General features: G+C 39.2%; 3 protein-coding genes across 3 annotated transcripts; 1 reads left to right on the top strand and 2 right to left on the bottom strand.

The window, feature by feature from the left end:
- Positions 1 to 36,130: 36,130 nt before the first annotated feature.
- On the bottom strand, positions 36,131 to 377,680 carry MAML2 (mastermind like transcriptional coactivator 2). The gene is made up of 5 exons (XM_069469038.1): positions 375,873 to 377,680; positions 140,564 to 142,144; positions 47,624 to 47,827; positions 42,042 to 42,153; positions 36,131 to 39,516 (listed from the first exon to the last, which is right to left on the bottom strand). Exons 1-5 carry the CDS (start codon positions 376,383 to 376,385, stop codon positions 38,501 to 38,503), a joined length of 3,426 nt encoding a protein of 1,141 aa, XP_069325139.1. The 5' UTR covers positions 376,386 to 377,680; the 3' UTR covers positions 36,131 to 38,500.
- Positions 377,681 to 382,148: 4,468 nt separating this feature from the next.
- On the bottom strand, positions 382,149 to 411,260 carry CCDC82 (coiled-coil domain containing 82). Its single transcript, XM_069469037.1, has 7 exons — positions 410,526 to 411,260; positions 409,821 to 410,040; positions 400,363 to 400,455; positions 398,390 to 398,514; positions 393,106 to 393,276; positions 387,299 to 387,484; positions 382,149 to 382,214 (listed from the first exon to the last, which is right to left on the bottom strand). Exons 1-7 carry the CDS (start codon positions 411,258 to 411,260, stop codon positions 382,149 to 382,151), a joined length of 1,596 nt encoding a protein of 531 aa, XP_069325138.1.
- Positions 411,261 to 416,376: 5,116 nt separating this feature from the next.
- JRKL (JRK like) lies at positions 416,377 to 419,914 on the top strand. Its single transcript, XM_069469035.1, has 2 exons — positions 416,377 to 416,440; positions 416,844 to 419,914. The coding sequence occupies exon 2, from the start codon at positions 417,012 to 417,014 to the stop codon at positions 418,581 to 418,583; it is 1,572 nt and encodes a 523-aa protein (XP_069325136.1). The 5' UTR covers positions 416,377 to 416,440; positions 416,844 to 417,011; the 3' UTR covers positions 418,584 to 419,914.
- The last annotated feature ends 25,267 nt before the right edge of the window (positions 419,915 to 445,181 follow it).

Below are 445,181 nucleotides of genomic sequence, written 5' to 3'. Positions count from 1 at the left end.
ATACTGATGGGTTCCACATCCATATTCAACCTACCACAGATTGAAAATACTTGAAAAAAATTGAAAAAATATAATAAAAATAACAATACAATAATAATACAAACAAAAAATACAGTATAACAACTATTCACATAATCTTTACATTGTATTAAGTAAGTATTGTAAGTAATCTAGAGATGTTTAAAGTATACAAGAGGATATACATGGTTATATGCAGATACTAAACCATTAGTTTGGGGAGTTCCGCTTCTAGGATAGAGGAATAAGCACCTAAGACTGGCCTTTTTGCATTTAACAACTATAAGCTCTAGACAAAATACAAAAAAAATAATAATGAATGGGGGGGTAAGGAGAATGAACAGAAGCAGGCAGAGTCAAAACTTGGAAGAAATGACCAACATAGAGTGAATTTCCCATTTTTTAACTTTAATCAGTGGAGAGGCAAAACTTGTAGTATAGTGCAGGGTGGCAAGAACTCTGATGGAAAGCCTGCTCTTTCTGGCCTGAGGAACCAAGGGAAGGGAACCCAAGGGAGCTAGGGAATAAGGCAGACATTCTTAAAAAGAGAGAGCCAGAGAGGGGAATTCTAAACTCTGTATATAAGCTTAGACAATCTTTGGCTAAGTCCTAATTTGATTTGAATAATATGCAAGCAACCCAGATAAAAGAACCAAAAGTAGAATATCCCTCCACTTGTCCAGATAAATGAACCAAAGTAAGATTTAAGTTGTTACCTATAGTAAGCAAGACAGAGTTTTCAGTTTGTTTCTAACCAAGTTAATTTTCTACTAAACAAAAGCATCAATTCTTCCCAGAGGCATATAACAAAATCCAGAGACTCCAAAAAATAATTTCCTTAATGTGTAGGACACAATCCAAAATTACTTGACATACAAAGTAACAAGAAAACAGGACCTCTTCTCAAAGGAAAAGATAATTGGGAGAGGCTAAACTCGAGGTGATCCATGTGTTAGAATTATCAGACAATGGCTTTAAAGCAACTAATCTAACTATGTGCAGTTAGATAAAGGAAAATGCACTCATATAAATGAAAAGATGTAAATCTCAGCAGAGAAATCAAATATATAAAAGATCTAAATGGAAGTTTTAAGAAAAAATGTAATACCTGAAATTAAAATATTTACTGACTGGGCCTAATGGCAGAATGGATTTGACAGAGAATAATGTTAGGAACTTGAAAACAGATCAGTATATATTATCCAATCTAAAAAAAAAAAAGGTTGAAAAATATTAACAGAGCCTGAGGAACATGTGGGACAATACCAAGAGGTCTAATATGCAGGTAATTAGAGTCTCAGAAGAAGACAAAGAATTAGGCAGAATAAACTATTTAAAGAAAGGAATAGCCAAAAATTTACCAAATTTAGCCAGCAACATAAATTTACAGATTCACAATGCTCAACAAACACAAGATAAATACAAAGAAAATCTTGCCTAGGCACATCATGATCCAACTGAAAACCAAAGATAGAGAGAAACTCCTCAAAGAAGCCAGAGAACAGTAACACATTACATATAGGGGAACCACAATTCTGAAGATCACAGATTTCCCAGCAGATATTATGGATGAAAAAAAAACTAGTAGTACAACATCTTTAAAATCCTGAAAGAAGAGAAAAGGTCAAAATGGAATTGCATATCCCACAAAAACATATTTTGAGGAGGTGAAATAAAGATATTTTTAGATAAAGGAAAGTTAAGAGAATTTATTCACAGCAGACATACACTACAAGAAATGCTAAAGGAAAGTATTTAGATTAAAGAGAAATGATACCAAAGGAAAACTGGACATTTAGAATGAAGCTCAGAATTAGGGAATCCCTGGGTAGATATAAAGACTTTTTTTTTTTTTTTTTTTTTTGGAGAGAGGGTCTCACTCTGTTGCCTGGGCTAAAGTGCAATGGCATGATCATAGCTCACTGCACCTCCAACTCCTGAGCTCAAATGATCCTCCTGCCTCAGTGTTTTGGGAAAATCCTGGGACAGTGTAGAAAAACCACCCTTCAAACTGAGATAGTGCCAAGAGACCAAAGAAATAACCCAGACCAGTCCACCTAGGCGACTTAGATGAATTTATTTGAGGTTACTACACAGGGCTCTCATTCCTAGTCAAGATAGGAATGCTCCAGGCAATCACTCTGGGCAGTGGCAGGAGTTCTACAGAGAATAAGATTGCACCTCCTGCCTATCTGTGGAGCCTTAAATTTCTTTCTGGCAAGTGACACAGAGCTTGTCTCTCTCTCTCTCTCTCTCTCTGCATCATTGTATATTTATACACAATACAGGTTAAGCAGGCACAGTACTTCCCATTAGGCAGAGACTTTAATACTACAATTAACTAAAGGGTACTAAATCAACTAAGGCAGTTTAAAACAGTTCAAACTGGTCTTAAGACTTATGATTATCTAGGCAAAAGGAGCCACTTAAGAATATCCCTTGTGTTTTGTATTTCTTTCAGCTGTTTTGTTTTGATCTATATATTTAAGCTCAAAAGAAAGCTACATGAGTTCTTTAAACATTAAAAGCCACTGTGGGGAACTTGTATTCTTCCCTCACTCAGCCTCCCGAGTAGTTCTGACTACAGGCACGCATCACCACACCGGCTAATTTTTTTTTCTCTTAGAGACAGGTTCTTGATATTGCCCAGGCTGCTCTTGAATTCCTAGGCTCAAATGATCCTCCTGCCTCAGCCTCCTGAACTGCCATGATTACAGGCATGAGCCACCATACCCTGCCTCTTAATTTCTTTGAAATACATATGCCTGTTTAAAGCAAAAATCACATTTTCTTACTAAGTTTGTAATGCATGTATAGGTAATCCATTTGAAAATTAGAGCATAAAGGTTGTCAAGTAGTGTTTGTAAATGGGCCTATATAATTGCAAGGTATCAATATTCTCTGTAAAGTAGTACAATATGATCTCTAAGCAATCTTATGGTCAAGGTATTATTATCCATATTTTAGAAATTAAAAAAATATGAGACTTTGGTAGCTTAAATATCCCAAAGTCACATGAAGCAGAATGAGGACTAGAGTTTAGGTCTGCTTACCTCTGATACCCTTCTTCTTAATTGTTATGCTATACTTCTTTAAAAATACTGTATGCAATTCTCACAACAAACCTTTAAGTTAAATGCTCATTGAAAATGGGCAATAGATCATACCCTTTTTGCCCTATCATATTTCTTTATGACTATCCACTTTTCATCTAACCTAGCAGAAAAATGCACAAGTTTGACCATTTCTTTGGGTGTTCATTTTCTTATGAAGGCTCCCATATCACATAAAACTTATCAAATAAATTTGTTTCCTTTTGTTTTGGTAACCTGTCTTTTGTTCTAGAGGCCTCAGCCATGAACCTATACTGGGTAGAGGAAAAGATATTTTCCTCCCCATTAAAGACAAATAGAAAAACATTTTCAAAGTATAAGATGAAAAGAAGGTCCACACTACAATTTTATATTAAACTCTCACTGAAGCATGAGAGAAAAATAAATATATTCTCAGGCACCCAAGATTTCAAAAGGTTTACCACTCAAAGCCTTCTTTAAAAACATTCCCAAATACTCTGGCAAAAGAATTAAGTCTAGAAGTTCCCTAACAGATATATGGGATGGGAATGAGGAGACCAGAGAGCCGTTAGAGTATGCTGAAGAACTTGTCTTGTTCAGGAGTAATAGAGATACAAATAAGTTCAGGAAAATGAGAGAAGAATTAACGTATCAACCAGCTTTTACTAGGTCATGCTGCAATAACAATCCCCAAATCTCAGTGGCTATGACAAAGTTTTATTTCTCCTTACAATTGCTTCCCAGCTGCAGATTGGCTGGTATTCTTTTACATGTATCTTCTTCCTTCTAGGACTCAAAATGAAGGAGTAGCCCCTGTACGGGACGTGCAGATTTCACTTTTCTCACGGCAAAGTGAAAAGATCAATGGCCCTTAAAGCTGCTTTGATGAGGCATCTATCATGTCCACTCACATTCTACTGGCCAAAGAAAGTTAGTGAAGTGAAAAATATGCTTCTTCCACAGGAAGGGACATTATAAGAATGGGATCAGTAAATTGGAGCAAGAAATATTGTGAATAAATAATCCAATCTAATACAATATTTTCTATAAGGTAGAGTCTTAACCATCAGAAAAATAGAAATAAAATGTAAATGCTCAAAACAGCAGAAGAAAATATAATCTAGCCAATGGAAGAAAGCAAAGAGGGAAAATATGCAAACAACATAAGTAGAGAAAAAAATGATGGCAGTAATAAATTCTAATTAAAAAGTCATAACAAAAATGTAAGTTAGGTAACTGATGAAAATACAGACTGTGATTGGGTTGAAAAGTAAGTTCAAGCAATGTTTACTATAGGAGACAAGCTTTTTAAAAGTTTAAAAGGTTTGAACATAAGAGAATAGAAAAAAAGTAACAGGCCTTAAGATGATTTAAAACTATTACTGAATTGCAATAGTTTGAAAAACTGCTTACTAGGCCATAATTAAATCCTTAATAAATTTTTAAAAATTATCATTTTACAATGTTTTGTGGTCACAATACATTTCCAGTTAAAAGTAATAGTAAAAATATAATCATTTTAAATCTCTATGTCTGGAAACTTAAGCACAAATTACTTTTTGATAAAAGAGAAAATTATAAGTCAAATTATATAATGCTTTTAAATGAATGACAATGAAAACACTATAGGTCAACATTTGTGAAACAACACTTAGAAAAAATTATAGAAATGCATTATCAAAAATAAAGACTGAAAACTTGGCTGGGCTGAAGGATGGCTTGATAGCTGGTAAAATATTGTGTCTTAGTGTGTCTGTGAGGGTATTTCTGGAAGAAATTAGCATTTGAATAAGTAGACTGAATAAAGAAGATCTACCCTCATCAGTGCACATGAGCATCATTCAGTCCATTGAGGGCCTAAACAGAACAAAAGAGAAAAGGATTAATTTTCCTCTTTCTTCTTAAGCAGGAATGAACATCCATCATTTCCTGCTCTCTGACATCGGAGCTTCTGGTTCTTGGACCTTCAGACTCCACTGGCCACCCCAGTTCTCAGGCCTTCAGCCTCAGACTGGACATTACACCATCTGCTCCCTGGTTCTGGGCCTTTGGACTTAGACTGAATTACACCACTGTCTTTCCTGGTGCTGCATCTTGAAAATAGCTTATTGTGGGACTTCTTGCTCTCCATAATCATGTAAGCCAATTCTTATAATAAATCACCTTTTATATGACCAAATATGTCCTATTGGTCTTTATTCTCTGGAGAACCCTATTGTACAAATGTAATAAGTATTCAACTCCAGAAATTGGTAAAAGAGCTATAGAATAAACCCATAGAAATAAGGAAAAAACAAATAATAAAGATAAATGTAGACATCAATAACATAGGGAATAACCACAGCTGTGGAATTGAAGATAAGCCCAAACTAAAAGATCTTACAAAATAAATAAATAAATAAATAAAAGATTTTACAAAACATTGATAAAAATAACCTTCCAGTAAAACTGATCTAGAAAAGTAGAGAGAAGATAGAAATGATCAATATATAGAATGACCAAGAAGAAATAATAAAAATAGATTAAACATCATTGAAGAATTTTACGGACATCTTTACACCAAACATTTTAATCATAAATAATGTCTTGAATTTAAAAAGTGCTAAAATTGGCTAAATAAGAAATAGAAAAGATATTAATTAAAATAATAACCAAAAACCTCTTCCACAAACATTTTTGTGGGTCAGTGCTAACAAATTTTCAGGAAATTAACAAATAGAAAAAGAAAGTTGCTCAATTTATTTTATGAGGCCTATTTCACATAGGACTTTAGTTTGTGAATATTTACGAAAGTTCACAAGTGAACTTATGAAAGTTCACTTTCATAAGTGAAATCCTAAATAAAATATTAGTGAAAATGAGGTTATGTCAGCAAGATGGCAGGCTAAGAAACTATACGCCCTTCTTACCCCACAGAAACACTAAATTAACAACAATTCACAGGCCAGAATACCTGTGTGAGAACTCTAGAGATTAGTTGAGAAGTTATAGTACCTAGGCTATTGTAAAACCAAGAAGGTATTCCAGTGAAGGTACTTCCACTGGAATAATATTTGGCATGCCTATTCATGATCCTCTCCCTAAATGGCATAGCATGGAATAATAGGGAGAAAATCTTTGTTATCAGGACTCCTCCCTTAGGACAGAAGTGAAGGAGAGAACTGTACATTCAATGTTTTGATTTGTCTGGGGGCCAGTTTTGGTCTTGTCTGACTCTGGGTTCTAACAGTAGTGACACAAAGTTTGGAGCCAAAAACAGAGGCAAGAAGCACATTGGAGCAAGAGTTCTCCAGGCAGATGTCAAGGAGAAAAGGAGATCGGAAAATATTTGAGAGGCCTTAGAACTCCCAAATCAGCTGGAAAAGGTCTTTTCCTGAAGAACACCATTATGCAAAGACTGGAAAAGGTGGTTGTTTTTTTCAAATTCTACCAAAGAAATTACAATTCATACAAATAAACAGGAAAATATGGCCCAATCAAAGAAATAAAAATCCAGATACAAACCTTTAAAAAGGCAGATTTATGAGCTGCCTGACACAGAATTTTAAAGATACTCAATGAGCTAAAAGAAAATAATAAGAGTGTGGTGGCTCACGCTTGTAATCCTAGCTTTCTTGGAGGCCAAGACGGGAGGATAGCAGCAGCTCAGGGGTTCGACACAAGCCTGAGCACAGTGAAACCCCATCTCTTATCCCTAGAAACAAGAAACAAAAAAAAAAAGAAAGAAAGAAAGAAAGCAAAGAAAGAAAAGAAAATACTAAGAGATGAATCAGAAAAACAATGCATGAACAAAGAGATAGAAGCTATTAAAAAAGAACCAAACAAATTCTGGAGCGGAAAAATACAATAACTGAACTGAACAATTCATTAGAAGGATTTAATAGCAAGCTTGATCAGGCAGAAGAAAGAATCACCGAACTTGATGAAAACAGGTCATTTGAAATCATTGACTCAGGAGAAAAAGAAGAAAGGAGGGAAGGAGAGAGAGAAAGAAAGAAAAGAAAAAGAAAGAAAGGAAGGAAGGAAAGAGAGAGAGAGAGAGAGAGAGAGAGAGAAAAGGAAAGAAGAAAAGAAAAGAAAAGAAAGTAAAGTAAAAAGAGCCAAAGGAACTTATAGGACACTATCAAATGGACCAATATATGCATTCTGGAAATTACAGAAGGAGGAAAGAGAGAGAAAGAGTTTGAGTAAATATTGGCTGAAAACTTCCCAAATCCAAAGAAAACAATGGACATACAGATTCAAGAAGCTCAAAAAACTTCAACTAGGATAATTTCAAAGAGAACCACCCCAAGACATACTCTAATGAAACTCTCTAAAGTCAAAGACAGAGAATCTTAGAAGCAGAAAAGAAATGCAATTTCTTACACACAGTGGAGCTTCAATAAGATTATCAGAAGATTTTTCAGCAGAAATTTTACAGGCCAGACAATTGTGGGATGATATATTTAAACTGCTGAAGAAAAATATTGTCAAAAAAGAATACCATATCTGGAAAAACTGTTCTTTAAAAATAAATGAGAAATTATGACTTTCTCAAATGAACAAATGCTGAAGGAGTTCGTTACCACTAAACCTACAAAAAATGCTAAATTGAAATAAAAAAATGGTAGACAGCAACACAAAGCCATGTGAAAACTTAAGATTCCCCAGAAAGGTAAGCACATGGACAAATATAGTAACTTATACTATTGTAATTTTGGTTCATAGAATTTAAATGACAAACACGTTTTTAAAACTATAAATCTACAGGCTGAGCAAGAACAAGACCTTGTATCTATATAAAAAAAAAAAGTAGAAACATTAGCCAGGCATGGTGGCACATGCCTGTAGTTCCAGCTACTTGGGAGGCTGAGGCAGGAGGATTGCTTGAGCTTAGGAGTTTGAGGTTGCAGAGAGCTATGATGATGCCACTACACTCTAGCCCAGAAGACAGACCAAGATCCCGTATCAAAAAAAAAAAAAAAAAAAACTGTAAATCTATGTTAACAGGTATACAACATATAAAGAATAACTTGTTACATCAGTAACATAAAGTGGGATCTGTAAAGTAGAGGGCTGGGCACAATGGCTCATGCCTATAATTCCAGCACTTTGGAAGGCCAAGGCAGGAGGATCACTTGAGACTAGGCATTCAAGATCAGCTTGGGCAACGTAGCAAGACCCTGTCTCTACAAACTATGATAATAAAAAATCAGCCAGGTATGGTGGCATGCACCTGTAATCCCAGCTACTTGGGAGGCTGAGGCAGGAGGATTTCTTGAGCCCAGGTGTTTCAGGTTACAGTGAGCTATGATTGTGCCACTGCACTCCATCCTTGGTGATAGAGCAAGACTTTGTTGAAAGAGAGAGAGAGAGAAAGAGAGAGAGAGAGAGAAAAGGAAGAAAGGAAAGAAAGAAGTATAGTTTTTATATGAAATTGCATGTAAGTTATTATCATTTTAATATGTTTTAAAACCTTCAGCTTTAGTCTCTGAGCCAGCAGGTGGTGTTTGGGGGTGAGATTCGACCATACCCTGGATGATGAGTCAATAGATGCAGTAAAAGTTTGTGCAAATTGACCTCCCTATCAGTAGGTGGCACTTGCTGGGAGGATCAAGCTGCAGTGCTGTTTTGGGGTCCTGTAAGCAGTTCTTGTTCCTCTGGAGAGGCTCTCTAGTGCTTCAGGTGGTGGGTGGGGCTCTGGGACTTCCTGGTGTGTCCTTATTTTCCACCTTAGTGGGGGCAGGTTGTGAAGTGAGGCTGGGTGGGACTGGGTTGGGTGAGCCTACCCCCAAGCTCCACAAATGCTGTTAGCAGGGGTGAAAGTTCTATTCTCTACTTCTGGGCAGAGCTGCCAGGGAGGGACTGAAATGGCCCCACTCAGCCGAAAAGTCTGCGTGTTGGGGTGGGGCTGTCTGAGACCCACAGTCTGAAGAAGGCCTCATTCCTTTCCACCCTCCCCAATTCCATGGTTTCTCCCGGGCCTCTGCTAGCAGGCAGGACCTCAAGCCAGCGGATCCCCGATCTCCACTGGCTGTGATGAGGGCCCAGAGGTTCCATGCCCAGGATCACAGCCTGAGCTGAGAGTATAGCCCTCCCGTGGGAGGAGCATTGCCCCTCAAGCATGCTGATCTGCCCCTGAAGGCACAAACAGCTCACAAATATCCCTTCTGTGCCCCTGGGCAATGCAATGGAGACCTGGGTATACAGAATATGGTCTGCAGGCCGGTCCCCTGGGCCATGGAGAGCAATCCCTGACCCTCCCAGGGAGAAGAGCTCTGGTCTCAAGTCACCCACAGGGTGCTCAAGCTAGATCAGTATCTCCCTGCCCCAGTATTTGCCCCACTCTCCTGGAGTCACCAGGCAAGCAGCACCTGGGAGGGCTGGCAGGTAGGGAGCTCACAGTCTGAGTACCCCTCAGTCTGCTGTAGGGCCCCAAAAGGAAAGATCCGGTCTGCTGCAGATGCCTCCGGGTGGTGGCTAAATTGTCTGGCAGCTGCAGGTAGGGGAGGGGAAGGGGAGAATGAAGCAAATAGCGCCTGCCAATCGGCTCTGGTCTGCAGGCCCGGAGGTGCCCCTGAGGGAGCTGGGAGCCTGGTGCCCTGTCCACAAGAGGCTCACTGCTCACAGCTCAGGAGCCCGCCAGCAGTCCGAGATGCAAGGGAGGGGAAATGTAACCACTCCACCTACCCTTGTTGCTGGTCTTCAAGCCTCTCAGGGGCCTTTCTCCTTCCCAGTTCTCCTCCGCAACTTCTTCCCATGGAGTCTCCTGTGGTTTCAGGCACCCTTTCTTCCAACCCTCATCCCATCCATGTTTGTCTGCCTGTTTGGTTTTTTTTCACTTCTAAAATCTATCTTTCTTGCAGAGTCACTCTGGCTGGCGGTTTTTCTCATCCACCATCTTGCCCCTCCCTCCTGTTTCTTGGCTTTTTTTTTTCCTAACACAAGTGACTCCATTTTGTGTCTGACAATTTTTACAGGTGCTTATAGTTAACACTATTGTATACTTAAAAGTGGTTAAGATGGTAAATTTTATTTTATGTTATTTTTACTACAAAAAATAAAAATAGAACTAGCATATGATCTAACAATTCCGCTTATGTGTATATATCCAAAATAATCAAAAGTATGGCCACCACTTCTTTTTATGATAGTGACCCAGACTTTGCACATCTGTATTCATCTCCTCTTTGATTGGCCAGAACTTAGTCACAGGCCACACCTACTACAAGAGAAGCTTGGAAGTACAGTGTTCGGGTATATTCCTTTATTTGTTTTCTATAGTTTACAACAAATTATCACAACCACACCAGCCTAACATAACACATTTTTTTTATTTCAGCATATTATGGGGGTATAAAAGTTTAGGTTACGTATATTGCCCCCCCGGAATCAGAGCTTCCAGAGTGTCCATCCTCTAGACAGTGCACATCGCACTCATTATATATGTATACACCCATCCCCTCCCCCCATCTGCCCGACACTTGATTAATATTATTCCTAAATGTGCTCTTAGGTGATGATCAGTGAAACCAATTTGATGGTGAGTACATGTGGTGCTTATTTTTCCATTCTTGCTATACTTCACTTAGTAGAATGGGTTCCAACTCTACCCAGGAAAATACAAGAGGTGCTATGTCACCATTATTTCTTATAGCTGAGTAGTACTCCAAGGTATACATATATCACATTTTATTAATCCACTCATGTATTGATGGGCACTTAGATTGTTTCCACATCTTTGCGATTGTGAATTGTGCTGCTATAAACATTCAGGTGCAGATGTCTTTTTTATAAAATGTCTTTTGTTCTTTTGGGTAGATGCCCAATAATGGGATTGCTGGATCAAATGGTAGGTCTACTTGTATCTGTTTAAGGTATCTCCACATTGCTTTCCACAGAGGTTGCACTAGTTTGCAGTTCCACCAGCAGTGTATGAGAGTTCCTATCTCTCCGCATCCACACCAACATTTATTGTTTTGAGACTTTTTGATAAAGGCCATTCTCACTGGAGATAAGTGATATCTCATTGTGGTTTTGATTTGCATTTCCCTGATGATTAGAGATGTTGAGCATTTTTTCATATGTTTGTTGGCCATACTTCTGTCTTCTTTTGAAAAATTTCTATTCATGTCCTTTGCCCACTTTTTGATAGGGTTGTTTGATTTTTTTCTTGCTGATTTTCCTGAGTTCTAAATAGATTCTAGTTATCAGCCCTTTATCGGATGTGTAGCATGTGAAAATTTTTTCCCATTCTGTAGGTTGTCTGTTCGCTCTCGATAACACACATTTATTATCTCACAGTTCCTGTGGATCGTGAAACTTGGAAAGATTTTGCTGGGTCCTCTGCTCAGGATCTCACCACACTAAAATCAAGTCATTGGACAGACTGTGTTTTCATCTGGAGGCTTGACTGGAAGAATTCATTTCCAGGCTGATTAAGATTGTTGCAAAATCTCTGCACCTTTGCCACATAACATCATCTAATCACAGTAGTAAAATTTTACCATGTTCACAAGTCCTGCCACACTCAAGGAGAGGGGATTATATAGGGTATGTACACCAGGCTTGAGAGTCTTCGTGTGATCTTAGAATTCAGCCTACCTCAGTGTCCATTTGCTCAAATAAATATTTTGTCAGTATGTAAGAAGCAGAAAATAGATACTGTGGGACAACTAACAGTTGTCCACCGTTTTGGCAACCCCAGAACCTGTGTGCCCTCTTTTAATAATATACAGAACATGTTTATTCCTTCTCAAGGTGAAAACTATAAATCTCCTTAGTAATTCCATATAGCTCAAGATCTAGTATTTCTGGATGATATGCAGTCTTCATTTCTAGATAACTGCTTCCTGTACTCTGCCATCCTGTACAGTTACAAACAAATTATATATACCTCCTTGCTCCCATATACCTATTATATAATGGTGGATCAGGAACAGGATAACTAAAATAAAAATTCATTTTCAAAAAATGAAAGAATGAGAAGTAGTTGCTGACCTATAGAAATCATAATCCTGCTGGGTAGAAATTATAAAGACTCCCTGTTTTAGCAATAAATTTCTTATTTAGCTCATTTGGCAACCTATGTTTTTCTTTTCTGGGAAGAATAACTTTGTTCATTATCCTCTGAGGCCCCTTGCTGGGAAGTTTTTCCTTGCCCATTTTGCCCCATGATACATTTGAGGTACATGTTGGAGAGAATTCATTTTGTGTAGAGTTGGGGAATTCTTCTCATCTCTTGCCATCTTCCTGATGCAGGTTTGTAGGCCTTCAGGTTGCTGTAGCAGTCAGAGAATAATAGACTTTTGTAGAACAGAATTGAGTCTTCGTTGCCAATATGATTTTCTCAAAAACTTAGGCATTTGGTCTATGTTTGTGGTCAATTGTATATATACACACCACAGCCAAAGATCTCTGTTAGGATAGGTTAATGCATGAAAAGTTTGGTGTTCTCTTTACTGGCTTCTGTACTCCGCTAGTTATTTTAAACAGAAAAGTATTTAACATGGAGCTAGATATAAAATCATGAAAGAGATGAAGGAGTAGGCTCTAGGTTGGGCCTTCAGGAATGATTCTGAGAATGACATAGTTAAGCAGGTTTTCCAAGGGATCAGTCTTTACAGTGTGTGCTCAAATGAGGAGTGTGGATTTGGAATATTGCCATCGGAACTGATGCAATTGCTACATATAAGCTACAATGCAGGGATCAAGAAACAGAGACCTGCAAGTCTCAATCAGCCAAAACAGCAAATAGATGCCCTCTGCCTCACTACCATTTTCCAAGTATTTTGTGAATGTATCTAATTGACAGAAATGAAGTTACATCCAGATTCTTTATATGCAAGGAAGTCTGAAAAACGAATTTTACTGCTTTCAATCCTCTGTGGTTTCAGAAAGCACACTAGAAAATATATGTAAAATTCTGGGTGCCATCCACTATATCCATTATAATTCATCCCTTTGGCCATTCCACTTTCATAAACCCCATTCTTTGGACACTTGAACTTCCAAATAACAATTGCAACAGAACAGGCTTCCACTCATAACGAAACTAGCCATTATACAGATAAAAACATACTTACTCCCTAAAGGAGAAACCCAAAGTCTCAATCAGTCTCTGTATCTGAGTGATGTTTACTGCTTTTCTACTTAATCCACAAGCCCAACATAATATCCTGTAACTCAAAGATATTATGGGATTGAATAGTAATATTAATATTGTTGAATAATAAAATTAGCCAGTCATACATATCACATAAAACAGTAGGGGAAAGAGAGATAAATGAGTAAAGAAAACACAGACATAGCAGAGCAAAGAAAAAAATATGGGTAGCTTTTATAGTCCTTATTTCTGCAGTTTATCATCAAGACTTTAATTCTTTCTTCCAGAACTCCTTCTGTGTTCCCTTTGTCCTCCTTTAGTACCTCAGCTAGTTGGGGTCCTTTGCCTTTTCAGGTAACCCAAATTTTGGTTTCTGAGAGATATGAACACATGGAGTTCCTGTCTGTGTTATGTTGCTGTGGTGTTTCATTATCTTTTATCATTGAATATAACAGTTAAAGGAGACACTTCCAGAAGGTCTCATAGGTTTTAGATATGTTTTTTCTTGCCTTCATTATGTAGCCACACTCTATTTCTTTTTGACAATAAGGATCAATCACGTATGATTCAGGAACTCCTTTTTTACATAGTAATTCAGTAAGTCTTAACTTCTACTTTGGTGAGATCACTGTTATTTTCCCTAGTGAAATTTTCCATCCCTTGGGTATTAATAACTCTAATCCAGCAGAGAACAAATGGGATATGGGAATAAACATTTTGCAAATAGGTCATGGAGTATAATAGTGGGTGAACCCATTCTTGCTTCCACACCTTGAGTTACAGATCTATGTGTCTGTGAGGGAAAGAGCACCATATACTCTAAGCTGTCTCAGAGAATGTGTTGTAATCTATAGGGAAGAACATTAATCCTACAAGATATAGTCACCTGGCCAGTGTCATAACTCAGTCTTCATTATACATTCACTGTTCTAAAATACCAGTTTCTTCTGGGCAATAGGGCATAAGTAAAAACAGTGAATTCAGTGGACATTTCACATTGTCTCACTTTAACTGTAAAACGAGTTGTTCAAATGCAGTGCTGTGTGGGATGCCATGGCAGTGAATAGACATGTAGCAATTCCAACGAAGTTAATGCCGGGCAAAAGCATGGCAGGTAGAGAAGACAAGTCTACATCCAGAACAAGTATCTATTACTCTAAGGACAAATCATTGTTCACTCCATAATGACAGAGATTAATGTAATCAATCTAGTACTAGGTGATGACTAGCTTCCCTCTCAGGTATGTTAGCCTATTGAAAACTCAGCATTGGTTTTTGTCATTGGCAGGTTAGGCATTTAATGATGGAGGTAGCCAGATCAGTTTTGTTGAATGAAAGTCCATATTTTTCAGTCTATCTTTAGCTCAATTCTTGCCATCATGGCCACTTTGTTTACAAGATCATTGAGCAAATAAATACAGGGTGGTTGGGAAAAGAGTCTCAGCAGACATCAACAAAATTGGACATCTTGTCACCAGATTATTGAAAGCTCTACCTCTTGTGGGTAACTTTTGGTGTGCATTCACGTGGAATGTAAATTTCTCATACTCCAAGATGTCCATCTACAACTTCCTCCTCACATTTCTTTGTCACTGATCCTCCAGTATGAGTCCTTCCAGTTACTCGAACATTTGGCCAAACAATCTGGCACTGACCGTAAATGGGTATAGCACAGAAATTCTGATCATGTCTCCTTACAAGCAACGTGAACACTAGAGATCTCACTAGCACAGAGCAGAAACTAGAGTACTATCTGATTATTGTTTCATTCGGATTGAATTCAGAGTAAAAAACAAAAAAATAGCTCAGACTAATACCATAAATGGTAAACAGAGCTGCAGTAAAAATGTAGAATGTGAATTTGTATTTCAGTGACAAGTGAATCTGCAAATGTAAATATTTTGCAAAATCAGCCAAAAATTGTAAAAATTTGGAGTACAGTAATTAATATGGCTGATTATATTTTCCAAAGGTCACCACACAAATATATCTCATCCCACTTCTTTTTCTAAAAATGTGATATTGATAAATCTCCATCAAAAGATAGGATCTATGTTCTCTCTCCTTGAATCTGGGTGAGCCCATGACTACCAAAGATGTGACATTTTGTGACTTCTGAGGCTAGGTCATAAAAGATATGGTTTTCACTTCTCTCTCTCTCTCTTTCTCTTTCTCCCTTCCCCTCCTCAATACTTACTCTTGGAACCCAGTCACCATGTCATGAGGAATACCAGGTCACTTGGAAATGTCACGTGTAGGTGTTCCAGCCAATAATCAATATCAACCAGCTAAGGTCCTAACCAACATCCAGCATCAACTGCCAGACATGTGCGTGAACAAGCATTCACATGATTCCAGCCCCCAGCCATTGAGTCACCCTTAACATTTGAGTTACTGAACTGAGGCCTTGGATATACTGGAGTACAGAAAAATTATGAGCTCCATGTCTTCTTCAGAATATGTGAGCATAATAAATGGTTATTTTACATCACTAAATTTTGGGGGCAATTTTGTCACATAGCAACAGATAACCAGAAAAGTAACATATATGTGTTAAAGTGTGTTCACTATAGACATACCTATACACACAAAAGAAATAGCTTAACTGTCCATTATAAAATATTACACTACTATACAGCTATTCAAGCTCTCCAGGACATGTTGTTGGCAAAAACAGAAAGTTATCAAATAAAATGTATGATGGTTATACATTTATAAAAAACCTCATACATTTAAACCCATGTATATAAATACATATTAAAATATCTGCAAGAATAAATATCAAACTGGTAATCATGCTCACCTCTTAGAAAGGAAAATTAGTTGGATTGAAGAAGGTGAGTATGAAATGGAATTTTAACTTTCTATTCAGTATATTTTGGTACTTTATAAACTTTTGCTATCAAGCACATATATAAATGTGTAAATGTTCATTTATGTAAGTTGAAAAGCAAAGAAAATAAAAATGAAAGTCAAAAAGCAAATGTATTATAAAGGTACCCATAAGTGATCTTTATTAGTAATCATTAGATAATATAAAGCATTATTATAATATAAATAATTTTTAAGGCTTTTATAGATAATCCTGTGAGAAAGAGAAGTACATATGTGTTATTATCCTCATTTTATAGTTGAGGACACACTCTTAGAGAAGTTTTACATGCTTTGTATTATTGTATTTACTAAAAATGCAACCATTTTCATCATGATTTAGAGGCAAATGTAATGAGTTTGTCTTATAAGTGTAGTATATGAACGTTCATACACAAAAGATAGGCATGTGGCTGTAGTCCTTTCTGAAGAGCTTGCAGAGTTATAGCAACACCATAGACTGAGAATTATGACGAAAACCAAGATAACTAGAACTATTTTAGGATTATGACATAATCAAATAAAATATGAATATACTTTATAAACAGTAAAATGCTATGCAAACAGTTGTTATTATAATGATCTGTGTCGAGCAGTAAATGGCTGAATAGAGCTAAAAACCCTGAGTAGAATTCTGGCTTGAATACTTTCTATGTATGTAAATTTAGACCATTTAACTTCTCTGAGCTTCTGTAAAATGTGGCTGATATTCCTTCTTCCCTTATCCCCATCTTCCTACATCATGTACATATAACTACATACACATTCACATAGGAATGTGAGATTGCAGTGAGATGATACATATAAAGGCATCTGGTATATTGCCTGGAAAGTTATGTCATGTTCTATGAATAGTTGTTCTCCATTAAATTCATTAAAAGATAAAAGAGACATACAGTATAGGTCAGACCAAAGAATAACAGAGGACCAGCAATGATGAAATTTTGGTGGTAACTGAAAACCCCAGTGCCTAGTTTTTTCCAGTGACCTCAGTAACATGTTAATATCAACAGACTGAACTACTTAAAGTACATTTTGGGGAAAAAACTCTCTGTGTTTGAATCTATTAATCTCATCTTTTCAGGTAATAGGATCCCTATAATTGTGATTTAATCTAGTAACTGCCACTTTTGCATTGAGTAAATTAATTTGTCTCTGTTGGATCACAGTTCCTAAACTACACAGCTGTGGACATGTTGCTTTCCTTCTTTGATTCATTAAAATTGCTTTCACATTCATGGCATTTTCATGACTGCTTGATGTATTGCTTCAAGCATTGGGAAGTAGATAAAAGATTTCTGGCATCTCGGAAAGAATGAATTTGTCCTGGAAGAGATTACATATTGATGTATTGCTATTGAATCTCCTGGAAAGTGTTGTATGAACTGTCAAGCTTTGGAACCTGTTTTCAGTGTCTAATGTTGGCTATCTAATGTTTATCACATTTATGTAACGTGAGTTACTTCTACTTTCAAGGTTATCTACTACATTTCTGCTTCAATTCATGACAACTAAAGAGAGTATGAGAGACAACCACCTCTTCTTGACCTTAAGTTAAGTTTGTGTTTTAGGCTGAAAACTGTAATCAAAACCCACATCTGCACTTAGGGTTGCAATCACTTTGAAACATTCAGACTCGAAGATAAAATTGAGTAAAAATGACTTGAAGCTTCTTTCTTCCCTGCCACAGCCAGATGATTTTGACATATCTTTGCTAACAACTTTTTCATCATAATATTAATGCTCATACTTCCTTTAAATCTTTGCTGAAATGTCTCCTTTAGGCCTAACTTGAAGGCCTATTTAAAATTTTACACACACACCTGTACTCATTTCTTTTATCCTTCTCTAATTGTTTTTTTTTTTTCATACCACTTACTACCTTTTGCTTGTCACATAATGCATTTATTTATTATGTCTATTGTGTGTTATCTGTGGCCCTTAGCTAGTACCTAAACTCCATAAAGGAATCTTTATGGTTTTACCCACTGATATGTCCCAAGTATCTGGAAGAGGTCATAGAACAAAGTAGACATTCAATAAATATATAATTGAATGAATGAATATGTCTCACAGGTGCCTTTAAGAAAATTTTTGATATGATTTGATAATTCTCATAAGAATGGAAAATGGTATTCATGAAGACTATATTTTGGCTGAGTGATGACGTCTGAAGAATATGTTTTCTTGGTAGAATACGTTCATACATTCTTTCCTCTTCCAGGCAATCTGTCCAAGATGATGTTTAGTTCTAAAATGCATGTTCATTTCTCTGGAATTATTTCACATTATTTATGATTTATAATACCCTAATAGTTCAAAATATAACATCTGTGTGGTAGGACAAAGACAAAAAACTAGCAACATTCTTTGCATTACCTGAATAGAGAACTTTGGATCTCTGTATTTAAATTTCAGAGCTTGAACTCTAGAATAACGATGCTATGTTGTTAAATGATTTTAATATACTCTGAAGGTCTTAAGGCTAATTAAATACTGATTTCTTAAATTAGAGGTGAAGAGGAAATATTAAAAAAAAAAAAAAAGTGACATGCTTAGCAGTAATTTAATACCAGAGAAGAAACAGCCAAAAATGCTTCTTTTTTCTCCTACACATTTTAGGGCTACACTTTCAAAATATGTAGAATTCATATGTGTGCTCTTGGGCCAACAAGGCTTACATAAAGGAAACTTACATGGGAAAATTGAGGGGGAAAAAGAGATGGGAGGAGGTTGATTGTGAAGTGTTGGTCTCAGGAGGTGTACAAGGCCAAATTTGTTTAATTAAGCCCTTGGAATATAACTTAAGGTTTAATAAATCAATTCTTTCCTGAATGCAGATTCATTAGTAGTATCAAAACAGGTCTAAACTGTTTGCAATTGACTTCAAAAGCAAAGCACCCAAACTAAACAAGAGAAACCAATCAAGGATTTTGACTTAAAAATCCATGTTTGCTCTAGAATAAAGGAATTTACTGGATAGTTTTCTACTTCTACATTGTATTTTTGTAAATATTTATTGAAACTATCTTTTCCACAAAAGTTTTGAGGTGCCTTATAAGAAAAGATATGTGGAACTCCAAAAAAAAAAAAAAAAAAAGGAAGAAGAAGAAAGATTATACCAATATGCCAACCTTAAAAGAATCTTAGATACGGCACTAGCTTCCTGGCAGCCATATCTAAAATTAAACACATAGTCAGTTACATCGTTCTCATTATTAGGTAGGAGGAATCACCTGAGTTTTTCAGAAGAAACAAAAGCTTCAATAGCATTGAATTACACAAGAAATTTCTTGCTGAAATTTTATATAAAAGATACAGATTTTTGTATAAAATAAGATTCTCAACAGCATTTTATAGCAAGTTCAGTAGCTTATTTTACATGACTGTTTCTTGTAATAATTTTAAAAGTAAAAACAGAGGACACAATCAGAGTCCTTTAGGAGCATTGGATAAGGATAGTTAGCTCAACTTAAGGGTTTAGGGCAGGCTTGGTACATGAATAAGATGTGGAGGAAGAGATGATACATGAATAAGATGTACAAGTTGGCCAGGTGAAAAAAGACAGGGACGGCCATTGCAATCAGAGTAAACATCACGTCAATGCTTAGCTCTCACAGTACGCCAATGTTCAAACTGGCCAGTTATGACCTAGCTAATGAGAATTTGGTTTCTTGTTTATATGAGCAATTCAGTAAAAGATGCAGCCACTACCATTCTAAAAACCTCAATTGAGTAATTCCATCTCAACCTACATTTGGCTTGGTTACCACAAGACAAATTGGAAACTGGGGAAAACTACTTGTAGGTCACACAATTTAACCCATATATATAATGCGCTCACAGCTACCTCTCAAACCCTCGCAACATTCCTAAAATACAAAAAGGCTAAAGATGGGTTTAGGAAAGCATGGAGTCCTCAAAAGAACACAAATCGTGTCCTTCATTAAGGGGTAGAGTGTCAGATGAGAGGAATATGAGGCTTGTAAATGGGATAGATCGAAGCCACCATACTCTTTTAACCTTCTATCCATGACTCTACAGGAATAACTGGATTTAGGGAAATCTTCAAGGTCAATTATCCTTATTTTTGGTAGTGCACTGTTACCAGGATGATCTCCAGAATAAAGAAAGCAAGAATGGGATGTTCAGGCTGGCTCCATTTCGAACCTATGAAGAAGAGCAAAAGATATAGATAAAGCTGACATATTTTCAAGTCTGATTCAACAGGGTAGATGATGATATGGGGATTTGAGACTAATATTCCAGTTATAAATAAAGAATATCTAATTTCCTAGGTTGTCATCTGTGTTCCAGATGCTTTGATAAACTAGTACAGTGCCTGTGGAGGGTAGGATAGAACTTAGAAATTTGGGATCATGAACACATATGGACTAATAATTATGTACTTAGATAATTCTCTTTTAACACTGCCTTGAACCAAAGGGAAGCAGATTGATAAAAGGCTTTTAAAAGTCTAATTTTGGACATATTATGCCTTCTTCATTTAAACGGGAAGGTTTAAAACCGTCTAGCTACTTGCTGAAATTAACCCTGAGTTGTTAACTAGCTATATGATCCTGAGAAAATTGTTTAATCTCTCTTTGCTCCAATTTCTACTTCTGTACAAAAGTGATAATAATATCTATCTCATAGTTCTTTTGAAAGATTGAATTAGTTGGGACATGTTCAATGCTTCTAATAGTGTCCACCATATAAAAAGAAGTCAGTTAAGTGTTAATTGTTGTTGAAGTTGTGGTTGTTATTATGTGGAGAAACCCTCTGAACATAGATCTTCTCATTTCACTCCTTTATAAGACTAAATATCTATTGAATGGATGAATTAATGTTTAGTTATATAGCACCTTATCATAAAAAACAGTACCTTTTCACTGCTCAAATACATATTCTACAGGTAAATATTATTATCCAGTTTGTAGATTCAAGAAATTCATCACTATAAGGAAGAGGGTGGAGATTGGAGTCTTCTAAGAGAAGATGGAAGGGCGAAACAGAGCTCACTAGAGACAAAATCCATCCAGCTTTCATTACTGAGGATAAGTGTGGACTATCCTCACAGCTTCCCTTCTTATTATCAGTTACTTGGCATTTAATAAGTTTCTAGAACACAAAGAAGTAAAAAATAATATAATACATTCATCAATAAAAATATGATGTAAGCTAAAATAATTTTTTAAAACATTGATTAAACAATATAAAGGAAAAGTATGAGACTAAGAAAAATAAAACAAGATGCTAAAAATGAGATACAGAAAATAAAACGGAAAGAACAGAGAGCAATTAAGAATTATTTATACATATATATATGTGTGTGTGTGTGTGTGTGTGTGTCCCCTTACCCATAGTTTCACTTTCCAGTTTCAATTACCCATTGTCAACTGTGATCCAAAAATGGTAAATGAAAAATTCCAGAAATAAACAACTCATAAGTTTTAAATTGTGTGCTGTTCTGAGTGCACCCAGCACATGAATCATTCTTTTTCCCATCGTTTTCGTGCTGTCTATGCCACCAGCCCATCAGTCACTTAGTGGCAGTTTTGGTTATCAGATGGACTGTCATGGTATCATAGTGCTTGTGTTCAGTAACCCCTGTTTTACTTAATAGTGGCCCCAAAGAGCAAGAGTAGTGATGCTGGCAATTCAGACATGCCAAAGAAAAGCCATAAAGTGCTTCCTTTAAGTGAAAAGGTGAAAGTTTTCAACTTGATAGGGAAGGAAAAAAATCATATTCTGAGGTTGCTAAGATCTATGGTAACAACAAATCTGTTCATGAAATTGTGAAAAATGAAAAAGAAATTTGTGCAACATATAGAAGGGAGTTTGTTACTGTCCACGGTTTCAGGCATCCACTGGGGGGTCTTGGAACATGTCCCCTGTGGATAAGGGGGGACTACTGTATAACAAAATAGTTACAACTAGAGGACTAAAAAATTAAATAGCTAAAATAATAAAATAACAAAATGTTATGAATGTACTATCAATGCATGATGTTAGGAAGAGCTGGTAAAGAAAAAACCCATCTAAGACAAAAAGGGGGAAATAAACAGTACTAACAGTTAAAAAGACAATCAGAAGTTTCAAAGTAGATACTATGTCCACAAAAATCTCTCCTACTTTTGTCCTCTTAAGTTTTTCTCAAAGATTACTTAGTTCATATTCTTAGAACACAGACCAGTATGCCCTTATCCTGTTTTATGCCTTAACCCTCAAATGCAGTCTTTTAAATACAGCTGGCAATGCACGCTGCTCCAAATTCTTTCCTCTAACACAACAAAATGTGAGGTGGTTTTCCCTACTCTGGCCCTCTCATTTTAAAACTTTAGTTTCTTGATATCATTATTACCTAAAAAGTATCCTATGTTGTGCGAAGCCGTGCTCCTGAAAGTTCTTCAGTTTCTGTGCTATTGTAGTCAGGCAAAGCAAACAAACAAAAGTAATCTCCAGAAAGATCGGTGTTGATCTTGAAGACAAATCAGTAAAATGTTAGGTTTTTTTTTTAAAACTATTATGTATACAGTATCTTTTCATTGAATATCCAAATATATCAATATTTGCATTTTATAGAAATTAATATTATTTGAAGGTCAGCCAGAATACACTCTTAGGTTAAATTACACAGAACAGCATTTGCCTAACTCTACCATACGATATCAATTAGGATTATGTGAAAAAGGTCAAATAAATTTAGAAAATTCCAGTTTTAAAATAAGTTAAGCAGTTTTGTTTGCTGGAGTAAATTTCCAAAACACCAAGTCTTTTATACATCTCTAAATGGGCTCTAGTATTTTCTATAATAACACTGGAATCCCTTTGAGTGTATGTTGCAAAACCCTGAATTAGTATTTCATGAAATATACTTTGGGAGGCACAGTTTCAAGAGAAAGAACTATACAGAGAGGTAAAAAGTCTAACTCTCTAATCAAGTCTCCACAATGTCTGAATCCACTTGTGTTATTAAAGACTAATAAGAAAAATTCACAAAGTGGTCTCTGACTTTATATTGCAAAGGGAAGAGAAGCATCATATCTTCGGAAAAATGGTATAGTTAAAGGAACTTTCTTTTAAAAATCTGGACTGTCTGAATGAAGCACCACATGTTTTAACTTCAAAACTTAAAATAGATTGAACATACTTCTTTGAGGTGAAATATGCCTTAACATGTTTTGAATTTTTGAAATAAAAGGAAATAAACACACATGTTTATTGCACACATGTGCAATGTCTTATTTGCTTAATAACTCACTTCCAGGGTCAGTTAGATTTGGAGATCCAAATCTTTATCCATCTTTTTTTGAGATTATCAGTTTTTCTCTATGTCACATAAGGAACTCATGTCACTGTAGAAGTGTAAATAACTTCTTCAGGAAAGAAAAACTATGAAACATGCCAATATTTTATGCCCCAACTGAGACATCTGTGCACACAATTGACATTCAGAACTCTCTGGTATACATCATTTTATAAGCCTTTGCATATTTAGCTCTCAAACCCTATTATTATCGTATTTAATAGAAGTGAAACTTTTTTTTTCAAATATTATCCACTACCTTTGAAATGCTAAAGTGAGAATCTTTGAAATGAGTTTTGCAAAAAATCTTGAATAATCCACATCATCATAGACATGTAACACTCAAATGAATTTACTCAGTCACTGCCCTTTAACAGCTGTGTTTCTTCTTATAACCTTTATTTTTAATATTTCCAACTGTATTATAGCGTAGCTATAGTGCCTTCTCTATGAATATACTTTCTGGATTAGATAAAGGACGCAGAATATTTTTCCATAATGAAGTGGTCATCTGGATCGAATTGTCAAAATCTAATCCTCACAACACCACTCTCATTTGATTTTGTGAAATGAACAAAGACATCTACTTTGACACTCAGAGTAGGATTAAGACATCCTTCAAACCTTCTGATCACTCCAAAGATTGACAAAAAAAATGCCCCACTAACTGTAACCAAAAGACCAGATGTAGAATAATCTTCTATTTTTCCAGTAAGTGTTGAAAGGCAGAATTATACAAATGAAGACACACATTATATATAAATGGGGGTGATCTCTTCCCCTCTGTGTGTCTCTCTGTCTCTCTCACCATTCATATATACTTAACTTTTTCTTCAGCGCTTTAGAAAGCAACTTGTTGCTTTCAGGTTAGTATATGAATGAGTAATGAGTAAAAACTACTTTGAAGATTATTTAATGTTATATTCATTCATATTGGAGATAATCTTTCTTAATATTTAAGTTTCATATTTTTCAGGAATAAATGTTAAAACTCAAGCTTATTTTTTAAACATACATAACCTCTGTGCCATTTATCCTCACCTCTCATTAGTTCTCAAACAAAGCCCTATGCAATCTTTAGTTCATTTCCTTAATGTTTAAGAGAATAGATGTCCTCTTTATATGATGTGACTAGAACTGGTAGTTGATCAATTTAAGAAAGAAAAATAAAATTGGATTAATCAGAATTATATATATGTATATACTTATATTACATATACATATACATGTTTTAACTTAAAACATAAAATTTAAAATTTTCTTTTGAATTTAAAGCTTATAAAAGTACCATCATTCACAGATCTTTTGATGTTAGGGCCAAGCCTCTTTGAAGTCTTTCTTGCGTGAATCACATACATAATGCATTTTCTATGATTTCAATTTCTGGTTTCATTAAAGTGGAATGGAAAACTTGCAAAGCAATCTGAGTGCAAAATCCTTGTACTTAATGATCAATTGGTTGGTTGATTACAATCTCCCTTCCGTTTTTTCACATACCTAATTTGACAGCATTTAAAAATTGTTTATTGTGGAATATGTTAAATACAGAAAACATAAATAAAAATATATATATAATTTAAGAAATAATAATATGACAAAAAAATTGGTGTACACAACAACCAGGTTAAGAAACAGAACATTACCAGTAACTTAAAAGCCCTCTTTGTTCCCCAGAGGCAACCATTGGGCTTTTATAATAATCATTCTCATGCTTTTCTTTGCAGTTTTGCCATCCTGTACATATCCTTAAATAATATTTTATTTAGTTTTGCCTTTTTAAAGATTTTAAATAAATAGAATCACACGGTAGGTATTTTTTTTTAACTTGCTTCTTCCACTCAACATTGTGTTGATGTATTTAGCTCTTGCCCTGTTACTGTAGCACAGTATTCCATTTTACAACAATACCTTAGTTTACCCATTCTACTATTGAACGTTTGGATTTTGTTTTAGTTTAATCCCCACCAGCCCCCAAAGTAGCTCCTAAGACAAAGATTTGAGTATAAGGAGATTATTAGGGAGGTGGTACCAGGAAGCACTGCGAAGGAGTGAGGAAGTGAGAGCTGGAAGGAAGCAAAGCTGATCAAGTGTGTGTTTGTAAGCAGGATGCCACTATGAGCAACTGGGGCTTATTCCTGCTGGGAACTCTGAAAGACAGTGTAAAAGTACACATCAGACTTACCCACCCCGGAGGAAACTGGGCTATTTATCTACCAACTTCTGTCCTAAATCAGCTGAAAGCCATCCCTAGGGCAGCAATTCCCTCCTACTTAAGCCTTGTCCCAAGTTTGCCACTGAGACATGCCCCCAGGCAGAAACATGTAGGAACCGATCATTTTGCACAGAAGCTGTCCAGGACAGGTTACAGGGATTTGGGTGGAGCCCTGTTAGTGTCTGCAACAGTGTACCCCTTACACCACTCTGACCCACTCTAGCCTCACACTATGTTCACTCTACCCTATCACTGATTCTTCAAGGTTTAAGCTGCAATTACCTGAAAAAGAGAAAAGAATTAAAGGCTTAACAGTAAGTGGATTTAGTGTAGTCCTTGCTGCTATAGTTGGTCCTGAGGCCATTAATTCAGCAGTCCCCAACTTTTTGGGCACCAGGGACCGTTTTCATGGAAGACAATTTTTCCATGGACTAGGGACTCAGGAGATGGTTTTGGGATGATTCAAGCGCATTGCATTTATTGTGCACTTTATTACTATTATTATTACATTGTAATATATAATGAAATAATTATACAACTCGCCATAGGTTGGGGACCCCTGCATTAATTGATATTCATCATCTCTCTCCTTAACCACCTAGTGTAGATTTCGCTGGGTCAGAACTTCCCTCCAGTGCTTCCCTCAGGGGGGTGACCCAGTCCTCCATCTCTGAGGGAACTAAATTCCTGGTTGCCTTTCAAGACTGGGTTATTGCAATTGCCCATGTGCTATTATCACTGGGCATGGAACTATCCAGAGGCACCCCAGGGAATTCTGAGTTGGAGAAAGTTGATGACTTTATATGATCTTCCTGTTGAAGAATACGGTTCAATTTTCTATTTATTAGGTTTTTTAAAATATTTTTATTAGAATTTAATAATTTTATGCATGTAGGGTTTGATACACACACATATACATCTATATATACACATACACACATATATGTCTTAGATTTTGATGTTTTGATGTTATTGTGAATATGTTTTTCAAGTTACTCTTTTTAACAGTTGGTGGTATATAAAAATCGCTTCTGTGTGTCAATTTAGTTTCCAGAAAACTGGTTAGAGTCTTTGGGGTTTTCTACTAAATGGATAATCCTATCCATTTAAGATTACACAAATAATGATTGTTTTGTTTCTTCCTGTGCAATTTTTAATGTATTTTATTTCTCTTTCTTGTTTTACTGTACTAAGTAGGAATTCCAATAGAAGATTGAGTAGGAATGATGATAGTGGGCATCCTTGTCTTGGTCCTATCAATTTTTTAAACCAACTTTGTATTCCTGGGAGAAACCCAACTTAGCTATAATGTATTATATCTTTGATATATTACTGGATTGTGTTGGCTAAAATTTGGTTTAGGATTTTTGAAACTATGTTCATGAGAGCAGCTAGTCTTTAATTTTCCTATCATGTGCCAGCCATGTCTTATTTTGGGGTCAATATTATGCCAGCTTGAAAAAGTGAGTTGGAGAGTATTCATTCTTTTTCAATTCTCTGGAAAAATTCATTTAACATTGGCTCTATTTCTTGGCTATTTAGTAAAATCCTTCTGCTAAACCACTTCGTCCTGTTTTCCTTGTGGTAAGATTTTAAACAACTATTCCAATTCCTTTAATAGTTATTATATCAGGCTATCCAGGTTCTCTACTTTTTCTTAAATCAATTTTGGTGAGTTATATTTTGTGATAATTCATCCATTATCTCTAAATATTAAAGTTTATTGCCATAAATTTGTAGACAATGCCCTATTATTATCTGTTTAATCCCTGTAGTTTTAATAGTTATGCTCCTTTTTAATTCCTAACAATGTTTTCTTCTCTTTCTTCAGTCTTCTCAGTTTCTCCAGTAGTTTGTCAATTTTATTAAGGTCTTAAAGAATCAACTTTTGGAATTGTTAATTCTCCCTATTGTATGGAGGATTAACTCTTGTTTTGTCCTTATTTTTTGTTTTTGCCCTTATTTTTATTAATTAACTTTTTTCTCTGTGATTACCCCTACCTTCTTTAGATTTGTCCTACATTCTTGTTCTTAATCCTCAAGTTGGATGTTTTTAAAATTCATCAAAAATTTTTTTTTCTAATGAAAGCAATTAAAGAAATAGATTTCTCTCCAGCAGCTCCATAAGCAGTCTATATAGTCTATTATTATTTAATTACAAGTATTTTCTATATTTTTAGTTTTGCCATTGACTCATGTATTGTTTAGATGAGTTTTTTAAAATTTTCAAATGAATGAGGTTTCCAAGTTATCTTTCTAAAAGTCATTTCTAACAAGTGAATTGTGTCTGAAGACTGTGGTCAGTATCATAACAATCATTTGAAATTTAATGAGGCTCCTTTATGGTCTATAATGTTATCAATTTTCATGAATATTCCATGCTTAAAAAGAATGTTTATTCTCTATTCACTAGAGGCAATTCCTGCTGGTATCTCCAAGCCTCTTCTGTATTTCTTTAAATATATTAAACAGATTTTGTGTCTGTTATTTCTAATAGCAGAAACGTTTGTAGGTGTTCTGCTGCTGTCTGTTGTTTCTGCTGGTGCTTACTCATGATGCTTTGTTTACAGATATGTTTTGTGATTTTTGATAATGGATCTGATGCTGGTTTTCTTTGAAACTTCCTAGGAATTTTTTGCAGCCTCCTGAGAGGATTTGCATTTGTTTCTATTTCCTGAGGGTGCATCCAACTGGGGACACTTCAAATAAAATTCTGCACTCAGGTTTTTTTTGGACACAAATATCATGAATGCAAACCCAGACTTTTATGAATGCTGTCTTGTGGTTATGTGCTTTCAGGGAAGAGTCTTCCCCTTTGTGACACAGCAGGGTTTATTTCATTTTCACTCTTACTCTGTGGTTGTAATCTTATGGAATATCAGCCTTTTGTAGGGGATCTTTTTTATCCTAATCCTCATCTTGAGCATGTTCTAGCCTGTATATCCTGTCCCTCCATACTCTGTGCAGTTGCCAAAATGCAGGTTCAGAGTCTCAAGAGTTCAACAACACAAAGCAAAGCAAAACAAACAAATAAACAAAAAACTGTTAAGGCAAAAGCTGTCATTGACACTTGTTTATGTCCAGGGATTCCTGATTTTACTTCATTTCTAGGCATGGCATATTTGTTGCTTTGGTGGTAAGCCACAGATCTATTTTTTAAACGTCCCCTTATCTGTTTTTCTTTTTAAAATAGCTTTTTTTATATATATAAATCACAGACTATAATATTTACCCCTTTAAAGTATACGGTTCAGTGGTTTTTAGTATTTTCAGAGTTGTGCAACCATTGTCACTACCTGGTTTTAGGACATTTTCTTCACCCCAGAAAGAGGCCATACCCATTAGCAGTCATGCTAATTCTGCACCCCAGGCCCCAGCTCTAGGCAATCACTAATTTACTTTCTATCTCTGTGGATTTGCCTATTCCGGACATTTCCTATAAATGCAATCATAAAATATACAGTGTTTTGTAATCGTCTGCTTTCACTGAGTATAATGTTTTCAAGGTTCTTCCATGTTACAGCATGTGTCAGTGCTTCATTCCTTTTTATTGCCAGATAACACTCCTCTGTAAGAATAAACCAAACTTTATTTATCTATTCATCAGTTGATGGACATTGGATTGTCTGCACTTTTGGCTGTTATGAATAATGCTGCTATGAACATTTATGTACAACTTTTTAAGTGGGCATATGTTTTCATTTCTCTTGGTTATATACTTCAGAACAGAGTTGCTGGGTTATATGATAACTCTATGTTTAACCTTTTGAGGAACTTCTAGACCCTTTTCCAAGTGGCTGGCTCATTTCAAATTCCCACCAGCAATGTATGAGAGTCCCAATTTCAGCGCATCTTTGCAAACACTTGCTGTTATTGTCTGTCTTTTTGATTATAGCCATCCAAGTGGGTATGAAGTGGTACCTCATTGTGGTTTTGATTTGCATTTCCCTAATGACTAATGCTGGTGAGCATCTTTTCATATGCTTATTGACTATTTGTATATCTCCTTTGGTGAAAAGTCTATTCAATACTTAGCCTATTTTTAAATTGAATTGTCATTTTTTTAAATTGTGAGAGTTTTGTACATATTTTATATATCAGTCCCTTATCAGCTATATGATTTGTAAATAGTTTCTTCCATTCTATGGGCTATTTTTTCATTTTCTTGATAGTGGCTCTGAAGCACTAAAGTTTTAAATTTTGATGAAGTCCAATATATCTATTTTTTCTTTTGTTGCTTGTGTTTTGGTATCATAAGAAACCATTGCTTAATCCAAGATCATGAAAATTTACATCTGTTTTCTTCCAAGAACTTTATAGTTTTAGTTCTTAATTTAGTTCTGTGAACCATTTTGATTTAACTTTTCATACATGGTGTGAGGTAGAGGTCCAACTTCATTCTTTTGCATGTGGATATTCAGTTGTCCCAGAGCTATTTTTGAAAAGATTGTTCCCCTCCCTTCCCTTGAATTGTCATAGCACTGTGTCAAAAAGTGATTGACCATAAATTTGAGGGTTTGTTTTTGGACTCTTAATTCTACTCTACGGTTCTATATGTCTATACTTATGCCAGTACCACAAGGTCTTTATTCCTTCAGCTTTTTAGTAAGTTTTGAAATCTCCCTTTTATTTTAAAATCTATCACTTTAATTATTTTCTTTGGGAGGGCCTTTCAATGTATCTCATCTGCATACTGCCATAAATCTAAATCAATAACTATTTATTCATTTATTTATAGAATGATATTAGTGAGAATTCTAAATAATTTAACTTAGCTTTCTTTTCATTTTTAACAATATTTCAGATATAAGAAAGAGAAAAAATAATATAACAACCATGTAGTCTCCATTTGGCTTAGAAAATAACATGTTATAATTATAATTAAGCCCTCTATGTATACTTTTCCAATCACATTTCTCTGTATTCTCTCAAAGATAATCAAATCTTAAATTTATGTTTATCATTTCCATGCATGTCTTTATACTTTTACTTGTCATTTCTAACCACCTGCCTCCTTGCTATCCTCTACTATAGAGGCTATAACTCTAAATACTTCACACCCAGCCTCTCTTAAAGATCTGAAAGGCCATAAAACAGTCATGGCTAATAAGGTATAGTTATAAGTCCCTGTGGCGGGTGACCTTTCCAAAATGAAAAAGTAAAGACTTGCTATAGACAATATTTTTTGCCCTTCATATTTTCTTCCTTTCTGTTTTTCCAACTTGAAACATAGACATGAGGCTGAAGTAATCATATTGTTACCATAAGATGGGAAGAATGAGGAAGAAGTCTTCTTCTACACATTCTCGTGGCAGACATGAAAGGTAAAAATAGCCTGGGTTCCTAATGGTATTGTTAGACCACTGTTCCAGATCAGGACTGCCCACCCAGACCCCTTGTTTCATGAGACAAATACTGTATTTCATTAAATCGAAGATGTCATTGATTGTAAGACACACCATTATTCTATATACCACTAAGAAAGAAAAAAATTACTGACCACTGTACAATAATACAATACTTTTTCTTCACATCAATTATAAATAACCTAATTTACAGATGAAAAAATATGAAAAACATGTGTTTCTTAGAGTTGATGAAATATTTTAAAAACCCTTCTCTGCTTAAATTACCCTTAGTTGGGGTTTCAAATACTTGTAGCTGAATAGTTTCCTAATTGATACCATTTTATAATAAACAGACAAAGTTAGATTAAGTTAATGTATCTGAAAGCAAAGAGGGAGGAAAATCAGGCTTTGCTAAGATAGCTGCTTTTTTCTCGAGGTCGGTAATCCAAGATGGTTGAGAGTCCAGTAATCTGCAGGCTTGTTAAGTCAGACCTGGGTCTATTTATTGGCAGGTTTATGCCTTGCCCTTTTCCTGCTCTAATCTGTAATGTACTTCTCCATACTATGTTCCAGCTGAGTTCAGCAAGTGAGATACATTTCCTGGAGAGCAGAGGAAGATGTGTGTGTGTGTGTGTGTGTTTTGGGAGGGGGGGATCGTATTCCTTCTCCTCCCTCCCTGTCATTAATGGTGGCTCCATTAGCAGCTGAAACTCATCACTGGATCCAGCTCTTACCAGACAGGCCAGCCAACGTTGCAGCATCTACTTAGTGATTCTGGCTCCTTGTCTTTTGTCCTTTCATCCTAGAAAGGGTAGTGGCTTCCTGCTTTTGCTCTTCTCTAGGTGGCCCTCACCGTTCCCTATTTGGCTTCTCAATTTGTCCATCACCTGTGTAACCAATTCTTTGCATTAAAGTCTCTCTGACACTTGGAATATATGAAGTGGTTTTTGTTTCCCTAATTAGAAATCAGTTGAGACTTTTTGAAGCATTGAACTCTCAGTCCTATGCTAAAGGTATTGCACACTAAGTCAGAGAGATGGGACTTGTAGCCTGAGGTATGATGGGACCTGAGAGAAGTCTGATTCCCTGGGCCCCTCCCAAGTACCTAATATAATATGCCCTCTGTGGAAGGGAAAACTTATTGCCATTGTAAAATGCAGCTGGCATACATCCTGAAGTGAGAGGAGAGTTTTGTTTTGTTTTTTTACCTTTTTTTCCAGCATATTCTGGGAGTACAAATGTTTAGGTTATGTACATTGCCTTTGCCCCACCATAGTCAGAGCTTCAAGCGTGCCAATCCCCCAGACGGTGCGCACCCCACCCATTATGTGTGTGTATATACCCACCCCCTCCTCCCCCTCCCATCTGCCCGACACCTGATGAATGTTATTACTCTACGTGCATTTAAGTGTTGATCAGTTAAAACCAATTTGATGGTGAGTACATGTGGTGCTTGTTTTTTCATTCTTGTGATACTTCATTTAGTAGAATGGGTTTCAGCTCTATCCAGGATAATACAAGAGGTGCTAGATCACCATTGTTTTTTGTGGCTGAGTAGAACTCCATGGTATACGTATACCACATTTTATTAATCCACTTATGTATTGATGGGCACTTGGGTTGTTTCCATATCTTTGCCATTGTGAATTGTGTCCCGAGGGAGCTGGGAGCCTGGTGCCCTGTCTGCAAGTGACTCACCGTTCACTGGCCGTGGCCCTCTCTGGGCTGGTGTTGGCAGTCTCTCCAACAGCTCAGGAGCCCGCCAGCAGTCCGAGATGCAAGGGAGGGGAAATGTAACCACTCCACCTACCCTTGTCGCTGGTCTACAAGCCTCTCAGGGCCTTTCTCCTTCCAGTTCTCGTCTGCAACTTCTTCCCATGGAGTCTCCTGTAGTTTCAGGCACCCTTTCTTCCAACCCTCATCCCATCTATGTTTGTCTGCCTGTTTTTTTTTGTTTTTTTTTTTCCGCTTTCTTCTAAAATCTGTCTTTCTTGCAGAGATACTCTGGCTGGCGGTTTTTCTCGTCGGCCATCTTGCCCCTCCCTCTCAGGAGAGTTTTTAATGCCTCTCCTTCCCAAGCCATTGATTGGAATGCTCAGAGTTAGAACGGTCTTTACTTTTCTTGTTCAGTAGGATATGATCTCACATTTTAGTTTCTCTTCCAAATAGAACTCATTATTACCATATCCTGTTCTCTCTCCACAACTGTATGTTTATTGGACACATTGAGGGTGGATAAACATCTTTTGGGCTTAGGTTGCTCGTCCATCATCACCTGGCAGAAGGGTTTACCTCACCTAGGTGTGGTAAGGCTGGACTAGGAGGCGGATGCAGTAAATAAATGAGATTTGGATTACCTCCCTATGAGAAGGAGTTGAGTGTGTTTGGATTATTAGTGAGATTTTGAAATTGAAGATATGGGAAAAAACAGTCTGTATGGGCAGTCAGAAAAAGGTAGTAGATATTTGTAGTTTGATTTTACATCTGTTTCTTTTATTTTTTTCTGACAATAACTAATTATCCCTTGGGAAATCACGTCTTTTTCAACCTCAGTCCATTTGGTTTGGGTGGTATTAACACTATCTCTACCTACAAGGATGGGCATTTGACTGGGCCCTGGCCAATCAGAACACTGTACCTCCCTGGCCAAAGTGGTCATTTAGGGATGGGCAGATGCCCTAATCAAAGTCTGTGAGATACAAAGTCAGATCCTTCAAAAGGGAAGCATCCTCTCTTATTTATACTGGACTTGGAGTTGTGAGGAGGTAAGTCTGGAGCATGTAGCAACGAATGTGCCAGCATAAGACAGGGACATGCTGAGGATGGAGCCAAGACAAAGGGAAGCAAAGGTCAGAGAAATCATAAAAGAACCTATTCTTGATGACACTGTTGAGCTGCTGGATTCAGCTGTGCCTAAACCCAGACGAGTTCCTAGAAGTTTTAGTTATGTTAACCAGTAAATTCCTTTCTCTAAACCTATTTGAGATATGTTTTCTTTCTTTTCTTCTTTCTTCCTTCCTTACTCCCTTCTTTTGCTGAAAGAAGCCTATAAGAAGCTTCCATATATTTATGCAGCATTTTATATATTATTGTCTCTTTCTCTCCCTCCTCCTTCCCTTTTGCTGAAAGAATGCTAAATAGTATAAAAAACATCTGTATTCATGCTCATCTTGGAGCTAAAGACGACTTAAATTTAGTAAAAGGGAACTTAAGATGCTATGCATGTAAACAAACAAAAGCTCTGTTAATATTACTGCATGCAGGTCAGGTACAACAGCATTTGGTTCTAAAAATCTAAGGTCAATATGTTTTCTTAATTCTAATGGTACAGGGTCTTAGTTATGTTATTGCTGCCAATGAAGTTGATCGAAGGGCACTACCTGTACTTTGTCTGTTATAGGAACTTAGGAAAGATATTAAAAGATATTGCACTGCCATTTACACATCACAAAAGTTCATTAATCTGTACTCAATTGAATATATATATATATATATATACCCAAAGTATTGGTTTTCTCCTCCCTAGTAGGCAAATATTTTCTTTATGAAATTCTATGATCTCACAGGAAAATGAGCATTTAATATCGCATTTCCATCTGTCGACTGATCTTCAGGGCTTGATGTGTAGTCAGTGGGCATCTACACTGTCCTACTACTTGTCTAGTCTAGTTCCAGCTTACTGATGATGAAACCTAACTTTCAAATGATTCAATTTTAAAGGAAATGATGGCTTTGTAAAATAAAGTTGACTGACGGTCTGGAAATTTTCAAACCGTTGAGTGACCAGTGATTTTTTTATTTTAAAAAGGAGGCTAGTGAGCCATTTGGATTAATTTTCTATTTAGTTTTAGAAAAAAAAATCACAGAGTTTGAGTTAAAAAGGAGTATAGAGGTATTTCAGCCCCAAATCCTCTTTTTTGGGTGAGGAGACATAGTTACAGAAATATTAAACGGAAGTGGTAGATAGAATGATTAACAATTTGAACTGCTTTTGGCAACCACAGAGTAGGAAGAAGCTGAGCTATTCTCTCAGCTCACTTTTACCCTCTCTTTTCCTTTCTCGGTCTTCTTCCATGGCTATTTACTGGGATGGATAGATAATTTCGGAATTACACATTTCTCTTTCTTACTTTGTGTGTATATTACTTATTTTTATTAATGTTGGTTTTGTTTGTATGCTATCCAATCTTCCAGGCTCACTGGGACAGGGACTATAAAAAATGTCAATTTTATTATTGCTCCATTAATGCTAATAAAAAAGATAATGTCATGTACTTTTTTTTGACAGAGGGGAAAGGGACAAAGGAACCCTAGCAACATATTTAGTCAGTGGGGCAGGAGAATTTGGAATGGTTCCTCTTGCCTCCTACAAAGGCCCATCTTTCCCTTAACCTCCTTGATTCTCAAGGAGGGCTGTGTAAATATGCTCAGTTGGGCTATGTTTTTCTGGCGCCGTGTTCACTCAGCCTGGTCTGACCAAATGCCAACAGCAGGACAGGCAAATGCCCATAGTGCCTGTGAATCAGGCAGTTTCCTCAGTATTTAGTGGATACTATGCATATAGAATTTTAACACAAACTTTTTACATGAACTAAAGAACATTGAGACAAGCCAACATTTCACTAGTATTAGAAGCTTTCTAGAGACTAAATTTGCCTTTAAGTACCCATTACTATTAATAGTTCTCAGAACTTTCCATGATGTACCAACAATATCACTGGTGACTGAGAGTACGATTTCAGACAAGAGAACCACTTCTCAATTTTATAAAACTATTTTTTTACACATGAAATGATACACAATACAAAATACTTGTTTTACAAGTTGAGATCTTTACAGTTATGGGTACAGTTACAGTAATGCAGGTAATATTAGTGCACTCACTTAGAGCAGTTATTTGTCTTCATTAGGCTTAACATAAAGCCAAGAATGAATTATTTGCTTAAATTGCTTTCTAGTCTTTGAATTAAAAAAAAAAAAAGAAAAATTACTTCTACCTCCTGTCTATGTCAGGATGATCAACAATGCCAACAATTAAGTAGCCTGGTTTTTCAGTACATGGGAGATTGTGTTCCAATAGCTCTTAAGTTGTAAATCCTAAGGTTTTGGCTGAATACGTCTATCAAATTGTCATTATCTCAGGTTTCAGGAAAATGACCTCATCTTTGGTAATAGGCTGCCAACAAACAGAAACTATAGACTACACCATTTTTTTCCCAAAGAATCCTGTATTTTAATGAATAGCTGAATAAATAGACATTAATTATGAAATTCACATTAGATAGAAGAAAATCCAAACATTCTGATTGCTTTATCTCTTAAATTTGATAACTACTACAAAACATACTATTTATGTGAGGGGAAAAATAAGCTGAATCACAGGAGTGTAACTGGGAAGTGCTGGCAGATATATACAGTAACATGGAGGAGGCATAAAATAAAAGTGTTTATATGTACATCATATTTTCTTTTCTTTTTTGCATGGAAAAACGCTGTTTTATCAAATGGGAAAACGCACAGTAGACCACATGCAACAAGGACCAATACAATGTGCACAGCAGAATAATCAAGTAAGACACAAGAACTAAGGGTTTAAAAAAGAATGTGGGAGCAGGAAAAAATAAAAAAAGAAAAGGATTGAAACCTGGAATGCTTTCTTATTGAGGTTTCAGAATATAAATGTGTCTAACAAGCCTCTTGATAGTTTTTAAAAGTCCCCACTCGACCACCTACGGTTTAAGTGTAGAGCTAAAAATAAACCATCATATTATACAAAACTTTGTATATTAGCATACAAAAGGTAGCAATTTACTTTTTGTATAAAATATAACCTTTTGATAGTATATTTATTTCACATATGTATAAATATAACCCAAAGAATATGTTTTAAGTATTTCTACCAAAATATTCTTTACAAAAGTTTACAAAACAAGTAATTTATTTATATTTACAACCTAGCACAGAAAGGATTCTGGGCCAGTGATGTTGGTGTTGTGTAACAGAAGGAGAATGCTTCTAGACATTTTAAAGATTGGGAGAGAGCTTTGTAGAACTTTCAAAGTGTGTATGTTTTTGTTTTTTTTTTTGTGAGCAGATATTTAAAGACTTGATTAAATGACTTCAGTTAAATTGCATTTGATATTTGAATATGTGAGTGTATAACTGAACGGGCTAAAGATAACCTTTGCTCCTCTGTAGTTAGGAAAATGATGGTGGTATTTTTCATCCATTCCAAATCAGCACACATCTTCCCCATTTTACAGCTGGTCTGTATATGGGCACTGAGGTTAAATGACTCAACAAAATAGTGCTCAGCCTTGAGGGAGAAAACCTGGACATGAAGGGTCCATCTAGCATGTGGCAATGATTCATCACGTCAGGGAGAGAAGAATGAATAGACCGCAACTAACAGACCACATTCCATTAATATTTAGCTGTTCACCCAAATCCAAATAATATGTCTGAAGAAGGCCAGATTGTTTTCCCTCTTAATTATGCTTTCCTTCAAACCCTAAGAAATAGATCTGTAACCACTTGAACCCACCACTCCTGGTTCTTATCTCCAACCAAAACATGATACCTTCTAATCTCAGTTTTGGTCTCCAAACTTCCTTTTCTTACAAACCAGTCTCTGGTCATCAAAACAAGTAGGAAGGGACAAGGCTCAATTTTGTTCAGCTTGGGTATAAACCAGTGGGCATCAACCACAATAAGCAATACCTCAGATTATTTGTGGCCAAATAAATCTTCTTTATAGCGATGTCCAATGGATTTTTTAAAAAGTGAAATCTAATATTATAGACAGGTGTGCATCAGTATTTCAGTATGATTAGGACAGGTCTTGGTTGTATCTAAAACTTGGTTGCAAATGGATTCAGAAATTGGCTGTGGAAGCCAAAATCACATTTTGCAGCTCTCCATTCTTGTTTCATCACTATACATGCATCCCAAAGTACAGGATTTGTGGGAAAACTGCAAAAGTAAGGGGTGAATCTAGGGAAGAAATTCTATATTCCACTAGATGTTTTCTAGGTTTTCTGGCTTTCCCTTACTTAGGGTACTGTTTGGTTTCTCCAAACAAACCTACAATATTTCAATCCATCCTGCAAGATTTAGAAAAATTAAATGAAAGGACAGTGTGGAAAAATCAAACCACACATATCTATTAGAGTAAATTAAGGAATTTGTTGCTTGGAACTATTAATAGTACCTCCTTGTGACATGGGGTTTAAATAAGCTACAAGTTCTATTACCTTTTTTCAGGGAGAAAAGAAGCTTGAGAAGCCTATTTTACACAATTAATTACACATCAACATCATAGTTCTGTTTGGATGAATTGGATACTGTGTCCTGGAGTTTAGACAGGGAAAAGTGATCCCAATGTTTTACTTTCAGGTTTGAGATTTAGGGCAAGAATTTGGACCAAAATGTTCACCACTGCAGTTACTTTCTGCTTTTCAATTTTAAACCATGGTATCTTCATGTAGTCCACTTCAAAGTCAAAAGTTTGGCCTTTACAGAGTCCTTGTAAAATACTGCCTTTTAGTGCCTGGAGTTTGTAAATTGTCTCCTCTTTCTTCTTCAGGAGTTATTCCCCAAGATTTCATCAAGATTGATGTCTTTCATCCAGTCATCATTACCAGGCTCTGTCTTCAACAAAGAATCAATGAAATCAGCATCGCTGTTTAGGGCAGGGCCCATGTTATCAGTCTGTTGGCTGAGGAAGTCAAAAGCTAAGTCACTGCCATGGTCAGTTCCTTGAAAAGCCCTGGAACTTTGGTTGGACGAAGGAAAATTGCTGGGTGTCAGGGACGGTGGCTGGTTTATGCTTGTCCTCGACTGATTCAACCCTGTTCCTGACTGATTCAAATTAGGCAAAATCTGTGTGCTTAGCTGATTGGGTCTGAGATTCAGGCCCCTGAGTGGACCCATGGTTTGTCCATTTAGTGTTTGGCTCATTTGGTTCATGGGTCTCATTTGCACTGCTGGTGTTAACTGGTTAGGAGGAGCCACTGCCCTCTGGGAAAATTGCTGGCTACTTACTGCCTGTTGTAATGACTGGTTTGGGGTATAGGCTGCAGGTGTCCCTGTAGGGAAGCGGACTCCTGTGGACTTCAGGGCTTCCTGCTGTTTGGTTGTTGCCTCTTGAGAGGCCCAGTTTGGTGCTGCTGTGTTGGATGTGATCATTACGTTCGATGTTCTCTGTGCTGGCATGCTTGCCATGCTATGGGTTAAACTTGGTCTCAATTGTTGTGAATTGCCAACAGTTCCAGCTCCAAAAGTGGCCACATTGTTATTATTACTTGGGCCTAAGGTAGGTGGCCGTGGCATCAGAGGGTTGTTTTGATTTGCTATCAATTGGTTTGGGTTTCTCTGTTGGGTCAATTGATTCATTCCTGAAGTGACGCTGTATGTGCCAGGTTGATTACAAGGAAGATTTCCATACATTCCTATGTTCTGAACTGCTGTAGATAACGATGGCATTCTTGTCCCATGGGAAGTAGATAGAAGGCTAGAATTGGGAGTCAAAATGGTGTGTGTTGAAACTGGGTTTGCCAAAGCCTGGTTAGAGTTTAGACTCACTGTCGATGAGCCACCTAAGAAAAAAAAGAGAATTATATTAGTTCATCACATTATGTTATCTCCTCTTTTATAGCACTTTGCAATAACTATCAACTCTGAAACTGCTTTCAGATGTGAGATCGATTTAAGAGATTTGTCATGACATATATTATATGAAAGGAACAAGACAGCTTTTGGGAGGAAGTATCACCCTAGGTCATTCCTTAGTTCAAGAGTTTACATGTTACAGAAACAAGACTAAACTGCAATGGTTCTATTTTAGAGGTTTTAATTTATTCCTCTTCTGGAGTCATTAAGGGGAGGTGATAGTCAATCTTCCATTTTGAATTAGCTTTATGATGTTCTAAGTCCAAAGAGTACAATTTTGATTAGCCATCTGTCATGAAATCCATGCTACTATTTTCCTAGGGTCCAAATAAGAAAGTGTGGATGAATTCTACACATGGCTCCTAGATTAATATTCCTAACCTATGGCTTTGGAAATCATGTCCCACTCTGCATCTGTATCATCCCATAAGTGGCTCCCCAGTGTCCAAAGGGTAAATTCCCAACTCTTTATATATCTAGAATTCAATGTGATCCATGCTCTGGTAATTATTTCCATAAGGAAAGTCTTCTGTTCCAGGAGGTATAGTTATACCATGAGCCACCTTTGTTCATGCCATTTCCCTCCCTCCTTATCTTTTCTTCAAGGCTCAGGCCAAGACCCAAGCTCCTCCATTAAGCTTTCCCTTACATTCCAGCTTCCAGTCTCCAGCATCGTTTGCCCTTTGAATCTTTCCTTTAGCACTTAGCTTTTGTATTGGGCAATCCATGGAGCCTCAAAGTGCCTGCCAGTTAAACTGATGCCTGTCAATGACTGACAGGATGTGGAACAAGTGCCCGAGCCACAGGCTGCTGAATAGGGAAGCTCCACACAACAGATCATAATCAATCAAAACAGTGAAATCTTCCTTACTTGGGGAGGTTAAAGTCATCATGGGAAAACATCTGAAGAGACAAAAATGGACTGCCAGAAAGAGGAAAAAATGTGCCTGTTAGATGGTAAGTTCCATGAGGAAAGGAATTTTTGCCCATTTCACCGTCACATTCCCCAAGACTAATGGATGACACAAAGTGTTTAGATACACAAATAAGTAGCATTCTGTTACAGTTGCCTACAGTATTCAGTACAGTAACATACTGGACAGGTTTGTAGAATCGGATCAATAGGCTATACCATACAACCTAGGTGTATATATAGTAGGCTGTATCGTCTAGGTTTCTGAAAGTACACCCCATGATGTTCCCATGATGAAATTACCTAACAATACATTTCTCAGAACAGAACATATCCCCATCGTTAGTCAACATATGACTGTAAACCCCATCTTGTCTTTCAACTTCCTTGAGGACAAATAGAGAATCCTGTTTTTGCCTTGAGGCAAAGTTATAGAGTGGAATAATATATCCCATTCCTAATTTTATTTATTTATATATTTATTTTTTCAGAGACAGGGTCTCCGTATGTTGCCCAGGCTGGCCTTGAACTCCTGGTCTCAAGCAATCCTCTCACCTTAGCCTCCCTAGTAGCTGGGACTACAGGCACATGCTGGCTCCGTTCCTAATTTTAGTCAAAAGAGGTAACCTGGTATATTTGAAGGAGTTTAAATAAATTAGGACCAACATATTTAAAACTACACTTAATAGTACCAGGAAATATTAATAGATAGGAGTGTTCACAGCTTCTCCTTCTTTAGAGAATCTTCTTGATGGCTTCCCGGACAGATGAAGGTAATGTGTAAAGCAGAGAGAACTTTGGAAACCCAAGAGGATAAGCTTAACTTACAGGGTGAAGTGCAGAGTTCTGGGCAGAAGAGACTTGAATAGATGCTGAACAGGAGAAGGCAGGAGCAGGACAGGCTGGGTCTGAAAAAGGTTTTCTTTTGGAGTTCAGAGAGTGGGTGGAGAGAGATTTCGGGGGTAGTGCTTACCACCTATTTTATATTGGGAGAGCTATTAAGAAATTTTACTTTATGATTTAAATGGAGTCCACCTTTGGTGTTTTTGAGATCCTTCCTAAAAACGTAATTTGTTTTTCAATTTATTCCCTGGTGGCAGGACTATTTGTCTTTGAAGGAGAAACCTTGGAGAGGTGAGCTCGAAGGTGGGGATTAAGAGGACAAGGCTGTATGCAAGTTATACAAGTACGCGTCTCAGAGGGAGAAATGTCTGCTTACTCTCCACTACCTGGTGCAAGATATGCCATTGGGAAGAGTATGATTGAATCTAGCAGTTAGAAAATATTGAGCTTTTTTGAATTCTCAGTAGTCTGGAAAGCAGTGAAATATGTGAATATTGGGCAAGAACAATCAAGAACTGACGAAAGGACTGAAAAATATTTAAGTGTGGTCTTGATATGAAAGCCAAATGGGAGTGACTGAAAGATCCTAAGAAAGACATTACAACCAAATATGAGATGGGAAAAGGAGAAAATGTTGAAAATTGAAGAGTTTTCTTTTCCTAGTTATCATTTTTATTAATTTTTAAGAACACTTACCAGAATACTGAGCAGTTGGTTGCAGATTGCCCACATTTCTTCTTTGGTCTTTATAATCTGGGGGTGGCCTTGTCAGATGTCGGTTTATCTGATCTTGTGGAGCCATTTTCTCCTTGAAAATACAAATGAAAACATATTAAATTGTATTGTTACTTTTTCACTTGTAAAAATTTATGTGATATTATTCAAAAAATAAGAATATAAGAACAATTTTGCAGTCATGGGTTACAAATCATAACCTTACTTATTAGTCTTAATTTAGAGACAAATCTTTGCAATTTCAATAAACTTCCTGCATGGAAGTATAATTTCTACTTCTCCATAACACTGGATCCAGTAGCTACTCTCATATCCTTTATTTTGCAAGAACAAAAGTTCTGTTTACAGAACAACTGGGCATTCTGTGTTTCTATTTCCTAAATGGGGCAAGCCTAGATAGGGTGAGATGTTAGGAGATAACCTATCAGGAACTGCCATAGGTACCATATGCATACCATTTCTATTTCCCCCTCCCCACACGCACATAATCCTCAAAGGTAGGTGTGATTATTCCCACTTACAAGATGAGGAAATGGAAGCTTTGTTAGGCTAAGTAGCTTGCTCGAGGTCACACAGTGGTAGAACAGAGACAGAATCCTGAGCCAAAACTCAGGCTCTTTCCTGCCACACAATACAAGGGCCTCTTGCTCCCCTGTTTCTCAGGGCCCCATTCTAAAAGCACAGAAATTCCTTAGGCTCCCTTCATTTCTTCCTTCTGGAATCAGCCACCTTTAGATCTTTAGAATAGGTGAGTGTGGGAGATAACAGAGAATAGAGAGACATTCTTTTAATCTTGTCAATGCCCTCAACCAAAACCACCAGGAACATACCTGTTGGATGTTTTACTCATCACATCAAGGGAAAACTCAATCATTGGTGGTCACGGGGTGTCCCAGTAGGAGCACGTTAGAAAGAACCTATGATAGGATTTGGACTTTGGTTGATTTAGGGAGGGTCTAAGAAATAGAGATTTGTTCTAGATTGGAAGCAGTCAGAAAGTGAGGTTGATTCTATGATTGAGTAAAGTAGCTATCACTCACTTAGCTCAAGAGAGGGAGATATTTGGTATTTTGGGAGTTGCACAGTGTGACCGTTAGACAAAATTATCAAGTGGCCTTATTTTGTCTCATTTTACCACAGTCTCAGAGTAACCTTGTCTGAGGTTGATATCCTATAAGATTGTTTATGTTCAACAGAGAACAAAATGGCTTGGCTACATCTTATCAGTTCTGGAGATCAAGGGCTGCTTTTCTTCTTGCTCAGTATGGATCAGGAAGTTTTTAGAATTGCTTCACTGCAATTTTGTATGCATCCCATAGCAAACTCCATTTTCAAAGATAAAAATAATTGGCATAGGTAGAGAGAGAACACTATAATTATAGAAAAGTCAATAAATAGAAAAGAAAACTTTGTAATAGATACATGCGTAAATTAGCTGGGAGCCAAATGTGTACTAACTTAGAACTCACTTAAACCATGTGTTTCTCAGTTTCCCATCAAATTCCAAACCTCCTTTTTAGCAGAGTAAGTCTACTATAAAGGAGGGAACAAAAAGCCTTAAAACAACAACAAACCAAATTCTTGTTGCTAAGAAAAAAACTTGAAAGACTCACAGTTTTTTGGGACATAAGTAATTCATCTAAAACACAATTTTGATGAGCTAAGTGTAAATGAATCAGAAACATATGGATTATATTTCTTTTAAGCATAGATTTACAAATTAAGGGAAAAAGTGGTTGGTGAAACTCTTTTCGGTTTTGCTCAAACCCTGAATGTTTAAGAAATAGCTTGAGATGTTCCATGAACCCAAATGTGGTGATGTTCAACCAGCCCTGTTGTAAACTATTGTGTAAGATGACAGTTTCGATTTTTATGCCAACATTAAAACTTTCTGAAATCTTCTCTTTTCCAAAAGCATCTGTCATTCTTTCTTATGTAATTAGGTATTTCTGCTGAAAATACTGAAGAAGACAGGATGTGTATGTGTGTGCGTGTGTGTGCGTGTGTGTTTGTGAGACAATCAGGCCTCTGACACTCCATCATAGACTAGATTTCAAATGTGGATTTATTTTTATGTATCTTCAATCTAATTGTTGATTTTTTATTACCCTAAGGGCTAAATTGTTGTTAAAAGGCTTATCATATGTATCTCTGGAAATCTAAGTTTCTAAAACTACCTGTTCCCAAATGAGTTAGAATTAATGACCTTGCTTATGGACATAACATAGAACTGTCATGTTGTCACTTTATGCTGAAGAGGAGCAAAGACCAGACTACAATACTTAATGGAGTTGGCCACATTTTGGGAAGAGAATGACATTCCTATTGTATCTGAGTGTAAACACACAGGCCATCTCTGAGATTACTTTTATGCCACCTAAAATTTAATTTATCAACTAACGTCTACTGATAACCCAATCTCTTGGACCTCAAAACCTATTGTAGAAATCATCTGCTATCATATATCTGTCCTGATTCAGTTTCCCCATCTCCAAAAATGCAAGATGTGGATAATTATGTATGTAAGTAAGTATAAGGACCTCCCTCATACTCCCACTGTAAAGATTAATCCTTTAATTCTGTAAAAACTCAGCGTGGTGCCTGGCACACAGTAGGTGTACAGTACGTGTTGGTAATTATGATGCCCATTGTAATAAGTACTACTCATCTCTCTTCTTTGTGCTTCATTGGTGGGAGAATAATAGAGAATACGGATAACAAACTTTCATGAGAAAATGTCTCAATTTAGGCGCCTATCTGGCCTTGCCAACTGACTGCAACCGACCACAAAGCATATGCTAATGCAAAGTGGTATCAAAGACTGCTTCTTCCTGAATATGCTAAAAAGCACAGGCACCCTCAATGGTGTCCAAACAAAGAGAAATGTGAATGGTTTATAAAAATCACAAAGACGGCAGCCTCATTCTCATTCATCTTGCACAGCTTATGCCACTGCCCTTTGCACCTGGCCCAGTGGTGACTCAGCTGGGGCTGGTGGGAGTCAGGCCAGTGCCAGACCAGGACCCTCAGGGGATGTGTACACTACCACTTCCTTGTCTTTTAACCAGAGCCAAAAATCCAGAAACGCGCCCTCTGCATGTTATAATTCATCAAGTTAGTGGGACTGATGGCAGTGATGAAAGTGCACCCAGTGAATCAATCTTAGATTGTATGCTTTTCTCTTCTGCTGCCCTTGTTTCTAAGCTCTTTAGTTTATAAGAATTAAAAAAAGGTGGTAGTGGGGAATGGGTGGGAAGACTGGAGTTTTAAAACTATGATTTCAAGAAGAAATCAATTATGTTACTTTGTGATCCAGTCAGTGGCTCCCTTACACCTTAAGGCAGTACTCAAGGTCCATGGTCCCAAACCCCTGGGCTCTGGACCGGTATTGGTCTGTGGCCTGTTAGGAACCGGATGGCACAGGAGGAGGTGAGCGGTGGGCCAGCCAGCGAAGCGTCATCTGTATTTACAGCTGCTTTCTATCACTCACATCACTGCATAAGCTCTGTCTTCTGTCAGATCAGCAGTGGCGGCATTAGATCCTCATAGGAGCATGAACCCTACTGTCAACTGTGCATGTAAACGATCTAGGTTGCAGGATCCTTATGAGAATCTAATGCCTGATGATCTGCAGTGGAACTGAGGTGGTGACGCTAGCGCTGGGGAGCAGCTGCAAATACAGATTATCATTAGCAGACATGTTTGACTGCACAATAAATGTAATGTGCTTGAATCATGCCAAGCCCCCTCTCCCCCTGCACCGTCCATGGAAAAATTGTCTTCCATGAAAACAGTCCCTGGTGCCAAAACGGTTGGGGACCACTGCTCAAGGTCATCTATAAACTTATTTCTCACTATTCCTTATTCAAGGTCAAATAAATTTATTTCTCACTATTTCTTTTCACATGCCATGGACTCCAAACTTACTTCATTTGTCATTCCTTGAAAAACATATGTGATTCTTATATCATTATTTATACTTTTCATTATGTATTAAATATTTCATAGTGCAATTTCAAACTAACCAACAAATACACACCCAGACTACACCTTTTGGTCTCTGGCCCACCCTCCATCTAGAATGGTGAACCCTACCTACTCTATCTATCAGAAAGAACCCTACAATCCTTCAAAGTCAAAGTCAAATTGAGACTGTCTTCAATCTTTCCAGGCTGGATTTAATCGTTCTCTCTATTGCATTTTCTCTTACTATGTTGATACATTTACTATACTGCAAATCTGAATCTAGGACTTCCTGGTGTCAGATTTTTTAGATCTTCTCCATTGCTTTCCAGACAATATAAATTCTGGTTTATCACGCCTTGGCCTCTCATCTCTGGCCCCTTTGCCTGTCACTTCCCCATCCTTGTGTACACTCTATACCTTGGCAAACATAATATATAGCATCCTTTATTGTCTCTGGGTCTTTGAATATACTGGTTCTTCTGACTGAAACAAGCCCCCTACTCTTCCTTCCATGTTCTACTTCACTTTCAGATCTTTGGTAGATAGAATCTCCCTGAAACCATTTCTAGCAGTTCCCATGGCATAGCATTTAACCACATGCATTACAACTGCCTATTTATTTGACACATCCTCAGAGGGCTCTAGGCTTCTTTAGGGCAAAGAGAGGGTCTGTCTTATTTATGGCTGTATCTTCGTTGTAAATTAATATTTACTGAATAATTATAGCACTTATCACACCCTACATTTCTGACTCTTACTATAAAGCTTTTTGAGTACAAAATTGCTTGATTTTGTTTTTCTCTTTTCTGTGTACCTTAGCTATATTGACCTGGAAATGGATATTTCTTATTTCATGTGGCCAAATAGTTTGAAAGGAGAGACTGAATCTACAGGCTGTGGTCTTGGGCAGCTCCTGGAAGGCTTTGGATCTGCTGTTGAGCATCTGAACATGTCTGAGAATACAGAAGGGAGCAGATAAATATTGAAGCAGGGTTAATGCGTGGGTTGTGTGTGGGAAACATGACCTTGCCTTTCTTAAAAGGCCAAATAAATACAGTGAAAATGAGAAATATATTTTCAATTTTCTTCAAGAACATCCACTATTGTGAGATGTTTTATTTTTGAAGCCAAATCTTAGTTTTGAAACTCCATGTTGACTTTTACAACTGCTTTTTAAACTCTTTTATCTCTAAAATCAATTTGGATTTGAGTTGATTAAAGTTTTGTTCACGATTTCTGCCCCTCAGGGCTGGGGAATAACACTGGTTTCTTTTGCCTGATTCAAATGCCCATATTGGTGGCTGGAGAGTTCTAGAGACATTCCTGTGCTGGGCAGGGCTAGTTAGCAGAGGTGCCATGCATTCCGAGTGTCCAGCAGCTGGTAAATCAAGTATGTTTTTCTTTTTTTCTGCAGCACTTCAAATGTATGGAATTATCCTTCCTTGCAGCCAGGACACCCTTGTTGCTGTCACATAAGTAGGCACAGAGAAAAGGGCAGTAAATAGACATGGGAAAGAATGAACTCCCCTCTGTTGGGCGAACAGGTAGGTGCAGTAGAGATTAAAAGAAAGTTTTACCGTGTCAACCAGCATCTGCTGCTGCAGAAGAAGTTGCTGTTTCTGCTCCATGATCTGCCTCTGGAGAGCCTGTTTCTTTCCCATCAATTGCTGATTCAACAGTGATTGCTGGGAGTTCATGTAACCACTTCCAGTGTTTGGATTTGAGCAGGGGTTGGGACTTGGATTGGGGCCTGCGTTCTGGCCTACCACAGAGTGTTGATCCTAAAGAAGAGGAAGAGGGAAGGAAAAGCTACTGTGAATTAAGAGAAGAAAAATGCAGCACAAAGATCAGAAGCTTAGATTCCAAACATTTTTCATCTTGTTAAAGATCAAACATGGTTAATGGGTCGGAGATCAGAGAATTGCTTTTTGAATGTACAAGAAATAATTACACATCACAGCAACCAAAGCAGTGGGGTTAATGACATTAGGGCACTGGAAAAGCTCCCATATGACTCTGATGGTAGAACCTCCACATTCCAGAAGGTGTTTATAGAACCTCAAAGAAAACTACCATCAAAACATACAGCAAACCTCTCAATTTCTCAGGAACAAATACATCATAGAATAACAAATCCTTCCTTTCCCCTAAAATGAGCACGTATCATTGCTGATTCTGTAATGAAAATTATGTTTCAATTCATGTGTTTAAAAGTTGAAACCGTTTTGGACAGAAGGCATTTTGCCTTGCCCAGCTTTCTGTGAAGGGAAGGCCGGAAGGCCTGTGAGTTTCTGTTTTACAAACACTTTGAAACTTGGAATGGGCTTTACTTTTAAGGGACTTGTTAATTTTGTTCCCTAGTCAATAATTCAGGAATCACAGTACATTAACCAGTAAGAGAACCTACCCCACACATACACCACTGACAATGAGAAAATACTGATTAAAAAACTCACCTTGCATATCAAATAATATTGGGTATTGGTGAATTGCCATTCTAATTTGAGGTCTCTATTAATCTTTAGGTATTGACAGATCAGGACCCTGCAGGGCAGAAAACTAAACCCTGACAAGTATTCTCATTAATTCCCAATGATGTACTTAGGATGGAGCTGTACACTAGTGAACTAGTGGGGTTACAAGAAGACTAGAAAACATGATCCTATCTTGGAGAATTTATTACCTAAGTAAGGGAGAAAATGTTTACATGTATAAATGCAAGAAAATATAGAATCGAATTTTGGATTATGTGATATAAACACTAAATCAAAGATCCACACACTTGATGACCATCATCTGGGAATCAGGTTATAACATGGGTGCCCTGGCCTTGACCAGGGATTCTGAGGCACTAGATCAGGGTACCTCCTCAGGTGCTTCTGATACTCACTGGTCCACGGAATACACTTTGAGAAACACTGCATACACGGAAGCAGTAAAATCCAACTCTCATTCCCCAACTGGATGGTGGAAGGTTACAAGAGAAAGATAAAGCAACTCGCATGACGCCTGATGAGGAGCAGTAGTCAGTACCCCATTTGTGAAAATTTTCTTCCCCTTTATCTCTTTTTCTCTCTTTAGTTATCTGCTGAGCTGTAAACATAATTAATTAATTAATTAATTAAAAATAAGCCACCACTCCAAGGCCCTGGCCTTGCTTTAGTAATGCCTGGGGCTACAGAGCTCACCAGCTGTCTCAAAAGCAAAGAGGTACCAAATAATCCTAAGGATGACTGTCCACTGAAACTTATTCCAGGCCACTCACTGTGCTCAGTGCTTACATGATTTATCTCATGCTCTCCTCCCGAAAACACAATGAGCAAGAACTTGTATTATTATCCTAGTCTTGCAGATGGGAAACCTTAGCTTAGAGAGATCACACAGCTGTAAGTAGTCAAGGAGGTTTTGAAGCCAGGTCTGTCTGACTCCACAACCCTAGTTCTCAATCACTATGCTCTACTGCCTTTTGGCTGTGGCAGGAAGCATTGAGAAGAAAGATTTTTCTACTTTCAACCTGTGCCAACCCATCTGTTTGTGCAGCACTCTTCTCAGGGTTGAGCGCGTTCAGGTCAGGCAGGTGGAAAGGGAGTGTGTTGGGGAGAAGGGCAGGGGAGTGAGGACAGGGCAGGGAGATCCTCCTCACCAGGTGGTTAAAGATAATTAGAGCCATCCCTGAGGAATCATCCTCTAATGGTCCCCAATCTTTTTGGCACCAGGGACTGGTTTCATGGAAGACAATTTTTCCACAGGTTGGGCGGTGGGAGACATGGTTTCAGGATGATTCAAGTGCATTACATTTATTGTGCACTTTATTTCTATCATTATTACATTGTAACATATAATGAAACAATTATACAACCTGCCACAATGCAGAATCAGTGGGAGCCCTGAGCTTGTTTTCCTGCACCTGGATGGTCCCATCTGGGAGTGATGGGAAAGACACAGTGACACCCAAAGTGCGTTGCTTATGTCCCGTCTACTCCGTAATCTTGTTTTGGTTGCTGTCACTGAAGAAAACCCTGCTTTTCAAAGTAAGAATGTTGGAAATGGAAGCAGGCTTTTCAGTGCTTTTGTGGCAACCTCAGGATATTCCACCTTGACTTTAATCCAGAACCTATGGAGATTTAAGTTGTCTCAAACATACTTTTAAGGCCACAGTTATTTGTGATCTCAAGCAATTGATCCTCTTCTAGCATGGACAAAGTCGATACACTTGGCTTATTCACAAATTGGTCGTGGATCCATTCCTTCTGAGTTTGGGGGTCTTTTGTGGTTGCGAAGTAATGCTCAAACTCTTTTGAAAGCTGAGATAGGTGATCATGCACCAGCTGGGAGAAAGAAGGCCCTGGCTCAGCCTCTTTCAAAATCTCTGCTAATGTTTGAAACATGTCAAAAGTCCCAATGTTCACCCATTGCCCCATAATGCCAGATTGGCTTTGAATGCAGCCACTTTATCTGCCAACTTGACCACAGTTGTTGTTCTCCCCTGAAGTGATAGATTGAGTTCATTTAGCAGGTTGAATATGTCACACAAGTAAGCAAGTTTTGCAACCCATTCTGTGTCACTGAAATGTGCTGCCAGTGGTGACTGTTTTTCTAAAAGAAATCACTAGAGCGGCGCTTGTAACTCAAAAACTCTGGCCAGTGATCTACCTTTGGAAAGCCATCTCACTTCTGTGTATAGGAGAAGATATATGTGCTCTGTGTCTATCTCCTTACAGAGCTTCACGAACGATGTGAGTAAAGGTCATGTACTTTAATGTGGTTGATAATTTGAATCACATGCTGCAAAATGTTGTTTAGTTCAGGTGACATTGTTTGGCTAGCCAGCATTTCTCCATAGATTACACAGTGCATAGACTCACATTCAGAAGCAACCTCCTTGACCCAAGTAGTGAAACCAGAAAGCCGTCCAGTCATGGCAGAGGCTCCATCCATGCATATACCAACACCAAATGACCAATTCATTCTTCCTGATATGTAATCATTCAAGGACTTGAATAGTTCTGCAGCTGTGGTGTTGGCTGGCAACAAAAGCACATATAACATATCCTCATGCACATCCTCCTGAAAAAAATACTGCACAAAAACAAGTATCGTTGCCTTGTCAACATCGGTAGACTCATCAACCTGGCTTGCATACCACAGTGACTCATTAATCTTCTCTAACAATTGTGCCTCAATATCCTCTGCTATTTCATCAATTCGTCTGGTTATGGTGCTAGCCGAAAGAGGAAAATGTGCCACCTTTGCACTGCAGCCTTTCCTGAAAGTTCACAGCAAATATCCTTAGCAGCAGGCAGGGTCAACTCTTCACCAATAGTAAAAGGCTTCTTAGCTTTAGCAATTTGATTAGCCACTAAGAATGGTGCCCTCGGTGCAGACACATTTGATAAAGTGGTGGCCTTCAATAATTGCTTCTGTTCTTCATGTTCACATTTTTTTCTTTTGAAAAACTCCAAAGGCTTGTCTTTTAATGCAGGGTGCTTGGTCTCCATGTGGTGAAGAAGTTTTGAAGGTTTCATGGCTTCATTGGATAGCCAGTTGCCACATATTATACAAAGCGGGCTTGGAGAATGTGAATCACCTGTTGCAATGAACCTGTAATTTAAGTAGGACTCTTGGTATTTTCTTTCAAATGCAGCTTTCATTTTCTTGGCAGTCATGGAATCTTCTGCTGTCTCATCACTGGGTTTTCCCCCCTTTTCAAAGAAGCTCTCCAGCGACATTTATTTTTTACTCATTTTTGCTAGGTTAGCCTAAAAGCTAACCTAGCGAAACAGTGACTGAGACAAGTGTGCAGTGTGGGAAAGAGGCACGAATGGAAGTGGTAAATAAAATAATGAGCGGCCATGCATGGAATAAAATAAGTGTGGGATTCTGACTTAAAGTCTGCCACCAGATGCAACTATAAAACTTAAGTATGTTAAGTCACTTGCCACTATAAAGCCTGCCACCAGATGCAGCTTGATTGTCACTCACTGATAGGGTTTTGATACGAGCCTGCAAGCAATTGATTTATTATGGTCTCTCTGCAGTCCAACGTTTCTGCTAATGATAATCTGTATTTGCAGCCGCTCCCCAGCACTAGCATTACTGCCTCAGCTCCACCTCAGATCATCAGGCATTAGATTCTCATAAGGAGTGCACAACCTAGATCCCTCGCGCATGGGCAGTTTACAGTGGGGTTCTCCTATGAGTATCTAATGCCACTGCTGATCTGACAGGAGGTGGAGCTCAGGCGGTGATGTGCAGCTGTAAATACAGATGAAGCTTTGCTCCCTAACTTCCCTGCTGCTCACCTCCTGCTGTGCGGCCTGGTTCCTAACAGGCCACAGATGGGTACTGGTCTCTGGACCACAGCTCTAGTACATTTATACCCCTATGACTGGTCAGTTCGTTCAACCTTAAATCCATTAGGACTCCTGGAAAAGATTTCACCCCATGTGTTCTATAAGCCACTAGGAATGTGGACTTGGAGATAAACACTTGAGAATCATGAATGGAATGGTAGTAGATGAAGATCAGTGAGTTGAGTGTCTTGGAGGGTGAGTGGAAGAGGAAATGCATGGAGGACTGAGGGTTGAGCCTTTGGGTCCACTTGGACTAAGGACAGGAAAGCAGAGCCTGTGATAGGGAGAAAGAGGCAGGTCAGAGGAGTGTACAGACAGCTGAAAGTGGAATTAAGGTGGGAGGGAATATACTAGGGGCAGTGGTTGGCCCTCCATTCTCCACTTCAACCAGAATAGAAACAGTCTGCTCTTTTCTAGGATATAATTTGGAGTTTTATGCAACACTTTGAAAAGAGGATTTAGTATTTTTTAAAAAAAAGTGGTTGACAAACATAGGTAGAAAAATTCAATGGACTTTCTTTTTCAGTCTTCTTTGTATTCCCATGCAGTGGACAAGAGCATGGGCTGCGGAAACAGGCCCACCTTGGTTCATATCCAAGTTCTGACACTTATTAGTTATATTATCTGGCAGAAGTTAATTCACCTCTATAAGCCTCAATTGCCTTATCTGTAAAATGGGAACAATAATAGTAGTGTGTGTACTCAAAGAATTAGAGGAGATAATGCACTTACTAAATGTCAGCTGCTCATAATTGTTAAAGTGATTTCGACACATGGGTGCAAGAGTCTGTTTATGTTTGGTTGGTTTTTTTCATCATGAAGCAAAAGAGATAGAACTTGCAGATTGCAGAAAGCTTTTCTGTGGCAACTCTTTAAGAAATGTAGAGGTCTCAGTCATGTAGATTATGAGCCACCTAGGGACTCGGGGAATCACCTTCATCCTTCTACTTAGAGATGCCAGAAGATGCATGCGGTGTCATTCTCTGATGGGCTGTCCTGTGGGATATGTTTCTTTCATCTGGGTTAGGGGCTCAGTTCAGGGCTCTGATACTTTGTTCTTTGCTGTGCTGGTTTTTATTTTTTTTAATATATAATTATTTATTCCTAGCACAACCAATATACATTTACTAAGTACTATGCCTTAGTTTCTTTTTTTTTTTGAGACAGAGTCTCACTCTGTTGCCCAGGCTAGAGTGAGTGCCGTGGCGTCAGCCTAGCTCACAGCAACCTCAAACTCCTGAGCTCAAGCGATCCTCCTGTCTCAGCCTCCCGAGTAGCTGGGACTACAGGCATGCGCCACCATGCCCGGCTAATTTTTTCTATATATATTTTTAGCTGTCCATATAATTTCTTTCTATTTTTAGTAGAGACGGGGTCTCGCTCTTGCTCAGGCTGGTCTCGAACTTCTGAGCTCAAACGATCCGCCCACCTCGGCCTCCCAGAGTGCTAGGATTACAGGCGTGAGCCACCGCGCCCGGCCCCTTAGTTTCTTCATTTGTAAAACGAAGATATTAATATTAGTGGCATAAAATTAGACCAGATGAAATTTACAATGGTGCCAGGGACTTAGTAGGTGTTTGATAAGTTTTAACTATTATTTCTTTTCTTATTTTTGTATTTTTTTTAAATATAAGAGAGATGTTTTAGGTACAATTATCCTTGTGAAGGGGCTGGAGCTGTTAAGTATACTTGGATTGCAGATGTAGTATGTTTGGACCCCATAATATTTTAAACACAGATTGGTCCTTGTGCACTCCAGTTGGCCAGAGGCTCCATCACTTATTTTATTATTATACCCACCCATTTTCCTCATTTCTGTGGCTTGTTTGGCCCGTGTAGGCCATTTGAGTTGAAGACCTCTGGCATACAGTTTATCTGGGAAGATGAAGATACACATACCACACACGCCACAAACACACTGACCCAAAGTTATGACAGCAAGAAGCAATGCATAATAATTTCCATTAGGTGGTATGATACCCACCAGTGCCTTAGGATTAAAATCCAGATCACCTAATGCCTAGTCTGGTCACACATGCATCCATCAACCCATTAATGCATTTGACAAATTTTACCAAATGTCCACTATGTGCTAGGCAGTTTTCTATTTTCTAGAGACTATAAAAGGTATTTAGAAATGGGAAAAATAAAAAGAAAGGTGGTAGACAGAGTGCTCAATGTTGGCAGAATTGGTGAACTTCTAATTTCCAGAGAAATCTGGAAAACCACCCTTCTCTAAGATTTATAAAAGATCTGTGTGCCAAGGAAATGTAACTATGTCTCTTTCTGTCTCTAATCAAACAGAAGGACTGTGCTAAATTTAGTTTCATTCCTTCACAATATCAAAAATATTCTAGGACTCTTTTCCCTAGAGTCTTAAGGGCTGTCCAAAGTTGAAACTAGTGCCAGGGTGAAGGGAGGTGCCCTGTATGGAGGAAAGAATAAGAGATAAGTGCTCTTTTGGAATTTTGCAAAAAATTTTAAAACTTTGTAGCTTCTAGCCCATGGGCCTTACCAGGTACTCTATGATACACATTCTTTTAATTCATGATTGAAGTAATATTTGGCTGCTGCTGCCTTTTTCTTTTTGTCCTTATGTTTGCTGTGAAACACAAAACACCTCCTTACACAGGATTTCTGTCGTTGCCAAGATGTTGTGCAAACTTTTTAGTACATAAAATATTTTGAAAGAAAAATATGCTCTGATGCACTGGTTTTGATTTTCATATTCAGCCTCACTCTTTGCCTTAACCTTAGCCTATGCAGAATCTGACTTAATAGAAATCATCTGTTTCTCCCCTAAAACTCATTATATCCTCAAGAGCATGTGAAGGCCAAGGTAAAAGTGGCCATCCTCAGCCAGTATATGACTGTGTGTGTGTGTGATTGAATTAGGCTATTTCCATTGATGCAGTCTTTTATATGATAGAAAATCCAGGTTTGTGGAGAAACTGGAGTTAAAGATTGATTTGACAGCAGGCAATAGTCAATCACTGGTTCAAATTATGAATTTGAATGATCTTTCATTTTATGTGGGTTTTTTCCCCCCATTTTTACCTATAAAATGACAGCATTTGATGCTAACCTACAAAATAGGTTTCTGCTCTTATCCTCCTGGGATTTAATATCAATTTACATTTAATATGTATTCACGGATAGTTGTCCACATGATAGTGAGTATGTGTATTTGCGATTTTAAAGTCTTTTTACAGCATTAAATCACAGAGATAGAGTAGAAAGCCAGTGCTTAAATATGATTAAAGTTTCTTGATCCTTGTTTTAATCCAGCACCGGACTGCTAGATCAATGAAAGCATGTCTGTACTCTTTTAACAAAGTTCTATCAATAATCAACCTGTGTCTTTAGATTTATTATCCTCACTCTACTCTTATTCATTAAGTCAACAAATATTTGTTGAGCATCTACTATGCATCATGCATTCTTCTAGGCCTTGTAAAGCAGTAAAAAGAGACGAGAAGGACTTCTCGTAAACCTAGAACAAACATAATTTTTATGAGTTTTAAAATCAGAATCTCTTAGTGGGATAATTCCTTCTCTCAAAATGCCATCCCAATCAAAAAGGATTTGAGATCTTAGTTTCAACATTTCTCAGGCTGTACACAAGTGGTCCTGCGCTTACCCTAAGGCCCACTTTTGAGCATCCTCTTCGTCGGGGGCTTTGGCCCTCTCATCAGCCTTCCACTGCTCTGTCCCTAACCACGGCTGGTATTTAGTCACCCCACTTCTGCTCTTTCACTCTGAGAATATTTCAAAATTATTTCAAATCGGTAGTGAAGATTTCATAATAAATTCATATGTATGCCATGAAATCAGTGAATTCACCAATACTCTCTTCTTTAAAATTTCTGGGATAAACATTTAAGGAAACAGTATGTTCGAAGAAAATCTTATGAATCTCAATAACAAACAGCAGAGGATAGGCCTAGTCACTGTGTCTTACTCTGACAAAGCGCTTCTGTAAAAGGCAGTCAATATGTGAGAGATCGTTAAAAAAGATATTAACTGATAAAAGTGCTAAGGTTACCTCTTTCTTTCATTTGAATGTAACTGCAAGAGCTCTGTCAGGCAGGACTGATTTCAGCAAAAGGTAGAATGGGGTACGATTAGACATGTCCTAAAGCAGCACACAAAATGTCCCTGGCTTTACTGAAGTATGTTGAAATATTAAGACACATTGAATTCAGTCAGTTTTACTGTTGAAGCAGTTTTGTGGGCTGAACAGTGACACAGAAACTTTCACAAAACAGGCAAAGTTGTTGGGCAGGTATTGTTCTCTCAATATTAAAAAAAGTCTCTAAAGAAAGAATATTTGTCTTGTTCTAGGACTCTAGGTAAAATGGCTCTCTGTTCTTAACTTATTTTGGAAGGGGGATTTTTGTGCTCCCCCCGCCCCCCACAAAAATGAAGTAATGTAAATGACTTGAGAGCCGTGAGAGTATTTTGGCGTGGGATGACTGCCCTTTCTTTTTCTTGGCTTCTAGAGCTAGGCATCTGCAATTCGCAAAACAAATTCAAGATAAAGTGCCCAGCTGGGCAAGTCTGTACAGTAGATCTCACAAACTGGTCTGCTATTCAATCAATGTTTCTTCCCCCGCCCCCTTCTCTCTTTTCCTTCTTTTCCTCTCTCTTTCCCTGTCTCCCAGAACTAACTGCCCCACTGTTTCTCCAGGCTATTCATCTTCTGAACTGTCTGCCACGAAACCATTTGTTTATCTCTCTGCCTGAGAAACAAGTTGCCTTAACTGTTTCGGATTCCCTACAATCTGGCAGGCCCACTTACTTCAAGTTATCTATCTGGGGCATGGATGTTGAGGTGGCTGTGGGTGGCTAAAATAATTGAGCAGTGCTTGTTTGACACAACAATGACAACAGCAATAGTGACAACAAAACAATTATCAGGGTATCATCCAGGAACTAGCTTGCAAACAGAAAGACTGACAGGATGAAACCCTGCTATCTTCAGCTTTCCAGGTCTTCCAGTCTTGTATTTCAAGGGTCAGCAAACTATGACACCATAGGCCAAATACAGCCTGCAACCCTTTTTGGTAAATAAAATTTTGTCTGTGGCTGCTTCCCCACTATAACAATAGAGGTGAATAGTTGTGACAGAGACCTATGGCCCACAAAGCCTGAAATATTTACTATCTGGCCCTTTAACAGAAAAACTTTCCTGACCCTTGCTCTATTTGGCTCTATTGGCCAAGGAATGCTAGGTACCTTGGCCTTTTACATTAAATTTTTAAAATGCCTTAGAGAAAGCATCCAGCAATTCTAGGAAGTAACTGCCAAATTGGGAATAAGAAATATTTATCACGAGATCTGTTTACAATAGCCCTCACTTTAGCAACCATTACAGACAGCAGGAACTAAAAAAAGCAACTTACAGGGCTTTCAGCCAACTTCATTTTACAGATGAAGACTCTGCCCACAAAGGTTAAGTAATTGACTTGCACCAGGTCACACACCTGACTGAAAATGAAGAATCCATATCCAAATCCAGGACAATATATTAAGGAGAAATAAATGGAACAAAATCTACTCTCTTGAAAGAATTGTAGCTTGTCTGACAGAACTGGCTTATTGGGGATAAGAGGTGAGGTGGTGGAGATGGGGAAAGGTGGAGCTTGAAAACACAGAAGAATGTATTTGGTTGAGTATTTTTCTTTGTCCTTTGTCGTTGTGAATAGTAACTGCTTTCTCTTCTACTTAATAAGGCTTTTTTCTTCCCCTGCTCAGTACCTTCTCCTCCACCCTGCAGGGAAACCCCGATCATATGTTTATAATTTGTTTGGTTCAAATGATTAGAATGAGTTTTGTGGTCACTATAGAGTTCATCTTTCAGATGTTACCTAATTTTTAAGTCACCAGGACACTGTGTCTATTCTTAGCCTCTGGGGTGGACACTTATTATGGGTTGGCACAGAGACCAGTTCCATGAGTGAGAAAGCAGCATTTGGGTGGGAGAGTGGCCAGGAACAAAACGTCAGTGGGTCAGGGTGGAGTGGGAAGAGTTTGGTAACTCAGGGGAAGGAATGAGAAGTTTGTCTTAAAAGAGAAATTCTTCGACTTTAGAAGGGCTCTTTGTGGCAGACTTGAAATTTCTGCTCTATAAGTTGGCTTTTAGTTTTCTACCTCTAGAGCAGTGGTTTCAAACTTTTCTTTGGATCACAGATTTTTTTTTTTGAGGATTTTACATAGCTATGGACTCTGCCTCTCCTCCCATTCCCCACATACATACAACTAACAATTTTGTCTACAATGTCAGGGAGTTAACAAATTCTCTAAACATCCACAGACCATCCATAGACCTCAGGTTGAGAACTCCACCCCTCAAAGGTTAGTAATTATGAAAGTAATAAAATGATTTTTCCCCGTGGATATATCCTCTACACTATACTCCCAGCTTAAAACCATCCATGGCTCCTCACTGCCTCTGGTTCCAAGTCCTAACCCCTGAGAACGGTACATAAGGCCCTCCATGATCTGGTCTGCATCCTTCTCCACTGTTATCTCGCAACACATCCTTTCCTTTCCCTATACTATATTGATATTAAACTACCTGCAATTCTCCAAACTTACACAGCTCTATCTCTTCTCCAGATTTTTATACATGGTCACCCATATCATCTCTGTCTGGAACACTCTTTCTCTGCCCCTTCCTATCATGTGAATACCCATTCTTTCTGGGATCAGCTCAGATGTCATTTTTTCAGGAAGTCTTCTCTGACCTCCCAAGGCTGTGTTAGATGCCCCTCTCCTGTGCTTCCATAACACCTGGTACTGGCCCAGTAGGTTGCTTTTATCACAGTGTATCACAATTGTCTGTTTGCTTATGTCCATCTCCCATGAAACGTGCTTGGAAGGCTGGGACATGTTCATTGTGGTATTCCTAGGGTACAGAGAGCTCTCCGTAAATGTTTTTTGCATAAAAAATACATGAATGCTCTATCCAGGATAATATAAGAGGTGCCAGAGCTGAAGCCCATTCTACTAAGTAAAGTATGGCAAGAATGGAAAAACAAGCACCACATGTACTCACCATCAAATTGGTATTAACTGATCAACACTGATGTGCACATATAGTAGTAACATTCATTGGATGTTGGGCAGATGGGAGGAGGGAGGAGGGGATGGATATATTCACACCTAATGGGTGCAGTGCGCACCATTGGGGGGATGGACACGCTTGAAGCTCTGATTCGGGTGGGGCAAGGGCAATATATGTAACCTAAACATTTGTACCCCCGTAAAATGCTGAAGTAAAAAAAAAATTTAAAAACATACAAGAATGACTGAAGAAGCAGTGTGCGGTGGAAAATGAGGACAGAAATTCCTGCTGTGAGGTGCATGGGGTGAAAATGCTGGCTCTTTTCAAAGTCAACTGGAAAGCCAGAGTAGGAGAGAGAGGCAAAGGTTGAGCAATGTTGTTGAATCCAATGTTGTTTTTATGGGTGTGCCACCTTAGAAGGGCTCTCAGCAAAAAGGACGTTTGGGAAGGAGAAGTTAGTGGTAAATGGTGATGGAGATCATGACGGCAGTGATGATGATATGATGATGGTGTATATGTGCTGGAAGGCAGGAAGAAGGCACGCTGATGTAGCACAATTTCTTCTAGTAGATACCATTTTTTAATACATACCAGGCCATGTGTTGAGGGTCTGGTATTTATTATCTTATTTAATCCCCACATTAATTCTATTTTAATTATTATTCACATTTTAAAGATGAGCAGATAAAGTTAAGAAACTTGTCTTTTTTTTCCCTATATGTTATGCCTTTGCCTTTAAAATCAAAAGTACCTTAAAGGCTACTGAGCTTAATAAAACAAGGTGATGGGCAAAATATTTTTAAAATATCCCTCTGTTCTATAAGTAATTTCAGGGAGTAGGCAGCTGTAATGAAAAGTGGGTTTTGGGATCAGACAGACTGGGAATGAAATCCCAACTCTAAGTTGCGTAGGGGTAATATTTAATAAATTTACCTCCAAGGGTGGCTGTTAAGAACAAATGGCATAAAGTAAGTGAAGTGCTTGGTATAGTAGTAGCTGGTATGCAACAGACTCAAAATAAATATTAGTATCCCCACTTAAGTAAATTTGATATTTATTGAATATCACATATATTTTCTGAATATCATGCATATGTGTGTATGTGTATGTATATATCAAGGTACCACTAAATCATATATAATTTCTGATCATCAGATAGGGTAGCATGATGTTTATAATACTACACAAAACCCAACAAGTAATCATTATTCAGAGATGTTCTCAGTGACTCAAACTAAGCAATAACTGAGCATTGTCACCACTGCCTCTACCAACTAAAACAAAATTAGGAAATTGTGGTTAAGGGTAGTTTTATCTTTTGTTGAGTTTATTCTATAAATTGTATTAATATTAATCTCTTTTTATTTTCTCTTTGATATGGTATATATCAGGCTTATAACTCCTCTTTACATAAGTATTTGCTTCAAAGGCATATACATTAGGAACTAGTTTTATACTCTAAACTTATCTGTTCCTCTAGAAATGTTTGGAAGACATTATGGTTTTGGATACAATAAGTTGTCATCATTCTCTGTTCTCATTAAAAGTGAAGGCAAGGCCGGCGCGGTGGCTCATGCATGTGATCCTAGCACTCTGGGAGGCCGAGGCGGGTGGATCGTTTGAGCTCAGGAGTTCGAGACCAGCCTGAGCAAGAGCGAGACCCCATCTCTACTAAAAATAGAAAGAAATTATATGGACAGCTAAAAAATATATATATAGAAAAAATTAGCCAGGCATGGTGGCACATGCCTGTAGTCCCAGCTACTCGGGAGGCTCAGGCAGGAGGATTGCCTGAGCCCAGCTGACGCCACGGCACTCTAGCCCGGGCAACAGAGTGAGACTCTGTCTCAAAAAAAAAAAAAAAAAAAAAGTGAAGGCAACTCAGTAGACAAGTAGTGATGGAGAACAAAGAATGACACAACAGTTCAAAAGGAACACAATCCTTTTTCAAAGGTTAGTTCTTAAATCAAAATGATAGCTCAATTAACCATTACATTAATCTGGAATTTTAAAAAACTGATTTCCAGAGGTAGCTTATTATACCTTAGAAACAATATAAGATCTTTTGGGGGGGGGGAATAAGGAAAACAATATGTAATTTTGACTCTGGGATTTCACCTTAATGAAAATTGTATAGAATACTTTTAGCTTCTTCTTACACTCTTCAAGATAGCAAGAAACAAAATCTAAGAAAATTCTCACATGTCTCACGTGATATCTCATGACAATATATTGTAATAATGAAAAAAGGTAGCCTCTGTAGTTAGAATGTCTGGGCGTAAACATTTCCTCCATAACTTACTAATTGTTTGCTCTTGGGAAAATTATAAAATTCTCCATGCCTCAGTTTCTTAACTATTAAGGGGTAATTAATACTGCCTTCCTCATACAATTGCTGTATGTTTTAACTAAGATCATGTAGGTAAAATATGTGACATGGTCTCTGGCTCATGGGAGGTGTTTGCTATGGTTTCAGTGATGGTATCCCCTCCAAAACTCATGTTGAAACTTAATCCTCATGATGGTGGTATTAAGAGGTGGGGCCTTTGGGGAGGTAATCAAGTCCTGAAGGCAGAGCCCTCATGAATGGGATTAGGTATCCTTATAAAAGAGCTTGAGGGAGTGAGTTTAGCTCCTTTTTGTCCTTCTACCTACCACCATGAGAAGCCACTGATAGAACAGGCCCTTACCAGATACCAATGCTGGTGCCTTGATCTTGGACGTCCCAGCCTCCATAATTGTGAGAAATACATTTCTGTTCTTTATAAATTACCCAGTCTGGGGTATTTTGTTATAGCAGCACAAATGGACTTGACAGTATTCAAGAAAAGTTAGCATTTCATTTTAATTCTTATTTATTCTGACAATTTTTACTTATTCTTATCTTACACACTATGACATTTAATTGATTCTTCTATGAATCTGTTTCATATAACCTGTGAATCTTTTTGATTTTGCAATCTTCTCTTATATCCTCTCTAGGCTTTCCTTTCCCATGATATGGAAGTTAGACTATAATCTCTAAATTCTATTCCAGTGCTAGAATAGTTGAAATTCCATTTTTATTTCATCAAACTAACAATAAATACCACTGTGATGAAATAATCAGATTTCTTTTTTTTTCCTGTTGAGTCTAAAATACAAGCTAACAACATAACATGCAAAGATTTTTGTCTCTATAATGAGGACATAATAGATTGATCCAGTTGTGGGTAGACAGTGTTTGGGGGGGTCAAACTGGTTTTCTTCTTTTGAAGTAATTGAGATAAATGAACTGAGGCTTGGGAATGGAAATGTTGAGGAAATGTATTAGACTGAATTCTGAACTTGTTTGTATATATAAGTGTAGAAGGCATAATGTAATACCATATAGCTTTGGTTCTTCTAACTTTTATCAACTTATTCTGTAAAAAGGTCTATATTTTCCCCTGATTCTGTAAAAATTCTGTAAAATACTGTGCTAGAAATAATGTTTATGCTTTGTATCTCCATTCTGCACTAAAATATACAAAATATATTAACCTACAAAGTAACCTACAAATTGTGGCATATCTCCTCTTAGGAGAAACGAGAGAATGTCTTGGTTATTGCAGGTTGTCTATCAGACATGGAAGTCTAGGAGCACTAATAAACTCTAGCGAGTGTGGTCAATATCTTCAAATGTGTTCGGCTACTCTAACGTGATGTGATTAGCTATTTTTGAACATATTATTACAATGGCCACAAAGGACATCAGAAAAGGAGTCATCTGTTCTCTGTTCAATATAACTCTGAAGTCTCCCTTGGATTAGTGAAGCAAGCCACTAAATACTTCAGTGGGACTTCAAAAAAGCTAAGTTCTCCCTAAGAATCACTAAGGGATAAACTTCAAAAGATGAGAGGTTTCACTTGGATCAATTCCCAGAAAATCAGGTTATTTACCAAATCTTATTTATGCAAACTATATAAACACATTTTGATCTGCAGGGTACAAAAATAATGTTTTAGAAAAATGATAACCTTAAATGAAAAGTCTACTGTGGAGAAGAATGAAGAAGGTCAACCTTTTTTTGGTTTGATTATTTTGTCTGTCCGCATTGATCAAATTAGCTGTACAATTACTGCCAGATCTGCTGCTACTCTATGGCTATGAATCTAGAAGAGTAGCAAACATTTTCATTAATTCTGTTGAGTAACAAGATTACAGATATCTTACATACACACACACACAGTATTTTAGTTTCTTTTTGTTTCTTTTCATTTGGAATTATGAGGTGAACTATGGAGCCTAAATTATTAAACATTTTTAAATATCAACCATTTTTAAGATATTTTTTCATCTGTAAAGATTTCTAGTATATCATTGGTTCACAAGCTGAATCTTTACATTAATTCATCCGAATAGAGAATCAGAATAAGGTAGGTCTACCTTAGCACCTTTCCAACACAGGTGACTGGTATCACTTGGTTCCTAATCACAGCTTGTAGTTATCTCTGTTATAAAATATATCAATTATTTATTTACATGTATGTTTCTCTTACTATACTTTGGTTATTTTAAGAACATGGACTGTTTTATTCATTTATGCATCCCCATTATCACACATAAGCCTGACATAGTAGGTACTCAGTATATATTTGTTGTTAAATAAATCACGAATAAGTAGTTACTTGAAAATCAGAAGATCAGTATAAACTTCATTTATAACATGATTTACAATTATTTAGGTGATACCAAGAACGTAATATGTATATAAAAAATTATCAGTGAAATGACAAATATCAATATTAAATATATAAAATGACTTATCTAGGAATATTGATAAATTCAAGATACTATACAAATCTTTTCACTTATGATTAAAATCTTGAACTTAAGTTCAGGACGTACAGATTTATGTGAACTTTTAGCCTTTTTTTCTCAGCAATTTGGGTAGTTTGGTTGTACTGGATTCTGTTACTTGTAACTGGAAACAGACCCTTGATTTGAACATGACTGTCCAGTAATTTTTCAATTTGGTAAACATTTGTGGCTTTTGTTCCTAACTGCTGATCAGGAGAAAATGCATAAAGAGGGACTGAAATGTCATGCAGTTACCAATGTTTACATTGTTTTGTACTTTCCAGATCCATGTGGTACTCTTTAAAAGGATATACATCTGGGACTGCAACAACTCTTCAGCTGCTGGCTGGATGCAAATAACAGTCCATCTAGTGTATATCTCAGCATTGCTGAATATTTAAATCAAAACTGGGACTAAATTTGAGCCAATCAGATTCCCTTTAGAATTGGAAAATATTGCTATCCAGCTATCATCAGAAGACAAACAAAAACAAAAACCAAAACACCATTTGAAAAATTGCTAGCCTCTCCATAAGCTTAACAGAACTTGGGCCAAACATGTGAAATGCCACACCACTGAATATCATGGAAATTTAAAATCAGTCAACTATTTGCTTTGTGTACATATGCCAAGTCATTGGTTTGAAAAAAAAATTATTTAACTAAATTAACTGAATCAACTAGCTGTTTTGGTGTTAGCAAGAACAGCCTGATTATCTCATCCTAGGACATGATTTACTTGATAGGTTTTTAGTTGAAGTTCATATTTATCTAATCCTTGCCAGGTACTCACTTCCGTTTTCTTCCTGTAGACACAGCTGTATTGACATGACTGAGAGTCTAGCATCATTTTTTTTAAAGTTGCTTTTTTCAAAGTATTAGGCAAACATTAGTATTTCATTTTAGAAAAGTGGTATGTTAAATATTTTGAGAGTTAATTAAACTAAAGCATATTGAGCTCTTTGGAGATAAAATAACATTGATAGATACATACTGATGTGCAATTGGCTAGTCACATAGATAGTACGGAAGGAAGGACAGTTCAGTTTCTTTAATCACTCAGTGCTAGAGATGGCCAATCCCGTGGACAGCAGCCCTTCTGTACAGCAGTGCTGTATCTTCTCCTTTACCTGTCCACTAATCTAAATATTTTCTCACACTTTTTATTTTCTCTCCCTGGATCATTTTTCTGGCAACTGAGTTCATAGTTTTCTTCCAGGTAATATACCAGTCATCCAAACACCCAGCTATAGCTTTCGATAGCAGGGAGATGTTAATCTTTGAATTCACCTGATCCTGCTCATAAGAGAAAGTGGGATGGTCACCGATTTTATGGGGAAAGCACAACACATCTGGATAATTTATTTCAGTAATTTAACTATATTTACTATTTATAAAAAAAATCAAAGAGAGGTTGTATGGTGAATAACTTTTAGTCAAATCCAACATCAGCAGAACCAGTTGGTGTGCTTACTACTACACTGGTCTTGGAGGGTAGAAGAAAACAACATGGGCAATGATATATAACTTCACTTCTTAGGGAAGCCAGGAAAAGTATGGCAATATACTTGTAAGCATTTATTACAGTCAAGGAAGGCTACAGTGTTTCTATTTAAATGCAAATAATAACTCACAATGTTGTGTGGAGAGTGATTTATTTTAATATGTTTTTCCTCCCAGGATTTTAGGCTAGCTACCAGAAATCTTGTCCAAGGACACCTCCTCAAGGACCAACCTTACAAAATGGTCAAGTATTCCTTAATGTAAATATCTATGGTCAAGGATAACAAAACAATCAGACCTACCAAGATTTATAAAGCATGGGTTATCAAAAGATATTCCTTAGAGTGCTACAGTTTCATGAACTGAATCAGGAACAATTTGTAGCTTTGGGGATGATCTACGTACTGCAAACTATAATATGTCTTAAATGACCAAAGCAATTATAGTTATCATTATCATCATAAACCTCTTGATTTCTCTCTTAATTATATTACCCTATTAAAACTTTAACAGATACTGTGGTCAGAGAAAACTTGCATTTTATATCTTTAATTATATGTGGGTGCATATTTAAACACAGAAGTGAGAGTATGAAAATTGAAGTGTTTACAAGTTACATATTGTGAATATTTTTCCAACAAAACTTGATTTCTATTTAGAGATATAAATAAAAAACTGCTTTTCTTGTTTAGGAGGATTTAGAGCAAATCTACTAGGAGATACAGGGGCAGATCATCTGGCCATTCCCAAGTCCCTTCCTCTTTTTATAGGTGGGGGACACTCTGAAAGAGTTACATCCCTGGGTAAGACAGGATCACTTCTGTAGACCACGTAGGGACATAGGATGCTGACAGAGGCCACACTTTAGACTATTTGGGGTCTAAACAGTCCCTAGTCAACTTCCCTGATTACAGTGTAGATGAGTTAAGAGGAATATGGAATAAAAAGGAGAGGAGAATAGGGACACATAATATTTTAAAGTAAATAGTTATATATGGATATAAAACACATGAAAAGTTGCTTCATGCAAACATATCAAAAAACTAGAGCAGACATTATTTGTTACAGAGAGAGAGAAAAAAATTTTTGGCTAGGAATAGTAGGTATCATCTGAGAGTATCACCAAAAGTTTCACTTATTCTGTATTAGTACTTTCACATAGTATATATTTTAAAAGTAATTTCATGATAATGATACAATGATGTTTATAAGAATCTCAGAATTCAATAAGGCCACCTCAATCCAAAATAATTTTTCTAATTTAAAAATACTGTTTTTCTCCTTTAAAGTGTCATATTAATCCTTAATTGTAGTAAAATAAAGATTCAAAAATGGTTATGCAAAAGTCTGGAAGCCGTAATCATCAAGGAGAAAATAAGTGGGGATATTTTTTTTCTTAGCCTTTAGGAAAATGCCAAGACACACTTCCACCTCTCACATGCATTGGTGGTTAATAATTTGGTTTGAAAAATACAACTAAATATTTTATTTATTTATAGAAGGCAAAAGAAATGGTATCATTGCTTTAAATTTTGATTTCTGAATATCTGTGCTTGCTAAAAGAAGAGCTGTGTGTGTGTGTGTGTGTGTGTGTGTTAGGGGAAGATCTTAATTCTTACTACCGTAAAATCTACTTCTATCTACTTTTCAAACTTTAAAAAAAAATTTGTTAAAATCTTATATGCCAAAATTCAGCTGAGCTAAACTCTTGATTATCTGTTCTCTATTTTGGGGCTGCAGTAACATTTGGTAAACAGAATGCCCTGAGCCTCTTCTCAAACACCACTAGCAGGCACTGTGAGAGCATTTTCATTCAAGTTCATTCGACTTGGGCAAAAAGAGAACAGCGGCTCACATCAACTGAGGATCAGTGAACACAATCTCATAGCAACAGACACCAAAACAGTCCCTCATTACAAGCCTTGTCCAACAATCAAGTCTTTAACGAGAACAAAGGTTGACAGTGATTAATCATTAAGCGGTTCCCTGTTCCTGGCTGCACGTGTTCTCAGCAGCCTCCTACAGAGGCAGTCTGGCATATTTCCTGTCTCTGTGCTCCACTGTGCCATGTCTGAAGGGACGCCCAGGCAGCCTTCTCACCATTTTAATTTCAAATGCTACAAACATCTACAGAGTCTCTATGTGCACATGTCTTGACTTTTATTCTGGGCCTGGCAGACTCTGAATGGATATAGGGAGTGAGAACATAATAAGCCGTTAACTCCACATCTGCTTACTAGATTATGTTCAAAAGACAGTATAAGAAATTGATTAAACACTGTTTTCTAGAATAAACCTTTGAAAGCTATTTGTTTTCTCAAGGAACACAATGATACGTTGCTATAATTTAATTGTACAGCGAACATAAGATATCTTCTGTACTGTTTCTACATAAAAATAACCTCTATGTTGACAAAGCACCATGCTTTAAAAAACAATAAAAAACATTTTCAGAAACCTCTTTCCAATAATTCTGTTGTCATCATTGTAGTCAATGCTCCTCTTTCTAGGTAATTGTTTCCAGGTAAATGTGTTTAATTACCTGTCTAGGTCTTATTTATCTATCTTAGTTGATCATGCAATGGAATATGTATTCATCTTAATAGACTGACTTGGAGGGTCTTTTTATTCTCTCTTTCAGGATATAAATATCACTAATGGTCATGTTGCCCATGAAATAGGAGGTCAGGTGAAAATGGAAGTGTTATAAAACACAAATTTCTAAGTGGTGAGGGGCATGGGTTAATGGAAATTTAAAAAAATGACCAGGGGAAGCCGGTTATGTAACAACAAACATATTGTTTTTCCCAAAACAAATATCATATCTAGCAACAACAAAATGAGATAACCCTAAGGATTTTCTTCTGTATCTATTAAATTCGTTTTTCAAATTAATCAGGATTAAATAATGTTAGTGCTTCAGTAGTAGTTCAAGTAGCAGATTTTAACCAGCACGTCCACAATATAAAAACTAAAGCATAAACTCCAATCACAAAGTTTAAAATATGCAATTCTCCCAGTGTACTCAGCATTTTAGTATAGAGTTGTAATTTCTTTAAACTGAGTTATATTCACCGAGGAAAGGGAAACGACAACGCCATCCTACAAACAAAAAGACTACCTTATTATTGGTAACTAATCTCTTCACACAAAGGTATGTGACAAGGATGACATAATGGTCTTTGACTCACTTTAAGATCAAAGCAGCCCGATAGGAAACTCTATTCAGAAAATGAACATCTTTGACCAGAGCCTCCAGGGATCAACATTTAACACTAACATTAGTGAACTCTGAACTGAGAAGGAAAATAATGATGAACTGTAGGAAGAAAAATTTTAGATTTTGAGGTGGCCTCAAACAATATTCTTACAAACCAACCAATCTGATTATTTTGATTCAAATCAACTTGTAGAAATATACTCTAACTTGTCTATGTATTCCTGTAATTAGGGTAAATTGACTTCCCTTCACACAAATATACCTTAAAAGCAATATTTAGCTTGAACTGGTCTGCTTATCCTCTTTTTCCAATCAGAAGCTACATTTGTTAACATTTGTGGTCTCATGTTAAAGTCTTAGAACAAAGACCTAAATCAATTGCAAGTTAAGGGACTCTAAAACTATATGTAGATGGCATGGAACTTCAGAGCAATTTCCAAATCAGGGAGTATGCAAAGCTCAGCAAAATTCCAAAACAGGTTTATTTGAGTCAATCCAAAAATAACAATAATAGCTATCATGTGCTGGGAATTTAGAATGTATAAGCCACTATACTGGGAACTTTATGCACTATTACATTTCATAACTGTAATAAGCATCTATGTACTAACTGCCCTATTAGTGTATCCATTTTACAGATTAGAGAACTGACACTTAGAGAAGCCAAATAATTCATCTAGTTAGTAAGCGATGAAGTCAAAACTCAGGCAGCCTGATGCCAGAGCCCTGCTATAATAATGTCAGAAAAGAAATAATACAAAGCTAACCCAACCAGAGTACTTGTTATAAAGCAGTGGCAAATCTATACTATTGGCACATTATATGGAAATATGAGGCAATATAATCTACTACACAAGAATATGATTTGGTTACATAGGGCCGGCATTTGATACAGCAGTAAAATGACATTGAGTAAGTTTCATTTTCCTGAACACCAGTTTCCTCATTTTAAAAGTGGTAAGATGCTTAATTCACAGGATAATAGTGAATTTTAATTGAGATAATATCTGTAAAAAGCATTTTGTAAACACTGTACTCCAGTTGGATGTTCACTATGGTTTAACGTGAAAAATAAAAGCATGAAGCTGCTGACATGTTTTCTACTGAGCTAATCCAATACATGTGGAAGAGCAAAAAACAATAAAATGAAAGTGCTAAGAAGGCAAAAGGAAAAAAAAAAGGCAATTTATGGAGACATATTAGTGATGACCCATGTATGCCAAAATGTGTAGAAGGGAAGATATGAGCCAAAGTGACCTAAAAAATAAGTGAATTTTCTGTAGGCATTATGGCATAGTTGTTAAGAATGTGAACTTGGTGCTTATTCAAACCTAGGTTTAAATCCTGGGCAAGTTACTCAAGTTTTAAGGTCCCAGTTTTCTCATTAATGAAATGGAGATCATGAATGCTGGGATTAAAGGAGATAATGTATATGAAGTGCTTCATAGTGACAAGGCTCAGTTAATATGGTGAATATAATTATTACTATTGTTATTATTTAGCTTCTCAGTTCATTGCAGTTTAAAGAAAAGAACATAATGTCAGGAGAGGTATGTATCAGAGATCACACATTTGTGGCTTCCAGAGTCTTAACCCTTTGCTGGTCCCTGAGGAATGCACACAAAAAACGTATTTGGGGATGTCTTTAAGTACATCGTAAGGCTGATTCTAAAGTCTTTTTGCTCAAAATGTAATCTTTATTTAAACGGATTGATCTCAATGATTGGCTCGTATCAGCACTTCAGACTGGGTCTCTGTGTCTACGTAGATAGACTTAGACTGATTCAATGAAAGGTAGTCCCATTTATTACATGAATCTGGAACTGCTTTCTGACTGATCATGAGAACAGACACTGCCCACGTGTATGTGGCGGGGAGGGCAGGTGGGTAGTTCATATTGGGAAAGAGCAGACAGCAGAAAAGCGAAGGGGAGGGGAGACAGAGACAGGAAGGTGAAAGCTGGAAATCAAAGAGTCATTCTGACCATTCTGCTCCTAGCAGCTGCAGGAAGCTCTCTGGTGATCAGATTACCAGATTACCACTTGCACCAGATTCAGGACCCTTGCCAAAGACACTGACCCCCAACATGCCTCTTACACCTCACTTCTGTTGATGTTTTGGAGCCACCCGCCCCTTCCAAGTTTGAAGGGATCACACACCATCCTGTTTAGTAGAGATATTCAGATTCTAGGAGGAACGTTTACTGCGGGGAGGGAAATTAACCATAGTAACATTTTACAAGGACTTCTGGAAATAAACAGCTCCTAATGTTCATTTAGATACAAATATCCAGAATGCCCTTCTAGATTGCATTTGCATAGAACTGTGGGCTTTAGGAACATGAAGAAAAGGGTCCATATACTATAGATGTCAGTACCCTAAAGACTAAGCTTTTGGTTTAGAGTGCTTTCATATTAGAACACAGAGACTTTTTTGAATTTAGGAAGAACAGAACCAAAAATTCTACCAAAAAGATATGTTTAAATGGTTAAAAACAAGGAGAGAAAGAACCAGCCAAATGTTTCTAGTAACCTTTTTTCACCATATATGGGAACTTATGAAATTTACAATTTCTGAGAATAATACTACACTGTAGTAATTTTAAAAGTAATTTAGTAAAATTAAAGGTATGAGGCATAACCAGTGATAATAATAACAGTAGTCAATATGTATTAAGGGCTCACTATGTGTGAGGCATATTACGAAACAATTTAATTACCCTGTTTAACCTTCACGACATTCTTTTGGGGTAGATTTTACTATTCCCCCCATATCATAGATGAGGAAAATGAGGCTGAGAGAAGTTAACTAAATTGCACAATGTTCCTCAGTTAGTAAATAGTGAATTCAAATCCAGTTTGAAAGGCCAGGTATGCTTTGGTTATACATACCCTGATTTCTGAAAAAGTGCATGTAATTGAAATATTAAAAATCAAAGCACACTCTAAGATTAGGAGATTAGATTAGTTCCTACCATTCCTCCCCTCTCCCTCTTTTCCTTCACCTCCCTCCCTCCCTTCCTTCCATAAAACAAATATATTTTGAGTTCCTGTACTAGTAGCTGGGGTTACAGCAGTAAACAAACCACTGCTCTGGCCCTCGTGATGCCAATATTTCAGTGTCGGAAGACAGATAATAGACATATTAACCATAACATATCACGTGATGATAAATGCTATTAGAAAAAAACGGTATGTTGGTGGTATGGGTCAGAGGGGGAAGGGTGGTCAGAGACGACCTCTGGGATAAGATGACATTGAACCTGAAGGAAATGAAAGGAGAGCCCTGTGCATAGCTGGAGGGATTTCAAGGCCTGAGGTCTTGAGTGGGAGCCTGTTTGTATACCTGAAGCCTGGCAAGCAGGCCAATGTGCCGCTGTAGAAAAAGGGGGGAGACTGGTGATGGGGATGGAGGGGTGAAGGAGCAGGGGAGACATGACCCTGCAGGGCCTTGAGGTGACTGGCAGAACTGTAGCTTTTACTGGAAGAATAAGGAAAGCCATTAGAGGATGTTGAGCAGAGGAGTGACGTGATCTGATTTATGTTTTAAAGATCACTCTGTCAGCTACAGGGTGAATAGTTTGTACGGGGAAGGAAGACTAGTATGGAAGGTTACAGGAATAATTCAGGGCAGAGATGGCGGTGGTTTAGACCAGAGTGGTAGCAGTGGGAAGTGGCTGGATTCCACATAGACTCAGAAGGCAGAGCCACTAATAAGCGACTATAAGATCTTTGGCCTGAGCATAGGGAAACATAGAGTCATCATTTTCAGAGATGGGGAAGACTATGGGACAAACAGTTGTGATTGTTTTGGGGGGGGGGCAGATGATGAGGGGTTAGAAGTAAGGAATTTAACTTGGGATGTCAAGGTTGAGATTCTTATTAAACATCCAAGTGGAGATGTCAGGGAGGCAACTTGATCTATGAGTCTGGAGTTCAGGAGAGTGATACAGGCTAAAAATATAAATTTGGGCATTGTCATGATAGAGAAAGTATTGAAAGCCATGAATTTGGATGATATCACCTAGGCAGTGAGTGCAGATGATGAAAAGAAGGAGTCCAAGGACTGACCTTTGGGCACCCCGTCGTTTAGAAGTCTGGTAGCTGAAGAAGAAACCAGCAAGGGAAAGTGCCAAGCATGAATGAGTGGTGTCCTAAAAGCTGAGTGAAGAGAGTGTGTCAAGGAGAAGAGAGTGAGTAATGGATTCCCTGCTGCTGGTAGGTCAGGTAAGATGAGAGCTGAGAACTGACCACTGGAATTGACAATGTGGATATCACTGATGCCTTTGACAAAACTTGTTTCATTGCAAATCCAGAGAGAAAAACACGATTGGAAGGGATTTGAGACAGAATGAGAAGCAGGGAGGTGGGGGGCTAGGGTTTCCGGAGAACTTGTTTCAAGAAGTACTGCTGGGAAAAAAGCAGAAAAATGGAGAGGCAGCAGAAGGAATACGGAGGTTCTTTCTTTGTTTCTTAAGGTAGGGGATAGATTTGTAAGCTTCTAAGAATAATTTAAAGGAAAAATGGCAAATGCCTTCATGTGAATCCTTACTCTCATTTTTTCTGCTTTATAATACATACAATTTAGTATATGGATTTTGCTTACATATTTTGCTTTTAAAAATAATATTACTAATAAGTATGACTAGTGAAGTTATAATAGTGCCAGTGATAGTCTGTGGCTATCATTCTGATCATAGCAATGATTTTAAATATACTCTCTGTAGGGTTTGGTCTTTAATACTTTGCAAAAGGAAGCTATTAGCTTCAACTTGGGGTCTTCAGAGTAGAAATGGAGGCTGAACGTGCTCCAAAAATCACAGACAGTTTTTGAATAAATTACAGTTAAAGCCACATAATGGAAAAATGTTATGGAAAGAATTAGCCATTTAGTCACTTCAGATATAACTCCTGGCATATCAGATTTTGTTTGGGCTAAGGTAATGCAACTTTGAGTTCCATAAAAATAAATTTAAATTGCCCATTACAGCTATTTCAGCAGCTGAAAGTTAATAATAATAATAATAAATACATGTAGAACCAGACACCTAGCAGTGAATTGTGGATTGACAAGCTACTAGAAACAGTCTAGTTCGGGAAACAGGTCCGATTTAGAAGACCTTAATATTGGAAGAATATGATTATATATCACAGTTCATTTTAAGTAACACTTTTGTTCACAAAAACAAAATCCAGCTGCTGGTTTAGAAATTTCCCTCCATTTTCATGACTCAAAGTACAGACTTTGTTTGTCCCGCTGAGTCTCCTAGGTCTGGAGTTTATGCTATTCAGTTGTTAAGTGCCATTTAATGCGGCTGGGGAGAGCTTGCTAGTGAATCTATCCACACTGTTGGCATGGCCAGCGTAGGAGGGACAAGTCAGTGAAGGGCAGTGTGCGGAGGTGGAACAACTTTGCACACACAGATTTAGCAGTGGGGAAAGGTTCTCTTAGATCCTCCCCTCACTTCTAAACTCCAACAAAGGCCAACATAGATTCCCAAGACCATCCCCAGGCAAAAGTACATAAAAGGCAAAATACACCTTTAAAACTCCCTCTTCTTGCTATCTCTTTCCCCAGTTTCTCATTTTTCATCAGATTTTCATTTTTCTTCAGCAACTCCACTCTGTATAAGAATCTGCAGTCTGCTTCTTCTGCCTGCTTCTGAAGTCTAACCCACACTTGCCCTCCCCATTAGGACTGCATGACTCAGATTTATAAAGGTCTCCTTCTTGATATCGAAAATTGTCTAACTTACAGCCAATTTCTCTTGTTCTCAGCTAGGTCAGTACTTTTCAAACTTTAATGTGCATATGAATCACTTTGGGATCTTGTTAAAAGGCAGAGCCTTATTCAGCAGGTGTTGGGGGAGGGGGGCTGGGACTCCGAGTTTCTGAATCTATTATATAACAAGAGCCATTGATTCTGATGCTTTGAGGCCACAGACCTTCCTTGGAGTGAGGAAATGCCAGGTGACTCGAGCTAAATGGACGAACTACTGAGAACTAAGGTGGCAGACATACACATTTACTGTATTTCTGCTTTCAGATAATGTTTGCGGTTTCACAGGTGTATTTTACACATTAACCAGGAAAGTGAATAAAACAAGAATTTTCGGTCTCAGTGGCAGAGTTTAAGGGAGAAAATTTTTGTTAGAATGAGAGAGAAGGTGTTTCTCCTTTTCAAATTGAATTACCTTCAAGTTATCAGAAGTCTAGACCTAGAGTCTTATTTTTTTTTTTTCTTTTTTTAGAGACAGGGTCTTGTTCTGTTGCCTGGGCTAGAGAGCGGTGACATCATTATAGCTCACTGCAACCTCAAATTCCTGGGCTCAAGTGATCCTCTTGCCTCAGCCTCCTGAGTAGCTAGGACTACAGGCATGTGCCACAACACCTGGCTAATTTTTCTATTTTTAGTAGAGATGAGGTCTCCCTCTTGCTCAGGCTGGTCTTGAACTCCTGAGCTCAAACGATCCTCCCACTTCAGACACCCAAGGTGCTGGGATTACAGGTGTGAGCCACCTGCCAGGTCCTGCCCGTTCCCGGGCCCAGCATTCCTCTTCCCTTTGAAGCTGGGTTTCAGGTGTGACGTTGAACTAAGTCTGTGTTCCTGAAACCAAGTTCACACCTTGAACCTGGTTTACTTAGGTTGGAGGATCTCTGTCCTGTGTCTGTGACTAAGTTCTAGTCTCTGTAGGCCAGGCCCTCCAGGATGGGAGGAACTGCCTTGCCTGGGGCTGGCACTCTGTCTGCGTGCCTACATCTCTACCACTGCTCCTGTTTCTTCATTCATGTGATCCACATCCACGTGATCCATCCCTAAGTCAGGGCACCCTGAAGCAACTGTGCTGAAAATCATTTTGCTGATCACACAACTGTATTCCCACTGGTTATCTGCAGTTGTATTCTGTCTGGCACAATGATCTCCATTGCTAGCCTCTGTCCTGGATCTGTCCTGAAACGCCAATGCCTGCCCTGTTATAATCAGGGAATTTTGTCCCAGTTTCCTGCCTTTCTCATTCTGCCCTGAATCACTGCAGATAAATGGGCCATGTGTATCTGTGTCCAGAGACACAACAGATGGGATCTTGGGGATTAAGGTAGCAAACAGAGAGCAGAGGGCTTTTAGAAGGATTAGTCTTTCGCCTAGTGGGGAGGGTAGAGAAGGACGCTGGGGAGCTGATTTGAAAAGGGTCACTGGGTCCGGTGAGCATATGTGACAGTTGTTGGATTTAGTCTGCCTTCACTGTCCCTGTCTGTTTTCCCGAATATGTGCAGAGGAAACAGCACTAGACTAAGAGTCAAGTAACATGGATTTGAATGCTGGCTCCACCACTTACTAGCTGTGTGACCTTGGAAAGATCAATTAACCTCTCTGAGCCTATTTGCTCAGGTGTAAAATGAGGCTAATAATATGTGTCTAATGTGGCCCACAATGAGGCCGACTGGGGTCTCACAAGGGTCAGATGAAAGGATGTTTGCGGAAGCGCTCAGCCTCTCTAAAGGGCTTTATTACGGGAAGGCAGTGTTATGGCAACGAGGATGTTTGGAACGGAGGGGCAGATGGACTATGCTGGTAGGCACCAGGCTTACCCTTAAAAATGAGTGATGATGGCATCTTTGTGTTTAAATAGAACCAGGCAATTGTCACATTATAGAAAAGGCTTGCTAAAAATACTGTGTGTGAAGAAGACAAGGAATGCGGGGGCTCCCTGAGACTGGGGAATCGGTAGAGCTGAGCAAGATTCAGCGAGGAAGAGAGTTCAGGAACATGAAGTCCTGGAGAACCAGCCAGAACAGGAGGGAGCACCTCTGCAGAGCATGTGCCACAGTGGACTATCCCCGCAGGACACTCAGCTAATTATGCTACTGACTGCAAACTCTGACCCTTGTCAATCAGGGAGGTTCAACCACACTGCCTCCCCTTCTGATCTGCGGTCGAGATGGGCAGATGCACAAGGGGATAAGCTACAGATGGCACCGTTGCTATAGGATGGAGTCACTGTTTGCATATTTTGTTGCTAGGTAGTCTTGAGGCCTCGGGAGGACCTTCTTTCTCTCACGTTCGTTCCCAGTGCACCCACTTGCCGAGCCCAGCCTTACCTCCTCGCCATTCCAGCACTGTTCCCACGCTGGAAAGTCAAAGCTTTACAGGCTGCCCAGGAGCCAGGCAGGAGCAGTTGGCCAGGCTCTCCAGAATGGAGCCCAGACCACCCAGCGAGTGAGAGGACTGATGTGGATGTGGGATCATGTTATGGAGCGCAGCAGGACCACACTGCCACATGGGATGTCCCGTCTGTGGCCGCAGGATCCATGGGGCCATCAGGGAAGTGCAGACAGACCTTGTGAGTTCTCACAAGAGGCCCTGGAAACATGAGGGGTGGCTGTTCATTGCAAAGCCTTTCCACCTGGTGGTTTCTTTCTTGCACGAGTTGTTCACATCTCCAACATTTTCAGGCTTAGAGCAAACAGAACATGGCTGAGAAACTCTGTGCAAGGCAAAAGGTGGGAAAGCACAGGGAGAAAGTAAGGAAGATGGGGGGAAAGTCAAGTTATTAAGATGAGGTGCCTCTATCAAGAGGTAGTGAACATGAGGGCAGTTTTGCTGAATAAGGCCAGAATCACCTTTAAAATGGATAAGTCTCCTGCAGTGAAGTGACAGATTAATTAAACTGCAAACTCTCTGGGTTGTCTGGGGCCAGAGAAAGTTAAGATATAGGATGATCATAAAAATGGAAAGTCCAGATATCAAAGGCACAAAATAGCTGAGGCAAAGACTTGGAAAACGCTGGTTAAAGGAGATTTCAGCAGTATTTTACAGAAGCAAAATGGTGAGGGGAAGATATATTTTTAATAGACAATTAAGATTTTTCTCTCAGGCAAAAATAGTTTAGGTAGACAATGAAAGAGTTGCAATAGGGGAAAAGATTATTTCTGCAAAGTGCCTGGGCCTTGGAGGAAGAGGGCCTTGAAGGTGGTTTTATAGCCCCAACTCCACTACTTCCTAATTATGCAGTCTTATAAAAAGTTGCTTGACCTTTTAGTGCCTCAGTTTCCCTCTATATGGACTATATAGCCGAGTTATGCCAAATTACAGGGATGTCATAAAGCTTAAAACAGATCTTGCATGTGAAGGCTGTTTGTAATCTGTAAAGTTCCGAACAAATGTCAGCTATTATTGTCACAGCATGTCTCTATTCTCCTCCACTATTTTTCACACCCTTTAGGTGTGCAGACATGCACCCATGTTGCTAAAAACCATGTTTGTCTGCTGAGTAGGTTGGCGATAGGTAGAGCTAAAAGAAGTAATTATTAATACAAGACTCCCTCTGGCTTCCTGTTATCTACAGAGTAAATTTCCAACCATCTCCTCTGGCAGCCATGTCTCCCCAGCCCTGTGTCTCAGGATAATTTTTTGCTGTCTCCCATTTACCTTACAGAACTTCCCTGAATCATTCCAGTATTTTCCTGACCCCGCGCCTGTGGACATGTCCTTCTGGAGGCCCGGGATGGTCTGTCTCTGTTGTTCCTGCCCGCCTCTTCCTCGGCCCTCCACACTCAGCTCTGACGCCTGCGTCCATCGGTCACATCTCTCAGTGTTCCTGCAGAGCTCTGTTCAGGACTTTGTTATAGCCTCTGATGATAAACATCATAAAAGCAAGGAACAAACAAACCCCAGCTAACGCTGACTGGGGGCTCATGATGTTCCAGATATCATAAGACCTTGCTGAATCTTCAGCAAGAGTTTTTCTAAGGTAATGCCGCTGTTACGCCCACTTTATAGATGAGGAAACTGAGGCTCTGAGAGGTCAACTAGCACTAGTGAGACTGCCAACAAATAATTAATGGGTTTTAATCACCATCTGGACTACATTGTTAATGATCTGCTCATTTATCAGTCCCCTCTTCCGTTAGACTAAGAGTGTTCAAAGAAGAGGAATCCCACTGTAGGCAGCAGTGTGTATGCAGCCCCCCCTGGAAATCTCTGCTGAATGGAAAGGTACGTGGGCTCTCATTCTGAGCAGAAGCCTAAAGTGGGCTCATGAAACGACTCTAAAATATCAATATCCTTTGTACACTGAAGTCATAGGAACCACCCAAGAGAGAGAATAGTTAGGTTTGACTTGGATCCTTGGCCATGATTTTAAGTCTCTCATTCTCTTAGCAACACCACTAAGAGCATCAGCGTCCAATGTGGTGAGAGGATGCATGTGTGATAGACGGACCCAACCTCCCTTTCTTCAGGGGTGATTTACACAGTCAGTAGCACACAAGCAAGGCGGGGGGGCTTTAAGTCTTCCCCTATTCTTTATGTAACCTTGTCTACAGAGTTTCATTTTGATGGTGCTCAAAAGTATTCCTTTTGGCATCTGTGTGTTCAGCACACATGACTAAAATTGAACAGGCTATATAAGAACACCTTTATACTTATATCTAGTAGATGGAGGGGGAGAGGAGGGTGATGTAGGAGCATAATAGATGCAACATGAGGTACGGCTGAGATGGTCCCGAGATGGCCAGGGGGAAAAAAGATACAGATAATCCATTTGTTTAACATCCTGGTGAACAAATAAATAAAACCTGTCATCAAATCTCCACTATATCGCTCATACCTATAGCAGTCCCTGGCACATAACAGGTACTTAATAAATGTTTCACGAATGGGTGAATAAATGAACAGATAACATTGTAGGACGTTTACTCTTCTACCTATAGGAAGTACAGGAAGCTAAACTCAGAGAGAGTAAAGTAAGGAGCTAGATTCTTTAGGCTGCAGCCGAGGCTGTTTTTATCAGTACCTGTTTAAAAGGTAATTTGTGCCCCTCGAGTTTCTAGCTAAGGGGTCAATGCCCAGGATTGAGCTGATGGAGACTTTGATCGTTGAATTGGCTGCAGTCTAAAGACAGCTCTGAACAAGCAATCCTGTGAACAAACCTTACATTTTTTCATCCATCCATTCATTTATCCATTCATTCATTTATTCACTCATTCAGCAAATTTTTATAGTGTGATATGAAAGCTAGGCACTGTGACAAGCACTTCACATACATTATTCTCTAACACTCAAAACAACTCTAAGAAGTATAGGCGATTATACGTCCCAGCTTTACGGATGAGAAAGCTGAGTCTCAGAGTAGTAAGCATGTTCTCAAGGCTACCCAGGGTGTGGCTGAGCTATGATTTCCACTTAGGACTTTCGGGCTCCAAACCCCTCTCACTCTCTCCCCTATACTTATCTCTGACCTTCAGGAATTTAGAATTGAGCACAGGAATGATTTGGAAACTAAACACGGGGTACAAAGTGTTTTGACAAAGGTAAGAACTGGGTGCAGTGGGACCCCAGAGGAAGGCGTCTAATTCAGATCTGGGGAGGAAGGACCCAGGAGGGAACACTTCTAAGATGATGTCCTGAGTCTTGGGAGGGCTGGGAGTGAGGGGCAGAGACACAAAGGCGAGCGGAGCATAGTGAATTCTTATTCATTGTTCTTCATTTTGTAAGAATGGACTCATACATAAACAAGGTCTCAATAATGTCTAGTTGTCTGTGTCTCTTTCTATTTATTATTTGACCGAATTTAAGGAAAACTATCCGACAGAGTAAGTACTAAAGTTGAGGTACGTAATAGATACTTTGCTCTGGACCTTGAAAGTTTTGATAATACTATTTTCACTCACATATCTGTTTCTTGAAAACATATATGCTGCCATATGCCACAGCACCTCTGCGTACGCTATTCTCTGCCTGGAAGACTCTTCCTTCTCTACTAGAAACATTTTACCATATTTTCCTCTTTTCTGCACCTGGCTAATTCCTACTCAGCCTTTGAGGTTTAGTTTAAATACCACTTCCTCTAGGAGTCCCTACTGACACCAAAATTAGGTTAAGTCCCCTAATATTTTCCCCTAAATACAGCTGATCATGACACTCATCAGGCTTTTTCTTCCATTTACTTGTCTATCATCCCCTTTAAACATTAAACTGCATGAAAGCCTATGACTATCTTTTAACTCCAACATCCTCAGTGGTCAGCAAAGTGGCACATACTGGGCACTCAGTAAATACCTGTGAAAGAATAAATGAATGAGTATATACTTGTTAAGTTTCTTTTTTCCTGGGCAAGAAAAATTAAATGCTTAGCAAATATTTAGGCAATAAAGTTAAAATGAAGAAGGGAGAAATAAGGAAAGACTTATGTGTTCCAAAAAAAAAAAAAAAAAGGCAGAGTAAAATGTGACACATTGCCACATCCTTTATTATATTCCAGTACTTCCTTAAATATGTAATAATTTGCCAGGTCTTACCAATAGTAGCATCCTATTTTCATATATTCCCAACACATGGCTCATTTTGTTAAACAAACAAAAAAAAAGGTTATGAAAATGTCATTCATCACATTCAGGACAGTGGTGCTGTTTGCCAGATTTATGGCATCTGAATAACATAGAAAGAAAATCCTCAAAGTCAGAGGTATACTCTTTCCAGGCCCCACTTACTATATTCTAAACATTTTTAACTGAATTTTACATTTTTAAGTGGATCAATTTTTCATTTCAGTCCAAAGGTCCCTGTCTGTTTCTGAAATTTGGAACATCTGCTAGGGAAGTGAAAAGTGAAACAATTTTTTAAAGATCAAGTAATGAAAAAAAAAATCTTTGTTGAAGGACTGTGGATTTTCAATTTGTTCCACATGAGACTATTTCAGGAAATTACCTTTTAACTGGTGCTTATCTTGTTTGTGCAGTAATATTCCCCTGATAGGGATGGTCTGTGATCTAAGAGGTTTCTACAATGTAAAAATTCTACTAGTCTGTCTTCCAAGGACAATCTCCAGGTTTCTAGTTGTTTGCCATCTCAGAGATTCTTTCTTTACCTATGTGGGAGACCAGATTTTCTTCAGTTTCTGAATTGAGTCATAATTAAGGCAAAACTATGCTTTCCTGTGAACAAACTGTATAGAGGGTTACTTAGACAGATTTTTAATTTTTGGACATAGGTCAAGGAGGTACTAGGAAGAACTTGCAAAAATGGGCTGGCTTCACATGTATTACCCATATCTGTCCTCCATCTTCCCTGATCCTAGTCTCTCTATGGGCTGAAAACTCCCACCATTAGTCATTCACTGGCTTAATGCTCTAACTTTCTATGTTTGGGGAGCTTTAGAAGTCTAGTGGTGGGACTTTGATTTCAGGGGCTGAAAGATGGGCTTAAAGATCACATCCAGAGACCCCATATCATGTCAAGTAGAGATTATTTTTTTCCTCTTTTTTTTTTTTTTTTCTTTTTGGTATGTTGCCAGATCACAGAATATTTTTGGAAAAAGTGTTCTGCTGCTAATTTTTGAAAAAGACTCACTTTAAAATTCATGTGGAAGGATACAAGTTCAAAAATAGCTAATATATTTCTGAAAAAAAGGTAAGATAAGATAGAGGAAATAACTCTCGCAGGTATGTGATGACTTATTAGCCATTGTAATTTAAACAATGTGAATTGGCATTGGAAGAAAAGATCAACAGAACAGAATAGAATGGGAGGGTCCAGAAATAGACTCACAAATATATACGAAAACTTGCTATATGAGAGTAAAGACATTACAAATCCATGAGGAAAAAATGGAATATTTAATAAACGCATGTGTGACAACATGCATGTGTCCATTTAAATGGGAAAAACAATTCCATCTCTACATCATGGCATACCCACACAGAGTTACAGTTGAATTTCCATCAACACTCCTGGAAAAACAGCACAAAACTCTAGCTCTATAGATGGTGCAGATCATTCAGGTTTTATTTAGTGTTCTGCAGCAGCCCAGTTCCAGAGAAAGGTGAGGATGGCTAACCTGACAGAGAACTGCCAGGACTCCACTTAAAAGTCAGCCAAGCAGGCAGAAAAACTTCCAGGGGCAATGGTACTGCTTCTAGAATGTTAAGACAAGGCTGAGAACCTAAGGCTACATTGAGACCCCAAAGGAGTGCCAATAATGTTATAGATCTCAGTTTCATTGATACTGACTCCCCATCCTTGTCATCATTAGGGTGAACAAAGAAAGATTCATGGCGTCCTCTCCTTTCTTATTCCAAAGGCCTTGAGCACTCCTAGTCTTGGGAGAGGAAGTAAATAGAGATTATGAGTTGGTTTAGGAATCATTCAAATCTGGGTTTGAATTCTGGATCTGACCCTTACTTTTCATATGACGTGGGGACAATAGTAGCACCTAGATTTCCTAGGGTTACGATAAGAATTAAGCAAGGTAAAATACATAAAAAGCATAGCACAGTGTCTCGTATGAATAAATGCTCTACAAATTGGTGAAATGATTATTGACCTTGTCCCCTATATTATACATTTTAATATTTCTCTTCTCTCTCATTCTTCAAATTTAATTATTATTTATTGAGAACATCTACTGCATACCAGACCTTGTCCAGGGTACTTTTACACATTTCATTTCATTGAATCCTTATAAGAACCTATGAGATAAGTGGTATTATTTCCATTTAACCTTTATACACATGTGTGTGTTTTCTCTTCAATGAAACTACAAATTCGTGTTTTCCAAACTACGCTAAAGAGAAAGGCAAACTAAATCAGTTTCTGTACTGTAGCACATTTCAGAGTTGTTGATATGCTAAAGTGTATTGCTAATTTCCAGAAAGGAGTATTACTTAACATATTTGATAACTAAAATAGTTAGTTCTTAGAGTTTTTCTCAGAATATAGCTTGGGAAAATGTTCAATAAAGATGCACTGAATAAAAGTATCCAGTTTTATGCTTTTTGCATGCCTACAGTGCATGGCATGCTTTGGGTACAGGCAAAGTGTTTAATAAATTCCAGTTGCTTGATTTATGCGTTAAATTACTTAGATCTTTGCACACCAGTGGGCTAAGATGGATAGATGCTATCTTTTCACCTGACAGTGAGCCTACAGTCTTAAATGTCCTCAAATTAAAGATGTCTGGGATCAAATCCAGGTGAGAATGTGGATCAACTGAAACACTTGAACACTGGAGGCAGGAAAGCAAAATGGTACAGCCACTTTGGAAAACAGTTTGGCAGATTCTTTTGAAGTTAAATATACACTTACCATATGACCTAACAATCCCACTCCTAGGTATTTACCCAAGTGAAATAAAAATCAAACTGGAAACAACCCAAATGTCCCTCACCTGGTGAATGGATAAACAAACTGTGATACATTCAGACAATGTAATACTTCTCAACACTAGAAAGAATTGAACTGCTGATGCATAAAACTACAGGGAGGATCTCACATGCACTATGCTAAATGAAATAAGCCAGATGCAAAAGGCTACATACTGTCTCATTCCATTTATACAAAATTCTGCTTGACAACACTATTGGGATACACCAGTGGTTGCTGGGACTCAAGGTGAGGGAAGAGGTTGATTACAAAGTGACACAGGAATTTACTAAGGTGATGAAAATGTTCTACTAACACATTAACTGCCATGTGAGTTATATGTAACTCACACTAGTTTTGAGCCCAGGGCCTCATGAAGCATATGTAACTCACATATCTCTTTATCTTGGGAGCCACATGTTGTACAGACAACTCAGGCTGCCATGCCGTAGCGTACATCTTACTTGACGGGTGGCCCCCTGGGCAAAACCCTGCAGTTGGTTGGTGAAAATCTTACTTGTTGATGTCCTTATTGTTACAATTAATATTGACAATTTAATTGCATATAACTCATGTACAGAAAACAATAAAAAATAAAAAATTTTTCATTAAATTAGAAATAATATTTTGTTTTCTAAGTTTTTATTCTATTTTTGCAATAAAACACCATCACCCCAAGGAAAAAATTTTTTTTTCTAGTGGGGCAGTCAATGTGTTAATAGATTGTAGTTGTAGGCCGGGCGCGGTGGCTCACACCTGTAATCCTAGCACTCTGGGAGGCCGAGGTGGGCGGATTGTTTGAGCTCAGGAGTTCGAGACCAGCCTGAGCAAGAGCGAGACCCTGTCTCTACTAAAAATAGAAAGAAATTATATGGACAGCTAAAAATATATATAGAAAAATTAGCCGGGCATGGTGGCGCATGCCTGTAGTCCCAGCTACTCGGGAGGCTGAGGCATGAGGATTGCTTGAGCCCAGGAGTTTGAGGTTGCTGTGAGCTAGGCTGATGCCATGGCACTCACTCTAGCCCAGGCAACAGAGTGAGACTCTGTCTCAACAACAACAACAACAACAACAAAAATAGATTGTAGTTGTAGTTACATGACTGCATTTTTCAAAACTTGGGAGACTTACACACTCAAAAGATGAAATTTATAGTATGTAAATTATAACTTAATTTTTAAAAGGGGGAACTCACCCTCAAAATTGTCTATAAGCTTATTTTACTTCTAAAGACAAAAAAATTAATACATGCCACTTAAACAGTTTCTCTAAAATGGCAAGGAATATACCATTGTAACCTTCGAAGCTGTTGCTCATATTTCTTTCAAATTCCTTTCCCTGGCACTACTCAGCTTTACCTTATATTCAAGTGGTTTCCAAACCATTACTTGCCCTGGAGACAATTACATCTACTACCACTTCTACAAAACTTACCACATACTACCTTATATTGCAGTTCTTTCTTTATATATTATTTTCTCTAGATTATAAAATCCAGACGATAAAGAATCATATCTTACTTGTACATGCTACATTGTCTATTAAAATGCCTGGCAGGAGTGCTATAAATAATGTTGAACAAATAAATTAATCTATGCTTAGGTAATAGCTTCAAATCTATGAGTCCTTCAAAGATGGTGAGCTCCTTGAAGACCGGGATTGTGCCTACAAAATCTTGGACTGCACTTGACAGACACTGTAAATGCTCATGAAATTTTTCAAATAAATATTGAGTAAATGGATTCCAGGAGATTATGGTCATGATTAATTTTGTTTTGGATGGTGCATGGTGCAGAAACTGACTATTGGGGGCAAAGCTGTGGTCTTGTGAGAGAGCTCATTGAAAAGAAGAAGAGTGTACCCTGGGCCACTTCTTGGAAAACCTGGTGACAGAGGGTAAATGTGCAGCCCTCCAGGTTGCATTGGCTAGGTTTCATCTCTTACCATGAGCTGTTTTTTCAGAGAGCTCTTGGAAGAGATATTCTCAATTTGGATCCAGTTGGAATTACTAACGCGGGATGGGCTGCAACACGGCAGGTTTCCAATTGTGTTTCTTAGGCTTGAAACTGTTCCCAGAAGCAAAGAAGATGAAGGCTTCATTTGTTAGGCATGAAAATTAAAAAAAAAAACACAACACTTTACAAAGGGGTTTAAGGCAAATCTTTTCTTCCCTATTATTCTTATCCCCCATCCCCTACTGTTGGTCAATCCTTGAATTTTAAACTCTTTTGGAAAAGAGCAATGCTTTTTTGTAGCTATTTTTCCTAAACCAGACTAAGTGGAAACATTGAATCTATTTTATTGGATGCATTTAATAAGGTTTTAATTGTGATAATTACAGTTAAATAGTTCAACATCCCAAACATCCTAGTACTTTAGCTGGCCTGGGGAAATGGATCTCATAAGGATATATAATAACATAATGATCACTTGAACAGCCCGGGTTTTATACTCTTTGTATCTGATGACTAACACACTGGGTCCAAGAAGCACAGTATCTGCTCTCCACCTCCTTGTCCTTTCATTGGTACTAAAACAGCACAGCCAGCCAGTTAGGGCAGTTGGTCAAATATTTAATACTTTGATGTGTGTGTGTGCATGCTCATATGTGTGTAATTTCTTCTGTTTAAAAGCATTTGTTATTTATTAAAACATTTAATTAAAAATGATTCTATCAGCTTACTATAAACCTCTTTAATACAAAAAATAAATAAACTTCGTGGAAGGAGAAAAGTAATAAGAAAAGTCCTGAAACTTTCCAAGTTCTGCCCAAAATGCCAAGATTATTTTTGATGCTTTTACTTTTTTGATACTTTATTGAGCATTGAAAATAGTTTAGCATGATGAGAAATCTTAAAGGCATATTCTAAGGGGAAAGTAGGTGATATTTCTCAGCACTGAACACAGACTGTGAATTTAAGGTCATATTTTGTCTAGTTGGCATTTCAGGGATCAGAGTTATTGGTTTGACCATATAGGGACAATTAGTTTTGTCCAGGGACCCCAATCATTCTACCACATGGCTTTCAATATATGCTCTGGGCCATAAGGGGGATCATACAGGAGTATCTTAGAAGTTTAGTATAAAAGACTAAAAGAATCCTCTGCATTTTTGAATTATTTGAACCATCCTCATAGGCAAAGGGGCTGGAATTAAGACTCATACCATCACTGGGTAATACAAAAAGCTATGTTGAGGAAGTGGCACTAGAATTTAACTCCCAAAGAATGGAAAGAGTTTGCAGAACTACCATAAAGAGAAAAGATTAGAATTTTGGAATTGTGTGCTGGACTATAAGAAGGCAATCAAGGAAAGCATGAAACAGGTCAAAAAGGGTAGACCTGCCATTATCAGTGGGATGGATGCGGAAAAGAAATAGAACTCGACTGGCAGAAAGCTATTTGAAGCCAATTATGAGTAATTCAGATGTTAAAATAAAAAAGTAGTATGTATTTTAGGCATGTCCATTATTTTCTCACAACACTTTCTTTTGGAATAATCTGCTCTGCCTTGGTCAATCAAATTCTTGTTTTTTGATGGTGTGGATTCCAGGGAAGACAGGAAGGCTGAGTTTGTCGGGTGTTAGCCCCTGGTGCTGTGAAGTCATGTGGTGTAATAATTATAATAATAATTCATGTGGAGTAATAATTATGGTTACCCAAACCCCGTGCAGGCTAAAGTCACTGGGCAAAAGGAAGTAAGATCCCTGTAGAAGAAAATTCAGAGAAGAATAAAGCAAGAGATCATGAGATCTCAGAGAGAGAGAAACACGGAGACGGAGAAGATGACTGCTGCTGTATGCATCTCAGTATCCTCTCAACATCGCGTCCTTCCAGGACATATTCCTTTTTATGAGGGAGACTGGGGAGATTTCTGTTCCTGATCCAACACTGCCTCACACACAGAGATGACAGGGAGACAGAGAAATTTGGAATCTGCAGACCTGGGTTCCAGTCCTAACTCCATGTGACCTTGGGCAAGTTACATAACCTCTCTGGTCTGCGTGTTTGGCATCTGTGAACTAAGGATTATAATATATACTCCTCAGTGTGGCTGTAGGAATTAAATGTGAAAAAGGTCTGGAAGTGTGCCTGGCGTACAATGAAACCCTCAAAAAATAGAAGAGCTGAATAAAATAATGAATGAATATACAACCTTTTTTTTTTTTTTTTTTACTTTACCACAATACTATGTTTAACAAAATGAATTTTGTGGAAAACATAGCTATTCTTTGAGACGCTGCACATACAGTGCTACAATAAGTAGGCAGGTGACAAACAGAAAATCCCTCATCTAATGAGTGGCTTAAGTCCACCAGAATGACATATACAATTAGACAAACACAAAAAGCTGGGGTCAAGATAATCCTGTCTACAGTATAGGGCCATAGGAAAAAAAAAATTGTTCGCCTTAGGCTTTTAACTAGGGTAGAACAGCACTTTAAACTCATTCTGGAGGGCTTTGTTTCCTCTCACAACTAGGAGGGATTAATCATTCATCGTAAACTCTTTTACCACTACTCAGTGCAGGAATATAGTGGTACGGCAGAATAACCTAACCATCCCTGACTCGTGCCCCTGGGACAGGTCTGATCATCACCATAAGTCACAGCTGCAGTGGGTGGTGAGACAGTAGCAGGTGTGGAAGATAAGATTTTAGGTGCCCACAACAGCATGGTAAATAGGCTAAATTGTGATTTTGGGGGGGTTGGCATTATCTCTTTCTTATCTGGCCAATGATTTGGGAAATGAGATCTCAAGACTCAAGAATATGTTGAATCACATAATTATTTAAAATGAGAGATTTAACCAAGAAGTTCCGTTGTTAAAATAACTCTGGGCCCAAGATGCTATGATACAAATTCCTGAAAATCCTTAACCCCAAATAATTTTTATTGCCCTGAATTCTCCAGGAATGACGGTACGTTTCTAACATCCAGGTGTGCTGCTGCCAATTTAAACAAGATAAAACAACTTTTGTGGCATTTACAAACACCAGAGGGTGTTCTCCCTAGAGACTCCATTCCCAGCTCAGAGGACTGCAATCCTAGACTTGGAGCACCATCTTAGATAAGTGAAAGCTGAGCAGATAATTTTGAACTTGATCCATCTGGGAAATTCGATCAGAGTCTGAGAACACCACCTAGGTTGTTCCTGCTCTGTGACTGGGAGCCAATGCACCTGGGCTCTTGCCAGTACTTGCTTTCTGCCCAATCTCCCAATGCATTCTGGGAGGTTTCTGCCCACGAGCAAAACTTTGGCTTGTTTTTCTTCACAGCAACTAATGCCTCAGAAAACACTCTGGCTTTGCATTTTCTCTGCTGCCTTTAAACCTGTAAAGATAAATGACACACCCACAATAAAATAAGAATAAATATTCTTTTCGCCTTTTCAAAATCACCAGTGTCTATAAGATCTTTGGTAAACTGGTCCAAAAGTCCAGGTGTGTTCGTTCTCTCTGTCTCTTTCATATATACACATGCACTTTGAGGCAAACAAGCTTATACACAGTTGTAAGACAGCTTCAACTATATCTGATAGCTGCTTGCAAATTTAGCTTTGTTACTCAGGTATGTATCCCCAGCTGGCTGGTGACCATGGAAAACCAATAAATACTTAAAGAGGTTGCCAATCAGCGAGCAAAGAAGCATAGATTGATACTACGACTTCTGAGTTTTGAGGCTGTCACCAGCAATAGAGTGCAGGCCAATTCACAAAGGACATGCAAAGGGAGAGAGACCGAAAATACACAGAAGGTCAGAACCAGCAATTCTCTGGATCTTTTGTCTCAGACAGAGCTGCATTCAAAGGGAGTTCATCCACAAAGCCTGGACACATGTTACCATCCAGGAGTTCTCACTGGGCATTTTGAGCCTTGTTTCTTGTTTCCTTGACTGCTATTTGTTTATTACAAGGCTTACAAACTTGTCCCTTAATATTTTAACTCCCAGTCCTGACAGTGACAAAATCTCCCAAGAGACAGCTTGGTTAACAGTGTGAAGAAGATCATTAGGTATAGATTAAAATTAGGCAGGGTGGGACTGTGAAATATGTATTATACTAACTCAGTAAAGAGAATGTTGAAAATCCACGTTATTGTATCATAATTAGAATAACACTATAATATTCTGGTATCTGTATTTTATTTATAAAATTATGAAACAGGTAAATATGAAGAATTTAATAAGTATGTACTTAATATAAAACATGAAGCACTCTGAAGAACATATTCCAAATCGAATTATATGGAATGTTACTATCTTGTGCATTGGTAATGTGTGTTCCATGGGAAAAGGGGAGTTTTTGTTAGAAAATAATGAATTAGATTATTTTTGTTTGTTTTTCTTTTTCTGTTTTTACTGCAGGACTTAGCAACACATACATTTTATTGGTATATATATCTTCATTGTTTTTTATACTTAACCACAGAACCATTGTATGTGTGTGGTATAACTAGATTTTGTATAATTCAGTTTGGAATGTATTCTAATGAACACATCTAAGGAAATGCTGATTGAAGGAAAAATGCAAAATAGATAAAAATTACTAAATCTTGAATACATTCAATGTTTCAAATTGGTTCAATTATTCAATCACTTAGAACTTTCACCATCCAAAACAATGTTCCTATCCCAAGGAATTCGCACACAAGACTCATACAAAGTTTGCTCTTCCTGTAGGGCATCTGCACTTACTGTTTACTCCACCAGGAACACTCTTCCTCATCCTTATTTCATCTGGCTCTCCCCTTCAATGTTGCCAATAAAGAGAAGTCTTTCCTCATCACTTGTCTAAAACAGCACTCTCATCACTCTCTAACTCTGTACCTTGCTTAATTTTTTCAAAGCACCCAAAATGATTTTACGTAAATATTTATGTATGTGTATTGTCTGTCTACCCTACTAGGACACAGCCCCTTAAAAGACATGTCTATTTTGTTCCACCTTATATCTTCACACTTAATATAGTACCTGGCATTTAGTAGGTGCTCAATAAATGTTTGTTGAATGAATGAATAAATGAATGAATAAAAAGAATTCCATAAAAGTACCACAGGAGGAGCTAGAGGAATTTAGGTTGAGACTTCTAAGAAAGGCTTTATGGAAGAGATGGTACTTGAACTTGGCATTGAAGATGGGAAGGTTTCTGACATGGGGCAAGTGGGATAAATAGTCTAGGAGAAGAAAAACACTTAAAGGCCCAGAAGCAGCCTTGAGAATCAGCCTTGAAACAGGCAGGGGAAAGAGAGCGTCACAACTTGGGGCTAGCAGCCAATCTACTACACTTGAGAATGAGAGCAACACAAGTTCTCAAACCAGAATTCCACTTGGATCTCTAAGCTTGGCCTGTTCTTTTCATGTTTTTCTGATTCAACAGTTTGTTTATTCATTCTATTATCTATTGTGTGCCAGCTATACTTCAAGGTAACATAGATACTGCAGTGAGCAAAACATAAAAATCCCTGCATTCATGGAATTTATATCTAATGAAGAAAGAATATAATGAACATCATAATTATAGTATATATTAGAAGGTGGTAAGAATGAACTGTGGGAAAATAGAGTAAGGGAAATAAGTAGTGTTGGGGGAAAGATTGCATTTTCTAAACTTTCTATTGAAGTATCACCCACACAGAGAAATGTACACGTATCATTAATGTACCAATCTCTGAATTTTCACACAATGAATGCACCTCATGTAACCAGCTTATAGAACAAAGAACAGAACATTATCAGCAGTCTAAAAGACTCCCTTGTGCTCTTTCAGTAACTAACCACCCTGCCAAGGGTAACCATTATTCTGTTTTCAAATAGCAGAGCTCAATGCTGACTGTTTTTCTATTTTTACAGAAATGGAATTTACATTATGTATTTTTTTAATCAGGCTCCTTTTTCTGCAACATTGTGAGATTCATCCATGTTTTTGCATGTAGTGGTAGATGGATTGTTCATTCTGATTGCTGTGTAGTATATTCCAGTGTGTGACCACTACCAGAATTTATTTACCCTTTCAATTGTTGCTGGGCACTTGGGTATTTAGTCGTTGGCTACTATAAATGCTGCTATGAATATTCTGATTCATGACTTTTGGTGAAGGTGTGGGATTTTAAATAGGTTGGTCAGGGCAGGGCTCATTAAGAGGGAGATGTTTCAGCAAGGACTCGAAGGATCTAAGGAGGTGAGCCATGGTAATCTGGAGGAAGAGCATTCTAGTCAGCGGGAACACTCAGGAGTGTGCTCAACGTGTGGGAAACAGTGAGGAAGCCAAAGTAGCTGGAGTGAGTGGTTTTTCCTGAGATTTCCATGAAATCTATCTTTTCTCCTTCCAGTTTCCATGGCCTGCCTTGATCTGGGCCTTCCTCTTTTCTCTCATGGACTGCTACGTTAGCCTCCTAAACTGACTGTGGATCCCCACTGGTCCTCCACACTGAGGTCAGAATCACTTTCTCAAACCCATATTTAATCATATCGCTCCCTGTTTAAAGACCCCATGTAGTTTCCTACTGTACAAAGTCCAAAACCTTTAGCCTAAAGATCAAAAGTCCTTCACCATCAGCTTCCATCCTACCTTTTTGCCTTTAAGCTAGGCTTGCTTCTCTGTGAAGCCTTTTCTCCATCTTCCTCCTCTCCCCAATGTCACAAAGCCCAATCAAGCCCTGGCTGATACGATGCTCATTACCAGTCAGTTCTTAACATCCTGTAATCTGGGCACAGCTTTTGATTTAGGACTGGATCCTCTGGGGAACACACAAAGAATACGACCTTTTTCTTAGATCGGCTAACTTATTACTTTACTTTCACATCAACCTAGGGAGGGAAGGACCAACAGCTGATACGGGTATCATTTTATAAGCAGGAACCCAAAAGATCAGACACATTAGCAAATGGATTTGAGTTCTAACTAGCAAAACTGACTTCCTCTCACAGAATCAGCACAACGACTAGAGAGCACAGACGGGGAGGTCCGAGCAGAAGGTTCAACCCCTGGTCCAGGGACAGAAAAGTACTTCAAAAGAAGGAGCAACATAAAGAAGTCTTATAAAAGTCCTGAAGTGGAAATGAGAAAAAAAACCTTCGCCATCTGGGCGATGGAAAAAGTGCTGCAAGGGCTGCCAAGTGTACTTTAATGGTCACTGGTGGGAAACCTGGTCTCCCCATATAAAGGGAAAGGATTCCGGAACTTAGGCTGCACACAGATGGGAAAGCAATTTGCATTTAATATAAAAATTTTCCCATCAGAAGAAGACCAGAATCGATGAGACATTCCTGTTCATTTCCTCTGGTTAAAACAACAACAAAAAGTAAATGGACAATAGAATGTCTGGTTGAATACTTCAATTATGAAAAAAAATATTTTAGGGGCAATTATTGTGTACAAAGCACTGTTCTTGGCAATAACACTGCTACAGAGGCGACTAAGGAGGAGTGTTTTCTTTCTAGGAACTCCCAGTTGAAAGGGGTAGAAAGACACATAGTAACCATCCTGATAGAATGAAAACTGAGAGATGACTCCCAACAGAGGCATTCAGAGAAAGGGTTCTCTGAATGCTTTTAGTAACTGTGGAATCCTCCTATTATGGTCTTACAATAAGTAGACAGAGGTAATCATCTATGTCAGTCAGGTAGTGAGGGGCAAAGGCCTGGGAGCCTTGGGGGAAAGGCAGGTGTGGGGTACACGGAGCCACAGGGAAATCATGCCTTGCAGGAGTAGCATGAAGGCCACAAACTGCGGTAGAAACCCATGACTGTGTTGCTAACCAAGGGGCTGGATAAACAACAGACACCAATCTATCTGTGCGACCAGAACAAGGTCCAAAAAATCCTGGGTCTCAGAAATGCTAGGGCAAGAGGGAGGCACGTCTGGAAGAATTTCAGAGGTGGACTATAGGTGCCTGTGGCAGCTTTGCACCTGGTTGCATTGATATACTAAGAATTTTGGAGAATATGGGACAGAACACGCACAGCCTATTTGCCATGACATGTAGGATGGTTATAAAGGTTCCTTGCCTCCCGTTTTCCCCTTCCCTGGCTAAATTCCATGCCTCTTTGGGTATAAAATGCCTCTCATCCTCTCCCTTCCTCCCCTTTCATATGGTTATTGAGTATATATCATCAGGTCTTGTGCTAGGCTTGGGAATTCCTGGTAAAACACAAATACCCTAGGAGAAACCTTACCCTTGGCACACAGTAAGCTCTTAATAAACATACTTTGAATGACTGTATGAGGCCATTATCAGCTAACATCTTAGAAAGGATTGTGCCTGTGAACCAGGAGAGAGCAGCCGCACAGACAGCTGGTAGGATGTACAAGCATCTAGCTGCTGAAAAGAGGTGAATCATGAGGAAAAGAAGTCCCCCGGCAAGTTTTTCTGACTGTACAATTTTGTTCAGAACTGAATTTGGCTCAGCTCTTGGGAAATGAGAGGTGTTGAGGGGAAAAAAAATCATTCAAGTCCTTGAAGATGAGTATTTTTTTTTTTTTTTTTGTCTTTCTCCACCACAGTGAAAGGGCTCTGGTTCCAGACGAAAGCATCAGCATGACTTTCTGTGAATCAGGGGTGTGGCTGCACTTGGTGCGATTGTCTTGATCAATGAACACCCTCCGTGTACACAGTCATGGAGGTTTTACACACACAAGAGCTCCTGGTTAAAGAAGCAAATGGGGGCAGAACTATATCCAGCCTACACGTCCCCAAGCCTTGCACCCAGAGTGGGTGGCTAGGGATTGGGGGGAGGGAGTGGTAGATACGCCCTGAGGAAGAGGAGACACTTTCTAATTTGCTCAGAGGTTTTTCTGTATCTGGAGATTTCTTAGGTCATATGGATTTCGTGGGTCACCAGTACAGAGCAAAGTCATTTTTGTTCATCAGGTTCTTTGTGGGATCTAGAACAACCTGCTTGTGGGAAAGTACAATGTTTGTATGCTGTGAAAAGAGAACAGGATGGGGGCTCAGAAGCCCTCGGTGAATCCTAGTCCTGCCACTTCCTCCCTGTGTGACAGTGGGGCGGTCACCTCTCAGCCCCAGCTTCCTTGTCTGTGAAGTGAAGCTTATGGATGTGGGACTCTCTGAGGTCTCTCTAAACCTCCGATTTCTATGATTCTCCTCTAATGCCATCAAAGATTAAGGTCCCCAACCCTTCAATGTTCCTTTCTTGCCATTAACAACCAGTTTCAAAAGAGTACAATGTACTCCACACTCTTAAGTACTATGGTATAAATAAATTGGTGTCAGAGTTGTCCAATTATACTGTGAAGATACATTGAGAGGTTTACTTTCTTGATTACTCTGGAAAGTAATCCAAGGATTGAAATTGCTAATCAACAGCTACCACACAAATGAGAAAATGAGAAAAAAAAATTGGTGTGTACAGAAAGTATCTTTGGTGCTCAATCAAAATTCTTTGGTTCAATCTAATTCTTAATTTACCTACTTGGTCACAGAGGAAACAGAATTCGCCAAATGGAAGGACTATGTTGTCACTCAGATAATGGAACTAAACAGAAAAGACCCTACAAATGGGTAAAATTTCCTTGTAGAGCCTAGAGGATAAATCAAGACAGAAAGTGGTGACCTAAGGAAACATTTGGCTGCCAAAGTGATGTAATGATGGGAATTTTTCCCTCTTAACCTTTTGCTGCCCTCTTTCTACTTTTCTCCCAGTCAGCAAACTTCTGTTTTTTTTATTTCCATTTCTGTTATTGTTTTTGGTTTTGCCCTTGGCTTTCTGTTTTCCTAGGTCTTATTTCTGAACGAAAAGCTGTTAAACCACAGAATTTACTTTAGAAAGAATTAAACTATTTCCTTCTCCGTCTCCTTCCCTTACCTCCTGCCACGCCAGCAGGCAGCGCTGCTTGGTAAGCGAAGTGGGCAGGAGTGAGGGTCTGGGGTTGGGGGAGGAGCAGGAGGAGAGAGGGGGGCAGGCAGGGGGCAGGAGAGAGGATCTGATCAGCCCAGGTGAGGTAGAGGCAGAGCTAATGAGAAGCATATGCCGCCAACCATTTTAAAGGCTCGCTTGAGCCAAGGGAAGTGATGAATTGCAAGAATGTGTTGTGTTCATAGCCGGGGAACTGGCAGAAATAGCCTAACTAGAGGACTAGGATGGAAGGCTTTTTTTTTTTTAAGAACTCAGGCTTAAAAATACATTTCTCTTTGTCAGCAAAATGTTCTAGTTTCAAAACTATGAATGCCAGACTACCTCTGTCAGACTAATAGTTTCCTTTTCACCTTAAATTCTGTAAGATCCAACTTACCTTCTAATTAAGGGGCTAATGCCTTTACAAAGTGGACTTAGGCGATAGCAGCTCTGAGTGACTTGGAACATGTTTAATGCACAGACAATTTCGGCCCCTGGATTTGCATAGGCAAACTCCATTTACATCGGAAGTCCCTGGGGAGGACAGGGAGAATCTGAGCACAGGTCCAAGAAGACTTGCTCCTTCCTCTCCTTTTCTTCCCTCTGCTCTCCCTCCCTTCCTTTCTTCCAAAATTATTTGTAAAGTATCTTCTAAGTGTTAAAATCTGTTTAGGAGGAGATATGGTGGAGAAGTGTAAACTAAATATACCTCCAACACCTATGCCTTTCAGATCGCCCAGGAAGTTGACAGAGGCTCTCCTTCAGAGGCCTACACTAAAGCTCTCTTTAAATATTTACTCCCCAGAATCATAACCTCTACTTTCCAACAGTAAGTTTGTTAGGTTTTACTCTTGAGAAAGAACTCAGCACAAGACCAGGTCAGGATCTTACCATGGGAAGAGCAACTGTGCAAGTTGAGGCTCTCAATAAACAGACGGAGACCAAATTTTGCCTTTGGTATCTTCTACCTCCTTTTTATCTCTCTCTCTGCAAGTTTGTTTGGGTTGCTCCTGGCTACTCAGCTGCTGATTGACAGGAGTATAGCACACACGTATTTGCTGTTCACTCCTATTTCCCCTGGTGCCTGGCATGGGGCTGGTGCTTGATAGCCACTCGAATAGTGGTTGAATGAAAATCAATGAGTGCTTTCCCTCCAAATGCCCCTCTCCTGAATTTCCTTTCACTTTCTTGCTGCTCAACCAACTCATCTTTCAACTCAAACTCCAAGCAGTTTTATCTCAAATCCTGGTTCCGCCACTTTATAATAAGAAACTTTGGGCAAATCACCTCATTCTCTGAGTCTGTTTCCTCACCTTTTAGGATTAATAAAATTTACTTTACAGATATGCTTTGAGGATTCCCTAGATAATCTACATACAGAATACGTAAATGAAACGCCTAGTCCACCTCTTAGCATATAGCAAGCATTAGATAGATACAGATGCCCTCTTCTTCCTTTCACCCCTTCTGATGATCTCCATGAAATATCAGGGAAACAGTGTGGTTAACAGAAGTCATGTGAAGGTGTGAATGAGGAATGGGTTTAAACCTTAGCCCTTCCAGCCTGCAGTACAAAACATGGAAAGTGGTAGGTGGGATAGTGTGAGAAACTGAGCCTTTTCAGGGCTCCTTCCCCACTCAGTGCCACCTTCATCCTCCACATTCTGTTTGGATGGTCAGTACCCACTCTAGTCACTCCAGCTTTTCAGATCAGGTGTCAAAAAGAGGAACACCACTTCTGAAAGGTTGCTAACTCCCACATACACTGCGATTACTGTTATTTTAACTTACTGTAATGGGTGAGCAAGGTAACAGAACATAATGAAATCTGGATTAAGAAGTAAGAATGTATAAGAATCAAAATGCATTATAAAATTACATGATCAAAGAAAACAAAGGAAATAGATAGATGCTCATTCCTTATTTTCCTTTGTTGTCCCCAAAGTTTAGGAGGATGAAACTATTCTAATGAAATCCATCTTGTATTTATTACAAAAGTAATCTTTTGCACTCTAATTTAGGCAGGAAGAAAACGATTTTAAATTAAAATATATATTTTTACATATTATATTTATGTGGCTATTTTCCTAAGAAAATGGCTTAAGAGGAGTTAAAGAAAACTAAGTGAATCATAAAATTTTATTACATTTACTTCAATTGAAAAATTATAACATGAAATAGATTTTTTTAAGTTTCCTAAAGAAACAGTTATTTTATCTGACAGAATCAAAATCTTTCTTTTTCTTTTTTCCTTCTCTTAGATTGGCATGACCTACGAGAAAATACCCATTTATGGGTTCCAAATGTCAACATGTCTACATTTCTATATTTCTTCCCACCCCTCATGCAAGTTTTAAAATTTGACAATTAAACTGCCTATTTTAGAATTTTGCTTGCCAATTGCAAATTCTTTCATCGCACAGATCTATGAATTAATCAGAACAAAGTAGGAATGTGCTAGCCATAGTGGAAGAATTTAGTTTAATTTTTCTTCTTGGCAGAAATACATGTTCAAGTACATTATAAGTAGACAAAACATGTAGCTGAAATTTTTTGGAAAAGCTATTAAACATTCCACTATAATGAACCAGTGATGCCTCTAATATCTCAGATAGGATTCTATTGATTTGGAACCTGTTCTGTTATTTAGCAGGTCTTCAAGGCAGATAATGAGTTGTAATTACTATTTCCTTTAAAAGGACTCTGACAGGATGAGTGCAGAAGGGTGACTTTAGAACCTGCCTGCGATGCTCAATTTTTCTGTACTCCTCTTTGTACTTTATGCCCTTTTTTGATCATTTGTATCATAAACTCCATTTTAGAATCAGTAATAATATAGAGGAGAAAGAAGAAATTCAAATAAAATGAAGATTTCCCTTTCTCTCACATATATTCTCATCTAAATTTAACTCTTCCCAATTTGAATAAAGTTCCTTTTCTTTTTTTGACAAAAGGAGGTAAAATTAATTTTTAAAAGCAACTTGAAATCCTTTCCCACTGCATTTACAGATTGGCTTAACAGAAATAACGCATAGTTTACAAGCCATCTCCATGAAAATATCACAGAACACAGAACATGGGGTTTGGACCTAACCCCTGGCGTTGCCACATTCAGGCTGAATGCCCTTGGGCAAGTCTTGTAATCTCTCTGAGCTTTGGTTTCCGCTCAAAAGTACAGCGAATAATATTTGATGATTAATCAAGAGATTGTATGTAAAGCACTTTGCACAATCCCTGGCACACAATAAGAATTTAATAAATACAGACTATTATTAATATCCCAGCAGAGAAATAAATGGGGTATTTAATCCTTTAACCAAGGCAAATTGATACTAACCAAAATCTTGACCAACTCATGGTTATTCAGAAGGTGAAATGATCTGAGAATTTAGTGGTTTTCTCTGGTCAAAAATTTCCCTAACTACTTATGGTAAAGATGGTTATTGTCATTAATAATTTATATCGGGGAAGTCAGGACTTTCTCTGAGCTTCTCACTTAAGTAGATCAGACTCCATTCAACCATATTTGGAATTCACTCACATTCTTTCTGAACAGTAAAACTACCTTAGGTTTTTACTATGGTCCTTTCAACTCTTTACCCCTTTGATCTCATTTTATCCTCACAAAAACTCTATAAGGAATGGCAAAACTCAAAAGATCCTTAGTGGTGTGGCCCCTGGGCTGAACTAATGTGTTAAGATCACACAGGTCCAAGGAAACTGAAATCCCTGTGTATTTATAAAAGTGAGTGTTAGAAAACCCCCTTCGTCTTGGTTTTGAAGCATGGGACTGTTGATGGGGGCTGATGTGAAGGGCAGGCATGGCGTCAAGGACCACTGAGTTTGACTCTTGGTTGTTGGGGGAGGGTACAGAGTGGTATGTACGGCCATGCCTGTATTATTCCACTTTGGGACATATTTGTGGCAGGTGTGACATGTGAGGGCTTCACAGGGACACCGGCTGGGTTTTTCAGGCTATGTGGGAAGTAACTATTTAGATGGTGTGGGCAAAGAGTTAACAAAAACTTTTTCTCTTTTTGCATGAGAATCTGACCTTTGGTTAACTTCTTAGCTTGGTTTCCTTGGAAACAGATAAAGATGGTATGTGTCAACGATGTTACTAGGCAACATTGCATATGGTAAAAATGACCCCTCCTTGGTAGAGTGCATCTGAATTGGGGGGAACTGCAAATGAACTGTAAATACCTGCTGGCCATGCTTTGGACTTCCCTGAGTGCAGCCATTCTTGTAACTAGCCTGTCCCCGGAGAGGACCCTGTAAGCTATGTCTTTGGAGTACTTGTAAGAGTTACTGTCTCCTATGGGACATAAGGCTCTTAAGCAAAGGCAGTTCCTTCACTTGTGCAGTGTGGATTTCATCATCTGGCACCTGAGCTTCTATGGCTCTAATTGCAGAAAAATGCCTGGTGCTTCCCTGCTGGCAAGCTATAGTTCCAATCCTATATCCTTCTAGGTAGACTGATGTCAAATGTGATGTGTGGTAATCTTGTCAGTTTAAATGTCTAGTCGGTCCTAAGAAACCCTCCTGCTGGATGTTGCAGGTTGGTTTAGTATCATGGTGATTTCCTTTGGGTAACATGTGCGGCATGTGACTTTCTAGGAAGGGATCTGAAAATAATGAGGTCTTCCGTAGTGCCTTTATCTACATAAACTCAAATTCATTCATCTATCTATCCATCTATCCATCCCTCCATTCATCCATCCAATATTTACTTAGAATCTACAATGTGGCAAGAATTGTGGTAGATAAAACAATATTCAAGGTCCTTTCTTCTCTCAATTAGCCCTCATATTTCATGGAAGTAAAAGAGATATGCATTGATTATTGGTAATAATAGTAATGTTAGTGGCCAATATTTATTAAGTACCAGATACTGTGTTAGGCACACATGCATTATCTCACTTAACCCTTAAGAAGGATTCTCCACCTTTTAGCGACAATCAAGGTGCAGAGAGGTTGCCTCAAAGTTACACTCTAGCGTGGCATCCGAACTCCGGGGGTCTGACTACAGCCCTCACACCCTTAATTAGCATGTTATTTAATGTGATGTGCTCTACCTTATCAGACAGAGGTTCACTCAACAATTTTCTATAAAGGCTCTCCTGTTTCCACTTTCCCACATCCTAAAATGCCTGAAAGCTCATCAGTTAAAATTTGAGTTAACAAGCAACTACCCAGGAGGCATCAGGAGAACCATGGGCAGAAAAGGGGCAAAGCTGACCTGGATCTAACTGTGTTTCAGTTCTGTGTCTCTCCTTTTTCAGAGAGGGTTTGAGCCACTCACTCTGTGAGCCACCTTGATCAGCTTCCTTGTCTAGTTCTGAAGGGCCTGGCTCATCAACGGGCAGAAGTGAGCACTGTGGCATTTTATGTCTCCAGTGATTCTTTTTAGAAACTAGACTATGAGATGAAATAAAACAATGCAGTAAAATGACCTGAATTGCACCTGTCATGCCATAAGCTCTATAAATCATAGTTATTATCATTCTTTCTTCCCATATTTCTTGAAAAATGCTGAAAACTATTGGAAAGGCAGACATCTCAGTGGCTTTAGTACCTAGCATTCTTTCCAATCATATACATTCTTTGGGTGTCTGTCAAGAACATTTGTTAAGTGCTCACTGGGTGGGCTATGGAGGGATCAGAGACAATATATGGAGCCAGATCCATCAATATACTCATGAAATATTTAGGAATGTATACTAGGAAATTTGAAAATGCCTTAAAAACCCTTACAAAGAAGCACCTACTGCATGGAAATCATCAGCTCTTCACTTCTTATTCCTCCAGGAAGAAGCTTGTTTACTATGGAAGAAATTAGCTATTACTAATACTTACCAAGGTAAAGTTCATATAGAAATAAGGGAGGGATTCAGGAGTCAGTCTCTTCTTTGCCACCCTCCAAAGTTTGCCTCAGACTTAACTAACTACTTAACTAACTACTCCACTCTGCTCCTGCCCAGTCTTTACTAAACATGGCCTTGGCCAGGAGCCAACCTTAGTTCCAAACACTTGTCAGAAGAAGAAACCTTAATGCTAAAGTGTGATTCCTTCCTATCCACCAGAAAGTGCTTTATCTGATGTCATATTGATAGCTAGTGTCAAAGCCATTTGGCTCTTCTCTGGGTCTGGGGTCTTAGACCTATTTCCCACTTTGTGAGTTTTCTTTAACCCCTAAAAGAACAGAGAAATGCTCTCAACATTCTACTTCCGGAGTCGCTCCCTGAAGATTCAGTACCTATTCTAGATTTCCTTTGCTGGGGTTTAGAATGTGAAACATTGGGTTCCCTCACTTCTTTGCCTAGGATGAATGAGCTCTGAAGCCAAAAATAATCTAAGGCACAAGAATTCAGAAGAAGGTCCCACCTCAGATGGTAAGGCTTGCCTGGCCTGGAAGTCTGGGGTGAGACTTAAGTGCTAGTCTGTCAGCATAGTTTACACTTAACAGAACAAATCAGAACCCACTTGGCACTACACTCAGTCCATTCGCCAAACATTTACTGAGCAGGTTCTGTGCTAAGTTTTGGGAATAGAAAGTTGGCAAAGACAAGGTGTCTTCCTTTGAGAAATTCAAAGTCATTTATTGTTCACGTAACATAGCACACATTCATAAGTTCATAAAAAAAAAGGAACACTGATGCTTAAACTCTCATAGAAGAAATGTTCACCACTTCCTCTAGCCTGAAGTCCTAAAATGTCTGACTCAATGAAGAAAAATGCCAACTGCCATCAGAACCTCCCCAAATGAAAATTCTGTAGCAGAGTGATCTTGATCATCTCAGAAATCTCTGACAGAAATGGAAACAATATAAATAAACATAAAAGAAAATAGAGGTGCTGTAACACAACTATAAATTGCTCTTCTCTCTGACTATCTTCCAATCATCCAGGGCAAAAGAAGGAAGTTGGTCTTTGTGGCAGAGAATAGACCAGCAGCTGTTCTATATCCTGCCAAGAGGAGAGAGCCTTATTATAAACAATGGCCAACAATATGTCCTTTGGGACTGGAGATTCAGCCAATATGGGGAGGGGGATGTCTGGAGGGGGGGCAGGAGGGTTAATGGGATGGGGGGTGCCCCACATAACAGAGGATGAATTAGGAGAAAACCCTATCAAATTTTCCTGTGTACTTAAGTTTCTATTACCTCATTAGGGTGATTACATAATGCTACTCCATTTATAAACTAAAAGGGAAATAAGGGGCAACGTTCTCATTAGCAGTGGCTTATGCGAGACATTAACATACCAGTAAGTCATGTGGGCGAACAGTTAATGTGTTTGGGAACATCTTTCCTTTCTCTCTTCATCTGTTTGGTATTTTGTCTGCTGCCTCCCTCCTTTGAGCCATGTATGTTTATCAGTGACTCAGAAATGGAAATGGAGCTGACAACTTGGGTGCCCTCATTTAGAGAGCTCTTCATGTGAGAAATTTATGGAGTTTGGTTTACTGTTTTATGTTCTATTGGGAGAAAAAGAAATGAACAATCTTACAGTAATGCATGGGTCTCTCACCCCTTCCTCTTTGCAAAATCCCCAGAGGACTTCCTAGGCAGATGCAGATTGGAGTTCTGAAATTTCTCATTTCTTAGGATACTTTTCTACATGCGGGGAAACATCATCCATTTTGCAGACTCTCACTTGTCAGTATCCTAATTCTAGGTAGTAACTCTAGACGGGGATATTTTGGGGGGCTGCTGTTTATGGATATACTATTAATTTGTGTCTTACACTTTTTAATAGCTCACTAGGGCCGTAAAATTTGTCAAGTAATATCTAACAAATAAGGAAACTGAGTTTCAAAAATGTGAAACAACCTGTTGAGATAGTTACAGGGGATCCGGTGTGAACAGGAGTTCTATGGAACATGCCCGTAATGTATAATTTCTAAGGGAGGTTGGGTAATTTAAGGAGGGGCTACTTTATCCATGGGCTCTTATACTGAGGGAGCAGTGTGGGGAGTGTGGGGGTGTTAAGTTGAGATCAATTTTGTTAAAAGGGTCCCTCAGAGAAAGAATTAGCTATTTAGCCTGTATTTATGTCTTACATGTGGTTTTAATTTGATATACTTACCCTTTATTCCTATATAACCCTATTTCATCTCTTTCTCTTTTCATTTTCTCTTATATTACCTCTGGTTTTAATTTTTGGGGTTCCCAAATGCATTTTTGCAGTTATCCTTTCAAAAGATGAGCACATATTTTATTTTTGTTCTTATGATTGCAAACTAAATGAAGAGTTTGAGGATCAAGCCCTGCACATAAATAGGAAGGGATATCTTTATTCAGATTAGAAAAAAAATAAATTTTAAATATTTATACTATAGACAGTAAGTTAGGGAGGTTGTACTCTACCTGGGGCTTGGGAAGTATTTACTTAAATTAACAATCAGTCCATTCATTAAGGTATACCGTTCCATATGTTTTCTGCTTACATTTTTGGTGACAGTATCTTAACTATCCAGCAGATGGCATCTGCTTCAAAAATTCTCATAAATTCCATTTACATTTCAGGACAAACAGGCTACTGATACATTGAAACCTCCCTTAATTGACTTCTACATTTAACGCCTAGAAATGACTGCTGGAAACATAATTAAGGGTAGACAATTAATCCCCCCTTTTGGGTAAGAATCATTCTTTTCTCTTGCCAAGCCCAGGACACGATCATGGATACCTAGGAAAACTTCAATAATTCGAAAAGAAATATAATCTGAATTAAGCCCAGAAGCTCTCTTCAAAATCTATTATTTTAGTTACTTTCAGCATTAAAGAAGGGCTGAGTATTAATGGCTGATTCAGGGAAACAACGCTAATCTCAAACCTCCTCTAAGGGAGAGAGAGGCAAAAAAAAGGAGCCAGCTCCTCCAGGAAGTAAGGAGTAAATGAATACACAAAGCTTTGTGGATAGTTACCATACAGAGCCTTTTTCCTCTGTACTTTGTATGAAGAGATGGGTGTGATTGAATGACTTCTAACGTTTAATGACACCTTTGCTCCAGTGCTTTGTAAAGCTCACACATGAATACACTGATCCATTTCCAGATGATCCTGGGGCCCCTAGCCTTTTGTGTCAAGCACAAAGGAAAAGGAGAGAGAGAGAGAGAGAGAGGAGAGAGAGACAGAGACAAAGAAACAGCCCATGTAACCAAGCGCCGAACATGATTTAAACAACCAACTTAGTAAACATCAATCTTAGGATGTGTTATGTGAAATGGAGTCATACTCCAAAAGAAATGTTGGCTACATTCAAAAGATCACTTTGTCTAAAGAAAATGCCAAGTTGAATTTTCATGCATAAGTCATCTTTCTACAAGAAGCTGACAAGACAAAAGCAACAAAGTGAAAAGGTAAAAAATGGCTCATTTGAAAAAAATTAATAGCATTATAACCTCTTTTTTTTAAAGGGTCTGGTTCCCTTGTTTTATGTGATTTGTCAGGGATCAATGTGGCTGTGAAAAGAATGATGGGTTAGAAATCAAGAGACTTGTGTGACTTGCTGTGTTACTTTGTGAATCAGTTCACCTCCCTGGATTGCAGTTTCCATCTATGTAATAGAAGGGGATTGAACCAAATGACTTCTAGGTTCACCTTCAGCTTATGTCTGTTCTGACAGGGCATCCCTGCAGCCACAGGGCAGCCTCCTGTCAGTGTGAGTCATGAGGAAGGACGTGGGAGCTTGAATAGTGGTAGAGTCTGGAGCTAGTTTGCCTATACTGAGCCATTGGAAAGGTATGAAATGCAGACGCATTGCACTATCCTTAGACTTAGTTGCATGTTCCTCCTTTTAGTTCCACGGCTATTTTCTGAGAAAAAAGAAATAGAAGCCCAGTCTTAGAAATAAATCTGTTCTAACTTTTAGCTCAAAAATAAAGTGCAATTTGACCGTTCAATTTGTTATGTATAGCATCATGCACATCCGTGAATCTCTTAAAGTTTGGAATTTAAAAATTCCTAACATCTTCTGCCTCAGACACAGTTAATATACACAATGGATTCTTCAGAAATGCAGAGTTAGAATATCTGAAGTAGCTGAATACTGATTTACATGAAAGCTGAAAGTGTACAGTACCAATAAAATGTATCTTTGACATCTTGGCTTCCAGAGAAACACACTTCCTTTGTTCATTCACAAGTCTACTCTATTTCCACCTCAGATTTAATTATCTTCCCAGTTCTCATTTGCGTATGTGTAGGCTACCATTCACAATATGCCAAGCCCTACATGTGGGAGACACAAATCTTTTCATTCAAAAAAAAAAAAAAATGTGGACAAGCCATTTTGACTGCATAGTATGTGCTTTAGACAAAGCCAAAAGGATGCTAACGATATTCCAAGAATATCAATGTCCTTGAAATGAAATTTGGTGTATCGATCTACAGCATCACTTTAGACTCTCAATTTCATGCCAGAAGCATAAAAGACACTGTCTTTTTTTCCTATAAAATCATAGGCTGTTGGATTTGGGAAAAACTTTGTAGAATGATCTAGTCCCACGTTCTCAGTTCACAGATGAGGAAAATAAAGCCCAGAGATGTAAAGGGTTTGCCCCAAGTCACCCAGATGGACAGTAGAAGTAGGACTAGAACTTGTTTTTGTTTTTTTTTAACTTACACAATAGAATCAGGTATACATTCATGATTACTATGGACCCTGGCATCTCCCTATTGCTGTGCACCCTTTCTGTTTCTCTGTCTCTCGAATTTATTCTTTCTCTTTGAAGCCAGCTCTCCAGGAGCTATTTTATTTCTGATTTGGAATTGATATCCCTTGCAGGCTTCTCTCCCATCCTTTAAATTCCTCCTAAATACAATTTAAGCCAAAATAACCTCATATATCCATCCATCCATCCATCCGTCTTGTCAACATCTGGCCATCCATCTATCCATCCATTCATTCATACGTCCAAGAATCTATCCATCTCTCTATCCAAAAACAAATAATCTCCAACTGTCAAGTCTTGGTCGAGACTTTGTAAACAAAATAAAATGTTGTTGTTCCTGAAGAAGCTGACGCTTAAACTGAGTTTGCTCCTGAATAATCTTTTTTGAAAAAAAGTTTTACAGTTGTTCTTAACAATTATTTTTAAAAAGATTCATATTATTATAACAAATGTTCCACTTTCTTATTTTCTAAATACAGCAACACTTCATCTCTTTGGCTTTGGCAGAGAACAAGGTGTTCCCGTAAGTAAACTCTGCAGACCAGTGAAACCAAAACTTTTGAACAGCAATCTTCCTTAAAGTGTATTCCACACTTCTCTGCTTTTGGAAACAAAATATACTGAACATAATTTAATCTGGTTTTTTTTTTTTTTTTTTTTTTTACATGTCTCAGAGTGATCTTTTAGGAGCATCCATTAGTGTCCTGGACAATGATACTGTTCTGTGTCTAACTTTCCAAATCTCCCTTTTAATATTGGGCAATTATCACTTTTCACTGCAAGATGCTTCCTTCCAGCAGTCCTTTCATGATCTTTCTTCTAATTTGCAGGGCCAGTAATCATATCAGGAAATTAATTAAAATCATGTCTTAAATCTGTGTCAGAGTCAGTAAGTAAAAGGGTCTGAAGTAGAGTATCTATGGTTTTAATAGGTGAACCAAAATTCCATACTATTTTCTCCTGATTACTTCCAAACCTAGGATGATGTAGGGAGGGCTGGGCATTCCATGCCTTCTGGCAAGCTGGTCGGTGCTGCAGTCAGCCTGACTGGAGCCTTTTATCTCATCCCCAGAGCAGAAAGCGATGATGAGGCCATCTAAGTCCAAGCAGTTTTCAGTAAGAGTGAGATTGCTTCTTTGAGATACCTTGTTTAAGCAGAACTCCGTTCTCTCTATTCCTATTACAGGAGCTATCAGAACTCTGCCATCTACCTGCCAGAATGCCTCCTGTGTCATGGAGTTACAGTCCAACAAATCCAGCTTCAACTTACAGTGAAACCTACTGCCAAGTCCCATGCCAAGCCCTTCACATAACAGGACTTCATGTATTCCCTACAACAACTCTGAGAAGTAGATACTATTATCACATTTTAAAGGAGGAAGCTGAGACAGAGAGAGTTCAGGCAATTTACCTAGGGTAAGTTAGTAAGTAGGGAACCGGGACTCTTAGCTTCACTCTCTTTGTCACAGACATTCACATGCCCAGGGAGGTAACTCTGCAAAGCTATGACTAAAATAGATGATGGAATTTCTTAATCACTTTAAATTTATATCTGATAATAGCACTAGGTAATAAGATGAGAGCTGCATGGACATAGAGGCATGAATAAAAAGCATCAGTAAGAAAAAAAATCAATCTGGATTAGCTCATTCCTTGTCCATTTTCAGACTTTGATTCACAGTGTTTAATCCCCTACTTCCACGTTCCCTGTGTATGGTTTATGATGATTGTAAGGTCAAGGAAAACAAAAAGAAGCCCATGTTATGTGATAAGCATAGAAGTAGATAAGACTGTCCTAGTTCTTGTACAAGTTGAGTATGCACTATCTGAAATGCTTGCGATCAGAAGGGTTTCAAATTTCAGATTTTTTTCAGATTTCAGAATATTTGCATTATACCTAGTTATTCAACATCCTAATCCAAAAATATTACATCTGAAATGCTGCAATGAGCGTTTCCTTTGCACATGATAATGGTGCTCAAAAACTTTCGTATTTTGGAGCATTTCAGATTTTGGATTTTCAGATTAGGGATATTCAACATGCATTCCAAAAAGGTTTATTGGAAGTTGGTCATGGGGTAGACATTGTCCTACTCACCAAGAAACAAAGATGGATAGAAAGTCATCCTTGACCTTGAGGATCTGACAGTCTCAGGATTACATGCAAACCACTGCATCCCACGTGTTAAGTGCTAAAATAGAAATATGCTAAAAGGTGCTAGGGGAGCCTAACACTTAACTCTGTTGAAGAAGATGATCAATGAGTGGGCTGAGTCATGCCAGGAGGGAAGGGGGAGAGGGCTTCAGGCAGAGGGAACAGTACAAACAAAGGCATGAAGGACTTTACATGCTGAAGTTTCAAATAGCTTTGTAAAATTCTTCCATCATAATAATGACCATCTTTATAAATGCAGTAAATAAAGAAATGTATGACTAAATTTTCTGGTACAATTATAAGTAGACAAAACATGCAGTTGTAGTTTTTGAAAAAAGCTTGTAAACTTCATACTACAATGAACAAGTGATGCCTCCCATATACCAAATAGAATTCAATTGATTTGGAACCTGTTCTTAGGTTCTTTATCATGACAAATTTTTGTCTCTGAAAGTGGATATATACTTTTTAGGCCATATGTCCCAATTTTTTAAAAAAAATTACTATTTACATTATTGCCCAGCACAAAATCATCCACATAACCATTTTATGACATTTCAACTAGAAACATTAATGCACGCACAGAAAATAAGATCTAAATGAAAAGACCTTATGAGAAGAAAATGGGAATTTAAGTGAAAATCACATAGTATTGCACCTTTTCAGTGAGTATATGTGTGCTGTCATTCGTTAAAGCTGAGGCCCTCTTTTTGAAGACCAAAGTGCCATATTCAATGTTGCTACTCCTTGGGAGAAAATTAGGGCTCTTTGGCAATAAAATCATCTCTTTAAAATCACTACTATGTTTTAGCTTACTAGATGGTAGTCATGTTGCTGCAATCCAAGAGTTATTCCTTTCAAAACTATGACAAAGCAGCAGCTCAGTGGATACTATAATTCTGCTTATTGAAGAGTATAACTTTTTTTTTTGTCATGAGACCGGTCTAAAGAAGCATTCTTCAGTGCCATGGAAGGAGAGACTGAGAACTCAGGAGGTTTAGTGATTTCTGGGTCTGATGAGACTATGGACCTAGAATCAGCTCTCTGGATCCCCAACTTATTCTTGCTCTGAAATACATACAGGTACACAGATGAAAGAAACCGAAATGAAGAGGCAACTTTGCCCTCTGTATCTGATGATTTTCAAACGGTAATTATTAGTTCTATAATTTCTCCTTAAGGAACTTCTCTGCAAGTTGTTGAATTCCCAAGAAAATGCTCACATAAGGGATTCATTTAGAAATCCTCTTTGTTCTAAGCAGAGTGATAGCTATTCTTTTGATTATAAGAAGTGGTCCGTATATTGCCCCTGCACGCCCCCCTCCCTAGTCAGAGCTTCAAGCGTGTCCATCCCCTAGATGGTGCGCATCGCACTCATTATGTATGTATATACCCATCCCCCACCTTGCATCTGCCTGATACCCGATTAATGTTATTCTAAATGTGCTCTTAGGTGATGATCAGTGAAACCAATTTGATGGTGAGTACATGTGGTGCTTATTTTTCGATTCTTGGGATACTTCACTTAGTAGAATGGGTTCCAGCTCTATCCAGGAAAATACAAGAGGTGCTATATCACCATTGTTTCTTATAGCTGAGTAGTACTGCATGGTGTACATATACCACATTTTATTAATCCACTCATGTAAACTTTTGTACCCCCATAATATGCTGAAATAAATAAAAAAAAAAGGTGATGTTACTGTAAAATACACATCAGATTTCAAAGGCTTAGGATTCCAAAAGAACGTAAAATGTCATTAATAATTGTTTATACTGATTACATATTGAAATGATAATATTTTTGATATATTGGGGTAAAGAAATTATAATATTAAAGTTGAAAAAAAAAAAAAGAAGTGGTCCGCTTGGATTGTTCTTCCCTCTGGTTTTTCTGGATGAAGAGAGAGTGTGATTTCAACAGTCGGGTGAAGGACACACGTTTACAGGACAGAGTGTGCATCTGAAGGTGACTGAATGCTGTTTTAAATGAGCTGGAGGCAGGAAAGCCATGCCATGCAGGCTCCTATTTCTGAACAATGCCTCAGGAGAGGAAAATATAAAGGCGAAAACAAGTTTGAAAAGATAAATACAGTTCCCTGCTAAGTGCATCAGTTGTTCAAATAGAGGGAAAAAGCTGAAACCGGATTTGTTTTCTTGGGATACAGTTGTCTGCTACGAGCCCAGTTTTGACATCAGAACATCATGGCATGAATACAGAGTGGAGAATCTACAAATCCTACAAGACAAGCCACTTTCTTCTTAGATGAAAGGCATTAAAACCTGTAATTCAGAATTTCAAAAGAAATTTTTTCGGGTAAGAAATTTCCATTTCAAACAAAACTTCTCTTCTTTCCGTCCTTTCTTTCTTTCTGTTTCCCCCTTTTCCCCTCCTCCTCTTCCTTTTTTTTTTTTCTTTCTTAGTTTTTCCTTGTGTCAGAGGGGAGTGTCTCAAATTAATCCTACTTACTGTAAGTATACCTCAGAGGTATAAGTGCAATAAAATGAAGAAAAACCCATTTTTCTGGTAATGCTCAATGAGCAAAAGTCTTTGCTTTTAGTTTATCTGCTGCTGCTGTTGCTTAGAGCAGCAGGCACCTCATACCTGCACACAGGGAACACCTTCTGACTAACTGATTGCCCATAGGCACAACAATGCTAACTGAAAACAACAAACCCAAAGCGTGGCAGGACTGGTTATTTAATCTCAAGGAACAGAGGACTCTTCAAAGCAGTGTGAGACTCATTTACTGAAAACCTACTACGTTCCAAGTACAGTGAATCAGAGGGTTAACGTGAAAGCTCTGTTCAACACAGGCGCTTCACTGAATATGAGCCTCATAACTAAATCAGAAACCACGCTCTGAGAGACAAGTTCCACTTTCAGCATCATTTAAAGGAAAAAGTTTATTTGAAAGAAAAAAAATGACTTATTTAATAATCATATTTAAAAAAATTGTATCGCTCTAATGTTTTTCTTTTCATAAATTTAATCAACTAAGATAAAGTAAGTAAAATGCTAGCGAAGGTTGGAGCAGGGTACTTTTTTGCCTTGGTTTGCGTTCCTTAGCGTGACTCAAAAGAAACAAAGTTAATACAACTGTGATGTGGCATTTCTAATAAATGGCTCGACTTCATATTGCCCAGACACTGGATGATTTAACTGGTAATGCCAGGGGGATGATGTAGTATTTCCTGTACTGTTTTAACTTCTCAATAAGCATGTAGACGCTGCAGTGAAACATAGGTAAAAAGTTCACAGCTGGAGGGGCGGATAGGAAGTGCTCTGCAGAGCTATAAGCTTACAGAGGCGGCCAGCTGCAAATAACCTTGAAGAATGGAGGAGGGTGTAACACATGGTAATAATTTGAAATTTACAGAACATGGATTTTAGGGGCTACAATAAGGGTGGCAGAGTTTTCTTACAAAGGCATTCTGAAATATGGAGTGGTAGAAGGAAGGGAAATGTAGAATCCAGCTGACACAAGCTGGAAGCACTTTAGCAGTGGGCCTGCTCATTTTACGTCTCAGCCAGGGTACCCAGGGGTAAGTGCCCCTCACCACCAGCCAGCTCTCCTCATCCAAAGGATGCCCATTTTTAGGCTCTGTCTCAAATGCCACATCAACTAGATGGGGTTGCTCCCTTTTAGAAAATCTCACCTAAAACTTTGTACCTGAGAGCATTTTTCCACGCTGGGCTTTCTTTAACTGTGTGCTTATCTTAGTGACTCCTTCAACTTCCCCCACCATGAGACTGTAACTGTCTTCATGACAAGGACCATGTCTTCTACCTATTACACTGAAGCCAAATATGATTATGTTTCCAAACCCTCCATCCTAATAAAAGCTTTTCAGTGGCTTCCCATTGACGTTAGGATAAAACCCAAACAAACTCTTTAGCATGGCTTATACTCGTACAAAGTCCTTTACACTTAGGTCCCAGGCTGAACCCACCCCTCTGTCAATCTCCCTGGCATTTCCCTGATCTTTCATTTCCCAGAACATTCCTGCTCTCTCACTTCTTGGCCTTGTGCATGCTGTTCCCTTGCCTAGGACGTGCTGTCCCCCATCTGTCTGTTGCTGACTCTTCCCTCAGCCTTAGGGTTCATAATCTTCTTCAGGGACCCCTTCCCTGAGCCCCAGACAAAGTTATGCGTCCCCATGCTTTCCTGTGCTTCCCCTCTCCTAACTCATTCTTCATTTTTACGACTCCTTTAGTATCTGTTTTTCTTGCTAGATTGCAAGTTCTCAGAATCCAGGAGCTGTACCTGTCTTTTTAGCACTGTACCTACAAGGTCTAGGGCATGAAGCTCATATGTATGGTTCTACTCTATGAGAACTCAATACATTTTACTTTTTTAGTAAGTGAATGAATAACTCCCACGGACTGAGTGCTAACTATGTGCCAATGAGTATGTTAAATACTTTATATACATTATGCCACTAAATCATCACAGTGGTCCCATTATTACCTATAATATGTATTATTATTCCTATTTATAGATGAAAAAACTAAATCTTAGAGAGGTTGTTAATTGCCCAGGTTACCTAGCTTGAAATGCTGGGATTGTAGTCTAAGACTGCTCACTCCAAAGCTTATGGCTATTTATGGAGCTACACTCTTTCTCAAATAGTTACCCAATAAATGCTCATTAAAATCTCTCAAATATCTCTGCAAAAGATGCTCATTAAAAACAAAACAAAACAATGTAAAAACCTGTGAATATATTAGTTCCTTCCAGTTTGAGAATGTCTCTATAATTGTATTTGGTTTGCAAATTCAGTCCCAATTTTCTTTTTTTGCCTGCTAATACAATATCTAGAGTTCAACGAAAGGCCTCAGTTCTGTCCCGATGCTGCCTGTCTGCTACGAAGTAAGATGAGTTCATGTCAGTACGATGAGCCAAGGGTGGCCAGGACATTTTTTGCCCAAAGGTTCCAAGGCTCATGACTGGCTAGCTGTCGGATGCTGTTGTACAGCGCATCTTCTAACTATATTTTCCTAAAGATACATGATTCAGTGTAGTGCCAGGTTAGTACCAAGACTCCTAAGAATGGCAATGTTTACTCCCCAAATTATGAAAAATATAAAATTAGGTCATAGCACAGCAACTCAATATAAGAAAACTCCCTACCAGTAGGGTGACTCAGTAATGAACCATCTGTGTTCCTGGATGGATCATCTGTGTTCCCGACAAACGGATGGAAGCAGAAGCTGGCTGACCACTGGTCAGGTCTACTCTAGAGAGTACTGGTTAGACGAGAACTTCTAATGTCTCCTCAAATTCTATGAGAAGGAACATTTGATGAAATGTTTATGTAAGCTCTTCTGATGGCTCGTCTGAATGTGGAAAAATAGTTGCGCAGTGCTTCTATGAAGAGCCCAAAGTTTGGATTCAGATATTTCCAAGGCCAAGTCCTTCCTCCACCCTTATAGTTAGGTTCCTTGGGCAAATCTCTGGGCCCCTCTCAACCTCAGTTTCCTTTTTTATAAATAATAAAATTCACTGTTACATTTGTAGAAAGCAATACATTCAGGCTGTGGAATATACTTACTAACTGCATGATTTCGTGCAAGGTAATTAACCCCCATGCACCTCTGTGTGTCATAAAATGTGGAGGATAATAGTATCTTCTTCAAAAAATCATTGCAAGGATTAAATGAATTAGCAATGTAAAGTGCTTGGAACAGTGCCCAGCACAGAGTAAATCTTCAATTGGTTTTAATTATTATTGTTATTATAATCTTAGAAACAACTGATTTTTTTCACTTTTCATCAAGAGTTTTATATTTTATAAATTCAATCACTGTCACTTTGTTTGAATTCTAAGGGTAGAATAAAAGTTGAAAGTTTAGAAATGGTTACAATTCATGCCTTAAACCAAGAAGCCAACATCTCAACAATGGGCCGTGTTCTTAAAAAAGTAGAAGGACTATTTTTGTGTCAAGGTAGACAAGAAATAGCTTATTTCCAGAACTAAGGTATCTGAACAAAATTGATCTCTTTAAAAAATGATTTGGAAAATGTTCTGAATACATGTCTGATAGATTTTAAAATGCTTAATCACATTACAAAATCACATTAAAAAAAACCTCAAAGAAAAGTTACTAATATAATTGCCCCAGTTTTATTAAATATTATTGCAAAGCCAAGATAAAGAAATAAAGGGAGGTTCTCGTAATGTACCTAGGATAGCAACTGATATTAGTTTTTATATTTTTATGGCACAGTAGGGCAAAGCATGTGATTTTTTTTTCCTTTAATCTCCTATGTCAGACCTGGTATACAGCTTGTGCTTGTTCTCTCTTTCTCTCTCTCTCTCTCTCTCATGAGCATGTGCACACAGACACACACACACACACACACACACACACAGAAAAGAAGATAAACCAAAGAAGCTTGGTTTAGCTGTTAGCTTCCCAAAGTTTTCTGGATGACTACATAGAGACGTGAGCAAGAAGAATCCTGCTTCATTCCATAAATCTCTCCAATATCCATAAAGGATAATCCAGGTCCTGTCTGATTCTGTGGAGTTGCCATTTATTGTGAACTTTTCATGTGCCAGGAAGTATGGCAACTGCTTAACGTAAATGATATCACTTAATCCTCATAATGATCACATGTGGTAGGTATTATTCTCATTTTACAGATGATGAAACCCAGAGAATTTAGGTACTTTGGTAACAGTCACACAGCTAGGAAATGACAAAGCCAGAATTTGAACGAAAGTCCGTCTGACTACAAAGTGGATGTTAATCACTGCTCTGTGCTGCCCCGTATTGGGAGACACCAAGGGCAGAGCTGGCGCTGTTGGCATAAAGCAGCCTCTTAGCACTGTACCTGCTTTTGTGCTTGGCCCGGGCACAATGGGAAATTGGTTAGGTTGGCCTTTGACCCCCCCACCCCCATTCTCCTATGTCCGCTCTCCTCTTCCTCCTCAACCTCTTCAAAAGGACGATTGAAAACTGCCAATGATTGAAACCTTTCAATGATTGAAAGTGCCAATGACTAGTAATCACCTAATTACTCCTCTCAGGGAGCTGAGGCTCAGCACACAACACCACCAGTGGTTCTTCAGAAATCTTGTCCACAGGGAGCAGGAAGGGGTAACTTGCTCCGTGTTTGCCCCAGACTGGCTCTTCCTAACGCCACCTAGACCTTGCTGATTGGACATCGGTGCTGCAGGACCCTCTCACTAACAGTGATAATGAGTGTGTAATAGTGTCATCGCGCGCTGAATGATTCACTGGGGCTGGCGCACACTGCCATTCTGAGGGCGCAAGGTAGAGCCCCATCTCTGTCCAGGGAAGAACTACAACTCCAGAGGGGGACAGGATCAAGGTCTTCATCCCCAAAGCATCCTCTGCCCACTTCCTTGCAGCTTCTGAGTAACCTCTGCTACACTGTGGCTCAATGTGTGTGGGAGAAGGGAAACAGGAGAGGAATACAATTTTATAGGTGGACTGGACAAGACATATTATACTTAGCCTTCAGTTACCTCTCTTTAGACACTTACTGCATGCTCTGTATTGATGACGGATCTCACGATGTTTCTTTGGATAAGAGTGGACTTAAAGTGAGACCGGAGTCCATTGAATCACTGGGACCAGACCTCCAGTAATGAATTATATTAGATAAGAGTAGGATGAAAAATCTTTTATTTGCTCAACAAATATTGACTTAGCATTGACTATGTGCCAGACACTGAGGTGCTAGGAATATGACAGTGAACAAAACTAAAAAGGCTGCTGCTTTCATGGTGCTTAGATTCTAGTGAGGGCAGACAGACATAAACGAAAACACAAGAAAATGGAACAGTGTGTCCAAAGCTGGTAAGAGCTATAGAGAAAAATAAACCCAGGTAAAGAGACAGTTGCAGAGGGAGTATAAAGAGCAAAGACTCTGGGCTGTGCGACGTGGCTCACGCCTGTAATCCTAGCACACTGGGAGGCCAAAGTGGGAGGATCGCTTGAGGTCAGGAGTTCGAGACCAGCCTGAGCAAGAGCGAGACCCCCCCCTCTCTACTAAAAATAGAAAAAATTAGCCAGGTGTGGTGGCCGCAAGCCTGTAGTCCCAGCTACTTCCAGCTACTCGGGAGGCTGAGGCAGGTGGATCGCTTGAGCCCAGGAGTTGGAGGTTACAGTGAGCTATGACGACACCATGCACTATGGCCCGAGTGACAGGGTGAGACTCTATGTCAAACAAACAAACAACAAAGAAAGCAAAGACTCTCAGAAGGGCTTGTGCTGGTGTATCCTGGGAAGGAGGGCGTGTCTGGGAGAAACCGGGAGGGAGCGGCACGGGGCACCGGAGTGCAGGTGTGCGGCCGGTCGGGCAGGCAGCTCATGCAGAGACCTGCGAGGACTTTGCTATTCACACCCATGAGATGCGAAGCCAGTGGAGGGTTCTGAGCAGGGAAGCGACATGGTAGAGCACAGGGCCAGAGTCCCTTGCCTTAGCACAAACATAACTTGTCTTCCTCGACTGGCACACTAGCCTTGCCCTTTGGAACTCTTTCTTCTGCTGGTAAGCTTCCATTTGCATACATATTTCTCAAGCCATAGCATCTCCAGAATCAATGCTCGTCTGTCCAGTATAGCCTGACACTATTTTAAAATCAACTCTTTAAGACACGGACTGCCTTTTAAAATGCCTTCTTCCACACAACAGAGCATGCATTTAGAGAAGTAACAAGAGGCCATTTCTATCGAAACAAATGTGTTTCTTGCAGTCAACAGCATAGCCTTGTAACAGTAATGTTTCTATTTCAGAAAGTAAGTCTATTATGTCAGCAATAGCCCTTTAAAACGCAAAATTATCACATGATCCCCTTACTCTATGCAGGATAAGTAAGGATCTAACAAATGAAACACTTCTCTTAGAAATTAATCACATTTGGGCTTTTTTTTTTTTTTTTTAAATCATCTTTTAAATCTGTCATTGGTAAACCAGATATAGAATATTAGAATTGCTTCAAAGATTTGTTATGAGAATCCAAGGGAAGAGAGAAAATGGTTATTTATTGGGGTCTACTGAGTTCTTTGAATATGATATTTCACGTTAATATGGATGTTGGAGCAGACATGAAAATGCATATCCACGACTGCCTCTCTTGTTTTAGTTTTCATTTCAAACCCGTATTACTTATACATTCCCAAAGAACAACTTCCAATGCCATATTTTGCAAGCTTGTGGTTTCAAGTTGCTGATTTAAAGGTCTTCTTGACCTCTGTACAGAAGTTTAACATTTTTTCCTGCTTTGTTGGCCTGAGGGTGATGATGGACTCAAACATGCTTATAAATAGGGCCAAATAAATTGAAAATTCTCTTCTAGGAAAGAGCCAATTTTGTGAAGAAAATACCTGCCAAAGTTAGTTTTTTGGTTTTTTTTTTAAACCTCTCACCCACTGACATTTCTGGTTCAACAAGTTTTCTTCTTAATGTAGTTAAATGTCAACAGAAGTGTTACTACTTAATTATCTGAGTATCCTGAGTCATAATAATAATAATGCATATATCACTTCTCTTAGGAAATGTTTTGTTCTCAATTAAATGAGCTGTTTTTACAAGAATCCTTGCTCAGCCACTGGAAAGAAGATAACTTTCCTCTGATGACTTTCTCTACTGCAATAATTGTCTTGGGTTGGTTCTCTTTGGTGATATATAAGGAGGTCTGACTTTTCAAACATGGAGGTAAAGCAAGTCTGTGAACTTCACCTCTCCTGGTACTTCCCCTAGAACAGTAGTTCTTAGTTCTGATGCATAGTACAATTTCCTAGGGGAGCTTTAAAAAAATTATATATATATATATATATTTTATATGAGAGAGAAAGAGAGAGAGAGAGAGAGGGAGGGAGAGGATGCTCAGGCTCAAGCTGAAGAGATTCTGACTTAATCAGTCCTGTGTGTGCCTAGGCATTTTACAAAACATGCATTTTAGCTTGAGAACTATAGATCAAAAAGGAGGGTTAATTCTTTCTCTATCTGTCTTTCTTTTTCCCTCTTTTCTCTTTCTTTCTTTTCTTCTCCTTTTTTAACCTAAAGTGACTATTTGATATGTCTCTATTTTTTAATTAAAAAAGCAAATTCCAGATAAATAATATTGTAACTTTAGAAGATATAAATACACTATAAATTAGAGAAAAATCATACTGCTTAAATCAATAGTCCTTGATTAATTTAGATTTTCAAATTCATTTTGCAACCATAGGACAGACACAACTATATGTTCAGTACAAACAACAGAAAAATCTCATTTTAACCTCAGGGGTACTGACTACAATGGTCTTTGACTCTTCCCTATTGTTTTCTCTGATTAATTTGTTGTTATGAAATACTTCAGCATCTCTTGTGTAGCTGAGACTTGAATACACATGCCAGGTGGAAACAGGTGAGCCCTCCCTCTAGGTATTTACATGAAGGCTAAGGGGCCCCCTGGGTGAAGAAGGTGGGTAGAGGCTTGAAATGTATCCCTAATTTATGTTCAGTTATTCAGACACATATGCAGAATGGGAGAAGAGTCAGATGGAAACCAAGTTGTTGGAGGGACTGGAGCTTCCTGAGGGAAAAAAAACTCTTTATGAAAAATTTTAGAGTCTGGTATCAACAGGGTGTTTCAGCAGCAAGACCAGACCTTCAGAAGGGAGCGGTTTTGCCAGCATGGCACTGGCACCTGGAAGTGTCCTGAAACTGCTCTCCTGGCTGTGTGTGACCTAGGGAAGGACTAAGAGCTCCATGTGGAGAGGGAAAGAGATGTTGCACATAACTTGGAATTACTCTGGAATCCACGGCCCATGGAGATATGTAACTCCAGGTCGTGTTGGCCAGCTGGCCCGCAGTGTAGCCTGGAGTGACAGCAGCTAGTTCGCTGCCCCTGATTCAGGAGAGTATGTCAAACTCTTATTTTAGATTCCCATATACTTGGGATATTGATGAAGGCTAGGACTAACTTTGCACAGGACTGGCATTCTCGAGTGATAAGGTCGGGTAGGAAGGTTGTGTCCTGTGGGATTCTCATTTTGACATTATATGACCTCATTTGTACTGATGGGCTCAAAAGACTTATAAATATTTAGGTGCACTGGATTTTATCCCATCCTTTTAATTCCACAGTCACCAAATCTCTTTTCCTCCATCTATATTACTCCAAAGGCCCTGTTTTCTCTTTCCACCCCAGTCCATCCCGCATATGCCTAATATACAGAGATATATTAAAGGAGGTCAACATGACATATTGCCACTGGCCATTTTGAAGATTGGCTGTCTTCATGGGCAGTCGATCAGACTAGACACAGCCATGGCAAAATCACCCCTCAAGGCAACTTTCTCTAATTGCATCAGCAGACTGCTAGGGAGGAGCCCTTCCTTCATTTATCTTGTCTGTTGAACCAAACATACCATAATCCTCCAAATGTATATTGCATCAAAAAAATAAAGAAAACCAAGTTAGGTGAGGTATAAGATTTTGCAGGACACAGAAATATATTTGATCAGTTCAACCTTGAAATATTTTTTTTAAACCAAAAATTTCAAGAAGCTACAGAATTCCTGACTGCTCACTGGGTTTCATCCTTTCTAACCTGCAGTGTTCTTACATAGCCTTCTTGCCAAAGAAGACTCTTTTTATAGTAAGGTGAGGGCCACATTTCTATGTAGTTAAAACTTCCTTCACATTATGTCTTGACTGCATATAGGTCAATGGAGTGTTACATGTTACTTATATGGTATTAACTGAGTACTTGCTAATACTCAAATTGTAGAGATTCGCTGGGGGATGCAAATAAGTCCAGTATTGATCTGGAAATCAGGAAATCACAGTTCTAATCCCGATGCTGACTAGTGAATGAACCTAGAGAAGCTACTGAATTTCTCTTACATGTGTAAAAAGGGAATAATGATTTTATAGAAACATATCTAAGATTTATACCACCTCTGAAGTTCCGAACCTGATTTTGAGCATTTACATCATTTCAATAAATTAAGCTGTTTTTACCTCAACCGCCAAGGTGGTACACAGCAAGGAAGAAAAGGAAGGGGGATGAGTCTCCTCAACTTCAAAGAGGTCGCCCTCAAGGAGAAGGCCATTTCCTGAAAGACCTACCTCCTTCTAAAAACAGATTGACTACCAAATGAGCCCTGAACGACATCAGAGATCCAACCTCACGCCAAAGTGACTGTGTGTTTAAAGCAATGACGCCAACGCCGGCCTCATCCTGCACTGCCAAGGGAAACAAGAAGGCAAATCCACAAGTCTCCCACCATGATAAACTCCATTTGTCATCCTCTCACATGTGCCTCCCAGACTAAACTTGTCTCTTGGTGGCTCCATTTCAGTGAAGTACTTTTAGACCTCAGTCCAAACCCCTTCTCTTAGGATTTGGCTCAAACTATTGATAATCATAAATTTCCATATTTATATTTCCAATCTGTGAGGACTTAAAAAAAACTATTATGGAAACCAAGTACAATCTTAGGGAACAGACTGCGTATTTAATTTACACAATGAAACTTGGGCTGCAGCATTAATACGGTAACAATACTGAATAATTTTCACTGAATTGTATTGCATGCTTTGTGCTGTAAATCTTTTCTTTTCCTTTTGTGTTTTGGGCGAAATCATCAGTTGAGCCTTGCAAAAAAAAAAAAAAAAAAAGCCTTTGTTTTGCTTTTATAGTCTCCTGTCCCTTTGATATCTCCTCCAGTTTTTAAAAATTTAATTTCCTTGTTGCTATATTCACTTCTAATTAAAGGAGTCACAACAGCTGAAAACAATGACAATTTAATGGCATGAAGTAGATCTTCTATCTTGAGCAGACAGAGTATGATGTGGTTGGCAGGGCCTTCCACATCCTAGTTAGCTGGGTGCTGTAAAATGTTAACACCTGCACTATAACAAACGAGAAGGTGATACATTTCTGATTTCCTATTTATTTACTTATCTGGTAAGTTCAAGTATTGTGCTTAGAGTGGTACAGATAGGAGGAGCCATGAAGATCTTGGAGTCTAATGGTGTCCTGTGGACACATCCATTTCTGATTAAGTTTTTGTTTGCTAATGGGACTGAGAAAATTAAGATTCATCTGGTGATTTTACTAAACAGTTATATTTATTTACTTTCAAGGACCATCATTTACTCTGCGCTTATATTCTTCTCAATTTTTTTATGCTAAAATGTATTTTCTTTCATGAAATGATGGTAAGAGTAGGCCGTAGTTTTGATTGTTAATGTCATTACACAGAAAAATGAAATACAGCAAATCTATCTCAGCTCCCCTATTATAAGATATAAATACAAAAGTCTTGGAACGACTCATCTGGTTCGATGATCTCTTTCATTGTATATTTAGAGAAACTGAAGCAGAGTGGTTAACTGCTTGCACGTGGTCACCCAGTTAATCAATGGCACTGAAGCCACATGGCCTTGGATGAGCTTAGATTCTCAAAATACAGCAGTGTGTGAAGGACAGTATATGTTGTACCTACCACCTTCAAAGAGTTACCCAGAAACTATTGTTATACTCTTTTTTGTTTATAAACCTTTTATTTGCAGTCTTTTTGGTCACATGAGAGTTTCATCAGACATCTGTAAAATGCAATTTCTCTCTCTCTTAAAAAAAAAAAAAAAACCCAAGGAAAATGGTGTCAAGATTCACCTCTTCAATAGACTCTATCCTTGGAGAGGTTAATGTGGAGGAAAGATTCATGGTCAGGCCACTTTTTGTGCTTCCAAACGACCTGAAGTCATTCACCTTTGCAACTGCATTTGGGTTCTGTAATTTTGTCTGAGCCAGGCTTGGAGAGGCCCCCTGGATGCTGTGAGAGGAGGACAGGAGTACTCACAAACATCCTCATACAAAAAAGATTCCAAATCATTTTTGACACTGGAATAAAAGTCAGATTCCTGTGTCTGAGATTTCGAGTTATCTTTCTAAATGGCTCTCTCTAATCGAATCGGCAAACCCTCAGGGACGAGCCTTCACTTCCTCTGTTGTCTGTTATGCCAGGCACACCGAGAGTGCTCGATAAATAATGCTATAGGAGCACAGGAGGCCAAGGAGTGGGCGTAGCATATTTTGCTTTTGCTTCTTCCTCCGATTAAAAAAAAGAAGAAGAATGAAATGACAGAGTGGCAAAAGGAGTAGGCAACAAAGAAAAATAACCGAAACTTGAGCATGACTCTTAATTTCACTCTTTAAAGCTTTACTGCACAGCCAGTGATGTATTTGCTTTCAGTTCTGAAGTTTAGAAATTCAGTAGTAGATACCACAAAGCTAATACATAGATTTCCCAGAGAAGATATTGACAGTATTTCACGTTTTCCTCCTGATATAATATTCTCCCAAGTGAAATCCATTACCTAGTATTGTTGATATTGTGCTATTCTGGTAGCAAACTTGAAATGTAAGGAAATAGGATTCTATTGACTATTTCTTAAAATTAATGAATCCAAGAAGGAGCTGATGTAGTCTGTTTTATCACTGAAGTGCTCAAAAGTTCAACCTTCTTTTTGTTCTCCTTTAGAGAAGCTGCACTTACAGGTACTACAACGTCTGGCAAATTGTACGGTGTCTATTATTATCTGTCTGCCTCCCTCCCAGACAGCGCAGAGATTCTAACTTCTCCATTTTCATATCTTCCAAGACCTAACACAAGTCCTCGATGCCCCATCAATCATGAAGCACGCATTAAGTGCCTGCAAAGTGCTAGAGAGTGTGCTGAGCATTCGGCATTGAGGGGTAAAGACTGCCTGGTGAGCAAGATAGAGAATTCTGGAAAGTATAATGTAAAGAGCGAGAAGAGCTGAGCTGGGGAAGTCGGGTGGGGGTGGATCTGTCTGACCGGCTTCCTAAAGGAAGTGATGTTTAAGGGGAAACCTGACTGATGAATAGGAGTTTCCCCAAGTTCTCTTTTTCTTTGTCTTTTCAGGTTACTGGAAAAGCTGGTGGGGTCTGTGGCTGCGAACATACTGTTTAATGTGTCATCTGCCACCATGGTCAATGTAAAAAGTTTCTACTCTTTCTAATTAGTATTCAGATAGCACCTTTCATGTCGATCGTATGCTAATACATCTGAGCTGGTGGCCTTGCCAGGTAATGCACTCCTGCTTCCCTTAATGTGAATACTGAAGTGAATCTTCATCGGCCCTGCTTTGTGGGTCCCGTGTCTCTACTTTAGAATCAATTCGTTAATAAATTCTCCTCTCTCCTGCAATGCCTGGATGGAAGAAACTCTTAATTAAAAAAAAAAAAATGACAACAGAAAGTTATTCTGACTCTATTGCTAAGAGGTGTGATCCTCACAGTTGTTTGGAATACCATTGGGCTGAGTCTCAGAGACGTTCAGGGGTGAAAGAAATCTGTGTAAAACCTAGAGGTGCGAATGGTGTGTCTTGCAATGTATGCGTGAGTGCAATTGCTAGCCTTGGAGAGAGACACCAGCTCCCCTCTTCTCTGTTTACTTTTTTATCTCTGTGAAATTTTAAATTGATTCCATGTGCACTATAATGTGAGCAATGGTGGAGGGCTGCTCTCTTTTCTCTCTCTCTGTCACACACACACTCACACACACACACTCACAGCCCTTCAGAGCTGCCTGCTTAACTTCTCACAGCAACTTCCTCCACTCGGATGGGCTGTGGTCCCTGAGGGAAGCCTCGGCATCTGAATTTGGCAGGGAATCCCTTTCCCATGGAAGTCAGGGCTGCCCTCACCCTCCCAAGGAACAGCCCGGTGAGGTTCTCACACACTTCCCTTCGGCTTCCCTGGAGAACGTGTGCACTCCAGGTGGACTGAGAGGGGGTCTCATTCCCCAACTTATGCAGACCTACAGGCAGCCGGAAACCTCCTGCCTCTGAATGTGAGGGCAATGAGATCCCCGTGAATCTTCACCGGCCCCGGGCTCACCCCTCTGCAGAAGTGAATGTTGGCACACTTTACATATCAAAACCGTCCAAGTGGGAGCTGACCTTTGGGCCTTGGGATCCATGTTGAATTCATATCCATTTAGATTTCAAGTGTTCAGGAAAATGAGAAAGAATTTTACAATAGCAAAACGGTCCCCCCATCCTCCCCCCCCCACAAAAAAACTGAATGAAATATGAGGAGGTAAAAAAATGGAGAACTCTGTGAGAATGGTTGACTTCATCTGTACTTCCAAACAGAAATGGGCAAGTTATCAGAATTAAAATTGCCTTATAAAGTCTCTTTACACAGCGGAAGAGATGCTCAGAAATGCATTTTTTGGCCCAAATTTTATGTTTCCCTTGGGATCTCTCTTTCCTACCCCATCTTTCTAACCCTCTGTCTTTCTCTCTGGCTTTGACTATGTAGGCAATTTCAATTTTATTATATATGTGGGTCAAAACCTTATTTTAGGAATCATCTTGGCTGTGAGACTACTGCTGCTTTTTCAGAAGCAAATAGTCTCGTGGACTGCATTTCCCATATGCAAAACACAGCCTCCTCTATGGAGTCTGCCCCCAGGGCTGGCGTGGAGTCCACAGTACAGTCTGGTAGGGACACCGGGCCTGGCTGCCTCGCTGGTGGGCCCGTTACTGCCCGGAGCTCTCTTTATAGACTATGGAAATAGAGCTGATGGCTCAAAACTGTTTTATCTTGATAAACGAAATAAACAAAGTTCAGTGCCCAACACTGGTGTGGACAGGAAGTGGTAGGCAGGTAGTATCCAAGCTATAAATGTCCACGCTATAAAGGACCACAAGAAAGGAAGAGCTCTGCGTGCCTTTCCTGGTGTTCTGGCTAATCTTTTCTCTCTTCCCTTGGTCTGAAGGCCTGCTTCCTCTTCCACGAGAGTGCAGCTGAAAATGCTCCGGGTCTGCCCATTGAGAACCTGGGGCCAGACTGAGGTGGATGCCCCATCTCTGTGGTTTCCATAGCAAAGTGCTCTGTGTACATCCGGGACTCACATTTCTCTCTTGTTCTGTAGTTCTCTGTTTCACTAAACAGACTGTATTCCTGATTCTACCACTGTGCCTAGCTTAATACATGTACACTGAACGTTAAAAAAAAACAAATAATGTAATACTCTAGAAATCATGGATAGCACTCTAATGGCTCAATGTCCATAGGAGTCAAATAGACTTTGTATAGCCAGCAGCAGGACTTGATAAACCTTCTTTAAATCATTCCTGGGCTGGGTAGCGTAGCTCCCACTTGTAATCCCAGCACTTTGGGAGGCCAAGGCAAGAGAATTACTTGTAGGCCAGGAGTTCAAGACTAGCCTGGGCAATATAGCGAGAGCTTATCTCTACAAAAATTTTTTTAAATTAGCAGAGTGTGGTGGTGTGCGTCTATAGTCCCTGCTACTCCGGAGGCTGAGCTGGGAGGATTCCTAGAGCCCGAGAGCTCAAGGCTGCAGTGAGCTATGATCACACCACTGCAGCCTGGGCAAGAGAGTGAGACCATCTCTAAAAAAATAAAAATATGAAAAAAAAATTGCTCCTATCTGAAAAAATGCACCAGCAGTGCCAAAAACCCAAATTAAAAATGAACTTCTGAAACCCAACACTTTCAAAAGTGGAGACCTACTTCTAATTTCTAACTGTATGAAAGGATTTTTACTTCAGAGAGCAGTGAGACTGATAGAGCAATCAGATGCTGCTAGAGGACAGTGCTAGGAGTGTACAGAGAGAACTGTCTCCTCGTTCTAGTCCAAGCGGCTTCCCTCGGTGAATGAGAGCCGGTCTGCAGTGTCAAGACCGCTGGGTGTGAACAGCAGTCAGCAGGAGTCAGCTGTGCCGGCATGAATGCAATGCATCCGTGCTAGCTGTTTGCTTGCACGTGAGACCTGCCAGTAACTTATTCGTTAAAACAAAAACAGAAACAAAAACAATGATTCTACCTTTTTTCATTTGTTTTAAAATCTTTTCCTATTTTCTCCCCCTTGTACTTACTATTCTGCTTTGTTTCCAAGAGGGGTATTCATTTAGGCTTCAAGGCACGTGAACTTGGCATAACCTGGTGGTACAGTACACAGCCTGAAGTATGTATCACGCCTTCTACTCAGTTAATTCCCCCCCGATTATCCTGGATGTCCCTTAGGCAGGAGCTAAATGTGATAAATGCCAGCAGAATGAACCGATTGGCATAGAAACCAAAATCCACCAGGGAGAAGGGCAAAACCACGAACATATTTTCAGTTGTAACCAGATCAGACTGTAATTGCCTAATGCCTAATAAATGGGGGCAGGTGGAGGGGGGCATGTAAAGAGTTGAAATCTCCTTTGGAAATCACTGTTTCAGAATTTCATGGAAAAATATAATAATAAAACTTGATGTACTTATTACTATGGGACTATGAAAACAGAAGTTACATTAACCAGAGTTAAGTTATATGCATACACATACACATCACACACACGTGAAAAGGGAGCAAATTGAGCCAGAACACAACAGTTAACTGACATTAGATTAATGACATGATTGCGCAAACTCCTTGAGGGCAAGGGTTGTGCATTTATGCTTTTTGGGTAAGAGACGCAGTGTGTGTGAAATGGCTAGAGTCAGATAAACACGGCTCTGAATTCCAGTTCTGCCACCTGCTAGCTGTGTGACCTTTGGCAAATTACTAAGCCACCTTACTCTCAGCTCCTTCATCTATAAAAAGGAGAAAGAAAATCATCCCTATTTCTTAAGAATGTCGTGGAGAAAGCACTTGGCATACAGTATATGCTCAATAAATGAGGGTTCCTTCTTCCTCATTCCTTCTTTGCATAGTCTGAGGCACCACACATACTACTAGGAGGGCTTTAGCCTTTTCACACACCCTTGATCAGGAAGCTACCAGCAGATACAGTGCACCAAAGTGAGAGAGTAAATAAATAGGAAAACACACAGGATCCAGGAACAGGGAATCTGATAAAGGAAAGGAATGAAGGGATTGAAAGGACAGTGGCAGGAAGCTGTAAGATAACAGCTGTATCAGCAGGCCTAGGATGGTGACTGGGGACAGGGAACTCCTATGCAGATGGGAGGATGTATCCAGGAAAGGAAACGGAGCAACTAGATTGCCCAGCAGGAACTACAGTGTGGAAAATGTACAAAGAGATGTTTTACAGAGCTGTTGGACAGTATGAGGAGACTCAGCTAGAGATTCAGAGAAACTTCACAAATGACAACAAAGTCAGGCACATAACTCCTAGACAGGAATTATAATTACAGTATACTGCTTGTCTCAACAGTAAATATTATTTATCTTTTCACAAATTCTGAAAACACTGATATGGAGTTAATCGATTTTTTTTAATCTATATTGTAGCAAAGGGGATAGGGAGGAAAGGGTTGACAATAGAACTGAAATCTTCATTTGCTATAATAAAATGTAACAGATATTGTCTAAAATTAACAAATCAAGAGGTATCAGGTATGGATGCACTTAGGAACATGATGGTAAATACCAGAAGCAGCTAAAAAGGACAAAAGGGGTTTCCTCTAGAAACTAAGAAGAGTGAGGAAAGAGGGGCCAGGAAACAGATTTCACATTTTAGCATGATTTGTCTTTTTAAATTATGTGTACGTGTTACTTCGATAAAAGTCAAAATAAAATTTAGAAATGAAGGCTGTCACTGCATGTTGGAATTGTAACATTCAGAATTATAGAATAAAATTATAACAAAGGCAGTAAGCAAGGCCTGATTTCTAAAGGTGAAATAAAATACCCAGCAACAAGTTTGGGTCCAGACTTCCTGTGTTGTGTCTCGCACTCCCAGGCTGTTCCCACCACACAGATTACGTCATTTATTACATTTCTTACAGCAGGTAGCATGGTTTGCTGCATACTGGCAGTGCTTCAGTATTTGCAGAATGATAAATAACTATGCCAATTGCTGATTTTTTTTTTTCATGGTGATTTTGAATGAATTTGGTCTGGAGAGCAGAGGTGTCACACCTGAAGTTTATAGTTTTGTTCTATATGGAGGGGTAAGATTATAGCATATTAAAAGGTTTCAGAAAGCTCTCCCTGAAACCTGATTCTCAGGTAGACACACCTCAGGTCTAATCCACTTTATACAATGCATGAGTTCGTGGGAGACTCATTTGAGACAACTGATATTTAAGTGAAGCAATTTAATGGGCATTTAAATTATGCATTCCTATAAGGTTAATAAACCCTATTCATATTTTAAGCTATAACCCTGGTTTGCAAGCTCTGTCCTGAGGAACCTAAAGTTCTGGAAAGTGCCTCTGGGAAATCCTGAAAAGGTAGGGGGCCAGGGAGGAGAAGGGATAAAAAAATGTTTTTGCTAAAACAAACTGTCAAAGCTATTGAAACAGACCTTCAGAAAATATATCTGTAACCACATTATCTTAGCTTTCCAAGGAAAAGTCTTTACTGAATTAAAGCATAATATTTTGGCCTCAGATTTTATAATGCAGCTTAAAAACAGAAACATCAAAGTAAACAGCACCACGGTGTCTTTGCAAAATTTCCAGTGGAAAATGTCCATTATGTTACCTAATTCCCCCAATGATAAATGTACCTTTGAATTTATTTCCAGGGAAAAGTTTGTCTCCATTGGATGAACTTGTATGATTTTTTTTATATTTAAAAGAAACAAAGCAAAACATCTCTATTCCCACATAGTTTCTTTTTGTCTTAGTTGCCTGGAAACTCAGAGTTAAATGAGGGCTCGGTTTTGGAAATCACCCATTGCAGATGTCTAGTAACATTTAATTTGTATTATTTTATTGGAGGGTCTTATTTTGCAAAGAGAAGCAAGTTAACATTTGTGAATTGCCTGCAGCATGCAGGCTCTGTATTTGTTGTAACCCTTATGGGTTATTTCATGAAAAGTTTCCAACAATCCTGCAAAATAGGTGTTGTCATTCTCACTTTACAGATGACATAGCTTAGTTTCAGGGAATCTAAGAAACTCGGCCAAAGTCACACGGTTATTGAGATGCTTACAACATTTTTGGAAGTAATGTGTACATTCTCAATAATGTACATTTTATATTTAGATAGACATAAGAAATTATTCAAGTCCATTGCATTTCCTTTGATTTCAAGACCATACAGTCTACTTCATTTCAAGACCATACAGTCTACTTCATTTCAAGACCATCCAGCTTGTAACACACACACACCTTAACTTCTTTCCCTTCTTTCCTTTGCTCTTCTCTTTTCTCCTTTTTCTTTGCCCACATATTGACATTGTCTCTCAGAGACTCTGTTAGCTCTTGGAGGTGCAAAGCTGAATTACATACAGACCCTGGTCTCAAGGAGCTTGAAGTCCAGTGGAGGGGTTAAGGTATAGACTTAACTACAATTCAACATAGAGAGCAATGAATGCAACGAAGGCTACAAAATGTTTTGTGAGTTCAGAGGGGGGGAAAAAAAGAAGTTCCATGGTCTTATCCCTCTAGAATTTTACAGTTCAGTGGACCAAACAGAGACCTAAACAAAATTCTAATACAGTGTGATAAGAACTGCACCAAAATCACTGCATTGTGCCGTGGGCACTTGAGGAAGAAGAAACTAACTTTGTCTGTTTCAGAGTCTTGAGGAGGGATGATTACAGCAACATGGGCACTCAGGGAAAAGAATGGAGGGGGCGAGGGACTGGGGGTTCCAAGACACCTGCAGGACTGCGTAAGAAGGTGGACAGGATGCTGCAGCTGGTAGGGATCAGGCAGTGGTTGGGGAAAGGCATTCACAGGGAGGAGAGCTGATGCCCTGCAGTGGAAGCCTCGGAAATGACTGGATGAGGGTAAAGCTGCCACTGCAGGAGGGAGGCCGGGCAAAAGCAAAGGGATAAATGGAACCCCAGCTACCGGTCTCAGCTCTGAGGAGCATAGAGCAAGACAGAGCTGCTTAGATACAAACTGTCCAGCTACCACTGGGAGGGACGAGGAGGAGGTAGGAGGGACTATTACAGTAATTAGAGCACGTAGGCAGCAGCAGTGGTGATGGGGAAGAGGCAGAGACGTGGATGGCCATGCAGTGGCATCAGCAGTAGCACCTGGGAAGGGAGAGAGGTAGGATGCTGACTGCAGAGGTTCTGAGATGGTTCAAAATGAGTTCAAAGGGGTATGAGGCTTAATGACAACTTATTTTTGAAGGATGTCGAGAGCTTGAGCATATTTGAAAATAGAAAGGAGAGAATAAAGATGTAAGAGACAATCATGGCTGTCTCTTTGAGAAGTGGTATGTGAGGGGCAAGTGGGAGACCAGGAAAGAGGACGGGTGGAGACTCAGAGATGTTCGGAGGCTGGCAGGAGCTGCCTGGGCCACCGCAGCTGCACACCAGAATCTCTGAAGGTTCTGGGCATATGGGCACTGTGAAGGTCTTCTTGCTCTTGGCCTGCAGCCTGCAGCGTGTTCTCTGCACAGCAACTACAGCGACTTCTCTGAAGAGTAATTTTGATGCGGTGACATTCAACACATTTGAATTAAGCAACTACCTTGTGCTAGGCACAAGTTATTCTTCTGTTTACAAACAACCCATATAATCTTTTCTAGGTCTTTCCATTGCTCTCAGAAGAATCACTCAGAGTATCCTTCATAAAACTCTCTTAGCTGACTCTTACTCATGTGACTCCCCCGGATTTAGGTCAGTCCAGCCTCCCTCAGAGTGACTCTTCACAATAATCCTCCCATAGATTTGACCCACGGGGCAGCTGAGAGGGAATTCTGTGGTTTCCAGCTCTGCCAGAGGACTCTGCGGGTCCCCGGGCAGACAGTGCTCACAGGGCAGACTTGGTCTGGAGGAAGGTGGAGGTGCTAGCTCCTGTCCCTACGTTTTGAGGAGGAAGGGGTCACGTGGTGGTGTCTTTACATCCCCAGAACAGAAGAAAGGATGATGGGTTAATGGTATGATTTCTTTGTCCATTTGTTCAACAGATGTTTCAGGTCCCTACTACATGGTAGATGTGGTAGGGGTTGGCATACAGTGGTGAACAAGACAATCCCCATCTTCAACTAGCTGGCCATTTGGTTAGGGAAGACACACAAGAACAAAGGTGTATGAGGGGTGATACATGCTAAAAGACGGGAAGCACAGGGAGCTGCCAGAGCAAATGGGATGGGAGCTAATCCACACTGGGAGGCCAGGGAAACCTTCTGGAGGAAATGGTGTCTCCGCTGAGACTGGAGAAAGCTTAGGGTTATGTTAATCAGGCAGAGCAGAGCAGAAGAGCATTCCAGGCAGGGCAAACAGCCTATTTGAAGACCTGGTGGGGGGTGGGGTGAGAGAAAGCATGGTACTTTTCAGGAATTGGAGGACATTTATTAGAGAGGGATCTGAGTGCAGGGTATGTATGAGTTAGGGGGAAGGATGGGTGGATGGGTGGATGGGTGGGAGCCAAGGGAAGAGGAAGGCTGGGACTGAAAACCAATAAATCTGGGGAGTTTGGCAGGAGCCAAAGATCATACAGGGCTTTATAAGCTACAAATGGAGTTGTACTTTAACCTGAGAAAATGAAGACCATTTAAGAGTTTTAAGCAGGTGACTGACATGATCAGTTTCCTATTTGAGAATGTTCACTCCAGTTGCATGTTCAAAAGACTGGAAGGAAGCAGGAAGGGACAACAGTAGAAGCTATTCTGGATATGTTCTGCCCACAGGCATGTCCATTCAGAACTCATTCATTTGTGTCAAGGCTGGGGGACATGGGGACAGGCCTGCCAGCTGATCAGCCTCTGGGCTGTCCCCAGCATGGACCCTCTTCCAGGAAAAGTCCCTTCACCCTTGTTGCCAACAACAACTCTGGGGCTATGTGTCCCCACGCCTGCCCGTTTGAAGGCCTGCTATGAACCAGTATTGAGAAGGTCAGGGTAAAGAGGCTATTTCAAAATTGGTCTGTAGGGAAAGGGCAAAAGAAGAGAGGGTACGGCCAAGGGGAGGGAGAACTGGACAAAGATCTAGAGACACAGAGTAGAGATGTGAACCCAAGACCAGAATGTGAGGCACACACACTTCTGTGCTCACTCACACAGACCTGTGCACTACCAAGAAGCAGGGCCCCAAACACTCCCTGTTTATGAAGTTCATGTTTCCTAAAGGTGGCACTGAAATTAAGTTCCTGTGAAAAGCAAACTGTGTAAAATGCTAGTGATTAGGGGTAGAGGGATTCAGCAGTAGAAAGAAGGGGAAACAGGTCATCCACCCCCATTCTTTTATCCTCAGGGACCTTGAAAACTTGATTTTGCAGGATGCACAGGAAAGCAGTCATTGGCTTCCCTCTATTATGCTAGACTTAATTTATTGCTTGGAGAATAAGGCACTACTTTATTGTTCCAATTCATTGCATCAAATGCAAACATTCAGCCAGAGTTCTCTAATTAGCATCCAAAGAGCTGCCTATGCTGTGTGTGTGTGTGTGTGTGTGTGTGTGTGTGTGGTGTGTGTGTGTGTGTGTGTGTGTGTACGGGCATGTGTCTGTAAGTTTGGTCTCCCCTACTTGAAACACAATGTAAGAATTGAGATGATTCACTCACATCACATCTCTCTGATCCTAGCAGTCTAAACATTTGTACAGTCTTTTGTTTCAAACCCAGAACTCCTTACAGTAAACATCTGAATCTCAAGTTTTTGTGCCTGACTTTAATTAACCATTAATGTGCAAATTTACTGATTAGTGCACTGGGTAAATGGATTTTTGCTTCCTTTGGATTTCACAAGAAGAAACCACCACCTCCTTCTACCAAACTGATAACAACTGACATCTGATTAGAAAAGGCAAAACTAATTAGAATGGGTGCAAAGGGGATTGTTTGAGTCACCTACATTAATGCACATTACAGTAAAATATCTGTCAGATTTTCCATTAACCCTCTTGCATTTCCATCTCCAGGTTCAAATCTATTTCTTAACCCTATACCCTTTCTTTCCTTAGTTGGAAACTTGGTATTCAACAGGCTAACTTACCCACTAATGCTTTAAATGCACGGCCCTTATTGATGGATGTGACACACAGACAAAGACCTTGGAGTGAGAATAATAGAAGCCATTCCCCTAACTGCGGAGTTGAACCCCACGTATTATGATCTCAAGGCTAACACGTTCTTCTTGTTATTGTGTTTATTTCTTTATTGAGGGATACAGGAGTTAACTGTTGCTTTACACTAATTCATTCCCTTGTGCTCTGAGCTATTACGTATGAGGATAACAAAATAAAACAGAAAAGAAAGTGGAATATCCAGCATATAGAGTTTTATTCTGTAAAAGGGTAAAGTAACATGTTTAAAATTGAACTTGCTGACTTAGGGGAAATACTCACGTAATTTTTGCTCAGTTACTACATAAGAGTGGATTGCTAAGGATCAGGACAATGTAATACATGAACCGAATGAGAATCCAGGAAGTAGTAGGGACAGATACTTTCTTCAGATCAAAAGCTCACTGAGGGAAGGAACCATGTCTTACTGATCTTTTAGATTAAGTGGGTAGAGAGGGGATCATTTAATCTCTCAATCCCCAGTTCCTGGCACGCTGTAGGTGCTCAATACATTTTCATTGTTTGAATGAATGAATGCAAGAATTATGGTTTTGCCCTCTTATGAAACTCTAACAGTGACCCTAAATGGATTCTTAAATCCTAATGGATGATGTTAAAGAAAAAGAGAATAAATGAATTTTCTTTGTCATGTAAAATATATAACAAAACTCCAGAACTTTTTGCCTTAAAAATTAAATTGCCTACCCACTTCCTTGTTTTTTTTCCCATTTTTATTTGGGATCAGAGGCATCAAGAAGCCCAGCAGCATATCAGCCTAGCAATACAAGCAAGAATAAGCATGCAATATGATGAAAATAGGTCTCAATTTGAAAACATGTCTGTTTATTTTTTAAAAACTTTAAACAAATTTTATGCTTTCCCTGATTGCACCATGACTTCATCTTTGCACTCAGTTGTAGCATCGGTCTCCAGAATTGTGTGTGGCAAATAGCAGGCATTCAACAAATATGTTTTTGAACAAATAATCAATTGGTTCATGGCTTCTGGCAGGGCACACCAGAAAACTTAGAGATCTGTGGATTCAGAGAAGGCAAGTTCAGTGAATTTGACTGAAGATCCCTCCCTGCAAGAAAATTGACTGAGGTGGTGATTTTGCCTGGGAATGTAGAGAATAGTGACATTTCAAACATATATCACAAAAAAAGGCTCTGATAGCACAACTCAAAACACTTCTACCTCTTTTCTTAACTTGGGCAGCATAGTATTTATAAGCCCCAGATTTAAAATAAGGCCAATTACGACAACTCTGAGCAAGTGATTTGACCTTTCTGGGCTTCAGTGTCCTCACCTGTAAAAAAGTTTGATGATATCTACCATTTGGGTTATTTGTATATGACGCAGAGTTGGTGCTAACGTTAAAACAAACTTACAAAACAACAACCACAACAAACCACACAAAGTACCTCCCACTAATTTTCCAATCGAGATTCTTCAGTTTCAATTATATTAACATATGTATCTGGAAATTCACTCTGCATCCTGGTCTAAGCACTAGTTTCATAGAGTATTAAAAACAAAATTTTCTTTCCTTTATAACTTAAAAGATAAATGATGAAATATCAAAGCTAAACTGAAAGTGTAAATACCATGCTCCTGGCCAGCCATTGACAACCCACAATATGTCTGTATCAACCTTTTCCCCTTTTGCCAAGTCCCAGCCAAGGTGTTATAATGAAGTCACCAAATGGTCAAGGGTTATTTGCAGTGATCACCTAGCATCTCCTGGGTCTTTATTCCATCTTCACTCTAGATATCATGTCATTTATATTCATCCTTGACCACAGGTTGTCATCACCTTTTGGTCTCATTCTTGGGTTCTGAATATACTGACTTTGTTTCCAGCTTCTTTAGGACTTTGGTGTGGTTTTGTCTTGGACCTTTCATGCCCCTGACTTCCTCTAACCTGGTTCTGGCCTCTAAACCCAAACCCTGGCACTAGCCTAATTGGATCATCCTTCAGTCAACCTCTAGGCTCTAGCAAAGGGGTGGCTTGGATATTATTGCAAAACATGAAATTCACGATAAGTTTTCCATTAGAAAAGGGATTTCCAGCTGATCCAAGGTTTCTATCTCTTCTCTGGCAAGCTCATTGGACAATTATAAGGATTTAGAAGCATTATCAGTACATGAGAGCCACACTGATTGCTCTACCACCATCCGGGACAATTTAGAGACAATTTTCTGTGTGTTCATCTTTAAGATCAGATATATACAAAATTACCTTAAAGAAGTAGGGAGGAGAATATCAGGAGACTTGCCTGATTTACACTAAAGGTTGATATGGAGTAGTGAAGGATAAGTTTGGCTGGGAAGAGAGAGTGGGGTGAGGTTCTTAATATATGATTGAGGAGCTTGGCTTAAACTAAGAAGGAAATGTACAAATTTATGTTTCAGTCATAACAAACCATCCATTCACTGGCTGCCTTCCCTCCAAGAAGTTTTAGAGATGGAAGAGTTCTAAACCAAATATAGAATCCACTTGAGTTGCATGGATCCAATGTTAGAAAAAAAAATTCACACTTTTAAGTGATTGATTATAGCTCTGAAAAAGATCACTTTTTGGATCAAGAGGTAAGCACTTTTGGATTAAACCCTCATGAGCCCCGGTCAACCAATAACTCTTGCACATCTTAAACAAGTGCTCAGTGACTTGAAAATAAATCAGAAATGCATGCACTGCATCCCTTTCCTGCCCTCTCCCATAACCCTCAGATCAGGAAGGGAAGACAATTATAGCCACGAGGTATCTCCATTTGCCAAGCCCCAGATATTAGCAAGAGAAGAGTCCACTGAAGACATTTTGGGAAACACCAAATACTATATTTTTCCCAGTCTCTGGAGAAGAGATTACTTAAAACCACCCCAGGCATGGAACAATAAGGATATATCCAACAATTTGATTCTGTCACAGCCATCCCTCAGGCATCATGCACATCTAGGAAAATAGAGACGGGTACACAGTAAAGGGAGAGGAACACAGGGTCTTCCAATTTTAGTTTTCAGTCTTTGCCTGAACATGTGGACTTGTGTGGGTTCAGAGTTTTGAAAGGTAAAAAAAAAAAAAAAAAGGTCACCTTTGCACATTTACTGCATAAATTGCAAGCAACTGCTCAACAAATTCAATCTACCAATTTGTAGCAGAGAGCCAACATTTCTACCATTTCCAAGGCTAAAGGGCTCCAATTAGCAAATCCCATAGTAAATCTTCCTATGTTTGACACAAAGTGACTATGACAAGCATAAAAAAAAATACATGACTACTGTTTTCATTTAGGATGCTTCAGTTAATAAATTTAGGAGTTGCTTAATTCTCAATCCTTCCCCCCACCATTGACTTTGGTCATAAGTAACAGAGATTTAGCTGTTCTGGTGTGAGAATACCTATTTGTACTGTCTACTATAGATGGTAGACTTTAAACTCCCCTCACTCAATGTACAATACTTGGCAATATACTGGATGATATAAAAAGAATCACAAGAACCTAAGAAATATGTATATCAAACAGAAGCTGGACAGGTGCGATGGCTAATGCCTGCAATCCTAAGACTTTGGTAGGCCTAGGTGGGAGGATCACTTGAGCCCGGGAGCTCACGGTTGCAGTGAGCTATGATCCCACCACGGCACTCTAGCCCAGGCAACAAAGCAAGACCTCATCTCAAAAAAAAAAAAAAAAAAAAAAAAAAAAAAAAAATTGCTTCTCAAAATTGTCATCTTGGGCAGGAACTCATTTTTTTTATTGCCTTCAGAGAAAGTTCACACACCACACTTGAAATGCAGCCTTGTCACATCACGGTCATTCCTTGGTTTTGACCCAAAGCAGCATTACCCAGCTTGACTGTTTTCAAAGATCATCCTGACAGGATGAATATTATTGTGTTGGTAATAATCTACCCAATGTGCTATAAGCGCTAAAGACAATCCCCAGAGAAAATTCTATAGCTGTATTGAACAATAGTATCAAGATTAGCATTTGTACAAGCCCCTTCACAAAGTGAATACTTTCAAGATGGCAACATTTACTTGACAACAGAGCTCTAGCATATTTGCTTAAAACTCAGACGCTTGACTTTAAAGTCACACATCAGAGAATCGTGGAGCTGGGGGGACAATGTGGTTCAACCTACAAAGTCGGGGTAAAGCTTTAAGTGGGTAGTCACTGCCTGTTTAGTAGAGACCTTAAACTTGAAATGCTGCCACTGTTACCACCGCTTTTTAAGGGCCTGCTTGAAGAGATGAAAATTATCTAGGCATCATATGTGTCCTGTGCAGTGGGAAATGTAAAAAATTATCTAAGACCTTGGAAGATGTTTGTTGATTTGGCCGTCAGCACCCCTTGGTGAGTTTGGGTCCTGGAATCCCGGTGGGGACTAAGAGGTCAGGAGTATGGTGTACAGTTGCTGATATCAGTGGTATGTCCGGAAACAGCACAGAGGATGTTGGAGGTGGTAGGGAGGCTCCCAAAAAAGGGCTGATGGGGCACCAAAGATACATATTTCCTGTTGCAAAGTGTTTATTTTGGTTAACTCCGTAATGTTGACTCAGGAGGGCCAACGATTGCACAGATTTATATTTTTAAAATTTCTTTCTTTAATAGCTCTGAAGGTTAGAGATTTAAGATTTTCTCTATCTCCAAAGGACTTAAACTACTATGTAGATCATGTAAACAGGACTCAATATTAGAAGACATATTCCTTTTGAGAATCCCCCATTGATCTGCAAGTTGTCATTCATTTCCCAATAAATCCTACCTGTGCGCTGTGTATCCTAGTGTCTGAAAGCACGGGCTTCAGAGTAGGCCATCAGAATCCTGGCTCTGCTATTTATTATCTGTCTGACCTTGGGAATGGTACTGAACCTCTCTATGGCTCAATTCTCTTTACCTGTAACATGGGAATAGTGGTATTTCCCTCATATAGGCAAAATGAGATACTGCAAGTGAGGGAGACAGAAGTCATGCCAGTTATAGAGTAAGTACTCAATAAATTCTAACTCATTACTATCTCATTGTTAATAATTTCCATTTTCTGGTGAGACATCTGGGCTCAGGGAGGGTAAATTGTTATGCACTTATCATACTGTTGGATAGTGGAAGAATTAGGGATAATTCTCTTTTATTTCCCCATTACTGTTTATGTTAGAATTTGGGACTTACTCTAATGCCTTTCCTGCATAAGAGTAGTGCTTGTTTAAAAATAACATTTTGGTTATTTATGGCTGTTCCCATGATAATCACAATAATAGTCAACTTATTCTAGACTCTAGGCTGAGAATTATCTCATTTCATTCTTGATGTAACTCCAAGAGATATCATTATTACCCCCACTGATAGGTGAAGATACAGGCTTGGAGAAGTTCAGTGAGTTGCTTGCAGTCACACAGCTAGAACTGCCAGTGTGAGAATTTAACCTACATTCATCCAAATCAAAATGCCTACATATAGAATTAGAAAGTAGTTCTACAACTTGTTTTTAAATGATCCCAAAATTGCCTGTGTTTAAAAAAGGAATTTTGTAAAATATATACATGACTCTACTCTATAATCCACAATTAAAAAAAAATACTTCTTAAATGGATAAGAGCTGAAAGCTTTCCTTGGTGCACAGCTTGTAAGCTGTCGTTGAGTTTAGTTTTCTTCTGGCCCACATTTAGGGCAAAGGTTAGACTGGACATAGCCTGTGGTGTTTGTGGCATTCTTTTCTGGGCAGCAGCCATGAAAACTACTCTAGGAATGTTTTTGGAATCACACTCTGCACCATCATACTGTCCTGACATACTGTTTTGACGTGTAATGTGCTGTCTTTGTGCTTGGACAGATAATGTAGGCCTGTCAAATTACATGCACAGAGCAATACTCAAACTTCCTTCCTTCCAGGAAGAGTTTCTTCTTTCAAGTTCCCTGGGGATCAGGGCTTACTCATCAGTGTGTGCTCTGGAGGCACAGAGCTGTCTCTTCATACTGTTTATATTTGGGGCAGAAGAAACCTGTTTTATGTTAACCAAAGGACATAAGGTAACCACAGATTTTTTTTGTCTGTAGTCATGACAATTTCATCCTTTAACTCTGAACTCAGGCATTACTTTCCTGAGGAAATTACTTCCCTGATTCCCCTTGCTGTGTAAGATACTCAACCCCTGTGCTCTCATCTCATTTCTCTTTCCACCTGGTATTAAAATGATAGTTTTTAAAGCCTGTCTCCCTTTCCAGACTGTGTTTGCAGACATGGATCATGTCTTATTTAAGGTGATACTCAACCCACAGTATGATAGGTTGGGCACTTAGACATTCTTGTTGGTGGTACAGGTGTAGATTGGTCATTTAATACTCTTAATATCACCTCTGGCCTTATTCCAATACTCAGCGTTAACACAACAACTCGCACATGGTAGGTTTTCAGAAAGTGCATACTGACTTCACGATGCACGAACATGGGGCGTATCAGAGTATGACCGGACGACTGGATATATCGCTAAAGGCATGAGCTATAATGCAATATTCTTAATAAGCAAGGACCTTTGATCATTACAGATCCTAAGGACAATAATACTACAAGGAAACACTAGCCCTTGCCTCTAGCTGCCACAAATGAACCAGGCTTTATGAAGTCTTCATAAGACTCTATCAAGATCACTACTGTTTTGGTCTTGCTCCTGTCCCAACACGAACATAATGGTAACCAAAGCATAAGGACCAAGCTAAGTGTTGTCTGGGAACTCTGTTTGGAGTAGCATAGCCTTACCTGTCTGTGTTGTTGGGAGACTTGATACCCCAGTCTTGTGATGGGCTGATTCTGCATTTGCTGAAGCAGGATCTTTTGCTGAAGCGGCAAGGGGGACCTCAGTAAAGACTGGCTTGATAGGGGTTGGGTGGGCTGGGATGGTGGCTGTTGCTGTTGTTGCTGCTGCTGCTGCTGTTGTTGTTGTTGCTGCTGCTGCTGCTGCTGTTGTTGCTGTTGCTGCTGCTGCTGTTGTTGTTGAGCTGAAATTGAGCTCTGCTGCTGTTGTTGCTGCTGTTGTTGTTGTTGTTGTTGTTGCTGCTGCTGCTGCTGCTGCTGCTGTTGCTGCTGCTGTTGGGTGTAGTGCAGGAGAGAAGGCTTATTTTGGGAGGATAAAACTGAAGGCATCTGCTGGCTTGCTTGATCTGAGTTAAAATGGAACAAAGGCTTGGTGTTGCCATGACGGGGCTCCATGGCCGGGTGCGGGTTGTTAATAAAACTTCGACTGAGATCCTGAGGCTTTTGCTGCATGAGCACATCCAGGTGCCCACCCTGGGCCGAGGGGCTGGCCTTGTACATGTAGTTAGACATGACTTTCGTCTGGCTGCCACCGCCAGCTACCCCAGGCATGGGGGAGCTCTGTGGGCTGAATGGCTGCTGACCAAAAGAAGGGCTGGGGATTTTCTCCTGCCCAAACGGACCGGGGGATGGGCCGGCAGAAGAGGGCAAGGCTGACCAGTTGGTGGGCTGGTGCTGCTGCTGGTGCTGCTGCAGCCGGGCGTGCTGCTGCCGATTGGCAGCTATCTGTTTGAGCTGCTGGGCATGGGACACCTCCTGCCAGCTCGGCAGGGCCCGGCTTGCTCCTGAGGCTGTCTGAGGCTGAGCTTGGCTCTGAGGGACTGAAGGGATGGGGGACGAAGTGGAAAGGGCAGAGCTGGCCATGGAGAATGCAGGGCCAGCTGATGGGGGCCTCAACTGAGGAGAGCCTGAGGGGCCCTGAGTCAGGCCTGGAGAGAATTCACTTTTGATCGCTATTTTCTCCATGGGCAAGGAGGGCCTGGGAGTACTCCTCTGGCTTTGCTGACCCAGGTCAATGCTAAATGGGTCATCCTGCTTTATGGTGGCATTGATCATGTTCTCCAGTTCAAGGTCACTCATGGGAGGCACAGATATGTTGGTCAGTTCATTGAACAGTTCCTGCAGCTCCGGATCCATCAGTTGCTCTCCAGAGTCATCTCCGTACCTATTAGAAAACATACTCTCCTGGGTCATTTGGCCATCCATGTGCTTACTGCAAGACACAGTCTCTCCTGGCTCCTTCTTCACCTCCTTTAAGCCCATGTTAAATATACCATTGCCAGGAGAATGTGTGTGGGGTGGCAGAGTGTTAGTCTTTCTCAGGGGTGCTTGGCTCATAGGCAAGGTCCCCGACATAATTTGACTTTGTCCATTATTTACTTGGAGGCCACCTTGTCCTACAGACAGATTCTCCCCGACACGAATTCTTTTGATATCCAGGAACGAATTGTCGACAAAGCCATTGGGCCTCTTGCTGTTGGCAGGAGACAGGTTAACTACCTGTTTTCTTTTTAGGGAACCCTGGAGCTGAAAGACAGAGGGGAATAAAAAAGAAAAATATGATATATTAATTTGGCTGTGCTTCTAATCAAAAGTGATATAATACTTAAATGTTTCCTCCGTTTACACACAAGATGCATTAAAAAAAAAAAAGCACAAATGAAGCACAGTTTGAAATATAACAAAACTCACAATAGGACAAGAAGAACAAAATAAAATGTTTCTGGAGGAGCAGATCGATTAGTTTAGAAATCACAGTAGTTCCCATGACTGGCACATAGGTCAATGGATAAAGAATCCTTCAAATATCATAAGGGGTTATTCACAATACCTAGATTGATCACTAAGGCATTGTTGTTTTCTGAACTAGGCCAAAGTATTCCACACGCATGCACACACAATTCCACGCAGCTACAGGTGATCGGAGCGCACACAATTTTGACCAAAATAGGAAACACTGACAAGTCTAAGGTTGGGTCAAAATTTCCATTTTCTTCTTTCATGGATTTTTTTTTTTTTTTTTTTTTTTTTTTTTTTTTGCAAGTTAAAAACAATAGTTTCATATTTTTTTCCCCCACCCCCCCTTTCCCGAGTCAGCACCTTCAAGTGTTACCACTCCCCAAACGGTGCGCAATGCACTCATTGTGTAGGCATACCCCCATCCCCTCCCCCACCCCCCACCTCAGTCTGATGTCCAATTGGTGTCGTTCCCAGGTTTGTATTTAGGTGATGATCAAGGAAACCAATTTTCTGGTGAGTACATGTGATGCTTGTTTTTCCATTCTTGGGATACTTCACTTAATATAATGGGTTCCAACTCTCTCCAGGAGAACCATAGAGATGTTGTATCTTCATCATTCCTTATAGCTGAGTAGTATTCCATGGTATACATATACCACAGTTTACTAATCCAATCATGTATTGATGGGCATTTGGGTTGTTTCCACATCTTTGCTATTGTGAATTGTGCTGCTATAAACATTTGGGTACACGTGCCTTTGTTACAGAATGACCTTTTTTCCTTTGGGTATATGCCCAGTAATGGGATTGCTGGGTCAAATGGCAGGTCTACTTGAATCTGTTTAAGATACCTCCATAATGCTTTCCACAGAGGTTGCACTAGTTTGCAGTCCCACCAGCAGTGTATTAGTGTTCCTGTCTCTCCACACCCACGCCAACATGTGTTGTTTTGGGTTTTTTTGATAAAGGCCATTCTCACTGGGGTTAAGTGATATCCCATTGTGGTTTTGATTTGCATTTCCCTGATGATTAGAGATGTTGAACACTTTTTCATATGTTTGTTAGCCATTTTTATATCTTCTTTTGAAAAATTTCTATTCATGTCCTTTGCCCACTTTTTGATAGGGTTGCTTGATTTTTTCTTGCTGATTTTCCTGAGTTCTAAATAGATTCTTGTTATCAGTCCTTTATCTGATGTGTAGTATGCAAAAATTTTTTCCCATTCTGTAGGTGGTCTGTTTATTCTCTGGACTGTTTCTTTGGCTGTGCAGAAGCTTTTTAATTTAATCATGTCCCATTGATTTATTTTTGTTGCTGCTGTGATTGCCTTGGGGGTCTTCTTCATAAATTGTTTGCCTAGGCCAATGTCTGTAAGAGTCTTTCCTACATTTTCTTCTAGAATTCTGATTGTATCACGCCTAAGGTTTAAGTCTGTTATCCACCGTGATTTGATTTTTGTGAGAGGTGAAAGCTGTGGGTCCTGTTTCAGTCTTCTACAAGTGGCTAACCAATTCTCCCAGCACCATTTGTTGAATAGGGATTCTTGTCCCCAGAGTATATTCTTTCCCGCTTTGTCGAAAATTAGGTGACTATATGAGGATGGTTCTATATTTGGATTTTCTGTTGTGTTCCACTGGTCTGTGTCCCTGCACTTGTGCCAATACCAGGCTGTTTTAAGAACCACGGCCTTGTAGTATAGTTTGAGGTCTGGCAAATTAATACCTCCCATTTTGTTTTTGTTGCTTAAAATTGCTTTTGCTATACGGGGTCTTCTTTGGTTCCATACAAAGTGTATAATTATTTTCTCTATGTCTGTAAAGAATGATGTTGGTAATTTAATAGGGATTGCATTGAATCTGTAGATCACTTTGGGTAGTATAGACATTTTAACAATGTTGATTCTTCCGATCCACGAGCATGGTATATTTTTCCATCTATTTGCAAGTTCTGCTATTTCTTTTCTCAGTGTTTCATAGTTTTCCTTATAGAGGTCCTTTACCTCTTTAGTTAGATATATACCTAGATATTTTATTTTCTTTGTTGCTATTTTGAAGGGTATTGAGTCTTTAATTTGGTTTTCCGATTGACTGTTATTGGCATATATAAATGCCTCTGATTTGTGTATATTAATTTTGTAGCCTGAGACTTTGCTGTATTCGTTAATCAATTCCAGGAGTCTCTTGGTTGAATCCTGGGGGTTTTCCAGATATAACATCATATCATCAGCAAAAAGTGAGAGTTTGATCTCTTCCTTCCCTATTTGGACTCCCTTGATTCTGCTCTCTTGCCTGATAGCTCTCGCAAGGACTTCCAATACTATGTTGAAAAGTAATGGAGACAATGGGCAGCCCTGTCTGGTTCCAGTTCTAAGTGGGAGTGCTTTCAGTTTTTCCCCATTCAGTATGATGTTGGCTGTGGGTTTGTCATATATGGCTTGTATCATTTTTAGGTAGGTTCCATCAATGCCTATTTTGTTAAGCGTTTTTATCATAAAAGGGTGTTGAATTTTGTCAAATGCTTTTTCTGCATCTAATGAGAGTATCATATGGTTTTTGTTTTTGCTTCTATTTATGTGGTGAATTACATTTATAGATTTACGTATGTTGAACCACCCCTGCATCTCGGGGATGAAGCCCACTTGGTCGTGGTGGATTATTTTTTTGATAAGTACTTGGATTCGATTTGCTAGTATTTTATTGAAAATTTTTGCATCTATATTCATGAGGGAAATTGGTCTGTAGTTCTCTATTTTTGTTGTGTCCTTTCCAGGTTTTGGTATTAATGTTATATTGGCTTGGTAGAACGTGTTAGGGAGAACTCCATCCTTCTCAATATTGGAGAATAGTTTATGTAGGATGGGCACCAGTTCTTCTTTGTATGTATGGTAAAATTCAGGTGTGAACCCATCTGGACCAGGGCTTTTCTTTTTGGGAAGGTTTTTTATTGCTGTTTCGATTTCAGTTCTTGATATTGGTCTGTTCAGGTACTCTATTTCTTCCTGGTTGAGCCTGGGAAGACTATGTGTTTCTAAAAATTTGTCCATTTCCTCCACGTTCTCCAGTTTGTGTGCATAAAGATTTTTGTAGAATTCATAGATGATATCTTGTATCTCTGTAGCATCGGTTGTGATTTCTCCTTTCATGTTCCTAATGGAGGTTATTAGAGATTTTACTTTTGTGCTCTTGGTTAGTCTAGCCAGAGGTGTGTCTATTTTGTTTATCTTTTCAAAGAACCAACTTTTTGTTTTGTTAATTTCCCTTATAGTTTCTTTGTTGTCCTTTTCATTTAGTTCTGATTTGATCTTAGTAATTTCTCGCCTTCTGCTGGGTTTGGGATCGTTCTGTTCTTCTTTCTCCAGCTCTTTGAGTCTATTCGTTAGGTTGTCTATTTGCATGTTTTCTGTCTTTTTGATATAGGCATTTATGGATATGAATTTTCCTCTCAGGACTGCTTTAGCTGCATCCCATAGATTTTGATAAGTTGTATCTCCATTGTCATTTAATTCAAAGAAATTTTTGATTTCCATCTTGATTTCTTCTTTTATAGAATAATTATTCAGGAGAAGGTTATTTAGCTTCCATGACTTTGAGTAAGAGTGAGGGTTTCTGTTTGTGATCATTGTTACTTTTATTCCGCTGTGATCTGAGAAGATGCATGGTATAATTTCTATTTTTTTGAATTTTTGAAGACATGATTTATGTCCTAGGACATGGTCAATCTTAGAGAATGTCCCGTGAGCTGATGAGAAGAATGTATATTCTGTGGACTTTGGGTAGAATGTCCTATAGATGTCAGCCATGCCCATTTGTTCTAGCATTCTATTTAGGTCCATTATGTCTTTGTTTATTTTCTGTTTAGAGGATCTGTCCTGTACTGTCAGTGGGGTGTTAAAGTCTCCAGCTATTACAGTATTGTTATCTATCATTTGGTTGAGATCTAGTAGGGTTTGCTTTATGAATCTAGGTGCACCTAGGTTGGGTGCATATATATTGAGTATAGTCATGGCTTCTTGATGAATTGTGCCTTTAATCAGTATGTAGTAGCCATCTTTGTCTTTTATTATTTTTGTTGGTTTGAAGGCTAAGTTATTGGAAATTAAGATTGCCACACCAGCTTTCTTTTGGTTACCATTTGCTTGAAATATCGATTTCCATCCTTTTATTTTCAGTCTAAATGCATCTTTGCAGGTTAGGTGAGTTTCTTGAAGACAGCAGATACTTGGATTGTATTTTTTTATCCATTGGGCCAGTCTATGTCTCTTGAGCGGGGAGTTCAAGCCATTCACATTTATTGAGAAAACTGATAAGTGAGACAGTTTTTTGTTCAGCTTGTTGGGTAGAACTTCATTGTGATGTTTTCTCTCCTGGGCCAGTGTGGTATCTGGAATTTGATCTTTAGCTCTTGAGTAGTTTTACATTCGTGGATCTTTCTTGTGCTGATCCGTGTATAATTCTCTTTTGAGTACTTCTTGGAGGGCTGGTCTTGTCTTGGTGAATTCCCTCAACCTTTGTTTATCTGAGAATGTCTTGATTTCTCCTTCGTATAGAAAACTTAGCTTAGCTGGGTACAAGATTCTAGGCTGGGCATTATTCTGTTTCAGAAGCGTGAAAATGGGGCCCCAACCTCTTCTTGCTTGTAAGGTTTCAGCTGAGAAATCTGGCGTAATTCTGATGGGTTTTCCTTTGTAAGTTACTTGTTTCTTTCTCCTTACAGCTCGGAGAAGTGACTCTTTAGTGGATATTTTGGTCAGCCTGATGACTACGTGGCGTGGTGTTTTCCTATTTGCTATGAATCTCCCAGGGGTCCTTTGAGCTTCTTGAATCTGTATGTCTAGAGTATTGGCAAGGCCTGGAAAATTTTCCTCGATTATGTCTTCAAATAGCTTGTCCAACCCTTGCTTGTTATCTTCTTCACCCTCAGGAATGCCAATAACTCTCAAGTTAGGTTTCTTCACATAATCCCACATTTGTTGAAGACTCAGATCATTTCTCTTACTTTTTCGATCTATCTCTGTGACTGACTTATTTAGTTGGAAGGAGTTATCTTCAATTTCTGAGATTCTTTCCTCTGTTTGATCTACCCTGCTCTTGAGACTTTCCACAGTGTTTTGTAGCTCTCTGAGTGAATTCTTCACTTCTAGGAGTTCAGTTTGGTTTTTCTTCAATATTTCAATTTCTTTAGTGAATTTTTCCTCCAAATCCTGTATTTTTTTTGTGTTTTCCTTGTGTTGTTTATCCATTGATTCTTGTATATTATTCAGCTTGTTTATAATCCATAATTGGAATTCTTCCTGTGACATGTTGGTGTTTTGAGTCTGGTTTGTGTCAAATGGTTGGGAGCTGGTATTTCTCTTTGGGGATGAGCTTTCCATTTGATTCTTTTTGCTCTCTGTGTTTTTTCGCTGGGCCCTTCCCATCTAGATTTGTCGTTGGATCTTTACTTATAGGTTTAGTCTGGTTAACAGGACTCTTTGTGCTCTATTCTTAGGCTGTGAAACAGTCTAGGTATGTTGCTTCTTTTGGCAAGAGGGGGAGTTGCTGTAGCTCCCACGGGCAAAAGTCTGTCTTGGCCCAATGTCCCCAGGGATCAGGTTCCACACTCTCGCTTCTGGAGAAGTATTCAGTGTTTACACTTGGGCAGGGATCCTATATAAGGTCCGTGGACCAGGGGAGAGGGCCGTCCAGGGAGCCTCTTGGTACCCTATTGCTCCGCAGTGACTTGGCTGTGGGCTCTATAGTGGCAATTGCGTGCCCGCAGATCTCCGGCCCTGGGGGTGACTACTCAGGATCCGGTATGTACCAGAGCCAGGGACCTGGCCCGTTCCGAAGCTCACCGTGAGTCCCCAGTTTGAAGGCGAGAAGAGAGGAGAAAGAGAAGAGAAAAGAAAAAAAAAAAAAAAAAAAAAAAAAAAAAAAGAAAAAAGAGAAGGAAAGAAAGCAAAGAAAGAGGAGAAAACGAAAGAGAAAAGAAAAAAAAGAAGAAAAAGAAAGAAAGAAAAAGAAAAAAAAAAAAAAAAGAAAAAAAAAAAAAAAAAAAGAAAAACGCAAAAAGCCAAACCAAAAAACACCAAAAACGCCAACAAAAATGAACAAAAACAAACTACATAGCACTTCACCACACCGCAAGGCAGAAAGATACACAAATCTGAAGTATATAATTCAGCGACTCAATGTTTTTTTTTGTTTGTTTGTTTGTTTTACGCCTTAGCACAGCTCCGCCCCTTCACTTCCGCTCGGCTGGGTCCGGAGCGGCCATTAGATGTTTTTGTTTTTACGCCTTAGCGCAGCTCCGCCCCTTCACGCCCGCCCGGCTGGGTCCCGGGCGGTTTCGCAGTGGATTTCAAGATGACGTCTGCGCGCCCGCACAGCTCCGAGGGTGGTGGGGATCCAACCTCCGCGCTCAAAAAGGCGCGGCAGCCAGAGGCCCAGAGGGCAAAGGTGCCCGCCGAGGCTGTCCGCCGCCGGAAAAAAAAAGAAAAAGAAAAGAAAAGGAAAGAAAAAAAAAGAAAAAAACCCCAAAAAACAAAAACAAACACAAACACAAACAAACAAAACCCAGAAGAAATTTACCAAGAATAAAATATACAGTTCGGCGAGCCTATTCTTCTTGTTCGTGTTGTTTTTTTTTTTTTTTTGCCTTAGCGCAGCTCTGCCCCTTCACCCCGAGCGCGGCCCCGGCATATCCCGTACTCCTGGCGTTGGTTCAGAGACCAGCGGAGGGCGCCGGGCAGAGAGAGCCGCTGGGCACTTTTTGGCTCCCGAGCGGTTTTGCCTTCGCTTTCAAGATGGCGCCTGCCGAGCTCCGGGGCTGGAGGGGGCCGGCTCCCCGGCAGGCGGAGACCGCCACTGCCCAGGGGCTGGCGAGCAAGGACGCGCACCAGGGGGTCACCGGCTGGAGAACCGCCGGAAAAGGCAGCACGGGTAGAAAGAGCCGCTGGGCACTTTTTGGCTCCCGAGCGGTTTTGCCTTCGCTTTCAAGATGGCGCCTGCCGAGCTCCGGGGCTGGAGGGGACCGGCTCCCCGGCAGGCAGAGACCGCCACTGCCCAGGGGCTGGCCAGCAAGGACACGCACCGGGGGTGACCGGCTGGAGAACCGCCGAAAAAGGCAGCACCGGCAGAAAGAGCCGCTGGGCACTTTTTGGCTCCCAAGCCGTTTCGCTCTCGCTTTCAAGATGGCGCCTGCCAAGCTCCAGGGCTGGAGGGGACCGGCTCCCCGGCAGGCAGAGACCGCCACTGCCCAGGGGCTGGCCAGCAAGGACACGCACCGGGGGTGACCGGCTGGAGAACTGCCGAAAAAGGCAGCACGGGGTACAACGCTATTTGCTGTCCGGGAGTCTTTTGTGTTTTTCTGCCCTGGGGCAGATCCGTCCCTCCTCGCCAAGCGCTGTCTCAGCTGAGATCCCCCAGGTTCTAAGGTAATTTCTCAAAAAAGCCTCCTGTCTGCAATGCGCCACGTATCCCTCAGTGATTCTGCGCTGGCCTGGGTCAGGGCTCTATTCAATTGGGAGCGGCGGTCAATGAGGAGGACAAGCCGCTTTCCCGAGAGGCTGCACCCGCCCCGGCTGGGGGCGGGTGTATCCGACCCGCGCTCCGCTGGCTAGTGTCTGTCCCGCGTTCCCAATTTTCGTTCACCTCAGACCTCACTCGCTCTGTTTGTCCCACGCTGATTCTCCGTGGATTCACACCGCTGTTCCTGTGTGGGAGCGGTCTTCTAGCGTTGTGGCAGGTCCGGATCGATGCCTTCCTTCCCGGGAGCGCAGATTCAGGCCGTCACCACCACTCCGCCATCTTTGATTCTCCTTCTTTCATGGATTCAACCCCTTCATCACTATTATTTTCTACATAAGTAATTAGAATAGTTCTCAGGTCCAAGAATATATTCTATTTATTGTTCACCTATTTGTCTTCCTATAATTCCACTGCTTTGCATTTAGGCCCACGTAGCAACATCGTGTGGATGCACAAAACCATGAGATTATCTTTTACCAAATGAGACACTCTGCGCACAGATTTTCCTGGGGATTCATTTCTTCTGTTGCCTGTCTCCAAATTTTGTAACCAAAACCAAGGTGTTGAGAGGCAGTACTGCGCAGTTGTTAAGAGCTCAGGCTCTGGGAGAAGACTAAGCCAAACTCAAATCCCAATTTTGTGCACTGTGTGACCTTGATAATTCACTTGTCTGAACCTCAATTTCCTAATCCAGAGAATGGGGACAATAGCACTTAACTCCTAGGAAGACACGAGATAGTGCACGTAGAAGTTTAGGAGGTGCTTGCTGTAGTCACAACTCCATCAACAATAGTTGGTAGAAAAAGTATGCCTTGCTACATTCTGAAAGGGGAGCGTGTTTCTAAACAAGCAACATGTTTAAATATTTCATGAGTGTTAAAGTACTTCATTCACTAATTCAGCAATCAGATTGTACTTTACAAACCTTAAAATTTATAGAGTAAGGCTTAAGGGAGATACAGCAACACCAATAAATTAATAAGAAACATAAAACATTTATCGCTGGTCTGCAGGTCCTTGTTGATTTGTCTCTAAAGTGAGAGACTGTATCTCTTAAAATGTGGCTTTCCCCGTGCTTATGACTCACTCAAATTATTTAATGTTTGCTCAGGATAATTGTAAAATACCTGGGGCAGAAAGATACTTCCCAGATAGAAAATTCTCCTTTCTTCTCTTTCCCCTTTTTGCCACTCCCTCACCCTCTTGAACATTTCTAGGGAGCCTAATTAAGAAAAGGAAATTAATGTAATTGAGTATATATTATATGCCAAGTGCTTTAAATATGGTTACTTTATTTCCCTTAATCTGCACAGCAACCCCATTAGACAGGCATTATTATCCTTTTTTTATAGATAAGGAAATCAAGGCTCAGAGAAGCTAAGTAACTCGCCCAGGGTCACATAGCTAGTACGTAGTAGACCTGGGCTTTAATGAAGCGTCTGTTTGGTTCTAAAGCCTCTGTTGTTTCCACTCTATGATGCTGGAATTAGCTTGTTTAGGGTAGGGTCTCCTTAGCACAAAGAAGCCAGGAGCAGTGAGCACAGAGACATTCTAGATCTCAGGTAAAATGACGAGGAATCTGGGAATGGCCATGATGCAGCATAGGACCAAATGTGAATAATATGCGTCTTGTCATCTAGCTCATCAATACCCGTTTCACTCATCCCTTATCTGTGGTTTTGCCCACTCACAGGGAGTATATAGTTATGGCGGATGTGCCATGTTGGTATAACAGGTTTAACATTTCACCATTGCTGACTGGTAATCAGAGAAAGGAACCTGACCCAAATTGGGCCAATCAGTCCTTCCTTTCCATGAGAATTCTGGATTTGGAAAAAGTGAGACCAGGCTCTCTTTGGACGGCTGTATAGTGATTTTACAAAACTTGTGAGCTGTTGTTTCATTATCTCAAGCAGAGCCATAGAGGAAGTATTTAATAAGTCTGAATAAAGAAAGCAGAATGAAGCAGAGAGGAGAGACACATGTTTTGATGGCATTTTGAGACCTGTTTCAAATCCTAGGTCAGCTCTGCCTTTCTCCTTGTTTACTTTAATACACTATGGAATCTTATAATGAATTTCCCTTTTTGCTTAAGCTAATATAAATTGGGCTTCTGTTACTTTCAACCAAGAATTCTAACCAAGTCCCCTGAGACTTCACATTCAGCGAGGAGCAATTTGTAACAAGGGGCGGGGCATACTTTGTACCTGGGAATGACGCTTCCCCCAACTCCCATCTTTACTGTCTCTGCATGATTCGCTGACTCCTAATCTTGTCTACTCACCGGTGTAGACAACGTCATCGTCATAGAACAATGTCAGCCATCACCACATTCAGCAAAAACTCAAAGTTGCCACTATCTATCCTCTTGGGTCAGGAAAATCACATACCAGAGCGATTCAGCCATGTTGCTTCTGATTTATTTCAGCATAGGATTCTTTTACAACCGGTAAACACACAAAGGAGCACATTCTTTTTCCAGGTTTGGGTTATCACCTTTGATTTATTTTCCACTGCTTTGAAAAAACCTGTTCTGCCAGATTCTCCCATTGCTCTGGCCACTCCCTGGGCAGTGCCGCAAGCACTCTGGGAAGCAGCACTAACACTGTCTTTAGGCCACCAGAATTGTAGAGGCAGTAATAGAATTAGCGATAGTTACAGTAGGAGTGATAATAACAATAACAACAACAACAAGAGAGTCATTTATTGAGGGTTTGTGTGCTAGGCATTGTGCTAAGCACTTTGTATGGACAATCTCATTTGATTCTCACTACAGCTTTGAGAATCTTTACAGCTCTATATAAGGTTAATGCTATTTCTCCTCCCTCCCCCATTTTTCAGATGAGAAAACTGGGCTTTAGAGACTTGCCTGACTTTTCAAGGTCACACAAAGAGTAAGCAACGAAGCCAGGCAGCAAAGCAGGCGTTCCTACTGCAGAGCCTGCATTCTGCGGTGGACGGCACCCTAGCCCTGACCGAGGTGAATGGTACCCACGCTCCTGTCTGGAGGAAGCCTGAGATGTAGTCCTGATTATTCTGCCATTAACTTGCTTTGCTACTTTACGGAAGATATTCCAGTTCCCTGGGCCATAGTTCCCCTTTTTATAAATAAGATTATTTCTGAGATTACTTTCTTGCCTGAACCCAGAAAATACCAAGCACTGAGGGAGTGACTGTGTGTGGTGGTGTAAGGTGCCCACCAAGAACAGCTGGAGGGACGTCTTAAGATGGGGAACAGAAGAAGTTATGTGCGATTCCATTAGGATAAAAGAAATCCCGTTAGAACTGCATTGGGCATGATGCTTTGCCAAGAGAATTCTGGGGATAGGCTGTGCCTTGCCTTCTAGAAGCTTCTAATCATAGTCATACCACCAAGACCCACCGAATGTCCACATGCAGTAGGCCCCATGCTACTGGCACAATACAATCTAAATGATTCTCCAAGTTCATTCTCTGCTTTGAAATATTTCCTTTGCTGGACTAAAATTCTTCCATCTGATACATGGTTTTGAATTATAGTATAGAGTTTCTCAAGATGCAAGTACCCTAGAAACAGGCGAGGAGGAACACAGTCATTACTACCTCAGTGAGAAACAGTTTATCAGAAAATTCAACTTACCAGAACAAGAATAAAGCCCTATGGGAACAAGACTCAATCACGTGAATGACGGGGAATGAGGACTGGGGTTTAAATGGGAAAGGGCGGGGCGGGCCTGGATGGCAGCGCCACACTGTGGATCTTTTGGTGGCTGGGGGGAAGGCAGAGGGAGGGCTCCCCAAAACAGATCTCTCACCCATGGCTGACTTACCCAGTAGGCACAGCAGACACAGTGCGCAGGGCCCATGACAGTCATAGGGGCCCATAAAAATGTATTATTTTAAAACAGGAAAAAATGAGCTTTTAGGGTAAGTGTTTTAATATATAACATTAATTTATCTTTATGCCAACACAATCATAAAACATAATTTTTAATATTTTTTTCAAAGAAGAAGGGGCCCTCAAAGGCAAGAGTGCCTCAGGCCCATGCACTCTGTCCTATAGAGTCTCGTTTAATTTTCACTCACAGCTCTCTGAAGCATGTATTCCTATCCCCATTTCGTAAGTGAAGAAACTGAGGCTTCGGACATTAAGATTACACAGTTAGGATGTGGAGGCAGGAGGCCAGCCCAGGTCTGTCTGGTTCCAAAGTCCTGATGCAGAATCACTCACCATACTGCTTGCTTCCCTTTCAGCCTTCACCTTGGCACACGCCGACGCTCAGCTGGACACAGTGGACCCAGACGGCCAAGACAAAAGGCCAATAGAAGGAACATCCATTGTATGTGCAGGGCAGGGGTGAGGGCATTTGGGATGCAGAGGGATGGTGGCAGGGAGAGAATAGTGACATCATTGGTGGGGGTTGATGGTGAAAGCCCAGGACATCATCCCCAAGGCTCCAATATAGGAAAGGGAAGAGACAAAGGGTCATTCGGCCAGTCAAAAAGATTTACTAAGCACTCAGAGGGAGTTCTGAACCATACCCCATCAAATCATCCCTGGCACGAGGGAAAATACGCAGATGATTAAGCGAGTGGCAGGATGTAAAGGCTTCCCATCAGCACTACATCTCAATATCTCCGCTTTGCCCGTTCCCTAGATGGACTCAGAAGCATTTTTTGGTTTGCATGATACATCTGCACCCAAAAATTATGTTTAATAATTTGTGAGATTGTGCATTTAATATCACCCTTTCACTAGCCAACTGAGGAAGGGGCTTCTCTCGGGAATGATTTCCAACACAGCAAGTCCAGTGTGGCTTGCACAGGACACAGGAATCGCTGTACTTTCTTTTGCTGAGGTTCGAGAACTGTTTCTTTCCACTCTTGTCCTGGCTCTCATTCTTCCATTTGAACACCTCCATGCTATTTGAGGCCTGCGGTGTCTGCTGGGGGAAGGCGTAGGCTTGCTCAGAGCGCAGTCCAGACACAATGGTCTGCCTGCCCCAAGGGCTGGGGCTGGAGGCACCCAGAACAGCCAGGGAGAAGAATCCAGCACGCGGCAGAATCGGGCTGGGGTCCCTCAGCGAACTCCTTTTTAAACGGCTATGCTTTACTCTTCCAAAGGACTTGAAACATAAACTTTCTGGAGGGATTTGAAAATGCCATTATTGCACAATCCTCTGGTTTCAGTTTCTTCCCCCGCCCCCTATCCCTTTCCACAAAATAAATGCATTCTTTGTCTCCTGCGCTGCCCTAGAAACAGGGAATGTGCCACACAAAGGTAACAATTCAGTCCATAGGTCACTTTTTCCCCCCCAAGTCGATTTCTGTCTTTCTCAACCAGGCATAAACACAAGAACCAAATTTGCCACTGCCTAGATACTCAGGGGAGTATCTTGGTTCCACCATGTGTAAACTTTCCTCAGGCCATTTCACTCGTGGCTGATGAGAGAGAGGGCTGGGGATAGACAACACTAGAAAGAGATCAACTCAAAAGATAATATATAACTCAGTTTCATTCTTGAAGTAAAAAAAGGTTTGGGATCCTGGAATAGTAAATTCTAGCTCATCACAGCACTTGGGAGGTGAGAGCAATTCCTCCCTAGCTTTCCAGCCCCTAAACAAACTAGCTGGGGTTTTAAGGATTTTGCTGAAGACAGCAAAAAGCCCCTCCTTCTTATCTGGCCCTGTAGAGTTCTGAGCTTCCCGGTTTTGCTAGATATTGTTTCACGTCCACATAGTAATTAGGTTTGCCCAGCCAGATGTTAAGTCCCTTGAGGGTGGGTCCTGTCTTATACTTCTCTGAATTTCTTTCAGTACCTATTGACCATGCTGGGCATAATACAGGTGTTCAAATAATTGTCTGTTGACCTCAGTACTTGGGAAGTACTTACAGTGGTAAGAAGGCAGCTGTGGCTTGTGGGGGACCTTTTCATACCTAATTCATGAGCGATTTAATGGTTCCACTAGAGTTTTGTTTGAGTGATCATTTTCTTCTAAACCCTAAAGTGAAGGGAATTTGTGAAGCCCTGAGAACTGGAACCACGAGGAAAGTTTGTCATCATCTCTGTGAACCCAGACTGCAGGAGTGTATGAAGCTTTGTGATGGACTCAAAGCATTGTTGTCGCTGCTGATGGAAACCAAGGCTGGGACGCAATTCTAAGCCCCATCCCGATTTCATGCCCTACTTGGGTGACAGCACTGGAGCCGAAGTGGAGCCAGGACTTTTCCCGTATGACTTTCAGTAACTTGTACTCAACAATGGAAAACATGAGGTTTTGTTTGTTTGTTTGTTTGTTGTTTTGGGGGATTTTTGGTAAAAGGGGTCAGGGAAGGCGTGTTAGATCTGGAGAATTTGTTCCATAAGGTTTGGACTCTGGGAAATGCAACTGCTGTAGTCAACAACAAAGCAGATTATGAAGTCCAAGATAAAACTTTATATAGAAGTAAGGCCGGACGCGGTGGCTCACGCCTGTAATCCTAGCACTCTGGGAGGCCGAGGCGGGTGGATCGCTCGAGGTTAGGAGTTCGAGACCAGCCTGAGCAAGAGCCAGACCCCGTCTCTACTAAAAATAGAAAGAAATTATCTGGCCAACTAAAAATATATATATAAAAAAAATTAGCTGGGCATGGTAGCGCATGCCTGTAGTCCCAGCTACTCGGGAGGCTGAGGCAGTAGGATCGCTTAAGCCCAGGAGTTTGAGGTTGCTGTGAGCTAGGCTGACGCCACGGCACTCACTCTAGCCTGGGCAACAAAGTGAGACTTTGTCTCAAAAAAAAAAAAAAAAAAAAAAAAGAAGTAAGAGCTCTGTGAATTGAAAATCTGTGTAAAGAAACCAGTCGGTATTGTCTTTCTAAAGATGCTAAATGCCAAGTTCTCCCATATTAAACATTTCTTTGATGTCTTTCCCCTCTCCCCCTTTTTTAGTTTTAATGGCCGGCTTGTAGCAGGGTAACTAGAAGACTTGGAATTTGCCTCAGAAACACACTCATCATTACAGAGCAAAGAAAGGGCATTTCATGACAGCATTTTCTCAGTTTGGACACTTCCATCACTTCCCCTTGAAGAATGTTGCAAGTTTATCATCAACCCACAACACATTCACTGAGGAGAGGGGAGGAGCACCAGGGCGACTCTGCCTTAGACAGGGAGACATCCTATTTCATCTAGGTGAATAGAGCCTGAGGGATCTAGAAAGAGCATGAGATTCAGTGCTAATAAACCTGGATTCCAAATGCTATTCTCTTCCTATTTACCGTACAAACCTAAGCCAGTCACTTACCTTAGCTGTATGATAGGGACAGTAATACCCCTGTCTCGGGGTTGTAGTGGGGATTAGCAACATGCATGTAAAGCACCAACAGTATTCCAAGCTCAGAGCAGAGCTCTATCACTGTTAGCTCCTTTTTAGCATGAGAGGCAGAACTTGAACCTAAGCTTGTCTGACACTTCCCACTGTCATCCTGGCTGTCCTCTGCGCCAGGCGTGTGCTAGAAAAAGGCAACGATAACAAAACCAGCTTCTCTCCTCCCCATGTGTAAAACTGAATTTGTTCACTCATTCATTTACCAGATATTTATTTAGCACCAAATGTATATTCCATAAGGGTGCCTATAACAGCGGGTTGTTGCAAGGACCAAGTGGTTAAAGCTCAAAAAGAGCCTAAAACATTGCTCTAACAAAAACCAACAAAAAGGAATTTATCAGTCTGTCCAGAAACAAAGTTAAGAGCAACAATACAGTGTGATCATTGCCCTGCATAGGTGCCCGTGGCATTACAGTTATGGGGGGGGGGGGGAACTCTACCTGGGAAAGTTAGGAAAGGAACCCCACTTCCTTACAATGAAGTACCCCTCAAATATTCAAATGAATATGATGTTTCATAATATTATGATATTCTGCCAGTTGCAGTGTAAACAAAACTTGTGGTTCAACAACAGGGGAATGTTTAAATTAAATTTAAAAATTCTAAGTAGAGTTATTTTCCCATATAGTCTACTATAGTGGGCAATGTCAGTCCAGATCCATTCAGTGATAATCAGTGTGCTGAAACCGCTGACCATATCTTTAGCCAGCCTGACTAGTTGCTGCAATCGTTATAAAGCAAGGACCTGCAGGAGCCATTCAGATAGGGACCTTCTGTATTTAACAGAGAAATGAACATTATATTCTATAAAAGCCTGAAAACCCCAGCTGCTTTGTGCATGAAATACTTCAACCATTACTCACTTTTTGCCCAAAATATATCAAAGCGAATCCAAAGTAAATGCTATGTCTAAAATGTTGGCAATTCTCATGAAATCTCTAAATGTCCTCCTCAGCAGAATGTACAATGCATTAAGTATCATTAATCAAGTGGCTTCTCTCTCTCCCTTTGATTAGAGGGCCCTGTCTGGAAAGCTTTCTCTACAGGGCCTAGCTCAAGGTCCATCCTACTTTCCATCATAGTCTTTCTGTCTGCTTTAATATTTTAGCACTTTCTGTCTTATATTGTTGTTGGTAATTGATTCAGGTCTGTGTGTTTTTCACTTCAGTATGATTACAGAAGTCAATGGCAGACAGCACCTTGTGCTTCTCTTCTACTCGCACAAGCCCAGCCCAGCACCAGCCCAGGGAGGTACACTCAATGACTGCCTGATGATTTGACTTATAAGGCATTCGGTGGTCTGGGAACATCAGACGAGTCAGTTTATGGTACGTCTGTATCTCTCTGCCACTGGCCATGAACCACGCCCCCTTTATAAGCCCTATGGCTAATTCTTAGCAACTCTTTGTCCAGCTGTAGAGCCGCTGGGCACTGGGGCAGAGATGAGAGGTGTTGGAGAGGTAGAGAAAGCATGGATAGTCCAAGAGGTTGCTACTCTTTTCTTGTGGTGGTGGGAATTGGACTCATTCTAAACTGTTGGCCAACTGGAACACCAGCAAAACTCATATGGTAGGGAGAGTGCCCTAACACCATTCCAGGGATGTCTATTAATTGTTTCAGGGTTTGAACACAGCTATCAAAGAGCTCCCATATTTTTGTAAAATAATATAAAACACAGCCACCCCTAATTTCATGGCAGCATTTCTCCCTTCACCTTCAGTGGCTTACCCAACTTTACACAGGAAAGGGCCCATCTTTCCCCGTCTCTTTCGCTCAGGTCACGTTCTTCATTTCTCTTCAAGCCCCCTCTGCTTTAAGCACAGTGAGCGACCAAGGATCCTCCAACTACGTTCTGAGACCCTGGCCCTACCACTTGCCTCTCTCTGCCCAGGTGGGATCTCCTTCTCAACCCAAGCTCCAGCTGCACTCCTTTTTTTTTTTTTTTTTTAATTCTAAGAACATAAAAGACCATTTCAGTTTTAGGTCTTTTGCATACACTGTTCCCTCTAACTGGAACATCCTCTGCCTCCTCTCAGTCTTCCTGCTCCTTCTTTTCCTTAAGTCTCACCTTAAGTCTCACCCTAGCAGGGATTTTGCATAACCACTCTATTTTCATTTTTGCTTTCCATCTCATTCTCTTGATTGTTTCCTTTACAGCACTTACTACAATTTCCGAGTATTTTTATCAATTCACTTTCAATTTTTAAGTCTTTCCCACATGTTATAAAATAAACTCTAGGGAGGGAAGCTTGAGCCACATCTGTCTTGTTGACCACAGTGTCTCACCCTTAATATAATCCAAGGAAATATAGAATCAAAAAGATTGTTTAAAGCAAATAAAAATGACTAGAAGAAAACACACTGGGATGCTTAAGTACTTTCTGGTGGTGAGATGATGTAGGATTTTGCTTTCCTACTTTGCTGATATGTCTGTGCTTTCTAACTTTTCTGTGTTGAACATATATTAGCTACATAATTAATACTGAAGTGAGCATGTTACTCAATACGTCTGCCCTTGCTAACCCCGCTTCTCTGAGAATCTGACCCCAGATTTCCTAGCAGAGGGCACCTGATCTGGAACATCCCATTTCCCCCAGCCCCAGCAGACTGGATCCAGGTGGATATTTGACTCAACCTGAACATTTTAAATGCTCTTCTAGCATTTCTTCAATCCAGAATTGAAACAAGACCTTTTCAGCAGTATCCACGGGCACCTGAAATACGAGACATGGAGTGTCTTGGAGCCATTCTCAGCAGTGGGCAGTGACAGATGGAGAAAGCAAGTCTACAGAGATCGGGGTATCAAACTGGTGCCCAGGGAGAAGCCAGAGTGAGAAACTAGATTGAAAGATAGAGAAGGGAAGAGGGAGAGGGGGAGTGAAAGGGGAAGGGAGAGAGAGAAATACTCATACAACTTTCCAATCTCTGGGAGACTCGATTATATTTTCTATAACTGAAACACCCTGTAACCTTCTAATAAATCTCCCCCTCTCACAATCTTCTATTTTGCTTGAGATACTTTAAGAGGGCTTCTGTTACTTGCAACAAACAATTTCCAAGTAAAACAAAGATGTAATAAAGCTAATAATTACATTCAAAATAAAGTTCTCCTAAGATAAATGCATATCTTTCTTGATTGATTGAAATTGAAAAGCTGTAGAAAGGCTAAATGAACACATTTTATTTTTGTTTCTCTTTCAACTTTCCATGTGTGGTCATTAACCCAGCTCTTCCACAACCTTCATGAAAGAAGAGCATTATGAATGAAGAATGAGAGCTGCTGTTCCATGACGGCAGAATTCCAACAGGGTTTCTATTGTCTTTACCCATCTCTACACGGCATCCCCAGGGAGGTCTGGAGATTACATCTCCACCAATTCTCCCCTTGATGCACAAGAACATTCTGAAAATAAAACTTCCATCTGAATCGTGTTTAGACAACCCAGGGCTGCAACACCTTAACAGTTTGGATGCAATCACCTGGAGACAGCAGTGGGATGAGCAGACCTTTTAAGAGGTCCCTGCAATTTCAGGCTTCTCTCTAACTCCATTACAAAGGAATGTTAAGCAGCATTTAGAAGGGAGTTTGGCAAAGTACCTGAAAGCACCAAACAGCTCCTTTGATGTTCCTGGCATTGATGTCATCATTCTTTTGAAACTTTTGAAGAAATATTTTTCTTATAGCAACTGTATCTAGGTTCAATATAAAGTGTTGATGTGTGTTTTCTCTGGTCTAATGTTAGTCTGAGTAGCTATGAACCATTTAGGCAGATACTCTCTTAGAGACTACCCCCGCTTTCACTCCAGTCATGTTTATTTTCACATCAAAGACACATCTAAGGGGGAAACTGCCTAACTAGCTCTATGAAACATGAAGAGGTTTACAAAGATATTTGGTTATAATTGAAAAAAAAAACAAAACTAAAACCTACACTCCAGGCAATTTAAGACTTTTCATGCCCAGAAATGAGAATTTTTAACGGCTGATAGAAAGTTCCTTTGCTTTCCACAAAGGACTGAATTCAGGCAGACTTTTTCAATCAGGCATTAAAATCCCACTATTTGCCACTTATGGAAAATGTGTCTTGATTATTTAAATGATGTTAAATGGGGGACAATAAAGCCCTTATATTGTTTGCAGTTCAACTATTCTTTGAAGCAATGTCCTATAGCAATACGATGCCTTCGCTTTGATCTAACTTGCTCAGCCCAGTAATTATACGACTGAGGTGAATTCTCTACCTGACAGATTCTAATTCTTCATGTGTGGCCATATTCTTTGAAGAGGAAAAAAAATCCCCACGTATTTTAGAAAATAAAACTTAACTGGTCAAAAGTGTGCATCAACGATAATTCTCTGTGTCAAAGCAGTAAGCTGGGAAGACAGCCCTTCTCCATATGGTGAGAACCACTGTTTCCCAGAACATGCTCTGCGGTCCCCAACTCCCGGGCTGTGGACTGGCACTGGTCCGTGGCCTGTTAGGAACCAGGCTACACAGCAGGTGGTGAGCGGTGCAAGCAAAGCTCACATCACCACATAGGCTCCTCCTCCCGTCAGATCAGCGAGGCATTAGATTCTCATAGGAGCGCGAACCCTACTGTAAACTGTACATGCCAGGGATCTAGGTTGGGGCTCCTTATGAGACTCTGATGCCTAATGATCTGAGGTGGAGCTGAGGCAGTGATGCGAGCGCTAGGAGCAACCGCAAATACAGATTATCATTAGCAGAGAGGTTTGACGGCACAATAACTGTAATGTGCTTTAATCATCCTGAAACCACTCCACACCCTCGGTTTGTGGAAAAATTGTCTTCCCTGAAACCGGTACCTGGTGCCAAAAGGTTGGGGACCACTGATGCTTATGGTTTTCTTGAAACCTATCTTTAAGCAAGAATATGTTACAGTTCCTTTCTATGAATCAGTGTGATGATGAATCAACATTCATCACCTTTAAAAAAGAGAGAGCAGAGCATACTAACCTGGGCTTTGGGTACCTGCTAACTGACTGCTCCAGGTGGGAAAGAGCTGTCCACCCCATTACGAATGGGCATGAGATCATCACACACCCAAAGGAGCTCATTCTGCACTATTCCTTAAAGAAAATTGTTTATGGCATTGCTCGAGTCTGTTTAAAATATTAAAAGCACTGTCTTAACTCAGGAAGCTCCTAATCCTCACAAATATTGCTGCTGTTTATTTCATTTGCTTTTTAGACACAAGGCAGGACAAGAGTTAAAATGAGAAAGCTCATCAACTGCATCCCTGCAAATTGCTTTTAATCCAGGATGTCAGCAGGATTGATGCCATGGGGACTTTAGCACCCATCCCAAAACATACATTTTTTCACTGTACCTGCTTCACCATTGATACCCTGTATCCACTAGTTAGACTTCTAGAGGAAGAAATGCCTCCTTACCCATGGCCACTTCTCTGCATTTGTCATGTCTCTGTCCCTGCCACTACAACCTCAAGGAGAGTCTTTCTCTTTGACCAGAGTATTTTCTTCATGAGCCTCAAATCCCAGCTCAAAAATCACTCCTCAGAGCCTAATTGTGATCACTGCTCTATTATTTTATGCCCTCATCAGCCACCGTATCCATGGTTTGCTTTCCTTGTGTATTTAATGTTTTGGGCTTATAACTGTTATTATGCCTTTTTTTCAGTCCCACTAGTAAGATTATAAACACGGTCTTGTGTCTTCTAATGTCTTTTGAGGCAGTATATTATAGTGGTTACGAGCCCAAGCTTTGGCATCAGAGACCTGGATTAAAGTTCCTGCCCTGCCCTCTATGAGGTAGGAAGCTCTGGGTAGAGAGGAGAGAGGGCTTAAGGTTTAGTTGATCCCCAAAGACCAGTAATTTCATCTATCATATCTATGGAATGAAGCCGCCATAAAAACCCAAAAGAAAAGCGTATGGAGAGCTTCCAGATTGTTGAACACATGGAGGTACCTAGAGGGTGGCACGTCCGGAGAGGGCATGGAAGCTCCACGCTTCTTCTCACCTGCCTCGCCCCGTGCTTCTCTTCCATCTGGCTGTTCATCTGTATCTTTTGTAATGTCCTTTATAATAGACTGGCAAATGTAAATGTTTCTCTGAGTTCTGTGAGCTACTCTAGGAAATTAATCCAACCTGAGGAGGGGGCAGCAGGAGCCCTAATTTATTGTCAGTCGGTCAGACGCACAGGGCATAAACTACAGCCTGTGACTGGCATCTGAAGTGAGGGACAGACTTGTGGAACTGAGCCCTCAGCCTGTGGGTTCTGATGCTGTCTCCAGGTTGCAAGTGTCAGAACTGAGGTACATTACAGGACACCCCGTTGGTGTCCTCTGGAAAATTACATGGTTGGTGTGTGGGTAAAATCTTTGGTGTCAAAAGTATTCTGTGGTGAGTGAGAGTAAGAAAAACATTTTGGTTTTCCCTATTTTTAATAGTAAGCTATTATTTTTATTTAGTCTTCTGGGTCTTCCGTAGGACTTGGATGAGTTCAGCATGCAGCAGGAAAGACGGGAGTAAACAGCATTTATTGAGTGACTACTCAATAGAAGGCACTTTCCAGATAGCATCTCTCGGAATCCCAGCTTCCCTCCTTAGCAGTGTGACCTTGGGCTAATCACCTAACTTCTGCACCTCAATTTTCTCATCTGTAAAATATAAATACTAATTATAAAGTTGATGCAAAGACTAAGTGAATACATGTGGAGTGCTTCAAACAATCCCTGACACATAGGAACTGCCCGATAACACCAGCTATTACTACTATTAAATCCTTACAACAACCTTGAGAGGTAGATATAGGAACTTCATTTTATAAATGAGAAAAATATGAGGCTACAAAAGTTTAAGCAACTTGACAAAGGTTGTTCAGCCAGTAATTGAACCAAATTTTCCTGATTAAAAGTACATGCTCTTTATGAAATGTATTCACTGGAGGAATCTTCCATTTCATGCTAAGGGGTTACTCTAAGGAAGCACTCTAGTCACACAGAGGCTCTCCGGGAATTGCACATAGTGAGCAAGGCTGAGCGTGAGGCAGGTTGTGAGGAGTGAGAAGAAGCCAGGGAAGTTCAGTGAGATGCAGGAGACGACCTCTCTGGCTTAGACACCATGCCGAGGAACATGGGCTTAATTATGAGACCATGGGGAGGTATCAGTGGACTTCAAGTAGGGAAGTGACATGATCTGTAATGTATTTTAGAAAAATAACTCTAACAAACAAATATTTGAGACTGGATTGGAGATAGACAGCTTAAGCTCAAAGACCAGGTAGGTGTCAGCACACAGTGAACAAGAGCCAGACCTGAGCTAAGGCAGTAGAAATGGAGACAACAGGAAAGAACTTAGGATCCAGAAACTGAACGAAGTTTATAATTAATTCCCTGTGGGAAGTTCTGGATTAGTGACTGGCTAGATGATGGAGTCATTTTCTGAGAAAAGGAATGTCGGGAGAGGAGCATGTTTCGTGGTGGGTGGGGGCTGACAGGAAGACAAAGGATGGGTTAAAGTTTGGGCATGTTGAATATGAGATGTTCCCGGGGCATGTGTGTGGAGATGTCCCCTGGCTTGGTAGATATTCAGATTTACAGATCAGAAGAGAGCTTTGGGCTGTCGATGTAGATTGGGTAGAAATGCACATAAGCGTTAGTGGAGGGAATGAATGTGGTTGTAAGTGTCCAAACAGAGAGCGAGGAGTGAGAAGAGAAAAAGGATGAGAATGGAACTCTGGGAACATCAAGATTGAAGGAGCGAGCAGGGGAGGAATAAAGTGGAGGAGACAAGCAGCTGAAAGATTACGAAGGCAAGAAGAAGGGAGTTTCAAGGAGGAAGTGAGCAACCTCATCAAACGCCACAGAGGTCACCCGTGACAAGGCAGAGCGGTAGCTATCACATCTGACATTTGAGGGTGGTTGGGGGCAGATGCCAAAATGCAATGTGTTGAGCAGAGGATGAGAGACCACAAAAGGGAAACAAGGCGAGTATCTTACTCTTCCTAAAAACCTGACTAGAGAAAGGAGAGAGGTCAGCAGCTAGAGGGAGATACAGGGTGGAAGACCGCCTTATCATTGCCATACCCTTCGCAACAGCTAGAACAATTCTTTGTATTTTGTAGGTACACAGTTAAACTTTTGCCTAATTCTTTCACTTTATCTCATTCATTTTCTTCTATATTTTTTTCCTCTTCTCTATTACAAGAAGGGATGCAGAAAGGCTGTACTTCCTTGTTCAAATACCAGGTGGAAGGTATAGAGTTTGCTTGTTTCTTCGTAGTAGCTAAGTAGGTTGTCTATAATAGGAATTTCTGTACACTTTTGAATCAGAAAAGACAGAAGGGAAGCCAGGCCACAAGAAACACAGATATCATGGAGAAAGCTTTGGTGTGGCATCTAGGTATTCATTTGGTTGGGTTTTATTTCCAAATAAATATGGCTATATGGTAAAATCCTGTTTAGGGAACTAAAAATCTACCCCACGGAGGGAGAGACTTAAAAAAGAGATGGATGGCATTGAGTGGCTTCAATGGAAATTCCAGTAGCATATATTTTCAGGACATCTAAGGATACTAAAAGCCTCTTTAAAATAGTATCCTACTTGATCTTGATAACCAAAGATATTTCAAAGCATCAGGATTGGGTCTAATTGCTTGTTACATTAAGGTCACATATGGGAATTGCTTTTGACCAGACACTTTCACGCTCCTGAATAAGAGGGATCTAATGAAGTTTGATCTTTGGATGACTATCATCATGTATTATCAAGCCTATCATTTTCCCCATCAAAGATAATATAGCTAGAAGTCACAAAATATGGGACGAGGAGGGGGAGCGAGAAGGAGAGAACAATCCAGTAACCCTTGATCCATTATGCATCAATTCAGACCATTCTCCATTATCTGTGTTCACCTAGCAAGCACACATCATTGCATTTCTTGCTTTTGCTTCTGATAGTATTTTTAAACTTTCAATATCATTAAGTAACACTCTTTTTTCTCTATGATATCTCGTGTCACAGGTGCCTTTTTCTTCCTCTTTATTACTTTTGGCTGTAGAAAGAGAGATTTTTTTCCCTCTCCCATTGACCTGTACCTATTCCTAGCAAATTCATTGCTTTATGACAAGCACCAACATGGTCATACGCAGATGCAATTTATCTTTGCACGCAGCTGGTCTGTGTGCATGTGTGTCTGTGTGAGTGTTCTTCTCTCCCATTGTTTGACTTCTTTTAACTCCACTCAGATCTCTCTAATCACAGTTTGGAATTCACCTGAATTTCCCTGCTGTGAGAGCTGAAAAAGCTGACACAAAGTTGCTAAGGCCACAGCTCTGAAAAGGAAATAGCACATCTTTATTGGCAGAACACATTAAAAGACATGAATGTGAGGTTTTTAAGTAAGATGCTGCATACGCATAACCTCTAGGTGCTTGACAGTGACACTGTTCCACATGTTGGCCATCTCCTCCATAATTAAAGAGAGGCTTTGAAAAAGAATAGAAGTGTTTGATTTTCACACTAAAACATTATTCTGGGAATTCAGAGCCCACAGCTTGCTATGCCCAATCCAAAGCATGGAAATTGTTCACACAAATCTTTTTATGAGGCTGAGACTTCAGCATTCCAGCTACATTCTGCTCTAAGGGGAAAAAAAAATTCATTTCTTATGATTTCTTACGTGTCCATTCACAAGGTTAGTTTTCTTTTTTTGTTAAAAAACAGTTGCCGTAGTAACAACCACCTATCACAGGGCTTTTACTTGAGTACTTATAAATGCTGCTTGTTAAACAAGCAGATCCCTGGGCCACATAGAAGACCAGAGAGAAACATCAGTATATCAACATTGTCAAAGATTAATGACATGGTGAAAATAAACAACTTAAAAAAATGGAAACAGAAGCATCAACGGATGCTTCCATTGGATGTGTGATTCTATACATAACACAGCTATTTCTCTACCTCTACCATGAAGCCAACCAAACATCGTGATCAGACTGGACAGGGCCTTGAAGGAGATAACAAAGAGGAAATGGGGCTTGGGCCATTCTCAAAGGGAGCCTGAAGCCCTGGTTTCTATTCAGAACTCTGTAGCCATGTTGGGTGGTGTGCAGCATGACCTGAAGCAGGGTCCATCTCAAGAGAGTGGCCTTGGGCCTGCCACTCAATGGCCCTAAGGGAAGGCACGGTTCAGCCCAAGAACCTGGGTACATCCCCTCCCATCTCCTGGGGGCAGCTGGACTAAAAAGCCCAAGCCATTGAATATGCTCGTTGGCTTATCTCAAATGTCACCATGAGAGTTTGTGTGGAGATCATTACAGGCTATGAAGTGTTAACAGGATATAGGAAGCCATCACAGAACCAAAAGGAGGCTATTCTTACATACTTCCCTCCCCTCTGATTCTACTGCCTAGGCAGGAGGGGAGCTTCTGACCTCCCGCCCTGGCTCCTACTTTATTTTCTGTGATCAGGTGTCAGATATCCATGTGTCAGCTGTCCCTTCCTTCCATAATCCTATTAGTTTGAGAGAATGACTGGCAATACAGTCCCAAGGCTTGACTGACTCATCATTTTTTGTAATACAAGGAACATATATGGCCTAATGGAAAGTGTTCTCTGAAAAAAACAGAAAAGGGGAGGCAAGAGAGAAAGTATGACGGCCACTGGGTCAACTGCTGAGAAGAGAACTGTGATTTCCCTCTGTGGGTTTGTGGGCTAAGCAGAAGTTCTGCCCTCTGCACCATGGGCTCACTCTGTATTTGAGTCATGGAAAATCAGCGAGCAATAGGCAAGAATGAAGAAATATGTTTGGCTTCATCTTTTATGAACAATTTGAATTCAGTTTGCATTTTGCAGTACAAAAACAAGCACAGTTTTTCTAGAAGATAAATGAGAAGGAGGAAGAAGAGGAAGAAAATAGAACACAATAGAAAAATCTTCAAAAGGAAAAAAAAACCACTTTGTAGTTTCTTTTTTTCCTTAATGACAAGCAAGGGATACTCACATTTAATCACGCTGTTCAAAAGGAAGCACATTGTGCCAAAATTTATATGAGAATTTCACTGCCCTGCATTGTGTTATTTCAGACCACTAGTTACTTTGAATCTGTATTTTCAAATTCTTTCTCTGAATATTTATGCCTGTAGGCAGACATATTAACTCATTTTACATTGAGAATCTCATTACATCAAGTAAAAATCCTAAGCCTGATAAAATGATTTACCCCCTCAATTTAACTTTTATTTTAGTCTCCCACCAGCTTCCCTGAAGTGGATTTGCTGCCAAGCTATAATACTATTTTAGACTGAGTCATCCAGGCACACGGAACAGCTTTTACACTGCTCTAATGTTTCCCCATCCCTGTTGTTTGAAGAAAGAAAACGTGTTCTTCTATGGGTTTATGAAATGGTTACTAACGATGGAAAAAAGAAGAAGTGGAGGTTTAAATCCAGTGTGTTTGGTCCCCAGGGAACACAGACTCTTCTTTCTCCTCATCTCTATAGCTCCCTGAAGGGGCATGCAGTGGTATACATTTTTAGCTCTACTGAGGCCTTGAAACCACCGAAAGCATACGAAGGCAGTTGCGTATGTACACAATGCTTCACTTATTCACAGGAGAGAGTATCTGGAGTCACTTATAGAGGGTATGGTTGGAAATACCTACTGGAGAAATTAAAAATAAAACATTAGATGAAGTTTTGCTCTAGGAAATTGACATACCATCTCCAGAGTTGGAGGATTTGAAAAAATAATAAAGGAATCACGCCTTCTGAGGAGAATCCAGGCGATTCCTTGATGGCTCAGACTTTGCCATGGGGCGAAAGATATCCGAGACTGAGGTATGTACCAAGATTCTTGGTGAGGAATTAGCGTAGGGGGACCAGGTCTTAACTTCTCTCACTCAGAGTCATCGTTTGATCCTAATTTGCTCAGTTTCCTTTTCCTTCTCCCTCCCGCTTCCTTCCCCAGTGGGAACCCCAGTTTCAAATGAATTCATGCAAATCAACCCCAAGTATCTCTGCTTTTGTAAGTCTCACTCTCACTGTTCTGGCTTCTATAGCTTGTGATCTCATATACTCACACCCTCCCTAGACTGTTACTGACTTTTATTGTTGGCTCTGTTGATGGGAAAGCCCGAAATATTTTTAGAAATAAAGAAGTAGCATCTAAAGTTTCACCAAACAGAGAGGCTCCCACCGTGAAAGGGAATAGTGAATACTGAAACGTTTTGACTTTCTCTTTCCTTACTGAACTCCCCCGAGAGCTGGTTACATGGCAGCTTTGAGGGCCCTACGCAGGTGTCCTCGTCAGCAGACAGGGCTCAGGCAAGGATTAACTATACCCAGAATGTGAATTGGGGCCAATAACTCTGATCTCAACAGGCTAAGAAGTGAGGAGGGCGGAGGCGAAGAGGTCAGCTGGTTGGAATTAAACACATTGGTACAAGAATCTCTGGTGGGGCAGACACAGCGAATGTGGAACATCATTAGAAACTCAGGTTGTGAGAGGCATGTTTCTGCTGAAGTTCTGAATCAGGGAAACCAGAGGCAGGAGAGGACCTGCAGGTTCACAGGTTGGCATAGGTCACAAGTGGAAATTTCAAACAAAGAGAAGAGGTGGCAAGGTTGGGGGGGGCGCATATTAAATGTTTGATGATGTAAGGTGGATTTTTTTTAATATCACTCATCCTCCAAGTAATCTTGGCTGGGAAATTAAAATAATTCAACTGGCCAATATATGCTTCACCTGTTACTTCCTGCAAGGTCTGGTCAGCATAAGCAGCTGACAAACATTGAGTACCCATGTGTCAGGCTCTGTCCCACACCTGTGAGATTTTGTGAAAATGCACACAACATAGTCTCTACCTTCAAGGAGTCCCTGGGCTCTGATAGGAAAGACTGACAATGGATGAACAAATATAAAATGTCAGGAAGTGATAAATCCTCTAAGAAATATACAGCAGAGTAAAGGAAAAGAGGGTGTTATGTTTAATATAGGATGCTCGGGAAAGATTTGCCCTTGACTGTGACGTTGGAGCAGGTGCCTAAATGAGAAGGCGGTGCCTACAAGCATTCTAAATCTCAGGATCTCAACCTGGGGCACGGAGAGGTGGAATGGACCAAGTGTTCTGATCCTGAGACTTAGTGTCTATTCGGGCAATGTTTTCATAGGTCCCTGTAGAAACTAGCTTTGATGAACCCAAAAAGCTATCTCAGCACAACCATGAAAATCAGACCCTGGGGCTAAGAGGGTTGTCTAAAGGCTGGTAAACTTTCTTTCTCACCCTGACAAGTCTGAGGGCAGAAAGCTACGTACCCACTGGGGTTCTAATGTAGCAACACAGACAGCGGAGAGGCACCCAGCTCCTGTAAATACCATCTATGTTCTTAGCTGGAGGCAGGGCAATGCTTTTTTGTCACCCTTTATACTGCAGTGTGAATAATGCACTTCTGCCTGAAACTCTACATCCTTTTGGTTCCTTGTCGGACTCAAACTGTACACTAATATTCACACATGTCCCTTCTCACTGGGTGGGTTTGTAAAGGTGGACTCAAAGTACTGTATGTTTCACCCTCTAGGGAGGACAGGCCAGAGATGGAAAAGACACTGTTCAGATATTCTAACCCAAACTGCAGAAGGGCCATATTGTAACACTGAGGATTCTGGTGCACTTGGCCTCCCCTGTATTGCAGTGGGACTCAGCCTGTAGCACAATGTACCTTTTTTGTGTTCTACTCTGGTCTGAAAACATGGCAAGTAGGAGGTCCTGGCTTGTGTGTGTAATTTAGAGACAGGTTTTGTGCTCAACTGCTAAGTTTTCTGGTGTTCAGCCACTGGGACATATGGAGCTGAACTCTCAGAATCTCTGCAGGATTGGGAGGAAGAAGGTGGAAAAACAAAACAGGTTTCCAAAGTGCTTTTTACTAAACAAATGATTTCTCTAGCTTGAATGTGCTCCCCTGCTCCCCCCAGTAGAATATGGTGCTGATTCATATGTATGGAAAGGAGAATGAGGATTTCAATTTTCAGTTCATCAAGGGAATCAATAGTAGACAGATTGGGGACCTACTAAGTACAAGGTGTTATGGTAGCCAGTAAGAGAAATACAGAGCAATACAATACAGAATACACAAAAATGACAACAAAACAAGAGCTAAGTAGCATTAAAAATAAAAAAAAAGAACAAAGGCAAAGACGTCAGTAAGCAGTTAATGAGTACTATAATAAATGACGAGTTGAACTGACAGCTGTTAATTCAGGTATTTGAATGAACTGTATTGACCCCCGAAGGTTAAAGCCCAACCTCTTTTTATGAGACTAAACAGGGACTATTTAATATAGATAAAATTTGGATAAGCAGAGATGTGAGAAGAGGGCATTCCAAGGGAAGTGATTCTAGAGCAAATGTAGGCAGAAGGGAAATTAAAAAATATGAAACTGGATCAGGCATGGGCATAAGACTAGCCTTGCAAATTTCCATAACTGGATTACTTCTCAAAGCCACATGGCCTTGGACAGTACCTGTCATGCTGCAGATGCATGCTCAACAAGCTTTTGTGCTGAGAAAGGGTTGTGAAGTACTGCAGCAAGAAGGAAATGTGCAAATAAGCAATCATAAATATGCACCCCATTGCTACCTTGACAATACGTCATCCTCCACTTAGACTAGAAGAGTCTTACAACAAAGATGGTCTGTAATTTGCTGAAAGCCCACCACACCCCAATTCTTAAAAATTGTATTTAACCAACAATGAATACACTCTGCAATCAAGGAATGATAGGAGTTACAATAAGAAGTCTGGAAAGGACCCAGCTTTTTGCCAGGTGGCTCCACACCATCCCAGAAAGACTTATATTCTCTTCCTAATTATTAAGATATACAGATCAAAGACTTCCACAACCATCCTCATTTTGGCAAGAAATAATTTTGATGGACAAGAACCTGTCATTCTGTTTAATTCAACCAACATCTGTTAAACATACAATTGTAAGACACTGGGCTTGTGTCATGCAGATGCAAAGTTGAGTTACACTATTGCTGTGTTCAGGAAGTTCATCATCTAGTAGAGGAGAGAGGCATGTATGCAAATATCTGTAAATCGAGGCAGTGAGTAATAAGGGCCCTAGGAGAGCATGCAAAGCTACAAGCTTCTTGAGGGCAATAACTGTCTTTCTCATCCTTAAATTCCAAGAGCCTAGCACAATGACTGGCATATAGTAATTTCCCAATAAATGTTTTTCAAGCTGGGAAAGATATGCAAAAGGCTAAAAGAAAACAACATGAGAGATGGATTCACAAGAACTAAAGTTAGGAACAATCTTCTGGGTCTGATTGAGGGCTTGAAGGTAGAGAAGGAAACTTGAGTCATGAGGTGATGCAAGAAAATCTCCTGCCTCTTGCTTGCTCTGTAGTGGATGTGAGTCTGTCTGATGAACATCCTTGCTATAATATTTCCACATAATCAAAGACAACAAAAAAGTTACTTCTTTGATTTTTTTCCTCCAAGCTAAACACAACCTCCTCCTTTAATCTTTCCTTGTAGTAACTTTTTTTCCATTGTTTCATTCCATGTTTTTGTTTTTTCTTTGAACCATCCCATAGTGTCTCCATACTAAAAGAATTATAGAACTCCTTATAACTCTATCGACTCCTACAACTTGTAAAAACACTTCTATGCCCATTACCATATTTGGTTCTCAGAATGACAATCAGTGAGGTGTGGAAACTATCACCTGGAGGTGGTTTTTGAGGTGGATCAAAAAAGTCATAGTATCTTCATTATAGAAAGAAAAAAAGGCAGGGGCCACATTGTGGTAGGCAGAATAATGGCTCCCAAAGACATTCCTATCCTAATCCCCAGAAAACCGTGAACACGTGCTCTGACACAGCAAAAAAAAAAAAAAAAAAAAAACAAAACCAACCAACCAACCAACCAACCAAAACAAACAAACAAAAAAACCCCCAACAACTGTTGGTTTGATGGTTATGATGTAGTTAAGAATCTTGAAGTGTTTACCGTGGATTATTTGGGTGAACTCAATGCAATCACAAGTATCCTTGCAAGTGAGAGTGGGAGGAAGAGTGTCAGTGAGATGTGAAGATGCTTCACTGCTGGCTTTGAAGATGGAAGGGAGGAGCCATGAGCCAAGACATGCTGGCAGCCTCTTGAAGCTGGACAAACCAGGGAATGATTTCTCCCCTGGAGCCTCCAGAAAAAAGGCCACCATGCTGACACATTGATTTTAGCCCAGTGAGGCCCATTTTAGACTTCTGACCTTCAGAATTATACTGTAACACATTTATGTTATTTTAAGCCACCAAGTTTCTGGTAATTTGTTACCACAGCAATAGGAAACTAATACAGGCATGGTTTAAGATCTTACTGAAATTCTCACATAGCCCACAGTAATCAGTGCTGAGTCTAGAACCCAGGTTGGCTAGGCTCTATCTGCCACTTGGCTCTGTCTTTCTTGGAGCTACCATATCTCCTCTAATTATTCTTTTCTTCCCACACACCCTCTTGCTTATCACAGTGCCTTGTTTGTTTCTTTTACATCACTTATCATCATGTGTAATGATTTTATTTACTTGGACATTAATTGCCTCTCTCCTCCCATCAGAATGCAAGTTCTGTGAGAGGACAAAGGCCCTGAATTTGCTCACCATCGGGTCCCTAATGCCTACAATAGTACCTGCCAAACAGTAAGTGCTCAATACATATCTCTTGGAAGAGTCATACCCTTAAGGTAAGAGGACGCAACAGCTGTGTAAAGCCATAGAAGCTGAGATAGTGGCCAATGTCCACAGCAGACCCAAAGGATCAGGACTAATCTGTATGCGCCTGCTTCTTAGGGAAGTTGAGAGAAAAACTGGGTGACCAGTTGCCGTCCCTGAGGTCCCCAGCAGAGGTCCTCTGCTCGTGCTCAGGTGAAGCAGGAAGCCAGACCCTGATAGATCACACTATGGCGGCACTTCACTCCCATTCTCCTCTTCAATAAGCCGATCTCCCAGCCCCTTAAGCACTTTGTTTCCACCCTGCATCTAATTGCCTTTGGATAATGATATCATTAACTCTTCATAATGAATAATAAAAAATAAATCACATTTGTGGAGGGTTGTGGAGCAAGATGCCTGGATAAGCAATTTTCAACTACTTTCCTTCCTCGTCTTTGTCTTCATTCCCCTCCTTTCTCTAACCTTCTGAATTAGAATTTCAGCCAAGTGGGGACCAAGAATTGTATTTTTAAAAGGGTCCCTGGGTGATGGTGATGACCAGTGAGGTGTGGCAACCACTGACCTAGAGGATCAGGATCTTCTGAGACTAAAGCAGACAGGAAAGACCAAAGTCAAACAAATTACAAAGATCCCCATATTTGCATAGTTCTTGCCTCCAAATGGCTCAAGGGATAGTATCTTGCTCTCTTCAGTAATTCTAGGGCAAGTGTTATATCTTTGAATGTTCAAGATGGGGAAATAGCACAAAAAGTCCCCTGGGAGGTAGCCAGATTCATCGCTAATGAATTGGTACTAATCTGAAGGCAGCCGGAATCAGGAGGGAGTGGGGGACAGTTTGGATGCTAATTTCTATAAGCTCATTTCTATAAGCAGAGAGAGCAAGACCAGCTCCTGCAGCTCTGTTTCAAGTGGGGCCCTATTGACGTCTTATTCCTCTGTACCCTCCTTGAAGAGAATCCAAATTTTCTCTTTGGCACTGGGACAGCCAGCCTGGCTTCCCAGGAGGCTCCTGGATCATGAGAGACCTACCTCTACTGAAAACAGAAGGGAACCCCAGGGATCCTTCATCTTGGTCACAAATAAGCAGACTTCCAGGGACATGAGGAATATTCATTATAGCGTGTTTCCACTGATATATAGGTGTTCAATACTTGTTCAATTATGAATTGAACTGCCTGCTATGGGGGAGGCCATTAACACATGTAGACATGATTCCCTATTAACAGGAAGGAAAGACTTGGATTTGTCCAGTGTATATTATTAGCCAACGGCAAAAAGCACTTAACAGACACGGACTTTGGTGCAGTGTACATAAACTCTCCATAAACATGCTCCAAAGAAGAATCATGTTACTTTTTTGGCCTTCCTTCAAATCTAAATTTCAGCTTCTCAACGTGTTCCTTGTTAATTATAATGAACTCATCCAGTATTAACATGTAATAGTTGTGATTAATGGGTTAGTGCCCCTGTGGCCTTCACATCACCACAGTGAGGCATTCTTTTTGGCAACATAAAGAACAAAGGAGAGAAGACTGCAAAGGAAGAGATGGAAAACCAAGGCACCCTTTACTCTGTGCCCCTTCCATATCCTGTCTGCTATGATTTTACCTGACCTGCAGACTGACCTGTGTGTACAAACTCCTGCCCTGGGGTGACAGCACAGATCAACCTGACGTTTCTCTAGGCCTACAGATACAGCCATGCCTTGGCCTCCTGACTTACAGATAATCTCTCTGAATTTCTAAGACACGATTCCCTACTAAAGGGGAAGAAAACCTGTTTCCCCGCCTCCCCCTTAGGGTGACGCTCCAAACACTTCTATTGTCCCCTCAAGTTGCAGAAAGTCTTTAAGTCTACTTAAGTGCCCTAACAAGGTTCTGTGGGAGCAGTCACAAAGGGAGAGAAAGAAAACTGGCAAAGGAGGGAATTGCACAAGAAATGGAGGAAGGACAAATGCAAATCTTTGAGGCAGGAGTGTGTGTGTGTGTGTGTATGTGTGTGTGTGTGAGTTTGTGGGGTTTTTTCCTAGAGAAAATATAAGCTACTCAGTCATTAGAAATTCTACCTCTAATAGAATTTCCGCAGTAAACCATCACACCTGTAGGCTTTTATTTTTCACAGAGGACCCTGTAAAATCCAAGACAGCAAATCAGAATTCTGTGCGGTTTAGAGGCAATGCAACTACAGATTCCAGCCAAGAGGGAAAAGATCAATTATCCCATTCTTTACATGCCCAGTCTCGTACTCAGAAAGCCCCGTGTAAGTGAAATGTGAGCCACAACTGTGGCCAGGGCAGAGGAAACATAAGCTGCAAACCTGCATTATGCAGAGTGAATGTCCTTTATGGTGTTGGTGCAGGAACAGCAGGGCTAATACCCACTTGCCTGACGGGCTTGATGAATAAGAATTTCTGAATGACGTCATTCCATTTCAGGGACTCGAGCTGGCCCATGGGCTGGCTGAATCTATCCATTTAAAACCATTCAATGCTGAGGGTCCAGCCTTCTACTCTTGGATACATTTGTGCACAGGACAATCGAGGAAGATTTGAGATCCAAGATGGTGAGAGGCTCATCTCTGTCTCTCTCATGATCTCTGTCTGCCTCTACTGCTCTCTCAATTCCCACCCGCTCCACATCACTGACTGCAGTTGTAACCAGCTCCTAAGCAACCCTCTAAAGACAAGAATTGCTAGATCTCTGAAGGATGCCATCAGAATTTACCTGGGTTAGGTGTGCTTGAGAGACACTTCAAGTCTTTTTTTTCACCTTGTAATCACATGTATCTGCCTGTCTCTTGCATTTGACTGAGCTCCTCCAGGTCAGGGAGCTTATCTGTTTGTTCACAGTGTCCTCCGCACCTCACCCAGTGTCTGGCACCTAGCAAAAGCTCAACAAAGCTTGTTGAATAAAGAAGCTGGCAATTTATCATTTGCCCCTGACGTGTTTAATCGTCCACATGCATCTGGCTTTGTGGTCACATGCAGTGCCCCCAGCTATGCTAGGGAGCTCCTGTTCTGTAGAGCAGCGGTCCCCAACCTTTTTGGCATCAGGGACTAGTTTCATGGAAGATTAATTTTTCCACAGACTGGGGGCGGGGGAGTGGGTGCCTGGTTTCGGGATGATTCAAGAATATTACATTTATTGTGCAGCCGAACCTCTCTGCTAATCGTAATCTGTATTTGCAGCCACTCCCCAGCACTAGCATCAGCACCTCAGCTCCACCTCAGATCACCGGGCATTAGATTCTCATAAGGAGCTGCAACCTAGATCCCTCACATGTGCAGTTTACAGTTTACTCCTATGGGAATCTAATGTCGCTGCTGATCTGACGGGAGGAGGAGCTTATGCGATGATGCGAGCGATGGGGAGCGGCTGTAGATACAGATGAAGCTTCGCTTGCTAGTCTGCTGCTCACCTCCTGCTGTGCGGCCTGATTCCTAACAGGCCATGGACCAGTACTGGTCTGTGGCCCGGGGGTTGGGGACCACAGCTATAGAAGGATGATTAAATTCATATTAAATTCAGGTATGATGACATTTTTAGAGCCTTCCCTATACAAGATTTGTAACAGTTATTCAGGGTACTCTTTGGAGTCCCCAGGTGGTGGGTGGCAAATAAGGGGAGTAGCAGCCACAGCAGCCTTTATGAACACAAGGCCTATCTAAGCTGAGGAACAGTGCAAAGATGGGGAAAGGAGGGAGAATGACACAGGCTTCACAGACAGGGATGAGGGGTAATGCCGGGAGGTGTCGTGATTTAGAAATGACTCTTGCAATTCTGTGGGCCACTGATTCCCTCCCTATTCCTGCAAGGTTCCGCTTCTGCCAACGTCGCAGAAGGCAGAACCTTCTCTTCCTCCTGTCCATATGCAGTGTTCTCTGCATCGGGCACTGTGCTAGGAACCGGCACACAGGCATGAATAAGACCTGTCTCTGCCCTAGAGCACTCACAGCTAGGCTGGGAGGACTGATGCGTTAGCCAGTAACTGACACAGGCTGCTCTATGGTTTGACTCCAGTGGGCTATGGGAGGAGAACCACCTCAGAAGGAGGGTGGAAACAGAGTCTGATGCTGGCTTTATTATTATCATTTAGCAAGTCAACTCCAGTTTCCTTATCTGCAAAATGTCAATCATAATACCTACTGTGCCTAACAAATACTGTTGAGTTGTTCTACATATTTACTGAGATAATCCATGGGAAAGCACATTCAAAAGGATAATATTCTACAGAAACCAGGCCTCTTTTCCTCCTCCTCCTCCCCTCAATCATCATCATCATCACGTTTTTTTCTATTTAAAGTCAAACATGTTTGTGTATGGGACAGAGAGAAAGGGAGAGAGAGAGACTGCACATGCACACGTGTATATACACTTGGCGAAAGGGCATGAGAGAGAAAGGGAAGGAGGATCACCGATCACAGAAATACTTAGAGGGGTCAGTGTGGAACCAGAAATCAAATGCTAAGCCTTCCATGATTTGTGAAAAGAAGCTGCTTATGTATTGAGCTCAGACGCAGCTTTCTCAAAATATTCTCCATCCTGGGCTTATTTTGCTTTTCTGTTTCCTCCCATGTCCTCTACTGCTAAGAATGGTGGTGGCCACATTAATTGGCATCTGTCCCCTAAGTTGGATCCTTTATTACATATCACATGAGCCCCATTTTATTATTTTATTTATTTATTATTACCTCCAGATAAAGCATTATCTGCTTGTGGCCATTAAGCCGCCACTTTGGAATAAATGACATTACTGGCTTTTCCGAAGGGGGGTTAATGAATTTTCCTTGAATGATCTGAAAAGTTCATTATTTATACAGATTCTTAGGGGGTGATGGCGGGAAGCAAATAAACAGAGAGGAAAAGGGACAGATACTGGACAGAGACTGTTTATGGTTACTGAAGCAGAAGCACTTCACCTTGTACAGGGTGACCTTCAGGCTGTGAGGTCCTGAGCCACACTGTGCAGAGATGGTGCAAAACTACTTCTACCATCACCACGTCTCAGCCTCCTGGGAGTTGTTAGGGGAAGGTGCAGGAGAGGAACACGGGACATCTGTAACACAACAGTTGCTGCTGCTGGAAGAAGGCCCCGACCCCAACTAGGCCAATGCCCATTTTACAAAAGGGGGCCTGACATCTGTGTGCCCAGGGTCTCCTGGGTCTGGGCTGCAGGTGCAGAGGGGACAGGCAGGTTCCGCCGTGTGTGTGCCAGGCTGACATATATATCGTGAAATTTGAAATGCATCAGTCCCGTCTGCCCGTTCTCTGTTCTCCATGTCATGAACAGTTCGTGTTATTTATGGCCCCCAGCAGCCCTTGACATGTTACTAATGGTGAACTGAAAGGCAATGAGTAAAGTTCCTCCAGTGAGAGAAGAATAAAATGAGGCCCTTAATCATCTTTTCTTCCCTTTTCTTGTCATAATCCAAAAAGGCTTCTTTTGTTGTGCTGTGTTAGACCCAGCAATAATCTGAGTCTGGCCATCAGACTAACGAAGAAACTAAGGGATCAAAGCGTTCTTTAAGGAACGCTTACCTGCTGGGGGACAGAGGGCCTCGGTGTTGGCTGTAACTGCACCGGCGGGCAGGACGAGAGTGGGAAAGAGGCCCACGGTGATCCCCAGCCTACAGAGACTTCCGGCTCCACACACAGAGCGGGCACTCAGGCTTCAGGTAGCCTTTCACGGGACACTGGAGAAAGTTTTCCTTCTGGCATGGCAGTAATCCTTTTGTGATACGCTGAGTCATGAGCCGTAACCACCTAGTAAGCACCTGTGGTGTGAAAGCTGTTACACCGGGGGCTCTGAGGGATACAGGATGCTGTCCCTGGCTGCCTGGAACTCAGAGTCTCGTTGGAAAGATAAACTATAGAAACAGAGACGTAAGATTTCCTGAGAAAAAAATGACAGCAGTTAAAGGAATAGTAGAGAAAGCAAGTACTGTATTAGGATTCAGATGGGGGAGATGTTACTTTAGACTTTAAAAATTAAAGAAGACTTTAGGCAGTACATTGTGCTTAAGTTGGACCTTGGAGATAGGAAGTATTTTGAAAGTGGAGAGGAAGATGGTCATTTCAGATTGGCTGGAATACAACGTAAACCCAATCCTGTGTTCATTCCGCAAATATGGCTGAGCAGTTCTCATGTGCTGGGCTCTGTGCTAGGCCCTGAGGATGGAGCGGTGCTCAGCACAACACAGACAGGTTCCCCCTGCCCTTAAGGAGCTTATGGTCTCACTGCAACATCAATCAGCTCACGGGAAATGCTACAATGGAGGCATAAACCAAATGTTCCTGGAGTCCAGGGAAAGCACCAGATTCTGAGTAGAGTGATGAGGAAGACCTTCCCAGCAGAGGTATCATTTGTGTTGAGCCTGGAGGATTCTAACATGGGAAACAAGGTTAAGAGCAGGTTAGGGTGAAGAATGGGCTCAAGCAAAGTCACAAAGGAATAAAAGTGCCAGGCACATTTGAGGGTCAATGGGACTGGACTGTAGGGTGCGTGGTTCCTATACTATGGAATGAGGCAGGCAGAGCACAGATCGCATCGAATGCCATGTGGGGGCAGGTGGAGCTGCTGAGTGTTTCTGAGAGGACAACTAAGCTCGATGACAGCGCATGTGGGTACAGGCACAGGGGAGCAGATGGTGGATATAAGGCTTGGACAGCATGGCCGGTGCAGCCATTTCAGGCCCAGTTCCTACAGGCCACCATAGAACACACAGTCTCCTTGTCTCTTGCTGACTCAGGGTTTTCATCTGCAAATTAGGGGAATCACACCCACTGTTTCTTGAAACCTTTAGTAAAGTTCAGCCTGAAAGGTACAGAGTGTTGATGGGCAAAATTACCTGGGCAATTACATGTAGTCTCTCTCTCTGTTTAAAGTGTATGGGTGATTTGTTGAGCAGCACACAAGGAATCATGCTAACAGGTTGGCCAATATGTTAAGAACATAGCTCTCCCTGCATGGTGCCATTTCAATTATTGCTCAGTTAGAACAAAGTCTTTTCTCTGGATTCGGTGGTCCACTATTGTTGGATTGCTTATTAAAGAGGACTGATAGGCTGAAGCTGTTTTCACTTAGGATTTGTATGACATGTTCATAACTGAAATGGAGAGTTGCCATAGTTACCTGTGTGAGCTGTTAAACAGAGAACAATCTCTAACATCTCTCCATCAAGGTCAACTAGACATTTTCAATTAGCACCAAATAATTTGCTGCCTAATGGAAGTTAATGAAATTATTAAAAGAGTAGAAGAAATTGAAAATAAAGTTAATATGGACATATTTTATTTTTAAATATGTTTTAGTGTCCAGCCATTTCTGTGGAGTTCTTACCAGCTGGAAGCTGGAAATTCTGCAGTATAACTAGACGTCTGGAGAGAAGTTTAGAGTAAAAACACATTTGGATTTTGGCACAGATTACTGCCTTCGAATCCAGCCCATCATTAACAGCTTCTGTACAGTATTGTTCTTCCTCTAGGGGCTATAAAAATGAAGCAAACCTTTGTTCAACCTAAACTTCCTTTCTTGGTCAGCTGTTCCTGCTGACTTCCCATCCCAGTGACCCTATTGTTTCCATTGGAAATGTCAGAATGGAGAGGAGTACCGGCTGCTTGCTTTAAAAGTAGCATGTTCCACTCCAGAAGTCCAAGAAGAAGAAAACAGACATCAGTACATGAAATAATCATTAGCTCAGTGCCTCTCAACCATTAACATGCATACAAGTCACCTGGAGATCTTCTTAACCTGCAGACTATGATTCAGCAGGTATGGGGTGGAGCCTGATTGTCTAAAAAGCACCCGGGTGATAACAATGCTGTGATATAGTCCACAGACTATATCTTGAGTAGCAAGGCCCTCGTCTGTTTCATCATTTGGTTATTGGAATCATCATATACATATCAACCCTAAAGTGCTGCCACACCATCAACTTGCTCGACACACAGATGATCTGTCCCACGCACAGAGGGGTCAGAGTTTGCTGACACTAAGATATTACACAGGCCTGGCATGGTGGCTCACACCTGTAATCCTAGAACCCTGGGAGGCCAAGGCGGGTGGATCGTTTGAGCTCAGGAGTTCGAGACCAGCTTGAGCAAGAGCGAGACCCCGTCTCTACTAAAAATAGAAAGAAATTATCTGGACAACTAAAAATATATATAGAAAAAGTTAGCCGGGCATGGTGGCACATGCCTGTAGTCCTAGCTACTTGGGAGGCTGAGACAGTAGGATCGCTTGAGCCCAGGAGTTTGAGGTTGCTGTGAGCTAGGCTGACGCCATGGTACTCTAGCCCAGGCAACAGAATGAGACTCTGTCTCAAAAAAAAAAAAAAAAAAAGATATTACACAGCTTCCCATTCATCAGGCCCATGTGCCAATGGGCCCCCGGGCTCTCCAATACCTTTTGTAGGACTGTGCTTTTGATGTACAATGATCACACTAAATAAACATATAAATAACTCAAGAAACAAGTGAATAAGGAAACAGCTCAAATGTGGAGATACTGAAATGTTTTATCCCAGGACAAAATAGCATTTGACTGATCTTCGCTCTTTAACAATGGATAAAGCACAAATCAAATCAGTCAACTCAAGGCAAACTAGAATTCCGCTGACATGTGGCATTGGCAAAAAATATATAGACGATGTGTAAAGTCCCAAATTGTTATTTATTTAAAACATGGAGTCTCCTTCTAGTTGGAAACAGGCTGAAATTTTATTAATACATTATAGTCTATTTTTGAGGATAATCTTTTGTTGGGCATTTGTGTACTCGTGTGAGGGAGTAATGTACTATAAATTAGCCAGATTAGCCATCTGCATGATACAAATCTACTGAATAGTATCTAACCTCAAGACTTTTCAATCATCATGTCTGGAAAAAGGGTGTTAGGTCAGCTACTGTATTAAAATAAGAGATTTACATTAATCTGTCCCAGCCTGTAAAATGGACCCCCCACCCACCATAAACATGCATAAACTGAACTGTTCAGATTCCCATTTACAATTTTTTTTCAAAAGAACATTCTTAAAATGAGTAAAGAACAGGTCTCTTCCTTCTAGATCAGTGATTCTCAGACTTTAGAGTGGATCAAAATCACCTGGAATATTTTTTTAAAACACAGATTACTGGGCTCCTACACCAGAGGCTCTAGTTCAGTAGGTCTGGGGTGTGCCCTAAGCATTTGCACTTCTAACAAGTTCCAGGTGATGCTGATGCTGCTGGTCCAGGGACCACACTTTGAGAACCACTGTTCTCGATCATTAGTTCTCATCCTTAGTTGCATATTGGAATGATCTAGGAGAATGTTCGAAAACCAAACACCTGTGTTGCCATCCAGACAAAGTAAATCAAGATCTCTGGGGGTGGGACCCAATTATTGGTAATTTTTAAAGATTCCCCAGGTGGATCTAATGTTCAACCAAGGCTAAGAACTATTAGGTGTAATGGAAAAGCTTCTTTTTTGCAGCTGAGCATAAAACCATTACTTAAAGCTCATATTAGCCCAGATATGCTATAATGATCCTGAAAGCATGACTGAACAAAATAATGGGGCAGATAAAATGTCCCACAGTCATGGAGATATAAGCTTGTGGAATATTTCAGCTATATCACCTAATTTGAAGATTATCTTCCCAGCATTTTCTATGCATGTGGGTGTGGGGCACTTGAACTCCAAATAAGATGCTGATTGCCAATTCCCTCACATAGGGCTTCTCATGCAGAAGGCCAAACTGGAGGATCCACTTGCATCACTAAGTCCACTTCTTTGAAATGGACTTCCAAAAGAATGTCATTTTTCTAGTAAAATCATAACATGGTTCAGAAACCCAAGAAGGATATTTGATACTTCTTTCTCCTTCCTCACTCAACAGCTTTCTCTACCTCCTGTCTCATCACAATCTTCCAGTTGGCAAGAAGTTAGAGAAGGATAAGTTAGAAGATTCCAAAATGCTCTGAGCTTGCCAAGCCATGATATGTACCATGGCTTGCTGTTTTAATCTTGGAGAAAGGATCCAATCCAGGGACATGAAAGATGAAATAAAATCTATAAGTTGGATTTTAGTCGCATTTAAGAATGATTTGCTATAGTTAGAACATCTGCCATCCCTACAGTCAAAGTTTGGAGATTTCTCTACAAGGGGAAAAAAATTAAGATTCCTAAATTCTAAATAGAAAGATTCTCTATTTCTTACAAATGGTCCTTCAGCCTTTGCCTTAACTACCTGGAGGGAAATATTCTACCTGCCCAAACTATTTCTTCTGATTTTTTAATTATTAAAATTTTTTCTTTTTAAACATGGAACTAAAATACACTTCCTTTTAACTTCTGCCCATTGTCCTATACCAATCATCTAGGATCACTCAAAACAAGCCTAACACTTTTTTGATGTTAGAAATATTTAACTAAATGCCTACCACATTAGGCACAAAATGAGGTACAAAAGTGAAACAGCCCTTTTAATTAGAGATAGAAAGACAAAAGCACAAATTCCATAACTGAGATGTAGATACACAAAAGTATGAGTAATCAGAACTAGCAGAAAGGCTGGGAAATACTTCAGAATAAACAACACTTAAAATTTATTTTGGAGAATGGGTAAAATTTCAGCAGGTTAGAGATAAAAAGATATTCCAGACATTCCTGGGAAAGAAAACAGCATAAATAAAAGCAAAGAGTGATAGAATCCCCTTAATTCATGTAGGAGATACAACAATTATAAACATAAATGTACCTAAAAACAGAGCCTCAAAACATATGAAGAAAAAATTCACAGAATTTGAAAGGAGAAATAAACAATCAACAGTAATAGTTTGAGACTTCAGTACTCTACCTTCAATAATGGTCAGAACAACTAGACAGATGAAAAGGGAATAGAAGACCTGAACAACACTATGAACCAAGTAGACCTAACTGACACATATAGAACATACCAACAATTGAAGAGTACATGTTCTTCTCAAGTGAACATGGAACATTATCCAGGATAAACTACATATTTATGATTCTATTAATATGAAATGTACAGAATAGGCAAATTCACAGATACAGAAAGGAGATAGTGGTTACAAGAATCCAGGAAAAGACGGCTATGGGAACTGATTGCTAATGGGCATCAAGTTTCTTTATAGGCTGATAAAAGTATTCTGAAATTAGATAGTGGTCATGGTTGCACAATTTTAAAAATATACTAAAGAAATGAATTGTACACTTTAAAAGGCTAAAGTTTCCTGGTGGGCAAGGATCACATTTGTCTTGCAAAGGAATAGAACACAGAATCCAAGGTGTGTGCATATACATATTTTGCTCTCACTCATATCATGTACAGAAAAAGATCTCCAAAAAGTTAGCGTCTGAGCAGGGCATTAGGAGAAAAGTGAATATACAGAATGAGGTCAGGCATTTGTAATAGTAAGTTACCCTTTCATTCATATCTTCAATAAATATTTATTGAAGACCTACTGTGTGCCAGGCTTTCTTCAAGGTGCCAAGGATTCAGCAGTGAACAAGGCAGACAATAGTTTGCCAGGGTATACGCCCTAGTAAGTCTAATTACCTCAGGACTAACCACATTTCAATCTTAGATATCCAGTACAAGCTGGAAAGTATAGTTATTTTTACACTTATAAAGCTATAGCATAATCATTTGATTTTTCCCGCCACGAAGAAACAATCTGTGAATGATAACATACTGGTCAGCATGACAACAGCAGCAACAAAAAAAGTAGAGGTCAGAGAATAGGAATCTGTTAATGTGTCTTTGCATTGTTCACAGACAGAGATATCAGCCATTCTGCAAACATAAACCCCTAATGGAGATGGCACTATGACATATGGCATGGTCTTAGCTTTCTGACAACAGCCATAATAATGTTTCTACCAAACATGGCTGTGATTCCATATCTAATAAGCAACTTACCTTGTAATTTGTCCTGTCTACATATAGGATAGGATGAATTCATCAGCATATTTGGATGTTCTGATCTTCTATATGTTACAGTTCTCATTGTAAAGGGCCAAATTGGTATTCGAGTTTATATATTAGTCTCTTCTGAGTTTGGTAGTGTAAGCTATTCCTGAAAGACTGATAAAATATATATTAAATCCTAGAAGATGATGACCATTCCCCAAATACTGCTACTCTCTATGATGCTTAAGGATAAAATATTAGAGTTAAAATTAAAATATGACTACTTAAGCATTACATATCATTCAACAACACATAGTGAGTGCCTTCTATATTCATGATACTCTGCTAGGAGGTATGTAGATACAGGATACATAAGAGAAATAATCCTCAAGTGGGCTCTCCTGGATAAAGACATTTCTCAATAACTTTAAGGTATTTAAAGTATTTCACAGACATTAATTAAACTCTGTGAATATACTATATTCAGAATTTTAAATGAAAATGAGTAAAGATATGAATTTATTTGGTGTTTAATGAAATGTTTCCTATCAAATGGAAATACTTTTGATTTCAGTATTGAGCACATGAAAAAATTACAAGAGAATCATTAAAAGAAATGGTTCTATTAACATAAAATAAATATATTCTTGTCTCAGTTTTCTGGAGGTCTATATTCTGATTTCATCTTTTGTTGAATGCCATGTGGGAAAAAAAGTAGTTAAATGAGTTTGCAAAGTGAAATATATATCACATTTTCTTATTATCTTTTATTAGTCATCATTATTATTTTCTTATTGATTTTCAAGTTTCACAAGCACCCAGATCTGCTATTTCTCAGCCATTTGCATGTCTCCATGCATATGAGTGGGAGCCCAAATGTAGTCATTACACACCTTCTTTTCCCTATGAAAAATCTATGTGAACTTTCAGTTTGCTTGGCAAAAATCCAGTTTAAAATATTGAAAATATTAAAATATGGAATATTTAATAAGTTTTATGTTTTTAAGGAACATATTTGTACTTCAAATGAGGAATATGAGTATATAATAGAAACCTTTAAAGACTGCTTATATTATTAATACCAGATAAGAATAGTTTATCATTAGATATTGCTGATAATTATACTTTTTATTTGTTTAGTGCTTTATAGCTCATAAAGCCTTTGTAATGGATCTCTAAAACTTTTTCAAATTCTATTATTTTCTGGATATGATTTATTCAAGATCATATAGCTGTTAAGCAGCAGAACATAGAACCCAATTTTTTTTCCTTTAAAACCCTTATTATAAACTACTTTGTTTATTTGTTTATTATCTTTCTTATCTATTAGAAGTTCCAAGTGAGCAAAACCACATCTGTCTTATTCCTGGTTCTACCCCAATGTCTGGCAGAGTCCTTGGCACATAATAAATTCTTTACACATATTTGTTGAAGGAATTAAGGCAAGATACCAAATGTCTCTGATTCTAGTACTTTCTTCCTTATACAACATCAGTGAATATGTTAAGATTCTGGAATTATTTATTTGCTTAGCAGATCATGCTTCTCCCATATTTGAAATCAGTCAGACTCTTGTCCAAATATTATACTGAAATAAAAAATGAGCCCAAGAAGTTTTGCTGTATGTAAACTAATCTATACTTCTTTCCCTCAAATTCTATTTGACAAGTCCAACTACTTGATAACACAGAAATCTGATAATGATATTCCCTATTTCTACTTAACCACATTGTGGTAAAAATTAAATGGCATGTTCCAACTAATCCAGCCAGTATTGCCTTTATTTCCTCCAGCTAAGAGGGGTAAATAGAAATGGTTACCATGGAAAGTCGTAAATACCACGGACTGCTATTTCCTCATTTGCCTCTCTCTCATGTATATTAGGAGAATAAACAGCAAGAGTTCCTTTTAAAGGTTGAGTTGCAGGCATGTGCACAGCATTAGGTCCAGAGTTTCTGTATTGCATTAGGTTGCCCAGCTATAGCAGAAGTAGGGGTGATAGACTGGGCACAGTGGCTCATGCCTGCAATGCCAGTACTTTGGGAGGCCAAGGCAGGAGGATTGCTTGAGGCCAGGAGTTTGAGACCAGCCTGGGCAACATAATGAGACTCTTACTCTATCCCCAAAAAAGTAGAAAGAAAGAAGGAGAGGAAGGAAGGAAGGAAGGAAGGAAGGAAGGAAAGAAAGAAGGAAGGAAAGAAGGAAATAGGGATGATAATAACAGTGGGCATTTATTAAGCCTTTACCCAATGCCAAATATTGTGCCAACAACATGCTATGGATTGAATGTGTCCTGCAAAGTTCATGTGTTGGCAACTTAATTCCCAATGCAACAGTGTTGAGAAGTAGAACCTTTAAGAGGTGATTGGGTCATATGGTTATCAAGGGAGTGGGTTAGTCATGTTGGGGCTGGGTTGGTTATCACGGGAATGGGTTCCTGATGAGAGGATGACTTTAATCCCCTTTCTCTCTCCTTCCCCCTCTCTCTCTTTCTCTCTCTCATCCTTACTTGCCCTTCCATCTTCCACTATGGGATGACACAGCATGAAGGCCCTCACAAGTCACATCAACTCCTTGGACTTCGTAGCCTCCAGAAATGTAAGAAATAAATCTCTGTCCTTTAAAAATTTCCCAGTCTCAGTTATTCTGTTATAGCAACACAAAACGGACCGAGACAACACACTATCTGATTTCATTCTCATGCCAGGCCTATGAGTTAGGTCTCATTACGGCACTTTTACAGAGGAGGAAACTGATACTTACAGATGTTAATTTTGTAAGCACACTCAGCTACTAGGTGCCTGAAGTAAGGCTCTAACACAAGTTTTTGGGGTTTCTTAAACTGCTGTAATGATTTTATGGTATTTTTGTGCTAGGGAAAAAAAGATAATTGAAAAGGAGAAAAATAACTGAATACTTACTTATAGTAAAGGTCAGCTTTTCTTATAATTTGTGTAGCTTTATTTCCTAGAAATTGGCATGTTCTTTTCTACCTTTGGAGGAGTGATATCTCAGGCCTGTGCTCTTAATATCTGATAGTGACATGTATCTCTGAATCAGAGCACCCATCCTTTGAACAATATGATTCTTTTTCTCTGTTGTCCAGTGCTGGGGTTGGGGGAAGAAGGGATGAGAATGCATGCCTTATAACCCAGGCCTGTCTGATCCCAATGCTTGAATGGGAGTGGCATTTTCCTAGACTTCTCTGCCACAGGGCCTTGGAGAATCACTTGCCTCTGGTCTCTTGGCCAAATTAATCCTGCCATGCTCACGTGATCTCAGGAAGCCCCCGTGAGTGTCAGGCAATGGAACTTGTAAGCCAGAGGCCTTGTATGGCATTTTACCTTTCTGTTACTTCTTTGGGCATTAGACCAGACGATCATTTTTACAATCACCACTACAAAACACCTTATAGATTCTACTGAAATGAACTGTGGCCTCCTTGCACCTAGCTAAGAGCCTGAGTCACAGTAGGTACTTAACAGATTTTTTTGAACTGAATTACTGTTGAACCAAACTTCGGTAACTAAACCCATTAGGTGAGAACCAACATGGCACTGAGCAGACCCGCACTGAGGTGCCAGTGAACTCACTGTTTGTAAGTGAATCTAAACACATCTAGGAATCAATGTTCTGACCTACAGTAGGAAGGAGTCCAACGCTTGTAGGTAGTATATTATTTGATGAAGTCCAAGCTATTTCTAAATATAAATCTATATGGTAATTCACAACTTTCTAAATTCTCTTTTTTCCTTACCATCAGGTTTCTCCTCTTCCTTTTTTTCCCTTCCAGAATGAGCCACATAATTGCTTCAATTTTCCACTTCCCTCTGACAGATGTAGTTATATGTATGTGTGTAATACATACACACATACATAAACATGAGTTGAAGTCAATTTAGATAACAACTGACAAGAAATTAAATATTTAAAGATGTTGTTGATTATGTAGTTATCACAAATGTCTAGTTAGCATCCCATATTGGAAAGAAAACCCCACCATGATTATCTCATCTTGGCAGTCTTCCCCCCGCCCCCCAAACTACAACTGCTCCATATTTACTTAGAGCCTTAATTCACAGTTGTTTATTTCCTGCTTTCACATCCAAAGTTGGGGAAAATAGACCTTAGTGAATTTCAAATTTCAGAGTTAATAGCATACTTCTGGTATGGTAGGTATTTATTCAACTTTAATATATGAAGGTGGGCATCTGTTTTCATTTCGACTGATGACACAGTTCATTTTCTCCTGAACAGCAGAGGCATTTCAGAATGCATGAAAGCCCACTTTCTGCCTCATTTCCTGTAAATAACTTTACACTTACTTCAAAGCTGACCTTTCACTTAGATCAAAATCCATGTTACTAAAAACTTGCAGAGAAGAGAACTGAATCAATAGGATGAACATTAAAATAATTGTGTTTTGCTTTATTTACTGTACCCTGAACACCTTTGAGGGTTTATAATTTCTGGGGATGCCTGGAGCAGCTTGAGTGAAGTATCTGCCAAAAATCACATCTGACTAGTGCCCTGTTATTTTTTTCCACTGCTGTTTTTCAAAAATGCCATCAGGGAAGCTAAACTACAATTCTCTTTCAGTGTTGTCAATTTTCCATGAGTTCAGGCAGGCTACCGTACAGATATCATATACAGAGAAAATTGTAAGTGAAAACCCAGTTAAAAGGAAAGGAAATGTATATACTTAATATCATAGAAATCCATAAAGGACAAACTACTAAATTGTAGAATGAAGTCAAGTTAGCTGTATTCACTGGAAACAAAATGCAAATTACCTTGCACTTGGTTACTGGAGAGAAATGAGGAGACTTTAAAAATAGACACCACTGTTTTTGGCCTTTGTTTAAAATAGTAATTCCCAAGACTAAATTTCTCTTACTGTCTTTTACATGCCTGGATCAAAAGGAGCAAATCTGACTGGTGTAGGAAAACCTTTAGGGAAAACCTAATTCCTTTGTCTTCTCAGCAAAGACTTTGAATAAGAGTCTAAGTTTACTTTAGCCTGTTCGTTTTGAGAACTGGCCGACACATTTAATGGGAGCCGGAAAGAGTTTCCTCACATGATCTAAGCTTTGGAATTCCTTTGTTTCTTGCCTCTCAGATGGAAGAAGAATAACAAGTATTGTATTGTCCACAAACTCTTTGACCATTGAGTTACCATTTTAATATACTATGTATACACTGTGTGAGTGTATCTGAAAGACAGGGAGAGAGACAGAGAGAAAGAGAAAGAAGAAACGGTAGATGCTTATGGTTAATATTTATCACCTGGATAATGAATATTATTCTGAGCAAATCAGAAAATTAGAATTGGGTTAAACCTGAAAATTATTAAATATATTAGTCTTTAATACTTGGTTTCTAAGACTGTTATTTTTTTAGACTACTATATTTTAACAATCTTTTTTATGTGCTAATCATATCAAAAGGAAGTCTCTTTCCATGAAATAATTCCTCCTTTCCACGCTTTTCCCCACATTATTCCTATATTCATCAAGAGCAGTGTCTTTATAGTTGGTAGGCTTTTTGGCCTCTGTCATTCCTACTTTGAACCGAATGATTAGGAAATTGCTATGGCAAATGTTACCCCACTTGGAGTTATTAGGGCCAAAAAAAAAATCTTAATATACCCAGGCTAATAAAAACACAGAATTCTTCTTTTTGTATAACTGAAGATCTTCTTTTTGTAATCAAAGATGGAATACCCAAAAACAGCGACGCAAAATGGAATGCCAAAGGATGAAGAAAAATATACTTTCCTGTATTCCATGCTGATACCTATATTTGTTCACTGAATACCCAAAACCTATTCCTTTGTCACCCTCTTCAAGTGTTAATTCTCAGGAAGGCACCCGAGCTCATGTTACTGTTCCTGGCCTAGGAGATCTTTGTTCTAATTCTAAAGTTTTGTGGCCAAAGAAAATCATTCATGCCATCTGTAAAAGAGGGAGCAAAATGACTGCTTTTAATCTTGTGTTCCACAAGGGTGCTCAGGAAATTTATGAAAAATCTATTTCAGTGGCTGCTGAGCTATGGACGCTGAGCTCCTAATGGCTGCTAATGGGCGATCTTATTGCAGTCTTCCTGTTTTCCTCACCAGGAGTGGTCAGCCAGCGATCAGGAGAGAGTGAGAAAGATGGGGGAGTTGGTGAATAATGATTGCTGTGTAAACCAGCAGGGGCTGGGTTTGATAATGCACCCTTACTTGGAAATGCCCGAGTTGGAAGAGTCTCCAAACCATATAGTTCAGGAGACCCCAAGAAACTTGTCAGTTAGAGACCAGTGAGTTGCTATGACCTCCCAGAACTTGTGAATCCTCCTGACAACTATTGTGCTAGAGTGCTTGATTGATCTGGCTGAGTCCCCTACCTTTACACAGACCTGTTCTCTAAAACTTTGGGGCAGATTCCTATCCTCTACCATAAAATGTTGCCAAGAAAGAGATTTCACAACCCATTCTAAAATTTAAATTCATTTTCTTTAGTCTTTGAAAAATGTGAAAAGTAATTGATTACACTTTTCCATGTAAGTAACTTCCAGAATTCTCAAAAATAGTTACCTAATTATTCTGAAACTTTTGTTGCCTAGATTGTCATTTGATGCTTATAGTCCCTTATGAGGAAAATATGCCAGAACTATGTGCTACTAAAAGTTTTTTCCATAGATATTTGTACTATAACATGGACCAAATCAGCCCTCCTAACAACTCTGTACAGAGGTCAGTTATATTAGGCCTATCACTCACCACCTGGGTTAAAGCACAGCAGTACCCAACAGTTATCGTCCCAAATATGGATACAGAGGAGTTCCTTTGTCTTGATATGTAAGAGAGAATAAGAAATCTCCAACCATGTTAAATTCTTTATCAAGAATCACAAGAATCTTTTGATTCTTAGAGAAAGATGATTTGACAGCCCAGCATCTGACCTCTGGGGCTACCTCTCCCCTTTACCTGCTCAGAATCATTTCAGTGAGCAGCAACTGTTGTTTTTCAATGTTTTTCAGAAAGACAGCACAGAAGCTCGATTTCTCAGGGTAATACCAGATGATAGCAAAGACCAAAATAACACAAAATGCTCAAGCAAAGGCAAACATTAAAGACCTTTGAAATTTCCATCTCTGTTGCCTATTCCCACTCTTTCCGCCCATGTCTACTCTCTGTGATGCAATATAGACGTGGGTATGTGGGCAGTAATGACTGCATAATTCTGTCTTTAAAAAAAAATCTATTGAATTAAGGAAGCTGCAGAAAACTAGGAAAACTTACTGAAAACCATCAGAACAAAAAGTTCTCAAACCTGAGTAAATTGCTGCTGAGGCTCATCATTGATGATGTCTCACTTTCTTTATGTGGTTAATTGCTTCCTGCCTCCGTGGATGATTTCATCCCTCTTTATTCCTCTTGTTTTGTTACAAGTGCCCAGGCATTGGCATGCCTCATCTGGGACTCCATTAGACTCGTGGCAAGCACACGCGCCAGGACTGAAGGAAGAAAATTAAGAGCCTACCCTGTTAATGTCAATTCATTTTCACCTGCTTGCCTTGGCCTGACTTCACCATTCTGTTGACAAATTATATTTTTCTTGTTTAGTTATTTGCTCCTCATAAAGCTTAAAAACAGCCCAGGTAGATGAGGAATAAAAGATAGCATGAAAACATTGTTGACACCTCTGGGGAGGGACTTGGTTTTGGGCTAAAGCATAGCACTTCTGTCCAACATGATCAGGTTGAGATGAATCCAAGTCAGTTCTGATGACAGAATGGCTAGCAGAAGACAAGATCTTGGATTTTCCTTGAGCAATGTGTTAGAAGCTACTCTTTGAATTTTTCTGACTTTATACCAGAGCTCTTGTGCAGAGGCACTTCTCAGCTCCAGCTGGTACGGCCTGGAGTAGTGCTGCCAGAGGTAGCCCCAGGACTTCCCTCTCTCTGTGGTTTGGTACTGCCCCAAAGGGCCTTTAACTATTCAAGATATACATGATGGACATATCTGGAGTCCAGAACTTGGGGATCAGGTGGTTTGTCCTCCTTCTAGACCCCAGAAGCAAGTCTGGATTGGGGTAAGCCTATGGGCTAAGAAGGTCAAATATACTGGAGTGGCTCCATCTGCTCCATCAGGGGCCACCCATGGGGCTGTCATTTTAAGGACATACTGGAAACATCATTGTCCCTGCCTTTCAAATGGCTCTGTGTGCTGCTTTTGACTCAGGACTAGGGTGGCCAGTTGTAGCAAATAAAAATATAGGATGCCCAGTTAAATTTGAATTTCAGAAAAACAAGTTATTTTTTAGCATATGTCTCATGCAACATTTGGCCTGGTTTCACCATACTGTTGACAATTTCTATCTTTATTGTCAGTTATTCAATTCTCAAAGGCTTAAGATAAGCCCAGGTATGTGGGGATAAAGCATGACATGACATTCTTCTGGGAAGGTGCTTAGTTTTAGGTTGAAGTGCAGCACTGATTTTACTACAAGTATGTCCCATGCAATACTTGGGACGTACCAGAAAACAAACGCACTCGTTATTTGTTATTTACCAGCTATTCAGATTTAATTGAGTATCTTGTATTTTATCTGGCAGCCCTGTCAGGACCCTTGAGATTTCTCCTGACATGCCAGGGAGCAAAAGATGGTCTATGGACAAACAGTTCTTTACCTTCACACCATAGAATAGGCTCCAGCTAGCTCAACTGAGCTCACTCTCAGAATAGGGCATATTTAGGTGTATCGGATAGGGAAGGGAAATCCCACCAAGGTCCATTTAAATGAGGAGACAAGAGTTTCCTGAGAAAAAACCCCATTCTCAAGGATGAAAGTCAAGGTACATGAGTTTGAGCCACTATTATAGAGAAAGGGGTGATCCTGAGCACAGCAGACCTCCGGCGCTCAGACTGCCTGCCTTCCCAATGCTTAAGGACCATGCCAAGTCTTAGAAATGGGGGTGGTGACATAAAGACACAGGGAATAAAATAAACAAACAAAATAATGCAGCACTGGACTCAGGGGTTTCTGCATCAGTGGGAAAGAACCATCAACATGAAGAAGGGGCAGCCTTGATGTTGGCATCAGTGGGCACCGGCAGCAGTGCTGGCACTTTGGTTGCCATCACCATAGCGCTGGCTCTGTGGGTGCTGACAGGAGCCCTCACTGCAGCAGTCTGCAGCAGGACGACCGGAAACTTTCCAAGGTGATGGGGGCAATCAAGAAAGCTAGTCTGAGGAAATATCCATTTAATTAACATTTATTAAACACCTACCACGTGGTACACAGTGTGCTAGGTGCAGCTAATACTACAGTGAAAACCTATGGTCTCTAACATCATGTGCTCACAGTCTAGTGTGGGAAGCCAACAAGTCCAGACAATCACAAAATGGTGTGATTAGTGTTAGAATAATTTGTAAGCATATGGGAGGAGCACACCTAACTCTTCTTTGGTTCACTGGGGTAGGCCTCCTGGGGAGATGACTTCTAAGTTGAGGTCCAAAGGACCAGTAGGAGTCCAAAGGACCCACTTAAGGAGGAAGAGTCCCCATGAGATGCCCGTAGAGAATTTCGGATCTATTTGGGAGAAATCAGAGGGGGCTAAAGTTCTGATTTGAACGGTGGGAGAATTAGAGAAGTCCTAGTTTGTGAATGTTGCCTTGACTCCCTGTTAGGCTGGTGTGGCTGGAGAAATATCCACCACTTGCCAATGGCTCAGTCCGAGACTTACATTGAGAAAACAGAAATGTAACTGTAAATGACGTGGAGAGCTGAGATCTTATAACCCTTAGGTCCCAGTGCTATTATATTGCAGATTCTCTGGAGCACTTCACCAGGTTGCTGACAACACATAGTGGACAATGTATTTTGCCATATATTTTGCACTTTGAAAACCCTTTCATACTAAAGAAAGGATTGAAAATGTCGAAGAATTAAATTATCCTTCTTTCCTACTGTCAGATCCAGGAAGGGACCTCATCTACAAAGGCAACCTAAATGCAGCATTGACGAGGTTATGCTGCTCCTCTTGAAGTATCTCTCTGTCAGGTTTTGCAAAGCTGATTTCTCTTCCTCTGGTCAAGAGTAGCCTCAAAATAATAGGTTTCAGAATAAGAAAACAACTATTTTTTTTTGTTTAATCTTAATAATAGGGTATTTCAGGTTTGTCTAATGAAAACCAGAAGCTGATGATCTAACGCAATCAAATACTAGCTTTTGTGCAAAAAGAAGTAGTAAAATAACATAGGACTCTGTCTAAATAAGACTTATAAATGATGCCAGCTAAACGGGAAAAAATAGCAATAACCTTTTAAAACATTAATTTAGACTTTTATTGGAATACAAAGGATCTCTAGTGTCTGAAAGCAGGCATTGTCTCTCTTTTTTATTTCAATAGGACTGTGGCTTGAATACAACACAGCAGGGTGTGTGTTTTCTAAAGTTGGGTCATTATCAGAGTGTTCACTGCCGTTTGCCAATAAGCCTTTATTTGGCAAAGTTAAAACTGCTGACAAATGGGATTCTTCCTGTAGCAGTATAACATGGTACAGCTAAATATGCCTAATTATGAAACCCCTCCAAGGGCAGTCAAGAAATCTATAGTTTTGAGAAGATTCAGATGGACAGTCCTCAAACAGGAAACAGGAAAACCTTTGAGCCCTTGATCATCTCCCTCCTACTCCTATTATTATGGATTTTAAGTTGCAGGGACCTGTGAGATTATTCAAAGCAATGTCTAGTTTTATCTAAAGCTGCAGGGATTTCCCATTTCCATAAATTTCTCTGAAGACATTTAAGAGGCTGTTTTTACTTCTGCTTGCTGTGGTCCATGGATTTCTGTGGGTATCTGTAACTTTCCTTCCCTGTTCTAATTTGTCCCTGTTCAGAGACAAATAAATTGGAAGAATATTATCCAAAACTCCAAACATTAATTCCTTGCACATATTTTGTGCTTTTAGACTTCAAGAATGGTAACAGACAATCTCTTTAGAATTGGGAAGGGGGACCAATGTCAAATCATTGAATCACAATCTCCACCTCTAGGGGACCCTCTGAAAGAACAGAAGCCTCACTTGAACTGGATTTCATGGGAAAATCTGTGCTGCGAACCTTGCTCTCTAATTATAGCTGGGGGAACATGAGGTTTGTTTGGAATCAGATGTAGCTTTCCACTACCATAATTACACATATTATTTCAAACACCTCACTGCAGTGTTTGAAGAGGTTAGCACAATTGTAGTAAGTATCATCCTGGAGTTCTTGCTGGGGAGGGCTGGTGGAGAATGAAGGAACAGGACAGCAAGTGAAATGATGGGTTTATAAGAGTCTCAGTTCAGGGCTGGAAGTATGACGTAAAGAAATGAGCAATGAGCTTTCCATTCAGAGACGGGAGTGCTCGTCTCAATTCTGCAGCGTAACTGATAAGCCTTTCCTAACCAGGTAAGGCAATGAGCAACTGGGATCATCTGCTGGGTGGATGCTGAGTAACATTAATGAGGGCCTCAAAGGATTTTAAACAAATATATCCATCTAGAGAGGAAGTCTCATATTATGGTTAAGAAGAATGCTTATTGAGAAAAAAAGAATCAGTGTCTATATAATCCAGTGCTGGCTAGCATGCTTAGTTATGCGCAAGTCTTCTAGTAAGCCCAGAACCAGGGGGGTGAGGAGGGAGGCTGGGAGCAGTGGAGTACGTTACGTGGTGGCAGTGGGTTCCGTTCAATAGTGTGCAGAGGAATTAATCAGCTCCATTCCACAAATTTAAGGCCCTAAATCACTACATAATTCCCCAGATATTTCTGCCACATCCCCCACGTAGCTGACCTTAGAAGAAAGGGAGCACTGGGCTTATTATCTGACGAATAGCTCTATTTTTATTGTGGAATTATAGGAAATGGTGTAAACTGATAATTACAGAAATAGTAGCCAATAATAAGAATAATTCCAGGCCGGGCGCGGTGGCTCACGCCTGTAATCCTAGCACTCTGGGAGGCCGAGGCGGGTGGATCGCTTGAGGTCAGGAGTTCAAGACCAGCCTGAGCAAGAGCGAGACCCCGTCTCTACTAAAAATAGAAAGAAATTATATGGCCAACTAAAAATCTATATAGAAAAAATTAGCCGGGCATGGTGGCGCATGCCTGTAGTCCCAGCTACTCGGGAGGCTGAGGCAGTAGGATTGCTTGAGCCCAGGAGTTTGAGGTTGCTGTGAGCTAGGCTGACGCCACGGCACTCACTCTAGCCTGGGCAACAGAGCGAGACTCTGTCTCAAAAAAAAAAAAAAAAAAAAAAAAAAGAATAATTCCTATCCTATTTGGGACCATCTGACAGGCTATCTGCTGAGAGGTAGGGTTTCATCTCTGGAAGTTTTGGAAGAAGGGCCAGCTACATACCCAGTACTACTCTAGGTGCTTCACAGACATTTCATTTCACTCTTAAACAAGCCCTATAGAATAGGAATTATTTGATTCTAGGGAATGCCAGGGAAAAAGTCAGATGTAATTTAGACTGAAAGCTGCCCTAGTCAACTTCCCGTGCATTGCATTCTTTTCATTCCATCATTGTCTCAGTGCTATGGAATCTCTGTGATCCATTAATAATAGTAATAATAATCACTTAATTTGTATGGCATTTCATATGAACGGTTTTCAAGGGAATTTCACATTTATTACCTCAAAAATAAATCTGTGAGTTGGGCAAACAGGAATCATCGCTCTCATGTTAAAGACGGTGAAACTGAGGCACAGAGAGGTGACACGCTTTACTCAAGGCCAAGACCAGAATCTGGCTTCTGTCAGAACTAAGCCCTGCTTCCTGTTTTCCCCCTGGAGACCTTGAGAAAGACAGAGAGTAGCCAAACAGCTACCATGTTATTGCTAAACCCTGCACTAACTTGCGGACAATAGTCTCATTAAATGCTCAAGATCTTTGGATGGAGACCAAGAACTCTCTATCTCTGCAAAAATCTCTCCAGAAACATTTTTCTCTTTACTCCTCCTCCTCATGTAAATGCTAAAATATTTACAGTGATAGGCCAAATAACATGGTGCTGCCTCGTGATTTTTTAGGGAAAAGATGAGAAGCACGTGATAAGCCTGGGACTTTTCAACTGCCTGGCATAGTGGAAGGCATACTTGTCTAGGAGTTAAGACATGCGGGTTCTGGTCTGTCTCCTCCATTTATTAGCTGTATAACCTGTCATTTGTTTTTTTTAAACCCTCTAACACTCAGTCTCCTAGTCTATAAAATCACAATGTATAAGGGCTTTTAAAAATTGTATACGTATAAATAAATGGGAAGGATTGCAACTGGAACACTTTGCCACATATAAACATGGGGACATGCAGTATGATCATATAAAATATGGAGATTTTCAATCTACTCCCATAACCCCAAGGTGAGAGAAAAGGTTTGCATGTTCAAATCACTGTTTTAGGGAGCTGCCTTACACAGAAGCACCATTAGGATATACTGTTTATAAATCACTGGTAGCAGGAGCTTAACTATTTGAAGGTAGCCAGACAGTCTCTTACATGGAATTCCATCTGTTGGGATCCTCGGGCTGGCTATGGGATCTGGTAGGTAATGATGAGAGACAATGGGAAATGTTGCTTAAGGCTAGTCTGGCTGTATGTACTTACTACTTGCCCATAGTTAAAATGACTTTGAAAAATTGTACAGAATATTGCTATTGGCAGTGATCTGGGAGGCAGGACAGGGGACAACCGTGGGATTGGGAGTCAGATAGGTCTGAGTCCAAATCTAAGATGTATCAACTGCCAGCTAAGTGATTCTGTCAACTAACCTTTTTTGACCCTCATGTCTTCAAGTGTGTGAGCAGATCGCATATCGTAGTATTATTCTGGAATTAGATGAGACACATGTGTAAGGTACCTTGGACAAATACTTAACATGAGGTAGGTACTCAGTAAATGGTAGTATCAGGATTTTACACACACCTCATCATACCACAGGGACTCTTTAAATTCTGCAATGATGTAAGATTGTGTCATCCAAACTTGAAGGTTCTCATTTATCAGCAATTGTTCATTTGAGTTTGTAGAGAGAAATGGTTCCATGTTTAAAATGCTGTTGGTTACTTATTTTTCTTAAGATTCTTTAAAGGTTACAAGAAGCAGTTGGTAGCCCTTTTTAATGTAGAAGCTCTAAGAAAAAAGATGCCAGATTAATCAGATTTGGCATACACTTTACTCAAAACAAAATGCCACGTGGTCTCGTGGGGGCCATGAGACTTGAGTTCGACCTTTGAGTTACTCCAGGGTAAGATCATGTCCTATCCATTCTTTATTTATTCAAAAACCGTTTAAAGAATACCCACTTATGAGTTAGTGCCAAAGTCATGGCAGTGCAGTATAGTGTCTGGCTCATTGTAGATGCAAAAATAAATTATAATAATTAATTGCATGCACAACTGAAGAAATAATACTGCATATGATATAAAGCTCAACTTTTTTTGTCAATACTTTCTTTCCTATAAAAATGAGTAATGTGGACTATAATCTCCCAGGTATCCTCAAATTGCCAAATTTTAACTTATATATTTACATGACTTTGAATACAAGCTAGGTCCTCACATGCCTGTAACATGAAGGCATAAAAGTTTATGACATAACTCTTATTTTTACATTTCCTGCACTTACCATTTTTTCATCCTTTATCCTTGAATTCATACTAGCCTTAGGAAATAATGTGTGAATGTATTAAACCCTCCCTTCATCAGATATGTGAAAAATTATATTGTTAGTTTATGGTTTTCTTAATCGCAGATCTGATTTATTGCTCCTATAGCTCAAGTCACAATCTTTTGGCTTCAACTCTTCCATGAGCAAACACTGTGTGTTTTAGGTAGAAAAAGTTTGTTTATTCTTTCCACATAAGTGAAGAAACAAAGCCAATTTAGCTAAAACTTTCCTTTTTACTTTCTCTCCCTTGATTTCTGGCTCAAACTATCTTTGAGTAAGTTTTGCACCAAAGTAAACTGTTTGGTTACAAGGAAAGGAGCAGGAACTTGGAGATGATGTTTTTCCATGCCAGTATGATTTCCAAATCTGTCCCATACATATTTTGGGGGTATTGTCGAAAGGAAAACATGCATTTGGGGTACCCCTGTCTTGTGTCTTGAAAGGAGGATTGTTTTTGCCATAGGACATAGAAAAGAACAGTCTGATGCATGCTAGTCACATCACCTGCCACTCTGAAAGAACAGTGAGGGGCTTTAAGCATAATGAAAATAAGGAGTAAAATGCGGGGTGTTTATCTCCAGCGTCCCAGATAGAAGCATCTCCTTTAACAAGACTGCGGCGCATTCATCTCTTCTGCATATACATGACGAGCACACCTCATCTGTCACGTCCAGACATGTTAAAAGGAACCTTCTTCCCCTGTTCCTTTCTACTCTGAATAAGTAATTATGAAAAACAAATCATTGCCATGTCTCTTTCTTTCTTCAGTTTTATTGGGTTTTGTCTGCCTGTCTCCCATGGACATAAAGAATTGTTCTGTTCATTCAGATCTGATGATTTTCTTTGGGGGGTTGTTTCAGATAAAACAGAAGGTCTGATTTTGTCAGGAATGTAGCTCTGAAAGTCTCTAAGAGCAACTATGCATATGAATTTAAGGGCAAAATGTCACCCTCTAAGTGAAATGAATGGAGAAAACACAATAGAAGTCTGTTAAAATGCTCGTTTGGGCAATGAGGGGAAAAAAAAAAAGAAGCCTCCATGTGGTCATTCTTTCTGCTGGCCTGGTAGGTGCTGATTCATACTGTGATTTGAGGGGTGCCTACCTGCCTGCAGCGGGGTATCTCTTTTGGTTTAATGAACTGCTTTTTATGAAATGTTGGGGGTCAGATTTGCAGTGGGGAAATGTCCTTCTATCCTGAAAAGTCTTAACATTCAGAAATACACAAACACACAGAGGCTACCTAATAGGAGAAGACAGTGGTAGTGTGCGCGTTTGCGTATGTTTGTGAATGTTGATAAAATGACCTCATCAAGTGGTTTGAAAACCAAAGGCAGAAAAGCTGGGACCAAATTTTAAATCCATCTACATTTTGATGCATGGGATTCTGTCCAGGCAGGAAGCTAGAACAGCATTAAAAAAGGCTTGGAAACATGGGCCTAACTTGTAGTGCCGGGTGTATGAGCTGCCTTCACTTGCTCATTCCCTCTCAAAGGCTCCAGTAGCCCTCTGTCACTGACACTACGCCTTACACTGTGTCACGCAACCCAATGACGTGCCTCGTCATTGGCATCACAGAAGGTCTCCAAAATTGAGGGATGAAGTTCTTGTCCTCAATCTGCCTCTGTTTGCCCCTGTCCGCTGTCTCATTCTCTTTGCATCTCAATTTCCCTGCTGATCTACCTCTCTCCATTTGTCTCTCCCTGGCTCTGCCTGTCTTTCTATCCTTGTCTCCGTCTTTATTTGATCCTCTGCTATGTTCTTAACTGTCACCTCTATGCATATGACCTCCAAGTCATTGTAGTCAGTCCTAAATTGTCCAAAACTTCTAACTGCTTGTTGGATAGTCACCCAGATATTCGGCACCTCAAAATGAGCCTATACCAATCGAAATTAAGTTCAATGTCTATATAACTTACTTTGCTATCTCACCACTAATGACAACAAAAGCATCACCATCACAGCAAGAAAAGCTTTGCTCTTCTTCCTGATTGATCTGTTCATTCATCAAACATTTATTCTCTACTCCGTGGGGATGATGAGGTCGCAAAGGTGAAAAAGGTAATCCCTGTTCTCAAGAAGTTCAGCATCAGTGATGGGTACGTAATCGGACTACACAGTGCTCTGATGTGAGACCTTACAAGGTGTCAGAGGGACACACAGAAGGGAAACCTAACCCAGCCTGGAAGTAGGGGGAGGGGGTGGATGAAGGCACCAGGAAAGACTTCTGGGAAGAAGTAACACTTGACTTGAGTCCTAAGTGTTGTGTAGGAGATAAGGGGATGGAGAGAGATATTAGCATTTCTTGCAGAATCAGCAACAGGACACAAGCCCATGTAGACAGCCTGGCAGCCTGGAGGAACTGTAAGTAGTTCAGGATGATGAGAGCAGAGTATTAGGGAAGGGGCATGCTCACAGCACCCAGAGTCATTCATGATGGACACTATTCCCTCTCACCCTACAAAAGACAGCTGTCAAGCCCTGAAAATCTGACTGCCACCACATGCTCCTCTTCTGTCTGTATGGCCACTACCTAGTTCAGACCTGCTTTATACTTTTTGGGCTTCTGCACTAACCCCTGTCTCACAGTCTCCAGGCCTCCCCTCCCCCTAATTTATTTTGCCTCCCATGACAACATAGTTCTAAAGCCTCCCTGCTTAAAGCACGTTCTGCAGTCCAGCCGCATTGGGATCAGCTGGGAGCTTCTCAGAAATGCAGAGCCTCAGGCCCCTACCTGGACCTACTGAATCTGAATCTGCACTTTAACAAACACCCTTGGTGATCTGAATGCACATTACAATCGGAAACGCACTGCTTTAAAGCACAGCTCTACCTACCTCCTGTCACTGCTGAAACATAAACCCTTCAGTGGCTCATGGGTGCCTGCTGAATGTAGTCCAAACTCCCTCATCTAAATTCCCCTTCTTTCCAGCCTAACAGGACATTTTCCTTTTTCAGAACATGTTCCATCCACCCTTCCTCGACCCTCCTGCCTTTGCCCTCGCCTGGGACAGTCTTTCACCTCTCTTTAGCCTTCCAATCCACTGGGCTGAGCCAACGTGCGCCTCTTCCTTAATTCCTCCAAGGTGTGTCTCTCCCATCTTTGAGCATCCAAAGTATTTCTGCTACTTCTTCTTGGTCTGTCATACATTGCACTACAGTTATCAGTTACACTTCCTGACTCCTAGTAATCTGAAAGCTCCCAAAGGCCAAAGATGATATCTAACCCATACGATTGTCCCTTATGATTTTAGTTCATAGGTGCTCAATACACATTTATAGGATAAATTATTGTGAACAAAGTTTGTACTCAAAAAGTGAAAATGAGTAAGCACATATTGCCATCAATAGCAAAAGAAATGTGAATTCATTCAGCACTCACTTGGTAACATCCAAGAAATGACCTGCACTGGATTTACACGACAAATCGAGAAACAACTTACTCTCAAAGACTATAGCTACCAGAAAATATAATGGACAGAGAAGACCAAACAGCCAGTTGAAGTTCTGTCCAAATGTCTTAAGTGTTAAACTTTGTGGTTTCCACTTACCTTAAGTATCATATAGCACACGGCTGGCAAGAATTCTAGGTGTACAAAACCCATTCTCTCCTCTCTCCCAACTAAAGGGAGGGAATGTGGGGGAAACCTTTTGATCCTTTTCTGCAGTGTATCATGTGAAATTTGTTTCAGTCTCCTGACTCACGAACACGTTTACCAGAAATATTCTTTAGCATTAATTTGTATAACGCAAGGAAGAATCGGGGTGGGTGCTGCAGACACTTGCAATGTTTTCAGGCCAGGAAATATTGTCTTCACAGAATGCTGATTTGGTAAAAGAAAGAGAGGAGTTTTGCTGGGAGAATACCAATGTAGTTTAACAATGCAGCTCAAACATGTCAGGGCATTCTAGGTGACCAGCTCTCAATGACAAGCCCTCAAGACAAGCAGCCTGCCTGCCTGCCTGCCTGCCAGAATCTCACAGATTGAATGCAAGCAAGGGAAATGCTCCATCTATTTCTGCAAAGGTAGAGGAACCAAGGAGGGCACTGCAGTTATATTAAGTGATTCTAATTATCACATTCCTACAGCCAGAATGCAGGGTGGTTTTACCCACTGATTCTCCCAGCAGGAGCCAGCCAGAAGAAAAATTGGGAAGCTTTGGAAATCTTCCTTTTTCATACTTACGTTCATGGATGGCCAAGCTGTGAAATTTAGGCCCCATTTGGATTTTCTGCTTCTGTTTTTAGATTGTTTTAATGTTTTTTTTTTTTTTTTGCATGTGGTCCCAATGCGTTCAAAACAACGGGGCATCCCCAAGTCCCAAATGATGCTTGCTCCTAGGCCTGTACCTTTGCTTGTCCCATCAAGACTTGTAGTGGTATTAGCTGTTAGGAGGTCCACACACAGCATGGTCATTGAGCATGTGGCCTCTGAGGTCAACCTAACTGGGTTTAAGTCCTTCCTCCATCTCTTTCTAACTGTATCATCCTGGCAAGTTATTGTAGCTGTTCTGCCTGTTGGATCTTGCCTTTCCTTCATATTTTCATATTTTGATCATCATGAATTTGTTAGCATTAATTTTGAATTTTAAAAGGATTACATTAAAATATTAATCTTGATTACTGAGTTTTTTTGGCACCCTCTCTCGTTTCTCACCTGAGCCAAGTGAAATACTGGCTTTGTGTCTCAGTTTCCTCATTTATAAAAGAGAGTTAAAAATAGGCCCAGCACAGTGGCTCACGTGGGTAATCCTAGCACTCTGGGAGGCCAAGGCAGGAGGATCGCTTGAGATCAGGAGTTCGGGACCAGCCTGAGCAAAAGCGGCACCCTGTCTCTACTAAAAATAGAAAAAAATAGCCAGGTATGGCGGTGCATGCCTGTAGTCCCAGCTACTCGGGAGGCTAAGGCAGGAGGATTGCTTGAGCCCAGGAGTTTAAGGTTGCTGTGAGCTAGGCTGATGCCATGGCACTCTAGCCCGGGTGAGAGAGTGAGACTCTATTTCACAAAAAACAAACAAACAAACAAACAAAAACATAGTAACCACTTCATTGGATTGTCACAAGGCATAAAGGAGATAATACACTTACAGGTATTTAGAACAACACCTTACAAAATATGTGAGTTCTTAGAATTATTTGCTTTGACTCTACAAATCTGTTTTTCCTACATTATTGAAAAAGGCAAACCAGAACAAAGCTTCTCAAACTTTAACTAAGAATCACCTGAAGGGCTTCCTAAAAAACAGATTCCTGGACTCCATGTGCAGAAATCCTGATTCTGTAGGTCTGGGGTGGAGTCTGAGAATTTTCATTTCTGACAAGTTTTAAGTGCTGCAGCTGCTCTGGGGACCAAACTTTGAGTCGTCTGCACCACAGGGACTGCAACTGGCGGGCTCCCTATCAAATCTCGGATTGATCCATCACCAGCACCACATTGTAATTAATCACCAGCGCACACACTTAACTCTAACACAGCCACTCACACAGCCCTCCTCGCAGACTCCACCGCACATGTTCATTCTGAGAAACAGCATCAGCTGCCAACGGCCTCTGCAGCTTTTATCTGCATATCATAGTTTTTCCTTTAGAACTTGTAGCACTGTCTTATCAGTGCTTATCCTGACTCTGTAAATGAATACTCAGAATAACATTGCAGAAGTTTCTGAGACCACCCAACAACAAAGTGTTTTCAGTATTCGTTGGTAAAGAGGTTTAGCATCTCAGCTCACTTCAGCTCAACAAACTCACCAATACCTGCCAGGTGCCAGGCACAGCAGATAAAAAGATGGAAGGACCCAGGACATCCACTCAGAGTGCACAGTCCTTTTGGGAAGAGAGACACATGAACATGAAGTTCTAATTCAGGACTACATTTGACGACATAGTACCACACGCAGAAAGTGCCATGGAGGAGCAGAGAGGGCACGTTAACCTGTTCTGCAGGTGCCAGGTCAGATGTCCCAGAGGAAGCGTTAGGTGAACTGACTGTTCTCCATTCCTGAGGGGCATCTAGGGCTCTATGAACCACCAAGAGCTGTAACACTCTGGCCTCTTGGTCCCTTGATTCACTCTGCCAGGCGTGCTGGGTGCTGATCCCCCTCCCCCCTGGGAGGCCTGCTGGCGGGAGCAGCTCTCTGCCTCTCCACGAGGCGAGTCTCACGGAGCAGGCTTCCTGCATACCTATGATTGGGGAGATAACGTCTGCCTAATTTGGGACTTCGGTTGCCAGGCTACATCTTCTACCTTAGTCCCTTTTTATTAATAACAGTGATGTTTCTTAATTTGTTTGGAATCCAAGTGGGAAAGAGAGATGCTCTATATGAGGCTCCCTTCAAACCTCCAGCAAACGTTGGTATCCAAGCAGAGTCAGACGGGGGAAGAGAAGGCAGTCAGATGGCGACCAGATTCCTACCGAGGAAGCAGTCCTGGGGATGCTGGCAAGGCCCAGAGCAATCTCTAGTGCCACCCTGCCTTCGTGCTGGTCACACTTCTTGCAGTGGTCCTTTAAAGCAGGGTCAGGTTTTCTATTACGAGGCCTTGTGCATTTCTCTGAGCCTCATTTCCTCTAAACAATACCACCCACATCACAGGGCTGTAACAATTCAATAAGCAAAATGTATTAATAGGAGGAAAATCTCTGGCTCACTAGAAAGCCCCGGTTCCACATTTCGTTGTTATCCTCCACGTTGCAAGGACAGTGCTTTGTATACATTAAGCTGCTCAGTGATGAACGCTTACTGGAAACCTTGTCACTTCTTCAGAGCAAGGGGAAGAGAAAGAAGCGTCCCTGCCCCGCCCCCTCCTGCTCTCCTTGAACGTGTACATTCCAGAAGCAGAGGCCCAGCGAACTAACTCACGGCCTAAACATTTCTAGCCACACTGCTGGGCAAAATGATCGCAGCCTGAACAACGGCTCTTGTCTGATGAATGTCTGGGACGGAACTGCAATGTGGCCTGTGTGGATTGAGAACCATCAAGTATTACACGAGGAAACATAAAAGAAAACACAGCACATAAACAAGCTCCCAGGATCACTGACAGAACAAGCTCCTTCACTTCACGACGTAAAACCCACAGAGGAAAAGGGTTGTGCTGACTGCTCCCCACCGGTTCCTATTTCCAGCTCCTCCAAGAATTGGCCCTCTGCCTGTCTGCAGACAGGAAATGCTCCTGGTTTGCTGACATGCTTCGCCTCCGTAACCCAGGGCTTCCATCTGTCCACATGGTTAGGCTCTCTCCCCTCGCCACACAGAGGAGCCTGTTCTCCTCTGGCCCCTTCTGCTCTCTTCTCGCCCTCAGCCCCCTGCATGGACTGGAGATGGCTCACACTGGCCCTTTGCCCGGGCAGCCTCCTCCTCCTCCACCCCTCACACACCAAAGGTTCATGAAATTAGTCACTTGGACTTTCCATGGTTTAGCTGAAGGTCACTTGCTTCAACTATCAGCCAGGGAAGAGGCATCTCTGTGGGTAGTTTCAGGGCCATGGTCTTCTCGAGGGGGAGGCCAGGTCTTGCCGCCTGGACTGCTGCCCCCGGAGAGCACTGAGCCCTGCCCTCCAACGAGGAGGCAAGAGCCCCCTGCAAGACACCAAGGAGGAAGTCAGTTCCCCAGTGACAACTCATGCTTCAACCCCTGACAGGATAAGGCAATTGCCTAAGCTTTTTATGCTTCATTTTTTCCAACTAGAAAAACAAGGATACTTTACTTCCTCACAGGGGTGATCTGAGGACATATTAACCAATTTCTGAGAACCACCTTAAGAGTTCGACCAACGGAGGTGATGAATGGTCACCGTTCATCCAGAAGTACTCAGATTAAATAACAACAAAAACAACAACACCTCTACCTATTTTGTTGGCGCTGAAAAGCAAATTACCAGTGAAAGCAAACCTAGGTCTCTTTATGTAATGTTTCATGTCTGAGCTGGAACTTTAGTATTATGAGGCAATAAAAACAAAACACAACAGAATCCTAAACTTGATGTTCTTTTGGCCCTGTGTCGTGCTTGCAGTGGTGGGTGGACTGACTCTGTAATTACTGTGGTTGTAAAGTCCCCAGCCATGTCTCAATCGGGCAGTCAAGGCAGACTTGGCAGTCAGCTGGGGAGAGGGTTCAAATTGTTTCCCTGGCAGTGTTGTCACGATTCAACAGAGGAAGAAAGTGCCAGAAAAGCAGACACTATGAGAAGAGATTGGTAAACATTCTGTGTTTTGTAGGTCTCTTGATACTGGCATTTGGAGAATGTCGTGAAGTTTCAAATCTCCGGAAGTAAAGATGCATGTAGGAATGGGTCAGATCTACAATGCACTAACTTCATTTCTAACAGGAAGTGACACTGGGTAGGAGTTAGGGGCTGTCCTATTTGATATTCTAACAGCCAAAGGACTTGAGGACTTCTCCAAACATCCTGACACCACATCTTTGAGCTTTGCTCATGCAATCACACAAAGTATATAAGGCATTGCTTATCAGCCTGTGTCTAACCACTGGTAGGCCGCAGAGGAACAGCGAGTGCTACCGTAGGAGAATAATTTTCATCATGACCTTTCGTGGGACTTTGGCACAATAACATCAGCCTGCTGATAACCTAAATGTTACCTTTCTCCACCACCATTCTTGTCTGCTGACCGGCAAGAATAACATGCATGAAAATCATTAGAAATAACTACTTTGAAGTACTTCCTGTTGTATAAGATTTGACTTCTGTAGGTAACAAGGTATTTTACTATCTATAAGTATCTATGATCTACTCATTCATCTCTACATCAATATTAGATGTATCTAATCTCTACATAGATTAGATAAATAGATATAGATAAAGCTGGGTGTAGGTCACAAAAGATTTCCATGGCCAGAAAGAATCCAAATAAAGAAAAAGGTTAGAAACTATGTATTTGCAGTTTACATCACCTCTGTGGGTAGTAACTTCTATAAACCCACTCACTACCTGATAATTTACATTTTGATTTTTTTCCTTTTAATTTTTGTCCTAAAATTACCTATTTCGAGTTTCAAGGGGTGGTCCCTAATTCTTGTATCCCATTCCATTTTAATTCAGTTCAAGGAGAATTATCTATTGTGTTTCCAGGGCTCTGGTTTTAGTATTCAAAAAAATATATAAATCATGCTTCCTGTTTTCAAGGTATTCCAAGTCCTGTGGGGAAGGGAAGGCTAACCAGAAAAAGTGTTTGAGAGAACACGATTATTGCCAAAATGAATTACATGGATAGTAGGTGCTACAGGGTCCCATATACTCCAAGATTTGGTGAAAAATCACAGTTTATTTACAGAGGAAAGGGTTCTAATTCTCATAGTCTGTTGATACATGTTGGTTTCCCTAACACAGTGGACCACCCAGTTTTTCTTCTCTAGCTTTGTTTTGTTGGTCCTGGGGTGACCAGGCCCACACACGGAGATAGGCTCCGCGAGCAAGATGCTGGCCAGGTTGACCATCTGTCCAGGTTTTCCTGTGTGGCACAGGGGAAGTCCAGAGTGGCTCTCAAAGGTCAGCTAATGAAGAACTGCAAGGGGGAGTCCAGAAGTGCCATGGACCTCTGCTCCTAGTGCCTCTGACAGCTCTGACAAGAGATAGATAAGGCTCTTTCTGAAATCAAAGCAGATTTCTTGGCTTGACCTAAGGCTCCTAATTTATATATGAAGTCTGTGTTTAATTTCACAGAGAAGCTGTCACCAAGTTCTAGAGAGCATAGTCAGGAGTGAGACTACCATGTGGAGAATTAGCTGGGGCATTGCTAACTCTCCAGGTCTTATTGAAATTCTTATTTAGAACAAGCATCATCCAAATGCCTAGGTAAAGATAGAGTTTGGTAAGAGGATGTGAATAAGGTTTTATTTTCTCAGCCTTACCTTTTGGGAAAGGAAATAAGATCTGCTGTGTGAGGAAAATAAAATCTTCTTTGGGAGAAATGGTAAACGGTAGAGGAGAAAGTGTGAAAATCCCAAAAGGTATGCCTCTGAGCGTTTCTAATTAACACCGGAATATGGCTCAGCCTTCTGTTTCCTATTAACTAGGAGGTAAAGGGCTGCCACTATTTCTTATGATCCACAGATTTGGAAAATATTGATTTGTAAGGAATCCCTGAGGCTCTAGTGAAATTAATATGATTTTCATAAATACAAATTGTATCAGAACAGTTGTCATAGAAACCTGAGTGGAAAGAACAGCAGAAACACGAAAAAGATGAGAAATCTGTGGTCAGTTTTTACTTAGATTGCATGGCCCCTTGAAACTTACAGCCAGGCAATAGTCTTTCTAAAATGTAAACTTTATCAAATGGCTTGCCATCCACTGTTGGGTGAAGTCTTTATAGCAATAAGTTCAATGCCTTTAAATCATCAGCCCTAAATTACCTTCCCAGGCTAATATGTTGTCAGTCCCTTTCCCCATTTCCTCTGAAGCCACAGTTCAATTATCAGCCATGCCCCTAAACCAGTGTTTCTCAAGCTCCAGGGAGCACCTGAGTCACCTGGAGGGCTTGTTAAAACACACATCACTGGACCAGCTCCATCTCCAGAGTAGGGCCTGGAAATTTGCATTGCTAATAAGTTCCCAGGTGAGGTGATGCAGATGCGGCACTTCTGAAGACCACAATTAAAAACCCCTGTCCCGCTGTCTCTACTCTGTACACCAGATCCACTTTATTTAAGATAAAATCATATTCTGAATTTATTATAGTTAGTTGCATGCCCTGTAGTGTTTATTGCCTTGAATTAGGAAATGAGTATATGTTTTAATAAGCTTTGTATCTCTCTTGCCTGCCATAGTGCTTTTCCCCCATAGAAAGAGATCAATAAGCACTCCTATGTTAAAGCACCAAGAAACCAGGCAGAAGAGATGACTGTCTTCTAAGTCTCCAAAAAGCCCTGGAGTGCTTGTGTTTATAGCATCCTGCACAGCTATTTACATCAAGGCTTAGGGGAAGAGCCCCTGTTCCTTTATTTTTCCATACACCCTTCAGGTTGCCTTCTAAGTCTTCTCTTCTTGTTAAAGGCATTCTGAATTATCTCTTGAAGCTGGTTGACAGTATGGACTTCTGAGTCAGAAAGCCCTGGATTTGAACCCAACTGCGACACTTACAAATTCCATGGCCTTTAGCAAGTGGGTTGCTCTAAGTCTCAGTTTTCCCATTTCTAAGGTAGGGACTAATACTCCATAATTTACAGATTTTTTTTTTGAGGATTTAATAAAATAATGGACAGAATCTGTGTAGCCCTGTGCTTGCCACCCCATAGGTCTCCTACAGTATTAATATAAATGCAAATTTGGGCGAGAGCACATAGTGTGGTTTGGCCCAGAGTCCATACTCCCTAGGAGTGACCCTTGTGAACACCTGCCTATTAATCACTCTACAGGGTTTAACAAACAGCTGCAGGATAACTTGAGGGGCACCGCGCCTTTCCCTGAATGCCAGTGACCCCAATTTCTGCCAGGAGGATAAATCTTCTATTTTAATATAATTTCTCAAGAGTCAATAGAAAGAAAGTAGGAATGTCACTGAAGGAAGCCTCTAGAAACTGCAGAGCTGAGGAGAGTGGGGAGCGTCCCTGAGGACCAGTCTCTGCGAAGATGCCTGTGTACTGCAAGTGGGAGCATTTAGACCCTGAAACAGTGGGAATGTGGTGGGGAAGGCAAGGGACTTAAACTTCCTCAGCCTCCCCCACACAAATCAATCACAAAGGAAATAAGCATTTGAGGGAAAAGTTCCTTCAGAATGTATTTTTCTATTTGTATTTCTATTACCTCATCTCATAAATCTCATTCCCTACTGGTATGATTCCCTGAGCAGAATAGCCCGGATCTTTTTCAGTCTCTTAATAGGTTCATTTTTTTACTCTGTAAACTGGACAGAGGAACCTTAGAATCCAGCGTATGGAGAAAAACGCATGTTAGGGGACCCACAGTCGGGTCCGTTCAGACTGAGGATGGGGGATGTGAAGCTGACCCTCCAGGTACCTTTAATCTACTGGAATTACTTCCAGGCCAAAGGAAGAATTTGAGGCAATAAAAATATGATTACAGGGTCTATTCTATATCTTATTTAAGATTGTGTTGTTTCATGTTAAGCATTCATATGCCCTGAATTTTGCTCAAAAAGCATGGTGTTCATATTCTATTCCACTTCGCATGGCATCAACATGTCCAGGAACTTCCCACATTTTAGCTTCTAAATTATATCTCCCAGTTTGCCTTCTGTCCCCCAAATCATAAGAAACTGGATGATGAGTTTTAGTTTGGGAAATAGAATCAAGGCAATATATAACCTTCGTTTTGCAGATGAGGAAAGCTGGATCCTACAACAGGGAGGTGTCAGTATCACCGGGCTGATATCTAGCTCTCCTGACCCCTACCACATTACTCCCTTCTATACGATGCAGCCATCATATTTTCAGCTCTTAAAACATTTTTTTTAATTAAAGAAGCATTTAAATGCTGACAAGACATGCCAGATCCTAGCTTCTGTCTGGTTAGAGAGAAGAAAAATAAAGTCAAATGGTATATCTGCAACCCCACATATATAAGCATTCTCTTAACTCTGTTTTTATCAAACTAACTATTTTTTTTTTTTTTGCAATCAATGTATTTAGTCTTTACATGCAGAATCAGGTCTGACTTTTTTTTTTATTTTCATTTTTTTGAGACAAGGTCTCACTCTATTGCCCAGGCTGGAATGCAGTGGCTCAATCATAGCTCACTGCAACCTTGAACTCCTGAGCTCCAGCAATCCTCCTGCTTCAGCCTCCCAAGCGCATTATAGGTGCACACCACCACGCCCAGCTAATTTTTTTTTTTTCTTATAGAGTCAGAGGTCTCACTATGTTGCTCAGCCTGGTCTCGAAGTCATGGCCCCAAGTGATCCTCCCACCTCAGCCTCCCCAAGCACTGGGATTACAGGTGTGCCTCTTATTTTTCCTTTTGCATTCATAAGAGGCTCATAAAAAAAAAAAAAAAAGTCCTGGTACCTTCACTTGGTACAAAACAAAACATTTTATGAAAAAGCTAATAAGATACTCAGAGATCTTCCAGTCCAGTTCTAGCACCTGCTACATCTGAAGAACTGTACTAGGTTTCAGGTATTAGACATTAATAAAAAGAGAGTTTGTCCTCACAGAATATACAGTTGGGCTTAACTACCCTGAGCAAGAAGGTCTGGGAAGGGCTCTTTCCTAGGCTGCCCTAGACATGAAAAGCCCAAAGTCTGGCATAGTTTAATTAAATGACCATCCTTCCCAATTAGCCATGAAAAACACTGCTTGTATAGCTATGTCATTATCATTTCCTGCCTGGATTAGCGTAATCCATGATATGCAGGCCTTCTGTGCTCCAGCATTTCCTCTGGGGATTTGCAACTTTTTCAAAACCCAGCTTTAGAATGCTGGCTGGAGCCAAGACTTCATTACTCACATTACTCCTATGCCAAGCAAACTTCACGGGCTTCCTTTACAGTAGAGTGCACACTATAAACGTTCTGCAGTTTAAAGGGATGAACAGAAATCTCTTCCCCAAACCTGGGGCTGTCTTGGCAGTTTAAGTATACATTTCCCTCACTCCAAGCAAAAACTGGCAATTGCCAGCCCCAGACAAGGTATGCGTCCTTCTCCCATTCCCCGTCAAGAAAAAGCTGGATATTACAGAAATGATTCAGGCCCTCAGAAGGATTGATGAGGCTCCTTCCAACTCTACAAACTCTTCCAATTTTCTATTTGTCTAGAATGGCTACTTCCTGGGAGACTCCCTTAGGTATGACAACTGTCTCATGCCTACAGTGTCATTCTTTCAATCATAAACTCATATTTTTTTTTCAGAAACAAAACAGTCCTGGAGTTCAACAAGAAATATTTCAAATGAAGACACTGAAGCTGAGAGAGATAAGGTGCTTATACAAGGTTGCAGCCAGGATTTGAACCGATCTACAGAGCTATCATGTACTCTTTAATCAAACTGTTCCTATTTCAGTGCCCTGTGTCGTATATCCACAGTCGCTCTCTGCATTTTCAGAAATGACCATTTTGTATCTGTGGGTTGTCCAACCCTTTGGTGCTGTTATGAAAAGTGTCCTGAATACCAACCACTATTTCTTAGTGATAATATTGCTCAGGTAGTATCTTTAAAATAGATTTTCATTGCTGGGGCAGGACAGAAACCCATTAAAGGCTGTTCTAGCTTCTGAAAAAACATTGGGCTTTCAGAAATCCAAGCTGCATGAAACAGATCAAAGAGCATTATATTGCCTTCTGGTTATGGGTCACTCTATCTCTGTGAATCTAGTCATGAAAGCATAGAAATTCAGAGCTGAAAGGGACTTCAGAGATCATCTTGTCAACTCCTTCAGTTTAAAGGTGAAGAAAGCAAGACTCAGAGAATCCTAGAGACTTGCCCAAGGCTATAGAACTAGTTACAGGGAAGCTGGACCTGTCTGTTTCCCCTGTCACACTGTCCTGTGTGCCCGTGGCACCTGATATATCCAGTGGTCTTTCCATCCCAGTGTTTTGCTAACCGTACTCTTGCTATTTAACTGTTTGTAAGAAATTTCCAAGAAAGCGAAAGATGCTCTTGATTTCTTTTTAGAGTGATATAGATTGTGATAAAGCCTCAAACTGACCTCTTTACAGCAGGAAGCACAAGTCAAATGTATAACAGGATCTCTGGATACAACACAGAAACAAGAAGAAAACCCCCCTATCAAGGTCTCAAAAGAAGTTGGGTCAAAAATCTGATGGCCACCGTTCATGATATACCCTTTGATGTATGATGCTTAAGACAATGTATCACTTTCATAACTAAAGCCAATACAAACAATGTCAAGTTCTACTTCAACGGCAATGAGGCTCCCCACAGAACTGATTAGGGGAGAAACCCACCCATCCTTCCTATTTTCCTCTTCACAAAACTTGTGTAATGTATTTTCCTAAATGTCTGAGTGCCCAGAAGTTTCAAGAACAAGACTTTTTAAAAATAACTTGTTTTTATGATAAAAATAATATATAAACATTATGGAAAAATTTGGAATATATGGAACATTATACAGAAAGAAACAAAACAGATCTATATATCTACCATCTGTAGATAAATTCTGTTAATTTTCTCAAATGTATCTTACCAGTGTTTCTTCTCGGCATGCATATACACAGATGTTTTCCAAATGACTTGGCCTAACATTATTATATATTGTTTTGTAGTCTGCTTCCGCCCTTCCTCCCCACATTGCAATTTATCAGACTATTTCTTTTCTGGTTCTCAAACTTTAGCCAGCATCAGAATCACCTGGAAGGCTTGTTAAATCACAAAGTGTTGAAGCTCAATTGTTTCTGATGCACTAGCTCTAGGGTAGAGATCCATAATTCACATTTCTAACAAGTTTCCAGGAGATATTATTGATGCTGCTGGTTTGAGGAACACACATTGAGAACCATGGTTATATCATAACTTTTTTTTTAATGGCTACATATTCTATTGAGCAGATGTGGCATATAATAGATATTATAGCTTTTCCCCATTTTTCACTCTTATAAATAATACTATAATAAATATTTATATTTTTGCATATCTCTGTTTCTTTTTTAAAAAGAGCTTTATGGGCTGGGCATGGTGGCTCACTCCTGTGATCCCAACACTTTGGGAGGCTGAGGCAGGAGGATAGATTGAGACCAGGAGTTCGAGACTAGCCTGGGCAACATAGTGAGACTCTGTCCCTATGTCATAAAAACACACCTATTTTAAGTACTATTCTTTGATTATTTCTTTAGGATAAATTCTAAAAAGAAGAATTTCTTGGTCAAAGATCATGAACATTTTTAAGGTTTTTGATACATATTGACAAACTATCCTCTGAGGATGTACATAATTACACTCACACGGCAGAGTATGAGAGTCTCATTTTCTGATTTCCTGGGGCAACCCAGAGTGTAATTTTAAAAAAAGCTTTACCAATTTAAAAGGAGAAAAATAGTATATTGTTACTTTTATTTATATTTCCTTGATATCAACTGAGGTTGAACATTTCCCCTATATATTTATTTGGCATTAGTATTTATGATTTTGTAAATTGCTCTGCCTTAGGCAGGATATTTGTGCAGGTATCATGCATAGCACAAGACCATAAGGACACAAGTCATCTTCATGATGGACTAATGGACACAGAGAATATCCTATGTAAGATATCATTTCCCTACAGTTCTCATGGAATGCTAACATTTCTCTCTTCATTCTCTCCATTCTCTCCCTCCCTCCCTCTCTCTCTCTCTGTCTCACACACACAAACACACACTCACACTCAATGGTGAAGGACTTTCAGGCCATGGGGAACCCCAGGGAAACTCCCACTAAGGCTTGTGAAAAGACACCAGCTTAAAAACTCCCAATTGAATTGAGTGAGTCAGTTTTACTGCTAACAGTAAATTTATTGAATTTAAAGTGTGATCATGTTTGCTTAGTTAATTTTAAAAGAAAGTGGTTATTTTACTTAAATAGTTTTTCATCCTGCTTTCTGTTCTGCTCTGGGGGTATGCAGATTCAGTCTGGTAGAGGTTCCCCTTGCTTGGTGGCAGCTGGAAGAAAAAGGACCCAAAAAGAGAGCTGTAACTGCTCTACTTCGAAGTTTCCTGACTTGCCACCACAGAAGCCTTACGGTGGATGTCAACAGCTAAAACTCTGGAAAAGAATTCTGTATTCTTGGGTCTTTGGCATTCACTTGGGGGGGGGGTGTCATATATATTTCACAGGTAAAGGAGAGGTGGTGCCCACAGAATCTAACCCAAAGGCACTGTCTGTTCTAGGTTTCAACCTGAGATACAATGAAAACTGTCTAGAATTTTAAAGAAGGGGTTTACTTTCCTAAAATTCTTCTGAATAAAAGCAAGTGACTGTCCCAATAGATCAGCATGGTTAGAAATTACATTATCTTGTTCTGCCCTACTGACTACTCATCCCCTAAAAGCCACATTTTATGAAATTTCTCAGTTGTCTTTTCTTCTCCCTTTGTACACTCTTCCTGAGGGATGTCCTCTGCTCCCATGGCTTCAGCTCCCATCCTAATGCTCATGGTGCCAAACATCACGTCTCCATTCAAAAACTTGCTCCTTGCTGGTGTGGGGGTTTGAAAAACTCCTGAGTCATCTACTTGGGTTATTTTGCAAGAATCGGCAACAAAGCAATGGTATTTAGGGGTGCCTAGGTGCTGGTATTCAGATTTGAGCTTCACCATAAGTTTCATGTTGGGTTAATCTATGATTCTTCATCTGTCATAAATTACTTATGTGACATTCTGCAGGTCTCTTTGCCTTTCTCGCGTCTTCTTTGTACGATGGGTGGGTTAAGTTAAAATTCCTCTAAGATTCCTTCCAACCTAGTTCTTCTGACTCCCATGCAGTTCTGACTGAAGGCCTGAAAGGGTTAATGCCCTTCCTAAGAGAGAGCAGTTTACTCTGTATTAACCTCAGGGTCAGTTTCCAAATGTCAATCAATAGCAGCACACCTGGGTTTTTAAAGGCGAAGAAAGAGTGCCAGCTCCACTGTGCATCCCGAGCCAGCACTCAGCTGCAATAGGAACAAAAAAGCACACCTGAAACAAAGAGCCATTCTCCTCCATCCTGCCCTGCCTGCAGCAAACCTGCTCCATCCAGCATTTTCCCCAAAGGCTGCATTTTCCCGCTCCCAGTCCCTGGGGATGGGCAGCCCAGGAGGCGGGTGCTTGAGCGACTCCTTCCTAAAAGGGTCTTGCTGAGGCCACCTGTAGGAAATCACCCGGTCACGCCCTTGGGAGCAAAGTGAAAGGTGCTAGCAACAGTGAGTTCATGGCTGGCTTTCAGAGAATGCCTAGGAACGTCAGCTCACACAGTCAGTCCCTTTCCACCGGGCCAGGGCACAGCGCATCCCAGAGTGCACTGTCTAGCGCTGCGCCCAAGTTCTCCACTCCAGCGTCTATGTGCCAGTGTTTCCCAGCTTTCTCACGAACGAGGGAATCCCAGCCTTTGATTATTTCTCCCTCCTCTGCCCGTATCATGCGGTGGAAGAAATTTTTCTTCCAAATTGCATTAATTAAACAATAATTAATGTTTCTCCATTTAAAAATGAATCCAAGACACAGATAACAGCTAATCAACGCTGCCCGTCTGCACCAGAGTGCCAGTGTAATCATCTTTATCACTCCAGCGAAAAGCACAGAAAATTGGCCTCTCAGTGAGTTTATTCAGTCTTATCACAGAGACAGTTTGCTTTCTGATAAAGCTTTTTGGAAAGCTGAAGATAGCTCAAGAACCCCTGTTATGCCTCGAACTCTACATTTTGACAGGGAGCTAAGGAAAGTGAGCACAGGTCCCCTGTCCTTACAAAGAAAGGCTAGGTGGATTACCAGGCGGTGAGGAACAGAAGGGTTTCTTGGCTGAGGGACAGGGCTGAAAGCTGCGGAGAGAAAGGATGAGGGAGGAGCGTGATTCTGTCTGTAGTTTCTACTTTTTAAAACTACTAGTTTAGCCCTGTGCTCCCCTTAGTCTATCCTCCCCGTCACCTCCACCTCTTCCCTTCCTCCTCTCCCACTGTCCCCAAGGGAATTGATTGTGGGACCAGAAGAGGATGGAGGTAAAGCCCACCGGAGGGGAGAGTGAACTGGGCTATCAGACTGTGCACCAGTTGAGGATGATACAATCTTCCCTGCCTGCTATGATTATCTGTCTCATGGTGATATGTCGCCTTGTCACACATGTGTTTACATCTCTGCTCTGCCTCCCTAATTCACCCCCATGTTTCAAGTGGCCAGCGCCTCATCCAAGTTCCACACTGCCGTGTCTACTTGGCCAGCGTTTTCTAGCCTTTTCACAGACAAGGGAATCCCAGCCTTTGGTTATTTCTCCCTCAGAGGAGGGAGAAATATCATATCATACCCATATCATGTGGTGGAAGATTTTTCTTCCAAATTCCAGCCCAGGGTAGGTGCTCCTCCTCTGTGTTTAAGTCACTATATTTAATTATTGGCTCATTTTTCCAACCCTTCCACTCTATAATCCATGCAGACATCTCTATCCCCAGTGCCTCAGCAACGTGCCCACGTAAGTGGTGTTCAATAAATGTTTTTAAAAATGAATGAATGAACATTTGTGTAAGTAAATGTCATATAAAGGACAGTGTCCCTTCTGGTTGTCCATGCAGGCAGGGGACTAATAAAACAGAAAATAGGTCTAAAGAGGACTGGGATGTGAACCCCTCAATCTGACAACTCCAGCTAGATTGCGATTTCGATGTCAGGGACCATGGCTTCCATGTCTCTGATACTCTAACGTTACTCCCACAGTGCCCTGGACAGATGGACACTTGGGCAATAAGCGCTGATTTGATTAAAACACAAATATATTGTGTTTGATAAACAGGGCTGGAATTTTTGGTTTCTTGGTACACCAATGTGTCCCAAAAGTCTAGACCCGTGTTTGTCACATAATTGGTGCTCAATAAATATTTGTTGAATGAACAAGTGAATGTTAGAAACCTCATAGCAGGCCATTCTCTCTGTGGCCAGAGTTGAGTAGCGCTTTGAGTAGTGTTTTTGATTAACCCTCACCAGGGTAGCTCGTGGCTCATCAGAAAAGCAAAAGTGTATAATAAACCTTAATCCAGGTACATTTATCACCTGATGAATCTGATCAGAGGTCAGATTGGTGGTGTTCAGAGAGCCTGTTACTTGGGGAACTTCTCTGCTTATTTCTGAAGCAATGTAAAGCCAGCTTCCTTTTCAAGATATACATATATTATAGGAGCCAGAGGACAGCTTCTTTCCTCAAACTGGTCTCTGTTTCATGTCCTCTTATATGAGAAGGAGAGCTCCATGTCTGTTGTAACATTTTAAAATTTACATCAAGGTTCACCGTCTCCAGACATGCACTTTTTGTCCTGAAATGTCACCCTTGAAAACAATGACATAAAAAAACATAATACTGGTAGTGAAATAAATTTCACATAAAGTAGTGTATGTGTTAAAGGCATTTATAATCCCAGAGAATGTGGGTTTACATTTCCCTTGTTCTGCTACAACACTTTATGAATTTACTCAGCTGGTTTTAATAATATATTTTTAAAAAAACTGATGGGAATATTTTTCTGTGTGTACATTATGGAATGAGACACTCTTACAAGAAGAATTTAACACCAGCAGAGCACATGTTACAGATGGAAAAAGAGTAGTGCCCTCTCATATGTTTTCCAGCCTCTCGATGTGCAGAACACCACCCAGTGAATCACAGCCAAAGTGCCTTTCTAACGGGCATCCTCTTTGCCAACTGCCATGGACACGGTAAGGTTCTATTTCCTTCCTAACATCTTTCCCCTCCTTTCACCCCGGCATGATAACTTTTGGCATTTACAAACTATCTTTTGCCAGGTTCTCTCTTATGCAAACCCTTTTGCAGAGGGGCTCTGGGACCTAGGGGCTGTTGGGGAGATGCGTCCTGGAGCACGTGGACTCAGACTGCAGCTATCAGCCACAAACATCTTATATGTTTTCATATCACATGAAACGGGTAGGAAATGTTTCACCACCCAAGGAAGCAGCTCAAACATAAAGAATTACTTTTCTGTTTCCACTGCGACACTCAGAAAGCAAGAAAGAAGAAAAAGCACTCTAAAGAAAATGGTCTTGTATGTAAGAAACTGGAGGGCGGAGCTAATTTCCAGTGGGATAGAGTTTTATCCTTAATAGGTTGTGTTTGAGGAGACTGGGAAACCCAGGAGATAAAAGACTGGGGTTCAGGGCAGAAATCAGGTCTGGCCTGGAAAGGCTAAGATTTTTAGAGCCATCCACAGAGAGATGGCAGCTCTGGGGGAGGAAAGGATAGGAGGCTAAGAGCTGAGACTAGACTTTATGGGCCATCTACATCTACGAGGGGACAGGAAGAAGAGCTCAGTGAAGCAGGCAGAAGGATTTGTAAGACGAAGAGGAAGTGCACAGGATGCATGACTGCCACACAAGCCACAGGAAAGAATTTCAGGAAGCAAGACAGCAGACCATCCACAGTGGCAGAGGCCATGGAGGTGTCAGAAGGTAAGGATGGGGGCTGCCTTGCCTTCTCTCCTTCTCTCCTCTCCCCCAACGTCACTGTGCACTCCTCGCTTTCTCCAGCTCCTGCCTCGCCCCAGTAACATTCTGATTAGAAGACCTTTTCCTGAGAAAGGCAGAAGATGTGTATTATTGGTTTTGGCTTTTTTTTTTTTTTTTTTTAAGAAATGTGGCCATTTTGTCACTTGCTTCTTTTTAAGGCAAGAGGACAGAAGGAAACATTTGTGGTGTATCCCCCATGTGCTAAGCAGTAAGTGGTGTCAAACGGTGATAAAAACATATCAACACCAATGGCTTAGGGAAAGGCAGCTACAGGATTGTTGAGGCAGAGGCATTGACCTTAGGAGCAGATGGCCTGGCCCTCCCATCCAAGTCCTTCTACACAGCGCGGTGGGCAGGTCACATTCACTTTTCCATTCCTTCATTCCCTAGAATGGAAACCCTGCCGAGTTCACCCACTTGTCAAGAGGTCATGTAGAATCTAAAAGTCTACATGGATGGAAAGCACTCTTAGGGGGATGTCTGCCTTTTCTGTCCTGGAAGGCTCATACCACTTGCCTATCCTACATGAAGACTTCCCTGGGACACTCCTTTCGATGGTAATTTCCCTAATCTGAAATTTTATAGTCAACATCTAGACAACACCTATTTCACTTTATTATTTAAGCACCCTACACGTCTGATCTCCTAAGTGAAACAGCAATCTCCCTGAGAAGAGGGACTGTGTCATACACCTGTAGGATACTCACAAAGCCTAAAACACATTCAATTGTTAACCTGAATTAAATGCCTCTCCTGGCACCCAAATCTCTTGCTACTGTTTCCCTCCGACAGTGAATTTGTTTTAAGGAACACCTCCTTGATTTGGCCTTTGGCTAGAGTAATATTCTTGGAGCACAAAAACCCTAAGGCATTGTTTTATAATTGCTATTCAGCATTTCCAAGCACTTTGGAAAACGTGGTGCAAAGCAGCTCCTTCCTAGCATGTTACACAAGCAACACTGAACAGAGCAACAAGGGAAAAACTAGAGGGAAGGATGGCCCCAACTCCTAGGGCTGATAATTTCTTAATCCAAGCCTTCTAATAATTACCACAGAGGAATATTTATTTTAGGAGCCTTACATGCACCTTCATTTCTTCCACTACTGCTTATTTTGTGACCCAGAAAATTTTACCATCCTTGCAAGAATAAAAGAGTGTCAGGTTTTCTTGCAGTAGCGATGCTATTCCTCATCAGGGGAAATGGAAGCCAAATTAAACTTTGTTCTGCAATTTTGAAAACATATCTCAAATGCAAGCCAACAAAAATTTCCCTGGCTATAGTTGCATTGGTTTTTTATGATGTGCAAAGCAAACCACTGTAGTAGCCCCTGGCTGCAAAAACCAAGAGAGGTATGACAGATGTTGTCATACACTCCAAAGAATCAAGAGAAAACCTGGGCTTTACTAAACATCCTTAACACACCAAGGAAATGGAAAGTCTGTTTCTTTATGCATGTGCCAATGCTCTCTGACATCTCAGTTCTATAACTCACCTATTTTGAATGCAAAGTATAGGTTGCTCCCAATTCACGTAACATATGTAGGAAAATAAGAGCACAGGAGAAAAAAGATGTCTCAATTTGTATAGTGCTTTATTGTTTAGGATATGCAATCACAGGGATTACCTCCTTTAATCTTTATACCTACCTTTTGAGGTAAGTGTAGTGATTTGAATTTTACAGATAAAGATGAGTTTCAGAGGTGTTGAGTCATTAGCTCAAAATCATGGAAGAAGTCAATGTCAAAGCCAGTACTTGAAGCAAGGTTAAATTCTCTGGCAAACCCACACTTATTTAACCCCATAATCTTGTCTCCATATAGATGATATTAGAACTTAATATTTGTTATAATCCACATTTATGGAAATATATATTTCAATGTTTACCTCTGAAAAATGAATACTCAATTATTGTATGCCTACTCTAATATGCTGGATATTACACGATGTGATTTACATATATTATTGCACTTAATCTTAAAAAGATGCTGAGAAAAAAATCAGTGTCTTCAGGAATAAAGCGGGGGGCCCATCTTGAGGTAGGCAGCAGCAAAGGTGCCCAGGATCTATTCTGGGGTGCTGTTGATGGTTAGTAGGGCAGAATCCTTTTGGGTGGGGCACAAACACTTCTTGACACCCAGAAAGCTTCTGACCCTTCTCTGGTCCTATGAGAAAATGGAAAAAGTAAGGCCACCTTTTGGAAACCCAATCTAGTTATAATTGAACTGTACCCAATGAAGAAGACGGATGTTGGCAGTTATGGAAATGGCATCAAGGGCTCCTAATTAAGGCCACCAGGTAGTGGGAAGGAAGTAGCTCTGGTGGTAGTTGAGGGCTGGATGAATAATGTCAGTCACTTTAATCCTTCCAGGGTTTAAAGGCGTTTGGGGGAGCTTGGATGTAGTGATGCTGATGGATGTGAGCTCAAAATCAAAGACTGTTTCTCTGATTTGGCAAGCCACCAGGCAGGGGAAATCATGATTGAGCACTCTGTGCCAAGCACTATTCTAGGCACTAAAAATACAGAGGTGAAAAGAAGGAAATGTCCCTGCCTTTGTTGTAGCCTTAGAGTCTAATGGGGAATAAATGCACCACTCCTGGGCCTATTTCAGGCCACTGTGGCCTGCAGAAGCCAGAGTTACACATGTACAACAGACATGGAAATGTACCAGGAGAATGTCATTTTACTGAAAGTCTCTCCAGATATACTGTTGCTGTAACTCTTGATTGAACCATAAAAGTGTACTCACCGCCAAATTGCACGGTGTTCTCAATTACTTGAGTTCAGTTGTCACTGGCAGGAGGCCCTTTGAGGATTATGAATCATTACCTATACCATGTTATTAAATGGGAAAAATATGTTCTAATAGAATGTGACTGTCAATTTTCAGGGGCATTACAGTCCCCGGGGAACTCAGCTGCATCACAAGAGGACAGGGATGACACCGGGAGAGAGGCAGGCGTGCAGGTGATATGTGCGTTCATTTCTTTTCACAACTTACATGGTAATGAGGCCGTTTTTATCCAAAATAGCATTAGTAGCATTTGCAGACAACTATCCCGGTGACAGGCCACTGCCAAAATTACAAGGTATGTTGATGTTTAATACCAAAAATCTGACAATGTGGGGGGGATGGGTTTTTATTTGGGGCTGAGTTTTTCTAGGCCATAAAATACACCTAGAAATACACCCTTCTTCCTAGGGAAGCTGCAAGGACACTGAATCTGTTTCCATTATTTTCAAATACCTTTGTATCTGATCTAAACATTTGTCCTGAAATTATGAGCAACTCCAAAGCCTATATTTCATCAAAAGGATCTTCATAAAAGACAGAATGGGAGAGAAATGAACATTGAAGAGAAGAAATATAGCTCGGGAATAATTAATTTCTTCATGTTGGAATACACAGACAATGGTGTTTGGAGGGAATTTTTGAGGGAAGTGAGAAAAATGGAATATCCTGAGACCTTGGTCGTGGGCGTGCGTTTAAACAAGATCCTGCACCTGGGACACAATTTAAATCCTGATGAGGTCTATAATTTTTGTATTCTCTCAATTTGAAAAATAATAAATTTCACCACTAAACTAGCATTGGTTTATGAGAGTTTTTCTTTCCTTTTCTTTTTCTTTTTGCTGACATGGCCACCCTGAGCCATCAACACAAAAACTGTGGGAAAACACGTTAAAAGTGATTAGAAAAACAATAAAAGGCATCCGTGGGGCTGTGCAACTCTCTCAGACAGTTTTATAGGGAGGATCAAAGGTGTGGGCCTCGATCCTGGGCTAAACCAAGGTCGGCTGCCATGATGAGGACATGGTTTCCCGTCAGTGCCTTGTTTTTAATGCCCGTGGCGAGAGAGCAGGCGCACAGCCTGTGACAGAGTGAAGGGCCACCTCTCTGAAATCACCCCTGACTTTGATCAGGAGGCAGAGCCAGGGGTGGGACAAATATATTTGATCTGAAGAATTAAATTCTCCCTCAGCCAGCTTTTAGGGATGACCTTACTACGCTACATGTCACCAGCCACAGAGAAACATCAGTTCATCCCTGGCGTATGTCAGGAAATGGCTGCAGGAGTGAATCCCTGTGAGGGGAAATCGGGAGCTAAGCAACCAATCGCCTAAAACTCCCAGCACCGCAAGGAATCAGAGGATGTCACAAAAGCCAGCTTTAATCAAGCCTGATTGTGGAAAACATAAAAACATACGCAGCTGCAGCACAATATCTTATTAATCGTCACCAGTGTTCCAAGAGGTAGGTGTTAATTGTCTCTTGTGCTTCTGTGGCTATGTCTGGTCCCCGGTTTCGCTGTTAACTTGAACACGGATTAGATGTGAGGAAGAACAAAAGGATCGGGAGGATTTCTAGGCAACACAATCTCTTACAAAATGACATGGCTATTGGGCGAAGAAGATAATGCCCTGCAGAATTCTAATTTTGACCCTCTTCTGTAAAAGGAATCCAATTTTAATAATCATTGCCCAATGAAATGGTCAGCCTCGCAGTGCTGTGGGCTGTGCACATGCCTGAATTTGATTAGACAGCATCCCGAGAAAGGGTTCATCTGCTTTTGTTCCTGAGTGCTTAAGTCTGTGCGAGTGTCTGTCAAGTCTGAATTATTCTGCCTGACATTAGATTTCTGCCCAGCAACATAGTGCTACATGTTGTGACAATGACCTTACCTTCCAAACACCTTTCAAACAAAATGTCTGGTTCACCGGGGCTCATTATAACTAGATATGCCAACTGTTAGGCCTTCAATCTGAAGAAAGGGAAATAGTTCAGATGTCCAAAAGGAAGGATATGAATAGATGTTACAGCAGTTAGAGAATGGAGAAAATACCCGGGATCAGTTCAGTGTGAAAGAGAAAAACGTGGCTTCAGGGTCCTCGGTCTTCTCTTTTTTGCTCTTTACCTTCCAGTCCCCTTCCTTATTTCTTTAACCCTCTCCCCCCAAACTCTTAGTAACCTCAAGATTTCTGCTTCTTGCCATACTCGAGCCTACATCCAGGAAAGAGTCTGAAAGTGGGATCAGATGGCCAGCACTCAAGTCCAGGCTCCTTCAGTAACCAGTTTGTGACTCTGGACAAGTCATGTTCCAGTTCCAGCTCCAGCTCTCTGGGGGTTAGATAATATCACACTTTTTTGGTTGCAAAACAAAAATAAAAATTAAACCAATAAGCCAGCAGCCATCGACCCTACCCCAGGCCATCGCAGTACATGTGGCCTTGGAGGGACTAAGGAAGCCATCAGGATCTGAGATGCTGCTTTTTTCCTCCATCTCCCTCCCTTCCATGCCTCACGGTCTCTCTCAGGACACCTTTGCTTCACATGCCGTGTTTGCCTTGTTCCCCCCTCACCTCCAGGTCATCTGTTTTCTCAGAGAATAGCCACGCTGGGTCACATGCCAACTCATGGTTCAGTCAGTGGCCACGCTGGCCACCTAAGAGCCCGGCACTGCTTTCCAGCAGGAAGAGGAAGGCTGCTGCAGATACGGACCGCTGGTATTTTTCTAAAGGACTAAAGGACTGCAGCGATATGTCCATTGTATATGCTCTTCTGACAAAGTGATTTTGACACTCCTCCCCCTGAGAGGTGGGTCTATGTTTCCTCACCTCGAATCAGAGCCAGCATGTGTGACTTCTCCGACCAACAGAGTGGAAATGAGGCTATGGGACTTCCAAGGCGAAGTTATAAAAAGGTCATACAGCTTCCCCCACCTGGCTCTCTCTTTGGGGATGCCCATGCCTGGCACCCAGCCACTATGTTGTGAAGAAGCCCAGGTCACAGAGAGAGGTCACATGCAGGTATTCTGGCTGATGGCTCCAGCTAAGGTCTCAGTAAACGGCCAGTGTCAATCACCAAACATAAGTAAGCGAGGCTTTATGTGGCTCTCACCCCTCAGCCTGCAAATCGCTCTAGCGGAAGCCAAGTGGACCTAATCTGGGCTGAGTCTTGCCCAAATTACGGGCAAGTAAAATGTTGTCATTGTTTGAAGCCACTAAGTTTTAGGGTAATTTGTTATGTGGTTATAGTAACTGGAGTTTCCACTGTCTATGTTAAAATTTTGCCTAAGAAGAGGGCAGATGTACCTCCAGGAAAAACTACAAGTCTAGTGGTTGAATCCTGGGACCCTAATAAAGCAGAAGCTGCTGAGCAACTAGGTGTCCTATGCCCCTTCTATTAGGGGATAATTGGGAGACAGCCACCTTCCAGATAAAGACTATGTTTCTTCCTTTACAATAACATAAACTTTCTGCATTGCTGTTGGCCCTATACAAACACCAGCTGGTATACTTTGTGCAACTATTGCAATAACCAAGAAAAGCATCCATCAGAAGGAAAACCTTCCTTTACTTTCATCTCTCCTTGCCCTGCCACCCCCATCAAGTCTTTACAACATGTTATTTGAGAATAAGCCTAAGATGCAAAAAATACAGCTTTTAGCTAAATGTCAAGGCAGAGCTGACACTATGGTCATTAAGACCAAAAACCCATTCACAGTGGCCTCATGCACTGGGCAATGCATGCTGATGGCCATCAGTGGCCATCAAATCCCAAACTGATTGAAACAGAGTAAAACTACTTGGAAAAGAACACTTTTATGCACATGTCATTATTACTATTTTGTAGTTTAGAAAGTTTAAGGTCAAAGTAGCTTGTCCAGAGCCACACAGCTAGTAAGAGGGCAGGCGTGGGATTCAAACCCAGGTCTTACTTTAAGCAAGCTGTTCTTTTCATTTCAACATGCATCTATTTTGGATGTTTTCTCTTGTTGGAGAAGAAATGAGGTGGAGATCTCCTTACCTTCCACCAGGGGAACAGTTTTCTGTGTTTCGGTTTTTTTTTTTAATCATACCAGTTAATTATGGTGTAGCATCAGGAAACTGTTTGGAAGCTCTTTCTTCTCGAACATCCTTTCTAAAGATATTTTATATTCAGCATATTTGTTTATAGTTTCCAAAGTCATGAACTTTGCATTTGTTTTATTAATAGACTTCATAGTTTAGAGCAGATTTAGGTTTACAGTAAAATTGCACAGAAATTACAGAGTTCCACATACTCCTCTCCCCAATTGTGAATTTTTTATAGTATTACTTTTCTCTATTTCTATAACCCAATAAGCATACTTTTCATGAATTCCTATTATACCTTTTACTAGTATATTATCTAATTAAAATTAGCATACCCAGTACACTTCCTAGAATTGGATGTGGGACTTAGAAATAAATCTGTAGATTTGCTTTCGGGATCAACTATGGAAAAGCTACTTGAATATGTGGAGGCAAAGGTTTGCATTTGCACTCTTCTGAGGAGGGAGAGATGGTGCCCCCGGTTCTGTCCTTGGACGATGATGCAGGGTGGCACACATCGCTTGTCATCGGGCCAGGCCAAGTAAGGCCCTAAGAAGTAACATTAGGGAAAAAAAAGCATGAACAATGGTAAAGGAGACAATTTAAACATTTTATAATTCAGAGCCTGTGTTAAAACTCAAATTCCAAGTGGAGGCTGGGCATAGTGGCTCACCCCTATAATCCTAGCACTCTGGGAGGTCGAGATCGGAGGATCCCTTGAGGTCAGGAGTTCAAGACCCCATCTCTATAAAAAATTGAAAAATCAGCCAGACATGGTGGCACGGGCCTGTAGTCCCAGCTACTTAAGAGGCTGAGGCAGGAGGACCGCTTGAGTCCAGGATTTTGTGGCTTCAGTGAGCTATGATGATACCACTGCACTCTAACCAAGGGGATGGGTAACAGAGTAAGACTCTGTCTCGAGAAAAAAAAAAAAGTAAAAAGAAAAATTCCAAGCTGACTGCAAGGGACTCCAAATATAGTCATTACTTCTATATTTGTTCAATATTTCTAGGATTTTTTAAATTAAATTAAAAAAAAAAAAGTTTTTCCAGGATCTTGGGCATTAAATCATTTGGGGAGGGTTTGTGATTTTTTTTTCCTCCCCACAGGAACTGTCATAGGAAGAACTGCAGAGACTTAAGAGTCCATTCCGGATACTCTATATGTTTTATTGGTCCAACTGGCACCCAAAACCCACTACATAAAGACTTTCGGTGCTCTAATTTAAAGCAAGCTCTCAGGTATGTGAGTGAGAAATGATCCTGAGAGACTGGGCCGCTCTCGGGGAAGCCACTCCTCGCTGTAGTGACCGCGCTCAGGCGAGGCCTGCAATCCTCCATCCTGTGGCCCAGCAACCTCAGGGGCTTCTGGTTACATGCAGGTGTCAGAAATAATGGGACACTGGAGGAACTGGCCTTCTAGAAAAGGAGCAGCGAAGTGTTAAAACCAGGCCGCTTTCTCCCAGTCCAACAGCTGTGGGCTGGCCAGGTGTCACACTGTAGGTTTTTCTCTCCTTCTAGCCTGTTTCCAATATGTTTTCACAGGTGCTAGCACAGGAGGGTGGTGTCTTTCAGGGAGGCTCGACCGTGTTGATGGTGGCTGAGCACTGGGTCTTCCACAGAAAAAACTGCTGTCAAGGAAATTCCTCACGACTGGAGGAAAATTTGTGTGGAGGAATGTTTGCGTGGTTACCCAGCCTTGTCCATATAGTTACTGCTACGAGTTTGGGGTCTAGATCAATGTGTGGGCCACAGACCTGCAGCCCTGGTTGCACTGGGAGCTTGTGAGAAATTCAGACTCTCAGGGTCTGCTCCAGGCCTGCTGAAGAGAAGCTGATCTAACAAGATTCTCAGGTGATTTGCATGTAGTGCTCAGTGTTCCTCAAACTTGAACGTGCATCTGCGGGCTGCACTTGGGCTTGAGAACCTTGTGTATGCTTCGCTGCTTTCTGGGCCCTGCAGTCTGCTCCTCTGGTCTTTTTTTAATGTTTTGCTCAGCCGTGATAGCTTGCATCTGTTTTATCCTGTGCTACAATCCAGATAGGGCAGAGTTTAAGAGTGACACGTACAGCACGAAAGCATGAGGCACAGATCTGCAGCCGAGGCATCACTTAGAAATGACAGGCACCTGAGTGACACAGGCTCTCAGCCCCTCCCTAGACCTACTGGATCAGAATCTGCATTTTAACAAGACCTATGATTCATATGCACGTTACAGTTACAGAAACCCGGATGTATAGAACCCATAAATTTCTCCTTTCTAATAGATGGCATAGTGGCATAGTTTACCTTCTTACTTTAATAAGCTGCATCAGATACCTGCCCACTAGAGGAAAATATACAGCAATACAGCATAATTAGGTTTTGCTCCTAAATGAATTATATATTAGCTTTTACAAATTGCCTATCAAATCACAGGAGAATCAGACTGCTTTTTGGAGTCCCTGGAAAGAATAGATGCACAAAAGTGTACTATAAATGTGGAAAGGGGATGGCAAGAGGGACGGATGAAATAATTATTTTGTGAATGCTGGCTACCATGTTAATTAACTCACATGCATCATATTTTCACAACTCCACTATGTAGGAACTATCATTATCCTCATTTTACAGATGAGAAACTGATGCAGAGAACTTGAAATCACATGCTCAAAGCTACACAGTCGGTGAGTGTCAGAGTGGCAATTTGAACCCAATAGTGTCTGGCTTCGGAGCCCAACCCCTGAACAACTATAGGTCACCATCCCTCATAGAGAGAGGCTTTTTACAGGGGCTAGCACAAACACAAATATCACAAGCACACACTGATTTGATACATGCTACTGGATTCAAAGAAGGTTTCACTGGTTTTGAAATTGTGGTTCAAACAAACAAATGTGAATAGTGCCTAGACACTTCCTTGCTACTGAACTGTAGTCTATTCCTTGGATATTCCTGGGGCCCAGAGTTATATTCCTTTAACCTTCTTCCAAAATACCAGTATCTCCAGTGGTCCTCCGAGGGGCCTTTCTCACCTCTGTGAACCAAGTTGTTCCTGTGCACTCATTTGATTGCCTTCTCCACATCTTTCTTAGAAGTGTGAACGCTAAATGAGATAATATATAAAGTGTGGCACATAACAGATAGTTAATAAAAGTCACTGTTATTTGGTGGTTTTTAGTTATTTATTTAGTTATTACTAATCAAACATAGATTCTGGGTTCTATTTTTCTCAGACTTTCAAATTAACCCATTGCCTATGTCAAAAGAGATATATTGGTACTTTCTTGACATTTATTATAATAGGTGCCCTAGAAATATCTTATTTTAAATGGATGCACAAATAAAGAAAAACATGAGAGTATAAACTGAACTTCACTTAGGGAATCCCTGCTGACGCTATCTCAGGTTGCCTCGGAAGTAAATGCTTCAATTCCCAGCATCATTTATCCAAAGTGACTTAGAATCTTTAAACAGTGGTGTTTGTGTCTAGGAACATCCCACCTATTACTGTCCTCTGCTCTGATATTTTTCACTCTAGTCTACAGACTAAGTGCTCCAGGAGAGATGTCTGCTCCGGACTCCAGCACTGTGCATACTGATTCACTCGGCTGGCATCTGGCCTGGCCTTCATGTGGTAGAGGTGTCCTCAGCCTCTGGTTAAATGGAGTTGTCCCTCTGATGTTTCTGACTTGGCAATGAAATCTTAGTAACCAGAGTCATCACTACAGCACCCTGCTATTTAATCTTTGCTGGAAAGTGATGAAAACAGACCTCACTTGTATGAGAACTCTTAGGTTTAGTGAAAGCAATGCGAGAAGTTGCCAAGTTTGTGCTTAGAAACAAGCACATGTTTGAAACCTTAGTTTTTTTTCCTTAAGCTTTCCCAAGTTGGAAGCTTATAACACAGATACGAAAGTCTGATTTAAGCAGTTCCTATAACCTTCCTAATTCAGATTTTAAACTCTGCTTTTGTCTGGATAGAAACTAGAAAGCCAACAAATCTCTCCCTACCCCCATCCTTCCCTGAATAATCTAGATACTTAAGCAGTCCTTCCCTTCCCTGAGGGTGTGACTGTAGAGTATTATTTTATTGACTCATAATTAAGAACTTCTGATGGGAAAACCAGTCAACAGAGAAAAATTGCTTGGGGGTCCCACAAGCAAAGAGAGAACATACATCCTTAATATGGCAAACACAACAGACAGGAATGAGAGACCTCACAGAAGAAAATGTTCTCAAAAATATTAAGTCCTTTATGTGAACTTTATGCCCTTTTTAAGGAAGTCAATTTGTTGTTCCTCCATAATGTGTAATGAAAACGTGAGTAGTAGTTTGAACTGCTCTAAGATTCGGAGAGTGTATGAGCTAGTGAAATTGTGTGTGGGAGGGGACCGACAATGGAAATTTGGTGGTGAACACAGAGTGTGGGCAGAAGGAAAAAAACACATGTGAAACATCCCTGAAAAGGAAGTGTCACAGGAAAAACTTATGAGGCAGCATTCTACCGGGCAGATCAGAACAGATCAAAACTGCTGTGCATTTGTTCAATGTTAAAACAAAAAAAAAATCCTACTAAACAAACAAGCAAAAGATTTCAAAGGCCCAAAGAGCCACTGATGAGAAATCATTACTCTTTTAACTGAACAAACATTCCTGGAATTCAGTCACATCTTATTAGCAAAGAGAAGATTCCAGTTCAGTGCTAGGGACTGGATTTTTTTCTACATCTGGTTCCACTCACGGAAATGACCACCTCTGCACCCATTATTCTCCTGCCATATCTAGTTTATTACAAGAGGGGATTTACCTCTTGGTGCCCTGAGGTATGATTTGATGAGAGTTTGGTAATGCATACAAAACGGATTTCCATTATCCGATTAAAGCCAATAGGACCTAATCTAGACTTCTTATTGAACTAGTTTTTTTTTTTTTTTTTTTTTTTAAATGAGTAGCCATTTTGTATAGCACAAGTTTTGTGCTTCTAATTTACCAACTAGGAAATCTTTCCATATTAACTTGGAGTTTTTAATTACCAAAAGTTACTCCTAGGAGAACATAGACTCTTAAAACTAACTCATTTTAAAAAATGTTTAAAATTCTCCATTTGTAATATCTGAAACAAGCTTAAACATTATTTTGGGATAGACGAGAAAGAAAAGTAGTCTCCTACTATGATTAATTTCAGATAATTGAAAATCTACAGCTTTGAAATTGCAGCACAACTGGTTAATTTGTGACAGCAAATCTGTTTTTCTTCTGATGGATTTACTAATTCATGTCATGTTTCATCATATCCATTCTGTAGATATACAGTGTAAGCTGTTAGAACTTCAAATCTACTTGCCACCTTGTTTCTTGGCCATTTTGTTTTGTTTGGTTGTTTAGATCTGATTGTAGGTGTTTTTGTTGAAATATTCAGGAACATCTACGGGAAGTGAATTCTCCATTGAGAAAAGAATCCATCACAGGAGGAAACAGCTTTAAAAACTGGAACTAGGATATTTATATTTTTATTCAGTTGGCTTAATTTATTATCACAAAATATTAAAGATGACTAAAAGAATTTTTCTTCTAAAGTTCAGAGCCAAAGCTGAACTTTAGGACTGTATATGACTCGGTTAAGGGTGCGGTGTTACTAACTGACATAAAGGAAGAAAAAAAATCCTAATTCCTATTTTTCTCACTCTGTTTTTCAAGGAAATGATTTCACACTGAAAATTTGTTAAGAGGAAGTAAAAAAGCCAGCATGGATGAAGCTATTTTAATAGAGCACTGAATTTTTACTTTCAGCGATGAACCTGCTGCCTGCAACATCCTTGTATACAAAATGGGGTCACGTTATGTGAGGGAGGAGCCTGGGGAGGGATCCATGGCAGACATGTGTGCCAGGCACTCCTCCACACTTCACAGGCATTACCTCATTTAATCCACCTGGCAGAAAGGAAGCATTGTTGCAGACGAGGGATCTGTTCATGAGACAGTTTAATAAACTTACCCAAGGCCACACCAGTAGTGAGGGGATGGGTCGAGGACCCTGAAATCAAGGTCCACCCACTGGACCACAGAATCTATGATCTTACAGGCCACCTATTTTAAATGGATTTGTAATGAGTTACACATCCATACCTAGAGCCAAATCATGGAAGAATGATAACCCATCAACCCATGAGGCTCTTATGGTATACTATAGAGTTGACCTCTTCCCAGTGGTAGTCATAGTGGTAGGAGACTACTTTTCTTTCTCGTCAATCCCACAGAAATGTTTAAGCTTGTCTTATTTAATAATCTATATTGATGACTTGGTGAAATTTGTAATAGCATGCTGAGGAAATTCATAGATGACATGGAATTAGGGCTAGGAAAAAAAATGGGGGGAAATAGAATCAGGATCAAACTGATCTTAACAAGCTGGAACCATGAACCAGCCCTCAAAAGACAATATTTAACAGGGATAAATGTAAACCCCTGTACTTGGACATAAAATATCAATTGTACAAAATGAACAGGATTGGAGAGAAGCAATCTAGCAGGGGCTCATGTGTAAAAGGACTTAATTTAATTCAAGTCATCAAAATTTCACTGAGGAGCAATTCTGAAAGAAACAGTGGGGGACAGGGAATTTTAGTTGACAGTCAATGTAACTGTCGAAACAACTAATGTTATCTGAGGTTGCATTTATAAGGTTAGTCTTCCTCTACTCTGTTTTGTGTGCCCCCTGTTAGAAGGGGAAAACCAAAGTGTTACCCTTTCAGAGGATAGGACGGGCTAGATGAAGAGAGAGCCTGAACTACTATTATATAAGAAAGATTAAAAGGACTGAGGATATTTAGGCAGTTGAAGAGTCACCTTAGGGGATGCATAAGAGTTAAATTAGTTGAAGTTCTACTATTGACAAAAGGGTTCAACTAACTGAGTGTAGACCCAAGTTCTTGTCTGGGACAAACACGTGAAGTTGTTAAGAGAAGAGACTCATGAAATGAACTGCCTTGGGGGCATATAAGTTCTGCCAGTGACAGTGTTAAAGTTCAGCTGGAAGGCCACCGGATGGGATGGGGCTGTTCTGGCAGGAATCTCTGCATGGAATGATATCCAACCGGGTGGTATATAAAGTATTTTTCCACAAATTCCACTAACCATGTGAAGGTTAGACTTCTGCAGTTGCCCATCCCTGGGGTAAGCAGAGTCTAAAGAAGGAAAGTAGAGGCTTTAAATTCAAGTGAAGCTGAGCCTTCTGCAAAGCCAAGGGTTTCAAGGCTGGCTGGGAACCTGGGGCACTAAAACAGGAGCTGATTGGATGGGCAGTTAGGGAACCATGTGGTTTCTGGGAAGGATGGGATTTGTTCTGACTTCTGAGAAAATGTACATTAAATACTCGCCAGCTCTCTAAGACCAGGTCCTTAGAATCCTCCTCCATGGTACCTCATAACAAGGAGTCTCATTGTGAGAGATCTATTTCTACACTGGGTCCAAGGAAGAAGGAGACCATCAAGTAAAGAGCCCTAGATCAGGAGTTAATGTCACTGGGACACAGATTTCTTAAAGATGCAATGACCTCTAAGTATGCTTCTAATCATAAGAATCTAGGATTCTAAGAAAAATGGAAGTTATCTATGATGAGGCATTTTGTGATTTTATAATCATATCCCTTCCATCCTAAGTTTTGCTAGCACAGCCAAACTGTTTAAAGATAACTGGCTTTCAAAAGATCAGGAAGAATTTTGTCTCTAAGCTTGCATTTCTTGGAATGATACCTCTAGCTACTCTCAGCCCTCAAATTACCTGGAGGCAGATGACTACCTTTCAGTCTTATTAAGGGCAGGCAGGTTAGCCATAGTTGGCACGACCTATCCTTGGGATATACATCAGCATCAATGATCAACTGCAACTAAACATTGCCTAGTGACCATGAATCATGGACACTTACCTGGCTTGCTTCATTCAGGCTGACTCTGCCTTTGTGTGCACCAGAATTGAATTATTTTTGAAATCAAAATTCTGGTGGAGCATATGCCTTAAGATAATTTATAAGACTGTGAACTCCAGGAATCACCTCTTGGGTGCACCATTAAAACCCAGGTAAGTGGTTCAGGAACCATTTTATTCATTCTATGGCTCTTGCCATCTTCCAATGATTAAAAGATGATGTTGAGGGAATGGAAATTGTGTGGCATTGTGTTTTTCCAGCTAGAAAGGCACTGTCACTTTGATCAGACTGCAATATTCACTTGGCAGAACACCATGTTAAAGACATGGTGATAGATTTTTGTGAGCTATCCTATTTGTATAACATCTTTAGCTCCAGAAATAAGAAGAAACAGTAATAAAACAGCTAATCCTGTGAGGTTCAAAAAGACAAATTGTATTTTCTGGAACATATGCAAAACAGCAATGTATTTACCAATTTCAAATGAAGCCCTCTCTCTTGTAAAGAAATGGAAATTTCTCTTTGAGGAGCAAGATGCTTTATTTTTCTTTCGTCTTTCTCCTTTTTCTTATGAAATGCAAGAAACATATATTTGGCTTATCCATTTCCTTTAACCAGACAGTCTCCTTATTTTAAATGTCTGTGTATACTACTTTGACCTGCATTTTAAGAAACATAACAAAAGCAGATGACAAATTCCACCATGTGGTCTTTTCCTCCTTTTCTTTGTTCCTTTCTAATTCTCACTGTAGCAGTGTCTGCAGAGGGGAGAGTCCCCAGAGGGGAGAGGATCCAAGTCCCACCCAAGCATCCTTTTTACCTCCTTCCTACTGTTTATCTAAGTGGAACCCCACGAGACAAAGCATAGGTCTGTGCATCAAATAGTAAACAATCTAGAACTGGCCTCAAAATAAAAAGCAAAAAATGACAGTTGCAGAAATAAAGGAAAGGCCAAGGTTCTGTAATAGCAGCCAGGTGGTCAGTTCAATAAATTCATGCAAACAAATGGTCAATTGAACTAGAGGCTGGGGTGGCAGGCTGGGGGGTAGGAGGTGGCCATTAACTGGACCAGTTCAGTTGAGCTATTTTATTAATGGGTCAATTCAGTCCCAGTGTTTGAACTGGTAATACTCTGTATACATAGTTGAAGCTTCGTCTGAATAGTCAAAGTAAAGGTGAGAGTTTAAGAAATTCACTAGATAATTTGGGAAAGGGAGCAGCTGGAGGCTCAGATTCTGTAGTTCAGCTCTCTCCCCCGTTTGAATCCGCTAGATAATTTCCTGTTTTGTCTGAGCAACAAACAAGCCTCCTTAATGCAAAGCAGTTTACTGCAAGGAGAGAATAAATTTGTTGGATTAAATAATTTGTTCTCTTTAGTTTACAACCTGAGTTGGAGGAGATAAAATCTAGAAAATCTACAAGTAAAAGAACCACATTTTAAAATGTTGCTTTCTTTTGTTCACAGGAGCTAAATGTGTCTCTTTTTTATTAGCCAAAGGCACAAGAACTAAATACACAATTCCTTCGGGGGGGGGGGGGGGGGGGGGGAGGGAAATGTTGCTATAGGGCTGAGTCCATTGGCTTCTTTCCCTCCCTTTATTCTCAGGAAGAAAAGACACCACCAAAGAGAAAGCATTAAAATCCTTCTGAGGTTCAATTCCTGATCCCTCCCTATCCCTCCACCCCTCCAGTTTCTCTGACATTTAAAGGAACACTGTCGAATAGCTGAGGTTATATAACTGGAATGAAAGGGCTGAAAAATTCCTAATGACAATAGATACAATTCTGTGATGTATATGATTGGAAAAAATATTCAGACCTGGCATCAGTCTGGGTTTTTTTTTTTTTTTTTTTCTGATTGTTTCTATGTGGGCAAATGAAATTAGAAGACCTAAGTATTCCAAACACTGTCCGAGCTATATAAACCAAATCTTTCCACCTCATGTTTTCCCTCAATTATATTCTTTTCCCCCTATTGACCAGACCTCTGATAGAAGCACAAGTCATGCTACCGATCCTTCTGAATTCATATTAAAAAAAACAAAAAAAAAACAAAAAAAAAGTGTCCCTCTCTGCAAAGCCCTGTGACTCTACATACTATGCCACAGTGCTCTCTTATATTTTACCTGTGTTTACAGAAACACCTCAATTCCCTGCTTGACAGTGCAGGGGTAAGAATATTTTTGCAAAAGCACCCAAAGAGTGTAGGTGGCCAAAGGAGGACAGCTCAGAGGAAGAGCTTACAGAAAGCACCCAAGGATGGTGGAGTTCTTCTCTATCTCCTCCAGTAGTAAGTGCAGAGGAAGATAAATGTGATTCTTTCATCAGCCCACAAACTCAGAAAACTAAATATGAAGTCTTTTTGCCTTCTGGGTGTCTGCTTCACCAAGAAAATACTGCCTAAATCTCTGCGACCAAACACATAGGCAGAAAGTAGTAAAAGAGTGAGATGTGATTTACTAGGATCCAAAAGAAGGGAGGCAAAACTTGCACCAAGAAACCAACCAGGATGTGTACATCTTGGAGTTTGGATGACCAACAATGTGTACAATTGCAAATGACTCAGGCCAAGCGCCGTGGCTCATGTCTGTAATCCTAGCACTCTGGAGGCCAAGGTGGGCAGATTGCTTGAGGTCAGGAGTTTGAGACCAGCCTGAGTAAGAATAAGACCCTGTCTCTACTAAAAATAGAAAAATTAGCCTGGTGTACACCTGTAGTCCTGGTTACTCCAGAGGCTGAAGCAGGAGGATTACTTGAGCCTAGGAGTTTGAGGTTGCAGTGAGCCATGATGATACCACGGCACTCTACCAGGCAACAGAGCAAGACTCTGTCTCAAAAAACAAACAAACAATCAAGAAAACCCAGTGACTCAGTCAAAAGGCAAGGGCTAGATCTGTATACTTGAAAATGAGCTAGTAGGAGCTTATTTGAAAATGATACTCTGATTACCAAGCTGCTGTCAATGTAGCAAAAACTACATGTTCTAACATTTTTCGTCTCTTGCTGATTTACAATAAATTGCAAAAGAGTTAATATTCTCTCTCTCTCCTTTAATACCTAAAGCAAGTACGTTAATGATTAATTGTACCAGCACGTTTTGTTTATAGAATTGAAACACTGTCATTGTATATGTCAAGAGAATTAAACCTCTCTGATCATCTATACATTTTAAAATGTATAATTTCACAGCATATAATAATACATCAACCAAGATGAACCAATTGAGCAGCTTTTAAAAAAAATCAATTAACAATTATATTTTTAGAGAGTAAATGTAAGTTAAAAGTGACCATTGTTCATTAATGCTTGTACACACAACATTATTAGTGATTGCATGCCTTTTAAAACAAAAATGGAGGAGACAATGAGATCGTTGTTCATGTGGGGGTTTTTGCAGCAATCAGGGAAATAAACAGTTCGTCCCAGGTGCTTGGGTGATTTTCATTCTAGAAAAGGTTCATCATTTTCAGTCAGCTTCAGGAAAGGACTTACTTTAAAAATATTTTTCAGGGTGACCACTGTTCAGGATGCATGAACATATAACCTCTCCTCTTGGGGAAATGCTGTCCTGTTTTCCTGGATGCCGACTCTCTGATGGTCCATGGATACCAAGAAAAGGACACTTGTGCAACAAACTAGCATGCAGGGATTGACCGTGGAAGTCGACCAGTGGTCATGCAAACACGGAAGGGGCTGTGTGTCCTGCCTACTCACAGGAGATACCAGGTTGGAGAAGCCCACAGTTGCACTAGTGGATAACAGAGGATGCCCCATCTTCGTGTGTAACAGGAAGTCCACTCCTAGGTCTGAATTACCCCTTGGCTGCCCCCTACGCCCCAAATAAGAAATCACTCCTGTCTGTAATGTCCGGGGTAAAAATAAGGCTAAATGAAATTATAAATTAAATGCAGGCTATTTTCTGCCTGCTCAGCCTACTTAGAAATCCTAGTCTTTCCTGTCTCAAAACCCTCCCCTTTTTATTCAACCCCTCCATACCTTCTACAGCCCAATGGTCCCCTCTTTTTCAACAGGATCCAATACATCTCTGTGTGAACTTAAATCATGTGTTATTCTCGTGGTCCTTGTATTTGAAGCCTCTTCTATAAATGTGGAAAGTTAGGCATCAGGAAGCAAGTGGAGGTAGGTATTAGAGGGCAGGAGTCTACTCAGTGCCTACAAAAATCACTCCAAGGAAAGGCGGAGATGGGTGGCCAGCCCAGGTCCCTAAGGTCTGGGTGGCCAAAGATGCTCACACACAGATGCTGCTCTTAGAGTGGTAAAGACCTGAAGTGCCGCCCTGCTCACTGGCATTCACCATCACGTTCTCCAGAATAGATAACAAAATTCAAACAAGACTGAAGTCCAAGGACACATTAGCACTAGTCTATAGACCAAGAAGCCCCTTGCTCCTCCTTCAACATAACTAATTTTGAATAGCAGAAAATAAATCTGGGTCAATTTTTGTAGCTGTAAATCCAGTCTCAGTAATCTTGACCTCCATTGACATAGCTTGTATTTCAAATTCCACGGTAACAGTTGCTCCGACTCTTTGGGGGCTGGGAGGCTATCCAAGTAATCAGAGCAGCAATTCTTTTGCATGCTTCGGTCCCACCACTCTGGAAAAAATATACGGGGAACTAGGGCAAAAGATAATCTTTTATTTGTTTTACATTCTCCATTTCTTTTACTTCTATTGCTTCTCCCTCATCCTTAACCTGTATTTCCCCTCAGCTAATGCTTGGATACCTTCTACAATGTTCAACACTATTATCAGTCACCTACCATGTGCCAGGCAGTGTGCAAGGTCTGAGGACACTGGGCTGACCAAAGGGAGCTCAGGGTTTAGATGGACAGGCAGACCATTAAATAAGCAACTGCAGCAGTTGTACTCAGTGCTGTGCCGAGGGAAGTGTCAGAAGTCATGGCAATCCCTCCTCTAGGGATGCGGAGACTTCAGAGAGGAAGTGACGATTTGGGATATGTAGGAATTACCCAGGCGAAGTGTGAGAGTGAAGATGGAGGAGAGTGTTCTGGAAGAGGGAACAACATGGGCAAAGTTCCAGAAGGGAGAGAAATTTGGCACATTTGAGGAAGTGAGACTTTTGTCTGGAGACTTGGAGTGAGTAAGCAAACACTAGGCCAGGAGGGACCGGGGAGTACACAGGCAACGGGAAGCCAATAATCTGGGAAGTTATGTGGTCTGTTTTGCATTTTGAAAGATCATCAATAAAGGTGTGGAGAATGGACCGGAGGGTGGTAAGACAAGAGGCAGGCAAACATGTTATAAGACTGTCAACTGACCCTACAGCTGCTTCAGTCCCTCCGATGACTGCAAGTTCACTCTATCCAGGGATGACTTACCCAGCCTTGGCACTGCTCTGAGAACCAGAAAATGCTCCTTCGTGTAATGCCCCAAGTTAGGCTCACTGATTTGGGATGTGTTATAATTCTTCCAGCTGGGAACATACAGAATAGCTCTTCAAACATTCTAAGTCAGACACCATGTCTTTTCTATGTCTTTTCTGGAAAAGGACTAAATTCCCAGCTAAACATCACCAGTCCCCCCTCACTTGTTCCTAGGATGACATGGTCCATTCAATCCCTTTAACCAACACTGGGGTAGATAGAGGGTCCCTGTCCTCACACTATCCTGGTAAATTACCCCTGAATTTGTTGGTTCATATATATCTCTTCCACAGTGTGGCTCCTGGAACTGAAAACCTGCACAGCATAGAGAAAGTCTGTCGCTCCCCACTGAGAGACAAATAGCATCCTTCCCTTCCTCGTGAGTTGTACCACCCCTGATTTTTGGCTGGTCACGTCACTCCCCAGAATAAAGGCTACATTTTCCAGCCACTCTTGCAGCTAGAGGTGACCATGTTACTTCAGATTTACAAGAAAGCATTATGTGTGACCTCTGGGAAGGGTCCTTCCAGAGAGGGCAGTCCCTGCAGCTGCTACTTCCTCCTCCTTACTTCCTGGACCTCCAGCACCACCTTGTCCACGCCACGGAAGCCATAGGCAAGGCTGGCAGAACAGCAAGAGAGGAGGAGTATGGATGCTGCCAAGTGTCTCCCTCTCCTGGATCACCTACCTTGAGACTTCTTTTACAGGAGAGAGAAATAAACGTTATTGTTTAACCCTCTCTTATTTTGTGTTTTCTGTCACTCATAGCCAAATATAAGTCTGACTGATACAATTTTTCCTATTTCAGATAGTTTATTTCTATTCATGCAGCCTAAGAATTAGCCTTTTCCTTTTGAGCTGCTAGTAAGTGATAAGCTGTTCTCTGCAATATGGTGAAAACCTTCCTGGGAAGGGCTGGTGTCAAGGGTGGAAGCAGTGAGACCTGAGGCTGCGGGCCCCTTTCTCAATGAGGCTGACTCTTCTCTAAGATCCGGGTGCCAGATTCTTCTGGGGCTGTGGGGTTATGAGTAAGTGGTGAAAAAGCTGAGCACCTCTTTGTCCACTGTGTAGAATTTGTTTTGGGGAGATCTGAGGTGGCACGTGGCTGTGGTGACTCCATTGTTCTGGGAACCTATTTGTCAGTGCTTCTGTCTGAGGTTCCCCGCCCCCCATCCAATCCCCTGATGCTCACAGTCTTGCTAAATGTAACTCTGCTTAGTCAAAAAGGATTCTGTTGACTCATGTAAATGTGCATCAGAGGAAAACAGTGGCGACATTAATCGGCAGAAAGCCAAACCCACCCAGCAGTCTCCACAAGATGAATAATATAATGAATGCAAAAAGTCTCTCTATATTTTATTAATTTGAACTAATGCCCAAATGAAGACCAATCATTTCATTAAGTAGGGTTCACCTTCTAATTCCAACCGGAAGGGAATCACTTACTGGCATAAAGAAAACATTACTGAAAATTATCTCTTGAGTGATAAGGAGAGGAAGGGTGGCCAGGAATCTACTTGGGTAAATTAAGAAATAAAAGTGTGAGTACTTCAGTATCTGAGGAATTCAGTTATATTATTATTGCCTTCTGGAAGATAGTAAGAACCTTAGTTCAAACAGATGAAAGATTAGTCACAATAAAAATGTAAACATGACCCTATGTAATGACTTTGCGCACAATTAGTCTCTCTGTATATCCTCATTAACACACTGAATGTTCTAGATAACTGTAACATGCCCTTGGCGGGGAGATTCCACGGCTAAGTTCTACATAGCTCAACTGCAAAATAGATACAATCTGTAGCTTGGATTTGCTGAGATTCCACATCCCTTTCTTGAATCAGATCTCAGAGTAAATACAATCCTTCTTCTAACAAGCTACTAGTGTGGCTTCATTCTTTTTCTTCTGTTACTCTATGAGGAATGAATGGAATCTCTCTTGGGACTTACCCTGTGCCTAAGAGCAAAACAAGTACAAAAGTTCCCACATTTGGAAAACTAAGAGCCTGACAGATTTCATCAGGGAAAGATGTCCTAAGTTAGCATGTTCCTCACAGCAATACTCCTGCCGTTGAATTATTTCCTTCAGGTCACGGCTATGCCTCACACCACCATTTCTTCCTGCTGACATCTTAGGAACTTCTGGACTCTGACAAGTTAACCTCTGCAGTAGGGCAAAGAGCGAGTGTTTGGTGGTGGAGGGAAGTATGGATAGGAAAATGTTGAATAGCTTTAAGGGGCTGACTGAAAATGGCCATTTCAGGAGGGAAAGCACCAGAGTACAAAGCAATCAGAGGCAGTAGAGGAGACAAGGGAGGGGAAAAAATAGAAACAATAATTCCATGTAACAAAAACAACCAAGAGGATAAGCTTTACTTCTGAGCTTCTTTGGTTTTATGATTTGGAAGCAATATTTCATAACATTGCAATGACTTTTAACTCTTTTGAAAAGACTTCTTTTTCTTTTCTTTCTTTCTTTCTTTTTTCTTTTTTGAGACAGAGTCTTGCTCTGTCACCCAGGCTACAGTGCAGTGTCATCATCATAGCTCACTGCAACCTCAAAATTCTGGGCTCAAGTGATCCTCCTGCCTCAGCCTCCTGAGAAGCTGGGACTACAGGCCCATGCCACCATGTCTGGCTGATTTTTCTATTTTTTTGTAAAGATGGGGTCTCACTTTTGCTCAGGCTGGTCTCAAACTCCTGACCTCAAGTGATACTCCCGCCTTGGCCTCCCAGAGTGCTAGGATTACAGGCATGAGCCACTGATCCTGATCTCTTTTCTATTTTTTAATAAAAAAGAAAATAAAGGTCTCATTCACATATGGCATGAAATCTGAAATACACTGAAAAGGATTTTCATGGATGAATTCTTCAGAGCAACAGATACTTAGTTGCACATAACTACTTACCATAATTATTTAAACCTACTTGGTGAATCTATGAGGCATTTCTCTCCACCATGTAAACTCAAAGGGAAGTGGATCTCTGGGTACTCAAGGAAAAAAGGAGAAAGAGTAGGAGAGAGGAAGTGGGGAAGAGGAGGAGGAGGATGCTTAATTGACTAAAGGGAATGTTCCTCCTCAATTATAACAGCATCTTGCAATGTATAATTCCCTCATAAGTTCTGGATCCTCTAGAAGTCTATTTAGATTAAGGAACAATTAATTACTCTTAAGTTTGGAGTTTTCTTCAGTACATTTCAAGTTCTAAGACCACCAAGGCTACTCTATAAGAATGACTTATATCAAGAACCTAGATGTAGTCAAACAACTAAAAGTATTTGTGAATAAATCAAACTGCTCTAAGTTTAAAAAGCTTGTATAGATGAAACGGAGTCACACGAAGACCTAATAAAAGGACTTGGAAAAGTCTCTAGAAGCACAGCACCATGAAAGCCTCATGCTAATCACACACAGGAGGAAAAGTTAGGAAGTTTCTTTTTTCTACCATTGTGGATCAGGTAGAAAAAAATCATGCAAGAAGGGATAGCTTTTCAGCAGTTTTACTGGAGTAGTTTTATTGGAGTAATCAAGTCTACACGAAAAGCATGGTCACCAGGCATGGAATCCCAGATAGGACTGGGCACGCTTTAGGAAAGTGCTAATTGCTTTAATATATTTCTTCAGAGCATGCAAAAATCAGACATTGGGAGGATGAAGACAGGGCTTGCTTTGGGCAAAGGTGTTGTGATGTGAAAGAAAAGCCATTGAGAAGAGATCCACTGACAGACCATGCTGTGTTCCAGAGGATATTTTTCACCTGTAGAATGTAAACTCCCAAAGGAAACATCTAATACAATGTTTTGAACTGAAAAATAATACAATAAATATCGGTTGGAAAAAATGGACCTAAATTGCCTTTTTAATCACTTATGAATGACGGCACAGCAACTGCAAATTTAAACATGACAACAATAATATAACCAAATCCCAATTTATTCACTTAATCAACAAATACTTATTGAACACATAATAGATGTCAGGCTGTGTTTTAGGCACTGAGGATTCAGCAGTATGCAACACAGAAAAAGTCTCTGACTTCATGGTGCTTACACATCAGTGAAAAAGGCATAGCATATCTGGGCAGTTGCCTGTATTAATAGGTGTAACATTCTCTAAATGGGCATTTTAATGATTCTTCAAATGATTTCGCCATGAATATACTAACTGGCTCTGGAAAAGAATGTAACAAGTCCTATCAGATTAGGCATAAAAAATGTGCAAAATGTTTGTTGTCAGATCTGGCTCTACATTTATTAGGCTGTATTCATAGTTCATAAATATCTAGATTTTTTAAAGATATTGGTCAGCCAGCAAACTGCTGAGAGCACGGCATTACAGGAAAAAAAAAAAAAGGAAAGAAAGAAAAATACGGTATCCTTTCACTTGAGACACTTATATTCCAATGCAAGAGGTCACAAGTCAGAGAAATACCCTTAAACACAAATGACCAATGCAAACATAGTTACTAATTCAAATGCAAAATGCATATGTAGTATAGACTCTGAAATGAATCTGTAACATCATACCTTGGAATGAGTGAATCAGTGAGGTTCAGCCATGCATAAAATTACTTAGCCTACACAAGGATCTATTTGTTGAAATGTTTACAAAAAAATTCAGTGCAGTTATTCTCAATAAGGTGAATGCAAAAACACATTTTAAACTAAAATCTTTCCCCTTTCTTATCTACTATATTAGTGAATGTTCTGACAGGAAATAGATGGTGCACTCGAATTAGGATAATTTGTGGAGGGGTTAAGGACTAACCAGGTGTAAGTAGAGTGTAGCGGAATCCCAAGGGATAGAGCAGGAACCCGAGGCTAACAACAGAGATGCTGTCATCATTCCCAGTCCTGAAGCACTGAGGGAGGGAGAGGTTTCTGCAACCAAGGAGAGAGTCCTGTAGCACTGTGGTCCCCAGCCCCCAGGCCTTGGACTGGTATTGGTCTGTGGCCTGTCAGGAACTGGGCCACACAGCAGGAGGTGACCAGCTGGCGAGGAAGCGAAGCTTCATCTGTATTTATAGCTGTTCCCCATAGCTCCATCACCGCATCAGCTCTGCCTCCTGTTAGATCAGCAGCGGCATTAGATTCTCATAAGAGCTCAAACCCTACTGTAAACTGCACCTGTGAGGGATCTAGGTTGTGGCTCCTTATAAGAATCTAATGCTTCGTGATCTGAGGTGGAGCTGAGGTCGTGATGCTAGCGCTGGGGAGCAGCTGCAAATACAGATTATCATTAGCAGAAAGGTTTGACTGCACAATAACTATAATGCACATCAATCATCCTGAAACTATCCCCACCCCCTACTCCCACCCCCTGTGCATGGAAAAATCCTCTTCCATGAAACCGGTCCCTGGTGCCAACAAGGTTGGCGACCGCTGCTGTAGCAGGCTGCCTTGAAAGGAGCAAGGACCTTCTGGCCAGAGCAGTGTAAAATAGGGTGGAGATGCACTTGGAGGGGCAAATGGAAGATAGACCACATATATCAAATATGCTGTTGCCAACCAAGTTCATTAAATACCCTAGTCTTTCAATATTATTGAGCACCCATTATGTGCCAATCCCTATACTGTGCAAGGATTCTTTGAGTAGGTCATGGTATCTGCCCTCAAGAAACTCAAAGTCTAATGTGGAAGACAGACATACAAACAGACTAAGTAATAGGCATTATTCTAGGCAAGTTCTATATCAGAAATAGCAAAAGTGTTACGAAAACAAAGAGGATTGAGGAGGAACTATACTTCAGTAAGAGACATTATTAAGGAATTGCTGACACAGCCTGGCCAGTAAATATCAACTTAATTGTATGCAAGATAATAAAGAGGTCACTGAATTATGGGCCTATAATTCTATTGATATGTTTATACAGATAAAAGCATATGCATTAAAAGGTTTCACCAAAGACAACAAATGTTTGTTTGTTTTAAACAGCAATTCATATCAGAAATAGTTCAGTGCCTTCAAGTTATAATGAGAAAATCTGCTTAAGTTCATATAACCACTTAGTAGCAAAGAGAGAAAGAACAAGGACTCGGGTCTCTTGGCTTCCTGCCAACGTGGGTCTTAGTGGTTTTACATGTTTTAGAAGTAATTTTAGCTGTACCTAAATTAAATGAGTTACCTTTCTCCTCTCATCATTGCTCTGCTACATTTCATTTCTCTTTATCCTTCATTCTTCTTACATTGATTAGAGGGCCTCTTGAAATTGGCATCAGTGAAATTCTTAAGAATCAGAAGCTTGGATCCCTCTATCTTTTGCTTAGCAGTAAACTTCAGTAGTGCATTTTTCACTATACTATTTGTGGTAGCCTGTATTTGTGGTAGCCTGGTACAATTTCTTTTCATGTAATGTGTGGATTTTACAGTATGATGTCAATATGGTGAAATGCATAACCATATGGTTGCCACATAATGGAATGCTCCAATCTGTGAATTGTTCTTTGAGCAATTACTGTAGTGACCTAATTGTTGTCATTTATTGTTTTGTTAGTAATCATTATTCAGAGTACTTTAATGCAGCAGACTTACCAATATATCCCATTTAATCATTTCTACAAGACCGTGAGTCAACTCTCAGGGACCATCCTTGGGCCTTTCCTAACACAGTGCCTGGTATATTGCAGATCTATCATACTTATTTAATTATCCAACATACATTTAGTGTCTAGAGTCTAATACATTTCAGGCACTGCATTTGGGATACAAGTATAAATAAGACATGGTTGCTCCCTTCAAGAGGCTCAGGCTAAGTTTATTTCAATTTAATCAATTTTGGGGGACCACTACTATGTGCCAAAGCACCAGGCTGGTGAAGGGACTCCTTCAAACATGATAATGAGTGCAGCTGTATGATTCATGTTGCTTAGACTAGAGCCTATGTGGCTCACAGGCTGAATTTACTTGGCAAGCAGGATAATTACTCTTGCAACAGCCCAAATGTCACTGCTTCTGAGGGGCTGCCTTCTGCTCTTCTCCTAACTGACGGGGCTGATGGCTGGAGGTTGCCTTGCTATCTGAACTCCTTTCTTTTCTTTCCCCTCAAAGGTCAAAGATGTGCCTGCCTTCATCCATCCCTACCTTCTTTGTTACTCCTTTAAAAGATTTCCCAATTTCTGGCTTACAGCTAAAACAGTTAAGCATTGAAGTTTGTTCCTTAAAAGAATACAAACTACATTTTGTTTTCAAACTTTCAGGTGTTTTGTTCATGATGTCCACGTCAATTTTTACACATTTAAGAAGAAACAAGGTTTCCTTTTATGCCGAAAGAAAAATTGATTATCTTGGTAAGAATGATACCTTATGTGAGCTTTCTGGTTCTAAACGCCTTCCTAATTTGTGTTGGAATTAATTTTCTTTATTGGGCAGAGTAAGCAATAGAGGTCTTTTATCTATTATCTAGAAATAGTTCCTTAGTCTTTTCAAAATGGTTTGTGAATATGGAAAACATATTTAGCTTATATGTCATTAAAAATGAGCTTATTTCAGGCAAAACAGATAATTGTGGTGACTGATTAGTAGTAATACAAGAGAAAGTTAATAGTTCTGCTGGTAAGTTTTTATTATCTCAGAGATACTGAAATTGCTGGACTGCTGTCAGAAGGCCAAGCATCATCAAGTAACTCATTTCATTTTGCGATTTTTAAATCTAAAGTCAAAGCGTGCAGATGCTTTATTCTTTTATTCTTTTCTGCAAATTCAATACATAAATAAAGTCAACTATGTGAGAAAATAAAAGCTGCCTTGGAAGTGGATTTGGGGGCAACTCTGCAACTCTATAGTATTATTTATCAAAAACTTTGGAAATTTCTGAAAAAATAGGGGTATAAAAAGGAACACTGGGAAAACAAATGGTTTTAGAAGAACCTATTTTTAAAAATACTAATTTTGATAAATAAAAGGCAAAAATTATATAGATCATGAAATGTTTCAAGAATTAAAAAAAGCGGAGAGGGAAAGATGTCATCCAACCTCCCGAAAAAAACACAGCAAATTTAGACCATAACATTCTTTCAAGGTAACTTAAGGAAAGAGGTTAAGTCCACTTCCTTTTTTGTTTTCATAAAAGAGATTTACTCTGCCATCTTTAAAAGGACTTGTTTTCTTGTAACTGCACCAATTAGATTTCTCTATTGTAATCTGGAAATCTATGGCTTTGGGGTGCTCCGAGCACAGCTTTTTGTTGTGTGTTCTTTCTGCTGTGTAACACTGTTCTGCAAAGGATGTCATTTCAATTATTCGCTGGCCCATCTTTTAAACCCCTTAAAGGTTATAGAGCAAATTCTGTACAAACACTCGATATAATGCCAAAGTTACTATTTAAAAAGTCTAGGTACGATACTATCTTAGACTGAGAGACTCTTTTGGTTCTAGTGGTTCTTGGTTTATGCTCACAAATCCCCAAATTGGTTGGTAAATTGTGGTCACTTTAATCATATTACTTCATCCTAAAATGAAGTTGGTTATAAACAAGTTGCAGCCAGCAGCCAAACTAATCACAGATTACACCCATCTACACCACTGCCTGGGGCAGCCCTCTTTTTGCCTAAGCACACGTTAGGTGAGGATGTGTTCTGACATGCTGGGCAATACGCAGGCCCTCTGCTGCTCTGTCTAGTAGGCAGCGTGGTTGCCTCAGGACATGCCAGTGTGTTCAAAAGAAGAGCAGATATAAGAAACAATGGTGATATAGCACCTCTTGTATTTTCCTGGATAGAGCTGGAACCCATTCTACTAAGTGAAGTATCTCAAGAATGGAAAAACAAGCACCACATGTACTCACCATCAAATTGGTTTCACTGATCAACACCCAAGTGCACACATAGGAATAACATTAATCGGGTGTGGGGCAGATGGGAGAGGGGAGGAGGGAATGGGTATATACATATATAATGAGTGCGATGTGCACTGTCTGGGGGATGGACACACTTGAAGCTCTGACTGGGGGGCGGGGGAGGGGGAAGGGCAATATACGTAACCTGAACATTTGTACCCCCATAATATGCTGAAATAAAAAAGAAGAAGAAGAAGAAGAGCAGAGCTGAAATCCACTTTCCAGTATGGGGTTTAACTGCTGTCTCTTAAAAACTGTCCAGGCAGTAGTATATGCATGGCCGTGAGTAGTAAATCCATGATGATTACAAAATATAACAAATACCACACCAACTAATCCAAAGGCTCTGCATCTTGCCGTTATCGAATAGAAAGTACTTTCGGGTTTTTATTGTTTTTAAAGGTTGATGTCCTGGCTTGTATAAACATATATGGTCATCACTAAATAGAGGCCTCTCTGTTACAGAGCCAACAAAAAAACATTAAAAAAAAAAAAAAAAAGCCCTCACTTCCTCCCCAGGAAATGGTGTATATTCAGAAAGGAAGTTGTCTTCCTGTTTTCTCCATACTAACACTCTTGCAAGGTTTTTTCTAAGTTCCCAAACTCAGAGTCTCCATCATATGGAACAAGCTCTTCTTAGTGACTGGTCACATTTTTTATTGCAGTGATTAAAAAAAATATTTATTTTCCATAAGTCATAAAAACTATCGTTAGTCTAATTTTTCATCTACTATATTCTTAAGTCTTACGCCCCGCTCCCAATCTCTATCTAATTCAATGTATAGTAAGGGCACTGGACTAATCCCCTGGGGTTATTCTGTCAAAAGTCTTAGCAAAATACACCAACTCTTAGTTTCCCAATTATGAAAGAAACTTGACAGGGCACCTGCTTTTTATTATTTCAGTGTTTTGTGGTACAAACCCAATGTGCCTGGCACCCAAAAATGAAATATTATTCAAGAACGTTTTGTACATTCTGCTCTAACATTTTAGCATTTCAGCACTGATTTCTGGGACTATTAAAAAGAACCATTTGGAAATAAACAGAAGTCTTTTCCTGAGTTTTTACAGTCAATCGACAGCTCTTGTTTCTGTCACCTGGAGACACCTGAAGTCATAAAGTTCAGATAAACTTGAGGATCAAGGCAGGGCTATAGACCTAGTCTAAAAGGATATTTTAAATGAGATGAATTTTGAGTTTGGTAACTTACCAACTTGTTAACAACTTGGTGTGTCAATTATCCATTAAGTCAAGGGTTTTCAAAGCCGTCCAGAAGACCACTGATGTCAGAATCATCAGGTGCTTGTTAAAATGCAGAGTCCTCGGTCCCCTCCCAGACCAAGCAAATCAGAATCCCTGAGAGCAGCCCCGAGAATCTGCACTTTTGGCAGCTGCCCAGTTTGATTACTTAAGGGTATGATAAAGACAAAAGGAGTTCCTGCTTCCAGGGATATTTACTTAACAGAGGCCAACCAAAGGCTTGAAAACTTACAACTTTTTTTTTTTTTTTTTTTAAGGGGCAAAGTCTTTTGGGACAAGGGGACTTTTTCCACGTCCCTCAAATTTTATAATGAAGGCAGTTCCATCTTCATCTGCTCCTTATGAATTGAACTCTGGGGATCAAGTATCGGGAAAAAAATATTGTATTCTTTATTGGTATCTGGTCACATACTGAAACATGCGGATTATCCTAAAGATAATTAACATGAAAAAAGGCATTATAAAATGTGCAGACTCTTTTAATTGTGATTATTTCGAGTACATTTACTCTTGAACAGTGCCACAAAACTATCAATTATTTTTTTTAAATTACCCTCCAGCAGGAAACTGTATTTCTCATATCAAGCAACAGACCCCAAAATCTTCCACTCTGTAGAGAATAGTTAAGAATAGTTTCATAATATATTAGTGGTCATTCCTGGTAATTGTCCAGTTTTTAAAGAAATAGTTTTTCTTACCTTTCTACCCAAGAAAGAATTCTAGATCCAGAAAACACAAACTGACATACTTTAAGGTATGGTGTTGTTTAAGATTTTGATAGGAAAGTAGACTTTAAAACAAACTAAAAGGGTAGATGAAGACGACCAATAAATAACAATACCTAACTTTGATGATTCTCAATGAATGTTTTTTGTTCTCAGTAATGACTACAGTATATGCCTTACCATTTTAGATGTGCCCAAAACACAGTTTATACAAGTTTATCAAATGACTTATCAATTACTTACTAAGTAGTATAGCATTGAGATGATTAAAAGCCATTCGTTCATTTAATACAGAACAACCAGTCAGACCTGTGTTCAAATAGCTCTGAAACTTGTCAGATTCATCCTCTGACAAGTCATGCAATCTTTCTAAGACTCATTTACTCATCCATAAAACAGGAGCCACAATAGGAACTGTATCAGAGATTTTGGGAGGATTAAATGATACATGTAGAGTACTTAGCACAGCACCTAGCATAGCGTAAGAGCCCAATAAATGTTAGTTATTATGATTATTATTGTTGTTTTCTTATCTCAAGGCACCGTGTTAAACAATGAACTGCATACTTTTATAAAACTAATGTATGGCTACATCGTTCAATTTCTAACACTATTTTATATTATAGCATATGTAAATATAATTGGTTTAATATAAATTCCAAAATTTGAAATTCTTTTGTCTCTTCCTTTTCTATTGCTTCACATATGCACTATTTGCTTAAGCTATATGTGAAGCTGTCTTCTTTCTATCTGTTTATTGGAATACATTTAGATTTATATCCTTACCCTACCTTTGGCTCTTATATAATAATCAGAAATTTGGGGTCACAGCAGCTTAAGTATAATGGTTGCCTTTCTAAAGCAATTTAAGTGAATTAAAGTTAAATAAACTTTAGAAAACCTGAAAGTCATCAAAAGCCATAAGGGTACACAAATCTCTTTAAAATCCTAACTCTAAACTTGTAGCATCCTAGTGTGATATCAAGGCCATTTATGAAAACACATTTTGTTAATTAGTTTATGAAGTGTTGGGTGAATTATTTAGTAAGTGATTATCAAAAATCAAATATTTAACTATGAAAATAGAATGATAAACAATAATCCTCTGGTCTTAGTAACTGCCATAAGAGCATTTCTTTAACAAGTGTTTATTGAATTCCTTCTCTGTGTAAAGCATTGTCCAATGTGATGGGGTCTTTGAGATTTAAAACAACAACAACAACAACAACAACAATCCTGTTATCTAATTTGATAAGTCTTGTGGGGAGAGACAGATGTAAAAAGATATCATAATATAAAATTAAGAATGAAGTGCTGACTTGCAGGGGCCCAAGGAGAGTTGTAGGAGAAGGGAAGATAGGAGGCATGGGCAGGGCCTTAGAAGAGGAAGTCACACACCTCATGTCAGGAAGGACTTGGGGAAAGGTGGCAAGTTTATTGTAAATGGAACACAATGGCTTACCTGGTACCTAGTGGAGAAGGTGAAAAGAAGTTGGACCTCTAATCCTGGACACTTTGCTAATGGAGAACACTGGTTTGGAGTGTTCTACAGGCACCAGTTGAGGATCTAACAACATTTTTCTAATAGAACATTAACAAAGATAAAATTCTGGTTTGAAAATTATCTGTGGCAGAATACAGACAGCAGATTAGAAAGAATGGAGAGGCCACAGAGAAAAGTTAGGAATGTTACCATATACAGGAAGAAACAAAATGAGTGTTGAATTAAGGCAACTCCATCAGTAACAGGAAAGGGATGCCAGATTCGAGAGACATTTCAAGGTAAAATGAAAATGATTTGAAAACTGGATGGACGTGGAGCTTGGACAAGGCGCTGAGAATGCCTGATTACTTAGCCTACAGAAGGAGGAAAACAGTGTGAGTGTGTGCGTGGCTTTAAAGAAAGCGCACAGGTAAGCTCATCTGTGGATACAATATGGGTGATGTGCCTGTAGGACACTGGCAGGTATGTCCAAGAGGCATTTGGATCTGGAGGTTAAGCTGAGAAACTCACATTAAAGATAATGGATTTAGGAGTCAGAGTCAGACGGTAACTGAGAGTACAGAGTGTATGCGATCACCAGAGGAGAGCAAGCAGAATCAATAGAAAAGACAGGACAGGTCCTTAGAGAACTTAACGTAATTTGGGAAGAGGATCCAGCAAAGAAGGAGCAATTAGAGCTGAACGAGGCAAGGGAAAATCTGGAAGGCAAAGTAGTAGAGGAGCCTTTTTAGGAAGCAGAGATTGTCATCGTCTCATCAGTCAGCAGCACTGGAGTGAGCCTTTTCCCAAGAGACAGGACTGCTAACAAGGAGTTAATTCACTGTCACCACCCTCTCACAATCTCTAGTAGAAGTGCTAGCAGAAAGAAAATGGTCCCGTGGTAGAGATGGCAGAAGACAGAAACAAAGAAGGAACAAGACATTCGATAACTCATAAATGAGTCATCAGCCCATAAACAAGAAAAAGTCAGCAATATGACCATTCCTTCTGACATAAAGGAGCAAAAAGAACTCTCGATTAAAAACAACAATAACAACAACAAAAAGGCTTCCTAAGAATTGAGGCAGCATGGTAATTTAAGCAACATAGGCTGAAGCCTTTCTGCAGGCAAACTGCTTGGCATAACTCAAAAGTATTTGTTGCTGAATGAATTTAGGTAAGACACTTTACCAGCTGGGGCCTCAGTTTCCTCATCTTATAATTAGGGGGAGTATGTGACATAAATTCTATGAGGCTTTCCAACCCCAGCATACTAGGAGCCCATTTGATCCTCACAAGTATCCTATGAGACAGAAACTATTTTCAGCCCATTTTACAGATGAGATAACGAAGATACCGAGAGTTTAGGACACTAACCCACACAGGTGATAAAGCAGCAAGGCCGTTTCAAATGTGGGGCTTTCTGACTACAAAGCCCGTGCTACAGAGCCCCATATGGGGCTCCTAGAATTTTCCAAATATGTAAGTATTCGTCCTATCTTTTTTCTTAATGTGAGGTTGTGAGGAAAGCTGGGTAGGTAATGCTACCTCCACAACAGGTAAACAAATTGAGGATTTGCCTGCAAGTATGTACTCAGTAATCGGGAGCCTAGAATTCATGTCTTCTAATTCCCCTCTATTTTACGGTCTTTTAAAGGTCAGTAAGTATATCACATTAGCAAACACTAACTTTGAGACCAAAATTAATGTCTTGGAAAGAAACTACTGTTACTCTTAAAACTGTATAAAATATCTTTTCTTTCTAGAAATCATAGCACCCCATATGGAAATAAATCATCTGAGATTCTGCCTTAAGAAGTGTAGATGGCAGTTTAAGTATAGCCCTCTAAAAAGTAGCAGCTTTTCCTACATCATCTTACTAGTTAATCTTCCTGGGAACAGGCTGATATTTACTCATCCCAAGAGAGCGCTGAATTGTCTGGACTCCAAAAGATACCAAGGATAAGGTTTTAAGTTCCCCACCATTAGTCATCACATGGCGAAAAGTGACAGAGCTCTTTACAGATGCATTGCTTTTTCTTTGCCCTTAAAATGGCAGCTGAAACGACGTTTGATGAGTTTAAATTAGGAAAAGTGAGTAAAGAATGCCCTCCCCTTTCCTTAAAAGTGATCGGTTCCCCGGGTAAGAAGTGAAATACTTGGTGGTTTCCAGACGAAAGGATCAGATAGGCTAACAATGCACTCAAGAGCTTTGCAAAGAAATGTCAGACAAAATAGATCAGGTTAAAGTGAATGCAGACGCCAATCTGCAAATTCTAATTATTTTCATTCCCAGGCTTGGAATAAAGGGACAACTGTAAAAAATATATACAATATATGTTGTGTAAGTATATACATACATATACATACACATATACATACATACACATATATAAATAGCAAAGGTATTTCCTTCTGTTATTATCGATGCTCAAAATTTCTATGGAATGTAATACACATGCAGTCTGAACAGTTGAATGATAAAGAGTGACTATTTCCTTAGATCTAGGTAAAAGCACATTTCCAATATAGGTCGTTTGAGGCCATGCCCAAGTTATTCTGGTAAACTGATGTTATGGATAAAACACGTTTTTGAGTCAAGAAATTCTGGATTCAAATCTCAGCACTTCCATTTATAACTCTCTAGACCCAACTTATTTAACTTTTCTGAGCTTCAGTTTTCAGAAAGTCTGTAAAATGGAAGAAAGAGTAGTAACTTTCTGGGGTTCCTATAAAGATATAGTGATAAGGGATGTAAACTCTCCACAATCATCAGATCCCATTTTCCTCTACTGCCCACTATTCCTTCTGTGAATGTGTACAACAAAATAGGAAACATTTACTGATGTGGGCAAAGCCATGAACTCAATTCCAAAGCAGAAGGTTCACATAACCAAGAAAACTCCAGGAATTGTTGATGCAGTTATCTTCCAGATGAGAATGTTCATAGTCATGTGGAACACATCATACACTTGCTTTTAGGTCCTTGGCCAAAATTTTCATCTCAAATAGCAGTGGTTGGCTACCTACACTACCCTCTAAAAGCAGCCATATTTTAGTAGAAGTCACATAGTTGATATATGCTGAAAACTGTCGAAAGTCACCTTTTCTTCCTTCAATTCTTAATCACATCCATTTGTTCAAGAATGCCCCACACGAACATGCTTTGACCTTTCATGGGAACTGAGATTTTGAACTCAGATCCAGCTAGAAAGTGTAGGTGGAGGATTAAAAAAGAGCCATGTGTCTTTTGAAGCCAACTGGGTGTCTCACTATCTAGTTGATCTTGGCTACTTGAGCTTGGGTCTAGTGGCTCTCTCACCTTCTTTGCTTCACAAACAAAAAACAACCGGCCCATAAGAGAAGTTGCCTCCGTGTGCCCTTTTCTTGTGCTAGGAGCAAGGGAAAGCTGCTTAAGGAACTGCTGCCTGCAGCTCATGAAATTATGAGTCATTTGTGTACTAAAGTGAGCTGGCCACTTATGTTTGTACAAAGTTGAAAAGGGGATGGGGCGATTCCAACACAGAAATAAATGATCCGAGAGGACTGTGAGCTCCTTGAAATGCTGGAGCAGGTTGCTGGGTTCACAGAGACTGGGTTTCCAGCATGAACATCCTCCTAAATAACAGATCTTTATTGAGGTTTTACGACCTCTCTGACACCGGCATTAAGATGCAGAACATTTTGGGTCATAGAGTGCTCTCTCTTCCACTTCCTGTTATTTTTACTTGTCTGCTTTGTTTCACGTTTTCAAAGGTCTTTCCTACCACTTCTGTGAGCGGCTTCTGAATGAGACACTGGTCAGTAATTTCTCTGATGAATACACATTGTTGTCCTGTCTTTTGGGATGAGGAAATCTGAGGAAGGAAATGGTCAGTGGCTTGTTCAGTGTGGCGTAAAAAGGTGGAGACAGACCAGGCCCGTGAGCAGTTCACTGGCTGAGCCCACTGAGCCCTGCTGCCCCCAGGCAGGGCACCCCGGCTTGTTCCTGTACTTCCCCTCCACACCTGCAGCTGAACAGAGCCCAGCTCGCCAGCGTCACCCTCAGCTGCCTTTGCTTCTGCTGGCTGCTCTCTCTTTAACCCGTCTTCTCACCCTTGGACTTTTTATTCTCCTTGGTGAAATGACAGATCCAAGTCCAGAAACTGAAGAGCTGTGGTTTGGGACAACAAAGGCAATATGAATGCCTTTTAAGTTTTGTAGCCTTAGGCCCCAAAGACCCCCCAAATATATTTTATAAAATAATTTTTAAAAAAGAACAGGAAAACAGGTTTAAGGCTAAGACAAGTACTGCATATTTTGGGGCAGAGTTACATACTCAAATTGCTAAAAAAAAAAAAAAAAAAAAATACAGTATTTAGCATCATCTTCACAGATTCACGTGTCTCCAGTCCATGGGAGCTACACTAACAGTGTCTACAAAAGTTGTTAGTGAGAGCGTAAATACTTTTAGGCATGCCTAGACCAGAGGAAGGAGATATAAAATTGGACACTGGAAGAAGATTCCCACTATTGCTCAATGTGAAGACCAGGAAGATTTTAACCTGTTCAACGTAAACCCTACACTCACACTTGGCCATCTCTTTACAGTCTACATTTTGACTCTCCCATCCTAAAGTCTGTGCCCCTGGTGAACCTCCCAGGAAGAGAAGACCACTGCCTTCTTCCATTTTAATGCCTCTGTCAAAGCCCAGCTCAAATTCCACCTTTCCCACAAAGCCTTCCCCAATCCTTCCCACAAAATTTTATTCTCCCTTCTCTTGACTGCTACAATTTTCATCGTTGGTACCACTAAATTGAGAGCTTTGCAATTTGGAAGTTTTACCTGGGTATGCGTGTGTGGTCTCTGGTGTCCTATCTGCCTTGTACAATAGGGCACCCCAACCCCCAGGGTCCAGGCTGTGGCACACTGCAGATTATCCACTCATTGAACAAATGCTGATGGATCATTTATGTGTGCCACATATCACACTCTGTTCTGAAAATAAAAATAAAAAGCAGAAAAAGACACAGTCCCTGTTCTCAGGAAGTATGGAGCCCACTGAGAGAGGAAAGCAGGGAAACAACTGATCAGAATGGGTATGAACACAAGGCTGGAGCTACGCAGTACAGGGACACCCAACTCTGGGTGGGGCACTAAGGGGTGAAGGTCAGAGCCCGATTTTTGAATTGAATCTTAAAGGAAAGCAAGTTCATCAGGGAGACAAAGGGCAGAGAGGATCCCAGAGGCAGGAGGATGTGCAAAAGCAAACAGGCCTGTAAGAAGCTATGAAGTGAAGTGTTCGGAGAATCTGCAGTATGACTCCAGACCAGGGAGTGCAAGATGAAGAGTCGGACCCATACGTTCTAATTAAGTGGATGTGAGAGCGCATCCGAAATAATCACTTGACTCAGTGCTTATTACATGTCACATTGCTGTTCCTATTAAAGTATAATAAGTATTTGCTTAGTTATTTTATAATTGGCCAATTTATACTTCTGTGTTATTGAAATATTTCCCTCGATCCCTGAAGAAAGTAACAATATGCATTCCTAGGCATTTACTGAAACCATTTAACAAGTGCAAAGGCACTGTCCATCTAAAGAACTAAAAACGTGGTAAGACACGGTGACTGTCACTCCTCAGTGCTGATGACACACTTCGCAGAGCACTAAATGCTGCCCTGCACTGTTCCCACCCAGAGCATGGTATGTAGACAGATTCCAAGAGACACCATATTTAAATTCCATGCTTCAATCCAAAGAACTCCATTCATTGACAATGTATTCTAGCATCCTCCCTCATTGTGTGATCTGTGCTTTTGCTTTATGGTTTCTTCTCTATTTTACAGACTCAACCTTCAAGTCCTCCTCTTTTTTTGGAAGTAGGAAAGAACAGGACAGGCCAGAGAAGATTGCAGGAGAGCTGGGAGACAAATAATGGTTGGCAACTTTCCAGGTGATTACACAGCTGAGAATATGTCACCCTGATGGAGTACTACACCTTTTGATAATCACAGCCTGGTTCAGATATGTTATAAATGTTAGATTTTACTGTGCAGACACTACATTAACTTATGCATCATTGTCTTGACTATTCATTCTTAGAAGCTGTAACCCAGTGTAATTCACTACTTCTTTGGTAAACCTTCCATAGGAAGATTACAACAATTTTAGTGATTGTAAACTATCCAGGCTTAGTAGATGCTGGTAATCTATAGGAATCGTGACCTGAAAGGATTTATGTCTAAATGTGATTCAAAATCTCCCCCAACCCCGCCCCCGCTTCAAGACGCCATTTTACCTTTCAGGCTTTGCATTCTCTCAAAGTACATTTCTCTTCATAAAATTTTTTCTTATTAAATGATTACAGGCAATCTAGACATTAAATATGTAAATACATTTGTTTTGTGCTTTTGGGGTGCTTATATTAATTCCGATCTGTTTTGAAAAATGCACTAGGAAAAAAATGTTTGCATGTGCCTTTTGAATTTTTCTACAGCAGTGCCAGTGACAGAAGGCAGCTGTAACACTGGCTTTGACTTGATATTTGACTCCAACTCCAAAAACAATCATCATTCTTATGATTCAATCCTAAAGCGCCATGCCTCGTCGGTGAACCCCACTTAATTGTCATCTTTAATAGGTGCATTCCTTGGAAATCCAGTTTTCAGCATGCCCTTTTTTATCCTCAGGGTACATGGCATGAAATGCATTTCTATCTTGATTCAATGCAAGAGACTTACTCAGGTCAAGTGACTTATTTTAAGGTCAGAATTTCTTGAATGAATATTTCAAGTATAAAAACACAGAGATTTTACATTAGTTCCACAAAATTATTTTGTGATGTAACTTTTCCTGCTCCAATGGGTCTCATTTCAAAATAGAACACATTTTACGGAAATGTATAACACCAGTCATGCTTTTTCTTTTTATTTTTTTTTCTTTTGGTTTTTAGTTGATTTGATGTCTTCAAACCGAATAGTATTTAGAGATGCCAAAGAAATTCAAATCTCAGAATTTTCCCTCCAATTCCTATCTGGATAAAGTTGCCAGATAATATGTAAGAGCTCGGTTAAAACTGAATTTCAGATAAACAACAAACAATATCTTTTAGGTCATAAGTATATCCCATGCAGTATTTGGCACATACTTGTACTAAAATATTATTTGTTGTTTGTCTTCAAATTTACCTGAGCCTCTTATATTTTTATTTGCTAAACCTGGCAACCATGTATCTTGGGACATTTGAATTACGATCAAAAGTGCATTATCACCAGATTGTAGGTCTGCAACATTCCCAAGGGGCCATTATTTTTGTGGGTATGTGCAAAAGTGGAGACTGTCCCACAGGCCACTCCAAAAGGTCCCTTGGAGCCATCTGGCTCCTGGTTTAATGGATCTAGGCACTGGAGATTAACCAGTCTCTCCTTTAAAGTATGTTAAAAAGCTTTAAAACAACAAAAAATAAGGCTTTTCACATACTGGGCACTCAATGTATTTATGTTGAAATCTTTGATATTCATTAGTGCCAGTCAAAATGAGGAAGAAGATAAAATATAACAACTTAAAAACATTCCTGTATGCTCCTTACCTCTCAATCTAAGCATGTCTGACTGAGTCTGCAGAAATCAGCCGTGATTCAACCTTGTCCAAGAGGCCTTTCCAGATCACCTCAGACATGAGTTCTCTCCCAGCCCGTCTCTCTAGCATTTATCATTTATACCATTTATTTGACATTTCATGTGTTCTACTCATTATCTTAGTAATGCTTTCATTTATAAATTCCCCAAGGAAAAATGTAGACAGTAGCAGCCTAGTACTGTGATTTAGAGCAGGAGCCCTGGAGTCAGCCCCTTTTTGCTTTCAAATGCTGCCATGCCCCCTCTGAGCTGTGCAACCCTGGACAAACACCTCCTCTGAGTCTCAGAGGTATTATTTTATCCGACAGTAAAATGAGGTTAATAATACTTCGTGGTGGTGGTGTGAGTATTAAATGAGATGATGCATGTATAGTGTCAACTCTTAGGAAACACTAAGACACTACATGGGGCAGGTCATTATTATTGTCATCATTATATCATTATTTTCTCTTAATCCCTCACAGCCCATTGCTTGTCAGGCCCCTCGTGAACTGACTGATGGATCTGTGCTGGGGTGTTGACGGAGGCTCCAAATTCCTAGCTGCCCACCTAGGGTGAAGCATTGCCTATAGACAAGTGAGTGACGCTCATTCACGCTGTTACGGTACAGACCTTATTTCTTTATTTCTCTGTACTCCTTCAAACCTATCTATTTAAGCCACTGCATTGTGCTCTGCTTCGGATAATGTGGAGAAGCAGGAAAACTTCAACAGCCTGAGAGAGATGTGTTTCCTTAGTGGCACCGGACATGGTGAGCCCTCCTGGGACTGAGTCACCACACACTTCCTGCTTTACTCTTTATTGACTATTTGCTGCCGCTTTAGTTTTTTTCTCAGTCGTCAGTGAGGAAGTTGCATAACTTAAAAGCCTAGCTAAGTGGGAGTCTCTTTACTGCAGTCTGAAGTCACACATATGATTTATCCTTATTGTAACTTTTTAAACAATGCTATGGAAAGTGCTCTTATAAATGAAAAATGATTGTTTTTGGCTTGCTGGAGCATGCATGAGATGGGACTTTGAACGTTTTATTTCTGGTGGCATTATAACCAGTGAAGTACCTTGGAGAACAGTATGATTTTCTTAACATTGGGATATGGATAAAAAACAAAATACAAGTTTCAAGTACATCTTCTGAATCCTCTACTGGATTTTTTTCCAAAAATCAAATTCAAAATCCTTTATATAAAAAATGGAGAAAAAAACAAAGCAGCATCAAATTGAGAGGAGTATGCCTTTCTGGGCCATTCATTCATCAACGTAACATCTGTGAAACTGTAACCTCTTGGAAGGCTCTGGCTGCAACAAATTCGTTTTTGTATCAGTACCCAGTGCCTTCTTGATAGCAGGTATTCAATGAGGATTTGTTGAACCAATCAATGAACAAGTATTTATTCAACAAATATTTCATGAGCACTGAAGAGATATGTAACCCCTAAAATAAGTTTGCAGTACAGTGTTATCACTATGCTCCATTAATAAATGATTTCACTACAACACTGTTTGTAATGCAGCCTCCAGCAAGCCAATGACACAAACTATGAGAGTTTGTGTAACAGAGTACACAGTTTTTGGTTGTTTAGAGTTAAAGCAATTGGTCTTGCTGTTCCCATTGTTACCCACAGAGAAAAACACGTTCCCAAGTTCCCACCTATCCACCTTGTATTAATTAATAACTTTAAAGTCATTCCAAATGCATCAAGACTCAGACACATTGCTGGGCCTTTCCTTTGGTGTTCAAGTCGGCTTCATGAACAAAATCCCAATCCTGCAGCTTTCGGTGTGACCCATTTGTTCTGTATCCCCTGTCATTTTGGGAACAGTGTAACACTGTGGGGGCCAGGCTGTTCCCAGGGTTAGAGACCCCACCTTTAAAATTATTACTCTGGGGAAAGCAGGAAGTATTGTTTCAATTATAAGGGTAAAATATGGACAACTATGAACCACTTAAGAAGCTGCATAGTAGTCATCTTCAACCACAAAACCAAAATCGCCATTGAGCTCTTTGTTTCTGCACAGTATAGGGAAGATCTGAGAGGCAGCTCAAGCTATTTTTTATTTATTTGTTTAATTTTTACTGTTCTCTGGTCCTGATTTTGCTATTGAAAATTTCTAAAGTCTCAGAATACTTCAGTGCTAATAGAAAACAGCCAAAATTTGCCCACATTTGCAGGCGTGAGCAGAAGAACAAGGTCAGCACACACGGGACCAGGTCTCTTGTACAGCAGGAATGAGTGGAGTTTCCAGAACTGCTGTCAGGTGTTTCTACTCTTGACCGGTTTTCATCCCCTACTTCCAATACATCGTTCCCTGTGTTTCACCTCATTTCCTCCCAGTTTTCGTCTCTACTTTTTCATATATTCATTTGGTCCCTTGAAATCTTTGGTTCTCTTCTGGTAGAATCTGGTGACTTTATTAAAACCAGACTATTTCATAATAAGAAAACATTTACAAGTCAAGTGTTCAGGCTGGCAGCCTCCCCTCCAACAACTCCCCCTACCTCCAACATCCATCAGCTCAGCCTGGTACATGATCCTGCTGTTGCACACTAAAGACTTCCAACGGTGCTCAGAACAGCCCTGTTCTTGGAGCATAGGCCTTGTGCGTTAGGGGCCACGAGTTTCATAAGCACACATCAAATAAATGTACTAAAGGACATGCGGTCACTTGGACTGTGGTGGTCAGCACGTGGCCAGCACCACCAGGCACCCTAAACATCCACATGTGGGCAGCACCATTCAGGCTCTAGCGCAGAAGCTTCTATCTCCTACTTTGTGTCTTGGAAGCCCAGGGGGCTTCCCCTGAGGCTGTGAAGGTCTCTTCTGGCTTGTGATGCTGCCCATGTCAGAGAAGGGCACTTCTTTGGAGAGCGGGGGAGGAGTTGAGCAGCAGAAGCACTTAGGTAAGAAAAAGACAAATTAATTAACTTGTCAAGTCTTTCCTCGCAGCACAAATGCAAAGGATAATGAGGTATCATTTCCCAGTAGTGCCAAGCTTCCACGCTGCTGCTTCTTTTTGTGTTTCTAATTCACGGTTCCGGAAGTACTCACCTATTACCATGATAGTCCCAACAGTCGTACATTGTGGCAGAAGAATATCTTGTAAGATTAAACAATTGTGTGACTCCTAAAGTCAAATATATGTAGGTTTAGTGTGACCTGTGTGATAGAGATTCTTTGACAACTGGATCAACATTGAACACTAGAAAATTACTATCAGTTTTGTCTTTATAAAAATATTTAATAAGATTTAATTAAGTTTTTAAATATTAAAATTTCAGATTCATTTAAATAATTTTAATTTAAATTTTATATTGCATTAGTTATATTAATATTTTGGATTTTACCTTTTATTTTCCAGAAAATTAAAGATTTTAGAAGAAAATTTTTAAGAACACAAAAAATAATTTTTATTTCTTCATGTTTCTGTTTACTTTAATTTACACTTTTGATGAAAATATATTCAAATTATGTATGCTTTGAATAAAAAAATACATTTTACTTTTGATACTTTAGAATCTAAAGTTTAGATAATTACTGTCAATAGAAGACATGCTATATGAAAATTTTCATTATAACAATTAGAGATTTTGCAGAAATGAAGGCAAAATATAAATTTTATGGATTAATTAATAATGTATTAATTGTGTATGACTTAATTTTATTACTGATGGAAACATCGTCAACCCAACAACAGAATATCCAGATGTATAATAAAATATCATAGATATTTTATTGACTTCAAGAATGATGGCTTTTCATACATTTTTAATATTTGTCAGGACACAGGAGGACAAAGCATATTTTACTTAACCATTTGTTAGCCTGATTTATAACTTTTTAATATTTAGGCATGTGGTATATAGGTCTCCATTTGACTTGCTTTGAGCCCTGAAAATGTTCAGGGGCAGACCTGCCCAGGTATTTTCCTCTTTTTTAAAGCTTACAATAGTTCTGTTCTTCTGAACTATTTCCTTATGATGATTAGTTTAGGTACAACAGGATTGGATTTTTCCCCAGCAACCTAACGCACTCTCTCAACAGGTAGTTTGGTTTACAGATAGGGATAAAAGAGTAAGAGACAAGAGCATTGAATTCTTCGATCCCATAATGTTTCTTAAAGTATTTTTTGACAACCTATGTGTATTCTTGAGTATGCTCCCATATTTTATGTATACTATAAAAGAGAGATACATTATTTTACATTAATTTTGGAGTCGGACAACCCGACTTGAATTGTCATTTTGTCACTCACTAGCATGGTGATTTATTTAAACTATTTAAGCCTCAGTTTCTTTCTCAGTAAAATGGCAATGAAAACATCTGCACCCACAAGGTTGTAGTGAGGAAAAGATAATACATGTGAAGCACTTAGCTATATTTACCTAGTAAATACTTATATTTATCTAGTAAATATAGTTATTTTTATTACAATGGTCCACATTTAAAAATTCCTAAAGTATCAGTCCATTCATTCATTCAATAACCCACATGTTCAAACACTTTGATAACTTTCCATTGCCCAGGGTTTACCTTACCATGGCATTCAAGCTGCTCCAATTTATCCCTCCAACCTTAAATTCCAACATTCCCCCAGCCTTCTGACCACCATCTCAGGAGACCTACGTTTTCCCACCTCGAAGCCTTTACTACCACAATTCCATCTATCCCAGTGGCCGCTATTCTTCCAAGGCCCAGTTCAAGCAGTACATCTTCCAAGATGTCCTCTCATCTTCTAATTTTCATTAACTTTCTTCTCCTGTGTCCCCATAACACCTCCTCTGTAGCTCTATTATAAAACTCTTTACAATGAACCTGGTGTTTTATTAAGTTTTGTGTATATGTCCATCGTCTCTGCTAGACTGTCAGCTTCTTTGGGATAGAATGTGTCTTTTCTGCCTTTCCATGTATTTGTCCCCTTCCCACAGCACATGACATAGTACTTGGTACAAAGTAGGTTCACATAATTTTTTTAAAATTTGAATTAGTTGGCCCGGTGTGGTGGCTCATGCCTGTAATCTTAGCACTTTGGGAGGCTGAGGCAGGAGGATTGCTTGAAGCCAAGACTTCAAGACCAGCCTGAGCAAAAGCAAGACCCCCACTTCTACAAAAAATAGAAAAATCAGCCAGGTATGATGAGGCACACCTGTAGTCCCAGCTACTCGGGAGGCTGAGGCAGGAGGATCACTTCAGCCCAGGAGTTTGAGGTTGCAGTGAGCTATGATGATGACACTGCACTCTAGCCCAGGTGAAAGAGCAAGACCCTGTCTCAAAAAAAAAAAAAGAAAGAAAGAAAGAAAGAAAGAAAAAGAAAAAGAAAGAAAGAAAGAAAAAGAAAAATGAATTAGTTGAATTTACTTCAGAGGAATAAAAACAAAATTCTGTCATTACTTGGATTCTTCAAGTACTGGTGATTCTCGTTCTCATGATTATAAGGTTTTGTTTGTTTTTTTTTAAATGACATGACTTATATTTTAAGACAGTTTGCCAATTTCCAGGAAAAGCACTTTGTCTAAAAGCACTTCTTATAGACAAACTGAACATTATGATACACTGTGATACTTAAAAAAACATGCAATTAATGTAAATATATTGGAGGAATTTCAATATTTAGATAGTTTAGTGGTTTCAAATGTCTACAAATTCTTTGCTACGCCTACCTTCAGAAAACTAATTACCTTTCTCCTAAGCATAGTGACTTAGTGACCTGCTTCTAAGGAAAAGAATAAAGTGGAAGTGATGGTATGCCACTCGGGAAACTAGGTCATAAAAGACACTGTGGCTTCCTCTTTGCTTTCTCTCTTGGATCACTTGCTGGGGGGAAGCAAGCTGCCGTGTCAGGAAGACAGTCAAGCTGCCCTATGGAAAGGCTCCTGGGGTGGGGTCTCCTGCCAACAGCCCCACGAGTGAGCTTGGAGGCAGATCCTCCAGCCTGAGTCCAGCTTCAGATGACAGCAGCCCCAGCTGACAGCTTGATGCTCCCAGACTCCTGATTCTCAGAAAACTATTATGAGATAATACACGTGCATGGTTTTAAGCTGCTAAATTTTAAGGTAATTCATTATCCGGAATAGGTAACCAATACACATAGTATAGTGATATTAGGAGCATTCTCACGGTACTTATTTATAGTTTTGCATCTACAATCATTCATCTCCAAAAGCAGCAAGAAAATTTGAGCTTGTTGCCAAAATTTGTAATCCGGAACTCACCTCCAGTTGACTTTCATTCATTCAGTCAATTGTTTATCTAGCAAATACTTATTAAATTGTCTCCTACCCACCAATCACTGTGCTAGATCTTGGAGCTACAAATAAGGTATGGTGCATGTTTTCAAAGGCTTCCTATTCAGTGTTTCCCACCATCATATCCAGCACAGATAGCACGGGGCTTGAATATGAGGGGCCCTCATTGCCTGACAAGTTATTTAAGAAGTATTTCTGTGTAATGGAGAAAGAATTTGGGTGGAATTCAAGAAAAGGCTCTGGGCCAATTACATTTTAACAGGTAAGGTCCCAAACAACGTCAGGCCTGACAAACAGCTTCAGGCTTTTACACTGAAGACTGGCCTCAGGTTGTGTGACAAATGGAATTTTGTGCAATGGTCTGTCTGCCTATAGTCTCTCACACATAAGAGCAATCACTGTCAGTAACGCCATCCTCAGGGATGAAGGACAGTGACATTAATGGAAAGAAAAATATTCCATTAGTAAAGCATCCCCTAATTAACTCTAATCTGTTCCCTGGAAAAGCTGCTCGAGAGGAAAGATTTTTTTTTCCCCCACATGCCAAACTGCAGAGTATTACTTTGGAAAATTTTCCATTTAGTTTCAAGGAATATTAAGAAGCCTCACTTAGCAAAAATTAAAAATGAATCTATTTCCTGGCTCATATAATATATAAAGATAAGACTTTTTATAGGCAACGTCAATTCCTAATTGAGCATATCAGCTAAAAGCAACTAAATTCTATTATTCTCTGAATTAACATTTATCACACTTCTTTTTCTTTATCGTAAAAATGCACTTATTAAGTATCTAATTGCATGTAATCTTAGAAACTGTAATACAACAACAATGACAAATGTGGTCCTTGCTCCCCTAAAACCTTTAAATCCAAGTACATAAAATTAGTAGGAAAAAAATAGACAAATCAAAACTGTATAAAGGAATAGTGAGAATACCTTCCTATCAATTCATTTATTAAACAGTAAGAAATTTTAGGTTCAACTGAGGAATACAAAACACAATAAAAGTCAAAGCCAGTAATTACATTATATATCAATAAGTATTCACAGAATCAATAACATGTCAAGCTCTATCCAGCCTCAGGGCTCTTGTAGCCTCCCCCTACTCAGAAAGTTCTCTGTGCTGTTCTCTGTAATCTGTAAGTTCTTCAGATTTGAATGCAAGTGTCTCTTTCTCAAGGACGTTCTCCTTGACTCCCCAAAATAACATCAAGCTTTCTTACTGTATATATCTTTCCTTAATATTACTTATCATAGTTCATAATTCCCTTCTAAGAAGTATATACTTACTCTAGTACTTAAGTATTCTCCTGTATCGATCACTTTTCCTTAATATTACTTTTCATAATTCACAGCTAAATAGTTATGCAATTATTCCATAAATAGGTCTAATTCACAAGTAGACTGTAAGTTTCATGCCAAGAGTGCAGGGAGTGGATCTCTTTTCTTACCCTCTTGTTTTAGCCTGGCAGCTGGCACACTGTAGCTATACAATACATATGTGAATAAATCAATGAATGAACAGCATAATGTGTGCTCAGAGTGTGAGCTCTGAAATTAAACATATTTGGGTACAAAGACCATAATCTCGCTGTCCATTTATGGGACATTCGGCATATTTTTTTACCCTCTAAGATTCAGTTTCCTCATGAGTAAAATGGAGAGAGTAACAGTAGTTTCCTAATAACTTTATAAGTTTAAATTGAGAAAATGTATACAATGTGTTTAGCTTAATACCTGAAATAGAATAATTGTTCACTGTTGTTGTTGTTTTTAATGTCTTTGCCTCCATCAGATGAAATCATTGCAAACTCAATTTTCCAACTTTTTTCTTCTTGTTCAGGAAGGTAGAGGAGAAAGGACTCATTGAGTCGATCTCTGCCAAGTTTCTGGACAGACTAGTCTTGCTCATATTTGGTTTCCTGTCACCTTTGCTGCCTGGCTCACTCCCTCCAGCATCAGCTAATTTCAGTCATGCCCTTCAGCCATCACCAGGTTCATTCTTGGTTTCCTGTAACTCCCTAGAGGTACAGCTCTTTAATTTACACCACTTTTCTCCTTCATGACAGCACCCAGTTCTCCAGATATGACACAGTTTCTCTGAAGAGGTAGGCCAGAAGAGAAATGACGTCATACTCAAAAATGGTTCCACACACTGTCCCCAAACCAACCATGTACACCCTGACTTTACTCTCAGGATGACTTCCTGCCCCAACCAGTACAGTGTCTGGCAAGAAAAGGGTTGGCCGTTGTTCCCCTCTCCATTGGGACATTTTAGCTTTGGGGACTAACATTTGGCCATCGACACTGAGGAAGTCCTCATACAAAGAGAGGGCTCCCTTGCTCAGTCAGCCGGCCCAGACCAGACCAGACAAGCCTCATTTGCCTGAAGGTCCTGGCTCCTGGACCTTCATTGTATTTTTAAGTCTTAACAAAGTAACTGTGAATTCCGTTGTGGTGATGCTGCCTCTGGCTGGCAGATGGCCATGGTTTCTAGTCTTCATAAGCAATTTTAAGGCCTACTGATATGGGCGTCCAAAGCACTGGGTTCTCTTTCATGTACCTATGTTCATACATTCTCTTGTGAAGTTGTCTTTGATATCTCTTAAATTTATTAGTTATTTTCTGAAAATATGGCTACTTCCAGTTTTAAAAAAACATGTTCTCTATTCTCTTACCTCCAGAAGTATGGTTTTGCAGAACAATCTATAGAAATAAAGAGCTTTTACTAAGTTCGGGGTTTAAACAAAGAAAGAGAAAAGAAAAAGCAGTTTCTCAGCAGAAAAATGCAACAAAGACTTTACTTCTTACCAAATAACTTAAGAATGTCTGAACAAAAACATCCCAAACCTGGCTAGTGCCAGAATTTCTCAGATAAGTCAAGAGAGGAGAAAAACACAAATCCAACCCAAACCACCAAAAATCTACAAAGGTCTGAAAACAAAACAAAAATAAAACAAAACAACACACATTTGAAAATGTTAAACATTTAAAGAAATAAATTGAAACTATATTCTAGGAACGGCAATTATACATCTGGGTGTTTTCTAATTAATTTTCTTTTCAAAACCATTGGTAAGATCCTGCTGAGGTTCCATCTCTTCCTCCAGGAGGACTTCCACACCCCTGGAGCCCCAGAGAGCCCTACAATCACCACTCTCTACCTAGCTAGATAACCCTTTATCGGAAACCACCTGTGTGTCATTTTAGAAAGCATTTCTTACAATGTGGCCAGTCTAACTAGACTGTAAGCACCATAGAGAGATAGAGAAATGTAGACTTCTACTTGCACAATCCCTTAGTACTTGCCATGGTGCCTTGAATATATAGCAATTGATTGATTCACAAGAATTTACAAATGTTTTCTTCAAACCAACAGAGATTAAAAACCTGAAGGAGTACTTCATTCCATTATATTAATACTAGAAAAAAAGTAGAACTGGCAATACCAGAAATTTTAAATTAATTTGAGTATTTATTCAATTTGTAAAGAAATTGTGGACTCCTTGGGCTCCAGAGAAATATAGTTACTGAGTGTCCTCTTTCACATAATATTCTGTCTTGCAAAATCAAAGATAGTTATCAAAGGCAGGAAGGTGGGTGTTGATATGGAAAATAAATTTATTTGTGGTATTTTGCTACCTTAGAACAAGTGAAATCTTTTCTTAAATAGGAAAGTATTATGTTTTAGGGTGCAAATGTCATTTTTATCATCAGTTAGCAAGTTTTCAGAATAGTTATCCTCAATAGGATGACCTGAAAATTGAAGTAGCTTTAAAAAAAAAAGACTTTTAATGAAATATGAGTTGTTTAATGAAAAATTTCCCACAATGTAACTGTCCCTCGTCCTCTTTTTAGAAAGAAAATCCTGAGCTATTTAGAATATGAAATGATGAATATGGATAGACCTGGCTAGTCTAGAATAGTCTATCCTGCCTAGGATAGAATATGGGTGTGATGATGACAACAACAGTTGTGCAAAAATTTCCAGTTTACAAAAATACATTAAGATTCATTAATATATCTTTCAAAGATTTGCACATTTTGCTCTTTCAAATATTTGTATATATTTATACAGATTTGTACATCTTGATTCTCAATTTAAATGCATTACTTCACTTAATGCTCTCTTAAGGATTTATACATATTCCTTTTTCAATGATTTATACATATTTCTTTCTGATTTAGGAAAATGAAGTAACTGAAATGTTGGAAGAACAAGCTTATATCTTAATTACTTTATAGCACCCAATATGCAGACATGAAGACTAGACATACTAGCTCCCTTTCTTCAAACGGGTAAATGAGTACACAGAGGCGTTAAATGATTTACTAAAAAGTACACAGGGACAACTGCCTCTTGAGTTTCCTGATTTCTGGGACAGCCCACAGAAGATTATGCTGATTTTGTTTTGGCTAATCTGGGACCTATAGGGTCCCAGGTTCTCTGATTTCATCCATATATATCTTTGGAGATGGTTTTCAGGACACCAGGGAATAATACTAAATTTAATATGCTGTGATACGTGTAGAATAGATTTGGCACTTGCCTAGCTAATTAAAACCCTACTTCTCTACCCAAATAGGGGTGTTAAAGAGATCATAATATTCACTTCTGCATTTCCTTCCTTATTTAATGTTCTCATGGTCACATGAGATCACTAAATGCTCAGGTCCTGAACTACATTTCCATGTTTAGTAAATCAGGAAATAGTGAAAGATGTGTCTTGTGACACTTTCATTCCAAACATAGACTAGGCATGAGTATTTAGTGACAAGCAGATGGACCTGGATGAGAAAAAGGTCAAGATTTTAATAATCTGGACTGGTGTCTAAAATAATCTATAAGCCAAATAAAAGGCATATGTAAGGGATTCTAATCAATATGTTTCTCTCTTTATGAAAACCCTCCTGATTCCCACAAGTAAAACTGATTATTTCCTTTTTAGTATCTCACCATATGTTTCCATCACAGCACCCAGAACACTTTATTGTACTTTTTTTTATACACCTGTCTTTTAGATGTGAAGTCATTACAGAAATGGACTGTGTTATGTGCATCTCTATATCCCTATTAACTTTAATAATGCTGGAACATAAGAGATGCTAAACATGCTTGTTTCATAAGTGTGGAATAAATAAGTGTTTGTGTAGTGTATGCCATTGAGGATTTTATACTGGAGCTGGGAGATAATTAATCACTCAATATTTGGTAGTACCTACTGTAGCAGGTGAAGTAAGGTAACAAGGAGATACACACCAGGACTTGGGAAGGGCAGAAACAAGATTACCATACATCCAAAGGAAGAAAAATCAACTGAAGGAGAGTAAGACTTGATTGGAAACTAACCAACTATATTCAAGATCTTATGAAAAAATGTGCCAGTTGGAAAGAAAGTTGGTCACTCATGGGATCATTGAGAGAGCTGCAGAGTAATTGTCCACTGTCCACGGGAGAGTAAGCATTCAAGTAAGCACTGTCCACTGTCCAAGGTTATCCCCACAGAGGGACACTACCTATCCAGTTCTCTGGACAGGGATAGCCTTAGGATAAAAATATATCACCAGTCTTCTTGTTCTAATCCTTTGAGCATTCAAATCATTTGAAGAGCCACATTTGCCTAGAGTTCATGTTTACCAAGAGTTCTGATGGCTATGAAACACCAGCCTGAGGATTTGGGTGTCTAGTTATACTTGACAGTTAGTTATACGTCATATTGAAAAACAAATAAATTGGCAATCTAATCAGCCTCCGTGAATCAGATGAAGATGCGTTTGCCTCTGGTTGACGTAGAAACGTGGGACCCTGACATTCCAGTCATTGCGTTTGTAAGCCTAAGGGCCAGATTTTAACTTCAACCAACCCAAGATGATTCCTCCCTGTGGGTGCCTGTGATCCTCCCTAAGCACCACACCTCTGGCTCCCCATGAGCCATTTACCTGTTCTTCAAACGGCTGCACAGATTATGTGCTTAACACTATGCTTTAAACCACTAGAGAGTGATCCTAGATAACACATAATTAAGCGAGGAATTGTTTGGCACAAACTAAAAGTGCAATAGAAATTCCGAGAGAGTAAGGATCATTGTGGTGGGCAGTTGTCCAAGGAGAGCTTCCTAAAAGCCTATGGTCTTAAGAGGGAACTTGATGTCTGGATAGTATGTGGGTGGGTGGAAAGCAAAGGGCGTTTCTAACAGGAAGAGGTGGGCCCACTCACACAGAGGCCAGAATACTGGGCTACATCACTACAACTACAGATTGGGTCAGCCTACCATATCTTACTTCCTTCAAAATAAAACCTGGATATTGATGAGAAAAGTAAGAAATTAATCTTCTTATTTCAGTTCTGAACTGTGCGCATGAATAAAACAAAAAATGAAATGAAATCCACCATCCTATTATATGCCTAGTCTGAGAAGATGGACAATAACTCTCTATTTGCTTTTTAAGACTTTAAAGCTATCAGTAATGCAATGAAAACACTTATACAAAGTTCTAAAGCAAACCGAGAAGATGAAAAAAGCAGTATCCATCACCAAAAGAAAAGCAAGTTTGAGTGCTAGAGTAAAATTATTTATCAATCTGAATTTGTTCTAGAGACTAACATCAGCACAGGAAAGGAAGCTTTACTGTAACTAATTTCTAGTAAAAAAAAAAAAAACACATTTTAAGTAATTTTCCTTTTAATTACTCTCCAAAAGTCTTTACAGATAGATGAAACTATTATCTTTGTGCTGGAGTGGATGCAAAGAGAAAAGAATGTGTAGACACTGTTGGGACTGCAAATTAGTACAACCTCTATGGAAAACAGTATGGAGATTCCTCAAAGAAATAAATGTAGACTTATCATTCGACCCAGCAATCCCACTCCTGGGTATCTACCCAATGGAAAAGGAGTGATTTTATCAAAAAGACACCTGTACTCGAATGTTTATCACAGCATGATTCACAATTGCAAAGATGTGGAATCAACCTAAGTGCCCATCAATTGATGAGTGGATTAATAAAATATGGTATATCTATACAATGGAGTACTACTCAGCCATAAAAAGGAATGAAATAATGTCTTTTGCAGCAATTTGGATGGAACTGGAGACCATTATCCTAAGTGAAGTATCTCAAGAATGGAAAAACAAATACCACATGTACTCTCCAATAATTGGGAGCTAATCAAGGGGCACACACAGGCACAAAGAGATGTAAAGGTCATTGGAAATCAAGAAGGGGGCAGGTTGGGAGGAGGGAAGGGGTAAAAACCTGCCTATCAGGTACAATGAACACTATTCGTGTGATGGGCACACTAAAAGCCACAACTTAAGCATTATAAAAAGTATCCATATAATAAAAACATCTGTACCTCCTTAATATTTTGAAATTTAAAAAAGCTATTGTCTTTGAAAATGCAACATTTAAATTGGGAAAAAGATAGATATTCATGTGCTTTCCTCATTCTTTATAATACCTCAGCATAGGAGAGGAAGAAAACAGAAAAGAATACAAATGATTTTATCCTAGGTCAGTCCTGACACATCACCCCATTCATCTGCCCCATGGTTGGTATTTGGTAGTAGAAAGAGGAGCAAGGGAGATGAGAGGAAACAGGAGAAGCAGGAAGTAGAGCAGCCTGCACCTGCTCAGAAGAAGCGGCGGCAGGTGGGCCTCCAAAATGAGAAGTCCAGCCCCTCTCCCCGTTCCTTGCCTCAGTCGACATTGCCTGCAGCCTGCTCTGTCTTTCCATCCTCCAGTTACCTGTTGCTTCTGGATCGAGACCAGCAAAAGCAATATACTTCCTAAAGGACCACTTTTCAAACAGTTATGCATATGGAATAGAAGAACCCTGTGAGTTTGCCTCAGTAAGGGTGCACTGATCTAGCTTCAGTATGCTTTAGGACACTGAAGCCACCAAGCAGTTTTAATGGAAAAAGAGGTTTTAATTCCCGGACAGTTATTGTTATGAATGTAGGTGTTTCCTCTGACTTGCCTCCCAGAGATGTCTCCCCCCTCACCCTCCCCCTGCCCCCAACTCTCTCTCTCTCTCTCTCATTTTCTGTGTTTTTCTGTCTTACACACACGTGCACACCTGCAAACTTAAAAAAACAAACAAACAAACAAACAAAAACTTCAAGCTTTCTTCATGATACAAGAGGAATTTTGCCATAAAAATATAGCAGCCTTTTAGAAAACCTTTACTTCATTTCCATTTCTTACCTAGTGTTAAACTATGAAACTCCAGAATCGTGTCTCTTTTAAGAAAAGGATGTTCACTTATAGGTTTTAGGAGATTACTCAAGTTAACATTATCTAACAGTGATAATAACAGGCCTCTGTGGTGAGTGTGTTTAACTTCTGAAAGGCATATGTATAGAAACATAAATCTTCCACATTTAAGTGGAACAATAGTGACATAAGGACAATCCTGAAGAATGACTCTTCAATACTTTGAAACTCTCATAAACAACGTTTTTTCAGGAAAGCTATAAAAAGAGTCAGTTTTGCCTGAGTCAGAGCAATTTTGTCTAACTAATAGCACTCTCTGGACCTATGAAAAATTGACATTCTCCATGACAGATCAAATTTGGGATACCGCACATAAAGAAGTTCCCTATGAGACTTCTATGCTTATTTCCTCCTTTAGATCCAGAGCAGACATCAGCAAACTATGACCCATGGGCCAAATGTGGCCCAGGAACTATTTTGTAAATAAAGTTTTATTAGAACATAGACACTCTTGTTTATATATTGTCCATGGCTGCTTTTGGGCTCCAAGGACAGAGCTGAATCGCTCTGACAATAACCATATGGCCCTGCAAAGTGTAAAATATTTACTGTCTGGACTTTTATAGACAAGTTTGCTGACCCCTGATTTAGAGGAATGACTTCACTCTTCTATCACGCCTTTTCACTACAAGTTAGGAGACCTAGGTTTTAGACTTACTCTAGTCTGCCAATAAACTTCTGCGTGACCTTGAACAAGTGATTACTTTGCTCAGGTTTGGCTTCTTATCTGTAAAATAAAGTGGGGGCTGGCTGGCTTAGGTGATCATCTATTCCTTACTAATTCTAAATTTCTACGTTCTAAGGAGATTGAGATCTTTCCTCAAAATATTATTTTTGAAAGGAATCCAAATCAATTTTAAAAGAATTCTTCCTTCAAAAACCCCAGTTTGCACTGAAACGCTTCACATCATCTCAAGCATTCAACAGCAAGTTGAAGGCTACTGTATCACGGTCATGCAAAAAAGCTGCAGATGAGAGCTGCAGAGAGAGCTCTACAAAAATGTAAACCACAGTAAAATCTGTTTTAGACAAGGAAGCACATCTGGTCCACCCTTTCCTAGAAGAGACGCACTGCACTGCCTATGCCAGAGATGAATGCACAACACATTACATTTTGGTAAGTGAGGACTCTACCTTGTCTGCAGCTCTGGGATCCCGAGGGAAATGACAGGAGTCATCCCACCGAAAGAGCACTCTGAATTCCTGACAAAGGCAAAACTTCCTTGTTTCAATAGGAAAGGGTCTGCTCACTGTCAAAAACCTTGGGTGCCATGGGCATATTCCGCATTATACAACTCCTCTCTAGACACATGACACAAAGCTGCCAAATTAAAGGAATGACAGCACAGCAAGAATTGCTCCTCTCTTTCCAAATCTTCACAATAGCCAAAGGATCTTTTGCAATTGCTATTATCTTGATATCTTTAATATCTTGCCGGAATAAAAGATTCGAGATACTATGTTGTCTTAAAAACAAAATCACCTAAAGAGCTTTAAATAGAGGGCAGAAAATGCACTAGATCTCAATGCTAATAACTATGATTTTAAAATCTGAAAGCCTGTTTACTTTAAAATAAACATTTTTCTTCCACATTCTTTCTGCCTGGAAAATAAAGGTGTTTGGGGTGTCTCTGAGTCTCTGAACCAGAAGTGATTGGTTCTTCGTCTCCATAGCAGACTTTGAATAGAAATAAGCATACATGGAATTTAGAAAGCACATGAATGCTTACTCACCTTAAAACATTATATTTTAAAACAGAAAGGCGTGCCTATCAAATGGAGCCACTTGAGAGTTTTTACCAAACCCAATGAGAACTAACCTACAAATAACATTCGGAGCTTAGTTACTGTCTTCTCAGTAAACATCAATGGTATACTGAGTTCGCTGCATGTACCATATATTATATAGTTTGGCACCTTTGTTTTCAGTAAATACTTTTCTTTGCAAGAAAAAAGATGTTAGTGAGTACTGTCTATCATTTCTGCTAGATAGATCGTCTTCCAGAATCCCAAAGAACAGCACTATCTGCTTTTCTCTCTCTTCCCGAGAAACCTCTGAACTGGATGCTAATATTTTGCAGACCAAGCATGAGCAAAAATGGATTAAAAAATCTAAGCTGGCACATCTGCATCAGTCTAAGGAGTTTCAAAGGAAGAGCTGCAATGTTAAGCTGATTATCGTAGCGATGGTTCTCTCTTGTCTTCTCCCCTCCCCCGAGTTCTGTATTTTATAGTACTTTACCTGCTCTTCTTGGCCAGTCAGTATTCTTCTCATCCTCTCAGATCCTGCTTACATCCCATCTCTGTGATCACACTTCTCTCTAGCCCTCTCAGTGCTTTGAACATAGAAGGGGCTTATAAAAATTGTTGGTTTGTTTTGAAAGTCTTCCTGGATGACCTCAGCCCATGTTGATCTCTACCTTCCTTAACTCCCTTGAGACTTACCGCCTATCCCACACAATTAACACCTTATTATCCTTGGCTCTAATCTGCACCACATAATACATTTCATTCCTTCTTTATAATTGTTTCATGTGAGTTGCTTTTCTTTCTCCAATTAAATTGTCAGTTCCCCACGAGTGGAGCTGTTTTCCATAACATCTACCAAACTGTTAGGCACATAGTAAACATTCAAAAAATGCTTTTTCTTTTCAATCAACAGGGGTTTTCACATTTCTTGAAAGGTTAAGTAGCTTGCTAGCTGTGCCATGAGTGACTGCAGGCCAAACTTTTGTATCTGAAATAGCAATAAAGTAGTACAATTGAAATTCCCAATGGGAAATTTTAAATAAATATACATGACTATCATGGCCAAAGGAAAGGGATTGTTTCAGTCATAATTTGCTAGGTATGATATCCAAATGCATCAAAGAGGAGCCAAATAAACAAGGAAGAAAAAAAAATATATATAAAAATACATTTTCAGGAAGAATATGAAATTTAACTAAAGGATCCAGTATAGGCCAAAATAATTACAAAATTTAACAATTCATTCATTCATTAATAATTATGTGTTGAGTCTGTGCACATAAACACATGCGGAAAACTACAATCTTTTATGGCAAGGCTCGTTTCTTCAAGGCTCACAGATTTCCACATTTTACACCTTGCTCATTGTTTACAATGTGTCTGCAAGGAAAGGAATCTGCTAAGCTAATGTTTATTTCAACAAACACTTTGTTTGGATGCATCCTGACAACTCAAACATCTGTTTTAACTAGAACTGAGTTGACTTACTACATTGATAAAATTTAGAAAATTGCTCAATATTCTGCTTTGTTCTGTCTGTATGGACACAACCTAATGTTTTCCATGCCACCCAATTAGTACTTAAGTGGTTAAAGTAACCAAAGGAGCTTTTGCATATTCTATGCCAGCTGGTGTTCTAAAGAGAATTAGACCTGAAACACCCAGCTCTGAGGACAAGCAATTAGTACAGAGCTTTAGTTGTTTAGCTGTGAGTTTCATTAATATGGAAGAGACAATAAAACTGTTATTTATACTGTTATAGAGTTGATTTAAGCATTTCATGCTAGGATACCTCACATATGAAATCAGTGAAGAGGAAAGCAATATTAAGCTCATCAGACACAAAACAAAACTGGGCCAAGGAATATTTGTGTTATGTTTCAAGTCAAATAACACCATTATTTACTTCCAAGTGAGAAAAGATTTATTTTTTCGTAAGTGGCTAACCTCTGGAAATAATTTTTGAGACTTGAGAAAAAGAACCCAATTTCAAATGAAATCTCCGTTGTGAGTCCAAGCCTTGCTGTCTCCACAGTGGCATTTCCATGACTTCTATGGTTGTCCTCGTTCCAAACTCTCTCACAAACAAAGTTTAGGTTCAGCTCTTGGATCAATAACTTTTTTTTCTGAAGTTAGGTGTCATCGTAGCTATTATTGCTGCAGACAAAACTTCCTTTATAGATATGCTGTGTAGAGGCAGGTTTGCTAATGTTTTAATGAGCCATAAATTACTAGAAGAGCTAAGTCAAGAAATGTGAACTTATTCAAGTGTCTGGTATGAAAAGAGCTGGCCAAATAAAGACCCTGTTTACAAAATGGGGTTGAATATTATTGAGTCACTGATGGAATATAGTTGATGGAAGCTTCTTGAAGAAACAGAACTAAATAAGAAGGAATTTAAAAAGGGATTTGTTGAACAGTCATTGTCCAGAGTAAATAGCCACTTTGGGATTCAGGAGTCTGTGGAGAAACAGAAAATGAAGAGGTATTTTGGCCTAAGTTCAAGTCAGAAGCATTGTGTGACACCAGGACTGAACCTAAGATGAAGCACAGACTTGCCAGGCAGGGGTAACACAGGTTGAAATAACTACAACTGCAACTGAAGATGTAAATTGTGCTAACATTGTTAAGTCAGAATTGGCCCATTAAGTACTGACTTTCTCACACATGGACACAATAATATGGTATATCCCAATCCTTCTGGCTGCCCTAAAGTAAATGCCGTGTTGTTCTACGAATGGCTAGCAGATAGTGTGAGGGCCGAATAATTTAATATTTGGAAGGAGATAGAAAAAGCTCTAGGCTGCAGCCCACTACGGTGATGGCAGTAGAAGAGATAGAAATGAATAGTTGTTGACTCCCATTGGAGGATGTCACCATCAGTGCCATCATTTCTCTAAGGAAGCTCTCTCAGAAAGCCTAGAAGACAGTGATAGAAGAAGGCCTATGGATGTTCTGGCCAATTCCAGAATAACAGCCAATTCCTGGGACTGAATCAAGAACTTTCAGAGTTTGAGTTTTCCTAAAAACTGAGGCTGAAATGTGATCATACTTTTTCACAGTTCAGAGTTTATACATCATTAAGTGTGAATTGATATATCTTGAATTTCTTTTATGTTTTTGAATTCAAAGTATAGGAGAATCAAGAAAAAAATAAAGAAGTCATAAGCCCTGGTTTCAAATTTTGGGGATACCATTGACTAACTGTCCACATAGTTTCCGTGTGGAGTTTCCACTTGGAGTCTGAGTTTTAATCATAAGAACAGACTAATGGCACCCACCTCATAGAGCAGAATGGTGTTCAATGATGTAAGTATACCAGTAAGTTCTCAAATATTAGTATTCTTCACTCTCTGACCCCTCTCCTCTACCCACTGTGCCACACCGGTGGTGACCTGTCCCCATCTTCTTAACATTTCTGAGCTGGACTTTTTGCACCGGTAAAATAGAGAAACTATTGATTGTGAACACGGTGGTTGTGATCAATGAGATTAGGAAAATGTTCCTTACATGCTTCATAGGCATCATGGCCACTTACAGTCTATGAGAAAATATTAACCAATAACTTTTTTCTTTGTTGCTTTACAGCACTTTAATTTATAATGCACATTCAAAGACAAAAACTAAACAAAAGCTAAGGGTCTGAACCTTAGAATGCTAAACTACCATTAAAAGAAACCATTTGGGAAACTCAATTAGCCATTCAATTTTATACTGTGATTATTCTTCCTCCAGGTTTTCCTCACATACAAAAAATAGAAAATTTGGTTTCTTATAGTATTAAGAAAAGCTGATGAACTGTCTGTGTCAGTATTATATATTTAGTGGACCTATTATTATTTTTGCAATGCTTTGGCACAGCTCAATTTTAAATGTAATTACTACATTATAATCTTGGCAAGACCCACTGTTCCAGATAATTCTCTGATGTACAAATTAGTCTTCCTACTAAATGAAAACTACCAACATAAAGGTTCTATTATATAATATTAATATAAAAATGAGAAGTCACATTGAAGTGCAGAATACCTATAAATTTCATTTTAAGAGTATATACTATATACACACAAACTTAAAAAAATTTATAATTATGATGTCTAATTCTCCTGAAATAGCACTGTAATATATAATAATTCACTGCAGGGTATGCAGGCAGCCTGGATCAAATAGCATGTCCCTATATTATGAACTAGAAACACTATTAGACTCAACATGTTGAAATATTTCTGCAACTTTTTTCAGAATATGCAAATAAACTTGGATTGCAGTGTGGTCAGAAGATTCTGGAATTATGTGATCACCAACACCATAAGTTGTTGTGAGGTAGTTTTTATAAAAGTATGTATTTACAAATGTCTTTAATTACTTACAGTACTTTCACTAGTTATGACTCACCATAGCACCATACATAGTCTTTTCAAGATCAAGGGTTTCTTGCTTTAGCAGCTCTGAAATGAGGACTTAAAGAGATTGACTTTTATTTTCTACTAGGTGGTTCTTCTGGGCAGATAAGTACAACCCTTTTGAAACAATGTAGGCTGATGACTGTTCCTCTGTTGCAGTTGTTACAACAGGAGGTGATTTTACCCCCCCATTTGACACCGTCTGGAGTTGTTTTTGACTGTTACAACTGGAGGTGTGTGTGGTGGCTACTGGCACCTAGTGAGTAGAGGCCGGAGATGCTGCTAAACATTCTACAAAGCACAGGTCAGCCCCCCCAACAAAAAAGACTTATCCAGTCCAAAATGTCAGTAGTGTCAAGGGTGAGAGACCTTGCCCTATTGGTTTCTCTGTCTGACAATGTAACAGGTATTGCCCATTAACATTCACTGCATGAGTCAGTGTCCCTGAGACAGTCATCGCTGTGGAGGTCAATACAAGAACAGAGTAAAGCCCTTCACTTCCTGCTGGGATCTCATAAAAGATGCAAACCAATGGGCCCTTGGTTTGTCTTACGTTAGATTTGTGGAATTTTGTGCAATTCTAGTTTTGCTCTGTTCAATCATTTTAGAAAACATGTAAGTATCATACTGGTTTTAACTAGTTTGTTTGGTCTATTTTTGGACATGTTTCAATTCAGTCACAACGTTAATATTTGGATTTTGTTCGGTTCAAGATTCAGCAAATTAGCAAACTTCTGGCTTTTGGTTATGGTTACTTGATTTATGTCTTTGCATTAGTGCCGTGAGAGTATGATTAGAGCAGAAAGCCAAGGCTCACTACCAGGGCCACTAGAGCTTTCTGTGCTCCAAGGGAGTTCATTCCCTCTTTACTCTGTTTCTCAGGAGTACTCAATAATGCAAGCATCATACCCAGTAACTCCACTTTCTGTTGCTTGGTTTAATAAACTTGACAAATAAAAGCGACTTATTTCATATTATATTTATGAAAAGGTACAGCAGTCTCAATGGTTTGAGTCTCCCTGACATTGTTTACTTGAGTGTACTGTGAAGAAACGAGAGGAAGAAAACTTCTTAAAAATCTCCAGGGATCTTTAAAAATGCCCGTTTACCCTTATTTTGCAATGGCTCTGGTTGTGAAATCATCAGACTGAAAAACACTGGAGGAGCGGTGAGGGTGGATTTTAGTGACAAGATTTCCTTAAGGCTGTACACAAACCCAATTCATTAAGAGAAAGAAACAGAGATGGCAGATTTCATCATAAAATGGGACAAACATTTTCCAGCTGAATTAGAGGTACAGCACAAAATACAGTTGTTTTCATTTTTTAAAACTTTAGTTTCTGCAGGCTGAAACAGCGTTTCAGTTGGCTCTGTTCATGTAAGCCATCTGCACCTGCTTATAAAACAGCTTAAAGAAAAAAAAAATCTGCACCAAGGATTTTAACTTGTATAGACAATAAGGGATATACTCCGGCACTCAAGCACCAAAAAAGGAGGAGCAGGATGAAGGGATGGGTATCACAATTCTCTAAACTACTAATAAATCATAATCAAAAATCAGCTTGCAGCATTAGTTTTACCTGTGGCAGCTACACTTGCCTGTTCTGGTTGTATGTATGTTTAAAAGTTAAGCGATTAAACTTCAATTATATGGGTTTTCTTTTATGTAGCCTAGGGTTGAATGAATTACTGGCAGGAAACTTTAGCTCATGAATTCAATCAAAAATCCTTTCATTTGTCAGAGCTGCTTCCTGCCCGTCTCCTTTAAACATCTGCTTCTCCAGTTCAGGGAAACACACACACACACACACACCCCACACACATATACCCCACACACCCCTCTTTGTTAAAATAATAAGCAGTGAGCAAAACTTCCCTTGCAAAAGTTACAGATTCGCTCTTAAACACACACTTGCTCCCAGTAGTGTTTATTTAATATATCTTTAATAGCTTCCTTGTTCTCCTCTCTTCCTTTCCGCTTTTAAATTCTGGAAAATCTCAAACTGACAAAAGAAGACATTTTGAAAATGCGAACCTTCGCAGGGAGAAGCCCCCGCCGGCCTCCAGGCCAATGAAAGGGAGCGACGCCGGGAGGGCGGGGGCGCGGGCCCGGCTGTCGGGAATCGCTCGCGCTCCTTAAATGGCAGGCACTTCCTGCCGGAGGCGGCCGGCTCTGCACAAACAGAAATGGGGTGGAAAGAAAGCAGGGGGCGTTGCGTTGCTGAAGTTCAAAACAGCCTGCGCGTGTTACGGCGCACGCGAGCGGGACCCCAGCCGCGCGGCTGCGACCTCGCTGGAGCCGTCACCTGCGGCATCCACAGCCCTTTCTCGTCAGCCACAGGCTGTTTACCCCACGCTGCCGGGAAGGAAGACCCAGATGTGAAAAGCAAGCGAAAAGCTGAAAGTGCCTTCGGAACAGTCATCCTTCTTTGAGCACGACAGAAGTCCTTCACCCCCGTCCCCCTCCCAACTCTTCCTCTGCGCCGATGGATTTATCTTTGGGAAACTGACTCAAAGGCAGACCTCAAGTGGCTTACTCCTTTGGTTAAAAATCATCTCGCTTCCTCTAGAGAAAGTCTGGAGTAAAAATTAGGAAAATCTTGGGGCTGTGCTGTCTAATGGTCTCGAACCGTGTGCCAAATGTTTTAAAATATTATCACCCCTTTTGAGAGTCTCGGTGTCACCCTGGAGGGAAAGACATCTGCTTGAAGACTACTTACCTAGAAATTATAAACACTTTAAACTACACAAAATGATGGTGCTTTAATAAGACATGGTGCATAACACAACTAGCTGTTGTATTATAGTGAAATGTAAGAATGTTTTCATATCTATGCTATGCTTTCAATTCTATAAGTAGATAAGGAACCCTCATGGTTATTTTACTTTTCATATTATGGACAGAAGAGCTTAAACTATAACGATTAGAAAATCACTGGTATTCCCATGAATACTATAATCCAGGCATTCATCATTTCTACATATTGGAATTATTCATCCTTAAATTTAAAAAGTGGGTTATATGGTTATAGCCATTTATTATTATGTTAATAGTAATAACAGCTAACATTTCTGAGCACTCACTATGTGCCAATTATAATGCAAAGTTCTTTACATTCATTATTTTATTTAACCCCTACAACTCTATGTAGAATTATGATTGCATTGAAGAAACAAAGGTTTGTATCATTAATTTGCTGTAAACCAGAGAGTCAGTAGGTAGCAAAGCTGTAACTTGAACCCAGCACCTGGACTCTCAAGGCATACACACCTTATTCAACCATCCATCCATCCATCCATTCACCCACACACCCATCCATCCATCCAACATGAAACGAGTATTATTTGGAAAGACATATTCAAGCAAAGGAGATAAGATGTGTACAAAACACTTTAAAATATCTATTTTATACACTTGAAATATGAGGAACATCCTGTATCTTAAATGTCAGATATTAGATATCAGGTTAATAACACATCCAAACTGAAATTCAGAAACAATAGTATAAGCACAAACAAAAAAGCCAGTGCAACTGCCATCAACAAGAAATTCAAAACTCCTTTGACATACAAAACATAGCATTCAAGGTATCTCTCAAAAGACCAATTTTTCCTTGAATTTTCCAAAGAATTTGCAAAAAATAAATTCAAGGAGCATTCAGGAATAGCAAGTTTCCAAAACAAAACATGCATAGCTAGATTAGTTTGTCAGTTTTACCATTTTCTCTGAGTGGAAAGTTTATTGGCAACATTAAAATTTCACCCTAGACAGGATATGAGAATGTTTTTGTAAATCACAATTTATAGTATATAAATGCCATGTGAGATTAGTTTCCCAAATAAGAGCTCACATGAAACTTGGTTATTAAACCTTAAATAAACCTTTCATACATACCTATAAGCCTCAAATTGAAATTATCTATAAATGCATTTTTAGATTTCTTTCTAGTTTAATTCCTGAATGTATAGGGCAAAAAGTTACATCCTTCATATAAACTTCTGCTTTGGGCTAAAACTGATACATCCTCACTTTGAGATTTCATCTGAAATGCACCATAAGTTGGTTGACTTACTTCAATATGAGTTTGCACGGGCTGTAAAATTGTGGCCTAACTCAGGCTATTTTTGTGTTCATCTGAATCACACTATCACACTTAATTCTTTACATTTCATTTATTCAACAAACATGTGAAGGTTTATCATGTGCCAGGTACTATGTTAGAGACACAAAAGTACATGAAACACAGTCTCTATGCTGGAGGAAAGTTATACTCATGAAAGAGACCAACAGGTAAATACATCCTAAGAATTGGATAACTGGCAAACAATGAAGGATAAATCAAGGGTACAGGGACTCAAAAGAAAGAGTGATTAACTCAGGGAAGGTCATCTCCTCTAAAATGCATCTCATTCATCCCTTCAACAGATATTTATTGGATTTTGAAATATAAGGCAGTGTTTATAGGCGGGGAAGGCAGAAGAACATCATATGCAAAAGTATGAAGTTCTGAAAGGGATTTCACGTTCAGGGCCATGGTTGAAATATGTACAAAATGCTATGGACGCTCAAGGCATCAAGTGATTGACTCTCTCTGGGGCGTCCAGGAGGGCATCAGAGAAGAGAAGGCACATGATCTACCTCCTGAATATATGCACAAACTCCCCTTGCAAACTGATAATTCTGAAAGCTGTCTCAGGTACAGCACAGATTAAGTGCTCAATCCCTTTAATATATAACCAGTGAGAAAATTCCTGGGTACTTTCAGGAAATGTCTGAATGGAGTCAAATGTACCCGAATTATTTGGTGAGAAACAATGAACTATTCCCACACGCATGGTAAAGAAAGTTCAGACTGCATTTACTGCAGTTATCATACCCAGGATTGTAGTTATTCGTGCTGACTGGTCAACGTGATATATAAAGTTTGAGGTCTGCTCTGAGGATGCCTTTGTAGACACGCAAAGAAATTTGTCAATTTAGAACAGAGAACCACCTCCCTCAGACCAGCAGTTCTCACAGACTCCTCACCCTGTCTCAATTGTTAATTCCAAGTGAAACAAGGACATGATTCATACCCCAGTTGCCTTTCTTTTCATGTGTAGCATGATCAAAAGAATAATTATACAGAGAGGAATTCTGCAAAGACAAAAATTGCGTGTGATCTTCCTTACATAAGGACCTCAGTGTGTTGCTGGAAACCCTCTGATTTTGTTCTGTTGACTGGTAGCTTCAGGTTACAAGCAGGGAACAGAGGGCCTCCCTTAATATCTTCTAGCCTCCAGCAAATAAGGAGTCAACTCAACACACCCATTTCATCTTGACAGGTATGTATCAAAAATAATAAACCTTCATAAACAGATGACTTCTAAGGAAAGAGAAAGAGGGCACATATGGCTCAGTTAAGTGAACCCTATAGAAAGAGTTTGGAAAATTTGCTAAGAATTCGGAGAGAGGAGTTCAGTGGCCAAAAAAAAAAATGTCACTATGCTTTTAAACTCTTCCCACACACTCTTGCTTTACATCTCATATTCCCACCCCAGCCCACATGCATAAAGCCTAGATCAGAAAAGGAAAAGGTCCAGCTTCCTATGGGGAAAGTTTAGCATTTTTTTACTGGAGTGATGGATTGTCATCTGCTTTCCAATTAATTTCACCTTGTTTAAATCCAACCTTTCCCATTTTGCAGATGCCCACTGTACCTGCCCCTGCAGAGCAGAATGTGGCTCAAGAAAAACACACTCAGGATGGCCAGTCTCACATGAAATTCTGGGCCACTAACCTCAAGTGGGCCACTGGTGCTGTACCAATTCTAGCACATTCTCTGTCATTAACTCTGTCATTCCATTAACTCTGTCATTCTCCTACATGACTATTTCACATCTTTTCCTCTCTCCTCAAACCTCTAGCACCTTCTTCTCAATTCTGACTCCTAGTTGCTGGATGAACTGATTCCTATTTCACTGAGAATATGAGAAAATAGAAGCGATCAACCCACCAACAACCTCCCACCAACATATCTGAAAACATAACTGACGATTTATACCTGCCTTCTCCAGTGTGGTCGTCACTGTTGCTGATCACTTGAAATCTAGATAGTCCAAATTGAAATGTGCTGTTTGTGTAAAATATACTAGATTTGGAAAATTTAGTATACAGAAGTACATTAATTGTTTTATATTCACTACATGTTTTAATAATAATTTGTTTATACTGGGTTAAATAAATCATTAAAATTAATTTCACCTGTTTCTTTTATTTTTTAATGTGGCTACCAGGAAATTTAAATTACATATGTGGCTCACATTGTACATCTATTGGACAATACTGCTTTAGTCTCTGCTATCACTATGAAGCAACTACCCATGCTCTTATCTGAGACTACACCACCCACTCCCTGTGCATTAGAACCCCTTCCTCTCTCCAACTCAAGGGCTTCACCCCAACAATTCTCCCTGCTTTCTCCTTCACTGATTTCCCTCTCAAATTGGATCATGCTCATCTGCATATAAACACGCTGGTATATCTATTTTAAAAACACAAACAAAAAAGTCTTTTGACCACATATCTTGATTCAGTGACCACCTCATTTCTTTCTAGTATAACTCCTTTAAAATGTCTTTACTCACTGTCTCCAATTCTTCTTGCTTCATCTCTTATGCATCCACTCTAATCCCCACCACTCCTCCAAAACGGTTCCTGTCCAGGTGGTGTGTGCGGCAGCTAGCAGGAGCCAATTGTTAAATATTCAAGAATTTTGCAAGTTGGTTGTTAAACTGTTGTAGCTGGAAATTGGCTATGGTAGGGGTATTTATACCATGGAAATTGGTAAACACTATCAATCAGGATTTTGCTGTTACTGTTTTTCAGAGCACCAGTTTATCAGCAAACCACTGACTGAAAGTCACCAATGACCTTCACCAGACTCAACATTCAATTGTCAGTCCTTAGTTTACCTGATTTATTCACAGCATTTGACACAGAGAAACTCTTCTTCCTTCTTAACATCTCTCTTTACTTGCCTCTTGGGACACCATCTTCATTATGTCCTCTCCCTCACTCCTCCTCTGTCTCCTTTGCTGGTTCCACTTCATTGTTCTGACATCTGTGTCTTGGAGTGTTAGCACTCAGTCCAAACACCTCTCCTTTTCTCTATCTGCACTTCCTCTCTTGGTGTTTTTGTTCACTCTTACCAGCCTTAAACACTCAAATGTATACTTTTAGGCCAGCCGTGGCCCATGAATTCCAGCTTACGTATCCCCCTGCCTACTTGACAGCTCCATTTGGATGTCTAATAGGCATGTTAAACTTAACATGTCCAAAATGAAACTTCTAATTCTCCCTCCTCCCTTATTCCCCAGTCACTAAACATGACATTCCAATAACATTTCCCAGTTCAACAAATGGCAATTCTCGATGTACAGGCCACAAATTTTGAGTTATCCTTGGTTCTGACACCCCACATCCAATGCATTGGCACTCCCATAGGCTCTACCTTTAAAATATATCCAAGATCCACACTTTCCCCCACTTCTACTGCTACTGCCTTGTTTCAAGCTACCATCATCTTTCAACTAATGCAACTAGTAAAATAAATGTGTAACTTATCTCGCAATATAAGACCCAGAGTAAGCTTTTAAAAATGTCAGTCAGATCTCATTACACTTCTTCTCAAAACACTTTAATTGCTTTCTATCTTGCTTAGAGTAAGAGCAAATCTTTCAGTTTATCCACAAAATTCTACCATGTGTTCCTGCAACTCTCAGATCTCACATCACACCACTCTCACTTAACTTATTCTGATCCTGCTAAAGCCTCTTTGCAATTTGACAAACATGTTCCTGGCTCAGAGGCTTTGCACTTGCTGTTCCCTCTACTTGAGAACTCCTCTTCCAGATGGTCACATGGCTCACTCCCTTACTTCCAGCAGGCCCATTCTATATGAAATTAATCCCCTCCCATGGTACTTTTCACCATATGGCATACTTTATCATTACCTGTTTATGTGTTTATCATCCATCTAAGCTGGACAATTTATTTGTTTTTCATTGCTATATACCTAGCAGCTAGAAGAGTGCTTGGCACATAGTGAAAACTCAGTAAATATTTGTTCAATGAATGAATAAACTGATATCACCTTACCAGCTTTGGAGCAAGAAGAAAGCTACTGCCACTTTCTCTTCTGTGTAAACCATTAAGTGATAAATGCAACCTAAATGGCAAGGTGCTCAATTTCCCTGCCAGGCTGTCTTTGCATACAGACTCAATAGTGAGCGAGGCTTTCTGGACAGGCAAAAGAAATCTGCCTTGATTCCAAATTAAGAGTGACTCATTTGGTGATGATGACATTACAAACTCTTTTCCTTTAATACTGCATTCTGCATTTTTAAAAGGAGGACTTCTTCACCTGAAAGTCCTTTCATATTCAGAGTACCTATAGGAAGAACTATGATTGAAACAACTGGAATTACGCCCTAGGACCATGGCCCTGGTTGATTGTGGAGTGGGGACAAGGCGTGAAGGGAGAATAGGGGCCAATAAAACAAATGCCAAAGGTTTTAGCAGTTTTCTATCACTATCAGTAAAGTAGTCTTTACAAATTACATACAATAACAATGGCTTTTTCCATCCTACCACCCTCCATTCTCTTCTGCCACTGATGTTGCCCCCAAAACTGAGGTTGAAGTTTCCCAGTGAAAATTACATTCCCCCAACTCCTATCTCTCTTTTTACTAAAGATGGTAGAGGACAGGCGGGAAGCAGTTCTCTCATCCTCAGGATTTGCACAGGGTGGATGTGTTTCTGATACTGCTCTAGCCAGAATTCAGAGCATATACGGTGAATCACAAATGTTGACTAGTAGTCTACAGTATCTTTTTTTCCTCTCCAAGGTGCTGGGATACTTAGGTAGGTCTCAGTTTTAATTATCTCGTAGAACATTATTTTTATGGGAAAGCTAATATAACATCCAAATTTTTGTTTTATAATTGAATTTTAAGGGGCATACATTGTTTATAAGTTGGAAGCTTTGGAAACTGCTTGCATTTTTATTATTATTAACTTAGATTTCTAGTTAAGCCCAAAAGCCAAGTACGTTTTAACCTTCTGTGGTGGTAGGAACAATGAGCAGTGAGTATTCCTTTTGATTTTCCAAACATGTTATAAAGTGTTAGAGGTTCCATCCATGGTGGAATGTTGGAGAAACAGCAGTGGGAAAAAGAAGCCCACAAATATAGACAAAACAAACCCTTTAGACACCAGATAGAATAGCAAGAACACTCCTGGGTTTATGGCCTAGTTAATTTCCATTTTGTTGTATATACTTTGTTGTATAAAATTAAATTCTTTATGTTGTTGCAGAATATGTGCTTCTCTCTCTCTCCCTTGTTACACACACACACACACACACACATACACACACGCACAGACATATGCAATAGATAATGACATCCATCATTTGAGTACTGAAAACGTATTACATGTTATGTTAAGTTCTCTATATAAATAATAGTGAATAGTTATCTCCTACCTATGTGTCTGGTATTTCACATGCATTATATCTAATCCCCACAATAATGAAAGCAAAGCCTTACATAATGCTTTGTGTAAGGCACTGTTCCCAGCCCCTTACTTTTATTAACTCTTTTAATAAACACAATAGCCCTGTGAGGTGGGAGGCAGGTATTAACATCGTTGCCATCTTCAGATGAGGCAGCTGAGGCACAGAAAGATTATATGATACTTGCCCAAGGCCATATCAGCTGTAAACAGCTCAGCTGGGATTTAAACACAGACAGTATGGCTTCCGTCATGTTCTTACTCATCCATACCTCGCTGCCTTTTTCATAACAACCTATGAGATAAGCATCTTCATTTTCTCCAATTTCCATATGAAAAACTACATAAAGTCCCTTGCACAAGGCTTCCCAGTTAATAGACACAGCAGCGTCCACTCTCAGGGTGCTGACAGAAAGCCTGGGTTCTCACAAGGCAAAGACCTCCCACTGTAACAGCTTGTCTCCTTGACTAAATACTGTTTCTCAAAGTCAAGTGGTATGTCTTAGAATTCTTTTGCATAATTCCCCAAGCACAGAAATACCCAAGGCTCTGCATATAGTAGATACTCAGCCTAGGAAAGAGATTCACACAGAGTGATTTTGCATCGTATGTAAAGATGAGCCCAAATATCCTTCAACACCACACCTTCTCTTTGTTTTTGAGAAAACTCCAAGGAAAACAGACTTTGATTTTCTAAATCTTCTGTTGATTTACCCTAGTGGAGGAAAATCAATGCTAAAATAACTATTGAAAGCCACCTGAGATGTACTGATCTAACATGACAAATGCCAAGGAATTTAGACATTAAATTGATCTTGGAATTCAAGCTCCCCTTCCTCAGCTCCAACAGAAGGGGAATCACAAAATCCACACGCAGGAGAAATCTTCATATCTAGACTACACAGCTTGTCATTTACTAAAAGCAGATAGAATATCTTCAATGCAGTCTTGTTTACAAAGCAGCTAAAGTTGTTACTTCTGTACTCAAGTGATCCCTGCCTCTTTGTAATATTGATCGCTGGGATTTTTGCTGGTAGCACACTGACAGAGATCGACAACCAAAATGTATCTAAACCCTCCTGAGGCGCATTTATCTTTCTCTTCGTGGAGAGAGAAAACCTGAGATGTAAACCCCATTTTCCTCAAGAAAAGGTGAAGCCATTCTAGCATATGTTTTAAATGATTTATATTATCTGACAATGAAAAGGTAAATTCTCTCACAGGATTTAGGGTGTAATTCTCAGCCCTCTGAGAATTCTGTTTATTCCACATCTCCTTGCTGAGAGAATTACAATTAGATGGAAAATATTTAACGTCAAGGCTTCTAATACCTCCAGCACAGGATCCCGGGATTGCTGCAGATAGTTTTTCTCTGTGAAAATCACCAAAGCCTGTGGGGTAATCATCATGTCCCCTTCTCACATGGCACCACCAGACATTTAAGGAAGAAGTGACAACTCTTTAAAAAGCTATACAATAATAAATACAATACATTTAACGTGTCACTGAAAACATTTATTTTTAAAAAGATTAGAACTTCTGTGGGACTTGTGAAGGAATTTTGGTAGGTCCTATAAAGGGAAAGTGGTTTGAAGTTAAATAGTGGCAAATTTACACAAAAACAAAAATAGCCATCTGAGACTTTCACTCAAGATAAAGTTCTAATTCTATGCAAATAGCAATAACATTTTCTAGAAAGAGTTCTAAAGTAAGTCACACACACAAACCTCAGTAGTGGCACAAAACATCCTTTGTTGCCGGACGTGAGAAAAACACACTTGCTTCTAAAAAAAGCCATAGGAAGGAAGTGGAAGAACCTCAGGGGCGAGTGGGAGTGCGAAAGGAATGTTGCAGCTCTTTTTTTTTTTTTTTTTTTTTAAGCATGTAAGCTTGCCGTGGCTCTTAATAGTAGGGCAGTAGTTCAATTAAGTAAAGTAAAATCTTTGAGATACTTTTCCCCTATCATTGTAGGTGTACTATCAGCCAAATAGATTTGAAAATCTTGAGAAAAGTATGTTGATATTCTGACATAAAATTGCCCCAAGTTAAAACATTCTTTAAAAAAAACGAAAAACAAAATCAAAGGAACCCAAGCACCTGAATATGGTTCTAATTTCATGCATCTTAAAACACCTGAGATTGCCAAAATCAGAATTAAAAGAAAGTTACCCGAGAGCAAAGAGAGGTAAGCAAAGCAGTGTGCTGAAATTTTGCAATGTATAATAACAAAATGAGATGTATCTGTTAGAGGATAAATTGATGGCTCTTTTGAAAATACTAATATGATCCTGCCAACTCCCTGCCTAAAATCCTTTAATGCCTTCTCATGGTGCTAAGGAGAAACGCGACATTATCAATATGGCTTACGCAGCACCTCATGATGTGGTCACTGCATTACTGTCAAGCATCACGTCAGGGCTTCCATTGATTGAATGCTTATTACGTTCCCAGGCACAGCAACTATTTCTATTAACCTCCTAACAAGCATTTGAGGTGGAGACTCTTATTATCCCCATTTTTCAGATGAGGAACTAGAGACGTTGAGTTACTTTCCTAGAAAGTGGTTATGTCAGACACCTTTGAGGAAATCAATACACAATCCCAATCCGGTCTTGCTTGCTGCCTCCATGATCAGGGTTGGAAGACCCATATTCTCACTTTCTGATTTTTCCTGAACTTTGGAGTTGTGTCCTGGTCTCTGACGGACAGATGTCCAACCAGAGGATTTCTGGGGAAGTCTGAACTTTTCTGATAAAAGAACCTGGCACTGCACATTTTCTTCCTCCCTTCTCCCCAAATGGGGCCATCAAAACTGGGCCACCATTTTCAAGGAAAGACAAAGCCACACGCTACAAATTCGGAGCAGAAGATGGAAAGAGCCCAGACCTGGATGACCTCATTGAGCCCTGCCCCAACCCTGGGCTGCCTATACCCAGGCTTTGTTTTGTGGGGATAATTCCCCCTTTTTATAGGAATCTCAATAAGGTAGGCTGTTTGTTATTCGGAGCCCACAAAAAAAAGCATTCTTAACTGACAGAGCTATTAAGACTGGATTCCAACTCAGAAATCTGATTCCAGAGCCTGAGAGCTGCATCCATTCCTCCCTGTTTCACTCTTTCTTTTGTTCTCTTTGCTGTGGCCACGCCACACTGATCTGGAAGTTCCTCAAAACCACCATGTTTCTTCCTCCCCAGAGCCTTTGCTCTTCCCTCTGCCTGGAGGAATCTTCTTCTTATCTTCAGATCGCAGCTTAGATATAAGTGTCACCTCCTCAGGGGAAGCCTTTCCTGATCTTTTTACATCTTCCAGACAAAGTCAGTTCCCTCTATACATGTGTTCATAGAACCCACACTTGTCCTCTGTAGTCTTATCACAAGTACAAACAAATAAGTACTTAATGCTGTTTTCCCAGACTACCATGAGGTTAAGAACTGTCTTTCTGGTTGTACACAGTGGCCACTCCATAAATATTTGTTAAATAAATGAATCAATATAGGCATTCCTCATTCTAAGTTAATTCTTGAGCCAGACTGACAATGATAGGAAGTTACTCATCTGACACATCTGAAGCCACAGAAGCACACCAGGCTGGGATACATCGTGTTTGACTCTATTAGATGCCATAAATACCCAACGGCAAGAAAAGAAGCGGAACTAAAATCCAGAGGCAGGCGGTGAAGACACAGGACATCCCAGTAAGAAAGAAAAGAATACTGCCAGAACCAAGGTGGTGGCAATCCCGGAGTTAGAAAAGTACTACAAGAAGAAAACCACGAGTAGCAAGATGGGAACTATGTGGAAAGCAGGGATTACCTTGTAAAAATACAATTTCCAGCATGCCAAATATAGGCACAATACCGTATTTTCTGTGATCCCAAGTTTTGCATTCAACATTTTGAGAGGCTTTTCTGTGGGAAAGCACTTCCATTTTTATAGTAGAGTTGTAAAAAAATGTTGCAATTTATATAAACTTTGTTTTATTGCCAAATTTCCTGTAGCCTGTCTAATCTATGAAGCAAGAGATAACGGGTTTGCATCATCTTTTTAAAATCACAGCTCTTCGTGCTACTGGGACGCTCTCTTGTCATCCTGCAATTGATCTTTTTATACTCCTTTCTCCTCCATGAGGCTGTAAATTCCTGAGAGTAGGAATGTTGTGATTTCTTTAGTTTTGGATTTTCAGCAGTAAGCATAGTGCTGGCACAGAATCTGAACTCACTGTATCTTGTTATTATAAATGAATAAACAAAATGCACAGGCATGTTAGGCATTTAGTAAATACATGTCGAATTGAATCTTTGATACATGAGTTGGAATTACTTCCCTTTCAAGGTATTTGTTCAGTGAACATAATTACAGAGTCCACAATCCAAGAAAGTCTTCATTATGGAGAAAAACTAGAAAACAGCCTTTGGTTTTTTCAAGACAATGTGCATTGAAATGGCAACTCCCGCTATAGCATGTGCATATTTCAAGTACAAGGACAACGCAAAACTTGAAATAAAACAAACAAAAAAACCTGTATGATATCTCTCTGCTCACCAGTCCTGACCATCCCTGGTATTCTCTCTCCACTGTGTATCCTGAGGGTGATGGGAACAGGAGAAATCAAAGTAAGAAGAGAAGACAAGACAGATGGGACAGGAAAGACAACCGGTGACATAAAAGAGAAGAATGAGCTGGGAAGAGGAGCACAAGAAACAGTGAAGGAAGGGTGAGGACTGGAATAACAACAAAAATACAAAAGATAAAAGTCTGATTCCTTTCCATTTCCTCCAGTTTCTAATTTCTCCTGTCTCTGATAAAAGTGCAAGCAGATTTATCTACCTGATCCTAACTTTATGGCCTGCTCAAATGTTACAACTTCTTTTTAAAGAAATTAATTTAGAACTAAATGTCTTTAATTTCTGCCATGATGTTTGTGGCTCTTGACATCTTTGGTCTTATTCATCAACAACATCAGCTAAGTTGGAAGTACAGCAGTAGCGTGGTGTTAACACCACCCCTCCTGGGCGATGAATACAATCATTTTCATATTTATGGAAAGTGAAACTTCTGCAGTGTATATCGTATTCTGCCTACTTTGTAAATATCTTATGTTTTCATTTACATATTATACCAATTAAATATATCTCGGTACTAAACTCAGGTACCTGAATGGAATTCAGTCCTGATATGGGATAAAACTCTAATAAAAACCATATTAATAGCAAGAAAAAAAAAGTTTGCTTCAAATATGTGGGTTATATTTTCTAGTACCTTCAAAAAGAATGAAACTGAAAGAGGCAGCTTGAAGAAGCTCACATGTGCAAAAAACCCACATCCTGTTGTTATCCACTACCCTGGCACAGAAGGGCTGGGAGTGAACGTTCTCATTAGGGTCCCCATTAACTGGGATTTGCAGTGGGCTTCTCCAAAGAGGAAAATCACGTTCACTCGCTGGGCAGTGGCCCAGGTACACCATCAATGGGGATCATTTATTGAGTAAACATCTAAGCCCAAGAATACAGTGGTCTAACCCAGGGAGCTTAGAAGTGAAAAGATTCTCCATACTTCATTCCAGCCACTATTGGCAGATTCTAAATCACCCATGAACAGGGAGGCCCACCTGCCCACGGCCTCCAAGAAATTATAACAATTACGAGAGGGCTAAGGGGAGTCAGGCAGTAAGAATAAAAGCAGCATGGTATACTAAGACTTTTCTTCCTTTTTATTTATTTATTTAGTCGAAATACATGTGTTTTTGCTTCGGGCAGATGTTGGTATCCTAGCCTTTTGTACAGGAAGCTGTAGAAGGAGGATGACTTGCTGGGTGGCAGCAAAGACTATTTTATAGGCCAAATGGCGTTTTTCCTAGGCCCAAGGATTTTTTTTTTTTTTTTAAAGAAAACTCTAACTCTGTTCAGAACTCTTTCAAAGGGTGAAAACAAACCTAACAACCTTACAGTCCAAATCGTTGCAGCGTGTTGTTTTAAATTTATATCTTGAAGTTCCTCCTTTACGTTACTCTACTTAACGGCCACAGACTCTTCCTCACAGCCGTCGCATGTCTTTCCAATTTTCTAGAAGACGACCAGCCCCCTTCAAGATGTTCCACCAACTCAGTCCTGTTTTCTTCAGATGTTTTTTTTTCCTCTTTCTTATTCTGAAAAGCATGTGTTGATAGACTACAGGGAATAGATTAAGATTTATTTTTTAGACAGTGTTTCCCCCTTGCCACTGTAAGTCAGCCTGACTCGGAAGGGAAGCCGGGGCGAAAGATTCTAACGCACTGTGCTCTGACGCTTCCGTCTTAATAACCCTTTAAAATGAAAACTGCGGAGAGTGAAGTAAAAAACTTGTCTCCATCTGGAAGCATTTACACACAGAGGTGTCTTTAGCTTCAGTTGTTTGTCTTGAATTTCCATTTATGAACCAACTTGCTTTTCTCCCATGGGTATGGTGAAGACAACTGTTTGCAAAGTCCATTTCATGCAATAAGCCAGAGGCTCCTTCAAACTCAGTCAGGCTGGAAAGGCCAACCATGACTCATAAAATCCCTCCGTCACACACAAAGGAAGTCAGAAGTCAAGGAAAGAGCCAATCTCCGCTGTCCACCGGCTTACCTGACAAGTCGGGGTGTTGTCATCAAACCAGTTTCCTGCTTGGAAGACCTGGACTCCTCTCAGTAAAGGTGTCAACACCTCTTTTTCTGAACAATCTCAATATGATGACAGGGCCTGAGTCCAGCAGAAGATGTCTTTAATCTTTTTATGGTTCAATATAAAGGTTACCTGAAGAAAAGCCTTAGGATATACTTTCAAGATACTGATTTGTGACTTTTTTTTTTTTAAACATCAGTATGTCATGTTCTGACTCATTATTTTTTTAAAGAGGCAGAGAGGAAAGGTTCCTGGACATCCACAGAGACACCTTATTCAACCAAACATTTTATAATCCTAGGGTTACCTGTGCCACGTTCTTAAAGGCCAGTCGGTTCAAGGACGTCCTGAAAAATGAAGGTTTGCCTGTGGGTATGTCTGAGTGTGTGTGAGTGGAGTCACTGTGTGCAGGGAAGCGAGGGGTGGGTGTTAGGCAAAGTGTCAGAGTCCAGAAGGATGGCCGTGGAGGAGAAGAAAGAAGAAGAGAGAATGTCTGGAACTGGAGTTGCCCCAGAGGCCCAGTCTGTATTCAGGGGACACTGGAATGATAGGAGTTCCTACCGGAACAAAGAGAGTGGCAGACCCTCTGTCACACCACCCCCTCTTCTCCCTTGCCCATCTCCTGTTAAGAAGCTAAACAAAGCAAAACATTTGTTTTCCCAGCTTCTTTTGCTCTTAGAATGGAGGTGGAGCATAGTTCTGGCCCATATGAGATGGACAACTGGTCGGGGAGAGGGTGCACGTCTGGGAAACTTTCAGCTTTTCTGATAAAAGGAACATCTGTGCTGGTCCCACTCCTCATTCATCCTGCTTTGAATGTCAGTGTGATACCTGGAGTTTGAGATTGTGAGAGAAAGGCCAAGAGAATCATAGACATACTGACCCTGAGCCTTGATATTACTGAATGACTAAGCTAATACCCATAATAACCTACCTCCAGAAATACTTTTATGTGAAGGGGGAAAAAAAATCTCTATTTGTAATCTCTTTTGTATCAAACACTATTAGTCAGCTTTCTGTTATTTGCAGCAAGAAAATAATAATAAAAGAAAGAAATTCTAATTGATTCGGCAGGAGAGGCAGATCAAATAAAAAGCTGTCTGTTCTTAAAAAGCTTTTTGGGGAGAAGGCAACTTTGAAAAATCTAAGTGAAACTAAATATCTCTTTGAAAGTAAAACCAATTTATCGTGGAGCCTCATAATTTATTTAAAATTTTATGTGAACAACAACTTTGCATCATTACTTCATGCTATGGTTTAAATGTCTCCTCCAAAACTCATGTTAAAACTTAATCCCCCAATGTGGCAGTATTGAGAGGTGGGGCCCTTAACAAGTGATTGGATATGAAGGCTCTGCCCTCATGAATGGACTAATCTATTCATGGATTCATGGGTTATCCTGGGAAGGGAACTGGTGGCTTTGAAACAAGAGGAAGAGAGAGCTGAGCTAGCATATTACTGTGCTCAGCCCTCTTGCCGTGTGGTCCTCTGTGCCACCTCGGGACTCTACAGAGAGTTCCTACCAGCAAGGAGGCTCTCACCAGATGTGGTCCCTCTCCCTGGAATTCTCAGCCTCCATAACTTTAAAACACAAATTCCTTTTCTTTATAAAATACTCGGTTTCAGATATTCTGTTATAGGCAACAGGAAACAACAAAGATACTCCACTGGTTCATGTGATTTATTGACATGGAAGACAAGACATATTCTACAGCCATAACCAAAGAATTGCTTTTCTTACCTGTTTGTATTTATGTTTATACAAACCTCTAACCTTATTTTTCTCTATGAGACAAAGGTATCAGCTAATGGAGCACTTGGCTTACCCCAAGTCCTTCTGATAATACGGGACCATTTTTAGAGATTTTTGAAAGAAATGCAACATAATAAATGGAAAGAGCCAAATATCTTCCTTGGTCACTAGCTAGCAACATGCTACTGTGCAAGTTACTTCAACTCCCTTAGCCTCCTATTGCTCATCTATGAAATAATGAAGAGTTAGACTAGGTAATTATTGCAACTTTATGTTCTAAAAAGTTTGATTATAACCAACCAATTTATCTAACCACAGATAAACTTGTAATTCTTTTTTCAACAATACTTATTACATCAGATTTCCAATATATCACATGAAAAATTTTAATATTTAAATTTTAAAAGTTGTATTTGATAGGGTCAGAGTTCCTAAAATGAATGGCATCTCTGATTTTCCTCCTGGTTCATTATTCTGTATGTTAGTGTTTTCAAAAGATGGCCTGAAGTCCCTGCATCTTCCTGGATCCCACTGAACATCTACAGAATCAGAATCAGAATATCCAGGGATGGAACCCAGAAATCTGCATTTTTCATAAGCATGCTGTGATATTCTGACACGGACTAAAGTTTGATGACCACTGATCTGGAAATAGATGTCACCAAAAGTAGGAAATTGACACTTGGAAAGATTAAAAATTATGTGGAGGGTTTTATGATAAAACAAAGATAGAGTTCAGTGACAAATTTAGTTCTTTACTTCTCTAAATGTGCTGATTTAAGATCATTTATAATGTTCTCAGAGATCAATTTAACGCTCAATTAGCAGTATTGCTTATCACATAAATACAATTCACAAAAATCAAAGTGAAAAAATTCCCCCAGGATTTTGATTACTGTTCATTTTGTTGCCTCTTATTTTTCCCTTCTAGTCACCATTTGTTCTTAGTTTTGAAATTTAATCCTTTTTTTTTTTTTTTTTTGAGGAAGGGTCTCACCCTTTTGCCTAGGTTGAAGTATAGTGGCACAATCACAGCTCACTGCAGCCTCAAATCCTGGGCTCAAGTGATCCTCTTGCCTCAGCCTTCTGAGTAGCTGGACTACAGGTGAATGGCACTACACGCAGCTAATTTTTATGTTTTGTAGAGACGGGGTCTCACTATGTTGCCCAGGCTGGTCTCGAACTCCTGGCCTACATGATCCTCCCTCTTCAGCCTTCCAAAGTGCTGGGATTATAGGTGTTAGCCACCATACCCAGCATAATACATTTTTAAAATCATTCTTTTGATGCTCTGTTTCATTTGCTGCCCAAGAAATGACAAGTTTTTAAACTACTTTCATATGCCATATTTTCATGGTTTACTATAATCCATTAATAAGCCAAAGGATTCATGTTTACTTTGCATCTGTGTTTTTATTTTATTGCTATTTGGCTAGGTTTAATAGTAGTCATTATACTATTCTTTAGTAGTAAACTGCTTCCCCAGAAGTTTAAAAAAATAAGTTCAAGAATTTCTATTCTGGTTTATGTATTTGGGCTGAGTACAGCATGGTATTGTAATATTTAAATAAACAATTTATTTCTCAAGAGTATTTTATTCACCATAGGATTGGTGAATACCATCACCTCTTTAATCAGTTGTGATTTATTCAGCTTTTCTTTTACTACAAATCAGTAAAAATGTTCTCTGGAATGCATGTCCAATTCAGGTATGCTTTGAATATACTGTCTATGGCCATTAAAAGCAGAACCAAGATCTGTAAGAGAGACCAACATTGTCTGCTAATGTTTCAAAGCCAGTAAAACCATTTAAAAGGCTAGACGAAACAAATTGGAATAAACACACTGAATCAAAAAACAGTTAAAGTCGTTATAATTCCAACAATTTAACAACAATATTAGTCATTGTTATCCCTTCATAATAATAATATGTTTGACACTTCTAAAATGTTTCTCAATCAAAAAACGTTCATTTATCTGACAAAAATTCAAACCACTAATGAATCACGCAAAGCACCTTAAAAGGAAGCTTGGTGTCCATTGTGTAGGACAAGGACATAAGTGACCCCACACCGATGACATACATTTACCCAAAGGGAGAGGTAAGATAACTCTGAAAGGAAAGAAAGGTGGAGTGGGGTCCTAACATTTTATACGCCCCCATAAGCACAAGGGAAATTCCTTTTGAGTCTGTACTTGGGCTCTACAGGTGTGGACGGAGGCTGGTGTGGCCACAAGGACCTCTTTGAGTAGTCAAAGTGGTTGGTATCATTGAAAGAGCACCCAATTTGGAGTCAAGAGACCTGAATGTGTGTTCTCTGATCCTTATTTATTAGTTGTACAGCCTTGTGCACGTCACAATCTCCCCGGACCTGTTTGTACTCTCATAAAAAATCTATAACATTACTGTATTAAAATACCTCCTTCTTGGGGTTTTTATGAGGAAAAATTAAGATAATGCATAGAAACCCCTCTGAAATAAATGTTGGCTATAATTATAATTCAAATAAGAGCCAGGTCACCTCTGCAGGTCCTATAAGCCGAGTTGTGGCCAAGAGTGCCGGGCTGTCTCCTGCTTGGGCGGTCATTCTGTTTGCCCATACTTTCCTCAGCAAATGTTTATCCCCAGGTAAACTGGTTGGGGGTGCTGAGCCCAATGCAGTTCACAGGTCCACAACCTTTGTAAAGCCCCCTCACAAACCAAGATGTGGTCCGCTGCTGTAGAATTACTTACAAAGTGTGGAACCCATTCATCCATCAGTTCATTTTCCATAAGACCCAGACCCCTAACTCAGTTCAGTACCTGAAAACTCTGACTCTTGCATGCTGCTGGAGGAAAAAAGATCTCTAAACCAATACCTACTTCGGGCAGGAATGTGCATTGGAACAGAGTGAGGCAAAAATAACTCATTCTAACGATGCGCAACAGTGTGTACAAATACACTTTATGGCTGGACTTGAGTTCTTTCTGATTGTTAACATGTCCTGTTCTCTCATGCCACCCACGCAAAAATGTGTTCTATTAGGAGTCAGGTTCTATTCCTGACCCTCTTAGTCACACCAGGCAAGCCATTTTCATTTCCCTTAGCTTTGTTTTACCCATCTTGGAACCTCTCCTTATTCACTCTGCCTTATTGACGTTTCAAGTTCTATCTTTTAAGTTAATAAAGAAGGATCTGCAAATTAAGCATTACAAATTGCATCAGCCACTGTAATAAAGTAGGAGTCGTGACCCCAAACCACTTCTTAAGATGCTCCTGAAATGACAAGGTCGAACGTAGTACAAATTATTGCTTCTAATATTCTAAAAACTAGCCACCAAGCAGCGTATCTTCTTTCTGCACAGGGAACTTATTTCGTTTTGCAAAGACGCATTCAACACACTAAATATGTCTTTCTTCTACCATAAGCATATTACAGTCTGTCAGGAGAGGAGCTGGAAGAGCATAAACCCTCTGGCTTTCAAAAGTTAGCAGATGGCCAGGAATTAACAATACTGAGGCTATAACATTAACCTAAAGAAATAAATGTGTTTCAAATTGTTATGCAAATAAACCATATTATTTTAACTCCTCAGTGCACAAAACATAGTGTCAGCTGACTTTCATTATGAACTTGGTAGAGACAGCTAGAGAGGAGGACAAGTTACAGAAGAGACCAAGCAATTGTCACTCTAAGCAGGCCCAATGCAAAGCATTTTAGTCCGTGAAAATGGTCAGAAAAGTAGAAAAGTGGAGGCCCTTTCCTGGCCTCCATGCTGGGAAGAGAAGATTTGGCAGAGGCAAAAAATGTCATGGGAAAAAACACAGGGATATCTTTCCTATGAATTACCCCTGTAAGTGGTGTAAACTTTTAAGTGAATAGACTACAGCTTATGATGGAGCCACACAGAAGTACAGAAGTCTGCATAGAGAAAGCCCTGTTCAAAAGAGAAGGAAAATGAAACCCAACTGTGGTGACAGACAACACAGCAGGAGGAGACTGTGTCCCTCCTCAGTCACTACAAGCTGGTTTTTATGAGGAGAGCAGTCTTAAAAGACAACCTACTGGTCCAATTCTGAGCTTCACTGATACAGTGAAATTGACCACATCTCTTTCTAATTGATTAGATGTATCTCAAAACAGTCTACTACTTTCAAATACTGCTCTGACCACAAAGATAGAATCTAAGTATGGGTTGACATATTAATACCTAGATGCTTAATGGCAGGATGTACTTACTTATACTCGGTTTCCTGTGCTATGACAGGCTTTTACTCTTATGTGGTTAGGTATGTTTCCAGGGACATGCTTCAGTGGGTATCATACATGTACAAGTGGGCAAGAGTAAGCTACTTCTGTGATGGAATTAATACTCAAGGTATATAAATTTAGAAATATTTGAGGCTTATTAAACCATAACCTTATTGCAAAGTAAATCTCCCACTGAGCATATCATATATTCTTTCACATAATAGGTCCACAGATAATTTTTAAGAGAATGAAGAAAAGGCCACAGAGCCTGTGAAGGAGGAGTACCTTTCCTAATGTATAATTTTGTATGTGTGTAAAACCGAAGTGAAAAAAGCAGATTTCCTTGCAGGTGTTGCAAATTTATCAGCTACTTGGGCTTTCTTGGAAAATACACAGTATTTGAAGAAAATGGTGAAAAACAATAGCGGAGTCAGTGCTAAGCTAATGACTACACCACAGAAAAGCATTCGAGTGGAGATGAGCTGTTTTAAATAAGCCCTAAGACAATAGAACAATTATGTCTCCATTAAATGAAATTTCTGTCCCACATATTAAGACTGTGGCACAAAAAGACAAAAGAAAGGAAATATATGATTATAGATGCTTAATTCAGCCAACACAAACACAGCATATTCATTTCAACACAATGTGAAATCGCTGAGTTTCTAGCTAGGGGAAAAAAGAAAAAAGGCATCAAAAAAAAAAAAAAAAAAAAAGGAACAACAAACTTTCTTACAGTTCCCCCAAGGCAACCAGAAAGTTAAACTTAATTAAACAAGTGAAATGTAATTACCTACTGCTTACCGCACATGGTGCTGATTTTTGCTTTGCAGTCTAGGTGCATTATTAACTGGCCGATGCTGCCCAGAGGTAGGAACTGAAGTTCTGGGTAGGGGTAACCATTGGCAGAGAGCAAGAGAAGGAAAGTGCTAACTGTTCTGGCCTCCCCCCGCAGTGGCTCAGTCCCTCCAAGTTGCTAGTTTCAGCTAGTTACACTTCAGGCTGAGACTGCAAGTTAAGTCTAATTGTGGAAGTGCTCTCTCTCAAGCATGGCGGGAGGTAACCCCACTCTCTGGGGGAAGCTGAATCTGGGGCTTTTATACCTTTCAGAACCTGTCTGTGATTGTTCACTCAGCCCATTTGCTATTTTCATGCGCTGTTTGGAACAACTCAGCAGCTTCTCCTGTAAGAAGAGGCATTCAACATATGGCACCTGTTGAAACATTTGAAACGTGATTTCATTGGGACTCTGGAAACGTGGAGATGGCTTTCCTCTACTGACAGGCACATACATTCAGAGCCAGTAGGACGCTATCTCTGATCTCTAGGATTTCAGTTGATTATGAAGCTCGATGCCATGATGGTATTTGGATACCTTTACTTAACTTTGTATTTCATCTTCAACCACAGCATCATTAAGTATACAGCTTAAAAAGTAGGTAAATATATTTTCTACCTGTGTAGCTTCCAAGAAACAAACACTGGAAAAATCAAGAACCCAACTTAGGAGGAAAATTGGTATGAAAATCAAGCAAATGCTGAATTGCTTCAATGAATGCATATTTGGATTTGGAAAACTGAGAAATATACTCAGAGAGTTATGAATCAATATTACATTGGCATTATAATCCACTTCATTCATGTACCATAGCAATGACTTGGTCATTTTTATTGGAACTGCTAGAGGGATTCAAAGATTCATGAACTTTTCAGAAATTTGAAGTCACCTGTTATTGAAAACGATTAAGAAAAATCATTGGATGACTTCATGATGGAAATTTTGCAGCACGTGAGGGCTTGAACTAGGTTTCCTTTCAGGTCTTTTCCAAAGTGTCTATGGTTCTGTGAATATGGTGAGATTTCCATGGTGGCAGTGAGTCACAGGAATCATCATTGTGTGCATATGCTTCAGCTCTCTGTTCAGGCTAAATGGTTCTTGCACGATATGTCCTAGTAAGTATTTATAACCCATCAAAACCCTCTTTTGACTTTTCTCCATTTTTCCGTGAGATGCATTCTTCCTTTGGCTTCCAGGCTACCCCCCCTCACTTGACACTCCTTCCAGTCTCTTTTGGGGGTTCCTCCCTATCTCCTTGACCTCCAAATGTTGGAAGCCCCAAGGCTCAGAAACTTCTCATTGGGCCTCATGGCTTTATATATTTAAATGATTCCAGTCATCAATGACTGACCAAGTTGTATTTTTAACCCAGACATCTCCCCTGAACTCCAGAGTCTTATAACCCAATGACATCTCTTTTTACATGTCTAAGACTTGACATGTCCAAAACTGAGCTCTTGATCTTTTCCCCAGAACTCGATCCTCTGTGGTTTTCTCCTTCTTCATAAAGAGCAACCCCATCCTTCTACTTGCTCCCGTAAAAAGACTTGGCGTCTTGGTTGATTTCTCTCTTTTCAAACCTCATATTCCAACCATTGGAATTTCTGTTGTCTCTACCAGATATCCAGAATCCAACAAATCCCCCCACTTCTAACACTACAAGTCTGCTCCAAGACACCATCATTTCTTATTTGGATTAACACAATAGCCTCCTGTATCACCTCCTTTCAAGTTCTGCCCTTTCTGCCTTCAGTCTTTTTTAAACACAACGGCCGGAATGATCCATTTAAAACCTCAGTCAGATTATGGCACTTCTCTGGTTAAAATCCTCCAATGCTTTCCTATTGCATCCCAAGCTGAAATATTTTCAATGGTCTACAAGGCCCTATCCAACCTGCCCCCTAGACCCCATTACTTCTTTGATGGCAACTCCCATTTCTCTCTCCCTTGCTCACTGCTCCAGCCGTTCTGGCCACCTCATTATTCCTAGACCGTATCAGGGATGCTCCTGTCTCAGAACTTTTCCACTTTTCATTCAGCCTGCCTGGAATGCTCTTTCCCCATGCCTGCTTGGCACTCTCCTATACTTCCTTCAGGTGCTTGCTCAAATGCCACCTTCTCGGTGAAGCTTCTATGACCTTTCTATATAAAACTGACTCCTGTCTTTGACTTATTTTACACCACAGCACTTGCTACCATCCAACATCCTTTGCAATTTACTTTTGTTTATTTTTTGTTTTCCTCTCTAGAACGTGAACTCCATAGGAACAGAGATTTTTCTCTTTTTTCATTTCTATAGATTTAGGAGGCTACAAGTGTTTTTTTTGTTACATGGATGAATTGTACGGTAGTGAAGGCAGGGCATTTAGTGTACCCATCACTTGAATAGTGTACATTGTACCCAACAGGTAGTTTTTCATTCCTCAAACTCCTCCCACCCTCCCGGCTTCTGAGTCTCCCAAGTCCATTATACCACTTTGTAGGGCCACGTAGCCCCATTGTTTTGCTCCCACTTATAAGTGAGTACATGCAGAATTTGTTTTTCCATGAGAACAGAGATTTTTCTTTGTTCAACATGTGCCTACTACAGTGCCTGGCATACAGTAAGAACTCAATAAATATTTGTTAAGTGAGAAGATAACACTCAAATATGCTTAAATTTTGATTGCTACATATGTTGAAACCTCTTGGCTCACACATCTAGATGCTACACATCTCTTCCACGTTAAAAGGCTTCTGTGATTTCACAAGAGGCACCCACCTTACTAAGGTCAGAACTTCCAGACAGCTTTCAAAATGTAAACGGTCAATTGCCAGAACCTAAAAAGTTTTTAGGAAACAGGACAGATTATAAGCTGGAAACAAACAAACAAACAAAAACCCCAACATGTATTTAAATACCTTCCAAGCAAAATCTGAGAAGGAGCCCACCAGATTTAGATACCATGCACTTGGCTATGTTGTTTTGCAAAGGCTGGAAACATAAGGAAGCTCTGGAAGTCTGCAAACACAGTATTTGGCCTTAAAATGATTTAACACACACAAAAATGGCACTGTGCCTTTGGAGACCTGGAATGCAGCATTACAGGTTTTCTCCAAAACAGCTTCATTTACTTAACATTACTCTGACCCTTTAACTTCTAACTTGCTGCACAATTAAGCTATTTAAACCTTCGACTTAGACAGCTCTCTTTGTGCTACAATCTGGGTCTAAAGCGAAGCAAAAACAACCCTACACCTTTCTATTTTGCTAAAGTTTGCTCTGTCCCATGAAGATGTTTACATATGCAAATTTTAGCACCACATCTGTTTAGCAAGCAATTGTACGGCTGAGACTGTTTCTGTTTTACTCTTTAATTCAATAAATATTTACTCAGCCCCTACTATGTGTGTATCAGGCACACAGAGTCAGGTGTTTTTTTTTTTTTTCTTCCCCGTTTCAATGCAGAAAGTTTCCATGTAATGCTGATCACATTAAAGTTAGTTACCATGGAAACAAGAGGACAGTCACAGTCAGAACTGGCATCAAGTTGCACTGAAAGTATGGTACTGCTTTCAACAGCAATGAAAAACAATCTGAATTCTGTACTGTTTATAAATCAAGGCAATAATCTTGTTTTTCTTGTGTGGCCTTTATTATTTCCCCATACAAATTGTAGATGGTTTTGGAAGAATAGTTTATTTACCTCTTGAAAAGTTTTTTTGTTTTTGTTTTTTTAAAGTTCAACTTAGATTAAAAGTGACTGAATTTACTGGGCTTCACCAATATTTGACTTGGGAAAAATTATGCTAGCCCAAAATAGTCATTTCATGCAAATGAAAGTAATTTAGTTTCATATGTTTTAAACAAATGGTTGTTAATTTTGGAAAGTTTTTTTTTCTTCGTTTGTAGCTTTCAGCCCTATCCCTTTGTTTATTTTATTTATATTTTTCCTTTTTATTGTAAGTTATTCTCCATAGTGCTCAAAAGAAAAACAAACAAATAAACAAACAACGCTGTACTGAGGGGTAGAGTTCTAAGTTTGAGTCCAGATTATCCCATGTAATAGCTATGAGGTGTAGGGCAAGGTACTTTATGACTGTGAGACTCAATTTTCTCATCTGCAAAATGGGGGTGAGACTCCCTAGAATTATTGGGAGGTTTAAATAAGATAATTTGCAGCATGCCTGGTACATAACAAGTGAGGAGATAGCCAGCCTCTATATCAAACTTGCGATGTAAGGGAAGACACTTGCCTTTCCTCGGCCTTCATTTCTCATATATAAAATAGAGATTACAAACTTTTCATTTACTAATCTCCTTGGACTATTGCGAGGCTCGAATTGTTATGTTTATATTTTTATAATACGTAATTCTTGTTCATTATAAGGTAGCATCATCCTGTTGTCCTGTCCCCTTTCTTTACTGCAGTCTTTCTTGGTATTTTCATTTCTTAGTTCTCTTTCAAAGTATTTCTCATCTTTTACTCTATAGACATCTTAACTCTTATCTCTTTTTCTCTACTACAATTTTCCTGTTGTTATAATTCTACTTCTCTGTTATGAATCATAAAATTTTAGTGCATTTCTTCTATTTGTCTTTATTCTTCACGGATCATGTGGCTATTTCTATTGTGATATTTTAGGAAAAAAACAGAAATATTAAATTAGGTTACCTTTCAATGAAACATATTACTAATGAAAAAGCTAACAATGTGGAATTGCATTGGAAAATAAAACATAATCTGAAACAGAAGCTGCAAAACAGCCATAGTTCATGAGCCTCGCTCTTTTTTACATGTTAATAACATTTCCCCCTCCCCCAAACACTACTAAAAGGTCTCAGAAGAGAATAAATATCATCTGAATCCAACCACCTAGAGATCACTGCTATATCTTGGTGAACTTCTGTCATGAATTTCATTGTACATATGTATATATTAGGCATGTATAATTTCATATAAATGGGTTCATATTATACATGATATTTTGAAACCTGCTTTTCTACTTAGTATCTTGCTGAGCTGATTCCATGTTTATGTATACGTATTTTGTCTTAATTTTAATGGTTGCATAATATTTCATTGTATGGAAGTATCATGATATATTTAGTCAATTCATTTAGGTTACTTCCCCCTTTCTATTACAAAAATGCTGCAGAAAATAACTTTTACACTCATGTCTCTTTAGAATAATGGCTAAAATCATAACTGATGAACTAGTTCTTTAACACATCCTAACTTTTGCATTTTTCTCTTTATCCAGACATTGAGGAATTTTTTTTTTCTTGTTGTAGAACTCAGACCATGTGACAACTTACAGTAAAGTTCAATATCGATGCTATTGTAGGTAAAACTCTCTCAAATGGGACATCGGAGCAGTGAAGAAAAACTGTTGCCTGACCTATTAATTTTCCCTAATTTAAACATTCCTACTATGTAAATAGTAGCACTTATACAAAAATGTCTCCTTATGCTACAAATCAATAAAAATAAAGACTCACCAGTTCTCGCTCATCTCTACATCTGTTTTAACTATCTAACAGGATTATTATTAGCAATATCCTTAGTTCCTCACTATGGATAAAAGCTAAACATCTTAATCAATAGAAGATCCTACTTCCAACCTCCAGGAATTTACTTTCTTTTAGCAAGAGGATTTTACAATGACTGGAAAATGCTTAGCATGGTGAATAGCTTAAGAATTCATAATATTCAAGCCAGGAGGATAGCAGGGAAATCAGTTTTCACTCTGATGCTTGTGTCTGAGGGGACTTTGAGATCTCATGTTCATAGAAATAGGTGCAAAAGCTACAAATCTCAAGAGAAAAAAAGGTGAAATCATATCAAAGCAGCCACCAGTTTTCTGGTCCATTCTCCATTTCTAGAGAAAGCAATAACGGGGGGGGGGGGGGGGTTGAACACAATGTAGGAGACTTTTGTTTCATTCTCCTCCTTCAGACTGATCTACTCTACTCAGGGGAAAGCCGCTGCACACTGGCTCTTGATGACGGATATCTCTGAACTGGCCTGTTCCACTCTTGCCATTTCTCACTCTGAAAAGAAAGTATCTGCCTATAGAGAGAGGCCATCAAGAGCAGTTTCTTATGCTTGTCTGTGCCCAGCTCTTTCTAAACTTAATCCTTAAATCCCAAATGGCAAAGTCACAGGGAGCCACTTTAAGGAAAGAAAAGTCTTGTCTGTCCTTGAACAGAGCAGCCTCCACCGCTAAGAGTGACGCCCTCGGGTCATGCCAACCCATACTGATACCCATAGTTCCAAGGCCAAGTTACAGCCAAACAAGATTTTATTCTCGAGGCAGAGGATAAAAACTAGCTTCTGGGATCCATGCAGTTCAATGCACCCCCACATTGAAAAGTCTGCGCCTTTAAAACACCAACCAGGCTGAAATGGCTTGAGAAATGGCTACTAAAAAACAGAAGATGGAAAAAAAATGTGGTTAGCTCCCCATTTCTATAATTATTTCTCACCTTTCCTCCCATATAAACAGGTGTTATGGCTTCTCAGACCAAAAACAAAAAAATATTTTAATCCCTGGTCTGTTTAGTTATAGTGCAAACCTAATAAATCTAGACAGTACTGTGATAAATATTCTGAGATTTATTCATTCATCCAATACTGGTACTTATCAAGTATTTAGCTCTTATGTGCAAGGTACTATCGAAAGCTGAGTGCAGGCCTCTGCACACAAAACACGGTGCATGTTCTGTAACACCGCACAGCGTAAGAGATAAGCCGGCTGCTCAGATACCTATGGTTCAAGGCAATATATTTAAAGCATCAAATCAGTGCCACAACTCAGTGTAAAGAAGACAGGGATCACTCCTGGGGAGTGTTGAGAGAAGGCATGTGGGGAATGTGTCATTTCCACTAGGCCAAGTACCATACCAAACTCAAGACTGCTGTATCTAAAATAATTTTAAATGGAATAAAAGATGTTTTAGCAGAATTAAGTCTTGAACTACTATTTAGTATCCTGAAGAAGTTAGTGAGGTAAATAAAATAAATGGCCTGGCACGTAGTAGGTGCTCTATAAATGTTAATGCCCTTCTGTGTTGGGTTTTAAAAGACCTCCAGGGCAGTGGTCACCTGGAAGTCTTGTTAAAACGGAGTGCTAAGCTCCATCCCTAGAGTTTCCAAATCAATAGTTCGGGGGTGGGGTACTATCATCTGCATTTGTAATGGGGTCCCAGGTGATGTTGTGGCCACTGTTCCAGGAACCACTCCTGTAGGGACCAGCATAGGTGCTATGAGAATCTGATTCTGTGATCATTTTCCATATCAGAGATAAGTCTTAGCTTTTCAATTGTACTTTTTCTTTTTTTTCTTAAACATCTTGCTAAAAGAAACTAGGAAAAAAAAGGAACACCATTTTATATAAAACCTGACCTTTTGGTAAGCCTGGGTAGAAACTTCCCACATGGAGTAAATTAATCTCTTTCATGCATACTTTGTACTCTGGAAAAAGTAGAACAGATTCTGTTCGACATTTACCAAATGCTTCTTCTGCTGGTGGTCACTGTCCTAAGCCCACCGGGACTGGTCTTGGTCCTAAAGGAACTTAGGTGAGCAACCCACCAAAGGAAGTGAGGTGAGCAACCCACCAAATCAGTCATTAGAGCTCACTGTGTTAAGTGCTATGATGGAGTATGATGAAACATGATTATTAATAATTGAGTATCGTGAAGGGGTAAAAGGGAAGCAAACCTGAACTGGCAAATTGGGGATGAGGTGGATCCCAAAGGATGACCCATGATTCTCACTGCACTGAGTAGTGAAAGATAAATAGGAGTTTACTAAACAGAAACTGGAAGGGATTTCTGGGCTGAGGGAACAGCACAGAGGCATCAAAAACACTTTGCCTCTCTAGGGCTGCCAACAGTTTTATTCGGCAACACCACATTAGAAAGGTATTTGCTGGCCGGGCGCGGTGGCTCACGCCTGTAATCCTAGCACTCTGGGAGGCCGAGGCGGGTGGATTGCTCAAGGTCAGGAGTTCGAGACCAGCCTGAGCGAGACCCCGTCTCTACTAAAAATAGAAAGACATTATATGGACACCTAAAAATCTATACAGAAAAAATTAGCCGGGCATAGTGGCGCATGCCTGTAGTCCCAGCTACTCGGGAGGCTGAGGCAGTAGGATCGCTTGAGCCCAGGAGTTTGAGGTTGTTGTGAGCTAAGCTGACGCCACGGCACTCACTCTAGCCTGGGCAACAAAGTGAGACTCTGTCTCAACAAAAAAAAAAAAAAAAAAAAGAAAGAAAGGTATTTGCTTTGCCAATGAGTTTGAACTTTATCATTAAAGCATTTTAGAAAGATCACTCTGGCAGCCGTATACTAGAAGGGATTAGCCTAGAGGTAGGAAAACTGCTTGGGATATTTTTGTAGCAACAAAAGTGAGAAAATATGAGATCTTGAGGAACTAACATTGTGGCGGTGGGTATAAAGGAGAAGAGAGGACTAAAAGAGATAGTTGAGAAGCAGACAATATAGGAATTGGGTGATTATAGAATTGAAAAGTGAGAGGGAGGAATCCATGAGAACTCACGTATTTCTGATTGGGATAAAATACCATCATTCACTGGCATAAAGAATATAGGAGATAGAACAGATTTGGAGGTGAAATTTCCATTTAGAACCCTGAAACTGACAGGACTGTGTGTCATTCAAGTGCATAGCCATGAGGCAGTTGAATTTGTGGGCTTAGAGCACTGGAGAAAGGTCTTAAAACCCTGGGTTTATAGGCAGTCACCTAGGAGAGTGCATAGAGTGAGAAGATCCATTATAAAGCTGATTGTGAATACTATTTTTATTATAGGGAGGTAATATCAGGAGGGTCTTTCCATTGCTGGGGTGGCCATTTGTAGTATGCAGTGCATAGACTCAGTCTGTCCTTATGATGACTTTTTGTTCATTCCTAATTCAGTACCCAGAAGAACAAAGGAGATATTATATATCTAAGTCTTTTGCAAACTCCAAAGCACTACATAATATGTAAAGGAAGGCACAAGGAGAGTAAGAGGGGAGGAAGAGGACAACTAACAAGCTTCTCAGGGCTTAGTCAAGGACTAGGGTATTGAATCTAGGTCTCCCTGGTTCTCAATTTGACACTCTCCAGTCCTCTGACATGTTTTGCGTGAAACTATGTTTTTCTTTTTATGGATGTGTCATACCTATGGCTCACCTCTGTCCTTGCTAACTTACAGGTTTGGACAATCTGGAGCTGGTAGGATGAATGACTGTGGAGCTCTAAAGCCACCCTGCTGAGAGAGGAGCAGCTGACTCATGTACCTCACCATGCAAACGAGGATGTGTTACAACCCACAGTGTGTCTGTGTCCCTGAGTGAACTAGGCACTTTATAATGGAGTTTTTCTGCATCTCAAAAAAAAAAAAAAAAAAGTCATAGATTACATGGTAACTGTGAGAATTAATTTCTCTTATTTGAATGAGTGCTTTATCAAAACAAATTATTTGTGCTGTTTTATCATGGGATTAGTTCAAGTCTTAATGAATCTGGCATGTCTAAAATATATTTATAAATAGATCCTTATAGCAATATAGCTCTACACAGCCATTAACAGACTCACATACAATCATTCTTTTATTCCAGGTGTGAACTGCTGTGTTATTTCACCCAGTTCAGACACAGGTCATGGGCTTTCAAACTAATTTTGGAAAGCAGACACTGTGTAGTTGGTAGGTGGAGTAAAATGAAAACAGAAAAATTAGTGTGCATGCCACTTTCACTGGTCTTGTATCTCTCATGGAGAGGGGGCAATTGTCTAAAATTATTTATTTATTTATTTATTTAAAAAAAAAACAAACAGGACTTTAAAAGCAAGCAATGAATTGTCAGTAATTTCCCCACCTTTACTCATAGTAATTTCTTTCCTGCTGAATGAAAACCCACAGATCTTGAAACTGTTACTGAACTTTCTTTCTCCTGATCTGTACAATGCCAAGATTCATTTCTTTTTATCTCACTTCAGTTTTTACTATTCTGGTTGGTTTGTTCCATTTTTATATCCTCTACCTTTCATCTCCTTCCTAGAGGTCAGGGATGATTTCACGGAATCATAGAAAATTGTAGTTGAAAGGGATCTTAGAATATCAGCAGTATTCGTAATAGATGGTCAAGTGGATGTGGGCTTGAACCCTCCCTATGACAGAGGACTCACTCCCGCACACCTATTTCATTACTGAAAGACCACCAGACAATGCCCAGAGTTCTTCCTTATCTGCAACATAAACTGGAACATTATATTGAGACGCAATGATGAGTGGTAGCTAACAGTCCTTTCCCTCTGTTGTTATATAATTCGTTACTTGGTTTAATTGATTTATGTAACATTATTCCATGGTATAAACCTTTCTCATTCATCACATATATATCCTATTCTCAACTGTAAGCTCCCAGAGGGGTAGGTATTTTATCTTCACTTTTGTAACTTAAATACCTAGCACATCTTTGATACATTGTAAGACCTCAATGTATATCAGTTTAACTTAGATGAATGAACTAAAGCTTGCAAGGGTAGTTCCAAAAGTAGTGAGTATATTAATTAAGAAACGAAAATTAATGCATTTAACTATCTGCAGCTTTTTAAATCATGCATTTATGAATTTTGTTTTAAAATATATCAAAAAACTGAACATTCAACACGGTTATCATAAAGAGTATGTGTGTGTGGAGGGAGTAATATTGAAAATATTTACCAACCCAAAAAAAGAACATGGTGGGAGCCATAGTTCCTACAAGTAGCCATGTGAGGGTGGTTCCAAGGGAGAGTCAGTCAATAGAGGACAGCCATTGGTGGAGGGAGGTAGCAGGTGGTGGATGGAACACTAAGCATTTGTCCTAGAGGGTGCTAGTGTTGTTGCTAAAGGTGTGTATTCCTGCTGGGGTCTGGGTCTGCTCTGGCTGGGAGAGAGGAAGCAAGCAGGGGTGGAGTAGCAGAGGGCTTGGGGGGGCAGCCTCCAGTGATATCCACCCAGGGCTCCCTGGGGTCTGGGCAGGGAGTGGGAGGCACTGGTTGGGGGAAAAGGAGCAATGGCTTTTTCCCACGTTTATCAGCTAAATGAGCAACCCTGGTTATCAAAAATATTAAAATATGCCTTTGAATTTTTGGGCTATCAATAAGATTTGCAGTGAAATAGAATGGATCACCAGTTTAAGACCTCCTGATCTACTGAACAAACCACCACCACAATAAAACAAATCAGAACTTGAAAAAACTGACTGTATGTATGTATTTGGAGTGGGAAGTGACCCTTACAAAGGCATTCTTGCTGTGCAAGGAGTCACAACAGAATGCTTTTAACTCAAGTAATTTGAATGGACTTAAATTGTTTTTCAGTCTGGAACTTTGTTTCAACTACAACGTTGTAAGGATATAGTACTAGAAAGGACAAAGTATATTGATATCCACTCTCACAGACCTGGCAGGACAGAGTAGGTCTTCAAAATCAAAGCAGGATTGAAGTTTGCAGCAATCCTCCTGATTTTTTAGTTTTATTTTAAAGCGGCTTCTGGTTAAATTATTCACTCCGTCTTAATGTTAGATTAGAAGACATACTTTTTGCCACAAATACTCACTGCAATTGCACAGGAAAAAGTGGGGTTTCTTGGTTCAAATTAGGCAGACAATTTTGCTTTGACAATATAGCCAAGGTCAGATATCCTTTTCCTGCCATCTGTAATCATGTTGAATTTTATAATTCAAATCTAAATGACCACCAAAAATTTAAACTACATTTCAGAGGTAACTTTCTTCATGAACATTAGCAGATAATCTTCAAAAATTGGAATGCGACCTCAGTCATCACCCACCTTCCTCCCTCCCCTTCTCACTTCAGCTTTAAAGTATACACATGCAAAATTTCTTCCTCTTATATTCTCCTTTAAAGGCCACTTTCTAGCAGACAATTCAACTAACTGCTGTATTTTTCCATATATGATGCCAGGGAATAGAAACAAGCGAGATAGTTTCTTATATGATATAATTGTTTCCATTAAAAACTCAGGAAAGCAGGAACCAATCCATCAACAAGGGCAAACAAAAGATTGTGTAATCCACAAACTTTAACTTTTGATCACTTATAAAATTGAAAAGTAAATAAACCATAAACTAAAGAGATGTTAACTGTCAAGGTATAGAGGTTTTGTTCTTCTTTGCTCACTGCAGACTTGCTAAATTTTGTGTCTCCATAGGCCTTGCTGTCCAATACCAAAAGTGCAATCACAGTCCTCTTTATCTATTTTAATCTCATATTAGTTTATTAATAAAAAGTTAAGTAGTGGCACTCATTCTTTAGTACACTTTTTTGTAGAGGTGTGAGTTTAGTACTATTTTCTACTATGTCTACCAGAGCACTCACCAGGGTTATAGACAGGGAATATCAAGAAGCCATGAGATTCCCTTATAGAAACAGAAATAAAATGTAGGCACCATATGCTATAATCTTGCTTCTCCGAAAGTAAAAATTAACACTAATGAATGATTCCTTTTGTCCTTAAAGAACTAAAAATTGCTGAGTTCGAGTCTCCAACTGTTGAAATCTTTAAAAATGTGAGAACTGTGGCTGGCCTACTGTTTAAAGAGCTATAGGAGGGACACTTTGACTCATGAACCCACTAGACCAACCAACACCTCTGTGTTCCAAGGCCCAGTTGGATTCACTAGGGTCACCGCTCTTGACTGAACATTATTATGATTTATTCCTGCTTTCTTTTACATTTTCAATATCTTCCTTCCCACTTGCTCATTTACCTCTGCCTTATATAGGTACTTATTATGCTAACCTAAAAAACAAAATTGTGAGATTCTGGTCTCTAACTCCTTTCCAGTGTTCTACTTTATTCTTTATACCACGTATGTGCTATCTCTACTTCCTTATCTCCCACTCAATCTATAATTCTCTTCCATTCTCAAAACTTTACTGAAAGTACTTGTTATTTTACCCTCTACACTAGGAACGAGGAACCTGTGCCCTTCAGGCCACATGTGGCCTTCTAGGTCTTTACATGTGGCCTTTTGACTAAATCCAAATTTTACAGAACAAATCCTTTTATTTTTATTAATACATTTTTGTTTGTCTTTTATATTTTTATTTTATTTAAAAAATGAACATATTTAAAATACCAAAGCATAAACTAAGTTTCAGTGAAATAATCCTCCCAGATTGACTGGCACAATGAGAACATTAGTAAGCTGGGCTAAATTGACGGCTTCTACATTCATGATTCGGTTTGAATTTCCCCGCCTGACTGGTGTCACTACTGCACAAGGCTGGTTGGAGAGAGTTTATAGGGGTTGAGTAGACCCGTCTGTTATCAGCTTTTGACAACGGTGCACTGTATTTCTGTTTGAAGTGGAATTTGTGAATAGTAGCACAGCTTGACAGTATTTCTTTAATTCTGTCTGCTTAACAGCCCATCATGTCAAAGAAGACCAAGAGAACACTGAAGGAAGAAAACAGATTTTTGAATGAGGATTGGGAATTGCAATATTATCTTGTTTCTGCTAAAGATAAGATGATTTGCTTGCTTTGTGATGTTGCAATATCAACATTAAAGAAATTCAATGCTCATCAGCATTATAACCTTCATAAGGACCACAAATACTTTAAATTAGAGGGAGAGGCACAAAAGGTTATACTGCAGAAATTAAAAGATGAAAAGCAAACGCAAAGATAATTCTTTCAAGCAGCAATAAGACCTGGAGATAATGCCACTGAAGCAACTTGTAAAGTAGCTTATATACTTAGGAAAAATGGGAAGCCATTAAGTGATACAGAAATTGTGAAAGAATGCATTGTCAAAGTTTTAGGATGCTTATACCCCAATAAAATTTCAAAGTACAAACAACTGCACCTTCAAGGAGAATCATAACTGATTGACTGCATGAATCGGGCTTCAACTTAACAAAACAACTTCATGCAATACTTCAAAAGGAAAATATATATTATTTAATCACTTTGGATGAATCAACTGATACTACTGATTTGGCACAGGTTTTAAACTCCGTTTGGGTCATAACAGAAGATTTTCTTTGCTATGAAGAGTTACTCACTTTGGGCAGTCTTGCAAACAAAACATGAGGAGTAGATATCTTCAACAACTTTCAAGATAAATGTCGTGAAGTTGGACTGAATTTGGTAAATTTAGTCAGTGTATGTATAGACAGTGTACCTTCCTTGACACGAAAACATGAAGGGTTTATTGCACAGATAAAAAAAAAGTATTAACAGAGCCAGATGCTCTCATTTCTTTTCATTGTATCTTGCATCAGCAAAATCTCTGTGCTAATGCTACTTTTAAGTGACACTTCACAACAAGTTATAAGTATTGTTAACTATGTGCAAATGCAACATGGCATCATCAGTTTTGTAACATGCTAAAGTTGAACAATGAGATATTCAGTGTGAATTTGCCATATCATTCTAAAGTACCTTGGCTATCGCAGGGATGCGTGTTAGCCAAACTTTTTTCTCTGTGAGAACAGAGAGTTAAATTTTGTGAAGAACATAATCAGCAATGTGAATTATTGAAAAAAGATTTCTATAGGAATGAAGCATTTCTGTGTGATATTATGTCAAATCAAAATTACTTCAATATTTTTTACAAGGTAAAACTAAGTCTATATATGGTATATGGCAAAAAATCCAAGCATTTCAAAAAAAGCTATCTTTTTTCAAAACACTTCTCCAAAAGGAAATTTCAGATGAACATTTTCACCAATTACCAAAGGTCATTCATGAGCAAGTTGATATATGAAAATCATTTGAAGAATATACAGCTGTTATAGATCTACTAATTGGAGAATATAATAAAAGGTTCACTGACTTTGAGAATCATGACATCACACTCAAATTAGCATTTCAGCCTCACCTCGTTGATATCACCAAGGCACCTAACGAACTATAGATGGAATTGATTGAGCTCACAGAAAATGACATTTTAAAGTCGTTGTTTGATGCTAAGAAAGATCCAACTGAAAAATGGAAAAATGTAGTAGAATACCCACACCTTTGGCAACATGCCCAAATAATGCTTTCTTGCTTTTCAACCACTTGCTGCTGCAAATCTACTTTCTACTACCTGACCCAAATCAAGATGCCTTAAGGTCACAAATGACTGATACCCATCTAGAGGATCGACTGAAACTGCAGACCTCCATGCTGCAACCAAATATTCAAATGCTGTCCAACAAAAAGTCATGACACAACGAAGTCATTAAAAGGTTAATTAACTTAAAATTAACAAATAATCTTCATTTTTTGAAGTTATTAAGTACATAGTATTTCGATTTTTACAAAACAATGTATATTTTTAAGTATATCTAATTTAAGTTTCTTAAATGTGGCCTTAATTGATTCCAGCTAATTTAAGGAGACTTCCAACATGAAAAGTTTCCCCACACCTGCTCTAGACAGTCAACTATATCCTTCTATCAAACTTATCTTTCAGTCCTCATTCTCTTACATCTCTCTGCAGCATTTGATATTATATAATGTCACTTACATTCTTCAAACTCCTTTCTCCATTTCCTACAGCTCAAGGAAAACCATTTCTCCACCCATATGGTCAAAATGTAGCCATTTCCTAATGTGTACCACTTTCAATTTGTCTATTAGCAAGATCTTCCACCCCGACACATTCCATGCTCAAAGACAAATGTGTGGCTTTTTAAATCGCTGTCTCTTGATAATGAATCCTCTCCAAAGGCCCAGGTCCATATTTTCAACTGCCCAATAAATATTTCCACCTGGATAGTTCACCTACTAATACCCCCAGCAACATGTATTCCTTATCAAACTTATCATCATCCTTAGCCCTTTTTCCTCCTATTATTTCCTACTTCTTTTAGTGGTTTCCCAATTCTGGATGAATAATGGTTTCTTCTCCTTGGTCCTCAACACTGAACTGATAAGCTATTTTCCAAAGGTGAGACTTAGAAATCTAACAGTGACTTTAATGGCGAATCTGCCATGCTTCTTTATGATTGCAATAGTTATTCTGGGCTTTGAGAGTCAACATCAATCTGAAAGTGCCAAAGTACCTGTGACACCATTTAGTTCAGCTTACAAACAGTTTTTGAACTCCTGCTATGTAGGACCAGAACTCTGCTAGCAAGACCGCATTAGTTTTATAGGAATATTAGCACTCATGGTTGTGGAATTACTGAAAGAACAGCATGAGTTTAGATCAATGTCTTATCTTTCTTGAAAGATCTCCACAAATACTCCTCCCGTACAAAGAATCAATTTCTTCAGTTACTCTAGGTCATAATTTCATAATAATAAAAATTTACTCAGAACCTGTAATGTGCTAGACATTGTCTAACCACTTTTAAAATATCTTATCTATTAATCCTCATCACTATCCTATAAGGTACCCATCATTGACTGTCAAATGGTGTCATATGGGATGGCTGTGTGGAGATGTAAAGTGCATAGACTATGCCACCGGTCCCCAACCTTTTTGGCACCAGGGACCAGTTTCATGAAAGACAGTTTTTCCATGAACGGCGGCTGGGGGCAGAGGAGGGTGGGGCGGTGGACCTCTGCAGGCTGGTCTCCAACAGTTCGCAGACTGGGGGTTGGGGACCGCAGCTCTATGCAACCACATATCTTGGCCCTGATAATATCCATATCACAAATGAAGATATTGAATCACACAGAGAGGTTAAAGAATATATTTAAAATCACACAGCTACTAAGCCAGGATTGAATGAAGATTCAAACCAACTAAACCAATATTCTGACATATAACTGTCTTCTCTTAACCAATATAGCAAACCACTTCTGCTCATATTTCTGCTGTAGCATATATCACAAATATTTGCTTTCACATTTGCCCCCTCACTTAGAATGTGAATCTCACTAAGGAAAAAAAAATAATTTCTTAGACTCTTATGCTTAGTTCATTAAAAGGGCCTAGAATCTGGCATACAACAGGCATTCAATTACTTCTACCTATTATCATTCATTTGTATCATTCTTATTACAGATTTGTCACAAAATAAGCTATTAATGTCTGTTAAAATAAATTTTGATGTCAATTTCCCAATGTGTACAAAATGAGTGTACATATGACCTGGTCTCAAGAAAAAATAGTATGTAGAAAGGATGGAAAATAATGTTTTTCCATATAAGCTTCCTCTGTTTCCTAATCAATCTCTGGAAAGGAAATTCATCCAACGATTCTAATGTGGAACTAAGCGATTTAAACTTCTCTTTACATGGTCATCATATCGGCCAGTGATCTCAATGTGACCCCCAAATTTTTCAGTCATGGATAGCTGTGTGTTCTAGAGCCAAGAAAAAAAGTAACAATGTTTGCACAAAAGACAGCAGCCTGATGGACTGCTCCAGGGATGAACATGAATTGACCTAAATGGAGAAATTGTGCAAAGAAATCAGCAACTACAACTTGTCAGATGAGAAGAAAAGATGTTAACTGAGGTTACAAGAATAAAGATTATTGTCATCAGATAGTTTCGTAAGGAGGACCCCAGACAACCTGTTATTATGAGAGTGTCACATCATGGGAGGAAGTGAAAAGCAACAGCTCTCTTAAATGTATTTGATTAATAACATCTGCTAAACTTCTCCTTAACAAATGGCCACAGTCAGGAATATATATGTCCCAAAGAGAAGCTGATGGTAACTAAGAAGCCCTTTGGGGGAAATTCATCTGATGAAACCCCTCTGGAGGATGTGAGGGGGATTATGTGAATGCATATGTCTACTTCTATTCTTGGATGGGATAAATTTTTTTAAAGCCAAGTTCAAAGTTTGATGCTTTACTAGTGGCCAGTGCCTTGCCAGTGGTTCTTAACTAGAACAAACTAAAGCAAAAGTAAACTAAGAAAATTTAATTTCATATAAATTCATTATGGCAACATCTATTTTGATTTTTGTCTTTTCTAGTTTAAAACATTTGTAAAACACTGTGGAATTTTAAAATATAATATTCATTTTAGAATCAAAACATACAGAACTAGAATGGTCCTAACAATCTAGTGTAAGTTGATTATTTTACAGTAATTGAACTACAAAACAGAGTCATTAAATAGTCAAAGTCACCTTATTAAGTGGACGAATCGAGCGTTGATGTTATCTTTCAATGTTCTTGCCATCATAATACTTTCTCAGTACATTCTATTGTTTGATCCCATGTTAGGAGATTAAATGGCTAAAAAGTTAAAGGAAAACCAATCCTTCATTTTAATACTAAAGAATACTCTATGGAGAGTGCATGAAACAAAGAGCTTATCAGCTGAATCATTAAAATGCACTTTGCTTGCAATTTTGTGGAACTGAGACACTGAATCCTGAAAGGGCTCCACATGCACTCTGAGACTAAGCAGAATGGTATTGTCATACACTTTTTACTGTGTCACTGAAATATTTACATTGGGTATTATAAATCTCAATGACAAATCTTGGAAACCACCTGAAAAACCACAGGAAATAGTCTATCCCTGTTCAATATATGGAAATAGTTGATGGAGAAAAACAAAAAAAGGTAATTTAGAGTTCCGAGCAAATATACAATATCTTTGAACATGATAACAGTACCGTTATTTGAAGCTGGATATTTACTGGTTTTGCAGATTAAGTTAATTGGCTCCCATCTAGAACAAGGTACAAAACAGATGAGCACATTTTCCAAATGGCCTGCACGGTGAAAACCAAACTGGTAAGCAGCAAATGGTAATACCATCATTATTCATGTAATATTACATCTGAACTCTTCATTATCCTCCAATGTGAATTTAAATTAAGCTATTAGGCTAGTAAATATGGAGTACACAAACACTTATGTATTATGAGTTTAAATTAATTTTAATTATTTTCTGAAAGTTGGGCAAAACTCAAAAGATTTTCAATCTTTGAAAAAGATTGTTGTGTTTGTACAATTTTTTGGTTAATACTTTTAACTCTATGCAGAGTCTAAGTAACGTCATTTTTAGTTAACTCTATTAGGCTTCAAGGATAACTGTACTTTTATATAATTAATCAGATTACAAAATTAGCTAGAATATATAGACTCAGTGTTTAAGGAACAGATTCTTAAACATTGCTTCATCATAGGCACTTCATGAATTTTGTGGAATCCCATATAACTCACAAATGAATGAAAGACCTGTAGTTCTGATGGATTTGAAATACAGAGTCCAGATTTTTAATGCATCTATAAATGCAACTCTCTCAAATTGATTCCTTTAGAAGTCTAGAAGCACCAAATTTAGAAGTAGAAAATGATATGTTTATAGTTATTAAACATCTTACTCTGGGTATTTATTTAAATTAGTAAAAATTCATAAACCTAGCTAACCTGGGACAATTTTGAGGGAATTTGTGGAATATGAAGTATAAGTAGAATAGAGTAATATGACTATATTTATTTTTTAGAGTAAGTATTTTATTTGGCATCATGTATTTATTTGGTGTGCCTAACATTCTCAGTGAACTGGGTATACACATCATACATTCAAAGGAGCAGAACTTCCCTGGTTTTGATCACATTGAAGTATTTTTATTACCAAATGTTCATTTTTTTATGTAAAACTACTTAAAATGCTTGGAAGGAGACTGGGAATACATCCTAACTAAATTAATAATTGGAATCAGGGAAATTCAAAGTTAGAAAGGGTTGCAGAGATCCTCTAATCTCCCCCACTTTTCTGAAACTTATAAGCAGTGTATTTTTGTTCCTTTGTTAGCCTTCAGCAGAGAATGAACAATGAGTACCCCTGGACCACCTCTTCTTGATGGGTGATGTCTATTTTGTTTTGGCAATATCTTACACCCTGGGGGAAACTTAATGGCCTTCATTCTCCCCAAAGCTTCTCTCACTCTTAGGTAATAAGTTGAATTCTAAGGGAGGTGCAGTTACTCTTTCAACCCAGTGGAGTATGGTTTGATTTACCACTCTACTGCACAAAATGGTACCCTGGTGGCTTGAAAGAGACGGTGGGGAGAATGTGGCTCATTAAATAGTAATTGATGCTGCTGCTACTACTAATGTTAGTGCTACTGCCAAAATAACTGTGTTGATCTATTCTGCTTCTTCTATGAAACTGAGAATAAGCATAGTTCATTCCCACGACGGTCAATTGCCAGGCTTGCCTGATGGAAGCATAGAGTGGTCCAGCGGACAGGTGAGACAATCACAATTTTAAGATATCATGTGCGCCACATCACCTGAAACACACTCTACCTCCTTAATCCACAGTGCATTATAAATCTTCACAAATCCCAATACAGTTTCATATAAGTAAATTTTTAGATATTTGATATTTACCCTTGAAATGCCAACTTTTCTTACTTTCACAAATTGGAATGGAAACCTTTGTGAAATGCTATTATTCACTGCCTACTTTCTTAAAGAATATCTTCACTGTAATCCAACCTATGTCTAAATAACTCAGAATCACCATTATTAACAATTATCACACTGTGCTGTAAAATGGCAATGCCCCAAAGGTCACTCCATATATTAATATAATGCTATGTGCCATAGTTTTTTGCTCTGGGGCTTTTCTGTTTTATTTAGCTTTTATAATTTTTCTGAACCTTTCATCTTATCTGGCTTGTCAGTTTTCTAAGTAACTATTCACTTTTCGTATACTTTTTGTAGGTGAATTTGTCTAATTTCTAAAGGCAGAAAAACATGAAAAAAACATTCTTAGATAAATAAAGGCTTAGAAAATAGAATTAGGGGGTTTTCTGAGAACCATGTGACATCTACATTAGTTCTTCTAGTTTTTCACATGCCTTTTGTTGCTTACAGCCTGATCCTTAGTTATATTCCATATTGTTCAATTTTTAGGAAAAGTAACACCCAGATGAGTGAAATCTTAGTTCATGTGATCTAATACTCTGCTTTTAGTGTAGTCCTCTTCCTTCTCATTTTAGAGTTTCTATTTTCTCCTTTATTGGTATTATTTTACTGAAGGCCTCTTTGGATCCTTTTTTGGAAGGAGATATTTATAATTTATTTCTGCCTTCTTCCCCTTATGTGTGTATGTGTGATATTCGTATATGCACACAAAGGGGTATGTGGATGTGTGTATGTGCACACATCACCTTTTTATTCAGAAAATATTTGGCCAACCACGGTCTCTTTGAAGAGTATGAGTGACTCTGTGGTGGTAAAGGACAGTCACTTGCTATTATGATCCTCACCTTGGGGATGTATATCACTTCTGCCCAGAAGCCCATGCAATACCAGCAGCTGGACTCCGGGATGAATGGCTGTCCCCTGCTATAGATTTCCATTCCAGAAGCATATGTTTATGCAGCATGTGAGTCTTTATTTTAACATTTCGTATATTAGAAAAAGTACTATTCCCAGGAATCTTTGGGAATACCTGAGTACCAATGTGGTCTCACCACTTAGCGAGTGCAAATAACAAATGATCTCCTCCATGTTATTCTCAGCATCATTCTACCTTACAGCACAGAACTACTGCTGTCATCCTTGGCTAGAATTCAGCTAAGTTAGTTCCTTCCTCTTCCAGTTGGTCCTATTTACTATTGAATAAGGCAATATATAAAGGAATTGGTCCAATGTAAAAAATTGGCTTTATCACAGAATCATAAAATTTTAGCATTTCATAAGGTATTAAAAATAACACTTTGGATAGCAGGAATATACAGACTCCAAAAAAAAGGAAAATTCTATGAAGGGAAGGAAATGAAGTTTCATCTATTGAGTGTTCACTATGTATTTGGCCACTAGACTTAATGCTATAAATACCTTTTCTCATTTAATCCTAACAACAATCCTATAGAGTAGATGTTATTATCCCATTTTGCAGCTGAGGAAACTGAGGCCAGGAGCACTTAACCTATCTTGCCCAAACTTACAGTTATTAAATTAGAGCAGTAATTATGTAAACCTAGGTTTATTTCACTCTAAAGGCCATCCTCTTTCCACTGTTCTACTCCCTCATGACTCTCCTATGTAGAAATTTCCTTTTATATCTGTCGCCAAAAATGTATTTAGCCAGGTTAGTCATTCACAGCAACACTATAAGACTAGCTTGTTCCTTTGCAGTAACAATCTAATTTGTTTCTATTCCTCTGTTCCTCCCAGTGCATTGGTACATGGTTATCATTATGGTAGGCAAATTCATGAATAAGTCTGTTCTTTTAATAGTACAACGTGAGTTTAGGGGACTGGGATATAAAAACAAGTAGAGAAATAGGGAACAAAATCCATCTGTCTCACAGAAGGCATCCCTGGACACAAAAGAGGTATGTGTGGCTCAATTCAAGTTAAAGAAAGATGATCTGATGTATGGATTGATCATTGTTTATGGATTTTCTATTTTGATGTCTTCAAACACTGTATTGTATTTCAAATGGAAAGTGAAAATGTATCACGTAGACTATGCTTGAAAAGGTTATCCATACCTTAGATACACATTTTTAAAACAACAGCTATGAAGTCACATGAAACCATGTGTGCTCCAAAAGAATCTCTAATGAAAATAGATATTACTTTTGTAACATACCAACTTTTTACATTTTTACTATTAAAGCAGCCATAATCAAAGTTTCTGCTCAGTTCACTGAGAACGTTAAACACACTGAAGATATGGAGCATTTTAATCCACTTACTCAATGTAAGTGTGACCCTGTAGCAGACTAAGATATGAAACAAACAAAAAAACCCTCACTGTAATCAGATCTTGTAAAATTATGTTATATCTTTGAAATCATTCAGCAGAGTGAATAATTTTCCCTCATCTTTCATATGCTAAAGGGCAACAAGGGCAGAGGGTTACATTTTTGATCATCTGAAGCATGTTAAATCATACAACTTCTTTGATGCATATTAAGATAATAACTATAAAAATGCCAAATGGTTTTCTAAAAAGAGAAAGTTTGAAGCATAGCAAGCTAAAAGGAAACAGCAACAGTAACAACAGCAAAATATCCAAATTGAAGACTCAAGCAATAGGGACCTTCAAAAATGTCAGGCTGAAAAAATTAGACACAGCCTAACAGCCCACGGAAACAGTATGCAGAACAATAATCATTTCGATAGCATGCCATTTTCATGTGGCAACCCAATCTGAGGAAGTTAAAGTGAAACACAGTCACATCTGAACAGACTGGTCCATGTTTCAAATAAGGATTGAAACACTGAAGATTTTATATATTAGTATGTAGCAGAAAGGCAGAGAAGAAAACTATAGAAAGAGCCAATGAATTCTAAATGGCTCAAACATCCAGAGTTCAGTAGTGTAGGGACTGGCTAAATAATTTGTCAGCCCTTTATTTAACCTTGGCTGTTTAGGCCAGAACTGACTATCCCCCTGCAATTAGAAAATAAATACTGAATGCCCAAAGTTAAGAAATTATTCTGGAGGGAGATCAATGAATTTTAAGTATTATTTTCAGCATTAGTTAGGTTTTATTTTTAAACAGTTCTTCAAAAGACTGATACGTTCGCTCTTAATTATCTTTGCCCCAAAGTACTTCTGTCCTCTAGAAATAAGTACATCACAAGGGAAACTTAGACAAATGCCAAGCTTAAATATTTTCCTTTTGCAAACAATGCTGGCTCCAGAAACACATTACAAACAGCTGGGACTGTGAATTTTTCTCTCCTTTGAAACAAGAATATTCTCATATCAAAGGTAACCCTTTGTGAGAAAATATTTACTGATTTTTTTATGCACATCATTAATTAGTTTTAAGGATGTGGTCACTCATAACACCAAAACTGCATGGTAAACTTGGGGTGGAAGAAAAGAAACAGAGAATCACGTTGTGAAAATTTGCACATTTTCATCAGTTGTAGCTGAATGATCAACTATGAGCACCTACTGTATGAATTATGAGGAAGACTGTAGGACGTTCCAAAGGAAAGAGATGACAGAGATCACTATTCTCAAGAAGCTCATCATTAGAGGTATAGTAAACTGTCCTACACATGAAGAATTCTAGCTGCATATAGTTCCCATATAATTTTTATAAGAACAGAATCTCCCCTGGAATAAACAATATGCTAGGGACTCTGCTTTATCTTCTACATTGTCCCAATTTACCAACACTGTAAAGTAAGCACTATTATCATTCCTATTTTACAAATGAGCAAAATGAGGCCCAGGGAGGCTAAGAAAATTGCTATCTGTCACAAAGCTACTAAGTGGTAGCATGAGATTTGGGAACCCAGGCTGTCTGGTTCCAAGGCTCCAAGCATTCAACCATCAAGAAAATTTACTAGGAAGTGAGGTATTTGTTCTCGTTGGCCAAGAAGACTGAATTCAGCGAAATGAACACAACATCAATATAGGGGCATATTTAGGAATTTCTCCCAGATGTAGAAGCACATTTTCAAACGAATTTGTCCTGCTAAACTTTTTTGGTTCGACAACTCCACCAAAACTGAGGTAACACCAGGTGAATGAAAGTCTTATTTAGTTTGGAATTAACTCTGAAATATGCACATTTAATTTCTATTACTAATTCACTTTTGCAATGTTCAGAGTTTTTCTGAAAACACTGATATTTTAAGAGAGCTCTAAAGAGTAATAGAAAAACCACAGGCAAATAAACTTTCAATAAAAACAGAGACGGTCAGGATTAAAATGCTTTACTATATATAGAAACATAGGAACAAACTGGAATTTTTCAAATTAATTTGTAAGCCCAGATTCAAGGTGATACATTCAAAACTGCTTTCTGCATGCCCAAGTGCAATGAACTATAAACAGAAGTCGATGCACATCAAGATACTCTGCTGAAGGCCTAAATTTTCTCTTCTCTTGAAATAAAAGCTATGAGAAGAATTAAAGGCCCATCATCTGGAATGTTTCAACCCAAAACCCTCAAAAGCCTACATTATTACTTAACCTGGTAGCATAATAGCAATTTAAATATGCAGCCATATTATTTGATAAAATCCCAAGTAGCATTAAACTACACTGTGGTTCAATCAAATTACCACTGCTCTGCTGCTGATACACACACACACACACACACACACACACACTTGAACATACATGTAAAAGAACATACATGTACCATAGGAATACCTGATAGTGGTGTTAAAAATAAATGATAAAGCAGTAGCACCAATATTAATACTCAAGTAAACTGCTTATCATTCTTATGTAACACAATTTTTTTTTGAGACAGGGTCTAGCTTTGTTATCCAGGTTGGAGTGCAGTGGTGTGATCACAGTTCACTGCAAGCTTGAACTCCTGGGCTCAAGTGATCCTCCTGCCTCAGCCTCCCAAGTAGCTGGGACTACAGGCACATGCCATTGTGCCCAGCCAATTTCTTTTTAAAAAATCTTGGTTGCAACTCACTAATTTGATTTCATGATCAACTAATAAGTCATGGACATCAAGGTGAAAAATACTACCCCAAAGTACCTAAAGTCCAGGAGAAAAGTTCATGGTGAAGTATAAAATGAGAATAAAAATAAAAAGGGAGAAGAACTCTAGAGTAGCTGTTAAATTACAAGTAATGTTTGAAGAACACGGAATTAGGAGCCTTGCTAGTTGTACTGTATCTTAACAGGCAAAGGGAAAAGAGCTCTTTGGGTTGGTGGCCAAGAAAGTATTCAAGATATTCGAGTTGGCCCTTGAACTATAAGGAAAAACAGTATTACATCCACTTGATAGATGGGAAAACAGAGGCAAAAGAGGACAAATGCCTTGTTTGCTCAGTCACTTAGTGCCCAGTAGAATTCTCACATGAATTGAGTCTTTATTGTGGCGCCCAGCCAACTCTGTCAAGCTTTTCTATAACTAAAAGTAATGAGTCTTGTCCGCCCACCTGCACACATCACAGGCACCATGAGCTTTGTCTGGCATAAGAACATCATTGATCTCAATGAACACTTCAGCGTGGGAAAGGCTGAGGACCCCTGCTGATGATGGGGAGATGGAGGAAGTGAAAACTCTTGCTAGAGTGAGGCTTCAATGATTTTTCCATTTAAAATTTTCCATTACAATTTTTAATTTAAATTTTTTCTATTTAAAGTTTTAGTTGTTTGATAATTTAATTAAAATATTAATAGAGAAGATGTGTTTCTGACCATTTCTCTTTTAAAAAGATTAGTATGAAAAATTTCAAGGCTGGGCATGGTGGTTCATGCCTGTAATCACAGCACTTTAGGAGGCCAATGTGGGAGAATCGCTGAGGCCAGGAGTTCAAGACCAGCCTGGACAACATAGACCCCCATCTCTACAAAAATTACAAAAATTAGCCAGGCACAGTGGTGCACGCCTGTAGTCCTAGCTACACAGGAGGCTAAGGAAGGAAAATTACTTGAGCCCAGGAGTTCGAGGCTGCAGTGAGCTATAATTGTGTCACTGCACAATTCAAACACACACAAATGAAAGAGAATGAACTCCCATATACCCATCAATCAGATTCAACAATTGGCAAGATTTTGTCACACTTGATTTATCCTCTATGTTGTTGTTGTTGCTGAAAAATTTTAAAGCAAATTCCAGATATAATTTCACCCCTACATACTTAGCATTTATCTCTAAAAATATATTTTCTTTATATAATCACAATGTCATTACTGTACTTAAAGAATTAACAATCCCTTGGTATCCTCTCAATCACAGCCATATTCAAATTTACCACACTGTCTCAAAAATTGTTTTTATAGTTGGTTTGTTAGAATCAGGATCTAAATAAGGTCTGCACATCACAGTTGGTTAGCATGTGTCTTAAGTTTTTGTAGCGTAGAGTAGTACTCTGCCTTCAACTCCAATTTCAGTTTTACTGTATACCGTTGGCTTACTGAAGAGATCAGATCAATTTCTTATAAAACCTCCCACATTCCAGATTTATCTCATTACTTTTTCAAGGATGATTTACATACCTTTCTCTCTTCATATTGCCCATAAACTAAAATATAATTTCAAATGCTTGATTAGATCCCAATTCAACTTTTTTTTTTTTTTTAGCAAGAATACTTCCTAAGTTGTGCTGCTTATTATACCCTATCAGGAGGCATACAATGTTAGGTTGCTCTACTCCCTGTGAAGCCATAATCTATCGGCAAATTCAGCTGGTGACAGCCTAAGGCAGCCATTGTAAAATCTTTATCAGTCTCTCATCTAATAGTTTAATTCACTGATGACTTTGCCTGAATCAGTTATTTCTTAAGGGGTTGCAAAACAGTGATTTTCTAAGTCTTCCCTCCATGCTTAGTAGCTAAAATTCTTCTGTAAAGAACTTTCTCTTCAACTAAATTGTCTGGATACTTGGAAATATGGTTCCTAAAGGAAAAACAGATAAATGTTTTAGGTCTTTAATTGCCAATTTTTAGATTAATCATTTAACGAACAATGAGTTCTTTTGTTTCCTTTTTTATTTGTTTTAAACATATGGATTTTTATGTGTTTAGTATTCAAATAATCATAATCATAACTAGCCAGGTCCCTTCACACTGGTTTCTGTGCCATTTGATAAGACTTCGTTAGTCTTTGATGTCTTCCTTGTTGACCGAAACACAAGATAACCAATGTACATCCAACTTTACTTCTAGAATCACCCATTCTTCAAAAAGCCCTAATACCTTTTAGAGAAAAAGCCCTGATTCCTGTTGGTGAAAAGTGACATTAAGAGACCATGATCTAGGTGTCAAGAATGCTCATTTTTTCCCAGTAATTGTTACTTAAAGGCCTTTCCAGTGGACAAAGTACTTTTCTGGAAAAAATAACAATGAGTTCCAGCTCGAATTTAACACTACAAGAGTTGATTTGGGGCTGAAATTATGGTTCCTAACAGCATTAACATAAGTACTTCCTTTATCTTATAGTTATATCGACAAATAGTTTCAAAATAATAACAATGGTGCTACTAAAATAGAACTATTGAATAAATTTGAGATTTCTCTGTAGCTGTATTTGCTTTCGGACCATATTCCACTATGAATGTCACTTGAAATATTTCTCATCTGTATTAACTGTTTTAAAAATAGTAAAGAAAACTTTTTCCTTCTTAACATTGCATGGTCTATCACCACCAAAATTATAGCACTTATAGGTCTGGTCAAAATTAGAGCCCAAATTATCAGAAAATGTTCATTAATTCCCACTAACAATGAACCAGTAATATGACCTTGCCTCTAGCACCCGGGATATCAAAAGACAGAGTTCAAACTGACCAGTGACTCTATACAAGGTGGAAGTCTATGGTTCACTTGCTTTTACTGTTCTCTCCTTTTCACAATCTATGCGTATAGCACTGCACATTAATGAGAAGCTCCACAGAGTAGGCACTCCACAAACATCTGCAGAACGAAAGAACAACACTGATGGTGACTTGGGGCCTATACCAGGAACAGGTATTTTTCTGTATGTTTACTTACTATAGAGAGCAACTCCCACAGTAAATTTTACATGCAGTCTATCTTATTTTGGTCTTTCCAATCCTAAAGTCCAAACACCTAATAAAAAAATATTTTGGGTACGCCAATGATGTTGGGTTTTGCATAAGGAGGAAAAAAATCCAGAAATATCTCACGTTAAAATTTTTTAAAGTGCCGGTAGGGATTTTCATGTCCTTGATTTTCTTTTTTACTTATTTTGTATTATTTTTTAAAACCCATTATGACCAACTGAACATTTCCTTGATTTTTTAAAGATGACAATCCTACCCTCTTTCCTAACTCCTACTTTTAATCTATCACTTATAGCCCATCTTTTCCCTCTTCTCTCCTCTCCCAACTTTCCAGAAACCCACTATACTCAGGAAATATAAATATTTCAGTTTTTTCCCCAGGTCTGTATGATTATGTTGAAAGTGACACGACATTCTGCAACACTGATCTCCATCTTGACAGTATATTCTCCAAGGACACCTTCCACTGTTTCAGTCAATAACCAGCGTGCTATATATTCTCACTGGGTTAAAGCAAAAATAAAATGCATATGCGCCAAGTGATTACAGTCATGTAAAGAAAGTTCTCTGCAGACGAACAGTAAAGATGGGATGGCTGAGGTCTGGGGGGGAGTTGCTGATAACTGATGACATCAAGTCCTGGAGAAGAAATGAGATAAAGGTTAGCCTTGAACTGGAAGAAAAGCATCCTTCCCTCTGAGACTCTGGAAATGTAAACATGGGAGTAGGAATTCTCTGTTGGTAGGGCGCTGAGAAGTTGTGGAGGTCAAAGCTGATGGTCTGTTTTCCCTGTGAGCTATATGAGGTAAGGCCATTTGCTAAGAGTGTTGGGGTTACATTAAAGAAGATAATGAATAAAGAGGTAATGAGTTCCTGCCATGTGCTAGGTTATATATCTACATTATATAAAATATGTTGTATATTTATTATTTGTATCTATATGTGTGTATATAAAATTTCACCAAACATTACTAACAAGTCAGTATTAATCTCCTGATTTTAAACAAGAGAAAAGCATGGTTTGGAGAGGGGCTCAGGATCTGCCCAAATTCACAAAGTGGTAGAGGCAGAAGGTCAACTCGGTCTGTCTGGCACTAATCCTAAGTCCTGAGGGGAATGAAAGGGAGGCAATATGTTAAAAGATCATGAAATGTCATTGATGAGTCCTGCCAAGACCAGAAACCACACATTCCTAACAGCGCACCAGCACGGTCGGCAAGCAGGAGGCAGCTTTTAGGGTCAATCCAGTACTGAGAGGTTCGCCTGGTTGAAGAAGTGCTAGATGCCCCGCCCCTCGCCCCCATACCTGCTCGGCACTCACCCTTCCTGCGCATGCTCACGGCAGCGTCTTCACACAAGCAGCTGAGACTTTCTGCCTCTAGCCCTGCGAGCAGGCTTGGCCCTCAGACAAAAGGGAGGCAAGAAGTTCTTCCCCTGGGAGCAGCCCTCCGCCAAAGACCCACGAATGCTGGTGGGTGAATGCCCTGGCTGCTGTGCCTCCGGTGGGAGGGCCGCCCCGGGACATGTTTGTCTCAGTTGTCCAGACGCCCATGGTTGGATGGTGCCCTGGTTGCCCACAGCAACATCCTGCCTCCTTGCACGCCCTGCGGTGGCCTCCCCTTCTCTGTCTCAATTCCCCAGGCCTCTACCTACGACTCTCCCCAGAATTACTTCCAGAGTCGACTGCTGCACTCAAATCCTCAAAGTCTACTTCTAGGGAATCAAAACCAAGACAACGGAGAAAAGGGATAAAGAAGTCAGAGAGCTGAAAGTGCTGGTGAGAATCACCTCACTGCCAACCATGGGGCTCAGTTTGGGTAAAGTCAAGGGAGGCGGGAGAGTAAGACACAGTGGAGAAAGGTTGAGACAAATGAGGTCTTAATAAGAAAGAGCAGGAGGCTTGGAGAGAGTGAGGCAGCTGGGGAGGTGGACGTAGAGAGAGAGGGTGTGATATTTGAGGCTGAGGTTTCACAGGCAGGACAGTTTGAGGTGATGACGAGGTCAAGGGTGAGGCCACGGGAATCAGTCCTCGGTGGAGCTGATGCGAACGCTAATGAAATTGAGAGGTCGTGAAACTAATAGCTGGGGTGCTGGGAGCGCTTCCTCCGGGAATGTTGAAATTGACTAGGATGATGGCAGGGGTTGGGACCATAAGACGCCTTCGCAAGCTGTCATAGCATGGAAGTGACCTGAATATAGGCAGACAGCTATGACAAAACATGTTATAGACAGGAAAACTGGACGTGCAAATTTCAAAGGAGGGAGAAGTTGGGAGAGGCAGTTTGCAAGGTGGATAATGCTGATACCACCTCCTAACTCTGCTCTGCGGCACAGCAGACTTCTCCATCTTCACCTGAGAGGAGTAAAAGGAAGGAAATGGTCTTAGGGGAGAAGGCCCGGAGGTGAAGGCACACTGCGGAGACAGAGGGTGTGGGGAAGTTTATTTATAATGGAGAAGAGTTTTCAGTGCGCACTGTGGAAAAAGCTGCAGAGAAGTCAGCCAAGAAGATAAGCTGTTGGAAGAAAGGGAGGATCCCTGCATCGGATGACACCCTGAGAGAGGATTCATGAGCCCAGAGGTTTTGGATGGGGAGGGGATGGGGGAGGGGGCCGAGAATAGCTGGGTAGAGGCCAGGACTTTGGACTCAGACTTGAGTTAGGTCCTAGATCTGCTATCAACTCTGGGATCTTGGTCACATTATCTAAACTGCTCTGCCTCAGTTTCCTTTTCTGGACAAGGAGAATAGTTACCTTATCAGCTTATTTTGAGGATGAAATGTAGAATGCTAAGTTCCACTTTTGGCTCATAGTCAGCACTCAATAAATTTTAATCATTTTTATTATAGCTTCATGGTTTTGAATGAATCCATTTAATTCATTTAATAAAAAGAATCCATTTTCTCCATTTATTTATTTATTTATTTATTTATTTTTTTGTTGAGACAGAGTCTCACTTTGTTGCCCAGGCTAGAGTGAGTGCCGTGGCGTCAGCTTAGCTCACAGCAACCTCAGACTCCTCGGCTTAAGCGATCCTACTGCCTCAGCCTCCCGAGTAGCTGGGACTACAGGCATGCGCCACCATGCCCGGCTAATTTTTTCTATATAGATTTTTAGTTGTCCATATAATGTCTTTCTATTTTTAGTAGAGACGGGGTCTCACTCAGGCTGGTCTCGAACTCCTGACCTTGAGCAATCCACCCGCCTCGGCCTCCCAGAGTGCTAGGATTACAGGCGTGAGCCACCGCTCCCGGCCCATTTTCTCCATTTAATAGCAATTGGCCAAGGGTCCCAGGTATTGTTAGGACCCATGTATTCTTATATCCGCCAGGCAAACATTATACACACACACACACACACACACACACTGATTCCTTTTTCCTAGAAAGTAAAAATCCTGAATCTGTGTATATGCTCAGTTTTTCTTTGATCAGGGACAGGACAAGTGAGGCACGTAGGGCACAGAATTTAGAAGACACACTCGGTGAGTGCACAACTGGAGAGTGAGGGCTCCTGACATTTTGTACGCTTTGTACCTGGCTTGCCTCACCCTAGTCCCAGCCCTGTCAGTAAACAGCCCCCACCCACCCTCCTGCGTAGACTCCGTCAATAGTTAGGTTCCATACCCGAGCTGTTCCACATAAAGTCCCTGGTCATGTCAATCAATCATACTCCATGGATATGTGTTAAAAGCAGAATGACTCTCTTGCTACCCTGTGAATGGTCCATGACTAATTGACACAAATAAATGTATTTCTCAGGGCTGTTCACTCGAGTTTATATATGCTAACTGATTCCTATCTTATATGATATATTTTGTAACTGTTCTAAATTAATTTAAAATATATATGCTGTGGTTGAAGGCATACTAATAAATCCAAAGCAGGGAAAATTAATCAGCCACTTTATGAATTGTGCTTCTTGGACTCACACTCAGATAATCCATTCAGGTGCTGACACTTTTACTTATATAAATTAATAGCACTGGCAAAGAAAATCTAAATTGAACCATAATTCACACATTGTACAATTATTATCACCTGCCAATGTATACAACTTACCAGTTGCTTTTTGGCTACAATATAAACATTGAAGAGCTACGGCAACCTCATTCCTTACGATTTTAGCATTTATTTAGGTTTATTTAATAAGCACTATTTTGCATATGCTGGGCATTGTGCAAAATACTTTCTCACATGCTAGTTCATTCAATCCTCATAAAAGCCCTATCAGGTTATTTCCATGTATTATAATATTAAAGTATTTCTGCTTAGTTTAGTGTTAAAGACACAGATTTGTTTCATGCCATGTCACTTCACACAGTCAGTGTTGCCTGTTGCAATAATATAATGGGAAATATTTCTATCTCTATCCATAATGACTTTCCAAGACATACATTTTGCTGATTAAAATTCACTGATTATAAAAGTATAAAGAAAAGAAAAAGAAATCCCACCACGTACTTTTCACCTATTGTTTTAGCCTGCTCTGCATCCATTCTTCCCTACTTCTCTGTGTACAGTACCCTCCATTCGCCCTCCCTCTGCATGTGGTTTGCATGGGACTGTCAATCAAGGTGCCCTCCTGCCCTGGTCACAAAGTGGGCATATGACCCACGACAGACCAAAGAGACTCTCACTCCCTGGAGGCTGGGGAGAACGACACCTGCACAGAAACCAGCTGGAGCTGATTATCCCCTGAGGACGTACCCTGGAGACAGGATTTTCCAGTTCTTACTACCTGGAGCCTCAGAGCTGTCCTGATCCTAGGTAAGGACCTTTTTTCTAGGTTTCGTTATTTAGACCTTTCTTGAGTTCTACAAAAACCTCATGTCCTTGTAATAAGAAATTATTTTCTTGATTAAATCTATCAAAGTTTGTGTTTGTTGACTACAACCAAAGAATACACAAATACCGTCTTAGTACTTCCATTATAATTTATATGTACTATTCTCTGGGGTTTTTCATCTTCGTATTTTCACATAGGTAAAATTCACTTAATTCTGTTCATGCTATACATATGGGTCATTCCAAAGGCTATTACTATCAAAAGTAACCCTACAATGATTATGATTATTTTCATGTATGTCCCTTTTTCCATATTTTGGATTCTTTCCTCTGAGAGATTCCCAGAAGTGAAATTACTGAGCCAAAAGGCACAGATATTAGTATAGCTCTGGAAAGATACTGCCAAAATGCTTTCAAAAGGGGCTCTGCCAATTTATAACAAATTCAAGGGGCCATTTTTATCAAACCTCCCGTCAACACTGACCATCCATGTAGTTTTGACATTCTGCTGCTGTTTTCTACACTTTCCTGGAAAAAGTGGAGCATATGATTCACACATTCCATAGGAGAGATAAAACTTCCTCCTCAGGCATTCTGAATTATTTCCTCAAACAGTGGTATAGTCATTAACTTTATGGGAATATCACATAGTTTACCAATATAGAAGTTGCTCTAATGTCAAAATATTATGTAATCTCAAAGTACAATTGATTCTGTTTCCTTTGATAATCCTGCTAGGGTTATAGTTATCTATATAACAAAATAGCAATTTCTCCCTAAGGAATGGACCACAGAGTATAAGAGTGTAGAAAACTCAGTTTTCTGTGAGTTCTGATGTAAGTGTGTAATAATATAAAAAACTACTGAGACAGCCCTTCTAACAATTCCAGTGTGGCCCATCTAAACATTTTTAAATAAAAGAAAGTAAAGAGTTTTATTTTCCTTTCCTCCTTTGAGCTGTTTCAAGGCCAAGAGTATATCTTGGCAATAACAACAACTAGGTGATCGGCTCTTGAACAAGATAGGCTGAGTACAAGAGATAAAATGAATGTCCTGGAAGAACAGATCCAAGAAAATGAGTCCGAAAAGGACACAGTTGGGAAGCAGGTCAGACATGCTGCCCAAGCTGCCCTTGGTACCCGCAAAAGGCTGGGGTACTTCTACATGACTCTAGGGCTCCGTCTAGGCTGCTAGAGCAGGCACATTCCCTATCTGCCTGACCTCTGCCCAGAGTTTCTGAGAAAATGAAAAGAAAAAAAAAATAATTCAAGAATTTCTGGGGGTCAACCAACCCTATCAGCAAATACTTAACTCACAATTACTACGTGCAAGGAAGTGGATGCTAGGACACAGAGTGGGCCTTCAACCCCATCAATATCTACACCTCCTTCTCCAATCCAGCACTGTTTGATCTTTGATCCTCACGGAAACTGCCTATCCCAGTTCTTTGAATCTGTGAAAGTTGTTTCAACCTGACTTCTTGCCAAGTCAGCCTCTCTTGACCACAGTGTCAGGATTCTGAGGAGGTAACACCGGCTCCATTGCTGAGGCCTGGTGCACTCTCGCCCCCCAGTCAGGCTGATTTTGTCACAGTAACAAGCCTCCTGACGCTGGGATCCACAAAATTTAGGGTCAGTTAGGAAGTTTGGGTGTAGGCAGAGGGTGCCATTTAAAGGCTTTAAGCAGGGACTTGACACAAAAAGAGTTACATTTCAGAAATTGAACTGGCAAAAGGATAGAGGATAGATTAAAGGGCAAGAGGCCAGTCTGTTAGTCCTCCAGTAGTTAAAACATAAATTGGGAAATGAGGCTGAAGTGGACTTAGCAAGGAAGAGAGATGGCCTCCAGCCAACCGTACTGTATCCTGAGAGTGGAACCAAGTTTCTTTTTAATCTAGAAGATCATCCTATTACATTTCATGGCCTCTACTTCAAAAAGTTGTTAATGCTTCCTATTAGATCTAATTTCCTTAATAACCCTTTATAGATCTGCTAGTAATTAATGTATGCACATAAACCCTTCTTGGAGCAAGCAGAGGAGCAATGGAGACCTGAATAGCTAACTGTATAAAGTTCTCCAGAAACATAGCCTAGATCACAGTGATACTACATGGTAATCCAGGATGAAGGATCATTAAAGAAAAAAAAAAAAAACTAAATGTGTTTATGCTATGTTATGCTGTTATGTGTTACTCTGTTAATGCTTCTATTCAAGAAGCTACTGACTCAACCACTTTTGGAAAATTCCATAGTCCTGTAAAGCTACAATTCTCTTGACTGAGAATAACATTCTGAAATATTATAATTAGGTCAAGAAATTCTCACTTAAGGAGAAGGAATTAGAGGTGCACCATTTGTGACAATTTCTCAATGCAAAAACTGAGTTCGGAGACAAAAAAACCCCACACATACAACCATTTTTATCAATTTTTAAGTAGCTTTCAAATTTTAGTATAATGTTTAAAAATTAAAGCAAGTGCACTTAAAATAATATGGAGACAATAAAAAGATCAGTGGTTGCCAGAGACTGGGGGGAGGGAAGGATAAATAGGTGGAGCACAGAGGATTTTTAGGGCAGTAATAATACTCTGTTTGATACTATAATGGTAGATACATGTTATTATATACTTGTCAAAACCCACAGAATGTACAACACCAAGAGTGAACCCCAATGTCAGTCATAGACTTTGGATGATAATGGTGTGTCAATGTACATCCATCAGTTGCAACAAATGTCCTACTGTGATCGAGGATGTTCACAGTGGGGGAGGCTATGCATGTCTGGCGGCTGAGGTACATGGAAACTCTGCATTTTCTCCTCAATTTTATTGTGAATCTATGCTGCTCTAAAAAATAAGGTCAATTTAAATAATAATAGTAAGAGACAGGATTTATCCTACATTAAAATATATGTGAAAGTGTACAGAATGGAAAAACTTTGACCAAAAAAAAAAAAAAGGTCTCATCAATTCTCTAATTCCCAAAGGCCTAGATATATGTAAGTTACTACTCAAGCCATCTAGTACACAAAGGAATCTTTTTCTATATTAGAAAAAGTTTCCACAACTTGTATGATTAACTATTCTGAATGCTACCAGAACTTGGAAATATGGTAACTGGAAATTAAGGCAGATGAAAACATCTGTCTCTATGCAAAATAAGTCCCTCAAAGGTCAAACTGGGTGAAAATAAATAGCTAACCTGGCAACCAAATAAAACTACAAAGCAACAAACACAAGTATAAACATTCTAAAAAGTGTTTCCAACAGATAAAGTGAGACACTCTTAGAAAATGAACATTCAAAATGTATCATATGCAACTTTTACTTCAGTATTTTTAAATATGAAACATACCATTCTGTATGTTATGCCACAAGACATCATAGCTGCCTCCTTTATCTGACGTACATGTATATATATTTATTTTCCACAAATGTCTCAATAAAAATATATTCTGAAAATACACAGCACTTCAGTTGGGCCTTTGTGTTCGCTGCCCGAGCCCAGGCCCACAATATCAAATGAAAAAGAGTTAACATGTTGACATCTGTTTTAGGCTAAAAATGGAAATTGTGAAGTTCTTCTCTCGTCTTCCAAGAGTTCCCTGGAATGGATCAAAAAGCTTCAAAAGACTTGGCTCCAAGGGACCTTCTAGGCAATGTCTACACAGCACAAAAGGAAATGGAGACTTGGCACCTTCCTAAGGAATTAGAGCTGTGTTGACCACTGCAAAAAAGGGGCTATACCTAGCTCCCTTTGTGACCTAAGAGGTGGAACTAGTTCACAAAGCTCCCAATTTTCCTTTATGTGGATCTATATATTAATTTTTCATACAATCGCAACAAAAACTCCTTACCTTCAGCATGGTTAGACAATGGTTAGACAATGACTGAACATCTGCTCTGGGCCAGGTACTGTGCTACTACTGGGGGTAAAGTGGCTGAATCTCCCAGATAAGGGAATACCTAGAGTCTGAAAAAAGAAACCTTCACAATGTGAACTCAGATAAAATCTTAAGCCCCCCAGCTAACTGAATGGACCCCTCTTGGCCAATGGGACCCCAGAGATACCCTAATGCTGAGTTGCTGGCCCTGAGAAAGGACATCAGACATGCCTCATCATGCCCCCGCTCCCCTCTTGGAGATACCCTTTGTAGCTCATTAACAGGCCCAGAGCTATATAGGACAAAGCTTAAATCACACCTGCAGGTCATCAATTTACTTAACAGATCACTTGAGTCTGGGTTTAGGTCCAGTATTAAGTCCAGTGGCTTGTCTCTGATTAACACACTTCCTTATCTTAACTTAAAACATTCCAAGTCTTTAGATAAAGCTTCATTTCTTTAACCAATCACAAATCAAAGAATTTTCAAAACCCCCTATAATCTGTAATCTCCTGCTTCAAGATGTCCTGTCTTTTCTAGCCAGACCAATGTACTCCTTCTATGCATTGATTAATGACTTTATGGGTAATTCCTGTCTCTCTGAAATGTATAAAACCAAACTGTAACCCAAGCCGGGCGAGACCACTTGCTCAAGGCTTCTTGGGCGTGGCTCTCTGGACCATGGTCGCACATATTTGGCTAAGAATAAACCTCTTTAAATTATTTTACAGACTTTGAGTTCTTTTCCATTGACACCAACTTCCTACTTTTTTTTTTAACACCAAATCAACTTGGCCTGTGAAGTTTTGCCTTTTTTTTTTTGAGGTTTAGTCAAGATGAACTAGCATTTGTGGGTGGAGTGGTTATTTGAGAGCACACCATTCTTTTACAAGGGGTCTTTAAATGTAAAGCAGAAACGTTTTTGTTTTGCTTTGTAGTTGGAGTGAGCAGGAGGAATTGACTTGTTTTTCCTCCAAAGTTAAAAGACCAGACCCAGAGACTACCAAAATGTTGGGTTTGTTTATCATTTTCAAGTTGAAATAAAGCATAATGTGAATACTCAGCGCTCTATCTCTCCCTGATTAAAGTGATCCTGCCCTTTGAATTGCTACACAGAATACTGTTCTGCACAGCTCACTCACACGGCTGTAATAGTCACAACAGCTTGGCACCTCGCCCAACAAAACACAAACTCTCCTGAAGTCTTGAGCTTTCCCATGGCAACATCACAGTCACCAACACAGCAAACAATCACTCCAATCCTACCCCCGCTCCCCTTTTCTAACAGCAAAGGATATCATTGCAGCCAGCCTCCTAGAACCCTGCTAATTATCGTCTATGAAAGGAGATAGCCACAAAGATCAAGCTGCCTTCAGCGCTGAACTTAAAATGAGACCAGAGGCAAGATAACTACAGGAGTACAGGGAAGTTTTACTTACACTTTCACTTTAAAAAAAAGAGTGAGAGGCTGTATGTAAAGCATATTCCTTAAGGATTAATGTGCCTTGCTGCCCTGATTACCAAGTGGCTCTGGCTCACCCACAGCCTTCATACAAAACTCCCATTCACATCCAGCCCAGTCGCTCCTGCTCTCAGCAGCAGCTAGGGGGGAAAATGCCATCTTAAAGCTGCAGCTCTGACACATTCCTGAAACTGCAAAATCAGAACTGCTTTCAAAAACTTCAGCTGCTTTTTCCAAAGGGATGATCACTCTGCTCATATGGGAAGGCTGCCTAGCAATAGGGCAGGGTGGCAGCTCCCTAGAGCAGATTAAAGCAGCACCCCTTCCTTTACAACCCACCACCTCTTTTCAGATTCAAATAACATCCTTGGGGGTGACAGTCTGTTCTCATAAAAAGTGGGCTCCCACAAATCCCCTAAAATGATAATCTGTCCTCGTGTATTAATTTGATTTTCAGTCCACTGATGACCCATGAGAGTTGAGGAGCAGAACTAATACCAAACCCAAGGGAATGAATGGCTATGACTCATGAGTAGGTATCATTTTATGGGGGGAAGGGGAGGGATGAGGCAGAGAGTCCTAGCTTCATGTGGTTTTGAATGCTGATTATTCTACTCTGGGAGTTATGGTAAAGCCCTGCACATGATTATGGGATCCTGGAAGATTTTGTCTTCTTTTATAATTCTAGACTCAGGCCTTATGCAGTGCTATAGATTACTTTTGGGATCACCCAACTTCAGAATTAGAATCACCGGTTCCAAGGAAATTTCATTTCGGTTCAGCTAAAATTTGGCATTGGGGCATGGTTCGTATAATAAAGAATATAAAATACTAATGAGAAAGTATGGAAGTAATTATACCAAGATATTTCAATGATATCCTAAACCAGGAGGAGAAAAAAAATCCAGTGATTTGTTAAACAATAACAGAATTCTAAAATGTAACTGAAGCCTTTTTAACATACATATGGGTGACTGCTGTGTCATTCAAGACTCTATGTGTGTTTAAATATTTAATACTACCCCCCAACATCCATTTTAGTGACAATTTAAATAATTACGATATTACTCTGAATTCTGGCATCAACTTTTCACTTACTGCACATCCCATTATGTTTTATTCTCTATTATCCAATCATTTCTAAAAGTCCACTAATTATGTTGCAACTTTTATTCGTAAGAAAACTATTTTAGACATAAAATAGTAAGCTAAAAAAAGAACAGAGATATGGATCAAAGTTGCTCTATCATCTCAGAATATGCTTCCCAAAATTATTTCCATAGCTAGTTCCTACTCCTTTATGCCTTAGCTTAAATCTTAAGAAAGTTGTACTCTGTGGTCAAAAATGACTGGCTATTACAGTATATATTTTTTAGTATGTTTGATTGTTTTTAATCCATCTCCCTATTAGAATTTAAAGTCCTTGAAGGAAGAAACCATGTACCTAACCTGATGTCTTATACACAAAATATATGAGCAAATATTTATTAAATGAATGAATCCGTCATTTATCTATACACAATGACCACATACATGCTATATAATTTCTGTTCTATGTACTCCTGTCCAAATGTAAAAGTGCTGAAACATAAAAATAATTCACAGAATAAAATACAATAAAATAAAAAGAAAATAATTCATTGTTTAAGTTCAGCAAAACATAGAGGTAAAAGATAAAGAAAGAGAGGCTGAGCAAAGTGGCTCATACCTGTAATTCTAGCACTTTGGGACGCTGAGGCAGGAGGATTGCTTGAGCCCAAGAGGTCAAGACCAGCCTGTGCAAATAGTGTGGCATGAGCAATAGCGAGACCCTGTCTCTATAAGAAATTAAAAATAAAAACTAGGCAGGTGTGGTGGCAGCCACCTGTAGTTCCACCTACTCCGGGGGGCTGAGGAAGGAGGATTGCTTGAGCCCAGGAGTTTGAGGCTGCAATGAGCTATGATCGAGCCACTGTACTCCAGCCTAGACTGAGGTGACACCCTGTCTTAACAACAACAACAAAAAAAGATAAAGAGAACCAAGTGTCCTTGATGGTATTACTTGGCAATGTCAGTATGTCTTGAAATTTCTGGATGAATGTTTTTGGGTTTTTGAAAAGAATGAAGTCCCACCAAAATGAGTAATCCATTGTGTCTGACATCATATTGAGATCTGGAATGCCACTGTATTTTAGTATGAAGTGCTTGGCAATGTATTCACACTCAGAGGCCGGTAATTTCAAAACTGCTCTTCAGTTTAGCCCTATAGATGTTATTAAGTAAAAAACCCCAATAACTGCATAATTTAAGTTTACCACACATTGTTCTGCTCACAATTACAAGTGATTCATTCCTGTCTACAACCATGCAATCTGTACAGAGAGCTGCATCCAACCCAGTATCGAGATTACTGAGACCACCATGGATGACAGTGATGATGACGGTACCTAACATTACTGAGCACTATAACTACACTTTCTCACCTAATCCTCCTACCAGGCCTGTTAGGCAGGTTCTATTACAGTACCATTTGACAGAGGGGGAAAATTAAAGCTTTAGAATTTAATAATTTCCCTTGATTTGCTCAGTTAATAAATGGTAGAACTTAGATTCTAGAGCCCAAGGTTTTAACTACTATGATATTTATATGATGACTGACAGAACACTTGCTTCTTGCTCTTTTAAAAACTAATGTCATATCTGGAGCCAAAAAGTCATAACAAGGGTTCAGTTTATGCTATGATTATGTCAAAAAGGAAATTCTCCCACAGATAAATACAGAATTGATATGCAAAGGGTACTACTCTAGAAAATAGCCAAAACTATTATTATTGTGTCAAAAGTTAAAAATTATTATTTTTGCACTAAGTAATATAAAAATCAGTATGTGGAAAGTCAGAATCACTTAGAAAGGATAAAAATATTGAAACAACCATTTATATTCATTTTGCTAAGAACGTATCAAGGTTTCCACCATTTTATCAACATTATTATCTTGGGGGTAACTACAATATATTAAATTTTACTCAAATGTGATGTGAAATTGCCAGAAGCTGAAATATCTAGAATCATCTTTCAAGTTACCACATTGTCACATATGAGTTGAAAAATTTCAGTGCCCTGAAGAAAAATACACATTCTAACCTATTCACAAAGCATGTATTTTTGGATACCTTTTCTAATAAACAACTTACTAAAGCAAGAAACACCTAAGCCTTTTCTCCCTAGTCCACAGGTTGGCAATACTATAGTATTCGTAATTTAGAACAAGCTTTCTCATGTATAATAGAATGCACAGCACTAAAGAGTCCATTGGTTTGACTCTTCACTTTGTCCAAGTCAAATCAAACCAAATCACTGTACCTCTCTGAGACTCAGTTTCCTCATGTGTAAAAAGGGAAAATGTCTTCAGCTCTCTTGATTCTACCGTGTTGTAAGGATCAAATGGGAAATTGCTTTATAAGCTATAACTTGCTATGCAAATGCATGGAACTCTTATAGCACATATTTTTACAATATTATTTATACAAATGTAGGCCAGTATGTTAAGAAAAATAGCCCAAGAAACATGCACCAATAGTAATGGCTAACATTTAAGGAGTCACAACTATGTCTAGGCACTAAGCTAAGTACCATCTCAATTAACTTTAACAATAACACTTTATTAGTTATCATTCTATTGTATACATAAGGACACTGTAGCTCAGAGAGGTTAGATAATTTGTTCAAGTTCACAGTAAAAGGCAGGGCCTAGACTTAAATCCAGGTCCATATAGCTTTTCATCACTCTACTTTGATTAGGAGTTTGAGCAGTCATGTAAGTCCACTTCTAGCACGCAGCAAATGATGAGCGGAACAAAAAAAGTTGAAGAGTAGGAAGAAATTGAAGAAGCTAAATAATCACAATTGACTTTAACTCTTTTGTATGAGCCATTAGGAGTCCTTGGATTATCTAACATATTTCTGCAAAGCATCACATAAAATCAAATTGTGATTTCGGGAATATTTCCAACCTTGAATGTTAATCATCCCTGAAATATGAATGCACAAATTGCAACATTCATCCCAGGGGGAAGGCAGCAGTAGTAAGAGAGGGTTGGTGCTACAGATCACTACAGAGTACGGTAACTAGATGAGATTCTTATAGTTGAGGCCAGCAAAGACATCTCTTCTGGATTTTCCAGGTTCCATGCTGGAGTTCAAAACACAGCCTTACATGTAGAAATGGTGCTATAGGAAAATGTGTGCCAAGTTATATACAGCTTACCTACAAGCTTTCGGAATCCAACTTGCTTGTAATATGGAGACTACCTCTACGACACTGAGTTTCATCACTTTGATTTGGGCAATTGAAAGTTGCCTACATTTTCTAAATGATTTTTCCCATATCCTTCTTGTGCTTTTGTCAAGGAGGCTTTTTTCCATTGATGTACCATTTCCATTGATTTTATGAACAAAGGTTATCCTTCCTTGCCAGTGTAGCATGGAACCATAATAAAGAAAGCTATGGCCACCAGATATAGGCCTACATAACTAGAATGAGTGAATGCCCTATATTTCCAGATCAAGTTCATCATCTCACAAAGGAAAAGCTCAAAGAAAAAGATAGGCTGTCTCCAGCAAAGTCCTAAAGGGCATTTTCTTCTTTAATCACCCAGTGAATATCCAGAAGGGTGGGCGTCTGTGTATGAGAAGTGATTGCAATTCAACATTAGGGAACTTAAAACATCACTGGATTCACCGTTACAACAGATTCATCTGAGACTGCACTCACAATGGCTAGGCCAGAGACCCTCATCCAGAAGATGTACAATGTATGTTTCAAAATTTAGTCACTCTTCAAACTAAGTAGGCTAATTTGAACAATAGCTGCTAAACTATATGCTAAACTGAATTTCCCTATAGGAGATCATGAGGCAGAGAGCAGAAGTAATATTCAGGCTATCGACTATTTTTTTGTGTGATCAAATATACATAACATAAAATTTACCACTTCATGCCAACTCTCGCCACTCGTTCTAGTCATGGAAAAAGTCTCTTTTAGTGCCCCACCTCGCCTAGCCTCCCAGAAATTGCCCCATTCTGCAAACTGACTTTTTTCCTTCCTCTTTTCTCTGTCTTCCTCCCATTAAAGACTCCTCTCTCCTGCCACTGGCTTCTGCTATAACTTAATGGAAGAGCAACCTACTAAACAAACCTTGCTAGGCTTTGGTTCCTTCATTAACCCGATAAATATTTACAGAGCCCCACACCTTCTTAGGTATTTTTAAAATGTAATCTAGTTTTTTGGCCTACCTTTTTTTGGCATACATGAATAAAAACACAAAGATACCTGGCTTCATGAAAGTTCTCATACTTTATTAAAAATACAGATAATGGGGCCCTATACCAGAAATGTGGATTTTTCAAAGTTTGAGATAGGACCCTAGAATCTACAGTTTATCAAGCACTCCAGGTGGTTCTGATGCCAGGTGAGTCAGGTGCTTAACATACCCAGAAACAAGCCCTGCAGTAGCTCAATTAAGAGCCCAGTAATTCACCTGGTGTTTCTGCAAAGCATCATAGAAAATCAAATTGTGATTTCAAGTCGAATTTGTTTGTTTGTCTTCTTCCCACAGTAAGGTCTTTGGGAGAAGGTGGGGATATGAAAAAGGAAAGGAAACAATTTCAGGCAAACTAAAACAGCCCTTTCTCCAGAAAGGGGACTTTCTAAGGTCTCCTACGGCTAGTTCTGCAGAGGAAATCTTGCTTAACTGGAGCCCTGGCTGATGAGATTTAAAGACAGAAAAGGAACACCAAGAAGGGGCAGGAGCCACAGGTGGCCTCTTTGCCCATCCCCCCACACCACGCAGCTGCTGTTTATAAACCTGTGGCCGCCTAGGCCCTGCCAGAGGTGGTCTTTTTGGATTATTTCAAAGATAACACCTTTAACTCTGAGCGGTAGTTTGGAATCATTTTAAGTCATCCTGATATCCCCCTCTTTCCTAATAAGAACAAGACCAGCTTGTTTAACATTTCCTCATACCACAGATATTTTTCATGAGGCCTCACCCACTCCCAGACAATAACAACATCCTTCCTGTGGGTCGGTGACCAGTGCCGTAGTATCTAAGAGGTATAATAGGCATTTTACACAGTGGCATTGCCACCTCCTTCTCTTTGTTTCAACTCCTTCTGCTAAGATAACCTAAAACACAGGGAAACTGGGCAATGAGCAGCTTACTTCAATTTTTTTTCCCTTTTCCAAGATGCCTCCCAAATTCCAGCCCTGAGTCAACTACTGTTCCATTCTGTTTAGAAGATAATGTAGACTCATTTTGAACCCAGAATAAATATTTGGCACAGAAACAGCCTTGCCTCAAATGGGTCCAGAGGGGAAGTTGCCATGGGAGTGGCAGGGGCAGGCACAGCTCCATCCCAGCCCCCTGCAGTCCAGACTACAGGCCAGAGGACAGACAAAGTCAGCAATCTGAACGGGAAGCTGCTGTCACAGCAGCCAGTGAGGAATTGGGTTCTTATTCCACAATTTAGAAGGCCAAACATTTGTCCTACTCAAAACAAGACAGTGGAGGTTCTATGCAGGTACAAAAGGCACTAGAAAGCGTCTGAGATATACAGTGTGAGGTCCCTAATCTAATTTCAGCAACCTGAGCTGTTTCCCTCTGTTCTAGAGAGTGTCTTACAGATGACATTCCCAACCAGACAGATTTTGCCCTGGGGAGGATAACTGGCAACGTCTGATCCTGTTCGTGGTATTCACGGTGCAGTATCATGAATACAGAAGGTCATGAATAGTATTTATTGAGAGGATGAGGGACTAAAGGGTACCAAGGGACGATTCATGGGAGAACATGGTCGTCCTCCTTGTTGTCAACCTCAAAGGCTGGAAATGATACCTCTAAACATTCCCTAAATAACTGCCTGTCAAATGGCTGCCTGTCAAATATATTTATGTTTTATCTAATTTATTTTACACTTATATTTTCATCCAACCTACTGCCTCTTGGGAGAAGATTTTCCATATGCTTACCACTTATTGTATAAAGTAGAAATACCTTTTATTTGTTTTAATGCTATCTCTTTAAAATTTTTAAAATTTAAACTAGTCCTTATGTCCATCTTGTGAATGGCTTTCACATTCTTATTTCTTTCACATGCCCTTTTGAGTTCTGTATCTTTGGACTCAAAGAGTGCTAATGCTCTTGGATCGTCCTCATATAGCAGTCATTCACCAACTCTGACAGGTCAGAATGACTCAGTCTCCTCCAGCCTGGTGCCCAGAAAGCCTGACAGAAAAGAGAACAATCTTGCCTGTCCTTAATATCCTGTCTGAGCTTGGCTGTGCATCTCCTCTCAAGTGTCAGCCTGCACAGAGGGCCTGGCTTCAGTTTTAGATAATCCAACTGCACAACTCACTTCTTCCCATTGGTCAGATCAGCAGGTAGACGTTAGCCATTAAGGTAGCCAAAAGCACCAGTTAACTGTGATGTACAAGTTTTTCTATCACGTGGACACAGCCTTGTTGTCACTTGGATAATACGTGGGCCTGTGACGCTTCTGCAAAACAGAATGAGGGGATCTCGGAAGTTCTTGAGTTTCAGTTTGGGCAAGTGCGCCTCTTGTTGCACACTCCTGCAATTCCTTCCACTTGATAATCTAGAAGGATGAATTTGTTTGAGAAACCTTCATACCCTACCTTCTGGAATGGAACAAGTCAGAGTACTTGTTTGCTCATTCACCAAGCAACCAGTATGCCACTCTGGTGGGTACCAGATACACTGGTGAAGATGACAGCAGAGTGGAGTCTATATTCTAAAGAGAATGACGGACCAAAATAGGGAAAAAAGAAGTAAACAAACAGAGACAATGCAAGCGGTAATAAGTGTTGTGAAGACAAGAAAGAAGGGGCCAAGATGTAGAATAACAGAAGAGAAACCTCTTTAAGAGGGGATGTTCAGTGAGGCTGCCTTTCAAGTTGAGACCTAAAAATTAAGTGGGAGGCAGCCAGGTGACGAGTTGGAAAAATAACATAATAATAAAGAGCCCTACGGAAAGAAAGACCTTGACTCATTCGAGGAATCTCATGATCCACACATGGCTGGCAGGTAGTAGGCAGGGACAACAGTGGCTTGAAAAGCAAAGCAGGCAGCAGCATGAGCAGGACTTACAGGCTTGGGTAAGGAGCCTGGATTTGATTCTAAGAGGAAAAGGCAGCCCCTTAAGAGTTTTAAGCAGGGGTGTGATGTGAACAATTTTATGCTGAAAGAAGGTACCTTCTGCAGCTGTACTCAGTCTGCACTGTACTAGAAGGTCGATGCTATCGCATTGGTCGAGGGGAGAGGAGGACCCGAACCAGGTGAATGTGGCAACCAGATGGGATTCAAGCTGTGTCTTGAAGATGAAATGGAGCAAATGATCCAACAGCACATAGAAAGCCAGACAGTCAGACTCCCCCTCTACTGTTGGGGCTTCAAGCCCCTCCACACTCCCATGGACAGTCACTATCATTTAAGAGTAAAGCACTCAGTGTCTTGGCATTCATTATCTTCCCAAGCCCTCTGGTTTTACTTGTCCCTCAGCTTCAGGCCTGCATTCCACAGATACTCCTAGGTGTCCTGTTCCTGCTTGCACTCACTGACACAGTGCCTGTGGAAGGAGTAAATACTTCCATCCAGGTCACACATGAAGCCAACAGGGTTTTCACAGAATGGAAGATGCACCTTCCTAAATCTCTACTTTGGTGCCTTCCAAAGCACCCAGAAGCCATCTAGAAGCATAGATAGCTCTAAAACATCGAGGGTTTGGTATCTTCAAAGCTAAAAAATGTGTTTCATATCTGACCTCCACGAATGACTAAAGTGTTTAAACTCAGGTGATTTTAAAACCTCCTAAGACACTGAGTTACCCTAAAACCTATGTCTCCAGATGTTGCCTGGGAACCCCCCATAATGGTTCCACTCCAGACCTCCTGAACTAGAATTTCTGCAGGAGTCATCCAGTATTTGAGCACATTTCCCATGACTGACACATACAGTAATATTTGAGAACCAAAGCCCTGGAAGCAGTAATTATCTTTTCCTAATAAAAAATGTGACATGTTAACTTGATTAACTTGAAAACTCGGTAGAGTACAGAAGGAAAAAATAATGTTTCCTGGGACCAATTTTTTAAAATGTGTACATTTCTAGCCTCACCAGAACCAACCACACTGGCACCCTGATCTCACACTTCCAGCCTCTAGAAATGTGAGAAAATAAATTCCTCGTTTAAGCTGAAATAAATAAATAATAAATTTCTATGTGCTTTATGCATTCAATCTCACAGGTAGGTATTATTTCCATTTTGTACATGAACAGGCTTGGATAGGTTAAAAAATACCATCCCTGAGGTCACAGAGACAAGTGTCAGGGTCAGGATTTAAACTCAGGATACTCTGACTTCATATCACCTGTTACTTCTTCCATCTTGTATCTTTAGATACAAGAACTAATGAACTAATGCAGAGTCCAGGATGCCTAGAAATTGGTTACATTTGTTCATGTCTTCAAATGGTTTAAGGGATTATGAATTACCCAAGCATATATTTCCTGCCCAGGGGAGGCCAGGGAAATTATGGGGGTATGGGAGGTGCACAAATTTTCAAATACCAGGTGTCTTCAAGAATTATACTGCACCCCCTTCACCAAAACATACCTACCTACTGAATTTTTATATTCTTTCTGAGGCTGGCAGTGATTAGGGTTTCTTCCATCTCACCGCCAGTTTCTCTAATGGTAATACTCCAGGAAAGAAAGCGACAGAGGAACTGAGAACGGGCTGCCGGCTGGCTTCCCAGCTCCGGGAAGGCACCTTCTCGCACCTCTGTGGCAGGAAGCAGCTGCCTCCTCAGTGCCGGGTTGAGGAAAGTCGGGGGGGTGGGGGTGGGGGGGGCTTCCTTGCTCAGGTGTCTGAGACTGACAGAATGAGACAGAAACCCCAGGGCACCTGTGTCTTTCTTCTCCAGGTTCCTTTGCTGGAGAAGGACTACTAGCAGAATATTTTCAACAGAAACACCATCAGTAGGAAGCCATTAGGTGGGTACTGAAAGTATTTTTACATATTGAAATGGTGAACTCCTGATGATAAATCAAGACTTTAACACAGGCTGTGAACCCCAGAGCTCTCCTTCCCACTTAACACGCACACTAGACGGAGTCAAGACTGCTGCCACGCAAGTGAGGAAGGTTGTGTTGGAAGTGAAGTTACTCTGCCTCCTATCGTCTTGAGCGTGTGAGGTTGAACTAGAAGGTCATTTCTGATAGCAACTTTGGTAATGAGTGTTTTGGTAAGGAGACAGTACACAGATGCAATGAGAATAAAGGAAAGGCAGATAAAATGGAGTGATATCTATGTAGCATATCCTGTGATGAGTGTGTTAGGTCACTTGTCGCTTACAACTCCAGGAAAGGTGCTACTGTTATCACCATTTTAGAGATGACAAAACGGAGGCTCAGATGAGTCAAACAACATGCCCAGGGTAATACAGTGAGAAGTAAGCAGGAGAGTTATGACTCAAACCCGGGACGGTCTGACTCCCAAACCTTAATTCTTAAGTAATACATTTTACTTCCCCAACTTTAGCTAACAAAGACAGAGCAGTGATCATTTAAGAGAGTTAACGAATAGAAGAACGCAAACACTGGAGAGATTGTATTGTTTCTATATCTTTCTAAAAAAGCCTACTCTTCTTCTGGCAGATAAAGAAAATAGCTCCTACCCCCCTTTCCTGCTGAAGTTGGTCAAGGCCTAGTCAGCCTGAAACAACAGTTTGAAGTCCGTGGACTTACGCTAATTACATGGGCCCACTGACGCATGGAATTTGGTGTGTGAAAAGCAGAATATCAAACAGAACGTGTGTCATGAGGGGGAGGGTCTTTGTTTTACTCCCTGATACATCCTAAGTGTTTAGAATAGTGCCTGGCATATAGCTGACATTCAAGAACTTATGATATGAATGAATGGCTAAATTTTAGAATATTCGGTGGTGTAACCTTCCTTAATTAGTATCATGGTAGAGGACGTGGTAAACTGGGCCACTGGGCAACGCATATTCATCAATGTGTTAAATATCCTCCAGGATGGCCCCAGTGATCCCTGCCTTCTGGCATGCATAACGTTTTAGAGTTCCCTCCTGCACGGTTTCAGGTTTGGCCCATGTGACCAATAGAATATGGCAGAAGAGAAGGTATGTCACTTCTGAGATTAGGCTGCAAAGACTGCAGCTTCTGCACTGGGCTCTGCTCTCTTGGATCACTGTCTTTGGGGAAATCCAGCCACTGGAGGATGACACTCAGGCGGCCTATGGAGAGGCCAATGCAGCAAAGAACTGAGACCTCTGGAACAGTCAGGAAGGAATTGAGACCTTCTGCCAACGACCATGGGAGTGAACTTGAAAGCTGATCCTCCATCCTCGAACTTTCAGGTGACTGCATCCCCAGCCAATAGATGAACTGCAACCTCATGAGAGACCCTCAAGCTAGTGCCACCCAGCTAAGCAGCTCCCGAATTTCTGATAATAAATGTTTGCTGTTTTCAGCTGCTAAGTTTTGGAGTCATTTGTTACATAGCAATAGATCATTGATACAATTAACTAATCCTGTCATCCTATTAATGTGGCAACTGGAATCTATTAATAACTTTTGAACAAAATAATCATGCCATCAGAGAATTTTAAGAGCACAATTTTACAAAATCTTCTCCCTCCTAAGAGCTTTTAAAACATAATATGGGTTCTTAGGACCTACTGTGGCCTCTTTTTCTTTGCTAATCATATGCAGCTATAGTGGGCACAGATGTGATGTTATAGTTGTGTGGAACAGAGTATTCACCTCCCCAAAAGGAGAGAAGAGATACTCTCGTGAACTTTTAGAAAAAAATCTTCCTGTTGACATTAAATTAATTTTGATTCTACTTTAACTTTTCAGGAACTTAAATTCTAGGATAGAGGAAATATCATAACCCATAAGACAAAACAATCAGAGAATTTTTGGATTGTCACAAGTACCAAGGTGCCAACGAGCAGACAGCATAGCCCATACATAGAAGGCCAGACCTCAGAAGGAATTGGTTGAGATTTTTCTGAATTCAGTAAAGTACCTAGAGCGGTACCTCACTCCAAAAAGTCATGCAAAGAATATTCATCAATAAGAATTGCTGGCTCATCCTGAAGAAGCTACAGGGAACTTGCCACGATGGCCAGGGAGATAACAGACATGCAAACTGGACAAAACTGCAATTCTTTTTCCATCAAAGAGGTTTTATAAGTTAGGACATATCTATGAAATGTTTGTAACTCAACAAGGGGGAAATAGAACGAAGTGGAATTAACTCCCTGTTAAATTGATTGGCTTAAGTCACCTGTGAATCAAAGCCCCATAGCAAACCTAGCAACAAAGTACAATCAATGGTCTGATGGCACACTGGAAGTCTGGGAGAAGGGAGTCATTAGACAAGGTACTACTTATGAGTATCAACACAGCCCCAAAGCAACTCTGTTCAGCTGACTGCAGAGTATAATTCTGAGCTCATTCTCTAGTCCTCTGGTATACCCAAGCTCATGGCAACTCAAGGAGGAAGCACATTTTGTTGACTCTGGAGATGACTCTGGCAGAATGTCCAGTCTCGTCCCTGAGCAGATCTAACTGACAGGAGCAGAGTGGACATTTCCCACTAGGGGTTGGTTGTATTTCTCCCCCATCCCTTACCCACCCACCCTCTGCTGGCTTGGAGACATTATTCTGTCAATTTCCAGATTTATGTACAGCGATAGTCTTCGATTCACTATTACTTTAAGATGGGAACAGGGGAGTTTGTGAGGCAGGAGGGTGTTTGTGTGTGTGTGTGTATTTCTTCTGCCTGGAAGATCAACTAGCCAGCATTTGCAGCAAAAGTATGCCCGCTACAACCGGAATATTGCCTTTGAAAGCACTTGAAATGGGGAGTGATTTAAAAGCCCGAGCAGGGTGCGTGGCAACAAGATAATGTATTCCATGACAAGGACCAAGAGAGCGAGTGTCTTCAGAGAACAGCCACTGGGGAAAGAGGAGAAAACATGTGGAAACCACACGCTGGCCTGTCAGTGCTCATCTGCCTCGGAAGTGGGGAAGAAAACAACATTTTACCTGAGGGTTTAAAACAACACTGAGGCAAGGTGCTTTCAAGCAGGATTTGTGTGGAGAAGACACACTCATCATTTAGCCGGAGGGTTTCCGGGCCCAGTGACTGCCGCAGCATATGGCTGCCCACTGGGCTCATGACCCCTGAAAAACACACACACTCCGAGAGCTTTTTATTCTTCCCACCTCACGAATGCGGCCAATCTCTACGCGTGGTTGCCGGCTAAAGGTTTCCAGAAATGCTAAACCCCTGTGGAAAGCTGGAGTTTCTCCTGTGACAGAGTACAAAAATTTGCCCAACATTACTTTTAGAATCTTAAATCACAACAGAAAGAAGTCAAAGTTCAGACCTCTCCTTTTTAACATTTAAATTCCTGAAGCTCTTGCTTTAAGGCCTGTAAGCCAAAATCTCCTCAAAAGATTACTATGTGTTTTGTTACACTTGCATAAATCCCGTGTAGAGATAAAAGAAATAGATAGATTTGCACTACTCCTTCCTTCACCAAGTTTCTCTCTATTTTTTTTAAGGTCCTCAGACATTAATAATCCATCAATGCATGTACAAGCTGATGCTTAGAGTTTGGGATATTATTTATGTTCTCCTAATGGGACTAGTAAAGTCTCCAGAATTTAGAGTGTGCAGGAAATATGTCTATAGAACAGTTTTAGTCTAAATATAGAAGATTTTAAGGGCATAAGTGATTTACTCAGCATACGGGACTGCCTTCTTTGAGCCATTCTGTTCTGGCCAAGCATATAAATATGTGTAGCAAACATTGTTCCCTCCACGCATGTTTAATGGGCATTTGTCATAGTAAAATGACCTAGCAGTTCCATTTCTTCCCCCACCTCAAATTACCAATATGACTGGACCATCAAATTAAACAACTAAATGCCCAATTTTCTTTTTTTTAGATTGCGCACAGTTTTGAGTTATGAGCGGAAAAATAGTCCTAAAGGCTGAGTTTTTTTATTTTCCCTTATAACAACTTCTCAACAGCTAAACCGCTTTTGGTAAATATGAGTAAAGAAAATGAGCTCCCAGTCACAGCACATGTTTACAACTAAGTTAAAGGCTCTTAAAAATAGGGTGTTTGATGGTCCACCGCCAAAATATGAACTCCAGCAGCCCGGAGTGACTGCTAATAAGAAAAAGTCAGTGTTACTATGAAAATCCCCCAAGACGAAGCTCCAAGTCAGCCTTATCCTTTTCACCAAGAAGTTCCCCGAAATGACACAGAAACACAAATTTGGAGTTAGAGGTCAAGGTGCGAGGGGAGGAAGCCTGAAAAATGGTAGGTGGTCAGTTAAAAATGAAGTAAAAAAAATTGCTGCACTGGGCTCCAGACTAAACTACAAAAGATAACGAAAAGAGTTCAGCTGCTATCTGAGGACTACTTGCCTTTTAGAAAAGAAGAAAATGCCTAGATAGATAACAAAATAGATAACAAAAGTCCAAGGTAAAGGAAGTATGTTAGGTATGAAGAAAGCTACGTTTGCTTTCTCAGACACACAAAGAAAGGAATTATGTGGATGTCCTGGAGCTGGATGCTTTGTGTAGAGTGAAGAACCAGTTCCAGAAGAGTCTTCCTCCCACCACCGTGAGTATGGGCTTCAAGTTCGTGGGCCCTTTGAACACTTGGAGAAACAGACAAAACTATGGAACGTGTCTACCTTCAAAACATATATATGCCATGGCACAAAACTATGCATTCAATTCAGGGAATTCACAAATTCAAGAAGCTCGATCATTTATCTTCTAGCATAAAAAGAGGCTATTGATAAGAAAGTGCTCTCCAAGAGACCACAGAACTTGTCATGTAGACCACTCCATTTTGGTGCTTAGGGTGGGGCTTAGACATAGCATATTAAGACATCTTTGCTAACAAAGAGAGAGAGAGCACTTACAAAGCTTAGGGCATCATTTGTACCATTCCTACATTGTTTTTGTCCCTGCTTCTGCCCAAAGAAAATTTCCGTCAGAATATTCACCCCAAGTAATGGTATCTTCAGAATTTCCATGTAAGAGGGGCGTAAGGGAAAGCAATCTGTTGCAAGTCAGGAAGGGAGTGAAGCTGAGTTCACACTGCACTTTACAAAATACAGGGAAAAAAAAAATAGTGTTTTCGAAGAACTTACCTATCTTCAAGGCACTTACAATTAAGTTAGCTAATTTATTTGAACCTAAGCTTATTCTATACATAGATTTGAGGTCCACTCACAGTGTAATCAGGCCCTGATGCATTCCTCCATGGGAAATAACATTTCTTCAGGAATCTCTACTGGAGATGCTGAGGTTTGGATTCCTGAGCCCTGAAGACTCCATCGCAGGGCCATGCATGCTGCCTTCTCTTGTGCCTACCGGGCAGATGTCAATAATGAACCCCCACAGCTCTCCTTCCCGCTGAGCTTGGGTATGGCTCAATGGCTCAGAAACCTCCACACATGTTGAAACATATTTGTCATTCACATACACTACATGTTCAAGCACTTTCTACCTCTTAAAAAACAAGAGTAATCTGTGGCCCCTAGGCATTCACTGTGAGTTTCAATTGCAGTTTAGATGACTAGTTAGTTCTCATCATCATTGACTTTCAAATGTGTTGTTGGCCTTGGCTTCCAAATTCAGGCCTGGATCATGTGTGAGCTGAGTCTGATAACACCTGTTTAATTATCTTCTCTTACATGAGGTATGACATAGCAATTAGAAGCCTGGGTACTTCCTCATCCTGCTCTGCTCAAATTCTGACTCTAGCATGTTCCTTTTCCCTCATGCCTCAATTTCCTCATGTGCCAAATGGGAATCAGATAGTATCTATTTCACAGTGTAATGGTGAGGATATGAGTTAATATTCAAAAAGCACTTAGAAGAATACTTGACATGTTAAACATTTAATAAGTGTGATTTTTAAAAAATGTGCTGAACCAAAAAGATACACTGAAGATGAGTGTTTCACATGTGGTGCACAGTACATTGTCACAGAAATACAAAGAGCTGCGGTCCCTTAAAAATCCACACTCGCCACAGTTTACTGCAACAGACATTTTCTTGCTTACTGATATCTGACACTATTGTAGGCCCTGGAAATACAGAAATAAACAAGGCACATCTTCACCTGGAAGCAAAATCCCATCAGTTACAAGCCACCGAATTTTCTCCAGGTGATGATAAAAACACCCATTAGCTTAAAAAACATATTCCCCACTTAGATGGGAATGGATCCAAAGTCGCTTGTCAGCAAAGAGCTGCAGGTCTCTCCTTCAAGTTCCACCTAAGATATTTATTCTAAAACAAGCAACAGTAAGGAGAAAAACTGAGAGACCAATCTTGGTTCCAGCAAAGAATCTGCTGCTTTGATTCAAGATCAACTTTCTCTTCATAATGACCTTGTAGCCCTCTTTACACAGACCTGCCCGCTGCCTAGACTCACAAGGAATATAGGTAGCAAAATGTGGGCCTGCGCAAATTAAAAAGTTTTCTCACCTTGCCTTGTATTCTTACAAATTACTGAATTTACATTAAAGAAAAGGAAAAAAAAAAAAAAAAAAACAAGACTCTCTTTTTCAGCCTCCCTTATTCTAGACTTCTTTTGCCTGGGGTGTCTGACATCCTCATTCCATTCATGATTACCATTCTTCCTAGAAGAGTCATTGCTTCAAATTATGTGTGGGTGTGTGTCTGCTGCGAGCTCAAGACATTTAATGTCCCCATCTAGTTGCAAATTCAGTTATGCATTTGGATCCCACCTACTCAACCTCACCAGCATTGCGCACTGCACAGGACCAGGAGCCCGAGAGGGTAGACTGATGTGCAATCGTGGAGTCAGCACAGACAAATCTGAGCCTCTCTTACCTGTCTCTGAAATGGGGGTAATGATATTCCACAAAACAAACTGAGATGTGTATGTGTACATACTCCATAAACTGCAAATTTGCTATTCAAAGAAAGATATTGTTACCATGTCTCAACTTCTCCCAGTCTGTTTCCTATTTGTAAACTACAAATAGCTGCACCTTCCTCATGGATAGCGTAGAGTTTCTGCGAGGACTACATGGGTCGTGCACATATATTATTATAATGACTATTGCACATGCCAGTTATCTGCTTCTGCATACTTCCTGAGAGCTATGCCTCCCCCTCCTCACGGCCCTGATGCTAATTTCCTGACCATTTCTTTTCTGGTTCTATAAAGAAGAACGATATTCTTCTCTACAAAAAGTATGTTTCAATAGTTTCTCTTTTAATTCTCAAAACTTGATGACTTCTAACGAAATAATCACAATAGCTCCAAGGCACGGAAGATGCTGACAAGACCACCTTCCTCCCTGAGAGCATCAGAATCAGTGTTTCACACAGACTGGCCAAAGCAGCACACAGCCTGAGCCAGGAAGACCACTGTGCAGGCAGATGTCCAGGTTTGCAGCGGCCACTGGCAAAGGAGCCCTTCTTCTGCCCCTCAGGGTTGATGTTTATTTATGGTTATTGCTTTCTACTTTCCATGGTGTTTCACAGATTTGCTTTCTTTTAATGAACCCAAATCAATCTTTAATCAGCCATATTAAGTAAGGAACAAAGAGCTATGTATTGTATCACTAGTTAAATTTTTCTTGTTCCTTTGTTTATTCTCTGTCCCTCCCCCCCCCCACATTAAAGTGTAAAGGGCCATCAAACAAGAACTTGATCTCTCTTGTGTGGCCCAAGGGCCCACCACGGCATCCAGCATGTAGTAGGCGTTTAATATCTGTAACTTCTAGTCCATTATTCTTTTCCTTGTACCAACACTCTCCTCTCACGAAAGACTGGGCTTTAGAATTTGAACTTGGCCCCTATATTTTTCGAATGCTTGTAGCAATGGAACCCTGTTTTTAATCACACTAAGAACAGTACGTGCGCATGTGTGTGTTAAATGCATAATTAAACAGGAGGTGGAGACCTTAGAGTTCCACCATGTGCTCCTCCCTCTCCCTTTCCTACCCCCACCCCTGAAAGACTCCTAAGACATCTCTAGTTTAAAAGCCATTTATCTGGTCATTGACTCAATGGAGATTTATTGTGAACCCAAAATGTGCCAGGAATTGCTAAGGGTTTGAGATACACGTGGTGAACAAAACTGACCAGGTCCCTGGTCTCATGGAGCTTACATTCCAGTGGGGACAGACAGGAAATGCACAAACCAGGAATCAACATAAATTCAGACAGTGATAAAAGTTAGGAAGAAAACAAAACCTCTGGAATGGGACAAAGTAATGAGGGAAGAGGGGAGACAAGGAGCTCAGTCATGTGTGTCCACTTTAGTTATGGGAGCCAGGCAGGTCTCCCCAGGAGGTGATATTTGAGCAGAATCCTGCATGACAAGAACAATAAAGCCAAGTAAAGTGCTAGGGAAGCCAATCCTTTTGGGTTGCTTTTGGGGAAACAAAGAAAGTAAAGGTGGGGTGACTAGCCCCAATGTCACCCTGTTCGTTAAAGCCTGGACCAGAAAGGTGGTCTCCTGCCTCTCCACACTTCCCACTGTAATGTAATGTTCTTTTTCCTAGTTTCTGTAAATTGGCATGCTCTTGTCTTCTGAAGCAATTTCCTTTAAAACTGATCTTTTTTTCTCATACTCTTGAATGTATTTCCTCATTTCTTATTTTCTCTGATAAGTCACTCATGTATTCAACTTCTGTCTATATATATTAAAAAGTGTCATGGTAAACAAAGTACAAGTGTATATGTGTGCATGTGTATGATGAGAGCTTAAGGCACATTTCCTAAGCAAAGGTAAAACCCAATCTATTGGAAAAGAAAGGACACTTCCTTTATCTTAGTGTTTTTTTTTTTTAAGCCATGTTACATAACACCAAGATGTTTTCATCTAAAAATCCAGAAAACCTTAACAGAAGAAATTCTAAGATGTTTAGAAGTAACTGAAAAAAAAAATAAAATAAAATATCACCACCTTTATGGCTCCAACCCAACAGGCAATGAAGCTGAGTATGTCTACCCTTTAAAACAAAATAAAATGACAACCATGACCAAATGACCCTTTTGGCTTCATGCTAGTTTCATCTTGCTTTGTTAAAAAAAATAATGCACTGCGTTAAAAAAAAAATAATGCCTGGAGCCTAGGATGTGACCCACAGACCCCCAAGATTCTAGGCGTACTAACGATGCGATTTGAAGAGCAGTGCTCTAACCTAATCGAGAGGTAGGGAGGGAAGGAGGGAGTTGTGCTATTGAAGAAATTCTCCAGATTTACTATCTATTTAAGAAAATTTTCCTTTGTTGGTTTGTTGGGAGCAGATTCTGTGCATTTCTTTTTTCCAGTTCTATTAAATCTCTACACAGAGCTGAGTTTTAAGGGCTTAGAGCTGCCCTTGGGAAATAGGTGATTACACTCTCTGCTTAGGGTTTTAGTGATAAGAAAAAAAAAAGAGGCAGTGGATTGAATTCCCCTCCCCCAGGCCAATTTCTCAGTGACTCTCTTTTATAGTTCCTCTTTAAAGCGGAAACATATTTAAAAAATGAAGTGGTGACACATAAAATCCCATCCATCAATCCGCACTTTTCAATTGTTAAGTGTATATGACAGAGGGACAGACAGAGAGACGGATATAGGCAGCTGAAACACCAGTCAATTCCTGAACAAGAAGGCTCGACGGAATGTTTTACTCTTCATTTTATATTTTGTGTTTCATGTAATGATTTCACAGGGTTACTCACTTGGGAATCTGCTCTACCCCACAAAAGTGGGGTAAAGTGCTGCAAGTGTAGTTGGGAGAATTTGAGGGGGAAAATCAGTGATCCCTCTAAAAATAAATTTAATGAATCAAACTCTACTCCTATAACTGTGTTTCTGAAACTGGAACCCTAAACCCCTCAAAAGTGGGTCAGGTAGAAAGTGATTTGTTCATTACTTCTAGGAAGGGTGTTAAGCAATGACTAGGGCTTGGCTCTCCCCCTTCCCCCATGGCTGGACCTTGTTCCCAAGATTACTTCGGACCCTCCTCACCAGTACACTTCCTTTAAAAACAAAACAAAACATTCCGGCCTTGTCACCTCTCCTTTCAATTCCTCCTCAATAGATACGTTTAAGGAGAGACTGAAATTTGAGAAACAAAAGCAAAATATCAGGGAGCTATTCAAAGTGTATCATATCAAAAGAGGCCTCAGAGGTCGTCCAAGCCACTTCACCAAGTGCTCCTTACTGTTTTTCCAAGAAGGAAAGTAAATACCAGGGAAGTTAAAGGACTTGACTAAGTTGCCCTACTAATTAGTATCAGAGCCAGCACTAGGACCTTCAATACCCAAATCCCAGGCCAGTACTCTCGTACTATATCAGTAATAAAGACAGTAAGTAGACATAATATAGTATCAGTATATCACTCCCTCTTATTTATTCATTCATTTATTGTGAAGGATAAGATGAAACAAAAAAAAGAGACAGTAATTTCCTACTAAAAAAACAGTGACAGAGTTTAGGAGAGCTCTCAAAGATGGAATATGCTTACTTTTTCCCCTGGATGCTGTACTAGCTAAGAAAGTCTTCTGTGACCTAGAAGATCGAATGCAATTACATTGCCCACATATATTTGCTATGCTGTTTGACTCTCCCAAGGGCAGCATAACGGTACAAGGGGAGTGACATCTTTATGAGGTTAACCCTTTTCTATTTTAAGGGTAGACTACCGAAGGCAGATGTGTTCCCTGGAGCGTAACAAGAATGCTGGAAATTTGGTAGTTAGGAGGAATGACAGCACCAGGCCATCATCCAGGAGGGAAAAATAAATTGTTGCTCAGAGGAACAGTGAGCTGGGGAAGCCTAGAAGAATGTTGATGCACATGAAGTGAAAGTGAGATGACACAGGCAGGGGGAGCTTGCATTAGGCTACAGTGAGAAGACACAAAGGAGAAAGTCAGGAAACTAACATTAGTTAAGCTCTGCCACGTACCCGGACAACATGCTAGGCCAGGGGTGGGGAACCTGCATCCTTAAGGCCACATGTGGCCTTCTTGGTCCTTAAGTATGGCCTAAAGGCTACAGGGGGCCTTAGGGCCGCAGGCTCCCCACCCCTGTACTAGGCTCTTGCATGTCCTGTGTCGTCTCATTTAATCCTCAACAACCTTTTAAGATAGTAACCATTACATTGCAAAGCAGAAAATGAGGCTCGAAGATGTTAAGTCACCAGTCCAAGGTAACACAGCTACTAAAAAAGTGAAGCCCATCTTCCACGTTAAGGTTTTCCAGCTCTGATTCAGTTCATCTTTGCCACCTCACAAACCACCCAAAAGTTAGTGGCTTAAAACAACGATGCAGTATCTCTAACGGTTCTGTAGAATAGCTGGGCGCTTACTCTGCTGGCTTCACCTGGGCTCACTCGCGTGGCTGAATTGAGCCGAGGACCGGCTGGGTCCAACAGCCTCACTCACGTGTGGGCAGGTGGTGCTGGCTGCGGGCAGGGGCACCTGGGTTCTCTGCATGTGGACGCTCACCTTCCAGTTGGCCAGACCAGCTTCCCCACGTGGTGGTCTCCAGTCAGTTTAGGATGATGTCATTTCTGTCACATATTATTGGTTAAGGTAAGTCACAAGGCCATTCGAGATTGGAGGGGGGTGGAGGTAAAAACAGCATCCACTTTTTGATGAGAGGAATGACAAAGACACATTACAAAAGGACACACGGGATGGAAGGAATCGTGATCCTTTAAAAAACAATCAACCACAGGCTCTAAACTCCATGCTTTGCCTACTACCAGAATTTTAATAAAACCCCCCAATTTCCCCTAACTATTCTCTTTTATATAGGTTTATAAAAAGCCCTTAATAAAATGACTACTTTTTGTAACCTGGAATAGAGGTCAGAAAACTTGGGTTCTAGTCCTAGCTAGATGGTCTTGGAGGCTTGTTGTTGTTGTTTTTAAATGGGCTTTAATTTCTTCATCTATGAAAAGATGGTTTGGTCTGTTTTCTCTCTAAGTGCTCACACAACTCTATAAATTGTAGAATAGTGCCCTATTTTTAGACCAACATGAACTGGCCTTCTAGGGGGATGGGCAGGATGGAGATGAGAGAAGGCTAGAAATGAGATGGCTTCTATTTTGCAACACACTCCCTTTCATTGCTGTGGGTGCAGAATTTGGGAGGCAGTGAACAAAGAGAACTCCTTCCTATGCGTGGTTGTAAGTGATCTGAGTGCTACTCTGTTTTCATTTATTATATGCTAAGCTAGCGTGGGTCCTCCAGCATGTACTAAGGATTAAAGTACAAGTCCTTGCTCTAAGGGCTTCTAGACCTGGTTAGACAAAACAGTTCCCATGCAACACACCTCATACCAGCTAAGCAGACAGCAGAGGTGAAAGGCTCCTGAGCCAGTGTCTTCCTGAGGGAAATGCTTAGCTGGGAGCTCTCTCAGAAAGATATTGTTGCCTAGTCTATGGAAGATCAGGTTCCCAAGGAGAAAACTAATGTTTAATTTAGCACAAAGACAGCTCAGAATCTCTCTCTGGGGGACTGAGCCTGCAAACAGATCCACATGCAAAGAATCTAAGCGAGAAAGAGACGCTCTCTTTGGTGCAATGGCTCTAGGACTTGGACCCAAGCTTTAACTATTGCCTCGGCCTATTGTTTCTGTTGAGAGGATTGCTGTTCTTTCCTGTTTACTCTTATGCCCCCACCTTGCACTTTATCAACGCTTCTGTGAAACAACCAAATGGGCTAATACAACTAGAACATACTTTTTGCTGTCTGAAATTAAATGGTGCAGTGTGGCAATCAAATGTGCAAGCCTTAGCCGGTTTAGCAAGTATCGGAAAACTTAGGTGAACAGCAGCAACAGCAACAACAACAACAAACTTGATTTCTCAGCTGTTTAGCCAAAGAATGTTTTTATTTTTGCATAAGACTCAAGAGATCTACAGAAATGAGCAGTTTACAGTTAAGTGTGACTTAGTACAGTACATACAGTATTCAATTAAGCCACTTCTTTGCACCCTGGTTACCATGACTCTAAGAGATTATACTGTGTATCCAACACACTCCTGGTAAGTTATTAGCAGTTGCAGCAGACTTTTGCCTTAACTAAATTTTCTTAAAAATAAGCAGACATGTAATTAACTTTCTGTTCAAATCCATCAGAACTACCTGAAAAGAACTCTGTTGTACAATGAGGAATTTAAGGTGTTGGGCTTCACGTGGGTGAGAATTATTAGTGTGCTGGGTAAGATCCACAAATATAACTTAGCCACATTTCTGACAAAAGAGAATTTTAAAAGCAACAATGTTAATGATTTCATATTAACGTAGGAACCTGCCAGGATGACTCAGGAAGCAAGAGCACTGTTCAAAACAAAACAAAACAATCCAACTAAGTTTGACACTAACATTTCCTAAACATTCTTATCCTTGAGAAGGGGAAGAAATCTAAGTTTAAATGATGGGAAATAAACAAACAAACAAAAAAAAAGCTAATTTTTTTTTTTTTACTGCATTCTTTGCTCTGAGATAGAACCAGTAAATTCTCCTTGCCCAAATCATCTACCAAAGAGCAGGAATTATTCATATTATAATCCTGTCACTTCATAGAAACATCATGCTTTCGATTAAGAATTATCATCAGTGGCTCACACCTGTAATCCTTGCACTCTGGGAGGCAGAGGTGGGAGAATCACTTGAAGTCAGGAGTTCAAGACTGGCCTGAGCAAGAGGCAGAACCTGTCTCTATTTAAATTAGGAAAAAAAAAAAAAATTAGCAGAGCCAATGACATGCACCTGTAGTCCCAGCTACTTGGGAGGCTGAGGCAGGAAGATGGCTTGAGCCCACGAGTTTGAGGTTGCAGTGAGCTATAATGATGCCTCTGCATTCTAACCAGGGTGAGAGAGAGCGAGACTCTATCTCAAAAAAAAAAAAAAATATCATCACTGCTTTGAAGCCTCAGCAATATCTTCCTCACATTTCTAATAGAAAGTTGCATTTTAGGAGATACTAAGTAAAGATGAGATTCCAAGCTAAGAACTACATCAAGGCACGGAATTTTCAACATACTCCTGGTTAGGGTTGGGTAAAGGACAGATCTGTGTGGCCCGTTCATTTGCAGATGCAGGGAGTTAACTGATTCCTTAGCAACTTTAGCCAGGCATCTAGCTTTCAAAAGCATAAATTTAAATCTCCACAGCAGGGAGCTTCCCTTTTGCTACTCTGTGACTAGATTCACTTAAGAATTATTCATTAATTTGAATTAATAATTCATTTAAATTGGTAAGTTTGCCTACTTAGTTTCTGATGATTCCAAACTCTCAATAGATGGTTTAAATTTCTCATTCACCCACTAAGTCCACACTCTACGCTCACTGGGTAACTGAATGAAAACCCAGACTGTATTCTAAAAGTATGAAGTCAAGTAGACAGGCCCTCAAGTTCTAGATTGGGAGTTCCAGAATCCTAGGAATTAAAGAGATATTAATTGGTCTCACTCTCAAAAAAGACCTATTTAACCCATTCCAGGGAGATGGAAATCTATCCCAGGTGATATCTCCACATTAAACTATTGAGGGAAATTGGATAATATGGTACCCCTCACTAACCATTTTAAGTAAATATTAAAGAGAAAAGCCATGCCCTTCCACAAAATGTCTGATATATTTCTGGAGATAAAATCTTGGGCTGGGAAAACCATGAATCTGATTCAAGTAGATGTCACTTTGCACACTAATAATAACAGCTAAAATTAATTGAGCTTCTTTGAGGTGCCAGGCAATTGCCTCATTTAACCAACAACCCTAAGAAGCTAGTTCTGTTACTATCATCACTCCATTTTACAGCTGAGGAAACTGAGGCAAGAGAGTTTAATTGACTTAACCAAGAAAACACTGTGATTCAGTGGTAGAGCTGCAATTTGAAACCTGATCGTCTCACCCCAGATCCCAGGCTTTTAACTGCTCTGTCGCCTTGATGCCTTAAACAAACCAACTTGAACATTTGTATTTCCAACCCCACCCACCTCCCTTTTAGACTGTAAATTCTAAGAGGGCAAAGGCTACATCACAGTGCTCATAAATGTATTCCTGGCACAGTGCATGGCATAGAAGAGCTACACAAAGATTATTTATTGAATTAATGAATAATTTCCACAAACTTTAAAAAGTACGCATGTCCACAACTTTGATGTGAGATTTAATAAACGTTTGTTGTAACAATTAAGACCCATGAGAGCTGTGATATGTGTCAATATTGTTATTTGCCCTTTTTCATAGTCAATCTTTCAGTAATCTGGCTACCCTAGGGTGTGACTCCTTAGCCTTCCTGAGGTCTGGGGAGAAAACACGCACTTCTCTCTTCATGCCCTCTGTAGGGAAGTGGAACAGCTTTTATTCTTTCACATCTGTCCCTTAGATTATGTGTAGGAAAGCGTAGAAGCTGGTAGCCCTCTCAAATGGTCAGCATCCAAGCATCAAGCTGGTGGCTTTTTCCTTTGCCATCTATTCCATAGGGTCCCTTCCCTGTGCCTTGTAAACAAGGACCAAATGGGGGAAATCAGTATCCAACTGGACCTTAGGGAAAGTAAAAGAGCTATAACACATCTGTATTAAAAGCAAGGAAATAAGTAAATCTCAAAGAACATCAATAATCATGGCTCCTCATAAAGTTTTGCTCATGATTTTTTTTTTTAAATGAAAAGAACTGTTCCAAGTTAGTGTACAAGTAAACTCGTTTTTGGGGAGAAGATCAATTTCACACATCAAGAGAGTAAATACACTTTTACCACCAGGGTAATTCTTGTTGGCACTAGAAGTCCTAGTGAGCCTGAGAAGAGAAGTGTAGCTGGTCTGCTTCTTTTACTTTCTCTTCTGTGTAAAGCTACTATGCTTTTAAAACCACCTCCTTTCAATGCCAAAGGCCATGTCATGCAGTATATAACTCACCATGAATGGGAGAAGTGTGTAAATGGCAAGGCATTAGGCAGCTCAGGGGACTTGAAGATAGGTAGTACAGAACACTTAGGCAACGTGCTATGAGAAGAGGCTGCTGGAGGGGAAATGTAATGCTTGTCTTCAAGTATATGAAGGATTATTATTGCTTCATAACTGCTGACTCCTCTGAGCCTTCCCTGCTCTACCATTTTCCAGGGCTTCTGATTTGCTGTTGCCAGAACTCCATATCCTCCAGGATGTGGACTGACCTCGCCTGTCCCCCTCACTACTCACACCCAACCACACCATCAGTCAGGCTCTGCTCTGTGTCCCCCCAACACTTAACTTTCACACCTGCATCAGGGATCCCATCCCCCATTTCCATATTCTTTTCCTGCCCCCAGGCCCTGCGGGTGACCCTCATTCTCCATGTAGGGATCCTGGCTGGGTTTTGAATCTTTCTCCTACCCACCCACTACTAACGGTATTCATGTTTTGAGCACTTACTATGTATCAGGCACTACGCTGACTGTTTTTGCTAAATAACATGGGCTTTATTTTGCAAGAAGATACTGATGCCAAAAAAAGAATAAAATTATTTTCCCAAACTCATACAGCTAGCAGATGTGAAAGAGGGACCTGAACATGGGTCTGACCCTAAAATCTGTGCATTAAATTCTTCCATTTACTCTATCTGTAAGCCTCAGTTTTCTTTTTTGTAAAGTGGGACAAATGTTGCTTACTCACTTGGTTTTTGCAGGCATTACCTAAAATATGTTATAAAAGTGCCATGTACATTCTGGGATTCAATAAATATTTATTCCCTTCTTCCTCGGATTTTCTCTATCAGTTTTGGCCCATTCTACCTGGTTAGTAATTTTGTTGTTACTTTATTGAGGTGGTCTGGATTTCTCCATTAGATCCTAAGTAAGGGACTATATCCTTAGCTGTATTTCTCCATGAAGTCTGCTGGAGTGTGAGGGAAATTAGCATGAAAATGCAGAAGGAAGAATCTAGAATTGTTTTCATTAAACATGGCCCTGTCTATGAACATTAACGTATATAAGGGTTCCTATTAAAGAACAAGAAAGTAGTAGAATCCACTCAGAAAGGTTTAGGTGCCATGCACAGCAGAACTGGATGATTTTTTTTCACATTTCCTTCTAGGCTTTTTGAGATTAAATAACAGTGCTAAAAACAAATACAAACAAACAATAAAAACAAAAACAGCTAATCATGGCCATTCATTTAGTCATATTTAATTAGTATGTCTAAGAACATTTGAAAGCCCATGCTCAAACAACTTGGCACTTAAAAATACTTACATATATGAAAGTCATATGGTATTAAAGTTTAAGATGTAGAAAATTTTGATGAACATCACCGAGCAATGACATTATTTCAAAGAAAGCAGATGCCTTCCAGAAACAAATATTGACCTAAACAAGCAAGACATCTTGGTTTATATGATAATATCACCTTGCTGTCAAAGCAAGCTTTCTGTCAATTTTTCATAAAGTATTGTACCAAATTCTCTCTCCATGTGAACCCTTTTGCCTTTGTGAGATCTTATGATTATATTAAAAGAAGTGGTAGAAGGGTCCTGGATAGGTAAGAACATTCCCTTTATTACTGTGTTCTGGAAAATAGAACAAAAATAGGTCAGTTCTTAAGGAAATGATGGCTGCATATATAAATAATGTAAACACTCCTATCTCTGTCCTGGGGAGGACATTTATCACAGGAACAGTCACAGACACCCAGACGTGGCCTCCCACTTACAGCTCTCGAATTTTGAATTGTCAATTGGAAACTTGATTATTATCAGTTAAAAATAACCAGGGAACTCTGGCAATGATTTAACTTGTTTGACTTTCTTAAGCTAACAATTAACATTTTTGACTATTGTTGACAAAATATTTAACTTTCCCATGCCATTTGTGTAAATGACTTTTCTAATATTTCTTAGACGCTCTGAGGGACACACCTTTCCAAAGCTTCTCAGGGCCATGCAGAGGCCTGTAAACTGCATGCATTCAAAGACTCCAAAGACATTCACGGCATTGCACATTTTAACTAGGATTTCCTGGGCCCTTCAGGAACACTTAAGTACACCGATATCTCAGTCTTATCTTGACAGCACTAAATTTGAAATACCAATCCCTCTATTTACAATAAAAGCTATTTCATCATTTAAAACAGACAACTGAAAGCTGAGTATACATTTAATCCCTGGAAAAACTGGTATTATCATTCAGTGCTTAGTAGTTTATTATTAGTAATACTAGTAATGATGCCTTGCATTTCTGCAGTGCTTAATTTTTTTTTCCCAAAGCCTGTTCAGAAACACACGTTCATTTGCTTCTCTCGACAAGCTGGGGCAGCATGACTGCTCTCCCCGTTTCACAGATGACTGCTAAGTGACTTGTCCTAGGTCACCCAGCTGGTTAGCGATCAAGCAGGCACAAAACCAACGATGCAGGCTCCTTGTCTGATCTGCTTTCTTTCCTCCACACCACATTAAGAAAAGATAATCTCTGAAGCCAAAGATGACTTGGAACCACTTATCTGTTCATCCTAGCAACACAATCTATGCAACAGCAAAAGAGCTTGTCTCAGGCAAAAGGGAAAGATTAATAATGTACCACAGAAGCTCTAAACCTTACTGTTCCACGGACCGGCAATTATTCAGTTTCACAGTTCATTCAAAGATTCAAACATACTTCACCAGAAAATGATTTAGTGCCTAAAGCCTGCTCCAAGTGGTTAGAAACGCAGATCTGCTCAAAGCCCTACAATCCGGGCCCTGTGAAAGGCCCTGTTTCTGCAGTCTCTGTAGCAGCGGGGCTTCCCCTGAACTTGTACTTGAGCTAAATGAAGAAACTGGCTGAGTAAGGGCTGCAGAATTAGGCTCTCAATGTGGACAGAATTAGAACTGGCTTGGAGGTTATTCTTGCATTGTTCTTGAAACTTAGGCTATTGAAAGGATTCAGACATTATATATTCCTTGCAGTATAATGGCCCCCAGAGTCAACACTATCCCACTGAACAGAAGTTGTCCTTTCACCCTCACCCAGCAAATATTACCCACCATATTCAAGGCATTGTACTAGAAGGCATTGCAGGACATACAGCTTTCATCTGAGGACACAGCATATATTTGACTTTAGATAATCAATATTCTCTCCCTTTCTCCAAAGGACATTTATGGCCACTCATGGCATACAAATTAACTATTGAAGTTATACATTCAACACACCCAGACCACATAAATCTGGTTATGGACACAGCAGTAATAAAATTAAGAAAAAATTCTGACACTCACTCTGAGCAAAGGCCCTTTTAAATTAATATTCTCTGAAAATAAAAGGAGCCCGAGTAAAGTGAGATGGGCCAATGTAATGGGCTTGGTGAGTCACTCCCAAATGCCCAGGCCTCCCTTTGGAGACAATGTTATCAGGCTAGTACAGCACTTGCATCACCATCTCTGAGTACTATGCTGAGTAACAAAGCACCACATTTAGAAGTTGAAATGGAGAGGAAATTTCCAACGAGCAAACGTAGGGTGGTGGATCAACCCTTGCCACATCACACATTTTCAATGAAAAGCAACCATTAGAAATAAACTATCCCTTTTCCTCCTTACACTGTGCCTCCCGGCATCATCACTATACCTGGATTGGACCTCCTCTAAGGGAATGTTTTAGGAGATCGCTGGTGGTTAGAAGAGAGAAAACCAATTCCCTCTCAGAACAGGGGTGGCACAGCAGCCACTTTTAGCTTCTGCATCAGTAAACCCTCCCGCAGGAAGGGCCAGACACTCTTCTATCACTTCCCTCCCAGCATGGATATTACCATTGTAAAGTTACAATAACCCTTGAAGTTGGTTTCATTACCTATCCCGAAACACCCAAGAAAAAGAGGCAGCCTCATCTTACTTCCAAGTTGGACAAAAGCAAAAACCCAAAGAACAAGACCATAAACAGACATGCCACCTTCTTTGCAGAGGTTGGGCGTGAAGGCCACAGGAAAAGCCCACACTGGGGCTCTTAATGGCCCCTCCAGTCCTGGTACCCAGGGCAGAGATCAGTCTTCTCTGCTCAGGGTTGGGCTGGGTGCCTCGTTCTCAGTATCATCCCCAGAAACACTTACCAGGAGACTGTGAGCCACACAAAGCCGTATTATTGGGAGACTTGCAGACAGATTATAAATTTACTGGGGACAATCAAGGCATTTAGATACTTTGGCTGCAGATGCCGGTGACACACACATACATACAAACCTCATTCTTCTCTCCATTCGAGCGATTCTTTACCCCCCTCCTTTATCCCAGAATCTCGTTTTCACAAAACAAACTCCCTCTGCTCTCCTAGGGAAATCCAGGGAGAAGTGGGGATAGAGCAGGTGGTAAAGAAAGGAAATTAGGCCTTAAAGCTCCGATATAAACTCACAGGCTAATAGGCATTCAACGATCAAACAGTAAACACCGGGCAATTTAATTGTTGGTAGTTATTTTTCATCTGGAGCTGGCCTCAAGGAGTGGCAATTTTGGGTCTCCCAAACAAATTTCTGTATGATGGGGGAGAAGAACACTATCCCAGCTCCCAGAGCTTCCTGGAAACTTCCTCACCATGGACCCAGGCCAGGTATAAGAGGGAGCCAGAAAGCAGCACCCTATGGGCCTGGCAGGAGGATGCCCTTTCCCGAGAGTTCATTTTCAGGCTCCTTCGGAGGATGAGTTAGACCCAGAACCATCCTCTCTCTCCTTTGGGCTTTTTCAGTACTTTGGGTGGCCATTTCCTGTTGCTGACTTTCATTAGGGCTGGCTTAGGTAAACTGGAGACGTGCTGTAAGCAGACACAGAACTCAGGAGGCACAGAAAGGGAAGCCTGCAGGCTGAGGGCAGGGTTCCACCTTCTACCCCACAGGCCACTGGCCCAGCAGCCTCGAGGGAATCCTGCATGGGCAGCCAGTCACCTGACCAGGACCGGCACCAAGAATCAATGATTCAGGGGATACTCCTCTGGGATGGGGTGTGTCTGCGCCTCTGAGGAAGAATGTCCAGCCAGAAACTTAATCAGAACTTTCAGGTTTGATATCCTGTCACCAGGAGTGGCTGAAGACAAGGTACTTCCTAGGATGTTATCTGTGTAAATAGCTGCTTTGTGCCTGCCCACTTTAATGAATGCGCTAAGTGAGCACTACTTGATTGGAGTGCTTCTGAAAGGAAGCTACATGGGGCCCAGGGCTGAGGCAATCTATAGGAAATCATGGAAGAGGCCTTCTAGAAACATTCCCTCACTTGTTTCTCTCTCATATTTTCCAAAAATCTTGTTTTTGACTGAGGGGACACTCAGGGAACTTGCTCTGTGTTACAGATCACCATTTATGTTCTCGTAAGCCAAGGAGAAGGGGCCACTTCAAAGTGGGGGAAGTGAAATGGGGCAAGAGGAAAAGGCTTTGATAAAGGTCAGCTAGGCTGATAAACACTTTCAGGCTGAAAAATGGCTCGTGGGGTCAAATCAGAGCTCATTAGCCAAAGCAAGAGGACCCATGGGATGGGGCCTTCCTCTGTGGCTCAGATCTTGCCAGCCTGTAGCCCCTTCTTTTAGACACTGTGAACCCCAGAGAGCCTCTGGAAAACTCAGGCTTCTTGCCAGTTAAGGAATACCCTATAAGTGGAGGAAAACCCATGAATGGGCACCAGTGGAACCAGATGAGTAAGAGTCTAAAACCAAACAACACACCCAATGGCCTTCGAGGTAGTCAGGTGAGGTCTTGGACTTTTTCCCTGCCGTCCGTTCTCCAATAGGCCAAGGCAACCTCGACCCTCACAAAAGGCCCCAGGACCACAGCCATAACCATGAGAAAGCCAGGTGCTTACCGCAATCAGGGCTGAGTTCCTCTGGTCCCCTGGGGTTGAAGCTGGTGGCTGCTGCTCTCCGTTTATCCCACCACCGCCACCAGTACTGCTACTGTTCAGCAGGTGCTGCTGGTGGTGATGGTGATAGTCTGGTGGGGGCGGCGGGGCTGCTGCTGTTGCTGCTTGGGAGGCCCCAGAAGGGGCAGCAGGGGGCGGTGCAGGGGCTGCAGTGGTGGCAGCAGTGGCAGTGGCCTTGGTGTGTTTGCCAGCCTTCCTTGCCCCCTGGCCATGCTGGACAAGGCTCAGGAGCTGCAAGGTGCTCTCTCTTTCCCGGTCTGAGCTCTCGGCCCTACCACGTTCATAGCGTCCTTCACAGTTCAGGTGGTGTTGGCGGCAGACGGCGATCCGAGCCCGGAGGCGCTCCACGATAGCACTGTGCACTCTCGGGGTGACTGAGCCCCCTCCAAGGAGCCCCGCCCCAGAGGCCCCCCCTAGCCCTCCTGCGGGGGCCTGCGGGGGCGCTGTGTCCCCCATTTTAGTGGACACAATGATTGCTGCCTCTGGGATGGTTAGGTGGAAAGAGGCTACTGCTGGCTATTGCAGGCAAATCTGTTTTTGACAATGTGAGCTCAGTGTTCAGGGCCACATGAATAGAGGTCTTCAGAGGTTGGGGGGAGCAGTGGAGAAGGTGTGGGGGAGGGGAGTTAGCAAAAAGAGGGTGGGGAGAAAGAATAGAAACCAATTGGAGAGGATAAGTTGGAAACAAACCCTGATCAACTTACTCTAATTGCATTTGACAGCTCTGGAGAAGTTGGACAGAGTTGGTGGATTTTTTCCCTCACCAAGCTGACAAGAGCCACTAGGTACTTTGTAAACACACGAACTGGGGGTTAGATCAAGAATTCAGGGGTTGTCCAACAAGAGACAGAAACGCACAGCGAAAAGAACTAAGAGAGGTATTAGCAGAGAGCTGGACTCTCCCTCACCTAGTTGTTTCAGAAAATTCTTTATGGGGATGTTTCTGCAGAGAAGCACATTTCTACCATGGTCTATGTAACCGGCAGCCTTTACTTTTCCTCAGGTTAAAAAAAAAAAACCCCAAACAGTGCCGTTTCAGGTTTTTGAAGTCAATGTTCAAAATGTGCAAAAATCAAGGAAGACTGTCTTTTGGCTTTTAATTTGTCCTCCCTTTCCCTTCTCCGGTGTTTTCTCCTCTTTGGGGTACTGTAGGATGTTGTCTTCTCCCCAAAGAGGGAGACAGCTTTTCAATTGTTAACAATTTCAGTAATTGGACTTTTGGACCATGCTTTTTCTCTTCAACGAATCCAATCACCGGTAAAAATCCTCAGCCCGTCTAAGGTTTCCTAGCCTTAAATGAAAGCAATCTCAAGTCGCTAGCCACTGAGAGAGATCCTTCAACACATTTTTTCTTTCCCGCTTACGTTCCTATTCCTCTCCCCCGGCTCTATTCTAATACAGTATCAAGAGAGACAAACTCTTCCGAGAGTAATTTACAAACGATGGTCAAACTTACAAACTTCCAGCAAATTGCACCGAGTCATGTCCAGCCACTTTTCTGTCCACTTTTGTACATTCCATCCCCGGCCAGTGGATCTGCGGGTCTGGACTCTCAATAAGCAATGTGGTTCTATCGCTTGTATTTGCTCCGCTTTATAGATGGAAAAAAAAAAAAAAAAGTAGCTTGTATTTTCCTTTCTCTTTCTCGTCTGTTGTTAGCCGCTTTGCTGACACTGGCTCCCGCCCGGAGTCACGGCGATACACAGGCTTTCATTGTGCTCCGATAGGAGAGGGAGAGAAAGAGAGAGAGTGAGACAGAGAGGGAGAAAGAGAGAGCCAGCAAGCTGCAGATGGGGGGGCGGGGGGGCGGGGGGAGGGCGGGAGAGCGCGTTCGAGGCTCCCTGGTGGAAGGCTGGTGCCACTGCGCGAGTGAGTAATCGCAGCCAGGCACCGGGGAAAGGGGAACGCAGAGGGCCTCCCAGTGGCTGAAGAGGTAAATCCCAAAGCCTGCGAATCTCAGCAGCCCTCGCTCCGCTCGGCCTCGGACTTGGCTGGGGGGGAAGGCTGGGGAAATTCCCCAACCTCTACACAACCACTGCACCAGCTCTAAATGTTTAAGAAATTCCGGGGGCCGGGAATGTGTTTTCCCCTTCAGACCTACATTACGCCCCCCTGAGGATATCATTTTCATTTTTCAATATGTTGTAAATGACACCACTGAGCACCCTAGCGAGAGCTGGGTGAGCACTGAGGAAATGTTCATTAATAAAGAAGATGGTGAATGCATGTTGGGGGCGGGGGCGTGTGTGGAGAGGAGGGGAAATCACATTGTTAGCTCCTAAAGGGCAGGCAGGTGTGGTGTCTACCCACCTGCCTGCCCTTTGTGTGTCTCTGGGTAAGTGAATCTGGGTGATCACAAGCAAATCAGTAGGGATAAATAAAATATTTTATGAGGATGATAAAATTACCAATACCAGTTGTAGGAAAAGAGGTTTTTCTTTGAAAATGCAGGATTGCCTATGACAAACCAAATACAAGATCTGAAGTCCCCAAAGCTATCTAGTGAGCATATACGATGAGAAAAAGCAGTATGTAGCGGTTGAATTTCAAGAAGTTTAATAGCACAAACCAAAACAGCTCTCTTACACAGACCATTGTCCCCTCATCTTCAGATGATCTTACTTTGAAAATATTAAACCTTATAGTGAATTCTGCTTGTCATTATCAATTATGAAAAATTAACTAAGGTGAGCACAATATTGGAACAGTCAGGACCAAAAATATTCAGGGTGACCTAACTTGGAAGTCATTTGGATTTGAGGTCTCAAGCAATGGACCTTCATTAATTTAAATGAACTTTGGCATTTCAGTAACATGGCTCTTGCTTCAAACTGAGCTAAGGAAAGAAATGTATGGGCAAAATCAATGCAAATATTTCAAGACTGGATTTATTTACAACTCAGTTCCCTATAGGTTGGCTTACTTTAGTCCATTTTATTTTTCACAAATCCTGGAATGTTAGCTTGGAAATGGGAACAAGTACACTCTGATGGAATACAATTTTTAAACTTTTCATTGGAACATACTTCTGTCTGTCCCTTCCAAGGCTGTTAGTTCCTCATTACTCATGAGAAGAAAAGCAGAAATATATCTTTGTTATATAAATAAAATTTTAATGGTGAACTCTGTCATGAAGTATTTAAAAAAATGAAAGAGTTTAAATAATTTCATATTTGATTCTTAAAAACTCGTGTTTATTAGACAATCTCTTTTTCTGCTACTATGGGTGTTTTACATTTGGCAGTCATACCTGATAAAAGAGAAAAAAGTGTAATATTTAAATTTAAAACTTAATGTTCACTCCATAGCACTGCAGTACATAGATTTTGATTAATAAATGGAATCATTAGTCAAATCAGCTGTTCCTAAATGATATAATAAACTTTGATTTCTCTGCTAGACATGGGCATATTTAAAAACTTGTGAAGCAGGAATTTAATAAATTTTCATACTATATTCCAATGGTGTAGGACACTTCTTTGGAGTGTCTTTTGTACACATTTACCCATATAAAATCATTTTATTTCAAGGTGACATCATTATCATCAAAATCCTCATTTCCATTCACATCAGTTACTATTTAAAAAAATCACTGTTTCAGGTGCAGCATTTCACATATATGATCTCCTTCAATCTATGAACAATCCTGAGAGAGGTATTATTAACCCCATTTATAAATGAGGAAACTGAGTCTCATCAAAATTAAACTATGTGTCCCAGTTTAAATAACCAGAAAGTAAGAGACCAAGATTCCAACTCGAGAATGACTTCAAACCTCTCTTAACCACTGATCTTGCTGCCTCAATATCAAATGTGAGAGGAGTTATAGGGAAGATAGACTATCCCCAAAGTAGCTCAAGGGCTGCAACTATCTCCAGTCAATATGCTGGAGTTTAAGCAAGTCCTATAATACCTCCAAGGAATGAGTACTACATAGAACTACTCATCTGAATATGAGAGCACACAAGTCAGGAAATATGGTCGATTGCATCCAACTGCCTTTAAAATAAACATTTATTTTGTGCGCTTGTTTTTCCTGTTTTATGGTTCTGTTCCCTCTCTCATACCCCTAAAACTTTTGTATAGCCTTATGAATTCTTACAAACATTACTTCCCTTTTACTTGTCCATTTCTGTTCTCATCTCTTCTATCCATAGCTACCTAACACTAAAGCACTATAGTAATAAATGCCTGGATATAAAAATTTCAGTCATATGAGATGACATGTGAGATTTATAAGCTTAAAAACTATTTTTGTTATAATAGAATCAATATTGATAATACATCATAATTGTAAAGATTAATTCTATTTTTACAATATTATTTTGTTATAAACTATTAATGTTTGATTTTGGTCCCCTAATCTATGCTAATTCTCATTTCCTAACAGCCTGTCTCTTTGCCATTCTTTTGGTGTTACCATGTACCTTAAAAAGCCTCTTGTATTATCTAAATACCCAGTGAAGTAACATGCTTGGCTGCAGTGATCTCAGACATCAGAAACATTAACCTATAACCATCAGTTCATGGTCAACAGTCAGCTGTTCCAACAGGAAAAACGCTTCAGACCAAGAAGATGCCTGGCCTATGAACTGGACCAGCTACCATCATAAGTCCCTGGAATTATTAGTGCCTTAATTTTACAAGTTAACTGTATGCTATTAAAAATAATAGATAAATCAATTTTTAAAACTTTCTGGTTGGAACTATTTCACTGTTCACCTATCTCAGGCTTGTCCGTAGTGTCATGTATGAGAAGTACTTTAGAAATCATTCTCTTGCATTTCCTCTGGCCTTCCTTATTATAAATCATTCATGATCCTTTACCCTTCCACTTTGACTGTCACTTCTCCTCTAACTCTGCTTGTTTTTGGACACTGTCCCCTTCATCCTCACCTTTCAACTATGGCTTCATTTTTATTCCCTGGAATTTAGTTAAGGATTATTTTGCCACGTGCTGGAGAAATTCAAATTAGAGTATGGATATGTGGCTGAAATTTCTATTTTACACTTTTGAAAAAGGTATACCCTACTTATTAAACATCAGCATTCTTACCATTTGGTGAGTTTTTTCTATTTAGTTTGTTTATAATAATAATATAGATAATTTCAGGAAATGAATTGAAGAAAACTAATCTCCATGTAAAAACTTAATGTAGCTTTTCATGTATACACATACACTGAGGTCCATGCCATGAATCACATAATAGATGAAGTCAAGTTCAACCAACAATTCTAGTAAGAAAAAAATATCTAAAATTCCACAGTAGAATGGATCCTACTAAAATACCACTTTTAAGAAATAAAAATATAGAATAGACAGGTTCATTTGTTCACTCTACAATTGTTTTACTTTATTATTTTATGGGAGAATTGAGGTGTGCAAAGCAACGCAGGTACCAAAATATGCTTTTAAAGTGTTTTTGGCTGACTTTGTCTTTCTGAGATATTCTGACCCTAACACATATACTTATATGGGAAAAGTTATGGATAAAAATAAATAAAATACATCTTACTCATTAATATCTACAAAAAATTGAATAGAAAAAAGAATATTATAAGACATAAAAATAAATATCATGAAATTATTCTTGAATGTGAGAGTTGAAAGACTCTAGAGGCCTGAAATCTATTTGAAAGGGAAACTTTAGAAAAGGAAAAATACACTCTGTACTTGGAATAAATAAGCTATGCTCTGATTGTGAGGCAAGGGGATTGGACTGAATGATACATTGAGTCTTCTTCCATGGCCCAGTGATTTAGATGATAGTATTCAAAAATATATTAGTAAAGATCACGTAATACTGCAAAAAAATAATAAACAGACTTGGAAAGGGATACAGCAACAAATACACATAGATGTTAATCTAAATACATTTTTAAAATACAACATATATCTATTAAACGGACAAGACATGAACAGCTCATTCACTTGACAGTCATGTGTTATAAAGGCATTGTTATGTAACTTTAAAATACATTTACAGATTTAAAAATTATTAATCCTATGTTTTCTATGTACATCAGATAAAAGTTTTATTAGACTGTAGAGTGCCATGTCATGGGAATTAAGATGAACATATGTTTTATACAAGATATTCTGCCATGAAGATGTACATAAAATTTATAAATTTGTCACATGATATAGAGAAACAAGATTCAGGATCTTCACATTTACAAGAATTTATAAAATCTTCTCTGAAGGAAATGTGTTACAATTCAGTCAAACTTCTCATCTTGAAAGTAATCCGCAAAATTGAGATATTCTTCAAGTTGACCGTATTTCTGCATATATAATAAAAAAGCTAGTTATTTTACTCAAAGCAATGAAGATAAGCTAGGCCTTTTCAAACTATAGACACAAACAGGAACAAGTTCATTTCATGTAATCAGAACAAAAATCTTTTTATTATAAATAGGAACTCAATTTCAAATAAGCATTTCTAACTCACAGAAAGCATTGGCAAGAGATCAAACTGAATATTATTACTAATTTCATAACTGTCTTGTAAGTTATAATTTTTCTATTATACTTAAAGTAGAAATGCAATAACTTCAATAACTTAATTCAACAAAAATTTGTTTAACATATATATAAAATACTCTGCTAATCACTGTCTAGGTACAAAATTTTAAAAAGATACTTTCCCTGACCCTAAAGAGAACAGAATTCAATAGTAATATACCAATGGCAATCAGTAATAAGTGCCATAATAAAGAGGTATGGACACTATTAAGAGGGTTTGTAAGAGGGGACATGGTTAACTGAGGTGACCAGAAAAGAGTGGCATTTAGGCTGTCCTGGGAAAAAGATTTGGTAGGCAAAGAGCTGGTGGTGAGAGTTTTCTGTAAGAGACAACAGTCCATCCAACAGTGACATGACAAGAAAGCATGGGGCCTGGCTACAATCTGAGGTTTTGTAGAGGAACAGAAAGAGGTAAGACTGAACCAAAGGGATTGAGGTCAGAGAATAAAAAGTATTAAATGCTAGGTTAAGGAGTTTTACAATAATTTGATAGGCAATGGAAAGCTGCTAAAGGTTTTAGAGCAGGAGACTGACCTATTCTGGGGTGCATTTTAAGAAAATTGGTAAAATAGCCATTCTAGAATGGTTTGGCAACTAGTCATGCGTCTATGGTAACAAATTAAGAAATGAGGGCCTAAATTTGAGTGATAGCAATGAAGATGGAGAGTAAAGAACAGGGTAGAACAAGTTAAGAGAGGAGTCAAGATGATTTAGAGGGTTGAGAGTTGACAGAGTAGAAGCATAATGAATGGCAGGGCTACTTCACAGGCAGTTGAGGGAGGAAAAGAGATACATAATTTCAAACCGCTTACTTCAGTTGAGGAGATTAAATGATCTAATGGTTTCTTGACTCTGTTTATGAACTCTCTTTCTATCCTTAATGAGATGAGAAAGGATCTTGATGATCCTGACTTTTACGGTGATAGGGACAACAGAAGGGAATGTGAAGAATGCATTTTCCTTCTAGACAAGGCCATGAAACCCTTTTATATCCCCAAGATATCTGGATCACTTTCTCAGGAAAGAATGAAGAACATAACAGAAGGGGAAATAATCTATGGACTAATTAGGGATTTTCTTGGTCTAGTACTCAGATTTGATTAGATATAAATAAAGTATTCTAGAAACTTATACTTAAAAAATGTGGCTTTTTTATGCTTTTTATGTTATTTTTCTTTATATCCTTTTTTCTCTATTATTTATTAAATTTCTTTTTGAAAAATTAAAATCTATCTCAGCTGTACTAAGATAGAAAGGAAAACCTCTCCTCACTTTCATTTGCAAAGTACAGCTAACATTAATTGATCACTTACTAATTGCTAGGTCTTATACTAAATGCTTAAAATGTGTTACACATTTAATCTCTGCAATCAAAACTCTAATTATCATTATTGTTTTAGTTCCTACTTTACAAATTAGAAAACTTAGGCTTAGAGAAATAAAGTAACTTGCCCCCAAATTCTACTGCTAGTAAGTGGCAGAAAAAATATTTAAATCTATACTTTTAACCATTATAGTATGCTGTTTCTGAGATTTAAAGGGTAGGACAGGGATGTAGCTGTGGTAAGAAAAAAGAAAAACCTCGAAAGGGAAAGTGAAACTTAGAATTCAGTATTACTCTGTCATGTTCTCCACCTAATGATGCTGCTCCCATAGTTCTTCTTTACTAAAAATTTGGAGAGGCTGGGTCTTATCTGAATAATGAAGATTATTCTCTTGTAATGAAAGATTGCCCTACTTATGGAAACAGCTGGAACTGCAGGAATGAAGTGTGGGGAAAACGTCAGAACATAAAAGGAGTTTGGAGTTTTCTACTCAGAAGTAGCAACTAGTCCTGCAGAAAGGAATTGATTTGCCAAGGAAACTGTGAGAACTGAGGACAGACTCTGGTGTAACAGGTACTTTTAATCAGTGGTCCTCAATCTTTAATTTACTTAGGAATCACCCAATTTTTAAAATATCTGTTGTTTAATACCTCCAAGGATTGTCATTCAATAGGTCAGAAGTGAGGCCAGGGATTATACATTTTCCACAAATTCTAGGTGATTCTGACACAGTTAGTTTAGGACCATGTTTTGAGAAACATCAGTTTAAGGGGTGGGAAAAAAAGGGAAAGAAAAAAGTTAAAAAGAGAGGAAAAGGAACAGAAGAAATAAGAATAGTTTAAGGAAGGGGAGGCATATCCAATTATAATTTTAAATTCTTATTTATGTAACAATATTTATGTAACATGTTTAAAATTTACTTTAAATACAACTGTCACTTGTAACAGTTTTATAGTTGTATTTAAAGTATAAATGGACACTTTAATTAATTCTGTTGACATACTTTCTTCACTTCCTATTGTTCAGGTATCCACCACCCCAACCCAACAATACTATCTTCAATTGTCCAAGAAACCCCATCATCATATGCACTTTCTTCTTAATGAAAAAATATTTGTTAGAATTTTTCATATTCTATTTTGTTCATATTATAGTATTTTCTTTAATTCTTCTTCAGAATATGTATATTTTATTATTTTTATTATACATTTTGGTTTTATTATAATTTTTCTATCTTTTTTTTTTCTTATACTTGAGTTGCTCCTACACTTCTTTAATATCATTAGATTAAAAATCATCCTAGTTCGACAGTTAGGACAAACAAAAAGAAGACTGAAGTCAGTTTGGTTGGCAGGTCTTTAGGAAGACATACTGAGATATCCTGAGATAATGGAAGAAAAATGGTTGGAGAAGGGGCAGGTAGGGGAAAAAGTAAGGTGTGAAACACAGGCTGGGGCAGAAAGCCAGAAACAAATAGTTTGTGCAAGGCAAAAGAAGGGGTTGCCATAATTGGGAGGTAAGAGCAGAAAGAGCCAAGGAGATGGCATTCAAGTAGCACTGAGCCCCAGGCATTCTAAAGGGTTAGAGTTATCTGTGACCAGGAGACTGCAGCCAAAGAAGGCACACAAAGCACATGCAGTGCTATCACTCAAAGGCACAAAGAGACAGGAAGAGGCAGAAGGTGGAAAATATACAGCACTTGACAAACTTTGAAATTTCATCACAACACAAAAAGCTGCAAATAGGTTTATAAACTTCTGTGGTTTCTAGGAAATATTTTGAGAAAATCTTTGGACAATTTTTTTTTTTAATGGAGGGATCTCAACAACTTTAGAAAATTAAGCTTTTTGGTATTTTTATGTGAAAAAAATGGTCACACTGTCCTAAACACAATGCATGATCTTGAAATGCCTTCAATGCCTAATGCTAGGTGTTATTCTTTATACATAATATGACACTTGGCTTTCTTTTCCTGAGAGTATTTTTCTTATTCCAGCTCCCTTCTGCTGTCCTAGACCTTGTTAAGCTTTCTATAAGGTATATGATTTGGAAATGCCGTTTGTTTTTTCTGCAAGGAGTTTAATGTTCTTCCCCATATATGCTATTAGGATATAATATATGTAATACATGAACAGTGATTCTTCTACACCTAGTATACAATTCTTCACAAATGTGGCATCCCAACAGGTTTTATCATTCCACTAGAGGGCTGGCAACACTTAAAGGCATCGATAAAAGCACTTAAGAATCTAATGTTGTCTGGAAAATGAAGACGGGCATTACTGGGTAAGTGACAGCTCTCCCCTAAGACAAATGGAAAAGCACAGAGAAGGATGGTTGGGGGGAAGCATTTAGAGCAGGAGAAGTAGAAGCAAAGTAAAAGATAAAAAGCTGAAGAGAGTAAAATGAGAGGAAGAAGACTTAAGGATCAAGATGTGGGGGCAGTCAAGATCACTGGGTGGTGGTTTGCGGTGGGGATAATTGTTAAAAGAGAACCCAATTATGATGTCATTCTCTAGAATGGGAGACCTACACTAAACATGACGTGTCCTAAGAAGTTCCTATTTTCTTGTTCTCTTTTTCTTTCCCTCTGCTCATAAGTCTGTGTTCTAAGCTCTCTTGCCTTATTTTTTATTTTTCTCTTTTACAAATTTCCCTGTGATATAACCCAGGCAATGGATTTCAAGTCAGGCTTTTTTCTTTTCTTTTCAAGATTAAATATATTATTTATCTGAGTTGTCTGAAAATCTACTATTTGTTCTCTCTTACACATTCATGTAACTAGACTTGCTTTAGAAGATTGCAATCATATTAGCATTCTTTCCATGGACCATAAACAATTCTAAAAGCTCTGTGAGCAGACCAGAGCTTATGAGCTGCCAGCAGATCTTCGGGAATCCAGTGCACTCTTCAAAACCCCCACTTTATCCCTGATATCAAATTTAGTGATCAATAGGATATGGGGGAATCAAAATCAGTGCCGTGGCCTGAAACCTCTGCATTCCCCTCGATCTTCAGTTACAGTGCTCACTGCTCAGTCCCATGTCCTCAAGAAGAGGATGTGGGTGGTATTAGAACTGGCAGCCGAGATCCTTTCCTCAGATTGGCACCAGGTGCTTCTTCACTCTCAGGTCACAAGAACTGTTCTAAAGAATAGGAAGCAGACAAGCAGAGGTGAGTCCTATACTTTGTCAAAGAAAATAAGGGGACTTAATATATATGTAAGCAATACATATGTAAAAGTGAAAGGACAGAGGTCCTTCATTAAGGAACAGTACTATTGCTTATTAAAATTTATCTGATGAACTGAGTGAATCCGTAGAACATCAGGGCATCTATTCAGGGTAGGACAATGATAAGCATGAAAGGAATGGGTGGAAGATGAGAAAATACAAAGACAGGGAGAGAAGGAGAGATTCTCTTTTAAATTTCACTGTCTTCTAATTTGTATCCTTTTGCTGATCATAATTAGGCTCCAGAATCTACAGTATGAGAAGGCTTTTATATATTCACCTTACCTCCTTAATCCAGCCACTTTCTTTTGACTGACTGAAAATTCTTTCCACTGTTTCTTTAACCTGTTCATCCTCCACTTCTTCTGTCTTTGCAATGGAGCAACATTCTTGGTACAGTTTGAATTTAAAATGTTTCAGTTTATGATAAATTCTGGTACGATCAGCACAAATTCTGCCAACCGTAAACACCTAAATCAAGAAATAAAAATTATTATCTGACATATGAAGTGAAAATATGTAATGAATACATATAGCTTTTCTTGTTTTCAGATTTTCTTTAATAGTAGAATGTAACAAATGCATTATCAACTTTATTTAAATGTTTATACAATGATTCCTTTACCTTCCCTTACTTATACAACCAGTCAAAAATGAGCACCTATTATGTTTCAAGTATTGGGCTGGGCACTGAAGACAGATAAGTGAAAGATGTACTACCTATGTTAGGGAGCTTACAATTTGGGGAGGAAGACAAATAATTACAAGACAACATGACAAATGCTATGCCCAAGACGCTAGTGAGGAAGGGCACTTGGCCCTATCCAGAGAGGAGAAAGATCTGCAAGTAGGTGATGCTCAAAGTCTTGAGAATATAAAGGTATCCAAGTTTGAGAAGGGAGAGAGAAATGGCTTCTAAGGCACAAAGACAGACACACATGAAAGTAAGAGAAAGCATGTAAAGTATTGTTAAGTACATATTCACTGAGTTAAAAATACCTAAATTACAGTAATTTTCTAGACATAAGCAACATGTAAAACTGGAACTCTTACACTAATATTAAGTATTGGTAGTTTTTTACTAAATAATTTTTCCCAAAAAAATTATAAAATAAAAAATAACTTTATGTTTAGGCATATTTATTGCTTTCATTAAGGTATTGTATGTGAATAAGACATATTAATATTTTATTATCAGCCAGCTAAAAGAATTTTAATTTCTATGTTTAGATGAACTTCTAGGATTCTATGATTAAGAACTCTTTTGTGAAATCAAACAACCAGAGCACTTCCCTTTCAGAATGTTCTGAATGCTTACAGTTTGTTTTATAATACAAACCCACAGTCAAAATAGAAAGATAGCATCATTACACTGACCAAATTAAACGTATTTTTACCTACATATTTTCACCCACTACAGAAAATGCATCAGAAAGGGCTCTAAACATTATGATATGGTCAGTTTTATTCTCATGGAGTAACCTGAAGAAATAGGTAAACTCTTGTTAACTTATGTATTTGTGTCTGTGCCCAAGTTCACTAATTGGTTATGTCTTCATGAGTTCAATACAAGTGGTATACTTTTAATATTTATCTACCTATCTTGTGTTCTATCTAACTAAAAATTGTACTTTTTTTCCCTGAAGCCACACTGCAAGGGAACACACAGATGATGATGTTCAATAGATAAGCCAAGAGTATGTTGCCAAAAATGAATAAAAGTCATATCATGGTGATTGGCAAGAGTCAGGTTTGATGTATTTTCATATGAAAATGGTATTCTGCACATCTTACAACTTTCTTTAAATCCCCAAAAGTTTAAGAAAAGCATATTTAGATTTCTGTTCATGGTTCTATAAAAACCTTCCTGCTTTTCAGATCATTAGAAGTAATCAGGTATTATTGTACTTTGCTGGCTTATTAAAAGTAGCTTTTCCAATTCAACATTATCATAGAAGTAGTCCTAGTAGTAAATGACATTCCAATAATTCACTTGCCAATACCTCCCAGTTTGAGTAAAAAGATACCACAATAGCTGTAGTGCCACTAAGGGTATCCCGTGTGTCTCCACATCAAAGTAGATTGTGTGGGAGAAGTCTGCTGTAGCTGTTCTGGATAAAATATAGTCATAGAATAACGTGATTTGTGTTTCTATCACATTGTATTCTATCTTTCCACCAAAATAAGAGGAATTTATCTGCACAGAATTTTTAAGTTGGAACAAGAGGGAAGGAGGGATGTTTAAAAATCCTTAATTTTTTTCCTGTATGAATCATAAATATCCTTTGAAATATTAAACATTATGTTTTACTTCTTTCCATTTCTAATTCCTACCCTCCTGGCATCTACTTACCATTATATATGTCAATAAACCCCAAATTACCTTTACAATGTTCTCACACTACTTTTTTCCCAAAGCATGATCACATTTTATATGGAAGAGCCTAATTTTATATGGAACAGCATCACTGCTATAAGGCTTAATAGAAAACAGTAGATCATATAATAGGTGTAATACTCCAAGTGGACTTGTCCCGTCACCCCATCCCCATTTTAGTGTATGGTTACAGCCCATTATACTTCTTTACCATATGAATTGATATATATGGTACAATACAGCTTACACTGTAGGATTCCATTTGCATTAAGTACTAAAACAGGTAAAATTATGCTGTTAGAATGGTTTTCTTAAATGTCCAGAAACGTTTTCAGAGATTGCTTCTAATTATCTAATTGAATTTCTGTACAGTAAGGAAACTATTCTAACAAGAAAGACAGTATCAAAAAATTGCCTGAGATAGAAAAATAATAAGTGCTGTGGTGAATGTTCACAAAGCAGATAAGCAAGAAATATAAATGATTACTGGTCCACTATGCAGAGTGAGTTAGCATAGTTCTATGAATTGATAAGTATGAGAATAACTGAGTCACTTCAGTTATTTGTGTGAATCAAGTGAATGTATATATCCAAAGACTGGAAACAGAGCTAAAAACTGTCACCAAATTTTTCTAAAGCAGAAGGTGCTGAATTGCAAAAGCAGTAGAAGAATCTGATTTGTAATTTATTAGATATATCATGTGGAAGTATAAATTAACACTTTGGATAACAAACTAAGGCAAGGAAATATAATGAAACATGTATTATGCAGACTTGGTAATATCCAGTTAATTGTAGGTAGCTTTTTGAAGTATTTTTCTAGGTTCTCATTTATATGCAGAGGAGCCAGCTCCTTATGGAAGTTAAGTATGGAGAACAAGGAAACAAGATTTTCAATAACAAAGTCTGAGAAGAAGTTTGTTTTCCATTTCTAGGTTTCCAGAAACAGTGCTACAGACCAAGCCAAGGGATTCTATTTCCCCTTGGTCTGTTTTTTTGCATCTCTTCCTACCAGATCTTAAGCATTTCAAGGAGTCTAGACAGACTCTGGGCAAAACTAAAAATTAATTCAAGATTGTTTTTAGTTCTCCCTACTGCCTTTCAGATTTCACATCTTGCATTCCTCCAGGTAATTTCCTTCTCATCTATGCCCTCAAACCTCACCACAATAAGGCCTCTCACCTCAGTACCCTACCCAGCACTGCTATAACTAAAATTACTCTCTTCCATTAATTCTACTTTCCATCAAAGCATCCTTTCTTTCAAAGTAGCTAATCTTAGGTAAGTAAGGAGAAAAGTTTTATCATTAAACAATTTCACTATTAAGTGAATTCTTTTAAAGTATTATTTGCACCTTCAAAAAGAACACTAGTTAATCCCAAAGAGTCTCAATTTTATGTACCTATAAGCAGCAATATGAAATGGAGAATTAGTTTTCAAAATATTCTGAGCGTGGGTTTGGGGTTAGGCACAGTGTCTTTAATGGTCTGGATTATAAATGAGTTATTTCCCTTTCCCTTTCTTTCCTTCTTTACATACATGCATTGACACTATAGTATGTAGGATATAAAATAGATTTTAATAAGTTATTCTTCACTTTAAAGAAAAAATTACTGGAAAAAAAATTCATATTGAAGAATTTCAGTCATATTCCTATTTTTTTTTTTTTTGAGACAGAGTCTTGCTCTGTTGCCCGGGCTAGAGTGAGTGCTGTGGCGTCAGCCTTGCTCACAGCAACCTCAAACTCCTGGGCTTAAGCGATCCTACTGCCTCAGCCTCCTGAGTAGCTGGGACTACAGGCATGCGCCACCATGCCCGGCTAATTTTTTCTATATATATTTTAGTTTTCCAGATAATTTCTCTCTATTTTTAGTAGAGACAAGGTCTCACTCTTGCTCAGGCTGGTCTGGAACTCCTGACCTCGAGCGATCCACCCGCCTCGGCCTCCCAGAGTGCTAGGATTACAGGCGTGAGCCACCGTGCCCGGCCTATATTCCTTTTTATTTTTATTTTTTTCCTAGAGACATGGTCTCTCTCCATCACCCAGGCTGAAGTATAGTAGTGTGATTATAGCTCACTGCAGGCTTGAACTCCTAGGCTCAAGTGATCCTCCACCACTGAGCTTCCTGACTAGCTAGGACTACAGGCATGTGCCACCATACCCAGCTGATTTTCTTTTTAATTTTTTATAGAGACAGAGTCTCACTATGTTGCCCAGGCTGGTCTCAAACTCCTGGGCTCAAGTGATCCTCCTGCCTTGGCCTTCCAACGTGCTAGGATTATAAGCATGAGCCATTGCACCCAGCCCACATTCTCTTAACATACAAAATAACGAGGTTAATGTTTGCATATAGCTATACACACAAACACACACACACACATTCTTATATACATGCAAGGATAGCATATACACATATATTTCATAACCTTCATAATGTTATTTTAATGGTTGATCTATATTCTGTCACATAATACTGGTATATCATAGGCTATTAAATCACTCTCCTAATATTTTATTTGGATTATTTCCAATTTTTGTCTATTATAAATAATGCTTCAATGAACTTCAGGATTATGTCATTGGCTTTTATTGAATTGATCTGTACAGTATAAATTTATAGGCACTGAATATGTATAACTTTGTGATACTGGCTATATTTAGTTATTCAGTATTTTAAAAAGATGTATCATATCCTTTCTTCTTTCAGGAACCTCACTTTCTATGAACTTAATAGTTTCAGCGTAACCTTGACTGCATTGCAGTTTATCATTTGACTTGAACATACTCTGCTACTTTAAGAGTTATCAATTGGCATCTTAAGATAGTTTTAATTATATGCCTTTATATGGAGAATAAGCATTTTTCCATTGATTTGTTAACTTTTATATTTTTTCACTGTGTGACTGGTATATTAATGTTCTTTGCTTTTATTTCATGAGATCTCTTTTATTTTTTTAGATATTTGAATCAACCATTTTATATAGAATCTTTATTCCTTCACAGGAATGTCAGAGCTCTAAAAATGGTTTTCTAACTTCATTTCCTTCTTCAGGATTAGCTGTAGATAACAAAGACCATGAATGTACAGCAATATATTTGATTTATGCAACAGAAAATATTCTTTGAAGTATTAAATCATTTTTGCTAGAATTCTAGGTATCATGGATCAGTGCTTTAATAATTAGGAAATTTGCATATGACTATGTTGAGAAGAGAAATATATTTATCTCTACATATACACTTATTTATATTTATATTTTATAGTAATTTGTCAATTAGGAATGCATATACTATACAGCAGTCCCCAACCTTTCTGGCACCAAGGACTGGTTTCATGGAAGACAATTTTTTCACTGATGGGGGGGGTGGGGTGGGGTGGGGTGGAGAGGCAGGTGGAGCTCAGGCGGTGATGGGGAGTGCCAGCTGCAAATACAGATAGAGCTTTACTCACTCACCCTCCTACTGCTCCCCTCCTGCTATGGGGCCTGGTTCCTAACAGGCCACAGACTGGTACCAGTTCGCCACCCAAGGGTTGGGGACCTCAGCTATATAAGACACCTTTTGCACATTCAAAAATTGTATCATCTTTCCTTATACTCTTTTCCTTTCTTCTAGTGTTTTCTCCATTTGTGAAAATAACTGAGAGTTATTTGTGCAAGCTTATGAACTGAAAATTTCTAAATACTGAAGATTGAAATTAGAGGAAAAAAATACCTGTTTATCATGTGACATGAAATCATCTGTTTCCATGGTTCTGGTGTTATACAACTTTCCTGATAAATGCACTGAATATCTACAGTAGCGATGCAATCCACAGGCCTGGCAGGAGCAGTTTTCAGCGTTCTTCAAATGGATACTTACATTAGAATAATTTTCTACCCGCTCCTGAAAACAATTTTAAAATGTAATAAAGTTTAAAAGAGAAAAAATAACAATAAAATAAAAATCTAACCAAATTAAACTGATCTTAGGAATCACTACAGGAAGAGATATTAAGACCAAAATACCCAGGCATTTCTTATTTTAATAATGAGCACACAGTAGGTATTTGACAAGATATTTTGAAATTTAAAAAATGAATTTATACTCTTGGCTATTAAATGAAAAGAAATCAGACTAGGATAAAAATTAGTTCCATATCTCTCACATTTAGGAGTTGCTACTAAGTAGTGTTCTTGATAGATTTTAATTTACTTCTTTTCCATCTTCTCACCTCTAGTTAGTGTTATTGAAGTATTAGTTAAAAATAGGCAAGAATGAACAGTGGAAATTCAAAATAACATAAGAAAAATAATTCATTTAGGCTAGTTAAACATTGAGAAAAAAATCACATTCATTCTGCATTATATGAATTATATCATATATTCCACAAAACATTCCAGAAGTAATTCAATCTGCCTGTCACTACTTGCTATAGTCCTGTGGAAATAAACAAATTGGAACTGGAATTGCTACATGTCCAGTCTTCATATGGACAGTCTAATAGCTCAGTTGTAAATGAGTGAACAAACTAAGAAAACAGTTGGCATTCATAAATAAGCTTTATTAAGCTGTGAAATTACTTGTGCCTGAGTGTTTATGCTTATGGTCTAGGCCTGTGCTAGACACTACTATGCTAATTAATAGTATAGATTAGGTTTTACCACAATATTTGAACTGCACACGGTGAGAATATTAGCATGGTTACTAATTCACATTCACATCCTCTACCAGCCTGATGGTAAATAAGTATCCAATATACTGACAGTTTCCTGTTTTGATTGTATGATTTAAAACAACTTTTTTGGTCTACTTTTTATATTTCTCATACTTCATGGAACTTCATGAAATGTGTCACTTACAGGCTGAAACTCAGACTGAATGGACTAACCACTTTCCCTTCCTTTTTCTGTGGTACTCGTGGAAGCACATGGTGAGATGAAAGCTCTCAGCTTGATTCTCTGACTGACTACAATGCACAGAGCATCCCTGACAACTCACACTGGGTATGTAAGTAAAAAACAAATGTTGAGTTATCGAAAGTTTTTTTGTTTGTTTTGTTTGTCATATAATATTACGTACCTTTTGTAGCATAACCCAACTTATCCTAAGATCTCGCTGAATCATCTATGTCTCTGAATTTTTCAGCTAATTTTTTTTTTGTATCTTACAGTTATTATCTCAACATTGGTTTATCCAAATTCAGTGTAACCTACCATAGTAGGGTAAAGCATATATGGCATAGAGGCATGCACTTTAGAGTCCAAGAGACTCCAGGTTTAAATATGGCCTAATTACTAGCTGTGGAACTTTTATGTTACTTAATTTTTCTGAGTTACAGTTTCCTCATCTCTAAAATGGAGGAAATAATAGTGCCTTTCTCACGGGGTTACTTTGAAGATTAAATAAGATACTTTTCTTTGCATGTAAGAAACTTTAGTTGGCTAAAGTTAAATAATCTATACATATAATACAGGCATACATGAGAGATAGTGTGGGTTTGGTTCCAGACCACCATCAATAAAACAAATACAGCAATAAAGTGAGTCACACAAACTTTTTCCCCAGTGTATGTAAAAGTTATGTTTATACTATATGTGGTCTGTTAAGTGTGCAATAGCATTATGTCTAAAAAACAATGTATATACCTGAATTAAAAAATGCTTTATTGCTAGAAAATGCTAACAATCATCTGAGCCTTTAGCAAGTTGTCATCTTTTTGCTGGTGGAGGGTCTTGCTTTGCTGCCAATGGCTGCTGACTGATGAGGGTAGTGGTTGCTGAAGACTTGGGTACCTGTGGCAATTTCTTAAAATAAGACAACACTGAATTTTGCTGCATCAATTGACTTTTCTTTTCATGAATATTTCTCTGTAGCATGTGATGCTGTTTGATAGCATTTTACCAAAAGCAGAACTTCTTTCAAAATTGTAGTCAATCCCCTCAAATCCTGCCATTGCTTTATCAACTAAGTGTATGTAATATTCTACATTCTTTGTTCTCATTTCAACAATGTTCACAGCATCTTCACCAGGAGTAGATTCCATCTCAAGAAATCTCTTTCTTTGCTCATCTATAGAAGCAACTCCTCATCTGTTAAAGTTTTATCATGAGATTGCAGCAATTCAGTCACATCTTCAGGCTCCACTTCTACTTCTAGTTCTCTTGCTATTTTTACCACATCTGCAGCGAATTCCTCCACTGGAGTCTTGAACCCCTCAAAGTCATCCGTGAGGATTGGAATCAACTTTTTCCAAACTCCTGTTAATGTTGATGTTTTGATCTGCTCCCACGAATCACGAATTTTCTTAATGGCATCTAGAATGGTGCATCCCTTCTGAAGGTTTTCAATTTACTTTGCCCAGATCCATCAGGGGAATCACTATCTATGTTAGTTACAGCCTTACAAAATTTATTTCCTAAATGATACGACTTAAAAATTTAAATAACTTCTTGCTCTATGGGTTGCAGAATGGATGTTGTGTTAGTAGGCATGAATGTAACATTAGTCTCTTTGCATATCTCTATCAGAGCTCTTGGGTGACCAAGTACATTATCAATGAACACTAATATTTTGAAAGGAATCTCTATTTTAAACTAATAGGTCTCAATAGTGGGCTTAAAATATTCAGTAAACCAAGCTGTAAACAGATGTGCTGTCATCCAGGCTTTGTTGTTTCATTTCTAGAACACAGAGTCAATTTAGCATAATTCTTAAGGGTGCTAGGATTTTTGGAATGGTAAACGAGCATTGGCTTCAACTTAAAAGTTATCAGCTGCATTAGCCCCTAACAAGAGAGTCATCCTGTCCTTTGAAGCTTTGAAGCCAGGCATTGAATTCTCCCTAGCTATAAAAGTCCTAGATGTCACCTTCTTCCAATAGAAGGCTCTTTCATCTACATTGAAAACGTGTTGCTTGGTGTAACTCCCTTCGTCAATGATACTAGCTAGATCTTCTGGATAACTTGCGGCAACTTCCACATAGGCACTTGCTGCTTCACCTAACACTTCTATGTTATGAAGATAACTTCTTTCCTTGAACCTCATGAACCAATCTCTGCTAGCTTCAAACTTTTCTTCTGCAGCTTCCTTACCTCTGTTAGTGTTCACAAAATTGAAAAGGACCTTGCTCTGTATTAGGCTTTGGCTTAAGGGAATGTGTGGCTGGTTTGATCTTCTATCCAGAAGACCATTAAAATCTTTTCCGTATCAGCAATAAAGCTGTTTCACTTTCTTATTTGTGTTCACTGGGTAGCACTTTTAATTTCCTTCAAGAATTTTCCTTTGCATTCACAACTTGGCTAACTGGCACAACAGGCCTAGCTTTCAGCCTGTCCCAGCTTTAGACATGCCTTCCTCAAAAAGCTTAATCATTTCTAGCTTTTGATTTAAAATGAGAGACATGTGACTTTCCTTTCACTTGAACACTTAGAGGCCATTTTAGGGCTATTAATTGGCCTTATCTCAATACTGTTGTGTCTCAGGAAATAGGGAAGGAAAGGGAGAAAGACGGGGAACTGCCAGTTGGTAGAGCAGTTAGAACACACACAACGTTTATCAATTACATTCACCCTCTTATATGGGCATGGTTTGTAGTACCCCAAAGCAATTACAATGTTAACATCACAGATCACTGATCACAGATCACCATAACAGATATAATAATAATGAAAAAGTTCTAGATATTGCAAGAATTACCAAAATGTGACACAGAGATACAAAGTGAGCATATGCTGCTGGAAAAATGGCGGTCCTGGCATATGTGCTTGAAGCAGGGTTGCTACAAACCTTAAATTTGTAAAAACTGTGATAACTACAAAGTGCAATAAAATGAAGCACAGTAAAACAAGGCATGCTTGTATATGCTATTTTTCTTTCTATTAAAGAAAACAATATTGATGCCATGGTCTAAGAGCTATGTACTTCATCTTCAAAGTAAATAAATACAACATTTCCCTTCATAATAGCTAATTCTTTTCCATATATGAGGAGGAAATTGGGGTTCCAAGAGGTTAAAAACTTACCCAATGTCAAAAAGATACGTGGTATCCCTAATCTTAAGCCATCCTTCAACTTTAAGTCTTCTAATTCTTTTTGTAACCCCACAAATATTTCTTAAACCTAACCATCTATGGCTAATTTATCATCAGGTAATTCAAGGCTGAACAGGCCTTGGATGAAAACAAATCCCCTGACATAAATGATGTAGTGGCGCTAATGATGCAAGTGCTGGAATGATTTTAATGAACTTAAACTTCTATTATCTTTCCATTTTTCCTCTTGCTGATCCTTAGAACATAGAATGTTAGAAGAGGAGGGAAATCCTTAAAAATCATACAATACATCCTCTACTATTAGAGATCATAAAATAGAAATCTACAGGATAAAATGGAATCTTGCAAATCTTATAAATTAAAAAGGTGTCCTCCCAAATTGGCAGAATTACAAAATCTTAAGGTAGAGAAGAATGTCAAACACCATCTAGGCTAGTGCTTCCCAAACAATATTTTATGGAAATCAAACATCCTAGAAGGCATTAATAGGTATTTCATGAAAAGGAACCTCATACAGTAAAACACGAATTTAGAAAGTATTGTATTCTATATCCCCCTCTTGAATATTTACAGTGTAAATGCACATATTGATGCTCCTGAAAGTCCTCCAGGAAAGAAACTAGTTAAACTCACTGTTTCTCAAATTTCTTTGGCTATGGAACTCTCTTTTCTGAAACAACAATTAACATCTTGTGAGATAATCTCCTCATTTTAAAAGATGGGCTACACCCTAGAGATGTTCAGAAGTTATCTGTCATTTAGAACCACTTAGTTACTGGACAGATATAGTTAGTGTGGATCATTAAAACAATAATAGCTTTAAGAAGAGGTGAGAAATAATAAGCTGATTATTTAACAAATAAATGCCAATACTTTCAAAGATTATTCAGTCTGATTGTATATTGAAATCCTGAGAGGTCCACTGTCCCCATACCCCCACCCCAGATTCAGAAACAAACTGTATACCTTATATTGCTCTTTCCAACGACTTCTAGAAGCTAAACTCTCTAGACGAGGCTGAACAAAGCGGTTATCCAAATAATGAAGAGATGTCAACATATCTTGTGCATATGATTTTTGCCTAGTGCCATCTGTTTAGGGGATCAAAGACAACAACAAAAAAAACATTTTGTCCATATGAAACAGTTAAACAATTTAATACTTAAGGATCTTTTCCCACAGTTTTAGGAAGTTACTTGGTTGGTTGGTTGGTTGGAAGCATTTTAAATACGGAAAAAAAATTAATGAAGTTAAAAAAAATCATTCTACCAGAGCATTAGGAAAGAAAACAGGGTAAAAGACTCTATAGTTCTTATAAGTATCAAGCTTCAACATTATTTTCTGATAACAAAAAGAGCCAGATGAAAAGCTTGCCAAATTATCTCTTTTAATCTCTTATACAAAACTGACATAGATTATCCACTGAATTCCAAATAAAGCTCAAAGTTCTGAGTAGGCTTTCAAGGGCTCTCTGCAATTGGCTCCTTTCTACTGAAGTGGTAATTCCTCGTTTCAACAAATCAGAATCCTGTTCTCTGGCTAGATCTTTTTCTTCACTCCTCTCTAGCATGGTACACTCATTTCTACCTTCCTGATTTGGCTCATATATATTCTCTATTTATACATATCTATCATAGGCTATGAATTTAAGCTTTGTTTTTCTTCCTTCTTTGAAGTTTTCTTAAAGAATCTAGCTAATAAATTTATCATGTTTCTTTAAATCATTACAAATTCAAACACCTTACATGGCTTACAAGGCTCTTCTGTCCCCTGCCTATTCCTCTGAACTCATCTTTTCTCATCTCCCCTCTCTCACTGCACTCCAGCCACACAGGCCTATTCTAGTTATTCTTGAACACACCAAACTTATTCTTTCCTAAGCATCTTAGTATTGTCTGTACCCTCTGCTAGATTCATGTACCACTTCTCTCTCATCTTATTTCATTCAGGTTTCTGTTGAAAAGTTAAGAACTTCTTTGACCAATCTAACATATAACATAGACTTTACTTTCCCCTATTCGCTCTCTCCTTATCCTACTTTATTCTTTTTTTATAAGAACTAATCACTAGTTGAAATCATACTATATTATGTTACATATTTGTGTACTCATTTATTGTATCTCCCATTAGACTTTCAGTAATGTGAACACAGGAATCTCATATGTCTTACATCACTGTCATATCCCCAGCTGTAAATAATGCCTTGCCTATAGCAGGCATTCAATAAATATTTGTTCAATAACTCATGAATGAAATTTTATTTGGCACTTAGGTAGGTACTCAAACACAACGTATTTGTAGTCTATTAAATGCCATATTTTGTGCTAGACGCAAGGGAAATGTATATATATAGTTCTTCACATACTCTGATATAGGAAGAAAGCAAAAATACATTTTCAATATGAAAAATGCACATATATGTGTATTACCATACTCAGGATGATGGTGGCACAAATGAGAGAGGGACAAGTATTACTTGAATGGGTCATAGAAAACTTTCATAAATAGCTTTTCTACTCACCTAGAAAATCTGGGGCAAAAAGGAATTCTAAGAAGAAACAGCATGGGTAAAGACACAAAAACATAAAACAGCATGTAAGTTTTAGTGGAATTCAAAGAGTTTATGGAGGGTGGTATGGCACAAGGGTGTTGAGGCACCCTGCTGTTTTACGAGTATATGTCTTATATGCTCAAATTCACCGTGAACTAAGGACAAGGACCTCTCATAAACTTACCTTCCATATTTCTCAAATAATAAACACTAACAAGCATTTTATATGAATGGAGTTTTGGTGTGGTTAATCCTAGAGGGAACAATTGGAAGGACTTGAAAATGGTTTCCTTGGTTTTGTTTAATCTATGTGGTTTTAAAAGTAAAGCTGTTTAAAAATTATAAAAATAATGAAAACCAAATTGTTCCATTCATACTACTAACTTACCATACAATGTCCCCAGAAAAGATTCATCTAAAGCATTGATCAGAAGAGCCTTCACAACTCTTTCAAAGTGAGTATAGTGGTCACTAAAAGAATCTGAAATTAATTTTAAATACATATTAGAATCTAGTAGACAAAACATTTCCCTAAATACAATAGATTCCTTTCCCCAGTGCTAAGAAATTAAAACTATAAATAGCAGAAATAGCTTAGTCATCCTAATTTAAGAGCTGCCTTGGTGACTTGTTTAATCACTGAACGAATCTCCATTTTCCAAATTTATTGGCTTTCAATCCAGTTTCTAGTTGTATTTCAAATATTCACTTCTCAAACTTATTAAAGAAAAACTGTTCAGAGAATATTAAGAAATATGTTGTGAAAAAATCAAAATCATCCCCTGTGCACCTAAGTTTAATTATCAACTTGACAATTAAAGTGAGAGAGCCAGAAGGAAAACCTCCAAAGATGGATTTTTAATATGCCCTATTCTGTAAAACATATTACATATGAAATTGTCCAGGAAACTGCTGCCCTAATCAGAATCCCAATGGCTGTAAAAATTCTATTTCCCTTTCTATTGCCCCAGATTTAGAATTTTCCACATCAATTTAGAAAAATTGGATCTTCTCTTTCCGACACCACGTATATAAGCCTGTGTTACCATTAACCCAGTCTCGTACATGAAATCATCTGTTGTGACAGACCAGGAAGTATAAGAGAGAGGACCCCTACTATTCCCATTATTTGGGGGTCAGAGTTTACTATGGCTGTGGAAATGTTCTGTATCAAACAAGACCCCTTCCTTGATCCTGTCACCATAGAATATGTGCCCTGCTCTGGGTACCTGTGAAGACATATTAAGGGCAGCCTGAGTCTGTTAGGAAATATGGAAGATGTCTGACAAGGAATTAAAGCAAAAGAAGACCTATCATTAGCAACCATAGGTGGATTTTGGCTTTCCTTCTACTTGAAGTGAAAATAAAGATGCATTGCACATGGAAAAATCTTTTAACTTGTATTTTGGTTACTAAAAGGGTTATATAACTGTTTTTCAAACTTTAGGAGAAATTTTAGTGTGCACTCTTTCCTAAGGAGACATCTAATGGAAATGCTAAAGTGAACAAAATTGAATAGTAATGAAACTAAATGACAATAGCAGATAATTTGTACTGGGGCCCTTAAACTTTAGAGGGCCTATATGATCAACTGAAAATCACAAAAGAATTGATCATGACCATTAAACATAGTATTTTAAAAATCAGTAGAACATAATTGGAAAATGAAATATTTCAATAGAATTAAACTTTGACTAGACTTTCATCAAACTGCCCTATAATAGAGTATTGATACATAATCTTATTTGTGTTAAAATCCATCTAAACTCTATCTAGCACTTTCAAAACTGTATTAAGGGGAAAGTGGTCTGGGAATATTAACAGATATGTTGAGGAAAAAAAATCAAATTCATACCCTATGCACTCAAGCTTAGCTATGAAACAAGCTGCAATAGAATTTTTTTTATCCCACTAAATTTATCAGTCTTGAATGAATGTGCTAATGCCCAATGTTACTCATCTTCTAAACAGTTTTAGGAACTGCTACTCTATTTCCAAGACCCTGATGGTGTTTCTTTAAGATCACGAGGAAAAAAACGGCAGAGATCAGGATCACCTGGGGAGCTTTTTTTCCTAACCACAGGATCCCTCTCCTATCAATGTGTATCAGAATTTTCTCAAAAAAAGTCAGCAAGAGGTGCCCTATTTCATTATGTTTGAGTAGGTGGATGGGAGATAGTGGGATTATGCTCCAGGCATCTCAGATTGGAAAAGAATAATAATAACATTACTAAGAAAGTATATGCCAGGCATAATTCTAAGCATTCACATGCATTGCTTCATTTATCACAACAAGCCTATGGGATACTATCATTACCCTAGGTTTATTTTTAGTTGAAGAAACTGAAATACATAGAAGATGAAAAACTTTCCTAAGATCACACAGCTAGTAAGTGTTGGAACCAGGGCTAGAATCCAGGCAGTCTGACTCCAGATTTCATGTTCCTATTTCCTAGACAGATGTTGTTATGCATGGTACTTAGATCTGATATCATACTTCAGAACATAGACTTTAGACTTGGATGGAAAATTGGAGAAAATCAAATCTCTTATCTTAAAATTAACAAAAAAACAACATTCTCAGTGACAAAAGGTGACAAAACTAGAAAGAGGCAGAACCAGGCTTACAGCTCAGACCTCTTCAAGATTGTTTTCAGTGCTTTAATCCCTGTATTGGATGAGCTTTTGGAGAATGTCCTAGGAATATTGTTTAAAACTTTCCCCCATATTTATTCAAAAAAATTAGGAAAAGAATAAAGGGAAAAATCAACAAAATTTGTGTTTATGCATAACAGGTTTTCTTTTAGCTAATTTCCCCATACTCAATCATTTATAGTTTAATCATTCTCTGTTGATTTCCATGCATCCTTTACCATATATTAATTTCACATATATGCTAGAATTTTGTTTCAGCACCATATATCCTTCACACTAATCTAGCTGTCATTCTCATTCCAGTACTGCACTATTTCACTTATTGCAATTTTATAATTTTTTATCTCTGGGAGGGAAAACGCTTCCAATTTACTGTTTTCAAAATTTATTTATTCTCATATATTTGCTCTTCCAAGTGAACTTCAGGATCGTTTTGCAAATTTTAAACAAAAAACTAGTTTCAGAAGAAATAACTTACTGTACTATGAATATTATCTTTCGGAAACATGCTTGTCTCTCCATTTATCCATGTTTTGTTTTCTATTTCATAGTAAAGTTTATTTTTGTCCCTATAAAATCATGCTTTTCTTTTTAAGATTAGGCCCAAGAACTTTATTTTGGTTGACAGTATAGATGGAATTTTCCCTGATTAGTATCACCTAAGTAATTATTGCTAGTATATGAAAAAAACATGGAGTTTCACATATTTGTTGTGAATCTGAGACATTTACTAATTTTGAAATAGCTTCTCTTGGATATTTGTGGTAGATGAGCTTCCTGGGACACTGAGCTGGAGATGGCACTGTCTCTGGTTTCTTCCCCAACCCCAAGGAGGATATGATCTTGCTTGTGCTAAGCTTATTTCAAAAACCAAGAGAATGTTTATAAAAATTCCCTTAGCTAGAAGCATATAGATTGTTGATGCACTTTCTTTTGGAATAGAGGTACAAGCCCAGTATAAAGAACAGAGTCAGAATAAGACATCGACTGCTTTTTCTACTTTAACAGATCCCACCCCTCTCTCCCACTGGGAAAAAAGAACATGAGAAAAGCTATGGAAAAATACACTACCATTTACTTCTGCCCTCAAAATATTCATGTCCCATCTCTTAACTTCTGTATCCTTAGTTAAGTAAGTCAGAAACTTACAGTTTATATACATACATATATATATATTATGTTCAAATAATGTCTTTTCTTTTTCAATATTTATTATATTTCTTGCTTGCTTTCATGTCTTATTTCATTGTTTAAAACATCTAAAACAAAGTTAGTAGGAAATATTTTTGTCTTATTCCTCATTTTAAAGAGAATACATCTAGTGCTTTATTATAAACATGATGCTGACTCTTGGTTTAAAATATTGTCATGTAAAGGATTTATGCTTCTATTGCTAATTTTTTAATACTTGCTTTTTTAAAAAAATCAGGTATGGACATAGAATGTTATCCAAATGCCTTTTTAGAAGTTCAATAAATTATATTTTTTTCTCTTTTGATATATTACTATGACATACTAATATGGCTCTTAATATTAAACCATTTTCATGGTGCTAAAGAGAATGATTAGAAATATTGTTCTTTATTATTGTAATTAGAAAAATAGTTCCTTCATATATTTATTTGCAAAATTATTTTCATCAATTTACTGTGAACGTGAACTTCTTTAATCTGCATAAACAGAGGTGTTAAGTGTTATGAAAATAAATCAAGAATATTTGCCCAATTGAGCGAATATTCAAATAGAATTTTTTCCATTATATCTCTGAATTCACATTTTCTTGTTTTCCCATCAAAAATATGATATGAATTTTGATATATTCAAATCTTCTTTTACATATCTCACTAGAGTTATAAAGTTTTCTTCCTTTAGATTTCTATTTGTTCTGTATTTCTGTCCCCTCCATCAATTTGTGAAATAGGGTCTTCATTTCTAGTCCTTCATGTATTATCTTTTCCTTTAGAACTTTCTTTTTCTTCTCTACACTACTTCTCAGATATATCCTATATATCATTGATGAGACTTTTTGTACTGTTAATTCTGCTGTCTACGTCTTTCAATACAGATTTTATTTCTGACATTACATTTTTAATTTTCTGAAAATTCTTCCTTATCTTAGTTAGCTTCCTTTCACCTCAAATTGTTCTCTCAACTTCTAACTTTTTCTCATACATTGCAAAGCAAATGCTTTATACCAATTTTCTTCTGTTTCCTTTAATGAAACATCTTTCACAGTCATTTTCTTTCTCTGAGTCTATCTTTACTTTATGCTGCAATATGATTTCTCAGGTATTTTACTTATCCTATATAGAACAAGAGGAAAAGTTTTAAGATTTAATATTTAACATAAATAGTTGTGAGTTTGTTCTTAGGCCCACTCTTTGTTGTATTGGGAGAATGATTCTCCCTAATTGTAGGTGGAGACTAGTTTGATGCCCACTTAATCTAATTTCCAGTATTCTAGCAAGGCACTAGTAAAGTAAAATGTATTCTACTCTTATCTCTACTGCTTGCTTCTGTCAGTCTGAACATATGATAGAGTGCTAACTAAATAATATAATCTTTAGTATCCACAAATCTGTAGGTTTTTCCTATCTTTCTACCTGTGTATAATATTTTTATGAACTATACAGATCTGATAATGGACCACTGCTTGTCTATTCCTTTACTTTCTGCCGTATCTCTTCTGGCAGTTGCAGTTTCAGAATAAATATAAAGAGATAATGGGGATGGATGAGAAGGGAAAGAGACTAGGACTGTCTTCAACTGCTTCAACCATGTAGTAAGAAGGGAACCACCCTGTTTGAGGTGGTGTAGATGCATCTCTCAGAGCTAAATGGCAGATAATGAGGAAATTACAAAATGTCTTCCAACAGGTAGAAGTGCTCACTTCAAAAAGGCAAAAGTGCACAGACCACTGATTGTGATTCTCAACTGAATACTGAATTTGGAGCTAGAAGATGTTTTTCCCAAATTCTGATCATATGTTGAAGATGTACGGTTGTCAGTGTTGTTACAGAGATTAGCAGGAAAATGAATCTGGAAATACTAGCCTAATCACAACTTAACCCAGGCCATAGAGTGGTGTTCATTATTCATCATATAGGTTATTGCTTTAATGAGAAAATATATTTTGATTTTCAAATGTACAAATTAGTTAATAGCAATTTTTGGAACATAATCTGTTGGCAAATCAAAAATTGCCTATATTAAATTTTATTTATTACATTCATGACATAAAATTGATAACTATTATAATAAAAACATTAAATCATAAATTATCACTCTAAAATATGGGATTCTTTTTTTCTCAAATGTTTTTAAAAATCTGGTTATGTCTAGCAGGTCCCTGAGTCTTGAACTATAAAACTTAGGAGTCACCAGCCAATATGATTATCTTAATCATCTGTTCAACGAATAATGAGTTCCTATTATGAGTCGCAAACTCTGATGCACACTAGGAATACAAAGAAAAAGGAAGTTGGTTAACCATTCAGTTTCTTTTTTGTTGTTGTTGTTTTGGAAGTGAGGACACCCACTTGCTTACTTTATTGAGCTTTACTTTTTTATATACCATAAAAATCACTCTCTTTGGTGTACAGTTCCATGACCAACATATAAAATTATGTAACCACCACCACAATGGTTGTACCACCACCCAAAACATCTTACTGCTACCTCTTAATTATCCAGGTTTGTATACATATTAAGTCTGAGATATCTGAAAGACACTCTGATAAAGATGTTCAGTAAGATAATGAAAAATAGGGGGTTACGCTCAGGAAAAATCTTGGCTAGAGATAAAAGTTTGGGAATTTCTGCTTATAGATTTGGGCTGCCCAAATCCACAAGCAAAGTGAAGGTAGTTGAGGATGGACCTCTTGGAACTACCAAAATTTTCATGGTAAATGGAAGAAGAAGAAATCAAAATTGTAAAAGGGAAGGCAGGAAAGAGTGATACCACAGAAGCTAAAAGAAGAGCATTCTGAAAATGTCAATGGTAGCAAAAGACAGCAATACCCAAGTTTATGTACAAGCTAAAGAGTATTTTGGCAACTAGAAGGATATCAATAACTTTAGCAAGAGCAATTTCACTGGATTGATGGATGCACGAGCCTGAGTACAGTGCTTTGTAGAGTTACTGGGAAACAGGAACAAAAAGATTTAGAACAGTAGCTAACAAAACATGCCAACTCAAGGTAGGAAAGGCATGAACATGCTTACTAGTTGAGGAAAGACACCTTGTAAGGATAAAACCATTGAAAGTAAAGAGAACTGAGTGGATGATAAAACCAGGAGAAGTTGTTAGTAAGAACACAAAAGATAAAATACATTGCATACAAAATGAGATAGATCTTCTCCTGAGGCAGAGATGCTCAGTATTGAAAATAAGCCTAGAGCTCCTTAATATTTACCCAAATGAGCTGAAAACTTATGTCCATAGAAAAACCTGTACACAAATGTTTATAGACGCTTTATTCATGATTGCTAAAATTTGGAAGCAACCAAGTTTTTCAACAGGTGAATGGATAAACAAAATTGTGGTACATACGTACATGAAAAACTATTCAGTGATAAAAAGAAATGCTCTATCAAGCCACATTTAGACATGGAGAAAACCTAAATGCATATTGGTGAGTGAAAGAAGCCAATCAGTAAAGTTACATGCTGTGTGATTTTGACTATGAGACACTCTGGCAAAGGCAAAACTACAAGGAACAGTAAAAAGATCAGTGGTTGCCGGGGGTTCAGGGGAGGAAGGAAGGGAGGATGAGTAGAGAGTGCACAAGGGATTTTCAGGACAGTGAAACTATTCTGTATGATAACACAATGGTGGATACATGTCATTATACATTTGTCAAAACCCATAAAAGGTACAACACAAAGAGTGAGCCCTAATGTGAACTATGAACTACATTGAATAACAATGTTACCAATATTGACTCATCAATTGTAACAGAGGTACCAAATTAATGCAAGAGGTTAATAATAGGGGAAACCATGTTACACTTAATTTTAGTAAATATGACCTTTCTAATATTTGGAAAGAAGCCATTCTTGAAGAATAAAATTAAAAATGTATTCATCCAACAGCCTGTTTCTACCAGAGTTATAAAAACTATCAGAGTTGTAAAAATAATCTTTGAAATTATGTACAATTATAGGAATCAGAATATTTAAATATATCTTAAATTTTCAGGTCCTATTATTTATATACTCATTAGTTATATGAAATATAAGGATTCTAATTTCCTATCTCTGATGAGTTTCACTGCTTCAGTAAAGCTTCTAAGGGCCTGATAAAACCATTGGTTCTCCAAGTGTTTGTCTGCAGACCTCTGGGGAGTCCCCAAGTCCGTTTAAGCAGATCTGTGATGTCAAGGCAAAGTAACAATAAGATATTATTTACTTGCTCTTTTCACTATGTTGACGTTTTCACTGACAGTGCAAAAGCAACAACAGGTAAAGCAGTTGGCCCCTTAACGTGAATCATGGCAGCAGCACCAAACAACTAGCAATCATTGCAGTCATCACTACTGCGCACTCACAGTAAAAAAGCCACTTTCATTTAAAACTGTTGAAGGAGCAAAAATTATTAATTTTATTAAATCTTGTATCTCAAGTACGTATCTTTTTAGTACTCTATGGGATGAAATGGGAAGTGTGCACAAAGCACTTACACTCCATACCAAAGTATGATGGCTGTTTTGAAGAAAAGCACTTGCACAACTGTTTGAGTTGGGGCAAAGCCTGATTTATCCTGAAGTGCCATTTTTATTGAAGGAAAGACTGACAAACTCTAGTTATTCAGACCTGGGCATTTGTCAGACATATCCTCAAAAAAGAACAAAGTGGGCCTGTCACTCCGAGCAGAATAACTATAATATTTGTTGCCAAAAATAACAACCAAGTTTTAAAGTAGAAATTGAAATTTTGCAAAACTTGTATGCCCTATTGTAAGCTTGACAGCTTCCTAATACTGTAGAAATATTCTGATGAGATTGGTATTGATATTAATGAATTTGATTTTTTTTTTTTTTTTTTTGAGACAGAGTTTCTCTCTATTGCCTAGGCTAGAGTGAGTGCCGTGGCGTCAGCCTAGCTCACAGCAACCTCAAACTCCTGAGCTCAAGGGATCCTCCTGTCTCAGCCTCCCGAGTAGCTGGGACTACAGGCATGCACCACCATGCCCGGCTAATTTTTTCTATATATATTTTTAGCTGTCTATATATAATTTCTTTCTATTTTTAGTAGAGATGGGGTCTCGCTCAGGCTGGTCTCGAACTCCCGAGCTCAAACGATCCGCCCACCTCGGCCTCCCAGAGTGCTAGGATTACAGGCGTGAGCCACCGCGCCCGGCCATGATTTTTAAAAAATTATATAATGAAACGTGTCCACATTTGGAGAATCTGCATAACCCAGTGAACCAATATTTTCCAAATGACCAATGCATTATATCACAAAATCACACATGGGTAAAAGACACATTCGAACTTTAAGACGTACCGATGGAGTTGTAATGGGAACACTAAAAGTTAATTTATATGGTTTCAGATTGCATATTACAACTAAACTTTATGAAAGTATCACTTGCCAAATTTGGTATATTATCACATGAGAATATCCAAATTATTTTGAAAATACTATTAAAAATAATCTTCCCTTTTCCAGATACCTATCTGGGTGAAGCAAAATTGTTTTCACACACGTCAACCAAAACATGTCACAACAGACTGACTGCAAAAGCAGATATAAGAATCCAGCTGGTTTCTATTAAGCTAAACATTAAAGATGTACAAGAATGCAAAACAATTCCCTTCTTTTCATTTTGGGGGAAAAATGTTATTTTTCATAAAAACATGCTATTTACATTAATGTAATTAGTTTACTGTTATTTTAAATGAATTAATAAATGTATCTTAAATTTCTCATTTTTGATTTCTACAATGGTAAATATTTATAGACATAACCCACAAAAATAAAGGCTTGCTGGGATCAATAATTTTTAAGAGTAAAAAGGGTTTCTGAGACTACTGAAATAAAGTATTAAGCTGATAAATGAAAGTTATCTGAAAATGAAACCATAGTTCCTAATCAATGATTTAGAACATGATATTAAAAAGTTGATTTGATACTGGATATAATATCATAAGAATAAATCATAAAACATTTTCTTGATGTTTAACTTACAAAGAGAATTCTGTTTTACTAATTTCAGCTGTGATGTAGTTAACTTTTCTCCTCGTTGGTTTTTATTCTCTTCATCACCCTCCTCATCTTGCACTACAAAGTCATCAATAATATAATCATCGCCATCTTCATCATATTCGTAATCCTCCTCCTCCTCCTCCTCCTCCTCATCATCATCATCATTTTCATCACTGCTCGGGCAGGATTCCTTTTCAGAGTCCTAATTAAATTAAAATAAATGCTTCAGTAAATTGTGCCTCTAGAATGGTCAGTATGGATACAAAATAAAAAGATTAAATCTGAAAGCAAAAAAATGATCCATAGAAATTAACTTTATACTTTAAGGTTAAAAATAAAGAATTTTGTTATGTTAAATGTTGAACTTTTGAAACTAGGGAGAAGATAATATACCTTGGTTAAGTGATGTAAAATATTTAAAATGGATATTAAGATTGGAAGTTAAAATAGGAAAGACCATACAAAACAACACATAGTCTTTCAATTTTCAAAAAGAGTGATGGACTGAGGCTCATGATAAAACGATGTATTAGACACAATAGTGTAATCAAACATATTCAAGGATACTTGATTTAAAAATAATGTTATTAAGAACTGGAACAGACTCAGCACTTTGATTTTTAAAAAAATTAAATACTTTAAGTAAAAATTTAAAAACAATAACAAAACCAACAAAATACAACACACCTCAAAATCTCTACCACTATTGCGTCTCTGACGAGATCTTTGTTTTGAGAGTTCTTTCAGCTTCTGAAGTTGTTCTCGCTTTCGTGCAGCTAATGTTTTCTCAGGGTTTTTTTCCTCCATTTCCACTGAAGAACATTCATCTTCAACTACTCTACGTGGACGTTTAACACCTACTTTTTTAACTAGGATATCACTGTCATCACTCTCATCGCTGTCATACATCACAGAGGATATCCTTTTTCTTTTCCCTCGCTTGATGTGTTCTTCTTCTAAATCCTCCTCTATTATTTGTCCAGTGTGTTTATTGAGATCATTATCCTCTTGACTTGGATGTTTTTCCTGATCTGGTAAATCGATACTCCTATGTTTGGTTTTGCTCATTTCTTCTTCATATGTTGAACTGTTGTCAGTGTTGAGATGCTTACTGTTGTTTCCTTCACTTTCAACTTTACTTAATTTAAGCTCTCTTTTATCTTCTGCTGTTTTATTACTATCAAGCCCCTTGTTACTATCAATCTCTTCATCATTATCAAAACTTTCATTATTATCAACACTTTCATCACTATCAAGCTCTTCATCGCTATCAAGTTCTTCATCACTATCAAGATCTTCATCACTATCAAACAATTGTGAGATACTATTTCTTTTAGTTCGTCTCCAATCAACTCGAGATTTCTGCTCAGGCACTTGAGCTTTAGAATTTTTCCTTGTTTCATGTCTTCTAACATGTACCATTTTCACTTAAGCTTCTACAAAATAAAGTTATTAGGAATATAACAATAACCAAATTACAGCAATGAATGCATTTATGGTACAAATCATATTTATTTGGCTTTATTAAATGGTCCACAAAGGCAAAATCACATGAAATATCTGAGTAAAGATGTTAGAACACTAATCCAACAAATAATTTACTGAACATCTATGAAATAATTATATGAACATCTACTCTGAATTGTGCTATATGTTGTGTCGAAAGGAATACACAGAAAGAAAAATCATGATTCTGTTCTTCAGAAGATTATTATCTATGTATAGAACTAAAATATATAAACACATAATAATTAAGAAAAATTCAGGATAATATTCATTTAGTACCAAATGAGTGATAAAAATAAGTGCGATCGACGTGTAAAGATGCAGGAAGATCAGCAGGGCAAGTACTTCGCTGAAGATAATCTTGAACAGATGTGTTCTGATAAAATTCTGAAGGATTGGTTATATTTAAACAGAAAGAATGAAAGAAAAGGTTTTGGAAAGGCAAAAATGGTAAGGGCTAAACTTTGGCACTGAGAAAGAATATGGTATGTTCAGTAAATGAGTATAAATAAAAATGTATGAAAAAAATTTTATGCTGGAAAAAAGGAGACAAGGATGGAAAAGTAGGATGGGATTACTAGGATGATGCATCTTGGAGGTAAAGGATTCTGAACAGAGAAATGACAGGAATTATAAAGGATTAATAATTCACATAAAGAAAGTTATAAAGTAATAAGAGACAGAAAAAAGATAGCAGTGAAAAACTGAGAGATAACCTACCTGTCCACTAAGATTGTAGCCTCTCTCTATATCCTAGTAAAATGGCAATGGCTTAACCCTCAAAGTTAAAGATACAATATAATCCAGTAGAAAACTTACTAACAATCCAATAATGTAGTCAGGTGAAAAAAACAAAAAAGTGTCATGGCAAAGCAGAGCATGCCACTGGGAAGAAAAACAAAAGCTGTCAGTTTCTGATTTAAAAAAGGGTGAATTCCATTAAAATTATCACAAGCACATATTAAGGGAACAATTAGTGACAGGTAAGATAACTAGAAAACCAGTAACACACATGTACTTCTGTGGTTGCTAAGGAATAGAAATATGATCACAATGTAATGCGACTGACCCCATAATACACATTATAAGAGCTTATATATTCAATTGAGTGCCATCCCCTTCAAAGAAATCACCTCATAAGGCTGACTATTCCAATACTTCCTCCATAGCACAGAATATTCCTGGAGTTTTTCTATAAACCATGGTATCAAAAAAATAAAAATAAAAATCTAAAAATATGAAAATAATCACATTTCATTTTTTTTACCCCAAAGGGTGGCTTCAACATCAACTTCATTCACTTGTCTCAGTTATAAAGGACTGTCAGCAACTTCCAAAAATGAAGTCCAACTTCACAAGAAGATTAACTGTCATTAAAAATATTCAAAAAATGTGCTGCAAATTTTAAAGGTAATTTCAAAAATGCCAAGCCAAAAATTTTTTGAGCAATGGCAGTATTACTGGACCAAGTTTATAGCTTTCCAAGATGATTACTTTTTTCTTAGGGTGGGATTCAGAGAGGATACCATTCATTTGATTGTACAAATTCTGGAAGGTTTACAAGGCAATGAGACTGCCTCTATAATGGTAATATCTCATATAAAATCAGAACAGGAGTGCTAAGATTATACATCAGAAATTATTTTTATAGTGTAGGCTGAAGTATAACCTAATGACAGTAAGTGTTAAAAGATATAATCAATATTGGAATAGCAATCTAACAAATCCTAGCCAATAGACTAGTTGGCAGTCTGTTATTTCAAACAACAGACAGTCTGTTATTTGAAATTATACTTGGGTTGCATCTTATAAAAAAAGGCTTATATTAAAATCAGCCAAGATGAAAACTGCATGTGGTCAGAATTACCCTTTTTAAAAATCCCTACACTACTCTTCAAAGAATGGTTTTGTATATACTATACTGTTTGTCTACCCAGTTTCTTTTCCAGGTTTTAAACAAATTATTGGTTAAGCACCAGATAAACTAGGCAGTTTATATTTTGAAGCTACATAGTACAAAGAAGTATTTTTAAACACACATAAATTTGTATAAGCTAATTGTGCATATGTGCATGTGCATTACACTGTAATTAAGAAAGTAAAGCTTTCTAGTAAACCTGCTTGAATTGGGAGAAATAATGAAAAAAATTTACGAAAAAAATGACAAATGTGGTTGCAACAGATACACTAAAGCAAATATGGGAAGTAAGAAACATTAAAGTGAAAGATGATTTTATTAGTACCCAAAAGCAGATTCATATACACTACAAAACTATAACATACCCTAAAGACATTTATTATATAAATAGGTGATTCCTATGACAATGGTAGAAAACATTAAGAATGTCACACTATTAAAAAGACTCATGACTACAGACAGTTAAAGTATAAAAGAAACCCCTTATATTTATAATTTTTCATTGCATTTTCATATTTATTTTTAAATCCTGACAATGATCCTAGGAGAAAGATATTATCTATCTTTGTAAATATCAAAGCCAAGGACATAGAGTTTAAATGACTTACCGAAGATCACACAGCTTGCTAGTGACAGAGCAGGGATTAGAAACCAGGTCTCCTGATTCCCCGTCCAGTGCTACACAATGACTGCTGCCAATATCATATTTGTACAAGGTAGTAAAAATTAAGCCTTTCGAAAGTCATCATTTTATCTCTCATTCATGCTAAATTTTAGTTGCAGAAAACAACCATTAAAATGGTTTAGAGTTTACAAACATGCTTTTTTTATTATGTAACTAATTTTAGTGCACATGAGTTAGGTAAGAAACTTCTGGAAATTATTTTTCCACTAGGCAAGAAAAGAATGTGCAAAAGAGATGAAAATTTGCAGACTTCCCTCTACCATCTTATTGATGACACTGATCACAAAATTTAAGGTAATTCCCAATGAGCCCAAAAGTAAAAATTTCAAAGAAAGGTAGTCTGATGAGAAAAATATTTATTTTGGGAAACTGCAGGATTTGAATGTTTGAGGAGGCACATTTTATTTAAATAAAATAAATCAAGTTTCATTTGGCCAAGTACCAAATTGCCAGAGTCTTTCCTATATTTCAAAATTGCCATTTATATCAATAAGGTAAAAAATTCTGTTATTGGAAAAAAAGATAATTTGAATATGGTTGGCTCCTCTTTTTAAATTGTGGATATCTTTACTACATTAGCTGGGGAGGGAAGAATGATGACAGCGAGAAAGGTGAGTGAAACTGGGAAGAGAAATGAGAAGGAAAAGCTAGTCTGATGGGTAATACATCTCTTGCTCTTTAGAATTCACTCAAAAAAGAATCCATGCAAATGTATGTAACTTCTGTATATTCTGAATATACACTCAATTTCTTGAAATGAGAAATTTATCAAGCTTCTGTAATGATACCTTACCTTTAGGAAAAGAGAAAAACAAAGAGACTCCAAACAGAAAGCATTAAATAGTGAATGAAGAAGATCAATACTATCACATTTTTGTGCTTCATGGTTAATATTCATTTAAGATGCACATATACAGCTATGCTGTCTGCCAAAGAATATAAATTAAAAGCAAGAATCCATGTTGCTTGTGTTCCTTTTCTAACATAATAACTCTACACCTAAAAGAAGGTACTTTGATGATGCCATTTGAATTTCTCATCTGAAGAAATATCCTTTCTTCTAAAGTTTAAAGTTAATTTGTACTCAAGAAAAGATTCATTCTAGAAATCACCTACATGCTGTGTAAGCAACGCAGGTGGTAGTTCACACTTTTAAGATTTGAGAGGCAGTGGAACCCCAGGCCATTATTTGAAATTCCACCAGAAGGGATGCGCATTCTTATTTATAAAACATCACCCCTCCTTTATGTTTTCTTTTACATGGCAGTTTGGAAAGGAAAGATTACTAAACCAAAGAAATAGTTACTGAATGTCTACCAAAATGCCAGGACATGCTCAGAGATGGGTGTTACTAGACGAAATAAACACGGTTTCTGCTCCCAAGGAGCTCACAATCTGATGAAATTACTAGGGACAACAAAAACAAGCCAGCATAGTACATTATTTGAAGGCTACAGTATATGATTCTGATTAAATTATCATACTGCTGTAATTAAATTTACCATAGTCCTTCTATTGCCTGGAAAAGAGGACAGCACAACAGGAAGATAAGAAACATAAAGAGAGGAAAGCCAATCTCCCCCACTTAGAATCATGGTCCAATACTCCACAATTTCTCAAAGTGATTCCTGCCAGGTTGGCATCCGAGATAATTATATTATTCATTAAAACATGTAATAATGAAGGCGGTTCGCCCAATCCAGCAGGGATGAGTGGCAGACGGAGGAACAGATCCTCTTGGGAGTTAACACCCGAAAGGGTGATTTTCGTGATTACAAACCTGACTCTTTGGCGGGACGCAGGCACCTAGCGCAGCCCGCCCGCCCACGGGCCCGTCACTCTGCCTCCAGGAGGGAGGGGCACCGTAGCCAGGAAACCGGACCCTCAGACAGAGCTTCGCGATGACGTGCGCAGGATAACAGAACCCCCACCAGACCCCAAAAGGGCACTGCACGCAGAAAACAAACAAGGGTCTGGAAAGGCCAGAAACCCGAGAAATCACCGACCAAGCTCCCTGCATCAGTTCCAAGCACCTCGAGATGGCGGAAATAACAGGCGCTGCGCCCACTGCAGTTCAGCTGAGGAGGAGGGCTAGGAAAGGGCTGAGGGGCACCGTCCGGTCCACCCAGAGAGCTCCCGCCGGAATTTTTCTCTTGGCCCGCCAGGAGGCGCGGCTTCCCCCGCCTCTCTAATAAACCATTAGCGGCCGGAGAAAGAGCGAGTTCCCGCCGGGAGCCGGCCCCGCACCGCCCTCGCGCTCTCACCTTTCAAAGCGCCTCCGCCTCTGCCTCCGCCTCCGCCTCCGCCCAGGGCAACAGCCCCTGACAAGCTACGCTCCTCCCCCTTCCGGGGACCAAGGGAAGTCCCGCCTCTGGGAGGGGCGAGGGGCGGAGACGGGAGACGGGAGGGAGCGTCTTCCGGGAGCGTGGTTGAGGGAGGAGCGGCTGCGGCGCGGTAGTGAGGGAGCAGTGCGGGGTCCTGGTTGCTACTGAGGTGGGGAGAAGGGCCCGGCGGGCTGTGAGGGACTGGGAGGACTGTCCAGGCTGAGCCTGGCTTCAGGAAGTGGGGCTGCGCGGCGGGAGGGCCCAGCTGCTGGGGAAGGACTCAAACGTAACCATTCCTCTGGGGAAGGGAGCCAGTCCCTGACCCTCGGGCTCTTCCGCTGTTTGCTGTAACTTTGGGGTGTGGCAGGGGTTAGTGACTGGCGTTTACACGGGATCTGGACGTGCAGGTGGTTGGTGGCCAAGATGGGGTTATAGTCTTCCTCGCGGCCACTGGGGCAATAAAACACATGTCTGTAATCCGGATTATCCGCGGTGATTTGGGGCCTCCTCTACTGCCCATGTAAGTTAAAGGCCTGTTCCTTCAAACTTCCTCCTTTCACCTTGCTTTGCAGTCTGTTTGCCAGCCAGGCCCAGCCTGGGAGGGGGTCAGGGCCACCAGGTTGCTGGTAATGTTGAAAGACTGAGTTGGTGTAAGACTGTTAAAGTGAGTGTGTAAGAGAAGGAGAAGGATTTTGCGGATTGCTACAGTGTGAGTGTGGGGTAAGTCCCAGAGCCTCACCATGTCAGGGAAACGGAAGCGTGTGGTGTTGACTATTAAAGATAAGCTTGACATAATAAAGAAACTTGAGGATGGAGATTCTTCGAAACAACTGGCAGTGATTTATGGAATTGGTGAAACAACAGTTCGGGATATAAGGAAAAATAAGGAAAAGATTATAACTTATGCGAGCAGTTCTGATTCCACAAGTCTTCTGGCCAAGAGGAAATCTATGAAGCCATCCATGTATGAGGAACTGGACAGAGCTATGTTGGAATGGTTCAACCAGCAAAGAGCAAAAGGGAATCCCATATCTGGACCCATTTGTGCAAAAAGAGCAGAGTTCTTCTTTTATGCTTTGGGTATGGATGGTGATTTTAACCCCTCTGCTGGTTGGTTAACTCGTTTTAAGCAGCGGCATAGCATTAGAGAGATTAACATTAGAAATGAAAGATTAAATGGAGATGAGACTGCTGTGGAAGATTTTTGTAACAATTTTCGAGATTTTATTGAACGAGAGAATTTGCAACCTGAACAAATCTACAATGCAGATGAAACTGGACTCTTTTGGAAGTGTCTGCCTTCCAGGACTTCAGTAATCAAAGGTAAATGCACTGTCCCTGGGCACAAATCAGTTGAAAGAATCACTATCATGTGTTGTGCCAATGCAACAGGTTTACACAAACTGAAACTTTGTGTTGTGGGGAAAGCAAAGAAACCTCGCTCCTTCAAGTCAACTGACACCTTAAACCTGCCTGTCTCTTATTTCAGCCAAAAGGGTGCGTGGATGGATCTTTCCATTTTCCGACAGTGGTTTAACAAGATTTTTGTGCCACAAGTTCGGGAGTACTTAAGATCCAAAGGCTTGCAGGAAAAGGCTGTGCTCTTGTTGGATAATTCACCAACACATCCAAATGAAAACGTCCTGAGGTCAGATGATGGCCAAATATTTGCTAAATATTTACCACCTAATGTGGCTTCCTTGATTCAGCCCTCGAATCAGGGAGTCATAGCACTGATGAAGAGAAACTATCGTGCGGGTCTTCTCCAAAACAACTTGGAAGAAGGTAATGACTTGAAATCATTCTGGAAGAAACTAACTCTACTGGATGCACTTTATGAGATAGCAATGGCATGGAACTTAGTAAAACCGGTTACCATTAGCAGAGCATGGAAGAAGATTCTCCCTATGATTGAGGAGAAAGAAGGCTTGGACTTTGATGAAGAAGATATATCTGTGGCTACTGTGGCCAGCATTTTACAACACACCAAAGGATTGGAAAATGTTACTATTGAGAACATTGAAAAATGGCTTGAAGTAGACAGTACTGAACCAGGCTATGAAGTGTTAACTGACAGCGAAATCATCAGAAGAGCACAAGGCCAGACAGATGAATCCAGTGAAAATGAGGAGGAGGAAATAGAACTGATTCCAGAGAAACATATTAATCATGCAGCTGCTCTCCAATGGACTGAAAATTTATTGGATTATCTAGAACAACAAGGTGATATGATTCTACCTGATAGACTGGTAATACGTAAACTTCGAGCCACCATCAGAAATAAACAGAAGATGACAAACTCAAGTCAATAATGGCATTTCAATTTTATCATTGTTCTGGTGATTGTGTTTGTGACACTTAACCTCTTTGCAATATGGCTTAATTTTTTTTATGTCATGAGTTCTCACATCCTGTGAAATACTGATAGAAAAATTAATCTAAAGTGGTTTGAAGATTATGTGTTTTCATCATCTGTGTCTCCTGTCCCTTTGTGCAGATAATCAGAAGCTGTCTCTGTATAGATATAAATTATGTGTACACATGTATTCAATTTTGTAAATCTGCAATTACCCATTCTACAACAGTGGCATTTCCTGAATTTTCTAGCCAAAGTTCGAGTTAACAGTGAACAGTTTGAGCACTTTCCCAAAATCTTTTGCTTGATTTATGAGGGCCGCCATAATAATCTTTTCTTGTGCTGACGGTCTTAAATGGTTGTTTTTGTATATTTGTTTAGGATGACAGGATAAGAAGATCTATATTGTGAGATTTCAGAATGATCTAAATTCAAAAATGAAATCCAGTAATGGTAGGGGAATAATTATCTATGAGTTATGAAAATAATTTAGAAACATACTTCCTTTACGTTTGTGTGGTTTGCAAGAGGAAGAAATTATTCTGGAAATGAAATAAATATAGGCAGTGATTGCTGAATGAAAGAAACTATTGGAAAAGTGGTATGTATATATATATGGCATTCTGATCAATTCTTTTGTAGGAAACGGAATTAAAAATTTGGGGAACTTTAGGGGAACAAAGGAAATAGGCTTGTTTTAATTTGCTCTTTTTATTATGAATTGGGTACTAGTATAGGTTTATTATTTATTCATCTAATTATAGTACAGGTTTTGTAATATTACATGTGATACATGCTCCTACCTTATATTTGCGAGAACAACATCTTGAGAATTTGAAATTTGATGTCTTTTTTTTTTTTTTTTTAGTTTTTTTGTTTGTTAGTTTTTTACTGCATTCTTGGAAATGTTATCTATAACTTCAAAAATTTTGTCATACCTGGCCCTTTTATTTGATAAGAAAATAAGGAATGAGAAGAATAGAGATTTTATTTTAAATATCATATGTTTGTATCCTATTTAATGAAGAAAGCAGAAATAATTATGGAAAGTACTAGGTACTAAGAAATTTCATTGTTTATTATTTTGACACTTATAAAAAGGGATTATTTTATCTAAAATTTAATCTAAGTCAGAATTTTGATAAATTTTCTTAAAATTTATTATTTGACATTGAAAAGACTGCATATATTAATATTAATTTATTTTGTAATTTAAAAGTGAAATGTTTCCATAATAGTTCATCTTTTGGCCCAAAATTAAAAAAAAAAATTAGAATTGTTCTCCATCATTTTTAAAAGGTTTAACTTTTTCATTGAAATACTTAATATTTTATAGTGCCTTTCTTAGAATTATAAAACCTTAAAAATATTTATAGCTTTCCATAAATTCTGTTATCTTCATAATATATAGATACATATATGTCTAGATTTTTGAGAAGACTTGTGATAAAAGTGTTTAAAAATTGTGTTCATTGTGTAAATTGCCTCACTATAGACTGGAGAAAAAGCATCTGAAGTTAACATACATACTGAATCAGATAAATACACATCCTACTATAAAAACTATAAATTAACTTGTATATAGAAGAATTTTTCTATATACATAGTGAAAATATGTACTAAGAAGCTTGGAATTTCTGTCTGGATTTGCTCACTGTTTTTAAAATTAATCATGTCAGTGAAATGCAACTGTATCATTGCCACCTAGTGGTAAAATTAACATTACTGTTAAGCTGTGTGGTTTTAAATTTTAATATCTAGTAAAAAAAAGTTCACTGTTTTTTGGTCTTGAGTTTGAATTTTATGACTTTTTCTCTAGCTGGTGAGAGATGGGAGACTATTCTTTCTTTGGTTTACAGCTATTCTCTGAAATCTGGCAACACTGGTAGGCTAGCAGTTCTGTTTTGGACTCTTCTATCCTTAATTATAAAGGCTGCCAATTATTGAATGCCATTTTGTGTTCTAAACAGTGTCCTTATGTCATTTAATCCTCTAATTATGAATTTAGTGAAAGTAGTGATGCTTAGCTCACACTCTTAATTGCTGAAGATTACTTGGCTACAGGTAAGAATTTAAACCCAGGTATTTGACTTGGATTATCTGTTTTGTGGTTTCCAGTTAGCCATGCTCAAGATCCTTTCTCACTTCATCAATTTAAAAACCAGCATTGGGAAAATAAACAGTTCATGTAAACGTTTCTCATAAGTTCATGAGGCAGTGTCAGAGAATTGAAGACTTGGCACAACAGAGTACCAACATGGAAGCCTTGCTGGATCAAAGATATTGGAAACCACTACTCTCAAAAGCACAGGCACATGTGTAACTCAGATCTATGCAGAGATCAAAGGAAAATAAGTCCTCAAATGAGACAATATAGGGAAGAGAGTGGAGGTTAAGTTCAAATAGGGTAGGGTGTGGTTCAAGGAGAAGAAAGAAAACGTAAGGGCAAATGTGGCCTACCATGAAGTGTGTTTTGTAATGGTATGCGTTTCTGCATCATATTCCCAAGCTTAGTAGTTTGTGTTGCTCAGTCTTAGATGAGCCATGTAAGATCTCTGCTTTTACCCTTTCTCACCTATGGAATATTAAAAAGTCAGTGCCAGGTTAACTGCCCTTGATAAGTAGTTGCAGCAGATGATGCCAAAAGCTGTTTGGGTTTTGTATCTGCCCCCAAGGTCATAAATCCTTAGCTCCCAGTTTCTGTTCCATTAATGCTTCACTAGAGATTGTTTTTGACATTATATTTTTCCATTAAAAGATTAGCCATAGGCTCATGTTCTCTCACCAGTCTTGCCAGGGTTTTTCTCATTGATATGCCTTGACACAATACTCTCAGAAAGCCAACTGTAGAGCACCATGTTTCTTACACTTCTGGTAGCCAGGAATTCTGTGAGAGTAGATTTACCTGCAGGAGAAATTAGAAAGTTACTTTTTCTGGGAGATTTCTGCTTTTTGGGTTAGGAGGCTAGTAGTGTGGAGAATAGAATTCTTTGTGTTGCTTAAATCCAGTGAATCAAAAATTTATTGAGTTTTACTATATGGCTAAAACTGTGCTGGGTGTGGTGGGTTTAGGGAATTATAAAAGACGGGGAAAAGGTTCCTGTCCTTAAGCATCTTGCAGTCAAGGTGGGAAAACAACATATTTTTTTAAAAAATGCAAAACCATCTGGTTCAGTTGTTAGGTCATATAAAACAGCCAGCATAATGTGATATGTAAGGAAACCACCAAGATTGATTTTGCTTATCCATTTCTTCGCTCGGTTCTATTCCACATACCCTCTACATTTTAAACTTTGTGGTGGTCTTGATTTTTGCTGCTCCTGAGTGACTTCATCCTTTTCCATTACCTGCATATGATCCAGTCACCCTGTCTGGATCCATGATTTGAATCTTCAATTGAGAAGCAGGATTTAAGTCTGGAAGAGAAAATTGTTGCTTTGTTTCCCATCTATAGTGAACTCTCCATTAGCATCTTCCTAATGTCAGAGCCACCTAGATGGGCCAGGGAGTTCAAATAATTATTTAACTGCCTAAGTAAAGCTAAGCTACTTTGGTTTGAAGTAGCAAGATAGGTAATTTTTTTCTCTTCTTATCTCCTCTTAGCCTTTCTGATGTACACATGTGCACCTGCCTCTCACCATTCCCTCCTGTGGGCAGTTGTACTGGTTTATTTTTTTGGTACCCTTGTGGCTACTCAAGTACTAAAATTTAGTTTGTTAGGTTTAAACCCCTAGCCTCCTTAAAAGATCATCATTCAAACTCTCAAGACTATACTTGTTAGAAATATACTCTATTTTGCCTACAGAAGGGAGTGCCAACTTTACACAGTAATTAGTTTCATGCAGTCCTATGCACTTAGAATTTGGAGTGGAAGGATATTCAAAAGGTAGCAGCTGCTTTCCCAATAATACCTAATATGAAAATGAGTGTCGATAGAGCCTCAGATTCTATACGAATTGTCATATTGTAAAATGATTTTTGTGATTGTGTCTCTTAATACTGGACTATAAGCATCTAGAGATCGAGGACCGTGGGATCAATGCTTTGCAAAGTAGTATGTATTCAATAAACATATACTTAACAAAAATTATATACGATGTGTAAAGCATGTTCTAGGCCATATATGGGATACATGGCTAAGACTATCTGCATTCAAGGGATTTACAATGGAAAGAGGAAACAGGTATGTCAAAAAGGGAGGATGAATTAAATCTTACATGCTGAAGGAGTGGAAAAGAAAGACTGACAAGAGTAACATAAGGAGGTATAATAATTCTGATATGAAAAGTTGAATTAACAATTGAATTGGCCTTGAAAATAATATTTTCATGATGTTTTATAGTTCTCAGGATATTTTCATAGACATTAGTTCAATGTCCAAGAGACCATCTGAAAAGATAAATTTGGTTGGGAAAGTAAAACGCTTAAACTAATCTTAGTTGCAGGAATGAATCACTTTGTTTAATTAAGAAGTCTTCCTGAGGCTTTGCTTTGTCAGTCTTACTTCCTTCCTACTGTTTGGAGGTGAGAGAAATTGTTTTTGAAACTTACAAAAGCCCCCAAATTTCTGGACTTTCCCTGAGCCCTTTTATTTCTGCTTATAGTTGACTATTTTCTGAGCTCATCTTTTTCTTGTAATATTTATTAAACACAGCAAGGAACAAGTAACACTAATTTTCTGGCTCTTTCCAGCCACTTCCTCTAAAGCAGGGCCTCATAACCTCAGCGTTATTTGTGGTCCAGATAACTCTTTGTTGGGGGACGTACTGTGCATTGCAAGATTTTTAGCAACATCCCTTGTGTCTACCTACCACCTCCTCCCTGCTACAGTTATGACAACCAAAAATGTCTCCAGACATTGCCAAATGTCCCCCAGGAGGCAAAATTGTCCCTAAATGAGAACAAGCAGCTCCCAGGCACTTGGTCTCTTTCCACATTATTGAAAGTAATATTTATAAAACATTTTACAGCTATCCCATCTTTCCAGCATCTGCTAGTTATTTCCTTGATGCCTATTTCATGCTCACTAATTTAATGCCACATATTAGAGGTTTTTATCACAGCAGCATCCCATTTCAAGGTACTTATTTCTCTGCTGATATGAGTAACTCTAGCCAATCAAACCCCAAAATTATAGAGGCTTAACACAATAAGTGTTTGGTTTTTTTTTTTTTTTTCTCTCTCTCAGCAGTCTTATGATACAAGGCTTGGTCAAAGCATTACTTTTCTTCAAGTGATTCTTGGATCCAAGCTCTTTCCATCTTGTGATTTTGCATCTGCTAAACTCATAGAATTCTCTGCATCCAGTTGGCACTTGGGAAAAGAGAATGAAGAATACTCACTTGTTTCTTAGCTTCTGTCTTTCAAAAGGCATACACATTCTTTCAGTTCACATTCATTGGTGAGAACTAGTTACCTGGTCCTACCTCAGTATGGGGCAGGAATGGGTGGGCATAAGCTGGGCTGGTAGGAATGACTCCCTAGCTAGGCAGCTGCTTCACAGAGACAACCTTATATAATGGAAGGGGAAGGCATAAATTTTGGTGAGTAGTTAGCCCTTTCTGAAACAAAAATAAATTAGGGCAGTTATTCTCATAGAATAGCCCAAGGAGCTTTTATAAAGAATGTCAGCACATGAGTCCTACTCCCAGAGGATCTGATTTAATTGGTCTAGGGTGACTATGAGTACCATAAGATTACTTTTGTTGTTGTTGTTGTTGTCGTTGTTGTTGCTCAATTTGCAAGTTAAGCAAAGTAGAAGATACGGGGGCAAGAAAATAATGGGTTTCTTTGAAGGACCATGAAGTCAAGACTATGTATAAAGGCAGAGTAATGAGGAAACTAAACAAGTACAATGATTTGAATGTTTATTCTCTCTAAAACTCATGTTGCAATTTAATTGCCAATCTAATAGTATTGGGAAGTGTGGCCTTGAAGAAGTAATCAGGCCATGAGATCTTCACATTCATGAATGGATTCATGCTGTTATAAATAGGGCTTTCAGGAGTGGGCACTCTTTTATCCTTCTGCTTCCACCACATGATGACACAAGGGGGCCCTTGCCACATGTTGGCACCTTGATCTTGGGCTTCCCAGACTCCAGATCTGTGAGGAAATAAATTTCTCTTTTTTAATAAATTACCCGGTCTCGAGTATTCTGCTATAGCAACAGATCTTTCTACTGTGCTTCTTGTTCCTTCTCCCAGCTTTCACCACTTCCATATATGGAACACAATTTGCTTGCACACAGTTTATGATCTTCCAAAAGGTTACCTGCCTATTTTGAAGATGGTTATATTTGCTTCTTTAAAAAGGACATATTTTTTCTATTGTTTATGTGATCAATGTAAGGTAAGAATAAAGTATCTGCTCTCTCAACCATTTATCTTAATATTAGAAGTCCTAGCCATATGATCTTGGGCGAGTCTGTAAATTTCTCTGAGTCTCATTGTCTCTAAAATGGAAATAAGAAGATAGAATTGCTAAGAGGATTAGATAAATAATGTATAACACTTTATGAATTAATATGTTAGTGTTTATATTAACAAGAAGGATTAAGGACTAGAGGGCATAGAGAAATAGGTAGGAGAATAAGATAATTGAAAGAATAGGAGTTTGTGGTCAAAGGGAGGGATTGGTAAGGTCAAGATTTGCAACTTCAGGTATTTACAATGTGTTGAGCCAATACATACAATCAGATTTTGGCATTCCTTTTTCACTGCTCCAAGCTGCTTTCTCATATTATTATATGATGTGGGCACCAGCCCTTGTATTAGCATCCTAAATCAGAAGATACTTTTTTCATATTATAATTATATGATATTTGTACGTTCTCAATTCAGAGACACTTCTAAAAGGGGATAGGAACATTTCAATAAGTCCTAAAGGTATCAAGACAGGAAAAAGATCAATTATGTTTGAAAATCCCTTCCAAGTACATCTTTAAGATTTTATGGAAGAACTAACAGCATTTAAAAAAACAGATGAGAGAAATCTGAAAAGGGGAGATGAATGGATAAGTAAAGGATATTGAATAGATTGGTGACAAGCATTTGAATACTCTTTTATTTCTTTTTGAATAAGGAAAATCTTAAATATGGTTATAAAACATGAGTGATAATGGTGACAGATTTTTTTTAAAGTTATTTTAAAAACACAGTCATACTGGGATGATTTCAAGCTGACCAAGGTAGTTATGTGGTTTCAGTTACCACTGAAAAGAAATGGGATAGCAGTGGGAATCTACTTTTTCACCAATAGTATTTTGACAAATGATAATGGAGATGATTGATATTTGATGCTATTCTTAGATTAAGAGAATAAATGATATTATTATTAAGCAGCCAAGTAGCTCTCCTATTTATTCTTTTTTATACATAATGTCTTATCTCTCAATCTAACAGAATATATGCCTTCTTAGCAGCCTTATTGTTGTCTAGAGACTGGGCCCCAACTCTCTGTCTTTTGCTGTTTGATATGTATATCCTCATACATTGTGAGGATGACAAGGAAAGATCCTAAGGGATCTGTGTAGTATCATAAACTGACACAAGTAACAGGGAATTGTCAGAACATACATGAGACAAAAAATGTACAAATTCCATTTTTTATAAAAGACTCTTGTTTGATAAGGCTCTTCTTGTATAAGGTATGTAAAGAAAAATCTTTGTCTCAGAAATGAATGAGGGCTCCATGGCAACTGAAAACAAGATGTTGCATTTGATTGTACAATTAAGCCCCACAATTATTTTCTATTTTCATTTCAGTATTTAGGGGTAGGCTATTTTTCTATTTGTTACTGATATTTTCACAAAATTGGATACAATGTGGAAACATCAATTAATTACCAATGAATTAATTTTCTCAGCTATATTTGTACCCCACTTAATAGAATCTCCTTTTTTCTAATATTAATGGTAGAAATTGTATTTCATATATTAAACAATAGCAAGTCTGTTAAATTGACATTTACCTCTTTGAATACTTTACTAGTTCCTTTTATATGACTATGTAATTTGGTCATTCATTCATCTCAAATATTTATGTACCTACAAATATTTAATTACTGCATAACCAAAATTAAAAAAAAATCATCACCCAATTTTTTCTTATTGATTTGCATGATCATGGACTTGAAATTAAATCTTTAGATATTTTGTATGTTGGTAAAATGACTCTTATACTTTAGGTTGCTGTAGTACTTCAGTGATCAATGAGATGATAAAGAGAGATGCTAAGCAAGATTGATGATTTTTGATGTATTTTAGCATATAGGTTGGTACTTAAAACTAGAATTATTTTGAGGGTATGATTTAGAAATGTTTATACTATGAATACTCATTGATTTCTGTAAGCACATTATAAAAATAATCTGTTTTGTTGACACACATTCCAGACATTTATACATAATATCCCTTTTTTATTACCTAGAGGTGATTTGATAGCTTGAAAAAAACCTCAAAGACAAATATAAGTAAAGAGTTGAAAAATGTTCAATAATGATTATACTCTAAAAATATTGAAATATCTAATGTAGGAGGGTTATTTTAAATAAATTTTCATAAAATCTCTTTCTAGGTAATGTTTTATTGAATTATGAAGATGCCTGGCCTTTAATAACTGTCTTTTATTCTTATGGTCATCATGACTGATGTGTTAACATTAATCGTATATCCTACAGCTTGACAAAGTTGCCTTCAAATCATGCTATTGTCATCATCCTTGCTAAAATAGCTGGAACATATGAATTTAACTTAATTAGGCTAAAGCTGATTTGAGTTGACAAAGAGCCCTGTTTGTATTCTGAAGAAGCTAATTTTCAAGGATACAATTTATGTCTTGTTAGTTTGTGGCAATATACAAAGTTACATAATATTTTTATAAAGCACAATGCACAGAAGCTTCAAAATAAACGTAGACACATAGGACATTTATTTTCTATATACTAGATTAGAGTACCTTTTTCTAATCCCTACCACTTAATAGCATAGACAAAAAATAAGCATTAAAGATTGAAGTACGAATAACTGTGATACATTCCATCTAATGAAATAAAATTTATTACAATGTTTGATGCTATCCTTTCATCCAAATCTCTCCAATATGTAGGATGAGGAAAAATGTGGTTTGTGGGACCCAATGTGAAAAAGGCTCTGCATAGTTTAATATTAGTAATTAATACATTGGATATTAGTAATGAATAACGTTTAATGAATATTTATAGAGGCCTTACATATACTAGACACTGTTCTAGGTACTTGGAATTCATCAGTGAACAGCTATATATTGCTATTAGCCCATGATAACATGCAAGCAATGTATTTTGTTTATTTCCCTATGGATCAACCACTAGAGTTGTCTCCAGATATAACGGGCTTCCTCTAGAAGTATAGTCTTCCATCACTAATACAGCTAAAAGATTGATTAGACAGCTGATTTGGTAGACTTAGAGAAGGGGTTGAGTCACCACATGGATTGATGAGATGCCCTTCTCAACTCTGAGACCCCATGATTCCTTCACATTGAAGGGTTGTAGGGAGAGCACTGACCAAATTACCAAAGAGCAATAAAAATACTTTCAGAAGCTTTCATTCATGCATTAAATGAATATTTACTTAGTATAGTTGGCCTTCCATGGATTTTTCATCTGCAGATACAACCAAGTGATGATTGAAAATAGAGGGGGAAAAAACAATAAAAATAATAAAACAATAAAAATAAAAATACAGTATAACAGCTATTTGTATAGCATTTATATTGTATTAGGTATTATAAGTAATCTAGAGATGATTTAAAGTGTACAGGAGGATATGCACAGGTTATATGCAAATACTACACCATTTTATATAAGGAACTTGAGCATGTTAGGATTTTGGTATCTATGATGGTTCTGGAACCAATCCCTGTGGATGCTGAAGAATGCTTATCTTACTGTATATCAGACACTGTTCTAACCCTTAAAGATCTAGCTTTTACAATCAGTGTGATGGTTATTAGAATATAAGCCTTTTATTTGATTCCTCTAGTTTCAAAGCACTATATTGTGCCATCAAAACATGCCCAATTATAGAATCTAAAAAGTCAAGGAAAATTTAGTAAGAATTATACAACAAATTTAACCAGACAGATAATATGCTTCTCTTTCAATGACCTTTTGCCTTGAATTTCATACAGATTTGTGGCTGCTTCTGCACTTGGGACAACAGATTGACCTTTTCCTTTCCTGTCCATTTTAAATGATTTATTAATTATGCTGCAAAAGGATGATGACGCAAAAAAGGCTGTTAGAAAAGGCCATATTTTGTGCTTGTTTTCTATTTGGTGTTATTAACCAAATGCCATATAACCTTTCTAGATAAGAGAAACTACACCTGGCACACTGATTTTCATTTGCTCGTAGTCTTTCAATTTTGAGACATGACAAAGGGAAGTGATTGATTATAGAGAGATGGAAGAAGTTACAGTGGAGGTTCATAAATGCTTCAACACTGACCTGGCCATTCTTTCTCGTTGTCCTTCATCGACTCCTCTCCCTCCACTTTCCCATTAAAATGAAGGTATTTCTTAGGATTTTGTCCAGCTTCTCTACTCTGTTCTTCTCCCTGGCCACATCATCCCTGGGGGATCTTATCCCAGGTCTGGATTCTATCACTATTCTAAATTTTCATAAATTTCAACTCTGCATTTCCAAACAAGACCACTTTCCTTTGTTCCAGATCAGTATATCCAATAATCTAGGACAACTGAGATTTCCAATTGTATTTTAAACTTGTTTCAACCATTTTCTTTTTATCTGTAAAATTAATTTTTACAACTAGGAGTGACAGTAAGCTATTTTTCTACTTTTAAGAAAATCTACATAATCTTTATTTTACTTGTTTATTTGAGCTATCTGAGGTCATAGTAAGCTGATTATCACTAAGGTAAAATTAACATATGTCAACATGGATTGCAATTTCAGTGAATAATCACAGTTTTCTACAATACATTTTCTCACAAATTAGTTCTCTATAAAAACATTTTAACCTCAAAGTTTACAGAGCAGGTTTTGGATTCATTATATCAAACAATTTTAATATTACAGGAATTTTTTTGGCCTTTTTAGGAAGCAGATGCAATCTCAAATTGTGAAGCGGCACAAATAGTATTGCTTAGTATTTTGTGACAATTGTTATGTAAACAGTCAGGAAACCTCTTTTTAAAATCTAATTAACAAGATGTAATAGTTTGTTGTGAAATTTATATTCTTTTTTTTTTTTTTTTTTTTTTTTTTTTTGAGACAGAGTCTCACTTTGTTGCCTGGGCTACATCAGCCTAACTCACAGCAACCTCAAACACCTGGGCTTAAGTGATCCTACTGCCTCAGCCTCCCGAGTAGCTGGGACCACAGGCATGCGCCACCATGTCCGCCTAATTTTTTTCTATACATATTTTTAGTTGGCCAAATAATTTCTTTCTATTTTTAGTAGAGATGGGGTCTCGCTCTTGCTCAGGCTGGTCTCGAACTCCTGACCTCGAGCGATCCACCTGCCTCGGCCTCCCAGGGTGCTAGGATTACAGGCGTGAGCCATCACACATGGCCTGAAATTTATATTCTTAAAGCATTCATGACAATAGATTCCCGTTTGTTTGAATTTCTAATTAAGGTAACAGGTTTACAGCTTCTGGCTCCTGTTACAATTTTTAGGAAAGGTGAATTAAAGAATTTGTAAATGAGGCTTATAATTATCTTTTTGCTCAATGGAGTCCAAGAGGGAGAATAACAAAGAATGCCATGCACTTTTTTTATGGGCTGTAGATGAAAATCAGAAATCAGTGGAATGGACTTATGTTGCTATACAACCCATGTAGAAATTCATTCATTCTTTTTTTTCATTCAGTCATTTATTTGACAAACATTTAAGAGTTATGTGCATGAGACTAGGAGGGATGGGGTATGTTAACAAAAGACATAACTCCTGTAAAGAAATTTATAGTTGTAACTGCATCTTCAATATTTGGAAGATGTTTACTAGAGTTTTGCCCATCCAACAATAAAATCTTGGACCTAATAAGTAATGAAAAGGTCTTGTGATCAAAACTTTTAAAATGTAGTGAGTAAAATACCCTGGGTGACTAAACTTCCTGGATGGATGCACCTTATACTGAATTTTCTTTGGAACCAGCAGTGTCATAACAGAGTTACAATGAATATCACAGGGCTACTCTGAATAATAACCATTAAAAGGTATTATAAAATGCAGCATGATTACATGTTTTTATTAATACCCCTTATTTTTAGAGTAGTTTTAGGTTTACAGTAAAATATGCAGAAAGTACAGAGGGCTCTCATATATCCCCTCTTCCATAATCCGCTACAATTTACCCAGTTATTAACATCTTGCAGTAACATAGCATATATGCTCTAGTTGATGAACTAATATACATCATTATTAAGGTCCATAAATTACTTAAAGCATCTGTGTGTTGTACAGTTCTATCGATTTTGACAAATGCAAAATGTCATGTATTCACCTTTACAGTATAATACAGAATAGTTGCACTGCCTTAAAAATCTTTTGTGCACCACCTCTTCATCATTCCCTTCCTCCCTCTCCTTGAACCCCTGTTAAGAGTTCCTGGTATATTTTGGATATCAGTCTTTTATCAGATAAGTGTTTTGCAAATATTTCCTCCAAGTCTGTGTCTTGTTTCATTCTCTTGTGTCTTTTGCAGAGTAGATGCTTTTAATTTTAATTAAGTCTAACTTATTAATTTTGTTCTTTCATGGCTTGTCATTTTGGTGTTTTACCTAAAAAGTCATCACCAAAGCCAGGGTGATCTATATCTTCTATTATGTTATCTTCTGGAAGTTTTATAGTTTCATTTTACAATCAGACCTATGAACCATTTTGAGTTAATTTTTATGAAGGTTATAAAGTCTGTGTCTAGATTAATTTTTTTTATGTGGATGTCCAGTTGTGTCAGTACCATTTTTTGAAAAGACTCTTTTCTCCGTTGAATTTCCTTTGCTTCTTTGTTAAAGATTAGTTGACTATATCTGTGTAGGTATATTTCTGGTCTCTCTATTCTGTTCTATCCCTCTATTTTTTTATTCTCTTACCAACACCACACTGTTTTGCTTATTAGAGCTTTATAGTAAATCTTAAAGTCGAATAGTGTCAGTTCTCTGATTTCATTCTTCTACTTCAGTATTGTGCTGAATATTCTGGGTCTGTTTTCACAAGACAAAAAATGTGAACATATACATTTATTTGGTACTGGGGTTGCAATTGTGAACTAGCACAGCTTAATGACATTACAAAGATCCACAGTCACTACGTAGGAGGCATGCATAGAGGTGAAGAGACAGGATAATAAACACGTGGTGGATAAAACATACACACACACCATGAAGACAAATGCACACAGTCTTCAGAAAAAGATATACTCCATGAACGCATTTTAAAGTGGATATCTCTGTTGCTTTTTTATAGATGATTTTGATTCTAATTTCATTTGGAAGCATCAATGATCTGAAATCTTAATTTTTGACGAAGAAAGCCCAAGTTAAGGCTTCTGGAGAGTTTTAAACATCTTTTAAAAAGCTGTTTAGCGGGGGTGATGGCGGGGGCAGGTGGAAGGCATTAAAACATTTCAAATGGAGTAACATCCCCATCTTGTGGTATTTCAGAATATTGACTTTGCTTTTTAACAGCATTTTGATTTTACGTAGTTCTGGGTAAAAATATACCTAACTTGACTGTTTGTGGGAACAAGAGAGAGTAGTCTAACAGAAAATTAAATCTACGATTTCCAAACCCACTTTTTCATTAGTGCTAAACTACTTTAATAGAAGTTATATTAATAAGCAGCAGGTGCAATTATTTAGCAATTGTCTGGTCAGTGTCTGCCTTAATTCTACTAAGAGCAAGAATCAAGAGATGATACACATTTGTATCTATTTTTTCTGAAATTTATTGCCTAGAGGTTTCGTTTTTTAAATGAAACTCTTGCTATTTTCTTACGCTTTGCCATATAACAAAAAGTGAGGACCACTGCCACCACGATCCATATGCTTTCTTTGCTACAGTCCTTTCTCTCAGACTGACACCCTTCTGGCTGGCTATACATAATATGGAACAAAGGCTCTTAAAATGCTTGCTTAGTATGCATTGTATCCTCTGTTTTGTATTATTTGACATTTTTATTGTTGACTTCGTTCGTTAGCATGTGAAGATGTAATCAATCCATGACTTGTCACTAAGTGGTTCTGATATGCCAAAACTGTGTAACTAAGAACGTAAAAGTAAGGAATATGAGATACAGCCCCTAGCCACCAGATGTTTATAGTCTAGTTGAGAACGTAGACATACACACAAAAACTACATTTAAAAAAATCTGCAAGAATGTAAGTGCCTACAGCCACACATAATATACTGAAGTTACAAATGGAAAGTGTGGGAGTTTTTCTGTCTTAGATAGGTCCCTCATTCATATTTTGAATATATTTTTAAATATAAAGATAAGATAAAACTCAGAAACTGTGGGAGAAAAAAATCTATAACTCTGCTTCATTAATTCAAGTATTTAGTATTTCGATGTACAATAGTTCCCCTACCCATCTTGGTGTTTAGAATCCTTAAAAACTATTGTGTAGGAGAATCAGCAACTGAAGAACATAAGATCATATGTGGAAATTAGGACAGTCTGGCCAAGGTCTTTACTTTTTTTAAATCTAGTTAGAAAATATTTGGGAATAAATCTGACAGAAATGTTCAAGTCTTTTTCGAAGAAAACTACAAAATAAGCAGAGGAACATAAAAGAATCTTGATTAAGTGGATGTTCTTGGGTGTGAAATATTAATATTGTGAAGAAATACATTCTCAGATTAATATATAAAGAGAATGTAATTCCCCATTGAAATCTCAACTTTTCAAGTGGCTTTAAAGTTGATTTTAATAACTAAATATTAGAGAAGAGCTAAAACATTTTTTTCTGAGAGGAAATAAAGAAAGGAAATGGGTAAAGACAAATTATGCAATTAAAATTAAAATTGCCTGATATTGGCAGAGGAAGGGAAAGATCAACAGAAACAGGCTGGGAGGTAGGTATAATTCTAGCACTCTGGGAGGCTGAGCAAGAGTGAGGCCCGTTCTCTACTAAAGTAAAGAAAGTTAGCCAGGTGTGGTGGCGCAGGCCTGTAGTCCCAGCTACTCCTGGAGGCAAGGCAGGAGGATGTTTTGAGCCTAGGAGTTTGAGGTTGCAGTGAGCTATGACTACGCCACTGTACTCTAGCCAGGACAAGAGACTGGGATTCTGTCTCAAAACAAATAACAAAAACAAAAACAAAAACAAAACAACCCCCCCCCCCGAAACATGCTATATAAGCATTGCATATATCATGAGAGCAATATTCCAAAACAGTAATGGAATATTATATGCCATGAAAAATGAAATCTTGCCATTTGCAACAACATGGATGGAACTGGAGAACATTATGTTATTAATAAATGAAATAAGCCAAACACAGAAACACAAATCTCAAATGTTTTCACTTATATATGGGAGCTAAATATTAAAAACAATGATGGTTACCTTAGGATGGGGAGGGTAGCAGGGCAGGGGGGGTGGGGGATAAAGTGGGGATGGTTAACGGGTGCAAAAAATAGTTAAGTAGTTAGATAGAATGAACAATATTTGATAGCACAACCAAGTGACTATATTCAGCATTAAGTTAGGGTATACTTTAAAAGAACTAAAACAGTGGAAATACAGTGTTCCTAACACAAAGAAATGATAAATCCCTGAGGTGATAGATACCCCAATTACCCTGATTTGATTAATTCACATTGTATGACTGTATCAAAACATCAAATGTACCCTGTAAATATATACAGCTACTATATACCCACAGCGATAAAAAATAAAAAAATCTGTATTCATGCTTGTAAAGGACAGGAGCAAGCAATAACTCTGCTTCATTTTCTCTTCCAGAAAATCTGATTTAATTGGGCCAGGGTGTGCCTGGAATGCCAGCACCTCAGGTGATTCTAGTATACAGCCAAATTGAGAACTGCTGCTGCAGAGGCCAGGGTGGGAGAGGTGGCAGCTGCAGCAGCTCTGAAATGATTCGGTAGTTACGTAATTGTTGGCAGCTGGGCCATGAGCAGAGGCCCGTGGATAGAAGGAGAATTGCAGACCAGATTTAAGAAAGACCAATGTCGGGCACTGACAAGGGAGTATGAATGCTGTGTTTCCAGGTAGAGGGAATTTCAAGGAGAAGGAAACTGAGATCTTGCTTATAATACAGGTAGGGGCTATTATGGTCTTGGACTTTTGGGTTATGTAACAATTCCCATGAAGAACAATTTTGAAAAAGAAATATTTAAGTTCTGGAAGTCTGAAGTGACATGATGTCAGAAATGTTAATGATTATGTTTGGTAGCTATTAAAATATTTCCTATATTTGTGATGTGTTAAAGACTAAGAAAATATATGCTTAAATAGAATTTAACCTTTTTTAGTGTAACTTTGTGAAGATATTGATTAATGTGAGAATAGTTTAACACATAAATAGTACTAATTTTTAGAAATCTTTTATGTAGATGGCAGAATATTTTAACCTCTCATTAGCTGGCTGACATTACTTAGTCAGTAATAGAATTTAAGACAAAGTTTCCATTTGAAGCCATAGTTAAGAGAAGATGAAACAATTGTTAACAAAATTTGTGGCAAATTATAGGACCTGTATGATGGAATCTGCCAAAAGTGCAGATTTGCTGATTAAATTCAATTGTTTAGGAGATTAACTTTTGGAAGTAAATGTGCTGGTACTAAAAAGTCTAGTGAAAAAGAAATCACTATAATGTGTTGTAATAATATGACAAGGTTATAGAAACATTAAAAAAAAGGGATATATAATTCATTTAAAAGTAGAAAAATATCCAGCCTGTCATCTGTTCCTATACTTTTCAAAGTTCTCTTTAGGCAGCTCTTTAGTCCCAGTCTGGAGATTCAGCCACATTTCAAGAGCTAGAACTAAACTTTGTATTAATTAGAGCATAAGAAGTTCTAAGATAGTAACTGGATTTCAAGTCATCACTGTTCCTAGTTGCCTCTGATTCTAGTAATTTTCCAAATGTGTAACAGCCTTTTTCACTTAGTATCAACCTTTTTTCTCAGCTGTAATAGTTTCATCTTTAGTTTCTATCAGTCTAAGCAATTTTTTTAAAGCATAATAATTACACAAATGGACTTTAGAATCACAGAACCTGGATTTAGGGAATTGATTTTACCTCTCTGAACCATAATTTCCTATTGTCAAACAGTTCAAGCTCCTCTTTCTTCTACCATTAGACTTCCTGGACCTGCCTACTGTCCTGGCCACAGGCTTAGAAAGACTAGATCAGTAACAGACTTTGGGGGTCAAACATATTATTTCTCATAGAAATTTTGTTTTGCAAGACTAAATGAGGGGAAAAGGCCTATCATTCTTGCCTTCAATCCTTGTCTCTAAGGTCATTGACTAAAGATCTGATCATACAGCCATTCTAAGCATCCTGTTTTGGTATATACTCTATGTTTTTGTGTCTATGTCTGATTTTTCCAACTTTTAATAAAAGTAGTTGCTTGGTGAGGACAACTTAATTCAGAAAAATTCTCCTTCAGAAGATTTAAAAATTTAGACAAAATACTTTTATAAAAACATTGTTGTAGAAAAACTTCTGAGACAACATCTGGGAGAGGACAAATCAAAAAAGGTGAGCCCAGAGTTTGAGTCTATATATTTTCTGTAGACATTTGCCAGTTAGAAAGAGACAACTGAGAGGGTAACACTCTGATGTTTTTTGAGATGCAAGTGGGACAGAGGATGGACTTGAGAATCTGCAAAACTTTGGGAATTTAATGAACAACTTCACAATTAGGGTTGTAAACCCAAATGGATGCACCCTAGGTATTAGAGAAAACCAGAACTAAATCAGCCCTTTCTTAGACAGGGATGATGAGTATAGAGTCATGTAAGTGACTCAGAAAATGTCAAGCCATAAAATTGGATTAAGGTAATCTTGAATTTCTGGAACTTCCACGTGCTTGGCAGAAGCAAACAAAATTCCACTTTAGAGGAAGATAATATTACCTGAGGCCACAGATTGTTTTTATAATATTTTTTCAAATGCTGTGGTCAGTATATAATCAAAGATAATTAAATACCTGAGCAGAAAAGATAACACAAACAAGAATAAGTGCAAAAAGTTAAGAAAAACATACCTGTGGGTACTCCAGATACCTATAGGTGGAATTATCAGACATCCTTTGTAAGATAAGTATTTTACAATGGTTTAGGAATCAAAATCCGAATCTAAAAATTCTAGCAAGTTACTTAAAATGGTAAAACATATTGTTGCAGATTGAAAAAGAACCAATTAGAAATTCTAGATCTAAAATAGAAAAATAAAACTACTGAGATTTTAGCTTAGTTATATATAGCTAAAGAGAAAATTGGTGAACTGTGATATGTCAGAATAAAATATCCACAGCTAATAGTATCTAATTGTAAAAAATATCCACAGAGAGATGGGAGGACAGAAAAAATATAAGAGTAAAAGAAATAACTTATAGAGTAAGAAGGTCTAACAGATATTTAATTGGAGTTTCATATGGAATGTAGAGAAAGAATACAGCAGAATTTGAAGAAATAATACTGAGAATTTTCTGAAATGATTTAAAGGCATCAATTTGCAAATTTAAGAAGCTTAATGCATTCCAAGGAAGATAAATAAAAAGATATCCACATCTACATACATCATAGAAGAACACAGAAAAATGATGTTAAAGGAAAAATATTAAAAGTAGCCAGAAAAAAGAATATTATCTTTAAAGCAATAATAAATAGACTCATAGATAACTTATTGATAGAAACAATGGAAACCGCGTAATGAAGGGATAATATATTCCTAGTGCTGACATGAGTGATTGGCTGAAACTGTAATAGAAATCACATTTTTCTGAATAGAGTATAAAAGAAAGGGACATTTTTTGAGCCTGAGAGCATGGGGGTGGGCATGGGGAGTCCTGGAGAGGAGAGATTCAGAGAAGAGGATCTCCTAACTGCATACAAACCTGCGTAAGTTTCAGCTGAACACATAAACTATGCGTGCATACATGCATGCAATAGAGCCAATTCGGCATAGCCAAGGCTTTGAAAACTAAACTGATATTGGAACTGCTTACACAAGTCTCCCCCTAACCCCTAAATAACACATCCATGGGACAGATCCAAATCAGCATAGCAGTGATTTAGGGACCTGAATGAAGATTTAAACCAGGCTCACAAAAGCTGAGAAAGAGTATATAGTCTGAACATACCCAGGTTTGTTGCTTGCTAAAACAAAAACATCAACAATCCCCAAAGGATTAAAATAGGAGCAAGAGTCTATACAATATGACATTCACAATGTTCAAAATACATATGAAACTGTAGAACAGGCAAAACCAATCAATGGTTAAGAAATACCTTTGAAGACTTAATTGCCTGAGAAGTACCAGGAGCTTTCTGAGATGATGGAAATGTATATATCTTGATAGGGTATGGTTACACGAGTGCATGCATTTGTCAAAACACATTGATTATACTTTTGTATTTTTGCATTTTACTGCATATAAATTTATTTACAAATGAACTGTAAATAATATTGAAATTAAGTCAGTAGGCTTGCTTTTCATAGTGCCATGAGTTAGCAATCCAGAAAATACTTTCTGTGTATTCCAGGCATAAGCAAATGAGTATATGTATTGAAGATAATAAAAGCCAAGTCTCCCATTGTTGGAAAAGGGAGAAGGAGCTATAATTATGAAAGAAAAAAGAAGACTAGGATGTGCTCTGTAGTACTGGATTGAAAATGGAGTTATCATTTTGGCCTCAAGGCTTTTAATAGATTTACATGTATATGTATGTATATATTAATATTTTATATTTATATTTACCAGATCTGTATGCTAAGAGGATCTAGATGCTCTGATATCTCAGTAGCAATGAGTATACCTAGTGCTCACATCTTGTTTGCTAAATACTATTAAAAGGAATGCTGGTTCTTTGGAAAAAAAGCAGATTCCAAGCTGGATCAAGAAAAGTACAAAATGAGTCTGGAACATCTCATGATGCCAGAAAGTAAAGAAGATCTCAAAGAATAATGAAGGCATAACAAAATGCCATACTGGCCAGTTTGTAGAATCTTCCACTGAACAAAACGGGGACAATTTGAACATCAAATAATAATGGTTAAGTAAAATAACAATTTGAACATCAAATAATGATAATGATGGTTAACTAAAATAATCTATGTGTCCATATTAAAATATATACATATGTACATAAATAGGGGAGAAGGAAAGGAATGCACTTCCTTCCAGTAATATGCAAACTAATACATATAAAAAAATGATGGCGTTGGAAAATCATCAATAGGTACTAAAACTTAGTGGTGAAAGTTTGACGAGGAATAGAATATTACGTAGCCTCAAAATAGCTCCCAGAAAATTACTGATTAAATTCAAAGGGAAAAAATAGTAACTCACTAGTGGAAAAAACTGGCCTACATTATTTTCAAAATGATCAAACTTGTCATTGCTTGTATTGGGACAGACAGACTGACATTATGTGCTGATATGAAGCCTTGAGAAGATACAGTATCACTTCTGTGGTATTCTTTACAAAAATATAAACTGGAGGAAACATTAAACTAACTCAAGTTGAGGGGCACTTTATAAAATAACTGGCCTATCCTCTTCAAGAATGTGAATTTTAAGAAAAATAAAGAACTTGGTGTAATGGTACATGCTTGTAGTCCCAGCTACTCTGGAAGCTGAGGAAGGAGGATCTCTTGAGCCCAAGAGTTCAAGGCGAGCCTGGACAATATAGTGAGAACTTGTCTAAAAAAATACCTGAAAAATCTTTTCCAGAGGGATACCAAAGGGATATAACAATGAAATGTTATACAGGTTATTGGACTGGAAAACAAATCAGTATAAAGACCACTGATGGGGCAATTGATGAAATATAAACATGGAAGTAGATTAGATAATAGTGTTGCATCAATGTTAAATTTCTTGATTTTGACAACTGCATTCTAGTTTTGAAAGAAAATGTCCTTCTTCCTAGGAAAGACACACAGAAATATTTAGGAATAAAGGGCATGTTTCCAACTTAATTTCAAACAGTTCAGAAAAAAGGTATATACATATAAAAATAGAGAATGAAAAGCAAATGGGGCAAAATGTGACAATTGATGAATATGCTGCACAGAAATTCAATTTACCATTCTTGTAACTTTTCTCTAAATTTGAGGTTTTTTTAAAGTTACAAGAAAAAGAAGAATCATCATGTAAAGAGTCTAAACGCAGAAAATTTGAGGCAAAGAAAACAGCCTTGAAGTGGAAAAGAGCTTGGCATGATACTGGAACTGAAAGAACCACAGTGTGGCTGGCGTGTGCTGACAAGGTGCTGGGTGGTGAGTGGTGAGGAAGCAGATTAGACCACAGAAGCAGTGGCTAGATCATGCAGGTTCTCACAGGCCATAGTAAGAAGTTCGGATTTAATTTTAATGGGAAGTTATTGTAAGGTTCTGAGCAGAGATGGGACAAGATACATTTTGCAGTTAATTCCAGGGAATGATTCTGATTGCAGCTGCTCAGGCTACACATCAGCCTCTGAATCCCTCAATCACTGTATCTACAGAAAAAAAGAACAGAAATAGCCAGGCCTTCTTGAGCCTCTTACCAGGAGGAGGAGGATGGGGAAAAAAATCCCCCTGGAAACCCTGTGGGACAGCTCAAATCAATAGGTGCCACTGCCCACACCTGGCCATGCCTGGGCTACTCAGCATACCACTCACTAATGATCCCTACAGCAAACCTTCATATCAGTATTACAGCTCTAGAAATGCCCCAAATCACATTACAACTATCCCACACATTCAACACCAAGAACAATGGCAAAAGCCCACACTTAATCCCTCTCCAAAGGGAGACAACCCAAAATGACATCAGTTTCTCTACTCTGTTCCAAGTCCATCATCTCTGGGTGATATTTATTTCATCTGGTCAGGTTTGAATGTGGCTCTTCTTGACTCTGCAACTGAAGGCTAGATGACAAATTCAATGTTGGAAGAGAAGTAGTTAGTTATTCAGCAACTTCCATACTGAGGCTTCCCCTCCCCTAGAGAGGAAGGGCTGTGCCTGAACACAGTTATCCACAGTAATAAGGGTCCTCTCCTAGTAGTAACAGTAGCAGCGGCAGCAGCAGCCTACCCCTCGGGAGCTACCAGGTGATGGCAGCTGGCAATCTCAGACAACTCCTGGCCTTTATTCTCATACAATTTGCTGTCTAAAGCCTTTCTATTTATACCCCATGTCCAAAACTTATCATGATTGCATTTGAAGACAGTAGAGGGTCAGGATCCCTCACCTGGGGGACAGGGACCTGTGGTCTGTCCAGCAGTATGCAGAGCTGATTTTTGCAAACCTCTCTTTGTGATGATGCAAGAATGCAGACTACATGTCTCTTAATTCTAGTCCTTGATTTGTATGTTTTCCCAATAAATCTAGTTCCTTATAAACTTATACATGATATTATGGAATTTGTCCTCACCCACCTTTAATTATAACAAAAATTCTTTTTTTTTCTGTTTTGTAGAAGGGAACGAATACAGTGAAGTTGCTCTCCTCCAGGACGTATTGCACCTGCTAGTTAGGTACACCAAAGCGTCTCTACTCTGCTAGTGGGCTGATTTCATTCATCAGGATAGACTGACTTTTTTCAGGCTCTTCTTGCCAGGAGTATTTCCCCATTCTGTGGTCACCAGTGGCTATTCCTAAGAGTGGCATAGATAAAGATTCCCCTTCTGAGGTATAAAGACTTCTATCTATTTTGTCTCCCAGCATAGGGTCCTCTTCTGATCACAGAACCTGGTCTTTCTAAAGGAAACACATTCCCTGTGTCTTAGGTATAACTTCTGCCTACCATACCTCCCAGCCCTCCCTTCTCCCAGCTACAGGGATGGACACGTGACCTTAAGCCATAATGTCACACTCCTCCTCAGAACTCCTTTTCAGAGGTTTTGGAGAAGATATTCTCTTACAACTTTTCGGTTGGTGGGTTGAGAGTCTTGGGGTGCTGGGGACCCCATGTATGCTACATGTAGAGAGTGAGAGAGAGAGAGAGCTGCGATGACAGCATCTGTATGTTTTATCTAGCCTGTTTTATCTGGGCCTCAATCCAGTGTCACCTCGGTAATTTTCAGCTGAGTGACCTCAAGATACCGTTTTATTGTTTAAGCAATATGCTGTCATTTGAAGTCCGGAGTCCTACTTAATTACATCATGGTTTAGCTGAACACAGTCTGTTGGCAAGTCTGGGAATTGCTTTAGGAGCTAAGGAATCATGGGACTTTCTTGGCCAGGTTTGGATTTTCTCTGGCAATTAAACTCCTTTAACATCCTAGCATATTGCTGGTGGGTTCGATTTTGAGGAGCCTCATTAGCTTGTAACAAACGCGGGAAATGAAAATCTTATTGAGTCGTGATCACAGAATCTGGACTCTGTCTTTGAAGTTTCTATCTCTTAGCAACAGTAGTCGGGCTTCTCCCCGTAGCTATAGGCCTGAATTTTATACTTTTATTTTCATCCCTGCTTTTAAAACAATAGACAGGAGGGGGAGACATAAAGATTTCATTTAGCAAATGCATTTTTATATTTTTTATTAAACATGAAAAAAGAGGATTTTTTTTCCTTTCACCATTGTGAAATCCCTATCAGTAAACACTTTAATTTTGAGTACATTAATATGTTCAGTACAGCCACATTGTTTTAGTGATTTGTGCTGAGAAAGCCAACATTTCAGAATTGAAATGTTTATAATTTTAAAAGGCCTTTGATTCTGACTGAAATTCTATAATCAGAATTTCTTTTACTTTTATGAATCATGCTGTTATATTTTTTATACACTGCTTTTCCCTTAAGTTCTGAAAAGCCTTTCTAAAATATTTCATTTCTGATAATTGTGTGAATGGATTTTATGTAGAAATATAAAGATTATTCATAAGACGATTTAAAAATTATTTCTTAAAGTCTAAACGGCATGAACTGCCTTCATTAGGAAGGAAGAAAACTGGGATCGTTTAGATGAGAGGGCTCAATTGAGAGGTAAACTAATTTATTCACAAATGATTTCTGAATTATAACTGAATTATAACATATTTACTAAAATCATTTTTGGAATTATTTTCTTTGCTAGTTGATTTTGACTAATCTTTGTAGTAGAAATTAGTTTTTTTAATTACCACAATAGCAGCATTGTAAGACAAATAGAGCTTGCTTTAAGAAACCCCAAAATGCAAAATATAAACTTCTGACATATGATAAAAATGAAGGAAAGTATCAAGGTAAAGGAAGGATTCTTTCAGAAAATTAATTGTCTTATTTAAATATACAGTTCTGGTGATTTATTTTGCAAAATGTACTTTTAGCAATTATATTCATTTTTATTACTGTATAATAAATCACCATAGACTCAGTACCTTGAAACAGTACTCATTTATTAGTTCACAGTTCTGTAGGTCTGGAGTCCAGGCATGGCACAGTTGTGTTCTTTGCTCTGGGTCTCACAGGTTGAAATCAGAGTATTGAGTGTGCTGTGTTACTTTCTGGAGGTTCTAGAGAACCTCCACCTCCAAGTTTATTCAGGTTGTTGGAAGAATTCATGTGGTTGTAGGACTGAGGTCCCCATTTGTTTCCTGGCTGTCAGCTGAAATTACCCTTTGCTCCTAGTTGCCACCTACATTCCTTGCCTTGTGGCCCCCTCCATCTTCAAAGTGAGCCACAGAGAATCTCTCTCCAAATGAACTCACCTCATACTTTGAATCTCTTCCACCACGAGAAGACAGGCTCTCTGAGGGGCTCACCTGATTAGGTCAGGCCCTCTGAGGGTCATCTCCCTGTCATAATATCAACTAATTTAGGACCTTAATTATATCTATATAACCCTACACAGCAGCACCTATATTAGTGTTTGAATGAATAACTGGGTGAAGGTTTCTATGTCCCAAGGGGCAGGAATCTTGGGAACCATCTCAGAATTCTGCCTACTACAGCAGTGAAATGTGCCATGATTGAATTTAAAAAAAATCCATTTAAAAATATGATTCCTAATCCCAAATGAGAGGTTAGTTGGAAGACATGAAGTTATTTTAAGCAGGAGTTAAACCCCTCTCGTTCAAATTCCGCTGTCTTTCTGGTCTCTTAGGCTGTCAAATGCTGACATAAAATATTGACACTTGCCTGTGCGGACTTTACCCCAGCTCCTTTCTTACCAAGACATGAGCCTTATGGGCCTTTCTCCAGCAAGATGAACTGCAATATCACCTCCATCGTGCACGTTCTCCTTGCTGTCAGCCATCAGCTGGTAAGAGTGGTGGACTTCGGGTATTTGTAATAGCAAAGCTTGGGAACCTGTAAGTACAAACTTTAGCACATCCTGTAAGTAGAGGAGGGCCCTAATTTTTTTTTTAAGCTCACATATAGCTTTGGCTCCCCCCAGGAAAATGCCAGTCATAAGATAGCATCACCTCTGTCAGGTTCAGAGGCAGGCCCTCCTCCCCAGAGGAAGGAATGCAGTCTCAAATCCTGGTGGTACTCCAAATCAACTCTCTTTATCTCTCTCGGGGCAAGCTGCAAAAACACTCCTCGTGTTCTGCCAGCTACTTAATCTCTCTTTCTTATTTCAAACTTCAATATACTCTTTTAGAAAAGAATCATACTGAAACCTCTCCCAAAGCTAAGTGGCAGAAGCATCTCTGCTTCTTAGATCCCAGTTCCCTAGTGAAAGTTTATAACATTGTCTCTAATCATTAAGAAGGTGTTAAATCATGTGCCATACACTATTTAAGAACACAGAGTGTGTAAAACTGCCGGATTTCCATTAGGGGTCATCCTAGCACAGAATCCCCTTATGCCCAGAGAAGCATGCATTTCAGAATTAACCACATCAACTGTCATTGCTTTATCATGGTGTTTGTGCCTCAGTGGTGAGTTGGGGATACTACACTTGAGGGGTTAGCCTGGTTCACCCTTGGTGCCTCAGCTCCAGCTCTTTGTCCCTGAGCCATCAGACCTCAAGTTTACAAAGTGCACCTTAACCAGCAAGGCTGTGTGCAGAGTGGCCATGCGGGTTCAAGTGCCAGATGTTCCAGGTTCAAATCCCAGCTCTTCTGCTTCCTATGTAAAGTCATTTAATGTTTCTGTGCTTTAGATTTGTATCTTACAGGATACACTCTTAGAGCTTACACATGCTAGATATTATTTTAAGCACGCCTGCCTTCTGCAGTGAGGGCTAAGCCTGCCGATGTGCTTCTTGTCCCTTGGCTCAGGAGCTGAGGCAGAGCTGGGTCAGTAGATGAGGCTTCTCTTACTTTCTAAATATGCCTCATACCTTGAATCTCTTGTATCTAACCACTTTTTCCTATCCCCATTACCCAAGCCATCACACTTCTCTTTCTCCCTATCACCACTACCCAAGC

Source organism: Eulemur rufifrons, chromosome 6, assembly GCF_041146395.1.
Source record: "Eulemur rufifrons isolate Redbay chromosome 6, OSU_ERuf_1, whole genome shotgun sequence".
NCBI lineage: Eukaryota > Metazoa > Chordata > Mammalia > Primates > Lemuridae > Eulemur > Eulemur rufifrons.
Note: the sequence above shows the minus strand (reverse complement) of the source record. Positions and strands in the feature narration are given on the sequence as shown.

Coding starts and splice junctions, on each gene's coding strand:
- JRKL (XM_069469035.1), top strand. CDS start 417,012: ATGTCAGGGAAACGGAAGCGTGTGGTGTTGACTATTAAAGATAAGCTT.
- MAML2 (XM_069469038.1), bottom strand. CDS start 376,385: ATGGGGGACACAGCGCCCCCGCAGGCCCCCGCAGGAGGGCTAGGGGGG. Junction 142,145..375,872: donor GGAACTCAGCCCTGATTGCG/GTAAGCACCTGG, acceptor TCTGTCTTTCAG/CTCCAGGGTTCCCTAAAAAG. Junction 39,517..42,041: donor ACCAACTGCTCAGTATTCTG/GTAAGTGTTCTT, acceptor TTTTTTTCTTAG/GTGGCTCATCGACAGTGAGT.
- CCDC82 (XM_069469037.1), bottom strand. CDS start 411,260: ATGGTACATGTTAGAAGACATGAAACAAGGAAAAATTCTAAAGCTCAA. Junction 398,515..400,362: donor TTTTCTGGGGACATTGTATG/GTAAGTTAGTAG, acceptor TCCCCTAAACAG/ATGGCACTAGGCAAAAATCA. Junction 393,277..398,389: donor GTTGGAAAGAGCAATATAAG/GTATACAGTTTG, acceptor AATTGTTTTCAG/GAGCGGGTAGAAAATTATTC.